Source organism: Sus scrofa, chromosome 8 (assembly GCF_000003025.6).
Source record: "Sus scrofa isolate TJ Tabasco breed Duroc chromosome 8, Sscrofa11.1, whole genome shotgun sequence".
Lineage (NCBI taxonomy): Eukaryota > Metazoa > Chordata > Mammalia > Artiodactyla > Suidae > Sus > Sus scrofa.
The window spans coordinates 30,191,629-30,652,888 of record NC_010450.4 but is presented as its reverse complement, the minus strand read 5'-3'; the positions used below and the strand labels follow the sequence as shown (position 1 = coordinate 30,652,888).

The 461,260-nt window shown below is 40.7% G+C and overlaps 5 protein-coding genes and 1 non-coding gene across 14 annotated transcripts; 2 read left to right on the top strand and 4 right to left on the bottom strand.

Moving 5' to 3' along the window:
* On the top strand, positions 16,957 to 100,520 carry RFC1 (replication factor C subunit 1). 4 transcript variants are annotated; one of them, XM_005666588.3, is made up of 25 exons: positions 16,957 to 17,147; positions 31,510 to 31,638; positions 36,717 to 36,792; positions 39,213 to 39,335; positions 60,617 to 60,849; positions 61,712 to 61,789; positions 65,406 to 65,483; positions 67,151 to 67,238; positions 68,515 to 68,786; positions 72,959 to 73,066; positions 75,752 to 75,931; positions 77,359 to 77,463; positions 79,827 to 80,226; positions 81,874 to 81,986; positions 83,737 to 83,851; positions 85,387 to 85,478; positions 85,742 to 85,879; positions 86,284 to 86,379; positions 86,504 to 86,602; positions 88,175 to 88,329; positions 88,455 to 88,572; positions 90,929 to 91,074; positions 93,227 to 93,440; positions 95,057 to 95,248; positions 96,276 to 97,849. In XM_005666588.3, exons 1-25 carry the CDS (start codon positions 17,145 to 17,147, stop codon positions 96,348 to 96,350), a joined length of 3,426 nt encoding a protein of 1,141 aa, XP_005666645.1. In that variant the 5' UTR covers positions 16,957 to 17,144; the 3' UTR covers positions 96,351 to 97,849. The 4 variants fall into 4 exon arrangements, with proteins under 4 accessions (XP_005666645.1, XP_005666646.1, XP_020956772.1 ...); XM_005666589.3 differs by having other exon boundaries at positions 17,013 to 17,147; positions 81,877 to 81,986; XM_021101113.1 differs by lacking the exon at positions 16,957 to 17,147 and adding an exon at positions 32,984 to 33,043 and having other exon boundaries at positions 31,508 to 31,638; positions 96,276 to 100,520.
* Positions 99,190 to 198,920, bottom strand: WDR19 (WD repeat domain 19). 4 transcript variants are annotated; one of them, XM_021101110.1, is made up of 37 exons: positions 198,897 to 198,920; positions 186,618 to 186,709; positions 186,021 to 186,086; positions 183,884 to 184,009; positions 179,207 to 179,322; positions 175,780 to 175,895; positions 171,966 to 172,046; positions 170,480 to 170,592; positions 170,022 to 170,195; positions 165,336 to 165,406; positions 164,703 to 164,875; positions 164,501 to 164,615; positions 163,479 to 163,585; positions 161,960 to 162,082; positions 156,030 to 156,179; positions 149,077 to 149,224; positions 148,757 to 148,961; positions 145,359 to 145,518; positions 145,051 to 145,161; positions 142,897 to 143,006; positions 139,593 to 139,650; positions 135,950 to 136,090; positions 135,788 to 135,870; positions 135,223 to 135,306; positions 133,567 to 133,713; positions 133,117 to 133,241; positions 129,660 to 129,772; positions 127,318 to 127,386; positions 120,557 to 120,634; positions 117,839 to 117,935; positions 115,778 to 115,902; positions 112,469 to 112,550; positions 110,206 to 110,356; positions 108,682 to 108,805; positions 107,580 to 107,656; positions 107,138 to 107,262; positions 99,190 to 99,511 (listed from the first exon to the last, which is right to left on the bottom strand). In XM_021101110.1, exons 4-36 carry the CDS (start codon positions 183,994 to 183,996, stop codon positions 107,151 to 107,153), a joined length of 3,852 nt encoding a protein of 1,283 aa, XP_020956769.1. In that variant the 5' UTR covers positions 183,997 to 184,009; positions 186,021 to 186,086; positions 186,618 to 186,709; positions 198,897 to 198,920; the 3' UTR covers positions 99,190 to 99,511; positions 107,138 to 107,150. The 4 variants fall into 4 exon arrangements, with proteins under 4 accessions (XP_020956769.1, XP_020956770.1, XP_020956771.1 ...); XM_021101111.1 differs by lacking the exon at positions 198,897 to 198,920 and adding an exon at positions 188,968 to 189,094; XM_021101112.1 differs by lacking the exon at positions 198,897 to 198,920 and adding an exon at positions 188,877 to 188,961.
* On the bottom strand, positions 212,159 to 291,305 carry KLHL5 (kelch like family member 5). Its single transcript, XM_021101108.1, is given in 15 exon segments — positions 212,159 to 213,516; positions 217,390 to 217,561; positions 219,798 to 220,010; positions 225,600 to 225,762; positions 229,244 to 229,468; positions 235,255 to 235,335; positions 235,338 to 235,440; positions 245,532 to 245,744; positions 251,734 to 251,930; positions 252,703 to 252,839; positions 256,350 to 256,532; positions 270,620 to 271,096; positions 274,208 to 274,280; positions 278,000 to 278,112; positions 291,214 to 291,305. Coding segments are annotated over 12 exon segments (2,127 nt in total). The 5' UTR covers positions 271,003 to 271,096; positions 274,208 to 274,280; positions 278,000 to 278,112; positions 291,214 to 291,305; the 3' UTR covers positions 212,159 to 213,459.
* Positions 310,256 to 363,465, top strand: TMEM156 (transmembrane protein 156). 3 transcript variants are annotated; one of them, XM_013978595.2, is made up of 7 exons: positions 310,256 to 310,421; positions 340,267 to 340,536; positions 343,026 to 343,286; positions 346,199 to 346,318; positions 348,582 to 348,665; positions 360,224 to 360,326; positions 362,870 to 363,465. In XM_013978595.2, the coding sequence occupies exons 1-7, from the start codon at positions 310,334 to 310,336 to the stop codon at positions 362,880 to 362,882; spliced, it is 939 nt and encodes a 312-aa protein (XP_013834049.2). In that variant the 5' UTR covers positions 310,256 to 310,333; the 3' UTR covers positions 362,883 to 363,465. The 3 variants fall into 3 exon arrangements, 2 of the variants coding, with proteins under 2 accessions (XP_013834049.2, XP_003128970.2); XM_003128922.4 differs by having other exon boundaries at positions 310,258 to 310,421; positions 360,221 to 360,326; XR_002346603.1 differs by having other exon boundaries at positions 310,260 to 310,421; positions 343,026 to 343,627; positions 360,221 to 360,326.
* Positions 378,722 to 460,939, bottom strand: FAM114A1 (family with sequence similarity 114 member A1). Its single transcript, XM_003128921.6, is given in 15 exon segments — positions 378,722 to 382,918; positions 385,648 to 385,701; positions 389,472 to 389,544; positions 392,347 to 392,455; positions 392,458 to 392,485; positions 393,342 to 393,500; positions 395,898 to 395,989; positions 402,328 to 402,451; positions 412,687 to 412,839; positions 420,220 to 420,354; positions 422,933 to 423,039; positions 423,157 to 423,270; positions 437,967 to 438,054; positions 450,906 to 451,261; positions 460,839 to 460,939. Coding segments are annotated over 14 exon segments (1,686 nt in total). The 5' UTR covers positions 451,254 to 451,261; positions 460,839 to 460,939; the 3' UTR covers positions 378,722 to 382,816.
* On the bottom strand, positions 460,530 to 460,609 carry MIR574 (microRNA 574). The gene has a single exon (NR_038571.1). It is a non-coding gene; the product is annotated as a microRNA 574 (primary transcript).

Genomic DNA, 461,260 nt, shown 5'->3' with positions numbered 1-461,260 from the left:
AATAGGTGAGTTATAAGAAAAAGAAAAACTGAAGAAGGATAGAGTGAAGCTATGGACTGCCTTCAGATATGAAAACATAAGGAGTTCCTGTCATGGTTCAGTGGAAATGAATCTGGCTAGTATTCATGAGGACACAGGTTCAATCCCCGGCCTCACTCAGCGAGGATCTGGCATTGCTGTGAGCTGTGGTGTAGGATGGCAGCTGTGGCTCCGATTCGACCCCTAGCCTGGGAACTTCCATGTGCCATGGGTGTGGCCCTAAAAGGACAAAAAAAAAAAAAAAAGTATAAAGGAGCATTGTCTGGAATAAGAATAAATAGACATATTGTACAGAAGGAGTTTCCGTCGTGGTGACATGGAAATGAATCCGACTAGGAACTGTAAGGTTGCAGGTTTGATCCCTGGTCTCGCTCAGTGGTTCAAGGATCTGGCATTGCCATGAGCTCTGGTGTAGGTCACAGACTCAGCTTGGATCTGGGTTGCTGTGGCTGTGGTATAGGCCAGCAGCCGTAGCTCTGATTAGACCCTTAGCCTGGGAATCTCCTTATGCCACGGGTGCGGCCCTTAAATAAATAAATAAATAAATAAATAAATAAATAAATAAATAAATAAATAAAAATATTGTACAGAGTCTACAGCTTCTAAATACCGTTGAAAAAGGTTAATATTTTAAATATTTAAGTTATCGCATATTAGTGAGAGGCAAAGTGGTTAATTAAGCGTTTGACCCATGGAGTTTGCCTGAGGTTAATACACCTGTGTAACTGGGGACAAGTTCTTTCCCTTTTCTGCCCCTCGGTTTCCTCTCATGTAAGATAAGCCATAATAATAGTATCAGTTGTCTGGATTATTGCGATGATTAAATGAGTTAATACATATAAAGCACTTTGAACAGATACTGATGCATAATAAATGTCTGATAAACATTACTCTTACTTTTATGTGAAAGGAAGTTCACATACATTTATTATTCAGGAAGTGATGCTATGATTTAGCATGAAAGACACTAAGTTCTGGCTCCTGCCCACATTTTTATCTTCATTTCTCATCCCTTAACTACACAGAGCCCCCTCCCTGCAGCCATAACAAACAGCTTTCAATCCGCTGTCAGCATGTTGACTGCTCCCGCCCCTGTGCCTTGGCGAGTGTGCTCTCTGCACGGGGATGTGTTCTCCCCCTTCAACAAGCTCATGGGTTCGTCAGTACCTCCTCTGGAAAGACTTTCTTCCTCTTTTTCTTTCTTTCTTTCTTTCTTTTTAAATCTTTTTTAGGGCTGCACCTGTGGCATATGGAGGTTCCCAAGCTAGCGGTTGAATCAGAGCTGTAGTCGCCAGCCTGCACCACAGCCACAGCAGTGCAAGATCCAAGCTGCCTCTGTGACCTACCCCACAGCTCATGGCAATGCCGGATCCTTAGCCCACTGAGTGAGGCCAGGGATCGAACCCAAATCCTCGTGGATTCTAGTCAGATTCTTTAGGCTGAGCCATGAGGGAAACTCCTGGAAAGATTTCTGACTCACCAGTTTGATTTTTATTTATTTTTAAATTTAAAATTTATTAATTTTCTTGTGAAAAATCTTCACGATTGTGGCAGAAGAAGTCGTGGTAGAATATTTACTCCGTTTGTTGTCCAATCTCCAGCTCAATTTTTGCCAGCACCAACATGGGCCTTTGCAGTCCCCTGACTTCTTTTCATTGTGTTCTTGCATTCTTTTTTTTTTTCCTGCCACACCCTCAGCATGTGGAAGTTCCTTGCAGGGATCAAACCTGCGCCATAACAGTGACCCAAGCTGCTGCAGTGACAGTGCTGGATCCTTAACCCACGATGCCACAAGAGATCACTCCTCTTGCTGTTTTCTTCTTTTTTCTTTTTAGGGCCGCACCTGAAGCTTATGAAATTTCCTGGGCTAGGGGTTGAACAGGAGCTCCAGCTGTGGTCTACACCACAGCCACGGCAACACCAGATCCCAGCCTCATTTGCAACCTACACAGCAGCTTGCCGCAATGCTGGATCCTTAACCTACTGAGCGAGGCCAGGGATGGAGCCCCCATCCTCACAGACACTATGTCGGGTTCTTAACCCGCGGAGCCACCACCAGAAATTTTTGCTGTTTTCTTGAGGTATGCTTCTTCTCACACAGGCCATGTCTTGCAAATCTATATCTGGGTTCGTTTGTGGGGAGGGTTATAATCTAAGGAATCAGCTGTATTGTCACCAGCAAAATGGGTTCTGAGTCCAACTGCAAAGATGACTTCTGCTGTGGTCTTGTACATTTTGTCTTAGGTACTGTTGTGTGCCCAGGCTGAGGGACATCAGTGACCATTTGTTTCTGCTGAAGTGGTCATTTGGTCATGAACTTCCTGGTCTGGGTGGATAGTAACACTGTCATTCATGACAGCGGTTGATCCTCAGGCAGCTAGGGAGGAAAAAATGCCACTTGGATTTGATTTAGATGGATATTCTCCATGTTCCCATGGCAGCCCATTCTTTTTCTATTATGATACTTATCACCCAATACTTGATCTGTATCTTCTGTTTGATGGTCACCTTGCTTTTTCTCTCTCTCATAATAAAAAAGACCATTACAGTAGTTTAGTTCCCTATTGAGTATCTGAGGTCCAGTAGTCTGTAAACTATGTGATGAATGAATGTACCTAGGTATACTCTGTGTACCTGTATCATTGCATTTGTCACATAATCCTGGAGTAGTTTGTCTCCCCTACTAGATTGTAAGAATATCTCTTATCTAAACTTTTACCATCACTTATCAGGGCAAATGCTTAACCATTATCTGCTAAATGAATGGAATTGATGCAGTTAACTCCCTAAAATAAAATTTTTTCACGTTTATTGAGATCTGACATATCACATTTAAAGATGTACAACATAATGATTTGATAATGTACACATTATGAAGTGATTACTAAAAATAAGAATTTTAAGTGTAATAATTTACACCTTCACAAAGACCTTCATTTCAAAAACAGCCACAGAAATGATTAAGATTTGTTATGTATATTTTGCCGCAATTAAAAAATGTATATAGCTACAGAAATCTGGAAGAAAACAGAAGTAAATATGAAATTATATACATATATGGTTTATGTGGTCACATTATAAATTTAATATTTATAATTAAAATATTTGAACAAATAAAAAATTGGAAGGCAAATAACAAACTTGTAAGCAACCAAAATCTTATTTAGTAGGTGAAGGGATAAACAGAATGTGGTACATCCATCCATCCCATGGCCTATAAGTCACGATAAGAAAAAATAAGCAATCAAGCCAGGAGAAGATATGGAGGAGACTTAAATGCATATTACTAAGTGAAAGAAGCCAATTTGAAAAGGCTACATACTGTGTGATTCAAACTATATGATAGTCTGGAAACAGTAAAAAAGAAGCTGTGAAAAGATCAGTGGTCGCCAGATACTGGGGAGAGCAAGGGTGAAGAGGCAGAACACAGGGGATTTTTTGGGCAGTGAAACTAATGTTCTGTAGCATAATGTAATGCTGGACCCATTAATCAAAACCCCTAAAATGTGCAACACAAATAATGAACCTTAATGTAAATTATGAAACTTAGTAATAATGTGTCAATATTGGCTTAGTAATTGTAACAAACATACCACACTAATGCAAGATGAAAAACAGGGGAGGAGTTCCTGTCATGGTGCAGTGGTTAACGAATCCGACTAGGAACCATGAGGTTGCAGGTTTGATCCCTGGCCTCACTCAGTGGGTTAAGGATCCAGTGTTGCCGTGAGCTGTGGTGTCGGTTGCAGACGAGGCTCGATCCCAAGTGGCTGTGCCTCTGGCATAGGCCAGCAGTTACAGCTCCAATTTGACCCCTAGCCTGGGAACCTCCATATCCCACAGGAGCAGCCCAAGAAATGGCAAAAAGACAAAACAAAACAAAACAAAGCAGGGGAAATGCAGCGGGGGCAGTGAGGGGTGTATGGGAAACCTGTAACTATAATTGCTCAAGAAAACTATTAATTTAAAAAAAGTTTATTGACAAAGGCTTAGTTTTGAAATGTGTACTGAGTATTTTTTTAAATTTATTTTAAAAGTTATGTATAGTTGACTTATTGTATTAATTTCACATGTACAGCTTCAGATTCTTTTCCATTATAGGCTATTATAAGACATTGAATATAGTTCTCTGTGCTAAACAGTAAATCCCTGTTGTTTATTTTATATATAGTAGTGTGTATCTGTTAATCCCATACTCCTAATTTATCCTGCCACCCCTTTCTCCTTTGGTAACCATATATTTCTTTTCTATGTCTGGTTCTATTTTATAAGTTGATTTGTATTATATTTTTATTTATTTTTTCTTTTTTTAATTACTCAATTTTATTACATTTACAGGTGTACAACAATCATCACAATCCAATTTTATAGCATTTCCATCCCAAACCCTCAGTGCATCCTCCACTCCCCCCCCAAACCTGTCTCATTTGGAAACCATGAGTTTTTCAAAGTCTATGAGTCAATATCTGTTCTGCAAAGAAGCTCATTTTGTCCTTTTTTTAGATTCCACATGTAAGTTATAGCATTTGATGTTGGTGTTTCATTGGCTGACTGACTTCACTTAGCATGATAATTTCTAGGTTCATCCATGTTGCTACAAATGCTGTTATTTCTTTCCTTTTAATGGCTGAGTAATATTCCATTGTGTATATGTACCACATCTTCTTTATCCACTCCTCTGTCGATAGACATTTAGGTTGTTTCCATGTCTTGGCTATTATATATAGTGCTGCAATGAACATCGGAGTACATGTGTCTTTTTGAGTCATGGTTTTCTCTGGATAGATGCCCAGAGTGGGATTTGTATTATATTTTTAGATTCCACATGTAAGTGATATCATGTGATATTCATCTTTCTCTAACTTAGTTCACATAGCATGATAATCTCTAGGTCCCTCCATGTTGCTGCAAATAGCAATATTTCTCTGTTTTTCTTATAATGAGTAATTCTTCATTATATATATATGTATGTATGTATGATGCTTCCACATCTTGACCATTATGAATAATTCTTCTATGAATATTGGTGTGTATGTACATTTTTCACATTAGAGTTTTTGTTTTTTTTCCCCCTCTGGAAATATGCCCAACAGTGGGATTGCTAGATCATACGGTAGTTCAATTTTTAGTTTTTATTTATTAAATTTAATTAATTAATTAATTTGCTTTTTTAGGGCCACATGCATGGCACATGGAGGTTCCCAGGCTAGTGGTCTGATTGGAGCTACAGCAATGCCAGATCCGAGCCGAGTCTGCAACCTACACCACAGCTCACGGCAACGCCGGATCCTTAACCCACTGAGCGAGACCAAGGAACGAATCCACATTCTCACGGTTGCCAGTTGAATTGGTTTCCACTGCGCCATGACAGGAACTCCATATTTTTAGTTTCTAAAGAACTTCCATACTGCTTTCCATAGTGGCTGCACCAATTTACATTCCTACCAACAGTGTAGAAGGGTTCCCTTTTTTCCACACCCTCTTTAGTATTTATTATTTGTGGACTTTTTGATGATGGCCATTCTGACCATTGTGAGGTGATACCTTATCTTAGCTTTGATTTGCATTTCTCTAATAATCCAGATGCTGAACATCGTTTCATGTGCCAATTAGCCATCTGTATGTCGTCTTTGGAGAAATGTCTGTTTAGATCTTCTGCCCATTTTTTGATTAGGTTGGTTTTTGTTGTTGTTTTGTTTTTTTTTGACATTGAGTTGTGTGAGCTGTCTTTACATTTGGGAAATTGGGCCCTTGCCAGTTGTATTATTTGCAAATATTTTCTCCCATTCCACAGGCTGTCTTTCATTTTTTTGGGTACTATTTATTTGCTATTGACCAATAATTTATCATTAAAGTATTTCAGATATCACATGAAAAAACAAAGAAAATGGATAATTTCCGGGCAAGTTCATTAAGTTGAATAAATCAGAACATAAGCAGATAAAATTGACATAATTTCACACCCACAAGGAAGGCTATTATGACAAAAAGAAACACACCAAAAAATAACAAACTTTGGTGCATACATGGAGAAACTGGAACTCTGGTGCATTGATGGTGGGACTGTAAAATGGTGAAACTACTGTGGAAGACAGTAGAGGTTCCTCAAAATATTAAACGTAGAGGAGTTCCCAATGTAGCACAATGGCAACGAATCTGACTGGGAACCATGAGGTTGCGGGTTCGATCCCTGTCTTTGCTCAGTGGGTTAAGGATCTGGCATTGCAATGAGCTGTGATGTAGGTTGCAGACGTGGCTTGGATTCTGCGTTCCTGTGGCTGTGGTGTAGGCTGGCAGCTGTAACTGTGATTCGACCCCCTAGCGTGAGAACTTCCATATGCCACAGGTGCAGCTCTAAAAAGCACACACACAAAAATAAAATAAAATAAAATAAAATAAAAGTTACCATAGGATTCAGCAAATCCATTTCTGGGTATATATTGCAAAAAATTGAAAGCAGGGATTCCACAGATATTTATGTACCCATGTTTATAGCAGCTTTATTCACAGTAGCCAAAAGGTAGAAACAATCCAAATGTTCATTAGTGGATGAGTGAATAAGCAAAATGCGGTATAGCCGTACAATGGACTATTATTCAGTCTCACAGAGGAATTAAAACTTGACACATGCTACGAAAGGATGAACCTTGAAGGTACAATGCTAAGTGAAATAAACCAGACACAAAAGGACAAGTATTGTATGATCTCATTTACCTGAGGTACTTCGAGTGGTCAAATTTATACAGACAGAAGCAGAATGCTGGTTGCCAGGGTCTGGGAGGAGGAGAATATGGAGAGTTGTTATTTAATGGGTACAGAGTTTCAGTTTGGGAAGGTGAAAAAGTTCTGGAGGTACGATGATCATGGTGGCACAATAAGGTGGATGTACTTAATGTCCCAGAACTATACACCTAAAAAAGGCTAAATGGTAAATTTTTTTAAAGGAATGAATGAGAAAAACATTGATGGTGGCAATGACTTAATGCTGAGGCTTAAAGATTTCCCCAATATTTATAAAAATAGACTATGAATTCATGAAGTATTTCTTATGACTTATAAGTGAATCAGAAGAGGGGCTTCATCTTTCCTAAACAATTATCTAACCTTGATCCAATATTTTACTCAAAAAGGATCCATGTTAGGTCCTAAGAGAAGACTGTACATATCCCTGCCTTTACAGTTTAGTCAAGGAAAAAAACAAAAACCATAAAATTTCTAAGAATTCCTAAAATAGTATTTCCCAGGTACCAGGTGGGTGGGGCAGATGTACGCACTCTAGGAATTCTACATTTGAAACATCACTTCATAATGCTCCATACCAATGACAGAATTTTACAAGTGCAAAGGTCTTTAGAGATCATCTAATTTATCCCTTTATCTTATAGATGAGGGTTTTGAGACCAAGATAGTTGAGGCCTGGCGTTCCTGTCATGGCACAGCAGAAACGAATCCGACCAGGAACCATGAGGCTGCGGGTTCGATCCCTAGCCTTGCTCAGTGGATTAAGGACCTGGTGTTGCTGTGAGCTGTGGTGTGGGTTGCAGATGTGGCTCAGATCTGGCATTGCTGTGGCTGTGGTGTAGGCTGGCAGCTATAGCTCCGATTAGACCCCTAGCCTGGGAACCTCCATATGCCATAGGTGCGGCCCTAAAAAGACAAAAGACAAAAAAAAAAAAAATTAAAGATAAGTGAGGCCAGAATTCATCATTTGGAGTTCCCTCTGTGGTGCAGTTGGTTAGGAATCCAACAATAGTGCTTTGGAGGTGCCAGTTTCATTTCAGGCCCAGCACAGTGGGTTATAGAACCCAGTGTTGTCACAGCTGCAGTGTAGGTTGCAGCTGCAGCTTGGATTCAATCTGTGGCCCAGGAACTCCCTTATGCCATGGGAGTAGCCATGAAAAAACAAAGAAACAAAGCCAGAATTCATCATTCCATCATTTATGTATCCATCCACTCAACAAATATTTTTTTTGGGGGGAGGGCACATCTGTGGCATATGGAGGTTCCTAGAATCGGGGTCAAATCAAAGCTGCAGCTGCCAGCCTACACCACAGCCACAGAAACACCAGATCCAAGCTGCGTCTGTCACCTGCACCACAGATCACAGCAGCACCGGATCCTTAACTCACTGAGTGAGGCCAGGAATCAAATCCATGTCCTCATGGTTACTAGTTCGGTTCGTTAATGCTGAGCTACAACAGGGCTCCCCATTCAACAAATCTTTACTGAATATCTTCTATGGGTCAAGTACTTTGCTAGAGGTTTGACTTTAAAGCTGATGATGTTATGGTATTCACAGATGTTATAGAAACTCATCAGAGGGATTTATAAATCAGCGTTGTGAGTCTGCGTGTGTGCATGCTTATGTGTGCAGGTGGAAAGCTGGAGTAGAGATGCCTAAAAACTCTTAGTTGAATCTTAAAAAGTGAAGAGTGATAAGACTTTAGCCAGAGGAAGACGGAAGGAGGGAGGGAGGCTGTGCCATATAGACAGAACAGCATATTTGAAGTTCCAGAAATGGAAAATTTTGGCAAGTGGTTCAGGACACACCACTCATAAGAATTAGTGGGCAATGACAAGAAAGGACTTTCAGAGATTGGCAGGGACTAGGTCATAAAGAACTTCGTGAACGATGTTATTGGAATTTGGGCTTACCTTGAAAGAAAAAGTCATTGAAAAGATTTTAAGCCAGTAGATGTGTTAGGGTAATCCTGCACAAATAGACCATCAAGGAATTCCTGCTATGGCTCTGCAGTAATGAACCCAGCTAATACCAATGAGGATGAGGGTTTGATCCCTGGCCTTGCTCAGTGGGTTAAGGATCTGGCGTTGCCGTGAGCTGTGGTGTAGGTTGAAGACGCGGCTCAGATCTGGTGTTGCTGTGACTGTGGTGCAGGCCGGCAGCTGTAGCTCTGATTTGATCCCAGCCTGGTAACTTCCATATGCTGCAGGTGTGGCCCAAAAAGCAACAAACAAACAAAACCAAACAGACCCCTAAATACAAAGTCAAGGCTCACATAGAAGGTCATTTGTCACGCATTTGTCGGAAGCAGCACCTGGTTGTCAGGTGACTCTTCCCCACAGTGATTCAGACACCCAGGCTGCTTATGTGTGTCTTACGTGTGTGGTTCAGCTGCCCCTAAGGCCTCACAGGGGCCTTGCCCCCTTCCTGCAGCAGATAGAAGTGGAAACCTTAAGAATTTGGTGTGGAAGTGAGGTACCTAATTTCTTTTTTTTTTTTTTTTTGTCTTGTTGCCATTTCTTGGGCCACTCCCATGGCACATGGAGGTTCCCAGGCTAGGGGTCTAATCGGAGCTGTAGCCACCAACCTACGCCAGAGCCACAGCCACAGCAATGCGGGATCTGAGGCGCTTTTGTGACCTACACCACATCTCTCGGCAATGCCAGATCCTTAACTAATTTTTATTTATTTATTTATTTATTTATTTTTGTCTTTTTGCTATTTCTTTGGGCCGCTTCTGTGGCATATGGAGGTTCCCAGGCTAGGGGTCTAATCGGAACTGTAGCCACCGGCCTACGCCAGAGCCACAGCAATGCGGGATCCGAGCTGCGTCTGCAACCTACACCACAGCTCATGGCAATGCCGGATCGTTAACCCACTGAGCAAGGGCAGGGACCGAACCCGCAACCTCATGGTTCCTAGTCAGATTTGTTAACCACTGCGCCACGACGGGAACTCCCTTAACTAATTTCTAATCACATTCTACTGGAGAAAACTTGTCCAATAGCCACCTCTAGATGCAACCTGGGCTGGGCAATCACTCTGTTCTCTAGGGTCCACTCTCCCCTGTGGAAGGGAGGGTATACGTTTTGGTGCTTAGCTAGCATCCTCTGCAGTCTAGGAGATTCACTCTGGCAGGGAACAGGTAATACTGGAGGCAGGGAGATTGGTTAAGAGGCTCTTCTGTTAATCTGAGTGCAAAACATGATGTGGCTTAAACAAAGGTAGTAAGTAGCAGAGTAGATGGAGAGAAAGAGACAAATTCAAGAACTAGTTAGAAGATATTATCAACAGACCTCACTAATCAATTGGATGTTGAGACTGGGTTTAGCAGAGGAAGGAGTCAATGGTAACCCAAGGGTTCTGACTTAGGCAACTGGGTGAAATTGAGAATACAGCAGACTTTGAGAAGAAGATAGTGTTGGGGAGTTCCATTCATGGTGCAGCGGAAATGAATCTGACTAGAATCCTTGAGGATATGGATTTAATCCCTGGCCTCGCTCATTGGGTGGGGGATCCGGTGTTGCCGTGAGCTGTGGTGTAGATGAGGCTCAGACCCCACATGGCTGTGGCTGTGGCATAGGCCGGCAGATGTAGCTCTGATTCGACCCCTAGCCTGGGAACTTTCACATGTCATGGGCGCAGCCCTAAAAAGAAAAGAAAAAAAAAAAGTGAATAGTGTTTTAAAACTTTTGAGTTCGAGATATGAGATATCTGATGAGCAAGTAGCTATTTGAGACTAACATTTGAGGAAAGAGTCTTTCTGAAGGTATAAGTGTGGGTGTTATCAGTTTATAGATAATAGTTGAAGCTCCAGAAATAAATGGAGATGCACCATACAGGAAGAAGTGAGAAAGCGGTCATCAAACCTGCAACCTCATGGTTCCTAGTTGGATTCGTTTCCACTGCACCACGACAGGTACTCCAGTAGGTTCTTATTAATCTTTTATCTTACACGGGAGTGTGTATATGCCATTCCAACCCTCCCAATTCCTCCCTCCTCCCAACAGTTTCACCATGGTAACCATTAGATTGTTTATTTTTAATACTTAATGAATTTTATTACATTTTTAGGTATACAACAATCATCACAACCAAATTTTACAGCATGTCCAATAAGATTGGTTTTGAAATCTGTGAGTTTGTCTCTGTTTTATAAATAAGTTCTTTTGGGTCATTTTTTATTAGATTCCTCATATAAGGGATATCATAGGATAAAAAGTATTATTTATATCCCTTTTGTGGCAATGAATCAGACTTCACCTAAATAAGATTTTGCTGTATATTTTATGGAAGATGTGAATTTATCAGAATTCTTTTTTCATGCATCTTTTCTATTCTGCAGCCAAATGCTCTACCCCTGAGCTATACCCCCTGTGTCTTTTCTATGCTGACTCGTATTCATTTACAAGATTTTTTTTATCTCTAATATACACTACTCTGTATATACAGTGTAATAATTCAATTGTATTTAAACTGCATGTTCAGAAAGATGATCTATGATATTTCCATAGAAATTCAAGACTATTTTCATTGCAAACACTGCTGAAATATGAATAACAATCCTGAGTGTATCTTATCATAGAAGCTCAGATTCTCAAGTGTCTTAAAGGTCTATAATGTCTAAGTATGTGGTCATTCTTACTGTAGCAGCAGTTCTCAAATAAGAGATGGTAGTTTATTTGCTATGCCTCATATTATTTCTATGAAACAACAAAAATTCTAGAATTATTTGGAGTTCTAGGACTTGGAGATGAAAGATTATCCTAGTCATAAAATCTACTATCACTACAAAAGTGCTTTTGGCATTCCTGTTGCCCTGTCTATTATTGCCTTTAAAGTTGCCAATGAATATATTATGGAATTAATCCACAATTTGAGATGCATTATCTATATAATCGAATGTGTGTGTCAATAGTAAATGTATATGGTTTTTGTTAAATTTACTATTTTAAATGCAACTGTTTCTTCCAACCTAAGTGAAGATACTGATTTGTTAAATGGAACAAACTTTTTGCTATTTGTAGGATACCATCAGGCAGGTTTATATCAATTTAGATTACTCAAGCATAATCATATCAAGATTAACTGGATATCATCCAAAAATTAAGATAAATGACATAGTTAGTGCCTAATTTCCTAAGTTGGAATATGTGCACTTTAATGGTGACAGATTATGACTTAATGATTATGTCCATAAATGGATTACAAGGTCAGCATCACCATTCTGGATCTCTGCAGGCATCACAAACACAGAAAAGGACAAGCTGCCTAACGGGCTGTTTTCTATAAGGAAAATGTTCCAATAAACTCTGACAAAGCAGAACATGCTAATATTTATCCAGAGGGCAGAAAGTCACATTTGCTGTTGCACAGTGAAAATTCGATTGATTTCTATTGACTTATAAAAGTCTATGTGAAAGACAATGTAACTATTGTGCTCCTGAAAAGCATTTCAAAGTGACTCCAAGTGTTATTCCTATCACACAGGTAAGTTAACTGAGGCACAAGTGTTAACCCTGAGAATTTATATTGCCTTTTGCAATTGTTTTCCTCTTACATAAAGGCAGTAGTTAGATTATAAAGGATGACCAAAATTCAAGTCCTGTAATTTTTAACTAATACATGGCCTTTAAGTCATTTTCAGGATGGCAGTGATTTAACTCTATATGTGTTATGGACAGAGGGCCAATTTTTATTCACATAATCCAACTATTTGCAAGTTTAGAAACATGCTAATAGAGAGAGATGTTAATGTCAATATTCTAACTTTTGAGGTAAAAAGTTCTTCATGGAATGTCAACAGTTCTTCCACCAGTGATATATCCTAAGCGGGGGGAGGGAAAGAGATCCCTAACTCTCACAAAGTTAGCTTTGTTGACAAAGTTTTCCCTGAAGCCCTTTCTTTTAAGGATTAAGACAAGGCCAATGAGCATCAGGTGATCAGACCCAATACATAACATATTCCTTAAAGTGTGTCTTCTCTGTGATAGGTCTCAAGCCGTTATTATTGTTATTACTATTTTTTGTCTTTTTAGGGCCACACCCACGGCATATGGAGGTTCCCAGGCTAGGGGTCTAATTGGAGCTATAGCTGCCAGCCTACGCCAGAGGCACAGCAACGCCAGATCCGAGCCTAATCTTCAACCTATACCACAGCTCATGGCAACGCTGGATCCTTAACCCACTGAGCAAGGCCAGGGATCAAACCCGCAACCTCATGGTTCCTACTCAGATTCATTTCTGCTGCGCCACGACGGACACTCCAGGTCTCAAGCCATTACTAACGAAAAAAATATTTGGGGCTTTTTAGTAGATGCTCTTAATTCTAGAGATTGCAGTGCTTATCCAATTACTGTATTATCTGTTACCAATGTTACTTTACAAATGAATTAATAGACTTGCTTATTCATCAGTTGGTTTCAGAAACATATTAAGAAGCGCTAATAAAAAAGCATGGCTAAGGAAAACATGAGGAAATAGTTCCGATGAAAATACTTTCAAGAAAACATGCAGGGGGGAGTTCCCGTTGTGGTGCAGTGGTTAACGAATCTGACTAGGAACCATGGGGTTGCGGCTTCCATCCCTGGCCTTGCTCAAAGGGTTAACGATGGGGCATTGCCGTGAGCTGTGGAGTAGGTTGCAGACACGGCTCGGATCCCATGTTGCTGTGGCTGTGGCTCTGGCATAGGCCTCTGGCTACGGCTCTGATTAGACCCCTAGCCTGGGAACCTCCATATGCCGAGGGAGCAGCCCTAGAAAAGGCAAAGAGACAGAAAAACAAAAACAAAAAACATGCAAGGAATCTTTGTTAGCTAATGTTTTACATCACTGATAAATGACTTTTTAGGCCTTTCTAAAAAACTATCTAAAATCCATAGGCCTAGTTTGTTATATCCTCAATTTTGTTTGTGTATCCTCAATTTCCTGGCTTTGCATTATTGCAGTCTTTCAGTTAATACTGAGACATAGCAACCTATTATCTTTTTATTCTTAACTGTTGAAGGAAGGCCACATAGAGATGCGAGGTGCACACAGGCTGGTCTTTTCCCTGGAATAAATTCAAACTAGACACTATTATAGAATAATGCCCTGTTTGGAATAAAATCCAGATGCAGTTATTACGTAGATACACATTTAACAGAAAGAAGATTAACTGTTACTCCCCTACAGACAAAAAAAAAAAAAAAAACATATTTGGTAATCTTTTCTTGCACCCTTTACATTTCTCCATGGAAAACTGAGTATCACGTTTTGCCACAAAACACACAGTAATATCATCTTTTTTTTCATCTTTTTGACCATAAAATACAAAGTATAACGATAGAATCATAGCAATCTTTTGGTTTAAAATCTTATAAAGCCTTTATAGCACTCATTCTTAAAGTACAGAATTTATTTTTGTCTACTTACTTACTTTTCTCTTTTCTTCAAAAATATAAACTCTAGGAAGCTGGGACCATCAGTCTTGTATACTATGGTTTCCCAGCATGCACATAAAAAGTGCCAACACACAGTAGATGCTCAATAAATATTTGTTGAATGATACAGCAATAAAAAATCACCACAGTGGAGAAAATAAGCATAAATATTCCATTCATGCTTATTTCTTGGTTACCCTTTGGGTTCTTTAAACTATTTCTGTTCTGGTTATCTATTACTTTAAACAAGCTACCTCCAAACTTAGTACCTTAAAAAAACAATAATTTCATTATATTTTAAATAAACATAACATTTTATTTTATAAACATTTTATTATATGTTTTTAAATAATAAAATAATTTTATTATCATTTTTAGTACTTTGGGTCAGAGAATTTAGGCAAACCTTGACTAGGTGATTTTCCTGTTCTATGTAGTGGTGCCTGGGGTCACTTAGTGGAATTCCACCAGCAGCTGGTATGGTGGGTCCAAGATTGTTTTACTTACAAGCTTGGTTCCTGGTAGAGATGGCTGTAAGCCTGTACTTGGCTGGCCCCTTCTGTTTTATGTGGTGGCTCAGGGCTCCAGAGTCCAAGACAGGAGCTGCTAGTCCTCTTAAAGTTTACATTTGGGGCCACCATAGCATCATTTCCACCATATTCTTTGCTCAAACCAGTCACAGGCCAGCCCATATTTGGGAGGAGTGTCAAAACATGTATGGCTATTTTTATTTTTATTTTTTGTCTTTTTAGGGCCTCACCCACAGCATATGGAAGGTCCCAGGCTAGGGATCTAATTGGAGTTGCAGCTGCCAGCCTATACCACAGCTCACAGCAATGCTTAACCCACTGATCAGGGCCAGGTATCGAAACCACGTCCTCATGGATACTAGTCAGGTTCATTATTGCTGATCCACAATGGGAGCTCCTATACACCGTTTTTAATTCTGTACATTTTCTTTTTCCTTTTTTGGCTGCACTGATGATAGAGGGAAGTTCCTGGGCCAGGGATTGAACTGGTGCCAGAGGAGTGACTCAAGCTGCTGCAGTGACAACACGGGATCCTTAACCAGCTGCGCCAGGAGAGATCTCCTCATCTGCTACATTTCTGAGATAATGTCCAAGTAAATGTTCCTAAAGAAAACAATCCAACAAATTCAGTTCAGTATCTTTCTGGAAATTACAGTCTTCTGACTTAAGTCTCACCTAAATTCAAGGAAGGCTTCAAAATACTAAAAAACAAATGCAAAAGTTTAAAGTAGTATAATGTAAAAGATACGCAAACCTTTTAATATACATCTTATTCGCTTACTGACAACACAATGAACATTGTAAATTGGTTTAGGTTCTTAAGGTTCTTTATATGATGTGTCTGCTGTGTACATTTTTCTGGGAGATAGGTTCATAGTTTTTATTGATTTCTCAAAGATCTAATGACTAATGACTCCCTCCTTCCCAATCAAGTATTTCCCTAAGCAAAATTATGGAGTAGATAAATTCATTTTTGGAATTATCTGCCTTGATAATACTTAGCCTCATATAAAAATAATAGTGATAACAGCTGACTTAAATAAAAAAGATTACTATCAGCTGTGTGCCAGGAACAGTTTCATAATAACCCAATGAAGAACATAGTACTATTATCTTATTTTACAGTTGAGGAAACTGAGGCATATTAACTTGCTTACCGTCTAGCATATTGGCTTCAGAGGGTCCCATGCAATGCGGCCCTGTTCCCCAGTATCCCTTTACTCCTTTGTAAATAGCGGATAACAACAGCAGCCAGTATTATTGTGGGTATTAGATGAGTAAGACTGGGACAGTCCATAGCCACATTCTTAGCACATATTATGGTGTTTGTTTAATACATATGAGTGCTCCATGCTTAGCTTCTGTATTTCAGAAGGCTCTGGTATCTTTCATAGTAGAAATATGGGTGTGATAAAATGCAGGAGAGAACAAGAGGTGGGCGGGTGGGTGGATAAGGATTTGAAAGTCCAGGGCCAAAACTGGAGATATTGCTCTGCCCATTGCACTCCTAAGGTTTCACATATTCACTTAAAATTGAATGCAAATGCAACATTCTGTTCCACAATTCAATTGCTTATCTATTAATATAAAACTTGTTTACTCCAAAGTTTTCAGCATCATTGTTCTATGGAGATGTACCTTGTTGATGCCTTAGCTTCACACATACACCCCTTTGAGGGACTCAGCAGCGCAGGTTTGGGAATCTGAACGCCTAGAAGCCCAGCTAGGCCCCACAGCTTGTTTGAGCCTTACATTTTTCATATAAAGTGGAGTGGGTGGTAATACCTACTTTACTAGTCTCTTTCGCTTTGGAATTACACACATAAAACTGTCCTAAAGGTAGTTTTCAAAACTTATAAGTAGGCGAAAAACCAAATTTAGTTGCTCAAACACTAAAAAAAAAAAAAAAAAAAAAAGGTAAATACTGTTTGGTGGAATTCTTATTCCAGAATAGATATTAAAATTAATATGTGAACGTACATCTAAAATCAGCATCTTACTGCGGCTGGTAATAGAAACATTTTAAAGCTACTAAGGAGGGCATGCATCCTTCCAGATGGGTAACCCGGAGGATCTGCCCGCCTTCCGAGGTAATCAATCTCGTAACTTCGCGATCTGACCGCCGCGGCCAAAAGCCGAAGGCGCAAATCTGAGAGTGGATCTGGGTTCCGGAGCGCGCTGGCCCAGCCGGCCTCAGGGGCGGCACCTGGGCCCACGTAGCTACGCCTGCCTCCCGCCCCCGGCCTGGCCCGAGAGGACGCTGCGCGCCTCCTGACGTCATCACCGGGCGCCGCTGCCTCGACCTCCTTCCACTTCGCGGGAGAAGTTGTTGGCGCCAATGGATCCCGAGCTCCGGTAACGGATTCCCCAGCCGGCCAGCCTGCACGCCAGCGCCTTCGTCCGTGGGCTGTGATGGTGAGCCCCCGTGGGAGGCTGTACGGCTCGGGGGTTGGGGAGAGTTTGCAGGTTGGGTGTGGACCGGGCACTAGTGGCATGGAGGATTGGGGAGGATCGTGATGCGAGGCTCCGGAGGAGTGCGAAGGCAGGGAAGGGGCCACAAACTTGGCACGGGTCTCACGCCTTTCCTTGGACCGCGGCTTCAGCTCCCGGCCGCAGCCGGCGCGCAGGGCTCGTGGTGCTGCGCGTCAGTTTAACTTTTTTCCATTCTTGGGGGAAGGGAGGAAGGGAGTAATAAAGGTGATTTTGAGGGCTCAGCGGTTAAGTTGCTTTTCCTGTTTAGCGTTGCCTCGGACCTTGGTTTGAGTCCTGCCTAAAGCGTTAATTCCAAGTTTTGGGTTACGAAGGAGAAGAATGTTACAAACTTTCCTTTCTAATGAATAAGTTGTCTCGGGCCTTCGACTTTCGTCATTAACAGCTCGGTGAAACGCTCATCACAGAGCTCTTTTGAGATCAAGGGCATCAGGAGGATGTTTTATTTTGTTTGGAGGAGTTCGCAGAAATCAAAGGGATAACACGGTTTCCCCGGAGAAAAGAAAACAGCTAGTAGAAACAGCTGTACTGCATTTGACGGCTGTCATCACTTAGCATCTGATGTTAACAATACTCTTAAAAAAAACCCTCACTAACACACCATTTTAAACCAACTATTCTTTAATAAAAAATTAAAAACCCCCAAAACACCCCTCGGTGTTTAAATAGTGAAATAATTATGCAGCCTTCCAAACATGTTCATACTGGAATGGCAATAGATACAGGTGTGTGTTTGAAGTATTTTATTTTAAAGGTCAATTTATGATGGTCCATTAAGTCAGAATCTACCTAATAATCAGATATAATTTTTTCAGTAGTTTTTCAGCTTATTTCTTATAATGTCATTGTTATGGGCTGTATGTGTGTGTGTGTAATTTTATGCCAAATTGGGAAACCTTACAGCCCTTTTTTATTTCTTCTCAAAGAAGGATAAGATAATAATAGCTACTTTGTAACAGGTGTCTTCTTCAGGTCAATATGTGAGCCCTTTACTTTACATACCTTTTCTCATTTAAACCTCACAGCAATCCAGTGTTACAGATGGTAAAGGAAGCGTTTAGAGTTCAATTTGTGATAGAAGTAATAAATGATTGAACTAGGATTACAACCTTGGTTTTTCTGTTAGATTATACTACCTCCCTAAAATGATCATAATTACATTTTGGACTTCAGGCACTATGGTGTTGTGGAAAGTTTATGAGTTTTGGAGTCTTGAAGGTGAGAGTGAGGTGATGTTTTAGTCTTGCTCTACCATTTAATGCTTAAGTGGTTTTGAACAAGTGAATACCTTAACTTTTTAACCTTTTAAATCCTGTTGTTTCCTTACCTGTAAAAGGGAGGAAAATATAGCTGCCTTAAATGACTGTTTTGAGGATTAAACAAGATAATTAATGTAAAGCTTCTGTTCTTGTGCCTGGCATGAGGTAGGCAATATACAGCTCTGTGGCCAATGATGTAATTTTCTCAGGAAGGACTCTATGGAACATTACAGAGAGTTTAAGGGGCAGCAGAGATACCTCTGGAAAAAACAAGATGCCTCTGAGAACAACAGTTTAGAGTCAACTTTTGGTTATTTGAGTATATATATATAAATATATATATATATTTTTTTAGGGCCGCAGGTGTGGCATTTAGAAGTTCCTAGACTGGGGGTCAAATCAGAGCTACAGCTGCAGGCCTACGCCACCACGACAGCAACACTGGATGGGAGCTGTGTCTGTGACCTACACCGCAGCTTGGGGGCATGCCGGATCCCTAACCTACTGAGTGGGGCCGGGGATCGAACCCACATCCTCATGGATATTGGGTTCGTTTCTGCTGAGCCACAACAGGAACTCCCATTTGGGTATTTTCAATTGATTCTTTCCCTTCTTAGTACTCCTGTTCATGGTGCAGATGAAAAATAAAGCCCTTCTCGGAAAAGAAGTGGGAGTCAAATGGGTCTGCTTTACTGTTTCTAAAGGGAAAAGTTTCTGTAAGGTACTTAAGAGTTTTGGATTATATTGGTATTTAATTTAGTTCTTCTGTCTCTAGTACACAAATTAGCAGAAACCTAGACCCAAATTCTGTTTAGCATATGTTTATTGAACACCTTTATACAAGTTATCTTGTACAGTAGTTCTTAACTTTTGTTTGAGTCATAGCTCCGTTTGATAATCTGGTGAATAGTGTGCAAGTTTTCTGCCCACAGAGTACATGTGGACTCATACACACTGTTTAGGGGATTCACATATCTTCTGAAGCCCTTCCATAGATCAAAGTTAGCAACTCTTGCCCTGGGAGCTACATCTTTTTCTCACATCTTTTCCAATTAAAGTTATTGATAAAGGAATAAAATACTATATCCACAAAATGGAATGCTATGCAGCCATTAAAAAGAAAACTTTGGAGTTCCCATCGTGGCGTAGCGGAAATGATTCTGACCAGGAACCATGAGGTTGTGGGTTCGATCCCTGGCCTCACTCAGTGGGTTAAGGATCCGATGTTGCCGTGAGCTGTGGTATAGGTCGCAAATGCAGCTCGGATCTGGTGACAGCTCCGATTAGATCCCTAGCCTGGGAACCTCCATGTGCCTCAGATGCAGCCCTAAGAAGACAAAAGAGAAACCCCCCACCAAAAAAGAGAAAACTTTATGCCATGATATGAAACAATTGCCAAGATAAGTAAGTGAAAAAAGAAGATGCACAACAATATGTAGAAAAGATTCTCTGCATATTTGGGAGTTTCCTTGTGGCTTAGCAGGTTAAGGATCTGGCATTGTCACTGCTGTGTCTTGGGTTGCTGCTGTGGTACAGGTTTGATCCCTGGCTTCAGAAGTTTCACATGGTGCAGGTGCAGCCAAAAAAAAAAAAAAAAAAAAAAAAGAATATGCATATTTGTTTGAAGATACGAAAGATCCATAAAGAACTAACTGCTAACATTTGTTGCTTCCTAAGATGGGAAATGTGAATCTGAGCGGCAGGATAGGAGGGAGACATTTTACCTTTTTGAATTTTTGGGTCATGTGAATATATTGGCTATTAAAGTAATTGGAATGAACTTAGAATAAAAAAATGGCCATGTAAATGATTTGCATTGCTATGAAGATTTAATTATTTGCTCAAAATGTGAATAAAATTTGAGAAATGCCATTTTAAAGAAGCCAGCACATATAATTTATTGGCTAGCATGTTTATTTATTGAAAATATGCATAAGATTGAATTAAACACACACGAGACTTAAGGGATAGGTTTTTTTTGAAGAGCTGTTGAGAGTCTGAATACATCTAAATTGACTCATTGCCCCCTTCACATTGTCATTTACTGCGTGAATGCTCCCCTGAAGCAGTGTGGTCACCCTTTTATTTATTTATTTTTTTACTTTTTATTATTATTTTTTTGTCTTTTAGGGCCACACCAGTGGCACATGGAGGTTCCCAGGCGAGGGGTCCAATTGGAGCTGCAGCCGCCAGCCTATGCCACAGCCAGAGCAAGGTGGGATCTGAGCTGCGTCCGTGACCTACACCACAGCTCATAGCAATGCCAGATCCTTAACCCACTGCGTGAGGCCAGGGATTGAACTCGAGTCCTCATGGATGCTGGTTGGGTTTGACAACCACTGAGCCACGATGGGAACTCCGGTCACCTGTTTGTAATGTGGCTTTTGCCATAAGGCTTCTCCTACCTTTCTGATCTCATCTGTCTGTCTTTTGAGTGTGTTAAGCTGGTTCTCTCTTGGCTTTTATTTTTGCTATTTCCTTTCCTTGGAATAACCTGTCTTATTCAAATGTCAGTCATCGCTTCCTCAGAGCTTTTGGTGTCATATCCAAGAAACTCTTACCTAATCCAGAGACAAGAAGATTTGTGCTTCTTTTATAGATTTAGCTCTTCCATTTAGGACTTTGATCTATTTTGAGTTAATTTTGGTGTATGGTGTGAAGTTGGAGTTAAAAGTTTATTCTTTTCTATGTACCTCTCCAGTTTTTTGCAGACTATTTTCCCATTGAATTATCTTGGCTCTCTTGTCAAAAATCAGTTGACTTTAAGTGTGAGGGTTTTTTTTTCCTGGATATTGAATTCTGTTCCATTAATCTATGTGTCTATTGTAGTGCCAGTAACCGTTTTTAATTACAGTTGCTTTGTGGTGAGTTTTGAAGTTGGGAAGTATGAGTCTTCCAACTTTACTCTTTTTCAAAGTATTTTGCCTGTCCTGGGGCCCTTGAATTTCCATATGAAGTTTAGAATCAGCAAAGAAGCTGGCAGGATTTTGATAGGGATTGTGTTGAATCTTTAGATCAGTTTGAGGAATATTGCCATCCTAACAACATAAGGTCTTCTGATCGATGAACATGGGCTATCTTGCCATTTGTTTAGGTCTTTAATTTCTTTCCTTTTTTTTTTTTTTTTTTTTTTTTTGTCTTTTTGCCATTTCTTGGGCCGCTCCCGCGGCATATGGAGGTTCCCAGGCTAGGGGTCCAATTGGAGCTGTAGCTGCCGGCCTACACCAGAGCCACAGCAACGCAGGATCCGAGCCGCATCTGCAACCTACACCACAGCTCACGGCAACGCTGGATCCTTAACCCACTGAGTAAGGCCAGGGATCGAACCCACAACCTCATGGTTCCTAGTCGGATTCGTTAACCACTGCGCCACAATGGGAATTCTGGTCTTTAATTTCTTTAAACAATGTTTTGTAGTTTTCAGAGATTGGTTTTACACTTCTGTTAAGTTTACTCCTAAGTATTTTGTTCTTTTTGACGAAACTTTAGGTGGAAATTTATGTTATGCTAATTTCTGCTATATAGCAAAGTGATTCAGACACTATACATATACACATATACGTATATATACATTTGCTATACAGCAAAGTGATTCAGATACACACACATACATATATAAGCATTTGTTTAATATTTTCCGTTATGATTTATCACAGAATATGTATGTATATATATTTTTTCCTTTTTTTGGCGGAAGGCGGGGAGGCTCCCACCTTTGCCATACGGAAGTTCCCATGCTAGGGGTTGAATCAGAACTGTAGCCACCAGCCTATGCCATAGGCATAGCAATGCCAGATCCAAGCCATGTCTGGGACCTACACCATAGCTCATGGCAGTGGCGAATCCTTAACCCCCTGAGTGAAGCCAGGGATCAAACTCCCATCCTCATGGATCTTAGTAGGATTTGCTACTGCTGTGCCCTGATGGGAACTCCCCACATAATACTGAACATAGTTGCCTGTGCTATACAGTAGGACCTGGTTTATCCATCCTCTATATGAGCTTTCATCTGCTAATCTCAAACTCCCAATCCTTCCCTCTGCCACTGCCCCCTGCAGCAACCACAGTCTATTTACTGTCTGTGAGTCTCTTTCTGTTTTGTAGAAAAGTTCATTTTATCATATTTTAGATTCCTCATATAAATGATATCATATAGTATTTGTCTTTCTGACTTCATTAGTATGATAATCTCCAGGTCCATTCATGTTCCTGCAAATGGCATTATCTCATTCTTTTTTATGGCTGAATATTTCATTGTATGTACATACTACATCTGCTTATACATTTTTCTCTCGATGGACATTTAGGTTGTTTGCATGTCTTGGCTATTGTGAGTAGTGCTGCTATGAACATAGGGGTGGATGTACCTTTTTGAATTATAGTTTTGTCAGGATATATGCCTAGTAAAGGGATTGTTAGATCGTATGATAGTTTTAGTTTGAGAAGCTGCCATACTGTTTTCCAAAGTGGCTGCACCAGCAGCTTACATGCCCACCAACAGTATAGGTGGGTGATAGAATTGTTTTCTTAATAGCACTTTTAGATTGTGTACTGCAAGAGTTTAGAAGTACATTGGTTTTAGTATATTTATCTTGTATCATGCAACCTTGCAGAACTCATTTAGGTTCTAATAGTTTTTTGGTGGATTCCTTAGGATTTTCTCTATTTTTTTTTTTTTTTTGTCTTTTTAGGGCCTTACCCACGGCACATGAAGGTTCCCAGGCTAGAGGTCTAATTAGAGCTATAGCTGCCGGCCTAGGCCAGAGCCACTGCAATGCCAGATCTGAGCCCCATCTACGACCTACACCACAGCTCACGGAAACGCTGGATCCTTAACCCATTGAGCGAGGCCAGGGACTGAACCCGCAACCTCATGGTTCCTAGTCGGGTTCGTTTCCGCTGCACCATGACAGGAAATCCAGGATTTTCTCCATTTAAGATCATTTCATCTACAAATAAAGAAATTTTACTTCTTCCTGTCCAATCTCTATATTTCTTTGCCTAATTGGTTTTATTTTTGCCACAGTGTTGAATAGGAGTGATGAGAGTGGATCTGTCTTTTTCTTGATCTTAGGGGACAGAATTCCAGCAACTTATTTTTTATTTTTAAAGTATTAGGCCTTAATGTAATATTAACTACTTTAAAATTATTTCTTTTGTCTCTGCAGTGCTGCCATCAGTCAGACAGTTTTAGTCAGAGTTTCTTTTGTGGCTCAGTGGACATGAACCTGACTGGTATCCATGAGGATGTGGGTTCGATCCCTGGCCACGCTCAGTGAGTTAAGGATCTGGCATTGCCATGAGCTGTAATGTGGGTCACAGATGTGGCTTGGATCCTGCGTGGCTGTGGCTGTGGGCAACAGCTGCAGCTCCAGTTCAACTCGTAGCCTGGGAATTTGCATGTGCCATGGGTATGGCCCTAAAAGCAAAAAAAAAAAAAAAAAAAAAAAAAAAAAAATTTTTTTTTGTCAGATACATAGTTTTTCTTTTAAGTGGCTTTCAAGAGAAAGGATTTTTATATTTGGATACATTTTGTGAAGTGTGTTGATAATCAGTTTCTGCTTGTGGAGGACAACTTAATCAGAAATATTTGTATTTCTTTTTTACTTTGAAAATAGAGAAGTAAAGCAAAAATATAATTATTTTGGCAGTTACCCCAGAGAGCACTGCAGTGCTTATTTTGCATGATATCCTGTACTCTTCAAAGTAAGTCAACACAGTGGCATGATTTGCTTTCTCTTTGCATTTTTGGTAGGCAAATGTAACTTGTGTGTTGGTTGAGCCCGTCAACAGAGGAAAAAAGTTATTAGCTGTTTGGTTATACTTCAAAGTAAATATACATCAGCTCTTGTACCTTGACCTTTTAAAGCTAAAAGGTCATTATAGCTTCTGTGCAGGTTTAGAAGTATTTATTGCAAATTTTTTTTTCATTTCTAACTAATAGAGTTATAACCAACCAAGTTAGAATCTTCTAAAAAATGCGTGATTTTTTTGAGTACTTGGCAAGGTCTGGTATTTTGTCTTGACTTATGTATATTAAAATTGGGCTGCTTGATAAGTGATGCTTCTCTCTAATAGTGTTGTAGAGGTGTTACATGTTAGGGTAGGAGAGTGCAACAAATATTTTTGCTTACATTTAAGAGCATCTTAAATTTCAAAACTTGTATTAAAATGTCTTGTTGGCATTCTTAGTTTTTTCATTTGTGAATTAAAGAATGTTGTAGACTTGTTATGTGGATTAAATTAGTTATTTTTTAAAAATCATTGTCCAGCACAGAGTAAGTCTTAATAGCACTTTTAGATTGTGTACTGCAAGAGTACACAAGAGGGTTTGTTAAATAAGTAAATAAAAATGAAGCCTTAAGTCAGGGCACTGACAGTAGAAATAGCGGGAAGAGGACAGCAGTATTTGGGAGACTAGGTTAGGTGGAATGATTAGGTGGAGGGTCAGAATGGGGAGGAAAAACAGTGTCTCTTTTTATGTTTTGGGGAAGGGTGGTGCTATGTGCTGAGGAGGGAAATAAAAGGAGAGCAGCAAGTCCCAAACGAATGAGAGCTTAGTTTTGGACCTTGTGAGTTGGAGGCTCCTTTGGGGCATTTGGCTAGAGGTGTATATGGCAAACCATTGGCAGCATGAATATGGAGCTCAGAGGTCTGAGTGGAGGTGAGGTTTAGAAGGTATCTGTGTTTTTCGGGGATACTGACACTGAGATGGATGTGAGTTAACTTGTGCAGTGTGAGTATGTACGTCAGAAGTTTTTTGACTTAGGGCTCATGGAGAGCCGTTAATAGGCTTCAGAGAAAAGCCCTGAGGAAGAGGAAGTCGTGTACCAAAAATGAAAGTATTTTGTTTTTTGTAGCTACCTATGGTGATAGGATGAGTGTACCATATGATAGGTCAGCTCAGTAATTTTCCTCAGAAATAATACAGAGTAATTGTTAATTTGATACTCAGAATTTCTTAAAACAAAAAGCAGTAGATAAAGTCATGGCAAAAAATTAATCTCAAAGTTTATTTTAATACACAATCTTTAAAAACAAAATTACCATGAATTTCATTTTACATAATTAAGAACGTCTCTTTCTGAGCCCAAATATGGACGTCAGTGATAGGAAGACCACTCATGGGTTCAACCAATATTAACGAAGCATCTGCTTACCTGAGGTGCTGGCCCTGTACGTGAGATACAGTGGTGAGGAAGAGAGGCAAGCTTGCAGCAGTGTATTAAAGCTCAGATTTCTCTGTCAAAGTTATCTCCTAATAATCATTTTGGGAGCCACTTCAGGTGTTTCTTCTTTTGGTAAAGCGTCCCTGAGGCTCTCTCTGTTAGGTGCTTCTGGTGTTCTTAACAGTTTTGTCTTAACACTGTTTTTTGTGTTTGTTTTTTGGTTTGTTTTTTTTTAGGGCCCTCAGCATATGAAAGTTCCCAGGCTAGGTGTCGAATCAGAGCTGCCAGCCTGGCCACAGCCACAGCCACAGCAATGCCAGATCTGAGCCGTGTCTGCGACCTATACTACATCTCATGGCAATGCCAGATCCTTAACCCAGTGAGCAAGGCCAGGGATCAAACTCACATCCTAATGAATACTAGGCGGGTTCTTTCTACTGAGCCACAATGGGAACTTCTTTTTTTTTTTGTTCTTTTTCGGCTACCCTGTTGCACATGGAGCTCCCAGGCCAGGGATCAGATCTGAGCCACAGTTGCAACCTAAGCCACAGCTGTGGCAATGATGGCTCCCTATCCCACTGTGCTGGGCTGGGGATCGAACCTGCATCCTAGTGCTCCCAAGGTGCTGCCAATCCTGTTGTACCACAGTGGGAACTCCAGCACTGTTTTGTGTTTAATTCTGGTTTTTTTTTCTTTTTTTTTTTTTTTTTTCTTTTTCTTTTTATAGCTGCACCTGCGGCATATGGAAGTTCCCAGGCTAGGGACCTAATCAGAGCTGCAGCTGTTGGCCTGCGCCATAGCCACAGTAACACATGGATCCAAGCCGCATCTGAGACCCACGCTGCAGCTTGCGGCAACACTGGATCCTTAACCTACTCAGTGAGGCCAGGGATTGAATCCACATCCTCATGGAGATACTTTTGGGTCCTTAACCTGCTGAGCCACAACAGGAACTCCTGTGGGTTTTTTTTTTTTTTGGTCTTTGGTCTTTTTTTTTTAAAAGGCTGCACTTGTGGTATATGGAGGTTTCCAGGCTAGGGGTCTAATTGGAGCTGTAGCTGCCAGCCTGTGCCACAGCCACAGCAACACTGGATCCAAGCCTCATCTGTGACCTATACCACAGCTCACAGCAACTTGGGATCCTTAACCCACTGAGTGAGGCCAGGGATCGAACCCAAAACCTTATGGTTGGTTTCTGGTGGGAGTGCCATGACGGGAACTCCCAGGAACTCCTGCATTTGATTCTTTATATACTAACTTGTCTCCCATGTAGCTTCATGAGGGCATTTTCCTGTTTGTGTCGTAAGGCCCTGGCACAGGGCCTGCCTGTAATCACACAAGGGTTAAATGTATTAGGAATAATGAGAAGGGAAATGTCATTGCTTGTTGTGGGGTGTGGCTGCTTTTGCATAGATCCATAGAGTTACAGGAAAACTCTGAGAGGGCAGTCATGGTCAAGTGGAGAACTATGAAAGGGATTTTGAGTCAGAAGATCAGGTTCCATTCTGGAGTGCCACCTCTGATCCCCAAATGAACCTCTGAGGCAGGTGGCATCATGAGGAAACTAAGGGCCAGAGAAGTTTAAGAAATTCATCCGAAATGTCTGGTAGTAAGTGTCAAAACTGACAAAAAGCTTGTGTGTATTTGACCTAATTCCACTTAACTTCTCTATAAAATGGAGATAAATCATTCTATGTGCTTTAATACTTCATAGAATCAGCAAGAGAGATAAACCTATGTACAGTAGCTGTAAGTAAAAGCGTGAAAAACTTATTATTAGCTGTCTGTGCTAAGATTTATTTTAACTTTTGTGTGATTTTTGCTAAAATCTTTTGCTTTATTTGAATTGACCTGTTTAATAACTATTGAAAAAGAAAATAAGAGTTAATTACTACTCTTTTTGGTTTCCCCAAATAAAACTATTTCTTTTATCATTTATTTTAAAAATGAAATTACTGAGACATAGGGTATGCAGATTAAAATTTTTTTTAATTTTAATTTTTTACTTATTTTTATTGACATTTAAAATTTTGATAAATATTGTTGGATTGTCTTAGAAAGTTTATACCAATTTTTACTTTAATTAGCAATGTGAGCGTCTGATTCCCCACGTCTTTGACATATCTGGGCATTATCAATCTTTTAACAGAGAAAAATAATCAAATTTTAATTATTATTTGTGAAGTTGAGCATCTTTTATGATGTTGGTTAATTGCATTTCTTTGTTTTTTTCTTTTTCTTTTTTCTTCTTTTTTTTTTTTTTTTTTGGGACAGCACCCATGGCATATGGGAGTTCCTAGGCTAGGGGTCCAATCGGAGCTTCAGCTGCCAGTCTTCGTTATAGCACAGCAATGCCAGATCCCAGCTGCATCTGTGACCTACACAGCCGCTCACAGCAATGCTGGATCCTTAACTCACTGAGTAAGGCCAGGGATGGACCTCATATCCTCATGGATACTAGTTGGGTTTGTTAACTGCTGAGCCACAATGGGAGCTCCACATTTCTTTTATAATTTGCCTACTGGTGGCTTTTGTTTTTCTACTGGGGTAATCTTTTTATTGATTTGTAGGAGCCCTTTGTATATGACATATTATAGATATTTTCACATTAGTTCCTTTTAGTTTAACATTGTTTATGGCATCTTTTATTTTTATGTAGTCAGATGTGTCTGTTTTTATGAATAGTTTCTAGCCTTGATGTTCTGCTTGGAAAGACTTCCATTTGCTAAGATTATAAAAGTAAATTTAAAAATTTGTTCCTTTTTCTACCCACATACTTAGCAGGAGTTATTCTCTGAAGGTAAGAGTGATGTTTAGAGCCATTATTTGGGAGTTTGATTAGTTCCTAGACTTGTTCTTCATTTTATGAACTCTTTGAAGACCTGGAACACCAGACAGGGAGACTAATTGAACAGTAAGAGTGAAGTCACACTATTAATTAAGGCCAAATTGGTGATCTTTGCTTCTTAGATGTTTATACCTTAGTTGGCTGCTCATATTGGAGATAATCCCTGAAAAGATATGAGTAGAATGACTTTCATTCTATATGAAAATTCTTTTCCAAAATTTAGATTTTTAGTAGCTACTGAGTTAGCTGAGGATTCTGTAATTGAATTGTTCTGCTGCCATCAGAGTGTAAGGGCATGGGGAGTGGGAGAATAGAGTAGAAAAAAGGGAAAGGAAAAGAAAGGGATTGTGATTAGGAAGAATTACTTAGGAAAGAAAGTTTGCAACAATGCTGAGAATCGGCAGTATGGTACAGAGGGCTCAATGTTAGCAACAATTCCATTTCCTAAATGATGTCTTTTCTTTCTCTTTGTGGTTTTAAGCATTCGTGGTTCTAATATAGATGGAAAACCACCACTAACTGTAACTTAATTATTAATATTCACTGTTGGGGAGTTCCTCTTGTGGGACAACAGAAACAGACTGGTATCCATGAGGATACGGGTTCGATCCCTGGCCTCGCTCAGTGGGTCTGGAATCTGGTGTTGCCATGAGCTGTGGTGTAGGTTGGAGATGTGACTCGGATCCCGAGTGGCTGTGGTGTAGGCCAGCAGCTATAGCTCTGATTCAGTCTCTAGCCTGGGAACTTCCATCTGCCGTGGGTGCAGCTCTTAAAAAAAAGAAAAAAAAAAAGGCAAAAAAAAAATTAAGTTTTGATATTTTCATGGTGTGTGTGTATTCCGTGTGTGTGTTTATGTATGTTTAAAAAAATCACTACTGTTTGAATGAAGATTTATTTGGTAATTTCAAAAGTGAAACTCCAATGTGAAACTCTCATTTCCTCCAGAAGCAATAAAGTAAGTAGTTGTCAGCCTCAAACTCAATTCTTTGCAAATTATATGGAAGACTGTGGCTTTCTGGCTTTCTTTATCATCTATCTTTTCTTTAGCACCTGACACAAATGTCTCAGTTTCAAAGCTGAAGTATCCATTCTGCAAACAATAGTTTAGATTTTATTAGGATGGATTTGTGACTTTTCTATATTAAGAAACTTATAAAAGAGGGTATAAAACCAAGGAAGGCTGAACCGTTGAAAGAAATGAACATGTCTGTACATCATTTATCTGTTTTGTTTATTGGCTTAACCACAAAGCTGCGTGTGCATGTGTGTGTTTGCATAACAGTCTTGTTTGGGATTTTTGACATTTCAAGAGTATGACAATTTACTGCAAGGATGTAGAAAAAAATTGTTAACTTTCTTACATTTCACAAAGTACTTTTTTTTTTTTTTTTTAAATCCTTTGTCTTTTTAGGGCTGTACCTGCAGCATATGGAAGTTCTTAGGGTAGGGGGTGAATCAGCTGCCGGCCTGCACCACAGTCATAGCAACGCTGGATCTGAGCTGTGTCTGCAACCTATACCACAGCTCATGGCAATGCCGGGTCTGTAACCCACTGAGTGAGGCCAGGGGTCGAACCCACAACCTCATGGTTCCTAGTTGGATTTGTTTCCACTGCGACACAATGGAAACTCCCTCACAAAGTACTTTTAACAGTTGTATTCCTCACTACAGTAAAGAGAGGTAGGTTGGAACAGGTAGAAAGGATTGAAAACTCAGAATTACAACCATTAAGGATAGGAATAGGGAAAACGGTCCAGTTGGCTTTTTTTTTTTTTTTTTGCTCTTTAGGGCCCATGTGTGGCATATGGACATTCCCAGGCTAGGGGTTTAATTGGAACTGCAGCTGCTGGCCTACACCACAGCCATAGCAACTCGGGATCTGAACTGCTTCTGCGACCTATACCACAGCTCATGGCAGTGCCGGATCCTTAACCCACTGAGCAGAGCCAGGGATTGGACCTGTGTCTTATCCTCATGGATACTGGTTGGGTTTGTTTCCAGTGAGCCACAATGGGAACTCCTGGTACAATTGACTCTTGAACCCAGTTCTTTGGAATTCAGATCCCTAAATTCTCACTATTCCTGTGTTCCTTAAATTCTTGCCTATGAGCAGGGATAACTGTAAATGGAGATGTTTCAGAGACATGAAGGGATAATGGCTCGTAAATGAGGGGGATGGTAAAGTTTTTACTGAGCCAAAATAGTGATAGTTGTATAATTAATCCTCATAAAGTGTTAGTCTCACTTTACAGATGAGAAAACAGATTAACTTGCTCAAGATCACACAGCTAGAAAGCACTAGAGCAGAGATTCATGCTAGGGATTTCTCATTCTTTTTTCTTTTTTTTTTTTTTTCATCTTTTTGCCTTTTTCTTGGGCTGCTCCTGCAGCATATGGAGGTTCCCAGGCTAGGGGTCGAATCGGAGCTGTAGCCGCCGCCTACACCACAGCCACAGCAACACAGGATCCGAGCCGCGTCTGCAACCTACACCACAGCTCACGGCAATGCCGGATCTTTAACCCACTTCGAGAGGCCAGGGATTGAACCAGCAACCTCATGGTTCCTAGTCGGATTCGTTAACTACTGCACCACGACGCGAACTCCGGGATTTCTCATTCTTATTCCTTTTCCCTACACCACAGTTTCTTCGAAGCTAAAATCTAATGGGGTAGGGGATTATACTGCTTTTCATTAGGCACATTGTTTTTAACTCAGGTAATTTTATGAGTTAACTTTTGCCTATAAAAAGAATTCTGTTGCATGCCTGGAACTGTCTCATTATGAAGAATACTGTGTGATGGAAGATAGTATGAGAGAAAGAATGTATACCCATGTATGACTGGATCACTGTGCCGTATAGCAGAAATTGACAAACACTAAATCAACTATACTATAATAAAAATTACTGAGGGTAAACCAGTGTGTATATATGGAGTTGTTTCTTTTTATAATCGAAACTAGAATTTTATGCAGTCGATATCTGTTTATGAATCTCCTTTCTTGCTTGTAGGATATTCGGAAATTCTTTGGGGTTGTACCAAGTGGAAAGAAACTTGTAAGTGAAACAGTAAAGAAGAATGAGAAATCAAAGTCTGCTGAAGAAACTTTAAAAACAAAGAAAGGAATAAAGGAAATCAAGGTCAGTTTTCCAGATACAGTATTGAATTGTATGAAATAAACTCACTTCCAAAATTGGATATATTGGGAGTCTTGAGTAAATAAAGGATACCAGTTCATTTAGCAGAGGAAAAATAATAAAAAAGTATTACTTATTTATAGTTAATATAGCCTTTTGCATTCATAGCTTTGTGTTTTCCTTAAGTTGACATAGAACCCTTTTTATTTATTTATTTATTTATTTTTGTCTTTTCATCTTTTTTTTTTTTTAGGGCCGAACCTGCAACATATGGAGGTTCCCAGGCTAGAGGTCTAATCGAAGCTGTAGACGCCAGCCTATGCCAAAGCTACAGCAACGCCAGATCCGAGCTGCATGTGCGACCTACACCGCAGCTTACGGCAATGCCCGGTCTGTAACCCACTGAGTGAGGCCAGGGATCAAACCCACAACCTCATGGTTCCTAGTCCGGATTTGTTTTCACTGCGTCACGACGGGAACTCCAGAACCCTTTTTAGTTGTTAAAACTTTGTGTTTTGAGACCCAAGTTTGCTCATGAAGACATGAGCTTCAGGTGAATGGTATCAGAATTTTGATGGAGGAAAGCTTTATTTCTCTTGTCCTCTGTGGGCTTCAGAGGAGGTAAGATACAGTGTCACTGTGGAAAACCAGCAATGGCTGCAGTAGTGTATCTGAATTAATATTGTTCCACTTTGTGTAAAACATAAGAATTTTGCAACTCTACAAGTCTATTTACCATTATCCCATCCTTTATGCCCTGATTGGGCTGTATATTATATCTACACATGTTAATACCCCACATTTAGTGTAATTATTGTTTTAAACTGACATTATTTTAAAGAAATTAAGAGAGAAAAATTGGTCTTTTGTATTTAACCATGTATTTGCCATTTCTGGTGCTTTTCATTTCTCATTGAAGTTCTAATATTTTCATTAAACTTGAAGAATTTTCTTTATCATTTCTTTTAAGTTGGCAATAAATCCTGTTTTTGTTTATCTAAAAATGTCATTATTTGGCTTACATTCTTTTTTTTTTGTCTTTTGAGGGCCCCACCCATGGCATATGGAAATTCCCAGGCTAGGGGTCTTATTGGAGCTGCAGCAATTGGCCTATGCCATGGCCATAGCAGCACTAGATCCGAGACACATCTGTGACCTACACCACAGCTCATGGCAAGGCCAAATCCTTAGCCCACGGAGCAAGGCCAGGGATTGAACCCTCATCCTCATGGGTACTAGTTGGGTTCGTTAACTGTGGAGCCATGATGGGAACGCCTATTTTGCTTATATTCTTGAAGGATATTTTTGCTTGATATAGAGTTTTTGATTAACATTTTTTATATTTCAGCACTTTTAAAGACATTTCACTGTTTTTTTGGCCTCCATTTTTCTGGTGAGATGTTAGCAGGTATTTATATTGCTTCTCTTGTAGGTTATGTATTATTTTTCTCATGCTGCTTTAAAAGATTTTGTCTTTGGGTTTTAGCTTTGCCTGTGGTGTACCTGGGTGTGCTTTTCTTGTGCTTATACTGTTTAGGGTTTCCTAGTTTCTTGGTCTCAATTAAGTACTTTTTTTTTTTTTTTTTTTTTTTTGCTTTTTAGGGCCACGCCCACGGCATATAGGAGTTCCCAGGCTAGGGATGGAATCAGAGCTGTAGCAGCTGGTTTAAGCCACATCCACAGCAATGCCAGATATGAGCTACATCTGCAACCTACATGGTAATGCTGGATCCTTCAACCCACTGAGAGACCAGGGATCGAACCTGAGTCCTCATGGATACTAGTTGGGTTTGCTTCCACTGAGCCACAATGGCAGCTTCTCAATTCAGTGCTTTTTTCTTTTTTTTTTTTTTTTTTTGATCATTTTTTTTTTAGAGCCACACCTTCAGCATATGGAAGTTCCCCGGCTAGGGGTTGAATTGGAGCTGTAGCTGCCAGCCTACACCACAGCTGCAGCAACACCAGTTCCTTAACCCACTGAGTTAATCAGAGATCGAACCCACATCCTCATGGATACTAGTTGGATTTGCTACTGTTGAGCCACGACAGGAACTCCTTAAGTGCTTTTTATCTTGAGTGTATGGTTCATGTACTAGTCAACTTGGGCTACCATAAAGTACCATAGCCTGACTGACTTAAACAATAGAAATGTATTTTCTTACAGTTCTGGAATCTGGAAGTGTATGATTAAGGTTCCAGCCAATTCAGTTTCTATTGAGTGTTCTTTCCAGCTCGTAGATGACTGCTTTCTTGCTGAGTCTTCACATAGCCTTTCCTTGGTGTGAGCACATGGGGAGAGAGAGAGGTTGAGAGAATGAGTGTGTGCATATGAGTTTGAACAAGTGAACTCTCTGGTATCACATCTTATAAGGATGCCACCTTGTGAGATCAGAGCTCCACTCTGTGACTTCATTTAATGTTAATTACCTCCTTAGAGACTCCATTTCCAAATAGAGCCATACCGGCGGTTAGGGATTCAACATAGGAATTTTGGGGGAATACAAGCATTCATTTCATATCATTCTTCCAGTGCCCCCCAAATTCACCTCCTTTTTGTGTGCAAAATACACTCATTTCATTCTAAAGCCCCCTAAAGTCTTAACTCGTTGCATCATCAGTTCTGAAGTCCAGAGGCTCATCTAAATCAGATATGGGTGAGACCTGAGGTATGATGCATCCTGAGGCAAAATTCTTGTCCAGCTGTGAACCTGTGAAACCAGACCGAGTATGTGCTTCCAAAATATAATGGTAAGACAGGCATAGAATACACATTCCCATTTCAAAAGGAAGAAATCAGAAGGAAGAAAGGGGTGACAGGTACCAAGCAAATCCAAAACCAGCCGGGCAAATTCTGTTTGATCGTGTTTAATGAAATATCTATTGTTTTGTTTCTAACTCTGTCCTCTAGTCTGGTGGTTTATTTGAATTGTAATGGTTAATTCATCTCGTTTTTTCTAATCTAGTTCATCGTGCTTATGTTTTTGAAGCTTTATTTTAATGGATAGAAGCCATAATTGATTATAGTCATTTTTTTACTTTCTTGATTCTTTTTGGGAAAATTTGAATGTGCTAGAAATGTTATGTCTGGCTACAAAATATTAGTAGCATCTTACGACTATGTTAGAAATGTGACACATAACTAAAATAGAACTATGAATACTTTTTGCCTTGGTTTTATTTAGTTTTGCACCAGGCATTGAGTAGTAGTAGGCCCATAACTTAGCACTTTTATTTCTGTCTCTGTCTATCGTTTTCAGGAAACACTTGCCTTGTAATATCTGACATCCTTTTACTCTTTGTTATATATAGGTGAGTGTTGAAAGTGGAGCTGAGTAATACAGCTTTTTGTACAGTTCTTTCTTTCCTATCTGATGCAACTGTTACCTGGTTTATCCCCCTCCCCAGTTTTCTTGAGAAGTAATTGACATATGTCACTATATAAGTTTGAAGTGTGTTTACATATTTTATGAAATGATTATCACAGTGGGTTTAATTAGTATCCATTACCTCCTATAGATACAGTAAAAAGCAAAGGAGGAAAAAGCTTTTCTGTGTGATAAGAACTCTTTAGGATCTACTCTCTTAACTTTCCTATAGCAACTACAGTCATATTGTAGATTACATCCCTAGCACTTATTTATCTTCTAACTGGGAGTTTGTACCTTTTGACCACCTTCCTCCAGTTCCTCTTCCCTCTACTCCCTGCCTCTGGTAACCACAGATCTCTTTTTCTATGTGTTTATTGCTGTTGTTTTTTAATTCCGCATACAAGTGGAATTGTATAATTTATTTGTCTGATTTTTTTCACATAGTAATATGCCTTCAGGGTCCATTCACATCTATGTTTTTACAAATGGTAGGATAGTCTCATTTTTTATAGCTGAATAATATCCATACATGCGTGTGTTTGTGTGTGTGTGTAAACAACTTTATCCATTCATCCATCGATGGATACTTCGTTTGTTTTCATGTATTGGCTATTGTAAATGATAACTGCTATGGACATGTGGGTGCAGATGTTTTTTCAGGTTAGTGTTTTGGTTTCCTATGGGTATATTCTCAAAAGTGGAATTTCTGGGTCACATGGTAGTTCTGTTTTTAACTTTTTTAGGAATCTCCATACTTTTTTCCAAGTGACTGTACTAATTTACAATCCCACAAAATAGCGCACAAGTGTTCCCTTTTCTTCACATCTGTACCAGCATTTGTTATCTCTCATCTTTTTGATGATGGGTATGGTCTGTTCTGTAGCCTAATTAGGGCATTATTAATATTTGGGGCTGGGTAATTATTATTATTATTATTATTTTTTGGTCTTTTTGTCTTTTTAGTGCCGCACTTGTGGCATATGGAGGTTCCCAGGCTAGGGGTCCAGTTGGAGCTGTAGCTGCTGGCCTGTGCCACAGCCACAGCAACTCGAGAACTGAGTCACATCTGCAACATGCACCACAGCTCACGGCAACACTGGATCTTTAAGCGACTGAGCAAGGCCAGGGATTGAACCCGTGTCCTTATAGATGCTAGTCTGGTTTGCTAACCACTGAGCCACAATGGGAACTCTGGGGCTGGGTAATTCTTAATTGTGGAAGACTGTCCTGTGCTTTGGAGAATATTTCTTAGCATCCCTTGTCTACGTATTACATTGCTAGTAATACCCCCACCCCAGTTAGGACAAAGAAAAATGTTTTCTGGGGTTAGCATTTCTCTAGTTGTGAACTATTTTTATTTATTTATTTATTGTCTTTTTGCCTTTTGTTGGGCCACTCCCATGGCATATGGAGGTTCCCAGGCTAGGGGTCTAATCAGAGTTGTAGCCACCAACCTATGCCAGAGCCACAGCAATGTGGGATCTGAGCCTCGTCTGTGACCTACACCACAGCTCACAGCAATGCCAGATCCTTAACCCACTGAGCAAGGCCAGGAATCAAACCCGCAACCTCATGGTTCCTAGTCGGATTCGTTAACCACTGCGCCACGACGGGAACTCCTAGTTGTGAACTATTGAGCCCAAATCTAATGGGGAAAAAACAGCTAAGTTATATGGACTTCTTTGTGTTCTCATTATACTGTGATGTTTATAGGTAAATAGTTCTTGTAAGGACGATGACTTCCAACAGAAGCAACCAAGCAAGAAAAAGAGAATCATCTATGATTCAGGTAATATTTCTTTTGAGGAGCTTTAAAGTTAAAGAATTATTTTCTATCTATTAGAACAGTGTTTTCTTAAGTACTAATAGCCTACTGTTCATAAGCCTTGCCAATAACATAAACAGTTAATTAACACCTGTTTTACATGTTATATGTATTATATACTGTATTCTTACAATAAAGCTAGAGAAAAGAAAAAGTTATTAAGATAATCTAAAGGAATATACATTTACTGTACTTAACTGATACTGCAAGTTTATGTTGTCTGTTTGAGATGAATTACCTCTCAGTACCTATATTAATTTTGTCTGATAAGATACAAAACACTGTAGAGTTATATATTACTAATACTAGATATCAAAAATGAAAAGATAATGTGAAAAAGAAATTCGTATTTATTTACAAGTATAATGATTCATGTATCGATAATGAAGCAGCAATATGATTGTTTTATGTAGCCTAGTGTGATTCATGATAGCCTAGCCTATACACTAATGATTGAATCTGTTGTAAAGTTTTTTCTACATAGAGTATTATAGTCATATTCATAATACAGTATTAGATTGTTACATTTTAAAAAAACCATTTACCTGTGATGATAGGCTGATACGTAGTGTCTCTAGTTAGAGAGGCATACTGTATGGTAATATAATTCTTTGAAAGCAAAGTTGTAAAACAGAACTCTACCACATTAATTTCATATTAAATATCACCTATATCTATATAAGGGTAGACTAGTATTTACATATATTTTATGCATTTGTAACATACCTTATTTTTTTTTAATATTTCTAGGTTATGTGGTTTTTCTGAGTTTTTTCTTTCTTTCCTTTTTTTGATCCTGTTTATGGCATGCAGAAGCTCCAGGGCCAGGAATCAAATCCCTGCGCCACAGGTTGTAACCAGAGCCACAACAGTGACAACACTGTATCCTTGACCCACAGAGTCACAAGGGAATTCCTACGAGTTTTTTCAAATTGTTGCAGATGTCCAAAAATTTTCCAATATATTTATGTAATACTATAACATAAAAAATGTTCAAAGCTTGGCGTTCCCGTGGTGGCACAGTGGAAACGAATCCCACTAGGAACTTGAGGTGGTAGGTTCGATCACTGGCCTTGCTCAGTGGGTTAAGGATCCGGTGTTGCCGTGGGCTGTGGTGTAGGTCACAGAGGCAGCTTGGATCTGGCGTTGCTGTGGCTCTGGCGAAGGCCATCGGCTACAGCTCCGATTGGACCCCCTACCCTGGGAACCTCCATATGCTGAGGGTGCAGCTCTAAAAATAGAAAAAAAAAAAAAAAAAAAGAATAAAAAATGTTCAAAGGTTAACCGTACTTTTGAGCTGGGGAACTTTATTTTTATTCCTGCTTTTTATGCTTTGTTAAAATAATGGTAGAACTCAGAAAGTTTTAGGTTTTGCCTTTTTTGGAGAAGACCTATCTAATATGAATTCTTAAAAATATAACCTAAGGGAACTTTTATAGATTATCAGAATTTTGAGTAATAGCAAAGGTTTTGACTTAATTTTAAAAGTACTGGAGTGTTTATTGTGAGTCTTTTACTGCTGTATGTTGTAAGGAATTTGAAATATGGACATATTCCCATTCCCCAGGAGTTTCCATCTTTTGCAGAACTAGAAACTTAATTGTTTAATATGTTTTGGAACAGTATAAGACAGGATTCACAAATGCATGGTGAGAGAAAGAGGAAGGGTGCTCAAGTTTGTGAAACTTCTATTTTGTACTAGGCATATACTGGGTAGTTACACTTTGACTTGATTTATATGTAGTGCTCTGAGTGATTAGATTGTGGTAGACTGAATAATGGCCCCCAAAGGTGTCCACAGCCTAGTTACTAGAACCTGTGAATATGTTAGGTCACATGGCAAAGGAAAGTAAAATTTTAGGTGACATTAAGGTTGATAATCAGATATCTGAAGTCACAAGGAAGAGGGAGGTGGAAGAAGAGATTTAGAGCAAGATTGACTATAGAATTAGATCAGAGAACCAGAGAGATGGCAGCATGAGAAAGACTCTTCCTGTTGCAGGCTTTGAGGATGGAGAGAGAGGGGTCATGAGCTAAGGATTGCTGGCAATATTTAGAAACTGAAAAAGGCAGGGAAGTGGATTCTTCTCTAGAGTGTCCAGAAAGGATCACAGCCATCCTGATGCCTGTTTTTAGCCTAGTGAGACCCAAATTGGCTTTCTAACCTCCAGAACTGTGAGATTTGTATTTTTTAAGCCACTAAGTTTATGGTGATTAGTTAGAGCGGCAATAGGGAAGAAATACAAAGGCTTAACTAGGTAACCTATGAAAATTTATAGAAGAGATTTGTCTTGAAAAGGGTCTTGAGGAATTGGTTAACAATAACCACTTTAAAAACATACTATTTCTTTTCAGAGTTTTGTTTATTTTCTTCTCATTTTCAGATTCAGAATCAGAGGAGACAGTGCAGGTGAAAAACACCAGAAAGCGACCAGAAAAATTGCCACTGTCTTCTAAACCTGCTAAAATTCGACACCAGGATCCTGTTACATACATTTCAGAAACAGGTAAGGGTATTGAATTTGTTTGTTGTTTTAAAGAGAGGTAGTGTGTTATGTTCTTGGGTTTCTCATTGGTATCTAAATGTACCTGCTTTACTTTGAACTGAATTTCTCTTGCCTTTTTTGCTTTTTTGAATTTATTAACCAGCATAGGCTGTAATTATCTTTGATTTTTTTTGTAGGTTAAGGGTCAAATACAGGGGAATTGGCTCTTGGAAATTTTTTTTTTTTTTTTTAGTGCCATACGGGTGGCATATGGAGATTCCCAGGCTAGGGGTCCAATTGGAACTACAGCCGCCGGCCTACACCACAGCCACAGCAACATCAGATCTGAGCTGTGTCGCAACCTACATCACAGCTCACGGCAACGCCAGATCCTTAACCCACTGGGCGAGGCCAGGGATCGAACCTGCAACTCATGGTTCCTAGTTGGATTTGTTTCCTCTGTACTATGATGGGAACTCTGGCTCTTGGAATTTTTTTAAAGTGCTCTTGGAGTTCCTGTTGTGGTTCAGCGGTTTAAGAACCCGACAAAGTGTCCGTGAGGATATGGGTTCAATCCCTGGCCTCGCTCAGTGCGTTTAGGATCCATTGTTGCTGCAAGCTGCAGTGTAGGTTGAAGATTCGGTTTGGATCTGGTGTTGCTGTGGCTTGGCATAGGATGGCAACTGTGGCTCTAATTCCACTCTAGCCTGGGAACCTCTATATGCTGCGGGTTCGGCCCTAAAAAGAAAAAATTGAAATAAAGTGTTCTATATTGAATCATATGTTAAAGCTCTATCTTGAATTATGTATTAAAATGTTATTGGGTTGCTTTAAAACTTTTTAATGTCTTGGGTGCTAAAAGTCATAATGATATAAGTATGTAATGATTATTCTTATTTGTAGTGTATAATGTAGCACAGATGTGACCTGAATTATTTATATTCTCTGGTGATACTAATGATTTTAGCATTGGCTTTAAAAAAAAATTGTTTTTGTACTTATATTAATTTGATTTGTTTTGAGTGCTCAGAAAGCAGAAGGTGTTTAGAAATGTACACTAATCTTAAAATTTTATAGTATGCATCGTTTCATAGATTGTTTTCTTTTATGGTGAGGATCCCTGAATTATGTTGTCATCTTGGGGAAAAGAAACTTAGGTTCACTGTGAAGTCGTTTTGAGTTTAGCTTTGTAAATTCCTAGAGGAGAACCTCTTCAAATTTACAGAGCCTATTGAATCAGTGCCTATATAGAAATGCTTGAAGGGGTCACAAGAGGATCTGATACCTCACTGGTTTATTCATCTTGAGGAAAACCTCTGACATCATTATTTTTAGAACTCTGCTACTTGTCTTGCTAGTGAAGTGAACCCACCTGGTTTGAAGAGACAGGGTAAAAATGCCATAATTATTTTGGCACAGCATGTTACAGCTTACCTTCAACAGCATTTATTGTCTTTCCTGTCCTAGGTACTAGGTGCTAGGGAGACAAAGATGACTAAAGATGCGTAAATACTGTAGGAATTGCCTGAGGCTACGGTATGCAATAGTCAGGGAGAGGACTTGATGGGGAGGCCAAGATCCGAACTGACTCTTGAAGGATGAGCAGGTGATGGAGGGATAGAACATGTCAGATTAATAGGATGGGATTATTTAAGACATAGCATCTAGGGCAAAGCTAGATGTGTTTGCAGGACACCAAAGAGATTGCTTGCCCACATGATGAGGAGTAACGCCAGGTAGGTGAAACCAGCTTAGGAAAGACCTTGAAAGCTAGGCAGAGGAATTTAGTTTAACATAGTGGGGAAAAGGGAATCGTTAAAGTGAACAGTTTTATAGGAGGAGGAAAATAGTAGTTAAGAGTGATTGCAAGGGGACCCATCTGGTGTTTAGAATATTGTGTCTGGAGTTCCCGTCGTGGCGCAGTGGTTAACGAATCCGACTAGGAACCATGAGGTTGCGGGTTCGGTCCCTGCGCTAGCTCAGTGGGTTAACGATCCGGCGTTGCCGTGAGCTGTGGTGTAGGTCGCAGACGTGGCTTGGATCCCATGTTTCTGTGGCTGTGGTGTAGGCTGGCAGCTACAGCTCCGATTCGACCCCTAGCCTGGGAACCTCTATATGCTGCGGGAGCGGCCCAAGAAATAGCAAAAAGACAAAAAAAAAAAAAAAAAAAAAAAGTGATTGCTAGATGGCTAGTATTTAGGGTGGGAAGGAGAAGAGAAAAATCATAATTAGGGAGGTTGAGGCATTTATAGTAATGTAGGAGTGAAGTAATAAGAATCTTAAAAAGTTAGCAGTATAAGGGGCTGATCTATAAACATTTTGAGAGTTGAGTTAAAGATTAGGTTTTGGATTACCCGTGGCCTTCATTCAGCCATGCTATCTATGTGGTCTACTATTAGAATAATGGATAGTCTTAGCATGCTTATGTTTAAAACTTTTTTTCAATAACTGCTTTATTGAGATATAAATCACATACCATAGAATTCACCTTTAATGTTTTAATGCTACTGGAACTTGCTTGCATATATTATCTGTTACTTGAGAGTGTGAAAGTACTCATGGTAGATAACTGGTCAGTAAATAGGGAATGAAACAGAAAACGTCCATGTGTTGGAGAAGGAACCTGAGATTGGAAGGTCAGAAACCCTGCCTGGAGGGTACATCCTTGGTTCCCAACTAATAGCTGGGTGCCTGGGCTAAAAGGTCATTGAGTCTGTTTTTCTTGCTATAAAAGCAGAAACACTAATTGAATAGGCTAGTTGGGAAACTTAGTGGAATGATGTATGAAAGGACCAGATCCAGTGCCCGAAACATATAAATAATAGGCAATCATAAGGAAAACAAAAACGAAGGAAGCTTGCAGATAAGCTTTGTAGGATCTCTGAAACATTTACATATTTGATAAAGTTGTTCAGACAGATGATTTGAGACAAAATATGTGACATGAGCGTATTTTCTGTAAAATTTCTTGTAAGCTGAATTATTTCTTCATTATGGCATGTGGCATATTGACTCTTGAACCTTTCTGTTTTGTTGCTAAATACCTGCTCAGGCATGTTGTGCAAATATCACTCTTCCATTTAAAGATCTGGCCACCTTTGTCAAGGTTTGAATATGTGGGAGGGATACTAGAAACAGTATGGTGATAGGTTTATTATGTAACTGAAGGTGGTGTGATCAAGCTCTCTGGTGACACCCTGAAAACATCAGTTAGTGTGCAGACAGCTGTGACCTTCAACTGTGGATCAAGGCTATCGTTATCTTGTGATTTTTAGATACACAGAAGGGTCAAACAATTTAAGCTCTGATCATAGATTTTCTTTAACATGGGACTGTTTATTTCAGACTGGGTTTTTAGAGTGTTATTTTCTGAAGAGATAACCAGCATTTTATTTGAAAATTTTATGAATGTTAGGCAGTGTTTATTCTGCCAAGGATATGTACATGTGAAAGTGAATGTTGTCCTCTTGTAGCAAAAAATATTGGGGTACAGTATACCTCTCTAATAGGATGTTCAGTGTTACATTCTGTTTTTTCTTGGAATTGAGATATAGGAAAGAAGCTGCTGTCTTCTTCTTTAATCTTTTCTTACGTTTGAATGGGAGGAAGATAAGCCCCTTTCCTTCCCTACATAAAAAAACAGTGGGATTATTAGAAAGAAGTCTGCAATAAAATTAGCGTAATAAAATCAGAAATATGAGTTTCAAAAAAACTGCAGCTTCTTAAAATTAATAAACTAATTGGAAATTCTTGATAATTAAAAAGAATTAATAGTTCTTTTTTTTAAGATAGAACTACAATTTTTCAATGTTGTTATAAATACACATTCACCTTCTAAATGTTTATGTTACTGATATAAGGTTAAATAAAATATTTTTGGTAATAATTGTTTACAAATAAAAATTCTGATCTAAAAATTGTGGGTCTTTTTTTGAGATTGGAACTTCTTATGGAAAAGATTATATGACATGATTCAGTTTTAAAAACATTGGCACAACATTATAACTCAACTATACTTTAAAAACAAGAACAATAGCAACAACAAAAAACCCTGTTGATTCCCCCCAAAATTTTGCTTTACTATTCCATATTTTATCTTTTATAAACCAACTTTTTTTTTTCTTTTTTTGTTTAGCAGTATAGTGTGTAGTGTTTAAGAACATGCGCTCTTGAGTTAAATCTCTTGCCTGGGTTAAACCTTCATTTACCTTCGTGTCTTAGTTTTCTTGTTCATAAAATGGGGATATTACTAATGCCTACATCAGTGGTCTTTGTGTTGATCAAATGAGATAATGCTTGAAAGGCAGTTAAAATAGGGTCTCTGGCACATAGTAAATACTCTGTAAGTGTTATTTATTCTTCTATTTTGATGTTATTGTATAGGTACAGCTGCCTTTAAAGACTATGCTAAAGACATTTTGCTTTTGCTTAAATACTTAGGGCTTTTTTTGATTATATAACTATGCTTTAGAAATTTAGAAATTGTATTTGGCCAACTTACGTTATAGATACTCTCAGTATGGGAATTACTACCCGTGACTACTGAGCATTTGAAATGTGATTAACTTGGATTGAGAGTGTTGTATGTATGAAGTACAGATTTCAAAGACTTAGTTCAGAAAAAAGATAAATTATCTTATTAATGATTTTTAACATTGTTACATGTTGAAATAATAATTTGAGTATGCTGGGATAAATGCAGTGTAGTGTTTAAATTAATTTCGTCTGTTTCTTTTTACTTTTTTAAAATATGTCTTGCATTTTATTCCAATTGCACAGTGCTTTATGAACAATGAGAAACATATTTAGGAAATAATCTTAATTTAGAAAATAACCTACTTCAGATGCTTTTGTTTGTATATTGTACAATTCTTTAGGCTATATTATGAGATAGATCTTTAGACTCACCATTTAGCTCCATGACACATTTTTTTTATCATTCTATTTGATTAAATATATCTTCTATTTCTTATTGATTTTTCAAGTACTTTAACTACATTAGTTTCCCAAATTACAGTAAAAGGAAAAAAATTGCTTATAAATATCTTCATAGCTAACCATTGACTGTAGTAAAACATTCTTGTAGGTTGGTAAAAACCCAAATACTTGGTGTACTGGGTAAATATATTTACTTTTAGCTGTTTAATGAAGTGAGAGACCTTGAGTTTTGTTTGGCAAAGATGACCTTTTACTATGCAGTTTCATCAGGAGCTGCTGGTGTTTGGTTGAAAATGTGGGGGTTTTCCCTTTGAGAATTGTTTGTGACTGGTAATTTTAATTGAGCACGTAATTCCAGAGGCAGGTAGTGCTCTTGAAGTTATAATTATTTTGGGGGCATTAAATGGGAAGAAATTGGAACGTGCTCTTCTCCAGGTTACCGTGTAATATCAGTGACTTGGGAGAATAGTAGCAGGAAATATTACTGGGAATGTGTATGTAGCATTCTTTTTTTTTTTTTTTAAGAGTTTAAAAAGTACTTTTATTTATTTTTTAATTTTATTTTCCCACTGTACAGCAAGGGGATCAAGTTATCCTTACATGTATACATTACAATTACATTTTTTTCTCCACCATTTGTTCTGTTGCAACGTAAGTATCTAGACAAAGTTCTCAATGCTATTCAGCAGGATCTTCTTGTAAATCTATTCTAAGTTGTGTCTGATAAGCCCAAGCTCCCGATCCCTCCCACTCCCTCCCCCTCCCATCAGGCAGCCACAAGTCTCTTCTCCAAGTCCATGATTTTCTTTTCTGAGGAGATGTTCATTTGTGCTGGATATTAGATTCCAGTTATAAGTGATATCATATGGTATTTGTCTTTGTCTTTCTGGCTCATTTCACTCAGTATGAGATTCTGTAGTTCCATCCATGTTGCTGCAAATGGCATTAAGTCATTCTTTTTTATGGCTGAGTAGTATTCCATTGTGTATATATACCACATCTTCCGAATCCAATCATCTGTCGATGGACATTTGGGTTGTTTTCCATGTCCTGGCCATTGTGAATAGTGCTGCAATGAACATGCGGGTGCATGTGTCTCTTTTAAGTAGAGTTTTGTCCGGATAGATGCCCAAGAGTGGGATTGTGGGGTCATATGGAAGTTCTATGTATAGATTTCTAAGGTATCTCCAAACTGTTCTCCATAGTGGCTGTACCAGTTTCCATTCCCACCAACAGTGCAGGAGGGTTCCCTTTTCTCCACACCCCCTCCAGCACTTGTTTTTTGTGGACTTATTAATGATGGCCATTCTGACTGGTGTGAGGTGGTATCTCATGGTAGTTTTGATTTGCATTTCTCTTATAATCAGCGATGTTGAGCATTTTTTCATGTGTTTGCTGGCCATCTGTGTATCTTCTTTGGAGAAATGGCTATTCAGGTCTTTTGCCCATTTTTCCATTGATTGATTGGCTTTTTTGCTGTTGGGTTGTATAAGTTGTTTATATATTCTAGAGATTAAGCCCTTGTCGGTTGCATCATTTGAAACTATTTTCTCCCATTCTGTAAGTTGTCTTTTTGTTTTCTTTTGGGTTTCCTTTGCTGTGCAAAAGCTTTTCAGTTTGATGAGGTCCCATGGGTTTATTTTTGCTCTAATTTCTATTGCTTTGGGAGACTGACCTGAGAAAATATTCATGATGTTGATGTCAGAGAGTGTTTTGCCTATGTTTTCTTCTAGGAGTTTGATGGTGTCCTGTCGTATATTTAAGTCTTTCAGCCATTTGGAGTTTATTTTTGTGCATGGTGTGAGGGTGTGTTCTAGTTTCATTGCTTTGCATGCAGCTGTCCAGGTTTCCCAGCAATGCTTGCTGAATAGACTTTCTTTTCCCATTTTATGTTCTTGCCTCCCTTGTCAAAGATTAATTGACCATAGGTGTCAGGGTTTATTTCCGGATTCTCTATTCTGTTCCATTGGTCTGTCTGTTTTGATACCAGTACCACATTGTTTTGATGACTGTGGCTTTGTAGTATTTCTTGAAGTCTGGGAGAGTTATGCCTCCTGCTTGGTTTTTGTTTCTCAGGATTGCTTTGGCAATTCTGGGTCTTTTGTGGTTCCATATAAATGTTTGGATTATTTGTTCTAGTTGTGTGAAAAATGTCATGGGTAATTGGATAGGGATTGCATTGAATCTGTAGATTGCTTTGGGTAGTATGGCCATTTTTACAATATTGATTTTCCCAATCCAGGAACATGGAATATCTTTCCATTTCTTTACATCTTCTTTGATTTCTTTGATTAAAGTTTTATAGTTCTCGGCACATAGGTCCTTTACCTCCTTGGTCAGGTGTATTCCGAGGTATTTGATTTTGTGAGGTGCAATTTTAAAAGGTATCGTATTTTTGTATTCCTTTTCTAATATTTCATTGCTGGTATACAGAAATGCAACTGACTTCTGAATGTTAATCTTATATCCTGCTACTTTGCTGAATTTATTAATCAGTTCAAGTAGTTTTGGGGTTGAGTCCTTAGGGTTTTCTATGTATAGTATCATGTCATCTGCATACAGTGACAGTTTGATCTCTTCTCTTCCTATATGGATGCCTTTTATTTCTTTTGTTTGTCTAATTGCTGTGGCTAAGACTTCCAAAACTATGTTGAAGAGCAGTGGTGAGAGTGGGCATCCCTGTCTTGTTCCAGATTTGAGTGAGAAGGCTTTCATTTTTTCCCCATTGAGTATTATATTTGCTGTGGGTTTATCATAAATGGCTTTGATTATGTTCAGGAATGTTCCCTCTATACCCACTTTGGTGAGGGTCTTGATCATGAATGGATGTTGGACTTTGTCAAATGCTTTTTCTGCGTCTATTGAGATGATCATATGATTTTTGACTTTTTTTTTGTTAATGTGGTGTATGATGTTGATTGATTTGTGTATGTTGAACCATCCTTGTGAACCTGGGATGAACCCTACCTGGTCATGGTATATAATTTTTTTGATATGTTGTTGGATTCGGTTGGCTAAGATTTTGTTGAGAATTTTTGCATCTATATTCATCAATGATATTGGGCGATAGTTTTCTTTTTTTGATGGTATCTCTGCCTGGTTTTGGAATGAGGGTGATGGTGGCCTCATAGAATGTCTTTGGGAGTATTCTTTCTTCTTCAACCTTTTGAAAGAGTTTAAGGAGGATGGGCACCGATTCCTCTTTATATGTTTGATAGACTTCGCCTGTGAAGCCATCTGGTCCTGGACTTTTATTTGTAGGGAGTGTTTTTATGACCTCTTCAATTTCATTTCTAGTGATTGGTCTGTTCAGTTGGTCTGTTTCTTCTTGATTCAGTTTTGGCAGGCTGTAAGATTCTAGAAAATTGTCCATTTCTTCCAGATTGTCAAACTTGTTGCTGTATAGTTGTTAACATTCTTTCTGCTAATTTTTAGCGATAGTTTTTAGTGACGCATAGTTTTGTGTACCAGATAAATAGGAATAGACTTCGTATAGGATAGAGTACTTTTCTTAGATGTTTTCAGGGAAACCTAGAGTGACTGAGAGAAAATTTCCTTAAAGTGAGGAAAGTTAGAACTGTATATTTCTTTCATTATGCTTGTTCAGAAAGTAACACTGATGTGTGCACCAAGACTAGAAAGGAAACTAAGTTTAGATTTTTGACGATGAATATTTAGATTAATATTAATTTAAATTACCTAAATAGCACATTCTTACTGAAAAAGAGTAACAGTTCAGATAAAAATGTTCCATCCCTGGAGTTCCCGTCGTGGCGCAGTGGTTAACGAATCCGACTAGGAACCGTGAGGTTGCGGGTTCCGTCCCTGCGCTTGCTTAGTGGGTTGCCGATCCGGTGTTGCCACAAGCTGTGGTGTAGGTTGCAGATGCGGCTCGGATCCCGCATTGCTGTGGCTCTGGCGTAGGCCAGTGGTTACAGCTCCGATTTGACCGCCAACCTGGGAACCTCCATATGCCTCGGGAGCTGCCCAAAGAAATAGCAAAAAGACAAAAAAAAAAAAGAAAAAAGTTCCATTCCTTCATCCATCCCCTTTGCCTTACATAGCTATGTAAATTTAAAAAAAATACACACACACACACGTATTTGAGAGTGGCGTCTTGTAATATTTCTGCAGCTTGCTTTTTCATAACTTAATGTCTTTCGGCTCCCTTCCTTCCTCCTCCTCCTCCTCTCCTTCCCTTCCCTCCCTCCCTGCAGACCCCCCACCCCTAGCCTCTCTTTCAGTACAGAAAGATTCTTACCTCATTCCATTAAACTTCTCCATTTAATTTTTAAATTTAATTTTTCTCATACTCTTATTTTGGATATTGGGTTTTTGATGGGAACATATTTATTTATTTATGGCTTTTTTTTTTTTTTTTTTTTGGCTTTACTAGGGCTGTTCCCTTGGTATGTGGAGGTTCCCAGGCTAGGGGTCGAATCGGAGCTGTAGCCGCCAGCCTACACCACAGCCACAGCAATGCAGGATCTGAGCCTCGTCTGCAACCTACACCACAGCTCATGGCAACGCTGGATCCTTGACCCACTGAGCAAGGCCAGGGGCTGAACCTATAACATCATGGTTCCTAGTCGGATTTGTTAACCACTGCGCCCAACGGGAACTCCAGGAACATATTTATTTATGCTTCTTTGCTGTAGAACATATTAAAATATTAATAAGTGAGCAATTCACAATGAAGCATGTGATCACTGAAAAGAGTGGTATTTCTTGAGGTTAAGTGGCATTCATTTTAAGAATGTATTTTGTCCATCTATATTATGAAGTATGGAATGGGGCTTCCACTTTCTACTTCTCAGGTCCAAAAAAGGGACTTTACATTTATCCTTATTACACTTTTTTTTTTTCTGGAATAAACACATTTTATCCTGTTAGATTCCAGGGTTTTATATCATGATTCTGTCATCTGTTTTTTTTAATCTTAAATTTGAATATTTAATTTTAACAATATAAAATTCTCACTAATTTACTTGTTTAACGAAAATGTGTTTGTTCACTGTATGTACACAACAGTGTATTGGACAATCTATAAAATAGATGAAAGAATAAAGCTTAGTCCTGTCTTCAAGGGCTTAAAGTCTACTGGGGAGATAAGCTTTTTACATAAAAATTGTAATATAAGGAAACAATTAATGGTGTTAAAAATATCTTCCACGGATGTTTAGGCATGAGAGAGGTAGCTTTTATTTTGGAGGTTCAGGAAACTTTTTTTTTTTTCTCCCTTTTTGACTTTTCTAGGGCCACTCCCGTGGCATATGGAGGTTCCCAGGCTAGGGGTTTAATCGGAGCTGTAGCTGCCAGCCTACACCACAGCCACAGCAACGCGGGATCCGAGCCGTGTCTGTGATCTACACCACAGCTCACAGCAACGCCGGATCCTTAACCCACTGAGCAAGGCCAGGGATCGAACCCGCAACCTCATGGTTCCTAGTCGGATTCGTTAACCACTGAGCCACGATGGGAACTCCAGGAAACATTTCTTGTGAGAGAGAAATTTGAGATAAAGGTGAAATGCTTTGGTGGGGTTTAACATGTAGATTTAGATACTGTGTATACTAGAAAGAGAATAATGTGAAGTTTAGAAATCAGTAGTGCTATTTCACATGCATTATTCATTATTTTCTAACTTAATTATATAAAATCTACTTAAAAAATTCAAGTTATATGAGTTCCCGTCGAGGTGCAGTGGTTAACGAATCCGACTAGGAACCATGAGGTTGCAGGTTCGGTCCCTGCCCTAGCTCAGTGGGTTAAGGATCCGGCATTGCCGTGAGCTGTGGTGTAGGTTGCAGACTCGGCTTGGATCCAGCGTTGCTGTGGCTGTGGTGTAGGCAGGCAGCTACAGCTCCGATTCGACCCCTAGCCTGGGAACCTCCATATGCCATGGGAGCGGCTCAAGAAATGGCAAAAAGACAAAAAAAAAAAAATTCAAGTTATAAACTTACACAGATTTAGTTATACCAGATTAATACTACCTTGTATTGTACCTTGCATTTTCTTTAACAAATTTTGTCTTGTATGCTATTATACATTTTTTAAAAACTTTTTTTTTTTACTTACTTCATGGGATGGAATAGTGTTATTTATCATATGACTTATATTTCCTACCTAATTTGATCTTCAAAACTACCTAATATTAAGGCTGACTTGACTTTAAGAAAACTTATTTTCAGAGGATCAATTTTCAATCCAAGGTTTCACAAAGCTTCACTGTGGAAGAATCCTATAGTTCTTTCGATGCCTCTCATCCACTTTTTTTTCCCCCCTCTTTTTTGGCTGTACCTGTGGCATGCAGGAGTTCCTGGGCCAGGGATTGAACGTGGGCCATAGCAGCGACCTGGGCCGCTGCGGCTACAATATCAGATCCTTAACCTGCGGCACCACAAGAGAACTCTATCCACTTATTTTTTCATGTCGTCGAATTTCATATCTTCTACAAATTTGATAAACCTATCTATGTATTTCTTTCTGAATCATTAGTAAAATCATTTAGTATTAAGGGACATGTAAAGAAAGCTTTTCTAAATTGACATGATCCATTATCAGCATTGTGGATATAGCTTTTCAATTTCTTATGAATAGCTTTTCAATTGCTTATGAATGTCAGTAACTGGTGTTACTTGTATTTCTCCATCTTGCTGTAAATTAGTGCTTCTTAAGGGTGAATTTGCCTCCCAGCGGAACTTTGGCACATCTGGAGGGTTATTTTTGGTCATCACAACTAGCGAGTGCTACGGCATCTAGTTGGTAGAGGCCAGAGATGCTACTAAAGGTCCTACAGTGCTCCTGAGAGCCCCTACAACAAAGATTTGCCTCAAAATGTCAATAAGGCACAGGTTACAACCTGCCATAACCTATTGGAAGACAGTTTAGTAGATGCCTTGTTGATGTCCAGACATCCTTATTTCTCCAAGTGCTGTTGCTCATAGAATAAGTGACGGCTTAGGCCAGCATGCTTTATTCTCAGTGAATCTCTCTCTGCTTCTGTTAAATACTTTTTTGACCTGCTCTTAATATTGTTGCACAGAATTGTCACCAAACCTTTCTGCTTCTGTTGTTCTGTAATTGGGGATCTACGTTTTTCTTTTTGACAATTAGGATTCCATTTCTCTTCTTTAATCTTTTAGAGACATCTTCCAATTTATATGATAACTCAAAGGTTAGTGATATCCTTTAGCAATTTCATTTACAAATGCATTTTGGCTAAAACACTGTTGTAGGAACTAGATGCTTTATTATATTTTTTGCCAAGTTTGCACTTCAGTCCTCTTTCAGTAGTGCATATTATGAGACTTGAAAAAAATTCCGTGGCATTTGGAGAGGGAGAATTGAAAAGGGCATAGTGAATAGTGGAGGACTGGAGTATGATTATCAAGTGAAGCATCTTTGAAAACGAACAGACCGTTGTTTGTTCTGGTGACACATATTTTATTGTCAGGCACTTTGAAACTATGAGAGATACAAGATTGTATTCCAGGATGCCAAGGAAGTAGGCTTTTATTGGGAAAATGGCATTAATAATAATAATAAAATAATATACAGGTGATTTATACTTGGCCTTAATACTGAAACCAGTGTTGTTACGTCCTTTCCTGTTCGGGGAAGGAGAATGTGAATGAAATGGGGAATTGCATTGCTGAACCACTCCCTTAACTCTTCTGGCCAGTCAGCTTTCCTTCTGTTATCTGTTTCATGCCTTAGAGTTGTAAGAAGCTCTGGAGAATGTTCCAGTGGCCAGTTGTCCAAGCCTTTCCTCCCCTCACCCTGAACCTCCTTTTTCTTTTTTTGTGAGATGCAGTAGAGACGGAGGAAGGAGGAGAAGGCGTCATAAAATGTTTCACTCTTTTCTCCTGCGTTTGATTTTCTTAGTAATTGAAACCAACTGGGCCTTGGCGTGGACTGTCATTCCCGCTCTGGTGATGACTCGGCACCCGTGTGGTAGATAACATCAGAGCACAAGCCAGTACTTTTTCTCCTAATGATAAATATCATTACCTACCGCCCGAGACCGTGTGAATTATTAAATAGTTTTATTCTTGAAATATAACTGATTCCATTTGATTCAAAGAGGATTTATCAGTAAAGAATCATGACAGCTCTAATTTCTTGATTAAATGTGAGCAGTCTCCGTTTTATTTCATTCCACTGAAGTATATCTGATTTGTCACGTAAATCATTCTGTGATTCACCACAGAATGTCTGATACTTACATCGCATAAGTGGTACAAAGATGGTATGTGTAGTTTTCTCTTCCATCCACTTAATTAGTAAGTATTTATTGAAGACTTGGAACATGCATGAACATGACAGTTTGGATTTTGGACTCAAGAAAGTATTGAAAAGGAACTTAGAAAACTCTAAACACTCAGATTCCCTTTTTTTCTTTTGACTTGTTGCAAAATAAGTTATTTTTAATCTCTGTAACCAAATTTCTCTGGCATGGTCTTCATTAATTTGGTTTTTGTGTGTTTCAGACTGAAGAAAAAAATCAGAATCCCAAACTCTCAGCAGTAGGAACTTCAGAATTCGATTTTTTTTTTTTTTAGGCACCTGCACATTATTTTCTTTCTCTTTCATTTGTTACCCTTCTAAATAATGAATGCATATAACTCAGAGTGGCAAAACAATCTTCTCATCCAGGCAATTCCTCTGCTGTATGTCAGATAATGCTAGTTTAGTTGGGGATTGTTACCACATTCGAGGTTATGTTGTATATAAATAAAAATAAATGGTGTTTTTATAAGGAGTCAGATATCCTGGGGGGAGATTCTGAGTGTTCAGTTGCCCATGATTTTCAACTAGATCACAGAAATTTGACTTAGATCTATTTATCATTATTTTATTATAAGTTTCTGGGGAGAAGAGAACACAGCTTTGCCTTTGGCTTCTGACAAGGCAGAACAAATTTAGGCTCATTAGAAAGCGAGAACAAATGTTCAAAGAGAAAAGCAACCATAACTTTATTTAGAATGTTTCATCTCTACACACTGTGTAGGATCATACAATACTTATTTTACATTTAGGATGGTCACAGCAACGCATATGAAATGACTGTTTTTGTTAAGAGGCTAATTGCATTGTTTGAATCCTTGGCCTTTTTTGCTTGCTTTCCTCATAACATATGGTATAGCCTTTGAAATATCAAGGGTGAAGTGGGTTTTAAGACAGCTAGTTCAGAAGTCGTAATGTAGAGACAGCAGGACTGCCACTTTGTTTAGGTTTTCTGGTGTTATCAAGGCAAGACAGAATTTTGAGATCTGCCTGTGACTTTATAGAACACCTTATGTATTTTCCTGTATTCACCTGGATGAAATGCTCTGTATTTATAAGAAATATTTTTATGCCTAGTCATGAACTTCTTTTCTGTGTTGTTTTTTCCTCATAACTGTAAGAACTATGGAGAAGTGCACAAATCACAGAGCAAATTGTCAAATCAAGCAGGTCGATCTTTTTTTTTTTTTTTCTTTTTGAATAAATATTTTGCTAGAATTGCTCCTGCCTTTCAAGGGGCCCGGAGAGCTATTTATTTTGTGGTTAGTAGATAAAAAGAGACCTTGCATATATAGTTTTTGCTTAATACAATGAAAACATTTGAAATTTCATGCAGAACACTTCCATATTTTTTTTCAAAAATTATGTTTTCAGTATTTATGAAAATGTTTATAAAATTATGTCTGTGTTTAGGTATAGTGTATGTTTTTGATCTATAGTTTGAAGACATTAAAGTTTAAATTCATGTATTCTAAGTTGGAAACTCAGAAGAGCTCTTACTGGTGTAAAGAGATGTGTGGTAGAGAAGGCTAAGAAGAGCTCTCTTTTAAGGATGACATTTAAGTTAAGGCTAACCTAAAGGAACAAAGGGATGCATTTTTTTGTTTTTTTTTGCCATCTTAATTTTATTGTTTTCATAATTTTTTTTTTGAGCTTTGAAATTTGGGCTTAATTTTTAATGACCACATGAATCCATTGCATGACTAGAGCACAATTTATATAGCCCTTCCAGTTTTAATTATTTTTGTTGTTTACATTTTTCATGTTAATAGTGTGATGAATATGTTTATATGTAAATATTTACCAGCACCTCTGATTATCTCCAAGAATTACTATGCTAGACATTAGGAACTTCTTTAAGGATCTAGATATATATTGCTTTCTAGAAAAGTTGTATTAGTTTTCGCTTTCATCGTTAATGTTTATGTTAGTACAAACTCATCACATTCTCATCAGAATTGAGTATAGTAGCTAAAAAATCTATATGACTATTCACAGATTCTCAGAATTATAGAACGGAAAGTCCTAAAAGAATTCGTCTGGCCTAACATTTTGTGGAGGAGGACAATGAATCCCACATAATTAATTAAAATAACAACAGTAAGTCAAAGTCAGGTTAGAATTTTAGTTTTCTGGGCTTCTGGTTTAGCGTTGTTTTCATCGGAGAACACTGTTTTATTATTTATGAATGTCTATTATAACATGGTGAGGTGCTGTACTGGGCACTTTGATTTTGAGTGGTTTGAAACTGTTTTACTATTTGTAGGGAGGAGAACCCAAGGAAGAAATGAAGGCAGTCTTCAAACACTGAGTGTGAAAAAGGATGGATTAAGGAAAATAAGTAGAATTCACAGGGAAGTATTTTGGCTTAATATAAGGAAGAACTTTCCAAAAGAGCACAATAGTGCTAGTCACTAAAGAAAGAGATCATCACATTGAATTATGTTGCTTGGTTTTAGAAGTTTAGAAGTTGCCCAGTGTGTGTGTTTGCCAGGAATGTGGACAATGGAGTCCGTATATTGAATAAGAGACAGAACTAGTTGACTAAAGATAATGTATTGTAAAGAATGTGGTAGAGGAATTTCCTGTGTGCCACAGAGGGTTAAGGATTCAGTGTTGCTGTAACTGTGGTGCAGGTTCAGTCCCTGGCCTGGGAACTTCCACATGCCATGGGTGTGGCCAAAAAAAAAAAAAAAAAAGGAATGTGGTAGAGTACCTGGCATACCTGGCATGTATTTTAATGCTAACTATTATTAATAGTAATTAGATAAAAAGGTACCATGAAGTCCCTGAAGCTAGTGACCAAATAAGTAGAGATATTAAATAGTGAAAGAAGTAAGCAAAGAAAAATAGAGAGGAAGGAGAAACCAAAGCTAAGCCTTTTCTGTCTCAGAAAGCCAAGAGCATAGAGAGTTTCTAGGAGATTGTAAAATAATAGATGTAGATTAAAAAGAAGGAGAAGTGTAATATACAGATGAAAAAGATATGATGAAAGAAATGAGAACTCACCCATAGTTCCCTATCCAGAGATAACAATTGCTAACATTTCATTCTTTTCAGATTTTTGAATGTGATTTTAAAAGCCTGTCTATAAATATATAAATGGGTAGATTTAGATATATCATTAAACATCCTGTTATATCTCTTATGACATAATAAACATGAATATCTTTATTTCAGTAAATATGGATATACATTGTAATTTTCTTTTTTTCTTTTTTTTTTTTTTTGGTCTTTTTGCCATTTCTTGGGCCGATCCCACGGCATATGGAGGTTCCCAGGCTGGGGGTCTAATTGGAGCTGTAGCCACCGGCCTACACCAGAGCCACAGCAACGCTGGATCCGAGCCGCGTCTGCAACCTACACCACAGCTCACGGCAACGGTGGATCGTTAACCCACTGAGCAAGGCCAGGGATGGAACCCGCACCCTCATGGTTCCTAGTTGGATTCGTTAACCACTACGCCACGACGGGAACTCCACGATGAGCATTTTTATACATCTGTCTTTGTGTTCACTGGTTTTATTTTGTTTTCAGACTAATTAGTTAGAAAGGGAAACAATGGGTATGCATATGTGAGGTTTTGATACATATTACAAGATTGCCCTCTACCAGGTTTCTTTAAAATTTACTCTTTTTGAATACTATTGCCTATATGAAGGTCCCATATTTTTACCCTTGCCAGCAAGTCTTTTTAATCTTGATAGTCTTAGAAATTCTTCTTCTTCTTTTTTTTTTTTTTTTTTTTTTTGTCTTTTTGCCTTTTCTAGGGCCACTCCCATGACATGTAGATGTTCCCAGGCTAGGGGTCTAATTGGAGCTGTAGCCGCTGACCTACACCACAGCCACAGCCACGCCAGATCCGAGCCACGTCTGCGACCTACACCATAGCTCATGGTAACACCAGATCCTTAACCCACTGAGCAAGGCCAGGGATTGAACCCTTAACCTCGTGGTTCCTAGTTGGATTCATTTCTACTGCGCCACGACCGGAAGTCCGTCTTAGAAATTCTTGATCTCACTAAATTGCATGCTAGTCTGTTATCTGTAAATATTTATGAGGTTGCTGGAGAAAGGGTTAAGTGGAGAATTGCACATATCTATAATAACATTGTTTCCCTTTCTGTGGCTATACCAGATAGCAGTGATAGATCTTGTCTGAATTATTCTTTAAGGACAGCTCTGGTATTTTAGATAGTAAGGAGGTTCTTGTGTGAAAGGGCAAGAACCCATAACAGGAAAGCATAGTGTAGTGGTTGACTTGGTCCATTCAGTTCTGGGATTTTCTGTCATACTGCTTGTAAACATGGCTTGGTGTAGTGGAAATGGGATGTTAACTGCTTTCGTCATTTTTTAAGTTGGGAAAAAACTAGTAGAGGACTGTCATTTCGGAGACAATTTAATTTAGTTCTCTTTTTCATTAAGTTCCGGAATCCTTCCTGCCCAGAAGTACAGTCGTTGAACTTAAAGCAAACCAAGTAGGAGTTCCTGTCGAGGCTCGGTGTTTAGCAAGTCCTACTAGGAACCATGAGGTTGAGGGTTTGATCCCAGGCCTCGCTCAGCGGGTTAAGGATCCGGCATTGCTGTGAGCTGTGGTGTAGGTCGAAGATGTGGCTTGGATCCCACATTGCTGTGGCTGTGGTGTAGGCTGGTGGCTACAGCTCCAATTAGACCCCTCGCCTGGGAACCTCCATATGCCATGGGTGCAGCTCTAGAAAAGGCAAAAAGACAAAAAAGAAAAAAAAGCAAACCAAATAAAAAATTATAAAATTTAACAAGCTCTTAGATAAGATTACAAGTCTTATATACACTCAATACATTTTTAAGTTTGTACTTAGTGCCTAAGAAAATGTATTGGTTAATTATACTTAGGAGGTTTCAGTTTTATGGTTTCTTATTTTTTTCATTACAGCCAGGATATCGGCATTGTTGTTGTTTTTAATCTTCATTTAAGGGCATTTTGTGTAATTTATTTTGACTGCTAAGGTAGAATAGTTTGTTGTTGAATGCTACTGGTTTGGTTATGCTACATCTTTTTTTTTTTTTTTTGTCTTGTCTTTTTGCCTTTTCTAGGGCTGCTTCTGCGGCATATGGAGGTTCCCAGGCTGGGGGTCGAATCGGAGCTGTAGCTGCCAGCCTATGCCACAGCCACAACAACTCAGGATCTGAGCCGCGTCTGTGACCTACACCACAGCTCACAGCAATGCTGGATCCTTAACTCACTGCGTGAGGCCAGGGATTGAACCCATAACCTCATGGTTCCTAGTTGGCTTCGTTAACCACTGAACCACGATGGTAAATCCTGGTTATGCTACATCTTAACTGAGTCTAGGGATTTAGAAATAGACACACTATAAATTATAAAAAATTATTTGGGTTTTTATAGTATAACAATTCATTACGTTGTTTTCTTAGCGAAAAGGAAAGGAGTTTTGGATTATATTCTCAGTGGTTACTGGGACTGTTATGTGTGATTTGCGTGGCTGTAGTACCTTGATAATGCCACCGAGCCTTTGCAGAACCGTCTGAATCAGGTGGAAGTCAGAGAAGGACTGGTTGTCAGGTAGGGAGAACAGATGTATGCCCGACTGAACTTAGTTGACTCTTGTCAACAAGTATTTAAACTGAAGTCTGCTAAGTGTATCAAGCCTTGGAAGTGATTAGAAAGATTGATGAGGGAATTTTTAATTTAAGCTTCAGGGTAGATTGACTGTAGTTAAAGGTAAGTAAAACAAGTATACTTTAAAATAAATCTTTGGTTGCAGACTAAGAAAAATGTAGCTTGTTGCAAAATGAAATTTACTAGAAGGCCATTATTGAATCTCATTAAATGCAAGAGTAAACCTTGCACCTTAGTTTAAGCACATTAGTTCAGCAAACTGGTCAAGGGTAAGATTGGGCCCAGCTTGTTCATGTGCCTGCTCCTGGTCCAGTTTGTGATGGCAGAGAATGTGGAGCCATCTAATAAATATATCTGTGGGAGTTCCCCTTGTGGCGCAGTGGAAATGAATCCAACCAGGAACCATGAGTTTTTGCGTTTGATCCCTGGCCTTGCTCAGTCGGTTAAGGCTCCAGCGTTGCTGTGAGCTGTGGTGTAGGTTGCAGACTCAGCTTGAATGTGGCGTTACTGTGGCTGTGGCATAGGCTGGCAGCTTTAGCTCCGATTAGACTCCTAGCCTGGGAACCTCCATGGGCCCTTGGTGCAGCGCTAAAAAGCAAAAAAAAAAAAAAAAAAAAAAAGTGGTTCTTAGAGGTTTTTGGAGGTTGGAGTGGGTTGTGAGTTCTTGGGGAAAGTGGGCTTGTAGTGAACTGTATGAGCATCCTCAGAGATGTCTACCATACTCTTGCTTTCAATAGTGGAGAACTTTCTACATGTAGTACTCAGACACCTGTAAGAAGTTATTTATACTTTGTAAAGTTCATAGTTTCATTTCAATATAAATAATAATTAGAGAGTAAGACCAAATTTTTTTGATCTTTTTACACATCTTAGGTGCTTTTTATGTTTGAGATGGCAGCACCTAGGAATAGCACAATTCTTGGCACATGGTTGAATGAGTACTTTAGAGGAAGACCCATTTATATGTGGCCTTGAACACCAAACTTGAAAAGTGAACCCTCCCTCCCCTACGGTGACCTAGGTTTTATGACTGCCTTTTAGATTTTTCTTTTAATTGGGTTTCTTTTGTTATTTGGCCACCATGAAAATGAAAAGTGTTTTTATTTTGTGAATCACTGAACCAAACAAAAAAATTTACTGAGGCCTTTTTGAGGTTTTTTTTTTTTTTTTTTTTTTTTTTTTAATGGCTGCATCCACAACTTATGGAAGTTTCTGGGCCAGGGAATTGCATCTGAACTGCAGCTGTGACCTACTGCACTGGGCCAGGGATTGAACCCTGCACCTCTGTAGCAGCCTGAGCCATTGCATTCCAATTCTTACTAATCAGCTGTGCCACAGTGGGAATTCATTGAGGTGTATTTTGGGGGCTTTTAATTAATCTAAACATTGTCACAAATACTTAGACTAAAGACCAGATGACTAAGATCTTAGACCAGATGTTTAATGAATACTTTTTAGGATGATAAAGTGTAACAAATCCAATTGTTTAAAATCTTAAATAAATGGTTAGTTACTGCTAGATGGTCTACCTTTGATACAGAGCTAGAATCTGACAACTTCCTTACCACCTCTGCAAATAACCATCCTAGTCCAAGACTTTAACATTTCTTCTGAAATTGTATATATAGAATAGTTTCCTAAATGGTCTGTCTGCCATCACTTTTATTCCTTGGCAGTGTGTTCTGCAAAGGATATGACTTAAGCTGGATTACTGACCACTCTGCTGAAATTCTCTAATGGATTCCCATTTTAAAATAAAACCTAAAATTCTTTCCATGAGGGGGGAAGTCCTACAGGATTTGACCTCTGCCTCTCTCACCTTAATTCTTGTGTTGTACCCCCTTCATTTTGCTGCAGCCACAGGGACCTCCAAGCACACTCAGTTTAAGGCTTTTGCACTTCAAGTTTTCATTGCTTGAACATTCTTGCCTGAGGTAACTTCATCTCAGGGCTCTCTTCACTTGTGTGTCAAAGAGGCTCTCCCCCCAATACCCTATCTAAAAGAGCACCCTTCATCACTCTCTGATTCTTTCATCCTATTTTACTTTTTCTTCATAGCATTTATAACTTGACAGCATATATTTGTTTATTTTTGTATCTGTTTCCTCTTCTAGACTCCAAGCTCCATGAGGGGGCAGGGCTTTTTTTTTTTTTTTTTTTTTTAATTTATTCACTGCTGTGTCCTCAGTGTATAGCACATAATGGATGCTCAGTGAATACTTGTTGAATATATGAGTATATACTTCCATGTGCTCTGGTAATTGGGGGAAATGGTGTGTTACAGACCTGACACTAGTAACTGTGAGGATAACTGTTGAATTTAGGAGATAGGAAGGAAAAAAAAATCATTAGTATCTCAGCTCTTGTATGCTTTTTGTAAAGCTTGTGGAAATGGTTCCTTTTTTAATTAAAATTGATGTTTTATCAAACAATATTTGGTTATATTCTATTTAAGATGAAGAAGATGACTTTGTGTGTAAGAAGGCAGCCTCTAAATCTAAAGAGAATGGAGGATCTACAAATAATTATCTTGGAGCATCAAACATGAAAAAGAATGAAGAAAACACTAAGGCCAAGAATAAGCCATTGTCACCAATAAAACTTACCCCCACGTCAGTGCTTGATTATTTTGGAACTGGAAGTGTTCAAAGATCAGATAAGAAGATGGTTGCCAGCAGAAAAAAAGAAGTGAGTGTCTACATATAAACAAGAATGTTCAGGATTTATACCTTTCACTGTTATTAATAAGAGGGGAAATTTGGATGAGTAGATCAACGTTTTGTTAAAGTAGTTTTCCTATGATTATGGGTAAAATGTATTGCTGTTATTTTGGAGGATGATGAAATTAGAATATCACATATTTAAGTTTTAATACTTGAAAGTGGGAAAAGTTTATTTAAGTCCTAAGAATAAATTGTAATGCTTAGAATTTACTCAAAATGCAAAATAATTTTACTGTTGACCTTAGTCAGACGAAAGTAGACAATATATTTGTCCCCAAATGAGGTCATAAATACATAACCTGGAATAGAGCCTACCTGCGCCGTACTTTTGACCTTCTCTACTTTGGCTGATGTTGGGCTCATCTTTTTCTGGACATTTAGGAAACAGAAATACAGATGAATTAGTGAAAGTAGTTCCCTGCATTGAAGCCTGCCAAGTGGGGTGTGTGTGCGTGTGTGTGTGTGTTAATTTCATTAGTGCCTCCATAAGACAGTGTGATCATTCTCACATATTGGTTTGCCAGTGTTCTGGACTACTTCTGAAGCCAAGACTTTAGTCTATAGGTTTTGTGGGGGGTACTTCTTTTGAACATTTCAGTAGAATTAAGTGAGAGCCATTTGTCTGTAGGGTATTTGCTCATTAGGAAATTGGCTGTGGTCAGGGAGTAGCCATGAACAGAATTGTTTGGCTGGTGTGCATTGAGACTATTTCATAACTGATACATTTGTCTCTCATTAGTGTGTTTATTTAGGAACAGTTAAGAAAAAGCACCTTATTTTGAACTTAAGATTTATGCTGATCTTACTTGATTTTCTTTGAAATATAGCCTTCCCAAAATGCAGATGATTCCAGATTAAATGACGAAGCCATTGCCAAGCAGTTACAACTTGATGAAGATGCAGAGGTATTGGCATTTTGTTTATGTATCATTAACACCTTGATGTTGTGACTTGCTATTTAGTCTACCCAGGCCGACAATTAAAATTATTCTAGTTTTGTTTTAGATTGAGCCTCACTGTAAAAGTCATGCATAAAATAAGTTATGTCTAATAGTATATGAAAATCTATATTTAAGATAAATGATGAGATTGGGGATAATTATTTAAATATTTATTACTAGATTTCTTTGAATGGAAGCTTCCTAGTATAGCTAAGATAATTTGACTTGGTCATGTCTCTTTTCACTGTGGGCACTCCCATCCCCTCCTGTGGCTTTAAATACTATGCATGTACAGGTGATCCCTAAATCTGCCTTCAGTTCAGAGTGCTCTCCGTTGTAAATCTGTTATGTTCACTCACTGAGTATTTATTTAGCACTTATTGAGTGTGCGACACACTTTTAGGTGTTAAAGATACTGCAATGAAAAAAAATTAGGTTATTATAAATGCTCTGAAGAAAAGTAAAAGAGTAGATGGGGGGTGATCAGTGGGGTTATGAGTGTTCTTTTTTAAATATAGAGGTTAGGAAAGCCCCTCTGAGGAAGTGACATTGGAGCACAAAATTAAGTGATAATGATGAGCCTTGGGGCTGGCCACCTGAAGGAAGTTTTCCTCTAAACAGAGAGAAAAGCAAGTGCAAGCATCCTGAGGTAGAAATGTTTGAGTTTGATGAGTTTGGAGAAATAGCTAGTGGCAAAACCTATTAAGTCTGGTCTTTGGTTCCTACCGGTAGGGCTTGGGATGGTATGAACTTTGGATTTTAGTCTCTGTGAGATGAGAAACCATTGGAGTATTGACTAGAGTAATGATAATGACTTTTGATGGATCTTAAAGTTATTCTGGCTGCTCTGGAGCTAATAAATCATTGTGGGGCAAGAGCAAAAGCAGATCAGTTAGGAGACTGTTACGGTGGGGAGATGAGAGAAGATGTTGTCCTGTTTATTAGCTTAAGTATTACTTCCTTTACCAGGGTGGTGGTAAAGGAAGAGATAGTGAGAAATACCATGTATCTGAATGTGCTGTGAAAGTGCAACCCTTAAGCTGCTGATAGATTGGGTGTAGGATATGAGGGAAAGAGAAGATTCAAAAATGACTTCATGTTTCTTTGGCTTGAGCATCTGGGTTAAATGGTGATGTCATTTATTAAGCCTGGAACACTGATCCAGGGAAATCAAGAACTCTGTTTTGGACATAAGTTTGAAATGCCTAATAGGCTTCCAAATGGAGATGCAGAGTCAATAGTTGGAAAGAGGAATCTGCAGCTCAGGGGAGAGGTCTAAGCTGAAGGTATTTATTTGGGATTCTTAGCCTTTGGATGGATTAAAACCAGTGTAACTGGATGAGATCATGGGGAGAGAATGTAAACAGAAAAGGAGTCTCTGGATTGAGCTCTGGGGCACTGTTAACAATGAGAGGTCAGGAAGAGGAGGATGATCCAGCAAAGGAGATTTAAGAAAGTGGCTGGTGAAGTAGGACAATCAGGAAAGCTTGGTATTATAATTATGGAAGCCAAGTGAAGAAGGTATTTCATGGAGGAGGCTCCAGACCTTGGCATCAGCTGTTCGAACCCCTTCCTGTTTATTAGTTTAGGTTATTACTTCCTCACTTTCTCTAGACTATGTTAGAAACCACTTCTGTGCTCTCTGTTGCACCCTGTGTAGCTACTATTAACATTTATTGTGTCTCTTAGGAAGACACTTTTGGTACTTAAGTGTCTTCCTATATGTAGTCTTTAAACTACCCGGAGGGCTGTTTATGTCCCAGTTCTGGTGACATCAGTGCTCTTTAAAAAGAGTGTTTGGCAGAGAATAGGCTCTTGATATCAGTTGTTACGAGAGAACAGTATTCTAGTCTTTTGGGATGTATCTGACTGTTCATGCTTTATTAAGTCAGCAGTTTGTAACTTGGGTTTTCAATGACTACACTGTTTTGTTTCAGTGACTACACTGAATTATACCTACACATAGGTATCCACATGACTCAGGGTAGCACAGATGGCTTAGGTGAAATTGTGAAGTGATACCTAGGGACCCGACTTCTTATCTGTTCCTAAGACCAGAGGCTTATTACCCTATCCTTTCCAAACCAGGTGTGGTACTTTGTGTCATTCTCTTCTATTTTCCCATTTCTATGACATTCTTTCAGAATCTTGTCTGGGTAATTTATTAGTCTGATGAAGGACTTTCAGGTGTTAATGACTGACTCATGATGTCTTTTCTGAATATCCCTTTAAGAGGTTCTATTCTACATACCCCCATCTTTCACCTTTTCGTTTGTTTACTGAATGTGTGTAGAGAATCTACCACGTAAGTGTGTTAAACACTGTCTGCTGTGCTGAACATTGTATTAAAATATAGGACTTTTGATCACATGCCATAATTACTAATAATGAATTTCTAATGAAAGTATTTTAATTTATGTCTTCTAAACCATCTAGAGTCCTCTTTACTAAAAGTATACTGCATAGTGTAAAATTTAAAAAAAAATGATAGAGATTTCAACCAGAAATCCTTGCAGGACCACTGGAAGTTTAGACTTTGAAGGACCTTTATATGATGAAAATTTTCATAACTGTTTTTAGAAATTAGATGTGTGGTTCAGTTATGGTAAAGAAATATTCAGTAACAGAGAATTTATTGATGGGCATTTGTGTGCAGCTGGCTTTCTTATACCTTGAATTAGGTTATTTTATGAATAGGAGGAGGCTTGATTACTGAGTTCCTATTAGGCTTATGCCAATTTTCAAGCCCTTTTGGATTGGGTAGATTTTGAAGTCCTTTCCTTTGGTTGAGTAGTATATTGTGTTAAGCCATTTTATCAGGGGGCGTAAAACCATTTAGTTTATAATGAGAAATGTATTCTATTTCCACACTTTCTTTGGAAAGAGCTCCATTTTTATTGAAAAAAAAATGCTTGGGAATAACAGCGAGGTAACTAGAAAGTATGTGTGTTGGCATGTTAGGAAAACTTCTGATACAATCATTTAATTCAAAAGTCAGATCAGATAAATTACTGCTATGTTGTACACCATAAGTGTATATAATATTGTTGAATCTACTGCACTTCGGTTTAAAAAACATCAGAACAGATGCATTTGAATTAATAACAAAGTAAAGTTTGATGATACTAGTTGATAGTTGCATTTGTATATATTTTACTATTGTGTGCAAAGAAAGTATAACAGTTTCTTGATGTTTTCGATTCACTTTTTTGTGCCCCCCCCCCCGGGCTATTGTTTTTCTATTAGGATAATGATTCTTTTCTGAGCTCTTCTTAGAGTTTAAAATAAATAGAAATGAGAGATCTGTAAGGTTACATTGGGACCGTTAAGAAAAAGTTAAAGACTTTGAACTCGATGCTCAATTTATCTATCACGCCTGTAAAGCTAGAAATATATGTTCTGCAGTCTAACTTGTCTTAGTGAAATAAGCCTGATGCCTAACTATAAGTGGGAAAATGTCATAGTTACTTTCTGGAAAATGTTTTTCCAGTTTCTTTTTAAGTATCATGAACAAAACATTTAAAAACTTTTCATTTACAAAAATAAGAAAATCAGCTCACTGTGTTGACACTTTTTACAGCTGGAGAGACAGCTGCATGAGGATGAAGAGTTTGCCAGAACATTAGCCATGTTGGATGAAGAACCCAAGGCCAAAAAGGTAGTGGTGTTTTACCAGGCTGTTTACACCTTAAATATACAACACAGATCAGTGTTTCCTTGCAGACCTGTGTTTTCTAGGCTCTGGAGGTAAAACCATGATTAACTCTTCTAGAAAGAGGCTAAATTATTTTAATTTATAAAAATGTTTTTGGGGAAGTTCCCATCATGGCTCAGTAGTTAAACCCAACTAGTATCTATGAGGATGCGGGCGCGATCCCTGGCCTTGCTCAGTGGGCTGAGGATCCGGCATTGCCCTTAGCTGTGGCGTAGGTTGCAGACTCATCTTGGATCTGGCGTGGCTGTGGCGTAGGCCGACAGCTACAGCTCTGATTGGGCCCCTAGCCTGGGAACCTCCATATTCCGTAGGTGCGGCCCCAAAAAGACAAAAGTGTTTTGGGGGGAGCTTATTGAGAAACTTACTCTTCCTAAAAGTTGATGAAGCCAAAGCCAACCAGAACCTTTCTTCACAAAACAACAGATTATAACTTTTACTTAACTCTCTGTCACAAAGGGGTTCTTCAGTACTTGTTAAGAGAATAACACTGGTAAAGATGCCCATGGAATCTAAAGTTTAATAACTTTAATATTAATTTTTAAAGCATTATTTTGCTATTTCTAGTTAGCTGACTTTAAGATCTATATTAGAACAATCTCAGATACTAATGAGTGTATTTTTGGGAATCACTAAAAGCATCAAGATTTTTTTAAAGCACTTGGTCTCCAAAAACTTAGCCTTATTTCTGTTGAATCATATCTTTGTCAGTGTCAATATCTGACTATTTTAAAAGATTTTACAACAATCCAGGTGTAACACAATAGGGAATGGTGGGGACTTTGTTATTTGAAAAGCCTTCCTTCATATAAAGACATTCAACTTACAATTATTTTTTTAAAAAATTCTTGGACCCCAATTTGTGGTCTTTTTGTCAAATGAGTTTTGAAGGATCAGTGAAGAGAATGGACTTTTTTTTCTATTTAGAGAAAGTATTCTTTATTTTTCTTTTAAGCTTTATATTTTTAATTTAGTCTTCTGGGTTTAGATTTTAATTTTTAACTGCATAATACTGACAGTTTGAAAATTGAGGTAAAAGCAGCAGAAACAAGGCTTTTATTTTCATTTTTTTTTTTTTTTGTCTTTTCCGCTATTTCTTGGGCCGCTCCTGCGGCACACGGAGGTTCCCAGGCTAGGGGTCCAGTCGGAGCTGTAGTCACCGGCCCACACCAGAGCCACAGCAACTCGGGATCCGAGCTGCATCTGCAACCTACACCACAGCTCACGGCAACGCCGGATCGCCAACCCACTGAGCAAGGGCAGGGACCGAACCCGCAACCTCATGGTTCCTAGTCGGATTCGTCAATCACTGCGCCACGACGGGAACTCCCAGGCGTTTATTTTCAGACTAGCAAGTGGGGGAAAAAGTGGCGTAATATTTTTATAGATGTACTTTTTGTACTCTTTCATCTGTTTCTTTATCTGTAAAATTAAAAGTAATATAGTATGCTTCACTTGCTCCAGAAATTTTGTATATGAGTGAATGAAAATTTATTGTATCGTTTGGCTAGTTTAAAAGATGACTTTTAATTTTTGGTAGTTTTAACAGCATAACTTTGTGGTAATGGTTTTCCTGTTATTTGTCACATTTGACACCTTTTACATTTTCTTAGGCTCTAAAGGACCTGGAAGAGAGAGAGACATTTTCATCTCTACAAGCTAGTTTATGTAAAGCAGAAAAACCTAAATATCCTCATAAAGGTAATGCAAGTGGAAAAAAGTCAGCTAGAACATTTATCTTCATAAAAGGAAATTCATGTAACTATTTTAACATTCTTTTCAATAATTGCTTGGTATCCGTAGGTAGACATTATTTCATAGGAGTACTGTACTATGTTCTACTTACGAACATTGAAAGCTGTTTGTTTCAGCTTATAGGTATTTTTTGTTTTTTTGGTTGTGTCTGAGGCATGTGGAAGTTCCCAGACTAAGGACTGAACCCATGCCACAGCAGTGACCTGAGCCAAGCAGTGATAATGCCAGATCCTTAACCCACTGGGCTGCTAGGGAACTCTGTGTTTGGAAAGCTGTTTGGATATTAGCTGCCTGCCTGCTCCATGATTGTTGTGAGCAATGTATCACAGCTCTTGGCTTCATTTTAATTTCCAAGTGTGGTGCAGTTGTGTGGACTTCAGTGTATGAAGACAAAGAACTAGATGTTTCAGTCAGGCTCATAGAGTTGACTCATAGATACATTATCCAGGTCATCTGAAGCTCTTCTGCTGGTTGTCTGTAGGTTTTATTTTTTTTAGTGGTCCTGATATCTTAATCATCTGCCATAGATGGGCTTAATCTTAAATCTGTTCATGTGGGAGTTCCCATCGTGGCTCAGTGGAAACAACTCTGACAAGTATCCACGAGGATACAGGTTCAATCCCTGGCCTCGCTCAGTGGGTTAAAGATCTGGCATTGCCAGGAGCTGTGGTGTAGGTTGCAGACCTGGCTGGGATTTGGTATTGCTGTAGCTCCGATTTGACCCCTAGCCTGGGAACTTCCATATGCCACAGGTGCTGCCCTAAAAACACCAAACAAACAAACAAAAAAACATGTAGTTTTAATCTTAAAATCCCAGGATTCTTTCACATTTTATTACAAACAGATTTTTTATGTGATATATTCTAATTAGTAGCTTTTCTCTTTGTGAATTTCAAATCATTGAAGTTTATCTGTGAAATGAAGTCTATATCCTCAGATGTAGTTTACTATACTTCCATTAATGAGTAATTTATATTTAAAGGATAGATAGATCCCTTAATTTAAACTGGCTATACAAAGAAGTAATACATAAATGTTTAATTTTTTAAAATGTTCTGAATAAACTGAAGAACTGAAATCTTAATGTGAATGTTATAAAATCACCTTATGACATTGTGTGCTACTAGGATGGTTCTATTGAAAAATTGAAAAGTAATCTTGATACTGGGTATCATTTTCCAAAAAACAACAATCATAATCTCTTTCTTCCTAATAAAAACAGAGCGATTTTCAGATGAAAGAAAGAACTACAGTCCTAAGAAGCAAAAATGTGAAAGTTCAAAAGAATCTCAGCCACATTCCAGGTCATCAGCTCATAAAATAAGAGAAACTTCTTCTCCAAAAGCCAGTTCCAAGCTGGCACTTTTGAAAAGAAAAGAAGAGAGTTCTAATAACAAAACAGAGCCGATGGGCTCCAAAAGGAAAGAAGATGCCATTGAATTAAAAGAGACCAGAACTCCTAAGAAAATCAAAGGTTCTCCAGCTAAAAAAGAGGTAGGGCTTTTCTAAAAGCAGATCGTTTTGGGGCTATGTATTGATCTAGGTTTGATTGTTTTCAAGTTTTATTTCTAAGAAGTTATTATAGTACTTTTAAGATATCATCTTATTTAAAGATGCCATTGCAGAATGTAGGTTATTAAAATATAACTAAATTAGCCAATATTTATTGAAGGTTAATGTGTATCAGATACTGTGCTAATACATGTGGCATGTGATGTAATCTTCACAACAACAGTGTGAGATATTTATATTTATTGTTCATCTTTTGAAGAGGAGGAAACAGGCTTAAAGGGTTTAAGTAACTTTTCCAGGATCCTCCAGCTAATAAGTAGCAGAGCCACTTTGAACTTAGGTCTGCTGAGGCCAAATAAAGCAGTGTAACATGGTAGCTCTGAGCATGGACTCCAGAGCCAGTTGCAGATCATAGTCCTGCCACTGAGCAGATGCGTGCCCTTGGTCTGGTTACTTCCCTTCTCTCTGCTTTGGTTTCCTCATTTGTAAAATAGGGATAGGAGTTCCCATTGTGGCTCAGCGGTAATGAACCTGACTAGTATCACTGAGGATGCGGGTTTGATCCCTGGCCTCGATCAATGGGTTAAGGATCCGGCATTGCCGTGAGCTGTGATGTAGGGTATGGCTGTGGTGTAGGCCAGGAGCTGTAGCTCCGATTCAACCCTTAGCCTGGGAACTTCCATATGCTGCAGGTGTGGCTCTAAAAAGCAAAAAATAAAATAAATAAATAAATAAAAGAGGGGTGATAATAGTACCTAGTGAGTTAATGTGTATAACCACTTGTAACAGTACCTGGTACATAAGTGCTATATATGTTTTTGCTGTTGTCATTAAAATAACTGTTATTTGGATTTGTCCTGAATGTATTCCTTTTTGCTGCTATTTAGCAGTGTTGAGATACTGAAATCATTTTCAAAGGAATAAACAGTGAAATAATGGAGAATGATTTTCAGAAGTTTTTTAATGTATATTTGAGAATTGAATGGCTTCTTAGATTCTCCAATATGGAACCACTTTATTAGAATCATAATGAGAAAGCACCATTTCTTCAAGCCTTTTAGGCATGTGGAATTAAAAGCAGAATATTATTTATTTTATCTGCTCATCACCATTACTTTTTAGTGCAGAACTATGAAATGGTGATGATTTCTAGATGCTTTTGTTTTTGGTCAGTGCTCATAATATGCTTAAGGGAACAATTAACTTTTTGATCTCAGATTTTTCTTCACTAAATACTTGGCTGGTGGACAAATGTTTTTCTTCAGGCGCACTACACATGTTCAGTTTATAGAGGCTTATCTATTTTTATTAAAGGAGAAGAAATATTTCCTTTTTTTTTTTTTGGTCTTTTTTTTGCCATTTCTTGGGCCGCTCTTGCAGCATATGGAGGTTCCCAGGCTAGGGGTCCAATCGGAGCTGTAGCCACCAGCCTACGGCAGAGCCACAGCAATGCAGGATCTGAGCCGCGTCTGCAACCTACACCACAGCTCACGGCAACGCCGGATCGTTAACCCACTGAGCTGGCGCAGGGATCGAACCCACAACCTCATGGTTCCTAGTCGGATTCGTTAACCACTGCGCCACGACGGGAACTCCAGGAGAAGAAATATTTAAATGACGTTGTTACTCTTTGACCTAGTTTTTCAAATTTGGAATAGAAATTACTCAGAATTTTTACCTAAGTAGTTGAGAATATGAAAGTCTATTTTATTTTATTTTTAATTTTATTTTATTATTTTATTTTATTTTATTTTTGCTTTTTTAGAGCCACACCTGTGGCATATGGAGGTTCCCAGGGTAGGGGTCTAATCGGAGCTACAGTTGCTGGCCTACATCATAGCCACAGCCATGCCAGATCCGAGCTACGTCTGTGACCTACACCACAGCTCATGGCAATGCTAGATCCTTAACCCTTTGAGTGAGGCCAGGAGTTGAACCCACAACCTCATGGTTCCTAGTCAAATTTGTTTCTGCTGTGCCATGACAGGAACTCTTGAAAGTGTATTTTATAAATTAAATCTACCTCAGTTAAATAATTTTGATTTCATAAATCGGTATGCTTCAAATTTATTCTATAATTTGTTTATAATTCAGAACAGTTTTTTTTCATAGAATTAATGTTATATATGAATAATTTTCCCATTTTGGCATGTATTGGTTGGACTTTCCTGTGATGCTTGTTAGAAATGTGGTTTGCTAGGGCATGTGGTCTGGGCAGGTATATTTCAGTAAACTCCTCAGGTGATGTGACTGTACACCAGTGTTTGACAGTCACTGTCAAAAAGTAGGGTTAGAGTCTAGGACCAGCCTATAATGGCTTATTTAGGTCAAAACCAAAGCAGCTTATTGTGTTTTGATGATTAAATCATTTATTTGTATAGAAGTAGTATTTGCCTGCTCTCAAAGGGATTTGAGGTGCCTTACAAGTTAAAAATAATGTAAAATGGAAAGTTGAAAAGACAACAGAGACCATTCTAAGTGGTCTGGTTCTTAAATCAGAATATCTGGGATGTTCTTCCCTCAGGTACACATGCCCCATATCTCTGATTCAGAAATGTGGAGTGCATCCAGGGATACATGGTTTAAAAAATTTCCCCAGGATTTTCTTAGATATATCCATGGTAAGATCCTCTTGAGAGAAATAGAATAGGAGAGATTAAATGCTGAAGGCAGAGTGGTGGTGTATAGAATGTGTCTGATTTTTGGAGGAAAGTTTGCCCTCGTTTGAGCCAGCTGTTTCTGTGAAGCCATTAATTCTCAGACTGCAGCATTCACATGCCCAGGGGTATAGGGGATAAGTTATTTTAAAGGTGTACAAGGCCATTGGATAAAAATAGGATATTTGGAGTTCCCTTTGTGGCGCAGCAGAAACGAATTCCACTAGGAACCATGAGGTTGCAGGTTCGATCCCTGGCCTTGCTCAGTGGGTTAAGGATCTGGTGTTGCCATGAGCTGTGGTGTAGGTCACATATGTGGCTCAGATCTGTCATTGCTGTGGCTCTGGCATAGGCCGTAAGTTATAGCTCCGATTAGACCCCTAGCTGCGGGTGCGGCCCTAAAAAGACGAAAAAAAAAAAAAAAAAAAGATATTTTCTTGTGTGATCAATTTTACTTAGGGAAAAATTAATTTTTCATTAAAATTAACGTGATATATTATGGAATATAACTTTTTTTTTTCTTTTTGGGGCTGCACCTGAGGCATATGGAAGTTCCCAGGCTAGGGGTTAAATTGGAGCTGTAGCCGTCAGCCTACACCACAGCCACAGCAGTCCCAGATCTGAGTCTCGTCTGTGACCTACACCACAGCTCAGGGCAATGCTGGATCCTTAACCTGCTGAGTGAGGCCAGAGATCAAACTCAGCATTCTCATGGATACTAGTTGCATTCGTTTCCGCTGTGCCATAGAGGGAACTCCTAGAATATAAAATTCAGGAGTTCCCGTGTGGCACAGTCTCTGAAGAGCCAATACGCAGGTTTGTTTCTCGGTCCAGCATAATGGGTTAAAGGATCCAGTATTGCCACAGCTGCAGTGTGGTTACTTGTGGATTGGTCTGATCCCTGGCCTGGGAACTCCCATGTGTGGTGGGACAACCAAAAAAGAAAAAAAAAAAAAGGTTCACATGCATTTTTTAATTTTAATTTTAATTTATTTTATTTTATTTTTTTTGGACTTTTTAGGGCCGCACAAGCAGCATATGGAGGTTCCCAGGCCAGGGGTCTAATCAAAGCTGTTGCCGCCGGCCTACACCACAGCCACAGCAATGCCAGATCCTTAATCCACTGAGTGAGGCCAGGGATCGAACCCACAACCTCATGGTTCTTAGTCGGATTTGTTTCTGCTGTGCCACGATGGGAACTCCACACATGCATTTTTGAATTAAAATACACTTTTTTGTTTTTTTGCTTGGGACTAGCAACTATACACCCATTCTACCCAGAGGTATATACCTTTAGAGAGAGTTAAAAGATTCGAGAAGGGTTGATGCAGGGATGTGTATAATCCATGCATGTGTAAATTGGGGGTTACCTCTGTAGTTAAAAATGTTAATGTCAGGCCCAAACACTGAGGTGACTTAATGTTTATTTATCTATGTGTATTTTTAATTTTACATGAATTCTGTGTAACGTTCAATTTTCTTTCCCTCTCCCTGAAGTCCATAAGTCCCGAAGATTCTGAAAAGAGACGTACTAATTATCAGGCTTATCGAAGCTACTTAAATCGAGAAGGTCCCAAAGCTCTGGGCTCCAAAGAAATACCAAAGGTAAGAGGACTGAGAGGATGTGTCAGGGCCTCCGGCCTGTGGGTCCATGTATGTATTCACTATGTTTACAGCAGCAGAGAATCAATAATTAAAAGTGAACACAAAAGCCTTAGTCACCATCTTAATGAATTAGTGGTGTTTATTCAACTTATGAGTCACTGCTTGGTACACAGAACGATTTCCCTTTAAGTAACATGTAGCCCTGCAAGGGCTGAGCTTTCAGGATATGGCATTCACAGGATTAATTCTCCTTGCCTTCATGGTGCTGCTTGTGGTCTAACTCAAGAAAGAGACGTTAAATAAATTATTATTTAATTATAATTGTGATATATGCCATAAGGGAAAAATCCAAGATGCTCTTAGTATAACAGAGGAACCTGGCCCAAAGAGGAGCGGGGCCTGGTATCACCAGGTTTGCATCTCAGACAGCATTCTGGCTGCTGAGTATAGAGTGCAGTGCAGGGGGAGGAAGAGACACAGGGAAGTCAATTAGGACAGATGGTGAGAAATAATAGAGGCTTGTCTAGGGTAATAGTAGTAAAAGTGCTGAAAAGTGACGTTGTTTCAATGGATAAGGTAAAATCTGTAGGACTCAGTGATAATTTGGAAGTGAGAAGTGAGAAAGAATGAGCATCAGGGATGATTTCCTGGTTGTTGGCATGAGCATCTGGGTGGCTGCTGATGCCGTTGGAGACAGAGCAGATCTGGGGAGATGATAATGAGTTCATTGTGACCACGCTGTGCTTTAGATGTATGTGAGATAATCCACGTGGAGGTGTTCAGTAGATGGGGATGTGCAGGACTGGGCCTCAGAACTGAAGTCAGGATGGGATGTAAAAACTTGGGCATTATTGGCATGTAGGTAATGTTTGAAGGGATTGATGGCGCCTGGCAAACAGGGACAGAATGAGAAGAGAAGCGGCCCTGGGGGCTTAGCTGCTCCTTGAAGAAGAGGAGGGTGGAACCTGCAAGCAGACTGAGAGGAAGCAGCCACAGTGTGGGAGAGAAGGCTGATAAAAGTGGTGTCAAAGAAACAAAGGGAAGAAATGACGGAGGCAGAACCTGATGGAAATGGGTTGAAGAGGGAGTGAGTGGAGATAAGATGGAGGCAGCATAAGTAGATAATATTTTTGGTAAGTTGGTTGTGAAGGGGAGAGGAGAGAGAGGCCTCTTAGCCACAAATGACAGTTGGAACTCAGGGAAAAATGTGGTGGGTGATACTAAAGTCATGTTTTTTTGCGGATGGGATTGATTTACCAGAAAAGGGGAGATTGAAGATAATGCCAGAGAAAGAAGGATAATCAAATGGAGTGTGAGATTTCTGAGAATCTAGAAGGGCAGGGCCTTCAGAGCACAGCAGGAGATTAGTGGTTCCTTTAATAAAGGAGGGGGAGAAGAGGAGCTTTCAGGGGCTGGTGGATTGTCTTGGAGGCAAGAGAAAGATGCTGGCCTTGCCTCCTGTGCATAGTGTACGAAAGACTAAAAAAGCCTCTCCTTGAGAGGACTTGAGGCAAAGTGGTGTTCTTTGGGGTGTAGCCAGGTTTCAGTGAAGGCCAGGCTGTGGAGGGACTGTTAGAGAAGAGGCTGGAGAGTTTGCTGGTCTAGAGTTCTAGAGTTGAGGAGTTTGGTAGGGAGGCTAGAAGTGCAGAGATTGGGTAAGTAAAAAGATAGTCAGAAACATAATGGCTGATAGTTCAGGAGATGATAGGTATTGGGGTGTGTGGGATATGGGTTTGCATATAGAATTTTCCAAAGTTATTTTAAATTTTGAGAAGAATTTATGTACCTTAGCATTCAAAAGATTGTTTCAGTCCTAGAATCGTGGGGACCTTGAGATGTTGAGTGTCAAACCTTTTCTCTCCAAGCAGATTAATTGCTTTTTTTTCCCCCTCCAAGAGCAGTTCTTCACCTGGATGGTGAAGGATTAAACTTGTAATATGGCAGTCTTTGAATTTTGTTTAGCTTCTTTTCAAGCCTGTTTTACTCTGTGTTGATTTCACTTCTCTGTTCAAAGAGTAATAACTTGGAATGATTTACATGATTTTCATTTTGCTTGACTGTACCTCATTGAATCATTGCAAAAGTTAAAAAATCTGTAACTATACACAATTCCAGTTAAGGCTATGTGTCTCTTCCACCCAGCTCTCTTTGGCAAGTGTCTTGTATTATCAAGTTAACTTTCCATTTGAAATCATATGATTTTGCCTTTAGGTTACTTGTGGGTTGTTAGATTTTTCTAGCATAAGGTAAATAGCCACAGAGAAGGGCAGGAGCTCAAACTTGTTTAGCTTTTTCAAAATTGAAGCTTTTTTAACAACAGCAAGATATTCTGTGGGTACATTCATCTGGTTGTTTACCTAAAGTTATACAAGTTAACTAGTAGTTTAAATATCTTAAAAAAGAGTAATATGAATGGATAATTTTAATAAGTTTTCCTAACCATATTGAATGTATATGTGTTGTGGCTGGTTTTATTGGTTTATTAAATGTTAGCCTATATAAGAATTTCTCAGGACTTGATTTCAGGTTCTGCTTATTTGCTGTAAGTTTCCTACAGGTTTTTTCATGCTGAGGCTATTTATGATGTCAAATGAGAAAAATCAACTTCCTGCAGTTTTGATGCCAAATATTTCTTTGGAAAGCTACCATGTAATTTCCTCTCTGCTTGAACATTTTGGTTTTTAGGGAGCTGAAAATTGCTTGGAAGGCCTTACGTTTGTAATCACAGGAGTGCTGGAGTCCATTGAAAGAGATGAGGCCAAGTCTCTAATTGAGCGTTATGGGGGAAAAGTAACAGGAAATGTCAGCAAGAAAACAAACTACCTTGTCATGGGTCGTGATAGCGGTCAGTCCAAGAGCGGTAAGGTGGGTACTGCTGTGTTCTCAGCAGAGTGAAATAGCCTGCTTGCCTTGGCAGGGGCTTGCATGTGACCATTTGCAATAATGTCTTCTACATAGAATGAAATGAAAGAAAAACATGGAAAAGTAATTTCTTTCCTACATTATTTCTTCTCCACAGAAGTATTGTTTGGCTTCGACCCCAGGATTTTGGTTTTCCAGCTGAAGGCACAGTTCCTGTTTACTTGGCTGTCTTAGTGTACTGTTCTAGTTAAAATCTTTTTTTGAAGACAAGCAAATGCAGTTAGTTAGTCCTAAGTATTGCTATATGTGCTGCTTTGGACTCCATCTTGTTTTTTTATTGGAAGCGCTCTTTATTGGAAGGTGTGTCAGATAGGATTGCATTTAGTTCTAAGTGATAGAATACCTGACTTACTGTGGTTTTGACAAATAGCTGCTTATTTCCTTATCTTACAAGAGTTCTAGAGGTAGGCAGGTGCAGCAGCTCAGGGTTGTAAACTAGGCCAGTTCCCTTCTCCACTTCTGTCATCCTTATTGCGTAGCTTTAGTCTTCGCGCATGTTACCTTGTGTTGCAAGGTAGCTGCAGCTGTCAAGGTCACGTTCAAGGCAGGAAATAGGGAGCAGGTGTTGTACTAGCTGGGATTGAACTTATGAGAGTTTTCCCAGAAACACCTCTTGTAGAATTCCACTTAAGTCTCATTGGCCAGAGCATCACATAGCCATTCAGAGCTCTACGGGAGGTTGAGGAGGATGAGGACTTTGTTTTTTTGCTTTCCTTTTTTTTAGGGCCTCACCCAAGGCATGTGGAAGTTCTCAGGCTAGGAATCGAATTGGAGCTGTAGCTGCCAGCCTCTGCCACAGCCACAGCAACACCAAATCTGAGCCCCATCTGTGACCTATACCACAGCTCAAGGCAACACTGGATCCTTAACCCACTGAGTGAGGCCTGGGATGGAACCTGCATACTCATGGATACTAGTTGGGTTCATTTCCCCTGAGCCACGACAGGAACTCCTAGGACTTTTGTGATTCTTATAACTCATCACTTGGAGATGGACACATTGGTGTTCTGTCAGCAAGGGAGAAGGTGGGAGAGAATGTTTGCCAGCAGATCAACCCTGGGAGAAGGTGTGAAGAGCTGGAATAGGCCCTTGTGGCGCTGCCCTTTGTAGGGTATTGGAAAGGAAAAGCAGTCTGCAAAAGTGGTGTGTACATTTCAAGTGCCAATCCGCCACTCCTCGGGGAGGTATCTGTTATTTTCTTTCTTTTTAGTATTACTTTTTTTTCGTGAATATGGTTTTAAAAATATTCCAGTATTATGTAATTTATGAATGTTTTTTACCTCCTGACAAGTCTGAGAATCATTATATATATTTTTGCAGAAATTAATGGTTAGGATGTGGTTTTAATGATTTGCCTTTTCAATCAATAGGCAGCAGCCTTGGGAACAAAAATTATTGATGAGGATGGCCTATTGAATCTGATTCGAACTATGCCAGGCAAGAAGTCCAAGTATGAAATAGCAGTTGAGGCTGAGGTTTGTATGAAACTTTATTTATTTAAGTTGGTGTATAGCAACTTTCCTGTTTCATAGAGATATTTCTTGGATGGATACAGACCTCTGGGCTAAAAGACTTAATTTCTCATTCTATTGCAAATGAACTTCCTTATTTCCTTTTGAATTAATTTTTTTTTTAGGGCCACATCTCTGGCACATGGAAGTTCCTGGGCTAGGAGTTGAATCGGAGGTACCGCTTCTGGCCTACAGCACAGCCACAGCAATGCCAGATCTGAGCTGAGTCTACCACCTACACCACAGCTCAGGACAGTGCCGGATTCTTAACCCACTGAGTGAGGCCAGGGATTGAACCTTTATCCTCATGGATACTAGTTGGCTTTATTACCGCCGAGCCACAATGGGAACTCCCCCTTATTTCCTTTTGAACAGGGGGACTCTGCTTTAGGCTGTTGTCTTTGACATATTTCCTTACCTTTGTCAAAGGAGTATGAGGAGAGAAAGAGGATAATGTATTGCACTTGTCATATCTACTTATTAAACTGTTTTATTTTCCATATTCTTGGAATAACTGTACAAAGATTATTGCTCAAGAGTTCTTTAAAGAATATATTTTAGGTGTCAGCGGGATAAAATCATTTTCAGTTAGAACTGTATTAAGACTTTTTCAGTTGTAACAGGAACCCAGCCCTTATTAGCTTCAGCAGAAAGGGAAAAATTTGGACTCACATTGCTAAACCATGAGCAGAGTGAGTCTGATGTAGGAACTACTGACTGAGTCTACTGACTACAGTGCTTTTAGGGCCCTTTCAGTTTCTGTCTCTCTACTCCTAGTGTTAGCTTCATTCATTTCCCCTACATAAAAGTCTTTTCCATGTGTAAGATACAGAGGTGCCAGGAGCCCAAGTTAAATCTCCCCAGCTTTGTCACCCAAGTGGCAAGGTGGTATTTCCATTTATTCCAGTTAGGAAAAGCTTGGGGAATGATTTGGATTGGCCCGTCATCCCGTGTCCCCCAAGGCTAATGACTTACCTAACTACAGTGCAGTTATCAAAGCCAGGAAGTTAACATTGATACCACACTGTTAACTGAAGCTACATGTGATTTGAACTTCACCCCCCCACACACACACTGAGCTGCTTTTTTCGAGGATCTCACACTGCATTTAGCTGTATCTTCTTAGTCTCCTCCAGTCCATGATAGTTCCTCCAGTCTTTCCTTGTCTCTTCATGGCTTTGATTTGATGAGTAGAATGTCTCAGTGGGGCTGTTGTGGTTGCCTCATGATTAAATCAGGTGATGCCTTTTTGACTAGAAGACCACGTAAGTGTATTGTGTCCTCCTCAGTGCATCCTAGCAGCTGTGCTTAATGTCGATATATCTTATTACTGGTGATGTTAACTTTTACTACTCGGTTAAGAAGATTTTGGCCTGGTTTTCTGACCGGTAAAGTGACAGTTTTCCCCTCTATAATAAATATCTTGGGGAGATGCTTTAATACTATGCTAGGATCTTGTTTTTCCTCAATATTCACCCACTAATTTTAGCATCCACTCACCATGTTTTTTTTTTTTTTGAGACATTATTAATGCATCATAAAATCCACCCTTTTAAAGTGTATGCGTTGGTGGTTTTTAGTACATTCACAAGCTTGTACAGCCATCACTGTTGTCTCTTCCAGAACATCTCCTCACTCCTCCCTCAAACCCTGTACTGATTAGTAGTCACCTTTCATAACCATCTCCTGGCAACCACTGCTGTACTTTCTGTCCATGGATTTGCCTCTTCTGGATGTGTTGGATAAAGGAAAACATGTAATATATGGCCCTTTGTGTCTGGCTTCTTTCAGTTAGCATCATATTGTCAAGGTTCAGCTATGGTGAAGTGCTTTGGTGCTTCACTCCTTTTTATTGGTCATTAATGTTACATGGATATGTCACACTTTATTCAGTCATCAGTTGATGGTCATTTTGGGTTGTTTCCATTTTTTGCCTATAATAATATAATTGTTCATATAAAGTGTAAGAGTGATGCTGCGAACATTCATGTACAAGTGTTTTGGAGGAATTAAATTTTAACTCGTCAGAAAACAAAAAATTCTTATTCCTTCATCTTTTTTTTTCAAACTGATTTTATATTATTTTAAAAAAACTATTATGTTATCACTTTTAAAAATGCATTTCAGTGCTTTTTGATGTGTTGTTAATTTTTATAAAATTTAGAAGGTGGGGATTTCACAAACTGCAGGGTCCATTGTGAAAAGACAGACCCAGGTTGGGTAGCTCACTTGACTGTCTCAGATTGCCCTCTAGAGTGCATTTAGCAGGGTAGAAATTCTGTATATCTGATCAGGTTTCTTTTTTCCTCACTTTCCCAATTTTTAAGATGAAGAAAGAAAAATCCAAATTGGAAAGAACACCCCAAAAAAAGGATCAAGGAAAAAGAAAAGTTAGTCCAACTAAGAAGGAATCAGAATCTAAAAAGTGCAAACAGACTCCCAAAAGGGAAAGCTCTATAAATTCAATAAAAAAGGAAACCAGTGTGTTTCGGAAAGGCCTGGACTTCAAGGAGCAGGTGGCTGAGGAGACAGATGGTGACAGCCGGGCTAGGAATTTGGCTGATGACAGCAGTGAAAACAAAGTGGAAAATTTGCTCTGGGTGGATAAATATAAGCCAGCCTCGCTCAAGACCATAATTGGACAGCAAGGTGACCAGAGCTGTGCCAACAAACTCCTACGCTGGCTCCAAAACTGGCACAAGAGTCCATCCGAAGATAAGAAACGCGGTGATTTTACAGCTTCATTCATTTTTTTTTGTGTGTCTGTCACCATGTAATTAATTGCTTAGTGACGCATAGGTTAGGAAATATATAGTTGGTTCAGTGATCTCTCAGCAAGCATTTATTGAGAGCCTGCTCTGAGCCCAGGTGCTGTATTAGACCCCAGGGGTGCTATTGTGGACAAAACAGTTTCCTTCAAGGAGCTCCTAGTTAGGGAGAGAGAGGTGAACCAGCAGGTGAAACGTATTGTGCTGAGTCCTGTTATAGGGTCAAGTGTAGGAAGCAAAGGGGAGGGAGGTGTGTGATCAGGGATGGGGATGTGTGCACCCATCCCTAGAGGAAGGGGTATCTGAGCTCAGACTTGGAAACGAAGAAGGCGTTAACTAGGTGAAGGGAGGGGCTGTTGGGTGGGAGAGAATACAGGTACCAAGGTCTGAGACATGTAAGAGTGAGAGCCAAGGAGACTCGGGGGTCAGGGGATGGTGCAAATAAAAGGCCGAGGCACGCTTACAGGTAGGCAGCCTGAGAATCCCAGTAGCATGTTTGCTTTTGGTAGCCCTGACAGGCCTGGGTCTCTCTAGTTCTTTGCTTGCTCACATGAGTTTATCATGGAAGATGAACGGTCACGATACGTACTTAATGTCCAAAGTGTTTATTATTGGAACTGAAGTTTCCAATCACAAATGTAAGTAGTGTTTTCTTGAGCTTCAGCCACAGCCCTTGGGGATATTATGTGAAAAGTATGAAGGAAAAATTTAGTGAGCATTGTAGTGAGTTCCCAAAGTGATGAGTGGGTTATTAATGTCTAGGTGGTCATTAGACATTGGCTGACAGTGCCAGTTTATTTTACTTAAAATGGTTAGATTACATAATTCTAATGATACAGGGTTAAACTTAGGCTGCCTCCTTTTGTTCTTCTATAACCAAATAAAAGCAGTGTAAGTGCTTTGTGTGGCTGGAGAAGACTCTGAATAAGGGTTTGGGTGAACTATAGCCCCTTTTTCCATGCCAACAGTGGGTCTAACCATCTCTCTCACAGTCATTGTGTGTGTATTGAGCACCCATTATATGCCAGGGCCCTGTGTGATGAGGGGAGGAAGGATGCTCTAGAGTTGAGCAGGGCAAGATGGATAGTTGCACATACAACATTTTCAGTCCATTCTTTTTGTGATCATGTAGGTGACTATGTTCGTTAATATTTACTGAGGCATGTCAGGCTCTGCCCAGCATGGTCATCCCCACAGCATCCCTACCAGGCACATTACTTTTGTTACCCTTGTTGTACAAAGGAGGAAACAGATCCGGGGCCGGGGGGTCGGGGAGGGGGCAGAGTTAAGTCACTTCTGAAGCTGCTGAGCCATGGAGTCAGGATCAGAGCCTGAGCTTTGTAGGAAAGAAACTCATAAAATATTGTTTCAAGTCAAAGTTTTAAAATTAATTTTAGTTTTTTATTTTGAGTGGAAGTGAGATCGGGAGAAGAATTTCACTAAATGCTCTGGAAACTGTTGTTCATACCTTGTAGAAAATACTCTTCAAATTTTGAAGTAAATTGGAGGACAGCTCTTGATGCTAACTTTATGCACAGTTATTCTTGCTATTCTGTGTTTCTGTTGGGTAGTATAGGTTAACATTCTGAAACTTCTTTTTTCCTAGCAGCAAAATTTGGTAAATTTGCTGGCAAAGATGATGGCTCCAGTTTTAAAGCTGCATTGCTCTCAGGCCCTCCAGGTGTTGGCAAAACCACCACAGCTTCTCTGGTTTGTCAGGTAGGTGTTCTATCATTGCTTTTCTTTTAAAAAAATTTTTTTTTTTTTTTTGCTTTTTAGGGCTGCACCTGCGACATATGGACATTCCCAGGCTAGAGGTCAAATTGGAGCTGTAGCTGCTGGCCTATGCCAGAGCCACAGCAACGCAGGATCCAAGCCACATCTGCTACTTACACCACAGCTCATGGCAACGCCAGATCCTTAACCCACTGAATGTGGCCAGGGATTGAACCTGTGTCCTCATGGATGCTAGTCAGATTTGTTTCTGCTGAGCCACGACGGGAACTCCTATCATGACTTTTCTAAAATCAAACCTCTGAAATTTGCTTTGGTTCTGGGCACATTTGTCACTTTCATCCTTTAAAAAATATTGGTAATAATAATGATAGGTGATATTTACTTGTGTGCCAGGCAATGCACTAATAAGCCCCTGTGTGTGTAATGTCTTACAGATGCTTACAGATATAGATATCTTATATACCCTTGTAGGAAGAATTCTGTGTGCTGACTGTGTGTCCTATTGCCATCCTTATGTGACAAATGAAACAGGCCTATAGCGGAGGGTGGGGACACAGTATGAACCCAGGTAGTCCAACTTTTCACCCCTACGGAACCCTCCTTTTGCTCTTGTTGTCTTCATGGCTGCCATAGCTAGATGGTGAGAAGACAAGGCACTTGGCACCCCAGGGCCTCATGTATCAGAATGGTAGGAATGGTATATGAAATGGTATCAAAATGATAAAATGGGGGATTTTAAATTTGCTTTAGGAGTTCCTGTTGTTGCTCAGTGGTTAACGAATCCGACTAGGAACCATGAGGTTGCGGGTTCCATCCCTGGCCTTGCTCAGTGGGTTGAGGATCTGGCATTGCTGTGGACTGTGGTGTAGGCCGGCGGCTACAGCTCCGATTTGACCCCTAGCCTGGAAACCTCCATATGTCGAGAGTGCGGCCCTGGAAAAGACAAAAAAAAGAAAAAATTAAATTTGCTTTAATGTTATTGCTGGATTTCCCAACTCTCTGTCTCACCCTCTTTGTTGTGTGGACCAGAGCGTACATTTTTAGCTGGTATAATAATTAATTATATATTTTCCACTCTTTGTAAACATTAAAAAAACAACAGGAGCAATTTTTTTCCCCTAATCTTTACAGTTGTAAAGATAACTCTTTTCCCCCTTGATTTTATCATTACTTTTTGAGGGATTGAATCAGAGTCTTTCATAATGCCTTAATATCAATATAATGGTGAATTTTGGGAAATGAGTCCAAATTACTTGATTTTTCACAGTTTGAGAGGAAGATTGTAAATGGATAGCTTGACAAAGAATGATTAAACTTTATTTATAGTTTATCTTAAGGAGTCTCTAATTACTTTTTGGTATTTTAACATAGATTCATTCTGTGTCTGATATTGAAGTTTTGGGATGGCCCTTATATTTAATTCTTTTGAAGACTTTAAGAAGCAAACTTAGTAAAATTGCTTGTTCATATATACTCTTTCAGATTAGTTATTTATCAACTGATGTTTTAAGATCAAATGTGTGTTTTTATATGTGTGTGGTATGTATGTATATTATATTTTAAATGTCTCTTAATGTGAGGCCTGTAAGAGTTAATCTTACTGTCATTAGTATTCTGCTTTCTACCTGTGGTTACTTAGGTGATTTTTCTATCCTCTTCCTCAGTTGCCTTCTTTCAGGGGAGAGTTAATAATTTGCATTGTGATAGTAATGGTTTCCAATATCTTGATTAGGAATTGGGATATAGCTATGTGGAACTGAATGCAAGTGACACTCGGAGTAAGAACAGTTTGAAGGAGATTATTGCTGAGTCGCTGAATAATACCAGCATCAAAGGCTTTTATTCAAGTATGTGGGTTTTTGAACTGTTTTGGGGGGAGGAGGGTTATGTAAGAAAAACAGGTTCAGTTCTGTGTCCATTAACTAGTATTGAACCTTACTGTGTGCCAGGCACCCTGCTAAATCCTGGGGCTAATGAGACAGTAAGAAGCACCTATGATGTAACTCTTACAGGACAGTAATTCACCTTCATCCTTCCCCCCTTTTTTCTGGTCTTAGTGGTTTCTGAATATGTGATAAAATGTATACATGGACATATTTATGAATTTTTGCATTGGTTTTAGAGGATTCACAGGTAAATCCTCTGACAAGGGAAAGTAAACAACTAACAGTGTGATGAGTGAGGTGATAGATGCTTTTAGATGAAGGAATGATTCTATTTGGAACATTGGGGAAAGCTACCAGTAAAATGGTGACTTTGTTCAAAGGGCCTTGAAGAATTAGACTAGTTTGTGGATGGAAGGGGTTATTTCAGGCAGAGGTAGTAGAGGAGGAGAAAAGACAGTGTTAAAGTGCCACTGGGTTTCGGGTTGTAGCTGTTAATCTGATGTAGCAGAGTTTATGGGGAAAATAAGATGCCCATATTACAGACTATACTGCATGTTCAGAATCTGTGGTATATTGCACAGTCACCTGAATTCTTGGTACTTTCAGTGGTAGAAAATTGTTAAAAATTTTCCCAGCAGATGTCACTTTTATACATGATTAGTGGGAGTGTCAGTTGGTACAACTCTGGAGTGCCATCTGACAGTGTTTCTCAAAGTTAAATTACACATAGCCTTTAACCCAGAAATTCTAGTTCCTTGGAATTTAGTAACTGTTATACTTGTATACAAAATAACATAGATAAGTAGATTCATTAATTATGATTCATAATAAAATTGGAAACATCTTCATATTTTATCAATGGAAAGTGATTAATTATGATAGGTGTATAAAATGGAATATTTGAAAAGCCTTAAAAAGGAGATGATCTATATCTGCAGATAAGAAACAGGTCACCGAAATATATTAAATGACAAAACCAAGGTGTATACTTTCAAGTACACACGTTTTTAATATGAGTAGAATATCTCTTAAGGAATATGCGTACATGAGACTCCTCACATTCTTTACCTCCAGAGAGTGAAACTGGGTGCCCAAGGGGGCAGAGGTGGGAGAGGATTTCATGTCACTGCTTACTCATGTGCCTTTTTTTTGTCTTTTTAGGGCTGCACCCATGGCACATGGAAGTTCCCAGGCTAGGGGTCAAATCTGAGCTGTAGCTGCTGGCCTACACCACAGCCACAGCAACGCCAGATCCTTAACCCTCTGAGCAGGGCCAGGGATTAAACCTGGCATCCTCATGGATACTCGTCGGATTCATTACTGCCAAGCCACAACAGGAACTCCTCTTGTGCCTTTTGAATTTTGAACCATGGATCTACATTATCTATCAGTTTAAAATGTTACATATGTTACAGATTTTTTTTTTTAAAGCAGCAGTGTTTGAAGAATTGTTATTTTGTTTTTGTCCCATCCTATTGCTTTTCAACATGGTTCAGGTGGAGCAGCCCATTCAGTAAGCACGAAACATGCTCTCATCATGGATGAAGTAGATGGCATGGCAGGCAATGAGGACAGGGGAGGAATTCAGGTAAGGAAAGCACTGTATTTTTGCAGTTTTACTGTTGTTGCTTGTTTGTTTTTAGATTTTTTTTTTTTTCCATTATAGTTGATTTACAGTGTGCAGTTTTACTATTGATTTTAGGTTTTGTTTTTTTTTTTAAACTATCATGCTGTGTGGTATTTACAGCAATTGAGGCATGTTGCCTTTTAAAACCTAAAATACATACATTGTATACTTCGTTGATTTTTTTTTTTAGATAATTATTTTTGTGTTGCAAATTTGCCTTTCAGGAATTAATTGGTTTGATAAAACATACAAAAATTCCCATTATTTGTATGTGCAATGATAGAAATCACCCCAAGATTCGCTCCTTGGTTCATTATTGTTTCGATCTTCGTTTTCAAAGACCTCGGGTTGAACAGATTAAGGTATGATGATTGGATTTTTTTCCTCCATCATTCTTACCCTATATATTTTTAGGATAGTTTTTCAAAGTACTTGATAGGAGTTCCCATTGTGGCTTAGCAGGTTAAAACCCAACATAGTCTCTGTGAAATGTGGGTTTGATCCCTGACTTCGGTGGGTTAAGGACCCAGTGTTGCCTCATGCTGCGGCGTAGGTTGCACATGTGGCTGGGATCCGGTGTTGCTATAGCTGTGGTGTCGGCCGGCAGCTGCTGCTCCACTTCAACCCCTAGCCCAGGAACTTTCATATGCCACAGGTGTGGCCATAAAAATAAATAAATAAAAGTACTTGATAAATATTTTAAAAAATCTGACCATATGAACTTTAAAAAAATCATCGAGGATTCATTTCCCTTTGTCAATTTCAGGGTGCTATGATGTCTATTGCATTTAAAGAGGGTTTAAAAATCCCCCCTCCAGCTATGAATGAAATAATTTTGGGAGCCAATCAAGATATTAGACAGGTAAATTAAATATATATTATGTAACAGTTGATCATTTTATTGAATTGATGTCTTAAATGTTTTTGGGACAAAGAGTGGCAGTATTTCCCTATCTTTGACAGTGTCTTACTTGTGATTCTTTTAGGTTTTACATAATCTGAGTATGTGGTGTGCACGAAGTAAGGCACTAACCTATGACCAGGCTAAGGCTGATTCTCACAGAGCCAAAAAGGATATCAAACTGGTAAAGTAAATTTCCGTTTCTTAGTTCCTTAACCAAAGCACTTCTCCTCCTGTCAGTATTAATAAAAATAGTTATCATAGTTCCTTGAGACACCTATGGATATTTATAGCAAGAGGTTTTTTTTGTGTGTGGGGGGTGTTTTTGTCTTTTCTAGGGCTGCACCCACGGTATATGGAGGTTCCCAGGCTAGGGGTCTAATCAGAGCTGTAGCCACCAGCCTATGCCAGAGCCACAGCAACGCCAGATCCTCAACCCACTGAGCAAGGCCAGGGAACCCACAACCTCATGGTTCCTAGTCGGATTCGTTAACCACTGAGTCACGATGGGAACTTCAGCAAGAGATTTTTGACAGCTGCTAAAAGTATTTTTGATTCAAGTGACTTTTTTCTTAAGGACTGTCAATGTAATTGTAAATTTTGAGAAAGGGACAGTTTAAATCATGCTCATGCCTTCGTAGTTATATAATGGCCTTTCTAGAATCCCTTATGTATAGATTTCATGTTTTGAGTGCTTTGTAGCTGTTCAGAATAATCTTGTTTCAAATGGTTTATAGTTTAATGACTCCCTGAAGCTAGAGTAAAGGTCCATATTATTTCTGTGTTCTGTTTCACCTAGTCACCAGTCAGAATTCCTCATTGCCATTAGAGCAATGATTAAACAGTGTTCCCCCCCCTCCCTCTTTTTAAAAAATCAGTAAACGTTTTTAGAGTTGTTTTAGGTTCATAGCAAAGTTGATATTTCCTGTATATCTCCTATCGCCAGTAGAATAGTATTCCCCACTACCAACATCCTCCATCAGAGTGGTACATCTGTCACAACTGATGAACCCACACTGACACATCATCACCATAACCCAGAGTCCATAGTTGAACATTAGGGTTTGCTCTTGGTCGTACATTCTCTAGGTGTTGAAATATACATGTGTAATGGCATGTTTCACTGTTGTAGTATCATATAGAACACTTTCACTGCCCTAGAAATCCTCTTTGCTTTGCCTGTTCTTCCGCCAGCCCCTGGAAACCACTGTTTTTTTTTTTTTTTTTTTTTTTTTAACTGTCTCCATAGTTTCACCTTTTTAAGAATGTCACATATTTAGAATCCTGTATGTTGCTTCTTCTGATTGGCTTTTTTCACATAATAATATACACTTAAAGTTTCTCCATATCTTTTCATGGCTTTATAACTCATTTCTTTGTAGTGCTGAGTAATGGTCCCATGTCTGGATGTACCACAGTTTATCCATTCATTCACCTATTGAAGGGCATCTGATTGCTTCCAAATTTTGGCAGTTTTCAGTAAAGCTGCTATAAACATTCAGGTGCAGGTTTTTTGTGTGTATATGTTTTCAGTTCATTTGGATAAATACCAAGGAGCACAGTCATGAGATGGTACAGTAAAATTATATTTAGTTTTGTAAGAAACTATCAATTTGTCTTCCAAAGTGACTATACCATCTTGCATTCTTACCAGCAACGACAGAGAGTTTCGGTTGCTCCACAGCTTAGCTGTCATTTGGTGGTGTCAGTGTTTGGATACTGGCCATTTTACTAGTATGTCCCTCTCTCTTTTTAGGGCCCATTTGATGTTGCCCGAAAGGTGTTTGTAACTGGAGAGGAGACTGCTCATATGTCACTTATGGACAAGTCGGATCTCTTTTTCCATGATTATTCAATAGCACCGCTCTTTGTCCAGGAGAACTACATTCACGTGAAGCCTGTAGCTGCAGGGTGAGTGTTCAGAGCTAGTGAGGGGTAGAATTAGTACCCTCCCAACCTTGCAAAGGCCAGATACCTGGGAGGGAGGGGTGTGGAGTGTGGACAGTAGTGTAATCCAGACTGGTTTATTCCTGCAGAGGTGACATGAAAAAGCACCTGATGCTTTTAAGCAGAGCAGCAGACAGCATTTGTGATGGTGACCTAGTGGACCGTCAGATCCGCAATAAGCAAAACTGGAGCCTTCTGCCCACACAGGTAAGCACAGGGCTCTCCTTAGAGCACAGACCCTGCTTTAGTTACAACAAGATAGGTTTTAGCTCCTGTAATTATTTGAAGTATCAGATAAACCTTATAGGCAAAAATTCTGTTAGAGATTAAAATACCTTGTGGTCACTGTTGACTTTTTTGTTTGTTTTGTTTTGTTTTTGTTTATCTTTTTTTACAATTGCACCTGTAGCATATGGAAATTCCCAGGCTAGGGGTTGAATCAGAGCTGCTACAGTCACAGACAACCCCAGATCTGAGCTGCATCTGAGACCTATGCTACGGCTTGCAGCACCTCCACATCATTATCCCGCTGAGCAAGTCCAGGGATTGAACCCGCATCCTCACCAACACTGTGCTGGGTTCTTAACCTGCTGACCCACAATGGGAACTCCCCATTTCTTAACATTCTTTATTTTTGAATGTTTTTATGTAAATGGACATAAGGAAATGGGAATGTTAGATTTTAGTCATAACTAAGATGGTGAGTCAAAAGTTTCATTTGCCCTGTTTTGCCTTAAGTATCCATTTCTTTTTTTGTCATTCCTGGCTTTCCCAAATTGTTACCAAGTAGCTCATCCTTGAGGAAATCAGGTCAGGAGCTGCTTTTCTGATACATAAATTCTGATTTTCTGTCTTCTTCTGTGCTAAAGAGGCAGCTTTATATCAGACCTTTTATTTAGGTTGATACCTTTTAAACAATAAAGAGTTTTGAAATTAGGAGTGTTATTTGTTCTTGAGTTTTGCATATTGATAGAGTATTATTGACCTGATTAACAAGTGAGGGACTTCTGGAAGTTTTGCTTTTCTTTTAAAGAATCTTTTATGTATTAAAAGTGTTCATTTTTATTTCATACCCAGTAATTATACCCATTAGAATTTGTCCTAAAGGAATAATGTTAAACACAGGATAAGCTTAATGTGTGAAAATACTCTCTAAAGCATTAATTCTTCTTTTATTTTTTAAAGTGCACATACCCGCAGCATATGGAAGTTTCTAGGCCAGGGTTTGAATCTGAGCCACAACTGTGACTTACACCATAGCTGCAGCAATGCCAGATCCTTTAACTCACCGTGGTGCTAGGTTAGGGATTGAACCTGAGCCTCTGCAGTGACCTGAGGTACTGCAGTTGGATTCTTTTTTTTTTTTTTTTTTTTTTTGGTCTTTTTGCCATTTCTTGGGCCGCTCCCATGGCATATGGAGGTTCCCAGGCTAGGGGTCCAATCTCAGAGCTGTAGCCACCGGCCTACACCAGAGCCACAGCAACTCGGGATCCGAGCCGCGTCTGCAACCTACACCACAGCTCACGGCAATGCCGGATCGTTAACCCACTGAGCAAGGGCAGGGTCCGAACCTGCAACCTCATGGTTCCTAGTCGGATTCGTTAACCACTGCACTACGACGGGAACTCCATGCAGTTGGATTCTTAACCCACTGTACCACAGTAGGAACTCTTCCTAAATCATTAATTCTGATAGCAAGAGATGGAAGAAAATTTCCATTTTTTAGCAGTAGGAGTATGATTATAATATAAAAAATACTTATGTGAAAATATCATTAGAGTAAAGCAAGAAACAAAATTTATGTATAATTCCAGATTTAAAAAAAGCAAAACCCCTGGATATAGAAGATACCCAAGGATATTTTCAAGAAGAACTTTGCTTGGAGTTTCCGTTGTGGTGCAGTGGAAACAAATCCAACTAGTATCCATGAGGATGCCGGTTCGATCCCCAGCCTCGCTCAGTGGGTCAGGTATCCGGTGTTGCCATGAGCTGTGGTGTAGATCACAGACGTGGCTCAGATCCACATTGCTGAGGCTGTGGCGTAGGCCAGCAGCTGTAGCTCTGATTCGACCCCTAGGCTGGGAACTTCCATATGGCATGAATATGGCCCTAAAAAGCAAAAAAAAAAAAGGACTTTTCTTAAGTGCCAGTTTATACCTGATTCTTTAATTATTAGATTTTCAGTGTTTGAGCCACCTGTTCTATCAATAGCTTTATATTAAAGACAATCAATCATATTCCTCGTAAAGTATTTTTTGTGGCACTGGCATCATGAAGTAACCGGTGTTTGTTGAGCTCAGGCGGGTGAGGAGGCTGGGGAAGCAAGACCATCTCTGAGGGCCATACATGACTGTTTTGGACCAAGGCATTTACTGCAATTTGTTGTTTTCAGAGGTTGAATTTCCCATAACCAACAGATCAGAGAGAGAGGGAAGGGCCTGACTACACTGCAGTTAGGTACTTGGGTAATGTTTCATTTTCCAGAGGCTGCTTGGAAGTTAAGAGCTGCTTAAGAGGCAGCTTTTTGCTGAGTTTAAATTGTGGACTGAATTAATTTTTTCAGGCCATTTATGCCAGTGTTCTTCCCGGAGAGTTAATGAGGGGGTACATGACCCAGTTTCCCTCCTTCCCAAGCTGGTTGGGGAAGCACTCATCTGCGGGCAAACACGATCGTATTGTTCAGGACCTAGCATTGCATATGAGTCTCAGGTAAGTGGTATCACTTCATGTCTGGCATTTTATCAAAGCAGTATATTTATTGTTTAGCTAACAAGGATGGTGTGAGTCACAAAGATTTGTGCTTTCGTTTTGATTTTATTGCTAACTAGATAAATGATTATGGATAAATTCTGTACATTCTGTGGTTCTGAGTTTTATTGTCTGTAATTAGTATAACACTTGTTTTATTACTTAAAAGGATACTTTGGAGAATGAAGCCAGATGGTAGATGTGCCATAACTTTAAGATAAATTTTTACAACCACATACATCTGATGTGGTGTTATTGTGACTGTGCCTATTACTGGTAGACATACATAATGTCTTGGCCCCCAAATAACTTAATAGGAAAAAGGGCACTATTTAAATAAACGAACTGGTTTTTACCTCCTATCCTAATAGTAACCTGACCCAGTCATTTGGGTTAGGGGATACAGTTTAGCATATAACAGAAGATGAAATCTCCAGATAATTGAAAACCAGTGCCTTAGGAGAAGTTTAAGGAAGTTCAAAAATTCTTGTTATTTGGTAAGATTTTTTTTAAAGTTTAGAGACTTAGGAATGTGCATGCACACAGATACTAAGTGAATTTTAGGGATTCATTTTTAACCATGAAGAATTGCTTGAGCAATCCTATTTCCCTTTCTGGTCCCTGGAGAGAATATTAACATAAATCTACCCTTAACTTTTGGTTAAAACTGAACTGAGGCGTTCCTGTCATGGTGCAGCAGAAACGAATCCACCTAGGCACCATGAGGTTGCGGGTTCGATCCCTGGCCTCGTTCAGTGGGTTAAGGATCCAGTGTTGCTGTGAGCTGTGGTGTAGGTTGCAGACGCGGCTCGGATCTGACATGGCTGTGGCTGTGGCTGTGGTGTAGGCCAGCAGCTACAGCTCCAATTAGACCCCTAGCCTAGGAACCTCCATATGCCGTGAGTGTGGCCCTAAAAGGACAAAAGACAAAAGACAAAAAAAAAAAAAAAAAAAGATGAAGAAAACACAACTGAACTGAGATAGTCCCTTTCTTCTGTTCCTGTAGAATTCTACTTCCTACTATGTTCCCTCTTCATAGCCTATGGTATGGGTCTTTTTTCTTCCACCAGAATTTTTTTTGTTTTTCTTTTAAAGCTTAATGAAGTGTAGTTGATTTATAAAGTTGTGATGATTTCTGCTGACAACACAGTGATTTAGTTATACATGTACATACACCCATTCTCTTTCAGATTCTTTCCCCATATAGATTATCACAGAATATCAGGTAGAGTTCTCTGTGCTATACAGCTGGTCCCTGTATTAGTTTCAGCATTGAGCAGCTATAACAAATGACCACAACTTAATGGCTTAAAACAACACAAATTTATTCCCATCTCAAGCTGGGAATATTATCTTGGATTATCTGGATGGATCCAGTGTAATTATAAGGATTAAGAAAATGAGGTATAGGCAGCAGAGTCAATCAGAGAGAGATTTGAAGATGTTACACTTCTACTGCCAGCTTTGAAGATGGAAAAAGGAACCATGAGCCAAGAGATGGAGGTGGCTTCTGGAAGCTGGAAGGAGCTCTTTCCCCCACTGCTGTTCTGATTGCACAAGCTGACGGCCTGTCTCTCAGCCATTTTTCTGTTCCCTGCTCATGTGTCCCCAGGGGTGTCCCTCTTTGATGCTTCCACTGTATTTGTGTAGATCCTCAGGAGTGTATCCATTACCCTGGTAGGGGATTGCTAAGCTTTCCCTCCACCAGCTATTAAATAGTAGGCATTCCACTGAGCATGATTAAAAATGGGCTAAACGGGAGTTCCCGTCGTGGCACAGTGGTTAACGAATCCGACTAGGAACCATGAGGTTGCGGGTTCGGTCCCTGCCCTTGCTCAGTGGGTTAACGATCCGGCGTTGCCGTGAGCTGTGGTGTAGGTTGCAGACGCGGCTCGGATCCCGCGTTGCTGTGGCTCTGGCGTAGGCCAGTGGCTACAGCTCCAATTTGACCCCTAGCCTGGGAACCTCCATATGCCACGGGAGCGGCCCAAGAAATAGCAACAACAACAACAAAAATAAATTAAAAAAAAAAAAAGGGCTAAACTCTGGCAAACTATGAGTTGGTGGTAGTTTGCCATTGACCACAGGTGTATCTCTTTTGTTTTGGTTTAAGAACTTACTCCAGCAAAAGGACTGTAAACATGGATTATCTGTCACATATAAGGGATGCACTTGTACAGCCCTTGACCTCACAAGGGGTGGAAGGAGTACAAGATGCTGTTGCTCTTATGGACACATATTATTTGATGAAAGAAGACTTTGAGAATATTATGGAAATTAGCAGCTGGGGAGGCAGACCTAGTCCTTTCTCCAAGCTGGATCCCAAGGTAAGTTATACCCCACTGATTCTCCATCACTTTGTAATTAATTACTGTGCACTAGGAGTACTTCAGAGATGTTTTAAATGCTTTTAAACAGTTAAACTTCTTTTCCTTAAATGCCTTTTGCTTATGGTGTGTGCTTTCCAAAGATACCATTTGAGTACAGTATTCAGAGTAGACTTGAAGGTTTGACTTTATAATTTATAGTTTTATCTCTGCTTTATGCTGAGTGGAAAAGCAAGATGTGAAATCTGAGGAGCAAATGTCAGTGGATTCCTTATAAGGATGGGCAGGTGAGCCTGGGAGTGAAAGAAAGAACATATTATGAAAAGAAAGATGTGTTTATTGGCAGAGCATTTTTAGACTTTGTCTCAGTCTGCCTAATCTGGATTCAGTGTATTTATTACATTTGGACAGTCTATTATATAGTAATGTACCCCCTCCTTTATATAATGAGCATGAAAAAAACTAAAGTGACATAACACGATTTTGTCCTCTCAAGTACCTCACCCTTGTGCCTTATTCAGTGCTGTTCTAGAAAACATATTCTCTGTGGCTTGCTGACTCTAGAATTTTGACCTGACCTAATGGCTATGGGCAGATTCTCACAAGAGAAATCCATTGTTAGAATTTGTGGACTCATTCTACAGTTAGGTTTAGAAAGCTTGAAGTTAAGGCTTTTCACATCACTTAGTATTTTGAAATAATCTATTTTTATGGTAAAGGTAATTTGCATATTTTATGGTAATTAAAGGCCAATTTTAACTTGTACCTTTTTTTATAAGCCTTTTTTGATTTATTGGTTCACTAACTTTCCTTATGACTTTTTAGTGATAAGAGAGCACTGAATCGATAAAAATTATGACTTAAGTAACTTTTTATTTTAATTATTTTGGCCACACCTGTGGCATATGGAAGTTTCCAGGTCAGGGATTGAATCTGAGTCACAGCTGTGACCTACGTCTTGGGCCAGGGATCGAATCCTCGCCTCTGTAGCAACCTGAGCCACTGCAGTTGGATTCTTAACCCACTGTGCCACATTGGGAACTTTTTTTTTTTTTTTTTTTTTGTCTTTTTGTCTTTTGTTGTTGTTGTTGTTGTTGCTATTTCTTGGGCCGCTCCCGCGGCATATGGAGGTTCCCAGGCTAGGGGTTGAATCGGAGCTGTAGCCACCGGCCTACGCCAGAGCCACAGCAACGTGGGATCCGAGCCGCGTCTGCAACCTACACCACAGCTCACGGCAACGCCGGATCGTTAACCCACTGAGCAAGGGCAGGGACCGAACCCGCAACCTCATGGTTCCTAGTCGGATTCGTTAACCACTGCGCCACGACGGGAACTCCCATTGGGAACTTTTAAAGTAACACTTAAAAATCTGCCTTATGTTCCCCAAATACTGATTTCTTATTTTTTGAGTCATGGACTCTATTAAAGAATGTCATGAAAAATATGGAACCTCTCTATAGAAAAATGCACATGCATACACTTAAATGTACACATATATATTTTACAACAATTTCAAGGGGCTCCCAGGATCTCTCAAAGCCTCTGGGCCTGTAGAACTTAAAGGATTGTTTGGCACTTAAGAGTTTTAATAATCTTCCTCTGTTCCTTTCGTGTAGGTGAAAGCAGCCTTCACAAGAGCTTACAATAAGGAAGCCCACCTTACTCCGTATTCACTGCAGGCAGTAAAGACACACAGACACAGCACAGGTCCAGTGCTGGATTCTGAATACAACGAAGAGTTAAATGAAGATGACTCTCAATCTGATGAGAAAGACCAGGACACTTTAGAAAGTGATGCTATGATCAAGGTAGTATATTTTAATGTACAAATAGGAGAAGCTATGATACTCCCTCAGAATAGCTTATCTTTTCATGTGTATGACTAACATTTTGAAATCATTCAGGGCCTGTTTAGCAAGTAGCAGAGGAAGCTGAAAATGCTTTTAAGTTTTTTGTTCATCACAGTTCATTTGTATAAACAGCTTCTATAACAGTGGAAGAGCCTAGTAACAAGAAAATAGCCATCATATTGATGGTCATGTGCTGTTAGTAAAAGGACAATTTTTATTTATTTGCCATTGGTGTGTGCTTTACGCACAGATATACTTTCACCGCATAATTAAGCATTTTTATTTTAGCGAAACCTTTTTTCCCTTCTGTTGTTTTCTCCTGTATACATTGAATTGCCTATAGAAGTTTCTCAGAGCAAAACAGCCTCATCTTTTGCTAGGAAAGATTAAAATCATGTATAATATTGGCCCACTATTTGCTATTGGCTGAGGCAAAGGAATCTAGTTTGTAGCCTCTTCTGTGCTTAGTGTGTGTCTGTGTATCATTCTCGATCCTGTTTGTGTTCTCGTTTCTGTGCAGGGGTGGGAACAGTGCCCTTCTTCAGTGAGGCGCTCTCTAGTCCTGTGTAGACCTAAGACGTCTACCTCTCTCCCCTGCTCAGAGTGAGCATGTTGGGATCTCTAATCTGAAACTGAAAGCAAAGGAAATTCTTCATGAGGACTTTACTGTATCTGTAAATTATCTCTTGCTTATTTTGTCTTTCTTAAATATACTTATGTTTTTTATGTTCTGAGTCAAAGAAAATGCATACTGGGGAACATATCCTAGTTCTGGCGTCTTAATAGATGTTCAGTAGTTAAAGGCTGCAGCTAGCCACTTGTGCTAGTAAGCATCAGGGTAGCAGTAGTTCAAGATCTAGGTGTTTGCAACCTTTCCCCCTTTTTAAGTTACAGGTAAAGATTTGATTTACTGTAGAGATGACTTTATTTCATTACTCATGAAACACAGCTATTAACTATTCTGTGCATCTTTCTTTCCCAACAGAAAAAGCCGAAACCTTCAAAATCAGAAAAAGATAAGGAGTCCAGAAAAGGAAAAGGGAAAAGTTCAAAGAAATGAAACTGTTTTTGACTGCTGACAGCCACTTTTTACTCACCCTGCTGACCAGTCTAGCTGGTCTAGAGAATGCCTTGTTTTTCCATAGGAACCATGTTGTAGTGTAATGGGGCAACCTCATGGTCCCGTTACAAATCAACAGTGGTGCAGCTAGAAGGATGCAAGCAGTAGGCTGGTATGCACCTCTTATAGAGGTTGATAGGACTCCTTGGGTCCTCCACTATCCCTTGTCAATCCAATGAGATTGTACTTCAAAATGACTGTATAATCAGAATTTGGAGTCAGATTTTAGTTAATGGTAATATGTCTGGGAACAGAGGTACTAAGGTGGCTTTTGTAGGCTTAAGAATTTATCCTAATGGCCATTATAGGACCAATGCTGATTTTCTTAAAAAGGGTAGTTAACTATTATGTGGTGAAATTTTGTAAATAAATTATAATACAAAACAGTCACCACCTAGAGCTGGATATTCTTTGTACATTGTCAGATATCTTACAAAATATAAATTAGGGATAACAATATTCCACAATACATGTACAGATTCTTAAGATTGTCATCTTATACGGTAAAATATTATGTCGGTATATTTTTTCCTTATTAATTTGCAAATGATTGGATAAAAAAACTAAGTATATTCTTACTAACCTTTGTGTGAAACATAACTTTGGCAATTGACGAGTCAGAACTCTCATTTGCCGCTTCATTGCCGCATGAGGGTCAGCCACACCTCTGCTGCGAATAGAATTTCATGGAGAGGCCTCCTTGTTACTACTAGAAGGTGTTGTGGCTGCAGAAAGATTGTCATACATTCCTATCCTTCCAGAGTCTCAACCCATCAGTTTCAAACCAGCAGGGTGTAGGCTGGGTCAGACTTTCTCCTCACTCTGCTTTGGGACAAAATTAACACTGGCTTTTGTTTACTTTGTCTCTGGGAGAGCCAGTTCTGTCCTGATAAGAGTCCACAGACCTTACTGGAACTTTAGATTATGCCTGTAAGTGTGCTTGTTGAGGGGCCCTGAGGCTGTGGAACTAACTTGGAATTTGAGTGTCTAGTGATTTTTTTTAATCTTGTCAGTGAATGCTCAGGGGTATGTGCTCCTTCTCTGAGCTAAGTGCTAAAAGGAATGTAAAATCAGGATTCTGTTCCCTGCTTTTAAGGAACTGATAGTTTTATTTGGGAAGTCAAAGTTGAGATTTTTCCCCCACCTTTTTGGGCCACCTCATGGCATATGGAGTTCCCAGGCCAGGGTTCAGATCTGAGCCACAGCCGCAGTTTTGGCAATGCTGGATCCTTAGTGTGGTGGGCCAGGGATCAAACCTGCGTCCTAGCACTGCTGATCCCATTGTGCCACAGAGGGAACTCCAAGATACTTAAAGTGTATTTACGAATGTGAAAAATGTCTTTCTTGTAGATTAAGTTCGTTATGGGAATAAAACATTGCCTTAAGCCTTTGCCTACTAAGCCATGTCCCTCTCTTTATTAAAGCCCTGCTTGAAACTTCTGCTTCAGTGAAGACTTCCTTGATTGATGACTGCCTCACCTTGCCAGTGGGGTGAGCATAAATTTCTTAGGCATATTCATCTATTTCTATTGCTTTTGGACATGCAGATCATATCTTGCCCTGTGCTCCCCAGGAAAAGGGGCTGTTCTCCTTGCAGCCTGAACAACTGACAGTGTCCTTTACTTGTTAATTGTGATTTGGAGCAACCAGTAAATCCTTATTGGGGCCACTGGATGCAACATATCTTTGTAGCATAAAACTGTATACTTGCTTTTTTGAGATCCACTGAGTCTTGCCATCAGTAATCTGTAGCTAACTATGACTATTATTACTACCATTTCATCCATCATTTAAGTTTTGGCACTTTATTATTTGCAGCACCATTAGTTGCCCTCTTAAAGTTGTTAACAAGAAGCACACTGTTAGATATACTAGGAGGTGTGTCTTCCTAAATAAGTTATGGTACAGTTATGCTCATTAAGGCCTATAACTCCCCAAATATAATGTGTTTACCCTCATAGATTCCCGTCTGCTTATGGCTCTTATTACTCTCATAACCTGCAACATCCCTTGAGTGATAATGGAAAACAGAGGGACTGTGGATGGGTTTAATGGTAATGACTTGTATCACTTAGTAAGCCCAAGGCCTCTACCAGCCTTTGGGAGGGAGGAATGGATCATAACACACTGGAGCCATGCATATGGTACTTCGATGCTATAAAACGTTATTGGCATTTTGGGTTCTACTCTGGGCTCTGTAACACTCAGGATGCTGGTGGCTATACTGTAAAATCATATCACAAAAAGTTAGGCTACATGACTGACTGTCAGCTGCTCAGACTTTGGTATGTTGGTTTTGGATGGCAGGGAAGCCCACACTGATGTGTATAGTATGGGATGTGTGTGATATGGAAAAGGGCCTTCCACCCACCTTGGGGAAGATTCTGAATTACATCTTCAGGAGAAGTTAGCTGATTTAGAGACATAATACACCTATAGTTTCATTCATTCTTTCAAATGTTATTTTTTTGTCTTTTTAGGGCTGCACCTGCTGCATGTGGAGGTTCCCAGGCTAGGGGTCTAATCAGAGCTGTAGATGCCAGCCTACACCACAGCCACGCCAGATCCTTAACCCACTGAGTGAGGCCAGGGATCAAACCCACAACCTCATGGATTTTACCAATTTTTGATGTTTTTATTCTAGGACTGATTTTGCGAGATAGCCTTGTTTTGTGCAAGTCTCTTAGTTCAAACTTTTTAACACCAACATCTATGCTGCTGCTTCACAATATGCTTCAAAGCATCTTTTCTGTCTTTAAATCCAGGAAAACATCACAAATATCTAAACAATAAGTTTATTTTAAAGGAGGTATTTTAAAATATAAAAGATATCAAAAAGCTGAATATTTACAGTTATGTCATAGGTTACCATTACCAGTGCAGAGCTTAGACTATGTAAGACTCAGAAGGAGAAATATACAAAGTATAATAAACAGCATGTTACATATCACTGTTGTGCCACTTTATAGAAGGCGAAAATAGTGACCTGGAGAGGTGACCTTTTTTTCCTCCTATATCCAGGAAGGACCATCTCTAAAATCTGCCAGGGGTAGGAACACAGTCTCCTGTGGAAAAATGCTATTTTCTCAGGAACATTGTACCTAGAAAGGACACAAAAACCAAAAAATATGCTTTTAGAAGGGTTTCAAATAATGACTGGCATTTAGTTAAAAAGCCAAGCATAAGAAGATTTTTTTGCTGTTTTCTGGAATGTGGAACAGGATCACTACATTCAAGTGAGAAATTTCTAGTCTTTATAATTAACGCTGAGTTTCAGTCTTGACCTTTCAACTGACTAAAATTGCTTGGGCAAGCTGCTGAACTCTGCAGTTATAAACTGAAGATGATGATACAGCCACCTTACTGGGATGAAAAAATGCAAAGTTGGTGTTCAGCAACTCAACCCAAAGAGACCCATATCAAGACACATTATAATTAAATTGCAACAGTTTTAAGACAAGACTTTTAAAAGCAGCAAAAGAAGATAACTTGTTATGTACTAGGGAAACCCCCTCCCCCCCATAAGACTGTCAGATTTTTCAGCAGAAACTTTGCAGGCTAAGAGAAGAGTGGACTGATAAATTCAAAATGCTGAAAGAATACTGTAAACCAAGAATGCTGTACCTGCCAAAGGCATCCTTCAAAGCTGAAGAAGAGAGAGTTTCCTGACAAGGAAAAGCTAAAAAAGGTTCGTCATCACTAGACTAACCTTTCAAGAAATATTAGAGATTTCTTTAATCCAAAAGGTAAGGACAGTAACTAATAAAAGGAAAATATGTGAAATTGTAAGTTTTGATGGTAAAGGTATACAGTTAAATTCAGAATTAGCTAATGTAATAGTAAGTACTTAGAAACCTACTGTGAAGGTTAAAGACAAAAGTAGTAGAAATAACCATAATGTTAATGGATACACAAGATAAAAAGGTACAAATTGTGACATCAAAAATAAAGAATGTGGATGAGTAGAAAGAGTAAAGTGAGCTTTAGAATGAATGCATGGGAACTTAAGTTATTATCAACTTCAAATAAACTTATATTTTATGTAAGTCTCATGGTACCCACAAAGCAAAACCTATAGTAGACAAAAAAAAAAAAAAAAAAAAAGGAATCTAAGCATACCAGTACAGAAAACTGTCAAATAACAAAATGAGAAAAGGGAACAAGAAAAGAGGAAAGGAATTTAAGAATTAAAAAACATCCAGAAAACAAATAACAAAATGGCAGTAAGTCCCTATCTATCAACAACTACTTTAAATATAAATTCTCTGATGAAAAGACAGAATGGATAAAAACCAAGATCCAAATATGTGCTGCCTACAAGATACTCAGCTTTAAGAATACAGATAAAGGGAAGGAATGGAGAGAGATACTCCATACTAATAGAAACTAAAAGAAAGCTAGAGTAGCTATACTTACATTAGACAAAATCAAAGACTATAGTAAGTGACAAAGAAGGCCATTATATAATGTTAAAGGGGTCAATCCACAATGGGATAAAACATTTGTAAATATTTGTGCATCCAACATATCAGCACTTACATATATAAAGCAAATATTAATATATCAAAAGGGAGAAAGAGTAATGGGGGCTTCATTACCCTACTTTCATCAGTGAGTAGGTTTTCACAGACAGAAAATCAGTAAGGAAACACTGGACTTAAATACATGAGACCAGATGGTCCTAACAGACATTTCGAGAACCTTCCATCCCAAAGCAGCAGAATACACATTCTTAAGCACACATAGGACAATCTCCAGGATAGATCATAGGTAAGGCCACAAAACAAGTCTTAATAAATTTAGATTGAAATCATATCAAGCATCTTTTCTGACCACAATGGTAGAAACTAGAAATCAGTTACAAGAAGAAAACTGGAAAATTCACAAACATGTAGAGGAGTCAACATACTACTCAACAACCACTGAGTTGAAGAAATCAAAAATACCCAGAATACATGAAAATGGAAATATAGTTGGCTCTCCATATCCATAGGTTCTGGATCTGCAGATCCAACCAACCATGAATCAAAAAATTCAGGGGAAAAAAAAGTACCAGAAAAATTCCAAAAAGCAAATGTGAATTTGCCATATGCTGGCCACCTATTTTACATTATGTTTAGATTGTATTAGATATTAAGAGTAACCTAGAGATGAACTCAAGTATATGGGAGGATGTGCATAAGTTATATGTGGACACTATATCATTGTGTATAAGGAGCTTGAGTACCCATGGATTTTGGTGTCCTCTAAGGGTCCTGGAACCAATCCCCCGTGAATATTGAGGGACAACTCTACAACATACCAAAACTTATGGAACCAAAACAGTTCTAAGAAGGAAGCTTCTAACAAACACCCACATTAAGAAATAACAAGATCCTACTGTATGGCGTAGGGAACTACATCCAATCTCCTGGGATAGATAGACCATGATGGAGGAAAAATATAAAAAAAAGAATGTGTGTATAATTTATATGTTTGCATAACTCAGTCACTTGGCCATACAACAGAAATTGGAACAACACTGTAAATCAACTATACTTAAAGAAAAGATAGAAACAGCCTAACATTATACCTTAAGGAACTAGGAAAAGAAGAAGCTAGAAGAAGAAGCTAAGTCCAAATTAGTAGAAATATCAAAGAGTAGAAATAAATGAAATAAGAGTAAAAAAGACAATAGAAATGTTCAATGAAACTAATAGCTTTTTTTTGTTGTTCAAAAGATAAATTGTTAGACTCAAGACTCAAAATCAGAAATGAAATAGATACTACATTTGATACTACAGAAACAAAGGATTATAAGAGACTACTATGAAATAGAACCCCAACAAAATGGACAGCCCAGAAAAAATGGATAAATTCCTAGAAACAACAGTCTAAGACTGAATCATGAAGAAATAGAAAATGAGACCATCAAGGAGTAAAATTACCACCCAGGTGTAACCAGCAATCAGAGACCTCCTCACAAACAAAAATCTAGGATTCACTGGGGAGTTCTACCAAACATTTAAAGAAAAATTAACACCATGACTTGCTTTCCTTGTCATGCTTTTCCAAAAAATAGAAGAGGGAACATTTCCAAATTCATTTCATGAAGCCAGCATTGCTCTGATACCAAAACCAGACAAGGAAACTACAAGAAAGAAAATTACAGGCCAGTATCTTTGATGAACATAGTTGTAAAAACCTTCAATGAAATATTAGCAAACTGAATTCAACAATACAGTCAAGGAATCATATACCACAATCAAGTGGGATTTATTCCAGGAATGCAAGGAGAGCCCAGCGTCTAGGACTCAGTATGATATGCCACATTAACAGAATGAAGGATAAAAATCATATGATCACCTTGATATGGAAAAAGCATCTGACAAAATTCAACATCTGTTCATAATAAAAACTTTCACAAAAGTGGGTATAGAGGAGACATACCTCATCGTAATAAAGGCCATAAAGGACAAGCCCATAGTTATACCCACTGTTGAAAAGCTCAAAGCTTTTCCTTGAAGATGAGGAAGAACACAAGGATGTCACTCTTGCCTTAGGCAAGAAAAAGAAAAGGCATCCAGGTAGGAAAAGAATAAACTATTTGCAGATGACATATAGGAAACCCTGAAGACCACCAAAAAGGTGTTAGAACTAATCAGCAAAACTGCAAGGTACAAGCTCAAAATATAAAAATCTGCTGTCTTTCTATATACTAATTAACTATCAGAAACAAAAATTAAGAAAGTATTATTTATAATTGCAACAAAAACATTAAAGAGCTTCTGTACAGCGAAGGAAAATAATGAAAAGGCAACCCAAAGAATGGGAGGAACACCTGCGAATCATAGAGCTGATAATTTGGATTAGTATTCAAAATATATATGGAACACCTACAACTCCATAGGAAAGAAAAATATGATTAAAAAATGGGCTAAGGATCTGAATAGACATTTTTCCAAAGACATAGAAATGGTCAAGAGGTACATGAAAAGGTATTCAGTGTCACCAATCATCAGGGAAATGCAAATCAAACCCACAATGAGCTATCACTTCACACCTGTTAGAGTGGCTATTATCAAAGTGACAGAAAATAACCAGGGTTGGCAAGGATATGGAGAAAAGGTATCCACTGTGCACTGTTGGCAGGAATATAAACTGATGCAGCCATAACGGAAAACACGAGATTCCTCAAAAATGCTAAAAACAGAACCATCACATGATCCAGCAATTCTACTTTGGTATATTTATCGGAAGGAAAATAAATCTCTATCTTGAAAAGGTATCTGCATGCCAATGTTCATTACAGCATTATCTACAATAGCCAAGATAAGGAAATGACCTAAGTGTCCACTGATACTGGATAAAGAAAATGACACTGGACGAGTTCCCATCATGGCTCAGTGGTAACGAACCCAACTAGTACCCATGAGGATGGGTTCAATCCTTGGCCTTGCAGTGGGTTAAGACAAATACATATGATTTCATTTATATTTGTAATTAAAAAACAACAACTTTGAACTCATAGATACAGAACAATCTGTTGGTTGCTGGAGGCCTAGGGTGGGAGGTAGGTAGAATGAGGGTGGCCGAAAGGTATAAAATTTAAGTTACAAATGAGTTGTGGGTATATAATATACAGCATGGTGACTGTAGTTAACAATGTATATTTGGAAGCTGACAGAAGAGTAGATGTCATTAAAAAAATGTAAATACATATGTGGTGATGGATGTTTTGTTGTTATGTAGCAATAGAAAAATAACAAATCTCAATCATAATTTGAGCTATTCTCCCCCACTCCCCCCCCACCTGCAACATATGAAAGTTCCCTGGGCAAGGGATCAATCACCCATGCCACAGCAGTGATTCAAGCTGCTACAGTGACAATGCCGGATACCTAACCCTCTGCACCACAAGAAAACTCCCTGAGCAGGCTTTTAAACAATTTGACAAGCTGAATTCTCAAATTTTAGAAATGGAAAGAATAATAATCAAAACAGTCTTGGAAAACAATGACAACAAACTTGAAAAGGTTGGAGGATCCACAATACCTAGCTGTAAGATATACTATAAAGTCATAGTAATCAAGACAATAGTATAAAAATATGGGGCAAACAGAGCAATGGCAAAGAAAAGAGGGTCCAGAAGTAGACTCATACTTAAAACCGAACTGATTTTCAACAAAGGCATGCAAGCAGTTCAGTAAGGAAAGACTTTTCAATAGATGGTGTTGGAAGACTGGATATCTGCTTGAGGGGTAAAAAAATCTTACCATAAACGAAAATAACTTCAAGGTAGATGAGAGACCTAGAACTTCTAAAAGAAATCCGAGGCAAATATGCTCCTGACTTCTGAGTAGGCAAATGTTTTCTTAGACACAAAGTAATAACCGTAAAATTAAAAACTGGTAACTCCTCAAAATCTTGTGCTCATCAAAAGACCATTAAGAAAAAGAAGTGGGTGGAGTTCCTGCTGTGGCACAATGGTTAAGAATCCAACTGCAGCAACTCAGGTTGCTGTGGAGGTGCGGGTTTGATCTCCAGCCTGGTATAGTGGGTTATGGATCCAGCATTGCTGCAGCTGTGGCACAGGTTGCAGCTGTGGCTTGAATTTGACTGCTGGCCCGGGAGGTTTCATATGCTGTGGGTATGGCCAAAAAGGAGAAAATAATTGCAAAATAAATCTAAGGCTTCTATCTAGAATACAAATAAAGAATCTTTATATAATAAAAGACAATAATAAAGGAACAGTGTTTTCAACAAATGGTGCTGAGACGTGTGGTAATCCACATGCAAAAGAAAGAAATTGGATCCCTACCTCACACCACATATAAAAAAGTAATGTAAGAGTAACAAGTATAAAACTCTTAGAAGGAAACATAGGTGTAAATCTTTGTGACCGTGGATTAAGCAGTGGTGTCTTACACATGACACCAAGACTACAAGCAACCAAAGGAAAAAAATAAACTGGACTTCATCAAAATAAAAACTTTCATACATTGACGGATACTATCAAGAAAGTAAAAAAAAAAAAAAAAAAAACAAAAAACCCAATAACCTCCACAGAATAAGAGAAGGTATTTGCAAATCATGTATCTGATAAAGAACTTGTACTAGAACATTTTAAGAATTCTTGTAACAATAAAAAGACAACATACCTAGTTAAAATAGGTGAAGGACTTGGACTTGTCTCTTAAGAAGATGTATGAATGGCCAAAAAAGCACATGGAAAGATGCTCCACATCATTATCATTAGGGAAGTGCAAATCAAAACCACAATGAGATACCACTTCACACCTACTAGGATGGCTATAATCAGAAAGGCCCTCAGGAACAAGCGTTGTGTGGGGAAACGAGCACCCTTCTCTGCCACTAGTGGGATGTGAGAGATGGGAGATGGTGCAGAAAGCAGTCTGGGGTGTCTGAGGAGCAGCCAAAAGGCCAGTGAGGCTGCAGCATGGTGGGGGGAGGAGGAGGCTGGGGCCAACTCATAGAGAGCCTTTAATTTTGAAACTTGATATTTTATTGTTTATGGCCATGCTCCTGGCATATGGAAGTTCCTGGGCCAGGGACTGAATCCAAGCCACAGCTGCAACCTATGCCACAGCTGGTGCAATGCCGGAGCCTTTAACCCACTATGCTGGGCCCTGGCCTCCACAGCGACCTGAGCCCTACAGTCAGAGCCTTAGCCACTGCACCACAGCAGGCACTCCATAAATAATATATATTTATGGAGTCTTTTAGGCTCTTGGTCTTTGCAGGCATGATAAAAAGCCCCCCCTCTGCCTCCGCCCCCTGCCCAAGGAAAGGAAACACATACACTGGAGACTTGCCCGTGGCCTGGGTGACTGAGGGTGTCTAGATTTCCACCCTGATCAGCTGGTTGGATGGAGCTGGTCGAGGGAGTGAAGATTGTGAGAACAGGTTTTGCGTGAAAACCTAGAGTTGTGTTTTAACTAGGTTTAGTGCCGTGTCAGAGACTAATCTTATACCTTCCTTTTGATTAAAGAATCTTCTGAGTTTTTGGCAGGGGCTTTTGGCTTTCCCTGCCTCCCCTTGCAGAGTGTGGCCAGTGAAGTGAGAATGAAAGGGATATGTGCTGCTTCCATACAACAAAAATGAAACTTGGGGGAGCTCCTGTTGTGGCTCAGCAGGTTAAAAATCCAAATAGTATCCATGAGGATGTGGGTTCAGTCCCTGGCCTTGCTCAGTGGCTGAAGGATCTGGCATTCTGGCAAGCTGTGGTGTAGGTCACAGATGCAGCTTGGATCCAGTGTTGCTGTGGTTGTGGCCTAGGCCTCAGCTGTAGCTCTGATTGGACTCCTATCCTGGGAACTTCCATATGCCACGGGTGTAGCCCTAAAAAGAAGAAAGGAAAGAAAAAAATTGGAGATTGTTCAAGTATCTAGAAGCAAAAATTTTTACAGTATATTCTCCTGAATTACAGAACTTTAAAAAACTCCATATGCTATAGTTTTAAAAGAAGCCCATAAAATGGATTTGATAAAATATATTCTGGTTGGAACACATGATGCTGCTTGACCTCTGTCACTATGTAGACTGTATGTACATCCTGCAATTAAGCATTTTTTTTTTAAAGTAGTACATCAGAAGTTTGTTGTTGGTTCAAATCTGATGACTTACATGATGCACAAAAAGGAGCCAATAGCAAAACACACTGTAAGGCGGTATCTGCACTGCGGGCCTCATGCTCTGGGAAGATAAGTGGAGGGCCTGGCACTTACCTGCACGTGCCAATCACTGCTCCACTTCTGTCTGCAGGTACTGGGTGTAGTCTGAGATTTTCTTCAGTTGAGCCAAGTTTAATCTTTCTGAACACATAGGACATGTTCTCTCAGTGTTTAACATTCTGTTAGGGAAGGGAAAGGCAGAGTAGATTAAATATATAATATTCTTTTATCTTTGGGTTATTGTGATGTGATAAAAAACCGTTCCTGTCTACTTAGTACATGTTCATCATGTGATTAAGAATTAAGACTATTCAGTCCCATGTAGGATCTCCTTTAAGTAAAATGTTCTCCAAGGTCACAGAAGGTTCTTCCAAGAAGACAACATGGGTCTATAGGGATTTTTAGGGACATGACTAAAGAGACCTCAGAATAAAACTGGTTGAATAGAAGGCCTATTTTTTGGTGACTCTGTATGGCTGAAATGATGCTCACTCACCTCTTGAATTCTGAGTACAAAGCAGGGAAGTCACAGTGTGGACACACCGTCCAGTCATCCTTCAGCATGTGTCGACCCTGGAAGCAGTGCAATGAAGAGTAAAATTCATCTTGATTTTTAAAACTCCTATCATTACTCAAGTATAATACACATTACAGTATAAGAGCCAGACCTCTAAATTATGAAATTATTAATATTTCACACAGGTGGGCAACTGTATAGAAAGAGATCGCACCCAAAGGACTAAAGCTACATTTTATTTATCAAATTAATATATAAAAAATAATCTTCAATATTGTGACATTACCTAAATATATTTTCCTTTAAAGCTTATATTAGCCAAATGATTAATAAATCCCTATTTAAAATTTTTTTCTAATAGGTCTTGATATTAAAGATTATAAAACTGCCACTTTTTTTTTTTTTTTTTTCTTTTTACTATTTCTTTGGGCTGCTCCCATGGCATATGGAGGTTCCCAGGCTAGGGGTTGAATTGAAGCTGTAGCCACCGGCCTACGCCAGAGCCACAGCAACGCGGGATCCGAGCCGTGTCTGCAACCTACACCACAGCTCACGGCAACGCCGGATCCTTAACCCACTGAGCGAGGCCAGGGACCGAACCTGCAACCTCATGGTTCCTAGTCGGATTCGTTAGCCACTGCGCCACGACGGGAACTCCAAAAAACTGCCACTTGTTAATGGCTGCAGCATGCCAGGTTATTATATTACAGCTTCATACATGTTCTCTCATCAAACTGATTTATCTCAATAGGCAGGTACTGTTCGGATGGAAATAGCAACATAAAAGCAAATCGCACCAGGTTACTCGGCCAGTAAGTGGCAGAAAGAGGATCGAATTAAGCCCAGGACTCTCTGATCCCCTGGTGTGTGCCGTCCTGCCCCCCATTGCCTTCTGATACTCAGATTATATGCCATGAATAGAACTTTCAACTTTGTTGACCATGAAATTATATACTGTGTTGCAGGGAATTTGAGGGATAAGATTATTTCAGAAGTGAAGAAAGGGTTGACATACATCAGGTTTTCAAAGGGGTTATACCTAGATATGCAAAGGAAGGGAAATGACGAGAAAGAGGCTTACTGTTGCGATGCAATATGGGATGTTATTTTTACATCCAGGACAGAGGAGTTCGCACTCTGGGAGAAGAAATTCGCAGAATGGGCACGGGGTGGTGGCCTCTTCTGTCTCGGATGTATCAGGTCTCCTGTGAGGGAGGATCACGTGTGACGCGCCTGCTGCTTCACCTCAGACGCTGACGCTACACACAAGCTCCAGCCCAGGGAGGAGGAAGAGGGACAAGGACTGGAGGACTGTGGAATCACTCGGGCCACCTTTGGGGAGCTGGAGTTCACAGCACGTTATGTGACAGAAAACACGAGTGGGTCTGGCTGGCTCCTGTCCTCCTGAGCCTTGGGTGGCAAGCTTGCCACCTCTCTGCTGCGTCTCCCTCTGGGTACTGACGTGGTGAAGGTGGACGGGGCTGTGCCGCACAACTTCCTGCGACAAGGGCGGTGTTCTGATTCTGTGCTCTCCCCCACACAGCCACAAGCCACACGTGCTCTGGCGTTTTCTCCCCACCTCTCTCTCGTGCTGGCAGGTATGCTGGGTCAGAGCGATGTGTCTGATGCTCCATGGCCTGTCACCTTCAAAAAGGGCCAGTGTTTCAGCAGGCCTGTCTGGGTCAGATCTGCATGAGCTCAGCCAACACTACAGTAGTGTTTGCTTCCCTTTGCTATTACTGGTGCTGTGATGAGAGTTCTGGGGCAAGATTCAGGTACACCTGGGTTCCCTGGTCATGATGGGACTAACAGGTACCCCAAATGTCATTAGTTGAACTAGTGGTAGTACAGAATTATTATGTGACTACAATTAATTTTTTCCTTTTGGAAATAGGAGTGCTACTTTTTTCTAGTTTTCCTGTAGAAAACCAGGCCACCCTCCTGCTTTCTCAAGTGAGAACCTAACCTCTGTGCCTTTGGAGCCACCCGGGGTTTGGAAATGAACTCTCTTCTCATAATAGACTGTGTTTCTTGCACTGAGAAAGTCACTGCCCCCTGTGGTAGACCCTGTCTGCTGCCTGACAGCCATCCTTTCCTTCTTCCTTGCCAAGAGAACTTTGTTTTTACTCAGCAATATGCTTCACAGCTAGAGGCAGCCACACGGCAGAGTACTGGCCGAGGAGATGTGCCTGGAAGTTCTGGGCCGGGGAGTGTCCTTCCTAACTAAAACGGCAAAGACATGTTTTGCCTTTTGATTTCCCTGTTTCTTCCTTGAACGGGGTACGTGATGTCAGACAACCACAACTGTGCGGCCACGAGGACGAAACTTCTAGGCCCTGGATGGTGAAGCTGAAGGCAGAGGGGTAGGTCTTTGGTGACATCAGGAATCAGGACACAGCAGCACCAGCCCTGGACCACCATGCTTTGTATGTGAGTCAATTAAATCCTGACTTATTTGAGTTGGGTTTCCTGCTGCTGGTAGCTGAGTACAATCCTAACTGCTACCCCAGCCCATGTTCTCCTGGAGCCTGGGCATTAGCAGCTACGTTCTGAAAAATCCACTGTGAGCTGTGATCAGGCGGTAGCAACAGCTGTCCCCACCTACCTGACCATTGCCTCAATCTTCTTTTTGTATTTGGCATCTATCTTGTTGCGGTACTCGGGCCGCATCAACGTGGCTGCAAAGCTGAAGGCAGAGTTCTTCAGGCCAGCCCTGTGACACTCGATGACAGTGGACGTCAGGATGGGCACGATGTCTGCAGCGCAAGGGAGGGGCAGAAAGAGCACACTGCATCCACTGGCATGACGCCAGCATCGCACCTCTCCAAATTTGTTTTTTCTGGCAAAGAACCAGATCTGACCTGTTTAACGAGGAACTGGCACAGCAGTGGTGTCAGGTAACTGTCAAGACAGAGTCCTTTCCCTGATTATACTGTGCTTGGCCTGTGACACCAGGACCCACACGCCCCTGAGGCAGCGTTTTGCATGCATCCTTCCCCACCTGAGCTTTGCATCTGACAGGACTGCTGACGAATGGGTAAAGGAGATTAACAATTTTATGCACGAAGCTCTGCATGCACCTATTTCTTCAGGACAGATACCTAGAAGTCAGATTACTGGCTCAAAGAATGTAACTTAAAAACAAAATACCCCTAGTATTGCCAAGCTGCTTTTCTAGAAGGGCCACAACCAGATCCATTCCCACCAATAGTCCTGAGAGCACCTGTCCTACCACACACTTGGCCAGCACAGTGTACAGTTATTTTAGTCTTTTTCATGTATCAAAAAAGAACACATTTAAGTTCCCCTTGTGGCTCAGCAGCTTAAGAACCTGACAATAGTGTCCGTGAGGGTGCAGTTGATGCCTGGCCTTGCTCAGTGGGTTAAAGATCTGGCATTGCCATGAGCTGTGGTGTAGGTCGCAGATAACGGCTTAGACCCTGTGTTGCTGTGGCTGTGGTGTAGGCCGGCAACTGCAGCTCTGATTTGACCCCTGGACTGGGAACTTCCATATGCTGCCAGTGAGGCCCTAAAAAGAAAAACAAACAAACTAGAGAACAGAGATTGATGAAGTATGACCTGAGGGTGAAATCTAGACTTCCATATCCCTATGACCCATGAGCTAAGAAAGAATTTTACATTTTTAAGTGGAAAAAAAATCAATAGAATGTTTCGTGGCATGTGAAAATTATGAGATTTGAATTTTAGTGTCCAAAAGCATCCAGTTCTCTTGGAACACAGCCATGCTCACTCATTTATGTGAGGTTCACGCCAAAACGGCAGAGTTGAACAGCTGCAGCAGAGACTCTATGGCCCACACAGCCCTGCCATCTGGCCCTTTACAGAAAAAGTTTGTTGACCCCATCATAGAATGTGGCAAAATCAAATCACCGAAATATTACAGTGACATCTTTTAGAAAAATGGACTTTTTCAGAGGCAGTGGCCTACACTGGTTGAGAACAGAGTCAGACTTAATGGGCTGACAGCATGAACTCGGGCAGGTGTTGCCTCACCTCCTTTGCCCCAGTTGGCTTATCTGTGAGATAGCGAGAACCATAATAGGACACGTGTGTGCAGTCTTGAGACTGTTATTCTTAGAAAGACCTGCTTGAAAGGTTGGTCTTTGGCTGGTGTCTGGGCACTTGGATTTGGGGAGCGTTCCCACCATTTCCAAACCTGAGAAGAGTGGCTCCCTGTGCCTGAGCTCTTTGTACAAACCATGGGTTTATGCTGAGCACCTGCTTTCTGGAAGCCTGCAGACTTGGTACATGTCAAGCAGGGGATGCCAATGAGAACTCCCTGCATCAAGACCAGCCCCAGGCGCCGACTCTCTCACGCATGTCCTGGTAGATACCATCTTACTCGGGTGGCCCCGAGGCTGAGTGGGTCCTGCGTGACTTCATGGGGCGGGCGTGGGTGACCCTAAGGTGCAAGCACCTGACCTCCAGACCCGGGCCTGCACCTTTCCCCTTGGCTGACTGGGCCATATCCTTCCACTGTGGTCAGTTTTAGCTTCAGCACTACTATATGTGAAGCTACACGAGTCCTCCTAGTGAATTATCAAACTTGAGGATGCTGGTTGCACCACTCTATGAGGTTGTTGCAAGGATTATTTTTTAAGGGCCTCATCTGCAGCATATGGAGGTTCCCAGGCTAGGGGTCGAATCAGGCTGCATCTGTAGGTGCAGGCCTACACCACAGCCATGTGGGATCCACGCCACATCTGTGCCCTACACTGCAGCTCATGGCAACGCTGGATCCTTAACCCACTGAGCAAGGCCAGGGATCGAACCTGCAACCTCATGGTTCGCTAGCTCTTACCAGGCTACCCTCCGACATGCGGGCAGGGGCTCTTCTCAGTACTCACGTGACGGAAATTTGCTGATATTGTTGGCCACCCGGATAAGCATACGCGCCCCTTTCATATGATCTCCATTTTTAACATGAATCTGAAATAAATGACAAATTTTACTCTTCTTAGAGCCTTAAATTAACCTTAATTCATGCTTTATTCCCCCTATAAACCACAACTTGCTTGCGACCCAGAATGGGCTGCTTGTGAGGTCCATGCAGCCCGACCTGGCTAATGCCACTTGGGGTTCCTCCCTTATGTCCCGGCCTCCAGCAGCTGCTGCCTGGCACCTGGCTTCAGCCCTGCTCTGCGCTCTGCTTTCCCCTTTGCTCTAGACCACTCATCGTGAGTTCAAAGCCGTGGCCCATCTCTTACTGCCGTTTCTGGGGGACGGACAAGACCAGCTTTACCGAGTGGTTGTGAGACCTGCGAGCTGAGTGAGGCAGGAGAGAGGATGAGGTGTTACAGGAGGAGGGCGCTGCCTGTGTGGGGAAGGGGCATCGATGAGGTTAAGGACAAGTGGGTCTGGGAGGCAAGGAGAGGGTCCACTTAGGATGATACGAGGCTGGAGCGTCAGCAGGGCCACAACATCACTGCAGCTGTCCAGGGGGACGCAGACAGACATGCGTCAGAAGTGATAGTATTTGGTGAGAAGGTGAAGCTCCAGGCATCGGGTCTGAGCAGATGCAGGATGGTGTAATTCACTGCGCACTGCAACCTAATTAGTCAATGTGAACCGAACCTAAAGGCGGGGAAGGGAAGCCTCTGTGTCCTGCCCTCGTCCTCCACTGACTCCCTGGGCCTCCGACTGCCCGGCCCAGCCACCCACATGCCAAGGTCCCAGGCTGTCCAAAGGCCCTGTCCCAGTTCCTCCCTGCTTGGGGAGGAAGCGCCCGCCAAAGCCAAGACTCCATTCCCCTGAAATGCGGATGACTTTCTCCAGCCCTTTGTGTCAAGATGCCTGGGACAGTTTTACATCAATTAGTTCTTACTTGATTATGTCCAGTAGTTTCCCCTTTGATACCACAAGCAGTTAAAAAGCTTGAAGATGTCTGGGGCTGAAATAAGAGACCAGAGCAGAGGTGCAAGGGTGTGCTTCAGTGGAAGGGGAGGAGGAAGTGATGGGCCAGCTCTTAGGGCTGGAGGACAACAAAAAGACTCCAGAACCATCCCAATGGCTTACGGTGGATGAAAGCCCTGATCTTGGAGGGCTTCTTATGAAAATCCCTATTTTTGCTCCCTCTTCCACTAGTTTCTGTCCTCCCTTCCCCTCCAAAGGCTCCATTTTACCGGATTCTGTACCCCCAGCTCACTGGCACCACCACTTAGGTCTGAGGCTGAGAAAACCCTCCCGCCCCCTTCCTAGTCGTTTCTGAGCAAGACAAGGGAACATAGCCCTGGGGGGATTGCAAGCTGGAATTCTAAATTTCCCCTTACAGTCAGTACTCTGGACCTATGCAGCCCAACGTGGTAGCCACTAGTCACATGTGGCCATTTAAATTTAAAAATTAAGATTATATAAAGGCTGGACTTCCCATTGTGGCATAGCAGAAATGAATCAGGCTAGGAACCATGAGGCTGTGGGTTCGATCCCTGGCCTCGATCAGTGGGTTCAAGATCTGGTGCTACCATGAGCTATGGTGTAGGTGATAGATGCAGCTTGGATCCTGTGTGACTGTGGCTGTGGCGTAGGCTGGCAGCTGGAGCTCCGATTCAACCCCTAGCCCAGGAACCTCCATATGCCGCGGGAGCGGCCCTAAAATGCAAAAAAAGGATTCTATAAAGGTTAAAATTTAGTTTATCAGTTGCATTATCTGTATTTCAAGTGCTCCATAGCCAGGCTCATGGATACAGAACACTTCCATCACTGTAGAAGGTTTTACTCTTATGGACCATAATTAGGATCTAAATCATTTATAACATCATTGCTATAACCTAGGAAGTTTTGAAATTAAGTAAGTTCCTGTGCACTAGCCTGAAAACCAACTTAGCATTAATATGGGAAGATGAACTCTGGCATAAGTGAATAGTTGAAAAAAAATATGTAAGTTGGACTCTACCTGTATTTTTACAAAGATGTGTTTATATATAAATATGTATATTTATATAAAATTGTATGTTATAAATATAACATTTATGTAACTTGTACACAGAAGTATTTCAGGTTTGCATGCTCTTTTTTATTGAAAACTACTGATTAAAAAATGCAATAGACAACTGGAGTTAAATATAATTCTAGTGTGTTAGAAAAATAAAAGGGTGCACACGTGTATTTTAAACACAGTGTTAACTGTTGTATCTCGCAGTGAACTTAAAGGGAAAATTATTTTTTCATTGCGCTTTTCTATAGGCTCTAAATTTTCTTGTGACTATCAGATGAAAACTAAAGAGTATTAAACAATTAGAACTGTATAATATCCACTATCTTAGAATTAATAAGCTAAAAGCTCTGGCTAAATAAAAATGTTTTAAGTAAATCTTTTTTGACCAAGTAATACATATATATGCTTCAAAAACTGAAACAAAATGAAAAGATATAGGAGTTCCTGTCGTGGCTCAGTGGTTAATGAATCCGACCAGGAACCATGAGGTTGCGGGTTCAATCCCTGGCTCAGTGGGTTAAGGATCCGGCATTGCTGTGAGCTGTGGTGTAGGCGCAGATAGGGCTTGGATCCCGAGTTGCTGCAGCTCTGGCGTAGGCCAGTGGCTACAGCTCCGATTGGACCCCTAGCCTGGGAACCTCCATATGCAGCGGGTGAAGCCCTAGAAAAAAAGGCAAAAAGACAAAAAAAAAAAAAAAAAAAAAAAAAAAAAAAGATGTACTATATGGAAAAATCTGTTCTCCATCTACTCCCCTGATTTGGTGCCATGCCTCCTCTGTCTCATGTTTTGACCCCTTCAGGACAAAATTTTTTAAAGTGTATTATCCCCCCCACCCCACCTTTTACGGCCACACTGGCGGCATGTGGAAGTTCCCGGGCTAGGAGTTGAATCAGAGCCCCATCTGTGACCTACACCACAGTCACAGCCACACTGAATCCTTAACCCACTAAGTGAGGCCAGGGATCAAACCCACATCTTCATGGACACTATATCAGGTTCTTAACCGGCTGAGCCACAACGGGAGCTCCAGATTTCTAATTGCGTTTGCAGTGACTACACAAAAGGCAGCGTATGGTATAATTATTCTGTATCTTGCTTATTTTCACTTAGCGATACAGAGATCTAGGAAACTGCTCTCATCTAAGGGAAAGGGGCCCCGAGGAAAGTCCGGCAGGCGATGAGCACACCTGGCCCATTGCGTCCCGTCACCGGAGGCCTCACCTTCACCAGGATGTAACTGTGCAGAATCATGAGGTTGGTGGCCATCTCGGAGGGGATCTTGATCTTCTGGGCTTTCAGTTCCGCGTACATGCTGAAGAGAACGTCATGTGCGTTCCGATAGTTCCCTTGAAAAGAGGAGGAGGTCCGAGGACATTCTTACTGCAAAGGATGCCAGCTGAGGACTTGCCACCATTTCGCAGGTGGATTGTGTTCGTCACTAGCCGTATCTTAATCGTTTCTTATATCAAGTAACATGGTAGTTTTTCCTGTTGTGATATCAGTCCCTCAGGGAGAAGGGCCAACAGGACGTCTGGCCCTCACGTCCAACAGGTCATCAGGTTCTGGGTCCCCCAGATTCAGCTCCCCACGCCCCCAGGCCACTGCTAATGCCTCTCGCCATCCCTCTGCAGTGGGGTACTAACAGGTATCCTTCTGAGGAACGCCATTCTGAGGCCTGCGTTCTGATTTCCGAGTGTTCTTGTAAAAATCGCAAGCCTGGAGTTCCCCTCATGGCTCAGTGGTTAACGAGTCCGACTAGGAACCGTGAGGTTGTGGGTTCGATCCCTGGCCTCACTCAGTGGGTTAAGGATCCGGCATTGCCATGAGCGGTGGCGTAGATGTAGATGCAGCTCGGATCCCGAGTTGCTGTGGCGCTGGTGTAGGCCTGCAGCTGTAGCTCCGATTAGACCTCTAGCCTGGGAACCTCCACAAGGACAAAAAACAAAAAAACAAAAAACAAAACCCCGCAAGCCTCAAGGTTACAGCCAACAGGAAACCCTCCAAAGGTCTTAGGGATCAAGTGCACATCCTCAAGCAGAGGACTTGAGCCCTTCAGGATCTGCCTCTGTCTGCCTTTTGAACTGCCTTTGCCTCGCCTCCACTCAGTCTCGGGCGATGCCGCAGCGTCCCTGAGCGTGGGTGTCCCCTCCCCACACTGCCCTCTCCCTCGGCTCCCGCTGGCTCATCCTTCCAAATCAGCCGAAGCGTCTGCTGCCTTCGCTCACCTCTATCCTCCAACTCTCCCCTCAGGATGAGGGGGATCCCCAGTCCTGGGGCCCTTTTCATGTATTTCTTCTTTTTTTTTCCTTTTTAGGGCCACACCCATGGCATATGGAAGTTCCCAGCTAGGGGTCAAATCAGAGCTGTAGCCGTTGGCCTACACCACAACCCCATCAATACAGGATCCAAGCAGAGTCTGAGACCTACACCACAGCTCACGGCAATGCTGGATCCTTAACACACTGAGTGAGGCCAGGGATCGAACCTGCATCCTCATGAAGACTATGTTGGGTTCTTAATCTGCCGAGCCATGACAGGAACTCCTTAATGTCTTTTAGTCTGGCCTTATCACCCTGTATATTAGCTCTGAATTGAGTTTTGGTCTCTCCCATTCATCAGGAGTCCTTGAGAGCCAACCTGGGGCTCCGTCCTCTGAGTCCTGACTCCTCCCATGTATCTGACAGGTGGAGGTGTTAGATAAACATAAGCTGAAAAAAGAATGGCTTCTTTAATTCCATATTTTTCCCAAATGGTATTCCATATTTATGAACATCTAAAAGCATCAGCTTGCAAAAACTAGTGAAAACATCAGACTAATTCTCTGACTTTTTCAATAAATATTTACAGAGCACAGACACGAGCAGAGCTATTCCAGAGATCCTATAAACCGTCCTTGCATATTAAAAAGAACCAGTCTATCATCATACCACGTCCTCTTCCATCTTCCACTGTCCCTTATACTGTTAAGGCCAAATACCTGGGCTGGAAAGAAAGTGTAGGGACAGTATAGGGGGTGCTGTGTGCAGTCAGAGAAGTTGTCAGCAGGAGACAAAGTGTAAGCCCGGAAGAGGCGAGGAAACAGCACCTGACACAGGAGGCCTCAGTGGAGTCGCTCCACGTCCTCCTGTGATGGTGAATTATTTCTCCTCTGAAACCTAGAAATGGTTATCTCCCTCGTCTTCTGGGTTCGAAGCCAGCCTAGATTGGGCACGGGCAGAGAAGGGGCTGAAGCCTGACTCTACTACTTGTTTGGGGAGAAAAGCATGCACGTTGGGGACCCACCTGCAGACTGCTCTTCCCTGGCGATGATGATGGCGGTGCGCGCGGCCTCTCGGTACTGCTTCAGCGCCATGTACAAGCGGAACAGGTACTTGGCATCCTGACATACAAACCGTTAGAGAAACATCACTTGCTGCATTAGCTAAGGGGAGAAACACCTCAAGTGTGCATTTCAGTTAGAATCACATTCACTTTCTAGTAGCTGTTTTAAGAAAGTCAATGGGGAGTGCCCATTGTGGCTCAGCGGCAACAAACCCAACTAGGATCCATGAGGATGTAGGTTCGATCCCTGGCCTGGCTCAGTGGGTTAAGGAACCAGCCTCGCCCTGAGCTGTGGCGCAGGTCACAGACATGGCTCGGATGCTGTATTGCCGTGGCTGTGGCGTAGGCTGGCTTGCCCCTAGCCTGGGAACTTCCATATGCCATGGATGTGGCCCTAAAAAGAAAAAAGAAGAAGAAAAAAAAGAAAGCCAATGAATAAAGAATTATTATTATTTTGTCTTTTTGCCATTTCTTGGGCTGCTCCCGTGTCATATGGATGTTCCCAGGCTAGGGGTTGAATCGGAGCTGTAGCTGCCAGCCTACACCATAGCCACAGCAACACGGGATCCGAGCCACATCTGCAATCTACACCACAGCTCACGGCAACGCCGTATCCTTAACCCACTGAGCAAGGCCAGGGATCGAACCCGAAACCTCATGGTTCTTAGTTGGATTCGTAAACCACTGAGCCATGACGGGAACTCTAATAAAGAATTATTTATCAACTATTTATCTAGGGTTTAATATGTGCCAGGTAGTATACTAAGTACTTAAGAAATAACAATTCATTTAAATCCTCATTCTCTCCCTGGGAGGAAGGCCCAATTATATACTAATTTCATTGATGAGAAACCAAAACGCCCAGGACCCCTCCAGAGTCCTGACTGAACTGCAGAGGTCCTAACCCTAGATCATAGGGTACTGGGGTGCTCAGTCCGTAGAGCCCTCTCTCATGGGCTTGAAATGGGAAGGTATTCTTTTGCAATGCACCAACTTTACAAAATTTCAAAAAATTTTACACCTACATAAATTTCTCTGGCCTTTAATTTTTTTTTTTTTTTTTTTGGCTCATCTTCCATTCCTGTTTTCTTTGAACAATTTCATATAGGTGATGCTGGTTTCCTGATTATTAGGATAGGTGGATATAAGGTGAGGTGGTTGGGCCGAGTTTAAGAGCCTGTGCCCTTTGGCAGGTTGACAGCCTCCCTGGGTCTCAGTGTTTTTATCTGTAAAACACAGGAAAGGGACTCGGGGATTAGGATGGCTGCGACCCTCTCTGGCTGTGACATCCCAGTACCTTGGATCCAAATCAGTTACCGTGGCACTTTCAAAAGCACTGGGGTGAGGGGGCACTGACCCTCCATGCAGTTGAAAATCAGTGTTTAATTTATCGTCGGCTTCCCAAGTCCCCAGTTCCTCTGCATCCTCGGATTCAACCAACCTGGGAACGTGTAGGACTGTAGTATTTACTGTTGAAAAAAACCCATGAATGGGGGGACGTGGGCAGTTCACATCCATATCGTTCAAGGGTCAGCTGTACTTGAGTCCTTCGCAGGCGGGTGCCCTTAAACACTGAAGCATCAGGGGAAAAAAGGCTCGGCGGGGGCGGGGTGCAATCTCCAAGGAGTCTGTTGTCATCAGGACTGAGAGGCGACCAACTTGTGCACAAAATCCAAGAGTCACATATTTTGAAAATATGTTCTTTGTGTGTGTTTTAGGGCCGAGCTTGGAGCTTATGGAGGTTCCCAGTCTAGGGGTCTAATTGGAGCTGCAGCTGCCAGCCTACACCCCAGCCACAGCAACGCGGGATCCACGCCACATCTGTGACCCACACCACAGCTCACGGGAACGCCGGATCCTCAACCCATTGAGCGAGGCCAGGGATCAAACCCGAATCCTCATGGATACTGCTCAGGCTTGTGACCGCTGAGCCACAGGGAAACTTCCTGAAACTATGTTCTTAATGATTTATTTCCACTTTACATAGAGTGAGTTATTTTCATGCTAAACAGGATTTTTATTGATTCACACAATTTCTGAAATATGAAGAAAAGTACACTGATTTTTAGGAAGTAGTGCTGACTCAGACTTCCAATAAGCACTTTCGTAGTGCCTGAAGGAATTAAAACTCTGTAACTTTTGAGAAAAATTGTGGGTGATGAGGACGGTTACCCAGTGGGTGTGGCTGTTTCACAGAGGGTGATGCCCATTTCAAAGAGGGAATGTCGGAGTTCTTGTCGTGGTTCAGTGGTTAATGAACCCGACTAGGAACCATGAGGTTGCGGGTTCGATCCCTGGCCTCGCTCAGTGGGTTAAGGATCCGGCATTGCCGTGAGCTGTAGTGTAGGTCACAGACAAGGCTCGGATCCCAAGTTGCTGTGGCTGTGGTGTAGGCTGGCGGCTGCAGCTCCGATTCGACCCCTAGCCTGGGAACCTTCATATGCCGCAGGTGCGGCCCTAGAAAAGGCAAAAATAGAAAATAAATAAAAACAAAGAGGGAATGTACATAAATATCTAAAATGCGGGGTCTGTCTACATGACCTGACGCTGCACCCAGAGAGGAAATTTTGTAAGTCTCTGATGCAAAAGCCATAACGGGTAAAAACAGCAGAAGAAAAAGGTTTTCTTAACCATACGTAAGACACTTCAGAATGCCCGCGGAGAGAAGAACCCGAGTACCTTCGGCATGCCATCACTCTCCCCCATAAGGTGGTCTATCAGCTGACTGGTCAGCACGTCATCCTTGGCTTGACCAACCTTTCAGGGAGAGAAAGAAACAGTTAAGTTCAGCATCTTAAACCTAGGAAGGGGGGATGGGGAAGGACAAATAATCTTCCGCTGAGGAGATGGAATTTCTTAAAGTGTGTAAAAACACCTATAGTCAAGTGCCTGAAACAGGATCTAAGTGCGGGGTCTGTCTTCATTCATTTGCAGAGTCTCCATGAACAAAACCCATCCTTAGAAGCTACAGCTTTCTAAGTTGCTATATTAAAATACTGCAGTGCTGGAGTTCCCACTGTGGCACAGTGGAAATGAATCCGACTAAGTATCCTTGAGGATGTGGGTTTGATCTCTGGCTTCGCTCAGTGGGTCAGGGATGCGGCATTGCTGTGAGCTGTGGTGTAGGTCGCAGATGTGGCTTGGATCCCGAACTGCTGTGGCTGTGCTGTTGTGCTGCTGTAGCTCCGAATTGACCCCTAGCCTGGGAACTTCCATATGCCGCAGGTGTAGCCCTGAAAAAGCAAAAAATATATACATACATACTGTAGTGTTATTTTGACACACAGAGAGAATATACTTGGCTGTTTCAATAAAAACTTGCTTAGGATAAATGACTGTGACACAGAGGGAGTAACAGCTTGAGCACAGGAACCAGGCCTTAAGCAGCAATGTCCTGCCCAGTGCCTCCTCTCCAGCAGTTCCCCGGGGACACGTGCCCTCTTCTGGGATGGTCCCAGAGGAGGGCAGGGAGCTGGAAATGTGGGCTGGAATCCTGGAGAGCACTCTGGCCTGGAAAGCTACATTTGCGAGTCATCTCCATAAAGCTCAGAGTTAAATCACCGCTGTCTGGGGAAGTGCTGATCAGGAGAATTCCTTACCAAACTGGAGGACAGAAAGATGTTGGTGTAGTTAGTAGGAACAATTACCAACAAGGTGAGGAGGCTTAAGAGTCTTGCGTCTTTAAAAAAAGGGGGTGAGGAGTTCCCATCGTGGCTCAGTGGTTAAGGAACTGACTAGTATCCTTGGCCTCGCTCAGTGGGTCGGGGAGCTAGCGGTGTTGCTGTGAGCTGTGGTGTAGGTCACAAATGTGGGTCGGATCCAGCGTGGCTGTGGTGTAGGCCGGCAGCTGCAGGTCCGATTCAACCCCTAGCCTGGGAACTTCCACATGCTGCAGGTGCGGCAGAAAGAAAGAAAAGAAAGGAAAGAAAGGAAAGAAAGGAAGAAAGGAAGAAAGAAGAAAGAAAGAAAGAAAGAAAGAAAGAAAGAAAGAAAGAAAGAAAGAAAAAGAAAAGAAAAAAGAGAAAAAAGAGACAGAATGCTGTGATGAAGGCTGAGAGGGACCATCTGAGGAAGAGCCGGAGAGCCAGAAGGAGCCTGGTTTGAAGGGAGTAAAAAATTCACGAACGATGCGGCCTGACAGTATAAAATGCTGCCATCCTGTGGAACAGGGTGAAGGCTGAGAAGAGAGACCTGAGTTTAGCAAGAAGGAGATCAGCGAGCCCCTTTTAGAGAAGGGTTCGGGGGTGGTGAAGGCAGAAGTGGAGTGCAAAGAGGAAAGCAGCCCCCGCACAGCGAATGGCCTCTGTGTGGTCCATCTCCCCACCGGGTTGGCTCAGGGGATGGTGCCCGGCCAGGGGTCTGTGACTGCCCCCCCATCCGTCTGGCCAACATACACACCAAGAAGGTGTTTTAGAACCTGGAGGGTATAAAGGATGGGAATGGGGGTGGGTGAAGGAGGAATGTTTTTTAAGATGGTCTCAGATGATCAAGGGCTACGTCTTCTGGTTGAGAATCAGCAGGTACAAATGCAGAGGCTGTGAAAAGATGCAAGTGCTGAATAAAGGGGATTTTCTTTCAGGGAAGGGGGTCTCAAGGTGGAAAGGAGATGAAGGACTGGAGGGTTGGGAAGGAGACTAATATCACCCGCACGGCGCTTCCACTGAGCTGGGGCCAACGTGGGTTCATTTCAGTAACTATTTCCACCTTGTGCCCAACGCTCTGTAAAGAGATGGGCTTTGGACCCTGAGGAGCTAGTCCCCCGAAGGGGCTCAACTGCAGCAGTGAGGGAGGTTCCACCCACTTTAACCGGGTTCTGGGGAGGGCGAAATTTCATCCGGAGGTCAGTTCGGGAAAAGCTGTATAGGAAGTGGAGTGTGAAGTGGGTCCTGCGTGAAGAGCAGGCGTTTGAAGGGCAGGGAGTGCAGGAGGGAGGGTGTGCCAGGTGTGGGTGACAGGAGCGAAGGAACAAGGGGAGGGGCACCTCAAGTCCCCAGGTCAAAGTGGCCAGTGTGGCTGTAGCGCAGAGCACAGGCCCAGCAGAGTGTGACGGGCAGTGGGGTTGGAAGGAAGACTTAGGTTTCAGCCCTAGCTCGAGTCCTCTCCACTTGGGCATCTTAGGTTGGTCCTACAGTCTTCCGGGACCTCGGATTCCTCGTCGGTGAAATGGAAGTTAGACTGGATCACCTCCAGGGAGATCTAAGATGCCGTGATCTGTCAAGGACAGCCTGGGAACAAATCGCCAGGCCACCGGAGCTAGGGAATAAAGTGCGTCCAAACTGGACTTGAGAAAAAAAATTACCCAGTAGTGAAGTTCAGAAGAGATCTGTTGGAATGGGATTACCGAGTAATCCCAGTAATTGCATGCGGAATATGAATATGTTGATTTTAAAGACATGTCCCCGACCTTAATAAAATTTAGTAAAATATTCAGTATAGGATTGAAGAATACCAATAAAGGGAGAGAAATCTGATAGCTGTAAGGGACATCTAGAGTTCTGTCTGATGTTGCCTCTTTCAACTATTCTGAGAAGTGCTCCTGCCTCCATGTCAACCATGGGCTTCTAGTGGGACTGCCGTATTTAGAGGACCCCCACTTCCATGGCCACAGAGGTAGGAACGTTTAGGTGGGGGTTGGACCCAACTGGCCCAGGCATGACAGTCCATCCCTGGAATTATCAGCTGACCGAGCCTGTAATGAACACCTGAACTAATCAAGTTGGAGCCCTTCTGGATTTCTGAGTTTGGGGCCAGAGTCCCCGTCTCTTGTTGATAAAAAGGTGGGAGGTATACTCCTGGGAGCTGCTGGGAGTCTTGATTCTGGCTTCCTGGAGGTGTAGGTCTTAGAATTTGCTGTGGATGTGCAGAGAAAAGCAAAGAAACCATTTTTTTAAAGAATAGCCTGTTTTGAATGGCCAGAGAATCATTTCCACTCTTTAATAGTCCCCCTGCAGCTCCAAATTCAGATGCTTTTAGAAAAATTAATACTAATTTTGGTATCACAATAAAAATGTCAACATTCTTCCTGAAAAAGCTTAGAAACACTGATCAGCTCAGGAGCAGTGACTATTCCTAGAACACAAATTATAATCTCTAAATAACATTTCTCACTAAAAGGAATCAGAACTCCTTAGAGAAATGGCTGGTTCCAGAGCTCGGACAAGAAATACAATCTGGGAGCTCCTTGGTAGCTCAGCGGATTAAGGATCCAGCACTGCCACTGCTGCAGCTTGGGTCCCAACCATGGTGTGGGTTCAATCCCTGGCCTGGGAAATTCTACATACTGGGTGCGGCCAAAAGAAAAAAAAGATAAAGAATGAATGGGGAGTTCCCGTTGTGGCGCAGTGGAAACAAATATGACTAGGAACCATGAGGTTGAGGGTTCGATCCCTGGCCTCGCACAGTGGGTTAAGGATCTGGCGTTGCCGTGAGCTGTGGTATAGGTTGCAGACGAGGCTCGGATTCTGCGTTGCTGTGGCTCTGGCGTAGGCCAGTGGCTACAGCTCCCATTAGACCCCTTGCCTGGGAACCTCCATATGCCACTGATGTGGTCCTCAAAAGACCAAAAAAAAAAGAACAAATGGGATTTGTAATATCTTGTACCTGCAAGGAAACTGTCAAGGACTAATAGGACTATGTTAAAAAAAAAAAAAAGTCAAAAGTAAAGGGACAATTTAGGCCTCAAAAATAGTATCAACTGCAATACATTGAAATACATGAACTACACTAAAAATCCATGAGTTCATAATGAACAAAATCACCTCATTAGTTACTTTTGGAGGATGTCAGGGAACCAACTTATTGTTCTGAAATCTAGTAAATAAAAACAAAAAAATAATCACGTATTTACCTTACTTTTCCTTTTCAGGGTAACCAAATAGCTGATATGGAATTCAAAAGGAATGAAAGAATGAGAATATCTTTTTGCAACCCCCAATGAAATAATGGCTCTAGGTATTAAAAATTAATTGGCTGCTAAAATCACTAGGTGAAAGACTGATGGGAATCCTTATAATGACCGCATCAAGCTGAACATACCTCCATGCCCACACCCATTACTCATTTTTTTTGGAGAGGGGTGGGACATATGGAAATTCCCAGGCCATGGACCGAATCTGAGCCACAGCTCAGACCTATGCCCCAACTGCAGCAATACCAGATCCTTAACCCACTGCGCTGGGCTGGGGACAGAACCTGCACCACAGCAGAGATACCACCAGATCCTTAACCTGCTGTGCTACCGTGGGAACTCCCCCAATAGTCAATCTTGACACCATAAAAAGTGAAACGATAAAAATTATGGGCTGTTATGGACTGAATGCTTATGCCCCGCCTCCGCAGGAATCAAATCAGCTGGCTCCTTGATCTTAGACTCAGCCTCCAGAATTGTGAGAAACAAATTTCTGTTGTTTAAGCCACCCAGTCTGTGGTACTGTGTTAAGGCCACCTGAACTAAGATGCGGGCTGACTGACGTGATGAAATAAGAGGTCCACGGCATTATCTATGAGGTTGTGTTTCCAACATTATCAAATCCACGTCTAATTGAACATCATATTTAATTACTAGTTAGCTGGATACGGAGGAGGTAGAGAAATGAGAATGCAATCAGCTAAATCTAAAAGATGTCAGGAATCTCTCAAGACAAATAACCCATTTTCTTAACAATAGATGATAAGAGGGTAAAGTGAAAGGGGAAAAAAAGGAGAAGGGAGAAGAAAGAAGGAAGAAAGAGGAGGAAGAAAAAGAAAAGAGAAGAGGAGCTGGAGGGAGGGAGAGAGGGAGATGGGGAAAGAACAATATCTTGATAAAAGGGACTTAAGGCACTTTTATATAAACTACGTGCACTGAAGGACGTTATTTGGATATGATGTGAATTCACCAAGCGTGAAAAAGCATTTACGCAACAGGTGGGGAAATCTGAACTGGCTCAGAGGGACAATATCAGATGACTTCAGGTGACAATATCAAGAACGTATTGTTGGAGAATCTGGAGCCACAATACATCATTGCTGGGAATGTAAAATGGTGCAGCTGCTTTGGGAAATGTTTGGGCAGTTCCTCGAAATGTTATTCACAGACTTAACATATGGCCCAGCAATTCCACTCCTAGGTATATACCCAGGAGAAATAAGAACACATGTCCCCACGAAAGCTTGTCCACAAAGGTTCACAGCAGCATTATTCATAATAGCCCCAAAGGAGAAACAACCCAAACATGTATCGGCTGATGAACAGATGAACACAATGTGTGCAGCATTCGATGAAATATTATTGGGCCATAGAGGAATGAAGTACTGATACGTGTTACAACAATGCATCTATCTGACGAAAAGATTTGTATCCAGAATATGTAATAACACAGTCATACAAATCAGTAAGAATGAGATGATAATATTAAAAATTAGGAAAAAGATCTGAACATAACTTCATAAAAGTGGATATTCAAAAAACATATGAAAAAGTGTTCCATATCATTATTTTTTAGGAAAAAAAAATGAGATACCACTACACACCTATCAAAGTAGTTACAATGAAATAGACGAATAAGCGTTGGTGAGGTTGGGGACCAACTATATTCTTTTACAAGGTTGGTAGAGTGAAACTGGCACAATTACTTTGAAAAAAATGTTTAGCAACATCTACTCTTGCTGAAAATATGAACCCTATGACATAACAATTTTACTCCCAAATACACCCGACAAAACTGTTTTATGTCCATCAAAAGAGATGAATAGCTTTATTGCAACTTTATTCATAATAAGCCCAGACTGAGACAACCCAAATATCCAGACAGAAAATGATGGTGAAGAAATTGTGACAATCAAAGGGTGGAATACTACACAGCCATGAAAAAGAATGACCTATTTCTACACTTGATAACACAGATGCCTCTGCAGACTTAACTCTGGCTGAAAGAAACTGTACACAAAAGAGAACATTTGTACGATTTCATATACGGAATTCATAAAAAGTAAAACCACTCTATAAGGATAGAAGTCAGAATTGTGGCTACCCTTGGTGAGGGGCACTGATTGGAAGGCAACATGAATGGGCCTTCTGGGGAGCCTGGTCTGGGTGGGAGTTACACAGGTATACATCTATGAAAAGACAAACTGAGTTGTATACTTAGGATTCATGAATTTTACTGTATGCAAATTACACCTAAAAGAAAATCCAAAAGTTCTTATCTTTTAGAGACAGGTTTTATATCCACAAGTGAAATGACATGATGTCTGTAATTTGCTTTAAAATAATATAGGGAGAGAGGGTGGGGAGATGAATAAAAGAAGATTGGCCATGTATTGACAGCTGTTGAAATGAGGTAACAGGTACCTGGGAGTTTGTTACACTGCTTGGTTTACTTTTGTAAATGTTTGGAAATTTCTTCAAAAAGTTTTTAAAAATTAGCTTTCTTAAATGTTTCATTACAGAGTTTACTTACAGTTTCAATTGCCATTTCTAATGCAGCATTATCTTCTGAGTTTGGACATTTCAAGAAGTGTTTAAGTGCCTGAAATGAGAATTGTATAGCAACTGATTTACAGACTGCTTTCATATTGGGAAAAAAAGCTTTGACACACACAAAGTAACTGGCTTGTGAAAATATCTTCTTTTTAACCATGAGTTTACACAGTGCGGGGACTTAAAAAAATATATACTTAAAAGGTTGAGTGTGTGAGTTCCCTGGTGGCCTAGGTTAAGAACTTGGTGTTGTCACTGCTGTGCTGTGGGTTGCTGCGGTGGCTTGGGTTTGATCCCTGGCCTGGAAGTTCTCATGGCATGACAAAAAAAAAAAAAAAAAAAAGTTGTGTGTAGTTTAAAAAGTAGAAGTATCCAGTTGACACTGTGAATAATCTAGTTCTGATTTCAAATGAAATCAGAATGAAAAATGTGCCCTCTTTCAGTAGAAAGATTTAATTATTTTCATTCATTTATTCATGCAAAAAATATTTACTGACAACCTGCTGCTCTGTATATTCGACTGTGCTAGACGCTGTGGAAAATACCAAGAAGGACAGTATGTGAACTGTCTTTTTGTAGCAGGTTTAGTCTAATTGGTGAGATCTAGGTGATGTGACAATAATATAAGGAACCAATTATTTTAAGCCATAGCCGTCTAATCCCGAACACCATATCACCACACCTATGAAGATGCTTAAAGCTATAAAAGCTGGAGTTCCCATCGTGGCTCAGTGGTTAACGAATCCGACTAGGAACCATGAGGTTGCAGGTTCGATCCCTGGCCTCGCTCAGTGGGTTAAGGATCTGGCGTTGCTGTGGCTGTGGTGTAGGCTGTCGGCTACAGCTCCGATTGGACCCCTGGCCGGGGAACCTCCATATGCCGTGAGTGCAACCCTAGAAAAGACAAAAAAAAAAAAAAAAAAAAAAAAAAAGAGTTATAAAAGCTTAAGAGACAAATGGGGGAGTTCCCATTGTGGTTCAGCAGGTTATGAACCCAACTAGTATCCATGAGGATGTGGGTTCGATCCCTGGCCTCGCTCAGTAGGTTAAGGATTCAGCATTGCCACAAGCTGCAAGGCAGGTCCCATATGCGGCTTGAATCTGGCACTGCTGTGGCTGTGTTGTAGGCTGGCAGCTGCAGCTCTGATTCAACCTCTAGCCTGGGAACTTCCATATGCCACAGGCATGGCCCTAAAAAGCAAGGAAAAAAAAAAAAAAAAAAAGAAAAAAGGAGAGAAACAAATAAATGGGAAGTATTGCCAGGTTTTTAAGTATAGTTGATTCACAATGTTGTGCTGATTTTTGCTGTACAGAGAAGTGACTCAGTCATATTTTATATATATATATATATATATATTACATTATTTCCATCCTGGCCTATCCCAGGAGATTGGATATAGCTCCCTGTGCTGTACAGTCAGACCCTGTTGTCTATCCAGGTAGTTTTATGGGCGCTCTGGGGAAGAAAAGATGATTAAACATGAGGATGATCTGGGAGGAATCACAGAAGAAAAAGGACTCGAAGATGAACAGGTCTGTGGTGGCGGCATGGGGGGGAGCACAGAAGAACCCGGAGGGGAAAGGCTGGCGGGAGGGCAGGACTCTTCAGTGGAAAAAGTGAGATGCCAGCCTGGCAAGTTCAGGCTGGTTGGTCAGTTGCGGAAACTCTCCCAAGGACCAGCTGAGGCGTTTACACTCAGTGCCTAGGAGGCCAGAAAAGCAAACTGGTGGCCTGAGGCCGAATTCGCACACAGACCTACTTCTCTGGCCAGTGAGATGTTCTCCAAACGTCTGGGCCTATGTTTTAAGACTGACCCAGACTTCGGTTCCTGGTGAAAAATCCTCTGACCTGAGAGGAGGGGACCCCAATTCCTGAGAGGCAACACTTTCTTGGAGGTGGGCAGCCGATGTCCCGCAGTCCTGAGCCTGTCGCACAGCGAACGCACAGCCCTAACCCACGGGCTCCCCTGTTTGACCACCGTCACCCCCGCTTTCAGGGTGCTTCAGGGGAACAGGGGAACAAAATGAAGGATGCATTACTGAGAGAGAAGCTAAAATAAAATAGGAAACCACTGCAATAATCTAAAGTGAGATGACCCAGCTCTGGATTAAGTTGATGGTGGTTAGAACAGAGAGAGCGAGCTGTGAGAGCGGTGACCCAGAATGTGACAGGGGGTCGGGTGGGGGTGGGAGAGAGGCGAAGGCTTGTAAGGGAGAGTCTGAGATTTCAAATCCAGGTGTTTGGGAGCTTAATCTAGTCTAAGGAATTTCCTCTCATAACCCCTGTGGAGTCCAAAGTATGTTTTCTTGGCGAATACTCACTCGTGCATACTGGCCACATAGCAAGAAGAATTTTCCAGCCTGAAAATGTCTTTTTTCTCCTTCAAAATATAAAGCAATGCTTTGATAATCCTCATTAGTAGTGTCTCCAGAACCTACAACAGAGATTCACTGAGTAAAATATTCTGAGAAAAATTTACCTTTTTTTTTTTTTTTTTTTTTGGTCTTTTTGTCTTTGTTGTTGTTGTTGCTATTTCTTGGGCCGCTCCCGCGGCATATGGAGGTTCCCAGGCTAGGGGTCGAATCGGAGCTGTAGCCACCGGCCTACGCCAGAGCCACAGCAACGCGGGATCCGAGCCGCGTCTGCAACCTACACCACAGCTCACGGCAACGCCGGATCGTCAACCCACTGAGCAAGGGCAGGGACTGAACCCACAACTTCATGGTTCCTAGTCGGATTTGTTAACCACTGAGCCACAACAGGAACTCCCCTTGTTTACCTTTAATTGCTAACCTAAAAATAAGACCTAGGAGTTCCCTGGCAGCTCAGTGAGTTAATGATCTGGTGGTGTCACTGCTGTGGCATGGATCTCAGCTGTGGTGCGTGTTCAGTCCCTGACCAAGGGAACTTCTGCAGGCCATGTGTCAGATACCATCATCAGTGTCAGTTTTCACCACAAAACACGTTTGCCATAACAACAACCCCACGAATCAACTCTGTTCCATCTTCTTTTCACACAATCAGGAGAGGAAATTAGGAGGCTTTGTAAGAATCTAGTTCATAGTTTGACATTACACTTAGTGACTTTTATCTTTTTTTTCTTTTTACTTGCAGCATATGCAAGTTCCAAGGCTGGGGTCCATGTGGAGCTGCAGTTGCCAGCCTACGCCAGCCACAGCCACACTGGAGCTGAGCCACATCTGTACCTACCCGGCATCTTGCAGCAATGCTGGATCCTACACCCAATCAGCGAGGCCAGGGATCAAACCCACATCTTCAGAGAGCGAGCATCAGGTTCTTAACCCACTGAGCCACAATGGGAACTTCAACTTTTATCATTCTTTAAGAGTCTAAATCTCATTTCCCTTTTTTTTTGGTTGTTTTTTTAGGGCCACACTCGAGACATATGGAGGTTCCCAGGCTAGGGGTTGAATCAGAGCTACAGATGCCGGCCTACACCACAGCCACAGCAACGTGGGATCCAAGCCATGTCTGCAACCTACACCACAGCTCGCGGCAATACCGGATCCTTAACCCACTGAGCAAGGCCAGAAACAGGACCTGAGTCCTCATAGATTCTAGTTGGGTTCGTTACCCACTGAGCCACAAAGGGAACTCCTCAATCTCATTTCCTTAACAACAGGAACAAGCCAGGATTTTCCTAGTTTCAGAACAACCAGGAGCAAAGTTTAACCATCGTGCAAATGTAATCCATCTCCCTTTCTCAGCAATGCCTGGCTTAAACAATTGTTTGTACGTGTTTGTCAGACAAGGAAGATGATATTCGAGTGGACAAGAGATACCATTTAAAGATAATCACTGTTTTCCCTTTCTTATGGTTTTTCTTTTGGTTTGAGGCCTAAACATATGAAGCAGCTACTGAGACCCCAAAGCTGCTGGAGTTCCAATGCATCGTTTACATTTACCATGGGAGCTGGAGGCCCAGGAAGACACAAAGTTGGTAAGAACAGCCCTGTGCCTCCAGCTCAAGGCAGATAAGGAGCTGATAAGAGAAGGTGGTAAAAGAAAGGTGAAGAAAAGTATGTGTTATGTTTTGGAGTGCGTGTGTGCGTGCATGTGCGTGTGTGTGTGCGTGTGCGTGTGTGTGTTTTATAGGATAAGCCACATCCTTGTGAAATTAGACAAACAGAAATGCTTTAGCACGATAATGATCTACAATGTTAGGACAAAAAGGTCATCTGTCAAGTTAAACATTAATAACTGCAATGTTGCTTTTCTCCTTCTGTTCTTTCTCCAGCTCTCTATTGTCTCTATTTATCGGAATGACTTCCTAAGATGTTAGAAGAGGCTTTTTACCTATTACTTCCCTTGAAGACTGAAAAAAGTTCCCATGAATCCTACCATCAATTCTTACATTTTGTAAATTAAAAAAAGGACAAATATTATAATTCCACTTATATGATGTACCATGAATAGTCAATTTCATAGAGACAAAGTAGAACACTGGTTACCAGGGCTGCGGGGTGAGGGGAATGGGCGTTACTGTGTCCTGGGTACCAAGTTTTAGTTTAGGATGATGAAAACGTTCTAGAGACAGATGTGATGGTTGCACAACAACGTGAATGTACTTAATGCAACCAAATTACACACTTTAAAAGAGGCGAAAAGGGTACATTTATGTTATTGTACCACAGTAAAAAAAGAAAAGTCACACCACGAATAATGTTATATATAGTCCATAAAGTGAAAATTATTTCAGTAGTTTCTTTTCTTTTTGGCTTTGCTGGCAGCATGTGGAAGTTCCCAGGCCAGAGACTAAAGCCATGCCACAGCAGTGACCCAACCTACTGCAGTGACAATGCTGGATCCTTAAACCACTTTAAGAGAACTCCAGTAGTTTCTAAGGATAATTACAAACATGGGAAGAAAACCTACAAGGAGATATTATCAGAATATACAATTTTCTTTTGGACTTTCAAAATCTTTAAAAAATAAAAATGGGAGTTCCCTGGTGGCCCAGTAGGTTAAGGATCTGGCATTGTCACTGCTGTGGCACAGGTTCATTCCCTAGCCTGGGAAGTTCTGCATACCATGGGCATGGCCAAAAAAAAAAAAAAAAAAAAAAAAAAAACTTTAAAATGACATCTTGTGGGGTTAACAGATGCAAACTATTGCATTTGGAGAGGATAAGCAATGAGATCCTGCTGTGTAGCACTGGGAACGGTGTCTAGTCACTAGTGATGGAACACGATGGAGGATAATGTGAGAAAAAGAATGTATATATGTATGTGTGACTGGGTCACTTTGCTGTACAGTAGAAATTGAAAGAACACTGTAAACCAACTATAATGGAAAAAAGAAAAACCATTTACAAAATTAAAACAATAAAAATGACGTCTTGTGTATATCCCTCTTCATCGAATAAATCCTATATTTTTAATTTATAATTCAATTTTAAAAATTTATGAAAACATTTACTTTTTCAAAAATCTGTCTGCCTTTCCTATTACTTTCATTTTAGAATCCTGCTTTACCCCTGGTCGATCAGTAGCAGGATTTGGGAAATCTGGCCTCTTGTGGAAGTCACTCCAAACACCTTAATTTTTGAAAATGGTCTTAGAATTCCATCTCACCTTTTAAGGTGATAGGAGGGATCTTGAAACTGAACAAGTAACATAGAGCTACACGTGGGTCTGTATATAAACTCTGTGCACATGAGTGTGGATATACTGTATAATCTGATCATTAGATCCTAAGGGTCAAGGTGTTTCTATGATAAAATCTTTAAGAGAAATTAGGGAAAACAATGATATTTACCAATAACATCCACATAGATTTCCATTTTGTTGTGTTGCTGAGCCAGTGTGAAAGCTTCATTATTACATTTGGACATGACAAGAAACTGGATGGCAGACCCATAGTCACCTAGCTGGAGAAAAAACCTGAAATAAAGTACTTTAATTAGCTTGACTCAGTTAAGAGAAGCTTGTCATTTACAAAAGAAAATCTTTTTCGACCATAAGAAATCATTTAAAGAGAAAACTGTATTCAGTCAACTGCAGCTCTATACTATATGCCCGTATTTGGAAAATGTTCTCTTAGACACTGACCAAAACAAGCAGATTTTGAATTTAAACACTTACAATTTTTTTAAATAGAAAAGAATAAATATTTCCTTTGAATTGATTTATTTGATACTAAAGGGAAGTGGTGGCTTTCTTTTAAGGCTATCTTTGGAAATCCAAAAATATGAATGCACTGTGTTACCTGGCTACCATTTTGGCTCCATCCAGGGACTGGGTCTCTCTGACAATCCTGACAGCCTTTTCGGGATTGTTGAGGTGATCCAGGTAGATGCGAATTACACTGTTCCACTGCTTTGCATTCTCATAAGCCACAACGGCTTCTTTGTATCTATAAAAGACACTTAAGTCAGACTAACTTTCTTAACACTGCCACACTTGCCGGATCAAATGTCAATAAATGTTTGGGACACTTTTCTCTTTTATTGACGGTGGTTGCTGCTTTTTCTTGAACTTGTTTCCTATCAGAAAGCATACCAGGAACCATGTCACAAAAATACGTTGTTTCAGATGTTTGATAAACTAATAGTAACATACCAATATTGAATTGTGTTTTATTATCTGAGCCATAGCTATTCCATTTTTTTCCATTTTTGAGTGGAAATACGGTAACAGTAACGTAGGCTTATTTTAGGAAACAGAAAATATAAAACTTTTCACAATTAGAGCTTAACAGTGACATATAAAATCTTTGTGCATGGACCTCTAGATGGAGCTCAAGGCTTCCGTTTAGTTCGCATAAGCTCTCCAGCTCTTTCCATCTTTACAGGACATTTAGTGCACATCTCTACTTCTTTTTCCTTTTTTGTCTTTTTTAGGGCTGCACCCAAGGCATATGGAGGTTCCCAGGGTAGGGGTCGAATCAGAGCTGCAGCTGCCAGCCTATGCCACAGCTATAGCCACGCCAGATCCAAGCCACATCTGTGACCTACACCACAGCTCATGGCAACGCTGGATCCTTAACCCACTGAGCAAGGCCAGGGATTGACCCCAACCCATGTCCACATGGATACTGGTTGGGTTTGCTACTGCTGAGCCACAATGAGAACTCTCTGGATCTCTATTTCTTAAGGTTACTCTTCTAAAAATGGAAGCAAATAACCTTTAAAAATCTCTGAATACATATTGCTCAATAACTCTCGAAAGGCTTTAGAAATTTATGGTCCCATTAGTCATGCCCAGCCAGTATGTTCTGACAGAATGGTTATTAGTGTAAAATAAATCTTCTCCCAAAGTGACAGGTGAAAATGACATGCTGTTGCTTTAATTTAATTACTCTTAGTGAGACAGAACTTTTTCATGTTTACATGAAATGTAATTTCATAACTGTATTTCCTTCTCTGGGACTCTTTGTCTTTAGCCCGTTTCCTCCCAGTGCCTTTGAATTTCTTACGTTAATTGCAGGAAATCTTGGCATGTTTAGGATATTGACTGTTCATAACTATATTTTAATACTGTTTCACAGCTTAAATAGTGCAGCCATAGGTGTAGAATTCCTATTTCTTCACTTTTCTTTTCCTCTGTGTCCGTAAGTTACCCTCCTTAATAAAATGACTATTGCCTAACTTCATTTTCATGCCATATTGTATCAAAATTTCAACTTCCAATATTTAATCCTCAAATAAAAAATGACATAGTGAGCCCATCTCTGAATACCTAGAGGATCAACTGAGGTACATCAAGTATGGGAAAAATTTAATAGTCTGGTACTTCAGGCTCGGTAGGGGGCAGAGAGGTTTTCTTTTCCTGCTTTGTCTCTCCTAGAGGGTTGCAAATAAAATAGTCCATTTATAAAATACTACTCTTTTAAGCTTGTATAAAATTGAGAAAATGTACGAACCTTCCATCTGCTTCCTTAGCTTTGGCAAACTGCAAGTGAATCTTTGGAGAAGACACGTGAGGCAGAAGCTCACCAACTTTTGCCCTAGAAAGGCAGGTTTAAGAGACTAATTTCAGCATTACGTTTGCTTCAAAAGTAGCTTCCTACTGTCAGTTGTTAGTTTTTAGGAGTCAAAAGACAGTTATCATGATCTCTAAAAAATCTTGGCCCTTATAGGTAAAATATTTAATTGCTTTTTCCCCGGCCCCCGCCTTCCCGGCCCTACCAGCCCCCTCTCTGTGGGAAAATGAAGGTCAGTTCATTAACCCCTTGGAGGCAATAGGGCCTTTTTGTTCTAGTAATTTATCTGATCAGGGATTTCCCCATATCAAACCAGGGGAATGAATGCACTGTTCTTTGGAAAAAGAACTGTTAACAGGAACTCATCTAAGAAGAGGAGATGGAGGAAGGGTCTGGATAGAGGCAAGAGGTGGAGAGGTGTGAGGAGCAGCGAGGAAACCAGTGGGGTGATCACTGACACACATGCATCTCCGTACCTGCGCAGAACAAATTTTAGCAGTCTTACCAATTCTTACAGCGGATGTAAACAGATGCTGCTTTGTCATAGTAGAGACCTTTTTCATACAGCTGAGCTGCTTCTGAAAATTGCTAAAATAATACGAGATCATCAAAATGCAAAATTTAATATGTATGAGACCCCATGAGACTTATGCACAAAAGAACCGACCTTCATATTCTCCAGGATGGCACCACAGTCTCTTTTAAGGACCCTGCTGGGATGCTTGAGCGCCTGGCTAACCCCTCGGCGGATGTCTCCCATTCTTATGGACATCTGGGCGATGCCAGCCAGACACACCTCATCATGCTCCTGTAATTAGAAGGCGAGTAACTAACAAATCAGACCCTAACTTAAAATGATGTATTTCAGCAAAACGATTAAATCTAAAATAAGCCCAAAGCTTATGGTTTACTTTCATTAATCTTTTCCAAAAAAAAAAACTCAAGATTTTGAAATAACACTGAGTCTTCATCTGTTGTGGAGTTCTTGTTGAGGTGCAGCAGAAACAAATCCGACTAGTATCCACGAGGATGCGGGTTTGATCCCTGGCCTCGCTTGGGGAGCTGCGGATCTGGCGTTGCCATGAATAATGGTACAGGTTGCAGGAGTGGCTCTGATCCTGCATTGCTGTGGCTGTGGTAGGCCGGCAGCTGTAGCTCCGATTTGACCCCTAGCCTGGGAACTTCATATGCTTCGGGTACAGCCCTAAAAAGAAAAAAAAGAAAAGAAAAATCATCTGTTGCAAAGTTATATTCTTTTTCTTTCGAAGTCTAGATCTTTTGTGCTCAAGACCAAATTTTTACTTCCCCATTGTCATAATACCTTGCGTTATCTTTGTATGGCTTCTTGGTATAAACTTTTATGTGAGAGAAAATACACTGGGTACATAACATAAATGCTATGAATAAAATTAAGAGAAAAAGCAAATTGAAGATTACTCGCATGATGAAACATAACACCTTTATTCATTTAATTATTTTGTGACAGAGGAACTGAATTTTATATTTGATTTTAAATAACTTAAATGGCCACATATGGCTAGTGATGACTATATTTAATAATGCAATTAAAGACAAACTAAAAATTTTTTTTTGGTCTTTTTGCCTTTTTCTTGGGCCGCTCCCACGGCATATGGAGGTTTCCAGGCTAGGGGTCTAATCGGAGTTGTAGCTGCTGGCCTACACCACAGCCACAGCAACATGGGATCCGAGCCACGTCTGCGACCTACGCCACAGCTCACGGCAACGCCAGATCCTTAACCCACTGAGCAAGGCCAGGGATCGAACCTACAACTTCATGGTTCCTAGTCGGATTCGTTAACCACTGAGCCATGATGGGAACTCTAAGACAAACTAAAATTGATGCAGCCACATGAAGAACACGTTAAAACCCCAAGAGATATATAAGCAAAGGATATAACCAGGCAATTCATTAAAAAACATACAATTGGCCAAAGAATAAATAAAACATGCTTGACTTCAATAAAAATCAAGCATATGCAAAATAAAATGAAATACGCTTTTTTTTTGCTGATAAAATTGGTAAAGATTGGTAGTGTTGCGAATGTGGAGGAAATGGACACTTTCATACACGACTGACAACTGGTTCAATTACTACAAGTTCTTTTGGAAAGCAAGCCAGCAATATGAAAAATTAAAAGCACACTTTTTATGACCTAGAAATTCCACCTCTAAGAATATGTCCTTCTGGAGTTCCTGTCGTGGCTCAGTGGTTAACAAATCCGACTAGGAATCATGAGGTTGTGGGTTTGATCCCTGGCCTCACTCAGCAGATTAAGGATCCAGCGTTGCCGTGAGCTGTGGTGTAGGTTGCAGATGCGGCTCGGATCCTGTATTGCTGTGGCTCTGGCATAGGCTGGTGGCTACAGCTCCGATTCGACCCCTAACCCGGGAACCTCCATATGCTGCGAGTGTGGCCCTAGAAAAGACAAAAAAAAAAAAAAAAAGAATACATCCTTCAGAAATACTGTCTTAGGTAGATACATATGCTAGGCAAAATATTCACTTCACTACAGTGTTTTTTTAATAGAAATAAACCTGCAAATAACTATAATTCGATAAGTGGGTAGAGGAAAAAACATACAAACAATGAAATTTTAGAAGTTCTTAAAAAATTAAAACATTCAGATGTACTGATTTGGAAAGACCTTAAGGAAACTGTTGCAAGATTCTCAGTTGATCTTTACTGAATGAATGGAAATGAATGATTTCATGTTTAGTAAAAATCCCTATTATATACATATCTATATGATTTGAAGAGATTCTGGATGGAATTATATAAAATCATGAAGAGTGTTGGGAGTTCCCTGGTTCACTAGTGGTTAAGGACCAGGCATTGAACTACTGTGGCACAGGTTACTGCTGTGGCTCAGGATCGAACCCTTGCCCAGGAGCTTCCACATGTCACAGGTGAGGGTTGGAGGGATAGTGAACAGTGGTCACCGATAAGGATGGATGGAGGAGATAACATCAAACTCCCACTTTGCAGGTTAATATACTTTGGTGATTTTTCAAATTCACTATAATGAAATTGTTATTATTTATTTATTTATTGTCTTTTTCTAGGGCTGCACGTGTGGCATATGGAGGTTCCCAGGCTAGGGGTCGAATCGGAGCTATAGCCACCAGTCTATGCCACAGCCACAGTAACGCGGGATCCAAGCCGCGTCTGCAACCTACACCACAGCTCACGGCAACGCCAGATCCTTAATCCACTGAGTGAGGCCAGGGATCGAACCCACAACCTCGTGGTTCCTAGTCAGATTTGTTAACCACTGAGCCATGATGGGAACTCCGAAATTGTTATTACTTTTATAATGAAATGCCAGGTATAAAATAGAAAATACAAAGATTTTCAATCTTGCTATCACCTAATTTAAAAACAACCATTTTTATCACAAAATATAGTGTCTTGAGCTAAAATTCTGGGATGGGAGAGTGGGCTGGAACTGGGAGTAAAGTACATGCTCACCAGGTTCATCATAAAAGACACAGCATGAGGAATGCAATGGAAAATCAAACTTTTGTGGACTGGGAATTCACTTTCAAAGTGGTTACTGAATTAAAAAAAATTTATTCGGGAGCTCCCATTATGGCTCAGTGGTTACAAACCCAACTAGTATCCATGAGGACTCAAGTTTGATCCCTGGCCCCACTTAGTGGGTTACGGATCCAGTGCTGTAGGTCACAGACGCAGCTCAGATCCTGTGTGACTGTGGCTGTGTGCAGGCCAGCAGCTGCAACTCCAATTTGACCCCTAGCCTGGGAACTTCCATATACTGCAGGTGCAGCCCTAAAAAAAAAAAAAAAAGTAATATAGTTGATTTACAATGTTGTATTAGTTTCAGGTTTCAGTACATCAAAGTGATTTAGTTATACATATACATATATCCATTCTTTTTTCAGATTTCTTTTCCCACATACATTATTAGAGAATATTGAGTAGTAAAACTTTTTAAGAGTAATAAGGAAAAGCCTTATGAAAATCATGGTTCATCTCTAAGTGGGAAGGGATAAAAATTTTATTCACAACCTTAATAAAAAGTTCATATTTAGGGTGCAATGGAAATATATCTTTTTCAGACTGATAAAAATACTGTCAACTTCAGTTTTTAAGATTTCAACGCCTTTTAAAATGATTTAAGCATATCCTTGCAAAGTTGTTAATAAACTGAAAAAAGGCTCAACCTGCTCTATGTTCAATAAATACAATGCAAATAAGATTATTTTTAAAGGAAACTAACAACAAAGCCAAAGATAGTTATGCATAGCTTATCTTTACTCAAGGTTACCTTATTATCACCTGTTATTCCTTTCTCATAATGAGCCAATGCATTTACATAATCACCCCTGAAAGAAAATCAGAGTAAATTTTAATACACATTTTAGTATCCTATTTACATATACAAGATTTAAAAGATAATCTGTCACTGAGTTGCTTAAGCACATAAAAGATGTGGTACACAACATTTATGTTCGCTTTCTTTCAAGTGCAGTGTACTTTAAAAATAATTACTAAGCTAGATTACGCTAAGACTGTGAGGTACTAACTTTGTAGTATGCTAGGCATTTGGGGGAGCTACATTAAATATTATGGGCCACTTTTGCTTGGGGCACTCAATGCCAATCACGTAACCATAAAAGCCAACGTTTTTTCCAAACAATATTAATAAGTACAGTATGTATTGACAGAGTCTGGCTAGAAATGAAGAAAAACACTGAGGATGACCGTTCTGGGGGTCCTGGTTCTTACTCTGATAAAAAGTATCATATACACATGATATAAATACTGCTACTCCCTATTCCCATGACTGATGCTAATATGCATCTGCAAAACCGGAAGACATATTTACTATCTCGATTAATTTTTATTACTTGGGATGGAATGGATCGGTGATTTGCCCAAGATCAGCTTTGAAAATGGCATTATTTGAGCTCCAGCTTATCAGCTTAGACCAGTTATTCGACCTCTTTCATTTCCCTCAGTCTCCTCATCTGTTGGTGTACAAGGAATTTTTTGAAGGAGGAGCTGTTCTGCTGATTGAGAACTTGGTTTTGGACAGCCCAGGGCTTCTCAGTCAGCAATGCTCCCAAATGCAAATTTCTCCTACTTGGACCTAAAGTACATCAATACAGCTATGGATGACTCCTGACAGTTCTTCCTTCAGGAAGCTGCGGTTTTTCTTGGACAAGCCCAATTATGAGACGCTAAATTAAGACCTTGGCACTCTTACTCTATTTTGATGGTCTTTTAGCTCACTCACTTTATTGCTTTATTATGGGACACTCATGTAGGCCTAGCTCATTATTCTAATGCCAGACAAGAGAGCTACATACTTCCCCCAGCTGACAGACTGGTCCTGCTTTGACCTAATCAAGGTCTTGGCTGCATGAAGAAACCACCTGCTGGAACTGAGCAGGGACCCAGGGCCTTGGCATCAAAACCAGCAGCTGCTGGCTACTGGGATAGTGGATGATGACGAGACAGACCTAGTTAGTTACTATTATCATGAGGGAAAGTCTCTGGATTGGGGAGGCTGGGTGTATATTTAGATTAGGGTCCAGGGGTCAGTACAGAAATAGCAGTGAATGTTTTGGGAATGGGTGGCTTCATGGTCAAGTGTTGAGCAGAAAGGCTTAAAAAATATCAAAAACATCACAGGCTTTCAAGTGGCTCAGCCCTTCTGGCTGTAATGAGACAGTTTTTGAGAATTTGCTACAGAAGCTTTGATTCCTCTGAATGACGAGACAATGGAAGCTCTCTGGATGGGCCCAGGGCTTACTTGAGGGTTTTGCTCTGACGGCATATGGGGGGTCATCTCCCAGGGCAGTGAACCTTTTCTCTTCACTTTAAGACCCCATCACTCTCAGGACAGAGACAGAGGGCCAGGGTACTGAGGCCTTGTCCCGTGTATTATTCTGCGCGAAGATTCCAATTTGTTCTTCTTCATTTTTTTCATTTGTCTTTTGTCTTTTTAGGGCCATACCCACGGCATATGGAGGTTCCCAGGCTAGGGGTCAAACCAGAGCTGCAGCTGCTGACCTACACCACAGCCACAGCAACACTGGAACTGACCCACATCTGTGGCCTACATCATAGCTCATGGCAACACCAGATCCTTATCCCACTGAGCAAGGCCAGGGATTGAACCCACATTCTCATGGATACTAGCCGGGTTCGTTAACTGCTGAGCCATGACGGGAACTCTCCAATTTGTCCTTTTTAACACATGGATTTACTTTGTAAGGGGCAGAAATGTAACAAATTTAAATTGTTGACGAAGAAGAAATAAAATCTCCAAAAAGTTTTTATCTGCAAAATGGAAAATTTTAAATAAGATATCCTGTTTGAAATGCAAGAGTACTTTTTGATGGAATAATTTCTACAACTATCATCTGTGTGTCAATATTCTCAATGAATCTAAAGTCTATATGAAAATAAAGTGGAATTATGTTTTTAAAAAAATCAAATGTTAGAACCATATTTCCTTTGTTCAAAGAATAATATTTTCCCACATTTTACTATTTTTGAAATTGGAATGTATCCTTTAAAGTCAAAAGAAACTGGTATTTCATTAGTAGCATTAAGCTTGGCTGAATGTGAGCTTAAAATTGGATCGTGAATGCTTCTAAAATTACACCTCCATGCAGCATTAAAATAAAAATGTATAGTCTGTCAATTAAGACTACTGACAGTTAGGACTGTCTAGCAATTAAGAGCACTAGAAAATTCTAAAAATCTCAGAATAGATTACAGCATTTCCAAAGGAAAGACTGGAGAAGCCTATTCATCGTGCATCATGAAGGGTTATTACTCAAGCACTGCATATCTTCCTGTGAAGAGCTTCTGGCCTAATTTTCAACATTAACATGAATTTTTTATCCATATGCAATTCATTTTATTTATTTATTTATTTTTTTAGGGCCACAACCACGGCGTATGGAGGTTCCCAGGCTAGAGGTCAAATCAGAGCTACAGCTGCCAGCCTACACCACAGCCACAGCAACAAAGGATCTGAGGCACGTCTGTAACCTACACCACAGCTCATGACAGTGCTGGATCCTTAACCCACTGAGTGAGGCCAGGGATCAACCCGCATCCTCATGGATACTAGTCGGATTCCTTTCCACTGCGCCACAACAGGGACTCCAGTGCAATTCAATTTAAAAAAAGTGTAAAATTAAACAAAGAGGAACAAAGCCCGGTATTTTTCACTGTGCCTTGAAGTCACATTGCAAATCCTCAAAGTGTTCAAAGAGGTCAAGATCATGACTGTAAGTTAAGAAAAGCAGAGTTACCCTGATGCTATGTGTAACTGCTATTGGCTAAATGTGATTTAAAACAATATTTAGACTCTAAATATAGAAACGGCTTAGATCCAATCTTAGATTTTGATGCTGCAAATGAAGGTGGATAAATACATGGATAAGACATCATTAGTTAGAACAAAAAGCTTTTTTGGATGTACAATTAATATGGCTTTTTCTACCTAAGAAGCAATTATTAAATCAATGGCCTTATAATGAACAGCAGTTTAGAATTGAAGATATTCAGTAATTAGATATGGACTGAAACATATAAAGACAAGGACTTACGTGAATTCAAGCTGAATAGCATATTCTTTTGATATAAACGGTATCTGGTCTGGGGCTAAACGCTTTGCCAGCTGTAGAGCACTGTCCCAGTGCTGTAAATCCCTTCTCATCTATTAGGAAGAGAAAAATGTTAATTTCAAATAGCAAATTATTTTTGCACAGTCACTCTATAGTGCTGGTTTTAATAAAAGTGATTACAGACACTTTTTGTTTAAAAATTAAACTTGATCTTTCCAAAGACAGTAACTTACTATGGCATACATTCCCAATGTAGGTGACAGAGTCCCGAAGGGGTGAAAATTGGGTCTTGGGGAGAAAAACATCTTGACTCTTCCAGGGGTTCATGGCCCTCCCCAACTCAATCCTAAACAAAATCTTATTCTCTTCAGTAATTTTCCTCCATGGGAAAAAATTAAATTGAATTAATTCCATCAACTAAATTAAAATTATTATTTCCTCTTAGTGGGGAGAGCATTAAAAAAAGGTGGGAAAGTCTTTAGGAGTTGATAGAATTTTCTGAAAAAACCTGAACCTATATCGTGAGACAAATAAGGGCAAAATAAATAAAATGGGGTTGTGTCTTTCTCCTTGGCTCCTGAGGTCTTTTATCTGTGTCTGGTACACAATTCCACAGACTAACTCACCATTAAAGAGTAAACCATTAGTCTTTGGGGCTTCACTCCCGGATTGAGTCACCCTTTGCGAAGAATGAACACTGGTTAACGTTTTACCAGTGCTAGTTTCTGCCAGAGTCTGTTCTAAGACAGGAGCCTACTGGCTTTTCACAACCAGGCCTTTTGTAATGAGCTGTTCTTGTGTCCATTTTAGAGATCCAGACACTGAGGTAAAGAGCCTCGTTCTGTACATGAGGTCACCTTGTTTGTGTGTGTGGCAGGGCTGCCAGTCGGGCTTTGCCTCTGACCTCTTTACCCACCTAACTTGTCGGCCTTCAAAGTGAGGTTCAAGGAACGACAGGGTCCAATCACCTCTCCCGCTGTGAAGCTGTCCCCTCAAGTCCCTTACAAATCCAGCAGCACGTGGCAAGTGTCCACAGCCAGTGCAGAAGGGCTAAGGGGACCTGATTCCCCTCAAGTCTCCCTCCCCCAGGGCAGCCGTGTTCCTCCTGTGTGCACCCGGCCAGCTCAGAAAATTCCAGGGCGCCCCCTCAAATGATACTGGAACATCATCTCAACTTTCTTCTTAAAATGCATTTAGTTCCCTTAAAATTTAAAAATGAAAATCTGCCATAGAACAATTTAAAAAAGAGAAACGTGAGGTGAGGAGCACACACGCTTTCCTCTAGGCAGCTGTGGAAATGCTGCCCGAGGTGGAACAAGGTGAGTGACCACGGCCACCATCGCTGGGTCTTCACAGGCCATCAGGAGCTGATCTAAGAGAGCGCATCTCATTCTGAAATCCTCACAACAACCTTGTGGGTTAGATACTGTTACCCCTCCTTTATTTATTTATTTACTTTTTAATCTTTTAAGGCCACACCCGCTGCATGTGGAGGTTCCCAGGCTAGGGGTCCAACGGAGCTGGACGCCAGAGCCACAGTAATGCCAGATCCGAGCCCTGTCTGCGACCCACACCATAGCTCACGGCAGTGCCGGATCCTTAACCCACTGAGGGAGGTCAGGGATCGAACCTGCATCCCTTATGGATGCCAGTCAGATCCATTTCCACTGAGCCACAACAGGAACTCCTTGTTACCCCTCCTTTAAATGGGATCCAGAGCACAGAAAGATGGACTCACTCATCCGAGGCTACACCGAGTTGGGATTTGGGATTTGAACCCAGACATGCCCAATGCTGAAGTCCACGTTCTGATCTGCTACCGCACCCCACCCCTGCGCCCCGCCTCGGTGCTCCTCTTCCCTGCCTGTGCGAGGTCCTCCCCTCGGTCGGGTCCTTCTCCTGCATCCCTCACCCCGAGGAAACTGGTAGTGATACACAGGCCTCTCTTCATGCACAAGAGAATTTTACACAATAAATAAAACACAAATGCACCTCAGTTTTCCCCTTTGGAAAACAGAGAAAGTGACAGTCTGAATTCGAAAAGGAGGGAGGCACATGGTGTTTGGCGCAGAGAGATCTGAACTCCAGAAAAGGGGAGACCTCTTCGCACGTCCCTCCCCGCATTTGCTGCCATACCTCCAGGGCGGCCACGGGGCAGCTGGATGCCAAGTACAGGTCCTGAGCCAGGTTGAAATCACTAGTAAACATGGCAAGATGTCCTGCCAAGAGATGACAGTCCTCTATTCCCTGCAAACAAGAGCAGTCTTAATGAGAAGACATACCACGGTTTGGTTTTTATTTAAGCACTGGGCTTAGGAGGCAGGGGCAGTGGTCCATTAGGGAACCCATCTAGGAGGTACGTCAGATGAACTGCAGAGATTTTAAATATCTGGCTAAATACCATTTGAATGCTCATCTGATAATTCCCATACGATGCTGTTTACCTTTATCTGTTCCAAGGACATGACCATGCCAACGTTTCCGATTGTCCGATACACGCGGATGGCAAACTCTACTTCCATGTGGTATAGACAAGCTCGGGCCAACTCATTCCAGGCGGCATGATCATTCAGAATCTTGCAGACTTCCCAAGCATCAGGAAACCTAGCATATGAGTATATAAGCTTAGTCAGGGAGCTCTATTTTGCCCCCTCTTAGGCAATTTTCAGATTATGTACAATTGTAATGTTGTGCTCTAGATAAATTTTGCAAAAACATTCCTTAATTTTTAATTGTCACTTCCAGGTTATGAAAAACTACCTAAGCTTTCTTTTTTGTGCAGATGTTTTTTTCTTGAATTTCTCGTAACTACTGAAATCCACTCTGTGTAACCGCCTTACCTCATCAGCAACCAATTCTATTTACTCATTTATTTGTTGGTTTACGTCACACAGAGAAAAAAATTACTCCTGTTCTCATATAAGTCTCATAAAATTAGTACTCTATTCCACAGATTTGGAAATTTGAAACGAAGATCAACCAATTATAGCCTGTGGGCCAAATCTAGTCAGCTGCTTGTTTCTGGAAGTAAAGCCTGAGTGGAACACAGCCACTCACCCATCCCCTCTTCACGGCTGGTCTTGCACTACAACAGCTGACCTGAGTAGCTGTGATTGACCTTAAAGCCTGAAACACCCTTTGGACCATAACATGAAAAGCTTGCTGACCTCTGGTGTAAAATGTAACCACAGGAGTTCCCCTTGTGGCACAGTGGAAAAGAATCTGACTAGGAACCCTGAGGTTGCGGGTTCAATCCCTGGCCTCGCTCAGTGGGTTAAGGATCCAGCGTTGCCATGGGCTGTGGTGTGGGTCACAGACACAGCTCGGATCCTGCACTGCTGTGGCTGGCAGCTATAGCTCTGATTCAACCTCTACCCTGGGAACCTCCATATGCCGCGGGTATGGCCCTAAAAAGCAAATAATAAAATGAAATAAAATAAAACATAACCATAAATGGAACCCCTACATTAATGACTATACTACCCTTCCCTGTCTGTTCACTGATGCAAATTTCCATCCAACACACTCACTGAGCATCATCTGGTGCCAGGAACTGGGCCTGGACCCAAGATGTAAAGTCAAAAGCAGTCACTGTCCTTTAGGTGGTTGTACTTGGGGAAGGTGGAAGAGACAGGTAAGTGAACAAATGACTATGACAGGGTATGGCAGAGGTGACAGAGGGCCTACAACATGTGAACCTTTGTGCTAAGCGCTTTGCACACATTCTCTCATTGGATCACCCTAACAACCCTATCTACTAGTTATTATTATTTCTCCTTTATAGGTGATCAAAGTGAGGCCTCAAAAGACCAGCCTGAGTCACGAGTGGTAAGAGGTAAGAGGCTCTAAACCACCCTGCATGCTGGATCCGGGCTCCGAGGCAACACTTCAAAAAGGCCCCAACCCACAGTGCCAGTGGCCGGGCTCGGGGAAGCCTTCCTGCAGCAGCAGAGGGCTCTGCTGCTGGCAGAGGGTGAGGCATTACCCCCACGAACAGAGACAGGGAGGGGCGGTCCAGGACCAGAACACGGCACGTGCCAAGGTAGGAGATCATGAAACATACTGAGTTCCAGCAGCTGGTGAACAGAGAGGAGTGGAGGGGACGGCCGAGGCTGCTATTAAATCAAGTGAGCGGTGTGCCATGCAGGTCCCCAAAGAAGTGGGGGTTTCTTCCTAAAGGCAATGGGAAGTCACTGAAAGATCTTTGGCAGGGAAATAAGTGGATCAGACTCACATTTTTGAAAGTGTGTGGAGAATGGGTTAGCTTGTCATGGGTCTCCCAGTGGAGAGCAGTCAGGAAGGGGTTCTGTCATACGTGGCTCCACGCGAGGGCCGGAGTCAAGGAGTATCAGAGCGGAAAAGGATCTGGGGTGTGTGTGCGCAGGTGTGTGTGTAGGTGCAGAGTATGTGTATGTGCAGGTGCGTGTATGTATGTGTGTGGATGCCGGTGTGTGTGTAGGTGTAGTGTATGTATGTGTCGGGGTAGGTGTGTGTGGGTGTAGGTATAGGTGTGCATGTTTGGGCATGTGCACCATGTGATTAAGGGAGGGGAGAAGAGGAGGCTGGGGCAGATTTTTTTTTTTGTGTGTGTGTGTGTGTGTGTCTTTTTGCCTTTTCTAGGGCCACTCCTGCGGCAAATGAAGGTTCCCAGGCTAGGGGTCGAATCGGAGCTGTAGCTGCCGGCCTACACCACAGACGGCCACAGCAACTCTGGATCTGAGCCACGTCTGGGACCTACACCACAGCTCAGGGCAACGCTGGCTCCTTGACCCACTGAGTGGGGCCAGGAATTGAACCAGCATCCTCTTGGATACTAGTTGGGTTCACTACTGCTGAGCCACAACGGGAACTCTGATAAGTTGTTTTAATCAGGGCAAGTTTGAGCAACTCATGGACTTGCAACTGCATGTGACTGGGAGGCAGTGGGAAATACAGGTTTAAGTCAAGGACACACATTTTGGGCTCAGCCTTGTATAGATGGCATTGAGGCCATCTTTGGGGAGATTCACTCAGGAAGAATGACTAGAGTGAGAAGAAAGGGGTTCAAGGTACCGTGAAGAAGAGCAACATTTAAGAGAGGATGGTCAGAAGAATTAGAACCACAAAGGAATTCACAGCGGCCCTCAGAGGTAAGAGGAAAAAGCAGGAAAAGGAAGGCTCAAGTAAAGTAAAATCGAAATTTCTTAGGATGAAATTAAGACAGTTTTGAAATAATTGGGTGTATTCGAGTTTCACAATAACTGTGCTATTTGGGTGATGAGAAACCTCTTTGTTCTGAAGGACTTTTCTTGGAATAAAGCATCTATGACACAAAAGGACTTCCTTCAGAATTTACATACATTCTCATATTCATCATCTTATCTGAGCCTCACAAGAATCCTACGAAGTAAATGAGGTAAGTACTATTACTTCCATCTATTCTAATAGGATTTGACCTTTAAAAAATCATCAAAGCAAATGAGAAGCCCCATGAGAATTTTTTTTTTTTTTTTTTTTTTTTTTTTGCCATTTGAAGCAACAGGAGTGGACTTGGGAGGGTATTATGGTAAGTGAAATAAGTCAGAAAAAGACAAATACTATATGATATTATGTGGACTCTAAAAAAAAATGCAACAAACTGGTGAATAAAACAAAAAAGAAGCAGGCTCCCTGGGAATGAACTGATGGTTACCAGGGGGGAGGGCAAAATAGAGGAAGGAGGAAAAAAAGGATCATTATCGGGATTAGATGAAATCATGTTTGTGAACCTCTTGACAACTGTAAAGCACTACAGAATTTAAAGCATCTTTCACTCAATTAAAAAAATTTAAAAACAACAAGACCCCCTCCCCAAACTCCCTACCTTTTTAGCATTAAAGTCTGTGTCAGCATCTGCCTCCGTTCATTAGTCCCCATGTCTTTTAAACTTTCGAGGAAGCTGTGGGTGCTAAGGTAGATGTTGTTGATTTTTCCACTCTGGGTCTGGCAGGTCAGCTCTCCGTTATATAACAGCAAAGGTTTGTGAGAGAAGGGAACTTTGGTGCCGCCAGCCAATATGACCTTGGATCCTATATGACAAAGCAGACGTCTTACAGCTGAAAGCTAGTAGCTCAACACACATTTATCCGAAAGGAATGTTTTCATGTCATTTCTCAACAAACGTACAAAAAAGTGATTAAGTACCTTGTATAGTGTCCTTGTGAAAGACATAAGTGTACACCTTATCGTCATCATAGGCAATAAACACACCTTTATCCACTGGCCAGTTTTCCCAAAGAACACCTTTAATGGTTGGTGGAAAATCTGGAATCTCATAGGTAGCATCCTTAACCTACAAAAATAAGGATTTTACAGATTTGCCCCGAGTCTATATGTAAACCACCATTGTTTGCCTTGGTAGGAAGGAGCTGGCCAAGCTGACCAACTTTCAACTCAGCAACACCCCAAGAGAAAGGAGGGAAGGTTGCTTTTGCCATTCCTATACTAGGTCTGGCTTGAAAGAAAATATACAGTTATATGGAAAACCAAGGGTGTTAGCTAAAGTGTGGTGACTCTGCAAGAAAAAAATGGATACAAAATTTCAGGTTAAGAAACAAAGTTGCAGTGGCTCAGGATGGCAGAAATTTTACTATAAACGCACTTGTGGTTAGAAAAGTTGCAACCATCCTGTCTGGGTACAGAAATGCTCCAACTAGAGAAGAAACTGAGTAATTCATACACGATTTGAAATTTAAATAAATTCCACTGTGTATGTTTCATTTCAAAGACTTCTCTACAATGCATTCTAATAAACATAAACTGAGGTACTGTTACAGTAACATAAGCTACTAAAAAAAAATTATCCCACATATTCCTGTGAACTCAGGCAGATAGGCTTATTTATGCCCTGAATGTGGAGCCAAGAAATACCTGCCTCCTCCCTCATCTATCTTCCTCTCAAAATGAGAATGAAATATAAAATTCCTACAAATAATTACTATTATAGAACTGTGCTTTTCAATACAGTAGTAGCCATTATTTAACATCCATTACTGGGAGTTCCTGTCGTGGCTCAGCAGAAACAAATCTGACTAGCATCCATGAGGAAGCAGGTTCGATCCCTGGCCTTGCTCAGTGGGTTAAGGATCTGGCATTGCCGTGAGCTACCAGGCAGGCTGCAGATGTGGCTTGGATCTGGCATTGCTGTGGCTATGGTGTAGGCCAGCAGCTACAGCTCTGATTTGACCTTTAGTCTGGGAACTGCCATAGGCTGCAGGTGTCACCCTAAAAATACCCCCCCCCAAAAAAAATCCATTACTTAATAATATGTGGCTATTGAGCCTGAAATGTGTCTCATCCAAACAGAGATGTGGGTGAGTGTAAACTACCTCCCAGATCTCAAGTATGAAAAAAGAGTGAAAAACATCTTGCAGGGGAGTTCCCATCGTGGCTCAGTGGTTAATGAATCTGACTAGGAACTATGAGGTTTCGAGTTCGATCCCTGGCCTTGCTCCATGGGTTAAGGATCTGGCGTTGCCATGAGCTGTGGTGTAGGTTGCAGAAGTGGCTTGGATCCCGCGTTGCTGTGGCTCTGGCATAGGCCAGCAGGGACTGCTCCGATAGACCCCTAGCCTGGGAACCTCCATATGCTGAGGGAGCGGCCCTAGAAAAGGCAAAAAGACAAAAATCTCGCAGTCATAATTTTTATGTTGATTATATCCTGAAATTATAATGTTGGGGTAAATTAAAATATTATTAGAATAATTTCGCCTCTTTCATCTTCTTGTAGAAAGTGTGGTTAGTTGGGAGTTTCCTTGCATTGTAGCAAGTTAAGGATCTGGCATTGTCATTGCAGTAGCTTAGGGTACTGCTGTGGCATGGGTTTGAGCCCTGGTCCAGGAACTTTTTGGTGCTGCAGGGCATGGCCAAAAAATAAAAATAAAAAATAATCTTGATTTTAAAAATGTGCCTAGTAGAAAATTTAAAGTTACATATAAGGTTCAGATTACATTTCTATTAGATAGTGCTGCGTACCAGGTATTGCACTTATATTGTAATTATACTTATTGCACTTGTATTTACCTAATTTACTTTGTAAATGCTGTACATTGTATTTATTTAATATACATAATTATCTTTAGGTATGTAAGTATATATATAATATATATTTAATTTGAATCCCTTACTCTATGACAGATACTATTATGCCCCTTTTGCAGATGAAGAATAATGAGGCACACAGAAATCTGAAGAGCTAATATGCTGAAGCGTAAGGATTTAACCCAGGCAGTCTGGCTCCACTGTCTATGCGTCTAAGTGCTGTCAAGATGACCCTCAGTTTGGGAGGATGAACACGCCGGTGCCAGAGGACTGATGGCAGAAACTTTTTCAACGGGGTAACCATTTGTTAGGTGCTTTTTGGGTGGGAGGTGCTGTACTGAAAGCTGTAAGGGCATGATCTCATTTAATTCTTATACCACCTACTAAGTAGGTACTAGAACTGTGTTCATTTCATAGCTGGGGAAACTAGGAATCCAATCAAAGTGAGAGCCCTGGAGGAAGCCGGCCCAGGCTCACACCACTGATGTCACGTGCCGGCTGCATGACCTTAGACAAGTTACTTATCTTTTCTATGCCCTAATTTCTCCACCTATAAAAATGGCAAGATGTGAGGTCTGCTGTAAGGATTAAAAGAAATCCCTGACATATGTAAAATATACTCAGCCCAGAAATATTGGTTGCCAGTATTACTAATTTTAAATCCAGATTTATCTGCCTGTCCATGCACTAAACTACTGCCTCTGGTTATGAACTTCCTACCTTATATCACAAGTCATTCTTTGTGAGCATAATGGGGTACAAGGGTTTTTTGGGGTTTTTTTTTGCCTCACCCCATGGCATGCGGATGTTTCTGGTCCAGGAATTAAACCTGTGCTCCAGAAGCAACCTGAGCCATTGCAGTGACAATGCTGGATCCTTAACCTACAGAGCCACAAGGGAACGCTGCAAACGTACATGTGTTTTATTAAGGCACATGTACAAAAAATAGTCATCTCTCTTAATCCAATTAATGGACAGGCGGAGTCATCTCCCTGTTATCCACACAATGAGGAAAAAGAGGTTGAATGAACATGTGCATGAAGGGAAACTGAGAATTTTAAAGAGGGACAGTTGTAGTTTGAATTATTATATACTTTTGTATGCGTACATCACAGAACAATGTTCCTCTCAAATGCTTTGAAGATGGCTGGAAAAGGAAGCTGCAACAGTAGCACACCAGGACAGGGTGAGTATTAAAATCAAGTAAACCCCACAGCACCCTGGCTGAGAGTCCAAGGACCTTAGCACAGCCTCCTCTTAGGTCCGAGGCTGTGGGGGAGTCTCTGCACCACAAGCCCTCCTTTCCCTTCCCTGCCAGGCTGGCCTTCCTCGTAGGAAGGACTGGGGGTTATTTAAAAGCAGGACTTACTGCAGTTCCCATCGTGGCTCAGCGGAAATGAAGCTAGAATCCATGAGGACGCAGGTTCGATCCCTGGCCTCGCTCGGTGGGTTAAAGATCCGGCGTGGCCGTGAGTGTGGTGTAGGTCACAAATGCACCACACTGTGTTGCTGTGGCTGTGGTGTAGGCCGGCAGCTGCAGCTCCAATTAGACCCCTAGCCTGGGAATCTCCATATGACACGGGTGTGGCCCTAAAAAGAAAAATATATATATATATATAAATAAAAGCAGGACTTACTCCTGAGGGCACCACACACCCCTCAGATTCTTGCCCAACAATCTAAAATTCTAACTGACCAATGAAATGCTAGTTTTGCAAGAAGGGCACACTGGCCCCCATGTTGACTCAGGGAAAGCCTGTGCTCTCGTGGAGTCATTCTTTTGTGTGGATTTTGTTTTACTAGAGTTTTCCTTTTCAGCTTAATTGGGTTGCAGGTTAGAGCTGGGAAAGGGATTGGGGATGAGCAGCAATACGTAGAAAATTCTGGAACGTGAGGGTTTTAAGTTGTGGTCAAGAGGTAAAGAGAGCAGAGGTTTAACTAACCCCTCAGCTACCCCCTGTCAGATAACATGCTTAGAAAAATCAGCGCACTGAAACCTCATCCCATCCTCGGGAGGGAGGTCATGCCACCCTCTTGGACAGAAATTATCAAGGGAGGAGAACAGTAAAAGGAGAAAGAAAAAGGCATCAACCTGCTCAGGGCAGGTCTCACCCCTGGCCCTTGCCTGAACCGCCAGAGCCCATTTCTGACTCGCACTCCTGTCAGACGCCCGGTGTGCCCTGCTACCCTCTGGGCGCCCTGTCTGTGCGGCAGATTCCACGCAGGGAGGCCAGGCAGCTCAGCTTCCTTATAGCCTTTACAGGAAGGAAATCTCTATGAGATTGAGTTTCCTTATTAAGTAGCAGGAACCCAAGGTTATCTTTAAATTGATGTCATTTTTTCTCATTTGGTTTTGTGACTGAGAAATGGGTTAAGAACTAGCATACTGGGAATTTTGCATAAATAATCCAGGCACGCCTGTGGGAGACCTGTTATATTTGTCAAAGAAAGAAAAAGAAAGGAAAGGAAAAGAAATGAAGGAAAGAGAAAGAAAGAAAGAGGAAGAGAAAGAGAAAGAGAGAAAGAGAGAGAGAGAAAGAAAGAAAGAAAGGAAGGAAGGAAGGAAGGAAGGAAGGAAGGAAAGAAGGAAGAGAGGGAGAGAAACAGAAGGAAGGAGGCCTTACTACCTGGGAGCCTGTATCCTGAGAGGAGGCTGTCCTGGCTGAGCTGTGTCTTCACTGGGGTGAAGCTCGCCTGGGGACCACGTGTTAAGGGCTGGTCCAAGGGCACGTTCGGGCTATGGGAACTCTGATCAAGAACATACTCAATCTGTAAGATCAGTAAGTGGCTATCAAAAAGAAATGAAAAACGGAGTTCTCTGGTGGCCCAGCAGGCTAAGGATCCCTGGCCCGGGAATTTCTGCACGCTACGGGTGCAACCAACCAACCAAACAACAACAACAACAACAACAAAAAAAAAAAAAAAAAAAAAAAAAAGGAGAAGGAAAAATCCAAGTGCAATAAATAACGTAAAAACACATTGCCTTTCTCTAATCCATTTTCAAAAAAGAATGTTTAAAAATAAGAGTAACTGTTTCTCTCCCAGACTTCAAGAAATACTACAAAGCCACAGTCATCAAAACAGTGTGGTACTGGTATCAAAACAGACAGACAGACCAATGGAACAGAATAGAGAATCCGGAAATAAACCCTGACACCTATGGTCAATTAATCTTTGACAAGGGAGGCAAGAACATAAAATGGGAAAAGGAAAGTCTATTCAGCAAGCATTGCTGGGAAACCTGGACAGCTGCATGCAAAGCAATGAAACTAGAACACACCCTCACACCATGCACAAAAATAAACTCCAAATGGCTGAAAGACTTAAATAGAAGACAGGACACCATCAAACTCCTAGAAGAAAACATAGGCAAAACACTCTCTGACATCAACATCATGAATATTTTCTCAGGGCAGTCTCCCAAAGCAATAGAAATTAGAGCAAAAATAAACCCATGGGACCTCTTCAAACTGAAAAGCTTTTGCACAGCAAAGGAAACCAAAAAGAAAACAAAAAGACAACTTACAGAATGGGAGAAAATGGTTTCAAATGATGCAACTGACAAGGGCTTAATCTCTAGAATATATAAGCAACTTATACAACCCAACAGCAAAAAAACCAATCAATCAATGGAAAAATGGGCAAAAGACCTGAATAGACATTTCTCCAAAGAAGATATACAGATGGCCAACAAACACATGAAAAAATGCTCAACATCGCTGATTATAAGAGAAATGCAAATCAAAACTACCATGAGATACCACCTCACACCAGTCAGAATGGCCATCATTAATAAATCCACAAATAACAAGTGCTGGAGGGGCTGTGGAGAAAAGGGAACCCTCCTGCACTGTTGGTGGGAATGTAAACTGGTACAGCCACTATGGAGAACAGTTTGGAGATACCTTAGAAATCTATACATAGAACTTCCATATGACCCCGCAATCCCACTCTTGGGCATCTATCCGGACAAAGCTCTACTTAAAAGAGACACATGCACCCGCATGTTCATTGCAGCACTATTCACAATAGTCAGGACATGGAAACAACCCAAATGTCCATCGACAGATGACTGGATTCGGAAGATGTGGTATATATACACAATGGAATACTACTCAGCCATAAAAAAGAATGACATAATGCCATTTGCAGCAACATGGATGGAACTAGAGAATCTCATCCTGAGTGAAATGAGCCAGAAAGACAAAGACAAATACCATATGATATCACTTATAACTGGAATCTAATATCCAGCACAAATGAACATCTCCTCAGAAAAGAAAATCATGGACTTGGAGAAGAGACTTGTGGTTGCCTGATGGGAGGGGGAGGGAGTGGGAGGGATCGGGAGCTTGGGCTTATCAGACACAACCTAGAATAGATTTACAAGGAGATCCTGCTGAATAGCATTGAGAACTATGTCTAGGTACCCATGTTGCAACAGAAGAAAGGGTGGGGGAAAAAACTGTAACTGCAATGTATACATCTAAGGATAACCTGACCCCCTTGCTGTACAGTGGGAAAATAAAAAAAAAAAAAAAAGACAAATAAATAAATAAATAAATGGAAAAAAAAATAAGAGTAACTGTTTCAAAAAATGGGTCCTTCTGTTTTTAATCATCTAATACATAAGTCCCTTTGCTGTGTGTTCAGGATTTTAAGGGAGGAGGAAAATCACCTGAGTGGAACAGAAAGGATAGGACACCGTCCCTGCCCTCTGAAACTTCTTAGGTTTCTGGAGAGAAAACTTGTATCTGAAGATATACTGCAATACCGTGTAGTAAATAGGTCCAAAGTGGTGCAAAATACGACTGTTTTTTCCCCCTAAAAATCCCTCTGGGGCTGACACTACGAAAAATTTCAGAACAATGGAAAAAGTTTTCCTGATGTAAACAGTCAAGAAAATGGATCAGAGACATGATAAAACATGACAGCAAAGTACTATAACCCTGGGCACTGTTGAAGAGAAGATGGTTTTCTATGTGAAACATGTTTTAAAAACACGTCATAGGTTGCAGTTTTAAAGAACAAGCATCTGAAAATTTCTCTAGACTTACAGGACAGTAGACAAATCCCTCACTTTTTTCATCAATGAAGACTAATCTGGTCCCATTTGGGTCAGGAAAAATCTTTTTCACACCGACAGGGTGTCGATAATCATTCACGAATTGCCAGTCCTCAATGTAGAAATACTGAATGACACCAGTCTAAAAACAGAAAAAAATCCAGTTATAGAAAAAAAGGCTGTCAAGAAAACAATGACTTTCAGCATTCATGTTAAACATACTTTCACATCTGAAGAGAAAAAAATGTCGTATTTCTGATGAAGGAAAAGTCTAAGAATAACATTTACTCTGTGAGCAACACACAGACCCAAGGAAATAATTAGAATGTAATCTTCTTAGAGATATTAAAGCTTAATTGAGTTTCAGATTTTTCCACGTGCAGGAAATAACCTTATTGTTTAAGAGTGACTTTCAAATCATGTTAAGTATTTTTTGTTGTTAATAAATTAGAAAATTAAGTTTAAAACAAAACCAAAAGCCATCGGATACAATCAATTGCATTTCTACATATTAGCAAAGAACATGAATGCACCACGTTTTTATAGTATCATTTACAGTCCCTCAAAAAATGAAATACTTAGGTGTAAATTTAACAAAATAGGACTTGTACGCTGAAAACTAAACACTGATGAAAGAATCAAAGAAGATTTAAATAAATGGAGAGCTGTAATGTTTTCATGGATTGGTCATAGTAACATGTTAATTCTTCCCAACCAATACACAGGTTGAATATAATTCCAATAAAATCTCAACAAGATGTTTTTGTAGATATAGACAAGGTTATTCTAAAATTTATACGGAATGGCAGAGGAACTACAACAGCTAAATCAGTTTTGGGAAAAAAAGAATAAAACGGGAAAATGAGTCTATTTAATTTCAAGACTTTTTTTTTTTTTTTTAATAGCTATAGCAATCAAGATTATGTAGTACTGGTGGAGGGAGAGAAACATAGCTCACTGGAGTAGACTGGAAAAGTCAGATTATTTGTTACCAGGGCTTAAGGGTACAGTGGGGGCAGGAGGGAACACAGCAACATGAAGGATCCCTGTGGTGACGGAATTGTTTTGTATCTTGACTATTAATGTCAATATCCTGGTTGATACGTAATGTAATGTAATGTAACCACTGAGGGAAACTAGGAAAGGGGTTTATAGGATCTCTCTGTATTGTTTCTTACAACTGCATGTGAATCTACAATGATCTCAAAAAGTTTACTTAAAATAAAAACACATAAGATGTTGGGCTTCTACTCAGGCCAAGATGGAATAACAGACGGGATTTAAATTTCCCACCCCAAATGACTACAAATAACAGACAAAAGTACATGAAAAAAAAAAAAAAAACACCTATTTTCAAGATACTGGGAGAAGACATCAAAGGACAATAATCTCTGAGAGACAGGAAACAAGTGAGCGAGGTCCTATGACTGCTCCAGTTACTGCCTAGAGAGTTTTCAAGCCAGGGCAAAGGAAGAGAAAATACAGGGGAAGCATGACTCCCTGAGTTGAAGAGGCAGCGCTGAGAATCCAGCAGGGGCAGCAAGGAGGAGCTAGACTTTGGAGGGTACAGTACCGGAGAGAAAATGCTGCCCTGAGAGAGGACCTTGGAGATCTTCAGAGGATCTGCCATTCGTCTTCCCTGCATCCACATGCAAAAACAGCCAAAGCCAGGAAAGAGAACCATCCCAAAGGATTAGAGGGAACAGGGACTGTTCCCAATTGGCAGATTGGAAAACAACTCACAGGACAGAGAGTACTCAGAGTCTTGCCTCAAAAGTAAGAAATAATTAGCTGTAGATTAAGCCTGACAAAACTCAAACTGTTTCAAGTAAATTAATCGCACCCTAAAACAAAGCTCAAGAGTATTTTTATTTGTTGATTTTTGCTTTTTTAGGGCCGCACCCACGGCATATGGAGTTTGTCAGATTAGAGGTCGAATCGGAGCTACAGCTGCTGTACCACAGCCACAGCAATGCAGGATCCAAACCACGTCTGTGACCTACACCACAGCTCATGGCAACGCCAGACCCTTAACCCACTGAGCGAGGCCAGGGATCGAACCTGCAACCTCATGATTCCTAGTCGCATTTGTTTCTGCTGCACCACAACAGGAACTCCATCAAGAGTATTTTTAGGAACACAAAAACATCCAGGACCCCAAAAGGAAAAGTTACATATGCAAAGAAGCAGGAAAACATAACCCTTACTGAAGAGAATAATCAATCAATCAGAACTGATGCAGAACTGGCCCAGATATTAGAATTAGCAGATAAGGTAACTGAAACATTTATTATAACTGTCTTGTATATGCTTAAAAAGGTAAATGGAGACATTGAAGATATAAGAAACAGACTCTAATATTTCTTCTGTAGGTGAAGTACCATGTCTGAAATGAAAAACACAATGGATGAAATTACTGGGAGATTAAACATGACCAAAAAAAAAAAAAAAAAAAGGCTAGTAACCCTGAAATACAGCAGTAGAAATTATCCAAAATAAAATCAAGAAAAAAGAATTAAAACATTTAAAGAGTATCAACTGACTTAAGTGGGCTAACTTGAAGTAGTTTAATATATGTGTAATTGGAGTTTCTGAAATTGGAATGCAAACAGAGGGAGAAAAAATATTTGGAGAAATAATGGCTAAAAATGTTCCAAATTCTATTAAAATTAAAAACCCTTGGATTCAAGAAGCTCAACAACCCCAAGCACAATATGAAAATGAAACCAAGACACAATCAAATTGCTCAAAATCAGTGATAAAGACAAAATATCAAAAGCAGCCAGAGGAAGAAGATCACAAACAGAGGAACAAAGATAAGGATGAGCTGTGGTATAGGTCACAGATGTGGCTTTGCTGTGGCTGTGGCATAGGCAGTGGCTACAGCTCTGATTTGATCCCTGGCCTGGGAAGCTCCATATGCTGTGGGTATGACTCTAAAGAGACCAAAAAAAAAAAAAAAAAAAAAAAAAAGGAGTTCCCGTCGTGGCGCAGTGGTTAACGAATCCGACTAGGAACCATGAGGTTGCGGGTTCGGTCCCTGCCCTTGCTCAGTGGGTTGACGATCTGGCGTTGCCGTGAGCTGTGGTGTAGGTTGCAGACGCGGCTCGGATCCTGCGTTGCTGTGGCTCTGGCGTAGGCTGGTAGCTATAGCTCCGATTCGACCCCTAGCCTGGGAACCTCCATATGCCGCGGGAGCGGCCCAAGAAATAGCAACAATAACAACAACAACAAAAGACAAAAAGACAAAAAAAAAAAGAAAAAAAAAAGGAAAAGAAAAGAAAACTCTATACTGAAGCCAGACACAAGGAGTACATAGTAGATTTCATTTTATATGACTCTAAAAAATACAAACTCACTTATAGTGACAGAAAGCCCTCAGTGGGGAGGGATGGGAAGAGGACTCATAAAGGGGCATGAGAAAATTTTTGGGGGTGATGAATATGTTCACTGCTTTGATTGAGTTGATGGGTTGATGGGGTTTCACGGGTGCATACATATGTCCAAAGTTAACAAACTGAAGGCTTTAAATAGTGCAGTGTATTGTATACCAGTTATGCTTCAACAAAGCTGTTTAAAAACCCCTGATATTTTCAGAATCGCTCAAGGATGAGACATCATATGAAAACAAGATTTGGTCTTTTTTTTTTTTTTTTTTTTGGTCCTTTTTAGGGCTGTACCCAAAGCATATGGAGGTTTCCAGGCTAGGGGTCGAATCAGAGCTGTAGCCGCCAGCCTACACCAGTAGCCACAGCAGCGTGGGATCCGAGCCGCATCTGCAACCTACACCACAGCTCACGGCAATGCTGGATCCTCAACCTACTGAGCAAGGCCAGGGATTGAACCCGAGACCTCATGGTTCCTAGTTGGATTCATTAACCACTGAGCCATGCCGGGAACTCCAGGTTTTATAACTATGTATGGTGGTGGATGTTAACTAGACTTACTGTGGTTACCATTTCACAATATATACAAATAGTGAATCATTATGCTGTACACCTAAAACTAATATGTGCTATGTCAATTATATCTCAATAAAAAAAGAGATAAATGCTGCGTTATTGGCAAACTACTATGCTTTGAGTTCTTCCTTTAAGATGCTGTGTAGCATAGTGGGAAAGGTAGATACTCCGTCAGGAAACCCTGCTTGCTAATCCCACCTCTACAAACTTACTAACCTCTTCTTCAGGGTCCTTGTCTCAAAAACTCCCTTGCTTTTTTTGTTTGTTTGTTTTTTTAGGGCTGCACCCGCAGCATGTGGAGGTTCCACGGGTTAGGAGTTGAACTGAAGCTGTAGCTGCCGGCCTATACCAGAGCCACAGCAACGCAGGATCCGAGCCTTGCCTGTGACCTACACCACAGCTCATGGCAGAGTCGGATCCTAAACCCACTGAGGAAGGCCAGGGATCAAACCCATGTCCTCATGGATGCTAGTCAGGTTCCCTAACTGCTAAGCCACAATGGGAACTCCTCCCTTGCTTATTTTATAGAGTTAATGAGATAGAATAAGTGAGATCTAAGCTTTATAAACAGTTCCATGTCATACAAATGTACTATATGTATTCATTATTTACCATATTACTTGCCACTTGCTCTGATACACAAGACCTACCCTCCTTGTGTATATTAGCACAAAGACTGATTATTTTAGGCCAAACTTAAATTTAAAACATCTCTGGTGCAAAGGGATTGGCGGCATTTCTGCAGTGCCAGGACAGTTTTGATTCCCAGCCTGGCACAGTGGGTTAAAGGATCTGGTATTGCTATAGCTGTGGCATAGGTTGCAACTGCAGCTTGGATCTAATTCTTGGCCTGAAAACTATGTATGCTGTGAGGCGGCCAAAAAGGGGGAAAAAAAGTCTCTCTTACAGCAGTAAGCATGTTTTAAAATATGCTCTTTTAAAAAAACAATATGAGAAAATGGAATCTTTGAAACAGTGAATGATTGTTTTTCTGATGTGGAAAACAAGGTTTTATGGTTTGTTTAACCAACTTTGCTTAATTCTTCTAGAGGATAAACAAAGTAATAGGTATAATATGCTTTGAAAAATCTTTGAAAACTTTTTACCAATATAAGATGCTATTACTACAACTATGTTTTATGTACAAGTGGCTCATGTAATATTTAGAAGTATTGCTGGCTCAAAAGACCAAAAGATTGAAGTGGGATTTTAATATTTATTAAATGCCCATGAAGTGTAATCATTGGCGATCTAAAGTTGAATGAGGTGTCCAGACTCATAGACTTTGAAAACCTTATGGTTACAAAAAGGGACAGGTTGGGAGGTGGGGGTGGACTGGGGGTTTGGGATTGGCATACGCACACCGAGGTATATGGAATGACTGGCCAACGGGGACCTGCTATATAGCACAGAGAACTCTACCAGGTATTCTATGATGATCTATGTGGGAAAAGAATCTGAGAGAGAATGGATATGTGTATATATAAATGACTGGGTCACTTCCGTGTATAGCGGAAATTATCAGAGCCTTGTATATTAACGATACTTCAATAAAAAAAGAAGCTTTCCAGGGAGAAAAAGAATGTAAAAAAAATAAAGTTGAACCAAGTGTCTTACGTTTGTCATCACATTAAATCCTTAAAGCATCTAGGTAAGGAATATGAGGCTGGGAAGCATCAAACACAGCTAGCAAGTAGGAAAACTGCTATTTGAGTCCAGGTTTTCCAGACTCCAAAGTCTGCCCTTTTCGCTAAGCCATAAAAATTGCTTATAACCACAAAAGCACTTGATATTGGCAAACATGCCGCCTATGTGCTCTCCATAAGTATATCATGTTTATAGTTATACATATAATATCTATATTATATATGTGTATATACACATGCATATAATAAGTGCATCTTATTCAGTAAAAATGAGAAATTCCCCCATGCTCTATTTTAGAGAAGACAGTACGTACATCTGTGCCATAGATGAGGAAATCACTAGTTAAGGCATGACATAAAATACGGCACTTATCATCCACTGCCGGGAAGAGTCGAGTCTCACGTTCTTCTTGCGCATCCAACACTTCACTTTCTATCTAGAACATAAAGAATAACAGTGGCTCACAGATTTATCCGAATAAACCTGGTCTGAAGTATCTAGAGGGTAGGGGAGTGTCTTTTTAAGTTCAACTAACCATTCAGACTCCCCAGACTGCCACAGAGCGGTTTACTTAAGCAAGGGATCAGGTAGGAACCCAGCCTGGCAGCAGGGAGCCCCGGACATCCCTTTTAATGGGAACAGTCTTCACAGCAGGCTCTGCAGTTGTCTAGTAGCTCATCTCTTTGGCTTCCCAGAAGCAAAGAGCCAAGAAATAGATGTGGAAGCTGCCCCAGCTGAGAAGCCCCATCGTCCAGGTGCCAGTATCTCTTGAACAACTCAACAGGCATGGTTTCAAGGTCCCCACAGGTGATGTGCCCAAATCTGCGGTTCAGTGAATTCCAGGAACCCAGACACATGGTGTTCCCATCAGTTTTTTTTTTTTTTTTTTTTTGCCATTTCTTGGGCCGCTCCCGCAGCATATGGAGGTTCCCAGGCTAGGGGTCAAATCGGAAACTGTAGCCACCGGCCTACACAAGAGCCACGGCAACTTGGGATCCGAGCCTTGTCTGCAACCTACACCACAGCTCATGGCAACGCCGGATCCCTAACCCACTGAGCAAGGCCAGGGATGGAACCCGCAACCTCATGGTTCCCAGTCGGATTCGTTAACCACTGAGCCATGACGGGAACTCCTCCCATCAGTTTTTAGTTTACTTCAAGTTCCTTCTAGATGCAATTTATGTAACCAAGCGGGACCCTGTGGGGTCTTTCTGGAACAGACCCTTCCCTCGTATCCTCTGCTTTAGCTCTTCTCTGCAGGACCTAGATAACAGCATCGGATGTACATTTCCTACATATTTTACAGATGCTAATATCCTCAGCAAATGCAAGAAATTAACTACTTGATCAGAAGCACATAGTCCCCAGACCTACTGGCACCTAACGTTGATAATATTAACCCCTGTGACATCGCCCTGTTACCTCACCATCAACCCGTCAGAGAACTGTGCGCCAGTTCATCACAGACCCTGGGAGACTGCACTTTCCTTCACCACAACCCAGTTTGTCAGTAAATTGGCTTTACTGTGAGCAGGAGAGCAGAGCCGAGTAGACCCAAGTTTGGTTCGGTAACATTTACCGTCATTTTTATCACAGGCGATGTTGTGAGTAGCACAGTTGATACTCGTGGCACAGTCAGGTTGAGAACAGAGCTGGAGAATTGAACTGAACATCTCATGCAGAAGCATCAGGAGTTTTGGTAATCCTTTATCCTCTGCTGGCTTTCTAGCTAGTCTGTACATGGTTGCTTCTTGACCAACATTCTTGATAACAAAACTGTTCACTGTCAAGACTTATCTGAGCAGCCTCCAGGACATCAACATTATACTTACCAAGTGTAACTGCACTTTGCCTTCAAAAAGTGCAGCTGCATAGTCAGAATGAAGGCAAATGCTGGCTACTGTCCCCAGATATTCCATATCTTTTAATTTTTTAACAGCTGCAGAATAAAAACAAAACCAAACACATTAATATATAAATAATATTATCTAATATAATGAGTTGCAAGTACGTTTTAAATGTATGCCTTTGCAAGAATATTCTGTACCTAAAATTTTTATCTTTGCCATTCTAAAGAAAATCTTAGTGGCCATATAAATTTGTCTCCAGGAATTCCATAGTGGTTCACATGAAACAAAGCAATATGGTTCTTCCTTTTTTTTTTTTTTTTTTTTTGTCTTTTGTCTGTTTAGGGCTACAGCTGCAGCATATGGAGGTTTCTGGGCTAGAGGTCTAATAGGAGCTATAGCCACAGCAACTCGGAATCCGAGCCTCATCTGTGACCTACACCACAGCTCATGTCAATGCCAGATTCTCAGCCCACTGAGGGAGGCCAGGGATTGAACCCGCAGCCTCATGGTTCCTAGTTGGATTCATTTCCGCTGTGCCAAGACGGGAACTCCAAAACAAAGTAACATGAAGTAAAAACCATATACAAAACAACCAAAGATTAAACCTCAGAGACCATAAGCTTAGTAGAATACTCAGATTATCGAAGAATTCTCAGGTTGTCTCAGGTAAAGAATAAAACCTTTCCAAAAATTATGCACTTTTTTTTTTTTATAGGAGTTACAAAACTATTAAACTAAGAAAGAGATGTCCACAGAAAGAAGAGCGAAAGACTTGGTCTTAAAGGAAGCGATCGGGGCTTCCCAAATAAAAACAGCAAATGGAGCTCCCTGGTGGCTCAGCAGGTTAAGGATCCAGCACTGTTGCTGCTGTGGTTTGGGTTGCTGCTCTGGCGCAGGTTTGATCTTGGCCCACGAACTTTCCCATTCTGTGAGTGAGGCAAAAAACAAAAACAAAACCCCAGAAATTATAAGATAGATAAGAAAACAATTGGATTGAGACTTGCCGTTCTCTTCAAGGACATAAAACCAAGCTCGATTATTCATTCCCACAGCCAGGTGATAAAGCCCCACTGCTACAAAGTTGGGTTCCACGTGGACAGAAACTGTGACCGGTAGCTCCTGTAATAGACAAACCTAACAGTAGTAAATCAACTGTTGCAACAGTTTTGATTTTATTCATAAATAAAAATAATGCCATTTTCATACTCCTTCAACGGGGTTGGCCACAGTGACTTCGAGGAGGGAGGTGAGATACGCAATCCTGGTGCTGCAGGCATCGCCCAGGATGGGGAGCTTGGTCAGAAAAACGTGGAGCGAGCCGCTCTGGGTAGAAAGTGCCAGCAACTGGCCATCCTCTGTCCAGGACAAGGTGCCCAACCCTGAAACAATTGACAAAATAAAGGATTATTCAAAAACAGATACACTGTTGCAGGCAAATAAGCGAATGTTCTCACACTTCAGCTACCAGAGGTGTAAAAATCTTCAAATTTTAGAAATAGCTTTAAATGTCTTTATTGAGACGAGGATGTACGCCTTGCACTGGCTTATGAACATGGACCCTGATTCATTCAGAGGGAACATCTCTAAGAATTTAGATTTTACAACTAGAATTGGGATAAAATGCACCAAAAATCTTTGAATCAAAGTAGACTTGATATTTTTCTAGTCAAGGAGTAGGACGCAACATAATGACTAAAATAAGGAGGCTATTTTGGGGAACTCAGGTGAAAGGCATTCGTTTTATTCTTCCTACAGTTTATGCACACCATACAACAGCAGACACCTTACTCCCTGTAACCGAAATGCTAAAATGTCAATCTGCTTCAGGAAAATCGATACCTTTATTTTCATCATCCAGGTTGATGATAGCATACATGTCTTTTAAGTCTGCCAAGTCATGGATTTTAATGCTGAAAAATAAAAAAGACATACCTTGAATATGAGCGCTAAATAAAATTGTTTTTGTTCGCAATTTTAAGCTATAGAACAAGGGGAATGTTCTCCCCAAAAGGGATGTGTAGGAGGATCGACTGGGTTAAGGCCAGAAAATATTAAAATTTCTACATGTAATGATGTTTTACCTTTAAAATTTTTGTGTTTTGTTTTTTTGTGTGTGTGTTTTTTTTTTTTTTTTTTTTTTTTTTGAGATAGGGGAGAAGCTGAGTTTTCTGATCTATACCTTCGGGAACAAGGTGGGAGTTATGCTGAAGCACATTCCCCTAAGCAGTCCTGATCACTGTAAGATCAAAGAGGTTTCTCTTTGCAATGTGCCCTCCTCCCCAACCTCGCTCCAGGAGTTCTTTCCTATAAGAAGTGAAGTGCATAGAAAGAGCATTCGATTTGGGATCACAAGGCCTAGGTTGAAAGCTCTACAAAATGGGGACATGGAGAGTTCCCGTTGTGGAGCAGCAGAAACAAATCCGACTAGTATCCATGAAGCTGTGGGTTCAATCCCTGGCCTTGCTCAGTGGGTTGAGGATCTGGCGTTGCCATGAGCTGTGGTGTAGGTCGCAGATAATGGCTCAGATCCTGAGTTGCTGTGGTGTGCGGCTAGCAGCTGTAGCTCTGATTCGACCTCTAGCCTGGGAACTTCCACATGCTGCAGATACAGCCTTAAAAAGCAAAAAAACAAAAACAAACAAACAAAAAAAACCCAAAAAACGGGGAGGGGGGGACATAATGTTACTTCATAGGGTTATTGGGAAGAATGAGCAGGCTAATAATGCACACAAAAGCTGTGTAGCACAATGTTGGGACCTCGCAATATTTCTTTCTTCTCATCTTCCTCTCTCCTTCCTTCCCGTGCTTCTCCCTTATATATTTTCCCTTATTGTTTTCATTTAAACTTTGAATTTTGATGTAATTATGGGTCCACACACAGTTGTAAGAAATAGCAGAGATTCTGTGTACCTTTTCCCTTTTCCCAAAGGTAATAACATGAACAACTATAGTAGAATAACCAGGATTTTGACATTGATACAATCCATGAATCTTATTGAGATGCCGGCAGTTTTACATGTATTCATGGTGAGTGTGTATGTGTGTGTTTAATTCTATGCAATTTTATCTCTGTTCTAATCTATTTTTATCTATTTTTCAATTCCTCTTGTTGTGCGTTGTTGAACCATAGCTCATCAACCAGCACCCCATGTTCTAACTCATAAATGTCCATCTGACAAACTCGTAAACTTATAGTTTGAGATATAATTAACATGCAGCAGTGTGTAATTTAAAGTGTACAGCATAATTATTTGACTTGCATACATCATGAAATTATCACAGTAAGTTTCAGGAACACTCATCATCCCAGATAGAAACCAAAAAATCATAACAAAGTCTTTTATTTCCTTGCTGATCTTCTGTCTAGTTATTCTATACATTAGTGAAAATGGGATACTGAAGTCTCCAACTATTAATATTAAATTGTCTCGTTCTCCCTTCAATTCTATCAGTTTTCATTTCACGTATTTTGGAGCTCTGTTGTTAGATACAGACTCATTTAGCGCTATCCTATCTGATCAATGTGCACTATCTGCCTTTATTCCTGGTAATTTTCTTTGCTCTTTGTCTGATATCAATATAGCGATCCCAGCTTCCTTTGGATTACTGTTTACATCCTCTATTTCCATCTTTTTACTTTTACTTAGTTACATCATTATATCGTTATATTTGAAGTGAGTAAACAGCATATGATAGAGCATATCATAAAGAGCATTATGATAGAACCCTTCAAAAATTCCACTCTAACAGTCTATGTCTAATAACTTTGCCATTATATAGTCATTGCAGTTGTTGTTAGAGTTTAGGTCTACGGTTTTATTATTTGTTTGCTATTTGTTCCTTCTCTCTTTTGCTCCTTTCTCTTTTCTTGGCTTCTTTCAGACTTGAACATTTTGTAGCATTTCATTTTCATTTATTTACTGGGCTTTTGTATCTATCTCTTTGTACACACTTCTTATGGTTGCTCTAGATCACAACATACACGTTAAATTTCTCAGTCTATTTAGAATATTTTACCACTTTAAGCAGAATGTAGAATTCTTCACCTACAAGATCTTTAGCCTCTCCCCTTGATGCTGTAGTTGTGTATATTGCATCTTCATGCACTACACACACTATCAGACAATATTATAATTTTTGCTTTCAATAGCCACATATGCTAAAGATCCCCAAAGAAAAAAGAAGTCTATTCTACTTACCCAGCTATTAACCATTTCTGTCGATTTTATTATTTATGTTCCAAATTTCCTTCCGTCATCTGTTATCTCCTATTTGAAGCACTTCTTTCAGTGATATGTTTAGAGCAGATCTACCAGCAATAAACACCCTTCAGTTTCTTGCATCTGAGAACCTTTCATTTTACCTTCATTGCTGATGGCTATTTTCACTGGATATAAAATTTCAATGGACAGTTCTTTTCCTCCAGCACTCTAACAATGCTGTGATGTCTCCTTTGATCTCTATGGTTTATGGTGAGAAATCTGCTGTCGTTCAAATGTTCTCTGGCTGCTTTCGAAATTTCTTCTTTGCCTTTAGTTTCTAGCCATTTGATTATGATGATTATATATGATATATGATGATTATATATGATTATATATGATATGACTATATATTTGCATGTATCCTTTGGGGATTTGCTGAGCTTCTATGATATATAGGTTTATGTCTTTTGTCAACCATGAGACGTTTCCAGCCATCATTTCTGAGACTTCTCTGACACAAATGTTAGATCTTTCGGTAGTTTCATAGGTCCCTGAGGCTGTGCTCATTTTGTTCCAATCATTTTTTCCTCTGTGTTCAGAATGGATATTTCTATTGCTCTACCTCCAAGTTCACCAACTTTTTTACTCCATGACCTTCATTGTAGTATTATATACACTGAATTAATTACATTTTTTTCAGTCCAAGAATTTTCATTTGGTTCATTATAGGCTCTATTTCTTTCCCGAGATTATGTTTCTGTTTTGAGAACACTAGTCCTTACCTCTTGGAGCATTTTTTAAATGGTGCTATTTGTATTATCTTGGCATTGGTGTCTTTTGATTGCCTTTCCCCAAGTGAGTTGAAATTTTCCTGATTCTTCATATGTCAAGTAATTTGGGGTTATATTCTAGACATTTTGAATATTACGAAACTCTGTCTTGTTTAAATCCCATGGAGAAGGTTAATTTTTTTTTTCCTTTTAAGCAGGCAATGAGCCCAGTTGGGTTCAGGCCACATAATTCAACTAGGCTTCTGTGGCTTATGGTTTCAGTGTCAGTTTCATTTTCGAAGCCTTTGCAGTGGTATTCCGCTATGTCCCTGTATGGCCCACTCAGTGGCCAGTATAGCACCTAGACTTCTGTTTTCAAAGTCTTTGGTATGTGTTTAGGATGTGAAACACATACACACAGCTCAGGGATTTATAGGGTTGCTTTCCAGAGTTCCTTTTTCTCCAGGACCTCCCTGGTATATTCTGGTTCTCTGGGGCTCCCTCTTCTAGTCTAGTCTTTCAATAGGAAATCTGGGGCTCTCACTGCCCTGTTTTGCCTTGTACTTCCTACGACTGCACCTCTACCTGTGGCCAAGCAGTGGGAGGATAGAGAGAAAAATAAACAACAGAGGTGTGTGCCATCTTCCTAAGACCACAGCTCCTCCAATTGAAGAGGAGGGTTACCCGCCATCAAAGTTTTCAGTGTCTGTGGGTTCTTGCTGCCACTGCCATGATCAAATTGCTCGGTGGCTGGGGCGGGAAAGAACAAAGAAAGAAAGAAAAAAGTGCTGCGGCATAGGCCAGTGGCTACAGCTCAGATTTGGCCCCTAGCTTGGGAAATGCCATATGCCTCAGGTGCAGCCCTAAAAAAAGAAAAAGAAAACGGGGGGATTTCCCCAACTCTCTGAGTATTTGGAGTTCTCTTTCCTGCAACCTGAGGCTGAACTAGAGAGCTTCTCTCAGAGCTCTGCCTCTGCTCCAGTGCTTCCTTCCAGGTTTCAGGCTGCCTTACGTCCTGCCTGAGAGAGACCAGGAGACAAATGGGAGACTCACTGCTAGCTCAGGGGTATTTCAACTTCCAGTCGTCTTCTTATTTTTCCTTAAATAGCTGTCCACTGATTCTGTTCAGGTTTGACAGCTGTATTCAGTGAGAGAGACGGGGTGGAGCGTGCTTATGCCATGGACTAAATTCAGTGGTAGGTTGCAGGTATGGCCACGCTGGATTCTTCAACCCCCTGTGCCAGGCCAGCAATCAAGCCGTTGCAGTCAGATTCTTAACCCACTGTGCCAGGGCAGGAACGCCACTGAAGTGCCTGTTTCAAAGTCAGTCTTCAAGCATACTCCATTTTAGGGTTTGTATTTAGTACACATTTAGTATTTTAGGCTTTGCCCTGAGTGTTAAAGGCAGAGGTAAAGGCATCTTAGATGTTTTCCATTGCAGACATGTCCTAACAGTGTCAGTATGGTGGATAAATATGAGCTAACAATGTCTTGTTGACTCTCCTGAATATTCCTTATACAAGCGTTCCTGGGAGTATGCGAATATAACTTACCAGTTATCGCCACATGTAGCAGCTTTGTTAAGGGTCTGTGATACAGCAATACTGGTGAGACTATCCTTATGATCACGAGCCTGAAATATCTCTTGACCGATCTCTCGAACATGAGTGGAAATGACCACAAAAATGCCACGTGAAAAACCAATCATGATATAGCCATCACCATACCTACAGCAGCAAAGGCAATAATACAGTAAAAATGGAGATTAACTACCATTGGCGATACGGTAAATAAGCAAGTACCTTAAAACTAAGGGATCAGAGAACGTAATTTATCAAGGCTAGGATAAATTAATAGCTAATAGGCTAGGTGGTTTCACATTCTCAATCGGAGACTGTAATCCAGCAAATGTTATGTACGGAAGTGAAAATGCTGTAGACAAAAATTAAATATACTATAATGAGTAAGGAGAAACATGGAATATCTTTCTGTAATGAGCTTTTGTACATACCAACTATAGCAGACAATGTTGCCATACTGCTGCTGAAACTCCAGATCAATTGGGTTGTCTGGTTCACTCAGATTAAAAAGAAACAAAGTTTTCTTGCCAACAACTACACTTATCTGCCAGGAGAGATTAAGAGATTATGAAATGAATTACTTAGCACTTCATGAAAAGACTAACAAGCATTTCTAAACAGCAGAAACCTAATTTATAAATGAACCAAATTTAGAGTGTTAAACGTTATAATTAGTAAGCTAACAATGTGACTAACTCCAAACATTTGTAACATTTTACTAATACATAGTCTGGGAAGGCTCCTTGGCTTTACACACATCTAATATACCCTCCCAAGTACACTAGAATAGCTTGATGGGGAGTTTCCATCTTGGCTCAGTAGGAAGTGAATCTGACTAGCATCCATGAGGACGGAGGTTCGATCCCTGGCCTTGCTCAGTGGGTTAGGGATCCAGCGCTGCGGTGAGCTGTGGTGTAGGTTGCAAACACAGCTCGGATCTGGCATTGCTGTGGCTATGGCATGGGTCTGTGGCTGCAGCTCCAATTGAACCCTAGCTTGAGAACCTCCATATGCTTTGGGTGCGGCGCTAAAAAGCACCCTTCTCCCCCCCCCCCAAAAAAAAAAAAAAACAGCTTGATGGGATAACTTTAAAATTCTCTATACCTCTAGAAAGAGTACTGTGCAGGAATGTAAGTCTGACATAGTTCCATTGAAACTGAATTCATGTTCAGAGTACAGAGTCTTCTATTCTAAGGCTATCTGATTTGGATTTTTGAGCCATCTGGGATTACATGTTCACACAGTACAGATAATCTAGCTTGGCTTTTTATATCATCACTCTTTCTATCACCTGCAGGGCACTGGTCAATGTGGCTAGACTAGTATCCTTTTGCTACTCATAAGTCAAGGCTTAACTGCAATTCTCAGTTGAGGGTGTAACTGTTGGGGAGAGAAAAGGGTGCCTTACTTACTGGGCTCATTAAGTGTAAAAGATACACATAAAAAGAGGCACACTTGAATATATTTCTTTGATTCTAAGATGCTACCAATTATGTCATCAATTTAATAAGAGCTTTTTAAGAAACAAAGAAACATTACTTCATTAAATATGATCTTGTTGATTGTGAAAATCATCTGGGTTTCAGAATGTTACTGTGTGGCAGGGGAAATGAATCTAAGGTATTAAAAAAATAAACCTGTAGGTTCCAGAGCTCTGGTCACCACATCTGACAGAGTGAGAGTAAAACACCACGTAGAAATCAATACCCTCATTTATAAAAGTGCCGGCACTGTTTTCGCTCCCATAAGAATGAGAAAAACAGCAACAAACCTAACAGGAAGCTGTCCTCATTTGGGCCAAATAAAGATGATAATTTATTTACCACTATAGATTCTGAACCATCCTAGAAAAAGAGACAGTATATTCTACAAAATTACCAAAATCAGCTGGGCCTGGATTTGATTTAAGATTCTTACCGTGCTTTCAGCGGCAGAGGTCCGGTCATCAGTCTTCATCATGGAAAACTGCATGTCGCTGGGCTCTGATCTCACCGGTGTCTGCCGGGGTGAAAGTACTACCACTATGAATAAAGCCCACACTCCAATTCACTATATCAATAATACCCCAGGTAAGCTGCTTTCATTTCCATTACAGGTTGCACTGACAACCTAAAAATCCCACCGCTACAAACATCTAGAAATTCTGGATGAAACGGAACATCCGTCTTATTAAATGGCTAAGACAGGCTTGAAAGAAGGGAAGGAAAACATCCAGGGGCCATAAGCAAAGACCAAACTGAAAACCAAAGTGTGTGCAGAAACTGATGCTACAGATACGCAGAGTAGAGGCCGGCAAAAGGAGAAAATAAAGAAGCCCATTTGATTTATTCTGGGCTTTGGGTCAGAAAAACTATTTTCAAGACCTTACCTCCTATGCTCACTATGGCTAAGGTCCAAATTTGCATTATGAGTGGTCTAGAAACTCCCTAAAGTATTTTGCAAAAATGAAATCTAAAGCTTCTTCCCACACTGCAAAAAAACTTCCATAGATAAGCTCTGTTGAAGATGAGCTCATAATTCGAAATAAGAAAAGTTCCCAGGCAAGGGATCAAACCTGTGCCACAGCAGTGACCCAAGCCACGGCAGTGACCATGCTGGATCCTTAACTGCTAGACCACTAGGGAGCTCCAAAACAAACACTTTTAAAATGACTAAAAACATAAAAGGACTCAATACTAAAAAAGACAACACTTTCTTTAAAAGTCCAGGCAGATTTTACAAAGTACTTTCTACAAATAAAAACTGGAGTCATTAAAATTAAAAGACTCAATGGGATACAGAGAAGATTAGACAAATTCAAAGAAAGTTTAAGTGAATTGATTTGAGGAAATTATCCTGAAAGTTGCACAGAATGACCAAACTACGAAAGAGAGCGTGAGAGAGATAAGAAGATTCAACATATGTCTAACAGTTACTCCAAAAAGATAGACTAGAAAGAGCAAGAGGTGAATTTCAAAAACATAATGACTAGGGATTTTCCAGAACTGATGAAAGAAGCAATCTTCAGATTCAGGAAGCAAGATAAGTCCTCGGCAGGATAAATAAAAATAAATCCACACGGGTTCCACTGGAGGGCCCTGCAGAACAGCCAAGTCAAAGCAATTTGGAGAAAATATCAAAATGAAGCAATACTCTAAGACATGCTTTGTTTACCACATCAAAGTAGTATGTCAAATTCTGGAAGCATACTTCTTGAAATTAAAAATAGGAAATAAAAAAAAGGAAAATAGTTGTCTTGTATTAAATAATGGCTCAATGACAGTGGCTTCCTGGGATATTATACAGACAAGTCTCTAAGGTCATGTCTTGATTCAGTAAAGAAAAAAACTGCCAGCATCCACTGATGGCATCTGATATGGGGACCTGAGCATGCTAATTCTAAAGAATATATAATAAATTCAAAACAGAATTTATAGAATATTCAAAATCACAAGGTTTCCAAAAACTACTTTTTATAGCAATGCCACATTAATATTCCTCAAGACCCACTTGTAATCTGCTCAATACTTTCAAAACATTCTAAACAACAAGAACCAACTTTTTTCTTCAGCCTTATATTCTATAAATTCTCACAGCCCACATTTTCAGTCAGTTCAGTTACAAACAAGCCATGAACAAGGTTTTTCCTCTTATCTTTGTTCTATTCTGTTTGGAGTGAATGACAGCAACCGCTAAATGTCTTATGATGTCCACTAAAATGAGTTTTAGCAGGGCACATGGTCACCCAGGAAGACCACATTTGCAGCTTTCCCGGCAGGAGTGAGGTGTGACCAAAGGATGTGAACGGAAATGATGACTGCATCTTCCAGATCAGGCTGTGCACAAATTTCTTTCACTCCTAGTTGCTCCGGTTCCCTTCCCTGGGGGCTGAAATGCAGATGTGGTGCTAGCACGCTAGCTTTAACCATGCAAATGAGGGCAAAACACATTAGAAAAATAGCGGACCAATAAGAGAGAAGGCACCTGGTGAAGCAGAGATACAGGGATGACCCACCTACCTCTTCGTCACGTGAGAAAAAGAGAGGGGGGAAAAACCCACCTCAACAACCATAATCCTAGAGTCTTTGTAATTTGGGGTCTGTTACAATAGTTTAGCCTTTACCCTGACTGAGTTAGATCATTTTCCCCTTACAGATTCACAACCCAACTTCATGACTTTTATTTCACAAATGCTAAAGGAGTTAGCTCTACCACACAACTTGACTGTCACATAGGGCCATATGTGTTTTCTTGGGACTACTTTTCTTTTGAAACAAGAGGCCTGTGGTGGGCAGCCTCTAGGATGGTCCTCAATGATCCTCACCTCCTGGGTTTTGTGCCTTTGTGTATTCCCCATCCCAGCCCGGAGAGTGGGCTGGACCTAGAGACTCAGAATATGGCAAAAATAATTTTGAGATCTGGTTATTCATTAAGAGAGTGTGGCCTAAGTCTTGAATGACTCCTCTCACCCTCTTGCCAGCTGCTTTGTTATGAGGTTCTCTATGGAGCCATCTGTGTGGCAAAGAAATGAGGCAGGCTTCCGGTCAACAGCCAGAGAAGAACTGAGACCCTGAGCCTGTCAACAACCAAATGAGCTTGGAAAGAGATTTTCCCCAGTCAAGCCTTCAGATGAGACTGCAGCCCAGCCTGACTGCAGCCTCATGAGAGACCTTGAGGCAGAAGCACCCAGCTTAGCTGAACCTGGATTCCTCATCTATAAAAACTGTGGAGCAATGTTTGTTGTTTCATATTTATGTTCAATTTGGCCACACCTACGGCATGTGGAAGTTCTCAGGCCAGGGACTGAACCTGTGCCTCAGCAGCGACCCAAGCCGCTACAGTGACAATGCCAGAATATTGACCAGCTGCACCACACGGGGACTCCTAATGTTTGTTGTTTTAAACTGCGAAGTTTTGGGGGAAAGCTGTTATGCAGCAATAGATAACTAATATAAGACCATATTTCCTATTTCTTCTACAGTACCATGTAATTTGCAGGTATTCAAAGAATGTGCTTGTCAATACTGCTCTACAAATACTAAATTGTAAGCCAAATCATCCAAAGTGAAATTTTGCCATTGGAGAGATTATATACCTATTGGTGATATAAATTCCCTTGAAGAAGGGTCTCTGAAGATCTACTCAATTTAGGGAAATTTAAATAGCGTAAAATTTAACCCTAAAATTAAATTTAATTAGGATTAGTTTGGAAGCAATTTAACATATCAGTTAAAGGTATGGGCTTTAGAATCAGGCATACCTGGAAGTTCCCTTGTGGCAGAGGGGGTTAAAGATCAGGTATTGTTGCAGCTCTGGCATGGGCTGCAACTGTGATGTGGGTTTGATCCCTGGCCCAGGAACTGTCACATGCTGTGAGCACAGCTCCCCCCCCCAAAAAAAAATCAGGCAGACCTGATACTGAGTCCAGTTGTTAACATTTACATTGTAAATACACATACATGAAATAGAGTTATTTAACAATTACACTGTCTGACTATTACCACAGAGTTGATAATCCATGCTTATACTAGATAATGGGAAAGGTACAAAGGACAATATTTGCATAAAGTATTCATACTGAAGAAAAATGCCCTAAGACATAAAAAGAAAAAATTGTGATGTTTAGGGTATGCAGTTATTGTATACATTTCTCACATAGAGATTTTTAACTTTCATAGATTGGTTTGAGAGACAAACTTTATTTTGGAGGAAAATCTGAATATAGCAGACCAAAGAGACATGGCTGGATTACCTGTCTTATCGTGTCACCTTCCTGATTACTAACTGTAATCATTTTATCTTCACCACCTAAAGCAAGCATATTTTCTGCATTCCAACATCCACATGTGATTCTCTTAGTATGTTTTCCTGAAAAAGAGATGTTTTTGTACAGACATATTGATTTCTCCAAAAGATATTTTTAAAAATCTGTGGGGTTCATCTGAAAATTTAGGTAATATACGATGGACACTGAATAGATGAGGGAATTTAAATGCTCATCAAAGCAGTTAGTGTCTAAGCAACCTTATTTAAAACAGTTTACTACTAAGTATAAAGGCAATCCTGTTTTCCAACTTTTTATGTGGGAATGAGCATAGGCCCTACTATAAAAAGACAGTCCACCCCTTGACGAGTTTGTTTCCCAAATAACCAAACCTAACACGAGAAGTCAGTCTCAAAGCGCTGAAGTTATCTTGACTATATTCAGCGTCATGGTGTGGTGGACCTTTGGCATAAACAGATTCAACATCACAGTTTTGACTATTCATGGAAAACTAAAGGATACACAGAGATGTGCGATAATACTGAGGTGCCAGTATGAATGCACCTTAGTGGGGCTTGTGTTACGATTGAGCCATTTAGCTAGGGAGGGATATGAGAGAGCCACTAAATATTAGAACACCTTTTTATTGAGCTGTCTAGCCAGTGCAAAAACCCTACTTTGGGGTGGACATCACATGCCTGACTGTGGACATTTGTTGAAGGTCCTGGGATATGTAAATACTCAAGAGTCCCAAGGGTAATTAAGTCTATGGATTGCTGAGGCAGACTGCCTGTATTTGGATTCAGTGGTTTCAACACATTGCAAAACCTTGGGTATGGTACTTAACCCTTCTATTCCTTAGTCCCATTGTCCAAAAACTGGGGATAATGGTAGGAGCTCTCTCAGAGGGTTGAGGATCAAAGGACTTAAAGCATTTAGAAGGGCGCCAGGCATAGAGGAAGTGCTGTAGCAGTGTTTGCTACTTCAGCTGATACTGAGACAGAGATCATGTCCCTTATAGACCCTAATACAGCAGAAAGCAAGCTCCAAATATACAGTCATTAAGCGAGCAGACTCTGAGGCAAAAGAGTGCCAAGTGTGTCAGAGGCTTAGTTAGGAGGCCAAGACATGAAGAAAGATGAGGAAGAGATGAAGTCAGGGAGTTGGCAAGGGCCAAGGCATGGAAGGCGTGGCTGGCCATTGTAAGGACTTTGACCCTGGGGTGACATGGAGAGCCTCTGCAGAGTTTGAGCAGAAGGCTCACTCTGGCTTCTGGGTTGAGAATATGCGATAGCAGGGCAAGAGCTGAAGCAGGCAGACCTGTTAAGAGATTGCAGAAATTCAGGTGGAAGGTATCCGAGCCCCACCCTATGCTGGAAGGAGTAGAGGGGAGAACAGTCTTGACTCTATAGAGATATTTGGAGGTAGATTCTACAAGATTTTGTGACAAATGAGGTAGAGGGTATGAGAAAGAGAAGAGTCCAGGATAATGATAAGGTCTGCCCAAATCCTCAAGAGGGTGCAACGTCATCAATGATGAGAGGGAGAGCTCTGGGTTTGGGCAATGTTAAATTGGAAGTGTTGGCTAGAAATCTCACTGGAGATGTTGAGTAAGTAGTTGGATGTATGAGTGTCGAGTGTGAAAGAGATAAATACAGAACTAGAGAGGAAGCACTGGAAATCAGGAGACCAGAGCACAAAGGTCCAGGGAACATTCAGCAAGAGGCTAGGACAAAGGAGACTGTGCCGACCACAGATTAAGACACTTGGGTGGTACATTGGAAGTGGGTATCCCAAGTAACAGGCATTCAAAGGGAAAAAGGAGGGAAGAGAGATGCAAAGATGCCAAAGACAAACTTCTTTCTCAAGAAAGGGAGAAGAAATCTTTCCTTTCCTTCTAGGGCTCAGAACTCAGGTTTCAACTGCCTTAACATCAGAAAAGACAGTTAACACGTTCTGTGAGTTTACTTAATGGTGTTCTGGGCACTTGACACGTACTGATTAACTTAATAATAATGTATAGTTAATATACTACAGTAATGAAATGTGAATCATGTTACTGGGGGACTGGCAATATTAAGTAAACTGTGGTCAACGAAATCCATGCATATTAGAACCATGCAAAGTGAGAACTGCCTGTATCTAGCCCAGTTCAAGGAGATAAACCAGAGCAAGATGAAACAAGCTGACTGGCGGATCACGCTGTCATGCACCTGCTATCAGAAGTGGATTGGCTTGGTTTTAGGAAAGTAAATTATTGAAATGGAAAAAAAGCAGAGCCACAAATCATAACCAACTCTGAAAGAGGCAGCTAAAGAACCTAAGATATATAATTAACCTGACTCTTTTCAGGTCCATTTTACATCAATAAATTAGACTGAGATTAGAATCAACATTCATATTAAATACAAAGATCACATATAAAATCATGTATACATGACAGGTACTGACACAAAATAATGATGCACTGACAAATTATTTTCTTATGCCTCAAGTGTCAAAATTTCTGGGGCTTCTGAGTTAACTGACAGGTATACCTGCAAACGAGGTGGGATAGAGAACACGCCTACTACTGAAGTCAAAGAGACAAATCAATCTATATGGTAAAAGCTGATTTTTGTAACTCAAAAATTTTAAATTTTTTTATATGGATCAATGACATTAGTTTAGCTAGAGCACTAAAAATATTCGTAGGCAAGATATGCATACATGTGAAAATAATTTGCAAGGAGCCAGTGTCTTTAAAAGAAAGGCACTTTCTCAGGAATTCTGTGCGCACTATTATCTCCAGCATTTAATCTCTTCGTTAGCAGTGCATTACACTGGCCACCTGTATGTAATTAAGCCACTCAGTTTACCAGTCACCAGCATGACATTACGGTAACTGAAAAGAATGGATACTGTGTCCTCCGGGTATTCAGAAAGCAGATCCTAAGTGACCAGAGGTTGGGGGCAACCAAAGAGACTGAACCTAGAGGGTCAGAGAAGGAATAAACACACATAAACACCCTGAGGCAACTGCAATTCCTAGTCTACACCTAGATTAGTGTTTGGAGTGTGTGAGGGGTCAGAATTAGGAGGCTGGATAGACTCTGCCCAAGAAGTCATCAGATATCTTGGTCTGACTACTAAGGCATTGACATGCATATTAGCTACTCCGTGCCAAAGGTACAATCTGGGTGAGACAGATGGAAGGTGTCCAATGGCACAGGCTCAGCTTAGCGTAGCCTGGGAAATTCTTAGTAGGAGCTGAAGAGGGATGGTCTAGCTTAGCTAAATGAATGGCTTGACCAGGGGAGTCTTAATTTCAAACTACAAAATTTCCCTTGGAGTATCAGGGAAATCTGAGGTGGTAAAAATTTACATTTACGTAGAGCATCTCCAATATTTCGCAGTGTTGCCAGCTATAACCTACCAAGGACAGGAATCTTTCGCGACGTCTGACGATTATAAATAAGCAAATTCCCTTTAACGGTTCCAACAGCCAGGAAACTTCCAAATTTTGACCAAAGAAGGAAAGACATTTGATCCCTGTAACATTAAGATATAAATTACTAAACAGTGCACAATCATAACCCCCAAAGAGTCCTTTTGAAAAGTACTTCATGAATCATTTTAACATCTACTTAGAAGCTGGAGTACAAAATTACAACATAATGCTTTGGGACAAAGAGTAAGTGCTAAAGCCATTTTGAGACATTGTAAAACGATCTTAGGTTCAGAGAGACAAATGTATGATGAATCTAGGCTTCAATTCAGTCACGACAGAATCTTAAATTTCATGAGATGAACTCATGATGAGACAATTAATTTTTTTTAAATCTGATAACATGATATATTAAATTGGAACAATCACTGGGAATCCATGACCTGAAAAAGGACATATATTTTCCAGCTGTCACTGTTAAGAGTAGCTCAGAAAGAGGTAGAAAGCACATTTACTCACCACCAGTTTTTAGGGCTCATTGTAGGACTCACAGGTTGCACTTTTGCATGATTCTCTACTAGAGGGAATCAGGACTCCCTGGAGAGCAGCTCATTCCATATGTTGAGGAAAGAAATCACAATGGGTCTAGAAAAGTGCTTATGAAAGTGCAATCCTAGAAGTTCCCGTCGTGGCTCAGGGGTTAACGAACCTGAGGACGCAGGTTCGATCCCTGGCCTTGCTCAGTGGGTTAAGGATCTGGCATTGCCCTGAGCTGTGTGTAGGTTGCAGACACAGATTGGATCTCGTGTTGCTGTGGTTGTGGTATAGGCTGGCGGCTACAGCTCTGATTAGACCCCTAGCCTGAAAACTTTCATATGCCACAGGTGGGTCCTTAAGAAGCAAAAAAAGAAAAGAAAATGCAATTGCAGGACCAGTAGCAGCATCTGGGAACTTCAGAAACGCTAGTTCCCAGGTCCCGCCCCAGTCTTTCAGCATGAGAAACTCCAGGGGTGGCGCCCAGCTGTCAGGTGTTTTCAGAAGCTCTCCAGGTGAGCTGCAGCCAAACTTTAAGAGGCAAAGATAGAACATGCTAGTGTTTTCAGAAAGCTATGCAGCTTTCAAGAATGTTGAATACAGTTAATAAAAGGACAAAAGAAGAGTTTCCTCTGTGGTACAGCAGGTTAAGGATCAAGCGTTGTCTCTCCAGGGGTGCAGGTTTGAACCCGGGCCTGGCGCCGTGGTTAAGGATCTGGTGTTGCTACCTACAGCAGCTATGGTGTACACTGCAGTTTTGGCTTGGATTCAGTCCCTGGCCTGGGAACTTCCGTATGCTGCAGGGGTGGCCAAAAAAGAACAAAACAAAAGGAACAAAAGAGTAAGCTTAAAGGGGTTTCTTCTGGCTAAATTAGGGGAATTTGAGCATTAAAAATTCCATATGTGATTGAAACAAGTTGAGTTCAATGAAAGGCCATAAAACATCATGACACTTGGAAGACAAAAATTCACTTAAAACATAGGAAAAGTTAGCTGTAATAATAGGTGATTAAAATATTTAAACATTAATTTTAATGAGAAATATTAAAATACCAGGCTGCTAGGTTTCTTCAGTTGAGTGTATGTTTGTAATTATATTAAGTATACAGTATATTTTATAAAAGATATTAAGTACATATTTTATAAAAGATAAATATGCAATTGTCTCTTATTTAATTAAGTATGGCACTCATGAGATATGCCTCTCAGATCTCCAACTACAGAATGGGTAACTGAAAAAAAAAAAAAAATTAGATCTCCCAGGTGGCCTAGAGGTTAGGGACTCTGCATTGCCACTGCTGTGGCTCAGGTTCAATCCCTGGCCCAGGAACTTCTGCACACCACAGGTGATGTCACAAAAAAAAAAAAAAAAAAAAAGGGGGGGGGAAGCCCAAGGGCCCCAACTGCTACGCATTGGAGTCCATCACCTCGGTGTGCTGGGGCTGCATGTTTCCACCGACTGCTCCGGGCAACAAAGGAGTGTGGCCGGGATACTGCTGAGGCCGTTCCTTGGAGACATGGGATTCCTTCGGTGGTAACCTTGGCTCAGACTGGGCCGAGCTGAACTCGGCAGAACGGAGCTGCAGTCTAAGATGCTTCTACCTCCCTTTCTTTTTTTTCGTCTTTTTAGGACCACACCCTCAGCACATGGAAGTTCCCAGGCTAGGGGTCGAACTGGAGCTGTAGCTGCCGGCCACGGCCACAGCCACATTGGATCCGAGCTACAACTGCGACCTACACCACAGCCCATGGCAACGCTGGATCCTTAACCCACTGAGCAAGGCCAGGGATCAAACCTGCATCCTAATGAATACCAGTGGGGTTTGCTACTGATGGGACATGACGGAAATTCCTCTCCCTCCCTTTCTTCCTTCTCTCCTTCAAAGGGTCAGACAGGCATTATGGTCTGATGGCTCTTCTACCCTCTTCTTCCCCACGTAGGTGTTTCCTGTGATAAATATCTTACACATTTAATCCTGTTTTGGGAGTCTGCTTCTCAGAAGACATGAATAAAATAGTACAGGAGAAAAGAGAAACTATATGACAAGAACGAGGCCTCATCAGCAACAGTGGTCACATGTAGTAAGAGTCCATCCAATAGTTGATCAGTACTGCCAGTCACACAACAACCAGCTAGAGAGAGGGTTAAGCAGGGTACTCCAAGAAGACCACAGAATCAATTATCTTCAAAAGAAGAGCTAACTAAATGGACTCTATCTCTCTTTGGACAGAAAGACTCCAGAGGGCCCTACAAAGTACAGTAAGATACTAAGACATACATAAGTTTCCAATAATGCTAACAGATCAGGCCAGGGTATAATAATTACAAATATTTCTGGCCAAGCAAAATGTAAAGAATATATTACTTTAGGAAAATGCACCTGACTACAAAAAAAAAAAAAAAGAAAAGAAAAAAAAAGAAAAGAAAAGAAAAAGAAAAGGGCAAACTATGTGGCTATGTGAAAGGCCGAAAGGCACTGTCTTTAAAAAATCTTGCTGATGTGATAACGGCAATCAGAAAAGCGGCTGAACAGGTGCTCAGATCTGAATGGCCCTGGGAGAAGCAACCGCTTCCCATGATCCCACAAAGAATGAATTGTTGGTTGATGAACCAGATGTTGTATTCAGAGTTTCTCTGAAAATACTTCTGGATCCCAGGCGTATAACTCAATGATTACTGCTATAGGCCTAGGTAGGATCAGGGTTAAGTACCACTATAATCATAGAAAAGTATAAAAAATACATTTAGCGAAAATGATAACAAATTCAACCCATTGTGTTCACGTAATAATTTAAGATAGTTAAGGGGCATTGCAGTAAGCTTTGCAATGATTATATTAGAATGTTTTCTGAATAATTTGTGTCTGAAGTGCTCAAAAGAAATCAGATTACATCCGTAAATTAAATTTAAATTGTTTAAAGGAAATTCAAGTGTGCAAAATAGTTAAAAATTGATATTCGAAATTTTGTTTATTAACTATCATAATGTAATGGATTGATCATTAACAAAAAAAAAATGAGTAGGGATACCTTTCCACAGCCAAAGGCCTTTAGACATTAGGTATCAACATCAACAGTACAACACCCTTTATTTTACCTTAATGATAATGACAATAACATCTACCATTCACATCGTTCTTATTTTGGTGCCTGGCTATGGCATACAATTAACTCTCACAACAATCCTGAGATGATGTGAGGAAGTGGCAGGAGGCAGAGTCGCCAGTTCAAAACACCTGGGGTTATTTATGCATTTTCCTCTGGCTGAGAAGCTGGCTTCACTGATGCCGAGTTTGGTGCAAGAACCAATACTTGATATTAAAAACATTCTCTTGAATGGAGCACACAGGATGTGCAAAATCTTTTGAACAGTGAGGTACTGAAGTGTAAAGGGGCAGAGCAAGAACTGAAGGTTCTCGGACCCAGCAGGATTTAATGTCGATCAGACACTATCACCTGTGGATGTGAGACTCGAGCGTCACTTTGGAGGGTCAAGGGAAAGTGCACTAAGGTGACATTTGGTCCTGCTCTGTGTGGGGCCACCCTGCTTGTCTGGGTTCAGTTATTCATTGCTAAGTAAGCTGGAAAAGCCAAGTCTAATCTTACGGTATGTGTGCAATCTCTTCCTACCCATCGGCAGGCCCCGTGACACCAAGAGGCACCGATTATTACTATACGCATTATATATATGTGTATGTGTATATGTGTGATTATACATAAGATTTCTTATGATTATACATAAGACGTCTGACTTAGAAGTTAATACAGAGAAAGGAAGAGCTGAGAGATGGAGACAATCTTGACTGCATCATTAGAACCCCTGGATCCAGCCATGCCTGCAGTCAACACCATCTCCAGATTTTCCCATATACATTTTCTCTGTTCTTGGACTTTTTAGTATATTCCACTGGAAGCAACTTTTGAAGAAGCTACTATATTTTATAATTATAACAATTTTATTCTAATTAATCGGGCAAATTAATAGGATAACAAAAAGATGAACTTTTTCTTTACAAAAACTCATGAATACATCTCATTTATAATGAAAGTGGTAAATACTGCTGGCATCAAATCTGCAAATAATCATGCTTCTACGTGAAGATTAAAAAAAATTAAAAAAGTTATCCTTACCTCATGCCACTGTCTAACTGGCTGGTCTTATTTGTGTTGGCATCCCATAGATAAATGTAACTGGATTTCTCAGCAATCACTGCTAGGATATCTCCATCTTTATCCCAATCCATAGCGACACAGTTACTTTTAAAAAAGAGAGCAAAACATCCACTATACTTTTTTATGTAGGGGAAAAAATTTTGAACACTCAGCTATTCATGATTTTTGTCTATAACAAGATCGTTCAATCTATTTTTGAATTGGTCATAAACTTTCTAAAGTGAAAAATATAGCGCAGCATTCACTTCTTCAATAATACTAGCACCAATTTTGTTGTTGAGAAGTTGAAAAAATATGAATTCTAAATATTTCCATATACTATATTAAATATAATTATACCAAATAAACTAGCAGATTTTTTTGGCTGCACGCATGGCATGTGCAAGTTCCTGGGCCAGGGATCGAATCTGCACCTCAGCAGTGACCTGGGCCACAACAGTGCCGATGCTGGATCCTTAACCTGCTGTGCCACAAGGAAACTCCAGCAGATTTTCTTGAAACCTATAAAGAACCTGGCCTTTGGTAAAACAAACTCACCAAGCACCTCTACAAATGATCACATCTGGAATTAAGAGGTTATTTGTATGATCAAATTTGGAAGGTTATTTCAGATTTACAAAGAGAAAAAGGTACTGATAAGAAACGAAGCTGTATATGGATAAACTGTATATTATAAACAGATCAAGGCTGGGTAGATGCAGGATTGCAAATAGTAAGACTGAATTCGGAAATATGAAATGGAAATAACATTTCTTACTATCTTAATAAGAAAAGGGGTTGGATTAAGACAATAAAGTTATAAATAGGAAATGCTCTATATAACATAACTCCTCAAAGAAGTTTTAGGGTTTTTTTTGGTTTGGTAAGGTTTTCTTTTTGCTTTTTTGAGCCACATCTGCGGCATGTGGAAGTTCCCAGGCTAGGGGTTGAATCAGAGCTACAGCTGCCAGCCTACACCACAGCCACAGCAACACAGGATCCAAGCCTTGTCTGCTACCTACACCACAGCTCACGGCAGCACCAGATCCTTAAGCCACTGAGTGAGGCCAGGCATCGAACCCACATCCTCATAGATCCTAGTCGGATTTGTTACCACTGAGCCATGATGGGAACTCCCAAAGAAGTTTTTATTAAGTGCCTTCTTTATCTAGCTTGCCCTCTGTTTCCTGGAATACAGAAACCAGAAGTAACAATTAAGAGAGTGGTGGGAAATGCCAAAATGGTGCTATCAGGTGGGTGGGAGAGAAGTAAAGCAACCTGATTTGCAAAGATGGTGGAGATAAACTACAGAGAGGACACATGCATTTAAAAAGCCTGGCAGGAGTTCCTGCTGCAGTGCAACAGAATCAGCAGCTCTGGAGTGCTGGGAGGTAGTTTCAGTTCCTGGCCCAGCATCGTGGGTTAAGGATCCAGTGCTGCAGCAGCTGAGGAGTATGTCACAGCTGAGGCTCGAAACTGATCCCTGGCCTGGGAACGCCATATGCCACAGGGAGGCCCAAAAATAAAAAATAAAAATAAAAAGCCTAGCAGTCTAAGACCATTTAGGTGAGGGACTCTACACATTGTAATAACCACTGAACCTGTCAGTGAAATAATAAACATACCTAATGATCACACTGAATCATTAAAAATGCCTGTAATACTTACCATCATCGAAAATGATTTCCTTAAAATGGATAAAGCCTTTGTCCCTTAAGTAGTATGTATAAAGTAACTATTTTCCAATGATTATTAGAGAGGATATACCACAGTCACCCAGGCTTATCTTATCTGCATACACACACACTAAGGCTTGTTTGTAATTAAATAAAAACTCTTTTATATGAATTCATTTATAATTCTGCCTTAAAGCTTATCTGTGAATGTATGCATATATATAAATATAAACTCTAACTCATATGCTATATACCTACATAGTCCATTGACTACTTGTGGTATAAAAAAACCAAATCTCTTTCAAATGGAAAAAGCAGAAGAACAAATACAGGTTAGATATAAGTCATAAAATTCTACTTGATTATAGTTTTAAGACACTGTTTTCTTATCTTTTAGGCAACAAAGCTTGAAAAAGTTTTTGATCTGCCTCCGTACTTACCCAGATAAGTTAATTTCACTTCTTTGTTGACCATGGCGATCAAAGATTTTCACAATGTGATCAGCTCTAAAAGCAATCAGAACACAAAGATGTGATTTAAATGTTTCTTCTTATTTATATAAAAAGTAGTTTTTTGGTAATTCCCATTGTTGGTGCAGCAGAAACGAATCCAACTAGTACCCATGAGGATGCAGGTTTGATCCTTTGCTTCGCCCCGTGGGTTGAGGACCTGGCATTGCTGTGAGCTGTGGGGTAGGTCGCAGATAAGGCTTAGATCTCGAGTGGGTGTGGCTGGCAGCTGTAGCTACAATTCGACCACTAGCCTGGGAACTTCCACATGCCACAGGTGTGGCCCTAAAAAGCCATAAAAAGGGAGTTTTTTTGAACAAGTAACTTCAGTATTCTCTCATGATCATTTCATAATTTATATGGAAAAAGTTATTAGCAGAGAAAAGGATCTGTGAACTGTGACATTAGTGGAAATAAATATATACCTTTTCATACAATTCAATCATCACCCAAGAATCTCCACTAAATAGTGTGGTTGGGTGGGCACACAACCACCTGGAGTCAAGATGATTAACACAAGTTTCTTACCCTGTTACTGCAAGGTAGTTTCCTGATGTTTTTTGCCAGGTAAACCATATTGGTGTGCCAAGCCAAGTCTTTTCGAGCAGTGTGAAAACACGCTAAAACACACAAAAATACAATTTTTATACTTTCAGAACATACAATTATGCGTTGGTTAGAAATGACGTCAAAACATGATAATGAAAACAGGATTTAGGAGGGTGAAGCCTATGTTGACTAAGAAGTCAACAAGAGAGCAAAATGACTAATCAATCAATCAACAATCTGGCTGGTAAAGTATGGACCTCAATTTTACAGCAGTGTTTATTATAAAACTTTTTTGCTTTTGAATATTAATTTCATAAAGATTTATAATTTAGTGTTTTATAGCTATTAAAGATATAAATAATTTAAACGTGATTAATTATCACTGGCATGGATTTGGGGGATTCAATTGAACAAGACTGCCATTAAAAAATCTTTACTGTGATATAAATACAAAATGTCTACACTTTCTTCAAAATAATTTTTTCCTTTGCCCATTAGTTATATTTACTTCATCATTAAGTGCTTAATCTGGCTATTGGGTGGACACTTTCTTAACTGAAAAATCATTCTTTGCATTTAGACACTAACGAACTGTCTATCCAATATGAAAACCACAAACCACAGGGGGACTTGAAATTTTATTGAGGTCTGAAATGTGGGTAGTCCAAATTTAGATGTGCTGTAAATATAAAATTCACATCGGATTTCAAAAACGATCTCACTGATAATTGTTCATATTAATGACATGTGGAAATGATAATAATTTGGATATGCGGGTAAAGCAAGTTATTAATCTCCCCTGTTTCTTTAAAAAGCATTTTAAAGAATTTTACTAAAATTTTTAATTTAAATTGACTCATTCACATCAAACAATACTGATCTAGAACATCTAGGAACAGAAGAGCTTGAACAAATAAATTTAGTTTTTAGTATCAGGTTAAATTACAGATTAAACAATGATGCCCATGTTTAGGCGTGTGAAGTTTAGGTGGCTTCACAGTCTGAATGGCAACACAAAACTCTTTCAAAAGTCAAAATTAAAGACCAATCACAGGCACTTTCTATGTTAAATCCACCTCTACGGAAAACAGAGGCGGGCTATAACACAGGTATATCCAAGTTTTGTGGAGCATTAAGGAAACCTTAATAGAAAAAAAAAAGGGGGTATAAAAGCATTTTTCTGCAATTTGACGACCACACTGTCCTGGAACCCCTGCATGCACGTGAAGGATCCCTAAACCTGAACTTCACTCCTCCCGGCTGTGATCTTACACATTACTTTTCTTCAAAGAAACTATATAGACGCTCCATACACATACAATACCCTAGAAAAGGTGCTAGCTTCACATCCACAAAACCAACGTTTAGATTTTGCTTTTTATTTATCAGCTGTAGGGCTTAAATTGATTAAATTGCCTCAAGCACAGAATTCTCAACTGTAAACTAGGAATAGTATCTCCTTACTTCTGGTACTTAATAAATTGCGAAGAGCTTCAGAATTGTGAGTTAAGATTACCGGTCTGTTAACTCCAAACTCACAAATCCCCACCAAAAGCTCCGAGAACGTACAAAATAACTTTAAAATTAAGCCACTTCTTTGCCAGATCAGGGCGGGGGGTAGGGGTGGGGGTGAGGGGTATTGCTTGGTAAAGAGAAGGGTGAACGAGCTGTAGCCAATGACGGGAATGGGGTTCACAAGAAGCCCAAGCCTAGAAACGGTGCGTGCAGAGGATGACTCTCTAGAGACTGAGACCAGCGTGTGCAGATTTCCCAGTGAATAATGTACTACCAGGTGATCCGAAAATTGCAGCGGTCCCAGGCAATACAATTTGAGATTATTCTTTCGGAGGCTTTTCACTCTTTTTAAGGCACTGAGCAAATGCGCGGCTTGCAGGGGTTTCGCAGAAGATGAGACAGCTTGACACCCGAACAAGTGAACTTCACCGCGACCCTCCAAACGCATTCACACAAACCGTTCCTTCCACCGTGAGAAGTTCGGGGTGCCCAGATCCAGTCTACTCATTTCCAGATGTGGCAGGGTTCCCACTTTCTGCACTGCATCAACTGCGCCTACGGTCTCCGAAATGAGAGGCCTCCCTCCCCGCCTTCTCCTCTTCAATTATCCTTTCCCTTCGTTCCTTCAACTTCGCCCCTGCTCTCCTCTCCGTGGTCATCCCGCTCCTCCATTTCCCACTTCTCACGCACTCGGAAAGAGGAAAGGCGGGTTCAATCCCTTACCCTCAAAATGATTCTCAGTGGGAAAAGGAAAGAGCTAGCGGTCGCGTCTTCCTACACCCCCCACCCCCCGCGGGGTTTGTAAGTTATTTACCTTCATCTCAAGGCTTCAGCTGCCGCGCGAGGCTTGCGAGTGCGCAGGCGCACCCAGTCTCCTCCGAGAAGGCCACCGCGTTCCCGTCACCCAGGAGACCGCGCGAGCAGTAGCCAATCAGGGAACGTCAGCTGAAGGGCGGTGCCTCGCGGGGTCGGGGAGGTGGGGGCGGGAGGCGGAAGGCGGGGACTGCAATCACAGGATGCCAGCGTAGCAAGGCCCAGAGAAATTAGGCGTCGCAAGGCTCTGTTGCGCCTCGGCTTCCTGTCTGGGCCAATGGGATGAAACCCTCCAGAAGGAGGCGGGTTATGGGAGACCCGGAAGGCGCCTGCGTAAATTTCGGCCGCCGCTGCTGAAAAGGCAATGGTGGCCAGAGGGGGCGCGGAGAAATTTCAAAAAAAGAAAGGAGAGGAGCGTTGGATTAAAGCAGGAGGGAATTGGTTCCTGGGGCAAATAGTCTAACGCAATCTACATAGAGAGATCACTCTGCAGCTATTCAAAGGACGTTAAAGTTGAAGACTGATTTCTTTGGGGGACATATTTATATCTTCAGATGTTTAAATTCGAATGCAAGACCTGCACGTTCAAACGGAGATTATTTAAGATAGGTGATTGGGTGAAGGAGAAAAAGGTTATAGAGAAGTGAAAACTCAGAAATGGCCTTTGTAATATTTAAAACAGAGTGAATGGGACTTTTTAGGTTTACAGAATGTTAGGAGAGACAAAAATTTACTTTTACCTTTAGGGCCTGAGAAATAAACTGACATGAGACCAATTAATGGGAGAAAAAGCGTATAAATTTCTATGTATTATGTTTACATGACAGGAGAATTAAATTAGTTAAAAAAAAACCAAATTCCTACATCAAAATATTAATTTGAGGGAGTTCCCCTCATGGCGCAGTGGAAACCAATCCGACTAGGAACCGTGAGGTTGCGGGTTCCATCCCTGACCTGCTCAGTGGGGTAAGGATCTGCCTTTGCTCTGAGCTGTGATGTAGGTCGCAGACGCGGCTCAGATCTGGCTTGGCTGTGGCTGTGGCTGTGGCTAGGCTGTCGGCAATAGCTCTGATTAGACCCCTAGCCTGGAAACCTCCATATGCCGCACTGTGGACCTAAAAAGACCAAGACAAAAAAAACCAATAATAATAATTTGAGCAACATATTTCTAAGTTTTGCTCTTGTATGTACCAGTTTTACTGTGAATTTATAATTATGGTGTATATATGTCTTTAACACATTTATTTAGGTCAAATAATAAATATAACACATTTATTAGGTTGCTTAGTACTGAGCAATAGAAAAGGATGCAATCCTGATAAAATAGATCTTAGTTTTCCCATACCAATTAACTCAGCTTTTCCTTTTTCCTGCTTTTGAGGCTGAATCATTTAGATCATTGGTTTTCTAACTTTACTGTGTATCTGGTAGATTTAGTGGGTGTTAGAATCACCTCCAGGGCCTGCTGAAACTGATTGCCTGGCCCCACCCCCAGAGCCTCTGATTTAGTAATTCTGGGATGGACTTGGAGAATTTACATTTCTAACAAGTCCCCAGGTGATGCTGATTAGGCCCTTCTGTAGATTACACTTGGAGGCCGCAGTTCTCTAGATGATTGTTTCCTAGGAGTTCCCTTCATGGTGCAGCAAAACCAACCCCACTAGGAACCATGAGGTTGTGGGTTCCATCCCTGGCCTCTCTCAGTGGGTTAGGGAGGATTCGGCATTGCCTTGAACTGTGGTGTAGGTTGCAGACATGGCTTGGATCTGGCATTGGTGTGGCTGTGGAGGAGGCCAGCAGCTGTAGCTGCGATTAGACCCCTACCCTGGGAATCTTCATATGCCTCAGGTGCGGCCCTAAAAAGCAAATAGTTTCCTAAATCCCCTCCATGTTTTATCATTATGTCTTATACTGAAAACAGTCCATTCCTTTTTTAAGTTTACAAAGCAACAAATCTTTTCCTAATACATGCCTTCTGAAAGTCACTTTTCAAGCTATTATTTTTAAGCTGCAAGTAGCATTTGGTATTGTTATTTTACGTAAAACAGGGATCCTAATTAATGCCTAGTTTTTTTGTTTTTTATTATTCTGTTTTTTTCATTAGGCCAAAAGAATAGGTAGGACTTCAATAGATGGATAAAAGGGAAAGCATCGTTAGAGGTAATGAGGTACAGTTGAAGAGGTAAAACGGGATTTGAACCCAGTAACAACACTTTGTAACTTAATTATGTAACGTGATTAAACCTGTTCATCTGCAAAAGGATCTGGTGTCCACGTGTTGGGAGAGATTCACTGAAGCATTAGCTAGTCTATGGGAAGGGGTGATTCCAGAGTGCATGGAGCTATTTTCTAAAATAAATTATACAGCTTAAGAAGTTACCATCAAGGCTCAGTGGAAACGAATCTGATTAATATCTGTGAGAACACAGGTTCGATCCCTGGCCTCACTCAGTGGGTTAAGGATCTAGCGTTGCTGTGAGCTGTGGTGTAGGTCATAGGTGTGGTTTGGATCCCAGGCTGCTGCGGCTGTGGCATAGGCTGGCGGCTACAGCTCTGATTGGACCCCTAGCCTGGGAACCTCCATGTGCTGTGGGTTTGGCCCTGAGAAGACAAAAATAAAATAAATTATATAACTTAAAATTGATTGTTTATTTAAACATGCATAAGTATCAGAGCAATCTCCAGGAACCTCTAATTTACTTGGAAAAATATGGCATTATGAAAATTTATATCCACTACAAAAACTGGTAAAAATGGCATGAAGCTTGTCAAAAGGATGCTGAGAAAAATGAGGAACATAACTTGCTTACTATCAGGAAAAATTGTTTTTCTAGAGAGAGAGAAAGGGAGAGAGAGAAGAAACTTTCCAGGGTGAAGAGGAAGAGAGATAGCATTGGAGATGGAAAATAATATTTAATATTAAGTGCAGATAAAGGAACTAAGAAATTTAGGTGGAATTCAGATTTTTTTAAAAAAATGGATGTAAATAGAATTTTTATTGAACACTATATTTCCAGTAAATACCAGTATTGTTTGACCATCTTATATTTTTGCCTTCAATTTATCATTTACACTTCCAGACTTTGAAACGATGGCCATTTGGAGTTCCTGCTGTGGTGCAGCATGTTAAGAACCCAGCTCCAGGGGCTGGGGTCCCTGAGGTATGAGTATGATCCCCAGCCAGGGCAATGGGTTAAAGGATCAGGTGTTGCTACAGCTGCAGAATAGTTTGCAGCTATGGCTCAGATTCAGCCCCTAGCCCAGGAACTTCTATATGCTGCAGGTGTGGCCATTTAAAAGAAAAAAAAAATTGCCATTTGAGGAAATAATTTCCTATCAATGTTATATAGAAAGGAAGTCTAACAAGCATAACAATTACTAACTAGGGAAAGATAGTGTATTCAAAAATAATACCTGGGAGTTTCCAGTACGGCTCAGTGGGTTAAGAACCTGAAGAGTAACCATGAGGATGTGGGTTTGATCCCTGGCCTCACTCAGTGGATTAAGGATCCAGCATTGCTGTGAACTGTGGTGTAGTTTGCAGACATGGTTTGGATCCTGTGTTGCTCTAGCTGTGGTGTAGGCCAGGACTTGCAGTTTGGATTTGACCCTGGCCTGGAAACCTCCATATGCTGTAGGTGTGGCCCTAAAAAGGAAAAAAAAAAAAAATATATATATATATGTGTGTGTGTGTGTGTGTATATATGTATATATGATTAGAGGATTCTAAACTGAACACATTTCCCTTTGGTTCCCTGACTAATGTCAGCAGCTAAAAATATTAACATCATTTGAAAATTATTAATTGCTATCATATATAATTAATTTTAAGCTTAATATATAATTGAATATTCAACATTAAGCCAATTATCTTTGTCCAGTTTTGTGCCAAGCATGATTCTGTGTGCACATATGTGGCTATGAATCAAATAGCCAAGGAAATTAAGAAATTAAAATTAGTTCTGGGTCCATGACAATCCAATGATTCCTATTCTCTAAGGGAAATTTTTGCATTACCTCCCCTGAGTTGATATTGTGGTTCTTACTCCTGACTGCTGTTAGAATTACTCGGGGGTCACTTGGGGTAGCTCAGGCTCAACCCAGATTTACTCAAACAATTTCTAGAAATGAAGCCCATCTTTCTTTCCTTCTCTTTCTCTCTCTCCCCCAACCCTTTAACTCTGTGATTACAGAGTTTGAAATCATGGTTTATTCGAGTATGCCAAATCTAAAGAAGCAGATGGAAAGCCTGTTTTGTTTCTGAAGATGAATAGCTACTTCTGCTAAAAACCTATGCTCATGAATGTAAAATGGCTTTGTTGCTCTGGAAACCAGTCTGCCAATTCCTTAAAAAGTTAAACATAGTATTACCATATGACTCAGCAATCCCATTCCTAGTTATATACCCTAAAGAATTAAAAACAGGGTTTCAAGCAAATACTCATATATATATGTTCATAGCAGCACTATTCAAATTAGCCAAAAGGCAGAACCAACCTAATGTCCATGAATGGATAAACCAATTGTGGTGTACACATACAATGGAATATTATTCCAGCAAGAAAAAGGAATGAAGCATTGATACATTTCTTGCCATAACATGGATGAATCTTGAAAATACACTAAATAAAAGAAGTCATAAAGAGTCACATATAATATGAGTCTATATGAAATATCCAGAAGAGGTAAATCCATAGAGATGGAATGTGGATTGGTGGTTGCCAGAAACTGCAGAAAGAGGTGTGGGGGTAGGGGTAATTACTATAGGGTTATAGGCTATAGGGTTTTCTTATGAAAATATTTTGGAACTAGATAGAGGCGGTGGTTGCACAGCATTGTAAGAATGCTCAGTACTACTGAATTGTTGACTTTAAAATGGTTAATATTATTATGAATTTCATATTTATTTATTTACTGCTTTTTAAGGATGCACCTGGGACATATGGAAATTCCTAGACCGGGGTCGAATCAGAGCTGCAGCTACCAGTCTACACCACAGCCACAGCCACACCAGATCCGAGCTGCATCTATGACCTACACCAAAGCTCATGGCAATGCCAGATCCTTAACCCACGGAGTGAGACTTGGGATCTAACCTGCATCCTCATGGATAATAGTTGGATTTGTTATTGCTGAACCATGACAGGAACTCAAGACTTAATTTTAAAAATTCTATGTACAAACATGTATAAACATGGAAACTTTACTTTTTTTTTTTTTTTCTTCCATTGTTAGGGCCACACGTCATGCAGTGGAAGTTCAGTTTAAAGCTTGTCATTAAACAACTACTGAATCTACTTAATCACACGATGGAGGTTTTTTGTTTATCTCATGAAAAACCTGGCACAGAAGCCATGCCTTACCTTATTCTGAATACCCCTAAGAGTATACCATATCTGGAGATTCAAATTTTTTCTTAAGCTGGGTGTTCGGGTCCACACTGAGAAGCATGCGGGGATCAAAGGGTATCCATTAGTCCAATAATTAGTGTTAGTGATTAAAAAACTTCTGTCCTCCAAAGGTAAATGACTGAAGACAGTACTTTCTCTAAAAGGGCAGAGAAGAAGCCATGGCAAAGGGAAGGAAGGAAATCGAAGAAAATAAAAGGGCAATAGGAAAAATTAGGGTAGTAGGGTTAAAAGATGTGAATACTGTCTTAAGTAGCTGCAGACTTCAAGTTTTTTTCTTGAAAACACTCCAGAAATGTGAATTTTTCTTTAAAAAAAGAAAATATAAGGACATTCTAATGGTATTTTAAAATGCCAAGCAATGGGATCCATTTGGAACCTAGGGAAAAGTTACCATTTGAGGCACAATCTTCTGAAAGAGTGAAAGTGATGGATAAGCAGTATAACTGCCATACTCCAACATTCTATGATAAACACATAGGATCCGACTGAGAGGGAGAAGCCGTCAGAGGCCTGACACCTGCCCTTAGGCTTGTTCTAATTGACACTAGATGCACAAAAGGACACAAGTGTAACCCAGAGCTAATGAAATGGAGCAAGACCCTATAGTTCTTCCCCCACCATGTCCTCCACCTGCCTTTGTAGAAAAATTTTAGTCAAGGAATTAACCAGAGATGTGCGGAATGCAAGAAACAAAGGAAAACAAGCAATCGAGGCCAAATAATAACAGTGTAGTCATTAAGCAAAGTCAAGGGCCTTTAGTTCCTTTTCAAGGGATAAAGCTAAGATTCGGAGCCATATCCTGTGAGCTGTCTTACAGATACTGAAACCCCCACCACGTGGAAGAAGTTAATGACATGGTGACCAGACTCAGCTGTGACATAAGCTGTCATGATTCTGAGAACTGGCCTCAAAGAAATGGGAACAAACCAACCCTGGATCTAAAGACTCACTGCACTTAATCAAGATGATGCTGCTCTGATCACTGCATGACCAATTTCAAGATGACGGTCAGAGGGGACTGCGCTGGTGCTGCCCCTAGCCCCCTCCCTCGGCCTGTAAGAGCTCTTGCCCACTGATTGTCAGTGGGGGTAGTTGGCCTTTGGACAGGAGTCTGCCCCTACCTGCACCCCCAGTTGCCAGCATCTGAAATCAAGCTAATTTTCCTTCCCAATGATCTTGCCTCTTTATTGGCTTTAGAGCGGCCAGCAGCTGGACCCCACTTTCAATAACATTAAGGCCCTAACACTCTCTGGTTACATCATGTCTCTCAAACCCTAAAGCTAGCCCTGAAGATAGAACACATTTTTATCTTTCTAATTAATAAATATTCCTAGTAAAAAAAAATATGCTCTTCATTTCAAAGGTTTCAACATCTCTTCCCATGCTTCATACTCTCTAAACTCTTCTAATAGGGAAAGGGTATCAATTGGCTTCTCAGGATTTCTTGGAAGGAAGAAATAGGAAACTGAGTTTTGTCTGCTTCATATGCAATATGGATCATTTGCTTAACATATATTTCCTGTTGGTGGAGTTAACATGGAGAAAAGCTGTCACTGGCAATTCTGAGCTCAGATGTGCAGTTTTCAATATTCAATTATTTGTAGATGATTTTCAGCTCCACTCATGTTTCCTATGCATCTGAAGAAGGCAAGAAATTAGCTTTGTGGAAAAGTGGGAGGAGGCCTAGAACACAGAGAATATGTGTTAAGCCTAAAAGGGATCTATCTTTTAAAACCACTTTACCAAATTTTGAAACAGAGTTACAGGAATGGAAATTTCTCCCCCGCCCCTGAATTGTTTGAAAGTACCTTGCCTGCATGATGCCCCATCATCCCAGAATACTTTGTATTTCCTGCAAAGACATTTGTCTACAAAATCACAATGCAACCATAAAAATCAAGAAGTGAACATCAGTACATTACCTTAATCTCGTCACATTACACAAGTTTAACAGTTCTTGTGTAATGTCTTTTTTTTTTTTTTTTTTTTTTTGTCTTTTGTCTTTTTTAGGGCCGCACCCGTGGCATATGGAAGTTCCCAGGATAGAGGTTCAATCAGAGCTGCAGCTGCTGGCCTACACCACAGCCAGAGCAACACAGGATCCGAGCCACATCTGCAACCTACACCATAGCTCATGGCAGTGCCGGTTCCTTAACCTACCTCAGTGGATCAAACCCACATCCTCATGGTTCCTAGTCGGGTTCGTTAACCACTGAGCTACAACGGGAACTTCTTGTAATGTCTTTTATAGTGAAAGAATTCAATCCGGGATCATGCATTGCATTTAATTGCCATTTTCTTTAGTCTTCACCTGGTATGACTACTCAGTTTTAACTTTTATGCCTCAGCATGTTTGAAAAATTCCAGGCTAGTTGTAACTGAGCAGGACTCTTGAGGTCTTTCCAGTATAGACCCCCACTCAGGTCCTCCACCTGCCTTTTTGTCTATAGAAAAACTCTAGTCAAAGAATCAATTTAACCAGAGAAGTGAGAAAGTACAGAGAAAAAGGAAAAGAGTTAAGCCAGACTAAGTAATAATAGTTTAGCCATTTAACAAGGTCAAGGACTTTTCCTTCTTCTTCAAGGACTATAGATAGAATGAGTCATGTCTTTGGAGCTGTTTTGCAGGTGCTGAAGCCCCCACTGGATGGAAGAAGTTAGCTGTAGGCTGCCCAGAGGAATGTAGACCTCAGGTGGGTTGGAACCATAAGGGGGATGATGCCGACTCCCAATTACCTCACCACCAACCAATCAGAAGAATGTCCACGAGCTGATCACACCTTGCTCCTTGACTCTATAAGACTCCTCTCTACTCCGGGGCGGGGGAAAGCCCACCGACGACGTTGAGGCCTGCTGTGTTCCCTCTTTGCCTGGCAAAGAAATAGCTACTCTATTACTTCCAAAACTCTGTCTCCATCTATCTTTCTCTCTTTCTCTTTCTTTCTTCCTTTTCCTTCCTTCCTTCCTTTATTTTTCTTTCCTCCCTTCCACGGCACATGGACAATCCTAGGCCAGGGATTGAATCTGAGCTGCAGTTGCAACCCACACCACAGCTGTGGCAATGCCAGATCCTTAACCCGCTGAACTGGGCTGGGGATGGAGGCTGCACCTCTGAGGTGACCTGAGCTGCTGCAGTCAGCATCTTAACCCACTCTGCCACAGCAGAAACTCCATAATTCTATTCAGCACCAGTGTACAGAGGCAGCCGAGATTTCAGAACATTATTTTGTAGAATGACCCTCAGTTTTGCCTTGATATCGTCTCACAATTAGATTCAGGTCATGCATCTTTGGCAGGAATATCACAGGGGTGATGCTGTGTTCTTCTCATCCCATCCTATCATGTGGCATACGATTTGGATTTGTCCCATTAATGATGTTGGTCACTTGATTTAAGTGGTGTCTGCCAGGCTTCTTAGCTCTAGAGTTATCCTTTGCCTCTGTCATAAGTGAACACTCGAGAGGGGAAGATCTTTTAAAATCATCTAAGTATCTCATTCCTCACCAAACTTTCGGTTTATGTGTTTATATCTGTATGGGCTCCTATTTTATTCAAAGGGGTATAGTTCATTATTCTGGTTTATTTTTATGCTTAAATTGGCTCCCGTTTGGCCACTGGAAGCCCCTCACATCTGGCCTCTGTGTCCTTTTGCTATGCCTCCAGCATTCTTTGAGCACAGCCTTGTTTATTAGCGCAAGCTGTTCCAGGCTCACCTTGTATTTTCCCTGCCTCATCTCTGGAATTAGCCAGTTTTCCAAGCATCTTTCATTCTCTGTGGTAGAAAATGGTATTTAGAGGACAAGATCTGGGCAGACGGTGTGATTTTCTTAGTCTGCTAGTCCCAGACTCTTTCTGCGGGCTCTCTTAGGGGAAATCCATCTATCTAGGTATCTAGCTAGCTATCTACCTATTGCCTATCTAAATCTATCTTTAAAACTGAGTTTGTACAGATATTTCCAATTCTAATTCAATACTACAGTGGTCATTCCAGATTTTTATCTCCCATTTTCTGTATTTATAACTCTTTCCAACAATGAGAATCTAGTCTTTCATTATTTATTTATTTATATTTTTTTGCCGCACCCACAGCATGTGGCCAGGGATTGGCCCTCACTACAGTTGTGACAGCTGTGGCAATGCCAGATCCATACCCCACTGCACCACGTGGGAACTTCCTCCTTCTCCTTAATAAGACCACTACTTTTGATCAACCCCCTTTAACCAGTTCCAGTGGCTGCAGGGTTTTCCCACACTACCAAGCAATTCTCTGATACCATCTGGGTGTCCTAATTCAACTCAATTCTGATACTACCTGGAAAAATTGCCAAATCCCTCAGGTTAAAAGTTCCATCTTACACAACGGCCGCCCCCTCCCCACCCACCCCACATTCCTGACACCCATCTCAAGGCCAGGAGTCACATCTGATTCTGACCAACCAGCTATAGATTGGAAGTTTCAACAGCCTCTTCCTTGGGGTCCATCAATGTGCTAGAGCTGCCCATAGAAACAATTTACTTACCAAGTTTATAAAAAGATATAACCCAGGAACAGCCAGATGGAAGAGATGCACAGGGCAAGGTGTGGAGAAAGGGTTCAGAGGATCCATGCCCTCAATGACCACTCCACCCTCTGCCAATCTGCACGTATTCACCAACCCAGAAGCTCTCTGAATGCCGTCCTTTTGGGCTTTTATGGAGGTTTCATTACAAAGACATGATTGGTCAAATGGTTGGTCATTGGTTATTGGTTCAACCTCTTCCCTCCCCTTAAGTCAGAGAGGCGGGACTGAATGTTCCATCTCTAATCACGATAAGTGGGTTCTCCTGGCAACGTTCCTAAAGTCACCTCATTAACACAATGAAAACTCACCTTTATCCTCTTCGGCTCAGGAAATTCCAACGGTTTTAGGAACTCTGTGGCAGAAACTGGAAGATGAAATACATATTTCTTTTTTTTTTTTTCTCCATTTATGGCCACACCTGCAGCATGTGGAAATTCCCAGGCCAGGGATGAATTGGAGCGGCAGCTGAGGCCTATGTTACAGACACAGCAATGCCAGATCTGAGCCAAATATGTGAACTACAACATAGCTTGCAGCAATGCTGGATCCCTATAACCCACTAAGCGAGGCCAGGGATTGAACCACATCCTAAGAGAGACAATGTTAGGTCCTTAACTCATTGAGCCATAATGGGAACTCTCATACTTCTTATTGTAAATCACAATATGACACCCTTGTATGCAAACACTCTCTAATCCTTGCCTCACTCCCCCATCTGCTGAGATTCCTGCCCTTCTGTGCTGGGCTCTATAATCCTCTTTCCAGGTTTTCCTTGTGTTACCACCTCCCCCCAACCCTCACCCCTTCACCTTCCTCAGGAGCTCTGAGCTCAGGCTCTGACTTTCCAGGGCCAGGCTGCCCCAGGTAAGTGGTTTACCCTCCTTACCTTGCTTGGGGTCTGACACCCTATACCAGGCCACCCTCTCCTCTGTAGGATGTTCTCTTGACCCCACTTGAACTGCATTATCCCACTCTGGGCCACCAGGATGTCCCCCAACACCACTGCAGATGCCATCCTTGCCGTGCTCCACCTAATGGCTTTAGATTGCATTATTAGGAATGGAATATGATTTTTTAAGGAAATTTAAATTATTGACTATGTTTTTATCTGAATAGTTTAATTCTCCAGTGGGTCATTCAGGTTCTCTTACCTGCTTTTTGTTTTGTTTTGATTTTTGTTTTTGGCTGTGCCCCCAGATCCTAAATCTGCTGAGCTGCATGGGAACTCAGCCACTCTTATCACTCTTATCTACTTTTCATTTATGTATTTATTTATTTACTTACTTTCTTTGCTTTTCAGGGTCACACCCAAGGCATATGGAAGTTCCCAGGCTAGGGGTTGAATCAGAGCTATAGCTGCCAGCCTACAGCCATAGCAACTCAGGATCTGAGCCACATCTTCGACCTACACCACAGCTTATGGCAACGCCAGATCCCTGACCCACTGAGTGAGGCCAGGGATTGAACCCACATCCTTATGAATACTAATCGGATTCGTTTCTGCTGCATCACAATAGGAACTCCCTCTTATCTACATTTAAATGGGCTTAGCAACAAAATCAGATGGTACTTTGGGTTGAAATTCTGGTAGACAATATATATTTTTCAAGGGCTGTTGTTTTTACTTTCAAAACTTTGTAACACTTGATGGTTTATACTCTGTTCTTTATTTTCCCTTTCCCTGTTCAACTTCATGATATCCCCTGTAAACCACTTTTTTTTTTCTCATTGGAATCTTCTGTTTCTTTCTTTTTTCTTCTAGTATTTAGTAACTTTTTTTTTTCATTTCTCCAAGGAAGGGTCCATAGGTTGGTATGACACAGTCTAAGATGGCCAGAATAGGTTTTGTTGTTAATTTGTGCAGAAAAACAAGAGAACGGGGAGTTCCCATCGAGGCTCAGCAGAAACGAATCCGACTAGCGTCCATGAGGATGCAGGTTCGATCCCTGGCCTTGCTCAGTGGGTTAAGGATCCAGTGTTGCCGTGAGCTGTGGTGTAGGTTGCAGATGCGGCTCAGATCCTGTGTTGCTGTGGCTCTGGTGTAGGCTGGCAGCTGTAGCTCTGATTTGACCCCTAGCCTGGGAACTTCAATAAGCTGTGGGTGTGGCCCTAAAAAGCAAAAACAACAACAAACAAAAACAAAAGCAAGAGAACATCCCTTTCTCCCTCTGAATCGACTTTTAGGTAGAACCCGAGATTTACTTCCACGGCTCTGTTGAACTTCTAAAGCTGAAGTATAATTGGAGCTGGGCAAGGGAATCAGATCTTGAAAGGTGTATCCAGATGCTAAATATTAGTTTAAAATTTTAAGATATAACTTAAATTCAGAGTTGCTTACCATTTCCTACAAAAGCAGTGGATTCCTCAAGTCATGGGATTTCCCACCTGGGATCCTCCATGTCGCTGCTGTGAAATTTGGGAGGCAAGAGGCATTAAACCAAACATGATAGTCAAACTGCTTTCTGTGCCTTGAGTAATAAAGTCCTTTTTCTTTGATGCGGAAGTTTTGTGTTTTCTGCCAGCATCCACAAAATAGTAACAGGCTAACTTACTAGCTTGCAAACAGGACAGAATCGAATCCCAGACCTTAATAACCAGCCAATCCTTCGTGAGTCCAAACCCCCAGTAAAGCACATAATTCTTGACATCACACCTTCCCTGTTCAAATTGTTGTATGCGTTCTGTCTCCTGATTGGACCCCTATTAATACATCATAGCTAAAGAATCATCTTCCTCAAGAATTTTAAAGCATTTGTCGCTCTTAAATTAGACTAAACTTTTCATGATGGATTTATGACTTTCTAATAATGGCTCATCTTCTTATCTCCATCCATGACTGCTCTACTCAGCATCCCTGCTCTTTACTATATCGAGGCAACAATCCTTCTCTGTACCCAGGACATTAAATATGTCATTCTCCCTAAAATGCCCTTTTTGTGTCCTCTCACCACAGAGAAGTACTTAGTAAGAGTCTGTGTGTGTTTGTGGGTGTGTGTGCATTCATGCACATAATAGGCAGAACCATCCGGGCTGTTCCTACTTTATTAAAAGGAAAAACTTAAAATGTAGCACATATGTGTTGAGGGCACTATCACAATGTGACCTTGACATCAAATATGTGTCATCCTATTCGATCAAGACTGTCAGAACTCACCTCCATGTGAAATCTTGCACAGGTTTGTTTCTTTTTACACGCCCTATGGTCATATACATTTGGTTGCTTTTTAAATCTGGCTCTGTTATTTACTGGCTAGCGTCTATATCCTTAAGTATGAATAATCATATCTACTTCATAGGGCTATTTCAAAAATTAAATGTATAATATACATATGAAGTGCTTAGCATGCAGTATCTGCCACATATTCAAGCTCACTCAAACTCCCTGTATTTCAGTAAGCAATGACCTTAGGTAACCTATCAATTGATATTTTGTAGGTTTTACAATATTCTGAAATGCTCAAACATTATATAATACAAATATATTAATGGCAGTCAATGCAGTGAGCAATACACAAGACTAGATAGATTAGAGAAGAAACATCTTTCATCATATTTTGAATAATTACAGAATTGCTTAGTTTAATGAAATTCACAAATTTTAGTTTCAGGTGGTTTTTTTTTTTTTTTTTTTTTTTTTTTGGCCATGCCTGCAGCATATAGAAGTTCCAAGGCCAGGGATTGACCCCTCAGCACAGCAGCAACCCAAGCTGCTGCAGTGACAACGCCAAATTCTTAACCTGCTGAGCCAACAGGGAACTGCCACAAATTTTAGCATTGTTGATGCTGATAGGAATGAGAGAAATGTTTTATTGAAATGTATAGAGAGGACATTTTCCTCATGTCATTTCTCTAAAATTAATTTCCTAGGTACTTATTATTCTGTTTAAATAGATTTCAGAAAAACGATCTTCCTTGACTGGTAGAAACTGCCAGGGAATATATCTGGGTCTGGAATTTTCTTTGTGGGAAGATTTTCTTTCAATGATTATGACTATTCAGATTTTCTCCTTCTTCCATAATGTCAGTCTGGACTACATACAGCTTTACAGGGGAGTTGGCTTGCAGTCATCTGTTCTCAGAGATTCGGAGGCACTGTCTTTAACTTTCTTATTTGCTTGTGCATTTATTTTCAGTCTCCTGAAAATGGGGAATGAGGTGGGTGTTCCTTTTGCTTGCCATTTCCCTGAAGCAGTAGCATGTTGGGGTCCCAGCTTTATGTAGGTAGAGTCTGAGACATGTCTTGGATTTAACTTTCCTAGCCCGAGCCCTGGAAGGCCAACAAAGACGAAGAAAAGCTTCCTGGGTTTGGCAAGTGCCCTCAGGGTAAAAGAACTCACGGCTCTTCTCATTTTTTAAGTCTCTCCTTCTACTTGAATTTTTGCCCTCGTAATCCTTAATATTTTGTCTGTTCCTCAGTGCTTTAAAGAAAGTATATTTTCTTCAAATTTTTGGTTCTTTAAGCACGACGATTCATCTGAAACATCTACTCAATCATATCCAGAAACCAAAATCTGCTCCGAAGTTGACTCTGGTTTGGAAAGCTACCTTTCATGTTAGATCATCACAAATATCTTCCTAAGTAACTTTGTTAAAAAGATTTCATTTTCTCTGGAAAAATATTATACAGCCCCATGGAGTTAATATAATTTGGTAAAATTTCATCTGACAGTGAAACCGCTAAAATGGTATATTGTTTTAAAATAAATTATCTTGCACATGCTAATAAAGCTGGCAAAGTATTATCTCACAGTGGTCCTCAGGGAACTTGAGCAGATAAAAATGATTTGCAGTCTCATAATTATGTGAATAAATGGTTCTCAAAGAAGTATTAGAGGGTGATTGAAAAGTTTGCTTCTATGGTGTGATACTGCCTTAGCGTGTTCTGGCTGCTACTGCAAAATACCGCAGACTGGGGGGCTTACAAACTGCAGAAATTTATTGCTTATGGTTCTGGAGGCTAGAAGTCTGAGATCAGGGTGCCAGGAGGGGTGAGTGAGGGTCTGCTTCTGGTGGCCGACTTTCACTGTGTCCTCACATAGCAGAAGGGGCAGGGCCCTTCATGTAGCCTCTTTTATAAGGCACTAATCCCATTTATCAGAGTTTCACCCTCATCATGTCTCAAAGGTCCCTCATCCCTTCCTAAAGGTTCCCACCTACGAATTCCATAACTTTGGGGGGATAGGATTTCAATAGATGAATTCTGGGGGGAACACAAACACCCAGACTACACAGCTAACCCCGAGGACCTTGATTTGAAGAAGTTGCTAAGTCAAGGATACGGTCTGAGAGGAGCGCAAACCACTACTCTGTGAGATCGGCCTACCTAATGATTTTTGATGTGGCTACACAGAACCATCTGGGTTCTGGCTGGGACTGGTATCCTGAGATGTTGTCTCTGGGGTAGAGGCCAAGCATTTAGGTAGTTTAGAAGTTCTTCAAGTAATCCTAATGTGATGCCGTGGTTAAGAATCACTGGACTGGGTAGTTCAAGCAATGGGGCACTAACGCCTCTAGGAGTCTCAATTCTGTCTTGAGATGGATTAGAATTGGGATCTTGGGATGGTTATCCCGAGATGTCATGTCTGGTGGTACCAATGTCAAGACGTGGTCAGATGATACTCAACCCACATTATTGCATGCTGGAGCTGGAAGGACCTAAGCAATTCTTCAGTCCCATCTTCTCAATGACTATTTCTTATGATGATGGATTTATGTAAAACGAATTATTATACAATTTGCCTATCACCCAAATATTTTTTTTTTCTTTTTGTCATTTCTTGGGCCGCTCCCACGGCATATGGAGGTTCCCAGGCTAGGGGTCCAATCGGAGCTGTAGCTGCCAGCCTATGCCAGAGCCACAGCAACGTGCGATCCGAGCCGCGTCTGCGACCCACACCACAGCTCACGGCAACGCCGGATCGTTAACCCGGCAAGGGCAGGGATCGAACCCGCAACCTCATGGTTCCTCGTCGGATTCGTTAACCACTGCGCCACGATGGGAACTCCTATCACCCAAATATTGAGTAAAATGTCCAGGACATTTGAAAAACCTGTCGCAATATTGCTGGGAGAAGGGAAAATAGACCATGTATATTTCAGCTGTAAGTGGTCCATATTGCTATGTAAACTAGGACAGAGGGAAGACCAGGCAGATGGATCTATGGTGGCTTGTGTGCAGACTGCACCTCCGGCAGTTATTATGACCTGTCTGGAGCTTCTCCATGTTATGTGAGTCATGTACAGCCAGAAGGATAATTGCCATCCTTCATTTGAGTAAAACAATAAATTAGCTGACATTTCCCTCTATTCCTCGGCATGCATCTGATGCTGCCGTCAGCTCCTCAGGGCTTCTCAATTCCCAAACATACTGTGGTGTTCCCACTTCCATGTTCATGCTTTCCACCCCTCTCCTAATTTTACCCCCACCCCTCCTATGTAAATAAGGAAATCTCATGGTTTTTTATTTGTTTCAAGATTCAGAATCTGCATTACTGGAAACCTGCATCCCGGTACCTCTGAGGTGACTTACTGCAAGACTAGCCTAGCTCATATTTATAGTCAACAAATAATTAGCCTGTTATGTGAACGTCTAACCGTAGACAAAATGCTAAGTGCTGCAGGAGACACACACAAAAAAGTGCCCTTAAGAAACTGACATTCTCAAATCTGACTAGCATCCATGAGGATGCAGGTTCCATCTGTGGCCTCGCTCAGTGGGTTAAGGATCTGGCATTACCATGAGCTGTGGTGTAGGTCACAGATGTGGCTTGGATCCTATGTTGCTGTGGCTGTGGTGCAGGCCAGTGGCTACAGCTCCGTTTTGACTCCCAGCCTGGGAACCTCCATGTGCTGCAGGCGAGGCCCTAAAAAGACAAAAAGAAAAAAAAGAAAAGAAGAAACTGACACTCTCTTCCCTCCTTTGTGTATGATAATTGTGTAAAATTTAGTCTCCTGACTGTTTTGCTCAATGCCTTATGGATCTGGAAGTTTCTGAGTACATGAATTCTCAGTTGGATTAACTGACTCCCCCAGTCCTCTGTAGCTTTGCTGAGTTTCTGATACAGAATCAGACAGATAAGTAGGTCAGCTTTTAAAACCAAAGTTACTACCCAGCATTTTCTTTCTCTGAAGTTCTCACGCAGCACAGCTATTCTTGTCCCTGACATAGATGGCTCTTGAATGACAGCCTAATGACTCCAACAGCTTGGACAATGACAGCCTTTTCTCCAACCTCATGGCTCCAGCTGCCACTAAGCAGAGACCTCTTTCCTTCCATGAAATTTACTCCATGTCTGTCGCTTTTGAATGGCTCAGTTTATCTTGTGCTTTAGATTTATAAAGATGCATAACTTTAAAGAAAACCATTTAAAAAATTTAGCTGATTGTAATTCTTAATTTCAAGCACAGTGTGTTTACTATTTTTTAAAAGTGACAACAGACTTTTTCTGAGGAGCATTTATTCAGAAAAATAAACAATCTGACTAGTTTTGAAACTAGTCACAGTAACTTTAATACCCTGAGCACACTATCCTCTACAGCATAACCAAATGGTCATTGAATCATTGTGTGCCTTCCTAACCTATATTAGTTTTGTTTTTGTTTTTAACATCCTGAGGCATATGGAGTTCCTGGACCGGGAATTAGATCCAAGCCACAGTTGTGACCTACACCAACAGCTGCACAACACCGGATCCTTAACCCACTGTGCTTGGCCAGGGATCAAACCCGTGTCCTAGAGCTCCAGAGATGCCGCTGATACCACTGCACCACAGCAGGAACTCCTTATATTAATTATGTTTAAGATTCAAACATACAAGTAACATTCACTCACTAATATAAAACTATTTTAAAATACCTCAATTGCATTTAATTGTTGTTGTTGTGTGTGTTGTGTGTGTGTGTGTTTTTTTGTCCAAAAGAAATAGCAACTAATGGAACTAACTTCAGCTTGGGCTGAACTGTTTTCCATAGCGGAAGCACTCCCACCATCAGTGAATGAAGGTTCCAATTTCTCCAAATTCTTTCCAACACTTGCTATTTTTTTTTTGTTTTTAAAATTATAGTCATCCTAGTGGATGCAAAGCGGTACCTCACTGTGGTTTGGATTCGCTTTCCTAATAACTAATATGTGGAGCATCTGTCATGGGCTTGTTGGCCATTTGTATATCTTCAATGGAGAAATGTCTCTCCAACTCATTTGCCCACTTTATAATTAGATTGTCTTTTTGTTGTTGAGGGTAAGAGTTCCTTGTATATTCTGGATATTAGACTTTTATCAGATGTATGATTTGCAAATGTTTTCTCCTGTTTTGTGGGTTGTCTTTTTCACTTTCTTGATAGTGTTCTTTGATGCATGGACATTTAGAATTTTGTTAAAGTCCAATTTATCTTTTCTTTCAGTGCTTGTACTTTTGATGTCACACAAGAAAACATTGCCAAATCAAGGTCATGGGAGATTTATGCCTATGTTTTCTTCTATTATCATAGTTTTATGATCTTTGATGTATACTGAGTTAATATATATATGTTGTAAAGTAAGGGTCTAACTTCATTTTTTGCACAGGAATATCCAAGATCATTGAAGATTATGTCTCCACTCACCAGCCAAAAAATCAACTGATATATATATCACTATAGTTTATTTCTGGACTTTCTACTTTATATGTTTATCTTTACACCAGTACCACCCTTCTGATTATTGTATCATTGTAATAAATTCTTTTTTTTTTTTGGTCTTTTTGCCATTTCTTGGTCCACTCCCACCACATATGGAGGTTCCCAGGCTAGGGGTCGAATTGGAGTTGCAGCGGCTGGCCTACACCACAGCCACAGCAACACGGGATCCGAGCCACATCTGCAACCTACACCACAGCTCATGGCGACACTGGATCCTTAACCCACTGAGCAAGGGCAGAGATGGAACCCGTAATCTCATGGTTCCTAGTCGGATTTGTTAACCACTGAGCCACAATAGGAACTCCTCATTGTAATAAATTTTAAAGGAAATGTTAAGTTCTTCAACTTTGTTCTTTTTCAAGATTCTTTTTTTGTGCTCTTTTGGGTCCCTTGCAATTCCATATGAATTTTTGGATCAGCTTTTCCATTTCTGCAAAAAAAAAAAAAAAAAGCCACTGGGTCTTTGAGGGGGTGGCATTGAATCTGTAGACGAGTTTGTGAGTACTGCCATCTTAACATTGTCTTCCAATCCACGAAAATGAGATGTCTTTCCATCTAGAGATCTAGGTCTTTAATTTCTTTCAGCAATGTATTGTACTTTGCAGTGTACAAATCTTGCAGCTCCTTGGTTAAATTTATTCCTGAGTATTTTATTCTTTTTTTTTGTTTTTGTTTTGTTTTTTTGCTTTTTAGGGCCAAACCTGTGGCTTATGGAGGTTCCCAGGCTAGGGGTCTAATTGAAGCTGTGGCCACCAGCCTATGCCACAGCCATAGCAATGTGGGATCCGAGCCAAGTCTGCAACCTACACCACAGCTCACGGCAATGCCAGATCCTTAACCCACTGAGCGGGGCCAGGGATCGAACCCACAGCCTCATGGTTCCTAGTCAGAGTTGTTTCTGCTGTGCCACATGGGAACTCCAATTTTTGATGCTGTTTTATTAATTTCCTTCTTAGATTTTTTTTTTTTTTGGCCAGTGTATAGAAATCAGCTGACATTTGTGTTGATCTTATATCCTGCAACATTAATGAATTTATTAGCTCTAATAGTTTGTGTATGTGGATTCTTTAGGATTTTTAATATACAGGATCATGTTAGCTGCAAATGAAGAGAGTCTTATGTCTTCATTTCTAATTGGTGGGAGTGAGCATTTTCCTGATCTTAGAGGGAAATTTTCAATCTTTCATCATATTGTTGCTGTGGGATTTTCATGCTTTTTTAAACAGGTTGAGGAAATTCCATCTCTTCCTAGTTTGCTGAGTGCTTTACCATGAAAGGGTATTGATTTTTGTATATGCTTTTTCTTATCAAGACGATCGCGCTGTTTATCTTACCCTTCATTCCATTTTTTTTTAAACAGCAAAGAATTCTATTTTCATGTCACTGTTCTAGTTTCTTCAGGCTGAGCGCTCTACATTTTATTATCACATTGATTTTTGTATATTGAACCATCCCCATATTCCTGCAATAAATCTTAGTTTGTCATGGTATATAATATATCTTTGGTTTAGGTATCAACTCTATAGAAGGAATTAGGAAGTGTTACCTCCTCTTCTATTTCTCAGAAGAGTTATAGGAATTGGTGGCAATTCTTCCAAACTGCCAAATTTGAATTCTATCAAGTTCTGGGTTTGTACTTTGTTTTGTTTTGTTTTTTGTTTTTTTGTCTTTTTGCCTTTTCTAGGCCACTCCTGTGGCATATGGAGATTCCCAGGCTAGGGGTCTAATCAGAGCCGTAGCCATTGGCCTACGTCGGAGCCACAGCAACGCGGGATCCGAGCCACGTCTGCAACCTACACCATAGCTCACGGCAACGCCGGATCCTTAACCCACTGAGCAAGGCCAGGGATCGAGGCTGCAACCTCATGGTTGGATTCGTTAACCACTGTGCCACGATGGGAACTCCTGGGTTTGTGCTTTCTTTGTTGAGAGGTTTTTGATTATTGATTCAATCTCTTTATTTGTTATAGATCTATTTAGATTTTTTATTTCCTCTCGAGTCAGTTTTGGTAATTTGAGTATTTCTAGGAATTTGTCCATTTCATCTAGGTTACCTTTTTTGTTGGCAATAAAGTTTTTTTTTTTTGTGTTGTTGTCTTTTAGGGCCTCACCCAGATCTGAGCCACACCTGTGACCCACAGCCCACGGCAATGCTGGATCCTTAATCCACTGTGTCAGCCGAGGGATTGAACCATCCATCCTCATGGATGCTAGCTGGATTCATTTCTACTGAGCCATGATGGGAACTCCAGTAAAGTTTATTTATTTATTTTGGTCTTTTTGCTATTTCTTGGGCCGCTCCCGCGGCATATGGAGGTTCCCAGGCTAGGGGTCCAATCGGAGCTGTAGCCACCAGCCTACACCAGAGCCACAGCAACGTGGGATCCGAGCCGTGTCTGCAACCTACACCACAGCTCACGGCAACGCCGGATCATTAACCCACTGAGCAGGGGCAGGGATGGAACTCACAACCTCATGGTTCCTAGTCGGATTCGTTAACCACTGCGCCACAGTGGGAACTCCAGTAAAGTTTATTTTTGATGAATAAATTTGTTTATAGTTCAGTCATCCAAAATACCATGCACTTTATCTAGTATTTATAAAACTTAAAATGTGTGCTTTTCTTTTTAATTTTTTGGCCTCACCCACAGCATGCAGAAGTTCTGGGCCAGGGATCAAATCCTTGCCACAGCAGTAACTGGATCCACAGTAGTGACAATGCCAGATCCTTAACCCGCTGAGCCAGCAGGGAACTCCAAAAGGTATGTTTTTTTGGCAACTACTTTTCAAAAGCAAAATGTATATAAAATTCCATAAAAGATTTCAACAAAATTTCCTCCCCAAAATTTCCAATAAGATTTTGACTGATACATTTTACTTCTAAAAAGCATAAACTTTCTTCACTTTTCTTTTTATTAAAATGAGTTCTCACATAAAATGAAATTTCTTTTTTCTACCTAGAAGCAGGAGAAATAAAAGAGTGGCCTCCTCAGTGAGACTGCCTGCATTCGAATCCCTGCTCTGCCATGTACTTGCTATAGATAATCTTGGTGCCTTGGTTTCCTCATATGTAAAAAGAGGAATAAATCAGAGGTCCCTGGTGGCCTAGTGGTTAAAGGATCCAGTGCTGTCATTGCTGTGCCTTGGGTTATTGCTGTGATGTGGGTTTGATCCCTGGCCTGGGAACTTCTGCATGCCATGGGCATGTCCAAAAAAAAAAAAAAAAAGAGGAATAATAATATCACTTACCTCATAAGGCTGTTGTGACGATTAAGTGCACTAACACATGCAAAAAAACATGGTTCATAATAAGCATTCCATAATTATTAGCAAGTATGATTTTTCATAAGCGGTTGTTGACTGGGGTTAAAATAAAGAGCAGCTAGACATCTCAATGGACAAGCTAACAGTAAAAGTCAAGGGAAGAACACTGGAGGCTGCATACAAGGAAGAGCCACACTTTCCTCTAGATTTACAAGATCCAACATTAGGAGAGGAATAAATGTTCTGGCAAATGCCGTCACTAGAAGAGAAATGATTTTCTTCACGAGTATCCAGGAGAGCAGAGCCTACTGACTGCAAAACTGCATCAGAGAGGCCCTCTAGCGGTGGAGAAAATGAAAGCGACTGTTCTAATGACTCCCATAGAAGAAAGGAAGCTCCTCAGACAAGAGAGCCAGTTTCCTTACCTAAGACGAATTTGGCTCCATTGTGGGCACAGAGCGTGGCTGATGAGTGTTCAAAGGAATGATCATAAGTAGAAGTACCTTCCTTTCAAGTCACAGGGCTAAGCCTACAAGAAGGGATGTGTACTCACACGTTTCTGCTTTGGAAATTTTCCTTTTGTTTCTTATAGCTTTTCCTCTTCTTTGCTCCTTTATCCTGAACACAGAAATACACTCTACAGCTGATCCCTCCTTGTCAGGAAAATAACTGAATCCATATCCACACTATGACGAATAGATGAAATATTGATGTATTTGTCACTGTCATTGTTATTTTCTTAGCAGGGTATTTATTTAGGGAATAGAAGTACTAAGTTTCTTGGTTTCAAAAGCAGAAACACTTCATGAGCATTCAAAATCAGTTCAAAATAATTTTTTTTTTGGGCCATGCCCATAGTTCCCAGGCCAGGGACTGAACCTGCACCACAGCAGTAACTCGAGCCACAGCAGTGACAACAACGCAAGGTCCTTAATCTGCTGAGCCACCAGCAACTCCAAATTTGTTTTTAATTTTTTCTGTCTTTTGTCTTTTTAGGGCCGCACCTGCAGCATATGGAGGTTTCCAGGCTGGGGGTTTAATCGAGCTGTAGCCACCAGCCTACACCACAGCTCACGGCAACGCCGGATCCTTAACCCACTGAGTGAGGCCAGGGATCAAACCCGCAACCTCATGGTTCCTAGTTGGATTCGTCTCTGCTGTGCCACGGCGGGAACTCCTTGTTTTTAATTTTTAAAGGAAGCAACTAAAACAAAGTCTACCCTGTTATAAAATGTAAAAACACATTAATCACAATATAGTATTTTAAAAGATGGGATTTAGTTTATACTTATTTTATATTAAGATATAAATCAATGACCTATATCTTAGAGGATTCATCATAAAATGTTACTGCCCAGTGCATTTTTGCAAACAATAAATAATTCACTGAGAGTATTAACATTCACATGTGTAATTAGAGTTTACAAATGTACAAAACTTTGGGTAATAAACACTTTAAACTTATTTTTTAAACATTCTGTAAGCCCATTCCCCCCCAAACTGTTTGATTACAAAGAAACACAAAGTATTACTCACAATGGCAAAGATAAGAAACGAGGCAGAGGAAGCAAATACAGACTTGAGAAATATAATATTCAAACAGTTCTGTCAATATCAAAAGACAAAAATCAAGACTTTTTAATAATATAAAAACAAACATATAATTAAATACTACTTAGGTAAAAGAAATTAGAGGTTATATAACATTTATTTTCCCCATATAAGTTTGCATATCTTAAATTTAATGCAAAACACCATGGTTCAATTCCAACCTAAGAATATCATAACATGGCGTTCTTGGTAAATCTAGATGGAATGAATATTTGAATAGATCCCAAAGATCATATCAAGTTTTTATTTGGTCATTGTTTTCACTCTTTAATGGTTTTCTTTATTCACTGGACTAAGCCAATGTGAGAAATAAAATCCATAACCAAAACCAATTTAATACAGCTATTTCTGAAAAAAACCTAATGCATAGTCTTTAGTGTGTCATTAAAATAGTGGTTGTGGTTAAACAAATGGATGAAAATGACTGCGAGTCACATACGATAAAGTTACAAAACGAAATGTTAGAAGTTTTATCTAGTATATCTGCACTGTAATAAAAGAAATCTGAATAACATGAGTACAATGCGCTTGATGAAAGAAATGAAATTCCCAGTTAACACTGGGTTGTGATTAGGAGTGCTGCATTTGTCCACACAGTTTATATCAGGAGCATATGTTCATAATCCATCAGCTGCAGTTTTTTTTTTTTTTTTTCCCTCATCCAGAGCATTTGAAGGTTCCTGGGCCACAGAGCCCATCCAAGCCACAGTTGTGGCAATGCCAGATCCTTAACCCATCATGCCACAGCAGGAACTCCTGCAGTTTTAATTTACTTAGAAATGAAAGTATTTCATCCTGGTTCATCTGCTCTGTCCTCCCTTGTTTTAAAGTCTTCACTTAGAGATGAGGCACTTTGTGCCCAGGAATGTGGCGGTGCACATCTCCTAAATATGTATCCACGGATAGTAGAATAATTATACTAATTTCATAAAGGAAGAGGATATCTTCATTTAGAAAACAAAGCACTGAGTTATAATTTTACAGTCACCACGCAAGCCCCAGCTCTTCCTAGACACAGTGGAGCAACCTAAAAAAAAAAAAAAAAAAGTATTGGGTTTATAGGTAAAAACATTGATAATACCAAACCACTTGGTGAAATGTTGAAATAGTCCGTACCTGTTGGCAAAGAGCTGCTGCCAGAACCCTGCTGCCCTGGCCTATTGCTCGCCTGTTCCTAAACAAGAACCCCCTCCTGATGCTAAAGCCTCATAGACTAAACTGTTTTGGGGATATGATTGTGCAGTATTTACTCCTCTTTAAGGATTTTTTTTTTTTTTGCCTTTTCTAGGGCTGCTCCTTCGGCATATGGAGGTTCCCAGGCTAGGGGTTGAATAGGAGCTATAGTCACCAGCCTACGCCAGAGCCACAGCAACACGGGATCCGAGCCGTGTCTGCAACCCACACCACAGCTCACGGCAATGCCGGATCCTTAACCCACTGAGCAGGGCCAGGGACCGAACCCGCAACCTCATGGTTCCTAGTCGGATTCGTTAACCACTGAGCCATGAAGGGAACTCCAAGGATTATTTTTAAACATAGCTCAGGGATTATACTAAATGAAACACAAAGGCCAAAATGATGGACAACATGGATGAGAGGAAATGCTTAAAGTTACTTTGGGACTAATATGGAGAAAATGCACAGGTATTATCCAGAGAGGCTGTGCAAGAGAAGTGTCCTCTCAGAGAGAGTACACGAGATACACCGCGTGCCCGGGGTCTCCTTCCTCTGAAGGAAGCACTAACTTCACATTTACTGATGACCTTCTCTGCATGGCTGAAGCGTCTAAGCCCATTCAACCACTTTTTTAGCAGAGTGAATGCATAATAAACACGACCCACCCAAGAGTAGAATGGATGGTATTTATTATCCTAATCGAATAGTTGGATTAGGAGTTACCAACTATTATGAATAAAATAAGTCACAAGGATATGTTTTTTTTTTTTTTTTTTTGTCTTTTTGCTATTTCTTGGGCCACTCCTGTGGCATATGGAGGTTCCCAGGCTAGGGGTCCAATCGGAACTGTAGCCACCGGCCTACGCCAGAGCCACAGCAACGTGGGATCCGAGCCATGTCTGAGACCTACACCACAGCTCACGGCTACGCCGGATCGTTAACCCACTGAGCAAGGGCAGGGACTGAACCCGCAACCTCATGGTTCCTAGTCGGATTCGTTAACCACTGCGCCACGACGGGAACTCCACAAGGATATGTTGTACAAAACAGGGAATATAGCCAATGTTTCATAATAACTATAAATGGCATACATAAACTTTACAATTGTGAATCACTATATTGTATACCTGTAACTTATAATATTATACCTCAAATATACTTCAATAAAACATTAAAAAAATAGTAATGAGAGATGGCATGTAAACCAAAGAGCTATGTGGTCACAGATTATTAATTCTGATACAGAATAATTCAGCAAAAGTATTAATTATCTGTAATAGCAAGTCTGAAATACTGGCCAATAGATTTCCTTATAATTGGCCCAAGGGCTTAAATAAAATACATCTCATAAAAAGAGACTTCTCTTTTTGGGTTCCTTGGTTATCATTCTCAACTACTGCCATGATGGTAGATAATCACAGAATTTCTAATGAAATCCTGTAGCTCTAACTCAAGCCCTCAAATTGTGCCTACTCCCCTTCACCAAGTGATCTCACTTACTTAAGAAACAAGATCAAGGTCATACAACCGAAGTCTCTTTTTCTATCCTTATCTTCATTTAAAAAGCCTCTGTATCTTCCTACACTCATAGTCTCATCTTTTCCTCCAGTCTCGGAGGAAAAGGATCTTTCCTCCACTCTGGGGAGGACCTGTCTTTGCTTCCAATTTTGCTTCTTGCCCTTCAATGTTGCTTTCTCCTTCTAGCATCTGGAATCACTTTCAACTCTCTTATCTTCATCTCTATTATGAAAAAGACCCTAGGGTCAAGTTCCAATCCACTATTTATTGCCATGTGACCTTGGGTCAGCTATCTAACCTCCCTGTCTCAGGCTTCTCATCCAATATAATGGGGAAAGAACAGTACTTACCTTAGAGGATTGCTGGGAAGATTTCCTAAGTCCTTTAATGCAGTGCTTAGAACAGAGCCAGGTACAGAAGATGTACTCAGTAAGTGTTAACTAACTTTATTTCATCATCATTTTATTTGGCCTTGGACTCGCCCATGACATGTGGAAGCTCCCAGGCCAGGGACTGAACCCATGCCGGAGAATCAACCTGAGTTGCAGCAGTGACAACACTGGATCCTTAACCTGCTGAGCCAACAGGGAATGGCTTCTACATTTCCTTTTCTTCTTTTTTTTTTGTCTTTTTGTCTTTTCTTGGGCCACACCCAAGGCATATGGAGGTTCCCAGGCTAGGGGTCTAATCGGAGCTGTAACTGCCGTCCTATGCCACAGCCACAGCAACGCAGGATCCAAGCTGCGTCTGCGACCTACACCGCAGCTCATGGCAATTCCGGATCCTTGACCCACTGAGTGAGGCCAGGGATTGAACCTGCAACCTCATGGTTCCCAGTCAGATTTGTTAACCACTGTGCCACAATGGGAACTCCTCTTGTCTTTATTTTTTATACTGTATGGTGGCTTCTGCTTCTATCACATTCTCAAAGGTCCTGACAACTTCATGAATGGCAAATCTTCATCATTCTTCCTTACATTGTTGAATCCTCTCTTCTTTCTTTCTTTCATTTTTTTTTTTTTTTTTTTTTTTTTTTTATGGTGACACCCATAGCATGTGGAAGTTCCAAAGCCAGGGACCGAATCTGAGCTGCAGCTGTGACCTGTGCCACAGCTGTGGCAATGCCAGATCCTTAACCCACTGAGCAAGGCCAGGGGTCAAGCCCACATCCTCAGAGACCATATTGGGTCCTTAACCCACTGAGCCACAAAAGCAACTCCTTGAGTGCCTTTTATGTACCAGATATTGAACTGAACATAAAATTTTGTGCCAAAGGCACGAATTTCTGATTCTGTCCTGGATGATGATGGAAACAAAGATCTCAAAAGTACCAGGCCCCTCCCAGAAACAGACAAAGACGGAGTTTTTTTTCTGTTAGTAAGCTTCCAGGTCAAGTTTCTTACTTGTTAATATAACTTAGGACTGCCGTCTTTATTAGGGTATAACCAGACATTTGATCTGTTCCCAAACATCAGTGGCTTGAGTATTTAAAAATTATTGCTCATGTTTAGATAAGTGGTTCAATTTTTGTCTCTTCTTTTATTTGGCCATGGTGTGCAGCAAGCAGCTTGATGTGGGATCTCAGTTCCTGCAGTGGTGGAAGCAGTGCGACCTAACCACTAGACCACCAGGGAACTCCTGGTTCAATTTTTTCTACTATCTTTGTTTCTTGTTTTCCACAATCTCCCTTCCCTTTATTACAGCCCTCTTGTGGTCCTATCACCTCTAGTAAGGCCAGAATATCTCATCAAATCTCAGCAAGCAAGTGATGGCAGATAAATTTAATACTACTACTAATAAAAACAACCAACTAATAAAAAATTCTCTGAGTATTAACTTACACTTCAAAGGTAATTTTGGAGTTAAATTTAATCATTCCCTCATTTTTTAAATGGAAGTATAGCTGATTTACAATATTGTGTTAGTTTCTGATGTATAGTGATTCAAATATATATATATATATAAAATTCTTCATATTCTTTTCCATTATGATTTATTATTGAATATCATTCCCTGTGCTCTGTAGTAAGACCTTGTTGTTTATCTAGCTTATTCACTTGTTTTCTTATATTTAATTAAGAGATGACTTTCTTATGCTTACACTATAAATTCTGATATTGGACATAATTGAAAGGATCTCTTTTACCGAAAGAATCGTTTCAACAAAAACAAAGTGGGTGTAATAATGAAAAAAGAAATGCCATACCTGGGTCCACTCATTTGTCTGGGGATCATAGGCCTCCACTGTATTAAGATAAGTCTGTCCATCATATCCTCCAACTGCATATAATTTATCACCAAGTAAACAGACCCCCACAGCATCTCTGCTGATGCTCATAGATGCCACTGCTGTCCACATATCTGTTTTGGGATCATACCTGAAAAAAAAATTTTAGAACTGGAGGTGACCTTATTCTCGCAATATTTTACCTAAAAGTAATTTCATCCTTTAATCCTATCTTATGTGTTATTATCTACTGTAAAAGTACATTTGAAGATATTTTAGAGAAAAATAACAATATTTTCCTGAAAACTTTTAACTTACATATGGTAAGAGTTATTCTGCAGATGCATAACACTTAAACTAGGCAAAAGAGCTAATGTAAATTTTTTTAAAGGTCATTTTTTACCTTTTCTTTTTTGGCCATGCTGTGGCATGTGGAAGTTCCTAGGCTAGGGATTGAACCCACACCACAGCAGGGACCTGGGCCACTGCAGTGACAACTCCGGATCCTTAACTGACTGTGTCACAGGGAACTCCCCAATATAAATGTTTAAAATTACTTTAAGTGTTACGTATTTATTTGTTTTTTAGCCACACATGTGGAAGTTCCCGGGCTATTGCCTACTGAAAATTTGAGGAAATCAACACACAAGGCTCTATGTGAGATGACTTACAGCCTCAATCATTGTTAACTGTCCATTTTTGGAGCTTCCTGTTCCTATCATGAACTATGTTAACCAGAACTGCCCCAAATTATCTAAGAGCAGATATATCATAGTAAGATGACCTATATTGCTTCTAATACTTCGTGTATCAATGAACATTTTTTTCACTGAATTCAGTCCTATAGCAGGCCTTCATTTATGGGGCAAAGTGTATAAAGACTTTCATATTCCTTTCCTGGATTATACCATGTAACAAGCATAGTCTAAATTATTTTCTCCCCGATACGAGGGAAATGTAGGTGTAACTATCCTGCTTTCTCAAGAACACCAACTAGATATGCTTATTATTTCACAGAAAGCACTTGTGAGCAACAGAACTTCATTTTATTTTTCATCCTTCTTCTAGTCGTTTATAATTTATTAAGTAATACATACATATATTCAATTAAACTCCCATTGCTCTTCAAAATCCAAAATCCTTACTAAGGCTCAAGACACTACAGGATCTGCCCCGACCTCCCCCTTGCCCCCAACTCCTCCTTTCCTGCCACTCTCTCCATCACTCTTTGTTCTCCAGCGAGAGTGGCCACCTTCCAGGTTTCAGAATGAAACATGGCTTTCTGCTTGGAGCGTTCATACACACTCCTGTTGACTTTACTTCTAAATCCCTTCATTTCTCTCCATTCCACTGAACAAAGGGGATGGGAGCCTGTCCAGAGCTTTCACTGATGTCAGGCTCTTTACCTGGTCCCATATTTGAGTGTCAAACAAGGATGACTTGTTTAAACTTTGAAGCCTTACTAGACCTTTATTTTTGTTTTCTTTTCTTTTTGTTTTGTTTTTTAGGGCCGCACACATGGCATATGGAAGTTTGCAGGCTAGGGGTCAAAGGGGAGCTACAGTTGCCACCTACAACACAGCCATAGCAATACGGCATCCTGAACCACAGAGGGAGGCAAGGGATTGAACCTGCATCCTCATGGATCCTAGTTGGATTAATTTCTGCTGTGCCACCATGGGAACTCCTAGCCCTTTATTTTCTTTTATTATTTCATGTTACTTCATTTTATATCAAAATATGTCAGAAATGTCCCACTTCTTTCCACTTCCTTTTCATTTCCTATTTCACATCCCTTAATTCATTCTCAAACTCCTTTTCTTATTAGGTTCCCTGCCTAGTACAAAACAGGTACATGATAAATGTTTGTCATGTGACATGATTAATAAATTATGTAATCAATTTTTTTTTTTTTGTCTTTTTGTCATTTTCTTGGGCTGCTTCTGCGGCATATGGAGTTCCCTGGCTAGGGGTCCAGTTGGAGCTGTAGCCACCGGCCTACACCACAGCCACAGCAACGAAGGATCCCAGCTGCATCTGCAACTTACACCACAGCTCACGGCAACACCGGATCCTTAACCCACTGAGCGAGGCCAGAGATCGAACCTGCAACCTCATGGTTCCTAGTCGGATTCCTTAACCACTGAGCCACGACGGGAACTCCCCTAATCAATTCTAAGGTGAAGTCTGAGAGGCAAATCTGGGTAGGCTGTTGGAGACAGAGGAAGAGATGGCCTGAGCAGACAACGCAGTGTTTACGGAGCTCCTCGGGAATCACCTTGCACGTGATGGATGCCAAATAAAGAGGATGCTATCAAATTCATGCAGAAGTTATCAGAAGCTTAGGTTTGTTCTCTTGCTCCTATTTGTCATTCACAGGAAATTACCTCTCCACGCAGTCTGAGAGTCTGGAGGTCAAGTTGGACGCGGGCGCATCATGCCCTCCGATGGCATAGAGCAATCCATTCCACGTGGTGACTCCTACGCCGCCTCTCCTTTTAGACATTTGTGCACAGAGTGTCCATTTATTAGTATGAGGATCAAAACATTCTACTGACTTGAGACAAGAACTTCCATCACGACCACCGACTGCATAAAGTCTGTAAAAAGAACAAGCAGAATGATAAATAAAAGACAGTGTTATTATGCATAAGGCAGAGGTTATTCTGATGGTATTTCATTGAATTTGAGATACATCAATTACAAGAAACACTGACTATGTATATATCATATATATGTATCATACACATATATATGTTATGTATCATATATCATTCTGTGCACATATAAAAAAGAAAGCATAAACTCATATGAAAGCAATGATAATTTTTTCACAGCTGCCATCTGCTAGATAAGTTATCATTAATTGTGAAATGCATGGCCATGTAAGAGATGTTTAAGTGTGTCTTATTTTATTTTAAAAAATTTTTTGGGCTGCACCCATGGCAAAAGGGATGGAACCCATGTCACAGCAGTGACCAAGGCCACAGCAGTGACAACACTGGATCCTTAACCTGCCAGGCTACCAGGGAACTCCTAAAGTGTGTCTTGGAATAGATAAAATGAAGTGTATAAATATACCATGACCTTTACCCAGCAAAAAATGGGCAGAAGATCTAAACAGACAATTTTCCAAAGAAGACATACAGGTGGCCAGAAAACACATGAAAAGATGTTCAACATCACTAATTATTAGAGAAATACAAACCAAAACCACTATGAGGTACGACCTTACACCAATCAGAATGGCTGTCATCAAAACAATAAATGTGGAGAGGGTGTGGAGAAAGGTAACCCTATTACACTGTTGGTGGGAATGTAAATTGGTGCAACACTGTGGAAAACAGGAGGGAGATTCCTCAGAAAGCTAAAAATAGAAAAAATGCATATATAAAGAAATAAAAAAGAAAAAGAATTATCGTTTGATCCAGCAATCCCACTCCTAGGCACTATCCAGAGAAAACATGACTTGAAAATATTCCTGTCCCCCAGTGTTCACTGTGGTACTATATACAATAGCCAAGACACAGAAACAACCTAAATGTCTATCGACAGAGGAGTGGATAAAGAAGATGTGGTACATATACACAATGGAATATTACTCAGCCATTTAACGGAAAGAAATAACAGCATTTGCTGCAACATGGATGGACTTAGAAATTATCATGCTAAGTGAAGTCAGTCAGCCAATGAGACACCCACATAAATGCTATCACTGACATGTGGAATCTTAAAAAAGGACACAATGAACTTCTCTGCAGGACAGATACTGACCACAGACTTTGAAAAACTTCTGGTTTCCAAATGAGATAGGTTGGGGGGTGGGAGGATGGGCTTGGGGTTTGGATGGAAATGTAAAATTGGGTTGTGATGATCGTTGTATGACTATAAATGTAATAAAATTCATTATGTAATTAAAAAAGAAAAAGAAAAAATATACATCATGATATTTCTTGAATAGCTAAGATAGGATTTGGTGATAAATGAAAGAAACTAACATTCTTCTGAGCATCTACCACAGGTGAGGCACTTGACATGTATTGATTTAGTCTTTAGAATGATGTTCTGGCAAACCATCTGCATCCGTGTTTCAGGGGAAGAAACTGGGGCTCATGGAGATTAAGTGTCTTTCAGATGGTCACCCAGTAAGAAGCAGAACAAGGACAATGGTTGTATTTTTGAACAGTTGTACAGTCAATAATCAACAGTCATTTGGGATGTAATTGTAAGAGTGAAATATGGGAATAAAATAAGATTGAAATATACTGATCCACTAGGCAATGTTTAGGACATTAACATACCATATTTATATTAAAGTCCTAAACGTCGCCTAGTAAACCAATTTAAATTCATTATCAATTGATACAGGGCACTAATTTAAAAGTCTTTTCACCCTGAACATAAAATATATGTAAAGTATTTAAAATATTTGAATATTTGAGTATTGTTTATTAAGCACAAAACATCTTATATTTACTATTCACTTGAGAAGCTCTCTGTAGCTATTTTTTTCTAAAAGATTTTTTAAAAAGAATAATAAATTCAGTTCACTGCTTGTATAAAAGCTCACACATTTTGAATTTATGGATGCCTTAGTTAATGTTTAGCTATTTTTTTCATTCTCAAGAAATAATATTTGAACTATACCAAATTTCTGCCCATTAAAATTCTAAGTATTTAGGAGTCCCCATTGTGGTGCAGCGGAAACAATCTGACTGGTAACTATGAGGTTGTGGGTTCGATCCCTGGCCTCGCTCAGTGGGTTAAGGATCTGGCATTGCTGTGAGCTGTGGTGTAGGTCACAGACTCGGCTCAGATCCTTCATTGCTGTGGCTGTGGCGTAGGCTGGCAGCTGTAGGTCCAATTAGACTCCTAGCCTGGGAACCTCCATATGCCTTGGGTGCAGCCCTAAAAAGCAAAAAAAAAAAAAAAAAAAAAAAAATTCTCAGTATTTATATTTGGTACATACACATACTTAAAAGACAGATTTCATAATTTTAATTCATAATTTAAAGTACCTATGCCACTCAAAATGATTCTTAAATAATAAGATGACCATACCTTAAATAGCAAAATATGCATCAGGAAGCATTGTAAAATAATTTAAAATAACTAAAAGTGCAGTTAATCTAGGCTTTTCATTTTATAGATTAAGTCAGTTTAGGCACAGAGAAATGACTTGTTCCAAATCACAAAGGACTAGTAGAGAGATGATACATAATTAATTTTTTCCATCAACTGCATATTTTAAAAAATAACAATTTCTATTTTTTCCAGATGCTGTATATGTAACCAAAAATGGAAACTAGCAAATATTTTAAAACATTACTAGTTTATTTTAGAGCAAGTTTACAAATACACTGGTTGATGGATTAAAACATCCATTCCTTGGGGTGAGTAAAGTCCCACTGCATCTAATTGATACCTAGATATTCCTCAATAAGGTTACATGCTTCAGATTTATGTGCTCGTATTGTGCTAGGTGTAAGGAACAAAACCTCAGACCAGGTAGGTCATGCAAGATCCTGATCTGCTATAGGAGACGGAGACCCAGTCAATAACTACAATAATAGGGTGGGACATGGGCAGTACAATTATACACAAATTGTGTAAAGTAAAATTGCTGAGGATGGAATGGACACTGAGTGTAGGGGGAACGAAGAGATAAGAGTAGGAATTGGAGAAGGTTTTCTGGAGGTGATTTTTGAACAAGTTTCAAGGATGCTGAGTTGGCCAGGTAGGAAAGTGGGGGGAAAACCTTCTAAGCCAGATGGTAGGGTTAAAAGATAATAGGATATGAAACAAAATACAGGTTTTAAGCAGGAAAAGTCATGTGGTCCTTTGTGTTTCAGGTAGACCCTTAGGTGAGTCTCTAAAGTGAAGAATGAAAGGGAGAGAGTTAAGGTTAGGGACAAAGTGACCAGTTTCAGAGAGATCCTAGTGGACCAGTCACATACACAATGTAAATATACTCTACTTTCAAAATCAAGGAGTTCCCGTCAAGGCTCGGAGTTGTGGTTGTGGCTCACTGGAAATGAATCTGATAGCATCTATGAGGGATGGTTCAATCCCTGGCCTTGCTCATTGGGTTAAGGATCTGGCGTTGCTGTGAGCTGTGGTGTAGGTCACAGATGCAGCTCAGATCTGGTGTTGCTGTGGCTGTGGTGCAGGCAGCGGCTACAGCTTTGAGTTGACCCCTAGCCTGGGAACCTCCGTACACCTCATGCAGGTGCAACCCTAAAAATACACATACACACACACACACAAAAGAAAAAAACAATATCCTACTATTTAGTGGATAAGCAGTCTTAAGCTTCTGATAGCATTATTAGGTTGTCTCAGAATCATACTCAATAAATTTTACTTCAGGTAGGTTAAAGACTGAAATATTTATTTCACATAAGAGAGCAAGAAAAGGTAGTTCCCTGCTGGCCTAGCGGTTAGGGATCTGGCGTTATCACTGCTGTGGTGTGGCTCTGATTCCCCACCCGGGAATTCCGGGAATTCCTGCATGCTGCAAGTGCAGCCAAAAAAAAAAAAAGGTAAGAAAGAAGGAAAGACTTTATGCCTGGAAGTCTAGAAGTCCAGGATACTGTTGGTTTGGAAACCAAGTTTTAAAGAAGGCACTTATTCTTTTGTCCTCTATTAGAAATAAATATTTCTCACCAAAAATAGTAATTTCTTTTTTTCTCCACTTTTTACATTATTTGGTGGCTGACTCTTCTACCAAAGAATTAGGGAAAATACGCAGTGAATTTTGAAGTTATTTCTTAAAGCTAAAACAAATGAGGGGAGGAGTATTGCGATCAGATACGTTTAAAATACGGGTTTCTATTTCTCGGTTACTTGAATAGTACTAAAAAATAACAAAAAAAGGCCATAATTAAATAGGTCCTAAGGACACAAGACCTCCAGTCATAAAATATAAAAATATTACTAACATTTTCTCATTTTTCTTTTAATAATCAGTAACAATCCTACAAATAATTTTAAGTCTCTACATTTTAACCTTGATTCTTTCGTCTTTCTGGAAATGATGACAGAGCCTTTGAGATGAGTAAAGGTATGTAATGAACAACTTTTGTTTAATAACCATACAGGGTTTCATTTTATGGAAGAAAGGCCTGAAAAAGACTATGTCTTTAGTCTCTGGTGGCTCTATTCAAACCTATTTACTCTATTTAGAGCAGACAAGAAGCAAGAAAGCACCTCTTTCTAAATCCATTCCAGTTTTCAGCAGTTTACTGAGAAAAGAAAGAAGTGAGGACAAATCAGTAGAAGAGATGGAAGGAATTATTTAGGGAAACACGGAACGTGACTATACACCTTTAAAAAGACCACACAGGAGTTCCCGTCGTGGCGCAGTGGTTAACGAATCCGACTAGGAACCATGAGGTTGCGGGTTCAGTCCCTGCTCTTGCTCAGTGGGTTGACGATCCGGCGTTGCCATGAGCTGTGGTGTAGGTTGCAGACACGGCTCGGATCCCGCGTTGCTGTGGCTCTGGCGTAGGCTGTGGCTACAGCTCCGATTCAACCCCTAGCCTGGGAACCTCCATATGCCGTGGGAGAGGCCCAAGAAATAGCTAAAAAGACAAAAAAAAAAAAAAAAAAAAAGACCACACACTTTTTCTTTTCTTTTTTTTTTTAAGGACTGCACCCTCAGCATATAGAAGTTCCCAGGCTAGGGGTCAAACTGGAGCTGCAGCTGCCAGCCTACACCAAAGCCACGACAACACCAGATCCTAGCCTCATCTGCCACCTATATGGCAGCTCGTGGCAATGCTGAATCTTTAACACACTGAGTGAGGCCAGACATTGAACTCACATCCTCATAGATACTAGCTGGGTTCATTACCACAGAGCTACAATGGGAACTCCTAAATAGATCATATACTTTTAAAACCTATATTAAACCACTAGATTGTGACTATATTAAAAATTTATAGAAAATTTATTCACCCCAAATAACTAAAAATTTATAATATCTGTGCATTAGAATAAAATACTAACTTAATGTTGAGCTACTTATACTTAGAGCTATTATAAAAAGAGACTACTTAAAAAGTTTGTTTACATCACTCAAAATATTTCTCCTGTGATTTGTTTCCATATATCTTTAAGTTGGATGTGATATAGCCTGATATATGTAGCTTATTGTGTTTTAAACAGAACTTTAAATATTTTCTTACTTTCCACTTAGTACAGCCACACCTACTGTGCTCCTGGGAGTGGACATGGTGGCAACAAAATTCCACTGGCGAGCCTGAGGGTCCCATCTCTCCACTGTATTCAGGTAGCTCCAGCCATCATGTCCTCCTACTGCATACATAGGGCCTTCCAATACAGCCACGCCTACAAGGACACAGGAAAGAAGCAGTGACATAAAAATCACCTTTTAATTGAAAGATAAATGCAGTGAACATTTAATCTGCAAATTGAGCTAAGCAAAAATTTTTGATAAAGACATCTGGCTTCCTCATAGCTCTTCTTGGTAGATGGGCTGGAAAGGTGGGGGAGGGAAAAAAGCACTGTGGCCCTGGTCTTAAAGTTTTAGAGGAATTATTTTGAGGAATAGAGAAAGTTATTTTAAAAGTATACAAGATGCACACACAGCTATATTTAAAACATTTCAAAAATTTGGATTTACAGTATATTTGAGAGCATTTTGATTCCTTTCTCCCTTTAATTTAAATTCACAGGATCTTGCTGTAGGTTTGATACCACAGTCTACCAGTGTGATTCATCAAGACGGAACCAAACCATAATCATTTATTCAACACAGAGATACTGAGTTTCTACTAAGTGCCAGGCACGTAACAGAACATAAGAAATAAGGGTTCTGCCCTTAGGGACCTATAGTTCAGTTGGGAAACGGATACAAAGTATGTGTCAGGTATTGATAAGTGTTAGAAAAGGAACAAAGTGAAAGGTAGAGCGATCAGGGGAGACCTCACAGACAAAGTGACATTTGAACAAAAGTGCGAATAAAGTTAGGAAACCAGACGTGAAGGTACCTGAGCGAAGAAAAGGTGAGGTAAAGGGAACAGTATGAACAAAGCCCTGAGGCATGTTTAGTGCGTCTGTGCTACACACACCAAGGAGGCCAGCTGGCTGTGCAGGTGAGTGAGAGGGAGCATGGAGGAGATGAGGGGGGAGGTGGCATCAGATCATGCGGGGGGGTGGGGAGCAAGACTATTGGAAGGACTTTAGATTTTATTCTAAAGGAGATGGAAAGCCAGCAGAAGGTTTGAGATGAGGTGTGATGTGATCATAGGTGAACTATGAATACGTATCACTGGAAGGCCAAAATACAAATTTCGATACAAATATATTTGGTTTTGTGAAATCATGGCCAGATGAGATAAAAATATTCATCATCCATAACTCAAACCAACATATCATTCCACTCATTTGTGTCCTACCAGTACTGGCTATGGGAGGCTGCTTGGTCTGTCTGTCTGTCTATCTATCTATCATTACATATTTTATATATATATACACACACACACACATATATATCTAACTATATACATACATATGTGTGTGTATTTGTGTGTAATTACTCAAAGGGCTGGAAGAAAAAGCAACAGGTCCATCTAGTAGGACCCTTTAACCATAGCTTTAAAATGAAAATTTAGCAGCAGAACTATTTTTTCAAATGAAGTCTTCATATAATTCCCATATATAAAGAGACAAAAGGAGTGTTTCTTAAGTTTCTTTAAAATTCAAATTTAAAATGTTATTTATTATAAGGTAAAAGAGGAAGAATAAGGCTGTTTTGAATGACACAAAAATTTGATATAAAGGCTTCAAGAAGACACTTTGAACTCCTTTGAGCTTGCTGCCATTTAGTAAAGTCTTTTCTATGGGACCTAGACTAACGATAATATTCCATGCACAATCTCATCTGCATGAGACATAGCTGGATCACAGGCATTCTCATCCTATGTACTATATCTATCAAAAGTTACCTTAAGTTAGAATTGACTTCCTTTTCCCATGGTAAGGAAACATTTGCAGGTGAATCATGCTGTTGACCCTGGATTTATGGTCAACACAAATTTAAGTCTTGTTCATGCTGCTTTTAAGACATTTCTTCCCATTTTGTGTCTATGTAATAGCTGATTTTACGGGCTCAAGAGAAATGTTTTAGAGTTTTCTTTGCTAAATTTCATATAGCTGATTTTTTTTTTTCTTTTTTTGGGCCTCTCAAGGCATATGGAGTTTCCAGGCCAGGGATCAGATCCGGGGCACAGTTGTGACCCATGCCACAGAAGTGGTAACACCAAATCCTAACCCACTGTGCTAGGCTGGGGATCAAACCTGTGTCCCGGTGCTCCCAAGATGCTACCCATCCTGTTGCAGCGGGAATTCTCATATAGTTGATTTTAAGCTCCTCTCTTAGTCCCTTGCCCTAACTCTCTGGTTATACTCCCTCACCCAACTTAAACCTCAAGATCATCTTTCACTGCACCTAAGTAGAACTGCCCAGCTGATGCACAGATTCATGAGCTTAATAAATGACTGTTGGTTTAAGCCCCTAAGTTTTGGAGTGGTTTGTAAAATCTGGGTGATATACATTTCAATCCCCATCTAATTTTACTTCCGCCTCCTTCACTCTCAGCAACCAGTTCCTTCTATTTCATCTATTCTTTCTCCTATGAGAAAAGAGAGCTCATCTGATACAAGAACCTTAAATTCTCTTCTATCCATTTCAGAATGAACTGTCAGTTTCTTGAAGGTAAATACAGTGAATATAGTGTCTTTCTCATTTTTTTTTTCTTTTCTTTTTAGGGTTACACCTGTGGCATATGGAAGTTCCCGAGCCAGGGGTCAAATGGGAGCTACAGGCGCAGGCCTATTCCACAGCCACAGCAACATCAGATCCGAGCCACATCTGCGAACTACGTCACAGCTTGCAGCAACACCAGGTCCCTAACCCACTGAGGGAGGCCAGGGATCGAACCAGCATCCTCATGGAGACTATGTCGGCTTCTTAACCTGCCAAGCCACAACGGGAACTCCTCTTCCTCATCTTTGTATACCTACAGCACAGAGAGCTTGGTACAGAACACATGCTAATCAACATCTGCTCCGTGAATTACTGAATTTAAAGAATGAAAAGTTTCTATCAATACATGTGCTATGTAACCTCAATTTTTTCTGGGTTTTATTCATTTTTGCTTAAAAATGAAGAGATATAGATGAAAAACAATAATGCTAGAGACTTCTGAAATAAGCATTTCAATCAGGTTAGATAATACTAATCACCATAGACACATGAGGCAAAAAGTGGCCTTTTTTTTTGCTTTCTAATGCTGCACTTGCAGCATATGAGTCAAATAGGAGCTGTAGCTGCTGGCCTACACCACAGCCACAGGCTAGGGGTCCAATCGGAGCCACAGCTGCTGGCCTACACCACAGCCACAGCAATTCGGGATTCAGGCTGCACCTACACCACAGAGGAGGGCAATGCCAGATCCCTAACCTACACCACAGCTGAGGGCAATGCTGGACCCTTAACCCACTGAGCGGCCCAGCGATCAAATCCGCATCCTCATGGATCCTAGTTGGATTCGTTTCCGCTGTGCCACAACGGGAACTCCCGCTATATTCACATTTTCCCTTGGGCTGGTTGCACATGCACATTTCTGTACGTGTTTGCTTTCCCTGCTTCTATCTCTCAGATAACAGGGAGCATGTGGAGGGATGCTTGGTGACTGCTGCTGGCTCAGCAGCTGCCACACTGATCTTCTTCTGCCTGGTAAGGAATGTGAAAATGCCATGCAAGCCCAGTGTACGACACGGTGATCAAACCTGCAGTTATACCTACCAAGGCCATGCCTATGTGTAGACATAGGAGGCATGACACTCCACGTTTTCGTTTTGGGGTTGTAGCACTCTACGGTATTCAAAGTCTTCAGTCCATCTCTTCCTCCAACCACATACAGTTTGTCATCTAAGACCGCCACGCCAAACTGTAGCCTCCTCCCATTCATATTTGCTACAGGAGTCCACATATTTGTACGGAGATCGTACTTCTCAATGCTTGTTGCTCCTTAAGAGTAATAAACAGAAGTTATGGCAATAAAAAGCTCACCAGGATTGAGTATTTTATGAAATTATATTACGAAAGTATATTATTAGCATTGATGATGATACTTTTCATCTATTCCAAGATGTATTAGCTACATGGAGGTCACCGATGACTTTAGGGCGAGTCCCTTGCTTGAGCAGTTGAGACATGATGGAGAGGTGAGGAAACGGAGACAGTGAGCATAGACGAGTCTTCTAAGAAGTGTGGCTACAAATGGGAAGAGAGAGAGAAGAACTACTAGGTGGGTTGCAGGAGGTTTTCTTTTGTTTTGCTCTTAAAATGGGAAAAACTTGAATTTGCTTAAATGTTAATAGAAGTTATGAGGAAAGGAGCTGGAAAGACAGGAGATGAAGGGATGCTCATTAATAGGGTGAGGGTCCGGGGGAGGCAGGAAGGGGCAGGATCGGGGCACAGGTGAGGGAGGGGCTGGCCTTCATAGGAGCAGGGAGGGGACACACACTCCATTGCAACCAGGAAGGACAAGAACCTAAGTATGGATCAAGTGCTTCAGGAACTAGGAGAGTGGAAAGTTTAGGGAATAAATGCCTGATGGTGTCTACAGTTTTTACGAATTAGAGTTCCTTGGATCCTTTTGTTCTCTCTCTCTCTTTTTTTTTTTTTTTTGGTCTTTTTAGGGCTGCACCCACTATATATGGAGGTTCCCAGACTAGGGGTCGAATTGGAGCTGTAGCTGCCGGCCTACACCACAGCCACAGAAACATTGGGTCCTTCACCCACTGAGCGAGGCCACTGATGGAACCTGTGTCCTCATGGATCCTAGTCAGATTCGTTTCCACTGAGCCAAAATGGGAACTCCTCTTTTGTTCTCTTTATGAGGTCAGAAAACAGCGGAGTTAAGAAAAAAGAAAAAGACTCATTTCTTTAAAACAAAAAAACCACATACCTAACCCCCAGTTAGGAAGAGTTCAATTAGTATCTACTTCTCTCTTCAAAGCCCCTAATACAACATGCAATCAGTGCGATTCCTACACCACTGCAATCAAGACAAGCAGTTTTTCTAATGTATTTGCTACAATTAACAGAGCACTACTGAAATCTCCTAAAATTGAGAAATAGTTTAGCCATATACATTTTTCTTGTATATGATAGAAAAATTACTTTTAAACATTTATTATTTTTTATTTACCTTACAAAAATTTTACGTTACTTGGGATAAATACCAAGCAAGTCTTTTTCCATCTTCGCATTATCAGAGCCATATAAGACATTCCATTATACGGAGTAGCTGTTCAAAAATATTTTTGAATTTGAATAATTTTTCTTTATAATTTTTAGTAAAATGAGATTTTACTCATATACTCAGATTATTCTTCTTCTTATTATTTTTGCTTTTTATGGCCGCACCCATGGTATATGGAGGTCCCAGCCTAGGGGTCCAATTGGAGCTACAGCTGCTGGCCTACACCACAGCCACAGCAACTCAGGATCTGAGCGGAGTTTGCGACCTACACCACAGCTCATGGCAATGCCAGATCCTTAACCACTGACCAAGGTCAGGATCGAACCCACAACTTCATGGTTACTAGACGGATTCGTTTCCACTGCGACATGATGGGAACTCTTTTTTTTTTTTTTTTTTAACTCAGATTATTTTGTGATACTATACTTGAATCATCACTCCTTAAACTTGACCTTAAAAATTTCCTCCTTCCTCAAATAAAAAGGAATTGCTAATCATCTCTCCTCATGAATAAATTTAAAGATTTTAAATTTAAATTTTAAGTTATTTCTTTTAGATCGAGTTCACTGAGCAGTATCATAGTCCTATGAACTGGTAACTAAAAGCTAATATCAGACATAATTCTTAAAAACATAAGATCTTAAAATATAGACTGAAACATATAACCTAAAAAATATATCCTCAAATAACAAAATCCTAGTAACTGCAAAATCCTGGGTAAAAGCTTGAAACTTCCCTCTTTTATACTAAAGGATAACCTTTTAAAAAAAGTAAGCACAAATATATTCTGACATTTTTAGTGGCTATTTAGAACCATTGCCTGCTTATTTGCTGGGGTCAATACTAAACAGATATATGAAGAGACCAAGAACAATAATCAGATCACCATCCAGCTAATGCAAATTGCTCTTCGTAAAGAAGACACTGGGAATAAGCCAAGGTGGAGTTCCCTTGTGGCCCAGTGATTAAGGATCTGGCATTAAAAAAAAAAAAAAAGCTAAGTCAAGGCCCAGGAACACAACTTGAATAGGACAGATCCTTAGAGTATTTGATTATTAAGATAGCCCTAGAGGGAGTTCCTTTGTGGGATAGTGAGTTAAGGATCCAGTGTTGTCACTGCACAGTGGCTTGGTTGCTGCTGTAGTGCAAGTTTGTTCCCTGACCTAGGACCTTCCATATGCCATGGCGTGACCAAAAGAGAGAGAGAGAAAAAAAAAGGCTTAGAAATAAAGTTGGTCAAGCCGCACAGGCCAGGTTACAGAGAGTCTTGAAACCTAGAAAGAGGAATTTAACCTTATCTAGTACGAAATAAAGACTGCTGGAGCTTTGGAGCAGAGTAATGGCATATTAACAGAAGAGTTAATATTAGAATTAAGCAGAATATAGTTTTCCAGAGTCAAAAGGCCTGTTTGAATACTGGTGCCATCACTAGCTGTGTGATCCCTGAAAATTACCTAACTTCTCTAAGTCTCAGTATCTTCCTCTATAAAAGAGGGCAATAATAACACTCAGCTCTGAGAGTTGCTAGGAACATAAAATGAAATAATATAGGTCAAATGCTTAGTATAATGCCTGGCACCTGTGAACAATATAATATATTGAACTGAATATAATGAGTGCTATTGGGACAAAATTAACATGATCAAGATTTGTGGGCTGATAGGAAGCTAACTGGAATTAGCAAGGTAGCAATAGACATTTGGAAGAATAAGAGTCATCTGAAAGAAGTCACTTGGTGACTGTGAGAGAGGGAGAGAGAGAAAGATACGTACTGTTTACTTGGCTACCTAGTACCAGTTTCCTTCCCATGCTTGCAGAATTTTGCACCACATGTATGAACCTTGATGGGTGGAGGAACCCACCTCCCAGGAAATTGAAAAGACAGATATTTTTCTCTTTGTCCTCAGAATTTTAAGGCCCAGGCCTAACCTAAAGCTAGTCAAATGGATGCCCGTACCTAGAATTTAAAATCGAAAGCAGGAATTATGAAGAAGTAGGGACAGTGGATCAATAGCCTTCCAAGAAATTCCTATTCTGCCTAAATGAGCCAGAGCTGGTGTCCACTGAAGAGCAATGAATTATGAACCCAAGTTCTCAAGTCTGAGACATGGTCCGAGGAGATTTGGATACATGATGTTTGAGGTGAAAGCCAAACATCAACAGGTATTTGATACGAGCTGGAAATATGAAAATAAAATCAAAGCATGAGAGTTTAATTAACATAGAGATAGCATTCAAAGCCTTGAAAAAGACAAGACAGGGGAAGAGTAATGCTAGTAATGGCTACAAGGCCAAGCACAGTTCCAGGCACACAGCAGACACTGAATGAGTATTTGCAGATTAATTATCTGGACAGTGGCGATATTAAAAAATGTTCAAATACTTATACTACAACTCTAGTCAGTCATCTGTATGTATTTCTGTATCATTCAGTCATCAAACCTATATTAAACCTAAGTACCTACACGTACATGGCCCTAGGTTATATGCTATATGGGATAATACCTGCATCTGTTTCATGCATCTGTTTCCATGAACTTAAATAACAATGCAAATTTTCAATTAGAGCTCATATTTTTCTATTCCTTAGAGATGTCACTTAGAAGAGAAACCTTTAAATGTGATCAATGCGAGTGCTTTAGTTCACACAAGACATACAAGAGATGGGCAGCAGAAAAATCTTTATTCATTTGACGGATGTGTATTGATGTCATCTATGTGGGAAGAACTGTTGTGGGAAAATTCAGCGGACAAAACAAAATCTTTGCTTTCTGGGAGCTTTTTTTGGGGGGGAAGAGATGGGCAGACCATAAAGAAATGTATCAGGTGCTATGAAGAAACACGAAGCAGACATGGAGAAAGTGGTAAACAAGAGATTAGGAAGAGATGGCCAAGACGATGCTATTGAATGGTGTTGGAAGTCCTCTTTGGAAGACTGGCATTTGAGAGGAGATCTGAGTGAGAATTTCTGCTAGGCTGTCTGACATCAGGGTGCAGAGCAGCGGAGGGAACAGCGAGCAAGTGCAATCTCCATGGTATGGGATGGCGACTGGCATGTTAGATGAACAGGGAGGCCAATGGGGCTGGAACAGACGGAGGGAGGGGAAGGGTAGAATGAGATGAACTTAGAGGTGGCCAAAGACAGAGGTATTGTCAGGGGACTGTAGACTATGAGTGCTATGAATTCAGAGGAAGAGGACAGCAATGTATACTGTGAAATAATACATACACAGCAAGCTTCTAGCACAACACCTAGCACGGAGTAGGCACTATGTATGGTGTTTATTGCTATTGTTACTACGAGTAACAACTGCTGCAGGAAGAGTACAAAGAATTCCCAGATATCCTGACCCAGATTTTATATTTTACATTTGCTTTCTCTGTGTGTGTGTGTTGTATACATACATATATATATATATATATATACAACACACGCATGTATATATGTATGTATGAGTTTTTCTGAAGTGTTTAAGAGGAAGTTGCATAAATGATATCCCTAAATATTTCAGTGTATCTTCTTCAAAACAAGAGATCCTCTTACAAAATCACAATACCACATCAAAATCTGGAAATGAACACTTATCCACTACTACTATCTAATCTACACATCTTGTTTGGATTTCATCATTGTCCCAATTATGTCCTTCACAGCAGAGGAAAATCCAAGATAATGCATTATAATAGCCGTCATGTTTCTTTAGTCTCTTGTAACCTGAGACAATTCCTAAATCTTTTTTTTTTTTTTTTTTGTATTTCTTGATGCAGACATCTCAGAATACTTGAGACAATTTACTTTGTAGAATGTCTCTCAGCTTGAATGTTTGCCTTTTCTTCCTGACTAAGCCCAGATTATACACTTGGCAAGAGCACCACAGAGGTGCAGCTGAGTTCTCAGTGCATCGATAAGAAGCACAAGCTGCCGGCTGGTCTCATTACTGGCAATAGGACCTTTGATTACCTGATAGAGGTGCGGGGTGCAAGGTTTCCCCACTATAAAGATACATTTTATGCTTTGTAACTAATAAGCAAGTGGTACTTTGAGAGCAAATATCCTGCTCTCAAACCTTCACCAACTAGTCCTAGAGAACTGATGATTCTTGACTGAAATAGTTATTAAAATGACGGCTGCCACATGGTGATTTTTCTAATTCTGTTTTTGCTACTATGTTTTAGTTAGTTGTCATTCTATTGTAAGGAAGAGCTTTCCCGCCTCCCTTCTTTATTTGTATCAGTATGAACTCATGGATACTTATTTATAATATTTTACTATCATTATTTATCCTGACCCTGAAATTACCCTAGTAATAGTATCCCTTTTGGATAGTGGTACCCCTACAACCTGTCTTGTGTCTCTTGACGTATCTCCATCATTCTCTGAGTACTTCCTTACTTTCTGGCACAACAAGTTGTTCTAGGCTTATCCTGCATATTCCCTATTCCAGTGCTAGGACCAGCCATTTCTCCATGGAGCTTTTTGGCTACATTTACTATTAATTAAATTTCATTTTTTCCCTGTTCCTTCAAATAAAAGACTATTTAATACCTTTTGTTGAATCCATTCCTCCAACTGCAAATAATGTACCAACAGTTGACTTCCTAGGTTTTGTCCGAGGGCTCTGTAACATGGCCGTCTCTCTGGTAGTAAGTGATACTTCATTGCTTCCATAATTAGTTTCTGACATTCTATATCATCTCGAAAAAGTGCATTATTTTCCATGTCTGCTAGGAACTAGAAAAGAATAGTAAGAATGCAAGAAAATACTAAAGTTAAAAGAATAAACTGGTTCACAAATGGAAATGATCTCATTAAAAAAAAAATCCAAGTCTGAATACCTATTTTTAACTAAAATGTTCAACATCTACAAAGTTTAAATTTTATATTTCATTGAAAAACAAAACCTGAGGAAGAGAAGTGGTATGCTCTAAAACCTTAATAATGATTATCTCTGGGTGGTAAGAAAACTGGTGCTAAAAAGCTAAATAATATTTTTGGTGCATTATTATGTTTTCCAGATTTTCTAAAATAAATCATTTTACTTTTTTTTTTTTTTTTTGTCTTTTGTCTTTTGAGGGCTGCACCCAAAGCATATACAGATTCCCAGGTAGGGGTCTAATTGGAGCTGTTGCTGCCAGCCTACACGACCTCATGGCAATGCCGGACCTTAACCCACTGAGTGAGACCAGGGATAGAACCCACAACCTCATGGTTCCTAGTTGGATTTGTTTCTGCTGAGCCACGACGGAACTCCTCATTTTACTCTTTAAGTTAGAAACAGTGTTAACTGAAGAATAATTATAAGTAGGAGTTGACTAATTAGACTGCTTTTATTTGACTCTCTCAATAAGTAGGAGTTGACTAATTAGACTGCTTTTATTTGACCTCTCTCAACCATGTTCAACCAGCAACAACAGCAAAAACAAAACTTCCTAACTTTTCTAAGAGGCAAGGAACTCCAAATCGTGATTATTCTAAGAGAATTAAAATTCCTTATATTTCTTTGAATACTATTCTTCAGTTATGGTATTTTATATAAATGCACAAATATGGTTACTCCCTGCCTTTTAAAAATGAATTTCTTCTCCTTTTGTGCTTGGTTCTCCATGCCCCTCCCTACCCTTTTATTGCTTTATTTCTTCCATTTAGTATATTGATCCATGAGAAATTAATTTTTAAAAGAGTATGAGTTGAGAAACTTTTTTTTTTTCCAGAACAGATAACTAGTTCTGTACCAATGCCAAATAATTCCCTCCTTTTCTAACTGAATTGAAACTTGGTCATAAATAGATCTCAGGATATACGAGACCTGTGGTGTTTTGTTTGTTGTTTGTTTTGGTTGTACCCATGGCACTGGGCCAGGGATTGAACCCACAGCCACAGCTGCAATCTGTGCCACAGCTGAGCCAACGCTGGATTCTTAGCCTGCTGAGCCTGAAAACAGGAACTTGAGACCTGTTTTTGAATCTCTACTCTGTTCCATTGATCTATATGTCTATTCTTTTTCCAATACCACATTTTATTAGTGTCCTTACAGCATTTTCTGCTCATCTAATATATATCTACACTTACTGTTCATTTTCATAGTTTTCTTGGCTATTTTTGAGTCTTTATTTTCCATATAAACTTATTTTATGGAAAATAAAATTTCTAATTTTATCTAATTTGTCTAATTTAGGTAAATTTATCTAATTCCTCTTCACCATCTTGATCCTATTGAAATTCTAATAGGAACTACATTAAATTTATTAATTATGGGGAGAATTTACATTTTTATGCTATTAAGTCATTCATTCAATAAGCCTTTCCAATGTTTATAGCTTTCTTCATATAGGTGTTATGTCTTTCTTTTATTAAATATATTTCTACATATTTTATTATTTTATTGCTATTAGAAATGGATTTTTGAATTTGTATTTTGCACATTTTGCTGGAAGAGAGAAAATTTTACTGATTATTGTATACCTGTATTATAACCTTCTACTTTACCACCCTACTACTTTATAACTCTTTTAATAGAGTTAAAACTCTATTAGGCATATAATCATAATAATTACTAAATAGGAATAGGTCACATCTCTTTCTAATATGTATGCTAATTATTTCATCTTAATTTTATTTCTGCAGCTGCTAAAACCTTCAAAGCAATGTTAAATAATTAGTGACACAGAGTGTCCATTTTTCTGGTTTAAATTGATATGTTTTAGTGTTTCACTATTTAGGATAATAGGTAATACAGCATTTAGTAATCTATCTTTATCATACATAGGCTGTTTTCTTCTCTATTTCAGAGGGTTTTGGTTTTTGTTTCCTTTTTTAGGTCCGCATCTGTAGCACACAGAAGTTCCCAGGCTAGGTGCTGAATCGGAGCTACAGCTGCCAGCTGATGCCACAGCCACAACAATGCCAGATCTGAGCCGAATCTGCGACTTAGGCCCCAGCTTGCAGGAACACCAGATCCTTTAACCCACTGAGTGAGGCCAGGGATTGAACCAACATCCTCATGGATACTAGCTGGGTTTGTAACCTGCTGAGCCAAAATGGGAACTCCTTAGAGTTTTAAAATTAAACGTTGTTGCTATTTTTTTCCAAATATCTTTTATACATCCATTGATGTGATCATGTCTTTTTCTCTTTAAGTTATTGATAGAATTGCCTTGACAGATTTCCTAATACTCAATCACTCTTGTATTCCTGGAAAAAGACCTTCCTGGTCATAGTGTATTATTCTTTTGATACACTGCAAGACTGCATTTGATAATGTAAGGTACATTTTATATCATATAATTCACTATTTCAAGTATACAATTTAGTGATTTTTAGCAAATTTACCAAGTTGTGCAACCATTACCATAAAAAAGTTTTGGCATATTTTCATCATTGCAATTAGATCCTGCATGTCTGTTTACTGTTAATCTCAGTTCAAATCTCCTATTCTAAGTACTAATTTGTCTCTATAGATTTGCCTTTTTTACATGTTTTGTATAAATAAAATCATACAATATGTGGTTTCTTGTGTCTTGCTTTTTTTATTTAGCATGTTTTTGAGGTTCATCAGTGTGTTGCATGTATCAGTACTTCATTTCTTTTTAAAATTGTATGTTATATAGAAAAGAAACTCACAGACTTGGAGAACAGACTGGTGGTTACCAAGCGGGGGGGATGGACTGGGCGTTTGGGGTTAGTAGATGCAACCTACTGCATTTGGAGTGGATAAGCAATGAGATCCTGCTGTATAGCACAGGGAACTATATTTACTCACTAGCGATGGAACACGATGGAAGATAATGTGAGAAAAAGAATTTATATATATGTATAACCGGGTCATTTTGCTATACAGCAAAATTTGACAGAACACTGTAAATCAACTATAATGGAACAAACAAAAAATCATATAAAAAAAGAAATTGTAAGAAAGGAAAAGTAGAATATAACCATTCAACCAAAAAAAAAAAAAAAAAAGAAAAAAGAAAAGAAAAGAAATTGTATGGTGTATCCATTTATTGTGCCTATTTGTTTACCAGTTGATGGGCATTTATGTCGTTGCCCATTTTTGGCTATTATAAATAAAGCTGCTAAGAACATTTGTGTGTATGTGTAAGTCTTTATGTGGAGATATGTTTTCATTTCTCTTAGGTAGATACCTAGGATTAGAATTGCTGGGTCATATGGTAAATTTATGTTAACTTTTTAAGAAACTGCCACACTGTTTTCCAAGGTTGCTACACTAGGTATATTCCCACCAGCAGTCTATGAAGGTTCCTATTCCTCCATATTCTCACCAACAATTATTAAACCATTTTTTTTTAGCCACATGAGTGGGTGGGAAATGCAGTTTTCCTTGGCATTTTCTTAATGGCTAATAATGTTGAGAATATGTTCATATTTTGATAATGGAAGAGAAGGAAGAGTCTCTAACAAATGTCACTGTAAAATAGTTTGTGGCATTTGGAAACTGAGAATAGTACACTAAAGGCAAAAAAGCCAGATTAAGACTTAAGTCTTAGGGGAGAACAGACTTGTGGTTGCTGACAGGGAGCGGGAGGGAGTGGAATAGACTGGGAATCTGGGGTTAATAGATGCAAACTATTGCCTTTGGAATGGATAAGCAATGAGGTCCTGCTGTATAGCACTGGGAATTATATCTAGTCACTTATGATGGAGCATGAGGAGCTCCTGTTGTGGCACAGTGGTTAATGAACCCACTAGGAACCATGAGGTTGCAGGTTTGATCCCTGGCCTTGCTCAGTGGGTTAAGGATCCGGCATTGCTGTGAGCTGTGGTGTAGGCTGCAGACGTGGCTCAGATCCAGTGTTGCTGTGGCTCTGGCGTAGGCTGGTTGGCTAGAGCTCTGATTCGACCCCTAGCCTGGGAACCTCCATATGCCATGGGAGCGGCCCTGGAAAAGACAAAAAAAGACAAAAAAAAAAAAAAATATGATGGAGCATGATAATGTGAGAAAAAAGAATGTATACATGTATATATGACTGGGTCACCTTGCTGTACAGTAGAAAATTGACAGAACACTGTAAATCAGCTATATTGGAAAAAATAAAAATCATTATTAAAAAAATAACTCTTCAGTAATCTCTAAACCCAAATCAGATTGATGGACTATTAAGTATCAAGCATTATAGCTATAAAAAGACTTCAATAAACTCACCAGTTGGAGTTCCAAAAAAGAAAAAAAAAAAAAAAGACTAAGTGTTAGGACCTATGCCAGACTATATATTCTGGTATTAGTTATTCCATATTATTTTATGCACGCAAAGTATACTTGCTAGAAAAGCCATTAATGAATATGCATTTTGTTGGCTCATTTAGATTAATCTTAATGTTTTTTATTACTTCTGTTACATATAATTGCTTTATTCCTTTCTAAATAAAAGTAAATGTGAAAAAAATTGTAAAAAGTAAAGTCTTGGAAGACTTAATAGTTACTGCAATATGAAGTAAAATATATTCCTTAGCATGCTTACAGTATCTATAATTTATGAATAAATGTGATTCATTATCTTTAAGTAGAGAGGTGAAAGTAACAGAAGGCTAAGTACAAATCCATTAATCCAAGTATCTGATTAATCAAATGGAAGGTATCAGACATCATTTGGAAAAATCATTCAGAAGGCACTGAGAGGGGAATATAAAATATAGACCCTTGTGTACTGTGCATTGTAGGTAGATACCATGTTAACTTCTCTACCATAAAATAATAGCAAATTAGTAAAATGGAAGCACTTAAAATAGAAGAAACATTTTCAATTTATAAATTTTTATCTTCACTCACATACTTGTTCACATTATATGACTGTTTTGCTAAAACTGTCCCCCCAAAATATTTTTATCTTAGAGGAAAAAATAGAATGTAAATGATTTATGAATTCTATAGGCTATTTTTTTTATAGGCTTTTAAAAAATCTTTTGGTATCCAAAATTATAAATTAAAAGAATGCTGGAGTTCCCAAGTGGCTCAGCAGGTTAAGGGTTCAGTGTTGTCACTGCTATGGCTCTGGTTACTGTTAAGGTGCAGGTTCAATCACTGGCCTGAGATCTTCCCCATGATGTGGGCGTGGCCAAAAAATCCCAAATGCTAAAGATAAATACTGACTCATTTTTCATTTGATTTTTTGTTTGTTTTCTGTCTTTTTGCCGTTTTTCTAGGGCTGATCCTACGGCACATGGAGGTTCCCAGGCTAGAGGTCGAATCGGAGCTGTAGCCACTGGCCTATGCCAGAGCCACAGCAACACAGGGTCCGAGCCATGTCTGCAACCTACACCACAGCTCACGGCAATACTGGATCCTTAACTCACTGAGCCCTCATCCTCATGGATCCTAGTTGGGTTCGTTAACCACTGAGCCATGACAGGAACTCCTGCAAAAGTAAATTCTTTAGGTAACTGGACCTAATGGCAATTTAACAAATTAGTCATTTACACTTGATAGGCACTAGACATTTTTTGTTTTCATTTTTCATTTTTATTGAGATATAATTGACATATAACATATTAGTTTCAGGTGTACAATATAATGATTTGATATCTGTATATATAGGAAAATGATCACCATAATAAGTCTAGTTCACATCCACCCTTACATAGTTACAATTTTTGTGTGTGATAAGAACCTTTAAGATCTACTCTCTTAGCAACTTCACTCCTTTCCTGTCTTTTCAAATAAAACATTTAGAATATAACTCAACATTTTCTTGATGATTTTAGAATCTACTTCCATACCTTATCACTTGACAAATCTAATTCTGCAAACTTGCCCTTTACTTTTAGGAAGGGAAGAAAAAAAAAAAATCCTGCAAGTAGCTCTAAATGCCATAATGGTGCAATATAGTATTATCACTGCAGAAAAGAAAAACATTGCTCAAAGAAGTGTTATTAACTTGTTTACGTTATACAGAGCGATGTGGCTCCCATCACTGCTACTCATCGGGCCAAGACAGTGGTTCTCAAACTTGAGTGTGCAGATGAACCTGAGGGTTTATTAAAACACAATTTGGGGAGTTCCCATTGTGGCCCAGTGGTGAAAGAACACGACTAGTATCCATGAGGATGTGGGTTTGATCCCTGGCTTTGCTCAGTGGGTTAAGGATCCGGCGTTGCCATGAACTGTGGTGTAAGTGGCAGACACGGCTCGGATCTGGCGTTGCTGTGGCTGTGGTGTAGGCCAGCAACTTCAGCTCTGATTCAACCCCTGACCTGGGAACTTCCATATGCCTTGGGTGCGGCCCTAAAAAGACCAAAAAAAAAAAAAAAAGAACTTGATTGGCCTCAACTCCCAGAGTTTCAGATTCAGCAAGTGTAGAGTAGGCGCCTAATTATTTGTATTTTAAACAATTATCCACCTGGATATTCTATAGTTAGGAATCGCATTTTGAGAACCACTGGGATAATCCAGTGGATTTTCTGTCCTTATCTGTCTGATGACGTTAAAATTTCTTCCTTCTTGAACGTGGAATCTCTTTTTAATGATATTACAGTTATTTAGGCAGATTTGGGAACTACACACTAAATTTTAGTATTTTCTGGGGTTCTACCCCTAGTGCTCTCTTTGATCTGTGCCACTCTCTTCCCTTTGGCTTCAACAACCTAAATACGTGGTATTTGAAACTTCTTCTTAGACTTTAAGAGGAAGCTCTGGGAACATGGTTCTTCTGCTTTCTTCTCCACCTTCAAAACCAGCTCTTCGTCCTGTATTCTGTCTTAGTTGGCAGCACCTTCATTAACCTAAGTTGCACAAATCAGAATTATTCTGGACCCTTTTTTTTTAAACCACCTTGCACCATTCAATCAGTCATTAAGTTGCACCAATTCTACCTTCTAAATAGCTTTTTGACCTTGGTAAATAATTTCTCTACCTCCACTGCCAGAGAGTACTTAATTCACTTGTCTGAATCCAACAGCCTTCCTAATAGGTTTTTACTTTGACTCTTCTTGTCCGTTCTGTGCAATGTAGTTATAGGATCTTTTTAAAATAAAAGATAATTACACCAACCCCCACTTAAAATCCTTTAGTGCTTCCTCATTGCTTTTAGGATAAATTCAAATTCCAAAGCATGTCTAGTGTTTCTGTACAATCTGGTAATCTCCCTCTCCAACTTCATCTTTCAGCACTGCCCTTTTATTTCCACACTTGGAGCCATGCAAACTATCTTCAAATTCCAGAATATGATATATTTGGCATGACTCCATCACTAGGTAGAATCTTCTATTTTTCCCGGGCCATTATGCCTTTTCTACTGGGTGGCTACCTCAGGATGCAGACTGAGTGACACTCAGCAGCTCCCCCAGCTTTCCTACCACCAGCCTGGTGGGCTATTCCAATTATTTTCATAACGCCTTGTTTCTATATCTATCACAGCTCTCATCTCATTGTATTGTAATTACTGAATCACTTTTTAACCTATTTTTTTTCCTCTATCTGATATTCCTCTCTCTACCCAGCAATTTTATACAAAGTACATTCAGTGGAAAAGTCACAGAACCTTATTTGGATTCAAGTCCTATCTCCGACTCTTATTAGCTCTAATCTATGATGTCAGCCAGGTAGCAAAGCCAAATAAAACTACAATGCAGAAGGACAGGCATTTATGCAGTCACTTTGTGATTTTTTTTCTTTTTTTTTTTTTTTTTTTTTTTTTTTCCATTTCTTGGGCTGCTCCTGTGGCATATGGAGGTTCCCAGGCTAGGGGTTGAATTGGAGCTGTAGCTGCCGGTCTATGCCAGAGCCACAGCAACGTGGGATCTGAGCCGTGTCTGCGACCTACACCACAGCTCACTGGCAACGCCGGATCCTTAACCCACTGAGCAAGGTCAAGGATGGAACCCGCAACCTCATGGTTCCTAGTCGGATTCATTAACCACTGAGCCATGACGAGAACTCCCACTTTGTGATTTCGAGCATAATGGTTTTACTTTTTCGGTCTGTTACTTCATTTGTATAACAGCTGTTAGATAAAATGATTTCCAAAGTGCCTTTGAACTCTAAGATGTTATGGCTATGATTATCAGAAGTATCTTAGATAAAATAAATTTTAAAGGTCTCTGAGAATCATGCGGATATAATATCATAAATATTTGAAACTTTAGGACTGAAGTAAGTTGTCAAGTTACATAATTGCACAGATTTTTTCCAGAGTCTACTAGGATTTTTCTGATTTTATTTTCTTTCATCTAGAAAAGGATAAGAAAAAGATTCTGTTGGGTACTAGTAAAAATAGTACTCTCTCTTTAAATCTGATTTCAAGAGACATGTTTTATACTATTTTTCCTGAATGGTCATCAATTTATGCAGTTTTACTCCTATGAATTCATATGATATTCTACCTCTGAAAAGAGAGGTCTTTCTTACAAAGTATTGGCACTGATTTTTGTTTCTGTAAGATAGAAAGCAAACAGCAACTTCTGCTCACAACAGCTGGAAATAACACAGACTCCTCAAGGTTAATACAAATAAAATAAAACGCATGGCACTTGTGACAACAATAAAAACAATCTGATCTTAAGCAGTAGCAGCTCCTTTCTCTACTTTCAACTTTATTTAGGGCCTCAAAATAAGCAGCAAAGGATGCAGAGAAAAATTTTGTATATTCTAGCTGAAATGATAAAAAGGGAAAACTACACATGTAAATATGTTATGACTGAATGCCTTGAATACACCAACTAAATATATCTCAATTCTAAAATAATGATAATAATCATATTATCATTTATAGCACATTTTATTTCACAGAGCACTTTTCTGATCCTCATAAAATCCTGTGAGTTAGAGAGGATATTATCGCCACTTGACAGATGAAGAAACCGAGGTATGTGAATTTGGCAAATTGCAGAGTTTTAAAATGTCAGAGCTGAAACTATTATTGGGTCTTGTTAATTAATATATCAGCAGAACCCAGCATTTAGTGGATACTTAATAATAAAATATGGCAAAAGAATTAGTATACACTTTCTGGTTCCTAGAGTCCAGTGTTCCTTTTATTAGCAGCTTTATTAATTCTTCAATTGCTAGCATAGGTTTGTAGCTGAGTCAAATAAAACACCTGACCCCAAAGCAACAATGTTACTTGATGCAATTTAGGTGTAGCCAGACTAGAGTTCTAGGCTTAAAACACAGAATTTTTTTTTTTTTAGCTCACCATCTTTTCACTTTAACATTTCAGAGGGATATACATAAAATAACTAGTGAATTGAGTAAAGAAAAAAAAACCATAGACAAGCTTGTATTAGTGTAACTAGCATAAAGGAATACAGTAGTCCCTCAGTATCCTGGGGAGAGGTGATGAGTTCTAGGGCCTCTGTGGAGACCCACATCTGGAGCCCCTTTATAAAATGATGTAGGATTTGCATATAACCTCTGTACAGCTTCCTGTATACTTTAAATCACCTTTAGATTATTTATAATACTTATAATACAATGCAAGTTCTATGTAAATAGTTGTAAATGTAATATAAATGTTATGTAAATAACTGGTGGCATGGGACAAATTCAAGTTTTGCATTTTGGAACTTTCTGGAATTTTTCCTCTTTTTTTTTTTTTTTGGCTGAGCCCACAGCATGTGTAAGTTCCCAGGCCACAGCAGTAACCAGAGCCACAGCAGTGACAATGCTGGAACTTTAACCCCCTGAGCCAACAAGGAACTCCAGAACTTTCTGGAATTAAAAAAACCTATATTTTCAATCCATGTTTTGTTGACTCCAGGATGCAGAGCCTGTGGATGTGGAGCCCACGAATGTGGAAGGCTTACTACTCAAAGTCACAACAACTACTGTTGTCGAAATGAAGACATTGGTTTTAAATAATCAAAAAGTTTACCTGTGGTGCAAGAAGAGGTAGCCTAATATAAGCCAAAAGTTTGCTGAGATCTTTCCGTCTCTGTTCCAAATCATGCCGGACCCAAGTGAGAAGTGCATTCAGTATTGTCTCCTCATTAGGAATGTTCATGTCATCGCTGGCTAAGAGCTTTGCAATTTCACTGGCTGGTAATAATACAAATTCCTGGTTTCGAATTACTTCCATGAAATGTTCCTAAAGGAAAAAAAAGAACATATAAATGATGTTGGTTCTTCTGTCCATCACAGCTTATTTAAAAGAAACTAAACATTTTTGAGGTAGATGTCCCAACAGTTTATACTTTGAGCCTCCCCCACAATGCATTATTGTTTGCTAGGAAAGAAACACAGTAGAAAATAACATTTACACTGTAATTGTGTTGTAAAATTTTTTACTTCTATACAAGTAGAATTATAGTGTTACATCATTTATTACAGTTTGTTTTTTTTTAAATGTGGGACTTCTGGGTATTGCTCTGCTGAAGTTAGGGAATATTTCTGGCAAGTTTTTCAAGGGAGGATAGAAAAAAATGAAACAGATACTGAGGTGTACGATATGCCAACATTGAAAGTTAGACCGTGGTTGCCAAAAAATTTGGCCAATGGGAGAGTCAAATACTTGGGTGACTATGAATTTATTTCTCTAGCCCAGAAAAGGCCTCCAGGGTGGCTAAATCTCCCAAGACCATTCTGGACCACAAGTCTTCTTGGAGGCTGTCCGGGAAGAGCATGCGTCCTTAGGGCTCTCCCAGAACCAAAATGGCCTTTACAAATGTTTTTTTTTTTTTTAAACATTTTTTTTTAATGTTCACTTTATTGATTGATTGATTGATTGATTGTCTTTTCTAAGGCTGCACCAGTGGCATATGGAAGTTCCCAGGCTAGGGGTCGAATCAGAGCTACCACAGCCACAGCAATGCTGGATCCTTAACCCACTGAGCTAGGCCAGGGATCGAACCCACAACCTCATGGTTCCTAGTTGGATTTGTTAACCACTGAGCCATGATGGGAACTCCTACAAATGTTTTAATGTTATGTATATGACCATCAAGGACTTGAGGTCTGATTTGGAAACTTTAATCTCTTGTAACCTGATTTATGAACAGAGTTCTTTTGGTCTGTCAGCTGCAAAAAAAAAAAAAAAAAAAAAAAAAAAGCACAACCTAAAAGGTGAGAATCATGGAGTTTTGGGGTGGACTTTTCGAGGACTTCAACCCTGGGAGCCACCTTCTCAGAGAGCTTTAAGGGACTGTTCCAAAGTGGTGAGGGAGGAGCCAGGATAGATAGGGGTTTTTGCAACAAAGACCAGGAAACATCAAAATATTACTGTTCATCAAAGAAAACCAGTATCTCTAGTTAATGGATTTAGCACTTTTCTATGTATGGGAAGATGCACGAGTTTGTGGTCACTGAAATCGTTCCTTTGATATGCACCTTAGCTCTAGGGCCAGTATGTTGTTTCTTTCCATTCTCGGCCATCCCGAGTGCCCTCAGAGTGCACTGGTGGGGTCAGCTGTACTGGCTTGATGGCTGCAACATCTTTTGTTTATTCATAAGGGAGCCAGCATTTTTTAATCACAGGTATCATAGAGAAAGAAGCCAAAACAAAAATGTTGACCTAGAATACATGGGGACTCCAGGACCTTATGCCAAAGATGACTCATTTCTGGCCATATTCTAGAATCAGGCCCTTTATACTTTGAAATGGAAGATAAAATTCCCTTAGGTATGAGATAGTAACTTTTATGAGGTTTATGCTAAACAATCTAAAGAGAAAGAAAATACTTTTTTTTTTTTTTTGGCTTTTTAGGGCCAAACCCATGGACCATGGAGGTTCCCAGGCTAGCGGTCGAATCAGAGCTGTAACCACTGGTCTACGCCGCAGCCACAGCAACACCAGGTCCAAGCCATGTCTGCGGCCTACACCACAGCTCATGGCAACGCTGAACCCTTAACCCACTGAGCAAGGCCAGGGATCGAACCTGCGTCCTCATGGATGCTAGTCAGATTCATTTCCATTGAACCACAATGAGAACTCCAGAAAATACTTTTCTGGTGTGCAAGGTTATAAGTCTTAATGCATGGGTTGTATAATTAAAACATAAATGCAAATGCAAATCGTTAAGGGAAGTATTGTCCCTTAATGATTTCCTTATGCTTCTTAATGCGCTATGGCTGTCTCAGCACACAGCGTTTTAGTAAAAAAGCTAAGGCTGTTTAAATTAGAGCTGTTTAAAAATAGCTTTAGCTATTTAAATTAGAGCTAGAGATAAGGACTATCGTTAACTATCTTCCATTGTTACAATGAGAATATTATTTTCCATATAGCCTCCAGTAATCCAAGTTAGGCACTGATCTAAAACATTATTTTGGGTTGACATTTCATTCCTTTCCTAGAAATTCTTAAGAGGAAAACCATACATGAATAATTAACGAAACTCAATTGCTTCAATTCATCATGATTTGTTAAAGATGCCCAAATGAATCTATTTTAAATGACTGATTATCATTTTTTCAGAAATATATTTTAATAAAACCTCAGGGCTGAATGGCTTCAAGCAAATTGTTCTACTCAATTGTATACTGACATTATAAAATGATTTGGTAACATAGCAAGAGCTATAAAAATGCTGAAGCTCTCAACCTAGTTATCCGTGAGTGGTTTAATCTTCAGTAAATAATTCACAAGGAGGGGAAAAGCGGATGCTTCTCTGATGGTGCTTTATGATAATTGTAAAAAATAAGAAAGAGCTTAAATGTCCAGCTCCAAGAAGTTTTAATTCCATGGACTACTATCCAGGCATTGAAAACGTCAGGGTCGAAGATCACATAATTACAAGAAAAGATATTTATTATATAATGTTAGATGAGATTCTGAAGAAATCAAAATAATATACATTTCTAATTGTTTAAAAGCATATAGCACAGTAGCACAGTAGCTACTACCATACTTTTATTTTTATTTATTTTTTATGTTTTATTTTTGGCATCCCTGGGTGGGTTTGATGTTACTGCCATACTTTTAAATGGTATTAATTGCATATCATCAATTATACATTCTATTGATTAACAGTTTATTTGTTGATATATCCACTTCAGAACAATGTCCATTCCATTCTAGTATAACTTGTATTAAGTGAAAATCAAGTTATCAACACCTTATGGAAATACTACTGAACTCAAGTAAACACAAAGTGCTTTTCAAAAGTATTGATTTGGTTTTGAAGCAGGTGTTTCTGCAAAATTAAATGTTTCTATAGGTTTTCTAGATAAAGAAACAAAATTTGAGATTGTAAAATCAAATGTCTATATTTTATAAATCAATAATGACATTAAATATTTGTAACGATATAACCAGTAGGAGGCTTTTTTGTAGAGGTTAAATGATGCGTTCCACGTCATATTCAGTGGCAATCAAAACAAGGACAAAAGTTTCCAGATTTCAGGATTACAAGAAGGAATTCTTTATCCTTTCCTACTTGCTTTTTTTCCTTTCTTTTTTTTTTTTTTCAGGGCTGCACTCATGGCATATGGAGGTTCCCAGGCTAGGGGTCAAACCAGAGCTGTAGCTGCCAGCCTACACCACAGCCACAGCAACGCAGGATCCGAGCCGCATCTGCGACCTACACCACAGCTCACAGCAATAGCAGATCCACTGAGTGAGGCCAGGGATCGAACCTGTGTCCTCTTAGTAGGGTTCATTAACTGCTGAGGCATGATGGGAACTCCCTTTCCTACTTGCATTCATGCAGGATGGATGAACATCCAAGTACACGCGCTATTTACTAATTGTGACGATCGATTTCATTCTGTGGCACTGTGCTTACTTCACATTTTAAATCCATTTTATAATGCAAACAGCTATCACGCTACCAAACACTTGCTAGCATTATGCTCTTTCCCCCTCTGGGATAGTTTTTAAAGCAAATGAAATTATGGCAGGATTTATTTAAATTGAAGATTGAATTTTGCTATGTATTTTCACTCAGTTCCCATAGCAACAATTCAAATCACAATCTGCCTCTAAACTACTTATTGTTATTAGAATTCAATTTCATGTCTCTGTTGAAACTGAATAATGTCAAATAAAGGCCTTGAGAAAAAAAAAAAAAACCTACCACAACTAATTGGCTATGAAAATAGCTTTATAAATGCTGAGCTAATTTAAATTTAATTTATATCTAAGCCTTAACGCAGCAATTGTGCCTCTACTGTACACAACAGGAATGACCTAAATGCATACAAATGTTTCATGTGGATAAAACTCCTTCTTAGGAAAGACACTGAATTATGAACTGATTACAAAGGGGAAAAAAAACCCAGCTTCATTTTACTTGTATTTATCTTACTCCAAAAAGTATTTGAACTGGAGGTGCAAAGGGTAGAATGAGAAATCGACAAGGGAGGATAAGGACTAAGGGGGAGGGAAATATTCCAAAGGGCTTCATTGAAAAGATGTTAACCCAGGTTAAGCTAGGTCTGTACAGCGTTGCTCTGTCACACAATCTCTAGTGCTTTCACTTGAAGCACCTTGACAATCATAAACAAGAAACACTTCCCAGAAGCGATTCCACCACAGGGAGAATAACACTCATAAAGGTTGTGCTTTTGTCTGAGGGCTTTTGTTCACTTACATAGATCCCTACTGTGCTGAATCGAGTAAAACTCTAAAATGATGCCGATGATGATAAAACCATTTATTGACTGGGTATACTATGAATCAATCACTGCTTTTTAATTTTTTTTTGTCTTTTTGTCTTTTTAGGGGTGCACCTGCTGCCTTGTTTGTGACCTACACCACAGCTCACGGCAACGCCAGATCCTTAACTCACTGAACGAGGCCAGGGATGGAACCTGCGTCCTCATGGATGCTAGTCAGATTCATTTCTGCTGGGCCACGACAGGGAACTCCCAATCACTGTTTTAAGGGCTCAACTTAAGCTTATGAAATTGAGTAGAATTAATCTTCCATTTGTAAATATCTCTTCTTATAATTGTTCCAAATCACGATTTCTCCAGTGAAAGATTCCTCAAATCCTTGTCAATCCCTTGACATAAACCAACTCAATGGAAGGATGGAGGATGAAGGGGAGGGTGGATAGAAAAATACCTCCCCAGTGTTGACAACATCAGTGACATGGATGATGATATATGCGTAGGTGAATGTTTATATTCCTTCTTCACTTAGAAGCTGTCCTGCCCTAAATGAAGCATGTAAAGCAAGTCTCCAATTATCACCCAGGTGTGAAGACGCACATGTGGCAAGATGATCATTCCTTGAAAATCCACACACCTCCCTTCCCTGGATCCCTCCACTATGAAGACCGTGGGGGCTGATCCTAAGAATATGCCCTCGACATGCCCTTATTTTCATGCTGTCCTAGATCACTCTGTATCCATTATCCTCCAGGCTTCTAACTTGCTACAATGAATTTTTTTTGCTTACATGAACTATGTCTTATCCTGTTAGTAGCTGTTTTCCCCTTTCTTTTTTTGGCTCACGCCCACTGGAACCCATACCCAGGCCAAGAAAAAAAAAAAAAAAAAAAAAAAAAGTTTCCTTTTTTGCACGCCCACTGCACCCAGACGTTCCCAGGCGAGGTATCAAACCTGTGCCACAGCAGTAAGCAGAGTCACAGCAGTGACAACCTGGATCCTTAAACCTCCGAGCCACCAGGGAACTCCAAGGACATCTTTCCACATACGTAGCTTAAAAACATGTCTTACATATAGTTAGATTTATCGTTAATAAAAAGCCTCCCTTTATTTCCTCCTGTCTTGTGTACGCCTGGTACTGCACCAATACACTATAATCACTATCACCGCCTTCTATCGGTGCTTATGTAAACAATTCTGAAATTCATCCATGTACCATAATGTAAAATATTTGGGGAAAATCCTGCTTTAAAAAGCAGCAGATCCAAAAATCTTGAATGAAATAGTCCTAAGCTACCCCTCTGCTTCTTAGTGCCGGTGATAATATGAGGCTTGACTCATGTATCTGGGAGAAATATTACTTAGTGTTTTTCCCTCATAACTCAATGAAAATATGACACAGAGACAGTGAACCTGAACCATAAGACATATGGCAGAGCCATGGGAAGGCAGCAACATGCAGATAAGCCTGCAAAAATAAGGAGTAAGGCAAAGAACATAGGCTTTTCTGCTTTTCACAAAATACATACCATAGTATAATTGTGAGCCACTTTATGCAAATCTGTACAACCTTGAGCATCAGCAAAAGACCGGATTCCAAGACAGTTGGATGGGTGAAGCTGTTTCATTAAAAACTTACAGCACGCTTCCACAACCTGTGAAAGCTGAAGAAGGCAAGCTGTAGACAACAGGCACTCGATATTGTCTTCTTTTAATTCAAGGCGGCCTTAATGATAAAAAGAAATTCCATTAGCTATGGAACCATGTTAACTTTAGGAACTCATTGGTATTAACAGTATTAATTCTGAATAAGAGCTCACTACACATATTCTAGACACAGATGATTTAAGACATTCCAAAAAGAAAAAGGACTAAATCTGAAAAAAATTTATTTTTTGTGACTTCTACTAAAATAAAAATAATAAGCTTGTTTTCAGAATTTTTAAAGGATGATTTAACTGGTAGTCCATTATATATATTTCAAATGCAAATTTTAAATGCAAAAATTTAAAAGCATTTTACAACTCAATTATTATATTAATATTGTAAAATATCATTCAAAAACTTAATTATAATAACCATTTTAAAGGTTCTAATATAAAGATGTTAACCTACATAGATATCACCAAGAGTGATGGTTATAATAGCAGAATTAGATCTCATTAAAAGCAGAATCTGGAGTTCTCATCATGGCTCAGTGGTTAGCGAACCCAACTAGCATCCATGAGGATGTGGGTTCGATCCCTGATCTTGCTCAGTGGGTCAAGGATCCAGCGTTGTCGTGAGCTGTGGTGTAGGTTGCAGATGCAGCTCGGATCCCCCATTACTGTGCTGTGGCTGGCGGCTCCAGCTCCAATTGGACCCCTAGCCTGGGAACCTCCATATGCCGGGGGTGTGGCCCTAAAAAGATGAGAGGAAAAAAAAAAGGCAGAAATCTGAAATCTAATAATACAACTTCAGTCTAAGACATTTTAAAGTTATATCTTCAGGGTTATTACCTGTATATGCGTACTGAATCAAGGACCATAGGGAATTCGGTTCTACACCTTCCATTTTTATTTCTTCTTGTCTTGCTTCCCTGACATCATTAGTAAACATGGCAGCAAAATAATCTGAGACAGAGGAGAGCACCAATCTAAGAACATATTAGAAGAAAAAATAATCAGTAATAACATTAAAGTTGATGGTCATTAATAAATTCTGTGGCTTTTTTTCTTTCCATCTTTTCCTCTTTATCTATTTTTTTAAACTCTGTTACCCACAGAAAGCATCTGGTACTGAGAAAGGCATTTCAAATGTGACAAATTGCTTTATGCTCCAGTTCCTTCCTTTGAATAATAAATTAACATTACCAAAAATTTTCTGCTGAGGTAAAATGATTTACCCATTTGCTACTTAAATAGCCCTTTTGAACATCCTGAAAAAAAAGCTACAAGTTCACAGCAGTAAACTGACTATAAAAAAAGGGGCGGGGGGAATGGAAAGGTTCTCCTGTTTATTACTTTAGAAAATAGTTAAGTTTTTTTTTTTTTTTTTTTTGCTTTTTAGGGCATACCCACAGCATTTGGAAGTTCCCAGTCTAGGGGTTGAATGAGGCCAGCAGCTGGAGGCCTACACCACAGCCACAGCAACACTGTGGGATCCGAGCTGCATTTGTGGCCTACACCACAGCTCAGGGCAAGGCTGGATCCTTAACTCACTGAGCGAGGTCAGCGATGGAACCACTGTCCTCATGGATGCTAGTTGGGTTCGTTATTGCTGAGCCATGATGGGGACTCCTAAGTTTTTTTTTTTTCACTGTAGAAGTAGTAAATATATGGGAGACATTTGAAACTGGTTCTAGCAGGTTATTTTTAACTTTCATGATTTTAAAATTATTACAGTACCTTATAGTGTTTGTATTTTGTCATAAAATTATATCATCTTTGTTATCACATTACAAAATTATATTTTATATTTTGTAGTAATAATACATTATTATCTATCAGGTATATCTCTGCCCAGATTTCTTTTTTGGCTGTGCCTGCAGCATGCGGAAATTCTCGGGCTAGGATTGAATTGAAGTCAGAGCATTGAATATTTAACCACTAAGCTACTAAGGAACTCCTCTGTCCAGATTTTTGATAGTCACATATAAGCAAAAATGAGTTATAAATATATACAATTTTGAATCATGTATTTGTCATTTGATATATCTCAAAGATACTTCTGTAACAGCATACTTACACAGCTTTACTTTATTCATTTTTTTAAAGATGTATAAATTTGTACGGGTAATAGTTGAAGCGCCCGTGTTCTTCTCTAATCCCCTACTTCTTTCTCCGCAGGAAGGCACTGCTGAATGTGAGTTTGCCAAACTGCTCTCTATAGTGCTGTGCCAATTTAGTCTCCACCAGCACTGCATAAGAGTTAATCGGGAGTTTCCGTCATGGCTCAGTGGGTTATGAACCTGACTAGCATCCATAAGGATGCGGATTCGATCCCTGGCCTCACACAGTGGGTAAAGGATCTGGGGTTACAGAGAACTGTGGGGTAGGGTGCAGACACAGCTTGGATCCTGAGTTGCTGTGGCTATGGTGTAAGCTGGCAGCTGCAGCTCTGATTCGACCCCTAATCTGGGAACTTCCATATGCCACAGGTGCAGCCCAAAAAAGCCAAACACTGCACACGCCACCCCCCCAAAAGAGTTAATCTTTCCCCACAAATAGTGGAATGTTAAAAATTTTGGCCATCTCTAAGGTGTTAAGTGGTATCTCATTGTTTTAATTTTCATTTACCTGAGTGTTAGTGAGGTTAAATATCTCTTCAGACGTTTATTGGCCATTTAGTTTCCTTCTTCCGCAAACTGCCCATTCATTCATTTACTCACTGAACAAATACTAACGCACACCTTATAAATAGTGGGCATTGTTCTAGATACTTGAGATATATTGGTATAAAACACAGACAAAAGATCCCATCTCTTGGAATCTTATATTCTACAGGGGAAGGCAGACAAATAACATACAGCAGAGGTAAATTCTATAGTGCATCAAAAAGTGGTAAGTGCCGTGGGGAAAAAAGGTAGGGTAAGGGCAGATTGGGAGTGGGTGGTAGGTTTAAATAGGTGGTCTCATTGGAGGGTGACAGTTGAGAAAAGACTTGAAGGAGGTACAGGAATGAGTCATACAGGTATTTAGGAATAGCATTCAGGCAGAAGAGCAGCCAATGTAAAAATCCAAAGGCAGGAACAGCAGGTCTGGCACATGCAAGGAACTTCAGGGGGTTGGTGTGGCTCAAGTGAGTGAGTAAGAGAGCCAGAGGGCAGAATGGTAAAGAGGAAACAGCAGCTGAGCCACATAAGCCACTGTGAGGACAGGGGCTTTCACACTGTGACATGAGGAATTGACAGAAAATTTGATCAGAGGAGCAACCAGATTTGAGTTCCATTTTAAAGGATCACTTAGGTAGCTGTGTAGAAAAAATACACAGGGGAAAAGTGTGAAAACAGGGGAGACCAGTGAGGAGTTTCTTACAGGTAATCTAAGTGAGATGGTGATGGTTTGTATAAGCGTTTGCAGGTAAGGGAATGAGCTCTGTTTTGGAAATAGAGAATTTCCAAAACAATGTCTTTATGAAATTCTAATAAGCCCACACTCATAACATGGACTTTTTGTCACCATGTATAGTAGCATCTCAATAAATGCATGCCCATTGAGCCGCTGAAAACAATAAGACCATATGCTTTCAATTTACTTCCTCTTTGGAGGGTTTAATAAAACTTTTGGGACAGAGTGTTAATTAGTTTTGAAAGGCATTAAAAAAAAAAACCTTTGGGATCATAATGGTGATTAACATTGAACAATTATGGAATTCTTAGAAGAAAAATAGTGAATTGTATTAACCAGCTCCCATTTCCTTTCCTTACATCAAGAGATAATACTTCATTTGTGTTCTCTAGCTTTTGTTCCCCATCACCATGGCTTTCATATTTCTTGGAGGTCAGCAAATAGAAGTTGACAAAATGTGCCTATTTAAGAACAGTTTTGGAGTTGCAGTGGTTAATGAATCCGACTAGGAATCATGAGGTTGTGGGTTCAATCCCTGGCCTTGCTTAGTGGGTTAAGAATCTGGCGTTGCTGTGAGCTGTGGTGTAGGTTGCAGACACGGCTCGGATCTGGAGTTGCTGTGGCTCTGGCGTAGGCCGGTGGCTACAGCTCTGATTCGACCCCTAGCCTGGGAACCTCCATAAGCCACGGGAGCGGCCCTAGAAAAGGCAAAAGACAAAAAAAAAAAAAAAAAGAACGGTTTTGCCACTTCATTCCACTAGCTTTTTTTGGTTTCTCAAGATTCCCTGCTTTAATTTCCATTGAATTTATTTAAAGTTATTAATGGGTAATAGCTGCTCGTCGTGGCTGAAATCTACCACACAATAAATACTGACAGATTTCAGGCTGGTATGTTTTGCTTGTATGGGAAAGTGATTCTTTTGGGATCATTTAATGTAATGATTTCATATTCTCTGTTTTCTTTATAGAAATTCCATGAAATACATTCCTTCACTAAAAGACCCCATTGAATAGTCAGTAGAACAAGTTACTTCAATGTACATAACTAAATGATCAAGGAAATAGTTCACATATACAGAAATTTAGAAAACAATTACCTGTGAGCTGGAATTCTGCGATCACCAGCAACCAGAATTACATCACATAACTGTTTGTGTCTCAGATAGTTTTCCATCTTTTTGAATGTTTGCTCAGCGTGATTAAGGGCTTGGAAGAAATCATCTGATGAACATGGCTCCATAGTATGGCAGGATGACAATGTCTGACTGCTATTGGAAGTCCTGAAAAGAAAGAGAACACACGTTTTGAAATATCACTCACACTAAAGAAATCTTTCCTATCAAGTCCTTTTAAAGCTTTCAAATGTAATAGAAGTAATGCTACCAGTCAATATTAATGTATAATCATTCATCATTTTTGCCGTTTAAAATCAATTATGGCTCAAATCATATGCGTCCTGCAAACATCATGAGTGACTGTGATATATTCAGGTTAATAGCTACACCTATTTTTTGCCTGATCTTGAGGTCTCTTCTCTGGTCAATACACTAACTCTGCTGGAAAAGAGCCAAACTATATCCATATTGATAGCTACAGCTCCTAACAGCATATTTAAGGGTGTAAGAGATCCCTCGGCATATGCAGGTTCCCAGGCTAGGGGTCTAATCGGAGCTGTAGCCACCAGCCTACGCCACAGCCACAGCAACGCCAGATCTGAGCCATATCTGAGACCTACACCACAGCTCACGGCAACGCCAGATCCTTAACCCACTGAGCGAGGCCAGGGATCGAACCTGCAACCTTATGGTTCCTAGTCAGATTCTCTTCTGCTGCACCACGACAGGAACTCCCATTTTTTGAAGACAGAAAGGCAATTAAACTATTTTCTGGAGGTATAAATCCAAGTAATCCTTTAATTAAAAAATGGATTATGTTTCACAGTTCATTTATAAGATAACTGTTTAGAATCCAAAATACATTATCATAAAAACAGTATTATTAATAATTCATCTGATTCCCTGGCCAGTGTTCAAAAGCCCAGGTGACCTAAAACTTAGATTGCAGGTTAAAAGAATTTGATAGCTAGTCCAGGTATCTAAAAAGTTTTTAAGGATTTCCCTGGTGGTGTAGAAATTAAGGATCTGGCATTGTTACTGCTGTGGCTTGGGTCACTGCTGTGGCACAGGTTCAGTTCCTGGCCTAGGAACTTCCACATGCCATGGATGCAGCCAAAAAAAAAAAAAAATTGAAATTTCCAAATTATAACTTGAAGAATATGAGTTCTGTGTTTTCGTATGATTTACTAAGGGAAATGGGGAAAAGGTTAAAGATTAGGACTAAGAATGAAATCCTAAATCCAGGCCTTACTGGCCCCCTCAAGATCACTTGAATCAAGTAATCAACATCCTCAGTTATGCAATTAACTGTAAAATCACTGACTGTGCCATAACTTAGTTCTCATTGCTCATCAGATTTACTTTTAAGGATATTATGATTCTGGCAAATGCCTTGTTGAATCAAGTCTCATTATATCTTAACAGAATTTTCTTCATATAAATGTCTAATAAGCTTACCAAAAAAGAAAAAGTCTTTGGATCTTTTAAAATAAAGGGAATTGAAGCCAAGGAGATTAAGTGCCTTGCCAAAGGCCAGAGAGTTTGTTCATGGCAGAAATCAGGCTGTTGTAGAGAATGCTATGTGTTCACCAAAACCTTTTTTCTTTTTCTCCTGGGACTATAGCTAGACTACATTTCCCAGCCTGTCCCACAGACAGGTGTGGTCTTGTGGTAGAAAGAAACTATGTTACCTCCAAAGCTGAAGGGGCCAAGAGCAGGTGTGTATCTCCATTCTTTCTTTCTTTATCTGTGGGGACTGAGGACTCACATGGAGGAAGAGGATACACACGGAAGGTCACCCAAGCAGGGACACTCACATAGACTGTACTCATGAGATTTCTCCTGCCGATTGAGACTTATCAGTTTCAGAAGTTACCAGTGACTTGACTAATACCTATCTCCACCTAGATCCTCTCGGCCCACTGTATTTTCTTTCTTTCTTTTTTTTTTTTTCCTGTCTTTTCCAGGGCTGCACCCGTGGCATATAGAGGTTCCCAGGCTAGGGGCTGAATTGGAGCTGTAGTAACTGGCCTACACCACAGCCACAGTAACACCAGGTCCGAGCCACATCTGCAACCTACACCACAGCTCACGGCAACCCCGGATCCTTAACCCACTGAGCGAGGCCAGGGATTGAACCTGCAACCTCATGGTTCCTAGTCGGATTCGTTAACCACTGCACCACAATGGGAATTCCACGCCCATCATATTTTCAATGCCATTCAAATATGGACCCTAAAAAATGTTCTTGGAGGATCATGTTAATGATGATAATAGAAGCACAATATATATTATCTGGAGGGTATACACTGTGCACTATGAGTATCATTGGTTACAATACACTCAACTTTACATTTACCATCATTAGTATAAAAATGCATTTTTAGTAAAGTGTAACTACACATTGCTTATATAAATAAATGAGAATTAGAAACTGTATTAAAATCTAGGAAAAATGTGTAATATAAGCAAAAACAAACAATGTTGACTTTGATGAATAACAGTTTGAAGATTTAAAACGTTTATCAATAAAATGAAGTTTCATATTGTTAAAATACTGGCAAATGATTTGAATATTAGCGATCTAAGGATAAGGGAAGATTAGAACACCTGATTTTTATAAGCCCCAATTCTTTCAAGAACAAGAAAAAGTGAGGCAAATAAATCATGTACTTCTGTCTTAGGGCTCCTATATTTTGTATCACATCTCTTATACCTTATAATAATTTCTCAGTAACGTCATAATGAGTTAGTTGAATGTTTTTTGAGTGATGAATTGCCATCGTCCAAACATAAATGCTAATCAGTGTTAAATTTTCAAAGAACAATATGACTTTATAATATGAATATTGCTATTTTTTTTAAGGGCTGGCGGCATATAGAAGTTCCCAGGCTAGGGGTTGAATCATTGCTACAGCTGCTGGCCACAGCCACAGCCATGCCAGATCCGAGCCACATCTGTGATGTATACCACAGCTCGTGGCAATGCCAGATCCCTAACCCACTGAGCAAGGCCAGGGACTGAACCCGCATCCTCATGGATACTAGTCGGGTTTGTTTCCACTGAGCCACAACGGGAACTCCCAACATGACTAAATCATTAGTTAGCTTTGATGTTAGTATAAGCCATTTAATAAAGAGACCATCTCTTCTCTTGTCGAGAACTTTCAAGGTGTTTAATTCTTCAACCTGTCACATTAGCAGGATAACCTGGAAAAGCATTTCAGCCTTTGTGTTTAAGATCTCATTCCTTAAGGCTGATTTAGTAGGTCTGAGGTAAGACCTGAACATCGTATTTTTTAAAAGCCCTGGAGGTAATCCTAACCCATGGCAGGCTGCAGACCACCAGTACATTTCAGACAAGAGATGGATACATTATATAAATCAGCAGATGATGAACTTACAGACTGATATACACCATAGATACTTGACCTCAAACATGTATAAACTTAATTTCTTTGAATAATTTAAATCAGCTAGTAGAACTTAATAAAATACTTGTTATTTTCAAAATAAGCATAAAGGTAAAACACCAGAATTGTTTATATACATACATGTTAACAAAACAATTATGCTTCTAAAATAACATTTTGAACTTCTTGGTTTGCTTTCAAGGATTCAATTACTATCATATGTTAAAGAAACATAATATTTCAATGTGACAATTAATTCACAGAGATTTCTGGGTTTGGCAATCATTCCCACTGCTCCAAATGAAGGACCAAAAGAAGCGTGGGCTTCTGGCTTGTAGTCCATGGAAAAGCGAAGCCATCCATTCACAAAGGAATGTGAAGAAAGCAGGAACATGAAGCAGCAGGAACTCAGACTTGAAAAGCTGCACAGCTTTCTAGCATTTCTTGTTCTGTTTGGTTTCCAAGAAAATCAGGACTTTGCACATATAATTTTAATAGTGTGAGAATTTATTTAAAAAAAGAATTTACTGCATATCTGTACAACTATAGAACCTAAGGTATTAAAACCATTATATACAGAATTTTTCTGTCTAGAAGGAACCTATGCAGTCATTTAATTCAACTCTTTTATTTTGTAGGTGAGAAAATTTGAGGCCCAGAATGGCCCAAAGTGATCAACCAAGGACATGTAGGCAGCTGGTGGCAAAGCCAGAATCAGGAGGCATTCAGAAAGTTGGTCAAACCACTCACTAAGGAATGGGCATTTTTGCTGACCTTTACTTTAGGCATCAGTGAATTCAAGGACTAAGGGGATACAGGGAAAATGATGGTACAAAAAGAACGAGGATAATTTAACAGAAAAAAAAGATACCTGGAGTTCCCGTCATAGCTCAGTGGTTAATGAATCCAACTTGGAACCATGAGGTTGCGGGTTTGATCCCTGGCCTCGCTCAGAGGGTTAAGGATCCAGCGTTGCCGTGAGCTGTGGTGTAGGTCACAGATGTGGCTGGGATCTGATGTTGCTGTGGCTGTGGTGCAGGCCGGTGGCTACAGCTCTGATTAGACCCCAGCCTGGGAACCTCCATATGCCGAGGGAGCGGCCCAAGAAATGGCAAAAAAGACAAAAAAAAAAAAAAAAAAAAAAAAAAAGACACTAGAATTAAGGATTTTAGACAAAGTCTACTGCTATTTTTCTTCCCCTTAGCTAGGTATAAGAAAGCAGGACTCTCTTAGGTCTCCATGAAGCAGAGATAACACTTCTATCCCTGGCTCATCAAATGCTTCTAATACTCTGGTTCTGTGTAATTTATAATGTTAATACTTCTTGCTATTTCTTTTCCAAGTACGTGCTTGGATTGGAGGACTGAACTGGAGAGGTATGGTGCAGTGATTAAGAACATTTTAGGAAGGTTCTAGAGCTATGCTGTCCAACATAGTAGCCATGAGCCCCGTGGGGCTATTTTAATTAAAATAAAATAAAATATTCAGTTCTTTAGTTGAACTCGTCATATTTCAAATGCTGAAGGAGCCCCATGGGGACAGTAGTTGCCAGATTGGATGGTGCAAATATAGAACACTTCCATCAATGCAGAAAGTTCGATGGCATAGTGCTGGTTTAACAATGTCGCTATGTATCTCGACAAGTTATTCAACTTCTCTAAACCTTACCTTCGACAGCAATACTGGAATAAGTAACACACAGGCCTTCCTTTCAAAGGCTCCTTCACGGGAGGATTATTAAATGGAATAATGAAGCACAGCCCTAGCACAGAATAAGTACATAATCAAGGTAAATAAACGCCTATTAGAAGATGCTCACTTTTCAAAGGCCAATGAGAAGTCTTTTGTCTTATATAACGTTGCTTGTTTGGTTGTCTTCCTAGAAAATGATCCCCTGCCTTATCAATTTGAAAACTAAATTCCTAGTTCCTAATTCAAAGGGCCTTTAAAAAACGCAGTATACATCATAACCCACAACATAAACATCTGGGAATAGGCCATTCATGGAGCATTTAAAACATATTTCTCTGGGATTTATAACTGATCTTTACATGGTAACAGAGGAAATGTATCTAACATCTCCGCTTGGTTTTATTTCTTTGATTTTACTAAGATGGTAAGTCATATTTCAAAGCATTGCATCATGAGGTCATTCAAATCTTTTATAATAGATATGCACTGTAATGAACTTTACATTGCTGAATATTTTCAGGCTGCAGGGAAACATCTAATTTTTACGTTATTGTCCCTCTGCGGCAAGCAATGAATGTGTAAGTCAGATAAGTGCCTATACATGGAAAGGAGGCAAGCATCAAACAAATCAAGTCAGTAACGATTTACATAGTAACTCCTAAGATGCAGCATGGCACAGGTTTTAGAAACTGTGGGGATACAAAGAAGATGATTTAGTGAAGGGACCTGGAATTTGAACACCCAAGTTTCATAAAGTGGACAAAACAGCAACACTAATACTTGCAATACTTCAGATTAAACACATGCATACAACATACACCATGGCCAATACGACCTTTTTATTATAAACTACTTAGATTTCTCCACTTTCATCACCAAAATTTGTATTAGGCTTTCTTAATGGAGTACTTTTTCAAAAGAATTTTAAAAAACCACAAGAATTACACTGTATAAGATTTAGAGTGGAAAACACAGCTGCACTGAAGCTCTAAATGATCTGTTTGGCTCCTTCCCCAGGTAAGTGATTCACTCTTAGCCACCAGTCTCATGGCTCTTGGCATTCAGAATTCATGCTTTTGCCAAGGAGTGAACTACTGTATCACGAACCTTTTAACTTCTTTTACATATTTCGAAGTCACAAACGTAAAATAAGAATGTAACTTCTTAGTATAGGTCAACAGTCCCTAAACTTTTTAAAATGTATATCCTTTTCAATATACTTTTAAGTATGTGCCCCAATATATGGATATATGACTTTATAAAAGGTATACATATATCACTGTACAATCATTTATTGACATTCTAATACACACACACACGTGTATTTGTGTGTATTTTAATCATTTCTCCAACAGATTATCTTATACATTTCCTATTGGAATGTAACTCTGTCAGAACCCACAGAAAGGAATGATCAGAATGGGCTAGTGTTTGGAAAGGCAACATGCAGCAGGTGAGATCTGAAACATGTCTTAGATGAGTAAGGAGACTAGGTTGTCTCTTTTTAGGCCACCAGGGACCTGCCAGGTTGTCTCATTTAAGGAGAGGACAAAGCAGGTATATAAAGAGAAAGGACAAGAGGCAAAGAAAAAGAATACCTTCACCTCTTCCCTTCTTAAGAGAAATATTTTTTTTCATTTTGGAATTAAAGGACCTCTCTTTTGGTCCTGTGGCCAGAGTATCTGTGGTGAAGAAAGTTAAATGTTATTTAGAAGGATCAAGTTGTCTTAAATAATAACCAGTGTGAAGGGGAAGGGCCAGTGAGCACTCTCATACAGTGCTGCTGAGAATTAAAATAGCAGTAATGTTGCTGAAATGACTTGAGACTACAGATCACCCCCGCCTCCCAAAACGTGCACACCTTTGGGACTTTATCCAGAGGAAATAATCATCTAAATGTAGAGATCTAGCTACAGGGAGGGTTTATCAGAAGTTGTTCTTAACAGGGAAATAGTGGAAACAATCTAAATTCCAAAAAAAATAGAATATTGGTTAAATAACCAAAAGGAGTGTCTGTGCATGGGAAAATGATGCAGCCATTTTTAAAGATACAAGAAGAACATTTAATGACATGGGAAGCTATGGTGGTGGACACTGCTTGTGCCTATCCAGGGTTCTTTTTTATGGTAACAGACCCATTCTCTACTTTTTGGGAAACCACACTTTCCCCATCTCAGTCCACAAGGCTTGGGCAGAGGTGAGCAAGGCACTGAGGTCTGGCCAATAAGAGTAACACATCTTCTGGCAATAATGGTTGGTTCAGGTGGACCTCTGATCCAAACAAGGCCAAGGAGAGTCAATTCCAAGATGTGTGCTCTCTTTCCACTGAAGAGGCTAAGCTGATAAAAAAGTAAACCTGGAGCTGTTAGTGGCTTTTTTGCTTCCATACAGAAGACCTACCTACCTGAGGAAATGCCATCACAAAGGAAAACAGAATCGGGAGGGTGGGGTTGGGGTGGGGTGTTAGGATTTCTGGCTTTATTTGAATATCTGGATTCATCATGTTCCGAGTTGTTAAGAGTAATTTTTTGTTGTTAAATAAATTTTTATTTACTTAAATGAACCAAAAATTTCTAAGTTTTTGCTTAAATCCATTTGAATTGGGCTGCTGTCTTTTGAGATAAAAAGAGTCCTAATTTTATGTTTAGGGCAAAAAGGTTACAAACTAGTATTACAATAAGATTCAGGTTTTTATTCTAAAAACATACATTTATTCTAAACGTATATAAAATATACTGGAACGTAACATCCTCAAATTAATAATTTGTCAGGGTAATTAATGACTTTTATTTTTCCATTTTTGCTTGTCTCTATTTGCTAATGTGTCAATGGTAAAAACAGTACATACATACTATGGAAAAAATTCATTAAAAAATGAGATCTGGGAGTTCCCGTCGTGGCGCAGTGGTTAACGAATCCGACTAGGAACCATGAGGTTGCGGGTTCCATCCCTGCAAGGGCTCAGTGGGTTAACGATCCGCATTGGCGTGAGCTGTGGTGTAGGTTGCAGACGCGGCTCGGATCCCGCATTGCTGTGGCTCTGGTATAGGCTAGTGGCTATAGCTCCGATTGGACCCCTAGCCTGGGAACCTCCATATGCCGTGGGAGTGGCCCAAGAAATAGCAAAAAGACAAAAAAAAAAAAAAAAAAAGAGATCTGAAGAATTCTGAAGAGTTCTATTCAGCAGTCTTCACCTCTTGACCTCTGTTGATCATAACTCCAAGCCATTCTTCACATCCACCACTATAATGAGTTTTAGCTGGACACACGGCTATCCAGGCAGAGACCACATCTGAACCTCCTTTGCAACTAGTTGTGGCCATGTGACTAGGTTTTCAACAATGCCATGTGAGTAGGACTGATATATGCAACTTGTGTTATTTGCTTAATATCCTCTCTTTCTTCGATCCTTCCCAAGGGCTAGAATGCAGAGGGGGAGCTGAGGAAGCTCTGACCATTAAGAAAGAGTAACATCCTACAGGATGGAGAAACAAGAAGGATGGAATCTGGCTCTCCAAGTGAACTTGTGCAGCAGAGCTACCTGTTTGCCCTGGGACATGGGGCCCATCTCTTGGGGGTGATGGAGAAATAAATGTCTATTTTATTTGAGTCATTGTATTTGAATCTTTGTTATATCATCTTAGCCTATTTTCTACTAATATACTCCCTAAAGTTAAATGACCAAATTACATGGTTCTGTGCATATGAGTGATTATGTGGTGTGTGTGTGTATCACTGTTTTCATGCCTCATATATCTAATTCCAAAAATATAAAACTTCACTATCCAGTTCCAAATAGATGGAAATAAAATATAAGCAATAAATGTCATAAAAAGGTTCTTCTGCCTTAAAAATTCGGAGTTATAAAAGCCAGTTGTGCAACTGTAGTGCCTATCATTTTTCCTGAGCTGATTCTTTCCGGGAACTAGTGTGATTCCAATAAATTTATATATTTAAATCAGCCAGTCAATTTCAGTTGCTTAAAATTAAGAATACTGATTGATACAGTGCACATATAGGCTTTAGTGGGTTCATGAGCTCCTTGAACCCTATATGAAATATTTAACATATACACATGCAAGTACCTGCACACACCCATGCAGAAGGTTTTCTGGGGAGAGGTTCCACAGCTTATGTCAAAGGAAATCATGACATGACTTGAGTATATATGTATAAGGGAGGACAATGCAATTCATCCGTCCCAGATACAAGCACATTACAGTTGAAATTCTTTACCATTTCTGGATGTAAAATTTTTTTATGGGGAAATGTATAAAAAATTAATTTTAAAGTGAACGAGAATTAATAGACTGGTTCAAACAAGAAGACGTAGAGACAACATAAAGAGGGTTAAGAAAAAGGAGACAAGATGTGAGGAATGGTATATTATGAAGATAGTCCCTTCTTTGGAGAGGAGAAGGACCTAAATGCCTTCAAGATGAGTCAAAAACTAGCAAGTCAACGGATGAAGGGATTAAAGAGTTCAAGGAGACCTAATGTTGAAACACAGAGTAGAAAGCAACCAATAAGATGGGTTGGATGACTGTGGGTAAAGGGTTGTGGCTGGGTCAAGAGATTACACCTGTAACCCAGCCAGGGTTGTTTTTTTCAAGAACTGGGCTAGGAACCTTAGTTGAGGAGAGAAGGTAAAACTGGTTAAAATGAATCATGAACTATTATGTTAATCCAACTTGAATTCAGTGATTAAATGAACAGTCGGAGAACTGTCTGCTGGTATGTGTGCATGAAATCTACATCTTAAGTGTCTGGGTTGAAAATGAAGTTATTTCCAAGTGCTCAAGGTCAATATCAACAATGATAAATCAGATTAATGGTATGTATCTTCGAGACGATGTGATGAAAATGGCACCTTACTTTTGTGGTCTTCCTCCCTATAATTCATAACCAAATTTAATCGTGAGAAAAATATCAGACAAATCCCAACTAAGATATTCTACAAAACACCTGACCGCTACTCCCCAAACTGCCAAAGTCATCAGAAACAAGGAAATTTTGAGAAACTGTCACAGCTCAGAAGAGCCTAAGGAGATACAATGATTAAATCTAACTGGCATCCTGGAGCGCATTCTCCAAAAGAAAAAGGAACTTAGGTTGACATTAAGGAAATCTATCAAGTATAGACTTTAGTTAATAATAAAGTATCAATATTGATTCTAGTAACAGATATAGCATATTAATATAAGACAATACTATTAGAGAAAATGGGGTGTGGGAAACATAGGAACTCACTATGCTATCTTTGCAATTTTTCTGTAAACCTCAAACTATTGAAAAAATACAAAGTTTAGTTTTTTTTTTTTTTTTTTTTTTCTTTTTAGAGCCGCACTTGCAGCATATGGAAGTTCCCAGGCTAGGGGTCGAATCAGAGCTACAGCTGCCAGTCTATGCCACAGCCACAGCAATTCCAGATCTGAGCCACGTCTGTGACCTACACCACAGCTCATGGCAACGCTGGATCCTTAACCCACTAGCGAGGCCAGGAATTGAACCTGTATCCCCATGGATACCAGTTGGATTTGTTTCTGCTGAGCCATGATGGGAACTCCCCAAAGTTTAGTTTTTTAAAATACAGTGTCATTTTACTTACTAACCTTGAACAAGTTACTTAGCCTTATTGGCCTCATCTGTACAATTGGAATGATAAGAGTAGCAATCTCACTCAGAAATTTATGAAGACTAACACAGTGCTAAAATGCTTAGAACACAGATAGCCAGCACCTGGTCAATATTAGCTATTATTATTTCTGGATACTTGTAAAGTACAGTAATATTCTATACATGTGGGCTTAAAAAAAAGTCTGAAATAGAAAATATTAAACCCTAACTTTATAAACAAAATTCAATATAACGAAAATTTCTCCAGTATGTCAAAATTACATACTTTTAACGTTGGCAAGTCAAGTGTAAACTATGTTTATACTATGGTTATATGGTAAGCCACCAATGTAAACCTTGCTGGCCCCAGTAAAAATTCATCTTGAGTTGAAGTCTTCCTGAGGGCAGGGCCCTGAGTCAGACGAAGCCAGATGATTGGCCAGAGGAAGCCCGGAAGGACTGCCCCCGCAGGAGTGATTCAAAGGACCACCAAAAGCTTGCTCTTTTTCCCTCTTCCTTTCTTTTTCTGTCTCTGTCATTCTCTCTCCCTATCCCCCACCTGTGCCTGTATTTTTTCCACACCTATATACTCTTCTCTCTTTAAATAAATGCTTAATTGCCTCACTGAAAGAAAGAAAGAAAGACAGACAAACTTAGGAACCCACTGCTCACACAGAAGGTCACAGCTCTGTTACTTACGGTCTAAAATTCCTCCTGGTGTAAAAAACAAAAGTTTGTATTCTAATAACAAAGTAATTACCTGGATGATTCCATGGAGGAAAAGTGGTGAGGCTACAGGCCCAAGATCAAAGTTAGAAGATGAGCAACTTTCAAATCATTTAGATGTGTGACGGCAGAAATTACCCTAAGTCTAAGGCTCAGGCAGACATTTCTCCTAGTTAGAATATAAGTGATCAAACATATTAGCAAATATGATGCCTCTTAACTCCTGCTTTAATTTCTCCAGATCCACTGTAGATGGCATAATTCTGTGTATGTAAAACCACTCATCTGTCTTCCTCTTTTTCTAAAAACTCTAAATTTCAACCTAAGTTCTGAAATCTAAGAATTATGATCGCTTAAATGAGAAATTCTCCGTATTGCATATGCATTCCATTTTGCAATATCAATCTATAGTATACTCAAATGCCTGCTATATATTTTATTATTTGCAAATATTATATAAAAAAAAGAACTATTCCAAAGTTATCTATAAAATTTGATGAATGTCAGTGTAGCTTCTTTTGACATTAACAATGATAGCTTTTGATTTGTTTACAGTGGAAGGGCAACTGCCTAGAGAGACTGCTCACTTAATCAAAAGTCTGGGGGCAAATAAATGCATCTTCATGACAAAGGTCAAAGACTCAGAGCTGGAGGACTGAAGGAGGATTTAAGAATTGGATACATGTAATCTTAAAAAATGGAGAAGCAAAAGAATACATGCAAATGACATTTCTAAAATCTAGAAATTTTTCCTTTGCAATACAATGTTGGGATAGAAATCTCAAACTATCAGGAGTATTAAATTATTTGGACATATTTCCTCGTTTATATCTAAGTAGCAAAGATATTTTCTTTAAGTATATTTTATATTTGAAGTAATATTTTAGATACAGTTTGGTCACTGCAGATGTCAGCTGTTTACTCTCATTATTTACTTTCTTAATCTTCTCGACTAGCATTTTAAAAACAACTATATTTATTTTAGATTTTAAAAACATTTCTATTTTTAAACTCTTACAAATAACATATCAATTATATATTATTGAAGTATGCACGCAGCAATCTCCTAGTCAAAAGCAACCTTTTTCTGTCATAATGAATACCCCATCAAGATGATATTTCAATGTGGCTACTAAAGAATAGATTAACTTAATTTCAGTAATCATTAGCTATGCAAACTACTTCTGTTGTAAGGAAGTAAATTATAATGCATATACCCATGCGTATATAACCTTTCCAAGATTACCTATGTATATAAATTTGATACTCACATATGTATAATCTCTCCAGGTAGTAGATACACATTAAGAGTTTTACAACTTATGCTGGTAAATGAATGAATGTTTTGTTTTGTCTCTAATTCTGTGAAAATATTCTTGATATACTACATTGATTTTCAAATAAAAGGATGATTGCTCTTTGGTTTCTCACAAAAATAATAAACCCTGAACCTTTTACTATATAAATTATTCTTTTGATGGCAACAAGTATCCAAAGAAAATATGTAACAATGAAACCCTATTAACTCAATTGATCTCCATATTAAAGTGATTAGTTGGCTCCTAGTCCCTTAAGATAATGCTAAATGATTAATTCAAAAAATGTTAATTAAATACACTAGTTACCTATGTAAAGATACTCCCTTCTCTCCATTACACAAGTGACTATAGACTATATTTGTTACTACTCTAACACCACAGTTCAGAATTCCACATTCTGAAGATTAGAAGAGAAGGCAATAAATAGCCCCAAGTAAGAGACACTTGAATACATCAACTCATTTTGTCTCCATCTCTTATGATGCCTATATTAATAATAACCAAATACGAATGACAAGTGTTATCAAAACCTGCAAAGGAATTTTAAAAGAAAAAGGATCCAGTAACTAACCTAGAAAAATGAGATAAGCCTTTAAATATTTTTGAGTGAAGATGAATCAGAAAGACGACTTTCAGGCTCCCACTTGTTACATAACATGCTACAGCGGTTTAAACTGATTAATACAAAAATTCATTTCAAAGATAAAGCCTGGTTCCATGGATAAAGATGGATAAAGCCACTGTGAAATTACCAATTTTTAATTTTCTCTCTTCACACTCATTTCCCCTTCTTTTTGCCCCCTTTTCACCAGCCGACCACATCTAGTTCCTCTATGTTCCCTTATACTCTCCTGAAGGAATGCCCTTCATTTCCCTAAATAGCACAATTTTCAGTGAAGTGAAGGTAACAGGAATTAGTAGCTGTCATCTTAGAAAGAGACATGTTACTGTATTCTCAGTATTAGTCTGGAGGGCTGCAACATAGGACAAAGAGAAATAACCATAAGAAAAATATTATTGACAACTACAATGGTGTAAAAAATTACTGGTAACTACCACGTGCATCTCCTTGTAAAACCTTTCGTTTACAGTAAAATTTTAAAAATGACTCATTATAAATGTCTTCTATAGTTTTGCTATGACTATAGAAGGTAAATGAAGGAAGCAAACTGCAAGGCAATGATGCATAAAATTGCTACCATGTATTACTTTCAAGGCAGAGCCAGATCTATACATGGAGCACAAGATATTTAAAAATGAGAGCTATTTGTTGTCTTTATAATTTTTCAGAATTAAAATCAGTATCAGAACATCCAAACAATCCCAGCAAAAGTACTACCTATGCGTACCAAGAAATTATATATGTGTACATACACAGAGAGAGGTATATAAAATCATATATTTTAAATAATAATACTCAATTATTTTAAACAGTATCGAGACTATACCCCCACACCCCATTTCCAACAGTAAGAAAATAATCAACCTGCATGAACTGGAATCAGATTCATTTTCTTCTTCACTAGTGCCATCATCCACTTCTGGTCTATCCAGCCAATGTGCGCCGCCACAATCTTCTGCTGTAAACTCAAATGCAGGGACTTCAGAGGTGGATGCCATTGGCCAAGAAGGTGAATTCTGAAAATCCAGTTGGCTGGACCTTCGGTAACCAATTGAAGCCAAAGGCAATTGTAGGCTACATGGATCTAAAAACTTTCTCCCACCGTGTGCTCCGGTCTGTCCTCGATTCCAAAATTCTCCCTGCTGGCTGTCAACTGTAGAATTAGGAGATGATGCTTGATGGCTAAACCACCTCCATCTGATTTTCAAAATCTGCTTCACATCAAACTCTTTACGAGAACCAGACATCCTCAGAGAAACCAAGTGATCGTCTAGGCAACGGGCAAAAAGCACTGCACACAGATTTGTGCATCCAACCAAGACAAGAGAAGTATATGCTCTGCTGTATACAATAAACAAATGGAAAGGAAAATAAATCACATTCACAGCTACATCTACATTGACTTTATACCAACATACCAGATTATAAAGAACAAAGGACAATGAAAAAAAGATGAAACACGGTGGAACATTCCGTTCAATCAGAGCAAACTCTCATCCACCTATCCTGAAGCAGCTCGACCACTTTCCCCGGCTCTCCTTTCCCTGCCTGACCATTAGCTCTCGCAAACGCCGACAGCATTCATCAAAGCCCTTTCAAATGCAGAACACCACCCCTTTCCTTAAACCACAAACGACAGAGACCGAAAGCACTATCCCAGGATCTCAGTCTCTGTTGCTTAGTGGATTAACTCTTCTACTGCTGAAACAAGAAATGTATTCCACAGCCTTCTCCTTTGTACTTAGAAATCACTGTAAGATGAAAACGTTATCTATTTTTCATACCAAGTTCTCAATGAGGCATCATAAAACAACAGCTTTTCAAAACGCGTTTTAAAATTAGATGAGTTACAGTGATTTTCAAGCTGTGCTTCTCGGCTGGGAGAAGGGGGGAGGAAGGAGGAGGAAGACAAGGTGGGGCTCCTGTTCGGGGCTCGGCACGTCTATCTTCTCCCTTCAGGAAGGGAGTGTATTTCATTAATAGAGTGAGACACTAAGCAAGACTTCATCTGAGCAAAGGATAGCGAGGAGAATGAGGAAAAAGAAAAAGTTTGAAAACTACAAAGGATCAAAATATGACAGGACTTATTCTTTTTCAAATAAATAACCTGAAGTCACTATTGCTCTCTAATCAAGGCCACTTAGGTTTAGTACAATAGCCACATTTCTATGACACCACTTAGGAGAAGAAAAGTGTGGCTCAAGAAAGCTAGCTGGGACTGGGCAGGGATTATTTCTCGGGTGTACAAATACCCTGATAGTGCCCTCTGTTGTTAGTAAAACAAAGCAATGGTCTGAACATGGTTGCAGCTAAAGGCAAATTGTTAAAGCAAATGAAAATCAAAGGCAATCAAATTTTAAAACACTGAATGGTTATTCTAAGACACTACCAGGCACTGGGGGTGGGGGTGGGGGGGAGACACAGATATATACATCTTGGTTTCTATCCACAAAAAAATAACCACATTGAATTATTGAAACAAAAATATTTGAAAACTTAAATGTAAGAAACATTATAATGCTGCAGTATTACATTTTGTTATCTACAAATACAGAACTCGAGTTTTCAAGGTGCTCAGTATCAAATAATTTTACTTGAAAGGCAATGCCTGTTATCAAATGACCCCCATCCCTGCTCCTCCTCCAAAAAAAACTGCTTTGGATGCTTAGAAAAATATTGTGAGGCATATATCTTAACCCCACACAGCTCTTTAGGAAAATAAAAATTATTCAGCAAAATAAGAATGAGAGGCATGAAAAGCCATATATATGATTTTGCAGGATAAACCATAAATATTATAAGAAAGAAAAAGGAAATATCAGGATGGTGTGGAGTGCTATGGGCCAGTTTCATCCAGGAGAAGGCTTCCAAGAATAAGCTGTATAGGTGAACGAGGAAAGATTTTACAAAGGAATTAAGATACTAATAAAAGCATGAAGTGAGCATTCTGACAAAGAAAGAGGGGTAGCAGTTTGATCAGCCAGCCAGATATAGCTAATTCATTTTAAGGAGTAGTAAGAGATAAAGTTGGGTGCATAAGAAGAGAGAAAATGCCTTGAGCACAAAGCAAAGGTGTAAAAGCTAGCAGGCAACGTTAAGTGGACTGTTGAACAGGGCAATATTTTAGCAAATTAATTTAGCAGTGGTATGCAAGATGCATTAGAGAGTGAAACGACACTTTTCTGTTTCTTCTCACCTCTGCCCAACTTCTTTTATTAACAGCCTTCCGAACACACTCTGCCTATCTAACTTTGTTTCTACTGTTTTCCAACACGGACACACTGCTTCATCAGTAAAGACAGAGTCTACATTATGGTGCTTCCTCTTTCAGAGGATGTTTGTGTCTCAATTTCTATGGTTTTGAAATCGCATTCATCCTTCAAGGTTTTAGCACGGGCACTGCTGGCCTTAGAAAAAGGCTTTTCCAATTACTCCAGCCTTGTGGCTCTCAAGGGTGGCACCGACCCTCTGCTCCAGCACCCCCAAAAGACTTCTGGAAGTAGGGGGATAGATTTTAGGTTACTGTAATGACCAGAAAGGGCTACGGGGCATTGAGTGCGCAGGCGCCAGACATGGTAAACATCTTAAAGTGCAGGGTATAGACCCACACAATGATGAAATGCCCTGCGGTAGATTGTAATGATTTTGCTAACTCTCTTCATTCATATAAATATTTACCAAGCATTTACATGCACAAGGCTCCGCAAGAGGCGGAAAGATGAGTAACAAACAGATCATTCTTTTAAGGCTATACTCTGGCAGACAAAAGAAAAATTAAATGAACATTACAGATAAAGAATACAGGGTTTTTTGGCCATGCCTGCAGCATGTAGAAGTTCCCAAACTAGGGATCAATCCAGGCCGCTGCAGTGACAATGTCAGGTCCTTAACCTGCTGCGCCACAAGGAACTCCAGGAATATGTTTAATGAATAAATTCTATATAAATAAAATTTTAAATTGGATTCAGGAGTTTCTGTTGTGGCTTCAGTGGTAACGAACCCGATTAGTATCCATGAGGATATGGGTTCGATCCCTGGCCTCACTCAGTGGGTTAAAGATCCAACACGGCTGTGAGCTGTGGTGCAGGTCGAAAACGTGGCTTGGATTCTGAGTTGCTGTGGCTGTGGAATAGGCCAGCAGCTGTAGCTTCAATTCAACCCCTAGCCTGGCAACTTCCATATGCCGCACATGCCCTAAAAAGAGGAAGAAAAAAAAAAAAAGCACTGCTATATATAGCACAGGGAACTATATCTAGTCAATTGTGGTGGAACATGATGGAAGATAATGTGAGCAAAAGAAGATATATATGTACCTATGTATGACAGGGTCACTTTGCTGTACAGCAGAAATTGACAGAACATTGTAAATCAACTATAATAGAAAAAAGAAAAATCTTTTAAAAAATAAAATAAAATAAATTGGATTCAATCTATCAACATGAGAACACTTACCAGAATCCAGTTACAACGTGCTAGCTCCAATAGCTAGTCGTGTCTTTGTTTGGTTTGGTTGACTGGCTGAAGCCTGAACACAAGAATGGACTTCATTAAAGGCCACTGAGATGCCAGACATTTCTCAGTACAATATAGAGAAGAAATAAGGAGATGTGAATGTTAAAATGTTAAACCATGCCCAGCTCCTAAGAAGAGCCAAAGACCCCTTTCACCAAAATACTGACATATACATTCAATAAACACCTCTTTAATGTAGTAGCTCTTCTGAGTAGGCTAGAGATGCAGGTGGGAAATTAGCCACTGAAATAGGCTTTCTGATTTTAAAGGGATACTAGGACCTTGGATTGGCAAAGGCCAAGCAGCAGCCTTTAATCATTGCTCCCATAACCGTGGGTTTAGTTACATGTATACATATATATACATGCATTTGTATACAAACCCCCACCGACCCCAACCTTTTGCATCAGTGGACTCATACTGCATGCTTTTTTCACTGAGACACTTATTCTGTCAATCTTCCTCCTCTCATTCTTCCTGGTAATCAATATTGACAGCTTGGTGTATGGCTTTTCACAACTTTTTCCAAGTTTACGAAATTCCTACCTCAACTTATATACACATATAGGAATTTCTGTTATTGGGTTATAAAAGAGATCATATTGTACACCTATTTTGGCATTTTGCTTTTCTCACCAAAGTTATATATATGGAAATGTGTTTAAACTAAATGATGATAATTTTAAGAGTTACAGAATATTTCATAATTATAAAACACAATTTGTTAAACTCTTTCCTTGCTAATGGGCATGTGGATTGATTTCAGGGTTTTTTTATTTTATGCTATTAATATATTGTTGAAATAAACATCCTTGTGAGAGTTTTGTGTCTGTGGAATTTATTCACAGGAGTGGAATTGCCAAGTTGAAGGAATGTATATTTTAAATTTGAAAAGATACTTTCCTGAAAATCATATTTTCAAAAGTAAAATCAGTATATCCTTCTCATTTACTTTCATAGGCCCACCAGTCAACAATAATACAGTTTTTTGGTGTTTTTTTTTTTTTTTTTTTTGTCTTTTTAGGGCCACACTCTTGGCATATGGAAATTCCCAGGCTAGGGGTCAAACAGAGTTGTAGCTGCCGGCCTACGTGACAGCCACAGCAAAGCCAGACCCGAGCCACCTAAGCTACAACTTGGGGCAATGCCAGATCCTTTAACCCACTGAGCAAGAGTTATCAAACCTGCATCCTCATGCATACTAGTTAGGTTCTTAACCTGCTGAGCCACAATAGGAACTCCAAGTATTACAGTTTTTAAATCCCATTGACTACTGGGCTTAAGCATATTTTTATAGATTTACTGACCATTTTGAGTTCTAGTTTTCTGAACTACCTATTTATACTTTTTGCCTATTTTTCTCTTGGGTGCTTGTTTTTTCCTTATTATTAACTAGAAGCTCTTTGTGCACTATAGATATTAACTTGTTATATTTTATACTTTTTCTATTTTCCAAATGGATAGCAACTAGTGCCAGTACCTTTAAAAACATTTTAAGGAGTTCCCATCGTGGCACAGTGGAAATGAATCCGACTAGGAACCATGAGGTTGCGGGTTCCATCCCTGGCCTTGCTCAGTGGGTTAAGGATCCGGCGTTGCCGTGAGCTGTGGTGTAGGTCTCAGACGAGGCTCAGATCCCGTGTTGCTGTGGCTCTGCATAGGCTGGAGGCTACAGCTCTGGTTAGACCCCTAGCCTAGGACCCTCCATATGCCATGGGTGTGGCCTAAAAAGACAAAAAAAAAAAAATTTAAATTAAATTTTGACATACAACAGAAAAATGTGCAAGTCACAAGTAGAGTGCCCAACGAATCAGCACAATATGAACCTTATCCAGGTTAAGAATTATTACCAGCATTCAAGAAGTCTTCCTCAAGCCCCTCAAAGATAACCACCAACTTTAACATAATTTAATTTTATCTGTTTCTGAAATTACATATTCTTTTTTCACCACTCTTTTGAAATTAATCTTTGTGGTTGCCTACAGCAGCTAATAGTTGGTCTTCGGGGCTATATAGTATCCTACTGTATAAATATATGACCATCAAAATCTGTAACATTTGAATTTTTCCTAGTTTTAGACTTTGCAAGTAATTCTGCTATAAACATTCTTGTAAGCGTACATTCAACTTTGACTGTTATTACCAAATTACACTCCCACAGGCAGCAAAAGAGAAGTGTAGTTACTCCATATGCAGCCAACACTGGTAGAGCCAGAATTTCATTTTAGTCATGCTGATGGGTGTGGAGCGGTACTCATTTGGCTTTACTTTACATCTCTCTGATTACTGATGTGGTTGAGTAACTTTTCATGTTTACTGGTCATTCAGATATCCTCTTTGTGAAAGGTCCTTTGTTTAGTTTTCTTGCCTTTCTTCCTATTACATTATCTTTACATTTTTGATTTGTAGGAGCTCTTTATATTTCTAGCAAGAGCCTCCATCATCAATATCATTTTGATATAAACCACTCCCACTGAACTGAGGAATTATTTTTGCTTTGAATTTTAACAAGTCAGGATGCTAATTCTGTTCCACTATTTATTTTTATGTCAATATTAGTGTTTTAATTACAGTACATTTACAATATGTTTAATATTTGTTAAAGCAAGTTCTTACTAGAGTTCCCTGGTGCTAAGTGGGTTAAAAATTTGGCATTGTTGCTGCAGTGGCATGGGTTCGATCCCTGGCCCAGGAACTTCGGCATGTTATGGGCATGGCAAAAAAAAAAGCAGCAAGTTTCTATCTCCAAATGTATTATTTTACAATATTTTTTTTTGGCTGCGCCAATGCAGTGACATGCAGATTCTTGACCTGCTGCTCTACAAGGGAAGTTCTACAATAATTTTAAACCTAATTTTAAAAACATACTGTTCTATATACTTTAACATCGTATTACCCGATCTTCTCCTCAACAAAAACCCCAACACTATTGAGAATCTAATTGAAATTGTATTAAATTTGTACAATAATTTTAAGATGATTGGCATTTTATTATATCAAAGCTTCACAAACATATATTTTTTAGTTTGTTCAGATCTTATGCTCACTAATAGTTTTAAACCCTTTTATAATTACAGATTTTATGCCTTTCTTAATAAAATTTTTATCACGTTCTCGTATTTTCTTTTTTCACTGTTGTAAATGCAATAACTTTTTCCTAGCATTTCCACATGGTTATTGCCATTATAATAAAGTTGAATACATTTATCTTATATCTAGTCATTTTATCACACTAAACTCATTGCTATGACATTTTTAAAATTAGTGTTCATATTTTGTGAAGTTAGAGGTAACTCTGAGACATCTAGGTAGAGATGTCAGATAGATGTTCCTGTAGCTCGGATCCAAGATCCAAGCTTCAAGAACTCTTGAAAGGAACAACCAATGAAGTAGAGGAAAATCAGCAGAATATGGTGTTACACTAGTCAAAGGAGAAAGGTGTTTCAAGATAAAAAGGCATGGTCGCTAAGTTAAATAAGATACCATGTGCAAAGAAAAATGTTCACTGGAGTTGGGCAACACAATTTTTGCCAAATCACATAGGAACAGTTGCAGTAAAGTGTTGGGGACCAAAGCCAGACTATGAGGGGTTGAAGAATTTAATGCAGGATGACAAATTAGGAAGAGCACGTAAGATAACTCCTTTAGAAAATTCTGCTGAATGGTGAGGCTGTGGAATAAGATTAAGCTGGAAGAGCTGAGGAATCAAGGCAATGGATTTGTTTTGCTTACCTGTTTGTTGATTTTAAAAAATACAGAACATATTAGAACGATGAAAATGATCCAACAGGAAGGTTAAGATGATGACTGTAGGCAGAAGCATTGGAGCAAAACAAGTGAAGACTCTGATAAAAGAAAAAGGATGGCTTGAATAGTCATTGCAGGTGGGATATTTTCCTCTATTGCAAGATTTATGAGTTTCTAAATGCACTGATTATTTAAAAGGAAAGAAAAGACATGCATGAAGCAGCCTATTCAAGTTGAAAATCAAATCAACCCTCTAAAAGGAGTCATGAAATAATAAAGATTAGAAGAGAAACTAAAGAATTAAGAAATAAAGTGACAGAATTAGAGATCTGGCCCTTAGAAAAAAAATTTCCCAGCATCTTCTCTTACCTTCTTGCAAGTTTAGTCAAAGAAAAAACAAATTAGCACTTAGAGGATAGCATGGCCATTAAAAGAGTATTTAAATAAAAGAGCTAAAAAAGATAAATATACATGAATGTCGAACTGGATAAGGAAAAAAGCTGACAAATGCAAAGAACATAGGCAAGCAAAGTTGGAAAATACTACTCAAAGACAGAATTTGCTTAAAAAGGGCTGGGTCTCTATTCAATAGTTTTTGCCAAGTTAAGTTTGTCTAAGCTTGGGTATTTTGAGGAGAGATCTTCACTCTAACAACATACAAATTATCTATTGATAAAAGTAGCTTTTTATAGCCCCCATGTGAGAAAGGGGTTTACAGAAATATTTCCTGGCTTTAACTGAATTCTTGGGCCAAATATGTTCTTTATGAAAAATATGTAGTAAACTTAAGCATTAGTGTTTTCATGGCATGGAATTCAGCATTTTTTTAAATAACAATTTTTCTTCTGTCCCATCACCTTTTACCATACAATACAATATTGTTTCACTCAAAAATAATTCCAGCTCTAATGAGAAGTACTTCCTAGGGTAATTATGAAAGATCAGTAATATTAAAAGTCAATACATTGTAAGATTATCAAAATGGTCTGCACAGGCTACTCAATATAAATTAGATCCCTCATCATTCTCTTGATTTTTTTTCTTTTTTGGTCTTTTTAGGGCCCCACCTGCAGCAAATGGAGGTTCCCAGGCTAGGGAGTGAATGGGAGCTGTAGCCGCTGGCCTATGCCACAGCTCACAGCAATGCCAGATCCTTAACCCACTGAGTGAGGCCAGGGATCGAACTTGCATCCTCATGGATACTAGCCGGGTTCATTATCCACTGAGCCACGATGGGAACTCCCACCTCTTGATGTTTTCATAGCACTCATCACTACCTGGCATATTAGATGTTTGTTCCCTTATTTATTGTCTTTATCCTCACCACAAAGTTAGCTGCAGCAGAGCTTTGTCTGGCTCACCGCTACAGCCCTAGCACTTAGAACAGTACCTGAAAGACAGGTGCTCAATAAATATTTCTCTAATGAATGAGTGAATCTGATAACTATATGAGAAATAATAAAAGGTATATATTTACACCGTGCATTTTTGAAACTGTAAAATTAAGAACTGAATGTCCAAAGGAATGTTAGAATACATTTACCTCTGGTGACAAAACCGTTTCCGTATTTCTTCAACTTAAAAAATCCCACAATATATTACTTGAATTTCTTTTTTTGATTTCATTCTTTCGGCATAAAATTTTTATCACTTTGAAACCTACTGGCTAAAGGGCAAATGTCTCTTCAGGCACAACACTTTCTTCAAGCTGATTATCATATTATATTCTGGACCTCTTCCTTATTTTAATAACTTTGCTTTATTTAAACTTGAGATACAAAAGCTCACACATTTAAAATAGGTAACTGTCCATTATGAATACATTTTTCAAAATGTAATTAAGGAATCTACATGCAATTTCTGCTTCAAAACTGCTGAAATGTTAGTTTGTGAATTTAAAAGATGACATTATTCAGTATTACAATAGAAACACTGAAATGTCATTAAGGTAGACTACAGGTAAGCTCACTTCAATAGTATGGCTTTTAAAGCTATAGCTTCTCTCAACAACTTATTGATTGATGGATGGATGGATTGGTCTCTTCAGAGCTACACCTGCAGCATATGAAGTTCCCAGCCTAGGGGTGGAAACAGAGCTACAGCTGCCAGCCTCAGCCACATCCACAGCAACGCCAGATCCAAGTCACATCAGCGACCTACACCACAGCTTGCGGCAACAGCAGATCCTTAACCCGCTGAGTGGGGCCAGGGATCGAACTGCATCCTCATGGATACTAGTCTGGTTCGTTACCATTGAGCCACAACAGGAACTCCTCTCAACAAGTTAAATTATAGCCATTCAGTTTCTGGCTTACATGGGTAATCATTATTATACAAACCTCTCTTCACATAGAATTTTTAAGACAGCAGTATTTGTTTTATGAGCAATCAATTTTAATGAATCTATACCTATACTTTTAAGTGTGTAATATCTACTGCTTAAAATACATCAAAAATTAATTCTACTGTACTAACTCAGCAGCACTTTACCTCCCCAGTTTTCCCTCAGCCATAAAAATGAGGTACAACACATGATTTCAAAAAATCTTTTAAAGTATGGTAAGTCTAGAGTATATTTTTTTTTAGGGGGCTGCGCCTGTAGCATATGGAAGTTCCCAAGCCAGGGTTCGAATTGGAGCTGCAGCTATGGCCTGCACCACAGCCACAGCAACACTGGATCATGGCATCAAAATTCCTTTTATCATGAAAAAAAAGGTTAGAAATCCAAAATTAAATTTCTAGCACACTGTTAAGTTTTTCACTTTGTTAGTATAGTTTCATGTCAAAAGCCATCTCATATACAAAGATTTCATATCTTTGTGTACCCTCAAAACACTGTGATATGTACTTATAAAAGGCCAAGGTGGAAAACAATGCGTGGGGTAAATTTTAGCCGTTAAGCTAAATTATATTTCCTTGCTATATGATCACAGAGCATCCCAAACTACTTGCTCAGATAGCTCAATAACCTCATTGAAATTATTTATTTAATGGCTGTGTTCTCCCCTAGACCGGAAACTCTATGAATATTACAAAAAGGACTACAGCTTTTGAAGCACTCACAACACAGGAACTGACATGCAATTTAAAAACTACAAAAGAGGAGTTCCCGTCATGGCTCAGTGGTTAATGAGCCTGACTAGTATTCATGAGGACACAGGTTCAATCCCTGGCCTTGTTCAGTGGGTTGAGGATCCGGTGTTGCCATAAGCTGTGGTGTAGGTCACAGATGTGTCTCGGATACTGTGTGGCTGTGGCTATGGCTGTGGTGTAGGCCAGCAGCTACAGTTCCAACTTGAACCCTAGCCTGGGAAACTCCATATGCCGTGGGTGCGGCCCTAAATAGACAAACAACAACGACAACAAAAAATTGCAATAGAGCATGGTAAAAATATACAGGGGCAAGCAGAGGATGCTAAGACAGCTGCAGAGGTCATAGGTATATTTCCAATTAGGCTGGAACTCTGAGTGTAATAAAAGCCCGCTTGTCGGATGAAACCTATAGTTGGTCCATTAAATGAAAAAGACAGTAATCATAAAAATTTATTTACATATTCTTGAAGATCTTGTTTTAACTTAAATGTAAAATGCACATTCATTCACAAATCTTTTCATGTAGGGTTACTGTCATATATTTGATGCAGACCTCCTCCTGAGTTTGGGTCTTCTTTTTGCATAAGCCAGGCCCACAAGGACCCATCATCCATGATTTCCACTTAATGTTTCTGTAAATGGAGAGAGAACTTAAAAGCACTTCTGCAAGAATAGGAATACAGAATCCATTAGACCAGTGGTCTATCCACCACGAGATAAAAAGCCTGTGCCAGAATGGAAATTAATGTACTACTTCCTTCAAGCAGAAAGTCTTGCCATGAAAAAATCGTCAGCGGAACAAAACTGCTTCATGATGTAGTTCATTTACACTCGGGTGTGGACTCCTCATTTGCTTGAGACCCACTAATAGTCTCAAGGCCAGTAAACTGAACCATGGACTTGGACACATGGACAGGCTCTGCTTTAGACTTTGATGATTTTCCACCTGGTCTTTTACAGGTATCCAGCCTTCATCAGATGTGGTAGCAAATTTGTTAATAATTCATCTACACCGAAATGATTTCCCAAGTTTTCAAAGAATGAATTCTCCTTTCCTTACATTCTCACTAATTTACATGCTTCCTAATGTTTTATAGTTACTGGTAAAAACAAGTTTGTGAATAAATACAATCAACTTTTGGGAAGTACCCAACGTGGCGAGTAGGCACAGAGTCATGCACTTGGGTTATGGAGCCGCCTACTCAGCTGTGAGTGACCAGCTGGCCCTTGGGACCCATAAGTACATTTTCGGAGGGAAGAGAATGCACCAAGTTAAAGCCAGGGGTCAGTTAAGAGGTCACCGGTGGGATGCTTCTGCTGTCATTCTACCACATGATCACTTCTTATTAGTGGTAATGTAAGCGGCAGAGCAGAAAGAACCCAAGTCAATAACCAAGCCACTTACCAGCTATATAATTTGGACAAACCACTTCATCTCCTCAATCTTCAGTTTTCTCTTAATGGGACTGAAGTAAGTTGCACATGCAAGTACTGAGTAAGAATCTGGGATCGTGGTTAACGGCAGCTGAGTGGGTTCCTGTGTAGTGGTAAGATGGTGCGTGAGCTGGGTGGGCAGAGGCCGGATGGGTGGGGGGGGGGTACAGCTGATCAATAGTAAAATAGGAAAAAAAAAAAAAAAAAAAAAAAAAAAAAAAAAAAAAAAAAAAAAAAAAATCGATCGTAACGGCAGCTATTTCCTGAGTGTGTAAATGTGCATGATAACATGTAACAATGTACACTGAATAGGGCATTTAATTGTCACAAACACTTGGGCAAACAGGGATTATTCCCCTTTCATGCAAAGACCTTGAAGTGAAGTTACATATATCTGCTAAGTGGCAGGGTTCAATTTGAATCCAGAACCGACTCTAAAGACCAGACACTGTCAAGTAGACCACACTGCTTCTTGCGTCTAAAGTTTTTTTTTTTTTTTTTTGGTCTTTTTAGGGCTGAACCCATGGCATATGGAGGTTCCCAGGCTAGGGGTTGAATCGGAGCCACAGCTGCCAGCCTACAACACAGACACAGCAACACGGGATCTGAGCCATGTCTGTGGCCTACACCACGGCTCATGGCGACACCGAATCCTTAACCTACTGAGTGAGGCCAGGGATTGAACCTGCATCCTCATGGATACTAGTCCGGTTCGTTATCCTCTGAACCACGACAGGAACTCCCTAAAGCATTCTTATTTGCAACCTGCAACCACCTTTTGAGAAGGGAGAGTAGGTATTTGCCCCCATTGGCCAAATTTGGAAACAGTTTCTGAGTATAGCTGATCTGATATCAAGGTGACCAAGGTTAGTTATCTAGAAGAGAGCCACAGAGCAAATCTGAATGCTTTACCAGTAAGATTGACCAAACTAAAAGCAAATAGGTACTAAATGAGAAAAGAAGAGTAAACTTAACACAGTAATCCTAACAAAATACTATTAAGTTCATCATAACTGCAATTAAGTGCCAATGTGGTATTTATTCATCGAGTACAAATACCTCATAGATTTTGCCCTACTTGGCTCCCTCCCATTTTCTGTCAACTATCTCTTGGTACTAATAGCTGGTAGGAGAGCCGGGAACATTTGAAAACATTTAAAAAATCAGCTAAGTTAATATTATATGTTCTTTTATCCCTAACATCATCTAAAAAAGTTATCACAATTGATACCATGAAGACTACAGCATGATTGTAACAAAATATTTTCTTTTTAAATTAGCCCTTTGACTTGATGAAAAGTAAAAATGCAAGAGGCCCTAGTCATCCATGCCTTAGATTTTGTGAATTTAAGTATATATTTGCTGTGGCACAAGGATGAAGACCATAATACCATAAATATGATGGCAAACCACTGCTAAACTCCTGCCAGATACTTCATGTTTGGCTGTGCACACAGTTGTCTTATGTGCCATAAAAAGTAACAATCTGGATAACCACAATTTTGTCCTTTACTGATCTGAACTAAAACCATTAAAATGTTTGTCTCCGTACTTTATGGTGATGGGAAAATGCAATCCATCAGGACTCTCTAGATACAAATACAATCAAGCAAAATTGCCCGAGTTCTCTGAACATGAGACCATCACAGATCCACTTGATTCTGCGGTAGGACCACTCAGATTTTATAAAATGTACTTTATATTAGGTAGAACAGAGTAAGCTGGCTAAGGAAAGGGTGAAATGTGAGCAACAGACGAGAGAAGCGTTGAGGCACTGTTTCTCAATTGCTCATAATTAGAAATGGCTAGTCACTACATAAGGTAAACCGGTTAACCATTAAAGAAGCTCCCTGGCTTGCCCCACAGCCAGATCTTAAAAAAACAAAAACAAAAACCAAAGAAAAAAAAGGAAAAAAAGAAGAGACCAAAAGACTATTCCATGATTTAATTCCACTGAATAGCAAAATAAGGCATGCTGGTGAGTCAAAGAGCGATCACCGCCAGCGGAGGCCAGCATTAACTCCTGGCGTTAAACCAATGTTCTTAGGAGGCAGTTCAGACAGTCCTCCCAAACTCGGGACTCCAAGTTGGGGAGGGGGGGACGACACAAATAAATTTAGAAAGAGGAACTGGTTCAGGGCCCTCCACTGGACCATGCCGAATCTGTTCAGCAATTCTAAACTCCTGCAGGGCACAGAATTGAGTATTCCTTCTTTCTGCTTAATAGAGAAATAGCGCCCAAAGGAAGGCAAATATTTAGTAGAAATGAACCAAACAACCTCAAATATAAATCTCTACTTTCCACACTATAGCCAAAGAGCCAAAGCAATCGTCCAAAGGGTAATTCTTGACCACATCACTCTTAAAGAACTTTTTTTCCCCAATCACCTGCAAGAGGAATAAAAGCCAAGACCTTTCGTATGGAATTCAGTGTTTTTGACCATCTAGGAATCCTTGCCTACCTTTCCAGCCTTACTTTTCTCTCAACCCTTCCATTTCATACTTTCTATCATGAAAAGAATTAAAACCTACTACATCAAAGAAAGCAAAATGAGTACTACTGAATATTTCCCAATTCAAAAGGACTGCGGAAGACACTAGATAGTAACAAGCGCGGGTAAATCTTTTCTTTTCTGCTATTAACCTTAACTCTCCCAGCTCTATTCCCCTGGCAATCTGACGGAAGTAGTAGGTCAATGATGTTGCTTAGCAACATTGCTTATAGTAAAAATGATCCTCCTGATTAGTAAATTTGCCCCTGGACTCAAGAGGAATGAGAAATGAACTATAAATACCCTACAGAAAGCCATAGCTCTGACTTTCCTAAGTATGATGGCTCCTGAAATCGGCACATCCCTTATGGGGATCTGGAAGCTGGCTGTCTATGGAGTTGTATGAGAAATACTATCTCCTGGGGGACAGGAGGTTTTTTAAGCCCATTTGGCTCTGGTACCTACATGATGTGAGCTTTTTCTCCCTGCATCTCGGCTTTTACGTGGAGCGAGGTCTCCCCGGTGGCCATGTGAACCGATTACACGGACTGCTGTGAGGATCACAACCACTGCTGAGGAGTGTGTGATGCTGCTCTGCCGCAAGCTGTGGTTCCTGCCTGATGCCCTTCTGGGTAAACAAGCCAAGAAGACCCATTCATTTGCATGGAAACAAGACTATAAGAATGTTTTAGAAAGACTTTCCAGAGATTCTACAATTTGATCCCAAACTGCGTCCTCTTTTTGCCTGCTTTTTTAGCCTAATGCATCCCTGACAAATGCCACCTACCCTCATACACAGCGTTTACTCACCTTCCTCTGTTGTTAGCCTTTCTTTCTGGGGGATCCCCTCTTCCAGGTAACACATACTACCTCTCCACAGTCCATCGCTTTGGCCATCTGCTGGGGTGAAGCTATGGCTATTTTTCAACCAAGAAGAAAGGAGACATAGCACAGGGAATGAATGCCAAGGAGACTTTGCTAGAGAAGCTAAGTACACAGTTTACAGAAAAAAAGATGTAACTTTATTGAGAATAAAAATAGGTTGAGTTGGTGAAGAAATACGGCAATAGCATGGTAAAGGGTAAAATGTCCAAACAGAATTCTAGATCAATTTGGAGTATAGAAAAGACCAGACGAAAGCAGTCTATTAAGGGCTCCCTCCTGCCTGCATTATTAGCCATGGGAAGAAACTGGGGAGCCCTGTATCAGCATCAAAAGTAGGTGACTTATAAAAGATGATTCAGTAATCTATACCCTGGGAAAGGGAGAGGAGGGAAAGGTTTACAAAGAAGAAGGTATTCGCCAGTGTTCAGGGAGGGGATATTGTTGCTACAAGTCAGCTCCACTTCTACCTTATCCTGATCATTCTAATCAGCCTGTCTCGCTAGATTTGCAAGCTGATGTTACTTTGTAGTAGAATTTTCAGCAGCATCACAGGTTTCTTTCATCTTAAGCTATTAGAACTGCCTTCTTCTCTATTACAAAGTTGTCAATTATCCTAACTTGTTATACTTTAGGGCCAACTCTATCACTTCCAAACTCTCGTAGTGGTTAACTTCAGAATCAATCAAGATGTGGCTCTTAGGAAAGAAAAAAAAAAAAAAAAAGATCTGGAATTGCTAAAGGCTCTAGTTTGTTTCCTTTAAGGGTGCACACTCTTAAGGTAAAGTCACCCATTTCACAGCAAAATACAGAAACCAGTCAGCAAAGAAAGAGAGGACTGAAACATATGTGCAGAGAGACACAGGCAAGAAATCATATTAACCTGGAGAGGGAAAGCAGCCCCCAGCTCCTAACTTTCTGTTATTGATGTCAACTGCCTCTGAGACTCAGCTGTACTTCCTGCCCTTGGATTCTCTGACAAAGCTATATCCCATTTCTAATAAAACACTTTTTGCTTAAATTAGTTTAAATAATTTTCTATTTGTATACTGTCACCAAATAATCCCAAGACCAAAAATGATGGTAAGAGGCAAAGTACATCTGTGTGTATACAAATAATCAGGTTTTATCATATTGAAAGATTCTTTTAATGTTGTTTTAAAGAGAAAGGGAGACAACTCAATTGCAGCTATTTTCTCTTGTGGTGTAAACTTTCCATTCATCATTTTATTCTCATGGGATCTAACAGAGTGCCTCACACACCACATTTAACAAATGTTTATTGAATGGACATATAATTAAAAAAATAATGACATCTACTCAGCCAAATAGTTCGTCTAATTGGGAGTTTTCAAAAGCATTTCAGTTCCAATTAATAAAAGATGTTCTTTATAATTCTCATTAGCATAATTGTATGATTATACATACACAAAGAAATGCTGTTTTCTATTCTCAAAATAGAATACTGAAAAACATGATTTGGATTTGATTTATTCAGATTTTGTGTTAACTCACAGGACTTTAAAGTCTGCTTAGTTGTAGTCCTTAAGACTGTCTGCAGGAGTTTCCATCATGGCACAGAGGAAACAAATCTGACTAGGAACCACAAGGTTTCGGGTTCGATCCCTGGCCTCATTCAGTGGGTTAAGGATTGGTGTTGCCGTGAGCTGTTGTGTAGGTCACAGACATGGCTCAGATCTGGCGTTGCTGTGGCTGTGGGGTAGGCCGGCGGCAACAGCTCCAATTAGACCCCTAGCCTGGGAACTCCATATACCATGGGTGCAGTCCTACAAAGGAAAAAAGACCAAAAAAAAAACCAACACAAAAAAACAAAAAACAGGCTGTCTGCAGACTATTTCTGTTCTCCTCTGGGCATAAGAAAGGTAGAATTGCATTTCCCCACCTCCTTGAAGTTGGGTTGTAGTCGTTTGAGTTAATTGGCCATTGAAATGGCAGTGGAAGTTACATGGGCCACTTTCACGTAGAGGCCTTTAAGAGCCAACGTGCAATGTATCACATCCTTTCTCTTGCCCTAACAAATGTGGAAGCAGGTGTTGAGACGAGCCCCTGACAATCTGGGGCTCTCAATGACTACTGGAACAGAACTCTCCTGCTGACCCTAACTGCACATGCAGTGTGACTGAGAAACAAAACTTTGTTGTTTTAAACCACTAAGATGTCAGGGTCTTTTGTTACCACATCATTATTTACCCTACCAGCTCTACCCAGCAAATCCCTCTCCTATATGAAGGCAGTGAATAGCTCTGGCCTTCAATTTGTCTTCAGAATGATAACATTTTGTATAGCAGTGCGTCATTTATACGTTCTTATAGAACTGTTCCTCATGATCCAAGCTCTCAAAAGTCAAACACATAACTGAGTGGAGTCAAACTTTTGAATGAATCCCTCATTTTCTCACCTCTCACTACTTGCTATCTGAAATTCAGGGGTCAAGTACATTTCCACAGGATGATATATCTTGCTGTTCAACCTCCTGACACCTACACTCAGGAATGAAAAGAATTTAGACAGTAAAGGATTCCAGAGACATTATTTGTGCCCTTAAAACTGTTTTTCTACTACCCAGTACTTATCAGACTTTCAATGTCTAGTGAGTGAACTGCATGCTGTTGTCATTCTAATCTTAGAAATAAGGAACTAGATTCAGAAAAGCTCATAAGCTTACTAGAAACAACCTCACACATTAGTGGTACAATCCCAGATTTTCTGGCTCCAAATCCCTTTCGACTATGTACCATGCTTTCCAAGATCTCTTACTGCTACAGAATTCTAGGATTTGATAGTAAACTAATAGTATCAATAGTGTTTGTGATAAAAAGCAAATATTAATGACATTTTTACAACCAAGAATAATTAGAGTCATCCTTTAAGGAGTTCTACTTGCCTAAACCGAGTTTAATTCAAGACCCTGAGTATCCTGAAGCACAGAACAGCAAGCAAGAAGTCCTAAAGATCATTTGGTCCAACAGGCAATTTGCAAAACAACGAAGAAGAGTAAAAGAATTCCAGGAGAAGAGCAGCCTTTTCCTTTGAGATATCCCATTTTTAGAATTTCACTTTTAGATTATCTTCACCTTGGTTCTTAATAAATTGGCTAACCTCAAATTCTTTGCTAATTCTTATCAAGCCTCACGAAGAATCACCTGCAGGATGGGCAATCCATCCACTTCTGTAGGTTCAGTGAATGGTTCTCATTCTGTGTTTCAGAGTCCAATAAATTTGGAAAAGGTCACAAACTATATCCCCCCCCATGGAGTTCCCATCCTGGCGCAGCAGAAAGGAATCCGACTAGGAACCACGAGGTTGCAGGTTTGATGGATCCCTGGCCTTGCTCAATGGGTTGAGGATCTGACGTTGCTGTGAGTTGTGGTGTAGGTCGCAGACACAGCTCGGATCTAGCTTTACTGTGGCTGTGGTACAGGCCGGCAGCTACAGCTCTGATTAGACCCCTAGCCTGGGAACCTCCAGATGCTGTGGATGCGGCCCTAAAAAGACAAAAGAACCAAAAACAAAACCAAAACCACACACATATATATATTCCCCTTTAAGAGAGTAAACTTGAACATTAGTTAAAAATTGTGAAATTGAGTTTAAAAAAAAGCTACTGAAATTTGTCTAACCTCACCATCTCCAACTTGAGCTCAGAATCTTATTTCAAGAAATAAACTACTGATTTCTCATGTCTTAGAGAACACAGTTTGGGAAATACAGTTCTAGGTAACTCTAAACACTAAGAATGGATCAACTTAAGCCTTCGGAGAATTTATCTTAAGAGTCTTATTATTGCCCCCTACTGAAGAATACTATCCAAAATTCATCACTTTCTGTAGGGATATTTTAAAAATGTTGTCAACTGCATCACAACAGTTTCCTTTTTTATTACGGCCCATGGACAATGTTCCTCTCAGACTTCATTAGTAAAAAAAAAGCCCTGTTTAGGCAGAAGAACTGGTTTGCTTTTATCTTGGAATTAGAAACACACCGAAACTTACTTTATTCCTTTCATTTTTTGCCCTGGGCTGCTTCTCGGAAAAGCCCAGAGCCAAAACTCTGACTCACTTCAACTACAGGATCTGATAGTAGGCACTTGGTATTATCTTATCCTTGACTTTGTAGTCTTTTTTCCCCACTGCTCTGCCTCAATTTTCTCATTTAGTTTTGTTTTGCGATACAGTACCATATGGACCCTAAGTTGCTTTAAATCATTTTTGAAACTACCTATTGTATGTATTAAGTTCTATTCTCTTACAATTTCATATTGATTTCTCTCTACTTGTCCCATTCCCCCACAATATCAGTGTCAGCTTTGTGTAATAGTATTTACAGTTATGACAAGCCAATAGAACATAAATATTCACAATAAAATCAAATTTGCAATGTTTAAAACCAGGAAAAAAATCATTAATGGTTTTTCAGTGGTCTAATAACCAAAAAGAATTATTAAATTGTTTTCTAAAGGGAAAAGACAATTACCATTTATTGGGTACCAGAAACTGCTAGGCGCTTAGTACACAACAGTTTCATTTTTTTTTTTTAAAGCAGAAGGGATGTTGGTATATACATACTCTCTGGAAAGATGCACAAGAAACTAGTAATACTGGTGGGTGGGGAGAGAGGTTTTGTATACCTCTTTCATAGTTTTTGAATTTTGTGAATGTATCAATTATTCAATAATATTTTTTAAAATGGAACGATAATAAAGAGGGCAGAAATGCTTTACTCTTTGATACAGCAAACTTTCTTCGTCAGCTTCTGATCCAATTATGCACTGATGCCAAATGAAAAAGTTTCGACCAGACATGCCGGGTTTTATTGAAATAAAGTCCCCTTTTGAGGGTGAGGCAACTAACTCCTTTAAAACTTAGATTATGATAGCCTGCGGGTAACAATTTAAAAAAATCCGATATGGTTTCCAGTTTGTTTTATTGATACAAGAGTACGGGGAGAAAGCGCTGATTCTGGACAGCGGTACACGCCTCTGCCGTTTGGCCACAGACGCCGCATCCAGAACTTTGCACAACTCAAGGGCGGCCCAGACGCCGCTCTGGGGCTCTCGGCTGCCGGACCAGGGTTCGAGCCCCGGGCGCGGCTAGGGGAGGTCCCCGCCCGGCCCACCCCTCCAGACCGAGGCGCCCCGGGACCGCCTGCAGTAGGGCCCCACGGGCTTGGGCTGCCGCGGCCGGGCGGAAGGGTCGCGTGGGATCGGGAAGCGGGCCTCCGCGCGCGGCTGGCCAGCCGCTGCCCCCTCCCCGACGCCCAGAAGAAAGTCGCACTTACCGCGTCGGGCTCCGGAGGCGGCCGGGGGGGAGGGTCACAGGCGGTGGGGGGGCGACCGGGCGGGAGGAGGAGGGAAGGCGGGGAGCGGGGGCCGGCAGGCGGAGGAGAGGGATGCTCGGCCCCTGGGGCGCCCCCAGCCCCTTCCTAGATGCCTCACCCCCGGCGCCGGCCAGCCGGGAGCGGGCCACTCCTCCTCCGTCAGCTGTACCAGGCCAGCGGGGAGAAACTCTTCCGGCAGCCCGGGAGGGGGCGAGCGCGCGCCTGGGGGTCGGGAGCCTGCTGGCGCGTCTGTCCCTGCGCGGCGCAAGAAGCGGCCCGCTCCAAGCGGATGCCCGCCCCGCCCCCTCCCGCCAGGCCCCGCCCCCTCCTCGCCCGCCCCGCTGGCCCCGGGAGACCGCCACTGCCGCCGCGCTGGCGGCTTCTCTTCCCCAGCGAACGGCTCCGCGAACCGCCAGGGCCCGGGGTAGGGAGCGAAGAAGGGGAAGGGGCGGAGACAAGGAGGGGAGGGGAGGGCTGCGGCGAGGGGAGCCTGTGGGGGAGGGGGACGTCAGGCTGGGCGGGGCTCTGGCCGAGGGGGCGGGGCGCGGAGGACCTGACAAAGATTCTGGTTGTTCCCCCCCCGCCTCTTGAAACTGGGTTAAGGGGTAATTCCTGGGGGTGGAAGTTTAGGAAGAGGTCCCTCTGCAGGGCTGGAAGGCGATCAGAGAGCTGGCCTGTGTTTTTTGCTGCTTTGAAGAACAAGACTCTGTTGTCCTAGAGCTTTGGAAGAACTCATAAAGAGTTGCCTCTCTTCTCCAGACCCTGCAACCCTAACTGTGCAATACTCTGATAATTATTCTGCTCCGGTAGTGGTTTGTCTATGTTGTGCCATGGCAATTATGATCCTCCACGCTGTGGCCATAATCATTGTTTTCCAGTGGTGGGGTGATAGGAATTCCACAAAAGTTGGTTTCTTATTTATTTCTCTAGCCAATATATATTGATGTATATATATGCTAGATGCTAAGAATAATAATAACTACTTTATTGAGCGCCAAACACAACTCTAAAGCGCTTTACAGATGTTAACTCAATACAGCTAAGGTCCCTCCCCCACAGAGGTTCATGGCGGGTAAGGGAGGGGAAAGGGTTTCCTTAGTTTGTCTCCGAGAGACGTGTAAAGGAATTCGCTTGCTTTTTGTTCAGCGTAATGCTTATATTCATTATTTACAGATTCTGTGTTTGCTATTCTGAGCTATCGCTCTCTTGTCCGTGTGGGTTGAATGTGGTCAGTCCTTCCAAAATGACATTTGCTCAGGAGATCTTCAGTATGTGTCCGTGTTGAAAACCCAAAGTAAGCAAATGGTCCAGAAGACTGATGGGTCAATTCACTATGGGAATAACTTAACCAAATTGTGGCAACACCTTTGGGTGGCTGGGATCTATTTTTAGGCTTCCATTTGGGGCAGTGGTGAGAAAAAGCAATATAATGTAAAACAATGAAGCACTGACATGGACTCCTAGTTCAGAGGGAAGTGGATGGGCTGATAGAAAACTGTTACAATTGGGAAGAGATACTTCACAAAAGCTACCACTGAGGGCTCCACCTGGAAGAGACTCCCCGCTCCCTCTTTACAATAACACCTAACTGTGTGGATAAAAATTACTTCAGTAGAATTAAGTACAAGAGACAGCTGTGTAAACCCATAGCTTGAATTTTGGGAATTTGGTACTATTTTTTCAACCCGCATTTGATTGCTCAGAGATAACATTTGTGCACAGGAACAGCAAATGACATTCTTCTCATTGTTTGGTTTCATAGTTGTTTGTTGTTCAGTTTTGGAAATTTAATTCAGTCTTTTTCTCTTGAGTTTGTAATGAGAAAGGCTAGAAAAGCATTACAATCAAATCGAATTACGATTGCAGTAAAAAAAAAAATCTTACTTTAATAAATAGGAATTCCCATGTCTCTTTTTTTTTTTCCTCCACAATAAATACGTTATTTGTTTGGTCCTAAAATCTATTCTCTTTGATTTATCAATCTGTATTTTCAGTTTATTTGCTCCACCACCCCAATGAAAGCAAATCAAATTATGACCTGAAGTCCTGAGGCTGACTATGCTCCTACCTTGCTTGCTTTCAGGCTGTTCCCCACAGAGGACTACTTTCTCTTCTGCCAACACACCAAGCACTCACCAAAAAAGCCTTTGCCTGTGTCTCTGGAAGGTTCTTAGCCATTCACATGACTGTCCCCCTTTTCCTTCAATCACTGTTCCTGATCATGCTACAGAAAAGCTTCAAACCTTCACCCCTACCTCATCGCCGCATTTCTCAACACTTAGCACCACCTGACATTTATCTGTTTCTCTCACTGGAATGTAAGTTCCATGAGAGGTCACTGCTACATTTCCAGTGTCTATTACAGCACAATTATTACAGTGTCTATTTGCCTGTGTCTGTCACAGTGCAAATATTTTTTGAATGAATGAATGACTTCACATAAGAAAGATAGTTTGTATCCCCTTTTATTAAGGGCCAAAGGGCTGTCCTGAAATATATCTTATAACTGAGTGATATGACTTAGATATATTAATAAGATCTAAAATACAGCCTGGTTTACCCTATTTAAAATTAAAATTTGAAAATGGCAGTTCTTAATCTCTTATTCTAGCAGTATACGAAGAAACAGGAATTGAAGACACATTCACAATAAGAATTTAGGCTGAGATCTTACAACTTGACCCATAAACGGGTCCATCAAATCAGAGAGTAATGATCGAAAAATGCTGTCAGTCTTATTATTTTTTCCTGAGATGAAACAATTTAGCAGTAATCAGAAGTAGAATAATTGAACCTAAACTGTGATTACCCTACTGATAACTAGGTAGGTGGTGCTAAACAGAGTCCTTTGTGAGTGCTTGAATGACTTTAGTTGAAAATAGTCATGTGAGGTTAACAATGTTTTAATATGGTTAAAGTATCATACTGATAGTACACAGAATTTAATCCTAGTGTATTGATGTCCATGCTAAACAAATGGTTTGACTTGTCCTTTTCTGCTCTGATTACCAGTTGCATGGGTGGGGAGGATTAAAAGCTTAAATATCTTTATATACAGTATCTATGTTCAAAATCTGGATCCTGGGAATGGGATCTGTTTTAGAAGCTTTAGGATTACTTTTCACTGGACTTCTGCCATCCACATTTTGCCATGAAACAGCCTCCTATGAAAATACGGACCATTAAAAGGTACGAGCAGATCATACGTCTGGAAGGAGACTCTCCAGGTTGGTAGAAGCAGGCGGCCAGTAAACCCAGCCCCAAATGTGCCCCTTGAAGTTCACCTCACATTCTCACTCTGGTTTCTCTTGGTTCCTGAGGATAATTCATCCCCTCTTTTGACTTGGTTCAAATACAAAAATAAAGGAAAATAGAGTTAAATGTTTCCTTGGCTTTCCTTACCACAGCCAAGCCAGTGTAGAATTTTCAAAATGAACTTTACTGAGTTCTAAAGAAGAATAAAAATGAAATTCTTATAGAAAATATAAGCCATACCTGTAACTCCCTTCATTTGTTCAACTGCTCGTCTATCTTTCCCATTCTTCTAGAGTCAAACTTCCATCCCTTAAGGGCAGGTATAAGTTTGCAGGCAATCTGCCTAGTTTCTTCCCTCTTGGCTCCTTTTCATTCTCCACATGGTAGGGTCATTTTTCTGTCTCTCACATGAGAGCCATCAAGCTTGACCACAACCCTTGCACTTGCAGGTCTGTTCAAGTCCCCTAGTCAGAGGGCTGTGGCAGAGTCCCGGTCCAACTATGGAACCTTGGGGCCTGACCCAATGTCAGAGTTCCTTTTTCAGGCGGGATTCTCTTTACGGAGGAAAGGTCACTATACCGGCAGATCACATCTTTCAGTCCCCAAAGCACTCACATAAGAACTACCCTGCAATAGACAACGACTCACAATTATATCTACAATAAATTCTGTTCACAGTAGCAGATGACCTAGATCTTAGGAACTGGAACATCTAAGGAGGCCCCTCTCCGGACAGGGGTGCAGCAGAATCGGGCAGCAGATACAGCAGAGTCAGGCACTGACAGCCTGAGGGGTTCGCCCTGGAGGAAACCCCAGTTCTAAAAAGGGAGCTCCAGAGGCAAGGGCAGCCCTGTTATGATAGATGTCCCACCAGCAGCAGACACAGTGGCCTTCAAAGCACAGAGCCATGGTCAACCTGGCACCTGAGTCAGAAACGGCTCCAAAGAGACCTCACTGGCAGTGCCTACCAGGAAAGAGACCAACGGAGGGACAAGACGTGACTTGCCTAATGCCACTCAGCAAGTCAGCGCAGAGCCAGGATGCGCGCAACAGGTCTATCCACCCACATCCCAGGACGTACCACCGGAGCACATAGGGCCATATCAGAGCCAGTCCTGAGTGGAGACTGGCCTCTTCCCCCCACCCCTGCGTCTGCTCAGTCCCACACACGGGAGCACTGAGGCCCCTGGCAGGCGGAGTGGCTGTCCCCAGGCTCCTGGGCTGGGAGCCAAAGGGCGCTAGGCCTCATGGGAGGAGCCCTGCCGCCCTGCCTGCAGCCTGTAACCATTCAGCAGGCCCCTGCAAGGCTGGGGCTCACGCTCCGTGGTTAGTGATCATTGTGGGTGGGGGCCGGCCCCGTTTCCAGGGGACTGTCATTGTGGATGCCAAAAATGGCGGAACTGAGATAAGGTGAATAAGTGACAAAGAAAGCCAATTTTTATCACCAACAAAAACAACTACATTCCACCCTCACCCCAAACCTGCCCTGTACGGTGCTGGGGCCAAGGGGAAAGAATGTACATTCTCTCATGCATGTATTTCCATCCACTCATTCATAAGTAGGGCTCTGAAAATCTGACCACGCTCTGTGTGGAAAAAAAAAAAAAGGTTTTGTAAACCAAATTTAATTATTTCCTGCCAGTCTCCCTAATCTTTCTAAACACAAATCTAATTCTGTTCACCCCCCAGGACCCTGCTTAACAAGCTTTAGTGACTCCATTGCCTGCAAGGTAAAGTTCAAACATCCTGGGTGGTTGAAGATCCTTTGTAATCTACCCCCTCTCTACTTCTCCAGGCCTGTGCCCATTCCGAAATGATTTGCATGGTCCATTTTTATTATATAACTATACTTTTATTGCTGTTATTATTTTGTCTTTTTAGGGCCACACCGCAGCATATGGAAGTTCCCAGGCGGGGGGGGGGGGGTGGGGTGTCACACCGGAGCTACAGCTGCAGGTCTACACCACAGTCAGAGTAATGCCAGATCCAAGTCATGTCTATGACCTACTCCGCAGCTCACAGCAATGTCAGATCCTTAGCCCACTGAGTGGGGCCAGGGATTGATGCTGTGTCCTCATGGATACTAGTTGGGTTTGTTACCGCTGAGCCACGAGGGGAACTCCCTGTAGCTGTACTTTTAAGTATGTTTCCTCCATCTGGGACGCCCTGCCTTTCCAATCTCTGCTTGCATGAGTCCCTCAAGATTCAACTGAAGGGGCACCTCCTCTGGTGATCTTCACTCTGAATCCTCCAGGCCCAGTGCGTGTTCTTCCTCTGTCTTCCCATAAGACCCTGCATGCACCTCTGTTGTAGCAGGTAATTGATGGGTTATGAACATAGGTTTACTTATCTGTCTCTCTGACTAGCTGAGAGTCCCGGATGGCAAGCACTCAAAAATATTTGTTGAGTGAAAGAATAATGAATGCATGAAAGGAAAAACCCCCTTACCTATGAAGACTTGAGAATAGCAACTTATTAGAGTATGATCGTTTCTACCCCTTAACATTATAATATATGCGGGTGAATAGAAACTTTCCTCTAATTTATGTTATGCTACCAGTTTCATAAAACTTTAGAGGTCCTTAACTTAGGATTCTATAAATTTGTAAAGCAAGGGAATGAATACAAAGTACTTACATTTATTTTTGTGTATTAAAAAAAAATTCTTCCTAAAGACTCATCCTGAGTGAAGTAAGTCAGAAAGAGAAAGACAAATACCATAAGATATCACTTATATCTGGACTCTAATATATGGCACAAATGAACCTTTCCGCAGAAAAGAAACAACTTATGGACTTGGAGAACAGACTAGTGGTTGCCAAGGGGAGAGGGGGAGGAGGATGGACTGGGAGTTTGGGGTTAGTAGAGGCAAACTATAGTATTTGGAGTGGATAAGCAATGAGATCCTGGTGTATAGCACAGGGAACTATATCTAATCACCTGTGATGAAACGATGGAGGATAATGTCAGAAAAAGAATATGTGTGTGTGTGTGTGTGTGTGCGTGCGTGTGTGTGTGTGTGTGTGTGTGTGTGTGTGTGTATGACTGGGTCACTTTGCTGTATAGCAGAAATTTTCAGAATGTTATAAATCAACTATAATAATAAAAAAAAACAACCCCAAATCCTTCCAGTGTTTCCATATAGTCATTTCACTTTTTAAAAATAAGAGCTGCAAGATTGCTAATTGATGTTGATTTCTTATGCATTAAGAAGTATTCCAGGGTGTATCTTCCTATTTGATATGTTACTTCTGGGTTCACTGCTTAACAGATGGAACCACTCATCTGGTTTCTGTTTTAATGGTCTCAGGAAACAAATTTCTATCCACTATACAGGGTTAAGCATTTAGGTTTGTCAATGTGGTGACAGTTTGCTTATGGGATGTTCATGCAGCAATCCTTACCAGAGAGGATGGATGGTGCCTACAGCACGGAAGGCATTGTGCTGCTTGTTTGAGTGAGAATATTAAAGATGATTCAGACACTTACGTCAACTGAAAAGTTCTTATCAGTTATCATGCTTCCTCTTCTCCTCCATTGTGTTCATCTTTTTTCAAAGTACACACATCCTTCTGTGTTCACACTTGCATTCTGGATTCAGGGACTGTATTTAGCATGGAATCTTTTTTTTTTTTTTTTTTTTTTTTTGTCTTTTTGCCATTTCTAGGGCCGCTTCTGCAGCATATGGAGGTTCCCAGGCTAGGGGTCGATTGGAGCTGTAGCCGCTGGCCTATGCCAGAACCACAGCAACATGGGATCCGAGCCACATCTATGACCTACACTACAGCTCACAGCAATGCCAGATCCTTGACCCACTGAGCAAGGCCAGGGATCAAACGTGCATCCTCATGGATACTCGTCCGATTCGTTTCCTCTGCGCCACCAGGGGAACTCCAATCCTGGTCTTGATAGGGGGAGAATAAGGCCAATTTGGCTTAAGTCAAAATGAAAAGTCTTCTGAGCATTTTGAGAAAAGCTGATGTGTAATCATACTGGGGAATCGGTGTGAGAAAAAAAGAAGCATCCTTGTGCTAAAGATGAAGCGATGAACTAAATGACCTCTGCAAACTTCTTCTAGATCCCACCCCAGGAAGGCACAGAGCTGATGTGGGGCCATCTCTTCTGGAGTCCAGGCGCGTGTGTGGTCAAGGGTCCATCCCCCAGCACAATAGCCTCTGTGAGAGCAGGAACACGACAGAGCCAAGAAGTCCTTGGGTTCCCAGAATGTCTGCGACATCCTTCCCAGCAAGGCGGCAGAAGCTCAGTAAACTTCTGGAGACATCGAGGCTTCTGGGAAGCAGAAAAATCGGAAAGGTGGCAGGGATTCCTCCACCTTTGGAGGCGGGGAAGCTAAGAAGACCTTGGGGGAGATTGAACCAAGCCCCCCCAAGGGGCTGCCTGGTGCCTCCATGGGGGCTGGCAGACGGGGATCCTGAGAAAAAGGTCCTACGGCTTCTCTAGGCCTCAGCGGCATCAAGGGTAGAAGAGGGGTTGGTGCTTCCCACTTGCGTTCACGGAGGGGGTCCCATGGGGTAACACAGAGCCAGCACTAGCCCCGGGCCTGCAACACAGCAAGTGGTTAGCACACTGTTTATACGACTGCCCTTATTTTTATTTTTTTATTTTTTGTCTTTTTGCCTTTTCTAGGGCTGCTTCCCCCGGGATATGGAGGTTCCCAGGCTAGGGGTCGAATCGGAGCTGTAGCCACCGGCCTACACCAGAGCCACAGCAACTCGGGATCCAAGACACATCTGCAACCTACACCATAGCTCACAGCAACGCCGGATCCTTAACCCACTGAGCAAGGCCAGGGATGGAACCCGCAACCTCATGGTTCCTAGTCAGATTCGTTAACCACTGAGCCATGACGGGAACTCCAAGCATGGAATTCTTGAGTAAAGATTCTGGCTGAGTAACAAGCAGCTGACCTGAGATATAAAACGAGTGGGTGACTGGAAGGTGGCACACACTGCACACATTCGAAGACAGTCTCAGAGTCAATGGTCTTGCAAGACAAAGAAGGAAGAAAACAAACATTTCATTCTCCTCCCCTCTGTCCCCAAGAAAATCAAGAAATAACATTACTTACAGATTGCAGGTCATCAAGAGATAGAAAAGCACAATGGAAACATTCTTCATGATGCTAGAATAAAACAACCAACCTTTGACTCTTTAGGAAATAGAGCATAATTAGTTGCTCAGCATCTCAGAGTATGAGATGCAATAGATCCAGCCTTGGATTAAAAAAAAAAAAAAAAAAACAACAACAAAACTGGCTGTAACAAGAGGGCATTTCAATATCAAGTTATGAATATGTTTGATTCTCCTTCTCTCCATTGCCAGCAAAAACCAGGAAATGGTATTAGTAAGGATTCGAAGTAACCCTTCTGCTACAGCCTTTTTTTTTTTTAATCTGAGGCTGGACCTATCTCTTGGACCTAAAACATTTAGATGCTCAGCAGTCGATTTTACTCGATTTTCCAAAGAGTCAAAGTTGTTATTCTCTAGCATCACGAGGAATGTTTCCATATGCTTGTCTAGTTCTTTATACATGTCATTAGCATGGTAATACATTTCAAGGTCCAGTTAGTTGCCAGAAACTTTGTTCCCAGAGACTGAAATACAACAGTTGTCCCAGGAATCCCATTCCAGGGTGGCTTTCCGTTCTCGCCTGCCCTCTCTGCGGGCACTGCTTGGGCAGACAAGCCTGCCTCATACTCCTTTTAAGGAAAGTGGCTCCAACAGGTTCCTTCCTGCACAAGCTGCTATCTTTCAGAGCAGCGGGGTTTGTTAGTGAAAACAGACTCTGCTTTTCCTGTCATGGGTGATGGGTGGGGACAGCGCAGGCAAAGCAGCCATGTATGGGTTGGGCACGTGAAGGAGGCCTGTGGGTGAAGACCTCCGGTGAACTCTGCCCAGTCTTGAGAGTTCAAAACACGGTGGCAGCAGAGCAAACCAGATCTGCCACAGAGGGGAGGTGAGCAGAGAAGGCAGCTCAATGAACCGCAGCCTGCGGTCTGAACAAAGCTGAGCACCTTTTCCGGTTCTCTGAGAGGTTGGCTGTATATCCCAAGTTGGCCTGGCTGAACTGGCTGCTAAGGGGTGACCCCCTGTGTGCCCACATGCCCTGAGTTCCTGTGCAACAGCCTCACGACAGCCACTGACGGTAACAAGGCAGGCAGGGGCAACGCTGTGGTCTCCTGCTGGCCTGACCTGAGGCTCTCTCTGGATTTCTCTCCAGCTTAAGTTCTGGCCCACACTCCCAGCCTCAGAAACAACACCCCACCCCCTTTCTCAATAATTTCCTTTTTTTTTTTTTTTTTTTTTTGGTCTTTTTAGGGCCAGAGGTGCAGCATATGGAGGTTCACAGCTAGGGGCAGAATCAGAGCTGTAGGCGCTGGCCTACACGACAGCCACAGCAACACAGGATCCAAGCCTCGTCTGCAACCTACACCACAGCTCACGGCAATGCCGGATCCTTAACCCACTGAGCAAGGCCAAGGATTGAACCCATGTCCTCGTGGATCCTTGTCGGGTTGGTTAACCACTGAGCCACGAAGGGAACTCCAGTAATCTCCATTTCTAAAACAGTAAAAAGTGAGTGTGGCGGAAGGGGGTTGTGTGTGATTATATTTATTGAGCTACAATTTATGTAGAGTAAAATCTACCCTTTGTAGTGTACAGCGCTAGAGCTGGGCATAGTGGTCTCATCATTGCCATTGTCCAGGTATAATCAAGATAGGGAACATTTCCATCTCCCTGAAAGTTCCCTCGTGCTCCTTTGTAGTCAGCCCTTCCCTCTGCCTCCAGCCTCTCGCAACCCCTGGGCTTTGGCATTTCCCCAGTGCCCTGTAAAAGAAATCATATAAAGCCTTCTTGATGGAGTGCCTGTCGTGGCGCAGTGGTTAATGAATCCGACCAGGAACCATGAGGTTGCGGGTTCGATCCCTGGCCTTGCTCAGTGGGTTAAGGATCCAGCGTTGCCATGAGCTGTGGTGTAGGTCGCAGACGCGGCTCGGATCCTGCATTGCTGTGGCTCTGGCGTAGGCCGGTGGCTACAGCTCTGATTCGACCCTTAGCCTGGGAACCTCCATATGCCACGGGAGCGGCCCTAGAAAAGGCAAAAAAAAAAAAAAAAAAGACAAAGCCTATTTGAACCACCATGTACCTTGCCCAGCTCTCTGTTAGCACATCATACTCTGCATTATTATTATTTTTCAGAACACTTAACATTAACTGAAAACAAACCATTGTCCTTCTTTTCTTGATTGTTGTCTGTCACTGGAACGTATGTGCTCTCCCACTAGGATGTGACGGCCAGGGCTTTGCTTCCCTTGCCAGTTCATCTCCAGGGTTCAGAAACACAGCCTAACCCAGTCGGTGGTCAGGAGCTATTTGGTGAATGAACTACAAAATGAAGGAGGACAGTGGCGCTTCTCCCCACACCCTCTCTATACTTAGGCAGATCTCATTAATAAAAAGATTATTTCCCCCCAACAAAATGTGTTAATCCAGGAATCTCTGCAGTTGCCCAAGTAGGTGATTCATCTGCAAGTAATACAATTAGAGGTAATTAAGATGATCCAGATTGTGAATTGTCTTTTAAATTCACTTTCTGGTGGATTAGATTACCCAGAGTAGAACTGGTCTGGAGTGAAAGGGACATAATGACAGTATCTGTTTCATAGGGTTGTTATGAGGATTAAACGACTTCATGTAAATGAAGGGTTTAGCGCAGTAGTTCTCAGCTGGGCGCGATTTTGCCCACCCCAGAGACATCTGGGGAATTGTCTGGAGACATTTTGTTTTGTTTTGTTTTTATTGTCAAAACTTGGGTGGGGAGGGTTGCTACTGGCATCTGCTGCTAAACATCCTACAATGCACAGGACAGCCCCTACAAAGAGTTATCCAGCCCAGAAGGTTGTAGTGCCGCCCATGAGAAACCCTGCACTGGAGCAGTACCTGGCACACAGAAAGGGCTACCTTTGTGCTTGCTATTAGTGTTATTTTATAAGTGATCCTTCCTGACAGATGCGTGGTCTCATACAGTCTGAAACTGGGGGCATACACAGTGACTGAGAACACTAGGTCTGCAGTCAGAGTCTGTGGGTTTGAAACTAAGCCTTACTGTTTATTACCAATGTGATTTTAAACACATTACCTGACTTCTCTCCACCTCAAATTCTTTGCTATAAAATTGGAGCAACAACAGAAACTCCCTCAGAAAGTTGCTGGAGATGGACTAAAATAATCCATATAAAACCTGAAATAATATAAAAATTAATAAACAGAAACCTCAATTAAATAGATTTGGGAGACCAGAGGGGGCAGCTTGCTGGCCCTACAGCAAGAGCAGAGCTCAGCAGGAAGAAGAAAGACTACTTTTCTGGCCTGGCAAGAGCTCAGCCAATGAGAGAGGGTCACAACTCAGCCAATGAAAAGCCAAGGACTCTTTGTTTACTATAGCTTTCAACTTCCTTTCCCCCTCTCTGAAAGAGTTCTCATTTCCATTTTTGCTGGGGGACTTGCTCATGGCTCACTGTGGTTGCACACTCTGAAGTGCATTTTTTTTTGCTGATCTTGAATAAACTCATTTTTGGTTTTGGTTGGAGAAATAACTGGCAGTCTAACTGTTTAAGATCAACAATGGGTAATGCAAATAGTAAATGTTCAATAAATTGAGCATTGCTATTGTTTTTGTTAACCGCAAAAGATCTTTCCACAGACTATATAGTGAGCAGGTTGAGGGTAGTTTCAACAAGGAAAAAATTTTTTAAAAATTGCTCATATAAAGCATTACATCAAGTGTATATTTCATATACAAAATAACTACATAGACACTAAATCCAAAAATCATTTTGTCATTTATTATTGTTATTATTATTATTATTATTATGCCCTACCTGTGGTATGTGGAAGTTCCTGGGCCAGGGATTGAACCCATGCCATAATAGCAACCTGAACCACAGCAGTGACAGTGCAGGATCCTTAACCTGCTAGGTTACCAGGGAACTCCTTATTTATTATTTTTAAAAAGCAGGTTGTGGAGCTCCCTTTGTGGCTCAGCAGAAACAATCTGACTAGTATCCAAGAGGACACAGGTTCGATCCCTGGCCTTAGTCAGTGGGTTAAGGATCCAGTGTTGCCATGAGCTATGGTGTAGGTCGCAGATGTGGCTCATATCCCACATTGCCATGGCTGTGGTGTAGGCCAGTGGCTACAGCTCGGTTCAACCCCAAGACTGGGAACCTCCATATGCCACGAGTGTGACCTAAAAAGATAAAAAAAAAAAATGTTGCTCTTCTTTTCCTGGTAGAGGCAGCTCCTTGAGATTAAGGATTATGTCATTTTAAAAAACTGTATCCAACATACAATGTATAGTTATTTAAGACTTTTGTTGATTACAAGTATAGATACATTAAAGTAGTTCAAGAACCCGAGTCTCAAATATGAAATATAAGACTCAGGAAAGTTGAACATTAGTACAATATCAACAGTCTCTTGCATTTTAGATTTATTCCTTCACTGAGGTAGGAGGGAGAAGCCCACAGTGGACGAGTAACAGCAGATTTGTAGTCATCCTCCTTTTATAATCTGATATTTGTGGAGGTGCTTTGGAAGCTGTCACGACATAGTTGGGGGAGAAGAAAACCGCCATATGCAAAACAAAAAGGGACGTGACAACCTGAAAAAAAAGTTTGCAACATATGTGGCAAATGATACATATTTCCAACAGAGAATAGAGACCCATAAAGCAACAACAAGGATGTGAGCGCTTCAATAAATGACATGATGACACAATTCACAAGAGAAGAAATTCAAGTTGCCAGTAAACATGAAAAATGCTCAGACTTACTAGCAAAAAAAGAAATGCAAATGCAAACAAATTCTTGGGGTTTTTCCCTTTCAAATTGACAAAGGTTAAAAGAATAAAATGGCCAGTGCTGAAGTCCAGTGGCCCAAGGGCATTGTGTGTAGCGCATACGTTGACACAATCATCTGGAAGACAGTGGTCTATATGAATCAAGAACTCCAAAAATCTTTATAGTGTTTTTTCTTTTTTTGTAATTCTTTGCTATGATCAGACTCACACAAAGATTTATGCATGTGACTATTCATATGGTGGTACTATATAAAATAGTTTGTTGAAGTTCCTATCATGGCTCAGTGGTCACACACCTGACTAGTATCCATGAGAATGCGAGTTCAATCCCTAGCCTCCGTCAGTGGATTAAGGATCCAGCATTGCTGCGAGCTGGGGTGTAGGTCCAGATGGGTTTAGATCCAGTGTTGCTGTGGCTGTCGTGTAGGCTGGCAGCTGTAGCTCTGATTGGACCCCTAGGCTGGGAACTTCTATATGCTAAGGGTGTGGCCCTAAAAAAGCAAAAAAAAAAAAAAAAAAGTTTTAAAATGACAGAATATGGATAAATGAATTTTGAACTAAGGATCATTAAAATTTGAGTAAAGTCTTTAGAAATAACTTACTTTGTGGAGTGTAGATGTTGGGCTGACAGAGAGGTGACAGTAGAGACCTAGCAGGGATGGGGTGGGGGGGTAGGCATCTGAAAAAGAGTGCCCTTTACTCTTCCTGGCTTTTCAAGCTCTGGGAATCCGCTGGCTTGAGGGCAAATACCCACATGAAATTCTAACAATAACCCAGAGTCATACACTTAAAGATTTAGCACTTGCTGCATCTTTTGTCCTTCAAAGCCGCAAATAACACTGTGAAAGTTTCTTACACACGCTAGAGGCCTGTCTCCTGCATATTTGTTTCCAACTTTTCTGTTGCTTCAGTTCTACCTTCAAAATAAAATGTAAAGAGTTAGCACAACCTCTTTCCTTTATTTCTAATTTTTGGTTGGTTGTTTTGCTTTTTAGGGCTGTACCCGTGCCACATGGAAGTTCCCAGGCTAGGGGTCAAACAGGAGCCACAACTGCTGGCCTATGCCATAGCCATAGCAATGTGGGATCCAAGCCACATCTGCAACCAACACCACAGCTCATGGCAATGCTGGATCTCTGACCCAGTTATCGAGGCCAGGGATCAAACGCATATTCTCATGGATACTAGTCAGGTTCTTTTCTGCTGAGCCACAATGGGAATGCCCTAGGGCACTATCATTTTAAGTTAGATTACCCACAAGATACTGCAGCTTAATTCTTAAAAAGTTTTGTGACCACTGGTGTTTAAAATGCAAATATCTAATGACCTACTTTATGTGGAACTTTCAGTAATAAAACATTTTAGTGGATAAATTATGACACTAAAGAAAAAAAGCAAGACACTACAACCTTTTTCACCCTTGTAATTGAGTCCTGGAGGACTTGACGGGATATTTGGAACTTGTCATTGGTGAAAATTTTAAGCTGTTAGTAACCATAGGCAGAAAGATCAAACGTATTTATAAAAATTAGATTAAAATATAGTAGAACAGTTGAGGACAATAAAAGATTCCTGAACTATCAGAAGGTAATATCATAAATTTCTCATGATTTGCTAAATCGTAGAGGACGCACTGGTGTCCAGCAAGTGGGTTATAGGCCAGATATGAGAGGCTCACTCCCTACATTCTCAGAGCAGCCAGGCATGGTCAGGGACTTCAGGACCCTGGACCAGTCTCCTGACATCCTCCATCTGCGTGGCACCAGAGAAGCCAGCTGCAGATAATATGAACCAGACCATCATTGACCAAAGACCCATGGAGCAGCTAGGGAAGCTGTCTTCTAGGTGCTCAAGAATAGGAAGACCAGGCTGAGCTCACACTGGGGGAGAGGGGGTGAGGAGGAAAGAAGTAGGTCATAAGAAATAGCACTGCGCACACACTAAAACCTCACAAGTCCATAAAATTTATAATGAACAAAAGAATTATCAAATGAACCAAAGCTCTATTGTTCATAGAAGAGACACTAACAAAGATAGTCTCAATAAAATCAAAATTAAAAAAAAATATAAAAGCAAGATGAAAGAGGACGTGGTTTAACTGCCTTTATAAGAAAATTAGGAGCTCCTGTTGTGGCTCAGTGGAAACAAATCTGACTAGCATTCATGAGGATGCAGGTTCAAGCCCTGGCCTCGCTCAGTGGGTTAAGGATCTGGCGTTGCTGTGGCTGTGGCGTAGGTTGGCAGCTGTGGCTCCGATTTGACCCCTAGCCTGAAAATCTCCATATGCCATGAATGCAGCCCTAAAAAAAAAAAACAAAAAAAAAAAAAAAAAAAGAAATCCAGAGATTAAACTGATGTGATGCTATATCAAATAAATACTTTTTTGATAAGGGGAGAATTAAGGAACACGGTTTCCTATCGGTCCCTACCGGCACCTCTACTGAAGACGCCACCTGATATTATGTCTCAGTCCAGTTTAGGGCAGGCCAAAACTCTCATCAATTCCTCTCTTCCTTTGAATGATCCTTTTTTTTTTTTTTTGCTTTTTAGGGCTACACTCGTGGCATATGGAAGTTCCCAGGCTAGGGGCTGAATTGGAGCTACAGCTGCCGGCCTACACCACAGACACAGCAACGCCAATGCCATCGGAGCCATGTCTGCGACGTACACCACAGCTCATGGCAATGCCTGATCCTTGACCCACTGAGCGAGGCCAGGGATCCAACCTGCATCCTCATGGATCCCAGTTGGGTTTGTTAACCTCTGAGCCACGGCAGGAACGCCTTTTGAATGATCTTTGATGCTGTTCATGAAATAAGTCATGTCTGAAGTCTACTCCCATTTTATTTTATTTTATTTTATTTTATTTTATTTTATTTTATTTTATTTTATTTTATTTTATTTACTTTTTAGGGCCACACCCATGGCACAGGGAGGTTCCCAGGCTAGGGGTCAAACCAGAACTATGGTTGCCAGTCTACACCACAACCACAGTAACACGGGATCCAAGCTACGTCTGAGACCCACACCACAGCTCGCAGCAACACCAGATCCTTAACCCACTGAGCGATGCCAGGGATTGAACCTGCGTCCTCATGGATGCTAGTCAGATTCGTTTCCACTGAGCCATGATGGGAACTCCCTACTCCCATTTTGACTGTTCTTAGACCCTGGTCCTAAGTCCCCTTCACTCATGATTCCCATTTGCCCATCAAATTGTTGTCCCTGATCAGATGAAAATGAAATTAATTCATTTTCGCAATATATTCAGAACATGACCTCTGTTCCCTACTTCCTATTCCTGGCTTTCCCATTGTTCCATAAAGCCCCCAGGTGGATGGGCAAGATCAAGATATAGGATAAGTGGAAATGGATGGTGAGGGTACGAGAGGGTGTGGGTAGGGAGAAAATGATGGGAGATATCTAGTATCTATTATTTTAAAACCAGAGAAGAAGAACAATGGGAGTTCCTATCATGGTGCAGGGGGTAATGAATCCGACTAGGAACCATGAGGTTGCGGGTTCGATCCCTAGCCTTGCTCAATGGGTTAAGGATCCGGCATTGCTGTGAGCTGTGGTGTAGGTTGCAGATGCGACTCGGATCCCGAGTTGCTGTGGCTGTGGTGTAGCGGCCCTAGAAAGGCAAAAAGACAAAAAAACAAAAACAAAACAAAACAAAAAAAACAATGGAATAAAAATATTCCTTTGCACAGATTCTTTATTCACCATGAATTCTGCCTATCCTTCATTTATATTCTAAGACAATGCACTTTATTTCACTGGGATTATCATAATGAGATATCTTCTTTTGAAACAGGAATGGGAGTTCCCGTCGTGGTGCAGTGGTTAACGAATCCGAGTAGGAACCATGAGGTCGAGGGTTCGATCCCTGCCCTTGCTCAGTGGGTTAACGATCCGGCGTTGCCGTGAGCTGTGGTGTAGGTTGCAGACGCGGCTTGGATCCCATGTTGCTGTGGCTCTGGTGTAGGCCGGGGGCTGCAGCTCTGATTCGACCCCTAGCCTGGGAACCTCCATATGCCACAGGAGCAGCCCAAAGTAATAGCAAAAAAGACAAAAAAAAAAAAAAAAAAAAAAAGAAACAGGAATGGAAAATGTGGATTCTGAACTAATAATCATAGTGTATATAGGTATAATGACAAGTTCCGTTCTTCTGCTTTTATACAAAGCAGTAAAGTAGAACCAAAATCTTGCAGGTGTCTTTAGTTTATCCTTACACACTGTACTGTTTACTGTCTTGAGACATGTTGTTTTCTGAACCCCAGAACCCGGGACAGTGCCTGGCATGTAAAAGGGAGTCAACCATCAATTAATAAGTGAATGAATGAATGATGTCCTTGTAACCTAGACATAACTGATATTCATCATTTCATTTTGGTGATTGTATTGTGGGTTTATTTTTACTCACACAGTTTGGTGAGCATAGGGAAATAGATTTAAATTTAAATGAGGAAAAGACCCCTTTACCTCTTGAGATCATTTCTCTACTCCTGTTGCTTAGATGACATTTTGAAAGTGCTAATAGAAGATAGTTTTCTTAGAGTTGCCCAGGCCAGGGATCAAACCTGAGCCACAGCAGTGACAATGCTGAGTCCTTAACTGCTAGGCCACCAGGGAACTCTCCCTCATATATCTTTAAAGAAATATATTTTAACCTTAAAACAGAAATAAGCTACAATTTAAAATGACTAAATTAAAAGAAGACCCCCTTAGAAATGTATAAAACCTTGGAAAAAAGATGTCTATTAAAGGTCTGGATGATAAAGTAACGGTAAAAGTAGAGTAGAAGATACAAGGAGATTAAGAATAGAATTGAAAAATAAGAAAAAAAAATCAGAATAATCTTGAAAAGCCAGAACCTAACAGCATTCTTGAAAGAGTGAATAGAAGAAACAAGAGGATGAAATTCTCAAGTATTTAATTCAAAAAATGCCCGTTGAACTGATGGAGTTTTAAGGGGCACACTCAGTGCTTAGCATAATGAATTTTAAAAGTATCTACATCAAGCCATATAAATGTGAAATTCCAAAATTTCAAACCAGAGATAAAGATTCTAAAACTTCCTGAGATTGGAAAAAATAGGTCACATAAGAAAACACTTGGAATCAGGTCAACAAACTTATCTGTACCATTAGAAGCTAGCAGACAATGGGCCATACCTCAAAATCCTGAGTGACAATTCAGTCGAGAATTCTATACCAAGCCCACCTATCATACAGCTGAGAACATAGGCAAGACATTTTTAGATCTGAAAAATCTTTAAGAAAACTAAAGCTACAGGATCCAGAAATTAGGATTAAGCACATCATTCTCAAGATGATAGTAAAGTCCCATGATGACAATAATGCAGGATCTGATTAACCAATCCAGACAGAAGAGGACAGAACCTTCCAGAAGGAATGTCTTCAGGAAAAAATGCAGAGCTCATGGGTTAGCTCATCCTCAGAAAATCACACAGAATTTTAAAGAACTGCTAAAAAAGAGACTTAGAGACTCAACAAAAAGTAAATGAATGAAAAGACAGGGGTAATTGAACTCCAGGAAAAACAAAATATGTACACAAGGAAGGAAACACAAACATAACATGCTTGGCTCAGCCATGAATATTTGCATAGCCATTAAAGATTGAATATAGATTCAACCAGAATCATAATATAATTTCATTAAAGTAAATGAGCAAAGAAATAAAGGAAGTTTAAACCTAAAAAAAAAAAAATAAAAAAAGAAGAAGAAGTTTTCTGAGTGGAAAGTGACTCAAAATGAAGAAGTCTCAGTTCAAGCCCTCCTTTTTACAAAGTCTTACCAAAAAGGAAATGAGTATGAGGCAAATGCATGCACTTAAAGTACCTCAGAAATGAAACTTAAACCAGGAAGAAGTATGCCTTCAATGTACTTGAGGGGAACACATGTGTCATGTGAATAGACATGACAAAAACAGCCCTCCTTAAATTACTTTTGGCAATAGTGATCATGTTCATTTTAATTTTGCCAGAATATTTCAAGACACCAAGAGGTGAGTATTTAATTACAATCTAGTTTTCCTTTTTTGAGTTAAAAAAAATTATGTCAGCTAGTGGTTACAGGAAAGATCTTTTTCTTTGGCTTTATGCTGCATGGGCTAAAGTTCTGGGTCTGAAAAGCTAATAAACTGAGATTGCAATTGTAGTTGACTGTTACATGGTACAGTAAGCGCTTTATTGTAGCATACAATGATAAAATTTTTAAAAAAATGAAAAAAACAACCAAAATCTGTAGTATAGCTTTCACATATTGAGTTTACAATAATCTCATCATATGATTTGCTCTCTGAAAATGTCTTTTAGAACAGTGTTAAGGATGCTTTTACATTCTGGGATTTATTTTGTAAAGCAACTAACATTTGCTATGTTAACAGTGCTTGAGTTCCCTCCATCACCACTACTTCACACAAGTAACTTACTGTCATTTTTTGGAAAAAGAAAAAGAAAAAGAACATTTAGCTTTTTTTCAAAATACAACTAAAATAAGATGTGTGCAAATTTAAGTAGATGTTTGCCTGTGTATACTTATAACTAGAGAAAAATGGAACAAAATTAACTTTGAATATTTCAGAAAATTGTGATATGATTGTTGAAACCTAGGATAGGAATATAAATAGATGTAAATTTAAACTACATTTATATGTCAGCAAAAATTTTGAAAATATATTAGTGTGGATGTTTGAATGGGAATTGTGCTCCCTAGAATTTAATAAGAAAAAGTAAAAAGAAAATGTTATAGTCTATCATTAAAAAGTTACTTGAATTTGATTAAAATCAGAGAAAAGCTTATATTAGATAACTTTTTGCAATGATTTATTGTTACATATATTAGACTAAGTGGCCAGATAAAAATATTTTTGCTAATTACATTTGATGACATATTGCAATGATCATTTAATACTGCATATACATGATTCCAAGTAGCAGATACTTTTTTATTTTTATTTTTTTGCTAAATAAACACTATGAAAGTACACTTTTGTGAGCAATTGAATTTTTCAAATTTCTCTTGGTTTTCTGCCATTATGCCGCTTAGATCAAGCAATCATAGCATATATTTTTAATGCTTGATTTCACTGAGTGAAAATATAAAAATAGAATTGAGATGGAGATAAACTATTTCAATTTTTAACCTAAATGCGCTGAGAGTATTGATAGTTGTCTAAGGTAGGTCAGAGGGATGTCTTGAGAACCTCCAAAAAAGTCAGATGGGATCTAATGAAAACCAGGTAACCAGCCTAAAAGGATTTAATGATCTATTTGCTAACTATTGATTGGTGTTTTATGAGAAATGGTGACTACAACAGCACGTTAAAGTTTTTCTTTGGGGGGGGCCGATGTCTCAACCATCATCAACCATCACTGATAATGATTTTGTTCTCTTAGTTTCCTAACTGATTGCAATAACTTTCAATATTATCCTTACTACTTCCTCAAACTTAAAATTGCCATTTCTCTTTTCTTGGCCCAAGGGCTATGTAGATATTTCCTCCAACTCTTTTTGGAGTGTTAGATTTGTTGGAGAATTTCATTTCAAAGGAAATCTGCTTGGGGCCAATAAACAAACATGACTGAAAAACACCATCTTGTCCTAATGTCATTTTGGGGTAGAAGGAATTTTGCATGGAGCCACCAGAAATGAAAATTGGTTATTAAGCAAAATGTTTTACATGCAATAGTGTAATAAAAAGGTTTCCATTTTATAAAGGTTTATAGACCACCAGGGGCCAGTTCATGTCACCTCATTTGATACAGTCCCACATTGATTAAACTAAGGACACATAATTGCTTTGCCTTTTTTTAAAGTAATTTTTAATCACAGTACTAGTTGCCTTATGAAATGAAATGACTTGTTAATTAGTATACTTCATAAAATAAAATATTTGGTAAGATTATTTAGAAGATAAAAGTATTCTAGAAGTGCTAAAATTAACCTTGAGAGTCTCCCCTGTAGTCTTACCCTCCCTATCAGTTACTTGGGTTTTTTTTTTTTTTTTCATTTTTTTTCTTATGTTCTATTCACTTTAATTTCTAAGATAAATATTATTAAGTAATTTTTATTTATGAATTATTAGAAATTATTTACAGATTGTTTTTAACATGTCAAATGAATTCAAAAGGAATCTTAATGAGGAATCACGTATTTACAAAGTTTAATAGACTTGATTTTGAAATAATAAACCTTCCGAAGGCCTAAGTTAAAAATAGAGCCCTCTGTTTGATCATTTATCAAGAATGTGTCTGAGTCTCTGAATAATCATTGCTCAGAATACTCAATTATTATAATTACATAGCATAAACGATTCAGTCTAACTTTACCAAAGAAGGGCAACTTCTTTAATGGCGTTTGGAGCTTTTATAAGTTTAATGGCAAGCTCGCCTATTCTAGCTTTCACTTTATTGGAAAGGCAGCGTTTACTAAGATACAGTAGTTAACACAATGGTGTCACACTCTTACATTGCATTTGAAAATAGAAATAGAACATTTTTATTCAGAGCTTCTTGCAATTAAGGGAGCTGGGTTGTTCTCAGCAAGAGTCTTCACCAACCTGCTTTTGGTAGACTTACAGTATTTATGAGAGAGACCTGGTTAACTCACTCATATAAATCTTAGTGATCTTTTACTTATTCTTTTACTTACAAATAGTGTCTAACGGTACTAGGAACCCAAGGCTACAAAAATGAAAGGCAACTCTTCCTCCAAAAAGGTTTCAGTCAAGGGGAGCACTGACTGGTAAATAATTAAATACAATACTGTAATTACAAAAATAGCGATGGAAAAAGATGCAATGCGAACATAAAAGTTGCTTTCAGTACTGTCTGGGGGAGGATGTTTCTTCCATTTTTACTTGTAAAGAGATATAACTGTCAGAGGCTTAATGATCACCTAATACTTCTCCTTGGCTATTTACAGGAGCACTTTCTAAAAGAAGCAATTGTTATTGATTTTCAAATAAAAGATCCTTGTGTTGCCATCTCAGACCTTCTTGAAGCCAGCAATTGTAGTGAGTTATATGAGTATATTCCTGATTGCGGTGATGAGGACCAGGGATAACACCGATGAAAACACCTCAAACCTGATTTTATCTGGCTGTTTTGACTTCCTCTCTTATTTTTAAGAGCCAAACTGACATACACTATGTTTATCAGCTTTCATTTCCCTTCCATTTCACACTTTGTGAAGGACATGGCTGGATCGTGAGCAGTGACATTGAAGAAAACAAAGGATAGAGGAACTTTGAACACTCTCAAACTATAGGATAAACCCTGAAGTATGTGAGCATATGTGTACATTACTCATGTCTAGATTATAAAGAATGGTGTTATCAAGGGCAACTGTAATTAATTTCTGAAATTGTGATCCTCGTCCTCAAAAATGGGTGCTTTATCTTCTTATTGACTGGCTCATGACTAATTCAATGAATAATCCACAATCAGGTTTGGGATATAGTCATGACTACTAAATTTTTTTTTTAATTTAACAAATACTTATATGTACAGGTACGGTATACCGAGCATTTTTATATGTAGTAACTCATTTTAATGTTAAATATTTCAACTTATTAATGGTCAAGCATCATTCTCAAGAGAGACTATCTTGAAAACCATCAGGCTGAAGGAAGAGACCCAGATGGATAAATTTGTATTGTTGTAAGGTTTTATTTCTTATTGAATTTTCTGAATCATTATAGTTTTACAATGGCTACCAATGGACAGAGTATTTTTACATCTATATTTTAGACAATATGTCCTGGCCCAAAACATACTACAAAAAACAATGCTTTTCAGTGCCTTGGTAGAACTGGCCTCATTCTCTCATTGGCTAGGTTACCATACTAACAAGCCTTGCTTGGGATGATTTCTAAGTACTTGTCTCATTCATTTGCATTGGTAGATAAATGGTCTCTCTGTATATTCTTTTTGTTTTTATTGAGAAAATGGCTTTCTCAGAGTTCCTGTTGCAGTTCAGCAGAAACGAATCTGACTAGGATCCATGAGGATGCATGTCCATCCCTGGCCTTGTTCACTGGGTTAAGGAGCTGGCGTTGCCGTGAGCTGTGGTGTAGGTGGCAGATGCAGCTTGGATCCTGTGTTGCTGTGGCTGTGGCTGTGGCCGGTAGCTACAGCTCCATTCAGTCCCTAGCCTGGGAACCTCCACATTCCATGGGTGTGCCCGCCCCCCCCAAAAAAAGCTTTCTCGAAAATGTTAATATTCCCCTTACACCGCTCTGTGTCTTTGCTCCATGGCACTTATCGTCTTTATTATTTACATATTTTTTGTTGTCTGATTTCTCCAAGTAGAATACAAACTGGATGAAAATGAAGTTTTTGTCTGTTTTGCTCCTATTTCAAGCTCTTAGGACAGCGCCTGCCACATTAGAAGGCACTCAATGTGTATTTTCTGCTTAAGTGAAATTTCTGAGTCATACTGTAAAGGAAATAAGAAATAAAATGCTTTCTGGAAGGAAGCATTTCTCATCAGACCCTTATAACCATCTTTTGATTTAGGTAGGCCAGGCATTATAATTCTCATCTTACTTTTTTTTTTTTTTTTTTTTTTGCTTTTTAGGGCCACACCTGAGGCTTATGGAGTTTCCCAGGCTAGGGGTTGAATCGGAGCTGTAGCCACTGGCCTACACCACAGCAATGCCAGAGCCAAGCCGTGTCTGCAATCTACACCACAGCTCATGGCAACACCAGATCCTTAACCCCCCGAGCAAGGCCAGGGATTGAACCCACAACCTCATGGTTCCTAGTTGGATTCGTTTCAGCTGAGCCATGATGGGAACTCCTCATCTTACATTTTTGAAACAAGATTTCATCACAAACCTAGAACTTTTAGGTTGTGCAGCCTCTGAAATTTATTGGTCAGAATCTTTTACTTAAAAGACATGCATCTCTTTAGGAATCATTTTCCTACTATTTTTTCCCCCCAATGGAGAATTTCATAGTGTGCATTACTTTCTTTGTTTGTCAAGTAAACCAGCAGTCTCTTTCTTAGGTCTCAAATCTGCCATTCGCAGATTGCTACCATAACTTAAAAGTGACCCCAAACCTCAGCCCTTCCTCCTAGGAAATGTTGTCTTCCCCAAATGATCTCTGAATAAATCCATATCCTGTCTAGACTGCCTTGTTCCTAATCTGGTTAACACCATGGATGTATCATCCATACACAGCACGATATTTTTTACCCTTTCCCACTCAATATTATTAGAGAAACTTCAACTATTGAACCCAAATGGAAATATAATTGAGTTTTTGCTAGTCTATGCCAAATATTAAAGAAGCAGACCTGTGAGTAATTAATGTCTTTTTAAATTAGGCAGCTAAGCCATAAGCTCCTATCCTGGCAGCTAATACATATTTTTTAATTCTCGTGGAATAGAAATTCATTATGGCTTTAATTTTTCCTTAATGGAAAAATTTTTATGCCATTTATGCGGCTATAAACTTAAGAATTTTTTAATTAAAAATTTTAAAGTATAATTGACTTATATTAGTTTCAGGTGTACCACACAGTGACTTAACTAATTTGTTTATATTACAGAATGATCACCACAGTAAGTCTAGGTACAATCTGTCACCATCCAAAGGTTTTGCAATATTATTGATTTTTTTTACCTAGCTGGACATTACATCTCTGAGACTTATTTATTTTATAGCTAGAAGTTTGTTGATCTTCCTCTTAATCTCCCTCATCTATTTCACTCTTCCCCTCATCTCCTCCCCTCTGACAACTGCCAGTTTGTTCTCTATGAGTTCTATGGGTTGGCTTCTGTTTCCTTTTCTTTTCTTTTTAATGGCTGCACCCAGAGCATATGGAAGTTCCCAGGCCAAGGACTGAATTCAAGCCACAGCCATGGCCATCAATGGACAGATCCTTCAACCCACTCCACTGGGCAAGGAATCAAATACATACCTCCACAGCCATCCGAGCCACTCTAGCTGGATTCTTAACCCACTGCACTGTGGTAGGAACTCCTGTTTCTGTTTTCTTATGTCTATTCTACCTATAAGTGAAATCATGCAGTATTTGTTTTTGATTTCACTTAGCATAATACACTCTAGGTCCATCCATGTTATTACAAATGTCAAGATTTCATCATTTTCTATGGCTGAGCAATATACAATTGACCCTTAAACAACAGAGTTGTTAGGGATGCTAACCCTCCTTGAAGTAAAAAAATCTGTATAATTTACAGTCGACACCCTGAATGCACCGTTTCTCTATACCCACAGTTCTGTATCTGCAGATTCAATCAACTGTGGATTGTGTAGTGCTGTAGTATTTACTATTGAAAATAAAAAATCCATGTAGAAGTGGACCCATGCAGTTCAAACCTGCATTGTTCAAGAGTCAACTGTATGTGTATACCGCATCTTCATCTATTCATCTGTCAGTGGTACGTAGGTTGCTTCATATCTTGGCTATTGCAAATAATGCTGCAATGAACATAGGGTGTATGCATCTTTCCAAATTAGCGTTTTTGTTTTCTTTGGAAAGATACCTAGAAGTAGAATTGCTGGATCATATAGTTATTCTATTTTTATTTTTTTGACGACCCCCCTTTCCTTAGTGGCTACACCAGTTTACATTCCTACCAACAGGGCCCAGGGGTATCCTTTTCTTCACATTCTCATCACTTATTTATTGTCTTTTTGATAATAGCTGTTTTGACAGGTGTGAGGGGGGTAGCTTATTGTGGTTTTGATTTGCATTTATCTGATGATTAGTGACATAGAATTTTTTCATGTGTCTGTTGGCCCTCTGTATGTCTTCCTTGGAAAAATGTCTATTCTGGTCCTTGGGCCATTTTATTTATTTATTTATTTATTTATATAATAATAGCTGGTTTACAGTGTTCTGTCAGTTTTCTACTGTATAGCAAGATGACTCAGTCACTTACATGTATGCATTATTTTATCATGCGCCATCATAAGTGACTAGACATAGTTCCCAGTGCTATACAACAGGATCTCATTGCTTATCCATTCCAAAGGCATCTATTAACTTAAAATTCCCAATCCATCGCCCTCCCTCCTCCTCCCCTATTGGCAACCGCAAGTCTGTTCTCCATGTCCATGATTTTCTTTTCTCTGGAAAGGTTCATTTGTGCCGTATATTAGATTCCAGGTATAAGTGATATCATACGGAATTTGTCTTTCTCTTTCTGACTTACTTCACTCAGGATGAGAGTCTCTAGTTCCATACATGTTGCTGCAAATGCCTTGGCCCATTTTAAATCAGGTTGTTGGAATTTCTGATGTTGAATTGTATGAGTTCTTTGTACCTTTGGATATTAATCAGATATATTGTGTGCAAGTATCTTCTCCCATTAAATAGGCAGCCTTTTCGTTTTGCTGATAGTTTCCTTCGCTGTGCAAAAGATACTGGCATGATCCTTTTAATGTACTGAATTTGGTTTGCTAAATTTTAGGTGATATTTGCCTATCATTTCCTCTCTCTCTTTATTGGCCTATCATTTCCTCTCTCTCTTTTTATTTATTTATTTTTTGTCTTTATCTGGTTTTGGTATCAGGTGATGCTGGACTTGTAGAATGAGTTAGGGAGCATTCCTTTCTCTTCAATTTTTTTGAAGTAGTTTGAGTAGGATAGGTATTAACTCTACTTTAAATGTTTGGTCGACATTACTTGTGAAGCTGTCTGGTCCTGGATTATTGTTTGTTAGGAGTTTTCAAATTACTGATTCAGGAGTTCCCATCGTGGCTCAGTGGAAATGAATCTGACTAGCATCCATGAGGGCACAGGTTCCATCCCTGGCTTCCCTCACTGGGTTAAGGATCTGGTGTTACCATGAGCTGTGGTGTAGGTTGCAGACACAGCTTGAGTCTGGGGTTGCTGTGTCTGTGGCATAGGCCGGTGGCTACAGCTCCGATTCAACCCCTAGCCTGGGAACCTCCATATGCCGTGGGTGCAGCCCTAAAATGACCCCAAAAAAAAAATATATATATATATACTGATTCAATTTCATTACTGTTAATTAGTCTGTTCATATTTTCTATTTCTTCTTGATTCAGTCTTGGGAGATTGTATATTTCTAGGAATTTATCATTTCTTTTTTGGGGGGAGGGTGAAAGAGAAAAAGATAGCTTTATTGCTTTGCCAGGCAAAGGGGGCCACAGCAGGCTAATGCCTTAGAGACTGTGCCCCTATTCATTTCTTCCAGGTTGTCCTTTTTATTGGTAAACAGTTGTTTGAAGTAATCTCTTATGACCTTTTGTCTTACCGTGGTATTGGTTGTAACTTCTATTTTGTTTCTGATTTTATTTATCTGGGCCTCCTCTTTTTTCTGATAGTCTGTCTAAAGCTTCCTTAATTTTGTTTATCTCTTCCAAGAACCAGCTCCTAGTTTCATTGATTTTTTTTTTGTCTCTATTATATTTATTTCTTCCCTGATCTTTATGACTTTTTTCCTTCTGCTAGCTTTGGGTTTTGTTTGTTCTTTCTTTTCTGGTTCCCTTAGGTTTAAGGTTAGATTGTTTACTTAAGATTTTTCTTGTTTCCTGAGGTAAACTTTCCTTTTAGAACTGCTTTTGCAGCATCTCATAGATTTTGCATCATTGCGTTTCCACTTTCATTTGTCCAGGAATTTTAAAATTTCCTCTTTGATTTCTTCAGTGACCCATTGGTTGTTTAGCAGCGTATTGTTTGGCTCCATGTGTTTGTGTTTTTTGGTTTTCTTGTAGTTGATTTCTAGTCCCAGACTGTTGTAGTAAAAAAAGATGTTTGATGTGATTTCAATCTTCTTAAATTTACTGAGTCTTGTGTTTGTGATCTTGGAGAATATTTCATGCACACTTGAAAATAATGTATATTCTGCTGCTTTGAGATGAAATGTTTTATGTGTGTCTATTAAGTCTATCTGGTCTAATCTGCTAGCCAGTGTTTCCTTATTGACTCTCTGTCTGGATGATCTGTCCATTGATGTAAGTGGGATGTGAAAGTATCCTGCTATTACTATGCTATTGTCAGCTTCTCTCTTGATGTTTTGTTAGGACGTGCTTTATGTACTAAGGTGTTCCTGTGTTGGGTGCATATCTATTTACAATTGTTTTATCTTCCTGGATTGATCCCATTATCATCACATAATGTTGTCTCTTGCTATAGTCGTTGTTTTAAAGTCCATTTCATCTGATATATTTGTCACTACCCCAGCTTTCTTTTTGTTCTCATTTGCATGGAATATACTTTTCTCTCTGCTCACTTTCAGTCTGTGCTTCTAGATCTAAAGTGAATCTCTTGTAGGCAGCATAGATATGCTTTTCTATCATTTAGTCACTCTGTGTGTTTTGATTGGAGCATTTACTCCACTTACATTTAAAATAGTTATTGATAGGTATGTACTCACTGCCATTTTGTTAATTGTTTTGGGGTTGTTTTTGTAGGGTTTTTTTTGTTTGTTCCTTTCCTTTTTTTACCCTATTCTCCTGTGATTTTTTTTTTTTTTTTGTCTTTTTGCTATTTCTTGGGCTGCTCCCGCGGCATATGGAGGCTCCCAGGCTAGGGGTCTAATCGGAGCTGTAGCCACCAGCCTATGCCAGAGCCACAGCAACGTGGGATCCGAGCCGCGTCTGCAACCTACACCACAGCTCATGGCAACGCCGGATCATTAACCCACTGAGCAAGGGCAGGGACCGAACCCGCAGCCTCATGGTTCCTAGTCAGATTCGTTTCAGCTGCGCCACAACGGGAACTCCTCTCCTGTGATTTTATGATCATCTGTAGTGTTATGTTTGGGTTCCGTTCTCTTTTTTGTGTGTGTATCTATTATAGATTTTTTAGTTTGTGGCTATTATGCAGTATATATGATAAGCTATAATATATGTGATTATTTTAAGTTGGTGATTTCTTATGTTTGCATGTATTATAAAAACCTTGCATTTTTACTACCCCCAACTTTTTTTTTTTCCGGCTACTCCTGAGACATGTGGAATTTCCTGGGCCAGGGATTAAACCTGTGCCACAGCAGTGACAATGCCAGATCTTTAACTGCTAGGCCACCAGGGAATTCCATAATTTTGTTTTCTTTTGAGGGCTACACTCATGGCATATGAAGGTTCCCAGGCTAGAGATCAAATCAGAGTTACAGCCACAGCTGCAGTAACACAGGATCCAAGCTGAGTCTGTGACCTATACCCCAGTTCATGGCAATGCCAAATCCTTAACCCACTGACTGGGGCTAGGGATAGAACCCGAGTCCTCACAGATACTAGTCAGATTCATTAACCACTGAGCCATGACGAGAACTCCTAAAATGTTTTTGACTTCACATTTTACGTTTTTTTGTATAATTCCTTATTATAGATATAGATGATTTTATTACTTTTATCTTTTACCTTTATAATACCTATACAACTGGTCAATCTACTCTCTGATTGCCTTTACCAAAGAGAATTTTCTCTTATAATCTCATATTTCTAATTCTGATCTTTCTTTTTTACTTAGAGAAGTCCCTTTAACATTTCTTGTAGAGCTGGTTTAGTGGTTCTAAACTCTTAGCTTTTGCTTTTCTATAAAACGCTTTATCTCTCCTTCAAATCTGAACGATAGCCTTGTAGGATAGTGTTCTTGGTTGTAGGGTTTTTTCCCCTTCATCACCTTGAATATATCATGCCAGTCCCTCTGGCCTGTAAAGTTCCTGCTAAAAAGTCAGCTGAGAGTTTTATAGGACTTCCCTCTACATAACTAGTTGCTTTCTCCTTGCTGCTTGCTTGCTTTCTTTCTTTCTTTCTTTCTTTTTTTTTTTAAGGATTTTTAGCTTTTTAGGGCCGAACTCACAGCACATGAAATTTCCCAGGCTAGGGGTTAAATTGGAGCTGTAGCTGCTGGCCTACACCACAGCCACAGAAACACCAGATCCAAGCCACATCTGTCACCTACACCACAGCTCATGACAACACCAGATCCTTAACCCGCTTGCACAGCCAGGGATCAAACCTACATCCTCATGGATACCAGACAGATTCATTGCTGCTGAGGCATGACAGCGGCTTGTTGCTCTTAAGATTCTCTCTTTATTTTTAATTTTTACCATTTTAATTATAATGTATCTTGGTATGGATCTCTTTGGGTTCATTTTATTTGGGACTCCATGCTTCTTGGACCTAGATGTTTATTTTCCATCCCAGAGTAGGAAACTTTTTAGCTATTTTGTTTTCAAATAAATTCTCTGTTCATTTCTCTCCTTTTCTTTTCCTAGGACCCCTATAATGCAAATGTTAGCATGTTTGAAGTTGTCCCAGATGTTTCTTAAACTATCCTCATTTTGAGAAATACTTTTTTTCCCTTCAGCTTGGGTGATTTCCACTACTTTGTCTTCCAGTTTGCTGACCTATTCCTCTGCACCATCTAATCTATTGCAGATTCCTTCTAGTGTATTTTTTTTTTTATGTCAGTTATTGTATTCTTCAGCTTTTGGTTTTTCTTTGTATTTTCTCTTTGTTAAACTTCTTGCCATGTTCATTCATTCTTCTGAGCTCAAGAAACGTCTTTGTGATCATTACCTTGAAGCTTTATTGGGTAGATTGTTTACTTCCACTTAGGTCTTCTGGGATTTTTGTCTTATTGCTTTGTTTGGAACATATTCCACTGTCTCCTCATTTTGACTAATTCTCTGTGCTTATTTGCATGTATTAGGCCATTTAAGTTTCCCAGCTTGGAGAAATGGCCTTATGTGGGAGACATCCAAATAGTCTCTCAATGATCATTGGAGGTATGCTCTAGGGGTGCCTCCTATGTGGCTGTGTGGGCCCATATTTGTGGCGGGGACAACCACCTTTGGTATCTTGTTAGGTGGGGCTGGCCTCTGCCTGGTTGGCTGCCAGGCTCTGCTTGTGTAGTGGCTGCTGGCCTGCTGGTGGAGCCAGGTCCTGGTGCAGCTGGCTGTGGGGGCCTGGTGCTGGTGCTGGTCTGCTAGTAGGTAGGGTGGTGCTCTGAGCTGGCTGGCTGTGGGCCCAGTGCTGATGTTGGCCTGCTGATGGGTAAGTAAGCCCCTAATGCTAATAGATTGGAGTGAGGACTCCAAAATGGCACTTGCCAGCACCTGTGTCCTTGTGGTAGAACAAGAGGCCAGGAATCACTGTCATCAGCATCTGTATCCCCAGGAGTTGTTCAGACGTGTCCTTTCTCTGGGAGGCTCTCCAACAGCAGCAAGTGAGCCTGACTGAGGCTTTGTTCAAATGATTACTTCTGAGACTAGGAGACTAGGAGGGTGTGAGACTTTGCAGACAGCCTGTGAGTGGAGTCTCTATTTCCTACAAATCTCTGACTCTGCCATATACAAGCCCCTCTGGCCTTTAAAACCAAATGTTCTGTGGGTGTCATCTTCTTGGTACAGGTCTCCTAGGCTGGGGAGCCCAAAGTGTGGCTCAAACCCCTTGCTCTTTGGTGAGAATCTTTGCAATTGTAATTATGCTTCCATTTGTGGGCCGCCTACCTGGAAGTGTGGTCTTGACTATATCACGTTTCCACGCCTCCTTTCCATCTCACTGTGGTTCCTCCTTTATTCTTTAGTTGTGGGAAATCTTTTCTGCTAGCCTTCAGGTTGTTCTCACTGATAGCTTCTCTATAAATAGTTGTAATTTTGGTATGCCTGTGGGAGGAGGTGAGATCCAGATTTTCCTACTCTGCCATCTTGTCCACACCTCTGGCAGTTAATTTTTTTTTTTTTTGCTTTTCTTTTTTGGCCATGACTGTGGCATGCAGAAGTCCCAGGGCTAGGGATCGAACCTGTGCCACAGCAGCAATCTGAGCCACAGCAGTGCCAGTGCTAGATCCTTAACATGCTGAACCACCAGGGAACTCCACTAATACTTTTAAACTGCATGAATATAGCTACAGAATATCCAATAATGATGAAAGATCTTTAGAAACAATTGGTTGTGTTTTGTTTGGTTTGACCACTTTTTTTTCATTTTTAAAGTTCTATTGACGTGGAGTTCCTGTCATGGCTCAGTGGTTAACGAATCCGACTAGGAACCATAAGGTTGAGGGTTTGATCCCTGGCCTTGCTGAGTGAGTTAAGGATCTGGCGTTGCCATGAGCTGTGGTGTAGGTCACAGACGCAGCTCAGATCCCTCGTTGCTGTGGCTCTGGTATAGGCCGGTGGCTATAGCTCCGATTCAACCCCTAGCCTGGGAACCTCCATATGTCATGGGTGTGGCTCTAAAAGACAAAAAAAGAAAAAGTTCTATGGATGTATAGTTGATTTGGTTTGACTATTTTTTTAAAAATGTTTTTATTTTCCCACTGTACAGCAAGGGGATCAAGTTATCCTTACATGTATACATTACAATTACATTTTTGTTCCCCACCCTTTGTTCTGTTGCAACATGAGTATCTAGACAAAGTTCTCAATGCTACTCAGCAGGATCTCCTTATAAATTTATTCTAAGTTGTGTCTGATAAGTCCAAGCTCCTGATCCCTCCCACTCCCTCCCCCTCCCATCAGGCAGCCACAAGTCTTTTCTCCAAGTCCATGATTTTCTTTTCTGTGGAAAGGTTCATTTGTGCTGGATATTAGATTCCAGTTATAAGTGATATCATATGGTATTTGTCTTTGTCTTTCTGGCTCATTTCACTCAGGATGAGATTTTCTAGTTCCATCCATGTTGCTGCAAATGACATCATGTCATTCTTTTTTATGGATGAGTAGTATTCCATTGTGTATATATACCACATCTTCCGAATCCAATCGTCTGTTGATGGACATTTGGGTTGTTTCCATGTCCTGGCTATTGTGAATAGTGCTGCAATGAACATGCGAGTGCATGTGTCTCTTTTAAGTAGAGTTTTGTCCGGATAGATGCCCAAGAGTGGGATTGTGGGGTCATATGGAAGCTCTATGTATAGATTTCTAAGGTATCTCCAAACTGTTCTCCATAGTGGCTGTACCAGTTTACATTCCCACCAACAGTGCAAGAGGGTTCCCTTTTCTCCACAGCCCCTCCAGCCTTTGTTATTTGTGGACTTATTAATGATGGCCGACTGGTGTGAGGTGGTATCTCATGGTAGTTTTGATTTGATTTGCATTTCTCTTATAATCAGGGATGTTGAGCATTTTTTCATGTGCTTGTTGGCCATCTGTATATCTTCTTTGGAGAAATGTATATTCTTTTGCCCATTTTTCCATTGATTGATTGGCTTTTTTGCTGTTGGGTTGTATAAGTTGTTTATATATTCTAGAGATTAAGCCCTTGTCGGTTGCATCATTTGAAACCATTTTCTCCCATTCTGTAAGTTGTCTTTTTGTTTTCTTTTTGATTTCCTTTGCTGTGCAAAAGCTTTTCAGTTTGATGAGGTCCCATGGGTTTATTTTTGCTCTAATTTCTATTGCTTTAGGAGACTGACCTGAGAAAATATTCACGATGTTGATGTCAGAGAGTGTTTTGCCTATGTTTTCTTCTAGGAGTTTGATGGTGGTTTGACTATTTTTTTAAAAGACATAATTTATACACAATAAAATGGAAAGATCATAAGTGTTCAGTTTCATGAATTTTGACCATTGGGTGTACCTATGTAACTATTGCTCCAAACAAGAATCAGATTTTCATCACTCTTAGAAAGATTCCTTCTGCTCTTTCCTATCAAATCTCCTTTCATCCTCAAGGCAACTTTCTGGCCTACATCATGAAAGTTAATTTTGTCCCTTCTTATATTTTGTAGAAATAGAACAATCACAGAGTATCTGTTTTGGGCCTGGCTTCTTTACTTTAGCATAATGTTTTTGAGATTCATCCATGTTACTGTGGTATCAGTAGGTCCCTTCTGTTTATTAAGTAGGTCATTGTTCATATAGACCACATTTGTCCATTCAGCCACTGGATTGTTTCCAGTTTGGGGCTATTATAAATATTTGGCTATGAACATTCCTCTATGATTCTTTTATAAGCTTATGTTTTCATTTCTTTTGGGTAACCATCTAGTAGCGAAATAGCTGATTATATTTATTTTTATAAGAAATCACCAAATGCTTCTCCAAAGTAGTTATACTAGTTGTTTCTCATGGTAAAAATTTCCTATTGTCTCTGGATTACATGTGATATACTAGAGCAGTAACATTTAGAAAATATACTATTGAAATAATCCATGCATCTTCCAAAGTTCCCTGACAATGAGTTAACAGAGGAATAGCCTAGGTATTGGGAAAATATGACACAGAGTAGTTTCTGGAACTCCTGTTGTGCGCCAAACAATGAAAATTTTATTTTAAATTCTCACTTTTTAAGGGTCAACAAATGGGTGAATATCTGTTCTTGGAGTCATACCTTGAAAAACACTCCTGGCCCAAAATATCTAAAAATATGATATAAAACATATGGAAAACTTACATAGTTGAACTAATAAGAAATTAGGAAAACTTCTTAAAGACAGAAAATGATTAGAAATTACAAATCTAGGTCGATGAGCAAAAGCAAAGAAATTGGTCACTTCGGGAGTATCTACCAATTCCTGGTGGCTAGAGTCTCAGCTTCACTGAATCGGATATGGGCAGGACAGAAGTCAGCTGTGAGTCTGGGACCTAAAACATGATATGCTCTATGAAAGAGGAATCAGGGAAAAAACCCTTTTGGTCTGTAAGTAACTTTGTTTGTCTACATCCAGGCTCTGGAGAGCATAAAGAACAAAATTCCTCTGAGAGTCTGTGAACACAAGATGGTCATAATTTGGATATTGAGGTGTGAAAAGCCCAATCCAAAATTTTAGTAAAGTGATGTTGGATTAATAGTACCATTAGACATCAAGTAGAGGCAAATACCTATCCTCTCTGGAGAAAAATATCTTCAAACCAGATCTCCAATATTCCTGAATAAGATTCTAAGGAACATGAGCTGCTATCAAAAATCATAAAATATATTAAGACTCCAGTTGACGAGATTCAACAGAAATAACAAATAGAATCAGATCTTTGAAGAATTCAGATATTAGAATTATGAGATGCAAAATCAGTATTTAATTTGTTCCAATACATAAAAAATGGTATCGAAAACATGAGGAAGAAACAAGATTGTTAAATAATTAAGCATATTTGAAAAAGAACCCAACTAGAAATTCAAAATATAAAAATATAATAACTTGAAGTAGAAACACAAGGAATGGAATAAACAGATTAGATGCAACTGAATAATGAACTGATGAAATGGAATACAGATCTAAAGAAACTATCTAGAACATATTTCAGAGAACAAAAGAAATAGAAAATATAGAACAAAATTTAATTAGAAATAGCCCTTGGATTTCCTGTGTATCTCACAGCATAACTACTCAGTGTTGCTTCTACAGTAGCTGTGGCTCGATCCCTGGGTCGAGAACTTCCATATGCCGAAAGTGCAGCCACTTGTTTAAAAAAAAAGAAGAAAAAGGAAAAAGCCCTCTATGGGAGAACAAAGGGAGATATTTCTGGTTAAATCTACAAAAGGAGAGAAGATTCAGAATGGGAAAAATGTTTGTAGATATGTGGCTGATAATTTTACAGAAGTGATGAAGGACTCAAATCCTCAGATTCAGGAAATCCAATAAATTCTAGATAGAATAAATAAAAATAAATTCTGTGGAACATGAAAACTATAGAGATCTTAAAAACATCCAGAGATAAAGGCAGATTGTCTTCAAAGGAACAATAATTAGGCTGAGAACTCCCTTTTTTGAAAGCAACAATGACAATCAGAAGGCAATGGCATATTCTCTGACATCAACCTTACAAATGTTTAGTCTCCAAAGCAACAGAAATGAAAGCAAAAATAAACCAATGGGACCTAATCAAACTGAAAAGCTTTTGCACAGTAAAGGAAATCAAAAAGAAAACAAAAAGACAACTTACAGAATGGGAGAAAATGGTTTCAAATGATGCAACTGACAAGGGCTTAATCTCTAAAATATACGGTCAACTTATACAACTCAACAGCAAAAAAAGCCAACAATCCAAAGGAAAAATGGGCAAAAGACCTGAATAGACATTTCTCCAAAGAAGATATACAGATGGCCAACAAGCACATGAAAAAATGCTCAACATCCCTGATTATTAGAGAAATGCAAATCAAAACTACCACCGCGTACCACCTCACACCAGTCAGAATGGCCATCATTAATATGTCCACAAATAACAAAGGCTGGAGGGGGTGTGGAGAAAAGGGAACCCTCCTGCACTGTTGGTGGGAATGTAAACTGGTACAACCACTATGGAGAGCAGTATGGAGGGACCTTAGAAAACTATACACAGAACTGCCGTATGACCCAGCAATCCCACTCTTGGGAATATATCCGGACAAAACTTTCCTTGAAAAAGACACATGCACCCACATGTTCATTGCAGCTCCATTTACAATAGCTAAGACATGGAAACAACCCAAATGTCCACCAACAGACGATTGGATTCGGAAGATGTGGTATATATACACAATGGAATACCACTCAGCCATAAAAAAGAACAAAATAATGCCATTTGCAGCAACATGGATGGAACTAGAGACTCTCATCCTGAGTGAAGTAAGTCAGAAAGAGAAAGACAAATACCATATGATATCACTTATAACTGGAATCTAATATAGGGCACAAATGAACCTTTCCACAGAAAAGAAAATTATGCCCTTGGAGAATAGACTTGTGGTTGCCAAGGGTGAGGGGGAGGAAGTAGGATGTATTGGGAGCTTGGGGTTAATAGATGAAAACTATTGCCTTTGGAATGGATTAGCAATGAGATCCTGTGGTGTAGCACTGGGAACTATGTCTAGTCACTTATGATGGAGCATGGTAATGTGAGAAAATAGAATGTGTACATGTATGTATAACTGGGTCACCATGCTGTACAGTAGGAAAATAAATTGTATTGGGGAAAAAATAATTAAAAATAAATAAATTAATTAAAAAAAGAAGACAATGGCATAATGACTGCAAAGTACTGAGGCAAAATTATTGTCAGTCTAGAATTGGTGAGATGTACCTTTTCAGATAACCAAAAACAAAAGTTTACAATCAGAAGATCCTAAGTGAAGGAAATGCTAGAGAATTAATTTCAGGAGAAAGAATATAATCCCAGCAGGAAGGCCAGAGATGCAAGAAGAAATGGTGGGGAAAAAACCCTCAACAAGTATAAACATTAGTAAATATAAATAAATATTAACTGTATAAAAAATTAACTACTAATTTATGCATCAGTGAAAAAAATAAGATAGAATTGTGATGTTCAAAGACAGTACAAAAAGGAAAATCTACAAGCCAATCTCATTTATAAACATAGATAAAACATATTTAAACAAAACATTAAGAATCTGATTGCAGCAATGTATAAAAATGATCAAATTAGGTTTACTCTTGGAATGCAAGATTGAATTAGCATTAGAAAATCTAATAATGTAATTCATTGCATTAACTGATTAAAGAATACAGACCATATAATCATCTCTATAATTGTTGAAAGAGCATTCAATTATTTTCAACAGCCGTTACAATTAAAAACTCTTATCAAACTAGGAATTGAACTTCCTTAAACTGAAAGAGGGTCTCTAAAAATGATTATATCATTCTCAGAAATGAACATCATAAACATTCTTTTCAAAATCAGCAGCAAGGAGTTCCCACTTTGGCACAGCAAGTTAAAGATCTGCATTGCTGCAGCTGTGGCATAGGTCCCAGCTGTGGTTTATTATTTTATTTTAAATTAAAAAACATTTTTTTTGTCTTTTTAGGGTTGCACCAACAGCATAGGGAAGTTCCCAGTCTAGGGGTTGAATTGGAGCTGTAGCTGCCAGCTATGCCACAGCCACAGCAATGAGGGATCCAAGCCATGTCTGCAACCTACACCATAGCTCACGGCAACACCAGATCCTTAACCCACTGAGCAAGGTCAGGGATTGAACCCACATCCTCATGGATACTAGTGGGGTTCGTTACCACTGAGCCATGAAAGGAACGCTCTCAGCTCTTGTTTAGATTCATCCCTGGCCTGGAAATTTCCATATGCTGTGGTTGCAGCCCTCCCCCCCAAAATCAGGATCGAGCAAGGCTGTCCATTTCCAATAATTCTAGTTGTCATGGTACTAGAGGTCCTAGTTGGTGCAGTAGACAAGCAAAAGAAATAAAAGCTGTAAGGATTGAAAAGCAAGAAATAATGATGTCAGTATTTGCAGTTAATATGCATATCTGCATAGAAAACATAAAAGATTTATAGGAAAAAAATAAAAGGAATAAGGAATTTTACAAAGTAGTAAAAATCAAATTGATATTTAAGAGTCAATTGTGTTTCTACATCCTACTAACAAACAGTAAACATGTTTCTTAAAAGCTACTATTGGCAATAGAAACAAAAAGTAGGGTACCTAGGAGGATATCTAATGAGAGATGTATAGGACCATAATGGTGAAAATTTAGAAACTTTAATAAAAGTTATCAAAGAAGACCTCTATAAACAGAAAGAAATGAGTGATAAGAGAAACTCAGTATCAACTCTTCTGTCTTCAAGTCAGAATCATAACTGGGCTCTTCACTGAACTTAGCCGATTATAAATTTATTGGGAGTTCCCATCATGGTGCAGCGGAAATGAATCTGACTAGGAACCATGAGGTTGTGGGTTTGATCCCTGGCCTCGCTCAGTGGGTTAAGGATCTGGCATTGCCATGAGCAGTGGTGTAGGATGCAGACGTGGCTCGGATCCAGCATTGCTGTGGCTCTGGCCTAGGCTGGCAGCTACAGCTATGATTAGACCCCTGGCCTGGAAACCTCCACATGCTGCAGGTGCAGCCCTAAAAGGACAAAAGACAAAAAAAATTTTTTTTTTATTGGAAAGATCAAAAGGCCAAGAATTGCTGAGATATTCCTAAAGAAAATGAACAGATGAGGGGAATTTTCTTATCAGTTATAAAAGCTTTACAAAGCAAAAGTAATTAAGTCAGTAAGATATCTTTGCCAAGATAGAAAAATGGACAAACAGAACAAAATGGAGAACCCAGAAACACAATCATGGATACTTGATAGATGACAGAGGTGTCATTACAGACAATGGGGAAAATATAGACTGCTTAAAAATTGATAGTACAAAGGGTTATCATGTATGGAAAAAAATTAATTTGGTTTCCTACTTCACACTGTACACAATTCCAGATAGATTAAGAATTTAAATGTAAACAGCAAAACTTTAAAACTTTTAGAAGAAGATATGGGTGAAGATCTTTTTAAATTTAAAGGAGAAGCATTTCTTAAACAAGGCACAAAGCACAAATTGTAAAGAAAATAATTGATAAATTCAACACATTCAAATTGAGAGCTTCTTTTAACTAAAAGTGCATAAAGAAAATGAATAGACAAGGTATACAAGCTATGAGAAAATATCTTGATAAAAAATATAAAGAACTTCTTCGAATGTTAAAGTTAAAGAACTCCTAAACATTAGTAAGAAAAAGATAAACAGCCTCACAGAAAAATGGAAAAACAGAAAGAATAGGGAAAACTAGGAAAATACACTTTTAAATCATGATGAGAGTCTATTTAACATTCACCAAACTGTCAAAACTTGAAAAGCATTGGCCAAGGTATATGGCAATGGGAACCTTTATACACTGCAGGTGGGAGGATAAAATGGTACAACTACTTGGTATAATAATTTAGCATTTTCTAGTAAAATCAAAGATGTGCATACTGAACACCCAGAAATTTTCATTCAGTATGTTTGTTAGAGAAACTTCTATATTTGTATAGCAGGAGACATGTCCATGAATATTCATAGCAGCGTTATTTAAAAATAAGCTAACATAATTTACATATAATAAAACACTGCCACTTTTAAGTATAAAGTTAGAGATTTGATGAAGGTTTTCAGCAATGTAACTACCACCACAATCAAGGTATTTCAATACCTCTGAAATATCCCTCTTTCTCCTTTGCAGAAGAACCCTTCTCCTACTATCAATATAGTTTTCCATTTCCTATGGTTTCCTATAAATGGAATCAGAAAGTTCCCACTGTGGCTCAGTTGTAAAGAACCTGACTAGTATCCATGAGGACACAGGTTTGATCCCTGGCCTCTCTGAGTGGGCTAAGGATCTGTATGGCATTGCCATGAGCTGTGGTATAGGTCTCAGAGGCAGCTCAGATCAGGCGTTGCTATGGCTGTAGTGGAGGCTGGCAGGTGCAGCTCTGATTCGACGCCTAGGCTGGGAACTTCCATGTTGAGGGTGTGTCCCTAAAAAGACACACACACACACAAATGGAATCACACCACATGTAGTCATTGTGTCTGGCTTCTTTCCCTTGGCATAATGCATTTTAAGATTTATCTGCGCTAATAAACCCAAGGAGGAACACCCGAGATAAACTGACTAATCAAACTGACCAAAATGAAAGACAAAGAGAAAATCTTGAAAGCAGCTAGGGAAATGAAACAAGTAACATACAAGGGAACCCCAATAAGGTTATCAGCAGATTTTTCAACAGAAACTCTGCAGGCCAGAAGGGAGTGGCATGATATAATTAATACGATGAAAGGAAAAAACCTCCAACCAAGATTACTCTACCCATCAAGGCTCTCATTCAGATTTGAAGGAGAAATCAAAACCTTCACAGATAAGCAGAAGCTGAGAGAATTTAGCAACACTAAAGCAGCCTTACAACAAATACTGAAGGAACTTCTATAGGCAGAAAAGAACAAGAGAAGAAGGAAAGAAAAAAGAGCAGCAAAAACAAATCCAAAGTAATTAATAAAATGGCAATAAGGACATACATATCAATAAATACCTTAAATGTTAATGGACTAAACGCCCCAACCAAAAGACATAGACTGGCTGAATGGATACAAAAACAAGACCCATATATATGCTGTCTTCAAGAGACCCACTTCACTTCTAGGGGCACATACAAATTGAAAGTGAGAGAATGGAAGAAAATATTTCATGCAAACAAATCTAAAGAAAGCTGGAGTAGCAATACTCATATCAGACAAATAGACTTTAAAATGAAGAATATTTTAAGGGAAAAATAAGGACATTACATAATGATCAAAGGATCAATCCAAGAAGATGATATAACAATTTTAAATATCTATGCACCCAACACAGGTTCACCACAATATATAAGGCAACTGCTAACAACCTTAAAAGGAGAAATCGACAATAACACAATCATAGTGGGGGACTTTAACACCCCACTTACAGCAATGGACAGATCAACCAGACAGAAAATCAATAAGGAAACACAGGCCCTGAATGAAGCATTAAACCAGATGGACTTAATAGATATTTATAGGACATTTCATCCAAAAGCAGCAAAATACACATTATTCTCAAGTGCCCATGGAACATTCTCTAAAATTGATCATATCCTGGGCTACAAATCCAACCTCGGTAACTTTAAGAAAATTGAAATCATATCAAGCATCTTTTCCAACCACAACGCTATATGACTGGAAATCAACAACAAGAAAAAAACTGCAAAAAACACAAACAGGTGGAGACTCAACAACATGCTACTGAACAACCAATGGATCACTGAAGAAATCAAAGAGGAAATTAAAAAATACCTAGCAGCAAATGACAACGAAGATACGAAACTCCAAAACCTATGGGATGCAGCAAAAGCCATTCTAAGAGGAAAGTTATAGCAATACAAGCCCACCTCAGGAAACAAGAAAAAGCTCAAAGAAACAAGCTAACTTTACATCTAAAGCAGCTCGAGAGAGAACAGATAAGACCTAAAGTTAGTAGAAGGAAAGAAATCATAAAGATCAGAGCAGAAATCAATGAAATAGAAACAAAGAAAACCATAGAAAAGATCAATGAAACGAAAAGCTGGTTCTTTGAAAATACCAACAAAATTGATAAACCACTAGCCACACTTATCAAGCAAAAAAGAGAGAGGACTCAAATCAATAAAATTAGATATGAAAAAGGAGAAGTAACAACGGACATCACAGAAATACAAAGGATCATAAGAGACTATTATATGCCAATAAAATGGAAAACCTAGAAGAAATGGACAAATTCTTAGAAAAGTACAATCTTCCTAGACTAAATCAAGATGAAATAGAAAAGATGAATGGACCCATCACAAGAACTGAAATTGAAACTGTGATTAAAAAACTTCCAACAAACAAAAGTCTAGGACCGATGGCTTCACAGGAGAATTCTATCAAACATTTAGAGAAGAGCTAACACCTCTACTTCTGAAACTATTTCAAAAAATTTCAGAGGAATTCTATGAGGCCACCATCACCCTGATACCAAAACCAGACAAAGACTCCACAAAAAAAGAAAACTACAGGCCAATTTCACTGATGAACATCGACACAAAAATCCTCAACAAAATACTAGCAAACCGTATCCAACAATACATTCAAAGGATTGTACATCATGATCAAGTGGGATTTATCCCAGGGATGCAAGGGTTCCTCAATATCCGCAAATCCATCAGGGTGATACACCATATTAACAAACTGAAGAATAAAAACCATATGATCCTCTCAATAGATGCGGAAAAAGCCTTTGACAAAATCCAACACCCATTTCTGATAAAAACCCTTCAGAAAGTGGGCATAATGGGAACCCACCTCAACATGATAAAGGCCATATATGACAAACCCACAGCAAACATCATTCTCAATGATGAAAATCTGAAAGAATTCCCACTGAGATCAGGAACAAGACAAGGATGTCCGCTCTGCCACTACTCTTCAACATAGTTCTGGCAGTCCTAGCCACAGCAATCAGAGAAGTAAAAGAAATAAAAGGAATCCAAATTGGAAAGGAAGAAGTAAAACTATTCCTATTTGCAGATGACATGATACTACACCTAGAGAATCCTAAAGACTCTACCAGAAAACTGTTAGAGCTCATCCATGAATTTGGCAAAGTCGCAGGATACAAAATCAATACACAGAAATCGATGGCATTTCTATACACTAACAATGAAAGAGCAGAAAAAGAAATTAGGGAAGCAGTCCCATTTACCATCACATCCAAAAGAATAAAATACCTAGGAGTAAACCTACCTAAAGAAACAAAAGACCTGTACTCTGAAAACTACAAGCCACTGATGAAAGAAATCAAAGAGGACACAAACAGATGGAAAGATATACCATGCTCGTGGATTAGAAGAGTTAATATTATCAAAATGACTACACTACCTAAGGCAATCTACAGATTCAATGCAATCCCTATCAAATGACCAAGGACATTTTTCACAGAACTTGAACAAAATATGTTAAAGTTTGTTTGGAAGCACAAAAGACCCAGAATAGCCAAAGACATCCTGAAAAAGAAAAATGGAGCTGGAGGAATCATGCTCCTGGACTTCAGACTATACTACAATGCAGCAGTCATCAAAACCATATGGTACTGGCACAAAGACAGAACTATAGATCAGTGGAACAGGATAGAAAGCCCAGAGTTAAACCCACACACCTACAGCCAACTAATCCATGACAAAGGAGGCAAGAATATACAATGGAGAAAGGACAGCTTGTTCAATAAGTGGTACTGGGAAAACTGGACAGCCACTTGGAAAAGAATGAAATTAGAACACGCCCTAACACCGTACACAAAAATAAACTCCAAATGGATTAAAGACCTAGATATAAGACCAGACACTATCAAACTCCTAGAGGAAAACATAGGCCAAATACTCTCTGACATAAATGACAGCAACATCTTCTCAGATCCACCTATCAGAGTATTGACAATAAAAAGAAAAATATACAAATGGGACCTACTCAAACTTCGAAGTTTCTGCACAGCAAAGGAAAACCTAAACAACACAAAAAGACAACCCACAGAATGGGAGAAAATGTTTGCAAGTGAATCCACTGACAAGAGATTAATCTCCAAAATTTATAAACACCTTCTGCAGCTCCATACCAAAAAACAAAACAAAACAAAACAAAACAACAAGCCTATCAAAAAATGGGCAGATCTAAACAGACAGTTCTCCAAAGAAGACATGTAGATGGCCGAGAAACACATGAAAAGATGTTCAGCGTCACTCATTATTAGAGAAATGCAAATGAAAACCACAATGACGTACCACCTTACACCAGCCAGAATGGCCATCATCCAAAAGTCTACAAACAATAAGTGCTGGAGAGGGTGTGGAGAAAAAGGAACCCCAGTACACTGTTGGTGGGAATGCGAATTGGTAAAACCACTATGGGAAATAGTATGGAGGTACCTCAAAAAACTAATATAGAACTATCATATGATCTAGCAATCCCACTCCTGGGCATATATCCTGATGAATCTTTCATTCAAAAAGATACATGCACCCCTATTTCATTGAAGCACTATTTACCATAGCCAAAACATGGAAACAATCTAAATGTCCATCGAGAGAGGAGTGGATCAAGAAGATGTGGTACATATACATAATGGAATATTACTCAGCCATTAAAAAGAATGAAATACCAGCATTTTTTGCAACATGGATGGACTAGAAACTATCATGCTAAGTGAAGTCAGCCATACAATAGATACCAATATCAAATGCTTTTACTGACATGTGGAATCTGAAAAAAGGACAGACTGAACTTCTTTGCAGAACAGATGCTGACTCACAGACATTGAAAAACTTATAGTCTCTAGAGGAGACAGTTTGGGGGGTGGAGGGATGTGCTTGGGCTGTGGGATGGAAATCCTGTGAAATCAGATTGTTATGATCATTAGACAACTACAGATGTGATAAATTCATTTGAGTAATAAAAAATAAATAAAAAAAGTTTTATCTGTGCTGTTGCTGGTGTGATTATTTTCTTCCTTTTTGTATGTAGTAGTATTTTGTTGTATGGATATGTCAGGAATTATTTATATATTCACTAGTTGTTGGAATTTTGGATTTTTCCAGTTTTTGGATATGTTAAATTTTAATTTATTTATTTGTCTTTTTTCTGGCTGCACCCGCCAGCTTATGGCAATGCTGGATGCTTAACCCACTGAGCAAGGCCGGGGATTGAACCTGCATCCTCATGGATGCTAGTTAGATTCGTTTCTGCTGAGCCACAATGGGAATTCCTATGATAAATTTTAAAAGTGCCAGGAAAATTCATGCACAGGTATTTGTGTGGATATATGTTTTTATTTCTCTTTTGTTTACTCCCAGGAGTAGAACTGTTAGGTCATGTGCTAAGTATATGTTTAACTTAAAAAAAAATAAAAATGTTTTCCAAAATGGTTGTAACTATTTTACATTCCCACCAGCAATGTATGAGAGTTATAGCACATAGCAATATTATCCAGAACAGCAAAAATAGGAACAACCCAAATGCTGTCTGAATAATAAATAAATTGTTGTATATTCATTCAAAAGATAGCACAAATAGGTGTTCCTGTCCTGACACAGCGGAAATGAATCCAACTAGAAACCATGAAGTTGTGGTTCAATCCCTGCCCTTGCTCAGTGGGTTAAGGATTTGGCGTTGCCCTGAGCTGCGGTGTAGGTTGCAGAGGTGGCTCGGATCCAGCATTGCTGTGGCTGTGGTGTAGGCCAGCAGCTGTAGCTCCAATTGGACCCCTAGCCTGGGAACCTTCCTATGCCTTGGGTGCAGCCCTAAAAAGCAAAAACAAAACAAAACAAAGAAAACACAAATAGTTAACTACAGTTATATGTAGCAACACGACTAAAACATAACAAGCAAAAAAAGCAAATCATAGATGAATACACACAATAGAGTCCATATATGTGTATACAATATGCTAATGAACAATGCCGTTTAGGAATATATACATTTCGTAAAGATAAAGGAGTGATAAACACACTATTTGTGATAGTGCTAACTTCTGGGAAAGAAGGAGTGTGTTGGCGTGGGGAGAGAGAGAGTGCTTCAGAGATGTTGCTAATATTGTTTCTTAATCTGATAGGTACATGGATGTTTGTTTATTTTTATTACTCTTTGGCTGGCACAATACATTTTACATGTGCTTATATATGATATGTGTTCACAACAAAAGTTAAAAAAGAAAATAAAGGGAGTTGATGTTTCTTTAGCCTTACTCTTTGCTTTTCTTTAAAAAGAAAAAAAATAATTGATCCAGGCATTTGACCTATACTGTAACCTATTTTCCTAATTCTATTTAGTATTCCCTATCTTTACCCTAAGAGATTGCGGTCTTAGTACTGGAGTGATTCTGGAATGCATTTCTATCTCTGGGAGTGAGAATTTAGATGTCTGATTCTCAGCAATATTAATGGCAGTAGTTAAAGTCATAAATCCTTGTTTATGAAGATGAGACTTCAGCCCACCTGAGAACAAAAATGATTGCGTAGAATTCATTTATTTCTTAAAATTATACCAGGAAAGGATGTGTCCTCTATTTATTTCTTTCCTAATTGAATTATTTACAACTCATCATAAAATGACCTCATAGCCAAATATAAAGGCTATATCATCAATTCTAGAAAGCCAAGTCTGTCACTCATTGAATAAGAAGACTGCAATATTGACAGTAAAAATTGCTCTATCTCCCTTCTAGGTCATAACACAGGAATATAAATTCGAGAAGTTGAAAATTTCATAAGATGAAAAAATGCCAGGGAGGACAATGGAAAGTTGGCAAGGAATAAGTTTTGAATGTGTTTTAGTTAATATCAAAAAGCTGTAGATTATAGAGTTCCATTGGATGGTGCATTCCTACCTTCTTCTTGGGACATTATAATAGAAGACAATCTTTTTTTTTCTTTTTTTATGGCCTCATGGTGGCATATGGAAGTTCCCGGGCCAGAGATTGAATGTGTGTGGCAGCTTTGACTTTTGTCGCAGCTGCAGTAATGCCAGATCTTTAACCCACTGTTTGACCCACTCTGTTGGGCCCAGGATTGAACCCGTTCCTCCGCTGCTGCAGTTGGGTTCTTTTGCTTGTTTTGTTTTTTATAATGATTTTTACTTTTTCCATTATAGCTGGTTTACAGTGTTCTGTCAATTTTCTACTGCACAGCAAGGTGACCCACGCAGTCGGATTCTTAACCCACTGCACCACAATGGGAACTCCGAGACAATCTTTAAAAAATTAGTTACAATTTGATTACAACTTTGTTTACAAGTATATTGAGACAGTACCAAATTGAATAAAACACAGCCTCCACCTCCTAAAAATGTGTTCATAGCTGGAAATTACATGTGAATTATTACAAAAAGCAATTTCAAATGTAGAGTACCAGTAAATGAGCCTTTAATTTATTAAATAATAAAAATACAGTCATCAGTAATGATACATTATGAAATTATTATCAAAGTACAAATTTCATAAGTAAAATAAATACTTGCACATCAAGCAATAGCTTGATTTTAAGTTTGATTCAAGATGTAGGACTAGGGGTAATTATTCCTAAAAAGGTAGTAATTCTTTTGTTATACTCCACATTATTTAGAAAATTTTAAAAAAGATTTTTGCTGCATATGATTATATGAGCAATGGTAAGAAAGCCACATAATGGTGGAATTGAGCAAGTCAGTTATTTTTTCATTCTAGTAAATGACGGCTGGACTGAGACTACCAGAAAGAGGTTACTCTTCCTTAGTTTATCATTACTGCTCTATAGGGATTCCCAGTTTTTATAGAGTGAGCTTTAATTACTTGTAAGGATTAAATCATAGTTAATCCTATCTTAAATAAAGGATGAATTTTTAATTTTTCCTTTGTAATATGAGTTTGCATTTTAATAATATACATTTGAACAATTTTCAAAAGTGTTTACATGTGGGTTGTACTACTTGATGCTACTCTAAGCCCAGGAGGTTAGAGGATCTAGTTATTATATCTGCTTTGTTAATGAGAAAATGAGACTCATGGAAACTAAGTAAATGGTTCAATTATCTTGGCTGATAACACATGCACCCCTAGAGTCTTTGTCTTTTATTTTAAACTCGGTTTTCTTTCTAGTAGTCCATTATTTCCATATCTGATCTTTTGTCTTCAGACAAACCTTAAAATTGTGATGTCATCCTGTTAGATTTCATTTTTGGAGATTCAGGTTTGTTGGAATAATAGTCAAAGGTATCGGTTGCTAATCCCTGGGCCATAAGTGTTACCTTAGAAGGAGAAAGGGTCTCTACAGGTGTGATTAAGGTAAGGCTCTTGAGCTGGAGAGAGTAGCCCGCCTTATGCAGGTGGGACCTAAAGCTCATTACAAGTGTCCTTGCAAGAGAGAGGCAGAGGGAGGCTTGACCCAGATAGAACAGTAGAAGAGGAGACATAGAGGAGAAGGCAGTGTGTGACTATGGAGGCAGACATGGAGTGATGTGGTCCCAAGGCAAGGAATGCCAACAGCCACCAAAAGGTGGAAGAGAGTCAAGGAACAGATTCTTTGCTAGGGCCTTCCGAGGGAGACCTAGATATTAGACCAGCAAAACTGGAACTGAACTTCTGGCCTTCAGAATGATAAAAGAATACATTTCTCTTGTTTTAAGCCATCAAGATTATAATAATTTGTTACAGATTATAATAATTTGTCCCTCAGAAACTTGAGCAGAGATGTTCAATTTTCATTCCCTGGTTCAACTCCATGCAGTTGCCTTGAACCTCTATTTCGGAACAGATGGATTCAGAGGAACCTATGGTTTGTCCATTAAAACTTTCTCGGAAGAGAGAGTGGTTAAAATGCTAGGGTTTCCAAGAACTTCTCAGCAGGGGCTTCTCTGAAAATTAATAGGGAAGGTTGGCAAATTGTAGAAAGAAACATTTAAATGGAGTAGATATTGTTAATTCACCTTGAAGCAAAATCTTGTTGCTGATAAACTGAAATGTACTAAATCCGCCTAAGAAAAACTTGGAGCTTATTGTGTATTTGTTTAAATGTCCCAAATTCAAAATTTCGCAATAAAGTTTTTTTTTTTCTTTTTCCTTTATAGGAAACTTGTTGGAGCTATCATGCCTAGAAGTGTGTTTACAACCTAATTTTACCCATTCATTCTCTTATTTAAATTTTTCTTTTGTGACTTTTCTGCAACCAATAAGAGAAACTCAGACTGTTATGGGAATCTTTCTAAATCACTCCAGCTTTCAAAACCTCACTGGGATTTGCCAAGACATCACACGTGAATTTAAAACATGCTCTTCATGTTTGGCTTGTGAGTCCAAAGGAAACATGGATTTTATTTCTCAGGAACAAACATCAAAAGGTAAATGCAAAAGGAAAGTGGGGATAAAATGCATCCAGGATGAATTAATTTTATTCCATTAAAAAAAAAAGCCTTAATAATACATCCAGGTTTAAGTCCAGTGGCGCTGGAACACTCAGTCCTGTGGTGCTTGACGAGGGACTCACAGGATTTGGGATATTAACTTGTTCTTGGTTTACTTTTACTTACTGAAAACAAAATATCTGTCCTTAAATTACATCAAAATGCCACTGGGTATAGGATTATTTAGCCTGCTCTCTTCAAAGGTATTGAAAAAAATTATAAGTAAACCTGTAAGTGCTTATATAAAATCACACTTTGATTCCTCAAGGAGTCATTGAATCCTTGATGCATTTGTACCTACTCATGCCCAACATTCATCCACTAATATGGATCTATCTTTTTACTTATTCAATTATCCAGGGAGTCCCTTGATGGCAGGAACTTTGTCTTTGTTCACGGATATTTCTAAATTTTAGCATCATGTCTGATATGAGGCACTTAATAGATACTTGTTTAATGACCGAATTGAACAAATAAAAGAATGTTAACTGTAATGTCTACCTAGACCTTGCATTTATTATGAGATCAATATATATTATTAAATCAATTTGCATCATTGAGAAACCAGATCATTGATTTACAGTTATAAAATATACTAGTAGCCTCAAGCCCAAGCATCACATTTTTTGCAATACCCATTCAGTGAAATTGCTTCCTGAATCACCTCATACTGGTGTTTTTTCCATTCTTGCAGAAGGGGAACAAGATCTCTTGGTATTGACTTTGGATGAAGCACAGTAGCTATATCTTTTTCTGAGTTCTTATTCAAGTAGTACTGTAACTGGGTCAAATTCACCGGAAAGCAAATTGGGGAAATACCTTTATCATGATAGAGAACTAGGAAGTGTTTCAGGAATTGGTAGCTTACAGATGCTGCCTCCTTAAAAAATAAAGCAGTGCAGTGATAAGTTATTCCAGTTGCTATGGCTGTGTAATAATCACCCCAAACTCAGTGGCTCTAACGACAGCAATCATTTTATTCTTTTTTTCCCCTCCCTCCCTTCCTCTCTTTTCCTTCTTTCTTTCTTGTTTTCACTCTCTTTCTCATGGGCCAGAGATTCAGAATGCGCACAACTGGACATTTCTGGCTTGGAGCAGTTCACACAGCAGGAGTCAGGCAGTGACTGGAGCGAAAACAGAAGAGGGGCTGGAGTAACTAGAGGCAGTGGGCATTTCTCTCTCGTCATGGACTCTCAGAGTTTTTCCACGTGGTCTTTCCACTTGGGTTAGTTTGGGCTTCTTCACAGAATGATGGCTTAAGTTGTTGAACTGGTACTTCATGGTTCAAGGCTCCTACATTAGTGATCCAAAGAACAAGGTGGAAATTGCTTTACCTTTTCTGGCCTCATCATATAATATCACTTGCTCTACATTTGATTGGTTACAAGCATGTGAATCCTTCCACCCAGACACGAGGGGAAAGTTATGAGATGCCACTCATCTATGGGGGAGTGGCAAAGTTTTAGGGTAACATGTGTGTTATAGTTGAATTATATGGCACTTCTAGAAACTCCCAGGATCTCAGAATGTACCGTTGTTTGGAAATAGGGTTGTAGCAGATGTAAGTAGCTAAGTTAGGATGAGGTGATTAGCATGGGTCCTCATTCCTGTGACTGGCACCCTTATAAAAAGAGGAAATTTGCATACAGACGTGCACACATTGGGAGAACGCTATGTGGAGACGAAAGCAGAGATCAGGGTGATGCATCTATAAGCAAAGGAACAAGCAAGATGGCCAGCAAACCCTCAAAAGCTAGAAGAAAAGCATGGGACAGACTCTCCCTCACAGTTCTCAGAAGGAAGCAACCTTGCTAACACTTTCATCTTGGAAGTCTCACCTCCAGAACTGTGAGACAATTAATTTCTGTTGTTCAAGTCACCCAGTTTGTAGTACTTGGTTATGACCACTCTAGGAAACTCGTACAATGTGGGGTGGGAAATACTGTTGTGACCATTTTGGAAAATAAAATCTGTGCCACAAGTCATCAGGGAAATATGTTTCTTTTTCTTTGAGGTACTCCGATCTTATTTCAAATCCACCTAGTTTTTATACTCTTAAAAATATAGGTATGGAGGTCCTGCTGTGGCACAATGGGATTGGCAGTGGTGTCTCTGGAGAGCTGGGATGCAGGTTCGATCCCCTGCCTGGCACAGTGGGTTAAGGATCTGGAGTTGTCACAGCTGCAGAGTAGGTGGCAACTGTGACTCGGATCTGATCCCTGGTCTGGGAACACCATGTGCTGTGGGGAAGCCAAAAAAAGAAAAAACAAGTGTGGGCACTCTAATTATTATTTGTAGTGCTGGCAACTTATTATTTCTACTCTTATTTTGTTGTATAGGAAGGAAGAGATTTGGTTTTGAGTTGTATGTCATTTCTTATTAGGTACTGCTATTGTGTGAATAACATTTTCTTAATCTCTTTCTAGTTCTTATCATGAGAGGATCAGTGGAGATGAAGACAGATGATTTTCATTCAGCTTGTCAACATTTTAACTTCACTGTAGCTCCTATGGTTGACCACTTGGAGGAATACAATATTACCTATAAACTAAAAACCCACCCTAGAAGGTCAACAATCAAAGAGGAAGATCCAACCAAGGAACCATCTCTAAATCATACCTGTAGAATTATGGAAAACTTGAATAATTGTATAAACATTTCTTTGCACCTAGAAATGGATGTAGAAAGTAAGTTTTAAAGGAAATTATAGGGAGAAGGAGACTAGGTTATGGACACAAAATTAAGTAAGAGCTACCATATTAACTTTACTGAAAGTCATATAGTTGAAGAATTTTATTGATGAAATAACAAGGCTGGAAAGAATGTTTTCAAAAGAATGTCTTTTGATCTGCTCATTTCTCTTTTAAAACATGCTTTTTATGGAGCCCCCAGCTATACTCAGAGGCAGAGGAGGCATCTCTGGGTTATGATTTGAAGGGCACTAGAAAAACCTTCTGACCTGGAATAACTTTTGGGAATGCCTGTTGGCTGTGCTTGAAGTTATACGGTCACACTTGTGTATTAAAGGGTGAGATTTCTTTTTAAATGTAAACATGCCTGTACACTGTGGTGTGCTATTAAATTTTGAATCAGTTTAATATCCTTTATGTGAGCCGAGAAACAGACCTCAATTAAAGGGATGTTTGAAGTCCTGCTGTGAAGATAGATGGTACATGGGGTACAGACAGGCATTTCGAGTCACCGGATGACTGAGGGAAAGGTGGGCGTATGAGAGATAAAACGTACACGTCTTAATTCTGTTTAAGGTCAACTTTCTAGTCACGCTATTCTGAGTTAACCCAACTGATCCTTATTACTAAGCGGGGTGCCCTCACTTCACCCATAAACCTACTTGTGAAGAGCATTTTATGATATAACCATCTAATGGGCACCTGCTGTATGCCAAGCTGTGGGCCAGACACTGGGGACACAGAGAGAGATCACTGTAAAACAATTGAGTACATGCGATCAGTGTGACAGATGCTGTGGTGAATAATTTGCTCTGCTTTCTGATGTTCCAGACATATGGAAACCTTTCAGATTTGCTTAGAATGCTTTTCTAAAAACTTTAATTATTTTAGAGGTAATTATTTTCAAAGTATTATGTTTATGTTAAACACAAATATATACTAGGTATGCCTTTTTAAAGTGAAATATAAGTCTTCAAAGAAAATCCTCCTATGAGTTAGTTTTCCCAAGCCCCCTATAGCCCTACGGTTAGAGGGGTGTTTCAATGAGTGTATATATACGGGAGGTACGAGAGAGGATTTGAGAAGATCTGAAGAGGGGTTAATTCCCTCCGGCTCAGAAATGAGGTTGGAGGGTAGGTTCTTAAAAGGCCACAGAGTGAAGGTGATTCTGATGAAATTTGAAAACTAAAGAGGTTTAGACTATAGATATTCAAAACTTACATTTATTTTAATGTACATTTATATATCTAATGGCTTTTTGTGTTTTCTAAAACATAAAGGAAAAATAAGCATGACCATATTTATGATTTTAAGAGAACTGATTTTGGGGTTCATGGAAAAATTCATCAATTCCAGTCCAAGTGAAGTAGGAGTTGACAACTATTTTGGGTCCATAATTCAAAAAGATAACTGTGGTGTAACAATGGGTAATCTTGGATTTGGGAAGAAGTATATCCATTTTGCCATGTGGAGAAGATTAAAATTGTATTCATATTTTGCTCTGCTCTGCAAAGACTAATTTGATCTCTCTTAAAAGTCCTATCTACTTAGGGCAAGGGGAACTAACTTTAGTCCAGTCTGGTAAATTTACTCTGAAACAATAATTTATCTCTTTAGATTTTTTCAGATTCTTGTCTATTTTCCCCTTGCTCCTTGCCAAGGTGGCTGCAGGGATAGGGGTAGGGAGCATTATGGGATGGAGGGAGACATACTTGTCTGAATTCCCACTGGTACTTTGGTGGGTGCATTGGTTGGCCTGGCCCCAAATGTACGCAGTCTGCCATTGCAATGTAAAGTTGGTGAATGCAGGATTCTTTACTCATAGCTGGATCAGTGCCCAGAGATACCTTGGTATTGGGCATCTTGGCACCTGCTGGCACTGCAAATCTATGTCAGTTAATTGCATGCTTTTATTTTGTTGACTGAGGTATACAAGTTTGGCCACTAAATAGCATGGAATGATATCGGGAAGGCTGAGTGTTGCCATCCCAGGTAAACTTGATCTTTTCCACTCAACCTCTTCTCTAAATAAATGCGGACTGCCTATTTCATATACATCTGCCCATGGAGTTGGGGGCCTGTGGAAGGGCTACCCAGATCCTGAGCCCCACAAGAACAGTCATCCAAGGGTATAAACAAGTTATATATTCTGCTAAGTTGAATAAGAACTAGCTGTGTTTTTGCATGCAAGGAAGAGGGTACATAGGGTGGTTTAGATAGTCAGTGAAAAATTATATTTTGGACATGTGTCTTTATGGGACCCAAAGAAACCACACTAAGCTATCGCTGGATGGTGACTTTGTTGCCTTCTATGTTGCCTCAGTGTCATTTGAATGAATAGTTTTTTACGTTATTAAATTTAGGCTAAAGTAACTCTATGTTTAATGCATATGCTTGATCGGGTTGTTGCCCTGAGAGCCCCTGTGGAAAGGAGATATGATTAATCATCTATCCTGGCCTCTTAAATGCCTCAACCCAGACTCTGTCTTTCTTCTCCATCCTCATCTTACTTACTGCATCTTTTGTCATTTGAGAGCACATTTTTTTTAGCTGCCTGTCCCATGGCCAAATCGTTCATCACAAATGGCTCTGGTCCTGGTTTGCTGCTTGTGGCAGTCTCAACCCAGTAATAGCAATGATGGCAAAAGTTACATCAACATAACCCAGAAGCCACATTAATCCTAGAATTTTGAAACTAAGTGGATCCTTGGAAGCCGATTGATCTAGTTTTCTCATTTAACACATTAGGAAAGAACTCAGGAGGGCAAGTGACCCTGTAACAGCAGTGATGCTTTTATGTTCAATTTTTCAGTTAAGGGCAGAATATGTAGCAGAATTTGGCTACATCATCATGTGGCCTCATCCGTGCATCATTTTACTGTATTTTTATAGTATATTTTTCTTTGCAGATGTTGTTTGTTCCATGAAGATCACTTGGTACATCCTAGTTCTATTAGTTTTTATATTTTTACTCATCCTCATTATCCGCAAAATACTTGAAGGCCACAGGAGAGTGCAGAAGTGGCAGAGTAAGTATCGAGACATAAACCCATCTTTTTGGATAACTTTTCTAGTGTCAAGGAACCCCTAATCTTATCTATAGATTGAATTTACTTTTTCCATTCAATTTACCACTTACTGAGCGCCTACTGGATATAGTGGCGATTCTAGGTAACCCAGGGAACATTAAGGATAAGCAAGACACAGCACCAGCGGTCAAGGAGCTTCGTGTGTCTTACTCTTACCCAGACAAACAAACAGGAAGGGAAGAAAGGCGGCGTGAATTGAAAGGAGGTGATGGACTAGCGTTTGAGCAGGAGCTTGGAGGAAGTGAGGGCAGAAGAGAGGGAGGAAAACAGGGAGTAATGATAAAGAATTTCAGAATTGGAGGTTTTCAGCAGAGTGGCTCCAGGCGATGGGTGTGAGCAAGAGTCCATCTTTACTAAGTGTGGATGACAGCAGATGGTTGACTGTGAAGAGCTAAAGCGTGTAGCTGGAAATCAGAACAGCAGGGATGATATTAAAAAAGAATTAACAACTAGTATGACGCAGGTCCCCACCTATCAGAATGGACATTGACTGGCAACTACGACTGTGGTCCTATGGTGGGTGCCCATGTATATACTGGCCCTACTGGTGTGTGAGCATGTATACACAACCCTTCTGGTGTGTACCCATGCATATATTAGCTCCCTGGGTGTGCACCCATGCATATACTGGCTGAATAGCAGAGCTGATGGACAGTTTATTATATGAGTAGCTGGTCTTTTAATGACAGTGTACAATGTATCATTATGAGACTAGGCTTTGGAGACAGGTGGACTTAGATAAGAATCCCAGGACTACCACTAACTAGGTATGTGACTTTGTGCAAGTTACCATATTTGAGTATCACTTTTCTCCTCTGTAAAATAGGAATAATCACTATTTCCCCAAAGGGCTGAAGTAAGGATTGAACTAAGGAGATCACATAAGAAGGGTAACCATGGCCCAGTGCCTAGTAGTTCTCAATAAAGGATAGTAGCTTTATGCTGGATGTAGTATTTCCCAAGGCTCTGATGTTCTTTGCCAGACAAGGCTGTGTTAATCCTCTCAGTAGGAAGAACAAATGGTTGCTTCTAGGTTGGAGTGAAAGTGTCATTAATTCTTTTGGCTAAGTATTTGTTGAAGATCTGAGAGCAGTTTCTATCAAGTCTTGTCACTGGTATCTTAGCATATAAGGCCCTAAATGCGTTGGTTAATAATATCATTAGTATATTTGTAGAATAAATATTTTTCAGAGCATTTTTATGAGTGTTTTTTACTAGATTCTCAAAGTATGAAAACAGGGTATGTAGTATTACTTTTATTTTTCATTTGGAAAAAACCCTGAGTCTCAGAGAGATTGTTTTGTCCAAAGTTATACAGCTAATAAGATGTCAGAATTAAGGGAGTCCCTTCGTGGCTCAGTGGTTAACGAACCCGACTAGGATCCATGAAGATGCAGGTTTGATCCCTGGCCTTGCTCAGTGGATTAAGGATCTGGTGTTGCCGGGAGCTGTGGTGTAGGTCACAGACATGGCACAGATTCTGCGTTGCTGTGGCTGTGGCCGGCAGTTGTAGCTCCGATTTGATCCCTAGCCTGGGAACCTCCATATGCCGTGGGTGTGGTCCTGAAAAGCAAAAAGCAAAAAAAAAAAAAAAAAAAAAAAAAAAAAAAGTCAGAATTAAGACTCAGGGTCTTTCTAGCTTTGAAAACCATATTATTTGAAACAAATGTGTGCCATTTGCAATTAGTGCATAGTTTTGAGTTTCTTGGTCTGTTTTTTTCTAAATGATTACATATTAGGAAAGAGAGATAGGAGCCAGATAGAACAAATGTCTAGAAAGAGACCAATAATGGGGAGTGACATAAAGTTTTTATGAACAGTTACCCAAATGACAGGCTTAGTGGTTTTCAAAGGCTTGCCTTGCAATTCTAAGCATGTGAAGTGGTGAAAAATATCATGCCATTTAGGACATTAAATATTATTAAATATTAAATATAGTTCAAATATTCTGTATGTCATAGCTATTATACCTAATCTAAATAATATAATATTTTACGTCTAAGAGGAGATACATAATGGCATTTATGGCAGTGGAGGAGCCTCTGATTTTAGAGAGAACCTGTATTTGCTTGATGTTTTGTTACTCCAGGCTGTGCTGTGAATGGCCCATTTTCCTTAGGAATCCTTTGAACTATCGTGGGGAATATATATTAGGAATGTGCTTGCTTATCGTCTAAATATTTAATTTCTTTTCTTGGAATAGGTCATAAATACAAACCTACATCTCTACTTTTAAGAGGAAGTGATTCTGAGAAACTGCGAACATTGAATGTGCAGGTTATTTCAGGTGAGTTCTGTGGCAAGCAAACAGAGCACCATTTATGAAATTCTGCCATTTCACCATTTTTCCTAAACACAAGATCAAGTGATCTGAGCTCATTTCAATTAGCCTTGTAACTGGAAGAAAGAAGCTGTAGGCACATGAATCTAGCATTATATGTCTTATTATCAGGGGGCCGTTACGATCAAAACTCCCTCCTTAAGTAATGGAAAGTTGGCTTAATTGGCAAGAAGAAATTCATGTGAGTAGGCAGAAGAGAGAAGGCAATAAGGAATAAGGCTCAGGTTTATTTTTAAATGAGACAAGATACCATTATTCCTCGGAACTGCAAGAAGTAATTGCAGAGTGGGTATGGATTTTGCTGGAGCCTTCACTTAGCAGAGGGTGTCACTGTACAGAGAACGTCTAATAGCCCCAATTAAAAAGTCCCCTGTCCTCTCCTGAGAGCTGGAAATGGAATACGGGAATCCTAATTAGAGCGACTAAGGGGGCTGTTAGCACAGAGGCTGTGGTTCGATCTCCTTCTTCTAATTGTGACACCTCCTTATAAATGCAAGTGGTCCAACGGTATTAAAAAGAAAGAGAGGGCCAAGGCCGCTTCTTCATCAGGAAGAAATTATGTCCTTGACTCTGAAAACCACGAAATTATGACTGGTGTGACCACAGCTGCTTGTGCACAGCCAGGGAGCAGGCTCCTGTGCGCCTTGTGAGAAGTTAGATAAGGAAGCTTCAAGTCTGGTGTGTAAACGGTTTTCAAAAATGAAAGGAAACCGAACAAATCCTGAGCCCCTCAGGGCAGCTGCATCTGTAACCACACGGAGATTTGCACAGCGTTTCACTAGGAACTATGCTCCTGAGGCTTTTCTTAGCTATTTAAACTAGGATGTGCTGAGACCCATGGTTTGGGGAAAGATTGGCTTGGGTGCACTGATAGAGCTCAATTTAAAAAATCTTAGACTTTCTACTCTCAGCATTAGCAGTAACATTATTAACCTAAGGCTACTAGTAAGCAAAGTAATCATTTGACACCAGCTAAATGGGGGGAAAGTTGAAAATTTTGTGCGGCCAGTGACAGTTTTGTTTGCTGAGATAAAAACCATAAGGGTGCTTCTTCGGATGGCAAAATTAATTTTTAGGGGGAGAAAATGACCTCTCCTCTGCTCTCCCTTCTTTTCCAGTTCTCACACCTGACACTCATGTACCAGGCATGTTTTAACCTGGTGCTGGTGGGCTTTGGGTGGCCTTGGGAATCCTGGCACTTTCTCTTTTTAAGTCATAATTTTGAGCACCGCCGTCCTTGCTGAGAAAAAGTCAGCAGTTCCCCTGTCAAGCCAAATAATCAGGGGACTTGCAAATTTAAAGTACTAGCGAACCACAAGACTAACGCGCAGGTTCTATTTATGAGCCTGTGATTTTAATTCACCAGAGAACCCGGGCTCAGCCATCCTTGCCATTTAACAGCTCTCACTAACCCCCCCCCACCCCCCATCTTTATTACCAGGCACATAACATTAGTGTTGAGAGCAGGGCAAGCGGTGACCGCCTTTTTTAAAACCAAGAGTCCTTTTGAAACTTAGCATCTTGTGGGGGGGGGGCAGATTCTTTCCTGTTGTATATATTTCTTTAATCTAAATGCAATGTTTCCCTCTCCTGCTATACGTTGCGCTTTCTAAGAGTGAAATGGGAAGGGAATAATATCTCCCCTGAGTGCTGTTTTTAAGGCCTCTCTTTGCAGTGATGGATGACAGGCAGCGGTGAGGATCTAAGGGGAAAATGGTGCCAGCATGGTTCTCTGCAGAAGCAGTAACAGGAGTGGAAAACAAAAAAACAAACAAAAAAAATAAAAACAAAAACAAAAAACACGTAGTTCAAAGAGAGCAGCGACTATAGTCACATTGAGCAGAGCAGCTTGCTGTTGGCTCTGGCTGTACATTCCAGAATGTCTCTCCCGTGTTCACATATTACAAAATAAGTATTGGGACACACATACCCACAGAGATACAGATAGCCTTACACGCTCGATAAGATAAGAGAGAAATAAGGAGCGATTGTCAACACCCCCACACTGCACAGTGCCTGGCAAGTCCTGGGGTCACAGTAAACACAGATAGAATAAATGAGCCTCGTCGTGGTAGAAAGAGATGTCACACAGAGCCAAATCCCAAGCTTTCATGTGTCTCCCCTATTTTTGTCCTTCATTGGAGAAGTGGGATGGCTCCCGTTGCCTGCCTTGGCATGAATCTCTTCTACATGTTATGCGTGCGACAATTATCTTCACACAGGTGATGATTCTGTTTTATTCATCTTTGGATTCTTGTCCCTAGCATAATATCTGCCATGGAGTTCATGCCCAATAAAAGATTATGACATCACCCAAGCCCTGAGGGGACATGAGCATAGAGTAAACGGAGATGAACGAGAAATGAATCTTGGGGGTTGGGAGACGGGAAAACGATCGAAGAGACAGAGAGTGATCAGAGGGAACATAATTCCACTTCATTAAACAACATAAGATGCACGTTATAGAATTGCTAAGGAGATCAAAGAATAATAAAACAACATCCTGAAAGACCATTTTTGAGAACCATGCAGAAGTAATGTTGAAATGCATCCCTGGAAACGGTGCTTGATGAGTTGACCGCATTGGGAGATCAAGGCCAGGGACGAGGACAGTGTACGAGGACCCGAATCAGGGGATGCAAACAGAAATGAACTTGGCTTACTTGGCAGAAAGGAAGTTTTACTGGAAAAATCTGTAGGTAACCCATGGAAACAACAGGAGCATCAGGCACTCTGAGCTTATGCAGAAGTCAAGGAGGCCAGGCAGCCAAAAATACAACCAAAGTCGCCCCCAAGAAATAGTCTGGTGAGAATGGCTCTGCTGGTGTCACCACCACTAGACATTCTCTCCAGGCTGCCAGAACTACCCTTTAACCACCAAGTGATGCAGCTTTGCATCACTGCCCAGGATTGCAAGCCCCAAGGAGGGGCATCTGGTTGACCGAATACAGGCCACAGACAGGTACTTTGGGTCCTAGGAATCAGGGAGAGGAGATATTCACCCCTCTGGTTTCCGGTGCTCTTGAGAGGACCCCTGAGATGTCCACATGCTAGACAGCCAACAAATAAGTCCCTCCATATACCACACCCGGTGCCTAGGATTCGAGGTTCCATGGCATGAGTCAGTTAAAGGAGTCCTTTCATTTCTCCATTCTCTGTCTAAAAATGGTGAGATCTTTAAAATTTGAAAATCCTCACTTTTTCAAATATTCAACCAAAATCTACTGAACATGGACTATGGGCCAGAAGTGGCGCTAATCATTGATGGAGCAGTGCATACCACAGCACGGTCCCTGCCCTCACGGGGCTGACACCACCACTCAGGAGAATCAACCTCTGGAGTCTTAGGAGAAGGGAAGCTAATTAAGCTACACGAATGCATTACCCACCTTCCCTGTGCACAGTACTTCCACACACATCATTTTATCTCATGTCATAAGAACCTCACTTTTTTCCTGATGAGAAAACTGAAGCTAAGAGAGTTTAAAGGAACTGACCCACTGCCAGCTCCTAGCAGGGTCAGGATTCAAACTCAGCTCTGTCCTAAAAATGAAATTCCTAGCACACGGCTTAATGGCAATGATGAACTGGCGAGTTTACTCCTGCTGGTTCAAGCCACAGATCCAAACTCTTCTTGTTCTTTTGTATGTGACAGTAGAAACTGAGATGAGACATTTTCTCTATGAAGTAGCAGGAGTTTGTGCGAGACCAAGTGAGTCATCTTCAAAGTAACATTTCAGCTTGGCAGTTAATGTAGGTGGCCTCTGAGGGACCACAAAGCCAAGCAAACGGAATTTTATTGTGAGCAAGAACTGCTAAATGCCAAAAGGAAGTGGATGACCCAGTAATATAGATTACCCCAAAATAAAATGGATGGCAGTGTAAAATTATAATTTGCAACATGTTTAAGGCCAGTATAATAGAGACTAAGGAAGCTTCAATTTCCTACAGAAGGGAAGAGAAATGACTGGTGCCAGATGTCCAGCAACCCAGCAGGATAACATGAAAATTTAATTTTTTACTTGCCTAACTATAATATTTATGACTCTGAAAATGCAGACTTGGGTTGCTAAAAGGTTATAGCCATCTGCTTGGTTACAGAATAGATCAAAATGCAGAGCCTTACTCTACACGCAGGAAGACGATAGGACGTGTGATGAATCTATGGGCAAAGAAGATGCTTTATTCTATTCATTCACCGAATGTCTTTAGGTGACAGCCATCTGTGCCAGGTCTGGAAGAACTGACGGTAAAACATCTGCAGATAAACACCGTCTCCATCTTTGCACAGATTCTCCCTGCCTGAACCATCCTGCCTCCCTTGCCACCTCCCTTTCCCACCCTGCCTTTGTTTAGTTAACTCCAACCCTGCCCCTTTGATCTTGGCCCAACTAACACTTCCTCAAGGGCAGCTGTCTCAGACCTGGTGGACCAGCTAAATCACACCCTCAACAACATCACAAAATCCCTCTTTGTGGCAATTATCACTGTTGCTCTTTCACAATTTTGTTGTTATTCGATTGATGCCTCTCCCATGAACCAGTTAGCTCCTTGGAGTCAGGGGCACCATCTGATAATTCTCATCACTGCATCTCCAGCTCATAGCATATAATGGCTCACAATATGGAACCAATAAATATCTGTCAAATAAATGCAACTCTACGCTGTGGATATTGAAAGAATGGCTGCTGCTTACAAAGACCTTTCAGATACCCCCCCACCCCAAATTATAACTTTTGCTAAAGCCTACCCAAAATAATGAAAGGAGAATGGTTAAACACTTCATCAGTTTCATGCCTGGGAGTGTTCAGGATACCTACAGTGGGAATGAACCGAAAACTGAGTCAATGGCTCAGAATATTGGCAGCTGCCTGTTCAAGGAGGTTTTTTTTTCCCTCTTTAATTGTTAATTCTAGATAATTCTGCAGATGTTTATTTTCCTATCCTCATTTTGATGTTCGCATTGGCCAGATTTGGAAGAGTAGTTTTAGGATCACCGTTAATAACAGCAGATGGAGCTTTGAACATGGTAGGGAGTTGGCACCTTGACTAATGGAAATCTCTTTTAAGCCACTGTAATTGGTTCTATTAGCCCTAAAAGGCTACTAGTATCTTGAGCTTGCACAAAAGTGCCCATGTTTCTATGTGATGGAAAGGTCAGAATAATGACAAGCAATACTGAAGTTCTGCATTCATATGATAGTAAGTAATATGACAGAAAGATTTTCTGAAGCCAGGTGAGAGAACTGAGTAAGAATCATCCAACCGTCTGAAAATGTTCACATCTGTCTTAACCAAAGTAATCTGTGAGGATGAACTTGAATTCCTTCATTTTTGGAGACTCTCTTATGAGGAAACCAGATATTTTTGGGGTTACAGTTTGGACACTGCTTGCCACTGCTCCACAAAGAGTCATGCTCCACATACCTCCCCGAGTACCAAGGAGAGAAGGAAGCGCCCAGGTCATCACGTCCAAGGTTAGTGACCCATGGCCACCTTTGCTGAGCACACACACAGGACCTACTAAGTTCTGAACAGGCCCCCACATAGGCTTAAAAAAATACCGGGAAAAACACTTTGGTTTGCATTTGACGGTGCTTTCTATCTTTAAAGCACATCCAGATACACCTTATCGCCTCATTTTGCCCTTACCTTTATTTTCCTCAAGGCAGCCAGCCACACTCGCTTTGCCAAAGTCAGGAGGAGACCGTCTGGGTAGTCCCAGGGTCCGTACCCACCGCCGAAGCTTTGAAGGGACCACGTCCGGCAAGGCCCTGGCTGGGTTGAGAGAGGCTGCCCGGCTGCCGCCCACTGGGCCACGCAGGTGCTTCTGGGAGGTGAATTTACCTCCTCCTGTGCCTACCTGTGGATCTTCGGGCTCAGCCCCCTGCAATGACAGCACACCAGGCAGGGGAACCCAGCTCCCACCAACAGGTTTATAACACCAGGAGGCCAGGGCATTAACCCACAGAGAGTAATACAACGGAGAGAAGAAATAGCGACCCAAACGCTCCTGACAGCAAACGCCTGTGTTCACTCTCCTTCGACACACGTGGGAAGTCAAATCACAGCCGAGCCCAGTCTGCCTGGTCTTCACGTGGACCCCATTTGCCGACAGGGTTTGAGAGGCCTTCTTCCCCATCTTAGGGGAAGCCTGATTGGCTTGTTTCACTTGGCACATTTAGTGCTTAATGGGCTCTGGCTTAGGGATACTTTCTAAAGATGACTTAGCATATTTGTGCTCTGATTATGGGTTGATTGTATAGATTAACTCTCCCAAGGCACTCGAATTTTTCTTATCCCCATATTCCCAGATGGCACCCTAGAGCTGACGTTTTTGTGCTACTTGAACCTATGCCTTTTCATTAAGAAACAGGAGGCACAAAGAAGTTAAATACTATTCTTTAGGTCATTCAACACGTATCTATTGAGGACCTATTACGTGGCGTGCTCCAAGGTGTCTTCTGGGAAATATAACTGTGCAAAAATATATAGTCTTTATACACAGGAAGCAGACAAAGAAGGAACTGCAACAAAAAATTGGATAAATTCACTGTTGGTCACAGAGGGTCATATATTACATGGACATCTACATCTGTTTGCTTTTCCTTGCTTTATTTTTTGGCTTTCCTATTTTATAACTAAGTAAAATGTAGCTGAACAAGTATTTTTGGAGATAAGACTATCACAGGTTGATGGGGCAAATTCCCTTAGCAGCCAAGAGAGCCTGGCCAGGATGAGAAAATTTTAGATGTGCCTTCACTCTGGTAGAGGAAGCTTGTCTTTGACCTGAAAATTGTCAGGAACTAAGCGAGGAAAACACCACATAAGTTTCCATTACTCAGTGGGAATCAAGAATTCCTTCAGAAGGATGAATTGAGGTGAGGTGCCAGATGTCATAGATATAAAATAAAGCATTTTGAAAAGGGATAAAAATTTTTTAAAAAGGGAGAAAAAGACATATCAGCGGTTGACCCGTACGTGTGGTGGATGGAGTGATGGGAGCTTTATTCAAGGACATAAGGCCTGGCGTTTTATTTGTAATCAAAGTTTCTTCTCTTGGCAGTCCATTTGGTTCACTAGATTCAGCCAGGTCAAAACTCAGAGCAGGGACCTTTTCAATATTTTAGACACTGCTGAGGTTCTTGGAAGAAGTCAAAGAAATGTATATAGTTCAGAGATCTGACAAATTCATGAAAAGACTTCTGGGAAGTTTTAAAACATTTCTGACGGCTTCTGTTGCCTTAACTAGTGTTGCTGAACTAATGCGATTTGAAAGAAACTCTATTTCTCAGTGTACAAGTAGAAAAAAAAAAAAACCACCTGTTTTAGCTATCCTGAAGAAGGTATTAAAATGACATATATCCGATCTTTTTGCCTTTTTATCAATTTTTCAGAGGTTTTCCTATTAGCATATAAGTTATATGACTTTGGATGCGAGGAGAAATAGAAGATAATGTTCCACTAGAGAGTTATTTTGGACTAGCCATCATTTTGATAGAGAATAGCTTTTTGAATTATGGTTCTACCACACTATAAAACATCAGCAAACCAAATGAATGAGCAAATGATGAGAAATCTGGCTTTCCAACTGAAAAAGCTCTGTTAATTTTCTTTGATAATGATTTGGTTTCGTGACTAGGCTCTTTTGAGGTTTTAACCTTTAAAGAGAATCATCTCCAAATTGCAAATTCTGTAAGTTATAAGAGGCTTTGTGAAAAACATCTCAACAATTATTTGCATGATAAGTTCATTCTGAAGCTTTAAACGTGCATCAGAATCAACCCTCCGAGGCTCCTGGGCCTTTAAGAAGGGAGATAGTAATTCAATAGATCTGAGGCAGGGTCCTAGAACCTGCATTTTAAATGACTGCCGCTTGTGATTTTCAGTCTGAGGATCTATTGATCTGTGCAACGAATTACTACAAACTTAGTGGCAGAAAACTTTTAATATCTCACGGTTTCTATGGGTCAGAAATTTGGGTACAGCTTTGCTGGATCTCAGGGACCACAAGCCTGCAGTCAAGATGCGGGCTGTCGCGTGTTCTCCTTTCAAGGCTTTCTTTCTAAGTTCCTTGAGGTTGTTGGCAGAATTCACTCTTTGAGGCTGCAGACCGAAGGGCCTGGCTTCTTAACTGGCTCTCTGCCAGACGCCACCCTTGGGTCCTAGAGGCCACCCGCAGACCCTTGCTACGTGACCCTTTCCATGGACAGGTCAGACCTGGCAGTTTGCTTCTTTGAGCCCAGTGAGAGATCCTCTCTGACCTCAGGGAGGGCTCAGTCTGTCTACTAAGGACTTTCACCTCCTTCAGTCAGATGTTAGTTACACCTGCAAAACTCTTCCTCTTCATGCAAACTAATCACAGGCATGTGAACCTCTTTACAGCCCTGCCCATGCTCAAGGGAAGGGAATTACAGGGGCGTGGGGAAGGGCACTAGGGGTGGGAATCTTGGGGGCTGTCTTAGAATTCTGCCTCCCACAACCACCTTTGAGAAGTACAGGTTTAAAAAGACAAAAATCACAGGAGTTCCCGTCGTGGCGCAGTGGTTAACAAATCCGACTAGGAATCATGAGGTTGCGGGTTCAATCCCTGGCCTTGCTCAGTGGGTTAAGGATCTGATGTTGCCGTGAGCTGTGGTGTAGGTTGCAGACGCGGCTTGGATCCCGCATTGCTGTGGTTGTGGCTCTGGTGTAGGCCGGTGGCTACAGCTCCAATTAGACCCCTAGCCTGGGAACCTCCATATGCTGAGGGAGCGGCTCAAGAAACGGCAAAAAAAAAAAAAAGTCAAATAGCATTTATATATTTAAACAACACCCAGTTAGAAGATATACTGCATTTAAAACAACTGCAAAAAAAAAGTAATTAGGAATAAACTTAATAAGAAATGTGTAAGATCTCTCAGAAGAAAACATAGAAAAATGCTCCTTCCTGCTGTATAGCACTGGGAACTACAGTCACTCATGATGGAAGGTAATGTGAAAAAAAGAATATATATATATGGGTTACCTTGCTGTACAGTAGAAAATCGACAGAACACTGTAAACCAGCTATCATGGAAAAAAAAATCTTTATTTTTTTTTAAATAAAAATGCTCCTGTGAGATATAAAAACGACTTGAACAGGAGTTCCCACTGTAGTATGGGGGGGTTAAGACTCCAACTGCAGCATCTTGGGTTGCTGCAGAGATGTGGGTTCGATCCCTGGCTTAGTGCAGTGGGTTAAATGATCCAGCATTGCTGCAACTTCAGCTCGGATTCAACCCCTGGCTTGGGAACTTCCATCTGCCAAGCCACAAAAAAACCCTTTTTTTAAATGACTTGAACAAAAGCAATGAGATATCATCTTCCTGAAAGGAGGCAGACTATAAAAAGATGACTTTTTTCCCCTAAATCAATAAACAAATTCATTTCAGTATCCCGATGAAAAATAAACTGTCTGGAATTCCCATTGTGGTGCAGCAGTGACGAACCTGACTAGTATCCACAAGGATGTGGGTTTGATCCCTGGCCTCGATCAGTGGGTTAAGGATCTCACATTGCCTTGAGCTGTGGTGCAGGTCGCAGACGCGGCTCGGATCCTGCATTGCTGTGGCTGTGGTGTAGGCTGGCAGCTGTAGCTCCGTTTAGACCCCTAGCCTGGGAAATTCCATATGCCACTGGTGCAGCCCTAAAACAACAACAACAACAAAAAGCCACACACACACCCCAAAAAAACCTGTCAATAATAGGAAAAATTGACGTAAAGGATAAAGAGAAGTATAAATTCCGTTATGGTACTTATACATAACTAGATAAAAATATCATGAAACATTAGAAAGTTTGGGACTTTAGTAAATGATGAAAATGGCATATCAAATCAGTAGGAAAACAAAGAATTACTGATTGAATGATGTTGGGACAACAGAATGATCATCTAGGAAAAAAATTTACACTAATACTAGCATAAATTGCAAACAGATCAATGATTTTAATGAAAACATGAAACTACAAAAGTAATTAAAGCACCAATGGTATAACTGCAAAACCAGCTTTTCTTTTTTTTAATTAAGCATTTTTATTAAAGGACAGTTGATTTACAATTTGTGCCAATTTCTGCTGTACAAAATCAGCTTTCCTAATCATGACACAAAACTCAGCTAAAATGCTCATAAATTTAACCATGAGGAAAAGAATGTACACAGCAAAAACGATTGGGGAAAATTATTTGCACTTCATCGTAGGTTAGCAGCTTTCCCTGGTATAGAAGGAGCTTCTAATAATTGATGAAGAAAAGATCATAACCCAGTAGGCAAACGGGTAAAGGATAAGAATGGACTGTTTCTAGAAAAGGAAATACAAATATCTCTTAAACATATGAAAGGATGTTTGGTCTCACTCAGACTAAATTCTTTCCAAAAAAATTTGTTTTTGGTGTCTACTACGTGCCAATAATACTGGCCATCTGGATGTAGGAGACACAGCAGCAAAACATGTCAAATAGAGATTTCTGCTCTCCTGGAGCTTACATTCGGGTAGAAACGAAAATTAAATCTCCCCTAAGATGGCATTTTCATCTATCAGATTTGCAGGAATCTGGAAGTTTGACGTCACACTCTATGCCAAGAGGCAATAGGTACTCTCCCACTTTACTGAGATAAATGAGAGGTGAAATTGATGCAACTTCTATGATAGGTAATTACAATACTACATAAACCACTACCAAAGTTACAAGAGCACAAGCCTTCAAGCCAGCTATTCTATTTCTAAGAATTTATCCCATAGACTTACTCACAAAGGAGAGAAATGGCATATGTACAATGTTGATTGCTAGTGTGTTTGCGAGATCAAAAGATTAGACACCATCTAAACAGGAGGCTGTTTAAAGACATGATGATACATTCAGACTATGGAATACCAAGAAGTTATATATATTTCAAACATAAGCGATAGAAGGAAATGTTTGCACTTTCTAAACCTAAGTTCTTTTCTTGCTATTTGACACTGTACTTTAAGTTTCTTTATTCCTTCCCAACTATACTTCAGGTCTTGTGCTCTGTGAGTGGTGGAAGAGGAATGAAAGGAAAGTTACAGAGTTAAGGGAAATGGGTTAAAAGTATGAGAGTTGCAAGCAGGAAATTTAGTGAGTGGCGGCAGTTGCCAAAATCCTGTTTAGATGAAGAACATGGTTTTCTTATTATATTAGAATGTAGTATGGTGGCTTTTTTTTTTTTCTTTTGCCTTTTAGGGCCACACCTGAGGCTTATGGAGGTTCCCAGGCTAGGGGTTGAATCAGAGCTACAGCTGCCGGCTTACACCAGAGCCACAGCAGGATCTGAGCTGAGTCTGCAACCTACACTGCAGCTCACAGCAACGCCAGATCCTTAATCCACTGAGCGAGGCCAGGGATCGAACCCGCAACCTCATGGTTCCTAGTTGGATTTGTTTCCACGGCACCACCACCGGAACTCCAGTGTGGCTGCTTTTTCATTGCTATTGACTACACAGCTCTCTTTCTTAAACAGCAGAGACCACGAAGAGGCTGCCTTTGGCTCAGGTCAAGGATGTGCTTCCTCCAATACCAGAGCTAGAAGTTACTTCTGTGGTACATCAGCAAGATCAATATACACGGTGAGTGATGCTTCAGCTTTATTGACACGTTGACTATTCATTATAAAAGTGAGTAGATCCAAGGAGGTATAGTTTATCCCAAACTGCATTTCCATCTGGGTGTGGGAGACAGAAAGCGATGACCTTGCAAAATCAGTTCATAGGAATTAGATGGCATGAAATAAAATCACTATTTCCTCCATGGTCTGGGAAGGACCAGTAAACTAATGTCTTAGTCTGTTGAACAACATGTGCCCTGAGATGTCAGCTCAGCCCTTAGCACTGTTTCCTTGGGCGGAGTCATAAGTCCGGCCGGCTAATCACTGTTTTCTTGGGAGCATCAGAAAAGAGGGAATGTAATTTTGTAAAGGGGAATTCCTCACTCACCCTCGACGACCGAAATTTTAAAAATTTCTCTGAATTTCATATTGGATAATCTAGATTAATGCACATTGATTTCCATGTGTTTGAATCCAAAACTGTGAAAGAAATGTCTTAGAAATTTTGTCTTTTGTTCCACAAATACTTATTAAGTAGCTATTTAGTTAAAGGCACTGTTGATAACACTGTAGGGCGGTATAAAATTATAACAGGGAAAAGAACTAGCATTTATTGTGCTTGGTGATAGACTAGATCATAACACTTGGGTAGTTGTCACTCAAAGGTTCTGACAGGAAGCCAATGCTTTACTCACACTGAATAATTTGGGGAGAGTTTCACAAAGGGCCTCTTGAGTCAGGATGTGGAAAAACCAAAAACAGACCATGCAGCACCCTACGATCAATAGGAGTTGGGTGTTGCTACTGTCCCTAAGATTAAAGGGACCAGGAACTCAGAGAGACAGAGGCAGAGGCAGACACAGGCACACATGTACACACACAGAAGGAGTATGTGGGAAGGGCTGCGGGGACTGTGGTCTGCTCATGGACACAACAGCCTGGAGTGGTCCTGAGGAGAGAGAATCAATATCTTAACGAGGCTGCTCTCCTTTTCTCCCCAAACCCAGCCAGACCCAGAGGACGTGAGCTAGACTGAGACAGTTCATATACGCTGGCCTCCCAGAGCGCTGAGCAAGGTGGATGAATGGGGAGAGCAGATCTGGAGAGGCCGCGGAAGGGATCCAGCGTAGGTGGTTCAGTACCGCAAACTGGAAACAAGTGCTAAGAATACCTTTGTTGTAGGACTGGAGAGAGGCAGGTCTTTGTGCTTGATCTTGGTGCCATCAGACCCTGCCGTTGGCTCAGACATTCCCAGGGGGAATCTATCACGTAATTGTTTTAATGAAACAATACTGACTCTTATGCTTGATACGCCTCATTGTGGTCCTCATTCTAGGATGCTCAACCTTTTACCTGAAGAGCTCACCTCTGTTCACTCAACAAATACTTTTTTTTTTTTTCTTTTCAGGGCCGAGTTCACAGCATATGGAAATTCCCAGGCGAGGGGACACATTGGAGCCACAGGTGCCGGCCTATGCCACAGCCACACGGATCTGAGCCATGTCTGAGACCTATACCGCAGCTCATGGCAATGCTGGATCCTTAACCCATGGAGTGAGGCCAGGGATCCAACTCGCATGTTCGTGGATCCTAGTCAGATGTTCCCGCTGAGTCTTTTTTTTTTTATTTTTTATTTTTTTTTTGTCTTTTGTCTTTTGTTGTCTTTTGTTGTTGTTGTTGTTGCTATTTCTTGGGCCGCTCCCGTGGCATATGGAGGTTCCCAGGCTAGGGGTTGAATCGGAGCTGTAGCCACCAGCCTACGCCAGAGCCACAGCAACGCGGGATCCGAGCCGCGTCTGCAACCTACACCACAGCTCACGGCAACGCCGGATCCTTAACCCACTGAGCAAGGGCAGGGACCGAACCCGCAACCTCATGGTTCCTAGTCGGATTCGTTAACCACTGCGCCACGACGGGAACTCCCCCCGCTGAGTCTTGATGGGAACACCACCAAAAGCTTCTTGAGCACCTCCTGTGTGTCAAGAATTCTGCTGCTCAGTTGCAAAAATAGTGTGCAGTGGAGGAATCCGATCAGGGAATCCCTAATTCCAGCCGAGTGTCAAGTAACATGATAGAGGCTCTCACAAGGAACTTGGGGAGCATAAGGGGAGACCCCTTGTTCAAAGGACGCGTTGCCTGGCATTTAATGGATGTCCGGTAAATATCTGTTGAGTGGATGGAGAGATCCCAACTTCTGTGTCTCTCTGTTAGACTCATGGACTCTCATAACCAAAAGAAACTTGTGTGAGCCCTTTCATTTTACTTTATAGAAGTGGAAAATAAGCCAAAAAATTGTGGTGGCAGAGGCTGGATGAAACCGCAGGTTTCCTGGATCCCAGGCTGAGAAGTTTATTACCACTAATAACACTGTTTTCTTGGAGACACAAAGGAGGCTCCATTGCATAACAAAGGCTTGGCAAGAACCCTTAATTGGAGACTTTGGGAAGGTTTTTGGTGTTCTTATAAGACGGTTTTAATAAACGGTTTTAAATTGGTTTTCCACGAATCATTTTCAGGTTAACAACCTTTTTGTGTGAATAATATTTGCCCTTTTTAAATCTTCAGACTGTCCTTATGAACCTCGCTGGCCAATCTGGATGGAACCCTTTTGAAGAGGACTCATAATTTTAGGAGTGAGTTAACTGGTAAATATTTGGTCCAGGTGAGGATGGGACAGTAGGAACCTGTAGGAAAGTCAACTGGTTGATGGAAGCGAATGCAAGAAGCACTCATTTGACCCAGGAGATCAAAGCAACGTGTTTTTTTCAGGAAGCTGTTATGAGTCATGGAAAACAAGCTGATGAAACCCATGGAAACAGCAAGCAAATACTCACTCTGTTGTTTATCCATCATTATACAGCTTATAAGGGCCCTTTGATTTTGATTTTGAGGAACCAAAAACAAGATTGAGGATGAAAATCCTCTCACTGCCCCTCCTCCATTTCAGATCCTGATTTGATGGTTGTTCCTACACAGATGGGTTGTTGCTTTTCAGCAAACTGTTTAAGAGGACCTGGGTTATTTGTTTATACATTTGTTTGCATCTGTAAATCTTGCCTTGTTTTTGGCACTGGGCTGTTTAAAAACTTCAAAGATACCAAAATGAAATGAATTTAAGTGAAATACTTGAATATTTAAATCTAATACACTGTTTCTTCTGATTCTTTTGGCTGTCATCTTTTTATAGCTATCACTGATGTCAGGAATAATCAGTTAGAGTAATTACAGTAAAATTACATATAGACAAGAGGGCAGTTCTTAATACTGAAAAATAGAAACATACCTTCAGAAAATTAAGGTGGAACTTCTAACTTACATGGTTAAAATTGCTTACCCGAGTAGATTTTCAGATTTCAGTAGGTTTTCAGTGTAACGACAGGTCAAATTTAATATTAAGCAACCTAACAGGAATGACTGTTTTAGCACACAGAGGTTTTTGTAGCACACTTTTTTTTTTTTAGTTCACAAACAGATTCTAATCGTAAAGTTAAGGGATTGAAGTTCTGGCGAACAAATTCTACTAGCCTCACTTTTTCTTATTTGTGTATCCCTGATTAATAGGTGAGTCAGGTTCGGGTCTGGGCTACTTCAGGAAGTTAGAGGGGTCACACTGTCTTGAGATATGGACATGCTGCAACTTCTGAGAAGCCAAATTGTTGTTTCCTTGCATATCACCTGTTATGCTCTGACAAATGACTTGGAAGTCAATGGGAACTTGGCTTACAAAAGGCATCCATGAAGCTTCAAGTTCTGTTACATCACGGCAGCTTTTAGAAGCTAAGTTCACTTTTTTAAAATTAAATGAATAGACTGTAAAAGAATCTGTGAAGCATGGGAAGCCATCGATGGCCTGCTGCCTGCCCACAAGTAGCTTATGACGATGTGGTGGAGGAGACAGGCCGTGTATGCCACCAGTTGCGATACTAGGCCTAAGGGTCATTTACAGGCTCCACACTCCTGCTGGGAGTTCACAGGCCAAGAGGGTCATTTCCAGTTGGGGGTCATTGGGCAACTTCTCAGCAAGGCCTCTTTGGGGCAGGGTCTGGAAGATGGCTTTTCCTGCTCTCTGGGGATAAGTCAAATCTACCAAGTCTACGCTCTCTCAACCCTCATAGTCCTTTCCAAATCTGTCATTTACAATTATTTTCATGGTTACTAGTTAACGTCTGTCTCTCTCCTCTCTCTCTGGATTGGTTCTGCTCACCACAGTATTTCCTAGCAGCTGGTAAAATGCTCGGTTTACAGTCGGTGCTTAATAAATATTCGTTAGATGGAGATCTCCTTATTGAGCCCCTAACACATCAGGCACATGCCATGAATACTTTCCTCCGTCCTGCCTTCCTTCCTTCCTCCCTCCCTCTCTCTCTCTCTTTTTTCGTCTTTTGTCTTTTTAGGGCTGCTCCCGTGGCATATGGAGGTTCCCAGGCTAGGGGTCCAATTGGAGCTGCAGCCACCAGCCTATGCCACAGCCACAGCAATGTGGGATCTGAGCTGAGTCGGCAACCTACATCGCAGCTCATGGCAATGCCAGATCCTTAACCCACCGAGCAGGGTCAGGGATTGAATCCGAGTCCTCATGGATACTAGTCAGGTTTGTTAACCATTGAGCCACGATAGGAACTCCTCATTTCTTTTTCACAACTTCTCTCAAGAGAGGTGTCACTGCCCCTGAGGAAGCAGAGGCCAAGGGAAGCTCACCAACTTGCCTGCCAACATTTGGCTTCAGTTGAGGTCCATTGGTCTGCAAAGCCAGTGCTGCTTCCGGGACTCGCTCTGTGGGGTTGAGATGGGACAAAAGGCACAGGATGTTTGGACGGGATACTGAGAAAAGGGGCTCCGACCAGGAGCAATAGCACCTTCACCTCTGGGAGTGCAAGGAAACTGGGGGAACCTGCTCTTGAAGGAGGCTTCTGACTGAAACTGCCATGGGGTTGCTGGTCTTGCATGTCTCTCTCAGCCTGGCCGTTCTGCCTGCCTCCCCACCCACCTGGTTCCAGTAAAAATGAACCTGTGTTCCTAGGGGGCCTGGTGTGATTCCTGGCTTCCAGTCTACACCACTGAGCCTGGCTTTTAGCACATCCTGTACTTCAACTGATTCCAAATCTGGCCTTGACCCATCTGGCGCCCCACCCTATGACTTGTAGCTTCGTGTATGTCCGGGCCCTCCCCACAGGCTTCCTTTCCTGGCTGTGACCCACACTCACCTCCTGGACCTCCTCATCCTGCAGAGTAGCGGGGCCCCTGGCACTCCATGCAAAGGAATTCCCGAGTAGACGGCAGGGCTGAGAGGTAACACAGCACCAGGGCGGGAGGCCGCTGCAAACATTCAGTCACTGAGTGGACATGGGGGGGATTAGACTGGTAGAAAGAGGGAGGGGCTACCCAGGGAGAATTGGTGGTGCCTGGCAATGATTTGATGCAGGCATGGAGGGGAGGGTGGGGTAGGGGAAGGAGGAGAGGAGAGACAAAGAGGGCAACTCTCTGGATCTCTTTTTGGGGAAAACAGTATTTCCCAGACTTAAAGCTGCTTGCTTGGGTTTCTAGAACTTTCATTTTCCAGAGGATTCCCTTCAGCCTATCAGTTGAGGTACTTTGTGGGTTTTCCATTGAGATACTTTCATCTGCAAATAATAGCAGGCCTTGGAGTTCCCGTCATGGCTCAGAAGCAAATCTGACTAGTATCCATGAGGATGCAGGTTTGATTCCTGGCCTGGCTCAGTGGGTTAAGGATCCGGTGTTGCCGTGAGCTGTGGTGTAGGTTGCAGACGCGGCTCGGATCCAGCATTGCTGTGGCTGTGGTGTAGGCCACAGGCTACAGCTCCAATTCGACCCCTAGCTTGGGAACCTCCATATGCCGCGGGTGCGGCCCTAAAAAGACAAAAAAGTCATAGTCATAATAGCAGGCCCAAGTCAAAATGATGTAAATGATAAGAAAATTTACTGTCTTACCTAATAGAAATTCTGAATAGGGTGGTTCCCGAGTTAGTGAACTCAAGCCCTCACTCCATGGAGCACCCAGGTTCTTTCTTTCCTCTCTGCCATCTTCAACTTGTTGGCTTTTGTCTTCAGGCTTCCCCTCTTACGGTTTCAAGAAGAGATTTTTTTAAGTAGTGGGGCTACAGCACCAGACATCATCACATTCTTACATCAAATGTCTTTTTAAGAGTAAAGAAACAGTTGTAAGAAGCCCACTCCTGGAGTTCCTGCTGTGGTAGCGGAAACAACCCAACTAGGATCCATGAGGATTCGGGTTGGATCCCTGGCCTCGCTCAGTGGATTAAGGATCCGGTGTTGCCGTGAGCTGTGGTGTAGGTCGCAGACGTGGCTTGGATCTGGCATTGCTGTGGCTGTGGTGTAGGCCGGCAGCTGTAGCTCTGATTTGACCCCTAGCCTGGGAACGTCCATATGCCATGGGTGTGGCCCTAAAAAGCAAAAAAAAAAAAAAAAAAAGAAAAGAAAAGAAAAAAGAAAAAGAAAGAATCCCCCCCCCCCAAAAGATTTCTCCTCATATCAGAGCATGTAGAATTGGATCCCAGACAGGAGTTCCTTCCCGTCGTGGCTCAGTGGTTAACAAATCTGACTAGGAACCATGAGGTTGCAGGTTTGATCCCTGCCCTTGCTCAGTGGGTTAAGGATCCGGCGTTGCCGTGAGCTGTGGGGTAGGTTGCAGATGCGGCTCAGATACCATGTTGCTATGGCTCTGGTGTAGGCCGGTGGCTACTAGCTCTGATTCGAACCCTAGCCTGGGAACCTCCATATGCCATGGGAGCAGCCCAAGAAATGGCAAAAAGACAAAAAAAAAAAAAAAAAAAAAGAATTGGATCCCAGACAACAGCACCCCCCAAAACCTATCAATGATAGAGGGTTTGGGATCATCATGACTAGTTTAGGAGAATCCAGATTTGCCTCGTTCTTAAGGAGGTGAATGGAACTGACCATCAGAATGAGAGCAGGGCTCCGTAAACATGGAAGAAGAGGAACCGATTGTTAGGAGTCTCTGCGAATATTCCTCCTCAATTCCCAGGAGATGCGCAGAAAGAAACTGAAAATAAAACACAGGCTGGGTTTCTTCCCCACCCCAGAACAATCTCTTGAGGCATCTAAGGCTGTTCATCCAGCACACATCATTGCCCAGCATTTCACGATGAGAGACCACAGTGTCGTGGTGGGGCCATTATCTCCCTCTAAAGATATGTCTGTTTTCAGATGGACTGTGAAAATAGCCCATCTATTTCCACACAGAAAAGTGATTACCAGTGTGTGACGTTACAAAGGCAAACACCACATTAGCCGTGTGGTCACCATCGCCTTCCTTGCGTGGCCCTGTGCCACTTCCCTCTCGGGAATTACCTCTCATCCGTGGAGTGATGTCTTGGTGAGATGGTACATCAAGGTTTCTTGCCCATCAGCTGAGTGGGCAAGTGTCATAGGACCCCAGCTAGACCAATTTGACCCACTTAGGTGTATAGGACATGGGGGTGGGGAAAAAAATGGTTTGATCTTCTTCATCCCAGCAGCTAAGCTGAGTCATTCTTGCTTTTAGACGCCCCAATATCCTCCTACTCCCCACCTGCAACCACACCGCCTGGGTTCCAAGCCTGGTCCTCCAACCTTCTGTTTGGTTCTGTGAGCTACCACTGTCATCCTTGAAAAAAATCCTTTCCTGCTTACGTTTCCAGAGTCGGTCTCTGTTGCCCACTAGATACAGCATCTAACATCTACTTTAGGTCATAAAGTCACAGAACTCTTACAGATCATCTGGGCAATGCCCGCATTTGACGGCTGAAGGAATTGAAGCTCCCAGAGGTTGAGGGTTTCACCCAAGGTCACATGAAGAGCTTGTCAGTGACAGAACTGGGAAGAAGACGAGGTCTCCCTCGCCCAGGGAAGTGCAGTCTGCTTTTTATTTTAATTCCTTTTGACTATAAACCACCGCCTGCCTTTCTCCTGTCTCTCTCTCTCTCAGGCTTAATATAGAATAGTGACTTTGAAATCATTTCCCCTCACCCCCCATACTGACAAATGACTTTGTGTAGTTAAAAACCTGTTTCAGAGATAATCCTTTCAGGGATTTGGCATCCGGTAAAAGACAGGCATCAGTTTGTATCCTTATATGGAGCCCTCATTCTTTCCAGCTATCTATGAATGTTTATTTTTCCCTTGAAATTCATGTTTGGAGAGGAAGTGGTTTGCTCTAGGGAAACATATGTATGGGCTTGGGTTCTGAAAGTGATTATCTACCATTTTTAACTCGAGTTCCTAGCTGTGTGCATTTGGGGAGCGCCTTCCTCCGCTCACACTAAAGGGTATATATCTGCTTGGTTTTTTTTTCAGTTGCCTTTGGGCAATCACAGCTCTTACAGCAGCCGCCAAAACAGCTCAATCGTGGGGTAGGAGGTGGGAAGGGGCTTAACAATCATAGTGCTAATGAGGTGCTTAAAATACCGAGAATGTATTAGTTAATTCATTTTATCTCAAAATACAAGAAGGCGAATACTCTGATCAGCATCCCAATTTTTCAGTGATGAAATTAAGGTGAAGAGAGGTTAAGACACTTACTCAAGGACACACAGATTTAAGTGGCAGAGTTAAGATTTGAACCCAGGTGGTTTGGATTCAAATCCATGCCCTTAAGCCTCTGCTCTGTTGCATCTTAATCATGGAATCGCTTGATGCAGGTAAAAGTAGATTCACTGGCTTTGGAAAAGAAGATTGTTCAACACCTTTTCATAAACACTTCTAGCAGGAGGTTCTGTAGCATGAATCTCTGTGTCCCAATAACGCTTGGAGGGTACACTTATAAACACTACAGCAGGGTCTTCCACAGAACACATGCTTTTCTTGTCTCTCTCCATGTAACAAAGTCCACCTAAGGAACTCAGTTATGGGGGTGGTTGTGAGAAGAACTGAGCAGAATGATGCGTTTTGCTCTGGATGCTCATAAAACTGGATCAGAAGTAAGTTGTTGAATAGGTAACTTCTTTCAACTCATCTCATGAGCCCCTGTGGTGAAAACATTAATTACGATGCAAAAACATCCAAAACATTGATGAGAAAAGGCTGTGAACTAAGAACCTGGAAAGTCCCTTTCTGCTTACTGGGTTCAAAACACATTTTTCTTCTTGAAATTTGTTACAGAGAAACAGGAAATCATTTCCATTCGCCTTCCTATTTTGGCACACGGACAATGCACGTTTTATTTTTAAGCAATTTATCACAACAAAGTTCCACTATGTCAAAACAGATCAGCAGTGTTTAATGATTACCTCATACATCACAGTGAGGTGTTTTTTTTTTTTCTTCCAGTATCCTTTATTCAGAGTGGAAAACTCAGTAGATAAAAAGGGTGTTTTAAAAATCGTCTATTTTATTCCAGCTATCTCAATAATAGACTACGACTAGAAGAAAAGTTCATTATTCAGTAGTAATTGTTGCTTTTTTAAAAAAACAGAATAATTAGATCAATGTGAGCAAAATAGATCTCTTTCAATGGCATGTTTTCGTGCCAGAAATGTCATCAGAGACAGACCTCGGCCAGGCTGTATTCTAGAACTTCAGCTGGTGTGCATGGCATGGGCCATGATGGAGGAGCACAAGGTGAGAAGAGGAGGGGATGGTTTCCTGCCTCCCTCGGGAACTGGTCGTATGAGCCCAGGGCATAGAGTTCTCCTCTCCCCGGAAACCCAGGTTGGCTGAACTGTGCCCTAAACAAGTTAGGGTCTGAGTACCTGTACCAAGTACTGGTGTCTGGCAGAGAAATCGCCCAGTAAGTGTTTGGGGACCTCATGAATGGAGAGCTGTGGAAGCCCAGACAAGGGGCACCTAAATCAAGGAGGAAGACAGAAGTGAGGGAAGACTTCCTGGAGGAGGGGACACAGTCTGAGTCTTAAAGGAGAAGTTGGCTAGGATAGAAGGAACACATATAAAGGCATTTGGGCCATTGTGTACAGAAAAGGGGGAGGGTCCTAATATAAGATCATGTGTCCTCTAAAACACGCACGCGCGCGCGTACACACACACACACACACACACACACACACACTCAGATTCCTGACATGCAGAACACAGAAGCTAAGTCTCTGCAAATAATAACAACCATGCTTTTCTCTTCCAAGGACATTGCAGTAATTAATGTGGGAGAGAGATGGGCTTTGTTAAGCTTGAGAATGTCAGGGTTCTGCAGGGGAAATCTGACAATACTGTGATCTATTGCGATATTTTTCACACTCTATAATTTGAGCTTGTAACTGCTTAGCCAATTAAAGATTTAGCAGGCAGACCTGCAACGCTACTTTACAACTGAAAGAATGATTTATTACACACAAGGTTGTTGGAAGCGAGGGAAGCCAGGCTGCATTCAGAGGAACGGGCCTGGAGGTAGCTGTAGGTTGGTGCTCCAGATGTAGGCTTCCCTGTTCAACCTGGGGAGAAGCTGCACCTTCAATCCCCCTTTTGGTGAGTTCCACTGCAAAATAAGAAACTATAAGGTTTGGGAAGTCCCTACAGTTCTATGGGGTTTTTTTTGTTTGTTTTGTTTTGCTTTGTAGGGCCACACCCGTGGCATATGGAGGTTCCCAGGCCAGGGGTTGAATCAGAGCTACAGCTGCCGTCTTACACCACAGCCCAGCAACGGCCAGATCTGAGCTGCATCTGTAACCTACACCACAGCTCAAGGCATCGCTGCATCCTTAACCCACTGAGCGAGGCCAGGGATCGAACCCGAAACCTCATGGTTCCTAGTCAGATTCATTTCCAATGTGCCATGACGGGAACTCCAGGGAAGTCCCTACAGTCGAATAAAAAAGATTTATTAATGGTTAATACACTGCTCAGGAAAATTCTTTTTTTTTTTTTTCATTTCCAATTATCCTTGGATATCATTTTTTGAATCATTGCACTAAGGGAAGATTGAGACACTGGAGAAAATGTCATCCCTCTTGTGGGGTTATACTATAGCCAGATTTTAAAAAATCCAGTCAAAGACAAATTTAAATAAAGCACAATTTAAGCTAATGATGCTCTGCTGATTTTAGGAATGCATTGGTCTATGACATTATCAATACTGTTGGAGTCCTCTATTTATATGGTTCCCTCATGAACGCCAATCAATGCCTAGCAGCAGCTGCACAAGTTAAACTGCTACTCTACAGAGCTGAGAGGGAGCTTGGCACAAAGGCGCAAACTACAAGGATCTCTGTGGGTTTTACCCATGAGTTGATGAGGAATTGATGAAGGTACCTAAAAAGGTAGGCAGGGACCAGACTATAAAGGGCCTATTTGGGTATTTTCCCAAATTCTGGGGTTCAGCCAGTGAAGGTTTCAATCAGAGGAATAACCAGATTTGCACTTGGCGAGTCTGTGCTGACACTACCATCATGGGGGATTAGAGGGGGGCCAGGACCTGCACTGACACCAGGCTGGTATCGCAGGAGAGGAAAAATGATCCCCCCCCCCATTCTTCGGAGTTCTTACCTGAGACGCCTGTAATAAAAGGCAGATTAACAAGAGAAAAATAATCAGAAATTTATTAACAAGTGACATCACGTATGCACTGGTGATGCCCAGGGAAAAATGAGCAACTCAAAGAGGAGGCTTAGAATTCAGACTTCAATGCCATCTTGATAGGGCAAGGGGCAGGAGATGTTGGCCTCTTAGGGGGAGAGTAAATGATTTTTTTGGAAAGATGAACGGACCCTTAGAAGAATAGGTGGGAGGTGTGATAGTTTGTGACAAAGAATGTCTGGGGGTGGTGTTGACTCCCAGTCTTATGTGTTAAGAGTCACCTTCCCTGGGGAAGATTCCTGGAGTTGGGCGGGGGCGGGGGGGGGGCGGAATCTATGACACTGAGTTCCTTTTGAAGGATCTGTCTTCAGGCAGATAAGGGGAATTCAGAGAAACACTCCCTCTGTATCTGTTGTCTTTCAAGCACCTGTGAAAATTGACATAGGTCTTTTCTCTCCAAGGAAGTCTTGGTTACTCCATTTTGTTCCTGCTTCGTCTGAGATGCCCTCCTCCACCCCCCTCTTTCCCTCTTCTCCCAGTAACAATTTGTTTCAAATGAGCCAAAGGAGAAGAATGTGCACCCTGACCTGACCAAGGGCAAGGGGAAAGGTATACCACCTGCTAGGGATAGAGAGGGGGTCTTCCCTCTTGCACGTGTGCTTTTTGAGTACCCGAGCCCTTCAGCAGAAGCAAAGAGCTTTGTCGAGATCTCCCCGTGTTCATGTGTCTCATCTTCTGACCCTGAGGACCCGAGCCAGAGTCATTTTAATTCTCCAACACACCTACAATTCAAAGTACTCAACATACCAAAACAGCCTGTTTGGGGATTGGCATGCCCCGAACCCCTACGGTCATATATCGGAGTGGCATATTCTTCTACCCTTCAGTAGCTATTATGCCAGTTCACAGGAACAATGAGAAGAAAGGGAAACAAGCCTGAGGAAATGGGATGGAGGAAGATATACAAAGAGGTAATTGATAACTGACTGGGTGTGGAGGGGGAAGAAAAACAAGAGCCTAGGAAGACGGCTAGACTTCTAAAGGAACACTCTGCTTCCAGCTAAGACAGAGAACGTAGCAAGAGGGGCAAATGCGATGAACGAAATTCAGACATGTTCACCTTAAGTCTAGCAGGACACCCAAATACTGATGTACAGGTGTTGGGGAGGAAGTTGACTCTATGGCTAGAATTCAGGACTGATCTCAGGGCTTCAGGCAGAACTGTGGGTGTCGTCCGCATAGAGGTTGCAGAAACCATGAATATACCTAATATATACATATGTTGCTCAAACTGATTTACATAATTTTGGATAAGACAATTGCGAAGTGAATTTCAGACGGAACCCTATTTTATGTGGTCAAGTGCACAAGAGTTGCAATACATGCCGTGGACTGACTGGATGAATATACGGTTGAAGAGATGATTGAATGAAGGGTATAGGTTCATGAAAACCAATAGATTTTCTTCCCTCTTTTACTTTATCTCATGATTTGTTTCAGTTTTAGCTCTGAAAAGAAGAAAAAATATGACTATCACAAAAAGCAGAAAGGCAACAATGGATGGATACAATACATGGAAGACTTTATTCCTGCTCTTAAAAATCAATGAATCTTTCATTTTTTTTTAAGCCAACTAATTTCAGACCCTCTAATGTAAATTATCCCAATTAGGTATCAATACCCTAGCAGCGAATGACCACGGCTGCCTTCCAAAAAATCCAGATGGAGATGATCAGACAAGGGACAGAATTGTTACCATTCAGCAAACAGACATGTTATTTTGCACATGACTTCCTTGAGCAAATGTGAGTCTTCACTCTACATTCCTTTCCAGAGATCAAGTGGTTTTAGAAGAAAGAGAGATGTGGGATGCCAGGCATTGGGTCGCAACACCCATATTTTATATAAGTGGCCATGCCTTGGTCCCAGGGGCTGCAGAATAGTCCAAGAGGCCTTGGTCATCTATCACGCCACCATCAGGGCAACAGATGGGGCAGACTGGAAACAAGTCTTCCATTGCGATTGATGGATGACTTTTAGCTTTCTGTGGAAAGGGAGTACTGAACCATCATGAATCATTGAGGACATGTTTAAGATGCACCGTCGTGGCCCCAAATGGTCGAAATGTTTTCACACCTCACTACAGGCACCAAATGGTTTGGGCAATGCCAGGTAAATTGCAAATCGGTTTTATACTTCAGGAAGGTCATCAGGACTCAGATTCATTATCTGCAGAGACTTTGTTTTCCATCTATTACTCTCCCGTTTGAGGGAAATGGAGCTGGAGAAGCAGAGCAGAGACTTCCATTCATTCAACTTTGACACATTATTCGCGTCTACAATTTCACCATAAATTTGGAGAGGGAGAGACAGAGCTTGCAAATGCAGCAATTTAAATCCCCTTGTGCAACGTTTGTCAAGATGAGCAGATTGTAAACTGCCTCTTGCAAATATGATATGCATCTGGGCATCAAGCTAATAACTGTGAACCACAGACGCATTCATTTGTGTGCTGTTTCCCTCCAGAAGTTTCTGAAATTGCTTCTGTAGTCATTACATAGACTTAGCATGGTTCAGGCTTAGTAGGAAGATTAGAGAGACTATCTGGGTAAAGAAGTTGGCCTTTTCCAGTGAGAGAGAAATAACAAATTTTTCTGTTTACATCATCACAGTCCTTATAACCTATGCATTTGGAACACTTGGTTTGGGCTTTTCTGAGGCAAGCAAGGAAGAGAACTGTATAGTCCTCAAAATCGTCTTAGGACTTTATAGGAACATTGATGACAAAGAAATCCAAATCACTGAGATGCTTGCACTCACACTTCTGGCCCTTTTCTGTTGAAAAATAACCTGTGTATTTTATACTTTAAGTCTCTGGCAGGGCCCTGTCCTCTTGTCTCCCTCATCAGAAGCTAGTTTCTTTCTTTTTTTTTTTTTTTTTTTTTTTTTTTTTTTTTGTCTTTTTGCTATTTCTTGGGCCGCTCCCGCGGCATATGGAGGTTCCCAGGCTAGGGGTCCAATCGGAGCTGTAGCCACCGGCCTACGCCAGAGCCACAGCAACGCAGGATCCGAGCCGCGTCTGCAACCTACACCACAGCTCATGGCAATGCCGGATCGTTAACCCACTGAGCAAGGGCAGGGACCGAACCCGCAACCTCACGGTTCCTAGTCGGATTCGTTAACCACTGCGCCACGACAGGAACTCCCAGAAGCTAGTTTCTTTTGCTTCTGGTTTTGATCTTCAACAAGTTCATTACATAATTTATTCATTAATACACTTTTGTTATAAAAAATATTTAAATATCGTAAATAACACGGGGGTTCCCTTTGATTACTATGTCAAATTCTGATGTTCTTCCCCCTCTATTGAAACCCTGTCCACTCCTGGTCACAAGCATCATTAATAGTTTTGTGTGTATCTTTCCAGATCTCATTCTAGGGATGTGTGTGTGTGTGTATAGCATATTCTTGTGTGTGAAAAAATGTTTACGTACTTCTAAGCCCCCAAATCATGTCCCTTTAAAATGCTACACCACCAAATACCATTAAAATGGACACAAGGACTTCTATAGTTAACACGAACTCAAACAGATATTCTCCAGCATTCATTATGCTGTAACACGGCTGTTTCCATTCTCTCATTCAGTGTATACAGATTGTGCACTTCAGACTTTAATATATTTGTTCGTTCCACAAAGAATGAATCTACTGAGCACCTACTATGAACCAAGCACTGCACTGACTGCTGAGAATATGGTAAAGGACCAAAAACTCCCTGTCTTAGGGAAATCACATCCTAGTGCCAGAGAAAAAAAAATGGACAAGAAGCAAAGCTTGGTGGAGAGTGATATATCCTAAGGAGAGAAAAAAAAAAAAAGCAGGGAAGAGGGATATTGGGAGGGTTACAGTGGGACCTGGAGAGATGTCTCCAGGAAGGTGGCTTTTGAATAAATACCTGAAAGAAACGAGGGAAGGTGTGCAGCCGTCTGGAAGAAAATCGGCTTCCATATCCCTGGCTAGGATGCCCTCTAGGACCAGACAATTCTTTCTGACAGAAATGGCCTGTCTTACTGTCCCACAGTGTATCATGGGTTTCTCATCCTCTATCACATTTCCAGCAGTGGGCTTTTTCCCCAAAGGTAGCAGACTAGAGCTTTCTTACAGACGTGTCAAGAGGTGATCATGGGAATTCCCATCGTGGTGCAGTGGTTAATGAATCCGACTAGGAACCATGAGGTTTCGGGTTCGATCCCTGGCCTTGCTCAGCAGGTTAAGGATCCGGCGTTGCTGTGAGCTGTGCTGTAGGCTGCAGACATGGCTCGGATCCTGCATTGCTGCAGCTCTGGCGTAGGCCGATGGCCGCGGCTCCAATTGGACCCCTAGCCTGGGAATCTTCATATGCTGCGGGAGCGGGCCTAGAAAAGGCAAAAAGACAAAAAAAAAAAAAAAAAAAGAGGTGATCCCGGTTTTTGGTGAGAAATGGGTCCCTCAGCCTGAGATTTATAACATGAGGGAGAATGGGACACATAGGCTACCCACTTTCTCTTGGGATCAGAGAGGCATGGGCAGGAAAATTGCGGTCCGCCTTCTGACAGGGAGATTTGTGGAGCAATCTGTCTCTGCCTGAGGCCACAGGAAAGAGGGAGGAGAGCACAGGTATTTGCTGGAAGACGAGAACTCAACCCAAGGGAAAATGAGCAACATTTCCTTTCTGTCATCAGGTATCTTCTTGCCCCTGGGCTCTGGCTAGCATTTTATATACTGCCTGGGTAGAAATCTGAGCTTTTCCAATTACCAGTTGGGTAACCAAAGGCAGGTTGTTTATTCTTTATGAGCTTTGCTTTTCATCTGTAAAATGGCTATGATAACAGTTGTTATCTCAGAAAGATGACACTGGAATTAAGTGAGATCCTGGAGGGAAAGGGTCTAGAGCCTGGTACACACTTCCTAAGCAAGTACATCACCACTGTCACCACCATCATCATCCCTGTCACCACCCCCAAAATCGTCATCACCATCTCTCATCACCATCACAACCACCATCATTTCTTGGGCTTAACAGGGAGCAGCGAGTTGAGGGACCAGCATCCATAAGTTGATGATGATTGAATACAGCTTTAAAACATTTATCAGTATCTCAGAGTTCCTGGTACTGAAGATACAGCAGTGAGGCTGCCTAACGTCTGCAATCTTCCAGGCAAGGGGAACATCAAACCACCCCACACTCCCCAGCAGGGAGGAGAGGGTTCAGGATTTCCGGGAAGGGTGGGCATTTGCAAATGGGCTGCCCTGGCACCCCTGAAGGGGGAGGGGGACGGGGAGGCGAAAATGGAGCCAATTTAGGACCATCAAAGGCACCTGTGAGACAGGCCACTGAGTTGAAGTTGACCTGAAAGCAGCTCGATGTGAAGTCTGCGACGCAGTGAAGAAGCCAAGCAGGGAGAACCACCCAGGCGCCCACTAACCTCGCATGGCTTCACCCCGTGTCTCTTTGGTCCTGGTGTGTTCTCAGTTGCTTGGGAACCACCAAAGCTGACGACCAAGTCTTTCAGTACAAATTCCCCTTGTGGCGTAATGAGAGCCAAACACAGAAGTGTTCAGATGTCTTTAAAAATAACATGTTGGAGTTCCCTTCATGGCTCAGTGGAAACGAATCCGACTAGGAACCATGAGGTTGTGAGTTCAATCCCTGGCCTCGCTCAGTGGGTTAAGGATCCAGCGTTGCTGTGAGCTGTGGGGTAGGTCGCAGACACAGCTCAGATCCAGCATTGCTCTGGCTGTGGTGTAGGTTGGTAGCTGTATCTCTGATTCAACCCCTAGCCTGGGAACCTCCATATGCCATGGGTGGGGCCCTAAAAAATAAATAAAAATAAAATAAAATGCATTATTGAGATTTAAAAAAAATAAATATAACATGTTACTTTTCTTTTTGGCTCTACATAATCGTTTACAATGCTAGCTGGTCAGATCAAACTGACATGGGTTTGAATTCTGGCTGTTTTATTAGTTGTGAGATTGGGTGAGTTATATCATTCCTCAGGTCTGAATGTTCTCATCTGGGCAGTAGAAATTCTAAGACTCTCCACCCAACAGGGTGCTTATGGAGAGTAAATGGGAGAATGCATATAAAACCCTTAGCACATAGAAACCACATATTAATGACTCTTACTGAAATCTTTGGGCTGGATTGTTTTCTGGTGCGATAAATGGGGAAAGGAGAATATAGAGAAAGAGGAAGGAAAGAAGAGGGGACATGAAAAAGAGAAGCAGGCTAGCAGAAGCTGATCTTGGAAGAGAGACACTTAATGACTGTCAAAAAAAAGTCCTGAGAGAGAAAAAGGATAAGATGCCAGGAACTCAAAGGCAGAGAACGAGCTTGGCTTTTTAGCCAAGGTTTCATCCATCTGGTCTTGGCTCCCACGCTGCCTTTTTCCTCCAAACGGCAGCTCCGGAAACCTAGCGGTGAAACCCAGGGCAGGGCAACAGACCTCTTCTGAATCACCGTAAACTTTGGTTTTCAGTGAAGGCATATAGGAAAGGTACATATTATTCTTCGGCAGTATGGAATTTCTTTGAGACTAAGAGAAAAGACAGGCCTGTCAAGCTGGAGTCAGCAGAGCCCACAGGCAGATATAATCCTATTGCTTTTTGGATGACAGCTCATGCAGAGAAAAATACTCTCTGATCCAGATAAAGGTAACTGTAGCTTCAATTCCAACACACATTCAACCCTCCACAGTCATTGCTTCTATTCCTGGTCTGTGACACCACAGACACGAGAAATATCAGAAATGCCATCGATGCCATGGATTTCTTACTGTTGGGTTGTAATTAATTAATCATCGCTGAAGGTAAAATGCCCAAACAGAATAACTTATATTATTTTCAGGATTTAAGTGCACACACACACGCACAAAGAACTCAGATTTGTTTAATAGCAGATATTGTAGTGGATCATCTGTTACAGGTAAATATACAGAAAAAGAACCTAAACCTGAATAAGTTATGAGATAGCTTGAAAAATACAACAAATAGTTAACCACATGATTCTTTTTTTTTTCTTTTAATGTGAAGAATGGTTGGTCTGAATCCTATGGCTTTTAATGTGAAGAATGGTTGGAATGAATCCTATGGTCTGAATTCTAATCAGTTACAAAGCCAAGGCAAAACTGCAATTCTGAAAGGAATTTTCATAGTGATCTCTTTGATGTGCATTTACAAACGCATAATTTAAGAAACCAAGTTGAGGCCTGGATCTGAATCTCAGAATGCAGGACACACTTAAGAGGAAGGCCAAAGGGCAATTTTTACATTACAAAAATTAGCTTGACCCTGAAGAAAAACTGCTTTTATAAAATTAAATACGGATTGAAGTCATGTATTATGACCCCTTCCATCTGTTCAGCCTACACACATACTATAGATATTCCGTATTCAGAGTCTGTTTCCATATATACTTTTCCGCGGGAAAGAAGAGAAATATGTTTATTTCACCTTTTTGCTGAATTAATTCCTATGGCATTATATGGTGGATCTTTGGAACGGCTGTGACCAGAATCTGCCTGCTTTTGCTTTTCACTTAAGCACAGCTGACCAGCCTGTGCAGAAGCCAGCTTCCCAGATATGCAAGCACCTCGGGGCAGCTGACTTCTCCAAAGCATAGGAAATGCTCTCATTTGGGGGCTCCGACTTCTACCATATAATTAGCACTTTACTGGTGCAAGGCTGGTGCTGCTTCCCCTTTGAGTTCTGCCGCTGAGGCCCATGGTTCCTTAGTGGGTGGAGGTGAAGCAGCTGGTTCGCCACTGGTCCAGCAAGCCAGGCTGCTCCTCTAAGCATGGGCTTGATATACAGCCCAGTGTGAGACCCAGAAAAATGAGAGCCTTCTCTCCTCAGTGAGATAGAATATTTAAGTTTAGGCCTTTGCTTTAAAATTTGGAACTGGTGTTCCCTGGTGGCTCAGCAAGGAACCACCCCTGTCACTGCTGTGGCTTGGGTTGCTATTGCTATGTTGTGGGTTCAGTCCCAGGCCTGGGAGCGTCACACAATGCCATGGGCATGCCCACACCCCCAACAAAAAAAAAATATTTACTTTGCTATATGCCTGAAATTAACAAACTTTGTAAGTCGACTATATTTCAGTAAAATTAAAAAAAAAAAAGAAAAAAAGATTTGGGGCTCTATTTTGCCCTTCAGAGCTGTATGTATCAATTCCCCAAAGCAATTTTTCTTGGATGCATTTTGCCTTGAATTTGAAATATGCCTTTGATGCTTTTTATTTAATAAGACACAGGCACAGGACTACATTCATTATTTAGACTAGAGGTTCTTTTGCACTTGATGTAAGAAAAAAAACTGGCAGGCATGTTCAGGGTAATTGCATGGAGTGAAGTGTACCCAATTTATAGAAAGCTTATTGAAGGAATACAAAACTTCCAAGTAAGCCCGAGAAATCATTCATTCAGTAACTGATTGACATTTGCCCTGATCTGGATCCTGTGCTTTGCTAGCTTTTAAGGCAAAGCAAAGACACAATTATTTAAAAGTGATGTGAAAAACAGTTCTGAAAGAAAGCAATCCTCGAGGGTGCATATATTTTATTTTTTTGTCTTTTTAGGACCGCACCTGAGGCATATGGAGGTTCCCAGGCTAGGGGTCTAATTGGAGCTGTAGCCTACACCACAGCCACAGCAATGCCAGATCCTTAACCTACTGAGCAAGGCCAGGGATTGAACCTGTGTCCTCATGGATGCTAGTCAGATTCATTTCTGCTGAGCCACGATGGGAACCCCTGGATATATTTTAAGTGATGATTCTCTCTTAAGTAATGTGATTCACAGACCACGGAGTTAGGCCCCAGGAATCATCTCTCACCCTAATGTTTCCACCTGGCAACCTCAATATTCTCGCATTAAAAGATAAATAAATGCAATGTAAATAATGTCAACCGCTCATAAAAGAATAATTATCTCTTATTCTTTTGTAGACTTCTATTTCATTAAGAATTTTGCTATGCACCAAATGGGTGCAGTTAGGCTTAAAGTCTAATTTTGGGAACCTAGCTCCTTTGAGACTATTTATTTCTTTTACATTTCTAGTTAACGTCTATAAATCCATCTGATACTAAAAAAAAAAAAAATCTGATGTGAAGAAATTGTAACTCTAAATCCTTTTTCTACATAAAAAGTCTAAAATTTATGAAGAGGTAAATGCAACATTTATATCAGTTAACTCTTCTCTAGACCTAATGGCAGAAACATTCCAGGCAATCAAAAAGCACGTAGGAAAAACCAGCTTTAATTGATTCCTCAGAGAATGCTTTTCTAGATTATAAATAAATTCTTATATTCTCTATTTGTCTATTTCAGGAAATACACAAATGAAATCCAGGATATGGGGAAATGAAACGCTAATAAGAAGTAGGAGGATATTAAAATATCCCTACTTTGCATATATGGGGCAAAGGCAGTCTACCCTATCAGGGGAATAAAAGCAAATGTGAATGAGAATTCTTTCTTTCTTGCTTCTTTTTTTGGGGCTGCACCCATGGCACATGGAAGTTCCCAGGCTAGGAGTCAAATCGGAGCTGCAGCTGCCAGTCTATGCCACAACCACAGCAACACGGGATCTGAGCCGTGTCTGCGACCTACACCACAGCTCGTGGTAACGCCAGATCCTTAACCCACTGAGTGAGGCCAGGGATCCAACCCGTATCCTCATGGATGCTCGTTGGGTTCGTTACACTGAGCCATGATGGGAACCCCGGCAAAGGTACAGGCTTCATTTGGCCTGGAGAGAGGCACTGGGCGAGACATTTTGTGACAGTATCTGGAGGGGTGTGGGTGTTGCTCCCAGGTAGGAACATTGTACAGAACCCCATCCAGAGTGACCATGTGGGGGTCAGGTGGAGAGACCCGTTGACAAAGCCTCTCCTGGCTGCACGGTCTTCCGCGCAGCCTTGTAGACTGTGATACCATGTAGTCATCCACACAGCAATCAGCATTTTCTATCTTTAGAAGAAATGATGGCATTTGCCACCGGCGAGTGTGATCTGTGTATTCATGGAACAGCTTGACTCTTTTATAATAGACCTGAAGATGCAGTCCTGGGGGTCTACTGTGTTGTCATTCCTTTAATTAATTTTCTATCTGAAGACTTGCCAGCTTTGTGATTATGCTCTCATGTACACGGTCATAAGAAGTCCACTTCACAGCAAAATGTTCTTTAGTATCCCTTTTGATATATATTTTCATCCATATGTAACTTAGGGATAAAAAAGTTCAAGGAATATGAAAAAACACAATAAATGGAAGGATTCAATACTTCAAAAGCCACTCATTTACCTTGTTCTTCAAATTTTTTTAAGGTTTAGAAAATTTACTAGTATTCCAAAACATTTTCAGAATTCTTATAAATCCTCTTTCAGAATGTCCGCCTCAACTGGAGTGAGATCATATGCCTCTACTGTGAGGGCACAGTAGGAACTCAATAAATGCTTGTTTCAAGAATGAATGGCTATAAAGAGATACTTATGTTTCTCTTTCCACCATAAGAGGTAAAATCTATAAGTAGTGTTATCTCTGCTCGTGGCATTTATATAACAAAACTAAGTTCAGTATAAGAATTGATTTAAAGTCCTACTATAAGAATGAGAAATTTAAAAGTGGAATGAAAAGTCTAGGGTCTGTCCATGAATTACTAAATATAACATGCTTGACCAGGAAAATGGAATATTTCTGAGTGAACTCCAGATAAAAGGAAATTATCAATACAGAGCTGTGTCAGTTTAAATTAACATAAAGGGAACAATTATTTGTAAAAACAACCATATACAGCAAGAGAAATGATACTCTTCTTTCAACTTGCATTCTCCATACTGTCTGTGCAAAACTGCTGTAGTGACTTCAAATGAGCACCTGTGGCCAGATGTGTGGAAAACATCCCAAGAAATGGTATCTATCAAAGCACCAGGGCCTGCTGTTTCCTTGAACTCGATGGAGTCTGGCCAGGTCACGGCTGTGCTTTGGAACAGCTGGTCTGGATGTGTGAAACCTGCAGGATAGGCAGCAGCAGTTGGAAGGCGTCCTGTATGTATGCGGTGCTATTGCAGCCCTGCGAAGGGAGAAAATGGCTGGTGAATTGTTACGGTCAGAGTTCCATCTTGGAAGTTCTTCCCATGTGATAATGTTGCTTCTCCTCAGACCCCACACTGTTTTAGAATAGTTTTCTTTTAGTGTTGGTGCTTAAAGCGGATGTAAACACATTTCTCTGCATGGTGTACACCCAGCTCTGAAGGATCTGTGCTAACAGAGAGAAGAATTCCCTCAAGACAAGGCACGCCATTTCCATAGGATTTGAGAGTATATCCATGTGTATATGTCCAAGACCCAAAATAGCCAATCTTACTCATCCTTTTTCCAGAGCGACCTCAATGCCTTGAAATAACATGAAAGCACAGCATGAAGGAGGCTGTAGGTTGTCCTAACCTACTGATGAGTAAACATGAACAGGCTTTTGGAGATATCATAGTGCAATCATACATGGCAAATCCTTGAACGCTCTCATCCTCCCGTGCATGTTGGTACCTTCTACTTGGTTTGGATAGTTGATGGTATTCCTGGTCTCTGGTGCTCTAATAGACGGTATGTGACAAGAGGCCATTTAAAGTTTCAGGTAATTAAAACAGGAGAAAACTTCCACTGGGGGAATGAATAAACACTTGACTTCATATTCTTTAAGACTGACACAGTAATGCATCTGCCAAGGCCTTTTGGGTGGCCAAAGGTGAGATTTTCACATTCCATATTTTGCCCCGGACGGCGTTTCCACTTAGCTGTGTCCTCCATGACCTTCCCTGTCCCTTCTTGTCAACTCCATCCACCTGCGTGGCTGTGTCTTACACAACAACAGTTGGTGTTACCACTTTGTTGCTCGTGTATCTTGGTAGTTTCCCTCAACTGACCCAATTCCTAAGTGCATTGCTATAAATATAGAGGTAGCCCTTCCTGACTTGAAGTTTTATAATTTCCAAATTTTGCACCTGACAGCTACTTTGGACAGCAAAATACTACTGGGTATGCATTACCCAGGTTCAAACTTAATTTGTCACACCTTGTGGCTTCAGCTGGATGCCCTGGGGCTACAGATGTGCCAGTTCCTTATAGTCTGGTCCCCAAAAGAAGGTTTTCCTCCACTGACCACAGGTGGAATGCAGTGCCTATGACTCAAGAATAGTTTCAAACAATGCAACTGACAAGGGCTTAATCTCCAAAATATACAAACAACTCAGAACTCAGTAGCAAAAACCCAAAAAACCTGAACAGAAATTTCTCCAAAGAAGACATACAGATAGACGGCCAACAGGCACATAAAAAAATGTTCAGTATCACTAATTATCAGAGAAATGCAAATCAAAACTACAAGGAGGTACCACTTTACACTGGTCAGCATGGCAATTATAAGTAAGAGTACAAATAACAAATCCTGGACAGGGTATGAAGAAAAAGGAACCCTCCTACATGTTGGTGGGAATGTAAATTGGTACAACCACTATGGAAAACAGTATGGCGGGTCCTCAGAAAACTAAATATAGAACTACCATATGCAATCCCACTCCTGGCATATACCTAGACAAAACTTTCATTCAAAAAGATACACGCCCCCTTGTATTTATAGCAGCATTATTCACAAGAGCCAAGACATGGAAACAACCTAAATGTCCATCGACAGATGAATGGATTAAGAAGATGTGATACATGTACACCATGGAATACTACTCAGCCATAAAAAAGAACAAAAATAACTCCATTTGCAGAAACATGGATGAAACTAGAGGCTTTCATACTAACTGAAGTAAGAAGAGAAAGACAAATACCATATGATATCGCTTATATTTGGAAACTAATATTTGGCACACATGAACCTTTCTACAGAAAAGAAACAAATTCATGGAGAACAGACTTGTGGTTGCCAAGGGGGGAGAGGGAGGAAGCGGAACGGACTGGGTGTTTGGGGTTGGTACTTGCAAAATGTAGCATTTGGAGTGCATGAGAAATGAGATCTTGCTGTATGGCACAGGGAACTATATCTAGTCATTTGTGATGGAACATGATGGAGGATAATGTGAGAAAAAGAATGTATACATATGTATGTATAACTGGGTCACTTTGCTGTACGGCAGAAATTGACAGAACATTGTAAATCGACTACAATAAAAAATTTGTTTAAAAAAGAATGAGGCCTCCTGGATTCTTTTCTTCTCTTTTTTGTTGCTGCTTTTAGGTCATTACAAAGCCACAGAGGTGTGGGCAGCTGCATATGCATGTTACAAAGTCCCGGGTGGTGGGCAGGCAATGGACTGAGTGGTCGCAGAGGATCTGGCCCCTGTCACTAAATAAGCAGCCACTAAACATTCTACCTGTCCTTTTTCCACCTTGGAGCTCAGACCCAGCTAAACCCGAGGTTACCAGGAATGGAGGGAAGTGCCCATTTTGTGAAAATCACCACTGCACAAGAATCCCTCACTGCAGCCAATAATCACAGTGCTAAATCTGGTGTCACATTTGGCAGCAGAAATGTGCTTCTGCGGGAGGAAACAGCGACAGAAATAACATGCAAGCTTAGCGTTTCTCTTTATAATCAGGGATTCTTGAAAATTAGGTATTGTTGCTTCACGCGAGGGTTTACAGCTGGCTGAGCTACACAAACATACTCAAAAAAGACTGTCGTGGATAACATTTAGAATTGCAACAACACTTGCTGTCTGGGAGAAAGACAAAAAATACAGCTCTAACATTTGCTTGGAGTCAGAAACACTTTCTCTCGGGGGTGGGAGCACTTACCTCTAACAATACACTATTGATCATGGGGTTAAGGACCTCAGCCTTCCGGTTGCTCTGTGGAATCAAAAGGATGAAAATGACAGATTAGTTGCTCATACTCCAAGCCTTGTCACATAAAACGTAGGACTCTGGCTTTGTTCTGGGATCTCTTAATGAAGAAGGGGGAGGAGAAGGCTTACTATACAGACAAGGCTTCACATCTGGTGCTTCCTCGACACAAGATCATTTAATTTCAACAGAAAACTTAGGAGGGAGGGAGGTAGCAGGATAAGCCTGATTTAAAGATGAGAAGATAGGAATCAGGAAGGTTGAGTAACTTAAGGTCATATAGACAGAAATTAAAAAAAATTTTTTTTTTCTTTTTTAATGGCTGCACCTGCGGCATATGGAAGTTCCTGGGCTAGGGATCGAATGGGAGCTGAAGCTAAGGTCTACACCCCAGTCACAGCAATACCAGATCTTCACTGCATTCACAACCTATGCCCCAGCTTGCAGCAATGCCGGATCCTTAACCCACCGAGTGAGGCCAGGGATCAAATCTGTATTCTCACAGAGACTGTGTTGGGTTCTTTTTTTTCCCTTTCTTTTCTCTTTTTGCCTTTTGGGCCGCACTCACAGCATATGGAAATTCCCAGGCGAGGGGCTGAATTGGAGCTACAGCTGTTGGTTTACACCACAGCCACAGCAACGCGGGATCTGAGCCATGTCCTCGATCTACACCACAGCACCCGGCAAAGCATGATTCCTGATCCACTGATCGAGGGCAGGGATTGAACCTGCATCCTCATGGATACTTGTCAGATTCATTTCCCCTGGGCCACAACAGGAACTCCTGTGTTGGGTTCTTAACCCGCTGAGCCACAGTGGAAACTCCTAGATAGAAATTTAAACTCACACCTTGTAGCAGGTCTGGGATTTAGGGGAAGTGAGTGAGGCTGAGCAGTACAGGGTTGGATCCCAGTCTTAAGATTCTGATATTTTGTTCAAAAGGATATTTTAGCATTCATTTTGATTTTCAAAAATACTGTATTAAAATATCTATGTAGATGACTGAGGTATTTTGTCCCTTTGGGGGGATCCCCTTAAATTTGGTGGACAAGTACCTCTACTTGTCCACCCTAGTCCCAGCCCTGGTCTGTAGTTTTTTTTTTTTTTTTTTTTCTCTTACACGCAAACAAGGGTACTTGGTTCCAGGGTGTGTCTTTCCAATTAGCAGCAAAATTAAAGCACTCTTAACTATAACTTGCAAACAGTTTGGCAGATCCCTGTTTGCAAATATGAATATAGGGAAAGTGCCAAGTACAGAGCCTGATATTAAGTCGGTGTCCAAAAAAGTGAGAGCTGGTGGTAATGGCATCATTGTTATGGTGTCCACTGTGGGTCCATCAGTCAACAGTTTTCTCTGTCCAAAGTGTTCAATCTACTTTTCGACGATAAATAATTAAAGGGACCAGAAAGAGAGAGGGCAGTCTTTACAGACTGCTTTCCATGACGGTACTTGAAGGACTTTATGGTAAACCAAAGTACATAAATGAAATATACCTTCCCAGAGCAGCCCCCGTTCATTGATGTCCCTCTACTGAGGGTGAAATAATGTCTTACTGGGGTAACCATAACAGAGTCCTGGGGAAAAAAAACTCTTTCAAACCCCAGTCATTTTAGCAAGTAACCAGAAACCCATTATGGTTTGCTTTCATGTTTATTTGATTATCAATAAACCTCTAAAATATAATCAAAATGAGGGCAATAAAATGACATTGGTTTTCAGAATCAATGAGATGTACGAGCAATTTAAATAGAGTCTGGAGAGCAATATACACTCAGTAACTTCAAGTGATGAATAATGGCTCTTTTAGAGAACAGACGCAATGACCGGATGTGAACGATTCATCGCAGCACAAGAAGAGAGGTACCATTGTGGTGAGCGACTTCTCAGGAAAATCTATTCAGATCTGGCCTTCTCTTTCTCCAAAATGATAACCTGTGTGTTCCTGATGTTGTGCATGTAAGCCTTTGAACGCATACCTGTGCGGGTGTGTATTTCATGTGTATGTGTGTGTTTGTGTGTTCATTCAAGTACACACCGATCTGCTGGAGCTTTGCTATTTAAAATGTAGGATATGAATTACGAGCATCGTTACCACCTGGGAGCTTGTTAGAAACGCAGCCTCTCAGTCCTCATCCTAGACCCACCAAATCAAAATCTGCATTTTTATAAGATCTCAAGGTGATCTGCTTGTACAATAAAGTTTGAGAGGCACTGTGCTGGAATACAATACATTAAGAGAATGGAAAGCAGTATCATGAATATTACCCACTAATGTAAATACATTAATGCTTAGCATGAATCACATGGAACATAAAACACACATGCAGACATATACATCACATCACTAAGCAACCATAGAGAATCAAACGGTTGGCTGTCTGCTGAGTTGATGGGCAGCCAGCTGGGAGTTGAGAGATCAGTTGAGAAGCCTGGGTGAATCAGATCACCCCTCTGGGCCCCAGTTTCTCACAGAGTAAACCGTGGAAAGAGTGAGAAGAGGGTACACTAGGGCCTTGGGAAGCTGAGTCACCAAGGCTATTCCATCCTGGTAAGAGCTCACACCTCTCTGCAAATCTAGCAATTACACCAAAGTCCATGGGCACCAGTTAACTTGACAACACTAAGCACGTAAATGCATTTTAGTGAGTCTCTTTCATCAAGGAGCTTCTACCTTGCCCTTCACCCTGCCTGCTTACAGTGAAGCTCTATTGCTGAAGGCCCAAAATGAGACACATAGAAGAGCTGACATTTTACAAAACAGGAGGAGTAAATCATAGTCTTGAGAACTGAATGAATAGTTGGTTTGTAGCTCATCCTTTATTAACTAAGCCACTTACAGCAGTGTGGGAAGCACACATCTCCTGACAGTCAGCCATCATTTCAGCTTTTGCTGAAAACTGCTCTTTGTTTAGGTGGGGGGTGGGGAGAGGGGCACCCCAGTAGCCAGGTAGGTCTACATGATGTGACCCTGTCCTCAGTCACTTCTAATGACATCAGGATGGATATCTGATCCACGCTATTGAGCCTTTCCAACCTTCCACCCAGGATCCTAGAATCTGAATGGAGAGAACTGGGAACTGCTGTAGTTGAGTCACATTAATAGCAATACTTCAGAGACAGGGCACAGGAGCTCTGGGGAGGGGTTCCCACAGTTGCTCATACACCTCCACCACCTTTAACAATGTCCCTTTTCTATCTAGATTATTTAAAGCTTGTTTCGGTTACATCCTGTTATGCATTCGATAGTGTCCCCCAAAGAGATATGTTGAGGTCCTAAGCTCCAGTGTATCTGAATGCGACCTTCTTTGGAGACAGGACATTGCAGATTTAAGTCGTTAAGATGAGGACACCTTAATCTCATACTGACCACTATCCTTATAAGAAGAGGGGAATCTGGACACAGACATGCACAGAGGGAGGATAATGTAAAGACAGAGAAAGACAGGGAGTCAGTCACATTGCCGCAAGCTAAAGATTGCTTGGGAAGCTGGGAGGGGCAGAGAAGGATGCTCCCTAGAGGTTTCAGAAGAAGCATGGCTCTGTCATATGAGTCTCATACGTCTGAGTTGGCTGTAACAGGGCTAGAACTCGGTCAGATGGGAGCCCTAAGCTGCCTGTCAATGGAGAAGATGCTCTGGTCTCGTTTTAGGAAATGTCCCAGCAGGGCTGCTTCTTTGTGGAGCTATCAAAGAAGGCACTGCGTCCTTCACTTCACTGCACAGCCGCTCAAAGGCCACCCTTCTTTAAAAGGTGAAAGAAAGAATCACAATCTTACCCCGACAGTGGTTAAAGCATTTGTAAACTTCTCTGATAAGGAGGCCACTTCCTTGCACATGGCAGTAGTTAATCTGAAAAAGGAACAAAATAACTTTTTAATAAAGAATTGAACTGTTAACACAATTATTAAGACAGCATTCTCTTTAAAAGAATGGCACAGATGAGTTCCCTTGTGGCACAGCAAGCTAAGGATCCAGTGTTGTCACTGCAGTGGCTTAGGTTGCTGCTGTGGTGTGGGTTTGATCCCTGACCCAGTAACTTCTGCATGCTGAGGGTGTGGCCAAAAAAAAAAAAAAAAAAGAAAAAAGAAGATGGCACAGCAGTTTGAAAATGCTCGTAGAAATGTTTTCCTCAGTATTCTGCCATGATTCACAATCAAGTTGAATTCTCATTTACCTCTTTTCAGAAGCAAAAGCGTATGCAGGAAAATACCAGCCTTGAGCTCAGCAGGTATAGGCATATAAGACTCTGGCCAAGTGACTTTTCTCCAGTTTTTGGTCATTTTAAAATAATAAAGAACATTCGCTAAGGTACTGTGTTAAGTACTTTTGTATTCATAGTCACAGTTAATCTCATAATGGCCTTATTAGGGTCCATTATTCTTCCCATTTTATAGATGAGCAAACTGACATGTAAGAAGGTTAAGCAACTTGCTTAGGACAAGGAGTAGTTAATGATGGAGCTGGGATTCAAACTCAGATGTTTCTTCATATCTGGATTATGTTTTTATTATATACCTCAAAATAAAAATCCTGTAGAATATTTTTAAGATTTATATCAAATCTCCATGTTTGTTCTAGCCATTTTACTGATTCAGGACTTTACCCTCAAGAAAAGAATGCAAGACAGACACAAATACTTAACAATCCAATGTTTGTCATTAACTTTACAGAGGATGACAAAAACTGAAAACAATCTAATTACCTAACAATGTATTGCCTGACTTTTAAAACAATAAGTATATATGACTTTTTATGAATAGTGATGAAGATGTTATTAGCAAAACAGTGACTCCAAGTTAAGAATCTTTCATGTTAAAAGATCTGGTGATGTCAGTGGAGGTGAGTTTTGTTCTGATAAACGGGGGTTCTGTCTTAGCTATGTATTCAGGGCTGTTGAACTATATCCATCTATCTACCCTCTCACCCATTTATCCATCCATCCATCCATCCATCCATGCATCCATCCACTCATCCATCCACCCAAAACTTATCTGCAGAAAGGGTCAGGAGTAAGGGTAGGAGGTAGCCAAGAGCAGTTCTCTCTGTTCTTGGGCAGGTGGTGGAGAGGTACTTATTGTATAGACATATACGAGGCCTGATTACCTTTTGCTTGGTGCAGCTTAGTAAGGGGCTGGGAATCGAAAAGGAGCTAAGGCTAAGGGTTTGCTTTCCATACTCAGGGACTTCTGGCTTCAGCCCTCTTTCAAATCAGCACCACAAATATAAAATAGTTCTCAGATGTCTTCCTCAATATTTTAAACTTTTTCTATTTCATCCTTTCCTCTTCCTTCTATACTTGGAGACAAGGACGTATTGTTGGAAGGCATTTAAGGGCAGGATTGTGCAGGGCTTATTATATCTCTGATTTTTCACATGTTTAGATATGAAAATCTAGACTAGACGACAAATCTGTACAAGTGAGAAAAAAAAGCCACCAGAGACACTAATCATGTCTTTTTGGAAGGTCTTTCCACTAAAAATTTCCTGCCCAACCTACAATGCCAAATGCAGTACTAAGTGAAGACTAGCTAGCCAGCAGAGTGAGTTAAAGTGTGTGTGGATGTGTGGGGTGTGTGTGTGTGCGTACGCGCACATGTGCAGGTGTGTGTACCCATATACTTTTAGGTGACTGATTTTGGCTCCCTTTGTCTATATAATAATGAGAGGGCATTTGGACCTGTGCTAATTTTCTATGCCACAGCATACAGTCACACACATAAAAGTTAATAGCTTATTCTTCAACTCCATAATCAACTATTTTAATGAACACTCCGTGCTAACTATTTTCATATGTGTACCGTTACATGTACATACGTTTTTATTTCGTTAGATAACTAAGAATAGCAACTTACAGAAGAAGAAACATAGGACAGCAAATATGCACATGCGAGCAAGCCACAGTGAACTGGCTTACTTGGCGACCCTCACTGCCAGAATTCAGCCTATGAAGAGCTTGTAAAAGTCCCTAGGAATAGCAGGGGTGTGTTTGCATATTTCTGTGAAACTAGCAGAGAAATTCATTAAGATGTCTTTCTCTGTTCGAGTGGCATGCTGAAAATGTAATTATCTTCAAGTGTCTATACCTCGAAGACTCTAAGCTATTAAAACGACTTGGCTCTGAATAATTTAGGGAGTCTTGCCTTAAATCTCTTAATAAGTAATTCTTGTCTAGCTCATTCTTATTATTCTTGCTAACATGCTTCATTTCTTAAGAGAGCCCTAACTTTTTTTTTTCTTTTTGCCTTTTTTAGGGCCGCTCCTGTGGCACATGGAGGTTCCCAGGCTAGGAGTCTAATCAGAGCTGTAGCTGCTGGCCTATGCCAGAGCCACAGCAACGCGGGATCCAAGCCATGTCTGTGACCTACACCACAGCTCACTCATGGCAACGCCAGATCCTTAACCCACTGAGCAAGGCCAGGGATCAAACCCACAACCTCATGGTTCCTAATTGGATTCATTAACCACTGCGCCATGACGGGAACTTCAAGAGAGTCCTAACTTCTTAAGATGACCTAGAACAATGGAAGCAGATGACTTGAAATTGGCATCTTCAGTGGCCAAGGGTGTATACCTCTGTGTCTTTGTGCACACATCTGAAGGGCACATATACATAAAACTGGAAAAAAAATAAGAATTAAAAGTCACATTTACTTTATCAGAACTTTTGCTTGGTCCTGAGCTGGTTTTTCCTCTTCTTGTCCATGAAGAATTAATTCTGCTACTTTATGAAGCTGCTCAATACAGCGAGCTGTTACTTCGCCAGGCTTTCGATGGACAGCATGTATACTTCCTGAAAGCAAAAAGTCCAAGCCAGAAAATTATTCATGGAGCAGATGCTTTCTAAAAAAAAAAAATCCTGAGACATTGAAAAAAATTATAATCTTTGGGAAAAAAACTCCCTGAACAAACATGACTTGAAAAAATTTTACCTAAAGATTAATAGGTGTACCTAAGACTTTTCTAAATGGAAATGCTACCATAAAATGGAAGTGCTGCCAGGTCCCAGAAGCATGACAAGCCTTCTTCATAGCTGGGTCCTCAGCTCTCAGAACAATGCTGGACACACAACTCAAGAAAGTGTGTGGAAGGTGGCTGAATGAATAGACCTCCATGGGTATTTTTCTTTAGAGTGATCTAATTGGAAAGTTTCTTTCTCTAAAATTGAAGTTCAATGCAAAGTGAAGTTATTGCAAACTGATTTTTGGACACAGGCAGGTTATAAATTATGTACATAATAAACTTATGAGGCTACAGAATAAAAACAGCCGCAATGAAATACTTTTTTGGAAAAGGCTTCCATTACCTCATTAGCTATGGGGCATAAAGACATTTTATGGTGACAAATTTGCATAGAAGATGGGATTTTTACCCTAAAGATAAATCAACTATGATCTTAAAGCTCTTTTTTTTTTTCCTCTAAATTAACATCGTAAAGCTACGGAGAAAAGCTACAATATCTATGTTAAGTCATGAACTGTCCTGGCATAGAGAAATTTTAGTGTTCATTTCATTGATACTCATATTTTTATAATGTGGTACAGGGCACAAATGAAAATGAAATGGCTCTGCCTCATTTCCAATTAGGCTGCTAATAAAATTCACATAATATTCCTGCTCTTCAGGTGGACGATCTGTCACGCGGTTACCTCAACTGTCTTAGTTTTTCTTTCTTCCTTCTTTTCTTCGGGACCTTCGGCGTTCTCTTCCTTTTCTTCTTTCTTAGTTTTGTCCTCTGACTCTTCAGCCACATCTACTGGCACCACGGTTTGATCCTCTTCCACCCAGTCATGAGCTTTTTTCATCGCCTGCAAAGGCCCCCAACCAAAGCAATACATGAGTTGTACAAATCTGGAGACTAGAAGTGCCAATTTCACAACTCAGATCAAACCCTAAGCCAGCAAGGGTGGTTCTCTGCACGTTTAAAGAATGAGGGAACAAACATAATATACTCATTACTTGACAATCTGCAAGTTAACCCTAGTATATTTGCAAAATCTGTAGACACTACCAGGCATTTGGGGAAGTAAGGATTTAAAGAAACACAGCTACGTGCTTTAAAAACAGTGTTAATAAATAAACATGAATTTGCTTTAAAAAAAAAAAAAAGAATGAGGGAACAATTCCTCAGCCTCCTTAAAAACACCTTGTTGTTGCTTCCAGTAAAAATACCGTAAGGAAAAAGAACAGAAAAGAAAGAACATATGAAGAGAATACTACAGAGCCAGAGGCACTTTCGGTAATCACTCTTTTTTTTTTTTTGGTCTTTTTTTTTTTTTTTTTTTTTTTTTCGTCTTTTCAGGGCTGCACCCCCAGCATATGGAAGTTCCCAGGCTAGGGGTCCAATCAGAGCTGTCACCGTTGGCCTACACCACAGCCAAGGCAACATGGGATCCTTAACCCACTGAGCGAGGCCAGGGATCAAACCCACATCCTCATGGTTGCTAGTCAGGTTCATTAACCACTGAGCAATGACAGAAACTCCTGGTAATTGTTCTAAAATGATAGTCAGATAGGGAGTTCCCACTGTGGTACAGTGGGTTAAGAATCTGACTGCAGCAACCCAGCTATTGGAGCAGCTCAGGTTTGATCCCTGACCTGGTGCAGTGGGTTAAAGGATCTAGTGCTGCCGCAGCTGCAGCTCGGAGTTAATCCCTGGCCTAGAAACTTCCATTCGCTGTGGGTGCAACCATAAAAAAAAAAAAAAGACTAAAAATGGCAGTCACTTTGGAAGAGCCATAGTATATTTTTTTTACTTTTTGTGACTGACTACATAAGAGTCCTAGTATATGTGTACACACACACACGCACACACACACACACGCACACACACATTATATATGTGAAATTTAGCCAGGGTCATTGCTAAAGCAAATTTGCTACGGCAGATTTCCTCATCTGCTATGTCTTATGAAGCCCTTAATGTTTCCTGAAGCTGATGATGTATCATGTTGGGCAGATGAAGGTTGGTCTGCTCCTCTCCAGCTGTGCCAGGTCTTCCGACTCACAGGGGGAGGAGAGAAGACCTGTGATTAGTTTCATCTCACGTTAAGTGCAGTTTGAGCAACTTGTGGCCTTAAACGTTATTGAACGAGCAGAAGCTACCTTCCCGATCTGTCATTTCCTAAATTTTGAAAGGGCAGACGCACGAGCTTTTACAGTTTATGTAGCCTGTTTGCTTAAGGGGAAGGTGTATCTGAGCATATGTGACACTTCTCATTTGAAAGCCTGCATGTCGAAGTTTAATAGGTCAGGGTGTGGATGACAAGTCAATGGGAGAAGATGGGGAAGATGAAACCCAACCAAACTACTCTTGGTGTGTCCTCTTTTAAGGACAAAGGTTTACCTGATGATGTAAATAAACCAGTGAGACCCTGGAGGCACCACACACACTCTGAGCCATGGAGGTGCTGTGGGGAGATGAATGAGGCAATTTCCCGCTGTGTTCAAGTCACTGATCTGCTAGAATCGGTGACCTCTCTCAGAGATAAAGAAATTACTCATCTCCACCTCACTGCCTCCGTCTGCCCTTTCCTCACCCACCTTGATGAGTGAGGACCTGTGTCAACCACTGAACGCCAAAGAGAACAAAGGAGAGAGAGAGAGAGACAGCGAGAAGGAGGGCGGATGGGAAAAATGACATCGTCTTAAGTAATTAACAATCAGTGACCTCATTAAGCAATGCCATAGCAAGTCCTTGTTCTAACTTGCAGACCATCCTGTGTTACTCTCAGAGGTACCCCGACCTGGTGCGAGGGGATGTGCTGGGGCGGGGGGCAGTGACCTGGGTCTGGGTGATGTGCTTTCTCTGCCTGATTCTGGCACGTCATTTTCGAGGGGAGAGGAGAAGGAATTTGAAAAAGCCCTCGGTGATTCTGCACCCTCTCTCCTCCCCTAGGCTGAAGAGAGTCACTGCTCTGATATAAGATCCTCTTTTGAGAAGTTCAGGGTCACAAGTTCAAGGTCACAAGGTAATTACCAGTAAAGGTGCAACCGTGATTCAGGTCTCATGACACAGCATAGCATGTTCTCCTCCAGCACATTTCATGGTGGTGCCTCCTCGAATCTTAATTACTGACCTTAGATTCCCTTCTCCCAACGTGCCAGGTAGGGCTTGGGGTTTTTCTCTTTCAGGTGGATCTCAGAATTTTACAACTGAGACCTTTAAAACATGCACACACAAACTCAGACTCGATGGTGCTGACCTTATTGAGTTTGTCAGGCGTGGCCGCAACATGTAATTCAAAGAGAAGCTCTGTAAGCATGCTAGCAAATTCTTCTCCCTTTTCTTCTATGCCTGGAAATAGAAAATGACAGAAGTAAGAAACGTGATTTATTTTTCATCCTTCAGAATGTGGCAGCTCCCCCCACCTTACAACCCGCGGTTAGCGCCTAAGTGGGGGCAGCAGCCCGCCCTCCAGTTGCTGGGCAAAGATGAGCACAGGCTGCTCCTGGGGAAGGACTGGGGGAGCCTTGCCACTTGCTCCTGGCTCTAGCTGGGGCACCCCTCCACTGGCCTAAAGGGCACATGAGGGCCCAGAAGGACCGATGGGTCTTGTTCACAGCTATGAGTGGTCAGTAGCTATTTGTTGGGAGAATGACTGAATGAACAAATGCATGACCTTTCGCAAGCCTGAGGGCCCTGGGACAAGCCTGTGTTTATGTCTCACAGCACTGTCATGCTTAGCACTGCAACCCTTAATGATACCCAGAGCGCCCTTTTATGGGCACAGAGCCGCAGTGTTGAGCCAGCAGAATTGGTCTCCATGGATCATGCACTATCTGATGTAACAACATTATATCCCTGGAGAAATTTCCCATGGTTTCCTAGGGCATCTGCCTGGTCCTATAATATTTCATAATATGTCTTCCCTCCAGATAAGAAGCCTCCTTAGGACACAGACAGTATTTGTTTTGCTCATTCCTGAATCCAGAGCATCTAACACAGTGCCTGGAATGTAACAGGTGCTAAAATGAATATCTACTGAATGATTTACTAATATTCTCTACACTAATATATTGATTATATATAACATGTTATATACATATCATAAAATAAAAATAGATTAGTATCAATTGGTGGGCAATAAAGAGGACAGATCTTGGAAAGTTACAGTCTCTTTTTTTCTTTTGTCTTTTTAGGGCCGCACCCACTGCATATGGAAGTTCCCACACTAGGGCTCAAATTGGAGCTGCAGCTGCCAGTCTACGCCAGAGCCGCAGCAACATGGGATCCGAGCCTTGTCGGCGACCAACCAGAGCTCACGGCAACACCAGAGCTTAATCCACTGAGTGAGGCCAGGGATTGAACCTGCATCCTCATGGATTCTAGTTTGTTAGTGCGGAACCACAAGGGGAATGCCCTGAAAGTTACAATCTTAACTCTCTCATTTGTATCTATAGGTTGAGGCCATTTGAAAAGTTTCTGATACATGCTAAAGAATTGATTCCACAATGGCTTTATCTCCAGTTTGGGGCGCTGGGGATGGTGGTGGCAGATTAAAAAGCATCACTCATCTGGCCTGATTACATGATCTCAAAACCCTCTGAGAAGAAAACACTCCCCTAAAGCCAGTGGGTGAAGGCAGGAGCTTCAGGGAGGACTAAGCCAGTGAGAAAGAAATATTGTATCTAATGCTGGTCTGGTGGGGGCGGGAGTTGTCTGTTTTACAGACAAAAGGGTTACTCAGCAGCTTGTGAAGTAGCCAAGGTAACTTGTCTTTGTTCAAAACATGTGGCCCAATTGGTTTACCATCACTTAGAATTTACAGATTCTCATCAGGGAGCAGATTAGTAAACAAACGAGAGACATAAAATATAGATGTCAGCTGAGAAATTTTAAGGAGGCATATAAACCAAGGGAGAGGGGTAGGGATTGCTGGGGGGCGGGGGAAGGAATTTCAAATGGACAGCAGCTCAGAAAATGCCTTTTGAGTAAATAACCCAGAGGAGGAGGGGGTGAGCCACACAGATGGGGGAAGAGCTTTCTGGGCAGGGGCACTGCCAGGGCCAAGTCCAGGAGGGAGTGTGTGGGGCTTGGTCGGGAAGGGCAAGGAGGCCAGAGAGGCTGCAGTGAGTGGGTGGGTGGGGCGGTGGGGAGTGTGTGAGGGGGGCGCATGCGCCTCAGGGGAACGACAGAGGTGTCTCTCTTTGCTCACAGTGGAGCTGATACAAGCAAATCATCAAAGCCCAGAAGGTAAGCGCTCAGATGGAGAAGGCTTTAGCAGCACCTGATCCCATCCTCAGGAGTATTGAGAAAGTTTCCTGGAGGTGATGCCTGAACCGAGCCTTCAAGAATGAGAAGGCAATAGTCAGAGACTCCAGGGAGAGCTGGAGTCAAAGAGAAAACAGGAGATGGGGTGGGGGAGGAGCGGAGAGAGAGAGAAGGGGAGAGATTAATCAAAAGCGAAGGTTATCGCCCTGCTGGACAGAGACCTCGGTCGCATCCTCTCTGGGGAGGCAAAAGGAGAGGTGCAATTCCCATGGGGTCTCATTCCCAAGCTGCCTGGTCCGTCTCATCTGTGTGGGGCAGTGCTGGGGGCAGAAAGAGTCCTGGCCTGGAGTTCCCATTTTGACTCGGTAGTAACGAACCCAACTAGTATCTGCAAGGATGCGTTTTCCATCTCTGGCCTCGCTCAGTGGCTTGGAGATCTGGCATTGTCATGAGCTGCAGTGGGGGTCACACGGCTCGGACCTGGTGTGGCTGTGGCTGTGGTGTAGGGCAGCAGCTGCAGCTCTGATTCTACCCCTAGCCTGGGAACTTCCATATGCTGTAGGTGCAGCCCTTAAAAAAAAAAAAAAAAAAAAAAAAAAAAAGGAGCCCTGGCCTGAGACTTGGAGGGTGGGAGTTCTTTCCCAGCTCTCGCACTTAGTGGCTGTGTGACCTGGGGCCAGTCAGTCACAGGGCTTCTTACCTCCCATTTCCTCCTCTGCAAATGTAGGATAATAAAACCTACCCATCTCCTCTCTAGCACTGTTGTAAGGACCAAACAATACGGCACATGTATAAGCATTTAGTAAACACTAAAGTTCCATGTCACTATATTATTATGTGCTACAAAGATATAAACACAGAGAGATGAAAAATATTTGAGAGTATGCCACAATAAATTAGGATATAAGTACGCTGCGTAGTTCCAGCTTTTAAATGTGCATTCATTCCATAAAACAGAAAAATATACTGATAACTTGTAGCAAATATTTTAGGAAAATCACCATAGAGAAAAATGGAAGAAGATAAGAAAACCGATGATAAAGAACGTTGCAACAAAGAATAGCTACGACTACAATTCTTGGTCTATAATGTGGCGGAAAAGGTCTTCACCAAGGTGATAAAACAAGAAAAGAGCTTTTAAAACTCACTTTACAACAGTGGTAAACCAAATTAGAGACCTGGGGCGGTGTGATAAAATTACACTCTGCTGGAAAGACAAACATGCAAATCATTAGCTAAGGTTATTCAACTCGGGGGAGCTCCATACGAAATTTACCTAAAGATGACAGTTTATTATACGTCCTGAGACTATCAAACACATTATTTAGGTGTGTGTGGGAGGTTGGAATGTAAGTGCTTACAAGAAAATAATGATGAAAACGCTCTGGTTTCTCCCAGAATTTAGCTCCAAGAATGCCTCTTCCCCCTCACGGATGCGATTGCTCTGGACGGCTTTTAGTTACTCCCTCACCTTTGTGGAGCTGTAACACTGCATCATAATTGGATTGATTTAATGACAACCCTGCTATTCTTCTCCCCCGTTCGTCTTCCGGTGTTTAAATGATATTTATTTATGCAATTAATTGAAATTAATAGTGTTTTTATCATCTGGAGATGCCCTTTAGGAAAATGGATATATTATGGGAGATAACAGGGTTCTGTCACTTAAAGAGAGAAAAATCTAGCATATCGTAACATGCTGTTCAGGACTTCAATTGGTTTTGGTCATATAAAAAAATCTTGGCGTAATCTTGGCGTTACAGGAGTTCCCGTCATGGTGAGGTGGTTAATGAATCCGACTAGGAACCATGAGGTTGCAGGTTTGATCCCTGGCCTCCCTCAGTGGGTTAAGGATCCGGTGTTGCCGTGAGCTGTGGTGTAGGTTGTAGATGTGGCTCGGATCCTGCATTGCTGTGGCTGTGGTGTAGGCCGGTGGCTACAGCTCCGATTCAACCCCTACCCTGGGAACCTCCACATGCCATGGGAGCGGCCCTAGAAAAGGCAAAAAAAAAAAAAAGAAAGAAAAAAGAAAAATCTTGGAGTACCTGTTGTGGCCCAGTGGAAACAAATCCAACTGGGAACCATGAGGTTGTGGGTTCAATCCCTGGTCTCACTCAGTGGGTTAAGGATCTGGTGTTGCTGTGAGCTGTGCTGTAGGTCACAGGTGCGGCTCGGATCCTGCATTGCTGTGGCGGTGGTGTAGGTTGGCAGATGAGCTCTGATTCAACCCCTAGCCTGGGAACCTCCATATGCTGCAAGTGCGGCCCTGAAAAGCAAAACAAAAACAAACCTCCATTTATTGAAGCTCTATATTTAAGACTGGAGCATAACACATGCTGTAACATTTTCTACTTAACAGTAGTCAAGTTTCCTCTCCAAGAAATGGCCCTAGTTGGGGATGTAATACTGCCTTCACTTGCACTGGCAACAATATTTCTTTGCTGTTAGAGGGAATGTGGGATCCTCTTTTCATTCTTTCTGAATGACACCCCTCGGAGGACAAGGGTCTACCTCAGTCATCATGAAATGGAAGAGAAACAGCCTGGATCTTTCTGGTGATGGTTACTCTAAACGAGGCATCTATATTAGTTCATCTTGGGTCCAAGCTGCATGACCTTTGACAGCTAGGGTCTGAGTTTCTTCATTACTAAAACAAAAACAAGGCTGTCATCCCTTGTGGCTTTGTAGAAACACACAAATGCTCAAAAACATTGTTCTCCAACTGTCTCTCTTTCCATGCTTCCGCAGAGTCGGCTCTTCTATTCTGATGCCATGGGCATACATCTCATTAAACTGAAGGCACATAAGGTCAGTATGGGGGGCTAATGCAGGAGATGGTATTTAAATGACAGTTTGCAAATGCTTAGAACAATTTTGCCCTGAGTGTGGAGGCCGAAGCTTTTGAGCTCTTGTGTTTGAATTTTGATTAAAGCTATGTAAAACATCTGGACACAAAATGTTTCCCAGGGACTTCATGATATGAATATACATTACCAAGTATAATTATAATGAAAAGCTATCATTTATTGTGTCTTTACTATTTTTTCTGGCATTGTGTTGGCACTTTTTTTTTTTGTCTTTTTAGGGCTACACCTGCAGCATATGGAAGTTCCCAGGCTAGGGGTCGAGTCAGAGCTATAGCCACTGGCCTACACCCACATCTCATGGCAATGCCAGATCCTTAACCCACTGAGTGAGGCCAGGGATCGAACCTATGTCCTCATGGCTGTTAGTCAGATTCGTTTCCGCTGAGCCATGATGGAAGCTCCCGTGTTAGCACTTTAAATAATAACAACAGCTAACACTTTGAGCGGGTCTGTGTGCCAGGCACTGTAATATATGTTTTTACCTATATTATCTAACTGCACCCTTATAGTAGCCCTTAGGAATATGTATCATTGTCTCTGTTTTACAAGTGAGATAATGAGTTTCAGAAAGGTTACCTAACTTTGAAAGGCCAAATAGCACAGAAGTAGTGAAAATGCTGCAATCTGAGACCCTTCAGATGATTCTAGGAGAAGCCAGCCTGTGTGGCCATGGTGGCTTACATTTTCAGCGTAACCTCCATGAAACAATTGCGCTGGTGCTGGCATGCATTACGCTCCATGAACATAGCAAATGCTTTACTCTATTCTGCTTCTGAATAGACAACCTAATCACGAAACATGTTCAACTTTGAGAATACATTTTCCGCTCTCAAGGAAGTCTTGCTTCTCACAACATAGATTCTGGTCCCAGGTCATGCTCTCGGCTGGCTGAGCGATTATCAAGGGCACATATTTATATCTAGCTCACTTCAGTGATGGACAACCTGACATGTCATGCCTTGATGCGTCATGTACCCTTGCCAGAACTGTATGTTTTTGGCAAATACACCTACACCCTAACTCCTACACATATACATTAAAAGGAAGAAGAAACATACGAAAAGAAATCCATTGAAAGACCTTGAAAATACACCTTAACTCCTACACATATAAATTAAAAAGAAGAAGAAAAATACGAAACGCCTTGAAAGACCTGCCCACAATCCACATCAACCACATTCAACAACTGCCACATGCAGATCAAAAAATTAGACACTGGAGCAGAAGCCCTAGTCATCTGGGCCCTGATGAGTGTACTGTGCTCTCTGTTTATGCAACCAGATGTGTTTGCTGCGCGCTGTGATGTGCCGGGGATGGTGCCTTGAGAAATAAAGGTGCCTCACTCAGGAGTTGCCGCCCAGTGGAAAGAAGGGTTCTAGAGCGGTGTGACCAGCTTCTTTACCAAGAGCAGGTGCACAGTGTTTAGAAGTGAGCAGGAGGAGAGCCGGCAGTGCCTGATTCTCCCCTGTTCAAAGGGCTGTGCTTTTCCAGAGCAGTTTCCTAAGGAGGAGGCCAGGGGTGTGTCTCGCTGGGTCACTGGCTATTTTCCTTTACCTTGCACTTCTTGATTCTCTTCATTCTCTAGTTCTTTGGCAGCAAAGATGTCTTTAATGGAAATGAGGTCATTTTTTAAGAGTTCCAGCTTCTCTCCATCAAGTGATGCTAAAAATGACTGAACCTGAAAAAAAGAAATAGGTCAGCATAACTGTCATCTTTTCTTTTCATTAATGAGGTTTACGTACAGCTGTGGCCGGTTCTCACAGGACTGAGATGATCCGTGGGGTGGGAGGCAGCCCTGAGTTAAGCGTTGGATTTACCGCCTACTAACTGTGCAACTTTGGATAAGTTACAGAAGCTCCTGGGGCCTCAGCTTTCCTATGGTGTAACTGAATATATGTGACAGATAACACTGTGTAAATTTGAGGTGCACAACATGCTAAATTGATACATGTTCATGTTGTGATGTGACTGCCCTTATGGTGACATTTAGCACCTCTTTCAATCACATAATTATCCTTCTTTTTTTTTTTTGTAGTGGTGGAGATCATTAAAATTTTAGTCTCTTAGCAAGTTTGATTATAATCGTACAATATTGTTATCCATATTCCTACACTGCATATTAGATCTCTATGGCTTATTCACTACTTTTGCAAGTGTGTATCCCAAACAATACCAATCGCTGCCCCCATCCCCTGCTAACCACCATTTTACTGTTCTTTATGAGTTTGACTTTTTTAGATGCCACATATAAGTGAGATTATACAGTATTTGTCTTTCTCTCTGTCTCACTTGTCTCACTAAGCATCATGAGCTCAAGGCCCATCTGTGTTGTTGCAAATGCCAGGATGTCCTCCTTTCTCGTGGCTGAATAATATTCCATTGTGTGTGTGTGTGTGTGTGTGTGTGTGTGTGTGTGTGTATCACATTTTAAAAAATCCATTCCTCTGCTGGGCATTTAGGATGTTTCCACATCTTGGCTGTTGTGAGTAATGCTGCCATAAACTTGTGAGTGCAGATGCCTTTTCAAAGTCCTGTTTTTAGTTTCCTAAAAAAAAATTCAAGATAGATCTACCCATGATCCAGCAATTCCATTTCTGGGTAGACACCCAAAGGCAGTTTTCTGTTTTAAAGTGAGAGCCACACTTCATTGGGATCCTTTGTGGGTAAAAGAAACAAGGAATATGAGGAACATTACACAAGTGCCCACAGCAGGTGCTCAGTAAATGGTGGTGGAAGCTCTTTTATCACAGTAGCTAAAAACACACTTTAGTGTCAACCCTGGATTCACATATCAGGTCTCTACTTCTTAATTGTGTGACTCTGGGTAATTTATGCAAGCTTCTGATGCCTTCTGGTCTCTTATCTGTAAAATAAGAACTAACAGTATCTACCTTTTAAGATCGCTTTGGAGGTTAAAAGAAATGATGTACTTGATGTTGATGGCCAACAAATTATAAATGTACATAAAATATAAACAATCATATGTGTATGTAAGACAGAAAACAATTTATGGTTCCCCAAGGGGAGAGGGAGGAAGGGACAAGTTAGAAGTATGGGAGTAACAGATATAAACTACTGCACATCAAATAGATAAGCAACAGGATTTACCGCAAAGCACAGGGAATTATATTCAATATCTTATAATAACCTATAAGGGAATATGATCTGACAAAAAGAACTGAATCACTTCGCTATACACCTGAAACTAACACAATATTGTAAAGCAAATATACTTCACTAAAAGACATGTGTATGTAAACAAACATACACACAAATCGTTGTATGTATATTACAGATATACATACACATACACTTGCTGGATGTGTTACTGTACTCGGGTAACCAAAATGTACAAGATGCATTTTTCATCTCAGAGCTCTTGCAGCCTTGAGGAGGGCCACCCATGGGAAACGCTAATAGCGGCGCCAGATGTGACTACAGTGACGGTGGGGGCACCAGGGAGGGGCTGCGGTGGCCCTCGGGGAGGTGAGAGGGTGGCCAGGGACACTGCACAGGGGATGATGCCTGAACTGGTGTCCTCAGAACCCCCCCCCCTTGAAATTATCCTTCATAAACATTTACAAATTATCTGTACAGATGGCCAGTCAACCTCTGTGAATCAGAAGACCGATTTGAGTTTCCAAAGTGGTCACCGTGCATGGAGGACCACACAAAAAACTGAAGGCTGACTCTAAAGTAGGAAGGTGTTAAATGTTCATCCTACGGTCAAACACTTGGTCTGGCGGGAGAGCCAGCAGAGAAGCTGCCATAGTCTGCGGACTGTCTTTTAATACTGACTACAGTAGCAAATTCACATGTCAGGTTAAGTGAGAGAGGCAGAGAGGGCATCTTCGACGCCAGGATGCCAATTTCCTAAAAGTTGCTAATGCACATCATCAGGACACAATGCAACTGGCACTAACGCTCTGAGAGGAAGCTTGGCAGGGAACGATCAACATAAAACCTATTAGGCAATGTTTAGCAGATGGGAGCAGACATGCCCTGCATGGCAGACACCACTCCTTTTTTTTTTTTTTCTTTCCCTGTCTTTTTAGGGCTGCACCCATGGCATGTGGAAGTTCCCAGGCTAAGGGTTGAATTGGAGCTGCAGCCACTGGCCTATGCCCCTGGCACAGCAATATGGGATCTGAGCCACATCTGTGACCTACACCTCAGCTCACAGCAATGCTGGATCCTTAACCCACTGAGCCAGCCCAGGGATCGAACCCACATCCTCATGGATACTAGTTAGGTTCATTACTGCTGAGCCATCACTCCTTTTTGCCCTGACATTTTCAATCTTCGTTTCAGCTCATAGGCTCATGGTCCTGTAAACTAATATCATATTTCTATACTTCAGATATTTTCTAAACAGCACTTTTTTTTTTTTTTTTTAGGGTCACACCTGCAGCATATGGAGGTTCCCAGGCTTGGGGTTAAATCAGAGCTGTAGCTGCTGGCCTATACCACAGTCACATCAATGCAGGATCCAAGCCGAGTCTGCGACCTACACCACAGCTCGTGGCAATGCTGGATCCTTAACCCACTGAGCGAGGCCAGGGATGGGAACCTACAACCTCATGGTTCCGAATCAGATTCGTTTCTGCTGCACCATGAAGGGAACTCCAGCACTTTTCCAATAGTAAAGAAAAACAGGTAGTTAAATAAATGTGTTCAAGTACAACACTTAGTGGAAATGTGTGGGACCTCTTGGTTTCTCTGTGTTTTCTGAGGGTGGCCCTCCTCTGGGAGCGAAAGCACTGGGATTTTATGCTTTGGGCATCTCCCAGGAAGGGTTTTTTTAGTGTAGGACTTTTTTGGTCAGCATCTTTCCATTATAGCATCTCTTTTGCCTCCCCCAGTTCACTCTGTTATGCCAAGATGATGTGCATTAAATCTTTACTTCCATATAATAATAAATAATAAATAACCATGCCCTCCTCAACAAACATTTGTGGAATGCTGACTATGTGCTTGGCACCATGCTTAAGTGTTGTCGGGGTCACAAGGGTAGACGTCTGCCTTAGAGACCTTTTCACCATAAGGGGGTGTGGGTGCCATTTTGTGGATTCTTTTTTTTGCCGTTTCTTGGGCTGCTTCCGTGGCATATGGAAGATCCCAGGCTAGGGGCTGAATTGGAGCTGCAGCTGCCAGCTTACACCAGAGCCACAGCAACGGGGATCCGAGCCGCATCTGTGACCTATACCACAGCTCACGGCAACGCTGGATCCTTAACCCACTGAGCAAGGCCAGGGATCAAACCCGCAACCTCAAGGTTTCTAGTCGGATTCGTTAACCACTGAGCCACGAAGGGAACTCCGATTTTGTGGATTCTTATTTACTGCTTTGGTTAACTACCGAGTATAAAGGCAATAAAAAAATACTGGCTCTTCCTTAAGATTTACAGTGCACCACACTGTCATGACTGCTGCCATCTAGAATCAATGTAGCAGACAGTAATGACAATGGTTCCTTGGATCTCTGTATACCCCGTCTAAGTTTTAGCTAATGGAATACTACCAGAGGAGACATGTATCATTTATGGAGTTTGTTGTTGTTGTTGCTGTTTGCTTTTTAGGGCCGCACCATGGCATATGGAAGTTCCTAGGCTAGAGGTAGAATTGGCGCTGCAGCTGCAGGCCCACACCACAGCCACAGCAAGGTGGGATCTGAGCCACATCTGTGACCTATACCACAGCTCACAGCAACGCCTAATCCCTGATGCACTGAATGAGGCCAGGGCTCGAACCCCTATCCTCATGGATACTAGTCGGATTCCTTTCTTCTGCGCCACAGCAGGAACTCCAGAAGATCTTAAAAGATGGGAATGTCTTCTCTATGTTCTCTTTTCTTGTGCAAGCTAAATGTCTAGCAACAGACGAATGGATTAAGAAGATGTGGTATATATAGATAATGGAATACTACTCAGCCATAAAAGAACAAATTAATGCCATTTGCAGCAACATAGTTGGAACTAGAGACGCTCATCCTGAGTGAAGTAAGTCAGAAAGAGAAAGACAAATACCATATGATATCACTTATATCTGGAATCTAATATAGGGCACAAATGAACCTTTCCACAGAAAAGAATATCATGGACTTGGAGAACTGACTTGTGGTTGCCAAGGGGGAGGGGGAGGGAGTGGGATGGACTGAATTTGGGGTCAATAGATGCAAACTATTGCCTTTGGAATGAATAAGCAATGAGATCCTGCTGTATAGCACTGGGAACTATATCTAGTCACTTATGATGGAGCATGATGGAGGATAATGTGAGAAAAAGAATGTAGGGGAGTTCCTGTTGTGGTGCAGCAGTTAACGAATCTGACTAGGAACCATGAGGTTGCGGGTTCGATCCCTGGCCTTGCTCAGAGGTTAAGGATCTGGTGTTGCTGTGAGCTGTGGTGTAGGTTGCAGACTTGGCTTGGATCCCGAGTTGCTGTGGCTCTGGCGTAGGCCGGTGGCTACAGCTCCGATTAGAACCCTGGCCTGGGAACCTCCATGTGCCGCAGGAGCAGCTGTAGAAAAGATGAAAAGAAAAAAGAAAAAAAAAAAAGAAAAAGAATGTATATGTATATATGTGTGTGTGTGTGTGTGACTGTGTTACCTTCCTGTACAGAAGAAAATTGACGGAACACTGTAAATCAGCTATAGTGGAAAAAATAAAAATTATTTTAAAAAGTAATATAAAAAAAAAAGACAATGAGGCCCTAGAGAAGGGTGAAATCCAACACATCAGACTTGGATATAGAGAGGCTCATGGGGCCAAAGGGATATGCCTGCCCAGAGCCCCCACTCCCTGGTCTAGACCACACTCCAGGTGACTGACATTTCCCGTCCATGGTCTGTACAGACCCCTGCCCCAGGCTGCGCTCCTTCGGATGGGGCCATCCACTGGAATGTGCACCCGTAGATCCAAGGGACAAAGGTGGCTCTCTGCAGGGGGCGTGGATGATGCTTGAAGTGGGGCATCCGCACACCTGCCCATGAGGCTCCTTGAGGTAAGAGACAGCTGGGGGTAGAGGGGAGAGGCCGGCAGGAGGCTGAGAATTCAAAACAGGATCTTGGCCTTCCAGGCCATTATCAAAGTCTATTTGTCAAGGAAGGATGGCGGAATATATTTCCTTCAACAGTTTGTTTCCAAAAGTTCTTTAACTTTTAAATATTTGGTATGCATAGAACTGCCAGATAAAATAGAGGATGTCTAAATGAATTTGAATTCCAGATAAACTATAAATGTTTTCGTCATATCAGTGTGCGTCTCAAATATTGCACAGGACATAGTTATACTAAAAAATATTCGTGGTTTGTCTAAAGTTAAAATTTAATTAGTCATCCTGTATTTTTTATTGGCTAAATCTGACAACCCCAGTATAGGTTTCTGTTTATATTCTTGCCAGAGGCCTGTGAACGTTAGGATGGGGCTAGTGGAGCTGTAAGAGGGACAGAGCTTGGCTTCTGGATCCCTAAATGATGGAAGGATGCCTGTGGACCAGGTACCCATATCTTGGACTGCTACAGCAGAACTCCTGCTGGTTTTGACCTGCATATTTTTAGGACTATTTATTAGAGCACCCAGTAACTCTCATGACAAAGCCAAGAAAAAGTTCTACGTTTCTCACTATGAAAACGACAAAAGTCTCCAGGCAGAAGAAAGAAAGCAGAGCTTGTAGGAGCAGTATGCAAACAGAGGGACATGCACTCCGCCAGGGGCCAAACCTCCCTGCTGCAACATCAGTCCCTCAGGGCCCTTTTCTAGGAGCCTGGGCTGTTTTATAGCTAGACCTTCAATGCAACCAACCACAGTGGAATGTCTTTCTATCACCATGATAGCTTTGAGAGGCTATGCTCCCATATAATATTTTCAATATTAAATAACAAATATATACATACATATATATGAAATGTAAGAATGCATATAAAAATAAAGTGTCATCAACTTACATATGCACCTTCATTTCCATGTATAAAATGACAGCTAATGCTTATCAGCTGCTTATTTTTTTTGGCTTTTGTCTTTTTAGGGCCGCACCTGCAGCATATGAAGGTTCCCAGGCTAGGGGCCGAATCGGAGCTACATCTGCTGGCCTACACCACAGCCACAGCAATGTGGGATCTGAGCCACTTCTGCGACCTACACCACAGCTCATGGAAACACTAGATCCTTAACCCACTGAGTGAGGCCAGGGATCGAACCCGTGTCCTCATGGATGCTAGTTGGGTTTGTTAACTGCTGAGCCATGACGGGAACTCGCCTGGCTGCTTATTATGTATTAGGCATGCTGCAATTGGCTTCATATAAATGATCTCCTTTAACTCTTTTAATAATTTTATGAAGTAGATTATTGTTATTCCCATTTTATAAACAGGAAAATTGAGGTAAGACAGATCCAAAATCATACAGCTACTGAGTGGTATTGATCACATAATATCTGACCCCAAACTCTGCTTTTGTAGGGAAAAAATTGTGCTTCAGTAGAAAACTGCATTTTCTAGAACACACTTTACCAGATTATCAGATTTTGACTTCATGGGAGTAATTTTATAACTCTGCAAATTTAGATAGCATTGCAAAATAATTCTTGTTCATCTACAGACATGTGAATGAATTTTACCCAGTGGAGGGAAAACCTTCCCTCCCATGGAATAACCAGGTTTGGGTCTATTTGCACCTTCATTTCAAAATTGCTTTTTTCCATATAATTTGTGCTTCTTTAGTTTTTCCTTTAAACTGATTATAACATCTGTCTGGAAGTGTGGTACTGGTACCAAAACAGACATACAGACCAATGGAACAGAATAGAGAACCCAGAAATAAATCCAGACAGCTATGGTCAATTACTCTTTGACAAAGGAGGCAAGAACATAAAATGGGGAAAAGACAGTCTTTTTAGCAAGTATTGCTGGGAAAACTGGACAGCTACATGCAAATCAATGAAACTAGAACACACCCTCACATCATGCACCAAAATAAACTCAAAATGGCTTGAAGACTTAAATATAAGACAAGACATCATCAAACTCCTGGAAGAGAACATAGGCAAAATATTCTCTGACATCAGCCTTATGAATATTTTCTCAGGTCAGTCTCCCAAAGTAATAGAAATAAGAGCAAAAATAAACCAATGGGACCTAATCAAACTGAAAGCTTTTGCACAGCAAAGGAAATCAAAAAGAAACAAAAAGACAACTTACAGAATGGGAGAAAATGGTTTCAAATGATGCAACTGACAAGGGCTTAATCTCTAAAATATACAGTCAACTTATACAACTCAACAGCAAAAAAAGCCAATAACCCAATGGAAAAATGGGCAAAAGACCTGAATAGACATTTCTCCAAAGAAGATATACAGATGGCCAACAAGCACATGAAAAAATGCTCAACATCCCTGATTATAAGAGAAATGCAAATCAAAACTACCATGAGATACCACCTCACACCAGTCAGAATGGCCATCATTAATAAGTCCACAAATAACAAGTGCTGGAGGGGCTGTGGAGAAAAGGGAACCCTCCTGCACTGTTGGTGGGAATGGAAACTGGTACAACCACTATGGAGAACAGTATGGAGGGACCTTAGAAATCTATACACAGAACTACCATATGACCCAGCAATCCTACTCTTGGGAATATATCCGGACAAAACTTTCCTTGAAGAAGACACATGCACCCACATGTTCATTGCAGCACTATTCACAATAGCCAAGACATGGAAACAACCCAAATGTCCATTGACAGATGACTGGAGTAGGAAGATGTGGTTTATATACACAATGGAATACCACTCAGCCATAAAAAAGAACAAAATAATGCCATTTGCAGCAACATGGATGGAACTAGAAACTCTCATCCTGAGTGAAGTAAGTCAGAAAGACAAATACCATATGATATCACTTATATCTGGAATCTAATACACAGCACAAATGAACCTTTCCACAGAAAAGAAAATCATGGACTTGGAGAATAGACTTGTGGTTGCCAAGGGAGAGAAGGAGGAAGTGGGATGGATTGGGAGCTTAGGGTTGATAGATGCAGACTACTGCCTTTGGAATGGATTAGCAATGAGATCCTGTTGTGTAGCACTGGGAACTATGTCTAGTCACTTATAATGGAGCATGAGAATGTGTGGAAATAGAATGTGTACATGTGTGTGTAACCGGGTCACCGTGCTGTACAGTAGAAGGAAAAATAATGTATTGGGGAAATTAAAAAAAAATTGAACAACAACAAAATAACATCTGTCTGGGAATTCCCGCTGTGGTGTAGTAGGTTAAAAATTCAGCCTTGCTGCAGCTGTGGCATAGGTTGCAGCTGCGGTTCAGATTCCATCCTTGGCCTGGAAATGTCCATGCTATGAGTGTGGCAAAAACAAAACCAAACAACAAAAATCTGCCTTTTTTTCCATTTAATTAAGGAATGAAATAAATTCTTTGATTTGTGTTCATGCGATATCTGTATGAGCCATGATTTTGCTTTAAAAAAATTATTGGTTAACAGTCTAACCACAACACTGTCAATGATGGCTTATGGATAACAAAAAAGGAAACATACTTAGTTCCTTGTAACTCTATAAGCTTGTGGGTGTGCCTGTGTCCATCATGTTGGGTCTTGGTTGTCTGCAATATGGCAGAGGTCACCTTTCGCTGACTAGGTGGGCTTAAGAATGTCTCAAACCCCTCAAAGTCCAACCAGAAGAGGGCAAAGCCTAGGGAGAGTCAAAAAATCACTGTTCCCTTCTAAGGCTCACTTCCAAGTTCAGCTTCCTGCCTGAGGACCTGCCTTCCCCAGTGACTGTCACTGGGATGGCCCACGGCTCCCCCCAGGAAGTCCAGAGGGACTGTCCTTTGGCCTCTCCTGGAAAAACACCCCAGGGTACAGTCAGCCTGACCTTCACACAAAGGAACTGTATATACAATTAATGGGTTAGTAGCTTTGAAGTGCTTTGATTAGTGATTATATAAAGAGCCATATAAGTGTTTGCTCAATAAAGACACATATACAATTGAGACACACACACAGAAACTTGAAAAAACAAAGAAGTCACCAACCCTGCTGATTTCGGCTTTTCATGTTTTGTGTTCTTGGGATCATAGCAGGAGAGCGAGAAGGTGTAGGGCCGGGAGGTAGTTTCCCAGAGTCGTGTTCAGGAGCATTGCAAAACAGAACTTTAACCCCCGGTAAGATAACCCTGCCCTCTGTGGCCCAGGCATTCCAGCAAATGGGTGAATAAATAACCCCATCGCCCAGAAAACTAAATATAGTAAAAGCTTGTGGTCTGAGCTGCTTTTTTTCCACTGGGTAGGAATGAAGAAGTGTCCTGGTAGGTCCCCTCTGATCTGGGTACCATGTCACCAAAGGGAGGCACAGGCCAGGCACTGACGGCCAGGTGTTTGAGCAGCCTTTGCACTGTGAGCGGGATTAGTGATGATTCCTATGGTGCTGGCCCTCTTGGGGCTGATGAGAGGGAACAGCTTGGCACAGGACAGAGATGAAATACTATGGAGCCCGAAGGGGTCATCAGGCTGTAGAGTACTGGTGACCTCAGCACCTAAAAATGAAATATTTTAGGAGCTCCTGTTATGGCTCAGTGGAAACGAATCTGACTAGCATCCATGAGGTCGCGGGTTCGATTCCTGACCTCGTTCAGTGGGTTAAGGATCAGGCATTGCCGTCAGCTGTGGTGTGACTCGGCTCAGAGCCCACATTGCTGTGGCTCTTGTGTAGGCTGGTGGCTACAGATCCAATTTGGCCCCTAGCCTGGGAACCTCCATATGCTGTGGGTGTGGCCCTAAAAAGACAAAAAGATTTTTTGAAAATTAAAAAAAAATGAGATATTTTAATCACAGATTTTCTTTCATGTTTAAGAAAACACATTCGTGAACATGCTACTTCCAATGGCTGGGACAGTCATACCTTGCCTTCACTTTCATTGGACAGGATTTCCAGGGCTTCCAGGTGTGACAAACCTTGATACTCATCAAACAGCATCCCATAGTGCGCGGTCCTCTCGGCTGTGAGCTGCTGGGCCAGCCTCTGCTTCTCCTTCTCCTTGGCTTCCCGCAGCATCTGCACAAATATGCAATGTTTGCACATGAGATGGACGCTTCAAAGCCCCATTTTCTGTGCAAGATGTAGGAGGAGATGAGCCCTGACTTGGTACTTATGAAGAGTACATTCGAGTCACTTTGGAGTTTCTAAAAAAGGATTTGTGATTGATTTTACTCAAAAAATTTTACATAATATTCTACTGTGAATTTTTCCTGCTCATATGTACATAACAAACAAAGCAAAAATGCTATGCCCAAGAACAGAACTGGAAAGAAGCAGAGCAAAAGCTGAACAGTGGTTTCCACAGAAGTGTTTTCCACATGCGTGATTAATCTTATTTTTTAAAATATCCAAATTTTCTAACACGAGCAAGTTGTGTACCCTGGGAAATGTGAATCTATTGTGACGGGGTTAATTATAACGTGTGCACCTAGGCAGACTTCAAAGCAAAAATAAGCTGGTCTGATTTTATCTGAGTTATTTAAAAACTTGTATGTGTCTGGTTATTAAACATCTTTGATGAAAACAATTAATAAAATATAAACTCCAACTATTTAATATTTAATGTAAATAAGAATGCTGACTTCTCAGGTCTTAGACACATTTTGAGAGCTATGACTGGGAACTGAATCCTCTCCAGGTTGATCATTTTTCTCCAGTTATTTTTCTGCTGATTCAATAATAAGACAATAAAAGGAACACAAGTCCACCAGTTACTCCTAATTTCCTGCATTTGCTTTGATTCTAAGCATCTTTTACTCAATTCCTCACCAAGGTGGCTGTGGCATTCAGTTTATAAGATTCTTTAATAGGAGTTCCTGTCGTGGCGCAGTGGTTAATGAATCCGACTGGGAACCATGAGGTTGCGGGTTCGGTCCCTGCCCTTGCTCAGTGGGTTAACGATCCAGCGTTGCCATGAGCTGTGGTGTAGGTTGCAGACGTGGCTCGGATCCTGCGTTGCTATGGCTCTGGCGTAGGGCGGTGGCTACAGCTCCGATTGGACCCCTAGCCTGGGAACCTCCACATGCCGTGGGAGCGGCCCAAGAAATAGCAAAAAGACAAAAAAAAAAAAAAAAAAAAAGATTTTTTAATATCTATGAAGCATCATAAATGCATCGGCCACCGTGAGGACACAAGGGGAAGATCATGAAAGAATAGATTTTGTTTTTTATTATATGTCAATAAAACCATCAGCCTCATTCTCTTCTTGGGTTCTTGAGATTGTTAACCCCCAACCCACTGGGCTACAGACAGATTTCTCTCTTTTGTCTGCCTTCAAGACTAAATAAGTAGAAGATCTGAATTTAAAGTTTTCAAAACAACCCCATCAAATCATCCCTAGGAATTGTTAACACAATAAAACCCAACTACCCCCACTGATCTTGCTGGCTTAGTGGTGGTGAAAAGTTACCAAGTGACACTGAAATGGCTTCCTTTCTCCAGCCAACTTTTGTCTCTAAATTTACACTTCAGATTAGAGGGAAAGGGGGATGAAATAGAAGGTAAAGGGGAAAATGTCACTCTGGAATGATTTGGATCCACTCAAGAAGCAGTGAAATCAAAGTGGCCTAACAAGGGCCACTGGCTTTCAAGATGCTGCTTCCTGGTTTCTTCTGGAGAAGAAACGGACATGGGTTTAAAGAGCAGTGAGTGACCCTGGCGTGGAAGCTTTTGGGATGGGAGCGGGGCAGGGGGGGTGCAGCTCTGCGAACTTGGGTCAGCGGGATCTGAGAGCCACCCTGTCCCCACGTTTTTCAGGGAGTGAGATAGAACACATGGGAAACTTAGGGAGGGCCTGGATGAACATTTAGTTTTCTGTGGAGGCTTAGTTGTGACTGGTGTTCTCGTGAGCAGAGGTCAGCTCAAGGTCCTTCTGCTTCCCATCTTGTCCCTCCTTCTGTTGTTGGTTCGAAACCTCGAGATTTCTTGGGCAAGATCTGAAACTGGCTCCACTCTACGGAGGGCAAAGGGGAGAATGAACATACAGGGCCATCCCTCCAGACTGGGAGGTGACAGTTTTAACAAGTGCACTTGGCTTATGGGGCTGGTCTTGGGTGTTGCCAGATAGCACATCTCCCCATCTGCCCGCTGAATCTTAGGGGTTTGTACAGGAGCCTTAATGGGGTTCAGTCACATGTGGTACAGTCTACATAGTTTCAGTAGCACATTATTCTATTAAAGTTATGGTCTGGAAGTGGATCCTGCTAAGGAAATCCGTGTCTAAACACTTCTGATGTCCACAGTTATTCAGCGTGGACTAGGAAAAAAACAACAGAAGTCCCGATCTCATTTGATAGCAGCTTCATCCTTCAAGCTGCTCAGGCAAAAACCTTGGCATCATCCTTGCCTCTTCCTCTTATCCTGCCCCCTACATTCAGTCCATCAGGAATTCTGGCTCGACCTTCAAACTATACCCAGAACCAGCCATTCATCACCCCCTTCATGGCCTCACCTGCTCCGAGACACCATTAGTCCTTGTGTGCAAACCTGTAAACGCCTCCCAAGGAGACAGTGGAGGAAGAATAGGCAGTGAGCGTGGCTCCATCCCTCATTTGCCCCCTTCCAATCACCATCACCGGTGCACCGGGACGTTGAGGCAGACCTACTCCTGGGAGACTGGAACGCCTACCAGCAGACTGCAGCTGGAGGACTCTGCTGTGGCTTTGTCGGACCTTCCTGAGACAGCCCAGCCATCCAGGATGCTTCCACCCCATCTCCTCCCCAACTCCCCTTCACGGGGTCAGATGTAAATCATGGTCTGACAGTTCTCCCAGCCTTCCTGAACCACCCCAACTCCCATAATCTTCTCTCACACTGTCGTTTCCCCTAGTATAATCTTTGCATGTTTAATTAAGCCCATCTTGCATTTGCTTCTGGGGGGGTCCTAGACTAATACATACTCTGACTGGTCACCCTGCACCTGACCCTCCCCGCAACTCAGTTTATTTTCAACACAGAAACTTGTATGATACTTTTTTTCCTTTTTGCTTTTTAGGACCGCATCCTTGGCAGATGGAAGTTCCCAGGCTAGGGGTTGAATCGGAGCTACAGCTGCTGGCCTACACCACAGCCACAGCCATACCAGATCCGAGCCGCATCTGCAAGCTACACCACAGCTCACAGCAATGCCAGATCCTTAACCCACTGAGCGAGCCCAGGGATCGAATCCACATCCGCATAGATATGAGTTGGATTTGTTAATTGCTGAGCCACTACAGGAACTCTTAGAGTGATACTTTTTATTATATTATTATTATTTTGCTTTTTAGGGCCACACTCACTGCATATGGAGGTTCCCAGGCTAGAGGTCCAATCGGAGCTACAGCTGCTGGCCTACACCACAGCCACAGCAATGCAGGATCTGAGCCACACCTGTGACCTACCCACAGCTCATGGCAATGCCAGATCCTTAACCCACTGAGCGAGGCCATGGTTCCTAGTTGGATTCGTTTCTGCTATGCCATGACGGGAACTCCAAGAGTGACACATTTAAAGTCAGATTTTGTCACTCCAAAATGTTGCCATGGTCTCCCCATTACACTGACAGTAAAGCCTGAGGTTCTTACTAATGCCCTCCAGGACCTACCAAGACCTGCACCCCATGACCACTCTGGCCTCATCTTCAGCAACTCTCATCCGGGCTCACTCCTTTCCCACCGCATAGCATCCCTGCCCTTCCTTGTTCATACCAGACATTCTGCCTCAGGGCCTTTGCATAAACTGCTCTTTCTGCTTAGAACGTGCTTCGCCCAGATTCTGCATAGTCAAGCCCCTCATCTCTTCCAAGTATTTGCTCAAATGTCATCACCTCCATTAGGTCCCCCCTCACAACCTTATCACGTACTTAACCTGTCCCTCACTCCCATATTCCTGGTTATCCTCTTTCTGCTCTTTTTCTTTTTTTTTCCATAGCACTCATCATGTTCTAAAATATGAGATCAAGCTTACTGTCTGCCCCTTTCCACTCGAATAAAATCTCCATAATGACAAGGATACTTACCCACTTTGACTACTGATGGCCTCAGGTGCTCACAACAGTGCCTGGCACATAGCGAACGTTCAAAATGCATTTGTGCAGGACTTCCCATGTGGCTCACAACAAAACGCATTTGTGCAATGTGCTGTGGAATGCCTTATGGAATGAATGAATATAATTACTGTTTGGAGGGAGGTTGAAGTGGGTAGGGTTGTGGCCATGTGGCAAAATGTTCTGCATCACACTTGCTGCACATGTTTCAGATGTGCAGTTATAAACACTGCGGACGGCTAGCATGGAGCCTTGGGTGACACATTTCTATGAGCATCACTACTTACTTTTTAACAGATTGAATGCAGATGGGATAAACATTGTGAAGGTGGTACAAAAACTATGGTAATCTGGGAAACTGACCAGGTCCAATTCTTCATTTTACAGGTATGTAAACTTAAGCCAGTGATGCCACAGACTTAGCCAGTTGCTGGACTGGTCACATTTCCCCCCACATTATCTCCTTTGACTACAAATTTATCTATACCTATTATATATACGTATATGTATATATATACACATAGAATGTTTATATGTACGTACAAGTGTGTATATACATGTAATATATATAATATACAATGCCTGTCTACATAATCTCATAACAAAAATACTCCCAGGAGCTCACCAAATAACCCTTTCTTCCTGGACACACAGCTAAACTCTATTTCTCAGGCCCTGCCCTGAGTTGAATTAGGCGGAATATGTGATAAGTTTTGGCCAAGGAATGAGGGTACAAGTGGCAGATGCTACTTCCAGGGCTAATCCTAAATTGTCCCAGATGACCCTACATATATTTCTCTCCCCTTTGTGTGAGGCTGGAAGGATTTTAACATGGTGGAGGCACAAGACGTGGGCTCAGCAGATAGCTTCCCAGGGGAGTGAACAGGAATAGTCACGCTGTAGGAATGAAAAACAAACCTTTTCACACTAAGCCACATTGATGCTGGGGTGATTATTATTGCTTTTGATTTTGTTTTGCTTTGTATTTTTACAACATCTAGTGCTACTTGGCTGATTATTACAAAATCTACTTTCTTTTTTTAAGGATCAGCTGGATAATGGTCTAGCTGAGTCTGCCAAGTCCCTACCTGGGCTCTAATATCAGAGTGGGTATATGTGCCAAAAAGAAAAACCTAAAAAAAAAACTTTTCAGGAGCGACCACTAACTTGTTGTCAATGATGCCTCCTCCATGGCTTCCTAGCATTGAGCCATGAGAAGATATGTTTGTCCTGTTGTGAAATTTATAAAATCCTATGCCCCCTCCTCCTGATTTTGGTAAGGCAGACTCTTAAGGGCAGAGGGGAAAAGGGACGTGCTTGCACTGCGGGGTTCTGAGCTGAACATGAGCTATCAGGAAGAGCAAGTTCAATATTTGAGTTTTATCTTTGGAAAATAAGATAAATATTATTTTAAATTCTCTTGACTGTATGTAAGTTTTACTTACTGTTAATCCTTTTTTTTTTTTTTTTTGGTCTTTTTGCTATTTCTTTGGGCCGCTCCCACGGCATATGGAGGTTCCCAGGCTAGGGGTCCAATCGGAGCTGTAGCCACCAGCCTAAGCCAGAGCCATAGCAACGCGGGATCCGAGCCGCGTCTGCATCCTACACCACAGCTCACGGCAACCCCAGTTCCTTAACCCACTGAGCAAGGGCAGGGACCGAACCCACAACCTCATGGTTCCTAGTCGGATTCGTTAACCACTGCGCCACAACAGGAACTCCAAGTTTTACTTACTGTAAGTAAGATTAAATCTTCATATCCTATTTCTCAAGGAGGAATACTTTAGAGCTGGAAGTGTGAGAGAAGCCCACCTTGCACATAGTAAGACAAATATAAATTAAAATTCCAATGAGATGCCATTCCTACTTATTTTTTTTTTCTGTCTTTTTTTTAGGGTTGCCCTGTGGGATATGGAAGTTCCCAGGCTAGGGGTCAAATCGGAGCTGTAGCTGCCGGCCTACACCACAGCCATAGCAATGGGGGATCCAAGCCACGTCTGTAACCTGTTAAACCACAGCTCACAGCAATGCTGGATCCTTAACCTACCGAGCAAGGCCAGGGATCAAACCCATGTCTTCATGGATACTAGTCATGTTTGTTACCACTGAGCCACAATGGGAACTCTGCCTACCTACTACCTTGACGCATAATAATGACAATGACACTAACTAACATTTTCGGGTGCTTACTATGAGTTAGGTTCTAGTCTAACTCATTTACTCCTCACAATGAAGCTCTTGGTAGGTATTGAAGTTACCACTGTGTACAAATGAATAATCTGAGGCACAGAAGGGTTAGGTCACCTGCCGAAGGTCATGCGGTCAGAACATGGTAGGGCGAATATGGTGTGTGACAGACTGAATGTGTCTCCCCCCAGATTCCTGTGTTGAAACCTAATCTCCATTGTGATGGTATCGGGAGGTGATTAGGTCATGAGGGTGGAGCTCTCATGAATGGGATTAGTGTCCTTATAAAAAGGACCCCAGGAAGCTTCTTCACCTTCTTCTACTGTGTGAAGAAACTATGAAAACTGCTGTCTGTGAACAGAAAGCAGGCCCTTCCTAAACCCAAAATCTGTTGGTTTGGTCTTTGATCTTGGACTTCCCAGACTCTAGAACTTTGAGAAAGAAATGTTTGTTGTTTCTATGCCCCCTGTCCATGGTGTTGTGTTACAACAGCCTGAATGGACTAAGAAAAATGGCACACATGGAATGATCTTCAAGAAATTAAGTAGAATTTAAATAAAGCAAGGTATAAAAGAGTATGGTTAGTATGCTAACATTTGGCTGAAATAGTTTGCATGTATATATTGCATATTGACATATATATGTACGTATGGCTACATCTATCTATATATCCATATAGTTATATCTGAATCTGTCTATATAATGTCTCTGATAGAATTCATAAGAAGTTCGGAGTTCCCGTCATAGCTCAGTGGTTAACGCATCCAACTAGGGACCATGAGGTTGCGGGTTCGATCCCTGGCCTTGCTCAGTGGGTTAAGGATCTGGCGTTGCCGTGAGCTGTGGTATAGGCTGCAGACGTGGCTCGGATCCCATGTTGCTGTGGCTCTGGCGTAGGCTAGCAGCTCCAGCTCCAATTGGACCCCTAACCTGGGAACCTCCATATGCCAAGGGAGCAGCCCTAGAAATGGCAAAAAGACCAAAAAAAGAATTCATAAGAAGTTGGTAACAATGGTTGTTACCCATGAGGACTGGCTGGGGAGAGGGGTGATGTAGAAACCCAGTTTTCACTTGGGCTGTTTTGCGTCATGTGAATTTGAATCATGTGCTTTAAAATATCTATTACAAAAGATAAATCATGTTTTTACTTTATTGACCCAAATCGCAGAAGTGTGTAACCCCACCTGAGACAAGGAAACGGTCCTCTCCATGAGTGTCTTGGTCCGCTTAAAACCTGGGTCACTTTCCGCAAGGACATTCATGGTTTTCTTGCCAATGAATTCCAAAGCATCAAGACCACCCGTCAAGACGCTTTTACCCTGCCAATGAGACAATGGCATGAAATTAGAGTTTCACATTTTGCTGTTTTGAGGCAGGCCACACCTTCCAGACTGTGCTATCTTCAAATACTAAAATCAATATAAAGTCACATTTTTTTCTCATCAGGAGATTTATCATTCATTTACCCCTATTTTCTTTTCCTTAGAAGAGCATATGTCATATAATTTGTAGGATACACCAGGTTATTTTAAAAGAATGCCTGAGAAAACCAGAGTAATTTTACTGACTCTGTGTGTATGAATAGATATGTTTCTAAGGCAAAAAATTAATAGGTGACCCAATTGCTGTTTTTGTTTGAAAAAGTTTTAATCCAAGTAGCAGATTTGGAGCAGTCTATTAAAATGTCAAATACTCTTGCCAATTTAGGGAATGCTTTAATCTAGGGCCCTGGAGTGTAAGCCCCTCAGGCTGTTTTGATGGCTCCTGTGTATTTTCAGAAAGTAGCAATAACCACCTATAATTAGTATATTCATGAAATAGGACAGGTTGATTTCCATATCCTTCTGGCTTTAGAAACCATTCTGTTATGGAGTTATCCCTCTGCAAATTCCTTTGCAAGCCACTGCTTTCCTTTTTTAAAGATTAAAATAATCGAGATTTTACTCACATTTCTTTGCGACATCTTCTTTGCCTATACCCCAACTACCCGACTGCAATTACAATATGCATATGTCTGTTTTTTCTCACTTTACATGAGTTTGCATGTGTTACATTTTATTATTACTTTCTTATCGATATGCATTTTCTATTTTTCATAATTAGTACTTCAATATCAATATTCAATTTCACAGATGAATGTGCTTTATTAATCATCTCCATCTTGGACATTGAGACTTTGTTTTCAGATCTGGGTGCCAATAATAATCACATTACAAAACAGATTTTAAAGAGCACATACTTTAGGAGTTCCTGTGTGGCTCAGCGGTAATGAACCTAACTAGTATCCATGAGGATGGTTCGATCCCTGGCCTCACTCAGTGGGTTAAGGATCCGGTATTGCCGTGAGATGTGGTGTAAGTCACAGATGTGGCTCAGATCTGGAGTTGCTGTGGTTCTGGCGTAGGCCGGAAGCTGCAGCTCCAATTTGAACCCTAGCCTGGGAACCTCCATATGCTGTGGGTGCGGCCCTAAAAAGCAAAAAAAAAAAAAAAAAAAAAAAAATAAGTGCACATACTTTGGGAGAACTGGGGGATATCAGCAATTCACATTTTTGCATAATTTGATTTCTTTTCTCCTAACATCCTATGAGGGATTACTTTAAGTAAAGAATAAAGCTGGAGAAGAAAGGACATAGGACTTTGAGTAAGGGCAGACTTGGTGGGAGGTGTCTGGAGCTTGGGAAAAGGGGGTATCAGAAGGTTGGAGAGTACACAGGAAGGAACATGAGGATGCTGAGGACAAACTCAAGGGGCCCTGCTCAGGGGGACCATGAATTCATTTCTTACACTGGAGATAATGAAAGAGTTTTAGTCCCGTCCCCAACTCTGCAACCCTCACCATGGGCGCAGTGGACTCGTTAAGCTATCTGACTCTAAACCATATTTGCTGCCTCTCTTTTCCCTGCTTAGTCCAGAGGTCCTCAAGCAGCAAAGAGGGAAACAGTCATTTCCTATTTCTGGCATGCCTGGACCTGAGGTCTGGGTAAAACACCCCACGTGCGTCCACAGCCCCCTCTTCTTCCCACATTGCACTGCATCCAACAACCGTTGAGTTGCCTCTGTCTTCCAGGGTGCTGTACCCTCTTGTTTGCCAGCATATGCCCAGCATCTAGCATAGCTCCTGGTATAGAAGGAGCGCTAATCACCTTTTTTTAAAAAAAAATGCATGAATAAATTGGACATGAGTTATATTTCTTGAAAAGCTAGTTATCTGGGTTTACCCAGCAGAAAATAAACCTTTCTTCCTAACCCTGAAGACCAGCTGGTTGCCTCACCTCAGTTGGGTGACATCCCCCCTTTTCATTATTCCTCAGTATTTTGTTGCCAATAACAAGCTTCTTAAGGTTCTTTAAGAGGCAGGGGCCTGGGAAGGGGGGACAGGTCTTCGGGTTATTCAAGGAAAGAGAGAGTGGGAATTGGGAGGGAGGGATGGAAGAGAACGTTGGGTTTAGTTACACGGAAATGCTTTAGAAACATTTTGGGAATGTTCCTGGTTCTTTATATTTGAATCACTTTATAATTTTTCAAACTGAAGGTTAAGAGAGTCAGAGCATCTCGGAAAAACAGCTGTCCCAGCTCGAAGAAACAGCCCTCTCCCCACCCCCAAACAAAGGCTGTCCTTGCAGCTGTTGGAAAGGACACTGTTACATCAGACTGAAAAATGTTCCTTCTAAGCAGCATCTTTCTTTTAAGCACGAAAGATATTTCATTTTGTTCTTCGTCATTCTAGTTCCAAGGTTACATCTACTCTGGAGGAGAAAGCATCACAAAACCATAATCCAAAGTTACGAGCAAGGTCATCTTTTGTCTGGTGTATCTAGGTCACGGGTAAACAGAAATATCAAAAGAAGGCACCGGCAGACCTCAGGGAGCACAGAGGAAGCGGCGAACGACTCACTGTGTTCTGAACCGCGTTGGTGATGGCTGACAGCACGCCCCGCGACCCTGATGAAGGAGAAGTGGGGGGGCTTTCTGCGGGGCTCTGATCTGCAGCCGCATCTGCTGCTAAAGAGGAAGACACCCTTTTAGAGTCCATTTTGCAGATGTGAACTCGGTCATCCATTTGCACACAGAGCGTAGCACAGCCCAAGGGCCAGAAACCCAGATAAATGCGCCACTCACTTTGGGGGATTTCGTTTTCTGTATCAGGTTGGGCCGCTTCGGAAGAGCCAGAGTTCACACTATGCATCCGGAGGGTGGCCCCTGCTTTTTCCTTGACCGCTGTTAATCCATGACCTGCCAGGAAATAAAATACGGCTCATAGATACAATAGAAGTCCACGGTCTGCAGGTGTCAGAGTTCCCGTAAGCGGTCAGTGCAGAGCCGCATCTCTAGAGGATGCAGTGGTTGACAGCACAGACTTGGTAAGCCCTCCAACGTGGCCTCCAGTCGGAGCTCGGCTTCACCGCCACCCAGGTGGGTGACTTTCAAGACGTTCTCAACCTTCTCTGTGACTCAGTTTCTCCATCGCACTGTTGTGAGGAGCGATAGAGATATATGCACGCCAAGGGCTCCCATGCTTTACTATTCCCTTTGCCTCTCACATGATCAAATAATCGACCTGGGATTCCAAAATCCAAGGTATTGCCTGTGAATAGTGTTCCTGAATTACCCTCTTTCTTCTTTTTGAAGCTTTTTAAGGCAGGGAGGCATCCTTGCAGGCCTAGCCTGTTGCAGGTGCTCCCTGACCATTTGTTGAATGGAGATCAGATGAGCCTTAACAAGCTTTCAAAGCATGAGTCATTGCTTTAGTATGGTCTGAGTGTGAGAGCAGGGTCTGGGTATGGCATATCAAAATCAAAAGGCAAGCCTGTGGGAAAACCAGAAAGGGTACCCAACAGCTCTGACGGTTGCTCTAAGCAGTAACAGCCCAAACGCAAAATAGAGTCAGCCAGGATGAGGGCACAGATTTTACTCCATGTGAGCAAGCAGAGCCCCTATATTCCCTGGAGCCCAGCACACTGGGTATGCAAGCATGCATGCATGCATGCATGCATGTATGTATGTATGTATGTATGTATCTACCTATCTCTCTATCTGCCTACTATGTATGTATGTATGTATGTATGTATCTACCTATCTATCTCTCTATCTGCCTACCTACCTACCTATTGTCTTTTTTATGGCCACACCTGCAGCATATGGAAGTTCCCAGGCTAGGGGTTGAATTGGAGCTGCAGCTGCTGGCCTATGCCACAATCACAGCGATGTAGGATCCGAGCCACGTATGCAACCTAGGCCACTGCTCAGGGCGACGCTGGATCCTTAACCCACTGAGCGGGGCCAGGCATCAGACTCGTGTCCCCATGGCTACTAGTTGGCTTCTTAACCTGCTGAGCCACTTCAGAAACTCCCCACCCTAGGTATTTAATTACTAGTAACTATAGAGCTGACCTTCTCACCTACCGTCCACACACACACACAGACACACACACACACACACACACACACACAATCTCTCACACACACAAACAACCCCTCACTTGAGGAATAAATAGTCTTATCTACATTTTATTTTGAAGCAGCTTTTTTTTTTTCTCCTTAGAGGCCCCCCCCCATGAGTCTCAGATTTCCCAGACTCAATGAAAAAATTAATAGTCTAGAGATGTCACAAGTGGCTGTTTGAGTCCTTGAAGGAGAAGATGGGCTGTCGTCATCCCAGCATTCACCTCCCTCTGAGGACTCAGGGAGAAAATAAAAGATTCCACTTGGGACCCAGGTAACCTCAGGCCATTAAAACCCAAGGGAGCAGTGACATTAATACATGGGGGAAAAAGGTCCAAATTACAGCAGGATTTGGGAGTCAAAGAGAACCATCCAGTGTAGAAGACACTTAAAATGACCGATTGTCCATCTCCTGAGTGAGAGAAAGACATGGATGAATCCCAAACCGAAAGAATCATATTTTATCAGTTGTAACCTTACTTATCAGCGGGATCTTAATCGTGGCATTGAAATTTACCAAACTGATACAGAACTAATTATATCCAGTGGGAACCACCTGTTATTACACATGATCTAGAAAACACTGAAGCTTAGGAAACATTATTCACAATGTTTACAACGTTAATTACATAGAGAAATATATGACTATATCCATGTGCAGATCGTTGACACAGTTCAAATTCATTATTGGGCTACTTTTCAAAAAGATGCATAACTGCTAAAACGAAGACTTGAATTAATTCTCTCTAGCTTCCAATAAATTCCAAGCATACAATGGAAACTTATTAGAGTTTCAGTAACATATTTAAGTTATGGGATATAATTATTTAGCTTATTTACATACTGAGCCCATACTCCTTACCATCCTTTAAAGACATACATTTTCCAAAAAGGCAATAATACACACCCAAGTCTCAATCTGTGATTCTCTTCTATATTTCTGAGGGCTAAAATCAAGGAATACATGCATTTCAGAAGGCAGGGCGGCATCTGCTGCATCTCTGCATAAACCATACAAGAAAGATGATTCCACATCCTTCCCTGAGACCATTCAGGGTTTAATGAATCTCATTGTGATTAACTCTTCTTTAACCTTCTCCACCCCTTGCAGGTTAGGGTCATGTCCAAATCTTTTCCTGGGGAAGCATAGCTTCTCGCCATCTCAGAACACAAGTGATCACAGATATGTATGCATTACCTGCCTTCAGAAAAATCACTTTGTTTCTGGCAGGAAATACTGTTTTATGTACATAATAAGTAGAATGCATCTGTTTAACAGACATGACAATAGGGTGCTACTCCAATCACCCCCCCACACACACACACACTAGTAGCTTTATTGAGGTATAACTGATATACAAAGACTTGCACATATTTAAGGTTCTTCCAATTATATTTTCTGATTAATCGTTCTTTTTTTTCTGAATTCTTTTGTTAATGAAAGTACAACTTTACATTCTTCTAGAAATATAAAGCTATGGTTTTTCTCAGCTAAGGTTTAGACTCCATGCCACACCCTACTTTGAAGAAGAACTTCTAAAACTTTACTTAGTGTGACATCTAGTGCCCAGAACAAGGAAGTAATAATATGGCGTCATTGCTGCCTTTTGACTGAAAGTGATTCATTCTCAGAGAAACTGATTTGGTTCTACCAATAACAGAGAAAAACAACCGATAGGAAAAATACTATATGGTATAGTTCATGGATTCATTTCTTTACATGTCATCATGAACCCTAAGTATTCTCAAGAAAAGAAACTCCTTCAAATTACATAGTTTTAAAGATGGACTATCCTCTACTCTTTGATGTACTGCAATAAAAAGGTGTGTAGTACAAAGAAGGTAAGGTAATAATGCTGCAATACTGTATCATTTGAAACAAAATGTTAAATGATGAGCTTGTATCTAACTTATCTCCTTTACTCTAGTGGAAAACACACTAAATTTAGGAGTCAGGAGACTTGCGGAGGAGCTTTGGTTCTATCGGTTATTAGCCATGTGGTCTTGCTGACCTTTCTGAGTCTCTGCTGCTGTGTCTTCTCTGAAGGGAGGATTATAAAATCTACCTCCCAGAACAACTCAACTCAACAACAAAAAACAACCCAATTTAAAAATGGGTAGAAGGGAGTTCCTGTCGTGGCGCAGCAGTTAACGAATCCGACTAGGAACCATGGGGTTGAGGGTTCGGTCCCTGTCCTTGCTCAGTGGGTTAAGGAACTGGGATTGCCGTGAGCTGTGGTGTAGGTTGCAGATGTGGCTGGGATCCCGCGTTGCTGTGGCTCTGGCGTAGGCCAGTGGCTACAGCTCCGATTAGACCCCTAGCCTGGGAACCTCCATATGCCGTGGGAGCAGCCCAAAGAAATAGCAAAAAGACAAAAAAAAAATAAAACAAAATTAAAAAAAAAATGGGTAGAAGACCTAAATAGACATTTTCCAAAGAAGACATGCAGATGGGCAGTAGGCACATGAAAAGATGCTCAACATCGCTAATTATTAGAGAAATGCAAACCAAAACTACAAAGAGGTTCCACCATTAACAAGTCTACAAATAACAATGAGTGGTCACCATTAGCAAGTCTACAAATAACAAATGCTAGAGAGGGTGTGGAGAAAACGGGCCCCTCCTACACAGTTGGTGGGAATGTAAATTGGGACAACCACTATGGAAAATACCTCAGGAAATTAAAGAACTATCATATGATTCAGCAATCCCATTCTTGGGCATATATCTGGACAAAACTTTCATTCTTAAAGATACATGCACCCAGATGTTCATAGCAGCACTATTCACAATAGTCAAGACATAGAAACAACCTAGATGTACATCAACAGATGAATGGATTAAGAAGATATGGTACATATACACAATGGAATACTACTCAGCCATAAAAAGGAACAAAATAATGCCATTTGCAGCAACATGGATGCAACTAGAAATTCTCATACTATGTGAAGTTAGGCAAAAAGAGAACAACGAATACCATATGGTAGCATTTATAAATGTGTGATCTAAGATATGGCACAGATGAACCTATTTAAAGAACAGAAACAGACTCACAGACACAGAGAACAGACTTGCGGTTGCCAAGGGGGAGTGGGGAGGAAGTGGGATGGATGGGGAGTTTGGGTTTGGCAGATGCAAACTATTACATTTAGAATGGATAAGCAATGAGGTCTTACTGTACGTATAGCAGAGAGAACTACATCCAATCTCTTGGGATAGACCATGATGGAAGATAATATGAGAAAAAGAATGTGTGTGTGTATATGTATATATATCCAATCTCTTGGGTCACCTAGCTGTATAGCAGAAACTGACACAACACTGTAAATCAACTTGATTTTAAAAAAGATATAACTGAAAAAAAAAAAGGACAAAAAAAAGTCACCGAGGAGAACTATGTGAAACCCTTGGTATTGGCCAACATTATTGAGCACTTACTATGTCCCAGTCATTGGACTAAATATTTTTGGAAGAGTAAATTATCTCAGTTAATCTTTTCATTATGAAGTAAGGGATATTATTATGCCCATTTCAGGAAGGAGAAAACGGAGATCTGGTGATGTGAAATCACAAAGCCAGTAATGGCAGAGGCAGGATTAGAACCCAATCTTTCTGAGTCTAAAACTCATATGCTTGATCACTCTATTATATTAAGAAAGCCTCAGATGCCATGTATAGTTGAGTAAACGTCATTTTAGTCCCATTTCTAGAACTCCTTGGAAATCAGATACTTAATCAGGAGCTTCCTCCTTTTAAAAAAAAAACAAAAAAAAAACATTGGTTTATGCTAAAATTAGTCTGAGTTACCTTACCTTGACCGAACAGCAAGGTGACGGCCACAACTGAAGTGAATTCCCTGCTCCTTCCAGCCGAGCCTTGAATTGGCAAAGTTTGATATTTTTAGGATCTCCCCTGTGCTGTGCAGACACAGATCCCGAACACTGTATGGAGTTACCTTCTACTCCAGTTTAATTTTTTCCTCAAAAAACACTGTAATTTCAAAAGGGAGGGGGGAGTTCCCTGTTGGTCTAGTGCTTACGATTTGGCACATTTACCACCGCAGCCCGGGTTCAATCCCAGGTCTGGGAACTGAGATCCCAAACCATTAAGCCTCTGCATGCTCTGGCCAAAACAAACAAACCAACAAACCACTGTGATTTTACTAACTTTTCTTCTTGTGAGTTCCACCAAGATCAAAACCTCATTGAAGGGAGGTCTTCCGTCTTTCTGGAAGATCAAAATAATTTGCTGTTGGTGGGTCTCTCTGACCAAGTGGTAACTTAGGGGAGCAACAGCCATTCTGTTCTCTGGGATGACCTGGTAGCCTTAAGTGTACTTTCCACTGGTCCCATGGGATAAAGGACCACCCCTTCTCAAGGACGGCTCCAGCTAACTCATTCAGAGGGCTCTCCCCTTTTAGATCACTTTAATTTTTAATACATTTCCTTCGTTTTTGTTTCATTTCTTTCTTTTTCTTTTTTAATTGTTATTTCCCAAATACAATTTTTTTCTACCATACAGCATGGTGACCCAGTTATACATACATGCATACATTCTTTTTTCTCCCATTATCATGCTCCATCATAAGTGACTAGACACAGTTCCCAGTGCTACACAACAGGATCTCATTGCTAATCCATTCCAAAGGCAATAGTCTGCATCTATCAACCCCAAGCTCCCAATCCATCCCACTCCCTCCCCCTCCCCCTTGGCAACCACAGGCAGTTCTCCAAGTCCATGATTTTCTTTTCTGTGGAAAGGTTCATTTGTGCTGTGTATTAGATTCCAGATATAAGTGATATCATATGGTGTTTGTCTTTGTCTTTCTGACTTCACTCAGGATGAGCATCTCTAGTTCCAACTATGTTGCTGCAAATGGCATTAATTTGTTCTTTTTTATGGCTGAGTAGTATTCCATTGTATGTATATGTGTGTGTGTGTGTGTGTGTGTGTGTGTATACACCACATCTTCCTATTCCAATCATCTGTCGATGGACATTTGGGTTGTTTCCATGTCTTGGCTATTGTGAAGAGTGCTGCAATGAATATGTGGGTGCATGTGTTTTTTCAAGGAAAGTTTTGTCCAGATATATTCCCAAGAGTAGGATTGCTGGGTCATATGGTAGTTCTGTGTATAGATTTCTAAGGTCCCTCCATACTGTTCTCCGTAGTGGTTATACCAGTTTACATTTCCACCAACGGTACAGGAGTGTTCCCTTTTCTCCACACCCCCTCCAGCTATTTGCTATTTTTCTTTTTACGGCTTCACCTGAGTGTATGGAAGTCCCCAGTCAAGAGGCTGAATTGGAGCTGCAGTTGCCGGCCTATACCACAACCATAGCAACATCAACCTATGCCACAGTTGGCAGTAATGCCGGATCCTTAACACACTGAGCCAGGCTGGGGATTAAACCCACATCTTCATGGAGACTAGTCAGGTTCTTAACTCACTGAGCCACAACAGGAACTCCTCTTTTTCTTTTTAAAAGGTGGATAGGTAAAAAAAGAAAGTTAAAAAAAAATCCCATAATCTCACTTCTCAGATATATCTTGTTGATTTTTTAAAATAAACATTTATAATGTTAACAAAATCAAAGAATACAGAAACATAGACCACAGAAGGTAGGCCAGCCTCTTTCTCCCCTGACAGAGTCCACTGACATAACAGACGATAGAGTCTATGATCTTACAAGGGTCTATGGAACTAGTTAAGATGTGAAAAGAAGGATTGGTTCTAAAAGACAAAAAAGGAAATTTGCAAATTAGAAATTAATATTTGCTTAAATGTATTCAAAAATGTAATATTACACATGTATACAGAATGTATACATGTATGTGTACTGGGTCACCATGCTGTACAGTAGAAAATTGACAGAATGCTGTAAACCAGCTATAAAGGAAAAAAAATAAAAATCATTATATAAAAAAATATGTAATATTAGGTCAACTGGTCAACCATAGTTGAAGTAAATTCAACGCTTTCATCGTTACATATAAATTATGTAGTTCATAAGGGATATGGGTGCATTTTATTATATTTCTTGGGATATGAGAGGGACTTGCAAAAGGAGGGGTGCCAGGGGCTCTTAAAAGACTTAAAGTGACCCTGTCTCCCCCCTCGCTCACCCCCGCTCTCCATTTCCTTTCAAAGATAACAACTCTAATTTGTTTCTTGTGATTCTTTTCAGGAAAAGGTTTTAAAAGCATATCACTCCATATGAGTGCTGGACCTGGCGTCGGCATAGATGGTGGTGGTCTCAGCACCCGCAGAGAGCGGTGGAGGTTGTGTGTGCTGCCTGGGATCCCAGGGCTCCTTCTCCCCTGCTGACAGCTCTCCACTGACCGCCTCCCCTTGAAATGTCCTTTGCCAAAGGGAATTCACTCCCCCAAGACTGTGCTATATTGACTGGTCAATGGGGGAGCTGGTGATACAAAAGCCGGACCCTGTGCATTGATTGGGGACACCTCTGAAGAGTCATCCCAACCTTCAAGCTCCCTATTGAATGGGCTGAGGCCGCTGACACAACTGCACTGTAGTTCTCCCGCAGCCCAGTTCTGCTTCCCAGTGCGCTCTCTTGTAAGGCTTGCTTGTGAGAGCCCTTCCCCGTAAAACTCCAGCATATACGTCCCTGTCTCAGTCTCTTCCTCAAGCATCCAACCCGGGACGCTGACCTATCTCATTCTTTTTAACAGTTGCCTAGAATTATTCCACTGAATGGCTGTGTCACGTGTTCATGTTCTCTATGGATGGATACATGGGTTGTGTCCAGTTTTTCCTATATGCCTGGTGACCTCCCCCACCTCCTCTGGTCTTTGCTCAGATATCACCTCACTAAAGGTCTCCCCATAATCACTCTTTTTAAAACCTTAACCTGTACTCCTGACTCTAGTTTATATTTTCCATAGACTTACAGCTTCTAACCCTTTAGATCATTTTCCTACTCATTATGTATACGGTTTATTGTCTGCACCCTTCCACTCGTTTGTAAGCTCTTCCACGGGGTCCTTGTCTCCTTTGCTCACTGCCTTATCTCAAGTGGCTAGAATTGTGCGTGGCATGATGAGTATTTGCTGGATGAATTCCATATTGAACATCTTGGTACATACATATTAATGACTTTTTGCAAAGAATCAACAGTGGAACTGCTAGACAGAGAGCATGTGCGTTTAAAATTTTATAGGTAGTGCTGATTGCTCTTCTGAAGATTGTACCCATTTCTACTCTTCTTCAGGTAAACTTTTGAGAAACAGCACAATTAAAAAATACTGGCTACATTTCAGACTCTACTATCAATGAATTCAAGATACAAAAAGTTGTGAGAAGCAGCTGTTTAGAAATATCCGTAGATAATGTCCCTGCGCTCAAATAAAGTAAACTTCAGGCAGTAAAAAGTGGAGCCAATCAACCTTCCTTTCGGAAAGTCCTCTCTCTCCATAATGAAGGGTCTACACTGTAATCAGATACTCACTTCTTTTTAGTTTTAAAACTGATGAGACGAGTTTCTGAACTCACTGTGTTTGCCTCGCCATCACACAGGAATTCATTAACCCCTGGGCCTTATTCATAGATTGTAAAGGATTTTGAACAAATTCCACGCATCAATCCTATTAACATCTGTATTGATGACCCTTGAGAATTTTCACATCGTCAGCCACGTCACCTTCAAAAAGGAATCCATGTGACTGATAGCAAAATATCTAGTTAAGAGTTCTTACTATAGGTATCATTTTGACAAGCTTGCCATCCTCTGTGATAAACACTGTCATTATTTCTGACGGTGCTGGTAAAAGACTTTCATTAAAAGGTGCAGAAGGAAAAACCTATGTAACTCGGGAGAGGATGGGAAAGGAGAACAATGGTAATTCTGAAAAAGTAAACATGCAGATCAGATCTCCCTCCCCCTCCTCAAGTATCCTTGCACAAGGCGTTTAGACTCATAAAACTGTCAAAACTAGAATTTAAAATAAATCTCTAGGCCTTTTGCAATATTTGGAAATAAGTCGTTCTCTTCTACAATAGAGTTTTTACCTTGTTATATCTGTATACGTCTCAGCACTGTTAACTTTCATTTTGATTACTGGTCTATCACTTAGCTTAGCAAAATATTCTACTAAGAAGTCAGGTCTGAAAGGTGTCTGTGGAAAAACTGCATCTGGTTTTCACGACAGCACTTGAAAACTATCATCAATATCCTTTTTTTTTTTTTTTTCCATTCTGGTTTCTATCTGGATCTCAAAATAATAACCATTTTTATTGCATTTTATGTCCAAAGGTATAGGTGGTAGCTGGTCAAAGCTTCTTAGAATGTGATAACAGTGTGGCTATGAACTAAATGGATGCAGGCAGGAGTTATGGCCTCTCCAAAAACAATTGTTAGCTGAGAAATGTTTGATTTTATATAAGCATTGGGAAGATCACTTTCTCTCCTTTTTCCTAATCTTGGGTGTCAAAGTAGTGAGGCGAAACATATAAAAATCCAGTGTAGCAAAGTCAATCAATTTTCTATATTTTTCTACTTAGTACAGTTGTAATGATTATCTTTCTCCTGTTATATATAGCAACTGATTAGAGATCATCATATTCCAAAAGTTGGAAGGATTCTCAGAATTTCTCAAGTTCTTCCACCCACACTTTTCCAAGAAAGGATGCTGAATCGAGAGAGCTTCAGTCCACGGTGTAGCTAGTTAGTGACAATTCTTTGTGATCACAAGACAGCAGCAGTCAGGACCAGGTCTCAGGTTTTAGGACTCCTGATACAGTGCTCATTTCTTCTAAATGTTTCCATTCTCCAATTACTCCCCCATCAACTCTAAACAGTTCTAACGATCGTGACAGCAGTTTTTCAACAACTGTAAGAAGTATTGGTTTCTATTTCTAGTGCTCAATTGACATCTCTGAGTTTTGTTACAGATTTCTGTGTTTTGCACAGAATTCCATCTCCAACTGGAATTACCCTGGGGGGTAACATGAGGTTTCTGAATAGGAATCAATTGCAATAGAATACATGGTTGTTTTCTTTCTTTACTTTCCGCAGGCAATTTATAAACCTTCAAGAGCTCGTTGACTGCTATGAATGCTCTGTTTTTTCCAATAAGTTTCTCTGCCCTGTGAGAATAAATTGTTAATGCTGCAAAGCCCTGGGTGGATATTGTTTTCCTGTACATGACAGAAGGTGCACCTTGCTTGCCTCTCTCAATCCAAAGGTAGCAGCTCAAGATAGACCACAATCTAGGATGCCCAAAACTTTTTCAAGCTTCTGTTCACAGGTACTTGAACCCTATTCTAACCCTCTGTTTCAGGCTGGGAGGCTGGCTAGGACACTTCTCCAGTTGTGGGATATTTGTGATACCTATTGTCTTTTGGGAGTCAAATTCCTAATCACCACTACTGCCTGTTTCCAGCCTTGGGACCTATGACTTCACCCTCCTCTTATGCTACAAGTTTTAGTTCTCTACCAGGTACACAAAAATACTAATCTCATTTTAAAATATATATTGCTATTAGTTTAGCTACTGTTACTTTGTAAAGTTACAGCCTGTCTTGACCAGAAATCTCCAAAATATGTCTTGGGAACAACTCTGGTTGTTCAGCCACCTTGCTATTGCATTCATCATGCCAGTGGTGATAAACAAATTTAGTTTCTACTTCTCTAAAGATAGCTCCAATTTGTCCAAAGTGATTCTTAGAATGAGTATCAATATTTCAAAATTTCTTTGCTCTTCCCTCATGTGTCCTTTGGTCATTGTGGGTGCAAATAGGAGAAAAATGCCAAGATTAAAAAGCTTTCCAGAATTCCAGTATGTAGCTAGAACCGTTCAAAATACAAAGTTCCTGGAACTGGTGGTGTAACTGATGAGAATTTCAAACAGAAAAAGAAAGTGTGGTAGGCAGATCTTAGAGATTCCCTCCACCTCCCAGGATTCTCACTCCTGGCATATATACCATGTAATCCTCTCTGCCTTGAGTGTGGGCAGGATTGTCAACATGAGAAGATTCCCCTGTTTAGGTTCCATTATACGGCAAAGGTGAAGGGACTTTTCAGAAGTAACTAAGGTCCTTAATCAATTGAAGTTGAATTAATTAAAAGAGCGATCATCTTGGGGGAGCGTGAACTACCTAGGTGGGCCTTTAAAAGGGACTTGGGCCCTTCCTAAAGGGAAAGGTTTGAAGCATGGAAGCCATTACCCTGCTGGCTTTGAAGAAGGACCTGAGGGCAGCCTCTAGGAGCTGAGTGACTCTTGACCAACAACCAACAACAAAACAGGACAGCATGACAACTACAAAGAACTGAATTCCGCCAACGTGAATAACCTCAAATGTCAGATGAGAATGCAGCTGGCTCACACCTTGATTTCAGCCTGGCAAGTCACTAAGCAGAGAACCCAGCCGCCTTATACCCAAACTCCTGATACATAGAAATTGTGAAATAATCACTGTATGTTATTTTTAAACCTCTACATCTGTAGCAGTTTGTTGTATAGCAACAGAGATGAATATAAGAGAGTCTTCTGAACTTCATTCTGGTATTCTGCAATGTGCAACTGTCAAGCCCCCTTAGAGGGAACCCTACCTCCACTAACCACAGGAGGGAAAGAGGAAGTTGTGATCAGGCTGGTCCACAGGTGGTTGTCTCTCTAGGCTCTCCTGGACTAGTGATGGCACAGAGCCAGGTGAGACCCACCCAAGGGTTTAAGTGGTTGCAACATTAACAAGACACAACATTCATCATCTTTGTGGTGCCTTAGACACAGTGAAACTTCCAGAGTAACACCAAACCCAAGCACAGGCTATAGCTGAAGACACTGCCTTGAGATCAAATTAGATGGTGAGTGCCTGCCAGTGTGGGTTGAGACCTGCCACAGGAGTCACCACCTGATTTTAAAACAGTGAAGCTAGCATCATTTACTGGTTATACCTGAACCAGGTAACAAAACCCAGAGGCACTAGAGCATAGTCCATGGGATGAAGGCTGCACCAGGCTGTATACGTGCAAAGGTCAGATTACAACAGGACACTTAAGAAGATAGTGAACAGTAAATTCAACGGGGAAGCTGCCAGTTGATGGATGGAACAACTTATTAGGGTTCAGCAAAGCCCAAAGTTAAATCATGTGGTATAGCTGCTGACCAGTGAGAAACAATAGCAAAGAGACCAGCCAGGAGCAGAGCAGTCACAGGTGGGTGCACCTATGGTGCAGCGAAAACCCCTGCACCTGCCACCCACTGGGCAGCTGATGGCTGTATTTACTGTGGAAGGAACTTATGTATTTAAAGTTTCAACAAAAAATTAAATCCTAAATAAAAAAAAACAGATTTACAAGGAGATCCTGCTGAATAGCATTGAGAACTATGTCTAGACACTCATGTTGCAACAGAAGAAAGGGTGGGGGAAAAACTGTAATTGTAATGCATACATGTAAGGATAACCTGACCCCCTTGCTGTACAGTGGGAAAATAAAAAAAATAAATTAAAAAAAATAAAAAATAAAAAAAACAACAATGCATATGACATAAAAAATATTTAAATCCTTTGTCTATGATGGAACTTTCTGAAACCCCGAATTCATTCCTTATAAGCCAGGGCAGTTCTGGATGCCAGTATAGCTAGAAGCACCCAAAACACTGTACTGTTTTATGACATTAAACTAGGAGGAGAGCTGTATAATTTGGTGACCACATTACCTAGTGTTCTATGACTTATCTCAATTTCAAAAACTTTTAGACCTCATGTTTTTAATTTTTGGTTCAGAAAGCATGCCACTCCTGAATGCTGCCAGTGGCAAGATCCATTTAAGGGCCACTCAAAGCTCAAACACTTGTCCTAGGAAGCAGGATGACTGCAGGTGCCTGCCATCACCCTCGTGAAGAGAATCCATCCTGTTTAGAAACTAGAACAGGTTCCTCTAATCTGATTAATTTTTCCATTTGCATTTGTAAAATCCGCAGCATACCTGGCCCTTCAATTAGCAATAGAAAAAAAATCTGCTTTCCAGGCTCTCACCGGAGAGGGCAACGTTGATTTGACCATCTGCTGCTGCTGCTGCTTTTTTTTTTTTTTTTTTTTTAAAGCTAGCATTTTATTTTATTTTGTCTTTTTAGGGCTGCAATTGCGGCATATGGAAGTTCCCAGGCTAGGGGTTGAGTAGGAGCTGCAGCTGCCAGCCTCTGCTATAGCCACAGCAACACCAGATCCAAGCCATGTCTACGACCTCCACCACAGCTCACAGCAATGCCAGATCCTTAACCCACTGAGTGAGGCCAGGGATTGAACCTGCATCCTCATGAAACTAATCAGATTCATTTCCTCGAGCCACAATGGGAACTCCACCATCTGCTTCTTGCCAGAGGTCTCTGGATACCTGACAGATATGGAACTAGGGGAATGCAATCAACCCATTCTTCCAGGCAGGCTAAAGGCTATCAAATTAGATAGCTGGCCCTTCAACTATTTGTGACCATGGTCCACTGAGGTCAAAGACCTCAGCCCTCATGGTTTTAGGAGTAACAGTGAATTGGACCAACTCATGGCTCATCAGAAGAAAGATCCTCATGCCACAGACTACACTTTGGGAACACCTGAGTTAGAGGATCTGAATGCTGTGTTACCTGTGGCTTCTCCATCCTGCTCCTCCCTCTCCACCCTCAAGATGAAACGCCTTTGCTACATGATCTCAGACATGTTTATGTCATAGCTTCAGTTTTCATGAAGAGTGGACATGAGAAATAGTCACATGAAGAATATTTTGCCAAACCTTCACGGATGAAGACATTGTCCATCATATGTTCTCTTTGTATAAGAGCCAACACGGGGCGTTTCTTCAAAAATTTAATGCAAGGAAAATGAATTTATATTTAAAAACTACATTCTGTTTTATCATTTTATGAGCAGGATAATCTACTGGCAGCCAAGAATCTCAGCGTTAAGGTCAACGTTCAGTTATAGTAACTCTATTAGCCTTGATATATATCTCCCTCCTACTTGCATATTTTTTTTCTACTTGTATTTCAGTGCTCTGTGATGAAGTGCCTTTTATTGTGATACCTCAGATCCTTCTAGGGAGTAGGCTAGTTGTGTATTTTAACATGTTCAAGTGGGATGGTAAGTACAAAGGTATAAGAATATATTATAAAAGCCTGAATATCATATTGTAAGAGTCAGTATAACATAATGATTAAAACTGATGCTGTGTGGTTCAGATCCCAATTCACCTACTTCTGACTTTGGACAAGGTCTCAGCCTCTTCATGATTCAGCTCCCTTATTTATAAGAGTGGAGAAAAATAGGAGTATCTCCTTACACGGTTACTTTGAAGAACAAACGTCTTAATATACACAAAGTACTTGGAACAGCAAGCACTAAAAACGATTGGCTCTTATTGCCATGAGCTAATATTAAACTCTATCAGAACATGGCATGATCACAATGTCATTTCCTATTGGGTCCCTGAACTTTATCCATTCAAATGCAACACAGAGCGCTTACCTACTGTGGCAGATGCTGACGAGAGCAGAGATTTGCCCCAGGAGCCCCAGCCTGCCCATCCTCCTCCACGTGGAGAGGAATCCACAGCCTGCAAAAAACCAGATTAGCCACAAGGTCAGCAATTTGGCTTAGTCCTTAATGGAAAAACACCCATGGGTTTGAAACGAAGACAAGTTTAAAAAAAAAAAAAATCACCAACAACCATATCTCCCTGGCTTATAGTTTATAAGGGGCCGTAAAAGAATATATCAGCCCACATTGCAATGTGCACTTTGGAACCAAACTGATGTGTTGATTGACTTCTTGAGGGCTTGGCTTGAAGTGAGAGGAAGGGAATTTGATGTCAACCAAGACGCAAATCTCCCATTATCTGGAAGACAGGGGCAGGGCTGTGGAGGGGAAGGAGAGATTTAATATTGTAGGGCACAGAGTGATTTGAAAAACTCCAAAACAACTCATGCACTTTTTATTGAACTAAAAAAATGTGCTTTTCAAGGTAAAGTTAACTTTCAAATTTCTAGGGTGGTAGGAGGGAGCTTTGGCATGGCTAGTAGTGGGCAAAGTGTCTAGAAAAGCACCAGTAAGCTTGGAGATGGGGACCAGCATCAGGAAGCCTTTTTTTTTTTCCCCCCTAGGGCCGCAACAGAGGCATATAGAAGTTCCCAGGCTAGGGGTCAAATCAGAGCTGTAGCTGCCAGCCTACACCACAGCCACAGTAACGCAGGATCTGAGTCACGTCTGCGACCTACACCACAGCTCACTTCAATCCCAGATCCCTGACCCACTGAGCAAGGCCAGGGATCGAACCCACGTCCTCATGGATTCATTTCCACTGAGCCATGATGGGAACTCCAGGAAGTTTTTTGAGGTAGACAACTTTCAAGGTGTCCACTCCACTCATGATGACCCCTGTAACTATCTCTCCCACTGATCCTGGGTTCAGTAGATTCAAATTCTTTCTCCTAGGTGTTTGGGTTGGGGCTGAGAGATTCTGGTTAGCCTGAATAGAAGATAAAAACTCAGGCAAGGTGGGGTGACCATATTCTATCCACCATGCAGACTGAGAATTAAGAGAAAGCAGAGTGAGCAGAATGAAGGACATGTGCTCAGAGAAGCTGTTTGGATTCCTGCGAGCTTCTCAGCCCCTGGTTCCTGTCCATCTTCAAGGCCCTGCTGCATTCCTACCTTTAGGTTCTATGAGATTCCAACACATTCCTTCTCTTTCTCTCTCACTTATGTTTCACTGATATAGCCCCCAAACATTGAAGAGTGTATGGCATACAATGCGGGCTTAATAAATTTAGTTGTTGAATAAATGACTAAAAGTTATCCATTTTCTTAGATATGCAATAGTTTTTGTGACTTGCAACCAATGCCTCCTGACTTAATTCGCAGAAACACAATATCCTTAATATCCAGGAATGCATTTTAGAAAATGCATTCCTTAATATCCAGGAATGCATTTTAGAAAATGAGGCAAGATTACAATTAGGAGATGAAGAATCACAACTCTTTCACTCCAAAAAGAGTAAGAGAGAAGTTAAGGAGGAAGTGAAACATCCCTACAGAGTTTGTAGACTCCATAACTTTGACCCAAGCCTGGTCCATCAGTCATGTCCAACTTCCTTCTCCCTGCAGTCTGCCACCTTGTGGGTGAGAGTGGCCGTGTGAAACAGTTTTGACCAATGAGACATAAATGGGAAACGTTTTGCTTTCATGATAATTATGCAGTTATAGCTTGCCAACTCTCTCCTCTCTCTTTCTTCCTGCCCTGAAAGTGGATTTGGTGCTTGAAACTGAAGCAGCCATTTTTGCTGCCATGAGGGAAAGGCCAGGGAATCACAGAGTCTTGGCACTGCTAAGCTACTCAACAAATGTGAATAGCTTCCTATCTCCATTCCTTCTGTTAAGTGAGAAAAAACCAAATTGCTAATTTGTAAGCCACTGTTTGTTTGATTTAGTTACTTGCACCCAAATGCATTCCTAACTGATTCACTTAGTAAATATCAAACACCATCCATCAGTGTAAACTACTGGTCAAGAGAAAAGGCTATGGAATTAAATGGCTTGGGTGGGCCCTGCTATTTTGGACAAGTTAATTGCTCAAGTCCTTTAAGACATCATTGACTCATCACAAAATGCAACCATAAGTATAAGAACCAATACCTTCACAGGGTTGTTATGAAAATTAAAAAGAACTAATTCACATAAAGCTGTGAACATAGTGCCTAGCACATAACAAAAACTCCATAAATGTTAAGGAGTAATGATAATAAGCAATGACATTTTTAACACTAAGAAGCAAAACGCTTTGAAAGTTGGCCGACATTTTTTTCTGTTTGGAAACAATGAGAAGCTTGTTAACATGAATGGAAATACTTATGATTCATGACAGTCTGCTTTCATTTTTGGTGTCTACATTGATTTACTTCACTTCAGCAATGGAAGCCAGTGGCAATTTTATACCATCGTGAAGACAGATGTACGCTGGTGATTAATATAATTCTCTCATGGGACAAATCACTACCTATGCGATTAGGGAGAGTTAACACACTTAGGGGTGACAGCTTCTGACTCAAATTTACAATACTTAATATGCTCTGACAGCTAGTAATTGACTAGCAAATGGAAATAAATGTTAAATGAGTCTAGAACTTTTTGCAGTATAACAAGTGACTACTTCAATTACTTTATTAATAAAGCTTCTTTGACACTGAGCTGTGACTTCTTGATCAGCTACAAAGAATATTTGTTATCAGTGGCAAATACTCAAATAACTACATGTGCACATTTAATATAAAAGCCATATAAACTAATGTCCAACATGAATTATAAACATATCTCAACTTGGTTTTAATGTCACACATTTATGAGACTATAAAGCAGGCAGTATGGATCCACCTAGAGCTCCCTTGATCAAATATGGGTATTTAAAAGCTTTTTTTTTTATCACCCCCACTTATGTAACCCCTACCTCCTTTGACAACTTCATATCCTAATTCACAGAGAAGACAAAAGCTATCGATGAGAACTTCCCTACAAAATCTCAGAAGAAAGATCTCATAGTGTTACAGCAAATCAGACTTGGCCTGATCAAGAGGGATCTCTCAAACTCAGCTGGAGATCATTTAAACATCTGTAACTGTTGTGTGGTCCTAAGAATATGAAAGAGTACAAGATTCTGTCAAGTTCTAAGTTCTTTAAATAGAAAAGACACTTACCTATCTGATCTCCCATTTAAAGGTCTTTATCATTAAATAGAAAATACATTTATTTATTTTAGGCTATCAAGTTCATTGGTATCTTTAGATATAAAAATACATACAAATCTTAGAATTCCATCAAATTCAAAGGTCTTTAACACTTAGATAGGAAATATATGTATTTCTCTTAAAGGATAAAGACCAAACTGGTTATTCTATTTCCTTGAGTAGGTCAAGAATCAGATACCGTATATATCTTTGGTCTTGGGATGTGGACAATAAGAATTTTGAAACCAAACCCTTTTTAAGTTTTGTAACTCATGACGCAGCTGTTCTAAAAGGGGGCACAGGGTGACATTCAGGGGATATAAACTGCTCTGGATGCCTGCAACTCGGTTAAAATATTTGCTTGAAAATGGCCTCAGTTATTCCCATGTTATTTTCTTTCTTGATGAGTATACATCACTCAACTCCAGGAAGATTTACAATCAAATACAGAAAGGTTTAAGGTATGAAAGTCATATTATTAATATTTTCTGCATATTTGGTCTTTTCTGTACCACTAATGTTTAAGCAATTTGACCAAATAGAGTGACAGTTTTTGAAAACCAATTGATGACGAATAATGGAATTATTAGACTTCTGATTTTAAGCTGAAATCTTCCTAAGTATATGCAGAGTGTTACACCACCTAAGGGGTCATTTGGCCCCCTTTATACATTTAATACATTTACAACAATTCTTATGTACTCAGCAAGACTTTAAGTACACAAATGAGGTACTTAAAAAGTCGATGGAATATATTAAATTTATGGACACAGTTTAAAAATATTCGACCATGTTTAAGTTGGCAAAAAGGACCAAGCATTAATCAAAAGCTTCTTGAAAGTGACCATTCCATTTCGCTAGACTTCTAAAGAGAGTTAGGATTTGTGAGATGAACACTAAAAGAATTAACATTCTAAATCTGTAAACTTAATACATTGAACATTAATGGTTGAAACCATATTAAAAATCTGACAGAGTTCCCACTGTGGCTCAGTAGGTTAAGAACCTGACATAGTGTCTGTGAGGATGTGGGTTGGATCCCTGGCCTGGCTCAGTGAGTTAAGGATCCAGCATTGCCACAAGCTGCAGCCTAGTTTGCAGATGCGGCTCAGATCCAGTGTTGTGTGGCTATGGTGTAGGCTGGCAGCTGCAGCTCTGATTTGACCCCCAGCCCAGGAACTTTCAAATGCTGCAGGTGTGGCTATAAAAAGAAAAAAAGTCTGAGTAGGTTTTTTTCGTTTTTTTTTTTTTTTTTTGTCTTTTTGCCTCTTCCTAGGGCCGCTCCCAGGGCATATGGAGATTCCCAGGCTAGGGGTCTAATCGGAGCCGTAGCCACTGGCCTACACCAGAGCCACAGCAACGTGGGATCCGAGCCGCGTCTGCAACCTACACCACAGCTCATGGCAACGCCAGATCCTTAAGCCACTGAGCAAGGCCAGGGATCGAACCCGCAACCCCATGGTTCCTAGTCGGATTTGTCAACCACTGCGCCATGACGGGAACTCCTGAGTAGTTTTTTTAATGCACAAAACACACACTGGCCTACACCAAAAACTCATGTAAACATGAATCTAACTTTACTGCACCCCACCCCACAATGATTTCCTTCCCTTCCATCATAATGGAAGTGGTACCTTCCTCCTAGTTCTAATCATCACCTCCACCTGAGCATCTCTGGTCCTGGGAAGGTTGTTATCCCTTCTCTCCTAGCTTTTCAACTCTTCCCTACTGACTGCTTCCCATGTACAGGGATGCTCTTCATTCATCCATCTTAAAACCAACCAATGAAAATCACAAAGACGAAACGTTTCCTTCAAACTTGTCTGGTTTCTGCACCATAGGTTTCTTTCTCACCTCTTAAAAAAGGTGCCTACCTCCATATCCACACCCCTCCACTCACCACAGCGACTTTCTCATGCTCACTATTTCATGAGACCATTCTCATCAAGGTCACAGTGGTTTCCTTGTTGTCAAAGCCATGGACTTAATTTAGTCATCTTATTTCTTGACCTCTCAGTTGCATTAGAAGCTCAACCCTTTTTCAATTCTTAAAAGACTCTGTTCTTATGGCTTTAACGTCCCATCTTCTGACTTTTGCTTTTCTTCGTCCATCATTTACTATTGTGATTTCAGTTTACTTTAGAAAGTTTCTATATGCATATTGTGAAATCACGGGAGCTCCTTAGATTAAGCTGCAACCCAAGTGCTTCCAGCATTCTAATAAAATACACAGTCGGGATGTGGGGGGGCATCTAGCATCCTAATCAGGAATGCAAAGCCATACTCCAGAGACAGCTATAATGAGCACTGCTATTATCTGCATCTCTATTAATGCCTAATGTTTGCTAATTAGCATACTGAATTGCAGAAATAGGTTTTAACTGGTAGAACACAGTGGAGTAGCATTCTGAACATCTGAAAGAGGTTCTAGATGGTGAAATTAAAGTTATTCAGATTTGTAGATGATTAAACATTTTATAGCCTCTTCCTACTGTTACATGAATAGGGTATAAGAAAAAATTTTGCCCTGTGCTAAATGGTTTTCTATCCATAGCCAGCTCTGAACTCTAGGGAATTCTGTTTATATTTTCTTCTTGGCCATACCTATAGCATGTGGAAGTTCTTGGACCAGGGACTGAACCCACGTTGCAGCTGTAACCTGCGCCACCGCTGCGGCAGTGCCAGATCCTTAACCCGCTGCACCGCAAGGGAACTTCCAGAATTCTAGTTTCTTGATGCCAGGTATAAGGGAAGATAACCCTGCCTCTAGAATTCGAGGCTTTTGCCTTTCATTGGTCAAAACACCCAGACATCTGGGACAATGGCACATTCTCAAGCTTATGTGAGAAATGATTTTCATGAACTATTTTTAACTTACTTGTTAAGTAATTTAAAGATGTCAGTGTGGTATAGTGTGATTTGAGATTTGATTTCATTTACAGAATGTGATGTTGAGGTTATAGAGAGGTAACTCTCACCCTCTCGACATCTTTGCTGGCAACAACCATCTATCAAAAAGGATCTAAGAGCTGTGCATGACCCCACCGGCTTAGAGACAGGAGACCTGCAGGGCCAAGTCTGTAGTCCTCTGTTCTTTACTTATATGTAACACCCAGGCAATCTCGGCCACTCTCATTACTTAAATAACATCCAGTTGCTGATGGCCTCCAACTCTCTCTCTGTCCCCTGGGCTCCAGCCCACTAACACCAACTGCCCACAAAGTTATCTTCATGTGGCTGTCTCATGGCATCGTCAATACTGAACTCACCCTATTCTCAGCTCACGCCATCCCCCAACTAGCTCTTCTATGTGCTAGTATTAGTGGTTCCCAAACACTGGTCCATAGACTGATTGCAAGAGTATTCCCCGGGGGGACTTATTGACAATACAGATTCTTGGCTTCCACTGTGATCTTTTGAATACGAATCTCTCAGGGTAGAGCCCAGGAACCTGAATGTCTAACAAGCTTCCCAGGAGATTCTAATACACCCCCAGACTGAGGAAGCACCGCCCACTATGGCCAAAAGGCAACAGCATCCAGCTGGTTGCCCAAGTCAAAAACTGGGTGTCATCATGTAGAAGGGCTTAGAAGGGAGAAATAAACAAATCTGGGAGCAAACTCTACTCATTTAAAAGGCAAAAATCTGTCATCAGTGTGTCGGCTCAGGGTCTCTCGTCTTTGTCTCTCTTGTTAGCAATTTTATGGTTCTTAAACATTCTGCTTTTCCTTTTCTAGGGAGAGAACTATGGAGTGGTAGTCTTTGTTTTCCTTTGAAACTTTTAATCGTAATGTTGGCATTCTTTTTTTTCTTTGTTTTTTTGCCTTTTCTAGGGCCGCTCCCTCGGCATATGGAGGTTCCCAGGCTAGGGATCTAATCAGAGCTGTAGCCACCAGCCTACACCACAGCTTACACCACAGAATCTGATCTGCATCTGCAACCTACACCACAGCTCACGGCAATGCCAGATCCTTAACCCACTGAACAAGGCCAGGGATCGAACCCACAACCTCATGGTGCCTAATCGGATTCATTAACCACTGAGCCACGACGGGAACTCTTTTTTTTTTTTTTTTTTTGAAAGGGCCAAGTGTGCAGCATATAGAGGTTCCCAGGCTAGAGGTTGAATCAAAGCTGTAGCTGTTTCCCTACACTACAGCACAGCAATGTGGGATCCGAGTCTTGTTTGTGACCTACACCACAGCTCATGGCATTGCCAGATCCCTGACCCACTGAGAGAGGCCAGGGATCAAACCCATATCCTCATGGGTACTAGTTGGGTTCGTTTCCACTCTGTCATAACAGGAACTCTAATGTTGGCATTCTTTACCTTGTTATAACTGGTCTTATGCCTTATGCATTAGCGTAGGACAGTAGTGATGATTTTTGTTTGTTTTTTGTTGTTTTCTTTTTTTACTCTGGGTAGTATTTGTTGGTGCTAAGAATTTAGGGAAATTTGATATAGATTAGATCTTTTTTAAAAATTAAAGTATAGTTGATTACAGTGTTCTACCAATTTCTGCTGTATAGCAAAGTGACCCAGTCATATATATATATACACACACACACATTCTCATATTATCTTTCTCTTTTTCTCATATTATCGTCCATCATGTTCTACCACAAGTGACTGGATATAGTTCCCTGTGCTATACAACAGGACCTCATTGCTTATCCATTCTAAATGTAATAGTTTGCAACTACCATCCCCAAACTCCCAGTCCATCTTTTAGGGGGTGATAGACAAGTATATAATAAAGTCCCACAAGCTCTCTGGGAAGAAATGTCCCTCCTGACTAGCACCCAAAACAGGCCTCTCTGAGTGGAGCCTGAGGTCTTCACTGACTCCTTGAGCTTGAAGTGCTCCATCGAAGGCTTCCTTGTGCCTGTCTTATCTACTGCTGTAAAACATGCTATAATTGCTTTAATACAACCCTGCCTGCCCCACCCACACCGCAGGCATCCTGAAGATAGTTGCACTGCTCGGATTCCAGGGCATCATGCATGCTGTCATGGGGCCAGGAGAGGCCTTAAAGGATCTAGTCCAGCCTCCAGGGGTCACATGAGGCTGTGGACCATCTCTTAGGGAAGCGGTAGAATTGATTCCTGCAGGAATCAGTGGCTTCTGAGTCTGTACATCAGAATGGATGAGGAAGAGAAGGGGGCCAAAAGACAGACAGCTTCTCTGAGTGCCTCAGCTATGATCCTTCAAAGCAGAGGTGCTGGATGAGCAGCCAGGAGAACCAAAGATCCCAGGTCCCCTCCGAGCCACACCACCCTACCTGGCAAGTTACGACCACCACGCTGACTCTGGCAAAAGGGAAACTCATAAGGTAGATTTCAGGGGGACCCAGACCACTTACAGAAGGACACATACATTTAAGCACATTGTCACAAACTCTACTGGGCCTTAGAAGATGCTAGTTTATACTTCCTTAAAGGCTATTCTGCCAGGTTTTTTAAAGCAGGCATTTTCCCTTAGAAACTTTTTTGGAAAGGCGATGATTCTTTTAGGCTCAGATATACCTGGGGTCAAACAGGCTTTTGAGCTTGGCTGTTTTTCCATGGGACCTGCCATCTGTCAGCGGGCCTGTGTTCAAGATCCATACAGCCAACTTGTAAACGAATTTTTTTTTTTTTTTTTTTTTTTGCTTTTTAGGGCCACACTTGTGGCATATGGAGGTTCCCAGGCTGGGGGTTCTAATCAGAGCTAGAGCTGCTGGCCGACGCCACAGCCACAGCCATGCCAGATCTGAGCCGCATTTGCGAGCCACACCGCAGCTCACGGCAACGCCAGATCCTTGACCCACTGAGTGAGGCCAGGGATCGAACCTGCAACCTCGTGGTTCCTAATCGGATTTGTTTCTGCTGTGCCATGACAGGAACTACTTGTAAATGAATTTTTGATTCAAGATTTTTTTTGGTAGAATTCATTCTCCTCTGAATCAACAGAAAAACAGTTGTTTCACCGCTGCCAAAGGACTCCTTACAGGTATCCAACAAAGAGCAAATGAAATAGAGCCAGTGAACGATGCTTAAAGACAAAGCAGAAAGCTGAATTCTTCCAATGTTAATTGAAAATGAAAGGATAAGTTTCCAAGAGAATAGGAGAATCTCTTATTTTCTGGTAGTTACTACAAAGAGACTAAATTTGCACTTATTTAGAAGGGTTTACACGTGACCTGGGTGAAAAAGATACTCCTTCCACTCAAGGCCCTGCCAGCCACCCGCATCAGCCTTCTGCTTTCTTAGAACCAATGTACTCACAGGTGTTCAACAGACAGCTAGTGATGCTTCATTATGAGGACACGCTCACCTTTTCAAAGTCCTTGAAAGCTATCAGTGTGTTGCTGGCAGAGGAGGGGAGTACCTGTCTGCCGATAAGCGCTCTTCCTGCAGCCTTAAGGGGGGTTTATAAAGCGCCTTCAAAGGCAGGATTCATTTGATTTGCTCAAAATTGTGGAAGGCAGATGTGTAGGAGCATGCTGACTTTATTGTGCTATCTTTATGCACAGTCTTGGTATAATTTTTACAAGTCTGAAATTGGAATGTATCATCTCATCATCAGGAACACATCTACCTTGAATCAATGGAGCTTTTGGAGTTTCTTCAAGTCATCCGAGGTCTGGGTGATAGAGCTAAAATATATATATATATATATATATTTTTTTTTTTTTTTGCCTTTTCTAGGGCCGCTTCCCGCGGCATATGGAGGTTCCCAGGCTAGGGGTCGAATCAGAGCTGCAGCCGCTGGTCACAGCAACCCAGGATCCAAGCCATGTCTGCGACCTACACCACAGCTCACGGCAACGCCGGATCCTTAACCCACTGAACAAGGCCAGGGATCGAACCCGCAACCTCATGGTGCCTAGTCGGATTCATTAACCACTGAGCCACGACGGGAACTCCAAAGATATATTTTCTTAATGCATGAAGATATGTATTAAAAGTAGCACTTACAATAAAAATTGAGAACTGATGCTCCCCACAAAAGAAAGATAGCACAAAGGGAGCACAGGTTCCCGAGTCAGGTACGTAGGTAAATATAGGTATAGGGCATATCCTATTGGTTCTGTTTCTCTGGAGAACCCAGACGAATAAACATCCTGGCATCATTATCACTTAAAGCTCTCTCCGTGGTTGAAATGTTCAGCTAGTATTGGGAAGCCTCTAGTCTCAGAGTTCTTAAACCCTCAGGGGGTTCATGGTTGGCTTTAAAGGGTGTGCGAACTCATGGGATTCATAAACAAAATTTTGCATATGTGTTTACATATCTGCTCCAAACTCCCAGCTGGTCCTCAAATCCCATCCATGATGTCCTTGCAGAATGACTGTTTGCTTTTGTTTAAACATGTCCCCAGATGGCCGAAAAGCACAGGAAAAGATGCTCAACATCACTAATTATCAGAGAAATACAAATCAAAACTACTACGAAGTACCACCTTAACCAGCCAGAACGACAATTATCAAAAAGTCTACAAACAACAAATGCTGGAGAGGGTGTGGAGAAAAGGGAACCCTCTTATACTGTTGGTGGGAATGTACATTGGTGCAACCACTATGGAAAATAGTATGTAAATTCCTTAAAAAACTAAAAATAGAACCACCATATGATCCAGCAATAACACTCCTGGAAATTTATCCAGAGAAAACCATAATTCAAAAAGATACATGCACCCCAATGTTTACTGCAGCACTATATACAATAGCCAAGACATGGATGTAACCTGACTGTCCATCAACAGAAGAATGGATAAAGCAGATGTGGTACCTATCTACAATGGAATATTACTCAGCCATAAAAAAAGAATGAAATAATGCCATTTGTAGAAACATGGATGGACCTAGAAATTATCATACTAAGTGAAGTTAGACAGTGAAAGACAAACATCATATGATACCACCTATATGTGGAATCTAAAAAAAGGATACAAATGAACTTATTTGCAGAACAGACACAGACTCACAGACTTTGAAAAACTTATGGTTACCAGGTGGGGGGACAGGTGGGGAGTGGGAAGGAAGGCTGAACTGGAGGTTCGGGGCTGGCATATGCACACTGAGGCACATGGAAAGATTGGCCAATGGGGACCTGCTGTATAGCACAGAAAAAGAAACAAACAAACAAAACCATGTCCCATGATGGGAAACCCCCGCCACCCTAGGAAGCCCTTCTCATTGTAGAAGAGTTCAAGAGTTCCTTTGAGAACACTGAGGCCCGAGAAGCCGGGATTTTTGAATAAAAGAATCACACAACATTAGTGAGAAGGATACTTTGTGGTCTTTGTGTGCAAATTCCTCATTTTACAGAGGAAACCTGAAGCACAGAGAAATTAGGTGTCATGCCCAGACTAACAGCTAATGACAGACGGAGGATGAAAGCCCAGGCTCCCGACTCCCTGCCTGGTTCCCCTCCCTCACCGCATACAGCAGGCACCTCAAGGAGGGATCTGTGTGGCACCCTTCAGGATGGGCAGGGCTGGACCTGGCCGAGGGAGGACTCTGATTCCCTCATACTGCAGCATCCTTCCAGAAGGCAGCATTGGCGGAGAGTGGCCCACCCCTTCTAGTCCCTACATGGATGAAGTGAAGGTGTCAGGAAAACCCAGCTTGATGGTCATGGTGATATAGAACGAGGTACCTACTGGGAGACACGGACCTATAGGACCCAAAGGGATAAATGCAGGCCCTGAGGGAAGCAGGAGCCTGTTCTGCCTCTGGTCCCCTGGAAGGTGGTATGTGCTGATCAAAGAATGATCTGACTCACAGACTTTGAAAAACTTATGGTTTCCAAAGGAGACAGTTCGGGGGGTGGAAGGAGGCGCTGGGGGTGTGGGATGGAGATCCTATAAAACTGGATTGTGATGATCATTGTACACCTATAAATGTAATAAATTCATTGAGTAATAAAAAAAATTTTAAAAAAAGAATGAATAAGCAATAAGGCCCTGCTGTACACCACAGGGAACCGTATCCAGTCTCTTGGGACAGAACATGATGGAAAATAATATAAGAAAGGGAATGTATATGTACGTATGACTGGGTCCCTTCACCGTGCAGCAGAAATTGGCACAACACTGTAAATCAATTATACTTTAATTTTAGAAAAAAGTAAAATAAATAAATAAAATTTTAAAAAATAAAAATAATACTACAACCTGGGGGGGGGGGGAAGAGTGATCTGAATGTTTAATATCTTCACAGAGGATTTGTAAATATGCATTAAAATTTAATGACTTGTTTAGGGTGGAAGCAGGTTCATTAATAATTTAGACTCATTATGTTCAATACTATAGTATCTTCCATGTACAACTGAGTAGTTATTATCCTCCTGGGTTGCTTAATATCTCTGAGCCTGGTGGCCTCATCTATAACTTGAGGTGAATGATACCCAGCTTAGAACCTCAAAGAACTATTGAATGGAGTGAATTACATAACAGATAAAGTAGCTAACAGAGTGCCTGGCACACAGGATGTGTCCAGTAATTGGGGATTGTTATTGTTAACAATAAAATTATCAAAATGCAACTACTGTAATGACCAATTATCCTCGTATGTGCCTCTTCTCACCACATCACATATCTTTGATGACAGAGGTAATGTCATAGCATCGTCTGAATTCCCAATTCCCACCCACAGACCTTAGCACAAATCTTAGGTGAAACTAAGTCGAATGAACCACTCTTACCGGATTACTCTGTTCTTTCAGGGGTACTTCGGATCCAGGTTCTGCCTCCAGGCTGACGGAGTCAACGCACTCAGCAAGGGCCTCCTCAGTCTCTTCTTCATTGAGAGGGGGCCCCATGGCACCAGGGTCTTCGGGCGGCTCAGTAAGTCCAGTGTCGGCCGTCTCTGCACCCTGAGCGGCTGCATTTCCAGGCACATCTCGTCTGGGGTTGGCGGGCGATAGCTCATTTGAAATCGTAGCTGAATCACAGAGCACTGGTGCATCGCTGGGTAAAGTATCACTAACGGGCACGTCGGTTTTTTCGTCTTTGTCGCCAGTGGCTAAGGTGTCATCGCCATCGTCAGACATTTTAATATCTGTCAACATGATTACGAACAAACACTTTATGCTTTAATCTGAACTGTTCAACTCTAATTCAAAGCATTGAATAATTCATTTAAAACTGGTAGGGGTGATCTTTCTTCTACCAAGAAGAAATTTGTTACTTTGGGGTAGGCTAAATAATGTCCCCCCAAAATATCCATGTCATCGTCCTTGGAAGCTGTGAAGGTCACCTTAAATGATGAAAAGGACTTTGCGGATAGGACTAAATTAAGAATTTTGATTAACTGGGCGGGCCTGCAATGAAATCACAGTGTCCTTATCAGAGAGAGGCTGAGAGAGAGATTCGACTACAAAGAGGAAATGGTGATGTGATGACAGCAGGGATTGGAGTGATGCCTTCTGAAGATGCAGGAAGGGATCACAAGCCAAAGACCACAGGTGGCCACTAGATGCTGAAAAAGTCAAGGGACCCATTTGCATTGTTATAACCCACTAAGTTGGTTGTACTTTGTTACCACAGCAATAATAGGAAACTAATATAAACCTACGATGTTCACTTTAAACTTTCTTGGCATGAAGAAATATGCAATTGGAACTGAGAGTACTACCTGTATCTGTGAAAGCAGCTATTTATTAATTGCATTTGCAGCCATAAAGACAACGAGCATAGAAAATACCTGAGAGCTTATCAAAAGACACTCGACATTTAGTTTTGGAATGCGGTATGAGATTCACATGGAGAAAGGGGCATATATACACTAAGTGTGCTTTGCTGGGTCCCAGCCTGTGAAGGCCTGAGCTCTATCTGGACAATAGTTTATTTTTAATTTTTTTGTCTTTTTGTCACTATAGGGCTGCACCCGGGGCCTTATGGAGTTCCCAGGCTAGGGGCTGAATCAGAGCTGTAGCCACCAGCCTACACCACAGCCACAGCAACACAAGATCCGAGCCCCATCTGTGACCTACACTACAGCTCATGGCAACACTGGATCCTTAACCAGGGATCGAACCTTCATCCTCATGGATGCTAGTCGGGTTCGTTAACCACAGAGCCACGACTAGAACTCCTGGACAATAGTTTAGACAGGATAACACAAGAATAAAATGGAAAAGAAAAAGAAGAGCTATGGTAAGCCAAATGTGGATTGAAGCCATTACAAAATAACTTACGAAGCAAAAAATGCTTTATGACGCTTGCAAATTTTTGCTATCATGTAGAACAGTACGGTTTAATAGAACTTTCAGTGATGATGAAAATATTCTGTATCCATACTAGCAAACATGGTAACTAATAGTCACATGTGGCTACTGAGTACTTGAAATGTGGCTAGTACAAGTGAAGAACTAATTTTTAAATTTAATTTTAAATAATTTACACCTCTAACTGGGTCACCATGCTGTACAGTAGGAAAAAAAAATAATGTATTGGGGAAATAAAAAAAATAAGTAATTTACACCTAAATTTGTATGGGCATGTGTGGCTAGAGACCACCTTACTGACACATATCTAGAAGCCTAGTTCCAAATTATAATTTCTAAGTGTAAAATACACAGTGTTCACACTACACAGGAAGCCAAGTCTCAGGGAAAATCAATGGGTATTTTTGTTGACCTCAGTGTTTATCAATCGGTCAAATCTCAGGTCACTGTTAAAACCACAGTAGGTAAGAAGCCATTTAACAGACTGGCCACATGATGAAATGGGTTTAGAACTCATGTGCACATGCCAACCCTCTTGTCCCCTCAAAAAGCCATTCCCTAAAGTTGTGTGGCTGTTTTCTCTTGCTACACCCTCTCTCTTGACGAATCACTTTCCTTTCTCACAGCTGTACACGTGTCTATGATGTGACTCTCAAATATCTGCCTCCAGTCCACAGGGACAGAAAGGGAATTCATGACTTTCCAGGGCTGAAGGGAGAGGGAATGAGTAATGACTGCCAAGGGCTATGGGTTTCTTTGGTGGGTGATAAAAATGTCCTGAAACCAGAGAGTGGTAATGGCTGCACAATTCTGTGAATACATAAAAAACCATTGAATTGCACACTTAAGAAGAGTGAATTTTGTAGCATGTGAATGTCGTACTGTGTGAATTATATCTCAATACACTATGATAGAAAAAATTTCTACCTGCAGAGAAGCAGTTCTAATGGCCAGCTGCACATCTCTACCTGTCCCGAAGGAAACCTGTTGTCTTGCCCTTAATTCCAGCTCTTCACCTTGACATTTGGGTTTCTTTTAATGGCATCTAGAATGCCCCAACAACCCAGGTTTAAGATCTCAAAGCTGTCATTGATCAAACTATATCTCTCTCAAGAAGATATAATATCTATAGCTATCATCTATTGAGTGCCTATTAAACCCAAGCTCTTTACATGTGCTATCTCCCATGAGTTAGATCTTTTATATGTATTTTTTTTTTTGTCATTTTAGAGCCACACCCATGGCATAGGGAAGTTCCCAAGCTAGGGGTTGAATCGGAGAGGCAGCTGCCAGTCTACGCCACAGCCACAGCAACGTGGGATCTGAGTCACCTCTGCAACCTACACCACAGCTTGTGGAAATGCCAGATCCTTAACCGCCTGAGGGAGGCCAGGGATGGAACCTGCATCCCCGTGGATGCTAGTTAGATTCCTTTCCACTGAGCCACGACAGAAACTTCCTATGAGTTAGATCTTATGAGCTCCATTTTACAGATGACAGAACTGATGCACAGAGTTCACATTTGAAGGAACAGTGACAGATCTGAGATCTGAACCCGAGTCTGACTTTTAGATTGAACCATGTCAGAGCCCTGTCTGCAATGCCACCTGCCTCTTCTCTTACTTTCAACCAGTGCTCAAATCCTAGAGATCATTCAGAATCTATATCCTTTCTTTTACTTCTATTTTCCATATTATCATCTTCGATCGGGTTCTCAAAGGGATTCCTGTTGATGATTTCAATACTGGGCTCTCCCCTCCACTGTGGTTCTCCCTGTCACTTTCCATCCTTTATCTCTCTTCTATAATTACAGCACCTCCTGCTCATTCTCAGGGGCTTCCCATTTCCTGCTGAGATGAAGCCACACCCTTCATCTGGCACCTAAGGACCTCCATGCTCTGATCTCACTCGGCTCAGCTCCTAGAATGCCCTTCCAAATCCTTACATGAGACAGTGTAAGGCTGTGAACAATGCCCAATATTCGCAAAAGACCCTCAGAGGACTGTTGGTTCAATGGGTTGTTTTTTTCAGACATTTAAGGTCCATTTAAAATAACCACCCCCTTCATTTTTGCTCCTCCCCACTGGATATCACTCTTCTTCCTCTGAGCTCCCAGAGTGCTTTGCATCTATCTCACTCCAGATGGTTACAATCGTCCTTGATTAGAGTCGTTGGAGTGTTTTCCTATTGTAAACACTATGAAGAGAAGGCTCTTCCCTGGTTCATCTTCGTCTTTTGTATAACACTTAACATGGCTTCTTGAATATAGCAGGAAGCTCAACCAATATGTGTCTTAAGTTATATCAATGTTTCTGTGGAGATTTAAAATTAAAATGTAATTCGACATGAAAACAAACAGAAAATGCCCTTATCCCATTCACTACTCAGGAGTTACTTTACAGCAAGTGGTTCCAAATGACCCATACTATCTTTATTTGGTTCCTTCACCTCCCAGAGAACTGAGTTAGAATGTCTCTTTATTTATTTATTTATTTATTTATTTTTTAGGGCCGTACTCATGGCATATGGAGGTTCTCAGGCTAGGGGTCCAATCAGAGCTACAGCTACAGGCCTATGCCACAGCCACGTCTGCAACCTACACCACAACTCACGGCAATGCCAGATCCTTAAACCACTGAGCAAGGCCAGGGATCAAACCCGCAACCTCATGGTTCCTAGTCAGATTCGTTTGGAAACTCCCCTAGAATGTCTCTTTTTAAACAAAAATACTTGTATTCTCCAGTAACACACCTGTAAACAGGTCTACCAGTGGGAAAAGCAAATGACGCGTGCTTCCTGTTAGCTGGGATATTTAGTTTTGGATAATGGAGGTGGGAGATGGTCTGTCCATGAATAGGGTCAGTGCCTAGCTGAAGTGGCAAAGAGTGATAAAGGCCACTGTGCAGAAAAGGGGTAGTTACTGTGGTTCATGGGAGGGGGGTGAGATTGAGGGAGGGTGCTTGAAAAGCTATTGTCACATGCAAGCTTATAACATCTTTGTGAAAACCTTGAGTCAGGACGGGCCTAGGACAGGGGTTGGCAAACTACAACCTGCTGGCTTAATCCTGCCTCCCCTGTTTTGCTTAATAAAATTTCATTTCAACACAGACATGCTCATTTGTTTACATACTGCCTGTGGCTTCTCTAGTACAATGGGCAGAGGGGAAGAGTTGCATGAGAGACCATATGGTCCCCAAAATGGCAAAGCCTCAAATATTTACTACCTGGCCCTTTCCAGAAAATGTTTTCTGACCCATGGTCTAGGACAGTGCTTGACTGCCAGGCATTCCTAATCGATCCTTTCCTCATCTGCGCCCTAGGGGCATGCCCATAAGGAGAATGGCTCCAAACCTGGACATCAATTATACTCCCATTTAATTAATTTATTTATTTATTGTCTTTTTTGCCTTTTCTAGGGCCACTCCCTTGACATACGGAGATTCCCAGGCTAGGGGTCAAATCGGAGCTATAGCCGCTGGCCTATGCCACAGCCACAGCAACTTGGGATCCAAGCCTCGTTTGCAACCTACACCACAGCTCACGACAACGCCGGATCCTCAACCCACTGAGCAAGGCCAGGGATGGAACCCGAAACCTCATGGTTCCTAGTGGGATTCGTTAACCCCCTGTCTGATATTTTAATTTCGTGGTAAACCCTGGACCATTAAGAAGTTCTGAACTATTTCACTTTTCTATAAGCAAATGAGAATAAATCTGGTTTTGATAAACATCCATGGGTGAATAAAAAGCATTATACACACTTGGTTGACTCAGCTTCACCCTAAATTGTGCTGATCCCGCTCCTAATGCTAAAATACTTCAGCACATACCATGTGCCGTGTAGGTGGGACAGTTGTGATTTATGCCCTGGGGAAGAGAGGGCTGGTTAACACGAAGTGCCCTGTGCAGGAATACATGCTCCAGGGTCTTTAGTTAGCATTTAAGAATCTGTAACTGAGCATTCACCTCTTGACAGGGTTCAACTATCCCTCGCCCTGAATGCTACCCTCGGGGTGGGCTACTTAGCATAAGGGGTATTAGAAATCATTTTTTTCACTGATGAAATGGAAATGGCACTGAGGATATGCGGACTGGCAAGAAATAAAGTACAGGTGCTCTTCTACAACCAGGGCAAAAGATTATGCTATTGCCTTTTGCCGTTAGAGTTTTCCCAGGTCTACTAATGGTGGGAGAATGTCAAAAGCCTGATTTGAGAGTCACTTGTGTCCTGCCTCCAGAGCAGCCCTCACCCAAGACCTCAAAGGACAGAGAGCTAAGGCATCATCAACCGACAAGCACAAGCTGTATACCCCAGCCCAGTTGCTAAAACACGGTGTGCAGCGGAACTCCATCTGAGAGGTGGATTCCCAATACTGCCGCTCTTGCTAGGGAGGTTTTATGGAGCATCCCTACAGCCCTTACCCACCCCCGATGGCCGAGCTGCCTTAGGTCAGCTCATTGCAACCATGGAAAAATGACCGCAATGAAACCTCTCTTCCCTGCAGCTGCTCTGTATCCAGCCATCAATATAACCTTCTCTAGTGGTCTAGGGGTTAGGATTTGGCGCTCCCAAGCATCCGCATGAAACTTTGCCTTGGGAAACACCCCCAAAATTCAGCTGTAAGCTATTGAACCAACGCTGCTAGGAAATACTTAGGAAATACTTTAAAACAACATATAAATTTCAGAAAGATTATATTTTGGCATCCATTCAAATAATAAAAATGATCACCATAATATTCAGCCCTGCGTTAACTTCTCACTGCACATGAACTTCCACCTGTTACAGGTCCACATTTTTCCTAAACCAAAACCAAAAAAGAAATACACACGCCCCCCCCCCCACATCCCCGCTCCAAACCTTTTTCTTTCTGGTATTACTTTGTCTACTCTAGATGTTATTATGACAGGAGAGATGTCATCATTAAGACGGTGCCCTTTTGTCTGAAGCCATCGGAAACTGTGTAAAGACACAGCTGTTCCTGCGCAGAGACGGCTGGTGCCCACAAGGACTACAGCCGTGCTACGGGATATGCCTCCTGGGTGCCGCATAAGCCATCAGACTTAAACCTCCCTGATGTGTGGTTTGGAATGTTGATCACTGCAGCCAGGGCCTGTGGCTCTGATGCTTGGGAGCCTCAGCCCACGGAAACAAGGAAGCTTCTTCAATAAACTCCAAGAAGAGGAAGAGTGGCATATAAAGAAGGCTTTGTGGTCTGGGCATAAGTTAGTTTTTCATGAGTAAATTCATTCACCACCTAAAATGCTCCCAGAACTCTGCTAGGTATTGGAGCAGCAACATCATGGCTCCAAAAATAAGTTCAAAACGGAAGACAGGGTTACGACCCTTCAGAAAACGAATAATCTGTTTTCATTTTATTCCGGGTCAGGGAAGGTCCAGGCAAATATGGCAGCTAACACAAAATGGTTAAATGGTGATGGAAATCAGCACATCAAAGCAGGGAAAGAGGTATCTGAACTAGACTGACCTCATGCAAGGGAGGACCTTGAAAGTGGCTCTGAGTTATTCAGGCAGGATGGGAAGAGTGCGTGCAAATGCCCAGGAATGAATCCAGATACTCAGAATGGATGCTGCGTGGCTGGGCCAAGGGCCCACCTGGAGGAATAGTGATGGATGAGAGGGATGGATTTGGGGCAGAGCTGGGCTCCAGCCCCCCTGGCCCTCTGTGAGTGTACAACTCACTTATTCTGGTTGGGCTTCTTCACTGCCTCCTCTCTAGAGTAAAGCTGGACAAAATAACCTGGATACCTTGTTCCCCAACATGAGTGTAGGACAGATGCAGGACTGGAACCAGTCCATGATGACAGAGAAAAATGACAAGACAGTGAGTTTCCACCTATTTAAATGTATTAAATGTAAAGGGCTGCCTTCATCTTGCAAGTTTAGCCTTTGTGCTTTTGGTTCTTTTGTGTGTGTGTGTGTGTGTTTTTTTTTTTTTTTAAGGAACTCACCTGTGGCATATGGAAGTCCCCTAGCTAGGGGTCGAATCAGAGCTACAGACGCCAGCCTACACCTCAGCCACAGCAACGTGGGATCTGCACCATAGCTCACAGCAATGCCGGATCCTTAACCCACTGAATGAGACCAGGGATGGAACCCACATCCTCATGGATACTAGCCAGGTTTGTTTCCGCTGCGCCACAATGGGAACGCCCTTTTCTTGGTATTAAAATGTATTTTGTTTTAGGACATAGTGGTGCAGTGGGTGAATTTTTTTTCCAAATAAACTTGCTTGGCAAAATAAGAATTTGGTAATACAATAACCTGTGTGAAATCAATGCCCCAATTTTAAAAAGTGCTGGTCAGTGAAAGACCAGGAACAAAACCTACGGATGACAGGATCTTAATCAATTACATGTGCTCAAAGCCTAGCCTCTTTTTCCTCTAACGAAGCCTCCACGTGTTTGCCAGGTATTTTTATGAAACACAGATGGGGCCTCCTTGCTCCCCTATTTAAACACCATTAGGTTAAACACCTTTGCATGGCATCTGTGGGCCCTCACGATCCAGCTCCAATCTATCTGCCTCCAGTAATTTTCAACACACCTGACACTTTTTTGTCTATTTAGGGTGGCATCCAAGGGATCAGGAGGTTCCCAGGCTAGGGGTTGAATTGGATCTACAGCTGCCGGCCTATGCCACAGCCATAGCCAAGACAGATCCAAGCCAACCTACATCGCGGCTCATGGCAACGCCAGATCCTTAACCCCCCGAGCGAGGGTAGGGATTGAACCTGCAACCTCATGTTTCCTAGTTGGATTCGTTTCCACTGCGCCAGGATAGGAACTCCCACACCTGACACTCTTGCCTCACCAGACTTTCCATCACTGACTGCACGGCTCACAAACATCCCTGCCTCCTCGCTTATGCTGGTTCCTCTGCCCAGGATGCCCTGCCTGGCAAACTCCTGTTTCTCAACATTCACTGTTACTTTTCATTCTGAAATTTTTCTTAATTTGCCCCATTCCTTCCAAAGACTGAATTATTTCTTTCTTTTTTTTTTTTTTGGTAATACTCTGCATGGACTTCTATGGCATTTATAAGGAGTGTTTGTTTCTGTGTCATTCTCTCCTCCAGAAGCACCTAGCTTGGTTTCCGACCCACAAATATTTACTGCACTGAAATATATAGTTTGATACTGATTAAAGAGAAACAACGTTTTATATAGGCTTGGTCTTATAAATAAATGGCCATTTATATGGTTTGATTCCCTGAGGTTCAGCAAGGCCCCCTCCGACCCTCAAATTTCTTTTGCTCTGGCTCCTTGGCGCTTCAAATTCCACCCTGAAAGTTTCCTTCTTCTGCTTAAAGCTTACCACGTAAAGACGTTATCAGATTCTCTCCTGAGCTCAGGTTTTGATGGAGGAAAGGAAGGAGAGAGCGGGAAGCAGATCCGGGTGAGGCAGGAAAGGGGCACCAGGAGGAAAAGGGGGCAGAGAGAGGACTGAGGAGAAAGCCTGCCTCCTTCTCAGTTTCCCCGGGTTGGCTGAGGTCTTCGCAGTTCAAGAGACACTGATTTCAAAAGCCACCCGACTCAGTCTGTCAGGATGTTTAGGCTGAGAATTGAGGGGATCGGTAAAACATAGAAACCACTCTCATTGCTCGTACAGAGAGATCTTCCAACTCTAGGAAAGGGCGGTGAATTTCGGGTGCCTGATCTGAGCCGGCTGGAAATACTGACCAAGTTCCAGGGAAGAAGATGAGCCCACTGTGCCGGCGGGGGGCTGGGGGACTGGGGAAGGGAGTAACACTCAACCTGGGAGCTGTGAATGGAGGTGCTGCAGCTGGCTTAGGGTGTTGGCTGGGGTGGGAGAGTGGGCATTGCTGGCGTCTGCACGGGGAGAGATGAGGAGCTTGGGTGGAAGTCAAGGCCTGAGCTCGGTCTTCCGAGGCCAAGGACAGGCGAACCCCGGGATGGGACCTGCTGCCTCCGTGCCCCTGCAGCCTACCTCTCGCTCGGACCGGGGACCTTGGGGAAACTTTCTCAGACTTGCTTGGTGCCAGGACAGGATACTTCGGGAGGGAGCCCAAGCCAGGCTCCGCAGGGGTTCACGCCGGCCGAGGGGGCAGAGCCGGAGTGCGGGCGTGTGGGTGTGTGCATGAGCGTGGACCCGGAGCGACACACACTCACACACACACACTCACACGCCCGCACCCACGCAGGGCCCTCGGCCGCGCCGCCCGGACCTTCACCCCCAAGGCCGGTCCTCTGGGTCCCGCGCCCCGTGCCAAGTCCCTGCAGATGGCTTCTCACTAACACCGCGGGCAGGATTCGGCGAAAACGACAAGCGGCGACGGCAGCGTCTCCCCACCACCCCGCGGCGGCTGTCCCCGCATCCCCCCGCCCACGGAAAGGGATGATGGGGAGAAGTGCCCCGGGCTCTTACCGCTCAGGCGGCCGAGTGCGCGCGGGAGCGCCCGCCGGGTCCCGCCCCGCCACGTCGGCAGGGCTGGCGGGGACGCGGCCGGAGGGCGGGCCGGCAGGGGGACGGGTGCGGACGGGCCGAGCCGCCCCGCCCCGCCGCCGTGACAGCGCCCCGCCTCCTCGTGACCCCGCCCCGGCCCCGAGCGCCGCCGAGGACCATCGCCTCCCCGCCACCCCCAACCCGGTGCCCGTTTCCCCAGGCTGGGAGGGTCCTGGCCGCGCTTCTGAATCCCCTTGGGAAACTTGGCTTTCCCGACTTTGTGCCGCTGAGTGAGCTGGAGGGGCGCCCACCCCACCCGGGACGGGTCTCAGGGTTCTGATCCCTTTCCTTCTTTTAAAAGCACCGGGGAAGCCCCGCAGACAGTTTCACCGGGTAGGGGTCGC

Bases quoted from the DNA above. Each gene is read 5' to 3' on its own strand.
- WDR19 (XM_021101109.1), bottom strand. From the start codon at position 188,601: ATGCGTTTGGAGGGTCGCGGTGAAGTTCACTTGTTCGGGTGTCAAGCT. The intron at 156,180-161,959 runs GTACGTACTGTC...TTCTGTTTTTAG, and splicing joins TCCTCATCTATGGCACAGAT to ACTGGTGTCATTCAGTATTT. The intron at 107,263-107,579 runs GTGAGTGAGCAT...CTTCCCTAACAG, and splicing joins TTGTACTCAGAATTCAAGAG to AATGTTAAACACTGAGAGAA.
- RFC1 (XM_005666588.3), top strand. The intron at 31,639-36,716 runs GTCAGTTTTCCA...TGATGTTTATAG, and splicing joins AAGGAATAAAGGAAATCAAG to GTAAATAGTTCTTGTAAGGA. The intron at 73,067-75,751 runs GTAAGAGGACTG...TTTGGTTTTTAG, and splicing joins GCTCCAAAGAAATACCAAAG to GGAGCTGAAAATTGCTTGGA.
- TMEM156 (XM_003128922.4), top strand. From the start codon at position 310,334: ATGACAAAAACAGCCCTCCTTAAATTACTTTTGGCAATAGTGATCATG. The intron at 310,422-340,266 runs GTGAGTATTTAA...TTTCCTTTATAG, and splicing joins ATATTTCAAGACACCAAGAG to GAAACTTGTTGGAGCTATCA. The intron at 348,666-360,220 runs GTGAGTTCTGTG...TTTCTTAAACAG, and splicing joins GAATGTGCAGGTTATTTCAG to CAGAGACCACGAAGAGGCTG.